The following is a 576716-nucleotide window of genomic DNA, read 5'->3' as shown; positions in this document are numbered from 1 at the left end:
TTACTTCTGTAGTGGTACAGTGCTTAGGGTGACGTGCCCACCACACAGTGAGATCTGGGTTCAATTCCCAGCTATGGTATGATCTGGTGTTTGACAATTTTGTAAGATCTGACAAGATTAGCTGCATGCTTGTTTCTGGTGTGATTCACACTACTGCAGCCAAATAGATCAGCAGGGCTGCCAGGCAACTGGTATAGCTTAAAAGGAAATCAATATGGCAGCCTCCATATACCTCTCACTACAGTTCTCCTTTAAGCAACCTAATGGTTCTATTGCGTTGAGCATAAATGTTAAATTTTAGGCAAGCTTCACTTACTACTGTAGTGGTACAGTGCTTAGGGTGATGTGCCCACCACACAGTGAGATCTGGGTTCGATTCCCGGCTATGGTATGATGTATACTGGTTTTTAAAATAGTATAATTCCCTGGCAGAAGAGACCCTCCTCCCTCCGGCAGGAGGGAGGAGGGAATAGGTAGAAGGGTAGAAGGGAGGTGGGAGGCCAATTAAAATCTCCCTAGCATAGTGTGTAGCAGCTGTCCCATAACTAATTAGTGTAGGCAGACAACTGAGTCAAATGGTATAAAAGGACCTAGCTTGAAGGGAGGGTGGGTGGGGTCTTAAGCAGTGTGTTTCACAATAACATGTCTGCTGACAGTAAAATGGAGGCGAAAATTTTTGCTTTATGGGGCGAATCGAACTTCCGCAAAAGTTCGCCTGATGCAGGCGAACGCGAACCCCCAAAGTTCGCCTGGAACCGTTCGCCGGCGAACCGTTCGGCCCAACTCTAGCTGCCAGTGGTGGCAGCTGCAATTGAGTTGGTAAGCACAGGATTTTTGCCAAAAGGTAAAGTAAATAAATAAACAATTTCTGGTAAAAATTAAACATATTTTTAATAAAGAAAAAAAAACTTTTTTTTTAATATGTATGTCATAGGGGATGGAATTGGAAAAAAGTGTATTTTTTTTTTTGCCTATAAAATGCATGGAAAAAAGCCTAATTTGTGTAAAAAAACCCCAAAAAAACAAGATAGATTATTCACGTGTGAGAAGCAGTGATAAAGTTATGGCCAAATGAATGGAAAGAGTGCTGACAAGTAAAAATGGCTTTTGGCGTTAAAGCGGTATTGTCACCATAAAAATCAAATTTCAACAGCAACGGGTCTAAGTGTATTAAGTGATAAAAATGCTAATCCTGCATTCAAAACTTGCAAAACTTTTTCTGCTGTTATGGTTTGTAGTTATCACATACTTTAGGAGCACTGGCCCTAGTGCCAAACAGTTGAATGCTGGGAATTCTTTTTATCTATAATATATTCCTCCTCTTCCATTTATTTCCCTGCCTAGTTGCTTATGAGGAACACCCTCTGATCATTTGTGTTTACAAGCAAGGCTGAGGTGACTCAGCGAATGGATGTGTAAAAAAAAAAAAAAAGAAGTGCAGTTCCTAGTATACACCTCAGTGGGAGTGTCTGAAGACTCTGGGAGGAGGGCAGCTAATGAATACATAATGAGCAAGAGAAGGGAGGGGGGGAAACAAGAGTCAGGGAGGATATGATGTCAACATTCGCTTGGCAAGATAGCCACCGCCTAGAATAGGATTTTCTGCTTTTCTTTTATAAAATTCACAGGAATCATTACGTGGCTAGCACAAAACATCTGTTATGTAAGAAGTAGTATTTATCTACATACATATGTGTTTTTATTTCTAGGTTAGCATGGGTGTCGCTTGTTCTTTAAGGTAAAATGGGCTGTAGGCTGAAGTGGTTAAAGCTCAATATAATCATTGAGTTTGCTATACAGTAATGATCATGTAATTGAGATAATTATAAAATCATAGTGTTGATTTATTATCATCAGCCTTTTTATGTTAATTGTTCGGTGTTATGCAATAAACTAGGCAATTTTTTTATATACACCACGTTCCAAATTATTATGCAAATGATATTTCCCTCTGATTTTCCTGAATAGTGCATGCAAATGGCAGTCAGCATCATCTTTTAGTCATCAACCATTAGAGCATTATTCAAATGTTACTGAACAAACCTCCTCATGATAACTGTATTTTTTCAAAAATAAAAAAAACGAAATTCCAAATTATTACGCACAACAGAGTTTTAAGACATGTTATAGGCTGTAAAGTTCTGAAAATGGTGATTTGTTGAATTAGCAACATTAGGAGGTCATATTTACTATACTTAAAAGCTTCAGCCAAAAAACATCTTAACAGGTCAAGTTATTTATTAACATAGGGACCCCTTATTTGATATCAGCATCAGAATTATTGCATTCATGGTATTTGTGAGTTTTTTGAGAGTTTCTACTTGAATTTCTTTGCCGGATATGGAAACAGCCTCTCAGGGCTGCTGTGTGGATGTAAACTGCCACAAACCCTCATATATCTTTTGCTTGAGGATGCTCCAAAGGCTCTCACTATAATAGAGATCAGGGGAGGATGAGGGCCACACTATGAGTTTCTTTCCTGTTGTGCTGATAGCAGACTATGGTACAGAGGCATTCCTTGCAGCACGAGCTGGTGTATTGTCATGCATGAAGATGATTTTGTCATGGAAAGCATGGATCTTCTTTAAGTACCATGGATGATCATGCGTAAAGTGAACCTGAGACGATAGAAAGCAAAAGTTTTATCCATACCTGGGGCTTCCTGCAGAACCCTTCACCCTGATCCGTCCCTTGCCACTGTCCTCCCCCTTCATCTTTCGTTATAGCTCCCAGAATCTTCGGGAGTCGGGGCTTACTGTGCATGCCCCACCCCCATTGCTGGGAGCTTTCTACACTTGCGCAGTACATCCGCTCAGGCGCAGAAAGCTCCTGGCCATGGTAGTGCGACAGGGGAGCGAGCAGGGCCACACTGTGCCTGCGCAGATTGGTCAAAGTTACCGAGACCGTAGTGGAGAATCCAGGAGGCGGAGGAGGATGGCGTGGGAGCGAATAGCCCGAAAGGGAATGGAGGAAGCCCCAAGTATGTATAAAACTTTTGCTTTCTATCATCCCAGGTACACGCTACGTTTTCATGATATATAAAGGTTTTCATACCTTGTCCAAGACATTCAACTATTTCACACTTCTCGGTAGCACAAATATCATTTTTCTTTCTCATACTGCTTGAAAATGGTGGTCTGCTTAATAATGTGGCACACCCTTTTTTAGTAGTTTTTCTTTAATTGGGCTCGCCTGGTAAACTGCAGTAGGTATCAGAGGTATCTGAGACTGATTTCAGTGATCAAAAGAGCCCTGAAACACAATACCGTTCATGAGTTTAATTGAAAAACAAAATATTTAATCTTTATGACACTTCAATACCATTTGCATAATAATTTGGAACGTGGTGTAAACGTGCATGTTGTGCGGAGTATTTTAGAACAAATAGCAAAATATAAATATAGCAAATTGAGCAGGGAGGAACTGCATTGGTAGGAGATAGCAGGTGAGTCAGATGATCTGCTTTTGTGGTTAACCACTTGAGGACCACAGTGTTAACCCCCCCCACACACACACACGCACGCACACACACACACACACACACACACACACACACACACCCAAAGACCAAGCCATTTTTCTCTTAATAGGCCACTGCAGCTTTAAGGCCAAGCTGCAGGGCCGCACAACACAGCACACAAGTGGTTCCCCCCCTTTTCTCCCCACCAACTGAACTCTCTGTTGGTGGGATCTGATCAGTCCCCGTGTGTTTATTTTTTTGTAAATATTTGTGTCCTTTGTTTTTTTAATAAATAGGGATTGGCTGGCGGAGGGAGGGAGGGCGGGGATTAAAAAAAAAGTTATATATAAATATGCAATTTTATTATAAAAAAAATAACAAAAATATTTGTAAACAAATAACAAACACCTGGTGTGCGATCAGACCCCACCAACAGAAAGCTCTGTTGGTGGAAAGAAAATGAAGGGGGGGAGGGGGGGAAGATCACTTGTGTGCTTAGTTGTACGGCCCTGCAGCGAGGCCTTAAAGCTGCAGTGAAATACAACAAAAAAGAGCACTCTGAGAGACTAGACAGTGTAGAGAAGTCACTGTCCTCTCCAGGACAGGTCTCGCCTGGATAATATTGGCTGTCAGCAATGTCCAGCCAATATAAGCGTGGAGGAACCAAGTGTCTAAACATTCTCATAGCCTCGTGCAAGTTTCTCCATTGAAAGCCATTGCGCTGCCCAGCAACGGTTAGACACTTGGTTCCTCCCGGCCAGAGCGAGCGGCAGTCCTGTGTATGCCCAGGAGCAGCTCTCTCGCTGTCTCACCACACGGGGGAGAGCTGGCGTTCTGTAATATACACCTGCCTGCAGCTGACCATACCACCGGCTGGGACCTTCACCAATCACCTACTGCGGACCCTCTACCTTGGAAGTCCACCCGGAAAGCCTGGTTCCCAGCTGCCTTAAAGGGGACACACGCTTATATTGGCTGGACATCGCTGACAGCTAATATTATCCAGGTGAGACCTGTCCTGGAGAGGACAGTGACTTTTCTACACTGTCTAGTCTCTCAGAGCGCTCCTTTTTGTTGTTTTTCAGTCCTTTCTTGTGGATCCTAGAGCTGCCTGGTACCTATAGGAATTGCCTGCTAGCACCTCAGGGAAGCATCCCTATTCCCACACTGCTGTTAAAGCTGCAGTGACCCATTTAGAGAAAAATGGCCTGGTCTTTAGGGGGAGTTTAACATTGCGGTCCTCAAGTGGTGAATAAGTCTCTAAAGGTCGCCATACATCAGGCGACCTGGCGGCCGATCGAACATTCGATTCCGATTATTATAATCAGATGAAAATCGATGCTAAGTGCGTGCCCAATCGGCAATGCAATCAATTTTGGGCCAAAATTGGTTGCATTATTTGATCAAACATGCTGCAACATATTGGGCCATTGTGGTCGTGTGGGTGCGCAACGGTAATGGCGAGCAATATTGGGACGAGCAACTGAACTCCCAGCTCTGTTTATGTATGTATAATTGTGTATGTACACGTATATGTATGTGCATTTATACATTACCTGTCCGGTGTCGCGATGCCTTTTTTCCGAATCCGCCACTGTCTATACATGCTGCCAGCGCATCGCACACTGGCGCGTGTTATTTCACATGCGCCATGCCGGCCAGCGTGTATAGGGAAGAGCGGTGGATTTGAAGATAGACAGGCATTGAAGACGGATACAGGACAGGTAATGCATAAAAGCACATACATATATACAGTACATGCACACTAATACATAGGGGAACAGTGGTGAGGTGGCGAATGTGCAGATGTGGCGGGCTCGGCAAATTCCCAAGACATTTCATGCTAAAATTGATCGGGAATCAGCCTGCAGTGTATGGGCAGCCAACAAAACTCTCTTTACGGAGCTCTATGGCCTAGAAACTACCCTGCAAAGAACGATGCAAACTCCAAAGGATAGGCACTGCACTCCAATGTATTTCAAGCTCTTATACTTTTATTGCATAAGTAAGGTGACAAGGCAGCGACAGCCCGCTGTTTCGGCCGTTAAAGAGACACTGAAGCGAAAAAAAAATTATGATATTATGATTTGTATGTGTAGTACAGCTAAGAAATAAAACATTAAGATCAGATACATCAGTCTAATTGTTTCCAGTACAGGAAGAGTTAAGAAACTCTAGTTGTTATCTCTATGCAAAAAAGCAATTAAGCTCTGCGACTTTCAAAGAGAGGGCTGTTATCTGACTTTTATTATCTCAAGTGTTATTGGACTATTTACTTTTTCTCTGCCAGAGGAGAGGTCATGAGTTCACAGACTGCTCTGAAATAATCATTTTGAATGCTGAGTGTTGTGTAATCTGCACATATTATAGAATGATGCAATGTTAGAAAAAAACACTATATACCTGAAAATAAAAATATGAGAATATTTTCTTTGCTGCTAAACTTCTAGTAATTATTCATAGTACACAACCAATTCATTATATCATATTTTTCTTCCGCTTCAGTGTCTCTTTAAGGCCTTTATCAAGATGCCAAAAAGTGTCACTTTCCTTTGGAGTTTGCAGTTTGTGGACCCTCGGGTACAAGGGTGAGGATTTGGGGACGCCTCATTGAAACTTTCATGCCAGGTGTGTGTACTCCTGGATACATGTTTGGATGACTGCAAAGAACGATATAAGCAATCCAGCAGCCCCGGACTGAATCTTGTGTCTGATGTTACGTGGCAATAATGTGGGGCTGGAGGCAAGTTAGGGTCTGTGTGATATTCTGGTAGTATGTTCGCACTCATTGTAAGAACATATTAATAGAGGCAGTTTATTTTTAAACCAGACTTGCATAAAGGCAAGGCTGATGTTACAGCAACGAAGCTCACCCTGTTTCTCCAGATCTGTTTATGGTTTGTGGGTGCTCCTTAGTAAACAGCTTACATTGTTGTCCCATAACTTCAATCTAATTAAGTGTCATACAAATTATTTAGATGTGAAACGTGTGCTCACATTACCAGTGTTGTGTCACTATAAATAATACTGAGCTTTCATAATGTTGTGCACACTCATGCTTTCATAACAGCCAGTTGCAGCAATCTGACCTTGGTTTATCAATAGCTCCAGATGTTATCAATGGATGGCATACTGTATCTGTGTCACAAAGCACTGATACCTCTGCTTATGTCACACTGTGTGGTTTACCTATTATATGGATGTTCTGTAAGTTCAGAGAACACAGATCACTGTACAGTCAATAGTGCCTTTTGTACATTTATTTCTTCAGTTATACAAGCCTGAAATTTCTTCTGCAGTAAAGTAAACCTGAGGATAGCAGAAAATGATATAGATGAAATGGGGCCCTAAGCAAGATAGTTGTTTTTACCAACCTGATCAATAGTTTTTTTTAATACGATTTGATGGTGGCTAGCGTCCAACAGGTCCCTAGACTATCTCCAGGCCCTAGTCAACTGCCTAGGTGTGCCTTATGGATGATCCTGCTCTGGGGGACAGCACAGCGACGTATATGAAAAAAAAGGCATCTGGAATAAAAGGTGCTGGGTTTGCCGGTAATAGAATGTCGCTAAAATTAGCGGTATTCTACTACTAAATTTCCATAGTAGAATATCGGTAGTATGTACCGATATTTTACTATTGCTAAACCTAACCCTACTCTCATACAGAACCCTTCCCTAACCCCTGCCTGGTGGTGCCTAACCTTAACCTCCCCAGGTGTTGCCTAACCCTAACCCCCCGGGTGGTGCCTAACCCTCCCAGGTAGTACCTAACCCTAACCCCCCAGGTGGTGCTTAATCCTAACCTTCCCTTCTCCCGTGGTGACAAACCCTAACCCGAATTCCTAAGCCTCCCCCTCTTCTACCGATACTGGCCGCAGCCATGCGCTCAAATTTCCCTTTTCTGCCACTAATTGTAGCTTTTAACATTGGTGCCTATGGGGTGCCCTTTCTTTTGTAAGGACTCCTGCGCCCTTTTTTCCTATTTCGAGAACAGTGGGACAGTTTTATGCAGGTTCTCCAAATCCAGACACCCACATGATTTTCTTTCTACTCTTTTAGTGCCCGTTTCCACTTCAGCTGGCATGCGTCTCCGAGTTTGTATCCTAATTCCTCTAGCCTTGTCATTCACGGATATCAGGGTTAGCTTGCGTGGCCCGATTTTTGCTGCATTCTACTCGATCAGACAATGATTTCAATAGGCTACTTTTCCCTGTCCACATTTGAATACAGGGGAATGCAGCACATCATCCATAGTGGAAATGAGCCTTACAGCTCTGAGAGCTTGGCCTTATCTCTTCTTTGATGTCATCAATGTAACAAACATAGGTGTGGACACAATTATTTAATTGATATGTTCTAAACTTTGGAGTTCTCTGAGAAACAGTGGAGTATAATCTTTGAGCAAGCTAGGCGTTCTTCCCTCTCCCCTGGTTTAAGAGAAGCGGCCATTAACCTCCTTGGCGGTAACCCCGAACGTAGTTCGGGGTAAGCTGCGCAGGAGGTTTTCTCCGGCCCTACTGGGCCGATTTGTTTAATTTTTTAACTGAGTCAGCACACCGATCGCCGCCGGCCCGCGCTCGATCGCCGCGCGCCCCCCCCCCAGACCCCGTGCGCTGCCTGGCCAATCAGTGCCAGGCAGCGCTGAGGGGTGGTTCGGGACTCCCAATGACGTCCCGACGACGTCATCCCGCCCCGTCGCCATGGCGACGGGGGAAGTCCTCCAGGAAATCCTGTTCTTTGAACGGGATTTCCTGATCGAAGCGGGCGGGGGGATGCCGCTGAGCAGCGGCTATCATGTAGCGAGCCCTGGGCTCGCTACATGATATAAGAAAAAAAAAAACAAAAAAAACTGCTGCACTGCCTCCTGGTGGAATTTTTTATACCTCCAGGGGGGTTAAAGAGAAACTCAGACCAAGAATTTAACTTTATCCCAATCAGTAACTGATACCCCCTTTTACGTGAGAAATCTTTTCCTTTTCACAAACAGACCATCAGGGGGCCCTGTATGACTGATATTATGGTGAAACCCCTCCCACAAGAAACTCTGAGTACGTACTTCTGGCAGTTTCCTGTCTGTGAACCTTGCTGCATTGTGGGAAATAGCTGTTTACAGCTGTTTCCAACTGCCAAAAAACATGCAGCAGCTACATCACCTGCCAACAGTAAAAATGTCCCCATGTAATAAATGTCAAAATGTAAATCAGGGATTTAAAAGAATTTACAATGGGCAAACACTGACTAAATCATTTATACATAATTATTGTAAAAATGAAGCACTTTTTTTATTACATTATTTTCACTGGAGTTCCTCTTTAAAGAGACAAAAATGTCATCCTTCTTTCTACTATTCTACAAGTTCCTAAACCTATTCTAATGTGCTCTGGCTTACTGCAGCACTTTCTACTATCAATCACCGTCTCTGTAATAAATCAACTTATCTTTCCCCTGTCGGATTTGTCGCCCTGTGTCTGGAAGGCTGCCAACTCTTCAGTGTTGTTGATCTGTTATGCACGCCCCTCCTCCACGCCCCTCTATGCACACTCCCGTGTGTGTTATTTAGATTAGTCAGCCTCTCTGCTCCCTTGTCAGTGAGAGAAGAGAGCTGCTTGGATAAATCGTCCTCTGTTAGGCTGTGAAAGGAGCTGGGCTGTCACATACTGAGGAATTACAGACAGAGAGACACAGGAAGAAACAATCAGCATGTCACTCTTCAGTGGATGATAGCTGCAGGGAGAAGAAGGTAAACACACAAATGATCTCTTGAGATTCAAAAGGAAGGCTGTATACAGCCTGCTTGTGTATGGATGCATTTTCTGTGTGTGGACATACTGTACATCAACCTACTTCCTGTTTTGGTGGCCATTTTGTTTGTTTATAAACAAACTTTTAAAAACTGTTTTTGACTACTTTTAATGCGGCGGGGAGCGGCGAAATTGTGACGGAGGGGAATAGGAGAAGTCCCCTAACGCACTGGTATGTTTACTTTTGTGCGATTTTAACATTACAGATTCTCTTTATACTTTTGCTTAGCTGGTACAATACCCCTTCTAAACTACATAAGTTTGTTTAAGGGCCTATTTCCACTACACGCAGATTGGATGCAGAATGGATGCAGAAAAACTGATTCCAATGAATGCCTATGGGAAAATCTGCATCAGAACAATCGCGTTTAGTGGAAATAGGCCCATAGGCTTTAATTGGAGTCAGTTTTTCTGCATCCAATCTGCGTGTAGTGGAAACAGGCCCTTAGGGGATGTGGGGCTGATGGTACTTTCTGACACATTTTTGGGGGATGCTCTTACGTTCATACTTTATGGTCCTCAGTCTTGGGACAAATTTAAGTCCATCTCTTCCATTTTGGTTTCTAGTATAATAAGTTCAGGCCTTCTAATATAATAAGCTCGGGCCTTATTATATGCAGCTGCCCCTGAAGTTCCTAGAGTGTTTAAGAGGTTATACTTCGCCTTTAGCTTGGCTGCTCATTAGTTGTTAGCTGTCAATTGGAAGACTCCGGTTTTACTGTTAGACCAATTTAGACCTAATCTGAGACATGGGTAATCTCACATTATTTCTTCATCGCCTAAAAATATCAGTTCGACTGGGAAAAGGGGAATAATGATAGATTTCAGGGTTAGGATAATAGGCCCTGATAGCCCATGCCCCCTTTATCCTAGTTTGGGTGATACTCTTGTGGTCCTTTGTATGTCATTGTCATCTTATTCTAACAAGCTATTGGAGTGTTTTAAAGAGAACCTGTACTGAGAAAAACGGCCCCTGGGGGGTACTCACCTCGGGAGGGGGAAGCCTCTGGATCCTATCGAGGCTTCCCCTGTCCTCCTGCGTCCCACGGGGGTTACGCTGTGCCCCTCCGAACGTCGGCAATGTAAATATTTACCTTCCCGGCTCCAGCGCAGGCGCAGTAGCGGCGCTGCGCTCCAAAGTAGGCGGAAATATCCGATCTCAGTCGGGTCCGTTCTACTGCACAGGCGCAAGACTCCGGCGCCTGCGCAGTAGAAGGACCTGACTGAGATCGGGTATTTCCGTCTACTTCGGAGCCGAAAGCCGAAACAGCGCCCCCACTGGAGCCTGGAAAGGTAAATATTGAACAGGCTGACGGATTTGTCGGGCTGGCTTTGAAGGGCTGCAGCGAGACCCCTGTGGGACAGAGGAGGACGGGGGAAGCCTCATTAGGATCCAGAGGCTTCCCCCTCCCGAGGTGAGTACCCCCCAGGGGAAGTTTTCCTAGTTACAGTGTCTCTTTAAACCTGGAATTTTATGTTTTATTTTATATAAATAGCTTGGTTGGGAATTATATTGAACCTGTAACAGGGATTATAGTGTAATATTTCATCGTCCCATCGAGTTTTTAATTATAAACAATGGATATGATTTTCACCTGTTTACCTCTGTTTTCACCTTATCTATGCTACATTTTTAAGCTACCAAAGGGCAAAAAACCAATGTAATTAAGGTAAAAAAAAAAAGTAATATTGAAATGAAGTTAATCTGGAACAACTTACTTTGAGTGATTATTTTGCTTGCAAATGTGCTGAAGGGTTATTTTTATTAATCAGGAGAAAAATAAGCCATTTGTGAGAGGTTTTGTGAATTGACTCCAATTTCTGTATACTTAAAGAGAAACCATGATCAAGAACTGAACTTCATCCCAATCAGTAGCTGATACCCCCTTTTACGTGAGAAATCTATTCCTTTTCACATATGGATCATCAGGGGGTTCTGTGTGGCTGATGTTGTGGTGAAACCACGCTCACAGGAAACTGTGGGTGGGGTTTCACCACAATATCAGCCATACAGGTCCTGGCAGTTTCCTGTCTGTGAACTTCATTGCATTGTGGGAAATAACTGTTTACAGCTGTTTCTAACTGCCAAAAAAGCAAGCAGCAGCTACTTCCAGTGACATCACCTGCCAACAGTAAAAATGTCACCATGTGATAAATGTCAGAATGTATATCAGGGAGAGGAAAGATTTTACAATGGGCAAACACTTACTAAATCATTTATACATAATTATTGTAAAAATGAAGCACTTTTTTATTACATTATTTTCACTGGAGTGCCTCTTTAAGTGAAAGTTTAAATTCCAGATTGCTCTTTATCTTCTCCTTTTTTTGGCTCTTGAACATGGTTGTACTTTTTGCTTACTTGTTAGAGCCAGTCCACACTAGGTCCGGAAACGTATCCGTGGCTGCGTTTTATAAACCTGATGAAAAACGGAGTCCCGGATACTAATGTTGAAAATAGCAGCCAGCCTCACCCAAGTAAAAAACGGATCCGTCTGCGTTTGCGGGGATCCGTTTTCAAAACCTGAACGGAAGGTCCGGATCTGCTGCATTTTCACGCAACGGATCAGGACCACGGATACACGCAGGGGTAGTGAAAGTAATGAGAAAACGCATCTCCAGCTCCACAGGCAAAAAACGGATGTTAAAACGGATATCCTGAGCTTTATGATTGGCCCAAAAAAACCCTCCCACTCCTTCCTAATGATGGAGACGTTTTCTGTCAGGGAAAAACCTGAAAGGAAACTGATGCAAAACTGATGCACTTTCATCAGTTTGCAGTACGGTGGGTACTTCCCCTGATCCGGACTGCAGTGTCCGTCCTGCAACCGGGTCTAGTGTGGACCTAGCCTAACTGGGTCTTTAAGGACTGGTTTTCTATACACTGTCTTCTATTTATACTATCTTGTTAATGTATTTGTACTTTTCAATATAGCCCTTTTGTACACTGAAGTTTGGATTTCCTACTAGAATCCATCATGGTGTGAGGGGAAAGCACAAGATCAGTTCTTTTTGAAGCCCTAGCTCAGGCTCAGATTTATGTAACGCATATTAGGCCTGTATCACACAGAACACTGGCATTTATGCAAGCAATATAATAGGTGTTATGCAAATAGCACAACTCGCTAATATTATCAACACTATTTGGGCGTTGCTAGTGTAATGCACGTTACATTAATAGAATTGCTGTGTGCACGTCAATTATATCCGCAGTTTGTGAATCACGGATAAGGTCAACTGGGTGCTGCAGAATAATTAACTAAAAAAAGCCTAGAGCTCTTATGTCAATGAGAATTACACATCTTTATTGTTACAAAATAACAGATTGAAATCTCATAGTGAATATACATTCATCATAATCATTGCAATTGAACACATACAAATATTAAAAACCACTAAAATAGTAGATTGCTTCATAGATCCGGACAGATTATTATTATTTTTGTTGATTTATAAAGTGCCAACACATTGCGTGGCGCTGTACAAAGTAAGAAACGAACACGTGGTACATAATAATACAGACAATGGTGTACACCAATATACAAGATACATAATTAGTAACAAAATACAAAAATGATACAGAGTACAGAATACAAAATACAGAATTGGCAATGACAGTGATAAAAGTAACATGATAAATAAAATGTATAATAATTATCATGACACAAAAGGGGGAGAGAGCCCTGCCCTTGTGAGCTTACAATCTAAAGGGAATGGGAGGTAAACAAGAGGAGGGGTTGTATACAACAAATATATAGAGGCAGTGTATTTTAGGATATCTAGTAGCAGTGCAATTTGGTCTTAGGACAAAGGGAAGTGGCCTAAGGTAGCGCATATGCATGTCGGAACAAATTAGTTTTTAGAGAACGTTTAAAGGTAACAAAGGTTGGCGAGTGCCGGATGTGTTGGGGGAGGGCATCCCAGAGGAGGGGTGAAGTGCGTGCACAATCTTGTAAACGTGAATGTGAGGAGGTAATTCTAGAGGAGGACAACAGACGATCGTGTGCAGATCTGAGATTGCGATTGGGTTTGTATCTGGAAATTAATGAGGATATGTACCAGGGAGAGAGATTGTGGAGAGCTTTGTAGGTTAGGTTTAAGAGTTTGAACTGGATCCTCTGGTTAATTGGTAGCAGGTGAAGAGCTTGACAGTGAGGGGCAGCAGAGGAAGATCGAGCAGAAAGATGAATGAGACAAGCAGCTGAGTTCAGTACCGACTGGAGCGGGGCCAGCCTGTTAGAAGGTAGTCCACCCAGGACATAGATGGATAGATACATATAATAAGCATGTACTTTTAAGATGAAGAGGCAATTTGCAAAGCCAAAGAGAGAACTTGAACTATTCTTGGTTATAATGTGACTGTTTTGATGGTTTATTTTTTGTTTATGTGTTTTTGTGTTTACATTTGATCTTTCCACTATTTATACTCTGGCTAAGTAGGATGTAATTGGTTGTTTGATCACCAGAGTATAAGTGATACTGCTTATGTCCATATTTTGGCCTATTATGGTTTGCTTGTAATTTTTCCTTAATTGGACTAGTGAACTTGGAGTGTACTTGTTACTTTGTGTTTAAAATCAATAAAACTTCTCAGTGAAAAAAAAGAAGGTAGTCCACAAAGTAGTAAGTTACAGTAGTCCAGATGAGATATTATAAGAGCATGTATTAACATTTTAGTTGTGTCTTGAGTGAGAAAAGGTCGGATGCGAGATATGTTTTTGAGTTGGAGATGGCAGGAGCTGGTTAGGGAGTGAACATGAGGAATTAAAGAGAGAGATGAATCGAATATTACCCCCAAGCACCGTGCTTTGGGACAGGGGCGCCTTAACCGACAGGCGGTACAGGCAGCGGCTTGGAGCGGCATCAAAGGGGGTAGGCGCTGCCGTGATGGGAGACTGCGGCTAACCACCGCTACTACTATCAGCTGCGCTGCCTTCTCCTGTCCTGTCTTATCCAGGATCGTGGTTTGTTTACACCACGTGCTGCCGCCTCTATGCCCGCCCCCCTTGCCCAGCCAATAGACATGGAAAGCAGTTTGCTTCACTGCATTTCCTGTCACTAGCTCCCACCCACTCCACCTCCACCTCGTTGACCTCATCGCCTGGCCCGCCCCTCTCCACGGTTTGTTTTCTGCCTGACTGTCTCACACCCGCTGTGTAAACCTTGCACTGCAAGCCATGCACAACTCTGCTAGAAATAAATGGGCACACAATATGTCTGTAGCCGGACAGGGAATATTCGAGCGTGGAATCAGGAAGTGCTGTGCAGGGTTTATATGGGCAGCATTACCGGCGCCGCCTCTAACTCCGCCCCCCCCCGCCTGAAGGCAGCGTGACTAGCCGGCGCCAGATGCCTTTAGAGGAGACGATCGACCGAGGCACTGACTGTGCCCCCTCTTGGCCCTGCGGGTGTGTGCGTGCATTCCCCCCTCTCCCCCGGCCCCCCAAACAAGTGGCTGCAACTTGAGTGCAGGCAGACTAAGGTAAGCCCGCCGGCCTCTGCATCCTAGGCAAAAAATAAATGTATTCAAAAAAGTGGACCTGAACTCTTGTACAGGTCAGAAGGAAAAAACTGAGAAATGCATCCTGTATTATATATATATATATATATCTCCAGTTTAATTCCCCCTCATTTGTTTCTAATTGCACCTGACTGCCATGGCGGTCGCAGATAAGCTCTTTTGAAAGCACAGGATGTCAACAATTTGTTTCTGCTTCCATGACTCAGGAAGTAGAAACTGTGCAGATTAATTTTTAGATTTGTATCACCTGTAATTTTTGTGTAAAGTGTACGAGAGACGAGAAGCATTTTTGGTACAATACTTACCTGAGGCTTCCTTAAGTAGCATTAGGGCTGCTCATCCCTTGCCATCTCCCTGGGTGATTCCTGCCACCCACAATTTTCTGGCCGAGTCGTACTCCGTTAGGCGAGCTATCTGCGTTTGCGCAGTACAAGTACAGGAGCACGCCTGGTGGGGCTGCACATGTGCGATTGAGCGTGACTCGACCATGTTTTTTGGGACAACTGCAGGCGACAGGAGTCACCCAGGGAGACTGAGGGACGAGCAGCCCTAACGGGGCTTAAGAAAGCCCCAGGTAAGTATAGAACCCGAGACTCTTCTCATCTCAGGTTCAATATAAAGGTTCTTATGCTGTTGCTTGTCTTTCAGAGAGGACGTTCTGAGTTGAGGTCCGCTTTAAAATGACCCAGAGATCACAAATTACAACTTTTTTTTACTTACCCGGGGCTTCCTCCAGCCCCATAAGCATGGATGTGTCCCTCGCTGTCCTCCATTTAGCGGTAATCAGCTCCGGTATTCGGCTCAGTGACGTCAGATGGGGTCTTCTGCGCAGACGCAGAAGGTCCGTGCATTTGCAGAAGACCCCGGCTGACTCAGACTGGAGCCGACTGAGCCAGTTACCGGGGCTGATTACTGCTGAACGGAGGGCAACGGGAGGACGGCGAGGGACGCATCCATTCTTAAGAGGCTGGGGGAATCCCCGGGTAAGTAAAAAAAAAGAAATTTGTGATCTCTGGGTCATTTTAACGCTGTTGTAAACAAACAGCCCCACAATGTCTTATGGTTAGCCTTCATAGTGCAGGGGTCAGTAAACTGTGGGTAGGGGTAAGCTGTGTCTGGGGGCTATGAACTGTCACTGGGGGTGTAATGAGCTGTCACTAGAGGTGGTCTAATGTCCCCCGTCGCTGAGCGGGGCCCCCTGCAGATCAGTGTCGCACTCGTCCTCTGTTATGAGCGTGGCCATGCAGTAGCCAAGCAAGCACGGCCACAATGTCTTGTCAGGGGACATCAGGCTACAAGGGGATCCTAAGGCTTACCTTCACTCTATGTATTTATTTACGGGGCAGCGCAGGGGTGTAGTGGTTAGCGCTCTCGCCATGCAGCACTAGGTTCCTGGTTCGATCCTAGCAAGGGCACTATCTACGCAGAGTTTGTACGTTCTTCCTTTGTCTGCGTGGCTTTCCTCCGGGCAGTCTGGTTTTCTCCCACATCCCAAAAACATACAGATAAGTTAATTGACTTTCCCCTAAATTGGCCATAGGCTATGATACATACGCTATACTATACATAGACATATGACTATAGTAGGGATTAGATTGTGTGTCCCTCTAAGGGACAGTTAAGTGACAAGACAATATACTCAGTACAGCAGTGCAGAAGATGTCTGCACTATGTAAATACTAAGTTATAATAATAATAATAATATATAGCAGTGACATCGACTGTAGCACTTTACAGAGTACATGGTCACATAACTGACTGTCCTCAGAGGAGCTCACTATCTAATTTTACCATAATCCTAGTCCATTGTCTTACCATATTACTATTATTATTATTATATAGCACTGACATCTTCTGCAGCACTTTACAGAGTACATGGGCACATCAATGAGTGTTCTCATAGGAGCTCACAATCTAACCCTACCATAGTCATAGTCTAATGTCCTACCATATTATTATTAGTTATTTTTATAGCACTGACATCTTCTGCAGCACTTTACAGAGTACATAGTCATGTCACTGACTGTCCTCAGAGAAGCTGAGCCCACCGTATTATTATTATGCACTTATATAGCACCGATATGGTAGGATCATAGTGGAATGTCCTACCATATCCTACCAAATTATTTTAGCTGCACTGTACAGTGTGAATAGAGATGTCATTGACTGTCCTTCCTCAGAGAAGCTTAGAGTCCAATGACGATCATCGTGACAGTGTGATGTTTTCACTCTAGGCTTGTTATGCGAAAAAGCATACATGTGTCATCTGCATTTGATCTTTGGTGGACATGAAATAGTTTTATGTGGGAAATTATGTCTTGTCTTGTTCTGTGGGGGATGTGTTATGTGCATTTGATGTACGGGGACATATCTGCATTTGATCTAGGGGAACATGTTATATGCATTTGATCTTTGCGGACATATCTGCATTTGATCTATGGGGACATATCTGCATTTGATCTATGGGGACATGTTATATGCATTTGATCTTTGCGGACATATCTGCATTTGATCTATGGGGACATATCTGCATTTGATCTATGGGGACATGTTATGTGCATTTGATTTGTGGGGCATGTGTTATGTGCATTTGATCTGTTGGGGATGTGTTATGTGCATTTGATCTGTGGGGGATGTGTTATGTGCATTTGATCTGTTGGGGATGTGTTATGTGCATTTGATCTGTGGGGGATGTGTTATGTGCATTTGATCTATGCTGACATATCTGCATTTGATCCGTGGGGAACATGTTATCTGCATTTAATTTGTAGGGGACATATGCTATTATTATATATCTGAACATGTTCAGAATTGCCCATGTTATCTGCTGTTGTGTGACGTTAGTGCTGCACCATGGGGGGGTTGCCACGACGGTGGGGGGGCGCCACAGGTTTTCTCGCCTGGAGTGACAAAATGGCTAGAGGCACCCCTGCTTTGGGAACTGAAGTTATGGGAGTGTTATTAACATTTATTGTTAATTCAGGCAGAGAAGTAGACAGTGACGGTAAAAAAATGATTAGTTCTGTTTTACTCATATTAAGTTTTAAAGGGAAGATCCGCGCTGAAAAAAAAACAAACTCCACTTACCTGGGGCTTCTTCCAGCCCCTGCCAGTCGATCTGTGCCCTCGCCGCAGCTCCTCTCACTCCCGGTGACCTTAGTTGAAGATGTTGACCTCACCAGGTCGGCTTCCGGGTTGGCTTTATGTGCGCTCCACGGCGCGGGTCACGCAGTGTACGTAACATCTGCGGGTCTCTACTGTGCAGGCGCAGTAGAGACCTGATGATGTCGCATACACCACGTGACCCACGCCGTGGAGCGCACATAAAGCCAACCCGGAAGCCGACCTGGTGAGGTCGGCTTCTTCAGCGCAGGACACTGGGAGTGAGAGGAACATTTTTAAAAGCGCTCAGAAGTGCTCTAGGAGAGAGGTGAGCCCTACGTAAGCTTGGTTAGTAGGGATGGCAATGCTTAGGAGAACTCATGGAAAAGCGTGTGATCACTTTGTTCAGATGATAGATTTGTAATGCTCTGATTTGCTGGTCATGCTCATGCGTTAAAGGAAACCTGAAACCAAAGAGATCTCAGGTTTTATACTTACCTGGGGTTTTCTCCAGCCCCCATGAGGCCAACCGGTCCCTCACTGTCTCCCAGGGCCGCTCCTGTCTCCCGCTGGATGGCCCGGTACTGTGGCCAAGTTGTGCTTCGTCGCCCATTCCCAGCCACACGCACGCCACTGTTGCTCTCCTTTGGCTAGGAGCGTTCTACGCCTCTGCATTCTTCAGTCGCACCACAATGTTCCCGAAAGGTCTCACCGCACTATAATGGTGCAGTGCGACCATACAGTGAGCCAAACGATACAATGAAAGTATGAGGTAAATGCACACGTCGTACTGTTAACGCACTGCATGGAGCGCATTACTGCGTCTGTGCGGACTGCATGGAGCGCATTACTGTGTCTGTGCGCACTGCATGGCACTGTGAGCAATGTGATAGCCCCATAGTGCTATCATTTCTCCAGAGTCAGTATGCTCTGATTTTATGGGACACAATGGCACAATTGTGAAAGGAGCCTAATTGGTTCCTTTTATCAATTTTCCCTAAACTGTCAAAGGGCTATTAGCTTGTAAGCCCCACTGAAGAACATATGTAAAATGGTTGCATGTAAATGGTTCAAAATATTCTGTAAAGTACTAAGGTGCTGTGGAAAACAAGTCATATCTGCACCATGAATTATAACAATAATTATTTTGAATGTTATCCTATTTGCTCATAGTGCTACATTTCATCCAGCAGAGGGAGACAGAAGACTGTCTATAGAAATAGGAACGCCACAGACACTGCGAAGTGTGCATAGAAAATGATCACCTCTGCTGATTGTATAAGACATTAGTAATTACACAAACATAACACTAATCTCTTTACCTCACTCAATTATTGTGTATATTTGTCTAAAGTGGTTTAATTAAGATGAATTTAAACAGTATTCATAAAACTCCATGCATGCACTACATGATGCATACATAGACATATGACTGTGGTAGGGACTAGATTGTGAGCCACTCTGAGGGACAGTAAGTGACAAGTGACAATATATTATGTACAGCGCTGCGTAATATGTCGGCGCAGTAGAAATAAATAAATAAAATACATTAATTTTGTCCAAGGCAGTGTTGGCAATACAAATAGTTAAGGTTTGTTTTGTTTTGTTTTGTTTTTCAAAACAGGAACAAAAAGCAGATGAAAAAACACCTATGAATGCATAAAAAAAAACTGAAAAAAAACAATAAAACAGTCTACCCATGTCAACAACACTGAATTTCTACTTTAAAGGTCAACTGTACCAAGAGTGATATGGAGGCTTCCATGTTTATTTCCTTATAAGCAATACCAGTTGCCTGGCTGTCCAACTGATCCCCTGCCTGTAATACTTTTAGCTATAGACCCTGAACAAGCATGCAACAGATCAGGTGTTTCTGATATTATTGACAGATCTGACAAGATTAGCTGCATGCTTGTTTCTGGTGTTAGTCAGACAGTACTGCAGCCAAATAGACCAGCAGAGCTGCCAGGCAAATGGTATTGTTTAAGAGGAAATAAACATGACAGCCTCCATATTCTTCTCACTACAGTTGTCCTTTAAATAGGATACCCTAGCCCACCCCAACCACCCTCCCTTATATGCCCCCCCCCATCCCCCCACCTTCCAGACTCCTCTTGGCAGCAACATGGTAAGGTAACTCATATTTAGACATTATCCAGGGTGTTCTAAACCAAGAGGAAAGGGAGTGTCTCAGATCCCAGAAACTGTACCAGGTTGTGGCCCATTAAACTGAAGTACTTGAGGAAACAAGAAGTTTGTACTCATCCGAACTTTGGAAGTCAGTCCAAATTGTCCAGATACTATAACAATTCTCAAATTGTTCTGTAAAGAGTAAGACTAAGATCGTTTTTTTGCCTCCAGTATTTTTTCCACTCTCATAAACCACTCCCTAAGCGAAGGAGGTTCTGTCTCCATTTGGCCAGGATGGTTCCTTTGGCTGCATTAAACAAGTATGACATAATAGACTTTTTGTATTTACCTAATGAAAGAGGGGTTTCATGGAATAGAATTGACCACGGGTTAACGGCAAGCTTGGTTAGAGTATGTTTTTAAATGTACTGCAACCTTGAATGTCACCTAGGCTTTAAAGTCCAGATTTTATTGAGTTATTGTCTTCTTTTACAATAAAGTGGTTCAGACCAGGTATGCTCAGTCTTATTAAAGAGGAACTTCAGCCTAAACAAACATACTGTCATTAAGTTACATTAGTTATGTTAATTAAATTAGATAGGTAATATAATCTCTTACCCACCCTGTTTTAAAAGAACAGGCAAATGTTTGAATTCATGAGGGCAGCCATCTTTTTGGTTGAAAGGAGGTGAAAGGGAGCATGAGACACAGTTCCAACTGTCCTGTGTGCTGATCACCCCTCCCAGTTGCTAGGCAACGTGAATAACAACATAGGAAATCCCATCATGCTTTGCACAGCATCAGGGGAAAAAAAGCAGTTTTCTTTGATGGGTGGAGCTTAGCTAAAAATGCACCTAAAAATTATGCTTTGGTAAGAAAAACAAAGTTCTGATGCTGTGAAACTGTTAAAGAAACACCAAGCCTTTTCAGTTCTGCTGAGTAGATTTTTAGTCCGGAGGTTCACTTTAAAGTGACTAGACTAGGCAAGAGTAAAAAGGATTGTACACACATTAGATAAAAGTCAGGTCAAACTGGCTTTAACCGCTTGCCGACCTTGTCACACCGATGTGCGTGGCCGCGGCGGCAGCCCAAGGGACCAGCTAACGCCGATTGGCGTAAAGTCCTGGGGCAGCAGTTTGCAGGAGATCACGCGCAGGGTGCACGCGCATCTCCCACTTGGTGGGCGGAGCTCCGCCTTCAGTCTCCGAGCGGCGAACGCCGCTTTGAAGACTGTTACACAGCGAAACTGCCGTGTACTTACATGTACAGCGCTGCGATCAGCAGCAGCGCTGTACTGGGGACAAGAGAGCGATCGGCTCTCATAGGCAGAAGCCTATGACAGCCGATCGCCGTGGTTGGTCGGCTGGGAGGAGGGAGGGGATTTTGAAGAAAAATAGTAATAAATATTTTAAAAAACCCAAATAAATATTTATTTAAAAAAAAAATAAACACAGGGGGGGGGGGGGAGGGCAATAACACCCCACCAACAGAGAGCTCTGTTGGTGGGGAGAAAAGGGGGGGGGGGAATCACTTGTGTGCAGAGTTGTACGGCCCTGCAGCTTGGCCTTAAAGCTGCAGTGGCCAATTAAGCATAAATTAGCCTGGTCACTAGGGGGGTTTAACACCATGGTCCTCAAGAGGTTAACTAGAGATTCTAGTGTGTATATAATATGCGCCTGACGTTGCTGTACACATGTTGGATCCTTAACGATGCCCAAGCATACCCGATTGCAATGTTATTTTCACTCCCCCACCCACGGAAAGCTATGTTGTGTGCCAATTGCTGCCTCCTCTGTAACAATTAAATGCATCACTAGCCTGAAGGCTAGCTATGTCTCCGTACAGCATCGGTCCCTGATTTGTCACCCAAGGCATCAGTTCCCAATCCCTGATGGGCACCAGTAATCGCATGTATGTACTTAATGTAGCTTTAGAGCACAACGTTTCTACAAGCTATAGATTATGCCTAATTGGCCTGAATTCAAGAAACGCTTCTCACGAGTTTTGGTTTTGATGCAGTATCTTTTATGACTTTTAAGTCAAGTTTGGTTTTTGCATTATCTGCTATATGCTGCATAGGTATACAGATAAGGGCCCATAGGCATTTAACTTTTTCTCCTGAGTTTTCTCCTAGGTGATATTTCACAGATTGTCTATAAAATACCTTTTAAACCACCAACAAGAAAGAAAATACTCAATATAGCTTTGCTAGTACTTTTTCTCATACCTTTTTCTACTTTTTTAATTGTAAAGTGCTGAAAATGTATTTTAAAGAGAAGATAAAAATGTATCTCTGTGGAGAAAACTCAGGAAAAAAAAGTTAATTGTATATTTATTTATTGTATTTATGAAGCGCCAACATATGACGCAGCACTGATATATATGGGCCTTAAAGTGAGAAAAAGTAAGACGCTAAGGCTACTTTCTAACTTGACTTGGTGCAATCGGCGGGAGAGCCTGGGGCAGGACAATCCCACCGCACCATGTCGCCTATCACATGACCCTGTGGCAGAGTGCACCAAAAGGGTAGTGTGCGTAGCTCCGCCCACACCTCCAGTGACGTACTCCCTGCTGGACAGTAAGTATGTCCCTGGTTTACTGTCACTCTACGCATGCGCGCCGCGAATGCGTAGAGTGTGTACTTACCGTGTCACCATGTGTCACCATAGACTTGCATTGCTACATAACCCTTGTGGTAGGCACGAATTAGTCCACATCGCGTCACAACGCAGTAGTGGGAATAGTCTCACTGAGACTAATGGCCAATGTGACGGGTGAGCGGCGGGTAAGCAAACCACAAGGCAGAGCGATAATTGTGAAAGGGGCCCAAAAGTCATGAGAAAAGTTACATGCATCAGAGTCGGCAGTTGCATAAAGTAATTACTGACAGAGAGCAAAACTTCAACTCCAGCCAAAGTCAGCTCAATAACCGGAACCACAACAGAAGATGGAAAATGTCTTCAGCAGGACAAAGGCAGCACTAAAAATATGACCAAGACTGCACAATCTGGATCACACCAGTAACTTTACATACCTCCCAACATTCTCAGGCTCTCAGCTGAAAAGATAGACATATGTTAGTGCAAAATAGATGGCCCGCCACATTTCCTTATTATTGCAAAAATATTTTGGCTAAATAGACAGCTTCCAGACACGTTCCACCACACCCCCAGTCACAAAGTGGACCGGAACTCTTGCATAGGACAGAAGGAAAACATAGGGAAATGCACCCTGTATGTATTTAGAGAGTTTAGCCTGTTTAAAGTGGATTTGAACTATTGATGCTCGGATGCACCCCGATCACGGATTCGATCTAATGCGGCCACGGTGGGAATCCAAATCCGGTTATGCCGTGATCGTGGCCAGATTTGACTTTAACGTTACTAGCAAGACTGCTTTATCTTTATATTAGCATTTGGAAATATGTATTACTATAGTGTTGAGGTTGGGAATTCCATTTAGCATACATTGAAATACTTTTTTGTAGATAAATATATTTATATTGATATACATCTTTAAAGTATAGGTGACTAGGCTTATGGTGGCTGGTGAGTGATGCAATGTGCAGTGTTTCATTGAAATGTGTGAGACTGTGTATATGTATGTTAATGTGTGTTGTGTATGCAGATCAGACTGCATGTACTCTGTGTCTGCATGCATGTATGTATGTGTGTGCATGTGCAGTGGCGTAACTACAAACTAATCTGAAGTATAGTCCCCTGCATGGGAAGGTTAGCAGTTGCCCCCACCCAGGGCAGTTGCTAGGCTAAATTGCATCCAGGGCAAGGATGTAAAAAAATGCACCCCTTCCCAGTGTCGTAGCTAAGGAGCTGTGGGCCCCGATGCAAGTTTTACAATGGGGCCCCCCAAACACTCTAAACATAACAACGCACCAAAACCTGCCAATGGCAACTACAGTGTCAGAGGTACAAGAGGCGGATGGGGAACCGTTTGTTTATGATTACGTTTTGCTATGCATGATCTCTATCTACGCCACTGGATGGACTGCCAAATTGTTGCTCCTCCCAATGCCAATGCCGATCAATATCTTCCTTCTGGAGTAATCAATTTGTAACAAGTTCAATCAGAGTGATCAAATCTAGTGGATATCAAGGAGAAAATTCAATAAGTGTATGGGCACCTTGAATGGCTGTCTTTGCTCAGGAAGATTAGCAGATTACGGAAAATTGTATACTTACCTGCCGGTAATTTTCCTTTCCTGGTGTTTCTCCATGTCAGCACACTTTTGGGCAAACCCCACCCCTTTTGCCCTGACAGGACGTCCCAATGTTTTAAGAGAGCTAGCCCTACCCCATACTGTCATTCTTAGTAACACATCCGAGCCGACAGCATAGGGTGGGCCCGTATGCTGACATGGAGAAACACCAGGAAAGGAAAATTACCGGCAGGTAAGTATACAATTTTCCGTATTCCCTGGAGTTTCCCATGTCAGCACACTTTTGGGCAATAACTAGACACATATTCAGGGAGGGATATGCTGCATAAATGATTTTACTTAATGCAAAAAGAACAGAAGGCACATGAACAAAAAATAAGATATACAATCACTCTTTACACTGCAGAGTTAATTGCAGAAGATATTATCTTTTTCCCAAACTCTATGGAAGACAAGATTGCCGGGTCAACACTATAATGCTTGAGAAATGTGTGACCCGACGACCAGTTAGCCGCTTTACAAACGGTTGTTAATGAAACTTTTCCTAAAGTAGCCCACGAGGAAGCCATACTTCTCGTCGAATGGGCGATAATGTCCTGCGGAGGCTCCAAGCCATTGGCTTGATACGCCTGCTGAATAAGGGATACGATCCACTTTGAAATCGTCCTTGTAGAGGCCATATATCCCTTTCTATAGCCTGCACAAATGACGAATAATCTGTCAGTTTGTCTTATATCCTGCGTAAGCCGTAAGTATGCTTTTATTGTTGAAGGAACATCTAGTGGATGAAGTTGCAATTGGTTTCCCTCCAAGTGGAAACTTGGCAAAGTCCATTCCTGATTCAGATGGTATTCAGATGTCACTTTTGGTAAAAAAGATTGCACTGGGTGAAGAACCACTCTGTTTTCAAAGAAAGATAAGTTAGGTTCTCTACAGCTCAGAGCCTGCAATTCCGAAACTCGCCTCCCTGATGTGATTGCCAGCAGGAAAACAGTTTTTAAGGAAATATCAACTAAATTCGCTTTAGCATTATCAAATTTTTCAGAAGTCGATAGATAATTGAGAACTAGGGGAAGATCCCACTTCGGGAACCTGGGCTTGAATGGAGGCTTAATTCTTATTACTGCTCTAAAGAACTGTTTTATTAGGGGGTCCGTGGCCCAGGCTGAGCCGGAAATGGAAGATATTGCAGACACGTGCCTTTTTAGAGAAGAATATGCCAATCCTTTTTCCAGACCACTTTGTAGGAAAGACAACAGGTGACTCACAGCAAACTTTTTAACAGAAAAGCTATGATGAGCAGCAAAGTTCGTAAAAGCTCTCCAAACTCTATTATATGAATCTACTGTTGTAGATTTTTTTGCTTTTAGAAGTGTATTGGTAACCTCCAATGAGCAACCTAAGGCTTCTAGTCTAGACCTTTCAAATTCCAACCCATCAGCTTCAGTGTCTGAGGGCTCTGATGTACAAAAGATCCTTGGGCAAGCAGATCTACAATTTCCGGAAGAGGTAGTGGGTCCTGTGTGTTCAGCTGTAGCAGGAGCGGAAACCACGGCCTCGCAGGCCAAAACGGAATTACTGCTAATACTCGTAACTTGGAGTGACTTAACTTCCGCAGGAACCTGAAGATTAGAGGAATTGGCGGAAAGGCGTATGCCAGGTTGAAAGTCCAGTGCTGTGTCAGTGCATCCGTTGCCACTGCTTTGTGGTCCAGAAATCTGGAAAAATACTTCGGAACTTTGTGGTTGAGTGTTGATGCAAAGAGGTCTATGTCTGGGTATCCCCACTTCCTCACCAGCCTTTGGAACGCTGAGTTGTGAAGGGACCACTCGTTGTTGTCGAGTCTGTGTCTCGATAGAAAATCCGCCTGGACATTCTGGGAGCCAGGTAAAAACATTGCTGACAGATTCTGGAGATTCTTCTCCGCTAAAGCCATTATTGGTGACATCTCCTCCAGCAAGGAAACACTTCGCGTCCCCCCTTGCCTCTTGACATAGGCCACTGCTGATGTATTGTCCATCCTTAAAAGGACTGCTTTTCCCCTCAGCAGGGGAAGAAAGAACAACAGCGCCTGGTATGCTGCTCTGAGCTCCAGAATATTGGACACAGTGCCCTCCATTGGACATACCCACTGTCCCTGCGCTGAACGATTCTTGAGTGTTGCACCCCAACCGCTCGCACTGGCGTCTGTTGTAACAACCTCCCACTCCGGTTGCCGAATCAGACAGGGCTTTCTGAGGTTCTTCTCCATCAACCACCAATCTAGCGAATGTGTCACTTCGTGTGTCAGGAAGATTCTCTGGGTTAGATTCTCCGAGTTCCATTGATGAAGAAAGTTCAACTGAAAGGGGCGAAGATGCCAGTGAGCCCACATTACCATCGGTATCATAGACGTCATCCAACCTATGACTCTCATACACTCCCTGGCTGTCAGAAAAGATCTTCTCCTGACATTCCACATTCTTCTCTGGAAATCCTGCAGTTTCTCCTCTGGAAGGGACACTGTATTGTTCACTGTGTTCAACAATGCCCCCAAAAAAACGATTAGCCTCGTCGGGGATAAGACACTTTTCTGAAGATTGGTTAGCCACCCAAACTCTTTCAATGTTACTAGAAGTATTTGTTGATGGGCCATCAACTCTTCTTTTGATGAGGCCAGGAGAAGGATGTCGTCGAGGTAGTGAAGGACACGCACTCCCCGAAGACGCACTAACACAATCACCGATAAAAGAACCTTCGAAAAAGTTCTGGGCGAAGTTGCTAGCCCAAAGGGTAGGCAAGTGAACTGGAGATGCAACTTGCCCACAGCAAAACACAGAAAAATCTGAAAATCGTCGTGAACCGGAACATGAAAATATGCGTCTTTCAAGTCTATCGAGGACATCCAATCCCCTGGCCTTATTGACATAACAATGGTCTGCAGACTCTCCATTTTGAATCTTGGTATAACTACGAACCTGTTCAGCTTTTTCAAGTCGAGGACTGGTCTCAGCTCTAAAGATTTTTTCTTGACTAAGAAGATTGGGGAATAAAAGCCCTGTCCTCTCTGACTTTGAGGCACTACCGACACTGCCTCCTGTTTTATTAGTTTTGAAACATAATCTACTAAGATCAATACTTTCTCCTTTGATTTTGGGATTCTTGTGTAAACAAAATTCTTGTAAGGAGGAGGCCTTTTGAAGGACCATTTGTGACCGTGTGATACCGTGTTCACCACCCATTTGTTCTGAATGTTTCCCGCCCAGATTTCCCTGAAACTTTTTAGTCTTGCCCCCACAGAGAAGTTCTGGACGGGCAGAGTTTCAAAAGGACTTAGCGTTATCAGAAGGAGCAGAAGAAGACCTAGACTTCCCCGCCTTTTGAAAGGGTTGCGTATTCTTCCAACCTCTCCTATATTCTCTTCCAGGCCTATAACTCTTAGACTCACTAAATCTTGAAAAAGGTTGTCTTTTGGATTGATTAGAAGGAAATCTTTGTCTTCTGAACTTCCTATCCTGGGGAAGCAGCCCTGACTTACCTCCCGTAACTCGGGAGATAGCGGCATCCATTTTTGGCCCGAATAGGTTTTTTCCGTCAAACGGGATTTTTGTCCAGGTCTGTTTAGACGATGGATCCGCAGCCCAGGGTTTGAGCCAAAGAGCCCGCTTAGACATTACAGAATAAAGCATTGATCTTGAAGAGGATCTAATTATATCCACACTAGCTGTTCCCACAAAGTCTGATGTCAATTTTAAATCGTCAAGTTGGGATAGAATCTCCTCCAAATCTAACCCCCTTCTTAGTCTACTTTGAATGTCCTCCACCCAGAGTCTTGATGCTTTGGCCACAGAGGTAAGGGTAATCGCTATCTTTGCTGATTCCCCCGCTGATAAGTACGACCTTTTGAGATCCTGATCTAGCTGCCTATCCATAACATCTCGGAAAGAAACCGAATCCTCCAAAGGAAGGGTCACGTTTCTTACAATTTTCATGAGAGATGCATCAACTATAGGGGATGTTTGAAAGATATTCTCATCTTCCGACATGAGTGGATACAATTTTTGAAAACGATTTTTTAAAGAGGGTTTTTTAACTGTCTTCTCCCATTCCTCAAACACCATCTCTCTAACCTCTTCCATAAGCGGGAACGCTAGCTTAGTTTTAGATAAATGCTTAAAGAATCTTCTCCTTTTCTGCTCAGGGGCCTCCGACTCCTCCTGCCAAGATAGAGTCTCCTTAATCTTAGTAACAAAAGCTGGAATTAACGAGAAATCAAAGTCTATTTCGCCTTCTTCAGAGGTATCAGAGCTATCCCCTGAGTTTTGCGATGAAGCATAAGAGTCACAGGGAATGGGGGACCTTCTTTTTGTAGACAATTCTGAAACAGTATCTTTCACTACTTGTTTGATAAGGGAAGACACTTCCCTATCTTCTCTGGCTATATCAAAGTGGCAAGCCTCACAGACTTTTTTATTCGGTAAAGATGACCTTCCGCAAATCCAACACTGATTTGACAGAAATCCACTCCCAACTTTTTGATTGTCTGGTCTATTTGGTTCGATCCTATCTGAGTCTTCACTGGATGATTTTCTTACTGTCTCCTGCACAGTAACTGCTGAACTTGCTTCATACTGAGGACCTTTAGAATGAGATGACGTATAAACATGAGGGGACTTTGAATTTTCTCCTTGTTTATCTATAGAAGGTCCTGCAGACGAATATGACTTTGTCTGTCGATCACTTCTAGAATGTGCTTTTTCTTCATCACTCCTACGCCTAAGGAGATGATAAAAGAAAAAATACTTCATGAGTATTAACACCTATTTTGTGCTCTTTTTTAGCTCTCATTTTAAATAGTCTTACCTATTTGAATCTTTTGATGAAGACTCTCCTTTATGTTTCCCCATAATGCAGCTAAATAGAGAAGAAACAAAAGGAACTATGAATGGACTTTCCAACTAACCATACACCTACCAGAAAACAACCAGGAACTAATTACACATGCACGAAAATACAAAAGATACACCCAGCAAGCGCCAATGCCTACTGACAGCAAAGCCACCTGCTGCACATCACCGGGCAACAGCAAACACAAAGTAAACACAAATGAAGCAATAATCACCAGTATAGCTACCAGTCCTGATGCGCCTGAGGGGTCCACGAATGCTGCCCAAGCTGTACTGTCCAGCCGTAGACTGACTCCATGCTGAGGAGACGCCGTTAAATAGGCAGAGGAGCCGCCCAGTATCCGGCGAAAATCTGCCCACAAGAAAAATGGCCGCCACAGACTTCCGCCCAGCTGGCCATATAGAGCAGGGAGAGACGCGCGCGCGCCCCTAATACATCACTTCCGGGGAAGACAGGCCAGGAATACTAGAGGAGACGCCGGGTGAAAGACGCAGAGTAAGAATACAGCTGCGGGGAATCCGCCATGCCTGTTGGCATGCAATGCGGACGCAGGAGCTTTCCTTGTAGGCCCCGGAGAGTAAACGAGAGGGGGCTCTGTGACTTGTCGGAGCATTTAGCTACCAAAGACACAGACTTCAGCAAGAGAGCACCAACTTGCCGGTCACCGCATAGCGGAGGTAAGACATCTTTTAACACGGGACATCCTGCTAGAGGCGAGGAGTAGAAAAAAGAATGACAGTATGGGGTAGGGCTAGCTCTCTTAAAACATTGGGACGTCCTGTCAGGGCAAAAGGGGTGGGGTTTGCCCAAAAGTGTGCTGACATGGGAAACTCCAGGGAAAAGTGTATGAACTCTGCCTGAATTCCTATTGTTAAGCCCGATACACACGCTCAACAGCAGTCTTTTATGCAGCACAATTGGCAACCAGCTTTTCTTGTGAAGCAAGTTGAAACAACTAAAAAAAAGTATTTTGCTATTGTTTAAACAGCTGATAAGACTGATAAGAAGTCAATGCAACTGTTGGACTGGCTTCTTATCAGCTTTTTGAACAATGGCAAAATACTTTTTTTAGGTGTTTCAACTTGTTTCACAACAAAAGTTGTTTGACAGTTGTGCTGCATACAAGACTGCTGTTGAGCTTATGTATGGGGCTTTAGAGGAGCTTACAGAGTTTACCAAAGCAGGATCACTCTGTTTTGGAATTTCATCAAGTTACTGTGAAAGCATAGAATCTGCAGATGTGGGGGTAGAAGAATAAAGGATAGCTGGAAAACCTGCTTGTATAACAGCCCTATGAGCAGGTGTGTGCAGTGTAACTGTACAGCTTTTATTTCCTGGTTAGAGTTCAAATGCATGCAGCCAGTGGCGTAGAATGGAATGCAGATGAGCAATAAAGATTACACTTGCTACTCTGTGCTTACACAAAGCAGCATATTATACAACCAGGGGATATTATTGCATGACCTACAGTCCACAGTGTGATTGGAAAACAACACAGAAGTACTGTACAGCAGACAAAAGCCTCCATAGATGATGTAACTAAATATCAAAATCCATTTCCAATATTTCTTTGGTGTCTCTTCATCAGTCTTTCAGAAAAGAATCAAAAGTTGTGAGGCACCATTATAAGGCAAAATATATTAAAATATAATTTTATTATAAATGATGAAACTCAGACATACAGAAGACCAAGTAGGCTCATCAAAAGCTCAAGTATAGCCTCAAATCCCAAATAAACTGGACATCTCTACAGTATAGAATGATGTATGATAATGGTACTCCTATAGGAAGAAGGAAACTTGGGCACCTGCAGTAAATAGAGTAAATAGACAATTTGGGCATCGCTATTTACTGTAATGTTAAATATCAGCTAATCAGCTGATATCGGTTTTTATCACATATATTTATCCCTCACTATTCGCTACAATGTTAAATATTGTCTACTTTGCACCAAAGCAGATATTTGGGTGCCCCATTACCAAATATCGTTTTTTCTCATATGTGCCTACATTTACAGTTCTTCCTCCGCTATTCACCACAATATTGAATATCGGTTACTGTGCTCCAAAGCAGAAATTTGGGCACCAGGTCCAAAATTATTAGGGATACCATCATCATATTTTAACATACTTAACATTAAATGACTGTTGTTTCAACTTTCTTTAATTGTAAGCATGGCTATCATTCAGGCATAATGGTTCGTTCTGAAAATATCTGGAATATTAACTTTTATAATGTTTTTTCATCATCGGGGTTATAATCTTGTACAATAACGTAATATTGTAAAATATCGGAAATACCAATCATTACCAGGAATCTGACAAACACTGAAAAACACAGCTTATATACACTGAAATACAGAGGAGAAACATTCTTAAAGAGAACCTGTACTGAGTAAAATTATTTAAAATAAACACATGAGGTAACTTCAAATGAACATTACATAGTTACCTTGCCATCAGTTCCTCTCAGAAGCTCTCCATTTTCTTCTTACAGTGATCCCTTCCAGTTCTGACAACATTTTGTCAGGACTGAAATATATCAGTTGCTGTCAGTTATATATCAGTTGCTGTCAGTTACAGCTGAGAGGAGAACTGATGTGTCCATGTTTCCCTATGGCTCAAGTGGGCGATGTTACAGTTTAACAGTGTGCTGACCAGGAAGGTATTACGGGGTAATAGCCATTTTCAAAATGGAGGACAGAGAATTCCATTGATCACAGTGGACAAACAGGACGCAGGAGAGGAAAAATAGATCGAGGAGTAGACTACACAGGAGGTAAGTATGACTTGTATATGTTTATTTTGACTTTTAAAGTTCAGTACAGGTTTTCTTTAGGGCTCTTTCACATCAGAGCTTGCGTTGAAGAACGCTCAAAGCATACGTTTTGTTGTATGCGGTTTAATGCGTTTTGATATGCGTTGCACTGCAGTGAGTGTGCGTTTTTAATACGTTTTCAATGCGTTACAGCACATAGGAAAACGCAGGTAATTTTTTTTTCTTTTAGTTTTCAACTTTCTACATTGTTACTCTGTTGCATTCTGGGACTGATTGCCTGCGTTAACGGATTAAAAACGCGCATAGTGTGCGTTTTACATTGACTAACATTGTAACGCATAAAGCTAGCGTTGGCCGAAAAACTGCGCCTGGGTGCAGTGTAACGCAACGCACAAAAAGGCTGCATTATATGTGAAAGCTAAAATGAAAGTCTATGGACTTTCATTTTACCTTGGGTAACGCAAACTTTACCCGTTGCGTTGAAACGCAGAAAATCTGCCCTAATGTGAAAGAGCCCTTAGCAAACATAAATGTAATTAGATGCCTTAACTGTTACTCGAGACTTTCCCAGGCATCCTGGCTAAATTGATAACATCAATAGTTCCCTCAACATGACATGAAGCAGACTCTGGTGATGGGGAGACATCGTAAATTCAAATTGTAACTGGGCTGGTTACATGCACCATTAATTCTAAGCTTAAAGAGAACCAGAGATGAAGCACCCTCTTGTATTTTACCTTATAAATCAGTGGGAACATGACAGTAAACACCTAATCTGCCCTTTGTTTCATTGTTCTCTGTGTAATCTGACTGTTATCACCTCTGATAAGAATCCCCGACTGAGAAGTCAGGCTGCTCCGTCTAGCTTTGCTACAGAAAGATTATAGCTAAGTCTGTCTTCTGTGGTGTTATTTCAAGCCCAAGCCTGCCCCCTTGTGGCTTTGCTATAATGACTCAGCAATAATCATTCCCAGCAAAGCCAGATTTAATTGCTCAGTCTGGGATTCTTGTGACTGCTGATAACAGACACTTTTAGCAGTGAGGGTGAAACAGAGAGCATGGTAAGTGTTTTCTCTAATGTTCTTACTGATATACATGGTAAAATACACAAGGGTGCTTCGTCTCTGGTTCCCTTTAAGAGAATTGTGGCATTTAAAGCCAGCACATGAAAGCAAATAAAATGAATAGTGACAGTGAACACCATCTTACACAGCATATGGCACAAAAAATGAATGAAAAGATAGAAAAATTAAAAAAATTGTGGCATTTAAAACCCATCGTACCAGCACAAGAAGTTAGAGTCCTTGTTTAACCACCCTGGCGTTCTATTGAGATCGCCAGGGCGGCTGCGGGAGGGTTTTTTTTTAATTAAAAAAAAACTATTTCATGCAGCCAACTGAAAGTTGGCTGCATGAAAGCCCACTAGAGGGCGCTCCTGGAGCATAATTCCGATCGCCTCCGGCGATCAGAATTAACAAGGAAGGCTGCAACGAGCAGCCTTCCTTGTTTGGCTTTCCTCGTCGAGTGACGTCATGGACGTCAGCCGACGTCCTGACATCAGCCGCCTCCGATCCAGCCCTTAGCGCTGGCCGGAACTATTTGTTCCGGCTGCGCAGGGCTTGGGCGGCTGGGGATCGGGCAGCACACGCGGCTGGCAAAGTGCCGGCTGCGTGTGCTGCTTTTTATTTGATTCAAATCGGCCCAGCAGGGCCTGAGCGGCACCCTCTGGCGGTAATGGACGAGCTGAGCTCGTCCATACCGCTAAGGTGGTTAATCCATCTTGTACAGTTTTGAAACAATGTATAAACTTTGTTTCTTGTGTTAGTCTCATGTTTCCCGATTTGAAGCCACCCATTAATACAGTGACGCGAAAATCGCTTAAACTGTGTCCAGGTAAACAAAAGTGTGTTGGTATCGGGAGATCAATAGATTTTGTAATATTGTAATGATCTGCTCTGCTGTCTGCACAGGCAGGCAGCTTTTTGACCATTTTGCAGGTCTGCATGCTGCAGGTCCCTGGAAAGGAGACCTGTTTTCACTCTGCAAGTTTCAAACTTGCTGTTCTGGTGAGGGATTTGCATTCACACATCTGGTTATTGATAGCTCTGCCTCTTTTGAAGGCTTGCAGTATAAATGCCATTTCCTCCCAGAATTCCCTGCTGGTCATAAAGGTTTGGTTCTGCTGGACTTACCTTGAGTTTCAGCCCCTTTGCTAATTGTTTGCTAATATTGTTTAGAGTAGTTATCCTTGGGAGTGCACTAGCATTCCTTCTAGTGCAGTCAGGTTGTTTATTATCTGTATTGCCTAGTTCTGTCTTGTCTTATCTGTTGCGATTGCACTTTCTCCAACGGCGGCTGATAGTGAATCGCTCTGTCTGTTTGGATCGCATTCGCCCTAGCGGTAGAGGCGGTGAATCTTTCTGTACTCTGTCTTAGAGTGTAGGCCAGAGCAGCGGTTGCTACTGGTTGCTCCATCTGTCTGTCTGTTTGGATTGCATTCGCCCTAGCGGTAGAGGCGGTGGATCCTTCTGTACTTTTATCGGGCAGTACGGTGGCGTAGTGGTTAGCTCTCTCGCCTTGCAGCGCTGGGTCCCTGGTTCGAATCCCAGCCAGGGCACTATCTGCAAAGAGTTTGTATGTTCTCTCCGTGTCTGCGTGGGTTTCCTCCGGGCACTTCGGTTTCCTCCCACATTCCAAAAACATACGGATACGTTAATTGGCTCCCCCTGTACTTACACTACATAATATAGACATATGGCAATGGTAGGGATTAGATTGTGAGCTCCTTTGAGGGACAGTTAGTGATAATATATATATATATTTATATATATATATATATATATATATATATATATATATATATATATATATACACTGTACAGCACTGCATAATATGTCAGCGCTATATAAATACTAAATAATAATAATAAAAATAATACTCTGTCTTGGAGTGTAAGCCAGAGCAGCGGTTGCTACTGGTTGCTCCATCTGTCTGTCTTTTTGTTCTGTGTTCAATAGTTAGTTAGGGTTGGTACGCTTTGTCGCTGTTGCGCTTAACGTGCGGTGACCGTGCCTTGAACGCGCTTTCTCGCTATTGCGCTTAACGTGTGGTGACCGCGTTTAGCTAGTCCTGTCAGTTCCTTCGTGTTGGATTGCAGTTTGCTAATTGGTTCTGTCTTTATTCATTCTATATTCTGTCTTTACTCCGTCTTGTGTCTCTGCTAGCAATCTCCATTCTTGCGATTGTTTTCTCTCCTTGGTCTTCGCTGTTGTATGTCAACCGTCGCTAGGTGGCGACTAGATTGGTGGACATATGTACATTCTGTCTCTGTGCTCACTCTCTCTCGAGAGGCTATCTTGTCCTGTATCGCTTCACTTCGTACAGTCTCCATCTGGCATCTGTGGTTGTACAGAGACCGAGTTCCTCTGTACTCCACAGCTCCACCTGCCGGTTGGAATTCCTCTCTACAGGTGCATTTGCACCAAAGCTGGGTTCCCTTATCCAAACGCTTGTGGAGGGTTTCTGCAGTGTCGGCGCACTTTTTGTGCGCTGACCACGGAGATAATTCCACATTCGTTACAAATATCCTTTTTTCTGCTGTTAATAGTGGATATGTGGTGTGTCATGCGATCACGCAGTGGTTGACTTGTTTCTCCCACATAAATTCCTTTCAGGCATTTTACACACATGATCAGGTATACCACATTAGATGAGTCGCAGGAAAAGGTGCCTTGTACTTTGTATTACTGTTGTGTACCTGGTATTAGTATCCTGTCAGTGTAATGGATGTGTTTACAGGTCCCACACCTTTTCCCTCAGCAGGGTAATGTTCCATTCTGTTCTGGCCTATTTAAGGCAATCCTCACTATCATCTGCTTAAGATTGGGTGACTGTCGGAACGCTAGGAGGGGAGGTTTAGGGAATATCTTTTTCAGTTTCTGATCCATGTGTAGAACAGAATGAAGTTCTTTTGCAATCTTTCCTAAGATTTCCAGGCGTGGGTTGTAGGTGACTACCAGTGGGACACGGCTCTCTTCCTGGCTCTGCTTGTACTCCAGGAGCTGAGTCCTAGGGATTTTGTTAGCTTTCTTGATTTGGGTCTCCGCCATAAGAGGATTGTATCCCTGTTTAATGAAATTCTTCTTCAGGTAACCCAGGTGTTTGTCTTTGTCATCCCTGTCAGAACAGAGCTGATTGCATCTTATTGCCTGGCTGTAAATTATGGAATTCTTTATATGTTTGGGGTGGAAACTGTCATACCTGAGGTATGTGGGACGATCCGTTGGTTTGCGGTACATGGACATTTGTAAGCTGTTCTCTCTGATGTATATGGTGGTGTCAAGAAAGTTAATCTCCCTGTGAGAGTAGCTCAGTTTCAGTTTGATTGTGGGATGGAAGGCATTGAAGTTCCTGTGTAATTGGATAAGATCCTCCTTGCTTGCAGACCAGATGATCAAGATAAGGATCACTCCCAGGAGAGGGGAAAAAGGACAGCGCTCCACAGCAATATAATTATCAATAAAAAAATTTTTTTTAGCACCAATGTCACCAGTTATATATTGGGGATCCGCAGACTTCAACCGAGCACACACACTCTTCAACAGATTCAGTCCACCAAACGAAGTTGCGATCACAATCCTGCCCTCCCAATAGGAGCCTAGGATTTCCCTGTAATAGAAGCAGGAATAGTGCAATATTGCCTTTTGAAAAGCACCACGTGAGTCACTGCAATGATCTGTGCAAATAAGCACCTCCACCAGAGGTATAGGGAAACAAGGGGGGTCTGAATACCCCCTCTGTGAGTCTCACTCACCAGATTCCTTCTTGGGTTTTATGCAAACAAGCCCTCCTTCCTGGGCACCAACAACAGCAATAACCACCTTCACACACCTTCAAACACAGAGCGGAACTTGCATAGTGTAAAAAAGCTTTTAAAATTTATTAGTAAAACACATAAAAGATCTGCGTACCAGATAGAAGATCATACAAGCGCTTTCTATGTGTGCCAGCACCGCCGCGGTCGGATCTCTGCTGCACGCCACAGTCCCCGCTCTGATTACTTCCCCCTTCCGTCCTGCGTGACTCCTAGCTCCGCCCTACGCGTTTCGTCATTCGACTCATCAGATGCCCCTGATGAGTCGAATGACGAAACGCGTAGGGCGGAGCTAGGAGTCACGCAGGACGGAAGGGGGAAGTAATCAGAGCGGGGACTGTGGCGTGCAGCAGAGATCCGACCGCGGCGGTGCTGGCACACATAGAAAGCGCTTGTATGATCTTCTATCTGGTACACAGATCTTTTATGTGTTTTACTAATAAATTTTAAAAGCTTTTTTACACTATGCAAGTTCCGCTCTGTGTTTGAAGGTGTGTGAAGGTGGTTATTGCTGTTGTTGGTGCCCAGGAAGGAGGGCTTGTTTGCATAAAACCCAAGAAGGAATCTGGTGAGTGAGACTCACAGAGGGGGTATTCAGACCCCCCTTGTTTCCCTATACCTCTGGTGGAGGTGCTTATTTGCACAGATCATTGCAGTGACTCACGTGGTGCTTTTCAAAAGGCAATATTGCACTATTCCTGCTTCTATTACAGGGAAATCCTAGGCTCCTATTGGGAGGGCAGGATTGTGATCGCAACTTCGTTTGGTGGACTGAGATGATCAAGATGTCGTCTATAAAACGGAAGTAGGCCATGGGTTTTATATGAAAAGTATCCAGGTACTCTTCTTCAATCTTTGCCATGAAGAGATTTGCGTACTGCGGTGCAAACCGTGAGCCCATTGCCACTCCCATTTATGTTTACTAAAGAATGTTTCTCCTCTGTATGTCAGTGTATATAAGCTGTGTTTTTCAGTGTTTGTCAGGAACCAGTGCGACGAAGTCTTTTTATAAGCTGAAAGCTCACTGTTTATCCATCTCTAAGTTAGCCAATAAATGGTATCATCCTGATTCAAAACTCCTTTCTTTTACTCATGGCTAACACAGTACAACACTCTACTGCTATTACCAGGAATAACGGCCATATCTCTAAATATTGGTAACATTACCTTTTGTGGCAGTTTGCATCTTGAGGGCTACTATCTTGTAGAATAACGAGTAATAGTATACAATATCAGTAATAGAAATAATTACAAATATTTACAGATACATCTCAGGCCTCATTCACCATTGGACGTTGCATTGTAATGCAGCGTTAAAGTCACAACTCAGAATTACAACGCAATGCAAAACAAAGGTGGTAGTGCACATCAACACTGCATTACCGTCCCATACAGTAGTTACAATAAAGCATACAGGCAATGAAAAGTATGCTTTCCTGTACCTGGTAACGTGTGCGTTTAGAGGTAACGCACTGCAGCGGTGCGTGACCATAACACTACACGTTTCAATGCGATGCTAACGTCGCACTGCAAATGTCCCATAGGATTAGCATTGCAGTGTGGTAAGCTACGTTATATGAGTGTATAACGCAGCTCCGCAACGTCCCACTGTGAATGAGGCCTGAAAAATATTGGTGCCATTAAGTTATGTGGCGGTTTTCACCTTGGGGGTTAGAATAGCGGTTTCAGAATTTATATTTAGAATGAGCAAACATTGGGTTCAGTGTTTTACCCATATTAAGCCCCTAAGCCTTGCTAAGGCAGAACAATTTAAAACATATGGGTGCCCATTTTTCTAACTTTTCACATCTCTTAACCATTTAAGGTTAGTAATTAGAACAATTGAAAACATACGGGCACCCATTTCTCTGTTAATACCGTAACATTTCATATCTATCATTGCAGGGCCTTTGCGCCCATTTTTCCCTTTTGGTACAGGCGGTTATCTTAAGTTCAATTTCCTTGACACCCCCCTCCCCCCCAAAAAAGAAAGAAAATCAGGAGAAATAAAAGATTAAAATGCCATACACATAACTATGTTTTATTGAAATGTAAATATTTACATAGTTACATAGTTATTTTGGTTGAAAAAAGACATACGTCCATCGAGTTCAACCAGTACAAAGTACAACTCCAGCCTGCTCCCTCACATATCCCTGTTGATCCAGAGGAAGGCGAAAAAACCCTTACAAATGTAATACGTTTGGTTAGAGGATACAACATTAAATTAATAAACTTAAAAAAAAAATGGGACGACAAAATGTATTGCACAAAGACAAAACTATATCATAAAAAAAGTCAGTAGTTTACTAAAAACAATATTTTTACGCCTGTAACATTTATTACACAAACACAAAACTATATTTTAGGAAAACCAATATTTTAAAAACCAAACAAAGAGGCCTTTGCTTAACCTCTTTCAGGTCACCCAGCTCCTATTGTAATTGAGAAACTAGTCTGAACTGCAGGTATGATGTGCCTGAAGCTGGATACAAGGAATGCATAATTCACAAGTGCTTTCATGGATACTACACTGGGTGGATTGTCTTCATTATGCAGTACTGAGGCAATACACTGATGCTAACACTTATGTAATGTTATCAGCTATGTGTACTGGAAAATATTCCACACTGTCACAAAGTACAATCTCTCATCAGGATTCTGTATGCTGTATATGTTACCATAAAGCCTTCTCCTAATTCTGTAGTCCTCTTCACTGTATAAAAAAAATCAGTTCAGTATAGCTGTGAATTTTAGATGGCCATATATTCTGGTGTGGTCAGCATCCACACCACCTGTGGGGCTGTCCAGCCTGAAGAAAGAGGCCTGAAACAGTCATCGTCTGTGAGCAGCCCCACACAACTTGGAAACTAAATAAAGAGCTATGTTTTACTGTACTTTTAAGAGCTATAATTCTAACTGGAGGTGCTGACCAGAGCTGGGACAAGGTCCTCCAGCACCCAAGGCTGAGACACCAAAGTGCGCCCCTCCATCCCTCCACCCCAGCCGTCACACACTGATTGCTATTAGACTAAGAGGGCCACAGGGCCCACAACCTCCCCCAACACCTTAATATCTCATTATCTGGCTTGCAGTCACTGCCATGTATCCCCATTTCTTATTTCTTTCTGCTTCAAACACATTAGGAATGACAGCTGAATGAATTGTGCGCCCCCTCCTACACTGCGCCCTGAGGCTGGAGCCTCTACAGCCTATGCCTCGGCCCGGCCCTGGTGCTGACCCATTTTGAAGTCTTTAGATGGCCATACATTGGTCGAAGTGGCCCCCCACCCGGCCATGCAGAGTGTGGTCGGAGCTTACACTCACCCATGCTGTTCCCGAGTCTTCTCTCCTTGCTGGGTGCGCCTTCCCGTATTTTCACTCCTAAATGGGCAACACTACCTTACATGACCACTAGAGGCCTCTAGTATTTGGCCTCCAGCATTTGTCACGTCAGACAGGTGCCCTAAGACTCGGGAGTGAAGAGTCAGGAAGGAGCACCCAGTGGGGAAAGAAGACATGGAAACCCGCAGTGGACGGGTGAGTGTAAGCTTCGCTGCCTACGACGTTTGTCGAATACCACTAGCAACGTGCTCCCAACCAGCGGCCGATCAACATTTTCCATCTAGCAGTCGAATTAATCAACTGATTTTGGGCAAAAATCTGTAGAACGGGAACCATTTGCTGCATCGATTTCTAGCAGATTGGATCAAGTTATTGAATCAGAAGGCTAACGATGCAAAAAAATTGGCAAGTGTATGGCCACCTTTTCCCTGCTTTTCCAAGGACAGTCTAGCCATGTACATATGTTCCTGGAGATTTTCATATCTGGTTTCATACACTGTCTATTCATATACTAAGGAAATCAAATGATAAAAAGAGTGGCACTCACTCAAAAAAGGGGAAAACGGGTGCCCAAGCCTCAAAGGATCCTCACACCTCCGGGTCCCAGTAGCAGTAAACACGATGGAGGCTGGCTCTTCCAAAAATATAAAGCTCTTTTATTGAAACATCAATAAAAATGGCTAAGCGGCGACAGCCCGCTGTTTCAGGTGTTACGGTTGTAACGGCTTGAGAAAGGGCTAACACCTGAAACAGCGGGCTGTCGCCGCTTAGCCATTTTTATTGATGTTTCAATAAAAGAGCTTTATATTTTTGGAAGAGCCAGCCTCCATCGTGTTTACTATTCATATACTAAGAACCTTTCTTTTGATATCATATTTTAAAGGAGGAGACTGAAGTGAGAGGAATATGTAGACTACCTCTTTTTATATCCTTACATGGAATAATCACAGTTTCCTGGCTGCCCTGCTGATCTTTTATCTTCAGTAGTGAATAGACCTCAGTCAGACCTGGAACAAGTATACAGGCAAAGTCAATAAGAAGTTTTTTTATATGATATCCTTGTTCTGGTATACATGTGACAAAAGTGGTGTGGCACACCTCTAAAGGTGGCCACTAAAGATTCAACTTCTAGCGAAAAAACGTTCAAGTGATCAGAAATTCTGAACAGAAGTGAAATCGTTCACTACACCATCAACGAACCAATCTTTGTTTTTATCTATCACAACCAACAAGAAAATCCAAATTTTGGTTCGACGAAAATCCAATCAGACGACTTTTTCTATAATCGTTCATAATCGATTGTGCTTATCAACTGAGATTATTTACAACCAACCAATTTCTACAGAAAAATTGTTCGAGCGATCAGAAATTCTAATCGCTCTAAAGGTGGCCACTAATGATCCAATCTGTTTCATCCAATCTTACCATTTCTATGTAATATAAGTTAAAGCCTATAGTATTCATTCAATATATTCACTCAGTTTACTCTTCTACTACATAGTTTTGGTAAGATTGGATGAAAAAGATTGGATCATTAGTGGCCGCCCTAACAATTTTTCACTAGAAATTGGACCGTTAGTGGCCACCTTAAAGATATTTTTTTTTTGCATTTGTTTTCTCCTTGTAAGCAAATTACAGTCCCCTCCATAGCACCCAGGACCAGCTCTACAATACAGGCAAAGGCCCCCCTTCCCCAAGTGTCCCTCATTCACCCCTCAAGTCGTGACAACGACATGACCCAGACGTTGCAATGGTTCACTTTCTACCCTGTACTGTTGCGGCCGGCTGCGGCGGCGCTCTCCCCCGATGTGATGCAGGCATGCAACGTCACATCAATACTTACATGCCTGGAAGGAGGCAAGAGGTGCCCTGCTGTCACCGGGGGTGGACGCTGGACAGCATCTTTTGGTGAGTGAAGCCAGATGCTGGAGGGGGCAGCAGCCGGCTTGAGGGCCCCGGAGGCTGACTATTCTGGGGGGGTTAAGAGGCCTCCAGGTTTATTTTGCCCCAGGGCAACCGTGCCGCTTAAACTGGCCCTAGAAGAGCCTGCCCATCCGGTCAGGTTAGCGGCTTCTGCGCACACACACCGATTTGGGGCCGCACTGGGCTGGGAGGTGAGCGCTCTGCACAGGTGCAGTAGTACTGCTACGGGGGGGGGGGGGGGGGGGGGGGGTTGCGCAGAAGAGTGTCTGTCAGCGAAGCTGCAACAAGGGACAGAGCCTTCAAAAGGCTGGAGCAAGCCCCAGGTAAGTAGTTCAGCATTTATTTTTTTTCTCTCAGGTATCCTTTAAAGTGAATCTGAGATGGTTCACACAGCATTTTTTATCCTTACTTGGGGCTTCCTTGAGCTCCATGAGGTGTGTGGGCTCCCTCACCATACTCGCCGGCGGAGTACAGTGAGGCTCCCTAATGTATCCTTTAAAGTAACTTTTGTGTCCTGACGCTTAAACAAAAATAAGTTAGTCACACTACTATAATGTATAACAAAACAAACAGCATATCTGTCAACACTACCTGCTGTCACCTTATCTATGCAATGCACCTGACTACTGCAATCTAAGTGCACCTGTCAGTTTGGTGATACAACAATATCATATTTGTCTTTGGCATAATAGATATTTACTAGGGATGGTCCCTTAAAAATGTTTAAAGTAGAACTAACATTTCTAGAGTGCTGCTTATGCCTGCTACTCACAAATACAATTTCCATCAGATAAAGGTGTCGGATTGCTAACTTCAGAAAGGTCTGATCAGGTTTTGAATTGTTATTCCAACAAATTTTGTACCAAAGTGATCGGAAAATCGATTGCAAACCTGATTAGACCTGTCACAAATTATCATTTCAGCACGACAATCTGAGGGGAAATTGCATGGTGTGTACACCCCTGTTTCATGCCTGAAACTTTGTGTTCCTTACCACAGTGATTAGGCTCTGCCCATTGTCCTTGATCAGTCATACATACCGACAATGTTTGGCTTTATTATATGCAAATTAGGCAGATGAACATGGGGAGATACAAGATCAACATCTGTTAAGAGTGTACAAAATATTCACGTCACCTGTTGACTGAGCTCAATCCTGCAGGTAGCACTGCGAAAATTGAGCACTGTACAGACTCGTTGTACTGGTATAACAAAGCGGCATGTACTATTGCTATGGGGGGGGGGGGGGGGATGATGTTGCCCTGCACCATGGAGGGGAACAATGTACTTGGGAGTCATTGTCATTTAAAGATTGGGTATGCTGGATCTTTAGACAAGCTTGTTTACACACACTGAATATTCGCCCAAGATGGCCACAACTGCTCACCTTAAGTTCCATCTAAAGTGTTAAGTCACACTTACTTTCCATACATATCTTGGCTCTTGTTTTATATCATGACTTTAATTTACCTGTAAATTGAATTTTGCTTTAAAATATGCCCTTTTTTCTGCTTAGAAACATACATTAATATAGAGATTGTGATGAATATCTCCCTCATGCGAAGGCAGTGCTCGCTTATCTTGAAATAATCACAGTAAGTGGCGATCGTTCATATTTACTGTGGCGCCCATTGACTTCCATTGCCCCAAGCACTATGTGTTAAGTGCGGTGCTTGCAGTAACGGGCTGCTGCAGACTGTGCGTCGGGATTGCGGCAGGATAAACACTTTCGGTGCATTGCGGTGTGGTAAGTATAAAAGGCCCCACTGACTTGCATTGTTATTGTGTTGGGTGAGTTTTATACTCTAAAGCAGGGGTCCCCAAACGTTTTGGGTCGAGGGCTGGGTCAACATACTTCAGACTGCTGGGGGGCCGGAGTATACATAAAATGATGTAGAAGTCTTTGTGGGCCAGACAGTAAAGCATACCCAGGTGACAACCTGCAGTCCAATTGGACAGCAGTGTCACCTGATGTGGAATTTGATTGGAAACCAGTGAATTACTGCTTTCTGGCTTCCCTGTGGATGGGTGGTGCCACTGTGCCAGCACTTCTATTCTGTATGCGGATAGGGTGGCCATCCGTCCGGATTTAGGCCGGACAGTCCGGTTTTTGGACTGCTTGTCCTCCGTCCGGCGCAAGGCAAGGAAGGACGGCCAGATGTCCTCCTTTTTGGGCTGTGTGGAGGGAAAGAGCGCAGAGAAGAGGGATCGGTGGGCACAGTGGGAAAGGGGGGACAACTCCCCCCCCCCCTTTCCTCACCTTTGGGCTCCCCCTTCCTCGCTCTCCCCTCTAGAACTAAAGTTTTGGGGTGACTGGCAGCGGGCGGGACTTACCTCTGCCTCGCTCCAAGCGCTGCGTAGTGACGTTCGGTTCATGAGTTATTTGAGCCTGTTCTTTCCTATGAGTTTAATGATTCGACTCATCCACTGAACCGAATCAGTTCAGTGGATGAGAGAGGAACTGCAGCTGCAGTTCCTGTCTCATCCACTGAACTGATTCGGTTCAGTGGATGAGTCAGATCACAGGAAAGAACAGGCTCAAATGACTCATGAACCGGACATCACTACTGCTTCGCAGTGGAAGGAGGCAGGTAAGTCCCACCCGCTGCCAGCCACCCCAAAACTTTAGTTTTAGAGGGGGAGAGCGAGGAAGGGGAAGCCCAAAGGTGAGGAAAGGGGGGGGGGAGATGTCCTCCCTTTCGCACTGCTGTACCTACCGCTCTCCCTTCACTGAGCTCGCCCCTTCTGCCGGGGGACACCTGGCTAACTATTCTGGGGACACCTATAGACCTGGCTACATATACTTGGCACACCCATAGACCTGGCTAAATATACTGGGGACACCTATAGACCTAGCTATATATACTGGAGACACTATACACCTGGCTATCTGTACTGGAGACACCTATACACTTGGCTAACTATTCTGGGGGAACCTAAAGACCTGGCTACATATACTGGGGACACCTATAGACCTGCCTAACTATTCTGGGGACACCTAAAAACCTGGCCATCTGTACCGGAGACATCTATAGACCTGGCTAACTACTCTGGGGACACCCAAAGACCTGGCTACCTATTCTGGGGACATTATACACCTGGCTACCTATTCTGGGGACAACTATACTCATGGCTACTTATACTGGGGACACCTATAGACCTGGCTACCTATGCTGGGGGTACCTATTTTGGGGTAACTGCTGTCACATTGTCTATTTTGGGGGAACCACTGCCATATTATTTGTATTTTGGAGGAACTTCTACCAGATTACGCGTACTTTTGGTGAAATGCTGTCAGATTACATCTATTTTTGGGGGCTACACTATGGCAGAGCTCAAACTTCCTCGGCAGACAATTTACACCACTGCTAAGGTCATGTATATTTGGCCCCACCCATGACCACGCCCGCTTTATGCTTGACCACACCCACTTTTGGCACGCTCAGTACGATGTCCTTCTTTTCAGGGTGTGATGTCCTCCTTTTTGGGGTTTAGGGGGGGAGGGTTTAGGCGGTAAAAAAGCCTCAGGGGGCCACATTCAGCCCGCGGGCCTTAGTTTGAGGACCACTGCTCTAAAGGCTCATTCACTTTTCCAACCAGCTATCGTCCAAACTTGGTCTCCTGGATGATAGTTGGGCGTGTGAATGTATAACAGACGACTAGACTAGCAACTGATAACAGAGTTTGCCCGATCCAACAGGGGTTCGACTACTCGACTGTTGGTCTGCATATCGTTCAGTTGGCCGAGGGTGTACGAGTCGTTTGAATGCCTTGTACTTATTTTGAATGAGGCCTTTTTGTGCAGTCTATCGTTCACTTGCGTGCACATTATGCAAATGAGTTGGTCACTCAGTCGGTTGGTGCGCAGAAAATACAAGTCGTGCAATTGCATGTTTGAGCGGTTGGTCATGTTGTCGGGTTATCTTGCAGAAAAGTTGCACGTGTGTACAAGCCATAAAAGGCAATACAGTGGTGGCAGTGCTGGCATTGTCCAATTGTGAGGACACCTAGACTGAGAGAGACTGTATATGGAGGCTGCCATACTTATTTCCTGTTAAACGATACCAGTTTCCTGGCAGCCCTGATGGTCTATTTGGTTGCAGTAGTGTTTGAATCACAATCACACCAGAAACAAGCATGCAGCTAATCTCAGTTTTGACAACAATGTCAGAAACACCTGATCTGCTGCATGCCTGTTTAGGGTCTACAGCTAAATGTATTGGAGGCAAATGATCAGTAGGAAAGCCAGGCAACTAGTATAATTTAGGAGGAAAATGATATGGCAGCCTCCATATCCCGCTCAGCTCAGGTATCCTTTAAGTGTTGGGTGGCTTCGGCTCAGATATTGGGTGATATTGTCACCAGGGGATTGGGCCTGGACTTCTTCATTAGGTGAATATTTTGGGGCTTTTTTTTCGTTATTTGGTGGGCTTTAAGGGGGGTTGGGGTTAGGTGCTGCTGGGGTGGGCATTGCAAAATATAAAAGGGCAATCGTTTTTTTATGCTGAATTAAGATATGTTTGGGGGATTGAAAGGACATTATGTTGGGGGGGGGGGGGGAGGAGGTGTTGCTATGATATGAACAGGGGAATATTATTTAGTTTTAGGTAGGATTATGGCTGCGGTGAGAGCAAGGGAGATCAGGTGTTTGCTTTGCCAGTAATACATTGTACAGTACTGTGCTCCAGTGACATTAGTGAGCAGTAATAACACTGTGCTCGTGTTTTAAGTTTAAGTATGGAGAAAATTAGGAACACAGCCTGCAGTTCTAGGCAGACCAGGAACAGAGCAGAATGGCCAGAATCATAGTAAACACACACAGGTGAGCACACTGAGCAGGTATCATTCCAGGAACAATGGCTGGTGTAATGGCATTGTTCTTCTGAGAGCTGCATCTATGAGACCTGCAATGAAAGCTGCTGGCCCTTGTGATGCATGAGTTAGCTTGAGGCCCCTTTCACACATGCAGGTTAAACCTACGTTGCGCTGCCCTATTTTGCCGTAAGGGGCCATAAAAGCAATGAAAGTCTATAGAGACTTGCACACTTATTGCGGTGCGCTGGATGTATCCGATTTGATGCAAGGGCAACATCGCTTTACAGCAAGCATCACAAATAACGCAAGGTGCTTGGGGTAATGTAAGTCTATGGATGATGCCCGTAGTGTAACCACTGGAGCGTGGTGTATCACGGCACGCATGTGTGGACCGGCGGGAATCCCAGTGATGTACTTCCTGTCCTGCAGGGAGTACATCACTGAGAGGCGGGCGGCGCTATGCATACAACCCTGTCAGCACACTATGCCGCAGGGTCATATGTTTGTCATTTTTTGCATTGCGGTGGGATGCGACAGAAGCATCACATCCCCCACCGCAAGGCAAAAAATAAGTGTAAACCCAACCTTGAAGAACAAGACATGACATTAATCATTTCAGAGATTTGTGCTCTGACATACTTTCCAAATGCTCATATCAATCAGTAGTTAATGGCCCAGTTCAGACGCAGTTTATAGAAAATACAAGGTAGCACACCCCTTGTCAGAAACAATGATTGTTACCATTGTTTCTATCTCTGCCAATGGCAGCATCTCCTCCAGAGGTATTGATCAGAATGTTGGTTAGAGGAAGACAGAAGAACACAGCAATGTAATGGGACAGCCCAGTGTATTTTGGTGGCTTTATGTACTGTCGGATTTGAATAATTGAATAGATATTAAGCCAGGCCTTGTTTAGTGGAATTAATGGTGGATTACTTTTAAATACAAAGATTCAGTCAAGGACCACACATGTCAGTGCGGAAAGAGGAACACGTTTTTCCGTGTGCAATTTTTTTGGACACCATGCATTTTTGTTTGCCTTTAAATGTGGGCATTTTGCCCCAGTCGCTGTCAGGCTGGTTTCACACTACAAATTGGCGTTAGCATTGTGGTGAGGTGCGCCTGCTGCACTGCATCACACAGCCAAAAACAGGCCTTCAGGGAACACTGCGTTAATACACAGTGTTCCCTGTTTGGCATCCATCCAAACATGAAGTGACGCGCGCTTGAAGTCACTTCCTGTTTCGGGTATATGGAAGTGTATTGTAAAAGAAAGAGTGGCACGTGCATGATGTCAGTGTGCTAAAGGAATCAGCTGTTGCTGGGTAGTGAGTTTATCTGTCGGGCGGATTGCTTGTGCGTCGCAGGTTGGGGATCAAGTGCCTCTGTATATACGCCTTATTAACGGGTGAGGCAGTCGTTATCGGTTCCCTCAGCCACCTTTAGTCAAGTGTGTGTGTGAGGCTTTACGCACAGTGCCGTCTCTCCATCTTTCTCCTTTCTCTGTATTTTACTGCTGTGGAGACCAGGGCAGGTTCCAACTTTCTGAAGCTGGCGAATACTGTTATTGGCCAGATGCTTGTTCACCAGGAACTGCCTGTCACTTTCCTAGAGTTAAAGATAAACTGTGACCAAGAATTGAACTACATCCCAATCAGTAGCTGATATCCCCTTACCATGGCTGATATTGTGGTGAAACCCCTCCCACAGTGTGATGTCAGGACCATGGTCCTGACAGTTTCCTGTCTGTGAACCTCATTGCATGGTGGGAAATAACAGCTGTTTACAGCTGGTCCAACTGCCAAACAAGCAAGCAGCATCTCCTTCCACTGACATCACCTACCAGCAGTAAAAATGTCACCATGTGATAAATGTCAGAATATAAATCAGGGAGAGGAAATCATACATAATTATTATATTATTATTGTAAAAATGAATCACCTTTTTTTTATTACATTATTTTCACTAGTTCCTCTTTAAGCCTCATACACACATACAAGGGCTGTTACCAGGCAGGGTTCAGGACTCGAACCCTTGGGTGATAGTTTGTGGCTGACCCTGTACAGACACATCGACAGCCTACAGGCTAGCAACATGTCTATTGCTATGGGGAGGGGGCAGGATGGACAACATGTAGTGCATATCAGAATAGCTTCTGCTGTTCGCAGTGAGTGGAAAGAACAATGCACTCAATAGTCGTTGAGCCTCAAACATTGCTAAAAACCAGCATGGCGGATCTTAAATTGACATGTCCATACACTAGATTTTCGTCCAAAGAGGTCTTTATCAGCCGGCTTGGCCGAGTTCAAACTAGCGTGTGTATGTAGCTTATCCGGGCGGATTGCTCAAAATCAGTCTTATCACCCGAACGACAGTCTGTACACACGCCCGATTTGGCGTGCGGACAACTGAACGACGGGAAGTTCAAACGACCCGTCGTTCGCAAAAGTCCGACGTGTGTATGGGCCTTAATGTCCTTTTTTTGCACTGATAGTCAACAAGAAGTTGTTTTGCATCTAATTGGAGCAGGATTTACCTGAATGGCTTTTTTAAGTTGGCAAACTCAGATATGCACAGTGGATGGAGGACAGCACCTTTGGTATGTGAAAGGAAGCCAGTGGCAAAATTCACATGTATTGTCTCACAGCAGACAAACACAGCCTTTAAGGACAGTGTTATGGACAGAACATTGTGCTGTTTGTCCTCTCCAGCTGAGCGGGCCTAACAGAAACTCCCTGTGTAGAATGGAGCACATTGTACTTAGGTAACATCTACGCGATGACTGCCAAATGAAATTGGCAAAAAATGTCAGCCTGTCTATTTTTGGCACCATGATGCAAAAGTACACAGATAATAGATCGTAATGTCTTATGAGGATGTTGTACAAAATTAATTTATTATGATAAATGTTTCAAAGCAGAAATACTAGTAGTGACTACCCTTAAGAGCCTATTAGGGCAAGAAACTTACTACAATATGAATTTGCAAAGAGAAAATTCACCTTTTATTATTATTTTTTTTTACATAACATGCACGAGAGTTGCCGCGTCGCATCCCCTGCTCTCTGCACTGTGTCCTTGTTGCCCTAGCAACCACAGAAGCCCCCGATCTGGCCAAACTGCGCAAGCTCTCAGAGCCGGTTGAACTGTGCCTGCTCACAGCATGGACACAGGGACAGGAGACGCAGGGACACAGCGGTTTTATTATAGAGGATTAATTACTTTATCTAGTTACAGCATTGAACTATAGTAACCTCACATTTTCTTGTAGTGAATAGCACTTTACCGCTGGGTTCCTGGTTCGAAATCCAAGCCACTTCCTGTGTGACTGGGGGTTTCCTCAAGTTTCGTACACACGCCTGACTAAGGTGGCTGATAACGACCATCTAAGGCGATAGTCAGGCATGTACAGTGACCCCAAATCTGCGAGTGCACCCCCACAAAGGCAGATTGCATTGTCTGCGCCACTCCCCCGCCTGCTGCGCATACTCCATCATACCTCTGCCCCCCTGCATTGCTACACAATGCATGGGCGCATGTGTCCTGTGTGCATGTGCCCACATATACGGTGGCAACCACATGAGATGCCTGTATACGGGCGGAACACGGTGTGGGGAGGCGGGGGGCTGGCAAGGTGGAGGATGCGGTGTCATAAGGCTAATTCCTGAAAAATGTCATGGTGAAATCAATCAGGAATCAGCCTGCGGTGTATGGGCAGCCAACAGATTTCTTACAGATTCGATCAGAGAGAGATCCATCTCTTGGTAAATCTGCCCATACATCGTCTAATGTATGGGCACCATTAGAGGCACAGGATCAGCAGGAGAGCCAGGCAACTAGTATTACGGAAATCCATATTTTTTCATTCTTTTTGATGAGATAATTTTGTTCGATTATTGCGTTAGATCGAATATAAAAGGGATAATCGTTTGTTTTTCTTGATAAAAAAAAAAAAAAAGATTCTTTTTAATTTGATTGTTTTGGTAAAAAAAAAAGAAGGGAAAATTGTAAATTTTTACTGTACAGTGTATGGGCACCTTAACGCTAACTAATCTTTGAACTGTATCAAGAACCAGGATAGGCTCCTGGAAAGATGATCAAACCAACAATGGTAGACATCGTTTTTCATGTACCTGCCAGTGTAAATTGATTGAACAGACATTTTTTTTTCTTCAAGCAAAGCTTTATTGAGAAAAAGACAAGATAGATTCAGTTGCAAATAGGTATAACATTATGGTGTACATAAGACATGGCAGCATTCAAAAATACTCGCATACAGTCAACAGTATAAAAATATAATTGCGTCCAAGAGAATAAAGCATATATATATACCACTATGAGATGGACAAAAAGGAATAAATGAGAGCTTAGAATTTGGATAGCCAATGTTCCCATCCAGGTCAACATCTGCAAGAAGTTTGTATGTTCTCCCCGTCTCTGCGTGGGTTTCCTCCGTGTACTCCGGTTTCCTCCCACATCCACATCCCAAAAACATACAGATAAGTTAATTGGCTTCCCCCTAAATTGGCCCTAGACTACGATGCATACACTACACGATACATACATAGATATAAGACTATAGTATGGATTAGATTGTGAGCCCCTCTGAAGGACAGTTAAGTGACAAGACAATATATATATATATATATACGCTGTACAGCGATGCGTAAGATGTCGGCGCTATATAAATACTAAATAATAATAATAATTTGGATTGAACAGACATTAGAATGGGACCTCTCAGCAGCAACCATTTAGCCAGTGCAGACCAATTATGCAGAACAGGAGCATACAGTATGTAGAAGTGACCAGGCAGGGAGAGTCTGGTGGGCAGGCATCTGGTAGGTGATGTGTAAAGGGTGGCAAACTCATTCAAGGCGACAGCATGCCTAGTGTGAGGAACACTGTAGTTGTGGCTGCTGATTAGTTAGGGCTAGTTCACACTCGGCGCTCCAGCACCGCTAGCCCACGATTGCGTTCGGCTCGTGATCGCGATTTTAACGAAAAGTCTCGCCAATCAGACTGGAAGTTGCATCGAGGGTCCCCAGCATTATTTTTATGTATAATCAGGAAATAGAAGATGGCTTCTACCATATTCCTAGTAGGGATGTTAGATTGTGAGCTATTTTGTACAGAACCATTTGCACCCATCACATTTTGTAACTCACTGTAAAATGCAGCATGTTGGCACTATGGGACTACCACAAATTATCCCATGAGAATGGCAGTATCAAAAGGTAGAATGAAGATGAAAGTTTGTTTTGTTTTTAATAAAAAGTTGTGTCATTACCCTTTATAGGCAAACAATAACATACCAAACATTCCAGATATGACACATACCAAAATATTTGAATGCCAGTGACTGAACTGACTTAAATGAAACATCCAAGGAAAAAATAAAATCCACTTACCTGGGGCTTCCTTCAGCCCCTGGCAGCCGTCCTGTGCCCTCGCCGAAGCTCCGGTGGCTCCCGGTGTCCTTCGCTGCAGAAGCTGACCTCGCCAGGGTCCCCGCCGACGTCATCAGGTCTGTACTGCGCAGGCGCAATAGTTGGCGCAGGACAGCTGACAGGGGCTGGAGGAAGACTCAGGTAAGTGGATTTTGATTTTATTTTTTGCATGGACCATTGATTTAAGGCACGTACACACGCCGTATTTTTTACAAACGACGGGTCTGTCAGACCCTCCCATAGGGCTGTCGGTCTGCCGACAGTAGCACGTGTGTACAAGCTGTCGGCCATTAGGATCAGTCAAAAACAGTCTTATCAGTCTGCCAACAGCTTGTACACACGTGCTACTGGCGGCAGAACGACCGCCCTGCCGGAGGGTCTGACGGACCCGTCGTTTGTAAAAATACGGCGTGTGTACGCGCTTTTAAGCTTCGTACACACGTCGGACTGTAACAAGCTACCAGTCCTCAGACCCGCCTGTGGAGCGGTCGTTCTGACGACAGTTTGCCGGTGTGCACAGTCTGTCGTCAGGCTGATAAGGCTGGTTTTGACCGATCGATCAGTCAAAACCAGCCTTATCAGCCTGACGACAGACTGTACACACCGGCAAACTGTAGTCAGAACGACCGCTTCATGGGTAGGTGTGACAACTGGTACCTTATTACAGTCCGACGCGTGTACGAACCTTTATGCCTAATACACATGGTAAGATTTTCCGTGCGATAGATGGATCCGATAGATAAAATCCGTCACGTCCGATATTGCTCCCGATCGTTTCCGCGCTCGATTTCTCATAGCGGTGAATGGAAACAGATAAGAAAAACGAATGAAGATAAGAGAATCGAGCACAGAATCGAGTGCGGAATCGTGCAGGAAAAACGATCGGGTCGCAAAATCACATGGAAAATCTTACCGTGTGTACCCAGCATTACACTATTCAGTCCTTGACATGTGATTACTGGGCTGATTACATTCACACTACTGCATCAGATTTGGATAAGAAACCATCCAGCTCTGTTTGACATACCTACCCTCACTAGTAGTGAATTGGGTGTCAATATTGGAGTGATACTAGTGTTCCTTGATTCCATCCTTTTAAATGTTAATGAGCCAAGTCTATTGTCTTTTTCATTAATGCCCCCTGTTCAATAATGAATGTATTTACTCAGCTTATTTTAAAGAAGAGCTCAAGCCATTGTAGATAGTACTTTCATTGTGTTATAATAAAGTTTGTAATTATACCTTATCGGGGTTAGGCAGTCATCTGAATGTATTGGCTTCTAAAAATCCCTATTGAGTTAAGTACAGCTTTCAACAGATAAAGTATAAATAAAAATTAGTCATGAATACCAGCCAAGGGTGCAAGGTCATGTTTGGTTACGTTATATTAAAGTGTAGCTCAAGGCAAAACATGATAATAAAAAGTAATCGTAGGAACACTTGTTCTTTACTCTAAGGCTGGTTTCACACCAGGACGTTGCGTTAGAGGGGGCGTTAAGATCGCATAACGTCCCCTAACGCAACGCCTGGTGGTGTTGGAGCAGGACGCTACCAAGAGCCACGTTACAAGCAGCTCTTGGTGCGCCTGCTCTTGCGGAGTCACTGCGGAGACCACGTGAGCGGAGCTCTCCGCATCACGTGGTCCCGCCGGCCAATCGCCGCACAGAGCGGCCGCTCCAGGAAGTAAACACTGCACGTCACAACGTGCAGTGAATATTAATTAGCCATGTGCCTGGCCGCTCTCTGCTCCTCCCCAACATTACTGAGCATGTGCAAGCAGTCTAACGCGGCTCAGCCGCGTATAAAGTACTGCATGCAGTACGTTGTCTTGTGACGCAGCGTTACAATGTAAAGCAACGTGGGCACTGTGAACAGCCCATTGATTTTTCATTACTGTGAGTTGGGCTGCGTTACAGGCTGCTCTAACGTGCGCCTGTAACGTCCCACTGTGAAACCAGCATAAAAGTGTGTACACCTGAATGTTGCCCTCATGGTCTTTAAAGCGGACCTGAACTCAGAGCTTCTCTGCTCTAAAAAGATAAGCAACAGCATAATAACCTTTAAAGAAAAATATGTCTTTGTTACAGCTGATACAAATCCTGCTATAAATATGCAGGGTGTCTACTTCCTGCTTTTATGGAAGCAGGCATCGGGTTAACATTCTGGTTTTACAAATGAGCTGCACTGCAGAGGCAGCCAGCTGACATAGCTGAGAGATCAAAGTACAACTTGTGATCAGCCACAGATGAGGGGTAATAAGACAGGCTAAATGCTCTAAATACATACAGGGTGCATTACTCCATGTTTTCCTTCTGTCCTGTGAAAGAGTTCAGGTCCACTGTAAGGCAACATTTTTGTGACTTGGGCTCTGTGGAATGGGGGGGGGGGGGGGGGGGGTGTATGGGTGGCTAACAAATGAGCAGCATCCACTGGGGCAGGGTACATAGAAAAATAATGTGTTAGTTCATTCTCCTTTGTTGTTTGTTGATTACCGATCTGGCATGCCAGATCACTAAATGGCCAGAGGGTCCTTTCAGGGCTGGAACCCACAAGTGCGCTTTACAGAGCATTTAGGCTGCTTTCCCAGTGCAAGATTACAGCCGCACAGTGCAAGATTACAGCAGCCTGTAACGCAGCCCAACTCACAGTGATGTAAAATCAATGGGCTGTTCACAGTGCCCACGTTGCGTTGGAGTATAACGCTGCACGTTAAATGAAAGTGCAGCGTGCTGTGCGTTATACTCATATTTGGCTGCGTTAGACCGTTTGCACATGCTCAGTAATGTTTGTTTGGGTTTTTTTAAATGTGCCGCATGCGCCGTTTTCGTTCGATCCGTATGCGTCAAAAAGTAAGCATCACGTACGTATCAAGAGATGCATAATGCAGTGCAATGTAACGTCCAACTTCAAAGCTAACATGCGTTGCGTTAGGGGCAGGTTATGCGACCTTAACGTTTTATCAAACGCAACGTCTTAGTGTGAAAGAGCCCTTAGGGAGCGCTTGAAAACGCTAGCGATTTCCAAAAACGTTCAGCTAATGTTAACGGATGTGCCAACTTCCACTGGAGCGTTTGTGATTCCTAAGATCGCAAGCGCAGGACATTCAGCCTTTTGTTAGCGTTGGCGCTTCAATGTAAAGTATATAATCACTGGCGTAATCGCTCATCAAAACTTGCACGGAGCGATTTTGCTAGCGTTTTAAAGTTAATGTACACTGTAACAAAATAAAAAATAAATGGAATGACCAATCAGACATTAAAACGCTAATCGCTACACAACCGCTGGCAAATTGTTTACACTTTCTAAAATCGCTCCCTAAAACACTCATGAAATCGCTTACAAACTGCTCATACAAAACGCTTGCGATTGCGATTAGCGGTAGCATTTTGTAGTGGGTTCCAGGCCTCACACTGCATCAGTTGTGTTGCAGAATAGTTCTGCATGTTAGCTCACTGCCCATACATCTCTATGGGCCGGTTCACAGTGCAGAATTGTAACAGATCCCGTTATTCTATCTCATTGCATGCAGACTTTGAATTGGGGTCTATGCCCAGTCTCCATTGCAATCCGCACACATTACAAAGGTGCCCATTAATGGTCCAATTTTCAGAAACGATCGACTTTACCATTCCATAATAGCAATTGGATTGGTCATACCTCCCAACTGTTTGAGATAAAAAAGTGGGATACTTAAGCCACGCCTCTGCCATACCCCTCATCACACTCCCGACACACTACTAGTCCTGCATACCATAAAGATTGTTCATTTAAACCACACTGGTCCTTTCTATCCTGGTCCATTTTCCTTCATATTTGAAAATAAGAAATATATCAATTTAAAGGATGGGAATAAAGTTTAGAGTCAATTAACCTCCTTAGCGGTAACCCCGTGTGTGACACGGGGTAAGCCGCCGGAGGGTGCCGCTCAGGCCCTGCTGGGCCGATTTACTTAATTTTTTTTTTGCTGGACGCAGCTAGCACTTTGCTAGCTGCGCCAGCACCCCGATCGCCGCCGCCGCGCGCCCGATCGCCGCTATCCGGTGCGGCGCGCGCCCCCCCCCCCAGACCCCGAGCGCTGCCTGGCCAATCAGTGCCAGGCAGCGCCGAGGGGTGGATCGGGTCTCCCAATGACGTCCCAACGTCGCTGACGTCGGTGACGTCATTCCGCCATGGCGACGGGGGAAGCCCTCCAGGAAATCCCGTTCTTTGAGCCCCTCGGCTCGCTACATGATTTAAAAAAATAATAATTTAAAAAAAACTGCTGCGCTGCCCCCTGGCGGTATTTTTCATACCGCCAAGGGGGTTAAACACGTTTTTTTTCAGTAGAAAAATACACAGTATATTTACATAGATCTGTACATGAGTCTTGAAAGAGGGACAAATGAGGGAGCAAGAGGGACAGAGGGACAAGGTTCTGATCACCTCATGCGCAGTCCCATGCCACGCCCCCTCCTCGCCTCTGATCTCCTCCAGCTAGGGAGCGCTCTGCGCTTGTGCAGTAAGCAAACATTGCTACCAACCATGCACAGAACACACCCGGCCAGGAGCGTGATAGAGAAGGCATGCCACCACTGCTGAGGGGGGCAGCATGGAATCACAGCAAGTGATCAGGAGGACTTTAGGGGGCTGAAAGAAGCCCCAGAAAAGTAACCAGGCATTTTCTTTTTCACTTAAGTGTCCCTTTAAGAATGCTCTGCTTCTGGTTGTGGGAATCGCAAGTGGGTACTGGGCCTGTCAATTAAATCTTCTTCTCTTAAGGCGCATACACACGCCTGATTCATTCAAACAACGGGTCGTCAGACCCGCCCGCGGGGCGGCCGTTCTGCCGACAGTTTCCTCGTGTGTACAGTCTGTCGGCAGGCTGATAAGGCTGACTTTGACCGATCCGCCGAGCAACCCGTCGTTTCAATGAATCAGGTGTGTGTACGTGCCTCTAGCTATGTGAGATGTGGCAGTCATCTCGGAAGATACGTCTTCACTAGAGATAGGTGATGAAATGCTAATACGGTAATTACATTAAAGTTGATGCATACATACAAAAATATGCACCTTGGAATTGGACAAGTTACAATTATCAGCTTCCGCACTTGATTGGTCCAATTCCAAACTAAATAAATTTACATAAACTTTGCATTTACTAAGGGCTGGCTCACAGTGGAGTGATTTTCAGCTTGCAGCATTTTGGGAGTGATCGCAATGGGCTCTATTCATAAAACCTTACCGCAAGTTTTCCGCTCAAAACAGCGGATTTTCCCGTCCATTTAGCAAACTGGGCATTCATAAAAGCTGTTCCCGCATGAAAATCTACGATCCCCCAGCAGAGCGAGAAATTTCCGCCCTCTCCAGTGTTTTTCTAGATTTATCTAGAAAAAAGTAACAAAATGGCCATTCATGAAGTTTAGAGGAAGCGGTATGTGGACGGGAAATACCGCTTCCTCTGATTTTGCGGATTACATACAAGTAAATGGGACAGACCTCCCAGAGAGAGCAGTGCACGGAGGGACTCTGCCGGCTGAAGTGTTTCCGCATGCCTTCCGACAGCTTACCGCCAGCTTTCAGCGGGAGATCTCCGCTCTTGGATCGCAGCTGGCAAGATTTTTATGAATTACCACCCAGAAGTCTAAAATACCGCTGCGGTATTTTCCCTCCAGGAGTTTTTTCGCCAAACATTTTTTATGAATAGAGCCCAATGTGATTCTTGTTCCCCCCTCCGCCCATCACTAGACAATTGAGATTGCTTTTTTCAATCCGGGTGTGAATCTACAACTTGTTGGCATACCTCCCAACTTTTTTAGATAAGAAAGAGGGACACTTTAGCCACACCCTACCACACTCTTAATCACGCCCCCACCATACCTCTAATAATGTCCCCAGCACACCCCTAGTCACACATACCATAAAAAGTTCATAAGAAAAATATGTTATTTTATAATTCAAACTGGTAATCAGCAAAGCACTGCTGCACAAGTAATCCTATGGCATAACTCATACTGCGGTGACTGCAGCGCGTTTGCCGCGTTTGCAATATCCTAAGATTGCAAATGTGCAGCATATACTATTTGCCCTGTGATTGCGTCGCAATTCTCATTCATTGGAATGAGAATTGCAAACCGCAAACACCAAAAAATTGCGGAACACAGCAATGCAATCTCTATTTGCGGTTCCGAGTGTGAACAGGGCCTTAAGGGGGCCACACACTGGTCGATTTTAGCCATCGATCGATTGATCGATTCTATAGAATCGATCGATTCTATCAAATTCCCCAATCGATCGATTTGTGGCCGTTTTGGATTGATTTCGATCGATTTGATCTATCTGACAGGATGGAAGATCTAGGTTGATGGCCCATAGAGTTGCATTGGATCTAATGGTCCCATAATGCATTTAGATCAATTTTCAATAGATTTCCAATAGATTTCTTTCCGAAATCTATTGGAAATCTGTTCCTAGAGTGTGGCACACATCAGGTAGATTTCTGTGAGATTCTAGTTGACAGGCATCTGACAGAAATCTATCTAATGGTCGAATCGGCTGTAAAGGCAGCCATACACTGGTCGATGTGCCATCAGATCGACCAGCTGACAGATCCCTATCTGATCGAATCTGATCAGAGAGGGATCGTATGGCTGCCTTTCCTGCAAACAGATTGTGAATCGATTTCAGCCTGAAACCGATCACAATCTGTTGTGGTGGTGCTGCCGCCGCTCCCCCCGCCGGTATACATTACCTGAGGCTGGCTCCCGGGCGTGATGTCCCCGTCATGTGGCACCTCCGGCATCCGCATAGAACTTAAGCTATCACACCAGTGACAGCGGAAGTTCAAATAGAGCGCCCTCTAGTTGTACTTCCGCTGTCACTGGCATGACAGCGGAAGTTATACGAGGATGCCGGAGGTGCCATGACGGGAGCAGTGACGGACGGGATGCCCGGGAGCCAGCCTCAGGTAATGTATACCTGATCGGATCGGCCGCCGCTAGCGACGCGCTCCCTACCCGCGGGCGATCGAGGGTAATTTCCCGAACGGCGCGATCGACGGACCGATCCGATTTCGGGAGGAAATCGGATCGGCGGGTGCGTGTTGCGCGAACGATTGGCAGCAGATTCGATCCCAGTGATCGAATCTGCTGTCGAAACTGCCGCAAATCGGGCCAGTGTATGGCCACCTTAAATCTATAAGTGTGTGGCCACCTTGAGCTGCTAGTTATCTTACTCCATGCATATTGTAAACAGCATTTTACACTCATGTGTTGCACACGCATGCTGTGGCCATCTGTGCATCCCTTTACATGGAGGTCACTTGGGTGTAAAGTAGGGCAGGGACTTTCCAATGTTACAGTCATTGACACATACTATAATAGTGTAATTGTGTGAAAAAGTTTTAAAACGTAAAAAACCCCAAAACAACAAAAAAACAAAACAAGCGCAAGTCTACTTTAGGCAACCCAGCAGCAGGACCGGAGCTACCATAGGAAAAAATGGGCAATTTCCCCAGGGCCCCAGAGCCTGTAGGGGCCCCCAATGTGTCCCTCCTCCATCTTAATTGTTGCTCCCCAGGGACTCTGCAGAGCCAAAGGCAGAGTAGCGTGTCATCTGTGCTGGCGGGCAGGTGAGACACTATACTGACATAGACACTGCAGAGGTCCTAGGGAGCACAGTTAAGTTGGGAGGTGATTGGGGGAGGGTCAGCAGCCAGCTCAGGGGCCCAGGAGGGAAATAGGGAAATTTGGCTGCAACAAAGGGCCCCTAATGATGCTTTTTGGTTGGGGGGGTGTCTGTTGGGGGGGGGCCCAGGCTAATTTTGCCCTAGGGCCCAATTTTTACTTGAACCGGCCCTTGAACCTCATAGGGGGAATTCAGCTAATATGATTGGGTGGACAACTTCCTCATAAACTGCTAAGCCAATCACAGGGCTTCATGCTTTAGAGCAGCGTTTTTCAACCGCTGTGCCGCGGCACACTAGTGTGCCGCGGGATGTTTCCTAGTGTGCCGTACAGGTCTGGCCTCTCGCCAGACCGGTTCCTACTGTAGGGCGCAGGAGGGGGGAAGCAGCGCTAGAAGGAGGGGCAGTGGAGGCAGAGGTGGGGAGGGGGGAAATATCCCCCCCCACCCTCACCTGGGACCCCTCCTTCTGCCTCTCTCCCCCTCCATTTAGCGGTGGCAAGTGCGGGCTCGGCGGCGGGGAGGCATGCGGAGAATTACTCACCACTTCCGCGTTCCAAGCGCCGGCAGCATCATGTCGTCAGACCTCCGCCTTCAATGCCGCCCACTGTGCTTCCTGATTAGCGGAAGCACAGTGTGCGGCATTGAAGGCGGAGATCTGTGACGACATGACGCTGCCGGCGCTTGGAACGTGGCATGGTGAGTAATTCTGCACATGTCTCCTCGCCGCCGAGCCCGCACTTGCCACCGCTAAATGGAGGGGGAGAGAGGCAGAAGGAGGGGTCCCAGGTTAGGGAGGGGGGGATACTTCCCCCCTTCCCACCGCTGCCTCCACTGCTCCTCCTTCTAGCGCTGCTTCCCCCCTCCTGGGCATCTATACTGGGGGGAACTGTACTAGCTATACTGGGGGCAATTAAACTAGCTATACTGGGGGCAACTAAACTAGCTATACTGGGGCCAACTAAACTACCTGCACTGGGGGCAACTAAACTAGCTATACTGGGGGCAACTAAACTAGCTATACTGGGGGCAACTAAACTAACTATACTGGGGGCAACTAAACTACCTACACTGGGGGCAACTAAACTAGCTATACTGGGGGCAACTTAACTAGCTATACTGGGGGCAACTATACTAGCTATACTGGGCACTATACTAGCTATACTGGGCACTTTACTGGCTATACTGGGGCACTACCTACCCATACTGGGCACTATACAGGGGCACTACCTATCCATACTGGGACTATACTAGCTATACTGGGGCACTATACTAGCTATACTGGGGCACTATACTGGGGTAACTATACTAACCATACTGGGGCAACTAAACTCCCTATACTGGGGCAACTATGCTAGCTTTCCATCGCACCCCAGCCCCCCTCCCCCCCATAGCCTGCTGCGCACGGCACTGTCCACTAGGTCGCGCAAACCCCCCCCCCCCCCCCCCGCCGTTCCCTGGAGAAAAATATGCTCAGAAAGTGTTCCCCGGGCCGGAAAAGGTTGGGAACCACTGCTGTAGAGTGTGCTGTGATTGGAGAACTGTTTACTAAAAGGTTTCCTGCTGGATCCCCTAAACTAGACTAGCATAAAAAACATACAGTTTGTTGCTTTAGCATAAATATGTTACATTATAATTATGGTTAGACTAAATAGTTCCATTTATATTTTTAAAAAAAATCGGTACTTTTCCGTTAGCTGGGCGCATCCTCTAGGTGGCGACAAAACTCCACCAGAGTTACATCTTTCCCTACTATCCATGGTGGCCTGGAGGGGGAATAGTAATTAGCGTCACCTGCCAGATGCAGTACCAAAAAAATCACTGAATTTAGGAAAAGTGCAAACAACTGAAAGCTGATAGTGAAGTGCATAGCGATATTGTTTATACCAGCCTATCTATCTAAGGGTCCTTTTCCACTGCAAAACGCATGCATTTGCGTTTTTGACCAATTTTGATGTGCGTTTTTTTGCGTTTTTCTGAGTGGCAAGTGTTGTCATGATTTTTGAAAATGGATACTAGTGGTTAAAGTGCACCTAAACTGAGAGGGATACGGATGTTTCCTTTTAGGCTACTTGCACACCAAGACGTTGCGTTAGGTGCTACGTTAAGGTCGCATAACGTGCACCTAAAGCAAGGCCTGGTGCTCTTCGACGTGGACGTCAGAGTGAGCCGCGTTGGGCAGCTCACTCTGGCGTCCATGATGCCGTGATGCTTACTCTTGGACGCATGCGTCCCGCCGGACAATCACCGCACAGAGCGGCCGCACCAGGAAGTAAACACTGCACGTCACAACGTGCAGTGAATATTAATTAGCCATGTGCCTGGCCGCTCTCCGCTCCTCCCCAACCTGACTGAGCATGTGCAAGCAGTCTAACGCGGCTTAGCCGCTGTAACGCCGTAGCATGCTGCACTTTCGGAAGAACGTGCAGCGTTACATGTAACGCAACGTGGGCAGTGTGAACAGCCCACTTGTGTTACATTGCTGTATGTTGGGGGAGCGTTACAGGCTGCACTAACGTGCGCCTGTAACGTCTTAGTGTGTAAGCAGCCTTAAACAATACCAGTTGCCTGGCTGTCCTGCTGATCTCTTTGGATGCATCTCTTAGTGGCTGAATCACACACCTGAAACAAGCATGCAGCTAATCCAGTCTGACTTCAGTCAGAGCACCTGATCTGAATGCTTGTTGAGGGGCTGTGGCTGAAAGTAATAGGCCACATACACACATCAGACTATAGTCTTTGGAAAATGAAAGATCACAGACCAATCTTACCCCACTTCATGTAGTATGAGAGCCATACTCTACACAGTCTTTTCTATGGAGCTGAACTCCCCATCAGATAGAAATCTTTGCAAGATGCTGCACACAAACATGCTGTACAGACACAAAAGATCAGTATCTGCAAAAGATCTGTTCCTGCCAAAGATTCGTTCCTGCAAATTGCATTCATAGTCTATGATATCTGCAGATCCTCATACACACCTTGTTTAACAGACATTCATCTGCAGATCAGACAATCATCTGCAGATCTGAAAATCCATCCTGGTGGATCTGATCTGCAGATGAATGTCTGTTAAACAAGGTGTGTATGATCTGCAGATCCCATAGACTATGAATGCATTTTCCAGGAACGGATCTTTTGCAGGAACAGATCTTTTGCAGATACTGATCTGTTGCATGTGTACAGCATCTGTGTGTGCAGCATCTAGCAAAGATTTCTGTCTGATGTGGAGTTCAGCTTCATAGAATAGACTGTGGGCTCTATTCATAAAACCTTCCCGCAAGTTTTCCGCTCAAAACAGCGGATTTTCCCGTCCATTTAGCAAAGTGGGCATTCAAAAAAGCTGTTCCCGCATGAAAATCTACAATCCCCCAGCAGAGCGAGAAATTTCCGCCTTCTCCAGTGTTTTTCTAGATTAATCTAGAAAAAAGTAACAAAATGGCCATTCATAAAGATTAGAGGAAGCGGTATGTGGACGGGAAATACCGCTTCCTCTGATTTTGCGGATTACATACAAGTGAATGGGACAGACCTCCCAGAGAGAGCAGTGCACGGAGGGACTCTGCCGGCTGAAGTGTTTCCGCATGCCTTCCGACAGCTTACCGCCAGCCTTCAGCGGGAGATCTCCGCACTTGCATCGCAGCTTTCAAGATTTCTTTGAATGACCACCCAAAAGTGTGAAATACCGCTGCGGTATTTTCCCTCCAGGAGTTTTCTCGCAACAACTTTTTTATGAATAGAGCCCTGTGTAGGTATGGCTCTCATACTATATGGAAGGGGGTAAAATTGGTCTGTGATCTTTCATTTTCCAAAGACTATGGTCTGATGTGTGTATGAGCCTTTAGAGACACAGGATCAGCAGGAGAGTCAGGCAACTGGTATTATTTTAAAAGGAAAAATCCATATCCTTCTCAGTTCAGGTTCCCTTTAAATCAATATAAAACGCAAATGCATTTCTATGCGTTTTTCATGCATTCCTATACTTTACATTGAACCGCAAAATGCATCAGAGAGAGCAGCGCACGGAGGGACTCTGCCGACTTAAGTGTTTCCGCATGCCTTCCGACAGTTTACCGCCAGCCTTCAGCGGGAGATCTCCGCACTTGCATCGCAGCTGGCAAGATTTTTATGAATGACCACCCAGAAGTCTAAAATACCGCTGCAGTATTTTACCTCCACGATTTTTTCCGACTCAAATGTTTCATGAATAGAGCCCAATGAGTTTTTTCAGCAGATTTACTGTCCGATCGATTATCCAATCGTTTTTCCAATAAATTTTCTCATCGTTTTTCTGTTGATTTCCATTCACTTCTATTAGAAAATCAATCAGAAAAATGATCAAAATCAGATCGGACCTTTTGGAAATTATCTATCGAGCCATCTATCTGCCAAAAAAACCTCATGGGGCTCTATTCATAAAAGGTTACCGCAAGTTTTCCGCTCAAAACAGCGGATTTTCCCGTCCATTTAGCAAAGTGGGCATTCATAAAAGCTGTTCCCGCATGAAAATCTACAATCCCCCAGCAGAGTGAGAAATTTCCGCCTTCTCCAGTGCTTTTCTAGATTTATCTAGAAAAAAGTAACAAAATGGCCATTCATAAAGTTTAGAGGAAGCAGTATGTGGACGGGAAATACCGCTTCCTCTGATTTTGCGGATTACATACAAGTGAATGGGACAGACCTCCCAGAGAGAGCAGCGCACGGAGGGACTCTGCCGGCTTCAGTGTTTCCGCATGCCTTCCGACAGCTTACCGCCAGCCTTCAGCGGGAGATCTCCTCACTTGCATCGCAGCTGGCAACATTTTTTTGAATGACCACCCAGAAGTCTAAAATACCGCTGTGGTATTTTCCCTCCAGGAGTTTTTTCGCCACGACTTTTTTATGCATAGAGCCCATGGTGTATTCCCATCATAACCAGCTGAGTGACACCTGCTGAGCTGACTTATGATAGCAAGCTGCAATGAGAGAGCAGAGAAGGGTTAATGAAATCCCCGCCCCTCCCCTCTGCTAAGTACCTGAAGTGCAGGTAATGCTGGGAGGGGTTTTAGAATCACTGAACAAGAGCAAAGAAAGCAGCTCAGTTTCATATGTCCTGGACATACTTTCAGGTTTAGATTCAGCAGTTGTGTTAGGCCTATTTGTTAAGGACAAAATGAGACCTGGGTCAGGGCAAGCTATATTTTCCTGGCTTTATACTGTGTTTTTGCTGTGTTTCCTGGGAGTGCAAAGCTCCAGGGCTGAAATCCTGTGGACTGCCAATGTGAACTACTCTTTTGTGCTGGACAATAAGACCTATTGGGAAGAGGGAGAAATCGGGGTCTATGGCCATGACTCTCCTGTGGAGGCAGCGTCTGGTCTGGTGCTAATGCCAAGGAGCCATAAGAATGATTATGCCTGTCCACCTAAATCGAACTTCACTGTGCCAAGTGGCTGGAGTGGACCTTGGATTGCCTTAATCCAGCGAGGTGGAGGCTGTACTTTCAGCGACAAAATCAGTGCTGCTGCAGAGGTGGGGGCCTCAGCGGTGGTCATATACAACAATAAAGGAGAAGACAATGAGGTCATAGAAATGTCTCATCCTGGTGAGTTTCAATAATTTCTCACGTTCAAAATGTATACTTGGATTTGTCAGGAAAGACTTTTTTATTTTTTTTTATTTTTTTTATATATCTTTTTTTAACTAAAGTTTTCTAACATGCTATTTATTTTGTGTTGATCTCTGAAGATTAGTTGTGATTTTTTTTCAGAGCAACTTTTAAATGTGCGTCTTTGCACATTCATTCAAGCTGAATCGCTCTGAGGCCTGGAACCCATGAGAAAGCACCTAAGGGCTCTTTTCCACTATGAAATGCGTTCGCGATTGTGAATTTTCAATTTCCACATTGCGATTGAGCTACTATACTCATTATAGTACAGCTCAATCGCATACAAAATGCGGCAGGACGACGATTGCGCTTTGACCAAAATCGCATCGCAATCGGATCGCACTAATGGAAATTGCTGCTGCAGTTTCCATTAGTTTAATGTACTTTGCGATCAGAATAAATTCAAAGCGATTGCGATTTTTCATTTATTCTGTTATGCGATTGTGATTTGCGAGTTTCATTTGCATTGCATTATCGTAAAAATCGCTCCAGAAAGTGATTGCGATTTCCAAATCGAATCACTGTAGTGGAAAATACTTCTCGAGATTTCTATGATAAAGTAACAACCCTAGCGATTTTTAAAATTACTAGCGATTTGCGATTCAGCAATCGCTGTAGTGGAAAAGGGCCCAAAGCGCTATAGCAATTGCTAGCGATTTGTGATAGCGTTTTGTAATCAATTTTTGGAGTGATTTCCCTGCTCCTATGCAATTCATTAGAATGAAAACCACCCCAAAATGTTGCATGTCTTGCGATTTCCTTAATCGCAATCCCTTTAGTGGAATCTGTCCCATCCATTTACATTGGCAAAGCGTTATGCTCAAAGCGCTCTAGTGGGTTCCAGCACTAAAAAATTCATTATGCAGCACATTTGCGATTTTTAACAAAATAGCAATGCTGCTGTGGGACCACCGTAGTGGCTGGATGGTGTAATGGTTAAGGGCTCTGCCTCTGACACAGGAGACCTGGGTTCGAATCTTGGCTCTGCCTGTTCAGTAAGCCAGCACCTATTCAGTAGGCAATTCTCCCTGCTACTGCCTATAGAGCTACTGCTTCTGCCTATAGAGCGCGTCCTAGTGGCTGCAGCTCTGGCGCTTTGAGTCCCCCAGGAGAAAAGCGCGATATTTTTGTCTTGTCTTGTCTTAAGGCCCATTCACAATGATGGAGATTTTTTTTGTGGGTTTATTTGCATATTTTTACTCGTCATTTTCGTTATAGTTGAGCGATTGCGATCTGCTTTTCATAACATTTCAATCGTGAAACTCTGCATGCACTGCATTTTTTTTTACCACAAATCACCAGCGATCACTGCCATATACTTTTAATCACACTAGCGCTTCTCAAAGCATTGGAAATCGGCAGATAATGCCCGCAAATCGCCCCAGTGTGAATAGGCCCTTATAGGTTTACTTTAGCCAAGTACATTTTGAAAAGCGCTCTTAGTGTGAACCAGGCCTGCTTGACACTTAAAATCGCAATTGCTTATAGACTGTGATTTTGTAAAAAAAAATTCCAGGAATATGTGATTTTTTTTTTTTTTTTTTTTTTTTTTTTTTTTTTTTCAGCATTCCTTCAAGTGCAATTGCTTAAAAAGTACTGCATACCGCACGATTTTCATACAAAACGCCACGCTGCAGTGCGATCACCCTCGCCGGCGATCAGCAAGCGTGCCCTGAAAGTACCACTAGTGTGAACGAGCCCTTACTGTTATTTACTGAGCAGCAGTTGCATAAATCAGTTTTGAGCCTCATTTAACCTAATATTGTACAAAAACTGCATGGTGTATACAGGCAACAGCTTAAGAAAAGTGTGTGTAAACTGTAATTATATAAGACTTCATGGCTATCATAATATTTATAATTGACACTAAACAGGTGAATAAACAATAAAAATGTTAATTTGGACATGCATCTTTATGCCTTTTAATCACTGCACACTGCACACTGTTTTGTGTGACCTTTTACCTGTATGAAGGATGAATGCAGATACAGAAGGTTATACACTGTTAGGGGTTGGTACAATCAAGCAGTTATGAAATCGTGACATGCAATACTCAGTTGGCTATACATAAGGTAATCTGTGTGCGGCAAAGTATTTATTTATTTATAGGCAGGGATGGATTGCTGGATAGGTCACAAAGGGGTAGGCCTTGGGCGGCTGCTTATTCAAGGGGGGGCTGGACATGGACTGCGAATGAGGAGCAACACAGGAGGGGCTGCTGTACATGGATATTATACATGGAAGGGGGGTCTGCACATGGAATTGAAGGCAGTTGTGAGTGACACATTAAATACCCCACAAAAAAACTAGGCATGGGGTGAAAAATGTATAAATTTGGCCTTGTTTATGGGACACTTTGCACTATAAATACAGACGCCATATACATGCAGAATTAAGCCATTTTTTTTATCTGCTAACTCCCTACTTGATTAGTTCCGGTCTGGCTTTCGCTCTAACCACTCCACGGAAACAGCCCTTACCAAAGTGGCCAATGACCTTCTTACAGCCAAATCCAAAGGTCAATTTTCCATACTCATCCTTCTTGACCTGTCATCAGCATTTGATACTGTCGACCACACCTTACTCCTACAAATACTTTCAAATGTAGGAATAAAGGGCCTTGCTCTCACATGGTTATCTTCCTACCTCTCTGGAAGGTCCTTCACAGTCTCCTACTCAGATCAAATCTCTTCTCCTCATGCTTTGTCTGTCGGGGTTCCCCAAGGCTCTGTCCTTGGTCTTCTCCACTTTTCCATCTACATGCACGGTCTTGGTGATTTTAATCAACTCATTCGGGTTTCAATACCATCTATGCAGACGATACACAACTGTACCTCTCTGCCTCAGACCTTAACTCCCTCCTTAAATGTGTTCCTGACTGCTTGTCTGCTATATCCTCCTTCATGTCCTCTCGCTTCCTAAAACTTATTATGAGTAAAACTGAACTAATAATTTTTCCACAGTCTCTGTCCACCTCCCTGCCTGAAGTAACAATAAATGTTAATAACACTCCCATAACTTCAGTTCCAAAAGCTCGGTGCTTGGGGGTGATATTCCACTCATCTCTCTTTTATTCCTCATGTTCACTCCATAACCAGCTCCTGCCATCTCCAACTCAAAAACCTATCTCGCATCCGTCCTTTTCTCACTCAAGACGCAACTAAAATGTTAATACATGCTCTTATAATTTCTCGTCTGGACTACTGCAACATACTACTCTGTGGACTACCTTCTAACAGACTGGCCCCGCTCCAGTCGGTACTGAACTCAGCTGCTCGTCTTCATCTTTCTTCTCGATCTTCCTCTGCTGACCCTCTTTGTCAAGCTCTTCACTGGCTGCAAATTAACCAGAGGATTCAGTTCAAACTCCTAACCCTAACCTACAAAGCTCTCCACAATCTCTCTCCCCGGTACATATCCTCACTAATTTCCAGATACAAACCCAATCGCAATCTCAGATCAGCACATGTTCTGTTGTCCTCCTCTGGAATTAAATCCTCACATTCACGTTTACAAGACTGCGCACGCGCTTCACCCCTCCTCTGGAATGCCCTCCCACAACACATCCGTCACTCGCCAACCTTTGTTGCCTTTAACCACTTGAGGACCCACCCTTTACCCCCCCTTAAGGACCAGCGCTGTTATTTGTGATCTGTGCTGGGTGGGCTCTACAGCCCCCAGCACAGATCAGGGTGCATCTAGAGCGATCAGATCGCCCCCCTTTTTCCCCCACTATGGGGATGATGTGCTGGGGGGGTCTGATCGCTCCTGCCTGCCGGTGTTGCAGGGGGGGGGCACCTCAAAGCCCCCCTCCGCGGCGAAATCCCCCCCCCCCTCTCCTACCTGGCCCCCCTGGTGTTCCGGGCTGCACAGGACGCTATCCGTCCTGTGCAGCCAGTGACAGGACGTCCCCTGTCACATGGCGGCGATCCCCGGCCGCTGATTGGCCGGGGATCGCCGATCTGCCTTACGGCGCTGCTGCGCAGCAGCGCCGTACAATGTAAACAAAGCGGATTATTTCCGCTTGTGTTTACATTTAGCCTGCGAGCCGCCATCGGCGGCCCGCAGGCTATTTACGGAGCCCCCCGCCGTGATTTGACAGGAAGCAGCCGCTCGCGCGAGCTTCCTGATTAATCAGCCTGCAGCTGGCAACGCAATACTGCGTCGCTGGTCCTGCAGCTGCCACTTTGCCGACGCGCGGTATGAGTGCGCGGTCGGCAAGTGGTTAAACGCTCTCTAAAAACACACTTGTTCCGACAAGCATATGTGCTACCTTAGGCCACTTCCCCTTGTCCTAAGACCAAATTGCACCCCTACTAGGTATCCTAAACACGCAGCCTCTATATATTTGCTGCATACTACCCCTCCTCCTGCCCCCCCCCCCCCCCCCCCCAATTCCCTTTAGATTGTAAGCTCGCAAGGGCAGGGTTATCTCCCCTTTTGTCTTGGTAACCATTATACATTTTATTAATCATGTTAATTTTATCACTGTCATTACCAATTCTATAATTTTTGTATCATTCTTTGTATTTTGTCACTAATTATGTATCTTGTATTTTGGTGTACACCGTTGTCTGTATTATGTACCCCATGTTTGTTTCTTACTTGGTACAGCGCCACAGAATATGTTGGCGCTTTATAAATTAATAATAATAATGCGATAAATTAATAATAATAATGCGCTGTTTGTGGGTTTTTGTTTCTTTCAGGCTAAAGGCTCATACACACATCAGACCATAGTCTTTGGAAAAGGCAAGATCACAGACGAATGTTACCCCCTTCCATGTAGTATGAGAGCCATACCTACAGTCTATCCTATGGAGCTGAACTCCCCATCAGACAGAAATCTTTGCAAGATGCTGCACACACAGATGCTGTAGACATTCAAAAGATCAGTATCTGCAAAAGATCCGTTCCTGCTAAATGCATTCATAGTCTGAGATCTGCAGATCATCATACACACCTTGTTAAACAGACATTCATCTGCAGATCAGATCCACCAGGATGGATTTTCAAATCTGCAGATCTCATAGATTATGAAAATTTGCAGGAACGGATCTTTGGCAGGAACAGATCTTTTGCAGATACTTTATCTTTTGTGTCTGTGCAAAGATTTCTGTCTGATGGGGAGTTCAGCTCCATAGAAAAGACTGTGAAGGTATGGCTCTCATACTACATGGAAGGGGGTAAAATTGGTCTGTGATCTTTCATTTTCAAAAGACTATGGTCTGTGTGTATGTGGCCTAAAGTTTGCACTATGTACATTAGGTAATTTTTTATTTTTTTTTCCCCTTTTCCTTCCATGATCTGTTACAAGACAGAATTGTGACTGTGCCTATGGGTTTAAACAGGCAGGGAGTTCATGTGAGGTAATGCATTATAATGCAATGTGCATAGTGTGAACACACCCTTTTAAAGTGCAATATGCATTGTGCAAACTCACTCTTAGGCTACTTGCACACCAAGACGTTGCGTTAGGTGCTATGTTAACCACCTGAGCGGTCTGGACGAGCTCAGCTCGTCCAACACCGCCGGAGGTCGCCGCTCAGGCCCTGCTGGGCCGATTTTCATCAAATAAAAAGCAGCACACGCAGCCGGCACTTTGCCAGCCGCGTGTGCTGCCTGATCGCCGCCGCTCTGCGGCGATCCGCCGCGAGCAGCGGCGAAAGAGGGTCCCCCCAGCCGCCTGAGCCCAGCGTAGCCGGAACAAAAAGTTCCGGCCAGCGCTAAGGGCTGGATCGGAGGCGGCTGACGTCAGGACGTCGGCTGACGTCGATGACGTCACTCCGCTCGTCGCTATGGCGACGATATAAGCAAAACAAGGAAGGCCGCTCATTGCAGCCTTCCTTATTTATTCTGGGCGCCGGAGGCGATCGGAAGATCGCCTCCGGAGCGCCCTCTAGTGGGCTTTCATGCAGCCAACTTTCAGTTGGCTGCATGAAATAGTTTTTTTTTTTATTTAAAAAAAACCCTCCCGCAGCCACCCTGGCGATTTAATCAGAACGCCAGGGTGGTTAAGGTCGCATAACGTGCACCTAACGTAAGGCCTGGTGCTCTTCGATGTGGACGTCAGAGTGAGCCACGTTGTGCAGCTCACTCTGGCGTCCGTGATGCGCACTCTTGGACGCATGCGGCATCACGTGGTCCCGCCGGCCAATCGCTGCACAGAGCGGCTGCACCAGGAAGTAAACACTGCACGTCACAATGTGCAGTGAATATTAATTAGCCATGTGCCTGGCCGCTCTCCGCTCCTCCCCAACATGACTGCGCATGTGCAAAGTCTAACGCGGCTTAAGCCGCTGTAACGCCGTAGCATGTTGTACTTTTGGCAGAACGTGCAGCGTTGCATGTAACGCAACGTGGGTTGTGTGAACAGCCCACTTGTGTTACATTGCTGTGCGTTGGGGGAGCGTTACAGGCTGCACTAACGTGCGCCTGTAACGTCTTAGTGTGTGAGCAGCCTCAAGGCTGGAACCCACTAGAGCGTTGGTTGTTTGTGGTTTGTGAGCATTTAGGGAGCGATTCAAACCGCTAGCGATTTTCCCTGAACGCTCAGCTAGTGTAAATGGATGGTCTAAATTCAACTGGAGTGGTTGCAATGACCAAAATCGCAAACGCAGGACATTTTTGAGCGTTATCGATTAGTGTTAGTGTTTCTGCAATGTAAAGTATATAAATGCTGGCATAATCGCTTGTCAAAACCTACACAGAGCGATTTTGCTAGCATTTTTACATTACTGCACACTGTAAGAAAATTAAAATTGAAAGGACCAATCCGAAGTAAAACCACTAATCACTACACAACCGCTGGCAAATTGATTACACTTTTTAAAATCGCTACTGAAAGCGCTCATGAAATCGCTTAAAAACTGCTCAGACAAATCGCTAGCGATTGCGATTAGCGTTTTATAGTGGAATCCAGGCCTTAGCGGTTAAAGGCCTTGTTTACCTACCTATTCAAGTGGAAGAGTATTAAATTTTGGTTCTCCAGCCATCTGCAGGCCCACCTAATTAATGTGAGTATGAACAGAAAGTATACACAAACCTTAATTGGATGGGTCAGCCAATCAGACCATTGTTCCTAAGTACTGGTGTGATGTCTATGATTTTAATTGCAGAAAGCAACTAGCAGACAGAGAATGTCAGGCTGAATAATCAGCTGGGAATGTTGAGAACCATGTAGCTGCCTGCTCAATTTTTTTTTTTTTTTTTTTTTTTTCCTTTTTCCATACACGTTAATATGGTTTTTCAGTCAACCTGTTCTTTCACACCAATAAGGTCAGGCAACCCAGCAATATACAAATATTTCCCTGTGTGTATTTGAGGGTTTTTTTAGGATTAAGTGGGTTTAATTCTAAAAACTGTCCTGGTTTAGATGTTTTAAAGCTAAACTTTGAAAGACAGTGTCCACAGTAGAAAAAATTCTCAGAGCAACTCGCTATAACATTAAAATTTCAAACGCTTAATTCGATTCCTCATCAAAATTGGCAGGTAGTAAAAGACAGGTAATGCTTATCAAATTCCACTGGCGACAAAGCAGCAATAAAGTGCAGAGTTGCACAAGAGGTGCGGAGGATAGATTGGTCGACAATCATTTCACCCTTTGATTAGGGCTTTCTCAAGACCAAGTATGAGATATCTATATCTTGCCTAGGACCCCATTTAATTGTAATCCATTTTCTGTGCCCAGAAAAATATTTATTTTGATCTTTCTATTGATTGCTACCTTAAAGGAAACACAAGGTGAAAATAAACTGATAAGATAAACCATTGTATCTTGTCAAATTTAAATTCTCAATTCTAGTCACAAGTAAACACAACCTAACTACCGGTAGCCATAACCTATATCTGATGAGGTTTGCAAATGCCAAAATGTAGCATCACCCAGATCAACGCTGCCATACTGGGTTATGTGTCATTCACATGCGTATGCTCTTTCCCTCAGCCTGCATTGTTTACATATTATGACCTCATTATTCCACAAAGCTTCTGTGAGAAGACCTTGAGAAACAATATCCAGGCACAGCTGCCTGACGATAGCTAGGGGTTGGTTTTTACTTCAAGGGGCACTACAGCAAAGAACTGTAAAATTTAAAATAAGTGCAAACATCTACAAATAAGTACACTTTTTTTTTTTTTTTTTTTTTTTTTTTTTTCCAGAGTAAAATGAGCGATAAATTACTTCTCTCCTATGTTGCTGTCACTTACAGTAGGTAGTAGAAATCTGACAGGTTTTGGACTAGGCCATCTCTTTATAGTGGATTCTCAGGGATATATTTTCAAAAGCACTTAGTGAATGGCTGTTATGCTACGTACACACATGCGACAACGATCGTTCGTTGAGAACGACGAACGAACTTTTAATTGATGAAAGAACGACCTAAGTAAAGAGAGTTTTAAAAGGTGTGTAACGATCTGATCGTTAGAACGAACGTTACATCACGTAAAGCAACTATTGCGCCTGCGCATAAAAATGAAAAGTTTCACAGAGAAATAGTAAAATGCGCATGTCAAGCCTAGTACGAACGATCGTTTCCAACGATGTACTACTTTTGCAACTGATCGTCGTTGGTTAAAATCCGCCGAGACAGAACTTTCTTTTGTAGCGATTTGGCTCGTTCGTCGTTTGCCTTAATAGTCGGTGGTTCGTTTTTTGTAACTATCGGGGAACGATCGTTACAAACGACTATAGTCGCATGTGTGTACGCACCTTTACTCTGTCCAACTGCCAAAAAACTGTGTAGCGAGCAGGGAAGCTGGCCAGCATCATTGTTTTAATCCTTTTTAGGGAATATCTTTAGAAAGAATAAAAGCCTTGCTGAGCATCCCCTATGAAGAGATGGACTAGTCCAAAACCTGTCACTTCTGTCAGATTTCTACTACCTACTGTAAGTGACAGCAACATAGGAGAAAAGTAATTTATGGCTCATTTTATTCTGGAAAAAAAAGTACTAATTTGTATATGTTTGCAAATGTTTGAAATTTTTACAGTTTTTCACTGTAGTGCCCCTTAAACCATTTGTGCCGTCCGGGCGGCTGCTCTGATGCGCTCCCGCACTTAGGCACGCTCACGCCCCGTGGTGTCCTCCCCCGTCCCCCCTGTAGCCCTGGGATCAGTGAACGGGAAGATGGTTACCGATCCCTGTCCCCCGCAGAAAAACCAAAGCGCTCACACATAAAGCTTCAGTTCTTCTGCCCAGAAAAAATGTTGCATCCACCTTGTACTTCCGCTTAGCGAGAAGTACAAGGAGGGAAAACAAAAATGAAGTTGGCCAAATAGTAAAACTACATCTACACATTTTTCACATTGTAATTTACACATATAACATTAAAAATTAACTGTTTGTCCCACACCAAAATATTACCCAAATAAAACTTTTAATGGAAAAAAATAATAAATACAATAAAAAGACATAAATAGTTACCTAAGGGTCTGAACTTTTAAAATATGTATTTGAAAGGGGTATACTAACATTTTTTTTAAATTATAAGCTTGTAAATTGTGATGGACACAACGGAAACACTGCACCTTTATTTCCAAATAAAATATTGGCGCCATACATTGTGATAGGGACAAAATTTAAATGGTGTCATAACCGAGACAAAGGGGCAAATAAAATACATAGGTTTTAATTATGGTATCGTTGATTATTTTAAAGCTATAATGGCTGAAAACTGAGAATGTTTTTTTCCATTTTATTTATTTATTTTTTTCTTTCTCATTAATCCTGTTAACCACTTTACCCCGCACGTACAAATTTTTCCGTCCCCTTTTTTTTTTTTTTTTTTTTTTTCTTCCTCCCCCCTAAAAAAACCCAAGGGATGGAGAAATCCGTACCTCCCGCGCTACCACCGCTCGTGCACACTGCCGCCCGCTCGCCCGGAGATCAATGAACGGGAAAATCCATTCCCGTTCGTTGATCTAAGCCCCCGCAATGATCTGCTGCTTCTAGAAACAGCGCGATCATTGTGATCTTCCCAGCCTCGTACTGCTTCCTGTAAGCGTCCTTCCAGACGCTTACAGGTTGCATAACAAACTCACTGTGGCCAAATAGTAAAGCTACACCCTAAAGCATTTTACATATACAAATACATTAGTTTTACACAATAAATTAACTCACTACCTTCCACACTCCCCAATTTTTTTTTTTTTTTATTTTATTTTTTTTTATTTTTTTTTTTTTTGTAATACCTTAGGGACTGAACTTTTTTTTTTTTTAAATATTTGTCAAGAGGGTATAACACTGTTACTTTATAAACTACGGGCTTGTAATTAGGGATGGATGCAAAACTAAAAAAATGCACCTTTTTTTATTTCCAAATAAAATATTGGCGCCAAACATTGTGATAGGGACATAATTTAAACGGTTTTATAACCGGGACAAATGGGCAAATTTCATGGGTTTTAATTACAGTAGCATGCATTATTTAAAAACTATAATGGCCAAAAACTGAAAAAAAAAAATTTCCCACTTTTTTTTCCCTCCTATTTTCCCATTAAAACACACTTAGAATAAAATAATTCTTGGCAGAATGTCCCACCTAAAAAAAAAAGCCTAATTGGTGGCGAAAAACACAAGATATAGTTCATTTCATTGCGATAAGTAGTAATAAAGTTTATAGACTAATGAATGGAAGGAGCGCTGAATGGTGAAAATTGCTCTGGTGTTCAAGGGGTAAAACCCCTCAGTGGTGAAGTGGACAAAATGCATTTATAAATAATTCTTAGCAAAATGTGCCACCCAAAAAAAAACAAAGACAAATTTTAACCAGCACTGTGGCATTAGTGGTTAGCTCTCGCCTTGCAGCACTGGGTCCCCAGTTCAAATCCCAGCCAGGACCCTAACTGCATGGAGTTTGTATGTTCTTCCCATGGAGGCGTGGGTTTCCTCCAGGCACTCATATTTCCTCCCACATTCCAAAAGCACACATAAGTTTAATTGGCTTCCCCCTACATTGGCCCAAGACTACAATACATACACTACACGATACATACATAGACATCATGACTATGGTAGGAATTAGATTGTAAGCCCATTGTGAGGGACAGTTAAGTGACAACCCAATATACTCTGTGCTGTGGAAAATTTGGGCGCTATATAAATACTAGATCCTACTAACCATATATTTGTATACACTTTGGCAAAGCTGTACTCTTTACCGGAAGAGTTGGAATTTTGCAATGAATCATAAGGTAATTGTGTACCTAGCTGTCAGTTCACTCACTGGCATCCAAATATTTTGGTATGTGTCATATCTGGAATGTTTGGTATGTTATTGTTTGCCTATAAAGGGTAATGACGCACCTTTTTATTAAAAACAAAACAAACTCCTCTTCATTCTACCTTTTGATACTGCCATTCTCATGAGTCCTATAGTGCCAACATACTGCATTTTACAGTGATTTTACAAAATGTGATGGGTGCAAATGGTTCTGTACAAAATGGCTCACAATCGAATATCGCTACTAGGAATATGGGAGAAGCCATCTTGTATTTCCTGATTACACATACCGTGTTTCCCCTAAAGTAAGACATCCCCTGAGAATAAGCCCTAGCAGGAATTCCTAGCACGCTTGAAATAGAAGCCCTCCCCCGAATGTAAGCCTTAGCAGCAGTCCACATAACAAAAGCAAGTCACGCTCAATACAAAGCCTGGATACAGGAGAGCAGCAGTATGTGAGTTCTACAGTCCTGTATATGTGTCAGGCAATTTGTGTTTTTGTTGGAGCCAGCCCTCCTGATTTGTCGTGATAAGTATCAGCAGCACGTCACCTCTTCACCTTTTTCCAGGACACACCGCTTATCCTATCATAGCTCTGGGGAGCATGACAGAGTTCTCTGTCTGCAAGAAATAGACTCTTACCCACATGATCAGCAGAATCCATTTCTTGTGAGAGCCCATATCTGCAAACCACAAGCTCTATGTATGCTGCTTGTTTCAGCATGGCGTGTGTGTGTGTGTGTGTGTGTGTGTGTGTGTGTGTATAGGAAAACTACCAGTGATTTCCCAAAAATAAGACATTCCATGAAAATAAGCCCTAGGACAACTTTTGGAGCAAAAATGCATGACCGTGTCTTATTTTCAGGGAAACACGGTACAAATAATGCTGGGAACCCACGATGCAACTTCCAGTCTAGTTAGCGAGATTTGAATGAGTATTTCTGACCTGTCGGATCTGTTTCTGATAAAGGATTTGATTTTGCAAAGTTTATAATTGGAAAATCAATCCCTTTATCGACTGGGAGCAGCTAGGACATGTATACACGATACAACCGTCAGATTACCCGATTTAGCGGATGGGAAATTGCATTGCGTGTTCCCAGCATGACATGCTGTCATGTTGATCAGTTGTATTCAGCAGTAGAACCCTAGGAGCAAGCGTGTAACCAGTACAGTCAGAACCCCTAATCTACATGCTAGCGTTGGACCTGTAAATCCAGGCTGATAGAACAGTCATGCAACTTGTTAAAGTGGACCTTAACTCTTGAATAGGACAGAAGGAAAACCTAGAGAAATTCACCCTGTATGTATTTAGAGTTTCGCCTGTCTAATTTCCCCACCCATTTGTGTCTAATCACAAATTGTAATTTGATCTCTCCCCTTTGTCACCTGACTGACACAGCAGATAAGCTAATTTGAAAGCACAGGATGTTAACAATATGTCTGCTTCCATGAAATCAAGAAGTAGAAACACTGCATATTTATTGCAGGATTTGTATCGGCTGTAACAAAGAATTGTTTTTCTTTAAGGCTGCTTACACACCAAGACGTTACAGGCGCACGTTAGTGCAGCCTGTAACGCTCCCCCAACGCACAGCAATGTAACACAAGTGGGCTGTTCACACAGCCCACGTTGCGTTACATGTAACGCTGCACGTTCTCCGCAAAGTGCAGCATGCTACGGTGTTGGAGCGGCTATAGCCACGTTAGACTGTTTGCACATGCGCAGTGGGGGGGCGGAGAGGAGGCGGGGAGAGCCAGCTACAGTAGCCACGCACATGGCTACTTAATATTCACTGCACTGGCGGGCGCTGATTGGCCGGCGGGACCACGTGATGCGGAGTGTCTCGCTCCGCATCACGTGGTCCCGCTGGCCAATCAGCGCCACTCTGGGAGACATTATAGGAATCGAGCCGCCTAACGCGGCTCACTCTACCGTCGGCTCTTGCAGCACCATACGTTGTTAGGTGCACGTTATGCGACCTTAACGTGGCACCTAACGCAACGTCTTGGTGTGCAAGAAGCCTTAAGGTTATTTGCTAGTGCGGATCTTTTAGAGCAGTAAGGCAGTTCTGAATTCAGGTCCGCTTTAAATGTAATAAAGGTGTCAGCCTCTTCATCCCTCTTCCTGTATACTTCTAAAATATGTAAATTAACCTAATTGTCTGTCTACAAAAAACAATAGCTGTAGAAAAACCTTTGTTCCCTCTTCCCATACTGCTAATGGGCATCACTACCTGCGGGGATTTGAATACTTGGCTCTGTGTGTTTATAGTATTATGATGCCACAGCTGGATAAACCTGAATAACAAGAAATACTCAGGTCACATAATGTATTCAGAGCTTTACAATCTGTAGAAATAAAATATTGGTGTGCTTTTCCCATGATGATGGCTGTAGGGATATGCACCCTTTGCTTCTGTGTGGCCTAATCATAGGCATGCTATAGCAGGATGAACCTGATTCACAAGAAGCGCTTGGCCAATGCACTGTTTTTGTACCAGGTCACATGCTGCTGAAGAGTGTGTTCTTGGTGCATCTGTGGAACAAAATCACTCTTGAGTTGTTCTCTTTTTAAACCATTCCCTCTGGAGTACAGGTGAAGACTAATGACATGTTACTGAGCCCTGCAGCAAAACTGCAAACCTTCATCACAATAGCATGCCAATTGGATTCAGTTATCATGAGATGGCACCATTTGGTGTTCCATATATGTATGTTTTTAAGGGTACTTACGCATGCCTAACTGATGTCGCTGAGCTGATCCTTTTGGGTGGTATCGCTGGGCCGGGCTGCACAGATGCGTGCCAGCTGTGTAGCTCATGACATGCTATGTGGGGGGGATGATGAGTAGTGCATGCGTGACAGCACACGGATCAGTGTCTCTGGGGTTTAGGAGATTCGTCCGGCGGATCGCTTGTGGTTTGGGCATCGGTGCCATACACACACCGATAACGACTGCCTCAGCCAACTTAAATAAGGCCTGTGTATGAGAGGCTTAAAGTGAACCTCCAGACTAAAAATCGACTCAGCAGCACTGAAAAGGCTTGGTGTTTAACCGTTTTCACAGCATCAGAACTTTGTTTCTCTTATACAAGCCTCATTTTTAGCTGCACAGAAGAAAACTGCCCAGGCTTTTTTCCCTTGGTGCTGTGCAAAGCATGATGGGATTTCTGATGTTCTACTGTTTTGGTGCACATTTTTTTTTTTTTTTTTTTTTTTTTTTTTTTTTTACCATTTTGAATTTGACATTTGAAGCCTAGCGTGTGCAGCTGGGAGGGGTAATCGGGACACAGGACAGTTGGAACTGTCTCCTGCTCCTTGTCACCTCCTTTCAACCAAAAAGATGGCTGCCCCCATGACAAAGATGGCAGCCCCCATGAATCACAAACATTTGCCTGTTCTTTTAAAACCGGGTGGGTAAGAGATTATATTACCTATCTATACTAATTAACATAACTAATGTAACTTGATGACAGTATGTTTGTTTAGGCTGAAGATCCCCTTTAAAGGTAAACTGTAAGGGCCCATTCACACTACAGTGATTAGTGGGCGATTCCCACTAGTCGTTGAAGCGATAGCACTAGCACTTTAAAAAGCGCTATTTTAACCTATGGCAGTGTTCTCATTGCTGCGATTTGGCGGTGAACGCGGGCATTTTTGCCGCAATTCTGAGGCGATCGCGGTACAGTGATTAGTAAAGCGCTGATCGCGATCGCTCAGAATCATGGAAGTGTCCAGTGGGTCCCCCCCCCCCCCCCCCACGCTAATTGTGGTAAAATCACTCATGGTTTACGATTGCAGATGTGAACGGGGTCTTAGGAAGAAAATAAAACCCTCTGGGAGATGCTTCAGGAGGGGAAGCCTCTGATTGCTAATGAGGCTTCCCCTGTCTCCCTCCATCCTGGTGATCCAGCGCTGGAACCCCGAAACCACAGCCTACCAGGGTGTCCGCCGGCTCCAGTGCAGGCGCAGTAGTGGCTCTCTAATGCTGGGAATGCACAGCTCGATTTCTGAGCCATTTTAGATGGCCCGATAATTTCCGACACGCGTTTTTTTTTGTTTTGTTTTTTTTGTTTTGGCGCTCGATTCTGCATTGAGCACAATGCAAAAAGATAAGAAACGGACGGAAGATAATACAATTGCCTGCAGAATCAAGCGGGGAATCTATCAAGCGATCTAATCGAACCACAAAAATTGAGCCGTGTATGCCTAGCTTGACACCCCTGGTCTAGACACGTGCCTTTTCCCAACAGATACAATCTGATTTTCAATTGTTTTTCTGATCACTTCTATACACACTTGTTTTGGAAATCCCTATCGGACCTGTCAACAACATATGACTGGAAATTGCATGGTGTGTACCAAGCATAAGTCTCTGATTTGCTGGTCATGATCATGTGTTAACGCAGGATATGTTAACAGCAAATCAGAGCTTTGCACATCTAGCAGCTGATCAAACTAATCACATGCTTCTCCATGAGGTCTCCTAGACATGACCATCGCTAGCAGTGTCCTGGGGGAGATATCTGAGACCTAAGACCATTCTATAGCTTGTATGTACTGTAGATCCACATTCTCTATCACAGTCAAGGGCGTAGCAATAGCGATAGCAGCTGCTATGGGGCCCAGTGGGTACTTAATGTATTCACCATTAACTTCCTTGTTTTTCTCCACCCGCTGGCGTTGTCTCTCCACCCACTGACGTTGTCTCAGTGCCCATGAACTACGTGCAGCGTTAATTGCATGAGAATGTAAATTGCCCAATCAACTCATATCCATAGGGTAGTGACAGGTAGCATTGAGTGCCTACATCTGAGGGCCCCATGAAAGTTTTTCTATGGGGCCCCATGATCTCTAGCTACACCACTGATCACAGCATATATTTCTGTGTTCACTGAGTTGTCAGCAATGCTTATTGGCAAGAGGCGAGTCCAACCCCCCCCCCCCCCCCTTTTTATGAAAAACATTCCTTAGGCCTCTTGCACACTGCAAGCTATTCAGATTCCACTTTTTAATCAGTTTTTACATCCGATTCAGATTCAGATTTGCAGTTTGCTCCCTGCACACTGCAAATCTGAATCTGAATTGGATGTAAAAACTGATTAAAAAGCGGAATCTGAATCGGAATCGCTTGCAGTGTGCAAGAGGCCTAACATTGTAACGGTTTGAGAAACACTGCTCCAAGTCTAATATTTTGCATTTACTTTGCCAAGATCTTAGCAAACTTCAGAGAATCCTATTCCTTGCATGTTTAGGTTATGGGGAAATGCACAAGCCGAAGCCATTGCAAAAAGAAATGCCAGGTTAGGAGGGACTAGTCCTAGGATTGTGGAAACCCTAAAGAGTTTCTTCCCTCCAGGGCCGGCCTTTGCTATGAGCGACCTGTGCTCAGGGCGCCATGCTCTCAAGGGCGCATGCGTCCTGCCGCCTCCCTGTGTCCTCTCCGTCTATATTTAGAGCAGGACTACAAGAAAATGGCTGCCGATGTCCACAAATGCAGACAAACGGCGGCCATTTTCTTGTAGCCGGCTCTTAACTACAGATGGAACTGAGGCAGGGAGAGAAGAGTGACGTCGGCACTGGATGTTAGGTGAGTCAGTCCCTGCCCAGCCCACTGCCACATAAAGGGGGGGGGGGGGGTTGCCTGGGGCAAACTACCTACACGGGTGGCATACTGGGGGCATGCTACCTACACTGGGGGCAACCATGCTACTACACTGGGGGAAACTGTACTAGCTACACTGGGGGCAGCTATGCTACTTATGGGGGGGGGGGGGGCAACAAAATCCGGTTTCGCTCAGGGCGCTGTGAAACCTAAGGCCGGCCCTGCTTCCTTCAGTCCTTACTAGCCACAGTTATTTCTGTATTGCTTCACGACGACTGCTTCAATTATAGCAGAGCTTGGCACTGAGTCTAGGAGGACATATAAAAGCTCTATTATGACTGTATGTAATTTTAAAAACATGATCCACAAATATGAGAACAATTTACTACTGTTTCCTTTTTGTTCTTTACTTTGCTGCTAAGTCAATAAGCTAACATATATATTTAGAAAATAATGTAGTACAGTGTTTGGCCTCAGGTAATATTTTACATAAAGCTGACTACAGACATCCGTGTGGTTAGATATGCAGTCGCAATTTGAATGTTGGGAGGTCATATTTTTACATAACAAGTTTTATATTTGCAGAAAACAGTGTGGCCAGAAAACTCGCACACGACAGAAGGAGAACTTTGTGTCTAATCACAAGTTGAAATCTGATCTCTCCCCTGTGTCACATGACTGCCACAGCAGAGATGGCAGATGAGCTCATTTGAATGTACAGGCTGTTAACAATATGTCTGCTTCCATGAATCAGGAAGTTGAAACAGTGCAGATTTAGGTTAGGATTTGGATCAGCTGTAACACAATTTTTGTTAAAAGGACATTGGGCTGTTGTGTATCTTTTAGAGCAGAGAGAACGTTCCGAGTTCAGGTTCTTTTACGGTGCCCATACATTTTAGTGATAGGTATGTATGTATGTATGTATGTATGTATGTATGTCTACCTAGAGACGGCTCTCGAATTGATCTGTTGGCTGTCCATACACCACAGGCCAATTCTCGATTGATTTCAACACAAAATCTCTTGGGTATCCGCCACCTGCACCGATGTCCCTCAAGTGAGGTTGTAATGCAAGGGCACATTAATATTTGGGGGGACAGCGGCCACGAGTTTTTATAGAAATAACCCTCTCATTTCACAGCAAGGAGGGTTCCTTCACACACACAGTTGTTAAGTGATTTGCAACAGACAAAATTTCCATTTTTTTTTTTTTTTTTTTTTTTTTTTTTTTTTTTTTTTTTTGGTGCACATCAACTGACTGATAAGCCCAATCTACACGATACGATTCTTTGTGTGATTCAATTACGATTCTATTTACGATCCGATTAAATCCGACATGTCCAATCGTGATTCGATTTTCCATTGCAAAACAATGGTAAATCAAATTTGAATTGAATCCCGATTGGACATGTCGGATTTAATTGGATTGTAAATAGAATCGTAATCGAATCGAATAAAGAATCAAATCATGTTGATGAGTCTATAGGCATTGCACACTGAGTGCAGTAAAGTAGCGCAAGCAGGAAGTTTTTCTTTCCTCATGCGCTAACTGCACTAAATGCAACCCATCCCAATAATAAACATTGGCTATCACATACGGAGCAATTGATTCTGCATGCAGGAAAACCATTTGCAGTGGCATAAATTGACTATATTTGGACTAATCACTCCCATCTCATTAGCAGTTATAAGCCATGCTAACCAGCAGTCACAGTGATGGCTAGAGATGGCCCAAACTGTTCGCCTGGCAAATAGTTCATGGCAAAGAACGCGCATTCGCGTCGGCAGGCGAACACATGGCGTGTTCGACCCGCCCTTTATACATCATTCATCATCATGGAGCCAAACTTTGACCCCCTCACTCCAGAGTCAGCAGGCATATGGCTGCCAATCGGCTAGCGCTCCCTCCTGGACCACACCCTCTATAAAACCACCAGGATGGCAGCCATTTTGCACTCAGAGTAGTGAGAGAGCTATCTACAGATAGGGAAAGCGTTAGTTAGGCCTCTGTTCTGCGCAACACAGGTGTTCACACTGCTAATGCTGCTGGTACAGTAGCTTGCACAATACACCCATCATCCTCCATCAACACTATTTTTTTATTCCTTTGATCTTGTTCTATCGCAGACCTGTGTAAAGTGAACCGGTTTCTCCTCACTGGCAGGTTTTTTTTTTTTGGGGGGGGGGGGAAGGCCGCGGCAAGTCACACTGCAGGGGTCTTAGGGGTTGTGCTGCTGTGATTTTACTGTGGCCCTAGAATAATGCCCCATTGTTCAGGGACCACGTACCCTGAACTCCCAAAATACTGAGGAAGTAGTTGACTGGCTTACACAACAGCACACCCCATCTTCTACTGCTTCCTCTCGGAACCTTGCCGCACCATCCTCCTCCAGCTCTGATTCGGGCACCCCACGACTTCCGACTTGCCCCACTACCACCACCACTAGCACCACAGTGACAGCCACTTCTTGATGAGTCAAAGGCGTTATTTACACATCAGTTTGAGGAAATAAATGATGGGCAAGCAGCATTGCCAGAGGATGGAGATAAGGATGTAACACCTGATATCTCCGTCAGGCAACATTACACACATGGACCTAAGGTGTCGTCATGATGATGTACCTGCTGCTGCTTCCTTTTGTGAGTTGTCAGATACAAGTGAAGCAGTTGATGATGTGACGTGGGTGCCCGCAAGAAGAGATGAAGAGGGGGGCAGTTCAGATGGGGAAGACAGAGGAGGAGCTCATCACAAGGAGCTAGTGGCACTGGCAAACTGCATGTATCAGCACCTGGGGTCAGCCAGCCAACATTTCCGCCAACTTCTGCTGCTACCACCATGAGAATGCCGTCATCCCAAAGCTCACCAGTGTGGCAATTTTTGTGTGTGCCTCTGACAACAGCAATGCTATTTGCAACCTGTGCCACAAGATTGAGTTGTGGGAAGGCCACTTCCCTCCTACATACAACTCTTTTGCGAAGGCACCTGATCTCTAAACACAAACGACAATTGGAGCAACACATGAGTATAAGCAGCACACAAGTCAAAGCCATCCTCCTCCTGATCCACCTCTCACCTTGAGCAGTTCCTGCTCATCTGCCCATAGTCAGGTTTCTGTGAAGGAAATTTTGGAGCGTAAGAAGCTGATGTCTCGGAGTCCCCCACATTACCCGGCATCTGACAGCTGGCTTGTCGAAACTCTTAGCCGGCCAGCTGTTACCATTCCAGCTGGTGGACTCTGAGGCCTTTAAAAAATTGTTGCAATTGGGATACCGCAGTGGAAGGTACATGGCAGACAAGTACACATGCCGGACGTTTTTAAGCACTTTATTCCATAAATTTAGGAATGCAATGTGATTTCTGACATTTAGAGATTAAAACACAACTCTGCATCAACTATGTAATTTTTGGTGGGACTTTTGCCATGGATCCTCCTCCGGCATGCCCCTGTCCAGGTGTTAGGCCCCTTGAAACAACTTTTCCATCACTTGTGTGGCCAGAAACAGTCCCTGTAGGTTTTAGAATTCGTCTGCCCATAGAAGTCTACGGTGGTTCGCCGGTTCGTGAACGGTTGCGGAATGTTCGAGTTTGCGAACCCGAAAATTTCATGTTCAGGCCATTGCTAGTGATCGCATGCAGAGCTCCAGAGCACTCACTAGGAAAACATGGGTATATTTTTAAATTTTCAGGCTAGATTCACAGTGGTACATTGTATAGCGCACACGTTGTGTGTGTGAACTGCAATGGAGACTGTATATAGATGTTAGTTCAAAGCCTGCATGCAGCAAGATAGAAAGTGATCAGTTACAATACAGAGATGTGAACAGGCCCATAGAATTGTATAGGTGGCAGGTGCCTGGGGCCTGGTGGGTGTCCAGGGGCCTGGCCGGCATCTTTTATGATACCCATTTATTATCTTATCAAAGAAGCCATGGAGAGCAATATCTGGGATCTTGCCTAGAGCCCATTTTACATTAATCTTTCAGTGGCCAGGTCTATAAACTCAGATGTTTATGGTTAAATATTGACTTCTGACGCCTGCGTTGTGTGGATTTATGGTATATGATCAGCTGTAATCTTTGACTAGATGCTGTAAAATAGCTGCAATTATCAGGGTAATGAGCAGAACACGCCAGTGGCGCCTGTAGTTTGTCTAATGCAAAGTAGTTCTACGAGTTGTAATGTCACTGATGCAAACTCAAAGAGCAGTACAGGAATCGGGATGCGCACATTCATGAGATAAAACTGGCCAATATTACCTACATGAAGGGCCATGAAAGGATAATCCAGCAGCATGGGTGCCAGGCCGCTGGGTAGGCTGCATACTAAAACACTTTTACCGCTTTTCAAGGTAAGTATACTAAAAATAAGGAAACTTAAAGTGAGATGTATATGAAGACAGTACCATTTGCCCTTTTCCACCAGCAGTTGTTGATGGGCAGTGAAAAGTCTGTCAAACTCTCACATCTGCTTGCTGCTGCCTGGTAACTGCTCCACTGAGCATGCAGTTCATCCTCCGGTGGAAAAGGGCCCCGACAGTCCTGCTGATCACTCGGGCATCGGTAGTGTCTGAATCGCACACCTGAAACAAGCATGCAGCTAATCTTGTCAGATGTTCGCCCTGAAACCTGAGCCTCTGATCTGCATGCTTGTTCAGGGTCTAGTATTGGAGGCAGAGGATCAACAATATAACCAGGCAACTGGTATTGTTTAAAAGGAAAGAAATGTGGCAGTGCATTTAAATGGCTCACACCAGAGTGATATTCTCCCCCTCCCCCCCCAACGCAGTGTTTCTGTTGATTTCTGAGGTGATTCAGCCTCAAGTGAAAATTTGTTCTGAAAGGCACTAGAACAGAGCGTTTATTTTTTTTTTCCCTCCAAGCATTTTTGTTACAAAACAAGTACACTAGCACTCTTACTGTATTTAAGAGAAGGGAAATAAAAAGCTACACAAAAAATGCTACAAAAATCGCTAGGCACATGTCTAGAATCTCCTTGAAAAATCATTTTCAAAAGGCGCTGAGCATTTGCGATTATGCTAGCGCTTTTTGGTGTGCACTGGCCCATAGTGAACATACCAACCTTCAAGGAATGATTTTCCTCTAGGGATGACCCAGCCATTGTGAATTTTCCCTATTTGCCCATAGATCTTTAGCCATGCCACTGAACTGAGGGGCGTGTCGCTCGCTGGATGGGTGGGCGCACGGCACATTAGGGACAGACCTAGCCCGTGTTTTTATTTATTTTATTTTTTTTAAACGGGCTAAGTCACTGGTGAAAACATAATGTCTACATTTTCAACAGTTGTAGAGGTTGGAGCAGGCGTACGTTAAAAAGGGCGCAGGGTTTTAAACGATAAGCATGGATAACGTTTAAAAATGTATTGTACTGTATTTCGTTTAAAATGTTTTATAAAGTTATAAATCATTAAATAATGTGCATTAAATCGGCAATTGTAAAAACGTTAATCTTTTGTTTAAATAGTGAAACGTATAATAACGTTTAAAAAAAAATTACTAAGTAACCCTCCCTGTACCTACCCCTAACCCCTAGACCCCCCTGTTAGTGCCTAAACCTAAGACCCCCCTGTTGGTGCCTAAACCTAAGACCCCCCCCCCTGTTGGTGCCTAAACCTAAGACCCCCCCCCCCTGTTGGTGCCTAAACCTAAGACCCCCCCCCCTGTTGGTGCCTAAACCTAAGACCCCCCCCCCCTGTTGGTGCCTAAACCTAAGACCCCCCCCCCCTGTTGGTGCCTAAACCTAAGACCCCCCCCTGTTGGTGCCTAAACCTAAGACCCCCCCCTGTTGGTGCCTAAACCTAAGACCCCCCCCCTGTTGGTGCCTAAACCTAAGACCCCCCCCTGTTGGTGCCTAAACCTAAGACCCCCCCCCTGTTGGTGCCTAAACCTAAGACCCCCCCCTGTTGGTGCCTAAACCTAAGACCCCCCCCTGTTGGTGCCTAAACCTAAGACCCCCCCCTGTTGGTGCCTAAACCTAAGACCCCCCCCTGTTGGTGCCTAAACCTAAGACCCCCCCTGTTGGTGCCTAAACCTAAGACCCCCCCTGTTGGTGCCTAAACCTAAGACCCCCCCTGTTGGTGCCTAAACCTAAGACCCCCCCTGTTGGTGCCTAAACCTAAGACCCCCCCTGTTGGTGCCTAAACCTAAGACCCCCCCTGTTGGTGCCTAAACCTAAGACCACCAATTGGTGGTGCCTAAACCTAAGACCCCCCCCTGGTGGTGCCTAAACCTAAGACCCCCCCCTGGTGGTGCCTAAACCTAAGACCCCCCCCCCTGGTGGTGCCTAAACCTAAGACCCCCCCCTGTTGGTGCCTAAACCTAAGACCCCCCCCTGTTGGTGCCTAAACCTAAGACCCCCCCCTGTTGGTGCCTAAACCTAAGACCCCCCCCTGTTGGTGCCTAAACCTAAGACCCCCCCCTGTTGGTGCCTAAACCTAAGACCCCCCCTGTTGGTGCCTAAACCTAAGACCCCCCCTGTTGGTGCCTAAACCTAAGACCCCCCCCTGTTGGTGCCTAAACCTAAGACCCCCCCCTGTTGGTGCCTAAACCTAAGACCCCCCCCTGTTGGTGCCTAAACCTAAGACCACCAATTGGTGGTGCCTAAACCTAAGACCCCCCCCTGGTGGTGCCTAAACCTAAGACCCCCCCCTGGTGGTGCCTAAACCTAAGACCCCCCCCCCTGGTGGTGCCTAAACCTAAGACCCCCCCCCCCCTGGTGGTGCCTAAACCTAAGACCCCCCCTGGTGGTGCCTAAACCTAAGACCCCCCCCCCCCCCCTGTGATAAGCATTAATAACGTTTCAAAAACATATTGTGCGTTTTTTTTTCGTTTAAAAATAATGTAAAAAAAAAAAAAAAAAAAATTGTACTGTTTTTCGTTTAAAAATGTTTGAAAAATGTATAAATCATTAAATAATGTGTAATCATGAGAAGCAGTAATAAAATATTAAGTCTCCGGGCGCCGCTTTTAAAACGTTATTTTTCTCCGGCGCCCTTTTTTCCTATCGGGCGCCCATTAAACGATATTTATTATGGGAGTGAATGGCGGCGCCCGATTTGTCCACTAGCCTCCTGCGCCCTTTTTTACTGTTACCGTTGGAGCAGATGTAGTGGGAAGGGCCTAAATTGAGGGAAGGAGGCTGAAAGGTCAAAGGGGAGGGGCTTTTTCCTGGCCCTGATATTCAACAGAAGAACATCTCGGGTATGATGCAGGAATAATGTAAAAAAAAAAAACTCACAAAAAAAACCACCTTTTGCCATGTAACTCACACTATAGATATAACTGATCCTATACTGGTACCTGAAACCAAAGTTTACTTCAATGTCACTTTAAAAAAAAAGTGTTTTCATCCCCGTATAAATGTTGGGCGTTTTTTTTTTTTTCCCTTTATTTTTACAGGTTATTTTATAGCTACAGCAATGGTTTTGCATTGACCTGTTTAGTCCTGTCACAGAGAGGAGAGACTAGAGCGGTTTGGAATCACATTGCACAGCATTCCACCAATGGTTTGCTGTGTCACATTCTTTCCTTTCATCACCTGATCTGTTAGTCAGCTGCAGGTATACACATATAACATAATGCAGGTGACACAAGTTGAACCTACTAAAATGCATGAAACACTGACACACTCTTGGAAGAACCCTTTTAGCAGGTAGGTGGAGAGCCTGTGTAAGATACTTAATACTCCTTTCTCTAGAAGAAATGTACAGAAATCGTATGCTAGACAGTCCTCAGCCAAGACCATCATTTTGAGCTTTCTCAACCCAGCATACAGAGTGTACAGCTAACTGTTGATATTGTAGCGATCTGCTGTGGCGGATTGCTAAATTCTAAATTGCAAACAAGCGCATTGGGTAATTTCTCCCCCACTTGCTCACTGTCCCCACCCCTTTAGGTTGATTCATTAACCAATATTGTGCTGTGCATCGCGATGTAAATGCTACATGCGCTACCGGCAGTGCATCTTGCATTCTTAAGGTGCGCACGCTCTTTGATAATTATGCACGCTAGTGCAGCACCGCAACACTTGACTAACATGGCCCGCTACTACATCACTTAACATAGTAGATTGTAAGCTTGCAAGGGCAGGGACCTCCTCCTCGTGTTTCTCATACTGCTGTAATTTGAACATATGCACATGTACCAACTACACACCAGCTATGTATGTATTTGTATTTATTCTATTCAATGTCATGACTGTAGAGGGTCTTGTATTTCTTATGTATATTTGTTCCGCACTGTTTGTACAATGTACAGCGCTACGGAAGATGTTGGTGCTATATAAATAAAAATAAAAAAATAGTGAGTCCAAACCTGCCGCATTTTTACGTAATGCAAAACGCTGGGTGCAGGGAACAGTTAAAGCAGAACTGAATTCAGAACTTCCTCTCTGCTCTAAAAGATAAGCAACAACATTACCTTTTACAGAAAAACATCTTTGTTGCAATTGATACAAATCCTGCAATAAATCTACAGTGTCTACTTCCTGCTGTCATGGAAGCAGACATATTGTAACATCCTGTGCTTTCAAATGAGCCTAGCTGCCGTGGCAGTCAGCTGACACAGGAGATATCAAATTACAACTTGCATACCTCCCAACTTTTTGAGGTGAGAATGAGGGACACTTAAACCACACCCCTGCTACACCCCTAATCACACCCCCGACACGCCCCTAGTCACGCATACGATAAAGATTTAATAAGAAAAATGTTTTCTAATTCAAACCACACCGGTTCTTTCTATCCTGGTTAAATTCTATTCATTTTAACATTTCAAAATTAGTAATCAATTTAAAAGATGGGAATAAAGTTTAGAGTCAAACATATTTTTTTTTAGTACAGAGATATAAATATATATGCAGAGACGGAGATCAGCGGCGATTGGAACGCAGGGAGGTGAGTTGTGTCTCTTTCTCTATTTCCAGCGCTTCACTGCTGCGCACTCACGCTTCATCTGAGGGGGGAGCATGGAGGGCGGCCCGTGGAGAGGAAGGGAGGGAGAGGTCGGGCTGCCCTCCCCGCGGCTGCAGATCCCCCCTTCGTTATGGGGTGGCACCTACCTAACCTATACTTGGGGGGGGCACCTACCTAATCTAACCAATACTGGGGGGGCACCTACCTAATCTAACCAATACTGGGGGGGCACCTACCTAATCTAAACTATACCTGGGAGAACCTACCTAATCTAACCTATACTGGGCGGCAGCTACCTATCTAACCTGTATTGGGGGCACCTACCTACCTAGCTAGCCTATACCGTTGGCTACTATTCTGGCTACCTATATTAGAGGCACCCACCTAACTAACCTGTACTGGGGGCGCCTGCCTATCTAACCTATACTGGGGGCAACTATTCTGGCTTCCTATACTGGAGGCACCTACCTGGCTAACCTACACCGGGGGCAACTATACTGGCTCACTTATGCCTGGCTACCTATTGTACTGGGGGGACCTATAGCTGGCTACCTATACTGGGGTACCTATTCTTGGCTACCTATACTGGGGGGACCTATACTGAGTGCAACTAAACCTGGCTAACCTATACTGTGGGCACCCATACCTTGCCCTAGCCCACTGCCTATCTCCCACTTGAGTGAACAGTAATGTACCTTTAGGTCTCTCCTAAGAATCTCTCTAGACAACTGATAATGTACATTACTGAAAGGCTGAGATTACAAGTGCGATGAGAAACATTCGGGTGTATATTTTTGAAGTCCTATATCGCATCATATCACTAGATCTCAATACAAGTAAGGAACACCACTTCCATCCCAAGCCATTAAATCCATCTTTTCTGCATGCCAAAATCCTGACCACACTTCCAATCACCCACACATCTGTGCTGTGCAATACAAATGGAAGCTTACAAAACTAAATGAGATCTATATCTTCAATGAGATGCTAATCCTTTTTTGTTAATGCAAATGTTCTGTTAATTAATGTAAATATATGTAGCTTCGAAATCAAAATCGGCTACTTCATTTGAGTGTCCCAACTTCTAGCTTGCATATATTTTCATAAGATTAAAATATTAAACAGAACACGTCTGTTTATGAACTTATGTTTAGGATGTCTTGTAAGCTAATAACCATGATGTTTACGAGCCCATAGTCCTGGTCAGAGGTCATATATGACAAGCATTCACCTGCTCCTTCCTTCCACTCAAGCACTTGAAACTGGCACTGTATCTGGTCCACTGGCAACAGACAAGTGTGATGGGTTTATGCTTTCTGTGGTTTGGATCAGTGCTGTCCAACTTCATGGACGGAGGGGTGGCTATCACCAGATTTGATTTTTTTTTTTTTTTTTTTTTTTTTTTTTTTTTTTTTCCCCTGGCTGGAGGGGGCAGAGCATCAATGTCTCAGCTTTGGGGGTGGAGCCAAATGTGAACAAGAGGTGGGTCTGCCAGAGGAGGGGCACTGATTAAAGTCTTGGTTTAGAGCACCTGTTTCATCACAAATCTACTCTGGTTACTCTGTGCAAGGCATAGGGAGTAGAGGTAGGAAAGCCTTTGCGATCTGTGGGGAGAAAAAAAAAATCCATGCACATTTAAAGAGAAACCGGGTCACTAGCAGATTTTGAAACACTTTTTTTTTTTTTTTTCTGTTCAGCTAGCATTTTGCGGTTTTGTGAAGCGTTTTTGGTGTAGTAGATTTCGTGTATTGTTACAGTAAAGCTGTTACTGAACAGCTACTGTAACAAAAAACGCCTGGCAAACCGCTCTGAAGTGCCGTTTTTCAGAGCGGTTTGCGTTTTTCCTATACTTAACATTGAGGCAGAAACGCATCCGCAATCCAAAATCTGCAGCAGCCCGGGAGTATGCGTTTCTGCAAAACTCCTCCCACTCTGGTGTGCACCAGCCCATTGAAATACATTACCCTAGCGGATCCGCACCCGCAAGCGGATCGCAAACCGCAGCCGAACCGCTCTGGTATGCACTAGGCCCAAGAGTTGAACTTCATCCCAATCAGTAGCTGATACCTCCTTTCCCATGAGAAATCTTTCTTTTCACAAACGGATCATCAGGGGGTAGAGATGGCCTGAACGGTTCGCCCGCGAACTTATTGGTGCAAACTTCTGTGTTTTGCGGTGAACCGCGAACTGAGTTTGACCCACACCCTATACTACATCATTAGCGTCAACTTTGACCCTCTACATCAGTCAGCAGGCACATTGTAGCCAATCAGGCTACACTCCCTCCTGGAGCCCCCCCCCCCCCTTATAAAAGGCAGGCAGCGTCAGCCATTTCACTCACTCGTGTGCGGAGCAGTGCTTTTCAGCGCTGCTGGATTTGGGCGCAGCCGGCGCCTCCATAGATTATAATGGGAATCACTCCTATTGCAGCGCTCAGTGAGTAACGTCGGCACCATCAGAAGACGGAGCCGAAGTTGCTTAAAAACACAATAATTCAGCCTCCAGCAATCGCTGGAAACCTTATTTTATTCCCCCACTATACATGGCGGCCTGGAGGGGGAATGGTAATTAAAATGGCCCGGACTTGAGCAGAAGCAGGATCAGCCATATACCGCTGTATCCTGCGCCTAAGTCTACCGGCGCCGATTTCAAATGTACTCCTCGTGTGGCTGCAGTAATTAGAGAAAGGAGAGAACCTGGCTGCTGACATAGGGAAAGCTTAGTTAGGCTCTTTTGTTAGGCTTGTTAGGTTGCTCCTTCTTGCTGATTGTATTGCTAAAAAGCACTCCTCATCCTCAACAGCTCTTTTGAGAGCTAATGTTCTTGTGATTTTTTTTTTTTTTGTGTATATAATTTTTTTTTTCTGTGTCCCACAGACACTTATAAAGCCCTGTCAGTCAGTCACAGCTGCTGGTGGGACCTGGGCCCCTTGGTAATTCCTACTGTGCCACTGCCAGGCCCAGCACATCCAGTGACTACCTGTGTGTGTCTATCTCTATCAGGGGGCTCTGTATGGCTGATATTGTGGGGAAACTCCTCCCACAGTGTGATGTCAGGACCATGGTCCTAACCGTTTCCTGTTTGTGAACCTCATTGCATTGTGGGAAATAACAGCTGAATGTAAATCGGGGAGAGAGAAGATTTTTACAATGGGAAAACCACTGACTAAATCATTTATACATAATTGTAAAAATGAAGCACTTTTTTTTTTTTTTTTTTATTACACTATTTTCACTGGCGTTCCTCTTTAAATCCTAACCAGTTTTCCTGGTCTACACTCCGATCAAATGTTGCTCTTAGCTTTCCTGAACTGGGCAGGCATTGGCAAAGAAATGTGTTAATTAGCATAATGTCGGTACATCATGTAGCTGTCGATCTATGGGTCAGTTAAACTGCCTATAGTTTTGCCCATGTGTGATCTAGTAGATTGCATGATGGAGGATGATCTGGGTAATAAAGGTGTTTTCTGAGTAATAAGACAAAGATAATGTGTTATATGACTAAAGTGCATCTACCCGGTCATAAACAGCGTTCAGTTTAAAGTTCTGTCATTTTAGATCAGGAGACTTTGTTGCTAAGGCGGAGGTTACACAATAAATGTTGTGATGTTTGTTTTGCAGGAGAGCTATTACCTAGAATTTTCTTGACATGGACTACTGAGACCATATTTTAACCACAGATTTCCCTTTTTTTTTTTTTTTTTTTTTGTTCCTTCCCCTGAGGCTGAGCAATTTTAAACACCTGAAATCAAGAGATTTAATGTTATTGGTAACTATTGTACATTATTTAAAGTTGCACATAAAGCAACGGTCTCCATGGAGTTAAATTCTCCAATCTCAATCCATTAATCTCACATGTATAGCTCAGGCCTAATGACCTTCAATCTAACAGAAGCCGAGTACAAAAAAAGAGCCAATATCTTCTCATTTGCAAATGACCAGAGATCATGGGGGAACAACTGTAGACCAAGGAAAAGGTACAACCTGATTCACTTCTAGATTGACTAAGGTGCCCCATACAACAAGAATGGAAAAAGCAGTAAACCCTTTAGCTTTTATTAATGCTGTAGTATCAGCCAGGGGCAATAAGCAAATTTATTTTATGAAGTGGAAGATAACTGCTCTTCATTAACCACTTTTTCCACTGCTACAGTATATCTACGTCATATGTGGCACCCACTGTAGCAAACAGTGGTGATCCTTCATCTCTCCCCTCGGTGACCAGATCGGCTAAAAAAGGTGATCAGCAAGCAGCCTTTCACCTTACCTTATTCCAGCGATCAGCCTGAGCCTCCGATCCCCGCTCTGTACCCGGGTCCTGGCTTGATGACGACCCAGCTATTCAGCATCACAGGGCTGTGTGCAGAGCGGAGATTGGAGGCTTGGGCTGCAGGCTGATCGCTGGAACGAGATAAGGTGAGTCAGGCTGCTTGCTGATTTTTTTTTTTTTTATAGCGATCTGGCCACCGAGGGGGCTGCCTGGGTGGGGGGGGGGCATCTGGCTATCCATTATGGGGTGCATGGACCCCTGGTGGGGGGGTGAAATGTGCAGCTGGGGGTGCATAAAATAAGAGGGGCCACATATACCAGTTTTGAGTGTAGAATTTTATACTTGGGGCAGATCTGGCTATAATGGGGGACCACTATCCCTGGGGACACATTTGGTTATGAGGGGCAGCAATCCTGGAGACCTGTCTGTCTGTCTATACTGGGAGGTGCCAAACACAGGACACATCGGGCTATACTGGGGGTGACTGATATTGGGGACGCATCTGGCTATACGAGGGGGGCTGATGCTCGGGACACATTTTGCTATCTACAGTATACTGGGGGACATAATACTGGTGACATGTTTTTATCTCATGTGGCACTTTTTATTTCTAAACTGGAATTGATAAAAACTGAGAATTTTTTTTTTTTCTTTTCCCCCTCTTTCCCATTAAAATGCATAGACAACTTTTTTTGGTCTAGGGACAAAATACCCACCAAGTCCAATTTGTCCTGAAAAAAAGATACATAGATCATTTAAAGTGGTCTAACACCCAGCATTTCAACTTTGCTTTAAAAGATTGCTTACAGCTTATAAACTATTATGCCAGATTTTTTTTTTTTTTTTAGCAGAAATTCACTGAATGGATTAAACATGACATTTTAGTGCTGCATTTAGCTAGAAATGCTCCTCGTGCTTGCTTGTTTAGTTACAAATGTATCTATCTACAATGTAACAAACAAACATTGCTCTGAGAGAACAAAGAGGGCTTCCCCGGCAGGCTTTTCAAAGGTCTATTTGTATTCCAAATAAAGATACATTTGTAACTACAGATAAGAACTGATGCGGATTCCTAGTTAAATCCAACACTAAAATGTCATGTTTAACCCATTCAGTGAATTTCTGCTTAAAAAAAAAAATCTGGCATAATAGTTTGTAAGCTGTAAGCAATCTTTTAAAGCAAAGTTGTAATGCTGGGTGTTAAACCGCTTTAAGTGTAGTGAGTAGGGAAAAAATTATGGCTGATTAAAAAGGGACATGGCTAAAACGTCAAAATTGCTCTGGTCCATAAGGGGAAAACAAGGTCTGGATGTGAAGTGGTTAAAACCAGGGCCGGATTACCGACCAGGCAACAAGAGCAGTCGCTTGGGGCCCCCATTCAGAGTCAAAGGGGCCCCATCAGCACATAAACCAGCCCTCGCCATCCTGTCAGCGGTGGCTGGATGGTATAATGGTTAAAGGGACTCTGAGCAGTGCAGTAACTATGGAAAGATGCATATCATTTTAAAGCTCTCTTTCTCCTCTTTCCAATGAAATATAAACGGCCTTTTAGTTTTCGCTATTTTCGAGATTGAAATCACAACCACAGGATGACTTTTTTTTCTCCAAAGTCGGCAGCTCGATTCCGCACAATGCAATGAAATATAAGAAACCCAGGGGGATATAGTTACAAACATCATGCTGGCAGGTGTGAGGATGTAATTAATTAGTTGTGGGTATGCTTAAAGGCATACCCACAGGCACTGCTCGGAGTCCCTTTAAGGGCTCTGCCTCTGACACAGGAGACCAGGGTTCGAATCTCGGATCTGCCTGTTCAGTAAGCCAGCACCTATTCAGTAGGAGACCTTAGGCAAGTCTCTCTAACACTGCTACTGCCTATAGGGTGCGTCCTAGTGGCTGCAGGTCTGGCGCTTTGAGTCCACCAGGAGAAAAGCGCGATATAAATGTTATTTGTCTTATCAAATGATGCCGTGCACTGCTGATTGTCTTCAGAGCCAGGCTCTCCTCCTTGGTCCAGCTCCTGCTACTGTGTGCTCTGCGGCTGCCCACTCCGCTCTCCCTTCCCACAGAGAACCACAGCTGCAGCAAGAATGATAGCAGCAGATGGCAAACGCTCACTCACCTATCCGTGATCCAAGCGATAGAGATCCCGTCATCTGAAACTCATCTGTCTCTTCTACAGTGCAGCCGCTCGCTCTGAACTTCCTGATTCTCAGATCGGACAGGAAGTAGGAAGTAGTAATAGTAGTAGTAACAGAGCGGCAGCGCTCTAGAGGAGACAGATGGGCTCCGGATGACGGGACCTCTATTGCTTGCATCGCAATAGGTGAATGTGAGTCATCTGGTGCTGTCATTCTTCCCCACTGAGGCTGCCTTCTCTGCTGGACTATCGTATTCACTGGGATGGAGGCTGCATGGTGGCTGTCTAGTTTGGGAGGAAATTGGTTGTTCGGTGGTGGGGGTGGTTATGTAATATTGTCTGGGGAACGGCTTCCGGTTTGGCGGTGTCCAGAGCTTTATGCTATTGCCAGGCTGGAGATGGGGAAAGTGCTGGGAAAGTGCTGCTGCTGTGATATCTGGCACCCTCTTCACAGGGGTGCCCCAGCCCCTGGGTGCAAATGTCCCAGCCATTCATCTCTCACTCTGCATTTTGCCGCTGCTATTCCCTGCATTGTGCACCCACAGAGGAAAGCGGGCTGTTGCCCATAGCAACCAGTAGCTCGGCTGCCCCGGTGTGTGCGGCATGTTGCTGTGCAGCTGCATCTTCTGATTCTATTACGACATGATGGGGGGCCCAAATCAGTTATTTTGCTTAGGGCCCCATTTAGCCTTAATCCGGCTCTGGTTAAAACTAACATGACTATGCCTCCATATTAGAGTCCAGAAGGTATTTAAAAATAACATTCTATGGTACTTGTGTATTATCCTGTCTGGAAAGTTTTTTGCAGCTTTTTGTTGAAGTTCTGTTTGATCCCCTAGCCAGATCTATTTTTGGACAGCTGAAAGTCCCGGCTTTCCTTTGCACTGGGTCCCGAGTCAATGTGATGCCCCATCCCCAGGTTAGGGGTTGTTTGGGGGACAGTTGTCCCTTACGCTTTGCTGCAGAAAGCACAGTGGAATGGAGTCTCCTGCCCATACCAATAAGACAGAGAAGAGACGAGGGTGCATAGCTGCTCTGCTCCTCAATCTGTAATGAGACCCAGGGCACTTAAGTTTTGAAGACACAGATTTATGCTGCGAAGGAAGACCTACCGGGTGTGCTGCTTATCATGTCGTGTTCGTCCCGTTCTTCTGTAATTGCACTTTCTGCAGCCAAGTTCAGGGGACACCCCTCCTTCAAAACCCCCATAACTTGGGAAATGAGCATCATACCAACTAGGATCCGGTGCAACAGAAAGCCGTGGCTTTCAGCTTTCCAAAAATGGTCAGATCTTCTTGGGGGAGCAAACAGAACTTCAACAAAAAGCTGCCAAACTTTCCAGACGGGATAATACGCAAGTACCCATTCTATTAAGGCTTTTAAAATAGCCTGTCTCATTTCTCCTAACAGAGTCCAGAAATCATGGAGAGTATAAGCATTCTTCAAAGGCTATAAAACCACTGTGAGGCCCCATTCACACTAGAGCGTTTTGCCGCGATTTCGGCAAAACGCTCAAATGCTAGCGCTTTTTAAAAGCGCCAGCGTAATGAAATCCTATGGGCCCGTTCTTGGGCGATTTGCGCTAATCGCCGCAGATCGCCCAAAGATGGGCAAAAAACGTGAAACGCAAATGCGTCGCCTCTACCATTTTCAGGCGATTTCCCGGCGATCGCGTTTCAGTGCTATCGAAGTTATAAACGCGATCGTGGCAAAACGCCAGCAAAAATGGCTGGCGTTTTGTAAGTGTGAATGGGGTCTTAACATCTTTGAATAGCAAGAGCAGATTGTGTAAGTACAGTAAGCGATCAGTGGGGAATTCTTCATGTTTGCAGAACACAATGTTTTCAGTTTATTACTTCCAACACCATTTTTGTCAGATTATACTTTTATACAGTATCTTCTCTACATTTTGACAGTTCAGGCACAGGCAGTTCAGGCACAACATCTGTTCACTTAGGTGGGGTTGGCACAACCAACTTGGAGGTAAGCAAGGAGTGACTTGGGTATCTGTTTCTCACTTTTTGGTGTTTTTTTTATAATCTGTGATTACTGGTTAATTGTAGATAATCCTGATGTAATTTGTATGCAATGAGAATGGCACAGTGGGAGAAGGAAGAGCCTTATTAAGCTATACAATTACTTATGTTCAAGACTTGGTGTCATTAGAAAGTATTTCAGATTACATTTTTCTGTTTTTCTGTATGTTTCTGTGTAGAGGCCTACATGACCTTGCACACTGAGCTTGGTGCTGAACCCTTATGCCTCTTTATGAGCATAATATAGAAATTAACCTCTCAAACTTTTTATTTTTTATTTTTTTTGTACTGTGAGACAGCTACATTTTCTTCAAAGTGCAGTGGTCATGCCCACCCAATGTTGCGATGCTCTTATGAATTTTTTTTTTTTTTATTCTGCCAATGGGTAGTGACTAATGTAGGTAGATCTGTGAGTGGTAGGCTGTATTTGTATGTTTTCCTTCACTGCTTTTTCAGGCCTTTTCAGAATTACATTGGCACTGGTGATAAGCAGATTGTAGGAGGTGCCAAAATGTATTTAAAAAAAATTGTTTAAAAGGAGGGCGTGCATCACAGAAACCAAATCAAATTGCATTTTTTTTTTTTTTTTTAATAAACCTAAAAAAGCATCTAGTGCTCGCTTCATAAGGTTAATCAGAGCTGGAAAATATGCTACATAGACCAGATGCTTCTATGGAGAAAAAAACCACACAGGGGCATCTGGCCATTTGCAGCAGATTTTTTTGGGGGTTCTGATTAACCTGATGTAGCACTGACATCCATGAAAATTAATTCCCCCCCCCCCCCCCCCCAAATGATTTGTAGAGCATTTGGTAGTGTAAGCTGCTGGATTATGGCCCTCTATTGTTTCCCATCTGCTAGAGTACACTGGGTCCTATCAGTTTCCCAATTTGTAACGGCACCAGGCAGCAGTGTCCGCTCCCACCACTACTGTTGGTACTCTCTCTAGAGCCTCTATTGAGAAGCATTAGGTTAAAAGACGATGTTAATGGAGTGGAGATAAGAGTCAGGTTCTACAAGCTTTCTGCTTACACCGATAACATAGTTTTATCTGATGGATCCTCATGCTGCTCATCAGGGACGGATCAAGACCAAGTTGCGCCTGGGGCAAGGTCAGGTTTTGGCGCCTAAACTGCCATTCATTTTGTCGCCTTTTTAAGAATTCAACAAACTGCGCCTGGGGCAAGATACCCGCCTGCCCCGCAGTCCACCCCCCCCCCCCTAGATCCGTCCCTGCTGCTCATATTACTCTGCCATGCCTATTGAGAGAATTGCATGTCTATATTCTAGTGACTAACCCAGGGCCAGATTTATCATAAGGCACTGTAGGCACGTGCCTACAAGCGCCTCATAGTGGAAAGGCGGCTCACTCCCCTCCCCGAGCGCCTGTCTTCCTCCTTCCCATTGCAGAGTCCTGATGAGCGTGTAAATGAGGATACTCACCCTGCTCTTGGCATTCAACTGACCTGACATTCCTCTACCTTCAGTCAGGGGCACCTCTAGCTACTTAATACTGAGGTTCTTATAGCTACCTAATACTTGGGGGCACCTCTAGCTACTTAATACTGAGGGTACTCTTGGCTACCTAATAGTAGGGGGCACCTGTACTGTAGCTACCTATGGCGGGCAAGGGAAGTCAGGGACAGCTGGGACAGCCAGCACACTTGCGGTGTAGTTTTGAGAGTTTGTAGGTTAATGGAGGGTGACATCTGTGCCTATAGGCTCCTGTGCGGTAAATCCGGGCCTGGACTAACCTTAACATCAACCAATCAAAATCGGTGTTCATCGCTATTAATATGCCCCCTGAAAAAATAGCCAAAATCACACAGAACTATCAATTCCCATATAGAGCAACAGCTCTAAAAATGTGGGGTTCAGCTTACCCTCTGATTTAGCAAATCTGTACAACTTAAGTTTTACAGCCTCTTCTGGCAGCCTTGGGTTCAGATCTTAAGAGCTGGGATAGGGACTGATTTATTGTATTTTTAAATCGCCAACATATTACACAGCGATGTACATTAGTTAAGGTTACAGACAATATTTAGGGGTGACATACAGCAATAAGACAATGCATGAATACATGCAAACCAGATCACACTGCACAGTATGTCCTAGTGCACACCAAAAACCGCTAGCAGATCCGCAAAATGCTAGCAGATTCTGAAACGCTTTTTCTTTTTCTGCGGCGTTTCAGCTAGCGTTTTTGTGTAGTGGTTTTGGTATAGTAGATTTCATGTATTGTTACAGTAAAGCTGTTACTGAACAGCTACTGTAACAAAAAACGCCTGGCAAACAGCTCTGAAGTGCCGTTTTTCAGAGCGGTTTGCGGTTTTCCTATACTTAACATTGAGGCAGAAACGCATCCGCAATCCAAAATCTGCAGCAGCCCGGGAGTATGCGTTTCTGCAAAACGCCTCCCGCTCTGGTGTGCACCAGCCCATTGAAATACATTACCCTAGCGGATCCGCACCCGCAAGCAGATCGCAAACCGCAGCGGAAACGCTCCGGTGTGCACTAGGCCTATGAGTATAAGGTAATGCTTAATCAGTCACTGGATGGGAGCATGGAGATTAGGCAAGTTGTTTAATCAGATCCATAGGATGGGTGTAAGGAAATTGAGGTGCGTGCTCATGTAGGAGACATGAGGAGGACCCTGCCTGAAGGCCTACAATTAAGAGGGAGAGGTGTGGACACGAAAGGTAGGAGACCAGAGTTCAGCTGCGGGTATAGAGCACTAGTGGGGGGGTAGGCCGAAGTAAAAGGTGAGGTGTTTTTTTTTGTTTTTTTTTTGAGGGCCTTCTTGAAGATGTTGGAGGGGGAAACCCTAATGGGAGAGGTAGGGAGTTTCATAGTGTTGAAGCAGCTCTTGAGAAGTCCTGGTGGCGTGCATGGGATTGGGTGATGCGCGGGGCAGTCAGGCGACGTGAGCGGCTAGGAGGAGCGGAGTGAGCAGCTAGGTGTGTACCTCTGGGCAAGTTTGGACAGGTTTTGAGGCCATATTTGTAGGCCAGACACAGTATCTATTTCACCTGGTTCGGGCACATATGTATCTTGAAGATGATGTCGCTACCCAGAATCTTGTTCTTGCTCCAAATGATTCCGATACCTAAAGTCCCCCCCCCCCCCCCCCAAAGGTAAGAGCGCTGTTTATAAAATTTGTAGGGTAAGGCACATCCCCTAGGCTAGCTTATTCAATAATGAGGAGACAGACAGTGGAGGACTGGTCTTCCCCCATGTTAAACTGTATTACAGGGCAACGGCTATGAGCAGATTTCTGGGCAGTCCTTGAGATACTGGTGGGTAGGGAACTTGCTAAGGCACAATGCGTCCCTCCTAACTATAGTGGACTTTCAGATAATTGCCTACTATGGGTCACAAAAGCTGTATGGGTAGGAGATATGGTACATTTAAAAAAAAAATGTGGTTTCTGGGAATTTCTGTAAATTCCCCTCTGGAGCGTTTCCCATTATTCTCACCCGGCCTAGAATGGGGGTTCTTTGGCACATGGAAAGGGGAGAAAGACGTGTCTGGGACACGTATGGAATGGGGAGAGCCTTTAAGATGCTAGAAGAATTAAGGGAAGACTATACTTCATTTCCATTTGCTTTTTGGAGATTAAGACGTACAACTGGGGTTAGATCCTAGAAGCTACAATTAAATGATAGGGCAGAAGTATTAGACTGCCTAGCCTTGTTCCTCAAGAAAAACGAGGAGGAACACTTGATCTCTTACCTATACAAATTATTGTTGGCTAAAGACCACAGAGGCCACCTTCACAAAGAGGGAAATGGGGATAACATTGGAATCAGACCAGAGAGATTCAATTATCAGACATAGTCATGCCTCCTTCATAAATACGAGGATGTAAGAAATTTTAAGATTTTTAAGATGGTACAGAACCCCAGCTAAGCTGGCAGCAATACAGTGGTTTGCAAAAGTACTTGCACCTTTTGAAGTTTTCCACATTTTGTCACATTACTGCCACAAACATGAATGTTATTGGAATTTCACGTGAAAGACCAATACAAAGTGATGTACACGTGAGAAGTGGAATAAAAAAACATACATGATTCCAAACATAATTTTTTTTTTTTTTTTTTTTTTTTTTACAAATAACTGCAAAGTGGGGTGTGCGTAATTATTCGGCCCCCTGAGTCAATACTTTGTAGAACCACCTTTTGCTGCAATTACAGCTGCCAGTCTTTTAGGGTATGTCTCTACCAGCTTTGCACATCTAGAGACTGAAATCCTTGCCCATTCTTCTTTGCAAAACAGCTCCAGCTCAGTCAGATTAGATGGACAGCGTTTGTGAACAGCAGTTTTCAGATCTTGCCACAGATTCTCGATTGGATTTATATCTGGACTTTGACTGGGCCATTCTAACACATGGATATGTTTTTTCAGTGGCGGACACTGTGGCCATAACCTGCGAGGCGTGGCAAAAATTGGATGTGGACAGAACCTAAGCGCCGTAGCAAAAAATAGGTGTGTCAATGACCGGATGAGGGCGGAGCGAACTGTAATTTAAAGTGAACCTGGGGTGAGAGTGATATGGAGGCTGCCATATTTATTTCCTTTTAAACAATACTAGTTGCCTGGCGGCCCTGCTGATCTATTTGGCTGCAGTAATAAACTGAATTACACCAGCATTACACCAGCATCAAGCATGCAGCTAATCTTCTCAGTTCTGACAATATTGTCAGAAACCCCTGACCTGCTGGATGCTTGTTCAGGGTCTATGGTTGAAAGAATAAGAGGCAGAGGACCAGCACGGCAGCCTCAATATTATTCTCACCTCAGGTTCCCTTGAAAAGTGCAATGCAAAGCCCCAAGTTTTGGTGACCCTTTCCCCAGAAAATTCATTGTGCAGGTTTTCTCAAGAAAATACACATAATGTGAGCAGATTTTCCCAGAAAATACGTGCAATCATGTCGGCAGATATGCCCAGAAAATACGTGCAATCATGTCGGCAGATATGCCCAGAAAATACGTGCAATCATGTCGGCAGATATGCCCAGAAAATACGTGCAATCATGTCGGAAGATTTGCCCAGAAAATACGTGCAATCATGTCGGCAGATATGCCCAGAAAATACGTGCAATCATGTCGGCAGATATGCCCAGAAAATACATGCAATCATGTCGGCAGATATGCCCAGAAAATACGTGCAATCATGTCGGCAGATTTGCCCAGAACGTACACCTGCTAATATAAATTAAAAAAAAAAGTTTACTCACCTGCAGCAGCAGACCTCCTGTCCCAGCCTCCATCCGGCGTGCAGCTCCCATGGGTGGGTGGGTAGGTAGGTAGCCGGGTGGGTGGGTAGGTAGGTAGCCGGGTGGGTGGGTAGGTAGGTAGCCGGGTGGGTGGGTAGGGTAGCCTGGTGGGTGGGTAGGTAGGGTAGCCTGGTGGGTGGGTAGGTAGCCTGGTGGGTGGGTAGGTAGCCTGGTGGGTGGGTAGGTAGCCAGGTGGGTGGTTAGGTAGCCTGGTGGGCGGGTGGTTAGGTAGCCTGGTGGGCGGGTGGTTAGGTAGGTAGTGGGTGGTTAGGTAGCAAGGTGGGTGGGTTGGTAACTAGCCCGGTAGGTAGGTAGCCTGGTGGGTGGGTATGTAGCCGGGTAGGTAGGTAGCCAGGCGGATGGGTGGGTAGGCAGCCGTGTGGGTGGGTAGGTAGGTAGCCGGGTGGGTGGTTAGGTAGCCTGGTGGGTTGGTAACTAGGTAGGTAGGTAGCCAGGTGTGTGACGTATGCGCAGTCACATACCAATTCCTGTTCCCTTTGCTGCAGTGTACCATAAAGCCTCAGACCCTGAGGGAATCCTGAAGACAGTCAGAACTGCAGGCAAAGTAACCTTTTGGATTGGTTGGTGAGTCCACACACAGTCCAATTTTGATTGTATATACAATCGATACAATCTGTGCTCTCATATAGAGGCCAGGTTGCTGCCACCAATCCGCAAAAAAAGCGTGCAAATGCGCTAATTCTAACTCTAGCTAAATCCTGTAGGGAAAAGGGTTAATTTGACAACCTTTCTAGAGATAGCAAAACTAACAATATTTAATATCAAAACAGTTATGGTAACATGTCTCTCTGAAGATGTGAATTCTTTTGGCGGGGATTTGTTTCAGAACAGCACTTAGACGAACGATTTTTAAATCGTTTATTTAAAGAAATAATGCAGAACAAAATATAGCAATAGAAACAAATTGATACAGGAATAATAAGGGTTCAATATGAAAATAATAGCTGATTACAGTCTGAGTCGTTTGTCAAGTTACGGTGTCCTTTGCAATATTACGTCCCACAGAAGATATGAAGATATGTAGTCCAATTCTGGAAAGTTCTGTGGAATGGGTATTAATCCTTTTATCATCCAGCCCAAATCCGTGATGGTACAGGATGGCTGGGGTCTCTCTCTCCAGGCTGAGTGTCAGTCGGTTTTAACCCTTTCTCTGCCAGAGGGTGTGGATGGTAACGAGAGGTTGCTCCACCCTTAACAATCTGACCTCAGGCTGCTGAAGTCCGCCCCTATTGTCTGAGGGACATAATTGGCAGTTTTTCCAAGTATGCCATAACTCAGCGGATATCTGACATATCATATAAAACCTAACATTTTACATTCCCTCATCATGCGCTGAACCAATCAATATCAAACTCGCTTGGAGTGCCACCTTCCCTGCCTATGTAATCTATATCTCAGGCTGGGAGATGACTAGGTGATCGATTAACGTCTCAGGTGTGTTGCGCTGGTCGCATGACGCACTGTGAGTTGTGGACCGCTGGACCCAAACGGTTCCGCAATATCCATCGAATTATGGACTACTATGAAATGAGATATTAAAAGCTCATTAAGCCAGGGACATGTCTCTGGGTATTCTCAGGACAGGCAGGAATGTGAATGTAACTGAGTTTGAGGGGATCTGTTCCTCTCCTTATCTTTAAAACTAGGATGGGAAAACTTCCTGGAGAATCTTTATTGCCCCCCTTTATAGATGACCTTTTTCCTGTGTGGATGGTCTGTTTTTTAAGGTGAATGGCTTCTCGCAGTAAGTACAACAGAAACAAACAAACACTCCCTCACATCCCCCAGGGCAGGGGTGGTGAGATGGAAGAGCACTGTTTCTAAAAGCCAGGCTAATGAATTAAAGGGGCTCTCCAGATCATAGTTTTGGCGTATTTACATGCGCTTGCCGCAATGGCGTTCGCGAAATCGTTACATTAGGTAGCCTGGTGGGTAGGTAGGTAGCTTGGTGGGTGGTTAGGTAGCCGGGTGGGTGCGTAGGTAGGTGGGTGGGTAGCTATCCGGGTGGGGAGCCCGACTCCTATCCTCCCTCACCTCGGGGTCCCCCTCCCGGTATGCGCGGCGGGAGAGCGGCAAATAGAGGAAGTCTCCGGGGCTCCAGCAGGCGCTATAGGCTCAGCCGCTTGGTCTCCGATGTCTCTCTCCTCTGTATACTGCTCGCTACTTCCTGGTTTAGTAGCGAGCAGTATACAGAGGAGAGAGACATTGGAGACCAAGCGGCTGAGCCTATAGCGCCTGCTGGAACCCCGGAGACTTCCTGTATTTGCTGCTCTCCCGCCGCATGAGGGGGGCCCCCCCGAGGTGAGGGGGGGGGGAGGATAGGAGTCGGGGGGGCCCCCCAGGAAAAAAAATAAAAAAAATAAAACTCCAGCAATACTTAATGGGCCCCTGAAGCAACGGAACTTCAGGGGCCCTCGTGCGGCGGCACGGCCGTATGTCTGCCCCTGTGTTTTGTTTTTAAACCATTCCATTGTTGCCCTGACATTATGTTTAGGGTCGTTGTCCTGCTGGAAGGTGAACCTCCGCTCCAGTCTCAAGTCTTTTTGCAGACTCCAAGAGGTTTTGTTCCAAGTTTGCCCTGTATTTGGCTCCATCCATCTTCCCATCAACTCTGACTAGCTTCCCTGTCCCTAAAGAGAAGCATCCCCAGAGCATGATGCTGCCACCACCATATTTAACAGTGGGGATGGTGTGTTCAGCGTGATGTGCAGTGTTGGTTTTCCGCCACACATAGCGTTTTGCATTTTGGCCAAAAAGTTCAATTTTGGTCTCATTTGACCAGAGCACCTTTTTCCACATGTTTGCTGTGTCCCCCACATGTAGAGTTGAGCTGAAATTTTCGTAATTTCGCATTACTATAATTACGCATGCGAAATTTGCGATTACGATGCAAAATTAGCGTAGCGAAATTGCCATTAAAATCGTAATTGAAAATACCGTAAGCGTAATTTTCAACGCGAAATTTCGCGTTTCGTTCATGCCGTAATTTCGCATTAAACGCTACCGTAATTTCGCGTTAAACCGTAACGCTCCGTATAATATAAAAAAGCCGCCGACTTTAAGGGTTAATAGCAAAGCCCCCTTAAATGCTAAGAGCCTCAAATTTGGAGAATATATTAAGGAGATCAGGAGGAATAAGAGGAAAAATTTTTTTTTTCAAAAAGACCTTATAGTTTTTGAGAAAATCGATAAAGTTTCAAAGTAAAAATGTATACATTTAAAAACCCACCGACTTTAACGGTTAATAGCAAAGCCTGCTTAAAGTTTAGGAACACCAAATTCCTAGGTTATATTAAGGGGATCAGTGGGAATAAGAGGAACAAAATTTTTTTCAAAAAGACCTTATAGTTTTTGAGAAAATCGATTTTTTTAAGTTTCAAGGGCAAAAATGTCTTTTAAATGCGGAAAATGTCAGTTTTGTTTGCACAGGTAACAATAGTGTATTATTTTCATAGATTCCCCAAAGTGGGAAGAGTTTTACTTACTTCGTTCTGAGTGTGGGAAATATAAAAAAAAGACGTGGGGTCCCCCCTCCCAGACCTCTTTAACCCCTTGTCCCCCATGCAGGCTGGGATAGCCAGAATGCGGAGCACCGGCCGCGTGGGGCTCCGCACCCTGACTATACCAGCCCGCATGGTCCATGGATTGGGGGGTCTCGGAAGGGGAGGGGCAGCCAAGCTTTCCCCTCCCCCTCCGAGCCCTTGTCCAATCCAAGGACAAGGGGCTCTTCTCCACCTCCGATGGGCGGTGGAGGTGGAGGCCGCGATTTCCTGGGTGGGGGGTTCATGGTGGAATCTGGGAGTCCCCTTTAAAAAGGGGTCCCCCAGATGCCCACCCCCCCTCCCAGGAGAAATGAGTATAGAGGTACTTGTACCCCTTACCCATTTCCTTTAAGAGTTAAAAGTAAATAAACACACAAACACATAGAAAAAGTATTTTAATTGAACAAAAAACATAACCACGAAAAAAGTCCTTTAATATTCTTAATTAACCATTAATACTTACCTGTCCCTTTAAATAAATGATCCCACGCAATATCCTCGGAAATGTTCTATCAGTTACAATGTAACAAAGTTATTACAATGTAACAACTTTGTTACATTGTAACTACGCCGCACCCGACGTCACTCACCGCCGCCGCCGCCTCCGCGTCTGTGCTGCAGGACCCGACAGAGCTCTGAGCTATAGTTCAGAGCTCTCGAAAGCATCTTTGTATTTGGGCTCCAAGGAGCCCCATTGGTCCTTAGCAGACCAATGGGGTTCCTTCTGATTTGAAGGAACCCCATTGGTCTGCTAAGGACCAATGGGGCTCCTTGGAGCCCAAATACAAAGATGCTTTAGAGAGCTCTGAGCTATATAGCTCAGAGCTCTGTCGGGTCCGTGCAGGACGCTAAGTCCCCGCCGGCTCCGCTGCTCTCCCACATGTCACCCACATGTGGGTGACATGTGGGTGACAGATGTGGGCGGGGTGGACAGCGGGAGCTGCGGGGACTTAGCGTCCTGCACGGACGCGTATGTGGCGGCTGAGCGGCGAGTGGCGTCGGGTGCGGCGTAGTTACAATGTAACAAAGTTGTCACATTGTAATAACTTTGTTACATTGTAACTGATAGAACATTTCCGAGGCTATTTCGAGGGATCATTTATTTAAAGGGACAGGTAAGTATTAATGGTTAATTAAGAATATTAAAGGACTTTTTTCGTGGTTATGTTTTTTATTCAATTAAAATACTTTTTCTAAGTGTTTGTGTGTTTATTTACTTTTAACTCTTAAAGGAAATGGGTAAGGGGTACAAGTACCTCTATACTCATTTCTCCTGGGAGGGGGGGCGGGCATCTGGGGGACCCCTTTTTAAAGGGGACTCCTAGATTCCACCATGAACAGCCCCCCCCCCCCAGGAAATCGCGGCCTCCACCTCCACCGCCCATCGGAGGTGGAGAAGAGCCCCTTGTCCTTGGATTGGACAAGGGCTCGGAGGGGGAGGGGAAAGCTTGGCTGCCCCTCCCCTTCCGAGACCCCCCAATCCATGGACCATGCGGGCTGGTATAGTCAGGGTGCGGAGCCCCACGCGGCCGGTGCTCCGCATTCTGGCTATCCCAGCCTGCATGGGGGACAAGGGGTTAAAGAGGTCTGGGAGGGGGGACCCCACGTCGTTTTTTTATATTTCCCACACTCAGAACGAAGTAAGTAAAACTCTTCCCACTTGGGGGAATCTATGAAAATAATACACTATTGTTACCTGTGCAAAAAAAACTGACATTTTCCGCATTTAAAAGACATTTTTGCCCTTGAAACTTAAAAATCGATTTTCTCAAAAACTATAAGGTCTTTTTGAATTATTTTTTTTCCTCTTATTCCCACTGATCCCCTTAATATACCCTAGGAATTTGGTGTTCCTAAACTTTAAGCAGGCTTTGCTATTAACCGTTAAAGTCGGTGGGTTTTTAAATGTATACATTTTTACTTTGAAACTTTAACATCGATTTTCTCAAAAACTATAAGGTCTTTTTGAAAAAAATTTTTTTCCTCTTATTCCTCCTGATCTCCTTAATATATTCTCCAAATTTGAGGCTCTTAGCATTTAAGGGGGCTTTGCTATTAACCCTTAAAGTCGACGGCTACCTAACATTGATACATGCGTCAACTTTTCCGCTTCGGGAGCATGACCATACGCATTAATTTCGTAATAACCGGTGCAATGCGAAAATTACGCGAAAAATTACGCTTACGCGAAATTTCGCGAAATCCTTCTTCATTACGATTATGTACTTACGGCCATAAACGTGATTACACTAATTACGCGAAAGTTCGCGAAATCGTAATTACTCCATTACGCTCATCTCTACCCACATGGCTTGCGGCAAACTGCAAACGGGGCTTCTTATGCTTTTCTGTTAACAATGGCTTTGTTCTTGCTACTCTTCCATAAAGGCCAACTTTGTGCAGTGCATGACTAATAGTTGTCCTACGGACAGATTCCCCCACCTGAGCTGTAGATCTCTGCAGCTCGTACCAAGTCACCATGGCCCTCTTGACTGCATTTCTGATCAGCGCTCTCCTTGTTCGGCCTGTGAGTTTAGGTGGATGGTCTTGTCTTGGTAGGTTTACAGTATTGCCATACGCCTTCCATTTCTGAATGATCGCTTGAACAGTGCTCCGTGGGATGTTCAGGCTTTGGAAATCTTTTTGTAGCCTAAGCCTGCTTTAAATTTCTCAATAACTTTATCCCTGACCTGTCTGGTGTGTTCTTTGGACTTGATGGTGTTGTTGCTCCCAGTATTCTTTTAGACAAACTCTGAGGCTGTCACAGAGCCGCTGTATTTGTACTGACATTAGAATACACGCAGGTGCACTCTATTTAGTCGTTAGCACTCACCAGGCAATGTCTATGGGCAACTGACTGCACACAGATCAAAGGGGGACGAATAATTATGCACACCCCACTTTGCAGTTATTTATTTTAAAAAAATGTTTGGAATGATGTGTGATTTTCGTTCCACTTCTCACATGTACACCACTTTGTGTTGGTCTTTCATGTGGAATTCCAATAAAATTGATGCATGTTTGTGGCAGTAATGTGACAAAATGTGGAAAACTTCAAGGGGGCCGAATACTTTTGCAAACCACCGTATATTGCAGTTTTAGAGCAGGTGCAGACACGAGCAACAAAATTGATACGTGGGATGGAAGGTCTCACTTATCAAGAAAGGTTAGATAAACTGGGTTTATTTAGTCTAGAGAAAAGACGCCTTAGAGGGGATCTAATTAACATGTATAAATACATCAGAGGGCAATATAATAGCTTGGCGGATGAGCTTTTTGTCCCTAGGCCTTCTCAAAGGACGAGAGGACATGATCTGCGCATGGAGGAAAAACGTTTTAGCCATTTATTTAGGAAAGGGTTCTTTACAGTTAGAGTGATTAAGATGTGGAATGCATTGCCACAGGAAGTCGTTATGGCAAACTCTATATCTGCATTTAAAGGGGGCTTAGATGCTTTCCTTGAAAGACATCCATGGCTACAATTACTAGGTAATGCCTAATGATGTTGATCCAGGGATTTTATCTGATTGCCATCTGGAGTCGGGAAGGAATTTTTCCCTTTAGGGGCTAATTGGACCATGCCTTGTAAGGGTTTTTTCGCCTTCCTCTGGATCAACAGGGATATGTGAGGGAGCAGGCTGGTGTTGTACTTTATACTGGTTGAACTCGATGGACGTATGTCTTTTTTCAACCAAAATAACGATGTAACTATGCATACAGTTCAAGGGATGATAAATGTTGGTGTGACTGTGGAGAGAAAAATTCCCGCCTCCACCTGCTGTGGTCTTTGTGCCCTAAACTGAGTGGTTTTGGTCTGAAGTCATAAGAATTTTTAGAGAGGTAACCGCACGAAGAATAGAAGATTTGCATGGCAGTATGTTACTACATATGACTAATTCAAAGGGGTATAAGAAACCTACCTTGGTTTGCCATATGCTGAATGCAGCTAAAAAAAAAAAACCCTAATTCCTTTACATTGGAGATCTTGTGCTGTACCTACCGTAATACCATGAGACAATGGTTCCATAAGCTCAATGAGATGAGGCATGTGGAGGAAACTATTCTGAAAAGCGAGGATACATTTGACAAATTCTATACTATATGGGCTGTGTGGATTGACTACCAAACCAGTTCAGAATGCCAGGGATTCTTGGGCTAAGCACCGTAAGATTAGATTATAATGCGTCACGTGTATCAGTAAATGCTAGACTGACTTATGTTAGTTTTGTGTTTAAATGTATGGTTTACAGATGGAGATGTATGCTAAATTAGTCACACACCCAAATGACAAGTCGCACCTTCAGTGCTGTATCAATATTCTGTATTCAGTGTTCTCCCCAGGCTCTTTTAGCCGGGTGCTCCACCCGGCTGGATTTGGTGACCACCCGGCTGTCATCGGCTCACCTCCTATGCTGTAAGCAGAGTTGCCCTGCATTTTCATCTCAACCCACCCGGCTACTATTTCATGCCACCCGGCTACTATTTCATGCCACCCGGTTGGAAACATTTTCTGGGGAGAACGCTGGTATTGTTTATATGACACCATTTGGCTCATGTGATTGTAATCTTTCTAAAGGCTCGTATACACGTTGGATTTTTCCAAACGACCGGTTGTTTGGATGTTTGAACGTCCGGTCGTTTCGACATCGAATCGGGCATGTGTATGGTCGGCCATTAAGCTGATTAGACTGGTTTTGGCGGATAGTTCATCAGCTGAACGACCGACCGTACACACGCCCGATTTGATGGCCAAACGACCAGTCGTTTGAAAAAATCCGCCGTGTATGCCCCTTAAGGCATGTGATCCACTTTTTGTACGCCTGGAAGTCTGTGATTTATCTGTCTGACCTATGCATTAAATTATGTTAAAGCGGACCTGAACTCAGAACGTCCTCTCTGCTTTAAAAGATAAGCAACAGCATAATAACCTTTAAGGCTGCTTTCACACAGGGACGTTACAGGCGCACGTTAGTACAGCAATGTAACACAAGTGGGCTGTTCACACAGCCCACGTTGCGTTACATGTAACGCTGCACGTTCTTCTACAAGTGCAGCATACCATAGCGTTACAGCGGCTTAAGCCGCGTTAGACTGTCTGCACATGCGCAGTCATGTTGGGGAGGAGCGGAGAGCGGCCAGGCACATGGCTAATATTCACTGCACATTGTGACGTGCAGTGTTTACTTCCTGGTGCCTCTGCTCTGTGTGGCGATTGGCCGGCGGGACCACGTAATGCCGCATGCGTCCAAGAGTACACATCACGGACGCCAGAGTGAGCTGCACAACGCGGCTCACTCTGACATCCACATTAGAGAGCACCAGGCGTTGCGTTAGGGGCACGTTATGTGCCCTATAACGTCCCCTAAACACAACGTCCTGGTGTGTCACTAGCCTTAAGCAACACATTTCTTTGATAAAAATCCTGCAATAAATCTACAGTAAAAACTACTTCCTGCTTTCATGGAAGCAGATCATTTGTCATCCTGTGCTTTTTAAATTGGCCTCTCTGCCATGGCAGTCAGCTGACGCAACCAAGGGATCAAATTACAACTTGTGATTAGAAACAGATGTAGGAGGATTAGACAGGTTAAACTCTTTAAATACATACAGGCAGGATTTCTTGATTGATTTATTTTGGTTTTTTTTCCTTCGGTCTTGTGCAAGAGTTAAGGTCTACTTGTTTAAAAATAAAAAAAAAATAAAAATCGATTTGGTTCGATAGTGATGTGAAAAACAAAATGTATATACAGTAAAGGTGTGAAACTAGATGACTTAAATGGTTACCTGCTGACACTATTTTTCCCTTTGTGGCGGAATAAAGGCATCTATTTAGATATGCTGCTGTAAACTAATATTTCGTTCATTATGAGCCAGGGGATTGCTACGAGGAACTCAGTTCAGTGCATACTGGTGACAGACACAGACATACTTAAATCACTCCATTTTATTATCGTGGAACAGCAATTTATTAATCATCAGCAGTTATTGGGAAACTGGTTGAGTTGACTCTATAAATGTTTCATACCCAGACGTTAGTTTATTGCAATCATTGAGGAGTTATTTTGATGGGCTGTTTTTTTCCCCAGTGTTACATCCATGACTCTTGGTTTGAAGTAGGATATTGTACTGTTAGCCATCAGTAAAAGAAAGATGTTTTGAATCAGGATGATGCCATCATAAATTTATTTTTTATAAGGAATGCCTATAAAAATCACAATACACCCCCCAATCTTCCAAAGACTATCCTAACTTATGGAAGACATTTTAAAGACTACTATTTATTTTACTCGTGCTTACCGCTGAAAGACCACACTTTTTTTACCACAATTAATGCACTTACCACACGTTTTACCGCATTTTGTTTTTAAATCACTTAAGCCTGGTTCACACATAAATCTGCACATTTTTGGTCCAGTACTGTCCTCTGTTTTGTATCCATTTTTCTAGGTTTATGCAACTGGACTGGAAATGCACACATTTTATGTGTGAACTCAGCCATAGGTTTGCTGCATCAGTTTTGTATGTACAGTATTTCTAACAAGTCAATAGTCTGACAACTTGATCTGTTGACTTGTTGGAAGCGAGTTATTCGAAAAGTTTTAGAGCAGGAGGTCAATACTAACATTGTGACAATTTTTAGAATGTCAGGCCTGCTGTTTCTCCCTCTGAATATGTACCATAAAATGAGTAAGACGCTCTATGCATGTAGGTTTTCCACTAAAGCATTCAAGGGCGTAACTAGAGGGGAGCAGCACCTGTGATGGCATGGGAGCCTCGCGAGTGAGCAAGCGATGCAGAGAAAATGTGTGCTCAATTTTTTCTAAAGAAAGCATGTGGGAAAAAAAATATATTATAATATACCCGGGCGACCAGCGATAGATAGATAGATAGATAGATAGATAGATATCACTAGCTGGTCGCCCGGGTATGTATTTGGCTAGTGTTAGCTCTTTCCACTTTTTCTAATCCTAACACAAAAGTTTGCTTTCTTAAAACAGAAAGAATTTGCGATAATTCAGGTTGGAGTGAGCTTGAGATGTCTCCCAGTGCATCACTGCTGAATATATGTAAATTAACGATTGTACCCTTAGAAGTTAAACACACCTCCAGAACCACTGGAATGCAATGATGTGTCAGCTTGTTAGTTTGTACAGAGCCATAATAATCCGACATGCATACAGACTGTTTTGGATTGTTTGATCCTCATCAGTGCATGGCATGGATTAATTTGGCTCTATGCAGTAGGGCTTGTAACACCGAGAGGTACAGACTAACTAGCAAGCTCATGGTGACCCAGAACTCATTGGAGTGTAAGGGATTACAATGGTCCTAAAAGCTCCCTTACTAAGATGTTAAGAAAAACAAAAGTTTGCTTTCTTAAAACAGAGAGAATTTGCGATAATTCAGGTTGGAGTGAGCTTGAGATGTCTCCCAGGGCATCACTGCTGAATATATGCAAATTAACCATTGTACCCTTAGAAGCTAAACACACCTCCAGAACCGCTGGAACCATTGTAGTCCCTTACACACTACAATGAGTTCTGGGTCACTATGAGCTTGCTGGTTAGTCTAATCCTAACACCCAATTACTCAATGATGACCTAGTTTGTGAGCTTTGCGGTCTTTGGCATCAATTATTGGTATTGAAATGAAATAAATCTAATTGGCTGTTGCTCCACTCCTTTGAAAATCAATAGGTGACTTTTGATTAGCTTTTGTAGGCTCCACCCACTTTTCTGAATATTAATCTGTCACCCAGTGACCAACTGTGCAAAGTTTGAGAACCCTACCATTAATAGTGTAAGAATTGCTGCAGTTTACATTTTCTCAGTGACATTTGTATTTGTCTCCGCCCACTGATGACCCAGCATTGCCCGATTATGTATTTGGCTGGTGTTGGCTGCGCCCACTTTTCCTAACCCTAACACACAATTACTCAATGACCAAGTTTGTGAGTTTTGCGGTCTTTGGCATCAATAACCTGCATTAAAATGAAATCAGATTTGCTGTTTGGGGCTCCACCCCCTTATATAAATTTAAACCCCAGTCACGCAATGATCAACTGTACCAGGTTTGAGGCGTGTGCCATTAACAGTGCAAGAATGACAACAATGAAATATTCCCCTGAAAAATCAATAGGTAATTTTTTATTTTTGTAGGCTCCACCCACTTTTCTGAATATTAACCCCAGTCACCCAGTAACCAACTGTGCAAAGTTTGAAAACCCTACCATTAACAGTATAAGAATGGCTGCTGTTTACATTTTCCCAGTAAAATTTGTATTTGTCTTCGCCCACTTATGACCCTGCGCTGCCCGCTTATGTATTTGGCTGGTGTTGGCTGTGCCCACTTTCCTAACACACAATTAATCAATTACTCAATTACCAAGTTTGTGAGCTTTGCGGTGTTTGGCAACAATAATTTGCATTGGAATGAAACAAATCTGATTGGCTATTTGTGGCTCCACCCCCTTTCTGAAATTGAACCCCAGTCACCCAATGATCAACTATACCAGGTTTGAGGCTCGTGCCATTAACAGTGCAAGAATGGCAGAAATGTAAATATTCCCCTTGAAAATCAATAGGTGAATTTTGATTGGCTTTTATAGGCTCCAAACACTTTTCTGAATAATAATCCTAGTCTCCCAACGACCAACTGTGCAAAGTTTGAGAGCCCTACCATTAACAGTGTAAGAAAAACAAAAGTTTGCTTTCTTAAAACAGAATTTGCAGTGCATCACTGCTGAATATATGCAAATTAACCATTGTTACCCTTAGAAGCTAAACACACCTCCAGAACCCCTGGCATGCAATGATGTGTCATCTTGTTAATTTGTACAGAGCCATAATAATCCAACATGCATACAGACTGTTTTGGATTGTTTGATCCTCATCAGTGCATGGCATAGATTAATTTTGACTCTCTGCAGTAGGGCTTGTAACACCGAGAGGTACAGACTAACCAACAAGGTCATCTCCCAGGGCATCACTGCTGAATATATGCAACTTAACCATTCTACCCTTAGAAGCTAAACACACCTCCAGTGTAAGAATGGCTGCAGTTTACATTTTCCAGTGAAATTTGTATGTGTCTCTTTGGTTATGGGAATAGAAAGTATCCTATACTTTTATTCCAGGTAGTGTACTATGTGTGCCAAATTTCATTCAAATCCGTTCAGCCGTTTTAGCGTGATCGAGTAACAAACATCCGAACTTTCCCATTTATTATATTAGTAGGATATATATTTATTTATATATTATATATTTTATATTCTATATTTTTTTTGGTTACCGTAATTTTATCTGTAAGATGTTCCTAATGGGGGTGATAAAAAGCATTTCATTTTAGTACCAAAAGTAATACATGAAACTAATATTGTACCTGTACTGTTTTTTTGAGCTAATATGAATGCCGTAGAAAGTCTCTGGGCTGGAGATATTTACTCTGCAGAAAGATGGCACTTTTTATGCACTTCAGTATGAGCTAAGGCCGCTCTGATTTTTACATGGCCCACCACTTTATGGTTCAGTTGCTGTTCCCAATTGCTGCCGCTTTGTTATAATACCAATAAGAGTTGGTAGCAAGGAAATATCTTGAATAGACTTCAAGAGAATCTGTATTGTTAAAATCGCTCAAAAGTAAACATACCAGTGCGTTAGGGGACATCTCCTATTACCCTCTGTCACAATTTCGCCGCTCCTCGCCGCATTAAGTGGTTAAAAACAGTTTTAAAAAGTTTTGTTTGTAAACAAATAAAATGGCCACCAAAACAGGAAGTAGGTTGATGTACAGTATGTCCACACATAGAAAAATACATACATACACAAGCAGGCTGTATACAGCATTCCTTTTGAATCTCAAGAGCTCATTTGTGTGTTTTTCCCCCATGCACTGAAGTTTCAGGCTGCTCTTTTCTTCCTGCAAACAGCTTTGCCCTTGTTTGTAATTCCTCAGTATGTGAAAGCCCAGCCAGCTCAGAGGACGATTTATCCAGCTTGTAAAAGATAAGAGAGAAAAGTGAAGCTGCTCTAATCTAAATAACACACAGGCAGTGTGCAGAGAGGGGCCTGGAAGGGTGAGTTCATAGCAGAACCACAACACTGAAGAACTTTGCAGCCTTCCAGACACAGGCCGACAAGTCTGACAGGGGAAAGATACATTGATTTATTACAGAGACAGTGATAGTATAAATTGCTGCAGTTAGCCAGAACACATTAGAATAGCTTTTGGAACTTGTAGGATGATAAAAAACAGGATGCAATTTTTGTTACGAAGTCTCTTTAATGCACACGTGGCATCTCACCATAGTACTACACTGGAATTGATACTTCCTGAGAGTGACCCATTATTTCAAGTGTTTGTGGAAGTATCCTGCATGTCAAGGCACTTGAGTTGTTGTTTGTGGTTTTGGGGGGGGGGGGGGGGGGTTGTTTGTTTGTTTGTTTTTTTTACACCTGTGGCCATGGTTGCAATTGTAACAACTGTCTATTGATTTGCAGGCTCATTCCAATCATTCGTCATTGCTGTATAGAGTATGTTGACCACATCCAGGGAAAGGTGAAAAGGGAGATGAAGGAAAGTTTAATAAGAAATAAAAAAAAAAAAACACACAAAGCCATGTTTACAGTGGTGCGTTGCAGTGTGGCGTTTCAGCTGCTTTGTAACACAGCTTTAAGCACTACAGTGCACCACCTATGTGACATTTAAAGTGCAACTGGTGCATACATAACCAACCGGTGCATTGCAGTATAAAGGAATGCGGCTTGATTAAAATTAAGGGTTTTTTCTCCCCTTGCCTGTAAATAACATATGTTATAACTTGTTCAGGAAGAGCATTCACAGAAACGGAACATATCCACATATTTTCGCATTGAAGTGTTGTTTTTTTTTGTTTTTTTTGTGGCAAAATTATAGAAGAATAAAAGATATTTAACATACTGTAAAAAGTCCAGTTGTACATGAACTTGATTCCACATGGTGCAATAGGATGATGCTTCCATTGCTTTATAAAGGTGATCTATTTAAAGTTCATACTTGATCAGAATAACAATAGTTAGTTTATGTAGTCCTACCTGCCCTGTTGACTGAATAAACTTTAGCTATTGCTTTGTTCTAAAGTGCTGCTGACCTTAAATGGAACGCCTCACAACCTGTTGGAAAATACAATCTCTGTGACTCATCTCTGACTTCTACTTTATGTAATATGAGGCAACATCTGTGCATCAAAATCTAAACTTCAGTGTTAAATGTCTATATGCAGTGTGGGCTCAAGTTAGGGGTTTGTGAGACCTACTTTGTTTGACTTTTGGTTATCCTGGCTTAAAGTACTTCCATAAGGGGAAAGAGATGAACTTACCTGGGGCTTCTAATGGTCCCCCACAGACGTCCTGTGCCCGGACAGCCACTCACCGATGCTCCAGTCCCTGCCTCCGGTCCCCTTCCAGAATTTCCGACTGTAAAATCGGAAAACCACTGTGCCTGCGCAGCCGTGTCCTTGCTCCTATTGACGTCTCCAGGAGTGTACTGCGCAGGCCCAGTATGGTCTGCGCCTGCGCAGTTTGCTCCAGCTGTCAGTGGGAGCGAGAACACGACCGTGCAGGCGCAGTGGGTTTCTGACTTTACAGTCAAATTCTGGAAGGGGACCGGAGCATCAGTGTGTGGGCACAGGACGTCTGCAAGGGACCATTAGAAGCCCCAGGTAAGTTCAACTCTTTCTCCCTACCCCCTACAGTAGTCCTTTTAATGAATCTTCCTGTAAAGTAACTGCAGCTATGAGTGCTTGCTAGTTTATCTGCCATATGAACAAGGAGCTGTTAAGTGTAAGACGGTAACTTGGCTACTGCGCTGACATCCATAAAGCTTGACGGTGGCAAGTTCTACCTTAGATGTTGCTCACCCCAGATGAACATTGGCCATGGTACCTACTGAAGCAACTTCCCATGAACCAAGCATGTCAGCCCAATTTGTACAAAACTATAGCTTTCTTTAATTAGTAAAACCAATGTAGATTTTTTTTTTTTGCGGCGCTGTCATTTGGGCACTGGTGCCAGGGGGGGGGGGGGGGGGGGTGTGTCTATGCTTCAGCAGTGTTATGTTGTTAGGGAAGTATAAAACTTTTTTTTTTTTTTTTGGGAAGGACTTTTGTTGAGCCTGACTAAATCATTTGGTTAGAGACCATATTGCGTGAGTAAATGGTTAACAATAAATTGGATTGGATTAGAGCATTAGTAGCAAATTTTCCTTTGCTACTAATGCTCCATTATTGGTTATCTATTATTGTATCAAACAATAATTTTTTTTCCCTTTCATGTTTGTGATCTATCATATTTTCTTTAAACTCCGTGTGTCAGGTGTCACTATACCTGAACTGAAGTACAGTGTATTCTGGCTTATAAGACGGTTTTTTAACCCTTGAAAATATTCTGAAATGTCAGGGGTCATCTTATACGCCAGGTGTCATTGATGCCGGGTAATACGCCCTATCCTGTTACCGTCTCTCAGATCTCGCTGCTGAGGACTGTAGTGAAGCGGCGCAGGCGCACGTGTAAGATCTGAGAGGCAGAGAAGGAGGTAAATAGGATACAAGGGCGGGCCAGAAGGGTGAAAGGCGTGTTTTATGGGCACAGCGCAATCTATTCTTCCATACCGCTCTGATAAAGACAAGGAGAGCTGACCAATCCAACCAGTCAATCGCCTATATACTGGGTACCACATACAGTACAGCACCAGTATCTGTTCATACATAGCACCAGTATATGATGGTTTTTATGAGTGTTTTTTTTTTTTTTGGTGTGCATTGGAAGAGGGGGGTAGTCTCATACAGCGAGTATATCCCAAACTCTTTATTTTAACTAACATTTCATGTTTGCTGCTTTGAAAACTAGATTCTATGCCATTGCCTTGAGCCATCTGGAGGAAGTAAATGTGGGTTGATAGAAGCAATCTTATCTCAGACATCCCTATACTGTAGTTGGCCCTCTAATTGTTTTTGTGGAATTCTTTACTGATAAGGCACTGTTTTATGCCTTGTATGTTGTGTAATAGAGAATTTCTCAATGCAATGCAATGATAGACCTGTGTGATTCTGAAGCATCTTCCATTTAACTTCCATTTAATGAAAAGGCCAGACAGCTCCTTTTTGGTATATTCTTGCGTTAACACTACACAGAGAGCTAAAGCGGTGGGAAATGAAGTCGCTTCTTCAAAAAACCCTAAAAGGGCTTACATGCAAAAACCGCACACTAAATAGCCACTAGTAGAATATCTGTAAATTAACCAATATTCCATTTTACAATGCAAATTCTTATAGCAGAGTATCAGTAAATTATACTGATATTTTACTAAAGCTAAACCTAACTCTATTCTCACACAGAACCCTAACAAAGAAAAAAGAATAGAAATATTGGGCGCCACCCTAGCCGCTCATATTGGCTAATGTGGGGTAAAATAGCAGGCCTGCTATGAAAGCTACGGCTACAAATTGCGGGCGCAGTTTACATAGCAGGCACCCAAACTTCAGGAGAATTTCCAGAGCCCAAATTTCCTGCCTCCCTGGAAGCTCTGCAGCCAATGTAACCACTATGTTTATTGACCAGTAAAACAACAAAGTTCTCACATTATGAACAAAAGACCCATTACAAAATATTTTTGAATAGAGAAGCAGGGTTGCTCAGCAGGACCCCGAATGCGAAGTTCTCCCGAAAAATTCGGGTGGTTTTTGGGTTTGCTGCATCCGAACCCGAATGCTGCCGAACCCGAATACGAAGCCTGCCGAATGTGCGCACTCGAATTCGGCCGGATGGAGCTGTGGGTTCGGTTTCGGGATTCGGGGATGACTTAATCAGACGTCCTCCTGCCGAGGACCTAGCAACCAATCAGAGGAGGGGAGCCTGGCCCTCCCCTCTATATAAGGCGGCGGCCATGTTGCGGGGCCACGCACGTGTGACTGCTGCTGGTACTGAGAGATTCTCCAGTGCTGTGCTGTGTCTGAGCAAGTGCTTTTCACTGCTAAACCTAGCGTTTTGCTTCCTAAACACCACCTAAACACATTTATTGTTGTCTTATATAGTTAGCTAGTATTTTGATTGTTTTTAGTCAGCTAGTGTATAGTGTATACTGTGCTAGGCTAGTGTTAGTCTGTGAGCAGGCTAGGCCTGCTAGCCTAGGTAGCCTTAGCCTGCTGCATTGATTTACCTATGAATTTATTTATGTATTTATTGCATTTATAAAGCGGCAACCTATTACACCGCGCTCATTTTCATCCTGCTGCTGTCAGTGGTCCCACCGCCAGGGTCCACACTATGCATTGCCTGCTGCCAGTGCCACACGTCACTCCTCCTCCTACTGCTGCTGTTGTATTTATCCTGCTGCTGTCAGTGGTCCCACTGCCAGGGTCCACACTATGCATTGCCTGCTGCCAGTGCCACACGTCACTCCTCCTCCTGCTGCTGTTGTATTTATCCTGCTGCTGTCAGTGGTCCCACCGCCAGGGTCCACACTATGCATTGCCTGCTGCCAGTGCCACACGTCACGTTTTTAGTTTTGTTTTTTTAAGTACACCTATTTCAATGTGAATTCCCTTTAAAAAAAACACACAAAAAAACCCTGAATTCATGAATACGAATTTTTACCAAATTTTGAGGCGTAACCTCGAACCGAATATGAAGTCGAACCGAATTTCGTGGCCGAAGGCGAATTCGAATGTCATGCGGACCCGAATTCGAATGTACCCGAACCGAATTTTGGTTCATCTGAGCATGCCTGTAGAGAAGTACATTCACCTTACAGTAAAATAATTCTAAGCAGGCCCGGATTTACATCACAGGAGCCTATAGGCACAGATGTCCTGGCCCCCCTCGACTTCACCCTCCATGAACCTGCAAACCCCCTCCGAACTGCACCGCAAATGTGCTGGCTGGACCAGTTGTAACTTCTACAGTCTCTTACCTGTCATAGGTAGCTACAGGTGCCCTTTTGTATTAGCTAACCAGAAGTACCCTTAATATTAAGTAGCTAGAGATGCCCCCCAAGTATTAGGCAGCTAGAAGTGCCCCTGACTGAAGGGAGATCTCGTCAGTGGAATGCAGAGAGCAGGGTGAGTAAGCTCTCGTTTAGACTTCCATCAGGACTCTGCATAAGGAAGAAAAGAAACACTCGAGGAGGAGAGTGAGCAGCCTTTCCATCAGGTGCCTGTAGGCACGTGCCTTATGGTAAATCCGGCCCTGATTCTAGGTTTGAAGCTTAGCCTATACACTATTCACCAGAAGTTTGTATATCTTCCTGTTGGCATGAGTTTCTTCCAGGCATTCTAGCTTCTATTAACATCCAAAGACATACAAATTATTTGTTTCCCTCAAAAACTGGCTATAGACTATGGTAGAGACCTTGGACTACAGCAGGGGCTAGTGATTACATTGTGAATTGGTCTGAGGGACCGTTGGTGACATCGCTGTGTGCCATCTAAGGCCTTTTGGAGGATGTATCCATGTTGAAAATGCATAGAAATGAATAATCCATAGCTACACACAATACTGATAAATCATACGCTGCTACACAAAACCGTGGTCTGCTTTGCTAAGAGACTGTTTTCTGCCATTGTTTCACAGGTACAAAGAACACAATTGCCATCATGATTGGGTATTTGAAAGGAAGTGAAATTGCTGAACTTATTCGCAGTCAAGTTCAAGTCACCATGGTGATTGAAGTGGGCAAGAAGCATGGTTCCTGGGTAAACCACTATTCCATCTTCTTTGTCTCCATATCTTTCTTCGTTGTCACAGCAGCCACAGTGGGATACTTCATCTTTTACTCAGCTCGCCGTTGGAGGCACACACGGGCGCAGAACCAGAAGATGGTAAGTGAGCTTATTTGTGTATTTGCGGTGCTTAAAAGGTTAAAGGACAACTGAAGTGAGAAGAAAATGGAAACTGCCATAGTTAACAGTGTTGTCCATGAACCAATATCACATATACATGCACTCCAAATGACTGACCATTCATTACACTGTTTCTTTAGCTTTTCCTGTCCATTTATAGTTTCCTTTTTGCTTTCCTGGTAATATCCTGTTATCCAGCTTGCTCACAGAAATGCACATGCTCATATGTGCTCATTACATACAGTATCACACACTGATACACCTTGCTGAGATCGGCACTGCAACAAAACAATGTGCTTGAGCCATTACCAGGGGCGGACTGACCATTTGGGCATGGACCGAGGGCCCATAGTCGGGGGGGCGCCAGAGCACCCTGAGCAGGAAGGGAGGCAGCCAGTGAAAGGGAACGATGGGCACAGCAGCAGGGAAGGGGGGATGTCTTTCCTCACCTTGGGGTGGGCCCCCTTCCTGGCTCTTCCCTCCGTAATGTTTAAGTGTCGGCGCAGCGGCTGACAGTGGGCGGGGAGGACTTACCGCTGTTACAGCCGTCGGAGGGAGCTTTGATCTGTGTGCCGCTTCGATCTGTGTGCTGTCTACTCAAGACCAGACTAGCGGCGCACAGATCAAAGCTCCCTCCGGCGGCTGGAAGAACAGCCTATATACCTGGCTGCATAATATACTGGGAACACCTGTACACCTGGCTGCATTTACTGGGGACACCTGTACACCTGGCTGCATATACTAGGGACACCTAACCCTTACATCTATACACCCTAAACTTACAACTATGCACACGTATATTATATATTTAAGCTGGCCACTAACGGTCCAATTTCTAGCGAAAAATCGTTCGAGCGATCAGAAATTCTGATCGGATTGGTTGTAAATAATCTCCATTGGTGGACACAATCTATTATGAACGAGTGAAAAAAATGTCGCCCGAATGAATTTTCGTCGAATGAAAATTTGGATTTTCTTGGTGGTCGTGATAGATAGGAAGCAAAGATTGGTAAGTTGATGGTGTAGTGAATGATTTTTCGTCCGATCAGAATTTCTGATCGCTCGAACGATTTTTCGCTAGAAATTGGACAGTTAGTGGCCACCTTCACCCTCATTCTATACACCAATCTTCCCTACATTACACGCACACGCACTGCACTGCACACACACACACACACACACACACACGCACTGCACACCCCTGCACTGTACACTTCACTACACCCTGTAGGAACTTCTGACTTTCACTGTCCTTAACATACACTAATCTGCAAGTAGAGTTTTGCAATGTTCTGTTGTCTTCCAACTTTCACCATGCCCAATGGGCACAAATCTGCCAGTTCTTTATAAAAGGATGAACTGGAACCTGTAATGTTGTGGCTGGACAGTGTAATGGTTAAGGGCTCTGCCTCTGACACAGGAGACCAGGGTTCGAATCTCGGCTCTGCCTGTTCAGTAAGCCAACACCTATTCAGTAGGAGACCTTAGACAAGTCTCCCTAACACTGCTACTGCCTATAGAGAGCGCCCTAGTGGCTGCTGCTCTGGCGCTTTGAGTCCACCAGGAGAAAAGCGCAATATTAATGTTATTTGTCTTGTCTGTTACTTAAAATATTCTACATTTTATAAATTGGAACATCTGGCTCAGGCATGAGGGAACAGTCAGTTCCGACACAGATTACAGCTGCCCCACCCATTTAATTGATTAATAATAGCTTCTAGCACAGAGCATAGAATGATATAGGGTGTTTAGGAACACCTGAGATTGGACAGCAATGTGAATGAGCTTTCTGTGTTCAGTTTAACTGAACATTTGGTGTTTCATTATGCAATTCCAGCGGAATGTGCTCATAAAATTGCATAATCTTTTAAAAAGAATCAAATTACAATCTGTTTATAATCTTGCGTACATTTTTATAGAATTATTTTATTTTTTTTTGTCCTTTTCAGCATTAAATTCTAAGTGGATTTGCCGCATTCCCACGTCACGAGTGTTTTTTTACCAAAGACATAGCCCAGCAAAGTTCCTGGGCTCTTCAGTTCCTGGCAGAGCTGTACGCAGTACAATCTCCACCTCTTCCCACCCTTCTGTCTTTTACTGAGAGGGGCAGAGATTGACTGGATAGGAGGCAGAGCTACAGTGCAAAGCTCTGCCTCCCCAGGGCAGCAGATTCTGCGACCTGCAAAGTCGTCTAACTTTTCAGGTCTATTTCTCTGGCATAGAACACTCATTCTGCCGCGAGAATGCGGGGAATCCACTTAGAATTTAATGCTGAAAAAGACTAAATACTTTTAAATTAAAAAAAAAAAAAAAAAGACTTCAGAGTCTCTCTCTTTAAGCCATGTTGTCAAGTTTGCAAAACCTCCACGGTTCTGCGACGACATGACAAGCACTCCTACCAGAAGATCAACGCTGTAGGTCTTCTCTTAAAGGAAACCTAAAGTTAGAGGAATATGGAGGCTGTCATATTCATCCTCTAATAAACCATGCCAGTTGCCTGACTTCTGTGTTGCTCTGCCCTCCAAGTCACTGGCCCAGAATACTGGGGTGCTGCTAAAGTTTTTGTGGCCCCTCCTGAGTGTGTGGGTAAATGAGCATGGCCATGACAGGATTTGGACAGAGCCAACAGTTATGTAACAGTATAACTCAAAGGCAGAGGGCCAGAGCTTCCTCCCAAAACACAGTTGGGCAAAGTGATCCTACATAAAACAAATAATAAAGCAGCACTTTATTATTTTCATCCCATGATGTGGTGGAATGGAAGAATTGCATAATGGGTATGCAGACGATAGATTTTGCAGAAACCGCATGACCAAAAATCGGATTGTCGTGAAGGATTAAGTTCTGATGACCGTTAAAATTCCGTACTAGCAAAATATACCTAATAAAGTGGCTACCTAAATATTGAATTGTTTCTGTCATTGGGTTCCTTTTTATTTTCTATATTAACATATCACTTTGTAATTAGGAGCCCTCAAAATGGCATACTGCAAAAATAACCCAGAAGTATGAAAATCAGCTATTACCATCAAATAATAAATGCAGTAGCCATTACCTCACATAATAAATGCAGAAAACATTGCCCCCACATGGGAAATGCAGCAAACGTTACCCCACATGTGAAATGCAGAAAACATTTATAAAATGCAGAAAACATTTGGACCTATATGAAATTCAGAAAACATTACACCCCTCCCCCATATGAAAGGCAGCAAACATTACCCCATATAAAAAATGCAACAAGCAAGGGTAAAGGTAAAATGAACACCTTCTATATAAGTGCTTGGCTTGAGGACCTGCATTGACCTTCTGTTTCAAGAAGGCAATTTGGTATATAGCAAATGTGTTTTTATCTAATTAGCCATACAGGCTTGATGTCTCAGGACTTGTTAACACTGTGGCTGGATATCCTGCCATGCATTGACATAATTTGTTAGTTGGTGGTACAGTGCACATAAATTCACAAAACAGTTCAATATTATAATGCATTCAAGTAGTAAGAACATTGGATGTTACTTTCTCTGTAACCTATAATGATCCTTTTTTGTGGGAAGACAGTGTGATGTACTGCCCTGCATCATAAATTGTGTAGGAACCATTAATAAGGAGCATTGAAAAAAAAACAAACTTGATCCGTGCTTTCATCACCTGATGTAATTTGCTTACAGCAATGACCCACAGCTCTATTCACTTGAATGAACTGCAGATTACATGTGATTAGACAGACTACTAGCAAAACAAAAACACTGATTTACTTTTATTGTGGCTGCTGATTGTCAGTTTTCAACACTGTTCTCCGTGGAAGTGAATGGCAGTTTAGTGGTATTTATCTATGTGACCCATAATTAACAGCAATACTGGTATTAATGGAAATTGTTGATTCTTCATAAACGCTGTAATCCTTTAAAGAGAACCCGAGGTGGGTTTGAAGAATATTATCTGCATACAGAGGCTGGATCTGCCTATACAGCCCAGCCTCTGTTGCTATCCCAAATCCCCCTAAGGTCCCCCTGCACTCTGCAATCCCTCATAAATCACAGCCACAGCTGCTGACAAACAGCTTGTCAGAGCTGGCTGTGTTTATCTCTATAGTGTCAGTCTGCTGCTCTCCCCGCCTCCTGCAGAACTCCAGTCCCCGCCTGCATCCCTTCCCTCCCTGCTGATTGGAGGGAAGGGACGGGGGCAGGGATCTGAGCTATGCAGGAGGCGGGGGAGCAGCTGAGACTGACACTACAGATGTAAACACAGCCTCACAGCACGGCTGTGATTTATGAGGGATTGCAGAGTGCAGGGGGACCTTAGTGGGGTTTGGGATAGCAACAGAGGCTGGGCTGTATAGGCAGATCCAGCCTTTGTATGCAGATAACATTCTTTAAACACACCTCGGGTTCTCTTTAAAGGGAACCAGAGAGGAACTGTGATAAATAGAATAAGCTTTCATACATACCTGGGGCTTCCTCCAGCCCCATAAGCCCGGATCGCTTCCACGCCGCCATCCTCCACTTCCTGTATCGGCGGTACCGGGTCCTGTCACTTCCGGCGGACGCGGCCAATTGTCCGCATCACAGGGGCTCCCTCCATACCCGTGCGCACAAGGCAGCCTCATGCGTTTGTATATGGAGGGAGCCCCGTGTGATGCGGACAATTGGCCGCGTCTGCCGGCCGACTCGCGGCAATGACGGGTGCCGGTACCTGTGCATCCAAGCAGCAGAGGACGGCGGCGTGGGAGCGATCCGTGCGTATGGGGCTGGAGGAAGCCCCAGGTATGTATGTAAAAGCTCAACCCCAACGTCTCCGGTTCCCTTTAAGCTGACCAGAAAGTCTTTTATTTCTGGAGTCATGGCAATTTTCTATCAATCTGCAGTTCTCTATCATTATAAATTCTTTTAATTGGGTCCACATTGTTTTCTGCATCGGTGACATAGGGATCACATTAGTATTAAAGGGAACCAGATGTGAGAGGGTTATGAATGCTGCCATATTCATTTCCTTTTAAACCAATCCACCATTGTCTGGCTGTCCTACTGATGCTGTGTCTCAGATTACGTTCACGGTGGGGTGTTGTAGTGCAACTTAATGGACGTGTTATGTAAAATATAAAGTTACACTGCAATGATAGCCCTATACAGTGTTCACAATGCATGGCTGGTGCAATTCGCTCTAATAGCGTACGACATTCCAATGCATTGCATGCATGATTTTAGTCTTAGACTCTGGACACGCATGCTGATGAGGTGTTTCTGACAAAAATCTGACAAGATTAGCTGCATGCTTTTTTAGGTGAGATTCAGACACCACTGATGCCAGAATTATCAGCAGGACTGCCAGGCGATTTGTGTTTAAGGCGATATGGCAGCCTCCATATCCCTCTTGCTTCAGGTTCCCTTTAAGGCTGGTTCCTACTGCAAACCTACAGGTATGTCTTCAATGGGATCAGATTGAATCTTTTAGGCCCAGTTCACACTCAGCAGATCAAAAATTGATCTGTGAATCCGTTTTTGATCCCTGACCTTCCACTCTATTAGTGCGCTGTCAATGCGACAGATTTGTTGATCCCTCCCCAAACTTGTGGCCCATTCGGCAGAATGTACCAAACCAAACAAATCTATTTGAATGGAGCAATGTGAAGAGATTCATTGGTTAACATTGGATCCATTCATATCTGTTAAGGTGGCCACTAACTGTCCAATTTCTAGTGAAAAATCATTTGCGCGATCAAATTCTGATCGTATTGGTTGTATATAATCTGTGTTGATGGGCACAATAGGTTACGAACGATTATAAAAATAGTCGTCTAATAGGCTTTTTGTCATACCAAAATTTGGATTTTCTTGTTGGTTGTGATAGAAAGCAAAGATTGGTTCGTTGATGGTGTAGTGAACGATTTTTCTTCTGATCAGAATTATCTGATCGCTTGAACAATTTTTCCCTAGAAATTGGATTGTTAGTGGTCACCTTTAGGATACGTTCTGGTACGGTCTGCTATATGGACAATTTTAACTGCTAATGTGAACAGGGCCTAAAAGTGAACCCAAGGTGAAAATTGAAACTTTTGTATTTATCATCCTCCTCAACATTTTTTTTTTTTTTTTTTTTTTGTATCTCCGGGGTTTTATATTTAAACATTTACAAAGTATGTTGAATGTTTTATTGTCTCTGCTCAATAGCAGTCTATTAAGTGTCCCATAGTTAAAATACATGAACTATTGACCTTATTCTATCTCTCCCCTGCACTCATAAGTTGTATTCTGCCAGTAATACTTCTATGGCTGTGATTTGCTTATCAGTGAGGTTTACTATATTCCCAACAAGGTACAGACTAGAAACAAATGCATATTGGGGAAGCAGGAAAAAAGGGCACCGGAAGCTAGTGGACAAAAAGGGAGCCGCCATTCACTCCCATAATAAATATCGTTTGATGGGCGCCGAACAGGAAAAAAGGGCGCTGTCGATTAACGTTTTAGAACTGCGTTATTTAAAATTTTATCACTTACTGTTTGCAAAATATTATCCACACAATAAAGTGATCACTAAGGAGGGTCTTGGTTAGCACCACCAGGGGGGATTTGGGGTTAGGCACCACCAGGGGGGATTTGGGGTTAGGCACCACCAGGGGAGATTTAGGGTTAGGTACCACCAGAGGAAATTTAGGGTTAGGCACCACCAGGGGGATCTTAGGGTTAGGGATAGATAGAGGGAGGGTTCTGTATGAGAGGGTTAGGTTTAGTTGTAGTAACATTTTAGTAATATTTACTAATGTATGAGGATTTTCATTGTTACAAACCATCTTTACAGATTGTATTACATGAAGAAACTATAAATGAATGTTCTACACAATATTATAATTGCGTTTGTTAAAAACTATAATATATGTATAATCATAATTGTATAAGTTTCACTTTCAAAACAGGGAAGATTATAGTTTTCACAATTTATGATCTCCTACACATTATTTAATGTTTTTTAATTTGTAAAACATTGTAAACGAAATACAACACTATTTTTTTTATAAAATGTTATTGCCACTTATCGTTTACACCCCGTGCCCTTTTTTCCCGACGCCCTTTTTGCATGTACGCGTATATTGGTGCGCTTTCCAATCCTATGCTCCTTTGATGTAAAACAATGGGCCTGCTGCACTTTTTTTGGGTCTTCTACAAAACCTCATACATAAATATAAAACAAGCTATAAAAGTGTGCTTCCTCATAAAGACAGTCCAATGCTATTGTACTGTCTGTAAATTGGGAAAAAAAAAAAAAAAAAAAAAAAAAAAAAAGCTCTGTTGGTTTTGTCAGGCGTTCCTGTCTGCAAATCCTTCAACAAAATGGCTCGAGCAGCCCAGCTTGTCCTCAGAGAAAAAAAAAATATAAACAAAAACTGCTGATCCCAATCATTGCAGTGATTGGGATCAGCGATGTCCTTTGCCAAAAATGTGTGCAGCAGTGCGATAGTGCATCGCACCCGCTGCACAGCACGTATAGTCTGAACGTCAGGAGTGTTGTCTATGCACTTCTGATGTTCTTGCTGATCGCATACCATACGCGCTGCTGAAATGTGCACGGCAGTACGTATAGGGTGAGTCAGGCCTTATGCTGTGATAAAAATCGCCACCACCGTGGCCAGATGAACACACAGGCCCATATGCAATTCACTTTTTCATCTGCGTTTTCTCAATAAAATGCATTTTAACTCACCAGCAAGCATAAAAATACTTACAATAGTTTTGATAGAACTTTTCCACTTAGTTATTGGTGCATTTTCAATTGCAAAGTGCTGAAAAATTAAAAAACTAATTAATTCAAACTAAACAGAACATGAAATATTATCTCCAAGGAGAAAAAGTTAATTGCATATGGGCCACGGTGTCAGTCAAAAGTTTATCACCTAGCATTTGCTTTTAACCCATAGTATATGGTTCACTCACCAAACTCCACTGTAATTAACTCTCCTCCATAACACACTAAGGCCTTGTTCACATTTTAAATCACCAGCGCTATTGCAAGTGCTGAGCGATTTAGTGAGCGATTTTCAAAGCGCTTTTCTAAACCCTTTCGGAGCGCTTTTTCTCGTGTTTTTTTTTTTTTTTTTTGACTGACCTCAGGAAGTGAACTCTTTGACCTGGAAATAATACAATGCATTCATTAAAAGCGATCAGGAAATCGCTTTTTCAAGCGCTTAGTGATTTCTCTCTTTTCTATTGAATTGCAAACGCTCTGAAAATGATGCAGGAGTCGCATTTACGATTAGATAGAAAGCTCATCGCTTATGTGAGAACACTCACATAAGCAAACATTACACAAGCACTTTTAACCACTTGCCGACCAGGGGTGATTTGCCTGATCTGTGCTGCGTGGGCTCTCCAGCCCGCAGCACAGATCAGTATTATGCCAGGGCGATCAGACTTCCCCACCCCCCCCCTTTTTCCCCACTAGGGGGATGTCCTGCCGGGGGGGTCTGATCGCCGCCGGCCATCTGCGTTTTGCGGGGGGGGGAGCTCCTCAAAGCCCCCCTCCGCAGCCATTTCTGCCCTCTGCCTCCTTACCTCCTTCCCTCCCTCTCTCCGTATTGCGCAGGACGGAGTTCCGTCCTGCGCATTGAAGGATAGGCTTCCGCCTATCAGATGCCGGCGATCCCCCGGCCAATCAGAGGCCGGGGATCGCCGATCTGCCCTACGGCGCTGCTGCGCAGCAGCGTCGTATGATGTAAACAGCGGGGATTTCTTCCCCGTGTGTTTACATTTTGCCGGCGAGCCGCGATCGGCGGCTCTCCGGCTGTTCACGGAGACACCCTCCGTGAGCTGACATGGAAATGGTAACCTGCAGATGATCAGTTTACGCCAATCGGCGTTAGCTGGTCGTCAAGAGGTTAAGGCGATTTTTTTTTTTTATTTTTTTTTTCCCCATAGTGTAAAACCATCGATATTTTAAAAAGTAGTACTACTTACAAACAAGTGTGCATATCAAAGGGAGGACGTCTCCATCGTAGTGTACTGCTGATCACTTCCTGCTCATGAGCCAGGCATACATACACCACCTTTACCTCATTATGTCGCTTCATCTTGGGTACACTTTAAAGAAAAGTTGGCTATGAAGTTCCAATCCCTCCTATATAATTTTTACACTTTTCAGCGTTTCGTAAAGGAAACTTTGATCCAGTCTAGATGCATGAATACATCTGACACTCATGGTAGTTCATCAGTGCTCACAGTGCTGTCAGCAGGCAGGTCTATAAGGGAAACCAATCCCGACCCAAACATCGGATGCTGTTTATTAATCACCAGCTTCTGATTTACATAAATGCTTTACAGTATTACTGTGCCTCTCCGTAAATGTCAGACCTCTGCAGTTTCCTGGATAAAAGGCACAGAAACTTTGCATTCCTAGATAATGCGTTTATTCACCGGGCGTGCCCCAGTTTCTGTTTACTTTCTCTTAGAGATACGAGGTAGTTTTGCTCAGCAAATGACATCTCTCAGCTTTATTCTTTGCACCCATCCGTAAGATATGAAAGCTGTATGTTTCTTCATTTCCTTCAGCTGCGCAACATTTATTATCCTGAGGGCCTTTGGCACAGGGATATGATCTGAATTTGACATGTTCACAAGATGATAAACTAATATCTGCTTGTTGTTTTTGGCACAGGTTATAGCCAAAGCGTTATCAACTTCTTTTCCCCCATTGCTACATAATATTGCCCTGTCCAGTCATAACAGGGGTGTTTATGTATTGAGCTGAGTGATTGTGTCACATGTTTGCATGCGTGTGTTCCGAATGGTTATCCTGCCTCTTTTTCTCACTATTTTAATTTTTTTTTACTTCACCTACAGATATAGGGTATTATACAAAATAATCCTCTGTATCATGCATTATAATGTAGCCTAGGGGCTTAGTAGATGCTTTAACCCACCAAATCTTTCAAAAAAAAAAAAAAACAGATTACCATCAACAATGTGCAAAAACTGCTATCTTGCCTAGGGCCCAATTCCATCTGAATACTTTTCTGGCTGTGGTACCTCTCTCTCTCCTATCCTCACTCAACACACCCTAACCTACTAATGCAAGCCTAGGCCCTCCCCTCCTCCGTCACCAAAATACTGAATAAATCACTAGAAAGAAGACCATTGGTGGCCACCTTTAGTTTAGCCTGCTATAGTAACTTTATGTATGTCTCCCCCCCCCCCCCCCCCCTTCGCAGGCCACACATAATTTGACTTGCTGTTAGGCCCGGTTCACATTAGTGTTTTTACCGGTGCGTAACCGGAACGTATACTGTACAAACGGAACGGATGTAAATGGATCCAATGTTAACCTATGGATCCATTCACATGCGTCGGTTGGTACGGATACGTTCCGGTCGCCGGACCGAAAAATTGCTGCAGGCCCTAACAAATCCGGACAAAAATGCAGTAGCATTGGGGGCAATGGAAAACTGAATTTTTCTTCACCCTAGTGAAGAAACGGACCGTTCCACTGGGGATGGGGGCATGGGCCGACGCGAATCTAGCGACAGGAGGGTGAGGGGAGGGTGCAGCAGCCGGGCAGGTGGTTGAGGGAGGGTTTATCTTATCCTTACCTTATCTTCTGCAGCAGCCAGCGGTAGAGGCTTCCGTCGTCTTCCGCGTAAGACTAGTCACATGACACGCTGTGTAATCACACAAGATGAGGGAGCGGTAGAGGAAGCCTCTGCTGCACAAGATAGGTATGTATTTGCTGAATGAAAGGATCCGATCAATCATTGATCAGATCAGTTTTCATATGTGAACCGAGCCACGGACTGAGCCATCCGGATCCAGTGAAGCGTAGACCGGATCCACTCACAATGATCCTTTTAGCTCTTTTTGCAGATGTGAATCGGGCCTTAAACATCTCATTACCTTCCAGCAGTAGAAAAGTGATAGTTACAGAATTATTGGTTTTATTTAATACAATCAATTTTTTTTTTTTTTTTTTTTTTTTTTTTACATGCATGAGGATAGAGGTCCATTTAAAAAAAAAAAGTATGCTACGCTCAGTGTTCCATATAACAGCAGCAACGCAATGGGAAAACTGTGCTGCACATTATCCCGCGCGTTGTTGCATACAGTGAAGCATACAGGCAATGAAAATATGCTTCATTGCCACTAACATGCATTTTGTGGTATTGTTTGGCATGCAGTTTGTTACCATGCCACACAGCGTTAAACCGTAATGCATCCGCTACACTGTGAACATCGTGCGGCAAGCCGAATTACAAATCGCCCATTGTGCCGCAACGCACCAGTAGAATTAAGGACAATGAGATGCAAATAATTCTGAGTTGATGCAGCATTATGCATATTTTGTATTTAAATGTATGCATCTTGAAAATGAACCAATCAAGTCCTGCTGAGGTAGAATTTGATTGGTCCATTTTCAAGCAGCAAACAAATTTGCTTACAAAATTTGCATAACTCTGCATCAATTCGAAATAATTTGCATGACACTGACCATCCCTACGTATGGTGCTCATACATGGTACAATTTTTTTTTTTTCATCCAATCTTGCCTACCATTTCCATGTAATATAAGGGAACTGTCTAAATTATCCTTTCAGTATATTCACTTAATTTACCCTTCTACTACATAGAAATGGTTAGATTGGATGACATTTTTTTGACCCATGTATGGGCACCTTTAGAATATCTGTAGTGCCTAGTGTTTTGGAGCAAATTGTGCTTCCGAATATTATTCCTAGCAAGTGGCTGAATATTCTCTGCTCAGCAGAGTGTAGATATTGAACTGAACACCCTAATGCATTAATTCAGTTTGCATTCATTCACAACTGTTAACCATGCATTGCACGTCTGTTTTTGCAAACACACATTTCCGATGCATGCTACATGCATCTGTATGTATTAAAATGTGTATGTTCTCTGTGGTGACATAAGTTGCATGGTACATTGAAAATACCAATAATTTTTGTTTAGTCCACATGTACCACTGCATTAGATGTGAACCAGCCGCTGATGAGAAATTGCAGATACTCACACAGTGAGTGAATGGAGCCTCAGGGTTGGCTCAAGCATTATGCATTTCTCTACATTCCAGAGATGTACATATCACTCACAGTGCTAATTTAATTTATATATAGCTGAACTTGCTCTTCTTCTACATACTAGCTGTGCTATTAATAGAATAGGAAATCAAACGTGCAGTTTATCTAATGTCTGCTAATGTCCAGCGCTGCGTAATATGTTGGCGCTTTATAAATACAATAAATCTACACAGCTGAAAAATGATCATGGAACAAAGGGGTGGTGTGTGTGGTTTGTGTTTTTTTTTTTTTTTTTTTTTTTCTCTCTCCACATTTGCGGGGAGGGGGGGAAGTCATTGCATCTTCCTTTGACTTGTGATCGCCCGCCGATGGGAATCGCTTTCCCGCCGCGATATAGCGGACTCTGTGTCCTCCTTCGACCCCAGTGTCCTCCTTTGCTCTGTCCAGAGTACCGTAAGCAGCAGCGTGTCTTTTACCTATTCTGGGCAATCAGCAGCAGGTGAAAGATGCGATCGGCTTCCGATTAACTCTGTATGGGGGAGCAGAGGACACGTGGATGCAGAGGAACAAAAATGTGCACACGAACAAAAACGATGACATGGGGACAAACGAGGACAACAGAGAACATGACTGTGACAATAGAGGACACTGAAGGACACAAAGTAGCATTGAGGTGGACATGAGGGACAGAGGGGAACACAGGAAGTAAAAGGGGTACAAGGGGGGCACAATTGGGGGGAGAACATCCACAAAGCGCCCCTGCTGTAGGTGCACCAGATTAAGTGTATTTTTTATTTATTTATTTTTTTCTCCCTGGTTTGTCCTCTAAACCTAGGTATGTTTTAAGGTGGCCACACTTGATAAAATTAAAATTATTTGATTTTACAACAATGCAATAAACTATCGGACTTCCTGAAAAATAGTTTTTTTTTTGGTTTTTTGGTTCTGATCGCATTTCTTATTTTTATTTGATACGTTAATCGGGAGTGGTAGATTTTTCTGTAAGTTACAAAGATTTCGTCATTGAGGTAAGCTACCTCATTTCCCTTCCCCCTTATTGTGCATAGTACACCCCCGTATATATCCTGTCTGAGGGGTGGTGAAAGAACACACATGGTTCCCACCACGATGGACACCTGTCCCCTTTTTCTTGGAGAGGGACCACCAGGGCCGGCGCTACCATAGAGGCAAAGAGGGCCCCAGAGCCTGCAAGGGCCCCAAAGGTTACCCCATCTTAACTGTTGCTGCCGGGAGCCTCTGTAGAATCTGTGGCAGAGTAGGGGCCTCTGTACTGGTGGGCAGGTGAAACGATAGACTACCAAAGACTCTGTAGGGAGCACAGTGATGTTGGGAGGTGGCTGGGAGGGAGGGTCAGCAGCTGGCTCAGGGGCCCAGGAGTGAAATTTGGTTGCAACAAAGGGCCACTAATGCTGCTTTTTGGTCAAGGTGCCTGTTGGGGGGGGGGGGGGGGGGGGGGGGGGTTAATTTTGCTCTGGGGCTCCATTGTTACTAGAACCGGCCCTGGGGGACCACATCCCGGTCCATTCACAACCACCCCGAGTGGAGTCGGGTTTATGGTCTCCACCTGCTTCCTGTGGGCGGTTGCCCCTGCAACCCTTTGTGAGTAGCACTTCTCTTATTACTTCAGTAACTGACATATTGCACTACTGGGCTCCCGTCTTTTGTCTCCTGTACCTTTTTTTTTTTTTTTTTTTTTTTTTTTTTTTTTTTATACAGGGTGTCAAGAAACCCCCACTACATTACACTTCCTGGTTAGTTTGCAATCGTCCTGCAGTGTGCACCCTCCCTCTACCAAGGCCTAACCCTAAGACCCCCACCTGGTGCTTACCCTTAAACACTTCCCCACCCACCTTAATACTCCCATGCCTAACCTTAACCCCCCGCCTAACCTAAGCCCCCTAAACTACTTTGCTGACGCAATAGGTGATGGCCACCCACTATTTATCAGACAGCAAAATTGATGTTTATTGCCGCTAATCAAGGTTTTAGTATTGCGCATACGGCTGTGCCATTTTTAGCAGCACTCATCCTGCGCCATTTTTACCTGATTTACCCAAACTCGTTTCATACATATGGCCTGATGGGGATCAGGATTCGATCCCTTGGGCAACATCCGTGGGCCATGACTGTCCAATGGCGAAGTTGGCCTGTAGGCCAATGACTAGTTCTGTTGCAATGCTGGGGAGGGTAAATGGAGTTGCGCAGATGTGGTGGCGGGATGAGCAGCAAGAGCAAAGCTATTGGCTGCCGCTCAGCCAAGTTGATTCACCAGGCAGCGGTTGGGGTCTGCTGTTAGTTTTTCTGCCGCCTTAGCTGACTTCAATGTAGTGTGTGTACAGGCCTTTAGTATCCATGTGCCTAAATATACAAGAATTATATAGTCCAGAGCCTCCAGGTAAAAGAGTTAAGTAGCAAAGTGCCTACATTTACAGCAGTATTTGGTAGCCCTGTGAATCTTTTACACCTTTTACAAACTTCTTTGAATTCTAAATCAAAAGGTCCATAGAAGGTCTGCACACTGCAGGTTGGGAACCGTGTTTTTATTATTTCATCACAGATAAAGCCACCATCTGACCGTTCTTGCCAATGATCGTTTTAGGGCCACACAGAGTCCCTTTTGTCAAGGCACAGGACAGATCATACTATGCCTTACAAAAGAGACCCTGTTTGGCTCTGAATCGAACTTTGGGGATAACTGAACAGATGGGCCCATATGCAATTCACTTTTTCACCCAAGTTTTATCCTTGGTGATAATTTTTTAACTTCTCTTTAAAATAACTTTTCAGCATTTCACAGTTGAAAAAGTACTAGAAGTAATAAAAGTTAAAAGTACAGCACTATCAAAATTATTTTGTGCATTTTCTTGCTTGCTGGGGGTTTAAAAGACATTTTATTGACAAGGTATGAAAATATCAAGTTGGAGAAATCTCGGGAGAAAAATTTAATTGCATATGGCCCCTGGTGTCTGTGATGGAACAATGAAAGCACGGTTTCTAACCTCCAGTGTGCGGAGTATTGCTACTCCTCGTCCAGCACCTGTATGCATACTGCTTTAAGGTGTGTGCGATCCTTGGATTTGTCTCTATTCTAAATAGCTTTCATGTGGTCATTGAAATGGATGCCGGAGCTAAATTTAGTTACAGTAGCAGAGATGTAGTGCATGTGTTTTCTTTCTACCTGAACTACGAGTTAGGAGACGGTATGTCTGATGTTAGAAGCCAGAGTGAAATGTGAGCATGGTGTCCACCCAGGAACATATACGGGTGAGAAACCGCTCTGTCCTGAAGGCTCCAGCTATTCTTAGCTACAACTGTAATGTAATGAGAAATAAAGGGGCGATATACGCGAGTCAGATAAAAAAAAATGCTGGAAATCTGAGCGCCGTCATAGGCCTTAATGTGAATCGCAGCTATAGCTGCCGTCAGTACTTTGGGGGCTGTCAAAAGATGGACCCCCAAATTACAAAAAAGAGTATTTCAGCTTACCCCTGGCTCAATAGTGGCCTGGAGGGGGAATGGTAATTAAAGCCGCCAAGACTTTTGCAGTAGCAGGGTGAGCAGTTTTCCGGCTTTACCCTGCACCTAATTTCCTGGTGCCTTAATTACATATTTACATGCTTCCACTTTGGCTACAACTTTCTCCAGAGACATGAAGGAGAATCTTGCTGTCCTCATCAGAATGGATAGCTAATAAGCCTTGTGCTATGTGGCTACTTGACACATCTACCGTATATGGGGACACTAATGAAAAGAGCTCACAGCCTCATATCCTGCTGCCTATCACTGTGTACTTTTCATTGTAAATCCCTGTACTTTCACCTTTGCACGGTACTGTAGAATGTGCTAGCGCTTTAGATAAGATAACCCTATCTCTCGCTATATAATCTATTATGAAAGGAAAAACCAATAATTTCTATCACTTGTCAGCTTTGAAAACCAAAAGCATCTTGGACCAGTTCTTATGAAAGAAATTCTTTCCAGGTCTGTAAATAGGTTTTAGATTTATTAGCTTTATGGGGGGTCGTATTGTACAAGGCTGTAAAAGGATGGCCAATACACTTAAACCCTATCTAAACTCTACCAATAATGTTCCTTCACAATCTGCTGATCTGCTAGTAATTGCTGCTATAGAGCAAATGAAGGGCCTTTTCAGCATGTTTTAGTTATCTGCCACTCCAGCCAGTGCACTTCCCCCTAGTCTGTTGATATGCTCTACAAAAGCTTCATGCTTTCTGGGAGGCAAGGGCGTTGCTAGACTCCTAAGAGATCAGGGGCACTTTTGGGCACTCCAGCTGAAAAATGGGTGTAGCCACACTCCATAATGTGGGTGTGTTCATTGGTGGAGCCAAATTTACATGCAATTAACAGTGGTCTAAGTATGCTTGCCCAGCAAAGTGCTGGGTGAAACCCCCTCTATGAATGCCTAGGCAGAGTTGCCTGGCTCCTGTGCTGGCTAGTCTGGCTTTCTTCTGGGCGGGCTGACAATCCCCCATATCATTCCCTGACCTTCTAGTGGACCCCTCCCATGCTCCCACGGGCCTCTCATTGAGGCACCACAGCTCCCAGCATTCCTCCAAAGAACCACGTTTCTTTGCAAGCCCCCCATAAAAGCATCACAGCGCCTAACATGCCCACATTGAAGCACCAACATACCCCTGTTTGATGCTCCACAGCTCCCAGTATGCCCACATAGAGCCACTTCAGCACCCAGCATACCCTCGACTGGTGCACCACAGCTCCCAGTATGCCCACCATTGAGGCACCACAGCTGACTCTGCCTGGGGGACATCCATGGCACCCCAGAATAGATCTGGGGCATGGGCCCCTGATCTTTGGGGCTAGCAATGCCCCTGCTGGGAGGGTCTTGGAGATAATGGGAATGCCATGAGGTGGCGGAACAGACAGGCTGTATATATAAGTAGCAGTCCCCACTTTGTGGCATTCAGGACATAGAATGCTCTACCAAGGCTCATCGGCAGGCTGGCTGTCAGTCAGCTAGGCAGAAGGTGTTGCTGAAGTCAGAACTGCTCAGTTAAGCCAATAATTCCGCATAGAAGTGTGTTGAGCTACCCATGACTCCTTCCTAATAACGCCTATTAGGCCCATGCAACCTCTTTCACACTCTCACATTGGCACAGTGGATAGGGCAAGCCAACATTGGCAGGTGAGGAGTGATCTAGTCAGGAAGGAAGATGGGGGTAAGAGAAGAGGGTGCAAGGCACATAAGTTGAGGCTAACACAGTCCTGAATTGCTGAAAAAAAGTTTTGCTGACCAGTTTAGCACTGCCAAGAAAATGGAGCTGAACATGGGTTGGTTACAGTCCACAAACGTAAGGTCATCTGTTCGGTGGACCAATAGTTGTCAGATCTGGGGACCTCTTCCTAGGCATGTTCCACCCCAGGCATATGCAAAAAAAACCCTGCTCTAATTGTGCTGTAGCCATTTAATCCTACCATACCCATAAATGGAGAATTACTACAGGCCGATGCCAAATCTGACAAACCTCCATCCCTATGCTCAGTCATAGGGGTTTTTTTCCACTTACCAAAAGCCTCAAATGCTTCTCCACACTGTAGTAAATCACACAGGAAATGGTCGCCCTATGGCAGCCCTGAGCTAATCGTGCTGCTCAACTCTATTAACCTAAGTCGGTGCTGGTCTAGCTTTTCTTTGTAATATTTTTTAAAAGGAGACAATACGCATTTCCAAATCTTAGAGGCGGTTTGAATTGCACTTCTTTGCAACCATGGCAACCCGACTCTGGCCAGATTAATCCGAAATGGCCTTTTTTCTTCAGTGTAGCCGTTTTCTTGATGTACCTTCAGTGTGCTGTATATTTCATGGTTTTAAATAGCATAACTTGTTGAATAATTTTGAATAAATATTTATCAGTCCCATGAAAGATAATGACACTATATAAATCAATATTAAAAATATAATCCTTTTGAATACATTATTAACTTGGGAAAATTTTTGTTTGTTCTTTTTGTTTTGGTTTTTTTTTTTTTTTGTGTTGCTCTTTCTAAAGGTGGCCACTAATGGCCCAATTTCTAGCAAAAAATCATTTGAGCGATCAGAAATTCTGATCGGAAGAAAAATTGTTCACTACACCATCAACGAACCAATCTTTGCTTCCTATCTATCACAACCAATCAAGAAAATCCAAATTTTGGTTTGACAAAAAATTCAATCGGACAACTATCTTTATAATCGTTCATAATTGATTGTGCCCATCAAAATCAAATGATATTTTCAACCAATCCAATCAGATTTTCTAATCGCTCGAACGACTTTTCACTAGAAATTGGACCATTAGTGGCCACCTTAAGAATGCTTAAGGGCATATTCACAGTGCGACATTGCGTTTTAATGCGACGTTAACGCTGCAACGTGTCTGCGTTTAGAGGTAAAGCATTGTAAGCAGTGTTACCACAACGCAACATTTTTCAACGCGACGATAACGTCGCACTGTGAACGGGCCATAGGATTAGCATTGCAGTGCGGTAAGCTGCGTTATAAGACTTTATAACGCAGCTCCGCAACGTGGCACTGTGAATGCGACCTAAAGCAAACTGTTCAAATATTACTATGAACAGATAGAATGGTTTGATTTGGGGGAGGGAGTTTTCAGGGAATGATCTAATGATGAAGTAAAAATTTTTTGGGTTAAACGTACTCACTCACTCACGGATAAGCTAAACTTTCCCCGGAGCTGAGTGGTTTAATCGCTGATGAATACAGCTGCACTATCAGCATTGGCTTTGCTTGCATGACTGGATGGCGTCTGTTAGGCTAATACACAAGCACCTGCAATTGATTTTGTGATATGAGTGACTGGCACAGACTGTCTCTGATGGGATGCCTTGTGTAATCCAATTATTTGCTTACTACTAAGACTATCAGATGTCATGGGTTAATTTATAAATATCCGGATCTCTAGTTAACAACAATTTTTTTTTTTTTTTTTTTTTTTTTTTTATATGGGATCAGCTTCAAGTATTTGACAGCATAAAAGATTTTTATAAGACTTATTTTTTTAATTGATTTTTTTTTTTCCCAGTGTACATAGTGCTTTCTAGTCGCTGTACAGCACTAGGGCCAAGGCAATAGCCATAGCATTTGCTGTGGGACCCAGGAAAAGTCATTAGCCCAGTTTGTTCCCAATGATCCCCCCCACTCGTACATACATGAAGCAGTGTCGGATACAAAGTCTGCATGGAAGCTGTGCTAATACTTCTGTTTGTTTGGGTTTTGTTTTTTTTTCCAGCAGGAAGTGACCTCACTGGTCACAAGATCTTGCAGGAGTGGATTTGGGAGACTCACTGACCAGCACAGGCTCTGTCTGGGAGGGACAATTTGTCATATCTGCCTTCATACACATCAGAGAATACTATTAGTCAAATATGCCTATGGTTGGAGGCCCTGTCAAATGTTATGGGTGACATAACTAGTAGTTTTGCCTATATACTGTACGGTTTTTCAACAAAAGATATATGCATGATTTAACTGAATCATAATGGTGTGATGTAACATTAAGTCAGGGACTCGAGGTTCACACTTCTGTTTTTGTGTGCATGTTCTGCACAGAAAACTTTTTAAACTGAGAACCCATGTTAATCAATGGGCTAGTTCACACTAGGGTTTGGAACCCACTAGAGTTTTTTTTTAGCATCTAGGGAGCGCTTTCAATCTCTAGCGATTTCCCTAAACGCTCTGCCAATGTAAATGGATGGGACAGATTCCACTACAGCAATTGATTAAGCAAATCGCAATCGCAGGACATGAAGCATATTGGGAGCGTTTCCATTCTAATACATTTTATAGGAGCAGGGAAATCGCTCCCAAAATCGCTAGCAAAACGCTATCACAAATCACTAGCAATTGCGATAGCGTTTTGCGCTTTCTAGTGTGTTCCAGGCCTTGAATGCATTTGTCTGCAGACACATACTTTCTGCAGCATAATTGTGTAAACTGTGCATTTTCTCTATCATTTTCCATTAGTTGATGTGAAAAACGTACATGTTTTCTGCATTCAAACGCACGTGATGTGCAGTAAAACACACCCAGAAAACTGACAGACAAGTGTCACCCCTGCCTGAATGTTTTTACCTCAGAAATTAAGGATGCTAAATTGTTATGTTTAATGATAAGAGTAACAGACAACTACCATACAAATTTGAATGATATAAAAAACCTTTAAACATATAAGACGGACATTATGCCAAGAGTGTAACGCACTGTAAATTACTTACTTTTTTTCCAGGCTTTGGACTAGGCCATCTCCTCATGGGAGATTCTTATTTAATTTATTCTTTACAAAAGAACTCGCTGGCATGCATATATACAAAGACGAGGGGCAGTACAGTGGCATAGTGAATAGCACTGGACAGGACTGGACTGGAAATGTACAGATTTATGTGTGAACACATGCATAGAAATCCATACAAAACAGATTCAAACTGACAGGACTGGACACCTTTTTTATGTTGAACCAAGCCTCAAGTTCGTTATTCTTGCAATGCTGTACAGTTTTCTTTTGTTCAGTTTCATAATAGAATGCTTGACTTCTCTGTTGCAGAAACAGCTAAAAGATGAAGCAAAGAAGGCCATCAACCAGCTCCAGCTTCGTACCATCAAGCAAGGAGACAAGGTAATACTACTTAGCATGCATGTTGACTATTGTCACTAAGTAATGTCTCTCGGGTATCCGCTGGGTTTGGGTGGATGTTACAGGGAAAATGCGTAAAGTACTCCCAACTGTCTATTTTGAAAAGACAGCCTTTTTAGAATCCAATGCCTCACTCCTTTGGCTACATTTACAGTGGTGCATTGCCGTGCAGCGCAACATCCTCTTTGTAACATGGCGCTCCGCACTGTAATGCACCACCTATGTGACGTTCACAGTGCGGCAGGTGTGGTGTAACTGCATGCAGCATCCTAACATGTAGTTAGTTACAGCAAAAAGCAAGCGTCAACAGTAAGGCTACTTAACTACATGTTGCATTTTCCGCTTTGCCTAGCGAATTGCAATCCCATTTGATCTTGTGTCCCCTTCCATGCTTTGCAATTCGCCTCGGAAAATGCAACGCAAAGTTGCAGGTGACAATATATTAACACATTTCGATTTCCGTTCATTGTAGTGAATGGAATCGCAAGCGCAGTGCTAAAAATTGCATTGGAACGGAAGTGTCATGCCTTTGTTTTCAGATACGATATTTATGGGGAAGCCAATTAACTTATCTGTATGTTTTTGGGATGTGGGAGGAAACTGGAGTGCCCGGAGGAAACCCACATAGTCACGGGAAGAATATACAAACTCCTTGCAGATGTTGACCTGGGTGGGATTTGTACTGGGGACCCAGCTCTGCAGGGCGAGAGCGCTAACCACTACACCACTGTGCTGCCCAAATTCAAAAGGACCATTGCTAGTTATCTTCCAGAAATCCTTTGGGACAAGTTCACAATGGCTGAGCTCCCTGTGACAGGAGTAATGGAATAGATTGGGACAGCAGCATCACACATTATGCTCATGTTGTGTCACATACAATGAGGCCTACAGTCATTGAAAAGTATGCTTCACTTTTACTGTTAATGTGCGTGTTTAACCCTCCTGGCGGTTTGCAAAAAAATCGCCAGGGGGCAGCAAATCTTTTTTTTTTTTTTAAATTTTTTTTTTTTTTTTTCATGTAGCGAGACAAAGTCTCGCTACATGATAGCCGCTGCTCAGCGGCATCCCCCCAGCCCCTCCGATCGCCGCCGGCGATCGGAGATCCGGAGATCCCGTTCAAAGAACGGGATCTCCTGGAGGGCTTCCCCCGTCGCCATGGCGACGGGCGGGATGACGTCACCGACGTCATCGACGTCGTGACGTCAGAGGGGACTCCGATCTGCCCCATAGCGCTGCCTGGCACTGATTGGCCAGGCAGCGCACGGGGTCTGGGGGGGGGGGGGGGCGGCCGCGGCGAGAGGAATTGCGGCGGATCGGCGGGTAGCGGCGGCGATCGGGCACTGCACGCAGCTAGCAAAGTGCTAGCTGCGTGCAGCAAAAAAAAAATTATGCAAATCGGCCCAGCGGGGCCTGAGCGGTGCCTTCCGGCGGCATAGCCCGAACTCAGTTCGGGCTTACCGCCAGGAAGGTTAATGGTGATGACCGGTTATACCGCAACGTATCCGCCACACTGTGAATGTCATATGGGTTCTGCTTTGCAGTTCGTTAGGCCGTGCTACAAAGTGGCCGTTACACCTCGCCGCAACGCACTACTGTGAACTTGGCCTTAGTCAAATTCCACTGTGGTGACAACAGATCAACACGCTTATGCGTCTTTCCAAATCACAATATGGAAGGCTTTCCAGGTAAAGCACAATAAAATGTCCTGGAAATGCAGATATGCTATTCAAATACAAACCTTTGTAATCCTGCAAATTGGACCTCCAGTTGGGGACTTGGTCAGATGTGGCGAGTATCTGATGCAGCTAAATGTAGCTTACTCGGGGTGTATTACCTCCCAATCTGTCATGCATGCACACTTTGTGCAGCATGGAACTCTGCTAGTCAAATGCACTTCCTGCAAACTTTTATTGGAGCAATTTCAAACTACATACAACTTGCACAAAATTTGCATGAAAGGTGAAACTGTTTGAATCTCATTGACCATTTCTAATCGGTAAGGCATTCAAGCAGTGAGCTTTTTAACAGGTTTTCAGACTTCATATTATTCCCAGTTCACGTCTCTTCTAAACACCTGTTCTATATAAAGGAACAAGCTAAAGAAATACCCTCTGACGCTCAATGACACAATGAAAAAGCCGGAGTGTCTAATGACACTAATTGGAGACAGTTTACTGGATTATCGTGATTTAGCTGCTACTTTGCAGTGAATTTTCACACAGGCTGAAAGACTTGCATTTTCCTAGACAAGGCTTGCCCTCACTAGAACCATAGATCTATACGCAGACATTAAAGAGGAACTTTTGTATTCAAATAATTTTTATTGGGTTTTTACAATAAAGAAAATGAACAATGGTCGTTTTATGCATGAAATGATCATATACATTTAGATTATGGTTTCCAAAATATTGAACAAAGAGTGCATATACATATGTTTGACAGACTTTTATAAGAACTTGAACTTTCACATGTATACATTAATCATGGTAGCATATTGAATGAAAGATGCATATAGTTTGATGTTAACTAGGAGCAGGTCCTCTGGAGTCTGCGCCTAGGAGACACCCTACCAAGGCTCCAAAGTCGCATCCTATATAGAAAAACGATTTGATATTTTTTTTTTATATTTAGATATAGTAGTAATACCATAGTAGTAATACCATTTTTCACTTCTATAAAATAGTTTAAGTATTGCCCAATTTTAACGAAATTAGTAAAAACAAACAAAAATAACGAGCAGAAACTTTATTCCCTGGATTATTGGGTTTGAAGTATTTGAGACGGAGTGACTTAATTTGTTTCTTTTGAGCTTATGTATGAATAGTTAATGGAGCAAACATATTGTTTTTATCATTATAAATGCGAGAGATTATTTTATAAAGAGTTTAGTACTTGGGTATATGGAGATCCACTGCTTAGATTTGTTCAGGAAAGGTAGTATATTGTCAGAACACCTTGACCATGATTTTTCTGCATGCAGTTGGAAATCTGTTCTATGTAGAATTTCTTGTTCAGTAGGGATATATGTAGTTTTTCCAATTTTCTGTTAAATTTTTGGTTGCTATTAGTTGTTTTATTATGAATCTTTCTTGTGCAAAGAGGAACTTTTAATGGCTTGTTCACATTAGGGGCAATTTCACTTTTTTTTTTTTTTAAATCGCTTTCAAAGCGCTTGTGCAATGTACGCTTATGTGAGTATTCTCACATAAGCGATACGTTTTCTATCCAATTGAAATCTCTTTTCAAAGTGCTTAGCAATTTCCCTATCCTTTCTATTGAATTGCAAACGCTCTGAAAATGGTGCAGGAGCCGTGTTTGCGATTCAATAGAGACTGAGCACCGGCAAAGTGTACAGATCATACCTACCTGGTATATAGTGGATCTCCATGTGACTTTCTCCATCTGCACACGATTCTCGAATTGCATCTGCCTGTGTATGTGAATTATTTTTTTCTGATCTGCCCTTACTATAATATCTAAATTGCATGCCTTTACCTGTACTCCCCTCCCCCTCCCAGCTATTGTTATCCTACTGTCTGCTTGATTCACACCTCTTCATCCACCCAGATCTAAAGGTAGCCATACACTGGTCGATTTGCCATTAGATCGACCAGCTGACAGATCCCTATCTGATCGAATCTGATCAGAGAGGGATCGTATGGCTGCCTTTACTGCAAACAGATTGTGAATCTGTTTCAGCCCGATCACAATCTGTTGAGCTGCTCCTGCCCTCTATTTGAACTTCCTGGTCACTGCAGTGACACAGGAAGTTAGGGCTGGTGCACACCGAGCGGATTTTTCAGCGTTTCTGCAGCCGCTTGCGGCTGCGGATCCGCTTGGTCAATGTATCTCAATGGGGTGGTGCACACCAGAGCGGGAGGCGTTTTGCAGAAACGAAAAATGCTGAGGTGAGGCATTTTTTGGATTTCGGATGCGTTTCTGCCTCAATGTTAAGTATAGGAAAAAGGTAAACCGCTCTGAAAAACGCTTGTTCAGAGCGGTTTTGCCAGCGTTTTTGTTACAGAAGCTGTTCAGTAACCGCTTTACTGCAACAATATATGAAATGTACTATACTGAAATCCACTGCAGCAATCCGCAAAACGCTAGCAAAACGCCATAGAAAAATAAGAAAAAGCGTTTCAAAATCTGCTAGCATTTTGCGGATCTGCTAGCGGGTTTTGGTGTGCACCGGCCCTGAATGTACGCCGGGATGGAAGCAGGAACAGAGCGGTGCGGTGCAGCGCGGAGAGGATGACCGGGAGCCAATGTCAGGTAATGTATACCTGATCGGATCGGCAACCGTTAGCGACGCGCTCCCTACCCGCGGGCGATCGACGGTATTTTTCCGCACGGCTCGATCGACGGACCGTTCCGATTTCGGGAGGAAATCGGATCGGCGGGTGCGTTTAGCGCGTTTGATTGGCAGCAGATTCGATCCCAGTGATCAAATCTGCTGTCGAAATGGCCGCAAATTGGGCCAGTGTATGGCCAGCTTAAGTATTTGCATAGTCCACCCCCATGCTGGTCAACTTCCTGTCCAGTTCACAGCTGATTGTAGTGGAGGCTTATGCTATCTAGATCAATCTTTTTCAAACACTAGGGCTGTGTGGATGTTCATAAGGATGCTGTGTAATCGGCTTTGACGATTGTCTGCTCGCATTTTAAGGATCGCTTTAAGGATCTTGCTAATTGAATTTACCAGAATTCACCAGCAATACAGCAGCATTAAGCAGTCACTGAGGTATTTGCATTATTTACAACTTTAAACACTGCCAAACATCTCGGCCTACACAAACCATCTCTCCCTACTCTCAAACTCCATGACTCCTCCACCTTTCTGCACACCTCTTCCTCCCCTTCCTCCACTATCTACATCTCACAATATGCTCTTCCTCCACCTGCTCCTTCACCACCTAGTCCTCACTAAGGTCACCTTATCTAACTCTAGCCTCCCATCTTGCCCTCCATCCCCACGCAACTCCCATACCACTCCATCACTGACTCCCACACCTCATTCTAAACATGTCTCCACCCCCCTCACAGTTCCTTCCCACCCCCACACTCCCTCCCGCTCCTCCCTCATTCCCATCCTGGCCTCTCACAAGCACACCACCCCTCTCTCCTGCGCCCTCTGGAATGCTAGATAAGTCCGTAATAAACTCAGTGAAATCCATGACCTTTTCCTCACAAACTCCCTCACCCTCCTTGCCCTCACAGAGACCTGGCTCACCCCCTCTGACTCTGCTGCAGCAGCGGCCCTCTCCTATGAGGGGCTTCACCTGAGTCACACCCCCAGACCAGAAAACAGGTCTGGGGGAGGGGTGGGTCTGCTCCTCCCCCCCGTCCTGCACCTTCCGTGTCCTCATGCCACCCCTTTCCTTAAACTTTACCACCTTTGAGACACATGTTACATGTTATCCGCCTCTACCATCCCCTTCCACCATCCCCTTCCAGCAGTCATCGCAGTCCTTTACCGCCCCCCAGCCACCTCCACTAAACAATTCCTGGACAACCTGTCCTCTTGGCTCCCACACATCCTCTCCTCTGACCTCCCCACCATCATACTTGGGGACTTCAACATCCCCATGGACAGTCCCTACTCTCCTGAAGCCTCTCAACTGCTCTCCCTCACTACTTGGCCTCTCCCAACACACCAATTCCCCCACCCACCGCGCTGGCCACACTCTTGACCTGATTCTCTCAAAATCTGCCACCCTCCCTAACTTGGACATCACACCCTTCCCCCTCGCTGACCATCACCTTCTCACTTTCTCCATCCCCTATCATGCTCCACCCACCCTCCACCACCCTCAGGTCGTTGGCAGAGAGATTTGCATAACCTAGACCCAACTGCACTAGCCAACTCCCTCCACTCCCTCACATTCACCCTCCCAAACGTTACCTGCCCAAACCAAGCCGTGGCCAAATACAACCAGGCCCTTTCAGCAGCCCTAGACATTGCTGCACCCCCCACATTCCGCCCCAGCGTCCCATCAACCCCCAGCCCTGGCACAATGCACACACTCGCAACCTCCAAAAACCAGACACGCACCTATGAACGGAAATGGAGGAAATCCCGCCTCAACTCCGACTTCTTGGCGTACAAGGCCAACCTGCAGCTGTTCTATTCCGCATTAACTGATGCTAAACAAAAATACTTTGCTGCCTTGATTGGATCCCAAGCCTTCAACCCTCGGCACCTCTTCGCCACCTTCAACTGACTCCTTAACCCCACCACTCCTCCCCCCACCTCTGCCCTCTCAGCCACTGATCTGTCCACCCACTTTACTGACAAAATAGCCAGCATCCGACGGGAAATCTCATGCCTCCACTCCACCACTTCTTCTTCTCCCACCAATACCTATTCCCCACCCCACCCACCACTCACTACCTTTTACTCCTATCACAGAGGACGAAGTCAGCCGTCTCCTAGCCCACTTCTCCTGCTACCTCCAGCCCCCTAGACCCTGTGCCATCCAAACGCCTCCATCCTCACTTCCCTGTTCTGGCTCCTGTCCTCACCTCTGTTTAACCTCTCCCTCTCCACGGGTACCTTCCCCTCTGACTTCAAACAGGCCACTGTACTTCCCCTACTTAAAAAACCCTCACTAGACCCCTCACTTCCATCCAGCTACCGCCCCATCTCCTTACTCCCTTTTGCATCTAAACTCCTGGAGCGCCTAGTCCACTAACGCATGACCCATTACCTTGACTTCAATTCCCTGTTTGACCCCCTACAATCAGGATTTCGGCCAGGCCACTCCACCGAGACTGCCCTCACCAAGGTAGTCAATGACCTCACGCTTGCCAAGGCCGAAGGAAAATACACAATCCTTCTCCTCCTAGACCTCTCATCAGCATTCGACACTGTTGATCACTCCCTGCTTCTCCAGTCCCTGCAATCTGTGGGTATCCAAGACCTTGCCCTAGCATGGTTTTCCTCCTACCTCTCAAATCGCTCCTTCAAGACCTCCTTCTCACTTTCAGTTGGGGTCCCCCAAGGCTCTGTTCTTGGTCCCCTGCTGTTCTCCATTTACACCGCCTCCATCGGAAAACTTCTTTCCTCTCTGGGTTTCAACTATCACCTATATGCAGATGACACCCAGATTTATCTCCATACCACTGACCTCTCCACCACCACCATGGAGAAGGTATCCTCTGGTCTCTCAGCTATTTCATCCTGGATGTCTGCCAGGTTCCTAAAACTAAACCTGGATAAGACTGAACTCCTAATCTTCCCGCCACGTGCTGCTTCACCCCCCACTGACCTCTGTCACTGTCAATGGCACGATCATTCATCCAACCACACAAGCCCGCTGCCGGGTGTCACCCTGGACTCGGCCCTCTCCTTCACCTTCCACATCCAAACCGTAGCTAGAGCCTGCTATTTCCACTTGCGCAACATCTCCAAGATCCGGCCTTTCCTGACCCCAGACACTGCCAAACTCCTTGTCCATGCCCTCATCATCTCCCGCCTGGACTACTGCAACTCCCTCTTGTCAGGCCTTCCTCAAAACCGCATCGCCCCCCCTAAAATCCATCATGAACGCAGCAGCCAGACTCATCTACTCCTCCCACCGCTCTGTCTCCACGACTCCCTTACGCAAAACCCTTCATTGGCTTCCAATTCACTTTAGAATCAGCTTCAAGATCCTATGTTTGGCATACAAATCCATACACCAGTCCTGCCCAACCTACATCTCTGACCTGGTCAGCAGATCTACACCTGGCCGTCCACTTTGCTCCTCCGACCTCCTCTTAACCACCCCACGCATCTCGCACTCCCATGCCAGACTGCAGGACTTCACTAGAGCTGCCCCCATCCTATGGAACTCTCTCCCACTGCCCATCAGGCTCGCTCCTACCTTCAACACCTTCAAAAAAGCACTCGAAACTCACTTCTTCAAGGAGGCCTACATCAACTCAACACTACCCTAATCCTTTCTGCCAATAACTTCTTGATGCACCCCCTCCTTCCGTGTCACCAACCCCTCCCTCTAGATTGTAAGCCTTTGGCAGGGCCCTCTCCCCTTGTGTATCATACTTGACTGTGTGCACTTTACCCAGAATTTGGAACCGGTAATTTTTACCACTACCACTCCAGTTTATGATCTGGCATTGTACTACTATCTGCATTGTGTTATGTATCTTATTGCTATTACCTGTATTGTTGTATCTATGGTCTGTTACCTGTATTGTCCCCCTTGTTATCATTGTCTGTGATCCTATTTATTGTACAGTGCTGCATAATATGTTGGCGCTATATAAATCTAATAATAATACTTCCAAGGCATCCCTTCTACTGAACTAGGCCTAACCCTGGATTGCAAAACAGAAATGTGCCTTCTTAAAACAGAAGTAATTTCCAATTCAGATTGCAGTGTGCTCCTGAGGTGATCCTATTAAGCCCCTTACACACTCCTAGAAGTTCTGGTTCACCATGAGTTTGCTGGGCAATCTATTAACCCAGGAATGAACTTCTTCCTAATCAATAGCAGATATCCCCTTTCCCACAAGAAATCTTTCCCTTTCTTCAAAGAGATCATTGGCGTAGGTTTGTGTGGCTGATATTGAGGTGAAACCCCTCCAACAGTGTGATGTCATGACCATAGTCCAGACAGTTTGCCGTCTGTGTTTGAACCTCATCCATTGTGGGAAATAATGGATTTCAATCTACCAAGCTAGCAGTAACTCCTTTCGCAGACATCACCTGGCAGGCTAAAGATGTTGCCAACTTGCAACCTGTGATATATTTCAGAATAGTCAGTGTTAGACTATTGTAAAATATTTCCTCACCCTGATTTACAAATATATAAATTAATATTGAAACAAAACGAGCATTTTTATTTTCACTGCAGTTCCTCTTTAAAGAGAACCTGTACTGAGTAAAAATATTTAAAATAAACACGAGGTAACTTCAAATGAACATTGCATAGTTAACTTGCCATCAGTTCCTCTCAGAAGCTCACCATTTTCTTCTGACAATAGTCCCTTCCAGTTCTGACAATATTTTGTCAGATCTGAAATATATCAGTTGTTGTCAGTAAAATATCAGTTGCTGTCAGTTATAGCTGAGAAGAAAACTGATGTACCAGGTAATGTCCATGTTTCCCTATGGCTCAAGTGGGCGATGTTACAGTTGAACTGTGTGCTGACCAGAAAGCGGTTATGGGTAATGGCCATTTTCAAAATGGAGGACGGAAAATTCCCTTGATAACAGTGAACAAATAGGACGCGGGACAGGAGAAAGACACTGAGGAGTAGACTACATGGAAGGTAAGTATGACTTGTGTATGGTTATTTTGACTTTTAATTTTCAGTTCAGATTTTCTTTAAGGGCTGGTTCCCAGCGTCTCGTTTAACCAATGCTAAATGCTTTTCTGCAATGGAGGTAGAGGTAACCCCAGTATGGATAGCCAGGGGGGCCCCCAGTATAGGTAGCTGGATTAGGCCCTCCCTCAATATGCAGCATAAGCAATGGGAGCGCTGGAGGGAAGTGACATATGGTACCTCTCTGTGGCTCCACCAAAGATCTTCTTTTCTCTTAGTGTCTGAGTCTCTATGATTACAGTAACTCACATGCTGCAGTCATGGATGGCTTTGAAAGCTCCAGGTAGGGAGGTGGAGCACAATACTACAGCAGCCAAAAGTAAAGAGGGCAACGTCACTAGCACCTGACATAAGGCTATAGAGAATGTCTATATGCGTAGCGGATGGTGCAGAGCTACGTACAGTGCAATGCGAGGTGGGGGGCGGCACTACAAAGTGCACCATGTGTGAAGGGGTGGAGCCATGAAATACACACTGGGGAGGGGCCTGGCCAGAGTGTAAGGTGGAGCTGTTGTAATGCTGGGGGGTCCTACTTTCTGACCACCCAGCACAACAAGGCTAAGAACTGGATAATGGAAGAGGTTACCCAGGCTGCCCAGAGCAAACTGCAGCTTTGGGCTTCCAATATCGCTACAAATAAAACACAATGGCAGCGCAGTGCTATGTTGCTGCCTTAGTTCACACTGTGCTGCCCTAGCGATAGCAAGTATTCAGACAGGTACAAGACAGGACTAAAGATTGGAGCGTAACTAGTAGCAACCACAGCTCAGTCACATCCACAGAAGCAGAGCAAGCAGGCTAACAGTCACCAGCAAGCATCCACCCAGGCAAGACTACAGGATGGAACGTAACCAATAGCAACTGCAGGCTATAGTTCCCAGAAACTAGAGTAGCAGGAATACTACCAGTCACCAACGTGGTGATGGCAGAATCCAAGCTATCAGGATAATGGACTTCACTGATCCACCGCGGATGCAGCAAATGCCCATCAAGCATGGAACTAGGCAATACACTTTACACAATAAGAAAAATAACAAACAGCTCAACTAACGGATAAATATATGTTAGCAAGTATGCATATATATTTATCAAGAACTAGCTAAAGCACAAATGTCGCATAGAACTACAGTAACAACTATACAGAGTAACAAGGTGCCCAGTAGATCAGCGTACTGACCACTATGATAGGCGGGGTACGAGATGGGAGGCAGAATTTTATGCTGGCATCAGCCAATGGATGTAGGTATGCAAATCTCCACACAGCTGAATGGTAATCACTCAATCCTGAGCTGGCTTGATTATAATTTGCTAGCTGGCTGTGAATGCAAAGGACCCCCATAAGAAATACATGCAGAATTATGTAACAACATGCATGAAGGAAATCCAGGGCTATCTGGCTGCAGCTCAGCTGCAACAAGCAATTGGTGGAATGACCGCATCCTGAGCTGCTCAGAACTACAGAGCGATTGCAAATGACAGAGACCCATTGCAAATGCACAACCAAATGCAAGCAGATGAGCCAGAACTGTCCGTTTGCAGCTCCACTGCAATGGACAGAATACGCTACAAGGAGGGATCCTTGCAGCTGTGAAGTATAATCTGAGTAGCAAAGCCATGGATGATAAATTGAATGGTGTTCTTTTGTTGTCTTTTCCTCCTCCCTGCTGGCCCTTCTTTCCCCCCTCTTTCCTTCTTGTTCCCTTTGGTCTTTTTCTCTAGGATAGGTATTTAAAATTAAGATTAAGCTATCATAAATGTAAAATTTTGTAACAAATGAGTAGCGACAATGTGATGCGGTTTTTGCATATGTTTTTATATGTTGTTTTGTGCCTTGTACTGGTTCACACCATTTTAGATTTTGGATGTATGTAACTTAAAGGCCAAGATGGACACCCTTATGGGTGTGGCCTTATATGCTATATAACCTCTGCATTATATGTATTTGCAAGCTATGATTAAGGAGCCATTCCTGGCTTCGATACGCGTGAGCTTTTATCTGTAACACATATGGATTAAAAAATGAAGATTTTTCTACTTCACCCTACCATCTGGTGCAGCGGGATTTTTACCATTACTTTTGGAATGTGTTAGTACCTTGAAGTGAATATAGCAGGCAATTGACAAAAGGTTAATTAGGATACAAGAGTCCATCTGACAGGCAATTTACAAATATTTGGTTATAAAATTGATCATCGGCTGTTAAAAGTTGGAACCAATAAAGCCCCCTCCGCATCTCTTTATAATTAGGCCCCTGTGTGTGCAAGTTTTTAATACACGCGGTCCTTGTACACAACTGATCTCCTCAGTCACTTTTCAAGAGTTTGACTACTTGATGACATAGATAAGTCTGTAATTTGCAAGGCTCAACACCTTCACATTTACAGCCCATGTGTCACTCACTGCTTGATATTTAGAGATGGTTTTAATGGCAGCATTCTCTTTAGTGTTTACAGGGACTGACTTTATAAATCAGTAATAAAATGCAATGATGGTATATTACCCAGACCTGTCCATAAGTCCCATCTACAGTTCATGTTAGCAGGGAACCTCGCATACTATATATGTACTAGTAGAGCAAATCCTATCTCCGTTATGAGGGTTAATGGTCTGTGTGGATTTCCAGAGAACATGCAGTGTTGGTGGGCCTTGTTTTGGAAACACTGGCATGATTATAAAGGTCAACAGTAGTGTCTCTTGTGGTGCCTGGTGCTGCTCTTCAACACTTCAACTTCAAAGTGGCTGGGAGATCAGAAAAGACAAAAAAAGAGAGAACACACTCAGGACTCAAATAAAGAAATGGGGCCAGCCGGATGCAGAAAGATCTCGCCTTTAGTGGTTGCTGGGAGCCCAGTGTGGGTGTTCCAGCAGTTAAGTTTTTGAGTCTGACTAGCTGGGGACAGGGCATGCAGGAACTCGCTCCCCTCCTCCTTTAGGTATTTATTTACTGAACTGAGTCTTTTGTCTTTTCTGATTCTGTTTATGGTTTCCCAGCACTGAAATGCCATGTTTTCACACCTCTCAACCACTCATGTAAAATCTCCATTCCTGCCAATATGCCAGTATACATGAGCAGGTCTAGGGTGTTACTATTGACAGCAGCCAAGAAAACCTTGCATGCAACCTCTACTTAGTATTAAATGACGAAAGTGTGTGGTTAATCATCTCCAATGAATATAATGGAAGCAGGTGTGAGCCGTTATCAGGTGTTTTTGGGTGTGTCTTTTCCATGTTTTGCACAATAGAGGGGACGAGAGCATGAGCTAAAAAGTTCCATGAAAATTCATCCTGACGCTGCATGTTTACCAGACCTCTTCATGTCTGGCTGCAAACCAACAAGATGTGAATATTTATACCCCTTGTACACAATCCAGGCTTATCCTACAGGTGGAAGCATTAAATAAGATGCAAAAAAGATGGAAGGTGCTGGATGGACCACATAAAATTGTTAAATTTTAAAGTACATGAAATACATACTGTACTTATAAGTACATTTCTCCTATAGTAAAATGCTCTTTAAAATATTTGGGTACTTATCCGTTAGCCGGGCGCATCTGGCAGGTGGCGCTAATTACTATTCCCCCTCCAGGCCGACATGGATAGTAGGGAAAGATGTAACTCTGGTGAAGTTTTGTCGCCACCTGCCGGATGTGCCCGGCTAACGGATAAGTACCAATATTTGTTTTCATATGTTGCTGTCACTTACAGTAGTTTGGACTAGTTCTTCTTCCTAATGGGATTCTCTTTCCTTTATTTTTTACAAAAGCTCTCCCAAAAAGGAAACCATTTTAAAAAATCAGATCTACCCACCTGGGGCTTCCTCCAGCCCCTGGAAGTCTATGCATCCCTCACTGCAGCTCCACTTCAAGCTGGTCTCACGGAGTCCCCTCCATAGCAGTCAGGTCAGCGGCCACTGCATATGCGCAAGCCCGCCGCTCATGGTTGCATTCCCATAGCCAGAAGTGTTATGCGCAGGTGCAGAATGCTTGCAGTTGCACGCGTGCGCAGTGTCGGCGGCGCCTATGGAGGGGACCCCGGGAGACCGGCTTAAAGAGGAGCTGCGGCGAGGGATGCATAGGCTTCCAGGGGCTAGAGGAAGCCCCAGGTAAGTAAATCTGATTTATTTATTTTAATTTCCCTAATGTTTCCTTTACAAGATCTATGCAAATATACTGGCTAGCCTCCCTATTCACTTGCAGTTGGACTGAGCGTCTGCCATTTAGGAAGTGCTTTTGAAAATTAAAGAGAATCCCTAAAAAAGATGGGCTAGTCCAAAACCTGTCGGATCTTTAAGATTTGTACAGCCTATTGTAAGGCCTCGTTCACATCTGCTGCGCTGAGAAACGTGTGAAAGCGCATGGTAAAAAATGCATGCGCTTGTGCACTCTTTACTGCACATTTCTGTGCGTTGCGCTTCTTTCATATCTATCTTTATTTTTTTTTCCTATTAGGGGTAAAAACCGCATGTGCTTCTACGCTCGTCTATGCGCTAAAAAGCACACCCATTCACTTGCATTGATGTGCGCTTTATAGCTCAATGCACAGAAATACATGCAACCCTACGTTTCTGTAAGGCTGCTCAGCGCAGCGCATAGATGTAAACCAGCTACATTTAATTACATGGGAAAATCAATACCTTGCTGAACGCACAGGGCAGTGCGCTGTAAAAAGCGCACAGACGTTCCTGATGTGAATGAGGCCTAAGTCATGAGGGCAAGGGGAAAAAATAATTTATAGTGTATTTTATTGTAGGATAAAATGCACATGCATTGTACATTTAACAATATTTCACGATGGTGGTCCTTTTTAAAGCTCCTTTCAAACTGTGGGCCCGATCCAATTTACTTTTTCTCCTAAGTTTTATCCCAGGAGATAATTTTTCATCTTCTGTTAAACAAAAGTACCAAAAAGTACCATGAAACTCATTCCTAGTATTATCTTGTTTGTTGGTGGCTTAAATTTGGCATTTTATTGATAAGATGTGAAAATTCACCTGGGGAAAACTTAGGAAAAAAAGTGGATTGGATTGGGCCCTGTGTCCATTGACACGTATAATATAATTACATTGCATTAGTAGGCGCACACCAGCAGTGCGACAGGTTCTGTCAGAATACACAGCATGCTGTGCGGTTTCCAGACAATGTACATGTTTACATTGGCATTGAAGCATATTTTCAATGTACTGTATGCTTCACTGTATGCATCTGATTGCAGTTCTAATGTGTGCTGTGACTTTTTTTTTTTTCCCAGCATTGTATTGCTATCTAATGTAACATGTACAGTGTGAAAGTCAGGTCAGGTCAGGTCAAACAGGTGTTGAAGTTTTTGTAAGTCCATTCAAGTTTTTGTAAACCAATACCTCTGACTTTTAATAAGATGTTGGGGAAGAAGCTGTATTCTGAATTGACTGCATTTGTGCGGCTGCTTTGAAGAGATTCTGAGCGAGTGTGCACGCTGTTACTACGGTATACATAACGAACAAGCTGAATTAACAGTATTGATGTGGTCCACTAAATCATGTGATATGGGCACTTTATTGAAGTTTTATTATTTATGTTTTTAAATCTTTTTATTGTGGCAAGATAGAAAAACAACCTGTTACAAGGTCACATCTTTACAAATACGGCCACTTTTTATAAAAATAACATAGCGCTCAATCAGTCTATACATCAGTCCTTTGCAACAAATCATAGCATAGCTGACGCGAACAATGAAACAACGATCATGGTCGTGAAACTTGCTGTGCTACGAGAGTAATGAAAAAAAGGAAGTAGAATAGTATAAAAACCAAACCAAAATCAAACATTTATATAGCGACATCTTCTGCAGCGCTATACATTGTATATATTGTCTTATACTGAACTGTCCCTCAGAGGGGCTCACAATCTAATCCCTACCATAGCCATATATCTCTGTATGTATCATGCGGTGCATGGATCATGGTCTAAGGACCAGGGCCGGATTTGTACTTTACCGTGCCCTAGGCCTGCTGTCTCCAAGCGATTTCAGTTGTGCTGCTCTGCCCCCCATTCAGCAAATAATTCCTGTAATTTGCGCTCCTGCCCGAATGTGCACATCGGCCGATAGTGTTCTGGGCATGCATACTTGAGAAATTATGCTGATGTATGACCGGTACTTGTCAAGAATGCGTAACACTGTACCGGCCATGGGCAGGAGCGCGAAATTACAGGGAGCGCGAGTGGCCAGAGCATGCGCTGCTTCTTTGTCCTCTGTGCGACTGGCTGCAGTCGGAGCCACAAACAGGTGGCAGGGCAGTGCAATGGAGAGAAGCCCATCCAAAACAAAGAACAGTTAAGTAGCAAACATCCTGTCAAGACCCACTTTGGATGTTCTGTTGTAATTATAATGGACCTGAACTCAGAACTTCCTCTCTGCTCTAAAAGATACGCAACAACATAACCTTTAGGCTGCTTGCACACCAAGACGTTACAGGCGCTCCGCATCACGTGGTCCCGCTGGCCAATCAGCGCCACTCTGGGAGACATTATAGGAATCGAGCCGCCTAACGCGGCTCACTCTACCGTCGGCTCTTGCAGCACCATACGTTGTGTTAGGTGCACGTTATGCGACCTTAACGTGCCACCTAATGCAACGTCTTGGTGTGCAAGTAGCCTCAAATAAAAACATTTCTTTGTTACAGCTGATACAAATCCTGCAATAAATCTGCAGTGTCTACTTCCTGCTTTTATGGAAGCAGACATATATTTTTAACATCCTGTGCTTTCAAATGAGCTTAGATGTTGTGGCAGTCAGGTGACACAGGGTACAGATCAAATTACAACTTGTGATTAGACAAAGAGGAGGGGGAATTAGACAGGCTCTCGACATACATACATGGTACAGTTCTCTGTTTTCCTTCTGTCCTGTGCAAGAATTCAGCTCCACTTTAAAGCATCTGAATGACCTTTATTTATATTTGCTGAAAAATCTATGCATCTTTTGAATGCTGAATGTACATATGGCGGTATGCTCTAACATATTGACAGTATACGGGAACAAAGTCTGAAGAATGCTTATTAGCAGAAAGCTTACTCTTTATTTTTCTTTTAAGCCAATTAAATGGTATCACCCTGATTCAAAACTCTCTGCTTTCGCTGATGGCTAAGAGGGTACAATGCTCTACTGCTACAGGAAAGTAGAAGAATACCAAACCATACACACTAGCATAGAGGTAGTAACAGCTCAGGTGCAGTGCTGCTCGGATACCCCTTTTCAAAATTCGGATTGAATTCGGATCCGGATACCTAGATATCCGATCCGAATCGGATATCCGAGTTTGAAATTTTGGAACCCGAATCGGATATCCGAACCCAGTATCCCAGATATCCGCCCAGATTCGGATATCCGGGTAGAAAACCGGAAGTGGGTTTTAAATTCTTTAAAACGTTTTTTTAGGGTAAATGAGGCATGTAGCATCGTTTCACACTCACTCACTCACTCACTCACTCACTCACTCACTCACTCACTCACTGGAAATCAGTTTGCTCGGATAGTGCTATTCGGATTTTAAAAAATATCCGAATTGTTATTCAAAGTTCGGATAGTGGAAAAAGTTCGGATTATCTGGGTAGTTCGGATACCCGAATATTGGATGAGCACCACTGCTCAGGTGTCCTTTAAAATGACAGGGAAGCAATGAAAGGGAAGAAAACAGCATTTTTATTCTTGCAGGTCTCATGGATGGTAGGAGCTGGAGGACAGAAAATGAGTCAGGAAAGAGTTAAAGGGAACCTTAACTGAACGAGGGGTAAAGAGTTTCACTTACCTGGGGCTATTACCAGCCCCCTGCAGCAGTCCTGTGCCCTCGGAGCCGCTCTGGAATCCTCCGGACCCCCGCTGTCACTTAGTTTTGTTTTTGACGACTTGCCAATCGGCCGGCCGCCATGCGTATTATTGGACGCATTACCTACTGCAATTGGCGCTGTTGCGGACCAACGCATACAAAAATACGCGTTGCCACATTCCGCACGCGTAGATATGCGGCAACGCATATTTTTGTACGCGTTGTGGTCTGCAACAGCGCTAATTGCAGTAGGGAATGCGTCCAATAATATGCACACCGGCTGACTGGTGAGTCGTCAAAAACGAAACTAAGTGACAGCGGGGGTCCGGAGGATTCCAGAGCGGCTCTGAGGGCACAGGACTGCTGCAGGGGGCTGGTAATAGCCCCAGGTAAGTGAAACTCTTCACCCCCCCCACCCCCGTTCAGTTAAGGTTCCCTTTAACTAAGGAAGAAGAGACCACTGTTAGCTATTAAAAACAGTCATAAATTAGGATTAGATACATTAACAAACAACTGCTGGGGTCAGTGTCAAAGCTGTAAAAGAAACTAGCAGAGCTCAGTGATGTTTGTGAATGCCTGCATTAAAACTCAGCGAACTTAGTTCTATCTGCTTTGTAATGTAAATCCCTTTTTATTGCTCACATCCACTTGTATGTCCATCATACAGAAGAATGATTGTTATAACACATCAAGAAGAGAGAGAGAGAGAGAGAGAGAGAGAGAGAAGCAGGGTTTGGGGAACTCTGGAATTCAGCTATTAGTGCAGAGCAGGGCGCTGGCTGGCTGCGCTGTGGGACCAGAAGAGATGATTTACTTTGACATATGACCTCTTCTCTCTACAAGTCATGCCGCCCTTCTTATCTTATCTAATTTTATCGCCCAAGGCAGTGGCCTTCCGGCCTTTCCAGAAATCCGGCCCTGCTAAGGACAATTTTTAGGGGAAGCCAATTAATGTATCAGTATGTTTTCGTGATGTGGAAGGAAACCGGAGTGCTTGGAGGAAACCCACATAGACATGGGAAGAACATACAAACTGTGCAGATAGTGCCCTGGCTGGGATTTGAGCAGAGGACCCAGTGCTGCAAGGCGAGAGAGCTAAGCATTATGCCATTACTTTAAGGCAGGGGTCACCATTGCCAAACATCGTATGCATTTTTTTGCGATGCTAAAATGCACCTAAAACACACGCAATGCAATCACGTGCATACAATGTGCGTTTTCTGACCGTTAATTGTGCTTCACGTTTCCAATTTAGACTGCATGTCTAGGGACTGCACAGAGCAAAAGAGAGAATCTGTTTTATTCCTGTGACTTAAGCTGTTACCCTTTTTATTTTACCTGGGTTACTTTCTCTATAATTGTTACTTTTTAATAACTTTCTGTATATATTATTGATATTGCATGTTTGATAAAATACTTTGAAGTCATTTTCTCAGCTGCAAACCTGCTTTAAGCTATGCAGAAAGAATCCTAGAGTTTCTGAAGAGTTGCTACCCTGAAGTATTGTATTGTTTTAGCCAGAGCAGCATGTTTAACAATGTTCATTCACAGGTTTAGAATAGTCAGAAAGTTTCTCTGAAATGAGTGGTGGCAGCCCTATACCTGAAAAATTGTGTAGTAAAGTGTTTGTGTCACTCGGACGCTCCCTCCTAGCCTCTGTGCTGCCCAATTCAGCGTGTCCGCACATTGATTGCATTCACGAGGCCTCGGACAGTCGTCTGTGGATTGAAATAGATTGGAACGCATTGAGCGGCCTCTTCAGCTTCGGGGATCCAGTGCTTACAGCCCCAGAACACCGCGCTGCAATATTTACCTATTTGCACTCCTAAACAGTCTTAGTACAAGGTTCCCTCGGCTGAAGCTGGATTCTCAAGGCTTAAGAGGACTTGGGATGCCTCTTTAGGATCCAGAGTCTTCCCCTCCTGAGGTAAGTATCCCCCAGGGACATTTTTTCCTTATGGTTTCTCTTTAATGCACATTTGAAAGAAATATTAGAACCACAAATACGTACTTCTTCAAAATATCCATTTTTTTTAGAGATCCATTCATATTATGTAGGTTTACATAACCTGGACAGATTGTGTGAAATTCTCATAAGGTCAATTCATCCCTTTTGTGAGTGAAATGGGACTTCCTAAATCTCCACAGTAAACAAGGCAGCTTCTCTAGAGGGAGCAGAGCTGAGTCACTGCAGGAAAGGCTCTCTGCTCGTTGCTAGCCTTACTGCTGTATGACCTCAGCAAATGATCCCAGGGGCGAATTACGTCTCCTCTATTCACATAGGGGCCAGTTGTTGTTGTTCAATAGTTGGTAGACTTGTTCTGCTTCTACCTACTAAACTCTTCCCATAGAGATCAGGCTGTTTCAGCAGATTATTGATAAAACCACTATTATCTTTACTTGGTTATTGATACCTTGCTGGCATTCGCTGGACATTACATCACAAGTCCATAAATTGGTCCTTTTCTTGTAAAAGGAACGTGAAGGTCACAGTTCAGTGTTGCTCCTGATGACAATTGGTATGACTCATGTAAAAGAGGCTCGTAAATTATAGGATGCTGAAAACTGCTGTGAGCACATTGTATATCCGAGAGAGACGTCCCTACCTTCTTGGGTAAACCTTTCCTATAGAATGTGTGTAATCTGAGTTGTAATAGAATTATTGCAGTGAGGAAGAAGTAATAGGAGGAGGTGAATAGTCTCTCTCTCTCTCTCTCTCTCTCTCTCTCTCTCTCTCTCTCTCTCTCTCTCTCTCTCTCTCTCTCTCTCTCTCTCTCTCTCTCTCTCTCTCTCTCTCTCTCTCTCTCTCTCTCTCTCTCTCTCTCAGATTGCTGCTCTTTACATAAATGCCCCATAATGATACAGATTAAACTACAAACACATTTTCTTCAGTTGAATCGATTCATTCCTGTTTTTTTTTTCGGAAGAAATCTGAACTGTATACAAGTGCAGAGGCATAGGGATCACTATAGCAGCCATAGCGACTGCTATGGGGCACTTAGCCAAGGGAGGCCCAGTGGCAATGGCCTGGAACGATAATGGGGTCCGCAAAGAGCCCCCTGAGGTGCAGGATAATGTGAGCGGAGCAAAGAGAAGTTATCTATAATGGGGGCTATCTAATACTTGGTGATCCCTCTGACTACCTATAATGGGGGGGGGCTATTACTGGAGGTCCTGCTGACTACGCTGAAACCAGCGCAGGGGATTTGGGCGCAGCCGACGCAACCATAGGCCGTAATAGAAATTACGGCTGTAGCAGGCAAAGGGAGGAACTTCAGCGCTGTCAGAAGACTGAGCTGAAGTTACTTCTAATACATAATTTTTTGGGAGTGGGGACCATACAAAATTTTGCAATGGGGCTCCATGGTTTGTAGCTATGCCCCTGTACCAGTGTACCCCTATATAGCTGGCCTCTTCATATTATGAATTATTAAAACAAATTTGGTACAACATACACTGTAAATTACTTAATAGTGTTATGTATTGTAAAATACTTTAATGATCATAGTTTTTAATGGACTTCATTTTCAAATGTTTGTTTCCTGTTCCCCCAGGTGCTTGGGCCAGATGGTGATAGCTGCGCTGTGTGTATTGAATCGTACAAAGCAAACGATGTTGTGCGCATTTTAACATGCAAGTAAGTATTCCTGCAGTCACTAGGCTTAGGCCATATGTTTTATGTAGGTTACCAGTTGGTTAGTTAAGACTAGTCAGTATTGACAATACTTTTAGACCTCATTGATCTTAAGTCAGGTCCTGCTGTCAGAAGTCTGTATATAATCACCAGATAAGTCACAGTGCTTGTATTCAACAATGCTCCTTTCTGTCACCTGAACTGAGCGCTCTCTGAATGGTTAGACAGCTAAATGAAGTGACAAAATGAGTGGATTTGATTATGGCCACTGCTTCCAGCTCTACCATTACCCCGCTAGAGCTGCTGTGGGCGTTGCTAGGGGGTTAGATCCTGGGCACCGCCCCGAACGGCAGGCATGGCTAATCCACGAATCCACTGGGCACTACCTCATTCCCTCCTTCCCTCCTCACAATCCGCTCTCTCCTGCTTATGCCCAATTCCCTCTCCCCAGCCCTCTCTCTCCTGCTTATCCCTCCCCACAGTCTCTCCTGCTTATACTTTATTGCCTCCCTAGCCCTCTCTCTCCTCTTTTTCACTCATTCCCTCCCCTCTGCTAGGTTCATGTAAAGTTAGCTCCACACATGACCACACCCACTTTCCTGCAGCTAGGCCACGCCCACTTTTTGCTGACGCGCGCGTCGCACATTTACTCTCACTAAGTGCCCAGGGGTGCCCCGGATCTCTCACAATCCTAGCAACGCCCCTGGATGTGGGAACCACTTCCTCAGACATGATATCCAACTGTTTAGAGGCGCAGTAAGTTCAGGTGACTGAAATGAAACAGCACTTAAGGTAGCCGCACAAGATGCAATAAAAATATTCTGTAATTGCAAAATAGGCACCATTAAGATTGACATACAATAAATTTGTGGAGGGAGGCTGTTGGTGGACTGAATTCCAAGTAGGAATGCACAATTGGTCTATTTCGAAAACATTTTTTTTTTTTTTTTTTTTTTTTGAAAGCAGACCTGAAGATGCCTTAAAAAAAAAATCACTTACCTGCGGCTTCTGCCAGCCCCCTGCAGCCATCCTGTGCCCGTGCATACCTGGAACGATCCTCCAGTCCCCTGCCGCAGCTAATTTTCTCTTTCACTGTTCCCACTTTTTCTCTTTCACTGTTTCACTGTTGGCACTTTTAGGCCTTTTTCACATTGTGTTCCATCCGCGTTAGCGTTGAGCATTTGTTATGCTTTAACGATTCCCAGCGATTTCTGTGCATTGGGCATTTTTGGTGTTTTTGTAAGTGCTTTTTGGGGCGTTTTGCAATTTTTAAGTCTCCCAGGCCTTATTTTTACAGGGAAAAGGACCTAAAAATTACCCAGAAACACTTCACATTTAAATTGACAGGGAAAAAATGTCCACGGAATGGCTGGCAAAATCGCTTATTTCCAGTGCTTTTCCTATACCTCCCATTGTTGCAAAATCGCCCCCGAAAATGGTCCATGTAGCGCTATTCAGATCGGAAAGCGAATGGAACGCCCAAATCTGAACTAGCGCATAGGAAAGCATAGTGGAAGTGCTTTCAGGGCGATTTTGAAATATCTCCAGCGTTTAAAAAAATGAAAAGGCACCTCTAGTGTGAAGCGCCTCTAGTGTGAACAAGCCCTTAGGCCTGGTGCACACCAAAAACCGCTAGCAGATCCACAAAATGCTAGCAGATTTTGAAACTTTTTCTTCTTTTTCTGTAGCGTTTCAGCTAGCATTTTGCGGTTTTGTGAAGCATTTTTGGTGTAGTAGATTTCATGTATTGTTACAGTAAAGCTGTTACTGAACAGCTACTGTAACAAAACGCCTGGCAAACCACTCTGAAGTGCTGTTTTTCAGAGCGGTTTGCGTTTTTCCTACACTTAACATTGAGGCAGAAACGCATCCGCAATCCAAAATCTGCAGCAGCCCGGGAGTATGCGTTTCTGCAAAACGCCTCCCGCTCTGGTGTGCACCAGCCCATTGAAATACATTAACAAGGCGTATCCGCAGCCGCAAGCGGATCGCAAACAGCAGCCGAACCGCTCTGGTGTGCACTAGGCCTTAGTGCTGTATGAACTAGAGACCTCTGAACGAAAAACCATGTCCACTGTGAATTTTGTGTAACACTGTAATATATAGACACTGGAGGAAACTAGGGTTGAGTTTCCGAACTCCCCGCAATTGAAGATCAGTGTGCAGAAATCGTAATTCCGCAGAAATACGGCATTACTGAGACTCGGAAATTTTAGGCCAATCACAAGACTTGGAAGCATTGGACCAATCGGAGAATCATTATTGTACCGTCGCAGAAATCAGGTTACCACTGGATTTTTAGGTCAATCAAAGACCCTGAAGTATTAAGCTGTTCAGAGAATACAGAACTTTACTGCAGTTGCCAATTGGAATTGTGGATTCCACATAATTTTTTTTAAACAATTGACTAACTTTACTGACAAAAATCATCATAAAAAAAACCCAAAACATTCTGTGAAAGTAAGAAAATATTTGCGTGGAAATCGGAGCACACTTCTCAGAAGATGGAAATCTGTCTGAATCATAAATCTGCATTTCCGACATCTACTGTATAATAGTAACCATAAAAATGTTTGCCTATATGGTAATGGTTGTGTAGAACCCCCTCTTGACAGCATCATATCAGGCCATGTGCAACCAAACAAGTGACACACAAGATCGGTCAATAAGATACTACTTATATCTATTGCATCATGCGTTCAACTTTTATCATGCAGCTTTGTGATTTTGTAACGTTAATGAAGTAAAAAAAAAAAGAGACAGATGAGTGAGCAGCGCATAGGCAAGAACAAAAGATTGCTTAGAGCGTAGCATTAAGACACCATGGTATTAATGCAGATTAAGTATCATTTTCGTCTGTCACCACTAAGTAACTGGTTTGCCTGGGTCACACGTAGATTCGTGTAATACAGTATTGCACATTAAATAAGCACCGGGAACTCTTCAAAACGGGAATTATGCAATTGCTACATCTCTTATCCCTCCCTGTACTGGTAACCACACTCCTATACTCTATCAATGGTAGACACTTTAATTTTCCATGACACAGCTGCTTCATTAAGCATTCTTCTCTAGACAACATAAAATGCAAATATAACTACCTGGCTGACTAGATTACCGGTAGTTTTAACACTAATGCTCCCTGCACAAAAAAACCACCTGTAGTGAGAGGACACTCATTTAGTATGTAATAGAATGCTGGTTACTGAATATGGCTTCAGAGGTGCCAATCAGCCATACATGGGGGAAAAAAAGGCATCTGGAAAAAGGGGCAGCGCCAGTGGTGTAGCTATATGGCCCTGATGAGAGTTTTTCATTGGGCCCCCCCCCCCCCCCCCCCCCAGCACTCTATATGTAACACTTGATACGGTGCAACAAAACCTGCCAGTATTAGAGGCGCAAGAAGGGGATGGGGGGGGGGGACAGTTTAATGGTTACTACTATTTAAAGTCTCTATAGAAGTGATTTACCACCACAGGACCAATAAACAGCTAATACTTTGGTTGAGGAAGGGCCCCTTTGGCCCAAGGGCCCCGATACGGCCGCTACCTCTGCAACCGCTATTACTACGCCACTGAGAAAAGCAGATTGCTAACAGTAGAATATCACTAAAATTAACTGCTGGATTACGACTGTAACATACTATCCCTTTGCACAGAATTCTAAGAACCCCCACCCCACCCCTGGTGGTGCCTAACCTTGCCCCCTCTCTGCCGCAAAGCCACAATAAGCAGTGAAGGTAGTGTGCTATGCAATGTCACAATTTGAAATTCCGCATGCCCCCAGCGTGCCGTAATTTCGATTGCTTGCCATTAATCGGGCCCTGAAACTTACCTTTGCAATGCATAGTGGCCATATAAGGGGCAATTAATGACGAAGGTAAATTTTGCGGGTGCAACCGTGCACCCAAACTTCGGTTCTTTGCGGCTAATCATGGGTTTTATAAAAGGTGCCTATGGATGTGCTGTTTTTTTCCATAGGCCTCCTGCTCCCTTTTTTTTCCTGATTCAGCCAGGCACACATCTGGTACAAGCAAGCAGGTCCTGAATTTGGGTGGAGTCTATAGCCACTGATCTGCATACTTCTTCTGGGCCACACTCTGAATACTTGCAGTAGAGGATCAACACAACACTGAGGCAAATGTTGCTGTGTTTTGTTCAGGGAATAAATCTGGCGGACTCCATGTTTCTTTCACTGTAGGCTTCCATTAAGACTATGCAAACACTGCTTGGTGATACGTACTCTGCACATATGGCTCAAAGTGGACCTGAACTCAGAACATTCTGTCTGCTCTTAAAGATACACAACAGCATAATAACCTTTAAACAAAAAACATTTCTTTGTTACAGCTGATACTAATCCTAAAATAAATCTGCTTTGTTTCTTCTTCCTGATTCATGGAAGCAGACATATTATTGCCCTTTCAAATGAGCTTATCTGCCATTGGCAGTCATGTACCACAGGGGAGAAATCAGATTACAACTTGTGATTAGACACACATGAGGAGGAATTGAACAGGATGAACTCTCTAAATACATACAGGGCGCATTTCTCTGTTTTCCTTCTGTCCTGTGCAAGCAAGAGCTCAGGTCCATTTTAAACTACACGCATTTGGTGATCATTTCAGGTGACAGTCTGTGTGTTCCAATGTCGTGTGATGTCTGCCGAGTTTGAAAATCCTTGGTGGACCACAACTGCCTTTAGAGCTGCTCACGTGTAATGATCACAAACTATTGTTATGGAAGGTGACTATGCACCTGTGTATGAAGCTTTGAGCCAGCACACAGGAAGTCAAATGGCATTGACCCATCAGCGTAAATTAGTATGCCAGACTACACTTTGCTGAGACCAAACCAGCATTTAGTGAAGCCAGCTATTTCTGAGCTCTCTAGGCCACTTGCACAGTGACTGCTGCGTTGCTTTCTCTGTCACAGCAGAAACACAACAGATCGAGAAGCGGCACTACACGTTATCCGTGAGTTGCGTTGGGAACTGTAAATGTAGCCTAGGTGGTACGCTGCAGTAAGCGGCCGTTACACCGCAACGCACCACTGTGAATGTGACCTTAGTGTATTAAAATAAATATGGTCTGAAATAGATAAAAAAGTAACTGAACTGCATAAGCCTTTCCTGAATGACTGTTAGGGCATGGAGCAAATCAAATAATGCATGTGTAGGTCACCAGTAAAAGAAATTGTATATTTACTTTCTTTTGTCTTTAAATTCACAGCCACTTCTTCCACAAGAACTGCATTGATCCCTGGCTGCTTGAGCATAGGACATGTCCAATGTGCAAGTGCGATATTCTGAAGTCCTTAGGAATTGCGGTAAGTCTCATTGATCATATCTGATGTATGAAAAACAATGCATTGGAATATATACTCTGCAGCACAACCATAAGTCTGTAACCATAGCACACAGTGTAATTCCTGTAGGTCTCTGTAGTACAGGCTGTCTAACTATATGGGAACTTTATTATTTGTGATCGCTTTTGAATTGTCAGAATTTTTGCTTAAATGTTGTAGAAAGTGATTTCTTTTTCACTCAAATATAAGCCATGCCCCCACGTGTGTTTGTACTTCCTTCTGTCCACTTGTGCCTCCTTCTGTCTCCTTGTGCCTCCTTTGCCCCCTGTGCATCCAGAGATGGATTAAATTAAAATGGTGCCCTAAGCAATCAACAACTTTGGGCCCACACTTGATGGCCACCTAGCTTTTTTTTGGAAAGATTTGTTGGAGGTTAGCTTAAACCGGGCCCATAGATTCTCTAGGCGCCTGCCTTAGTTGCCTTATGGATGATCTGGCTCTGTGTGGGTCCCTCCTTCTGTCCCCCTTTGTGCCTGCCTCTGTCCCCCTTTGTGCCTGCCTCTGTCCCCTTGTCCCATTATCTGTTCTCTTCTCATCCCCCTCCTGCGCTCCCTCAATCCAGTGTGTAAAGGCAGAGTATAGCACAGCAGAAGCTGCGTTCTAACCTCCCATTTGGCGTCCAGTGCTGTACCTGTGCGTTCATCCTGTCTGTTTTCTGCTACCCCTAGCAGGGGTAGAGGTGAGCGCACAGCTGCTGCTGCACCATACTCTGCATTTACACACTAAACTGGGGGAGAGCAGGGGATGTGCAACAAAATGCATCAAGATTGGCAGGTTGTTTGTATCTCAGGGACTCCCTGTATTATCCATCCACCCTCTATTGCACATGCTTTATATTCTCTAGTGTATGGTGTTTTTTTGTTTTGTTTTTTAGGGTGGGGGGTGACAAAGGGCTTATTGCCTGGAGTGACAAAAAGGCTAGAAACGCCCCTACTTTTTGGTTATTGGCTCAGTAACAAATTATGCATGATTGAGGCAATACCATGCCTTCCCACTATAGCACACTGTTGCCTCTGCCATTTTTTTCTAGTATTCCATCAACCATTTTTAAAAGAATTAATGAAGCCCAAACTTTTCATAAATAGTATTGTAACCTTTCCCATATATATATGTTACGGCCAGAACCTGAAGTGTGGCCACTTCGCGTTTTGGCCAGCCACTTCGGGTTCTGTCCGGCCAATGTGCGAAGTGGCCGCAGCGCAGCGGCCAATGTTAGAAATGGAATGATTACACTAAGTTGCAATGTATTTTACGGCCGTCTCGCTGCGGCCAAATGTTAGAAGTTGGTTAATTTAATGAAATATAGCCGGCGGCAATGTAATAGATGAAGGTGCCGGCTTTCGCACTGCTTCCTCTCCTCCTCCCCCGCCTCCTATACAATACGGAGCAGCTGGGGACATGCGTGTCCCGGAGAGTAGTTCGTCGCGGCAGGGGAAGCAGAGCGGCGAGGCTGCAGACATTGCTTCTGCCAGCACCCGCTCTGCAGGAACGGCAGGATTCCCCTGCCGCACCGAACAACTCTCCGGGACACGCGTGTCCCCGCCGGCTGCTCCGTATTGTATAGGAGGCGGGGGGAGGAAGAGAGGAGGCAGTGTGAAAGCCGGTAGCTTCATCTATTATATTGCCGCCGGCTATATTTCATTAAATTAACCAACTTCTAACATTTGGCCGCAGCGAGACGGCCGTAAAATACATTGTAACTTAGTGTAATCATTCCATTTCTAACATTGGCCGCTGCGCTGCGGCCACTTCGCACATTGGCCGGCCAGAACGCGAAGTGGCCACACTTCGGGTTCTGGCCGTAACCTATACAAACAGCAATAACATCATGGTGGCTTAGAGGATTGCATTTTCAACTTGCAGAGCTAGAGTTCAAAGATTCTGTTTTGTCCAAGGAACTATCAGCATACAGACTCCACCCATTGACAAATTACAGTTCAGAAACTTGGGAAACCAGTATGTTGGGTGAGCGGTCAAAAAAGTTTCACTTCTCGTGGTTTGAACACCGTTTCAATTCACAATGTAAACCAATGTTGTGGTTTCAGTCCACATCATTCAAAACTGGGAAAGCGATACTGGGATGTTTGTAATAGATGTTATCTTGAGGTGCCGATACATTATTTGACTTGGCAGCCGATTGGCCATCCGATGTGATAATTATAATTGAATGAAAATCGGTGCTGTCAAGAGCATGTCCTATCGAGGATGCGATCAATTGTGGGCAGAAATTAGTCGCATGTATCGATTGGACATGCTGCAAAATCTTGGGCCAACATACTTGATTGGGGTGGTAACAGCGTGCAATATTGGGGTGAGCAGATGTGACTCCTGGCGCTGTCCCACCAGTGTAAAATATAATCCCCGGTTGCCCAAGCATGGATAAGCCTGCAAACACATGGGGGCGCGTGTGTCTGAGGAAGAGAGCAGAGACAGCAGTGAACACGATAAAGTATTCATGTATGGTGGGTGGGGGATTATTAGATCTTCATTTGGGGTTATGCAGCTGGGGGCAGCGAGGTGGCGTCACTAGGCTGATTTCCAAAAGATTTCATGCTGAAATTGATCCGGATTTGATCAGAGAGAGATCTCTCTTGGTCGATCGGCTACCAAAATCGCTAGATGTATGGCCACCTTCAAAGTTCTAAAATAGCTGTCCTCCTACATTCCAATGTGTATTCACAGGTTTACAGAAAATGAGGCCTTAGTCATATTTTTATATAATTTGGGTATGTCAAGACACAATGCCATTCTATGCTGGCAACATTGGCCAATAGCCGTATAATAGCCGGCCAATAGCCGTATAATTTTTCCACTGATTATAGTGTGCTAAGCTTTGCCCAGCCACTAACTTATTGCTTGCTTATTTTCAGATACTTATGTAAAAGGTAATTTGTGATAGAGCAAATGTATAATTAATACAAATGTTAAGCAGTTGCCTAGAGCTGTCAACTTGTAGTCTGCTGACAAATAAAGGGTACACTGATTCCAATATCCTTGGAATATTTTCCAGTGTTGCTCCAGTTTTCTTTTCACCCTTTTTTTTTATTTTTTTAATATAATCTGCATCAGTGTGTTTTGAAAAATGGTAAATATTTTCTTATGAAACACTCCTAATGTGATAGTAGGTGTGCTAGCGGGTGTCTTTTGTCAAATATTTTCACACCAAATGATTCCCTCTTGTTTTGCTTCAAAAGTTGGAATGTATGGAATGCATAAAGCATGATACTGTAAGTATCATGTACCATACATTGAATACAAGAAATTTGTTTAGTTAGCACTCCTATAGCTAGTGACCCAGGGGGTTATGAATCTGAGGTGTGACATATATGGAGGCTGCCATATTTATTTCCCTTTAAACAATACCAGTCATATTGTTCTTTCTGGTCAGCAAGGTCTAAATCGCACACCTGAAACAAGTACAGTATGTAGCTAATCTCGTCAGATTTGCTATAGTCATATGATCTGCATGCATTATTTAAGATGAAATAAAAGGTCAGCCTCCATATCCCTCTCCCCTCAGGGTCCCTTTTTAGGAGGTTTGTAATGGCAGCAGGAGCATCTTCCACTGCTGGGCAGCTGTGCTGCTCGGTTGGGTGGGACCACAGGAGATTCTACTTAGACAATTACTGGCAAGAAAATGTTTACCACAAATCACTATCTGCCAATAGCACGGTCCTACTAATCTGAGGAGCTATTAAAGGGGTAACCTGTATACTGAACGTCTTCCATCATCTTCATCCCAGGTTACTGACAGTCTTCCATAATCTTCACCCCCTTGGTGAACACATGAGGACTAAACACTTAGTGCACATTTTTATTTGCAGATGTATGATTGCACGTGGCAAGAGCATATGTACAGTAGAGTCTGTTATCCGGCACCAACTCAATGTTTAAAATAGGCCTAGCTAATACAGTACCATACCCCACTCTATATACGTGGCAAAAACGCTGTATTAAATGTTAAAGTACAGTAATTGAAAGTACCGGTATATTAACTTTGGGGGAGTCGTGGAACCCAGTCTTTCATTTTTTATTTTTTTTTACTCTAGGACAGATCAATAATCCCTTTTTTTTAACCCAAGTGCTTAGCGTAATACTTCTATATTTTGAAGTAATGCTTGCTAAAATTCTTGCCGCTTATATATTTCTAAATAAAAACAGTGTAGTCTCATTTGAAATATGAATTAAATCAATGACTAAGAACCTTTTTGTTGTATCTAGTAAAATTCAGGAAAGTGGACAGCCCTCTTGCCTTGCAGCGCTAGGCCCGCGGATTGAATGTAGGCCAGGACACTATCTGCACAGAGTCTGTATGTTCTTCCCATGTCTGTGGGTTTCCTTCATGCATTCCACTTTCCTCTTGCGTACCAAAAAATAAATAAAAACAGAAGTTTTAGGCTTTCCCCAATATTGGGCTAGGATTATGGTGGGGATTAGATTGTGATCCAATTAAAGATGACAATATGCTGTGTAAAGCACCGCTGAAGCAGTGGGTGCAATAATAATAATAATAATAATAATAATAATAATAATAATAATAATAATAATAATAATAATAATAATAATAATAATAATAATAATAATAATAATAATAATAATAATAATAATAATAATAATAATAATAATAATAATAATAATAATAATATGTTGATATAACCTTTGTGCTATCAGAATATCAGCCTTTAGTATATCTGCAGAATGTATCCATAGAATTCTAATGTTCTCTCCCTTTGTGAATGTTTTTTTTAGGCCGATGAAGAGGAGCCAGAAAACACAATAGTGATTTCCTCGGTGTCCAATGAGTTGCAGAGGAGCAGCGCACAGGTGGAGGATGAGACCCACAGTGACAATGCATCGTCTGGATATGCTTCTGTTCGAGGTGCTGATGAAGTAGTGGAAGAACCAGAACATACATGTGAGTCTATAGAACACACACGACACAATCCTTGAAAGCCAAATATCCTGGAAACCTGATAACTACTTATTTTAATCTTGTCTTACCTGCTGCACATCCAATCTTCCACTCTGCGTCCATTTACCCCCCTGCAAGTCTCCCAAACTGGGTCTGATTAAAAACAACTGACTAGCTGAGCTTGACATTGCTAATTATGTGAAATGCAAGAATTGTAGACTTTGCTGTAAAGTTTTGTGGATAAGCATCGAAGTCACATGAGGATAAATTATTCTTATTTATTGTAAGGCAAATGCATTTTTCGTTTTTTTTAACAAAAATTTGATTTCATACAACAGACATCTTCCCTATTGAATCCATAGATAAGAAAAAAAAAACTGGTGGGCTTCTTTTTAGCAATCCACCATGACACACAGTAAGGGCCAGGTTACATGTGTGCATTGCACTCAACACAACCCATACATATGTCAATTGCTGGCCATCTTGTTGCTATAAATCACTGGAATGCAAGGGGCCAGTAGAGACACACTGCCAAACAAGTGTCAGGCATACATTCTCATTGCTTGCCATTATTCACCACATCTTAATATATTTGTGTTATTTTTTTCTTATTAGAATATATTAAAAGCTATGTTTTATGAATGATACAACTCTGTTGAAACCCCCGGCAGTCCTGTTGATCATCTGTCCGTAATACTTTTAGCCATAGTCCTCGAACAAGCCTATGAATCAGGTGGTCTGACCAGACAACTGGAATTCTGTAAAAGGCAATGCATATGGCAGTCACCATATGTCTCAGGCAACTTCAGGCATCCTTTAGAGCAGGGGTCTCAAACTCGCGGGCCATTTGCGGCCATCGATACAATATTTTGTGGCCCGCGCCGGAAAAAGCTTCCTTATAGTTCGCTTCAGTGCTCCCAAGTAATCCGCCGCATCCCCGCCGCTAAACGAGGACTGCAGAGTCCCCAAATCGCCCAGGGGGGCAATCCGCCGGCATTTCCTGGAAGGGGCAGAGCTTTCAGCTTCAGCTCTGCCCCTCCTGACATCAATCGCCGCACAGATCGCCGCCTCTCCCCGCCCCTGAGATGGGCGGGCAGAGGCGGCGATGCACCGCAATTGACGTCAGGAGGGGCAAGGCTGAAGCTGAAAGCTCTGCCCCTTCCAGGAAATGCCGGCGGATTGCCCCTTGGGTGATTTGGGGGCTCTGCAGCCCTCGTTTTGCAGTGGGGACACGGCGGATTACTTGTAATGGGAGCACTGAAGCGAACTATAAGGTAAATTAGGTAAAATAGTTCGCTTCAGTGTGACTTTGATTTTGAAATAAAAATCAATGCAAGGGGGGGGGGGGGGGGGGGGGCTGCTGATTGTGAAATCCCTTATGCGGCCCAGCCTCATGCTGACTTTGCCTCCTGCGGCCCCCAGGTAAATTAAGTTTGAGACCCATGCTTTACAGCCATTGTTAAGAAAAAACATTTTTCCTGGGCTCCCACCCAACCCCTACATAAAACTAGGAAGGCCTCCTGTCCCTGCTCAGAACAAACATCTCTGTGGCTTTCTTAAATAGAGGACCTTGCCAGTCCTCATGCACCAGAGCTGGCATCTGTGTGGAAACTGTCCTCTTTCCCATTTTCCCTTCCACAGAGAACATTGGAAAAGGGATTAGATGGCCGAGTTGGCCCAGCGTCTCCCACTACCACCCACTCCACATCTCGCTAACTCCTGCATCCAGAGGTCCCAGTATGATGTCACTGCTGAGCTCACGATGTCTGGAGCATCCTGTGCAGGTGAAGTAGTTCTGTGCCTGTGCAGAACGCTCCAGACCATGTGAGCGTGATTGCGCCCAAGGAATAGGTCTACAAATGTCCCGTGGCGACTGCAGTTCTGAAAGCAACAATGAATCAGTTTAATGACCTATTCACTTAATTAAAAATAAAAGGACGATAATGTGGGATTATATGCAGCCTTGCAAGTCCGGGTACAGGCCTGGATTTGAAAAGCTACATCTCTGTATTCCCCAGCAGGTCCAAAAAGACTACAGAATCCCACTATCTGCCTGCTGGCCTTGCACACCTAATCATGCTCTACCCTAGATTCCAAATGGGCTGTACGATGTGAACAGGGAAGGAAGGTTTAAAGTGAATCCGAGATAAACTTTTACTCATTGCATAATTGTGTTCCTTTCATATAGTTTATAGGGCATTCCTCAAGCCAAATACTTTTTTTGTTTTAATACTCGAATTCCCTATAAACTAAACAAGCCTCATCCATAGCTCTTTTTGTGCCTTGGCACTGTAGCAAGGGCTTATGAGAGTTCAGTCTGGGCAGGAGGAGGTTACTAGCCATTGATTTCAGATGCAGAGGGGAGGAGGGAGAAGGAGAGGGGACTGAATTTACACACAGGCAAGCTGATAGCATCTCCAGCCCTCAGCCTGTGACAATGTGACAAACAGAACATGGCTGCCCTCATTGTATCACAAGAATAAATAATCATAAACTTTTGAAGCGGTTTGCAGCTAGATATGAAGTGTAAACTATCTAAACTTTAGATAAGATATATAGACAAGTTACTTGTTATAGTTAGTTTTTCATCTCTGATCCGCTTTAACCTTCCTGGCGGATATACATTTAAGCCGGGCAGGAGGATTTCTCAGGCCCTGCTGGGCCGCTTTGCTCAAATTTTTTTTTTTTTTTTTTTTTTTTGCAACACGCAGCTAGCACTTTGCTAGCTGCGTGTGCACTCCGATCGCCGATGCTCCGCACCGATTAGCCGCCGCTCGCTGCGCCCCCCCCCCCCCCCAGACCCCGTGCGCTGCCTGGCCAATCGGTGCCAGGCAACGCTGAGGGGTGGATCGGGACTCCCAATGTCGTCACGATGTCTATGACCTCATCCCGCCCGCCACGGGGGAAGCCCTCCAGGAAATCCCGTTCTTTGAAGTTTTTTAAAACTTTAAAAAAAAACTGCTGCGCTGCCCCCTGGCGGTTTTTAATAGACCGCCAGGAGGGTTAAGTTGTGCTGAGACTTTCATACTTGTTCCAATAGTCTGCTTTTTCCTCTTAAATTCATAAGGAAACAGGCAGGTGTGCAGATTAGAACACAAGCGCAAACATAACTACTGAAGTGCAATAATACAACCTTTATTTCACAGGGACAGTCCCTCATTTGAGACTAAATCCAACTGTCCCTTATTCCTCTTTAGCTGTCCCTCCTTTTTAGATGTGATATACAAACTTGTGTAAATGTATTTTCTTGCTAAAATAGGTTTGTGATTTTATCCTCTAAATCAGTGTTTCCCAACCTTTTCCGGCCCGGGGAACACTGTCTGACCAAATTTTTCCCCGGGGAACGGCGCACGCGCGCGGTGGGGGCGATGCGGCCCCCGGTTGTTTGCGCGACCTAGTGGACAGTGCCGCTATGGGGGGGGGGGGGGGGGCTGGGGTGCGGCTGCATAGCTGGCATAGTTGCCCCAGTGTAGGGAGTTTAGTTGCCTCAGTATAGTGCCCCAGTATAGCCAGTATAGTGCCCCAGTATAGCCAGTATAGTACCCCAGTATAGCCCCCCAGTATAGCCAGTATTGTGCCCCAGTATAGCTAGTATAGTGCCCCAGAATAGTGCCCCAGTATAGCCAGTTTAGTGCCCCAGTATAGTGCCCCAGTATAGCCAGTATAGTGCCCCAGTATAGCCCCCCAGTATAGCTAGTATAGTGCCCCAGTATAGCCAGTATAGTGCCCCAGTATAGCCAGTATAGTACCCCAGTATAGCCCCCCAGTATAGCCAGTATTGTGCCCCAGTATAGCTAGTATAGTGCCCCAGTATAGCTAGTATAGTGCCCCAGAATAGTGCCCCAGTATAGCCAGTTTAGTGCCCCAGTATAGTGCCCAAGTATAGCCAGTATAGTGCCCCAGTATAGCCAGTATAGTACCCCAGTATAGCCCCCCCAGTATAGCCAGTATTGTGCCCCAGTATAGCTAGTATAGTGCCCCAGAATAGTGCCCCAGTATAGCCAGTTTAGTGCCCCAGTATAGTGCCCCAGTATAGCCAGAATAGTGCCCCAGTATAGCTAGAATAGTGCCCCAGTATAGCCAGTTTAGTGCCCCAGGATAGCCAGTATAGTACCCCAGAATAGTGCCCCAGTATAGCCAGTTGAGTGCCCTCCCGCCCGTCCCCGCGGCCGCCGCTGTTATTACCTTGTTAACAGCGGCCGCTCTCCCCTCTCCGGCGCGTGTATATTCAAGCAGCGTATCTCCGGCTGCTCTGTGTGATGCACTGATGCGGAAGAAAGGAGGGCAGCGGCTTCCTGTAACGGCGATATGTATCGCCGTTACTATGGTAACCGAGCCCTGCCTCCTTCCACATCAGTGCATCACACAGAGCAGCCGGAGATACGCTGCTAGCATATACATGGTCTGGAGAGGGGAGAGCGGCCGCTGCTAAGGTAATAACAGCGGCGGCCGCAGGGACGGGCGGGAGGGGGGATAAGACCACGGCACACCAGGCAACGTTCCGCGGCACACTAGTGTGCCGCGGAACAGCGGTTGGGAAACACTGCTCTAAATTACTTTGACTGTAGGAGTCTTGGGGTTTGTACACACGTGCAATCATTCCGTCCAACTATCAACTTAACTTGGTCTTTTGGATGATAGTCCAACTATCATGCAGGTTGACCACGTGTGTACAAGTAGTTTGAACAACTTGTTGTTTTTGAATGCAGACTTGTTGGTGCGCATGCAGTGTATATATATTTAAATGAGTTGGTTGTTTAGTTGATCAGCGTGTGTGTATATGTACTTGCCGTGTAAACAAGTCATGCGGCTGAAAATCTTGTGCGGTTGGTTGTGCATTAAGTTGCACATGTGTATGAGCCTTTAAATGCGTCTCTGCTTCTAATCTCAAATAGTAGGGAGGTATGTTCAATCAGATGTTAAATGTCTATCATTTGCTAACCACTGAATATCTCCTTTGGAACAGACTCTAGCAACCGGTTCGCTTCTAATAATTTTGTCCCCTTGTATCTTCCACAGATGAGAATGAGGAGCTGGTAAACCACGACTCTTCAACAATGGCAACGGATGTTCTTCCTCATCTAGACAACCCAGCGTTTGAAAATGAATACTCCACCCATGTGCACAATGTGAAATCATAACTTCGCCTCTAAAGGACATGCAGAGCCAGACACTCGTGGCCTGATTACCTGCATAGTTTTAGTCCCATGATGATTTTTTTTCTTTTAACAGAAAAGCAAAATTTATTGAAAACCATATTTTTTATTTTCCTTATTAAATACCATAATGAACTTGATGGGTACACAAAGCTAGAAACGGTGAAATATTTTAAAACTTACAAAAGCATATGTTTGATTTTTGTTTTGTTTTTTCATATTCTGTGTTGATACATATTTTAAGTCTAGCTTTGTATTCACGATTTCAGACCTAGCAAAAATCTTATCAAAATATATATTTTATTATATTCACATGAAGTATAGATATTTTTTAATAAAAAATAAAAACTAGTTTCTTATAATTCCAATTTTTGATGCAGTAAATACCTCACTGAGGCCTGTTGAAGAAGGCAAAGGGCAAAGTACAGTAACCCAGAGCAGCCAATCGGAAATCCTCCGTTTCCCTGGCTACACTAAGTTGATTACTCACTGCTGGTGATTGCACATTATTGCTGGCAATATAAAGGCTTAAGCTTAATTGCAATATACATTTCCTATATTATTACAGGACTCTTCATAGAAAGATAGGCTTTACCCTGGCGAGGTGGAGGGTTGCTGGTTAAAGGTCAGCCAAGATGAGAACTAATAAGTGTGCTTTATCTAGGTAATTGAAAGCTGTGCAAGGAGACTGTATCAGTATCAGGAATTATTCTAATAAGGAAGTGATAAAATCCTTTACTAGGAAAAGACTTGGTGATGGCGTGGTGGAGGGAACTTACTCTGTAATTCAGTGTCATCATTGCTTAGGTAAACGAAACATCCACAATGGTTCCTCCAATAAAAGAATTATGGAGTAGTACCACATGCAAGAAATAAACTAACAAGTGGGAAAAAAAACTTTGATTCCTATACTAGTAAACTGCATACATCTAATTAACCCATTAACAGCTTCAATAGCGTTACCTCGTTTGCTTTTGACCTCAGTCGGCAGAACTCATTGAGCTGTAAATTCTTGGAATGCTTTGATGTCTCTCTGCTAGCAGAAAATATAGAAACTGAAAGCAGAAGTCCTCGGTTATAGTCTCACATCGTGTCCCCCTAGTGACAAGTGGCCATAAATACACATTACAGCAGGACTAATTAGAAACAAGGACATTTAACAAGAAATAAAAAATATGCTAAAATTGGCCTGGAACACTTGCAAGCCTCTAAATAAATTGGCTGCTAAAGGGTTAAGAGGGTCTAGTATGAGCTTCTAGTATGTTGGCCTACTTGTAGTGCAAGTGTCAGTCATATTTTCTTTATAACCCACTTGTACCTGCACAGTGTGGGATGGGAGAAAACGACTGGTTTCTAACCCTATTAAAACGCTGCTGAAAGCTAAATTCTATTTATCCAACCATAATGGAAGGTGTTGAGCATTTTCTTGTTCTTCATCCACTGCTGGCATGAAATACTGCAAGCAACATTTCACCTACCTCAAGCCATTCTGCCTTTCCACAGTTTTTAAAGCAGCATCAGCATTTAGTTCTTCAATACATGGCTGTTTTTGATATGGAGAAGGAGGGAGCAGTTGTGCACTGATGTGGCAGCTTATCTAATAGCAGCTAAAGATATCCAGCCTGCCTAATAGCCTTTTCTCAACCGTACACTGCCAACAGTGTCTTCTGGAGCAGGGTTTCTCAACTCGGTCCTCAAGTACCCCCAACAATACATGTGTAGGAAACCACACACATTCACAAGTGGAGTAATTACTAGCTCAGCAGAGCTGATTAACTACCTCTGTGGATTTCCACAAAACATGCACTGTTGGGGGTATTTGAGGACTGAGTTGAGAAACCACAGACCTGAAGTCGCTAGACATTATGGCCCATGACCTTTCAGGCCTGATTTAGGGCTGGTGCACACCAAAAGGCCTTTTTAAAATGCTAGCTCTTCAAAAAGTGCTTGGCTAATGTACAGTATTTGTATGGAGGATGGATCACACAAGAGCGATGAGATTAAACCCTGACCCCCAATGCAAATGCAGGTCCTGCAGCATTTTAAGGGCCCTTTTCCACCAGCGCTGAATCGCAAAAACGCAAACCGCTAGCGATTTTACAATCGCTACGGTTTGCTTTTTAACATAGGAATCGCGGTAGGTAATTTCCACTACCGCGATTCGTTTTTTACTTGATCGCGATCGCGCCGCGGAGCGACTTTTGCCGCGATTTTGCTATGCAGTGCATAGCATAGCAAAATCGCGGCTGCGAACGTCGGGGAATCGCCGCTAATTGCGATTCAGCAATCGCTAGCGTTCAGCGTGAACGCTAGCGATTGCTAGTGGAAAAGGGCCCTAAAGGCGATTCAGCCTCAATGTTAAGTACAGGAAAAGTGGAAAATCGCTCTAAAAAAGCTATAACTGCCATTTTCCAGGGGTGTTTTTGTTTTTTTTTGCAAAAGCTGTTCACTAACAGCTCAAACTGTACAAAAAATAAAAAATGTCTACACCCAAACGCTCAAAAAATCGATAGGCATAACTAGAAAGTCTGCCTGGAATAGTTTAAAAAAATTGCTTCTAAAAACACTGAGCATTTGCGACTATGCTAGCGATTTTTGGTGTGCACTGGCCCTTACTAAGGCACCTCCCAGAGATCTCCAAGAATTCCCCTTGGGGATCTCAGCAAACACACAGCTGCTAGTCTAGTAAGCTTTTCAGTAACTTCAATGTATGACCCATATGAGGGCTACAATCCCTAAGACAAAGAACAAACAAAAGTACTCCAGTGCTGACTCAATGGATCACTTTGCATCTTGAGTGAGAATCTCATAAGTGGTCTGTGGAAATTCCTTAGCTAAATAGAGCCTCTTGTGTTTGGCTACCTCTAAAGCCCCGTCTACACGCAGCGATGTTACTTATTAATAATCTGCGGCTCGATTGATAAGATCCGACAGGTCGGATCTTGCCATCACCGATTCCCTGCTCGTTCCCCACGAGTGGACAATGACAGGGAAACGAGCGGAATATAAGCGGCGCCGGGCGGGGATGAGGGCGGATCGAATCCGGCGAGCGGGGACGCGGCGGGTATGCGAGGGGATGTGGAAGAGGTGATCCAGCGGCTAATCGAGCCGCCGGATCGCCTCGTGTACCGGGGCTTAAGACTATACAAATTTGACACGTTCAGTGCAGATATTCTATCAACAAACGCTAATAGGTGGCCCAATGATAGTTTGAAATTACTATACCAAAAAGTCCAAGTGACCACCAGAAAGTACAGAAATTTGGAATGTAAATGCTAAATAATCATTACCCACTTGCTACTTCCACGTCCTGTTTGTCTGCCCTAATCATTCACTGTATAAAACCTCACAATTCATAGGAAACACTTGCAGAAAAACTGGTAACCCAAAGCGACTAGTTTTCTCTGTAGAACAGCAACAGAAAATGATAGTTTCTCTGGGCTGCTGCACTTTAATTACTTTTTGCCTTAAGCACTGAACTCAGCATTAGATTTTCTTAGAAAAAGTCTAAGTACACACATGAGACAAAAGTCTTTGGAAAATGAAATACCTAAGGCCAATTTTACTACCTCCATGTAGTATGAGGGTCAACAAATATTGAATACTAGAAGCAGATTGTGTAGGGAACCTCATACTACATGGAAGTGGTAATATTGGTCAGTGATCGGCCAATTATAGTTGAAAGTGTGTACTTGGCTCAGGTTTGTTGTTGACATAGCCCAGACGTGCTCAGTTAAGTGTGTTATTTACATGTTTATGCACCTTAAAATACACTCTAATTGTTACTGTGATTTTAGTAACCTACAAAGATTATGGGTTCCTCTAATCAGCAGCCAGCTTTTCTGATGTATGATTGTGGGGTCCCCACACCATCATAACTGATATTTATGTATTATGTGAGTCATGTTAACATTAGTCATGAATCAGAATCGCACAGACTGTGTAGTTTTTTTAAAAGTAATGTTTACATCATAGATGCTGAATATGGCTGCTTATTGCTTGAATAACACTTGGTGACTGCAGATTAAGCTTTAGAATGGAGCATATTTATAAACTACCAGTCTATAAAATGAATGTGATGTGAGTGTTCACTCCGTGTATTGGCCCAGCCCTCTGCAGAGCCTAATTCAGCACATCCAATTCATTTAGTACTAATGAAAATTGACTGTTTATGTATGTTCAGTTAACTCTTTTGTGGGACTTATAAATAACTTGATATAGGCTAGGTGCACACATAGCAAAAATGCTAGCGTTGCGTAAAATGCTGCGTTTTGCTGCTAATGGAAGTCTATGGGCCACTGGAAAAAAGCATATAAAGTGTATGTGTGCGTTTTTGAAACCGCTGGTTTTGTTGCATAATATTCAAAAACGCACATGATGAAAGTCAATGGGAACATAATGGTATGCAATTTCATGCATTTTTATATGCGTTTTTTTTCCCCCCAAAAAAATTGTTTTGTGATATATTTCCACTTCCTGTTGTCTTCCTAGTGATTTGCAAAAATGGAAATATAAAAATGCTTACAAAACTTATATGCGTTCTGTATATGCGAACCGCAAATGCATGAAAAAGCACACAAAATGCTTAAACGCATCTGCGGTAAAAAGCGCAAACGCAGCAAAACGCACACAACATAAAATGAAAATATGACCTAAAACGCAGCCTTTTGTGTTGTGTACACCCATCCAAAATATTCTGATCTCCTGGCCAATAAAAGTGCATATGTCTTTGCTCTATTACTTCTAGCATGAAAAAGAAAATGCTAAAACCAGTCTCACAAATGACTATTTGATAGAGCTTGAAGCATCTTATTACAGTCTGTGTTCTGAACCACCATTCCCAGATAACAGTATGATTTTGGCATCTAGAATAATTGGGACTTTTATACGGTCTTTTCGAAATCGGAAGATCAGTCTAAACCATGTGTCTGATCATACTACTCTCCATGGCATTGTACTAGCAATATTTCTGAGCGAGGCTTTAAAAAAAAAAAAAAGTTTGCCTGGTTATGTATATTATGTGTCAACAGTAGTGTTTTTGTTTACTTTTATTCTTGGCTATCTTTTGTATGGTGAATCAGTATTTTCACCATACCTAAAGAGAACCCGAGGTGGTTTTTTTGGCGGGCAAATGGGACATTCCTCTGTGTCCCTAAACAGCCATTCCCTGTCCCCCCACCGCCACGCTAAAGCCCCCTGAGATTAGCGACAATATTTGTTGCTGTCTCGGAGGTAAACGTAGAGGAGAGGGATTCCCTGTTCAAAACGCCCACTAGGGGCATTCCTACAGGCTTTCCAGAGCTGCCATTGGGCAGCTCTCCCTGGCCACGCCCCCTGACGCTTCCCCCGACTCCCTGCACGTTGTGAATAAGGGAATTCATCTCATTCCAGCGTCATGACCCAGAGGTCATGAAAGTGAAAGTGGGCCACTGCAGTCCACAGGAGCAGTGGTTTTGGAGGCTACCTGATCCGCTCAGCCCACCAGATCAGGTAGCCTACTTTTTTTTTTTTCTTTCTTTCTTTTTTTTTTTTTTTCATGAGCCCACCTCTGGCTCTCTTTAAAACAGAGGTGCTTGGCCCGTTTCATTTTGGATATTCAAATGTTAGTTTTGTTTTTGTACTAAACTCCAAAATATGTAAGAAGTAAGTTGAGCACACTTGAAGAACGGAAGTGAGAGGAATATGGAGGCTGCCATATGCATTTCCTAATAAACAATGCACATTGCCTGGCTGTCCTGAGAATCCTCTGCCTCAAATAGTTTTAGCCATAGACCCTGAACAGGCATGCATATCAGAGGTTTCTGTCACACTAGATTAGCCGCATGCTTGTTTCAGTGTGTGATTCAGATACTACTGAAGCCAGAAAGATCATCAGGACAGCTGGACAATCTGCATAGTTTAAAGGACAGAAATGTGGCAATGTCCCTGTCCTTCACTTCAGGTGTACTTTAAAGTTGCGTGCTGTCCCTCAGTATATGGCTGCTTAACCTCTCTGAGGTCTGCTCTACAAATGACCTCTCGAGAGTGGGTTGGTCTTTTTAAGGTTAATCACTTGGTTATTAATAGATTTGTACCCATTTTCTATCGTCCTATGAGAAGCATATAACTGAAATATATCTATATCCTCTCTCATCTATGTTTTTAGCTACAGCCTGCATGCATGGAGTTTGGAATTAGGCGAATCAAACACATTTGTTGTCAATTTGGATTGGCTCAGTTTGCAGCTGTGTACGAATTGTTATAAAATTTGCATCTCCTTGATTCCATTCTATTCCATTTCTCATTCCATTTTATTTTCTCATTCCACTTCTAATCTGTACATGCTAGATTTCCGTTAACCTTTTTTGATAAAATGCTAGCTTGAATACATGGCTGGTGATCACCTTGATCACTCTCACCCACTGCTATTGTATTTGTGTTATATACCTGCTTGTCCTTCCCCTTATCCTCTCAGCCTGGAGCTAAAAAAGCATGTCTGTACAATAGTTTCTAAATGGTTATCCCGAATGATCACTAAGTTTGTTTCAGGCAATGGTAGTTGGCTCAGCTGGCATTTCTGCATCTTGGCAAGGTCTTAAAGAAAACCGCATGCCACCATTCTTGGGCACCTAAAAGTTAAATAATCAATAGATGATAAATTGAATGCAAATATTTCTGACTTTATACAGGATTATGCAAATTATGTATGCAGCTTGAAAATAAACCAATCAAGTCACACCAGGGTTTACATTGTTTAGTAAATTTTCAAACTGCATACAGAATTTGCATAATCCTGTATTAAGACAAATATTTGCATCTCATTGATCATCACTAATATTCAGGGCAGCTTTACAAGGGTCAAAGAAAACTAGAAGAGCTACCAGGAGAATCAAATTTGATCTTTTTAAAGGGCGATTGTTTTTCACTTTTAAACTCACTTAAGATACTCTCCTAAGGAGAGGGAAGGCTCTGGGTCTTATAGAGCAGGGGTCCCCAACCTATTTCAGCCTGTGGACCGCTAACCAGACCAAACTTTCCTCTGGGGCCTGGGGGGGGGGGGGGGGGTCGGGGGATTGCGAGCTGGAGTCGGGGTTAGTAGCGGGAGTCGTCCCCCCTCCCCCCATACCCAGGTAGGTAGCCAGGTATAAGTGCCCTCTGTACAGGGTATCTAGGTATAGTTTCCCCCAGTATCCTAGTATAGTTGCCCCTGTATAGCTAGTTGCCCCTGTATAGCTAGTATAGTTGCCGCCGGGTAGCCCACTCCCCGCCACTCCTGTTACCTTATGAGCTGGCGGCCGCTTCCTCTCTGATTCCCCCAGCGGCTCTCCTCTTTGCAGCATCTTCTATTTACAGCAGCGCGTCCCACAGCTGCTGTAAGAGGGAAGGAAGCAGGACAGCGGCTTCCTGTAGCGGCGATCGCTGTTACCATGGGAACCGCTGTCTCTCTTCCTTCCCTCCTTACAGCAGCCGTGGGACGTGCTGCTGTAAATAGAAGATGCTGCAAAGAGGAGAGTGGCTGGTGGAATTTGAGAGGAAGCGGCCGCCAGCTCATAAGGTAACAAGAGTGGGGGGGAGTGGGCGGCCCAGCTGGAAACAGCCCGGTGGTTGGGGAACCCTGTGGGGAACGCGGAAACCAGGAGGAGAATGGGAAGCCTCTATAGTATAGAGGCTTACCATTCTCCTCCTAGTTTCCACGTTCCCGACAGGCTCTCCCGTTAGCAGTCCGTGGCCAATTGGTCATGGACTGCTCTCTTCTTGGTTGGGGAGACTTTGTCAGTCTTCTGAAGCACTCAGGCTTCTGAAGAGTGGCTGCTCTGTACTGCGCATGCACGAGCACCCTCTCTCGCACGTGCACAGTACAGAGCCACCGGTCTTCAGAAGACTGAGTGCTTCCGAAGACTGACGAAGTCTCCTGAGGAGGGAGATTCAAAGGGAGGAGCCTGTGGGGGAACGAGGAGACTGGCAGGCTCTCTAGGACTCAGAGCCTTTCCTCTCCTTAGGCGAGTATCTGTTTTTTTATTTTTAAACTCTTCAGATCCACTTTAACAAAGAATTCTAAGTGGGTTAGTTTGGGCAGCGGCTACACTTCTGCTTCACTTGAATTTGCTATATTTATAAATCGGCACCTGTGTTGTAGGTGAAAAGGGTTACTGTAACACGTCTGAAATGTTTGCTCAAATATCTATGCATGTAGAAACTGAGGAAAGACAAGTCACAACTCAATATTGTTTGTTTGAGAACTCCATGCCTAAACTTTCCCCCTCACCTATTCTAGCCACACAAACATTCCTTTTTTTTTTTTTACATTAATTTTTGATATAACAAAATGTTTTATTAAGTTCGATCACTGATCTCTGTGAGCACGGTGCTTCATTTAGGCACAGTGGTGTAGTGGATAACATTCGCCTTCTGGGTAGTAGGGTCCATGATACAAATCTGGGCCAGAACATTATCTGCATGAGTTTTCATGTTCTCCCCATTGCATGGGGTTCCTACCGTTGCATTCCAAAAATATACAGATAAGATAAATTGACTCTCCACAAAATTGGCCTACTGTGACGGGGACATTTGACTATGGTAAGGATTAGATTGTGAGCCCTTCTGAGGGCCAGCTAGTTACAAGACTATATATGGTGTAAAGAGCTGTGGAAGATATCGGTGCTATAGAAATACTAAATGAAAACAATATAAGGTGAGGAAAAACCGTGAAAATGGTTAGTGTTGTCAATAGCAGAAAGACGATATAGTTTACTTAACACATTAAAAAAATACAGAACAATTGACCATTGTCCTAAAAACTTTAGGAAAGGGTTGCAAACCACGAAAACTGCAAAAACCCATCAAAGCCAATAAATGAGAAATTCCCCCTCTGATTATTGTAAGCCGATGTTTTATTTCAGCCCAAACGTTGCACCTTATCTGTGACAATAGTAACGGTTTTGGACTTATTGCTATTGGTTACTTTTCACTGATTTATTTCTTGTTGTGAAGGCCAATAGCTGTTGCTTATTTCGATTTTAAAATGGTTTATACTGTACTTTCTAATGCCCCTTCCCTTTACACAATAAGTAAAAAAGCACTTTATGTCCTTTAAAAAGCAGTAACCTCATATTTAAATGTGAATAAAAATATGTATGAATAAAATGAGTATAAGCACACTAGTGGCTTACCTGTCAATTTGCCTTAATATTGTTTTACTTAAAACAAACAAAACAGGCAAAGCCACACATTCAAAAAATCCCCTTCTCAGTTACCCTTGTTTTCTTCTGTGTCCATTGAGGTGTGATGTGACCATTTGGACTACTGTCCTGTATGGAAATAAAGAAAACTATGGTTGTGACTCTGCAGCTTTGACCTGTTTGTTGGTTTTATAAGATGTTTGAGCAACTTTGTGAGTGCAAAGTGGCAAGTATCAAGCTAGTGTGCACATACTTCACTATTTTTATGGCGTGATCCAAAACAATTTTCTTTTGAAAAATATGTTCAAATACTGTAAATAAATCTGATTATTTGTATTAATAATAAACCATGTATATAAATGTATTAAACTAGTCTTGGTGTATTTTTTGGGTGATTACACAAACTGAATTCTGTCATTTTATGCACATTTTCTATTTTGTATTTAGAGGTTACCTTTTGTACATTGTACCTGCAAAAAAGGGCCCCCAGAAATAGCCGATATTCTACTTTTTCCAGTGCTAAATATTTAAGTAAATACAGTAAAATATTGGTAAATGATGGCAGCCATGTGTTATGGGTGGAATGGGAGCTGGATCTACCGTTTGATTGCAGTGTTTTATAACGTTTTTCAACACTTGTTGGGGATAATTCTTAGTGCACAGGTTTGCAATTGCTTCTGCTGATATATATTAGTGTGTGTGTAAATGATGCCAATATCTTACTAACCTAACCCTATTCTCACAAAGAACCCTCCCTCTACGGATCCCTAACCCCCCCCCCCCCCCCCCCCCCCCCCTTCCCGACATGCCTATCCTTAAGTGGACCCAAATTAAAAATACAAGATTTCAGAAATAAAATCCATTTTCTAAATTATAATAAATAGCAGTCTTTTTTCAGCTGCATGATGACAAATATAAAATATTTTACATTTATTGGAGGAACCCCTCCCCTTCCTTTCATATTGCCGAGACAGAATCCGGCAAACTGCTGGAGTAGGTGGTGTTCGGCAAAGGAGGAATTGCTAATGGCTGCCACCTGTATAACCCTAGTTATGAAAAGAGAAGGGTGAAAAGCATGCACTGAAATGCTCATAGGCTTGAAGGAGTGTATTTATCTTTGTATGTGTCAGAGTGGTGCAACTAAATATTTTGAATTAAAAAAAAAATTTGGTTTGGGTCCGCTTTAACTGGAGGTATAGGTTTATACCAGGGTGGTGGTGGACAGTACTGGCAATGATGTCAGTGAGGGACCCAGAGCAGGGACAAGGTCCTCCAGCACCCAAGGCTGAGACACCAAAGTGCGCCCCTCCATCCCTCCCACCCCGGCCCTCACACAATGATTGCTATTAGACTAATAGGTGCCACAGGGCCCACAACCTCCCCAACACCTTAATATCTAGTTATCTGGCTTGGCTTGCAGTCACTGCTATGTATCCCCTTTTCTTATTTCTTTTTGCTTCATACACAATTAGGAATGATAGCTGGGTGAGTTGTGCGCCCCCTCCTACACTGCGCCCTGAGGCTGGAGCCTCTCCAGCTTATGCCTCGGCCCGGCCCTGGAGGGACCACATGGACAATGGCGAGTGTGAATATCTCACTGGACACTGTGTGACGGGGCACAGCTTATCTGCTCAGGATATGCTTTAAATGCACCATAGTGTAGACCTAGCCTATTGGACTGAGCCAGCCAGTTACTTCCAGGATATTTATTGCTAGAAGTATGGATGTGCAGTTCAGTCATTGCTATTTCGTGCAAGTTTACTATTATGTACTTCAAAAAAAACAAAACTGTTGTTTTTTTTTTTAACACTGTAAAGTGTTCACCTAGAGGTGAAGCTGGGGTACAAAATTAGATATTTACCTAAGCCTCAGGATCCTGCTCTGATACCCCCCTCGCTCAATACGCCCCCCCAAAGATTGCCGACAAGGCATTGTCGCCAATCGTATCACGGCCGCGCATCAGCGTGGCATGTACAGTAAGCCGGAGATGCTCATTTGAGGTTCCTGCACGGCCACACTCATAGCAGTGGAGGAATGCAGCCCCGATGTGGAGGGGAAGGGGGGGCGCACTTGAGTAACGGGACATTGGAGCATGGAGAGGAGCCCCAATAGAATCCTGAGGCTTGCCTCTCTTTAGGTAAATAACTTTTTGAACTAAAACTTTGGCTCAGGTTCCTTAAACAAAAAAATAAAAAAAAATGCCTTTTTGCTGTGTTCCCGGTATTACAATGCTTTTCCTTCTATAAATTAAATAGAAATCTGATTTTTTTTTTTTTTTCTCTATAGGAAAAAAAATCAATCAAGATTAATCTATTAACTTACAAATATTCATTAAAAACTGCATGGAATAATAAAATAAACCTTTGTAATAGAATATATATACTTTTTTTTTTAAATTACGACCTGTATAGGCACCTTTACAGATGGTAAAACTGAGGTCTGTCTTTTACTTTGTTGGGATGCAATTACACAGAGAGAGCATTTACACAAAAAAGCATTTACACACGAAACCATATTGTTTTCCAACTCTCTGCTTGTTCTCTGTCACACTACAGTCTTACATTTTTTTTTTTCACAAGTTTTAGTCGCGAGGTGTAGTAAAGTGCTGTTCAATTTCTGAAGTAGGTTTTGCGGCATTTATCAGCTATGTTGCTGAGTGCCTGTACATCCCCATTGGTGAGCCTCTCCTCTTAGCCAGTATAAATCAAAAAGGGCTCGAGATACATACTGTTGAAAAGGGTGCCTGCTACAATAGTGGGTGCAGGGCCTGTCTGCTATTGTAGCCACAGTTTAAATAGCTATTTTAGCAGGTGGCCTTTTCAACAGGATATCAGCGGATGTGATGAGGCATATGGAGGGGGGTTAAGTTTAGGCATCCACCAGGAGGAGCTAAGGTTGGGTACCATTGGGGGAGGGGTTATGGTTAGGCACTATGGTGGGGGGGGGGGGGGGGGTCTGTGTGAATGCAGTGAGAGGGTTAGGTCATAGTAAAATGTCAAATATCAGTTAATATTACTGTACTATATGAATTAAGTAGTAGAATATCTATACATTTGGCTATTTCTTGCGCTCTTCTCAATGAGTACCTTTATCAAATGTACAGTGCTGCCCATTATTATTCATACCCCTGGCAAATTTTGACTTAGTTACTTTTATTCAACCATCAATTTTTTCACAGGGAATTACATGGGTGTCTCCCAAAAGATAAGACTATTTACAATTTGAGACATTATTGTGGAAAAAAAATTCTTCAGCTTTTATTTACATTTGAGCAAGAAGTGTCAAGTCCAAAATTAATACCCTTCACAAACGGTCAGTCTTTGGGAAAAGCCAAGGTTCTATACCATTCCAAATAGTTCAAGCTGTTCTAAAGCATCATAATTACCCTGATTAATTGTTTTAATCAACTCAACAGGTGAAAATCAGCAGCTCTCTGCAGTTGCCTCATGGACAGTCATGGCTAAGATAAAGGAGCTCAGTGAGGACCAGCGGCTGCGCATTGTGGCTGCTCACAAGTCAGGATAGGGCTACAAGGCCATTTATAAATGTTTTCAAGTTCCAGTGGCTACAGTGCAAAGTATTAAAAAATACAAGATGTTCCGCACTGTGGAAAATCTGAGGATGTGGTCGGAAGCCAAAAGTGACACATGTGCTGGCCAAGAGGATAGTGAGAGGTGAAAAAGAATTCAAGGATCGCAACCAAAGCCATCCTGGTGAATCTGGGCTCTGTTGGTGGCAATGTCTCAAGGCAGACAATCCAACGGACACTGCACACTGCTGGATTCCACGGATGCACACCAAGGAGGACGCCACTTCTCCAGATAAGGCATACAAAAGCTCGCTTGGCCTTTGCAAATGCTCATCTGGACAAAGAAGACTTCTGGTCTTTTGTGTTATGGTCAGATGAAACAAATTGAATTGTTTGGCCACAATGATGCTTCCTTCATTTGGCATAAAAAAAAATAATAATCCTTCAACCCAAAGTACACCATTCCCACTGTTAAACATGGTGGTGGGAACCTAATACTTTGGGGGGTGTCTTTCAGCAAGTGGACCAGGGAACCTAATCACCGTAAACGACACCATGAAAAAATAGCAAGACATGAGGATTCACAACAATATGAGGCAGTCTGCAGAAAAACTTGGCCTTGGGCACAAGTGGACCATTTAAGCATGACAATGACCCAAAACACACAGCAAAAGTGAAGAAATGGTTAGCAGACGGCGACATTAACATTTTGGAGTGGCCCAGCCAGAGTCCTTGATTTGACTCCAATTAAGAATCTGTGGAGGGAGCTAAAGATCAGGGTGATGGCAAGAAGACCCTCCAACCTGAAAGATTTGGAGCTCATTGCTAGCCCCGATGCGGTGGCTACCTCTGCAACCCCTATTGCTACGCCCCTGGTGTCACAGGACCCCTCGTGGCCGGAACGCAAATTGCCTTCCAATCGGTTTCAGCACACAGACCATGCAAGCTGTGGTCGTGATTGGTGCGCAGAAACCGCTGGACAGCAGACCGACTAGAAGGGAGCCTGTGAGTTACGGTAATTACAAATTACACACTATTTCAGGATATAACTGCCACCACCTCTGTTTCCACCTCTGTTTCCTGAGACAGAGGAACTCACTGACTGTCTGAGCCTAGATCTACAAATAAAAACTGTTAAACACACTCTATTCTGTCTAGCTAGCAACAATACAATAGTAGCATCTCTTCAGAGACTCTGGTTCAGTTTCTGTGTATGGCTGAAAAATAGGGTAGCGGAATAAACAAACTGACGTTAGCGGCGGTTTATTGAAAAGCAATATAAATAATATATACAGAAAATCATTAAAATCAACAATTAAGGAAACATTAATAGCCAGTATGAAAATAAAAAGGGAGAAAATACTTCGTGGAAAGATGTCCGTTCTGGGAAAACTTGTGAAGTTCCTTGTTTCAGTTCAGTTCAAAGTCCAAACAAACCAGGTGCCAGCATGTCCTCAAGCTGGCAAGGATATAATCAGGATGATGTTCAAAGTGGAGGACACTGAGTTTGGCTCCTCTGCCATTCTTATGCCCCTGATCCAGTAGGAGGGAGTGAGGGCAGGAGCCACACACCCCCTTAGAATATGAGAGGAGTCCTCCCCTTGTCCGGGAGACCAGAAATCATATCTAACCATATATGGGCTCTATCTCACAGAACCGTACAGGTCAGGGCAGATTTACTAACATTTTCAGATTTGTCCCGATTTACCCAGCGCCACGATACCAGACATGAGGGGTAGGACCCCTGTGGTATCGCCAGGGTACTTCCGAACTGCATGACAGTCTTTACCTCAGAATGTTCTGAAACTTTTCCAGTACCAGCACCAGACCAGGCCCAGCATGCTCTGTTAGTTTGGAGGGTCTGCCAGCCTGGTAATACAGAAAATATGACACATAGCAGTTTATGGAATATTATATACATCTGGGATTTACAGCAGGTCATTCCCAGGCGAAGGCTCTTTTGAAGCTTGGGGGCAGCAAGCTACGTGTCCGCTCCCCTGCTGGGATTGTAGCCGGAGAGTCTGACTTTTTCCCAAATACATTTTTTCTGCCATGCTGCTTATCAACTTCATCTGATGGATGGGCCATTAGCACAGATGGGAGCCGGGGACACTCTGCAGCAGGCTCCTGCCTTCTGGTGGAAGGAAGGAGAAAAAAAAACAGTCTTTTAAACTAAGAAATGTCAGTCTCTGATCGCTGCAATGACTGGCAAATCTAACCACGAAATGATCAGGGAATCAATTTTGCGGATCCTTCCGATTCGCCTGCGTTTCTCACGGCTGTTCCGTGACACCTGGGTGTAGCCTTCAGTTGAGTATGCACTATATCAGAAGGTGCAATAATTAGCCCAAGGAATGCTGAATTCCAGACTTACAGCAGATTGTATCTCTTGGCCAGGGTTGAAATTACATGGTTCCCCTGCGAGTTGCTCCTAGTCCTTAGAGATCACACGTTCTAGTCAGTGAAACAAAACCAGTATTCATACTACTTTTGATGAATGGGCAAATTACCTGTGGAGACAAGCAAAAATCTGGTCTGCAATTATAGGAAGCGTTTGATTGCTGTAATATTTTTATTTATTTACTGTACTTATAAAGCGTCAACATATTATGCAGCGCTGGACATTAGTTTAGGTTACAGACAATATTTAGGGGTGACATACAGCAAAATGACAATACATGAATACAAGAAAGACCAGATCATGCAGCACAGTATGAATACAAGGTAGTCAGTCACTGGATGGGAGCATGGAGATTAGGCAAGTTAGGTTCACTCAGATGCATAGCATGGGTTCACAGTAATGGAGGTGCATGATCAGGTAGGACACAAAAGGAGGAGGACCCTGCCCAAAGGCTTACAATCTAGAGGGAGAGGTAAGGACACGAAAGGTAGGGGACCAGAGTTCAGCTGTGGGTTTAGAGCACTTGTGAGGGGTGGTAGGCCAGAGTGAAAAGGTGAGTTTTGAGGGCCTTCTTGAAGATGTTGAAGGAGGGGGCTGCCCTAATGGGTGGAGGTAGGAAGTTCCCATAGTATTAGCCAATAAAGGATTTTCTCTTGATTATTGAAAAGGGTATGAATAATGTTGGACTGGACACTTTTTGCACAAATGTAAATAAAAGCCGAGAAATGTTTTGTTTCCTCAATAATACCTCTTGTACATAGTTATTATTATTTTGGGAGACACCTATGTCATTTCCTGACAAAAAATGACTTGCTGGTTGAATAAAAGTAACTTTGTCAAAATTTGCCAGGGGTATGAATAATTATGAGCAGTACTCCATTTACAAGTATACCTCTGTGCCAATGGATTTAGCACTTGCTGCTACTATTTAATTTTCTTTTATTGCAGTCTTTTTACCCTATGCTTCTACATTTTAGGCCCTATTGACAATGTTGGTTGTCTCACAATAATCTTAAAACTTGAATGTCAGCAGTGCTACATGACACACATAATTTAACCGGTTCAGCCCCACAGTGTCGAAAACCTCATGCATCCGAGCAACGTTCACCTCCCATTCATTCACCAATAACTTTATCACTACTTATCACAATCAATTGATCTATATCTCGTTTTTTCCTCCACTAATTAGGCTTTCTTTGGGTGGTACATTTTGCTAAGAATTATTTTTTTCTAAATCCATTTTAACAGGAAGATTAAGAAAGAATCGAAAAAAAAAAATCATAATTTCTCAGTTTTTGGCCATTAGAGTTTGAAATTAATATACACTGCCGTAATTAAAACTCATGTATTTTATTTGCCCATTTGTCCCGGTTATTACACCGTTTAAATGATGTCCCTATCACAATTTATGGCGCCGATCTTTTATTTAGAAATAAAGGTGCATTTTTTCAATTTGCGTCCATCACTATTTACAAGCTTATAATTTAAAATATAATAATATACTCTTGACATGCATATTTTTAAAAAGTTCAGACCCTTAGGTAACTATTTATGTAATTTTTGTTTAATTTTTTTTTTTTTAATTAAAACATGTATTTGGGTAATTTTTGGTGTGGGAGGGAAACAGCTAATTTTAAATGTAAAATGTAATTGTTTAATAAAAAAAAATGTATGTGGGTGTAGTTTACTATTTGGCCACAAGATGGCCACAGTCAAAGTCCTGGATGCGAACGATCTCGCATCCAGGAACTAGAAAGAGGACGGGAAAATGTTTTTTTTGGACAGGAAGACGGCGGTCTCTGATGAGAGATCGTCTGTTTTTCTGCGGGGGACATAGATCGGTGAATGGGAACTATATTCCCATTGACTGATCAGGGGGCTAGCGGCGGGAGCGCTCACTGCGCAGCCGCAGCATCAGAGCCTATCTGGACAAACTTGCTTGTCCAGATAGGCTGAACTGGTTTAAATTGATAAATGCTAAATTTCACAATGCATCATCCGTGCAGCTGTTAGTAAATTTGATATAGAAACTTTAAAGTTAAGCTAATTTTTCATGGCCTGGTTCTATTATTTTATCCCGTCTCAATATATATATTCTCAAGTATTTTGGTAAAGTGAGCTGCATTGATATATTCCTTAGGACATGTGGAACCTGCTATGGCTAAAGAAGTGAACAAGAAAACCAACCATGAATAACCGGATTAATATTAGCAAAGAATAATCAGAGCTCACCTAGCATGAAGTAAATTCTTCTTCTACATGAGGGCTTCATTTTTATCTAATAGAAGCTTGCTGTACTGTCAGGGAGTTTGAAACAGTACATTATAAGAGTGTGGGCACCACCTGGTGGAAAAAGTGTTGTATTGTGTGTTGTCTCCAAAATGGTGAATATACAGTACAGTACATGAGTCGATAGAATAGAATGAAAGAGAGGAGGAGTTAAAAATACATCTATGTATGTGGGCAGCATGGTGGCGTAGTGGTTAGCGCTCTCACCTTGCAGCGCTGGGTCCCTGGTTCGAATCACAGCCAGGTCAACATCTGCAAGGAGATTGTATGTTCTCCCCATGTCTGTGTGGGTTTCCTCCGGGCACTCCAGTTTCCTCCCACATCCCAAAAACATACAGGTAGGTTAATTGGCTCCCCCCTAAAATAAAAATTGGCCCTAGACTGCAACACAGATACTACACAATACATATATAGACATTAGACTATGGTAGAGAATTAGATTGTGAGCTCCTCTGAGGGATAGTTAGTGACAAGACAATATACTCTGTACAGCGCTGCGGAAGATGTTGGCGCTATATAAATACTAAATAATAATAACATCTATCATGACAACAGGAGTGTGATATAGTCAGCCAACCAGCCGTTGAGGCTCAGTCCCCTGATGAGTCACAAGTCCAATGACAAAACGAATGGGGTGGAGCCTCTGGCGGCAACACACAATCCATGAGTGAGGGAGGCTGAGAGAGAGATGGGGGGACCTCAGCCCAACTGGTCAGAACTGGAGACCGTGTGGGAGAGCCCACCGGCACAATCACTCGAACCTAAACCTATCCTGAAGTGTGCGAGTGCATTTTATGAATAAAATCCTTGTTTTTAAAGGATACCAGATGCAAAAAATATAGAAAAAAAAGGGGGAGCCGGCGTGTATGGTGAGCCATCCTGAGGCCCACTAATCCCCCTGTTCTCCTTTTTGCCCCTCCAATGTGGCTAATTGCCCCCCGGCACCCTCTTCTGGGTTGCCGAAGTCAGGCATCACTGCGGTTACGTCACAGCCCGACCGGGAGAATTCTGCATGTGACGTCACTCACCATTACGTCACACTCATGCACATAGCGCTCCCGGCCATGGTTGCATCCTGTGTGATGCGCGCAGCCGGGCCAGTGCAGCTGCAGTGATGCCTGACTTCGGCGACCCAGAAGAGGGTGCCGGAGGGCAATTAGCCACATCGGAGAAGCAGAAAGAACGGGGGGAGTGGTGGGCCTCAGGACGGCTCACCATACATGCCAGCTTCCCTGTTTCTCCTATATTTTTTGCATCTGGTATCCTTAAAACATATTGTGCTATGAACCCCTTTGTTCTACTGTGTTATCCTGAGGTAAACTGTCATTAGCATTAACTAAAGATTGACACGACCAGAAGTTGAGTGGGGCATATGTAATGTCCTATATGCACACCTGACCATTGTTACAGTGGTATATGGTGCGATTAACACTACAGGGTGTTGGTGGTGGGTGAATGATGCTATCTTTCTAAATAATGCGATGGTTTATTGAATAGAAAACTTTTTTTAAGCGGAGAACACATCCATTTTGACCAGAGCGCACCTGGAGTTTATATATGAACTGTCATGTTATTTAGACATGTATATGGACTCGTATGAGCAAAACCTCAGTGAACTTAACTACGCTGCTGTCGAAGAAGACATTATATTTTATTGGATGGCATGGTCTTAGTGGTGACTCACTGGGAGGCAGAATATAGGAGTAACCTGTTACATTCTTGTGACTTACTTGAATGCAGGGGCATAACAATCGACCCTGTAAGGGATGCGGGGGGGGGGCATGGAGGGAGAAGCCTGAAGGGGGCGCTCCCAGGACCATTTTTAGGGGCAGGAGGGGGTGCAGCACAGGAAGGGGAGCAGCGGCACACAGGGGCGGGGAGGGGGGGGGCCTGACTCCCCCCCTCCTTCCCCACACTCTTGGCCTCCCCCTCCGCACTCCACCCTCCAGAAATTAGTATAATGGCATCGGGTGGGGAACAACTCACCTCTTCCTGGTTCCAGGTGATGGAGCTTTGCGCGCTGCTGGTCTCCTACGTCTCCAACACTGCTCACTGTAATTCCTGATTAGCGAAAGTACAGTGAGTGGCATTGGAGACTGTGAAGTCCAGCAGCACACAGAGCTGCGTCGCCTGGAACCAGACTGGGGGAACCTATAGCTGGCTATCTAGACTGGGGGCAACTATACCTGGCTATCAAAACTGGGGGGAACTGTACCAGGCTAAGTATACGGGTAGTATGTTTTTTTTTTTTTTTTCCTGCCAGGCCTGCCTTTCAAATTCTTGTTTTGAGGGGTAAGGAGAGGAAAGTATCCAAAGTTTTGCTGAGGGGCCCAGTGGTTTATAGTTACACCCCTGCTTGAATAGTGATAGTTTTGTATTGATGCATTGTTTCGATGTTGTGCGCTGTGGAAGGTAAACATTTTGGCTTTAGTTTTAAATTACATGTTTTATGGCACACAAAGAATTACTGAATGCGTGTTCATTACAAAGATGTATCTAAAATTACTAAGTTTCTAAATATTTACAAATTCCACAACCCAATAAAAATGTGTACTGTATAATCATCACCAGATACATACACAAACACTCTTAAGCCTCATCTACACGGGTAGATTAGGCTGCGATCCGGCGTCTCCATTAGCCGCCGGGTCGCCTCTTCCGCGCCCCCGCTCGCCGCCGGATTCGATTCCTCGCTCATCCCCACCGGCGCCGCTTATCTTCTGCTCGATTCCCTGCCATTGTCCCCTCGCGGGGAACGAGCAGGGAATCGGCGGTGGGGAGATCCGTCCTGTCGGATCTTATCAATCGAGCCGCATCAGCGGCTCGATTGATAAGCCACATCGCCGCCGCATCTACGTGTGTAGATGCGGCTTTAGACACACAGCTGATTAAGGAGCAGGTTAAAACCTCTTTAAAATGTAACCACTTCTTCTTAAAGAGAACCCGAGGTGGGGTTCTAAGAATGATATCCGCACACAGTAGTGTCCCCCCAGGCCCCCCCTGCGCTCTGCTATGCCCCCATAATTCAGAGCCGCGCTGTCGACACGCAGCATGTCACAGCGGGCTGTGTTTACCTATGTAGTGTCACTCTCACCGCTCCCCCCACCTCCTGTATAGCTCCGGTCCCCGCCCGTGTCCCTTCCCTCCCCGCTGATTGGAGGGAAGGGATGCGGGAGGGGACCGGAGCTATGCAGGAGGAGGGGGGAGTGGCGAGAGTGACACTACATAGGTAAACACAGCCCGCTGCGTGTCGCCAGCGCGGCTGTGATTTATGGGGGCATAGCAGAGCGCAGGAGGGGCCTGGGGGGACACTACATAGCAACAGAGGCTGGGCTGTATAGGCAGACCCAGCCTATGTGTGCGGATATCATTTTTAGAAACCACCTCGGGTTCTCTTTAATGCCACATGGCTATTACACACAATCCCTGGTTTAAGAGTCTATTGGCAAACGAAGCAGCTAAAGTTAACTAGAGACAAAGCACCCTCATGTATTTCACCATATATATCAGTGGGAACACTGATATATATCAGTGGAAAACACCTACCCTGCTCTCTTTCATCCTTTACAGCTCAGCCACCTTATTAGCAGCCCTGATAAAAACCCCGACTGAGCAATCAGTCTGGCTTTGCTCAGGAATCATTATAGCTGAGTCTGTCTTCTCTGATGTGTTTTCAAGCCCAAGCCTGCCCCCTTCTGGCTCTGCTTTCCTGTTCTGTGTCACAAATTAATAGCATCACAAACAGCAGTGATGAGATGGGAGGAGCTGCTAATGTAAGGGTATATTGAAAAACTTTTTTTTTATCTATATTTTTTAGAAATGGTGATTTCATTTTGCACAAAGCCCACTAAATAATATGCTTTTCTGATGAACTGTGTTTTGCATGGAGTTATAGTAAAAAACAAAAACACAAAAAATGGCACACCAGAGCGGCAAAAATACCATGTATTTATTAAGTAAAATCTATCGGGGGATATGTTTATTTTGTGCCAAAGCGTTCATCTCTGGTTTCCTTTAACCACTTCACCACTGAGGGGTTTTACCCCTTGAACACCAGAGCAATTTTCACCTTTCAGCGCTCCTTCCATTTATTCGTCTATAACTTTATTATTACTTATCGCAACGAAATGAACTATATCTTGTTTTTTTTCACCACCAATTAGGCTTTCTTTAGGTGGGACATTATGCCAAGAATTATTTTATTCTAAATGTGTTTTAGTGGGAAAATAGGAAAAAATGTGGGAAAAAATTATTATTTTTCAGTTTTCGGCCATTATAGTTTTTAAATAATGCATGCTACTGTAATTAAAACCCATGAAATGTATTTGCCCATTTGTCCCGGTTATAAAACCATTTAAATTATGTCCCTATCACAATGTTTGGCGCCAATATTTTATTTGGAAATAAAGGTGCATTTTTTTCAGTTTTGCATCCATCCCTAATTACAAGCCCGTAGTTTATAAAGTAACAGTGTTATACCCTCTTGACATAAATATTTAAAAAGTTCAGTCCCTAAGGTAACTATTTATGTTTTTTTTTATTGTTTTTTTTTTTTTTTTAATTACAAAAAAAAATAAAAATTGGGGAATGTGGGAGGTAATGAGTTAATTTATTGTGTAAAACTAATGTATTTGTACATGTAAAATTCCTTAGGGTGTAGTTTTACTATTTGGCCACAAGATGGCCACAGTGAGTTGGTATTCATGCGACCTGTAAGCGTCCGGAAGGACGCTTACAGGAAGCAGTATGAGGCTGGGAAAATCACAATGATCGCCCTGTTTCTCATAGAAGCAGCAGATCATTGCGGGGCTTAGACCAACGAACGGGAATGGATTTTCCCGTTCATTAATCTCCGGGCGAGCGGGCGTCGGCGTGCACGAGCGGCGGGAGCGCGCGCACGAGCGGCGGGAGCGCGGGAGGTACGGATTTCTCCGTCCCTTGGTTTTTTAAGGGTGGAAAAAGGGACAGAGAAATCTGTACCGCGGGGGGTAAAGTGGTTAAACAAGACAAGACACAACATTTAGATCATGCTTTTCCTCTGGCGGACTCAGGGCCACTTAGGGCACGCTCCACAGGCGACCAGGATAATTAGGGAGCTATGCCCAGAGACTCCTCACTGCTTTACGTACTGGCTTCAGCCGGGATTCGAAAGATATACATACAGAAACAGATATCCCATAGAAGTATTTATACTATGTTGTGCATTCCCTCAAACGTCTACACCCAGAAAGAGAAATAAAAAGATACATTTTTATGTGTTCATTGATAATATACTCGTATACATTACTGAAGAAAATAAATAATGATGCACAAACTATACAGAAAATTGTCAAAAACCTTATCTAGATATTTACAAAATAAAAATAGGAACTCTCCCTCACATTAACCAACGCATGTACATATCCAGATATTCCCACTTATTTTCCAACATGTCTATGTATTTGTTTATATAAAAATTGCCTGCAGAATGTAGCACCAGTAACCAACATGTGTACCAGTTGCTAAATACTAGGCCTTAAAGCGGATCAGAGATGAAAAACTAACTATAACAAGTAATTTATATTTCTTATCTAAAGTTTACATAGATTACACAGCAAATCTAGCTGCAAACAGCTTCAACAGTTTGATTATTTAGTCCTGTGATACAATGAGAGCGGCCATGTTCTGTCTGTCACATTACACACAGGCAAGCTGCTCTGCTTCTCCAGCCCCCAGCCTGTGAAAACATCACTCCGCTCTCCTTCTGCTTCCTACCCTCTGCCTCTGAAATCTCTGGCTAGTAACCTACTCCTCCTGCCCAGACTGAGCTCCCATAAGCCCTTGCCACTAAGGCTCCGAGTGCCAAGGCACTCTTGAGAAGCTGTGGGCGAGGCTTGTTTAGTTTATAGGGAATTCGAGTATTAAAACAAGAAAAAAAAAAAGTATTTGGCTTGAGGAATGCCCTATAAACTATATGAAAGTAACACGATTATGCAATGAGTAAAAGTATCTCGGATCCACTTTAACCTCCCTGGCGGTGCATTTCTGTCTGGAATTATGAGTCAAACGCGGTACATTTTTTAAAAGAATTTTAGGCCTCCAATTCTTAAGTCATAACTCACCAAAATATATCAGAATAAAAGCCTGAAAGACATCCTGCATATAAATAAAAGACCGTAACACAAATTTGTTGAAAAAAATAAATGTATCAATAAACTGAAATAGCAAAACTGTACAAATAAGCAGCAGATTATATATACAGTATGTACATTCAGTACAGTATATAACTAATACACCTCCCGTGTGTGGTAGATTTTAAAACAAGGAACGGCACACAGGGCGACATTACAGTCTGGGCAGTAGAAACGGGTTTCTTTGCGGACTTTCTTACCCTTGCTATCCATCTTGCTGCAGCAAACAATGCACCACCTAGTTGGTGTAGCTTTTTTTTGGAGTGGGTGGAATATAGTCTAAAAAGTGGCGGCCAGTGAGACGCTCAGGATTGACAACATATGATGCACGGCGCCCAACTCGCACATCTGCTGATGAAGTCTGGTACTTCAGACATATGCTTTTGCACATTTTCCATATAAAGTCAGAATGTGTTCCTGGCCGGTCACTGCGTTGCTTATACGATGATTAAGATGAACGCATTTCACAGAGACTGTTCCAGCAGATGACGAAAACATTATTTATACTATTTTTTTTTTGCTGTTTGCGGACTGTTGGGTAGTACGTCATCGCCTGGTCAGCTCTGTCCACCCCACCCATTGTATTGTTGTAGTCCAGGATGACTTGCGGCTTGTCCAGGACTTTACCTCCTCGTGTTGTTGTGGTGGCAGATGATGCATCATGGACAGTGCTGAGCACACACACGTCCTTCTTGTCACGCCAGCTGAGTGCCATCATTTTTCACTTCTGGCAAGCCACAATGTCCCCAGATTTTAGCTTTTGCTTGGCGAAGGCAGTTGGCATTTCTTGCCGGTTAGGACGAACGGTGCCCTAGGCGTCAGTTTTGTTCCTGATCAGCATCTCAAAAAGTTCAGGTGAACTGTAAAAATTGTCTGTGATCACACAGTACCCCTTATTCAACAAAGGCTCCACCAAAAACAGCACGAATGAAGTCACCAGCCCGTAGCTGTTGAGACCAGGGTTAAATTGTGTCCCTTTCCCGGTGTACAGTATGTGCAGAAACTTCATGATGAGTACAAAACGGTGCTCCGACATTACCATGCCAAAGAAGGGGGTAGCGATTATTTTGTTCGTTGACCAGTACCATTTCTGCAGGGGCTTCCCCACCACCCCCTGCAGAATAATTAGTCCAAGGAACAGCCACAAGTCCTCCTTGGTGATAGGCTCCCACATCCTGCTCCTGGAAAAGGGCCCTCGTGGAACAGCCATTTCTTGTGCGGCGTAGCGGTTCGTCTCCACCACGATTTTTTCAATAACAGCGTCACTGAAGAACAGCTGCAGGTAGGCCAGGGGGCAGTGATCACATTCAACCTTCAGGCCGGGCTCCCCAGTAAAAGGGAAACGGGGGGCGGTGGTGGGGCCTGAGTGGTGTTGATTGGGCACCAAACACACATGTCACTAACCTCCGTGCCGCTGGTGATGGAGTCGCTGTCGCTCTCAGAATCAGACGACAGGTTGCCAGGTGCATCACTGTCACTGGAGTCCTCCAGCAACTGCAAATACGGATCGCTGTCCTCAAACTGCATCAGCGCTTCCGCTGTGAGACGCTTCAAGGATGACGCCATAGCAGGTGAAGGCAGGTGGCAGGAGAACAGCGTAATTAAAATCCAGGCAGAGGTCGGTACACAGAAATCCAATATCAGGCAGAATCAGCAGGCAAAAAGCGTAGGTCAAAATCCAGGCAGAGGTTGGTACACAGAAATCCAATATCAGGCAGAATCAAGAGGACAAAGAGGGTAGTCAAAAATCAAGGCAGAGGTCGGTACACAAATCCAAAAATCAGTAGGCAGATCAGAGATCACAGCACAGCTCACTTGCTCAGCTCACAGCAGGGAACCAAATAGCAACAGTGTATTGGATACACATGTATTTGATTCATGTGTATCCAATACAATGCACTTTAGAGCCAATGACATTTATAAATTTCCTGCCCCACCCCCATGACATCACGCCGCCCTACGTCACCCCGCACCGCCACTCCGCTCTTCTGATTAGAGAATAGCGGGGATATGGGGGTCCCGGCAGCCGGACAAACGCTGCTGCTGGGGGGAGAGAGGCATGAGTCCCTGGAGAGCGCCGATCGCACGAGGGACTCCTGCAAAGAAGGTAAATTTGCCGCCGCCGCCGCTGCTCCGATCACATGGGCCGCCGGGTCCCCACAATATTACCGGGGATATGGGGATCCTGGCGGCCGTGCAATAGTGCCACACTTTGGGGGACAGATGCAGGAGTCCTGCTGAGCAGCGCTGATCGAGCGTGGGACTCCTGCATGCAGCCGCAGCATTTTTTTCACTGCCCCAACCTGAGCTCGGGCTTACCTGTAGCAGCTGCTTTTTCCTACCCCAAGCTCAGGTCGGGGTTACCGCCAGGAAGGTTAAAGAGACACTGAAGCGAAAAAAAGATGATATAATGAATTGGTTGTGTAGTACGGATAATTACTACAACATTCGTAGCAAAGAAAATATTCTCATATTTTTATTTTCAGTTACATAGGTTTTTTTTTTTTTTATAACATTGTATCATTCTCTAATATGTGCAGTTTACTCACTACTCTGCAATCTAAATGATTTTACAGAGCAGGCTAGTGAACTTTTGAACTGTCCTCTGAAAAAAAAAACAATACAGTTAGATTCACTTGAGGTAATAGGCTTCAGAAGACAGAGCTCTCTGCGACTTTGAAAGTTGTGGAGCTCAGTGGCTCTTTTGCATAGATAACAACTGGAGTTTCTTAACTCTTCCCATACTGGAAACAATATTAGACTTATGTCTCTGCTCCTAATGTTTTATTTCTTAGCTGTACTACACAACAAATTCATTATATCATAATTTTTTCTGCTTCAGTGTCTCTTTAAGCAACTTAGCTTTTGCTTACCAAGGAGAGCGGACATATTTGATTTAATTTGTCCGCAGGCGAAAGATTAAGATAAGAAGGCAACTGCATGAATTTTATTATGCTGCAAGCCTCAGTCTTTTTCATCTCACACTTTTGTCACTTTTGGCACAAGCTGTAAAAGAAGCATACAATGATATGCTTTTATCAACATCATGCACTTAGGGACCAATGATGATGCTGACAAAATTTCATCAATATACCATAATAATTTCTGGGTGATAATTAAGTTTACTATAACTATCCAGGTGATAATTTATTACAATTATCCAGGTGATAAACTTTACTATATCTCTTTGTATATAAATACCAGCAAATCTTGTTCCAAGAGGATACACTTTCCACTCTCTTCCCCATAACACATATACTGAATGAACGCAATATTGGCTAATGTTACTACACTTCTTATTTTGGCTTACTCTCGCCATGTTCTCTGGTCTGATCACAACATGGTTCTTTTACTGCCATCAAGCCTACTATTACTAGGTCACCATGGAGGTTACATTAATCTATGTAACTAAATGACACCAACTCCATGCAACTTATAAAGAGTCTATTGCATACAGCACACTATGGCCAGCTTATAAGGTGGTTATCTGGGGCAATATAATTAATCTGTATAATCTAACAGTGTCCAACTCCCACTCCCCATTCCTCTTCCTAAAGAAGCAAATCTCTGATGTTAAACAACAACTTAAAGTGGACTCGAGGTGAAAATAAACTGATGAGTTACAATGCTGCACATAGCGAATTTTGACTCAACGTTACTTTTATTCAGCAAACAAGTAATTTTTTGATGGGAAATAACATGGGTGTCTCTCAAAAGATAATAATAAGATGTGCAAGAGGCATTATTGTGAGAAAAAACACATTTCTCCGCTTTTATTTACATTTGAGCAAAAATTGTCCAGTCCAAAATTATTCATACCCTTCACAAACTGTCACAGTCTGTGGGAAAATCCAAAGTTCTATACCATTCCAAATAGTCCAAGCTGTTCTAAAGCATCCTAATTACCCTGATTGATTGGGAACAGCTGTTTTAATCAAATCAACAGGTGAAAAACAGCTGCTCTCTACAGTTGGTTTGTGGACAGTCATGGCTAAGACAAAGGAGTGCAGTGAGGACCTGTGGCTGCACATTGTGGATGCTCACAAGTCAGGAAAGGGCTACAAGGCCATTTCTAAGTGTTTTCAAGTTCCAGTGGCTACAGTGCAAAGTATTATTAAAAAATACAAGAAGTTCCTCACTGTGGAAAATCTCAGAGGTGGTGGTCAGGAGCCAAAAGTGACACTTGTGCTGGCCAGGAGGATAGTGAGAGAGGTGAAAAAGATCACCACCAAGGCCATCCTGGTTAATCTGGGCTCTGCTGGTGGCAATGTCTCAAGGCAGGCAATCCAACGGACAATGCAAACTGCTGGGTTCCACGGATGCAGACCAAGGAGGATGCCTCTTCTCCAGATAAAGCACACAAAAGCTCGCTTGGCCTTTGCAAATGATCATCTGGACAAAGAAGAAGACTTCTGGTCTTCTGTGTTATGGTCAGATGAAACAAAAATTGAATTGTTTTGTCACAATGATGTTTCCTTCATTTGGCGTAAAAAAGGAGAAGCCGTAAACCCAAAAAACACCATCCCCACTGTCAAACATGGTGGTAGGAACCTAATGCTTCAGGGGTGTTTTTCAGCCAAAGGACCAGGGAACCTAATCACAGTAAACAACACCATGAAAAAAGAGCAATACATGAGGATTCTCAACGACAACATTAGTTAGTCTGCAGAGAAACTTGGCCTTGGGCAACAGTAGACATTTAAGCATGACAATGACCCAAAACACACAGCAAAAGTGGTGAAGAAATGGTTACAACAACATTAACATTTTGGAGAGGCCCAGCCAGAATCCTGACTTGAATCCAATTGAGAATCTGTGGAGGGAGCTAAAGATCAGGGTGATGGCAAGAAGACTCTCCAACATGAAAGTTTTGGAGCTCATTGCTAAAGATGAATGGGCAAAAGTACCTGTGGAGACATGCGTTTGATTGCTGTAATAGCCAATAAAGGCTTTTCCATTGATTATTGAGAAGGGTATGAATAATTTTAGAATGGACACTTTGTGCTCAAATGTAAATAAAATCTGAGAAATTTATTTTTTCCACAATAATGTCTCTTGTACATCGTCTTATTATCTTTTGGGAGATACCTATGTCATTTCTCGTCAAAAAATTACTTGCTGGTTGAATAAAAGTAACTTTAAGTCAAAATTTGTCAGGGGAATAGGCAGCACTGTAAACAACTGCATTTATGCTCCTACTCGTAAAAATGATTTTTTAGATATCCCATTGTTTTATTTTATATTTACACATTTACAAACTACCGTAGATTGAATGTTTTGTTGCCTCTGCTCAGTGCCAGCCTAATAAGTCACCCAGAGTTAGAAAAAAAGGTCAATAGTTCATGTAATTTATCTCCCTCTACTCTCAGAAGTTGTATTCTGCCAGGAAAACTTTATGGCTGTAATTTGCTTATCAGTGATGTTTGCTATATTCCTGACAAAGGTACCGACAAGACAGAAGCCGTCACTTTCATGCCTAAAACTTAACTCTTTCGGGCAGCAAAATAAAGCAAGTAAAACAGCCTGGTTATTAATATGTTTTGCACTGTACATACACATGTATATCATCATGTCACATGTCGCCTCGGGTACCACCAATTAGTTCCCATCCTTAGGAAATTTTACAACACAATCATGGAAGGACGTAGCAACCCCCCCGCCTCGCAGGAATTACTTGAGTCTGTCATTGCAGTCATTACCAAACAAACCCCAAAAGGATCTTCTCTCCCCTAGAAAATTTTAGACCATTATCTCTCCTTAATGCAGACTACAAAATCATTACTTCTATCCTCGCCAGGAGGATGAATCGATTGTTGCTCTCCCTTGTACATATCATATAGACCAAGTGGGATTTATCCCCTTTACTCAAGCTGCAGACAATATTAGAATGATTGTCAAGGTTAAACACTATGCTAAAAAGCACAATATTTCACTAGCTGTCCTTTCCCTAGAAACAGAGAAGGCTTTTGACTTTATCAAATGGCCATATCTAAATGCCCCATTGGCTAAATTTGGCTTCATTGGCAGATTCCTTGGAGTTTTTAGGGCCTAATATTGGTCACATCGTTGATTGGGCATGCTCTTGGCAGCACCAATTTTCATCCGATTCAATTGTAATGATCAAATTGGGTGGTTGATCCGCCTCCAAGTCCCCTGATGTATGGCCACCTGAAGAGTTTAGGTCCTCTTTAAGCTCTCATCAACCACCAAGACGTCCTTTCCCATACAAAGAAATTCTCAATAGGGCTGCCCTCTTTCCCCTGCTATCTTTGTTATAATTATTGAGCCCTGGGCAAATACAATCAGAGCGTATTAGGAGTCACTATAGGTCAAACGATCTATAAAACGAGTCTGTTTGCAGATGACATTATGCTCACCCTTACCACCCCCATACCTGCATCCCCGATCTGTTGAGGGCACTTTCTGACTTCTTTGCCTTCTCTGAGTTTCATCTAAACCTTGATAAATGTCCCTTTATGAGTCAATCTTGAATCGAATCTCCTGTTTACATTCTCCCTTAAAGGGTTGATGTTGGCTAAACAGCTGAATCCTCCACACATCAGATTAGTGTCTCTGACATTAGCTCCATCCTAAGCCATTTGGAAAGCTAGTCGCTATAAATACCCTCTTCTGTCTTCCACCTCCTTAATGATGGAGATCCTCTGAAACCCGGACTTTAAACCTGGGCACACCCCCAATATCTTCAAATGGTGGTCGCTCCATAATCTCAAAACTGTAGAAAAATTTGTAAGAGCAAACCAACACCCGTGAGGCCTTTCGATTCCACCACATCATATTTCCATACTTTTTCAGTGTCCTCGGTACACCTCTTTTGAGGTGTTATGCAAGGATGACCCATAAGATAAAGGCCTAATATCCTATCTACAGTATACTCGATAAATGACTCTGACCCCTCTTTATCCTTACATGGGAGGCTGATATTGGGAGGTCACTGTCAGTGGAGTGGAGGTAGGCACACTGCTGCCAGACCATCGCTAAAAAAAAGCATGTATTTTTCCACTTTGGAGTGCTCCCTTAAACTCTTAGGGCTCATTGCCATCGCACAGTCATCGCATGGAATGCACGTTGTGGTATGCTAAAGTGCAGACGTCAGCAGCCATGCCCACCGGGAAACGTGTGCGTTGTGTAAAATAAATTGTTCCCAAATGCGCTACACCGTAACACATGGGAGGAACGCACACCTGTAATGTGAATGGTAACATGAAAGTCTATGGACTTTCATGTTGCCATATGGATCATACGTAATGGGCTTGATTCACAAAAGAGTGCTAACTGATCGCACAGCCGTTTTCGTGCGAATTTTTGGGCTACGCGCGATCGGGAATTTTTGCACAAAATGATAACGTATTTGCGCGCAAACGTGATTTTCTGTGCGAAACCGATATCGTTTGCGGGCGAAAATTCACATTTGCGCGCGAAAATTCACATTTGCGCGCAAAAACGTTATCGTTTTGTGCAAAAATTCGTGACCGCGCGCAATGCAAATAAATTCGCACGAAAACGGCCGTGCTATCAGTTAGCACTCTTTTGTGAATCAAGCCCTATGTGTGTTACGTCGAAACTGACAGCGCAGCACATAGTGTGAATGAGCCCTTACAGCAAGCATACTACACTCCTTAAAGGCTGCAAAGATTAGATCCCTCTACATCTCCTGTATGTTTCAGAGGATGAGGAGCTGTCGGCATGCTTTGGCACATTTGCTGGACGTGCCACAGAGCAGTCTTATTGGCATGCTGTCTGGAGGAAAGCCACTGATTTTCTCTCCTACCAGACCCCCTTTAGGCCAGGTACACACTATAAGCGCTTTTGTAAGCGCTTGCGTTTAGTTAGTGCTTGCTGAGCACTTGTTGAAAAAATCGCTCCCATTCACTTTCATGAAAATCGCAGTAAAAATCGCCACAATTGCGTATGTGAAAAACGTACGGAAGTGCGTAAATTTTTACCACGATTTTCATGAAAGTGAATGGGAACGATTTTTTAACAAGCACTCAGCAAGCGCTAATTAAACGTAAACACTTACAAAAGTGCTCATAGTGTGGACCCGGCCTTAATCTGAGGAAGGCAGTGCACATAGAAAAATATTTCCAATGGAAGAGGGGCGCAGTGGCTCAGTCAGGATGACAATAACCCTCTGTGGACACAGCAGGAGAGGCAGGCAGTGTGCATTTCAAAATATTTGTAATAGAAGAAGGTAGTAGGGGCTCAGTCAGAGTGACCATAACACTCTGGAGATTTGGCACAAGTGGCCAGCAGTGCACATATAAAACTATTTGCAATGGGAGATGGAAGCAGTGGTTCAGTCAGGATGACCACAACCCTCTGGGGATGTGGCAGGAGACACACATAAGAATAACTTTACGGAAGTAAATTACTGTTTATCAGCCGATTGGCGCAAGCGCACAGCACTGCAATAATTTCAATAGATTATTGGGGTGCCATTCATTCCAATGCAAATGCCTGCCATGCGGTACTGTTCAGCAATGCACTGCAGAGTTTTCACTGCCTGAGTCATAGGAGGCACCACGGGTAGTGTGGTCAGTCTCATAGAGACCAATGGCCACTGTGACGGTGGAACAGCGAGGGAATGGAGATGGCTCGAACCTCCGATTTTAGGTTCACGAACCTCGAACGCGTACTTCTGCAAAAGTTTTGCGTGAACTTCAATAGACTTCAATGGGGAGGCGAACTTTGAAAACTAGAAACATTTATGCCGGCCACAAAAGTGATGGAAAAGATGTTTCAAGGGGTCTAACACCTAGAGGGAGGCATGGCGGAGTGGGATACACCCCAAAATTCCCGGTGAAAAATCAGGATTTGACGCACAGCAGCGTTTTAAGGGCAGAAATCACATTGCATGCTAAATTGGAGGCCTAAAGTGCTTTAAAACATCTTGCATGGGTATACATCAATCAGGTAGTGTAATTAGTGTACTGCTTCACACTGACAGACCAAACTCACTGTGTAACGCACCGCAAACAGCTTTTTGTGTAGTGACGGCCGTGCTGAACTGGTGCGCACCATGGCCAGAGTGCAGGCGATAGCGGTTTTCAAGCCCATATGGTCGTCGGGCTGAGGTAGCTCAATGACAGAACAACAGTGACTGTCCAGCTGATCGAATTTGGTCTGTCCACAATGAAGCAACAACCTTATTATGTTGGGTGTGCCTCCCCTGACACACTCATATAGCCGGCGGTCATTGCTTCATTGTGATACGCAAGATGCTCGGATGTGCCTCATCCACGAATTCGGAAATCCGCGTGGTTGCAAAAAAAATCCGCATTCGGCCCCGCCGCATGCGGATTTTCGTCCGCGTCCACGCAACCACGCAGATTTTTTCCCGTGAATGGCGTAATCACGCGTGGATTCACGCCCGGAGGCGGATTTTCTTTTAACGTTAATAACAAAGCCCCCATACATGCTACAGTCCCCCAAATAGCATGGATTATCGAGGTGATAAGGGGCAACATAACTTCAACATAAAAAATTCCCCCCAAAATTTTTTTTCTAGAGAAAATGGATTTTAAAGTGAAATCAACACTTTAAATGGGGCTATTAATTGGTAATAAGTGGTTTTAAAAAGGGATATACGCGTTAAGCAGTCAAAGAGGTGAAGGCGAGTTCCAATGGCACTTGGCGGCGAAGGTACCGCTGGAGGAGGATGAGTGGCTGACGGCAAAAAGGCTCCAGAGAGGTTTTTGTAAAAAATTTTTTGTTTTTTTTGCAGCAATTAGCAATGACATCGCAGCAGAGTTGTCAGTGGACACGGGCAGTGTGAACGCAGAGTGCAGTGGTGGTAGCGACTGAGTCAGGAGAAGGACTATGCGGGCGGTCAGTTCAGCAGCACAGAAGGACCACGGCAACATACTGGTGGTAGTAGTAGCAGCACAGCGTCATAGTGCTGGCCAAAAAATTAAATGCGCCCGGTGACCCGGGCAGTGTGAACGCAGAGTGTAGTAGCGACTGAGTCAGGAGGACAAAGCGGGCGGTCAGTTCAGCAGCAGCAGCACAGTAGTAGTAGCACAGCGTCATAGTGCTGGCCAAAAAAATTAAATGCACCCGGTGACCCGGGCAGTGTGAACGCAGAGTGTAGTAGCGACTGAGTCAGGAGGACAAAGCGGGCGATCAGTTCAGCAGCAGCAGCACAGTAGTAGTAGCACAGCGTCATAGTGCTGGCCAAAAAATTAAATGCACCCGGCGACCCGGGCAGTGTGAACGCAGAGTGTAGTAGCGACTGAGTCAGGAGGACAAAGCGTGCGGTCAGTTCAGCAGCAGCAGCACAGTAGTAGTAGCACAGCGTCATAGTGCTGGCCAAAAAATTAAATGCACCCGGTGACCCGGGCAGTGTGAACGCAGAGTGTAGTAGCGACTGAGTCAGGAGGACAAAGCGGGCGGTCAGTTCAGCAGCAGCAGCACAGTAGTAGTAGCACAGCGTCATAGTGCTGGCCAAAAAATTAAATGCACCCGGCGACCCGGGCAGTGTGAACGCAGAGTGTAGTAGCGACTGAGTCAGGAGGACAAAGCGGGCGGTCAGTTCAGCAGCAGCAGCACAGTAGTAGTAGCACAGCGTCATAGTGCTGGCCAAAAAATTAAATGCACCCGGCGACCCGGGCAGTGTGAACGCAGAGTGTAGTAGCGACTGAGTCAGGAGGACAAAGCGGGCGGTCAGTTCAGCAGCAGCAGCACAGTAGTAGTAGCACAGCGTCATAGTGCTGGCCAAAAAATTAAATGCACCCGGCGACCCGGGCAGTGTGAACGCAGAGTGTAGTAGCGACTGAGTCAGGAGGACAAAGCTGGCGGTCAGTTCAGCAGCAGCAGCACAGTAGTAGTAGCACAGCGTCATAGTGCTGGCCAAAAAATTAAATGCACCCGGCGACCCGGGCAGTGTGAACGCAGAGTGTAGTAGCGACTGAGTCAGGAGGACAAAGCGGGCGGTCAGTTCAGCAGCTCAGAAGGAGGACCATAGCAACTTACTGGTAGTAGTACCATAACACCAAAAAATTAACCACGGTAGGCACTAGGCAGGTAGTAAATGTCTTTATAAAGGCAGGCATAGTTAACAACAGCACATGCAGCAGCCACTTCATGTCCCCCTGTGTCCGACAATAGGGGCCAGGAACTCACCTTCCACCCAAGCCTGGTTGATTTTCAGGAAGGTGAGTTTGTCCACAGAGGCGTGGGAGAGCCGAGAGCGCTTCTCTGTGACCACGCCACCGGCCGCACTAAAGCATCTCTCTGAGAGGACACTGGAAGGAGGGCAGGATAGGAGTTCCAGGGCGTACTGGGAAAGCTCGCTCCAGATGTCCAGTCTCTTGACCCAGTACTCCAAGGGGTCCACGGGGCTGTCGGTGTCATTGAGCCCGCTGGATGACCCCATATAGTCAGACACCATGGTGGTCAGTCGTCACTGAAGGATGCAGTGGGCACAGTACAAGGTCACTGAAGGATGCAGTGGGCACAGTACAAGGTCACTGAAGGATGCAGTGGGCACAGCAGTGGGCACTGGATATACAACTAGGTCACTGAAGGATGCAGTGGCCACAGTACAAGGTCACTGAAGGAAGCAGTGGGCACAGCAGTGGGCACTGGATATACAACTAGGTCACTGAAGGATGCAGTGGGCACAGTACAAGGTCACTGAAGGATGCAGTGGGCACAGTACAAGGTCACTGAAGGATGCAGTGGGCACAGTACAAGGTCACTGAAGGATGCAGTGGGCACAGCAGTGGGCACTGGATATACAACTAGGTCACTGAAGGATGCAGTGGGCACAGTACAAGGTCACTGAAGGATGCAGTGGCCACAGTACAAGGTCACTGAAGGATGCAGTGGGCACAGCAGTGGGCACTGGATATACTACTAGGTAACTGAAGGATGCAGTGGCCACAGTACAAGGTCACTGAAGGATGCAGTGGGCACAGCAGTGGGCACTGGATATACAACTAGGTCACTGAAGGATGCAGTGGGCACAGTACAAGGTCACTGAAGGATGCAGTGGGCACAGTACAAGGTCACTGAAGGATGCAGTGGGCACAGTACAAGGTCACTGAAGGATGCAGTGGGCACAGCAGTGGGCACTGGATATACAACTAGGTCACTGAAGGATGCAGTGGCCACAGTACAAGGTCACTGAAGGATGCAGTGGGCACAGCAGTGGGCACTGGATATACAACTAGGTCACTGAAGGATGCAGTGGGCACAGTACAAGGTCACTGAAGGATGCAGTGGGCACAGTACAAGGTCACTGAAGGATGCAGTGGGCACAGCAGTGGCCACTGGATATACAACTAGGTCACTGAAGGATGCAGTGGCCACAGTACAAGGTCACTGAAGGATGCAGTGGGCACAGCAGTGGGCACTGGATATACAACTAGGTCACTGAAGGATGCAGTGGGCACAGTACAAGGTCACTGAAGGATACAGTGGGCACAGTACAAGGTCACTGAAGGATGCAGTGGGCACAGTACAAGGTCACTGAAGGATGCAGTGGGCACAGCAGTGGGCACTGGATATACAACTAGGTCACTGAAGGATGCAGTGGCCACAGTACAAGGTCACTGAAGGATGCAGTGGGCACAGCAGTGGCCACTGGATATACAACTAGGTCACTGAAGGATGCAGTGGCCACAGTACAAGGTCACTGAAGGATGCAGTGGGCACAGCAGTGGGCACTGGATATACAACTAGGTCACTGAAGGATGCAGTGGGCACACAAGGATGTCACACTGTGTAATGAGATGCTCATATGCCAGCGAGCGAGCGAGCAGTGGGCACTGGGCACGGCACAAGGTCACTGACAGAATGAATGAACAGCACTGGCAGAGAGTGGCGGCGCCGGCGGTGTGACTGGCTGCCTGCAAATAGTACAAGTGTATAACTGTCACTGGAATATACAAGTGAACACTGCAGCTGCACTAACCTGCCTGCCTGCACTCTACACACAGATAATCCCCACTCCCACTACACTGCAGCACTGAACCTGCCTGCACAGCACTACACACAGTTAAATAATCACTAGACTCCCACACTCCCACTACACTACACTGACTACAACTAACTACAGCAATCACTCACTGACTAGCTAACTGTGTACAGTATAAGAGCAGTGTTAGCAAAAAATACGCTTTGTTTTTAACACAATAAATGCACTTGCTCAAACAACAATGGCCTGGAGATAATCCTCTCAGCACCACAGTCTAGCAAGGACAGAGCTTTTCCATCATGGCCGCCGCTTTATATTCAGGAGGGGAGGGCATAGCTCCCCTCCTGTGATTGGTTGCTAGGGCCTGGCTGGGGCACTCTGATTGGCCTGCAATGTGTCACTTCCGCATAGTTTGACGCATTTCCGCAAACCACAACTTCAGCACCGGGTTTCACGAGCGTGAATGCGGATTTCTGTCCGCATTCACGCGAAGCCGAAGTAGATTTTCGTGGTTGAAAATCTATTCACGGATTTTCGTGTCCGAGGCGGAATGCGTCAAAATGGTCGTGAATCCACGCGTAAGCGTGATCACGACCTCGCGGTGAGCACCACTGCCCTTCACCGCGGCAAGGTAACGATCACGAAGAGGAATTTACAAATGTACATGCCTTTTGTTTTGTTGTTGCAGCTGCAGTGCAGCCAGCAAAATTAGGCAGGCATGTACACACACCAGAAAAAAATTGTTATCGGTTTTGTTAAAAATTCAGGAATCCGCCTGGGGTCCTGGACCCTGTTGGTGGTGGTGAGAAGGCAGTCAAGTGGCCTGCAGGCAGAGATGCTGTGTGGGGACCGACTTAGTCTTGGGGCAGGCAGTCACACGGCATGCAGGCAGAGATGCTGTGTGCGGGGACACACTGCTCCGTTGTTCTTCCGCCTCCTCCTCCACAAAAAAACACCTTTCTCATCTGACTCTTCTTCCCCACATGACTCTTCCTCCTCCTCCTCCTCCCCCCTCCTCTGTGCTGCCGCAGGTGTTGAGGAAACATCTGGTTCTGCTGGTAATTGATCCCACAACTCTTCCTTCTGTTCCTCCACAGCTTGATCCACCACTCTACGCACGGCACGCTCCAGGAAGAAAGAATATGGGATCAAGTCGCTGATGGCACCTTCACTGCGACTCACCATGTTTGTCACCTCCTCAAACGGCCGCATGAGCCTGCAGGCATTTTGCATGAGTATCCAGTACTTCCCCTAGAGCATGCCCTTTTACTGTAGTTGTAGAGATACTGGCGGACGGCTATCTCCTGTTGTAGCAGGCGGTTAAACATCAGGAGCGTTGAATTCCAGTGAGTCGGGCTATCGCAAATCAAGCGCCTCACCGGCAAGAAGTTTCTCTGCTGAATATCGGCCAAGCGCCGTGTAAGACTGCCTGAAATGCCCACACACCTTCCTGGACTGCTTCAGGACGTCCTGTAAGCCTGGGTACTTACACACAAATCTCTGAATTATTAGATTCAGCACATGTGCCATGCAGGGTACATGTGTCAACTTTCCCAAATTCAAAGCCAAAATGAGATTGCTGCCGTTGTCACACACCATGTTATCGACCTCCAGTTGGTGCAGGTTCAGCCACTGGTCCACCTGTTTGTTAAGAGCTGCCAGGAGAGCTGCTCCAGTGTGACTCTCCGCTTTGAGGCAAGACATGTCTAAGATGGCGTGAAACCATCGTACCTGGCATGCAGCATAGGCCCTGGGGAGCTGGGGCTCTGTAGCTGGAGAGGAGATTGCAGCACCAGTAGAGTAGCCCTGCCACCCAGCCGAGGAGGACGACAGCAAAGAGGATGTAGCAGGAGGAGTAGGAGAGGAGGTGGCAGCGGGCCTGCCTGCAAGCCGTGGAGGTGTCACAACTAGGTCCGCTGCACAGCCACGTACTCCCTGCTTGCCACCGGTCACCAGGTTGACCCAATGGGCTGTGTAAGTAATGTACCTGCCCTGACCGTGCTTTGCAGACCAGGCATCCATGGTCAGATGGACTTTTGACCCAACGCTGTGTGCCAGAGATGACACCACTTGCCTTTTCAACTTCATGGTACAGTTTGGGTATCGCCTTTTTTGAGAAATAATTGCGGCCTGGTATCTTCCACTGTGGTGTCCCAATGGCCACAAATTTTCGGAAGGCCTCAGAGTCCGCCAGCTGGTATGGTAGCGGCTGGTGAGCTAACAGTTCCGCCAAGCCAGCTGTCAGACGCCGGGCAAGGGGGTGAATGGCAGACATTGGCTTTTTCCGCTCAAAGATATCCCTCACGGACACCTGGCTGCTGCTGTGGGCAGAAGAGCAGGAACCACTCAAGGTGAGAGGCAGAGTGGAGAAGGGTGGCTGTGAAGGTGCAAGGGAGTAAGCGGCTGAAGATAATGCACCTGAAGGAGGAAGAGGAGAAGGAGGGTGGCTTTGCTTTTGTGTGCTGCTTTTCCTCAGGTGCTCTTCTCATTGCAGTTTGTGCTTTTTCTCCATGTGTCTTTGTAAGGCAGTTGTCCCTATGTGGGTGTTGGTCTTTCCACGGCTCAATTTTTGGTGGCAGAGAGTACAGATGGCATTGCTCTGATCTGAGGCAGACACACAAAAAAATGTCCACACCGCTGAGCCCTGGGGTGATGGCACTATGGTGGCGTCAGCAGCTGACGTTGAAGGGCATGTTGGCTGGCTGTCCACAGGTGGCGATACATGGTGCCAGACACTGCCACCAGCTGTTTCTGATGACAAGCTCCCCCTGGTTCTTTCAGTAACTCGTCTCCTCCTACTCCTCTCTGACTCCCCCTCTGAACTGTCTCCCTGTTCATCTCCTCTATTGGGAACCCACGTGACATCCATATCATCATAATCATCATCATCATAATCATCCTCCCCAGCTTCGCTTGTATCAGACACCTCCAAAACTGCACCTCCTCACACCTTACATCCATAGTGCCACCTAACTCAGACATATAAGGTGGTGTAACTTGCTTGGCGCGTTCATCTTGTTGTAACAATAATGGCTGTGGATCAGTTAATTCCCCACCAAATAACTCCTGCGAAGTGTCAAATGTAGCGGATGTGGTGCTTGTGGTAGCGCTGGTGGCTGCGGAAGATGAGGTGTTCTGTGTTAAATAGTCAACTACGTCCTGACAATCTTGGGAGTTGATGGCACGTGACTTCTTCTGAGCACTGTACTTTGGTCTAGGTCCACACAAAATCACATGAGCACGACCTCGAACAGACCTGTCGGGTGGCCTGCCTCTGCCTGTTTTGGGGAGGATGAAGTGAAAGGTATGCACTGACTTGACTAATACAATGTGCAGTCACACAGGTGCAGTGAAAGGTATGCAGTGACTGGTATTACAATACAATGTGCAGCTGTCACACAGGTGCAGTGAACAGGTATGCATTGACTGGTATCAATACAATGTGCAGCTGTCACACACACAGGTGCAGTGAACAGTTATGCAGTGATTGGTATATAACACTGAGTGCGGTCACACAGTTGCAGTGAACAGGTATGCAGTGACTGGTATTACAAATGTGCAGGTGTCACACACACAGGTACCGTGAACAGGTATGCAGTGACTGGTATATAATATAACACTGCGTGCTGTCATGCAGGTGCACAGAACAGGTATGCAGTGACTGGTATCAATACATTGTGCAGCTTTCACACACACAGGTACCGTGAACAGGTATGCAATGACTGGTATTACAAATGTGCAGCTGTCACATACACACAGGTACCATGAACAGGTATGCAGTGACTGGTATAAAATATAACACTGCATGCTGTTACGCAGGTACTGTGAACAAGTATGCAGTGACTGGTATTACAAATGTGCAGCTGCCACACACACAGGTACCATGAACAGGTATGCAGTGACTGGTATTACAAATGTGCAGCTGTCACACACACAGGTACCGTGAACAGGTATGTAGTGACTGGTATTACAAATGGTCCAGTAATCCAAAGAGGGATCCGCACACAGACTTCAGGAACAAATTGTGTTTATTGTTCCATATGCACACATGAAAGGCATCAACAGTCGTCTACACCAACGATCGTTTCGGGGCCAATGCGGTCCCCTTTGTCAAGGCATTAGCTAACTGCTAATGTCTCACGAATGGGTGTGCGGTACTTTTGATTCTATGGTATTGGTATTATAAATGTGCAGCTGTCACGCAGGTGCAGTGAACAAGAACAGGTATGCATTGACTAGTATTACAAATGAGCAGCTGTCACACACACAGGTACCATGAACAGGTATGCAGTGACTGGTATTACAAATGTGAAGCTGTCACGCAGGTGCAGTGAACATGAACAGGTATGCAGTGACTCTTATTACAAATGTTCAGCTGTCACACACACAGGTACCATGAACAGGTATGCAGTGACTGGTATATAATATAACACTGCGTGCTGTCATGTAGGTGCACTGAACAGGTATGCAGTGACTAGGATTACAAATGTGCAGCTGTCACACACACAGGTACCGTGAACAGGTATGCAGTGACTGGTATATAATATAACACTGTGTGATGTCACGCAGGTGCACTGAACAGTTATGCAGTGACTGGTATCAATACAATGTGCAGCTGCCTGTCACACACACAGGTACCGTGAACAGGTACGCAGTGACTGGTATAACAAATGTGCAGCTGGCAATGGCCAGCTGTGATTGACTGACAGGGCTGTATAAGCAAGTGTCAGTGGGACACACCAAAAAAAAAAACAGATCACAAGAACAACATTAGCTCTCAAAAGAGCTGTTGTGGGGTTCTTTTGAGCAATAAGTATCAGCAAGGGGCAAGCTAACAAGCCTAACAATAGCCTAACTAAGCTTTCCCTAATCTGTGCAGCAACCTCTCTCCCTTCTCTAATTACTGCAGCCACACCGAGTGAGATAATGGCCGACGCAGCTGCCTTATAGAAGGGGGGGGGGAAGAGGGGGCTCTAGGATGGAGTGTAGCCTGATTGGCTGCCCTGTGTCTGCTGACTGTGAAGTAGAGGTACGCTTTCCTTGCCTGTGATGTACAAAAAAAAAAAAGCTGCTAATTGCTGTAGTGGGATGTGGGTGTCAAAACACCCTCTAGTGAAAAGATACAGGAGACAAAAGTGGGAGCCCAATAGTGTAGTATGTCAAAAACAATTGAACGTAATAAAAGTAAGACACTACTCACAAAGGTGGGTTGCAGAGGGGCAACCGACCACAGGAAGCAGGTGGAGACAACAAACCCGACTCCACTCGGGGTGGTCCCTAGGGACCTGGATGCGGTCGCTCTCCTTGGTAAAAGAAAGGGGACAGATATCCGTCGTGGTCGAAGCCACGTGTGGTCTGTACCCACCCCTCAGACGGGTGAGGTAAGGGGGTATGATTGCACAATAAGGGTATAAGAGGCGCCCTGGTGTAATAAAAGCATCTAAAAACAGTTTAAAAACGGGAAATAAATTTGAGGTGGCTTACCTCAGTGACGAAAAAATCTTTGTATTTTACAAAGGTTTTTATTAGTAGCACAGGCAACGCGTTTCGCGGGTCAGAACCCGCTTCCTCAGGCCAATAACAGTGCCAAACTAAATGACAGATTCAGCAAAGGGAGCCTCTCAAAAGAAAGCTCCCTTTGCTGAATCTGTCACTTAGTTTGGCACTGTTATTGGCCTGAGGAAGCGGGCTCTGACCCACGAAACGCGTTGCCTGTGCTACTAATAAAAACCTTTGTAAAATACAAAGATTTTTTCGTCACTGAGGTAAGCCACCTCAAATTTATTTCCCGTTTTTAAACTGTTTTTAGATGCTTTTATTACTTCAGGGCGCCTCTTATACCCTTATTGTGCTAATTGCTGTGATCTAAAAGGAAAAAAAAGAAGGTGGGGGATTACTCTGTGATATTAAAAAATAAATAAATAAATAAATAAATAAATGGAAATTGGGGAAAACAATAGGAAATGGGAACAGAAAGATAAAGGACAAACAAATTTGAATTTGGTTGTTGAAGTGGATGGCACTCTTTTCTTGCAGTGATTGGTCTCCAGTTCAAATCTGGGCAACGAGTGACACTATCTGCATGGAGTTTGTATGATTTACTCATGTTTGCATGTGTTTTCCCTTGGCAGATCCTGTAACTGTGTACATGAAAATGGCCACCAAGAAATGTTGGTGCCAAGGAACCCCGATAGCAGAATATCAGTAAATTTACCTGCAGTAAATAGCTTGACATATTTTCTGAGGAGAGAGGGGAGGCGGGCCAGGCACCGGAAGTGGAGTGATGCGGGGTCTTCGGAAGGATTCATGGGACGCAGGTAAATATAACTTTTCTTTACAGCAGCGCTGTAAGGTTTTTAATTTTTGGATGGAGATCCACTTTAATCACTCACTCTACGGCTAATCTTAACCACTCACTCCCCACAGGTAACCTTAACACCCCTCCCCCCCTTGGCTAACCTTCAAGCCCCTTTCACACTGGTGTGTTGCATTACAGTTTTGCTGCAGGGCAGCGCTACGCCAATTAAAGTCTATGTGGCATTTCATATCGTGCATGGTGCAACGCCCAATTTTCTGCGAAAGCAACAGCGCATTGTTGGGCAACATGCGCTGTGTTGTGCGGTGAACCAAAAGTCATGTAAGTCTATTGTGATGCAGATCTTTTAATGCTTTTTGGCATTCGCGTTGTGGCACTTATATGCCGAAGTGTATTTTTTTTTTAATACTCTTCTGTGCATTTTGAATTTCGGCCACAGGAAGTGAGCGCTAGAGAGCCTCACTTCCTGCTTGGCCTGCAGCCAGAAGGGGGTAATCCCCAAAAGCTATTTTTAGCACTGTGGTGTGATCATCGGGCCTGCGCTTGAGGTAAATATTGCTGCGTCTGCGCAGTGCTTGTCGGGGGAATTTTCAGGGAAGCCAGCGCTGTATAACCGAGACTACAGAGGATGGGCGAAGCCTCAATAGGATCCGGAGGCTTCACCCTGCTGAGGTAAGTACCCCCATAGTGGCTGTTTTTATTGTTACTGGAGTACTTTAACCACTTCAGGATGAGAGCAATTTTCACATATCAGCGCTGATCCCATTTATTCACCAATAACTTTATTACTACTTATCACACCTAAATGATCTATATATTGTTTTTCCAGGACAAATTAGGCTTTTAGCGGTTAATAATTTTGTTTAGTGATTACCTTATTTTCTATGCATTTTAAAGGGAAAATAAGGGTAAAAATAGAAAAAACACACTATTTCTCCATTTACATCCAGAATAGCTTTACAATAAACAGTGCTAACTATAAGTTATACCCACAAATTTTATTTGCTTATCCATCCTGGTTATAACAACATTTAGATTATGTTCATAGTACAATGTATAGTGACAATATTGTATTTGTAAATAAAGGTGTCTATTTTCTGGTTTTTGTTTTCTCATTGTACACTATCAATTACAAGACATTATTTGCAAAAATAATAGTAATATACACTCATGTCATACATATTTTAAAAGCCACGTTCCTAAGGTAAAAATATATGTTTTTTCTTTTATATTCTGTAACTTTGTTTTAATTTTTCATTTTCGTACAAAATATGCAAACATTGTATTGCTTTTGATTCAGTTTGTGACTAAAAAGAATACACAAAACATGGGCCTCTACTACCTTTCACTTTTAAAATGTTACCACATATGTCTATTGTAGTTTTCCTACAACTTTCCCAAGTGTGTTTAAAATTTTGAAATTGACTTTTTCTGTTTTGATTGCGTTTGTCCCTACCTATGTTTTATGTGAAGTGGATCCATGCTTTAAGAAGCTCCAAAATGTATTCTACAACTTGTCACGGTGATACCACATGTGCCACATTTATTAACAAACCGGTAGAGCACTCTCCACAAATACAGTGTACGTATATATACGTCATGTTGTCTTGTCATGTCAAGGGGTTAATCACCCACCCTCCACTGCTAATTGTATCCACCCCCCAACTGCCAAAAATATTTCAGGTGCCACTATTGGGTGCCCAACAAATATGGGACGTTGGGGCTGCTCAATTCTTTTTCAGGCGCCAGACACCCAAATTTCCCCCGATGCCGATATTTTAATGGATGCCTATGGCCGCACAGAAACTTCCGCTGCTAACAGGTGTCCAAATTCCCCCTCACCCTGTAACTTCCCTCTGGGGTACATAGAGCATACCTCCCAACTTTTTGAGATAAGAAAGAGGGTCACTTTAAGACACACCACAAATCCTGCCCCCACTACGCCCCTAGTTACTGACACCAGGAAGAATTCAGAAGCAAAAGATGCAGTTTTATAATTCGGACCACACTGTTCCTACTATCGTTGGTTCTGCATTTTAACATTTGAAAATAATAAATATACCAATTTAAATGATCAAAATAATGTTTAGAGTCTACTAAATACATTTTTTTTGTGAAAAAGAAATACATTTACATAGATCTATAAGTGAGTCCTGAAAGAGGGACAAATGAGGAAGAAAGTGGGAAGGGGTGTTTCTGTTCCCAAAGGGCTTTCTGCCACTGCTGCTTGTGCTTCCGCCTGTAATCCCGATGCAATCACGCAAGCAGCAATTTCCACTAGCCACGATTGTGCCGTATAGCCATTGAGAATGGAGCATGATTGCTGTGAGAATCACACAAGCTGGCGGTTGCGTTCACGGAAAAAGCAGTACGCACTAGTGGGAAATGAGCACCGCAATTTACATGTATATTGCAATGCTGTAGCATTATGCAAAATGGCTGCGATCCGCTTTTCGAAGTGGATCACAGCCAGTGGAAAAGGGCTTCAAGAAGGACTTTCCCTCTGAAAAAAGGACAGTTGAGAGCTATGATAGAGGAATACACTGCTATTCAGGATACCTCCAACTTTTTGAGATAAGAAAGAGGGGCACTTAAGCCATGTCCCTGCCACACCCCTAATTACAGATACCATAAAGTTTTAAATATAAAAAAAATACTGTATGTTGTATAATTCAATCCACATTGGTCCTTTCTATTCTGGTTCATTTTTCGTTATATTAACATTTGAATATAAGAAATATATCAATTTGAAGGAAACCTGAGACGGCTGAGGGGGAAAAATTCATACATACCTCCAGCCCTGTTAAGACCTTTGGCTCTCTCACTGTCCTCCCGGGATGTCTTGTTCCACTGCTAGGGTCCTCTGAAGTGTTTCTGGTCCGGGCGTACTGTGCATGCGTAGCTTGGCCACACTGCGCGCTCCTGGCTATGGCAGCAAACGCGTAGCCAAACCGCGAATGCGCCGATTGGAGAAGCTTCAGAGGACCCTACCAGCAGATCGCGGTGGTCCGGGAGGATGGCATGGGAGCCAAAGGTCTCAACAGGGGCTGGAGGAAACCCCATGTATGTATGAATTCTTTCAGCATCCCGTCTCAGGTGAACTTTGAAGGAAGAGAATACAGTTTAGAGTCAATTAAAGCGGACCTGAAGATCCCTAAAAAAAAGTTTCACTTCCCTGGAGATTCTGCCAGCAGTCCTGTGGCCGCACATTCCTGGAACGTTCCTCCAGTCCCCCGCCGAGGCTCACTTTCTCTGTCGCCAGTCATCGTCCACTGCGCCTGCATGTCCTTGTTCGCGCTCCCGTCGCCAGGAGTGTCCCGCACAGATGCAGTAGAGATTTTCTCTTACTGCGCCTGTGCAGGATGCTCCTGACTACGGGAGCGAGAGCGACGATGCTCACGGCCAGGACCCCACTGTGGACGTTGGCGGTGAAGAAACAGAGCCCCGACGGGACTGAAGGACCTTTGAGTACCAGCGTGGGACAGGGGGGCTGCAGGGGGCTTGGAGAAGCCCCAGGTAAGTGACATTTTTTTTTTTTTTGGAGGGGATCTTCAGCTCCGTTTTAAGCCTATTTTACAGTAGAAAAATACATATATTTTCACAGATCAGTACATCAGTCCTGAAAGAGGGACAAATGAGAGAGAAAGAGGGACAAAGGGGCTGGCTTCCCAAAGAGGGACTGTCCCTCCAAAAGAGGGGCAGTTGGGAGCTAGGATCAGGTAGTGTAACTTAACTACTTCGGCCTCCTGGACTTATTAGCTACGCACAGGAGGCCATGTGCGCGTCCGCGCGCTCCCGAGGCCGATCGCGCACATGCACGCACGTTCCCGGCCCGCGGTTCGTTAGCCAGGCAATCAGTGAATCGGGCTATGGTGCCCGATCACTGATTCCTCTCCCCCGCAGAAAAAGCGACAGCTTCTCTCGGAAGCTTCACTTTTTCTGGCTGTTGCATGGGGGATGCGTCTCTCTAAGCGTACGTTACGCTTAGAGTGACGTCATGTAAACAAACTCATGGCCAAAAAGTAAAACTACAACTAAAAGTGAAAAAATTAAAACTCAACACACATTTATATTATAAAAATACTGTTTACATCCCACCCTCCCTAAAGTACCCACATAAAATGTTTAATATATAAAAAAAACCCAAAAACATTACAATAATTAAAAAAAAAACCATGTAAATATTTACCTAAGGGTCTAAACTTTTTAAATATCAATGTAAAGATAAAATATTTCTATATTTTTTTTATTTTAAACTTGTAAATAGCGATAGATGCAAAACGGAAAAAATGCACCTTTATTTCCAAATAAAATATTGTCGCCATACATTGTGATAGGGACATCATTTTAACGGTGTAATACCCGGGACATATGGGCAAATACAATACGTGAGTTTTAATTATGGAGGCATGTATTATTTTAAAACTATAATGGCTAAAAACTGAGAAATAATGAATTTTTCCCGTTTTTTTCTTATTCTTCCTGTTAAAATGCATTTACAGTAAAGTGGCTCTTAGCAAAATGTACCACCCAAAGAAAGCCTAATTGGTGGCGGAAAAACAAGATATAGATCAGTTCATTGCGATAAGTAGTGATAAAGTTATAGGCTAGTGAATGGGAGGTGAACATTGCTCGGATGCATAAAGTGAAAACGACTGAAGGCTGAAGTGGTTAAAGTAAATGATGCCGCTTCCTGCAGTGGTCCTAAAGGTGGCCACACACCATACAATTTTTTCAATTCAAGAATTGCAATAAATTTTTCTGGCTAGGAACACACTTAGCAGAAACGCTAGCGTTGCAGAAAACGCAGCATTTTTGCCGCTAATGGAAGTCAATGGGCCGCATAAAAAAACAATATAACGAACGCATATGCGTTTTTATGAGTTTTAAAAGATGCGTTTTTAAAATCGCTGGTTTTGTTGCATAGGTTTCAAAAACGTATCAAAAACTGACATAATGAAAGTCAGTGGTAACGCAATGTAATGCGTTTTGTATGCATTTTTCAATGCATTTATTTTTCATTATTTTCTGGTAAAACGCAATTGAAAAACGCGTGGAAAACGCTTATACGTTACGTACAAAAACGCACATGCGGAAAAAATCGCGAACACACTAAAACGCACACAAGAAAACATACACGACCTTTCACACACAGCCATGTGTGTACCCAGCCTAAATGTAACCAGGGCTGTGGAGTCGGAGTTGGAGTTGAGGAGTCGGGGCAATTTTGGGCACCCAGAGTCGGATGATTTTTGTACAAAATCCACAGCCATGTTAAAGAGAGTCTGAAGCGAGAATAGATCTCGCTTCAGACCTCATATATAGCAGGGGCACGTGTGCCCCTGCTAAAACGCCGCTATCCCGCGGCTTAACGGGGGTCCCTGTCCCCCCAAACCCCCTCCGTAATGCGGGGGAGCGCTTCCTGGTTGGGGCAGGGCTAACAGCCGCAGCCCTGCCCCACGCGCGTCTGTCAGCGCGTATCTCCGCCTCTCCCCCGCCCCTCTCAGTCTTCCTTCACTGAGAGGGGCGGGGGAGAGGCGGCGATGCGCGTCTGATAGACGCGACTGGAGGCAGGGCTGCAGCCGTTAGCCCTGCCTCCAGGAAGAATATTTCTACGACCAACTTGCCGACCATCTTTTGCGGGGGGTGGGTTGGGGGTGAAGGGACCCCCGTTTAGCCGCGGGATAGCGGCGTTTTAGCAGGGGCACACGTGCCCCTGCTATATATGAGAGCTGAAGCGAGATTTAGTCTCGCTTCAGTGTCTCTTTAAGTATTAGACTAAGGAGTCGGAGTCAAGGAGTCTGAGCCATTTTGGGTACCCGGAGTCAGAGTTGGAGTCGGAATCGTGGTTTCAGAAACTTAGGAGTCGGAGTTAGAAGATTTTTGTACCGACTCCACAGCCCTGAATGTAACATTTCAAAATCTGACCAATGTACCACACACGTGGCCAATTTTTACCCAATTATGAAAAAAATTATTGAAAACTCTGAGAAAATTGCTTGGAAGTAAAAGGAAATTGATAATCTACCACACACCTTTCAATTTTCATAAAAATTGATCAGAAAAATCCAGTACTCCTGATAGACTCTTATGGTGCCTATACATAGTACAATTTTTTTCATCCAATCTTACCATTTCTATGTAATATAAGGAAACTGCTTAAAGGAAACCTTGAGTCTACAAAAAAAAAGACTTTTACTCACCTCGGGCTCCCCTCAGCCCCCTGCAGCTGAACGGTGCCCTCGCCGTGTCCCTCCGATGCGCCTGGTGTCGCCGGCGGCCACTTCCGGTTTGGCCGTCACCGGCCGACAGGCTGGGAACGCGGCTGTTTATCCGCGTCCCTGGTCGCAATAGCATTATAGAGGGCGCTATTGCGGCCGGGGACGCGGATAATCAGCCGCGTTCCCAGCCTGTCGGCCAGTGACGGCCAAACCGGAAGTGGCCGCTGGCGACACCAGGCGCATCGGAGGGACACGGCGAGGGCACCGTTCAGCTGCAGGGGGCTGAGGGGAGCCCCAGGTGAGTAAAAGTCATTTTTTTTTAGTATCCCTTTAAATTATCCTTTCAGTATATTCACTTAATTTACCCTTATACTATATAAAAATGGTAAGATTGGATGAAAAAAATTGTACCATGTATGGGCCCCATTAGGGCTTGTTCACACCTAGGGCGTTTTCGCCTTTTTTAAACGCTAGCGATTTTCAAAAACGCCCTAAAAGCACTTCTGCAATGATTCCCTATGAGAGTGTTCACATCTGAGCGGTTCGATTTTGATCCGCTCACCAAAGCGATGCCTGTAACATTTTTGGGGCGATTTGCCTCAATTGAAGGTATAGGGAAATCGCAAAGCGCTTGAAAAAGCGATTTGTGTAGCGATTTCATGAATAAATACTTTGTATTTATTTATTTCCAGGTGAAAGAGTTCACTTCCTGACTGACGTCCGGAAGTAAATAAACAGAACTGCTCTGCAAAAGCGCATAGAAAAACGCTTTATACAAAATCTAAGCCCCCCGGTAAGCGCCGGGAGGGTAAAAAAAAAATCGCACAAAACATTGAAAACCTCTGCTGTAAGCGATTTCGATTTTAGAGGTGAACAAAGCCTTAAGGTGGCTACACACAAAACAATAAAATGATCTGATTTTATGGCAATTAGATAAACATGATCGGATCTCCTGAAAAAAATGTAAAGCTTTTTTTACATTTGACTGAAATATCTGATCGGATTTCCTGTTTTTTCGATTTTTATCGATCCGGAATGCTGGAATTTTTTTTTTCAATTTTTCTTGATTGAAAAAAAAGTATTTTTGAATTTCATTCAATTTGATTGTTTTAATCGAATAAGTGGGAGAATCGAACATTTTAATTGTACCGTGTATGGGCACACTTATCGAATAAAATCGGGAAATACGATTGATTTCTAGCTCAAATAAAAAAAAAAAAGTTTCGATTTTAGGCAAGTGTGGAAGTCGATGTAATCATCCAATGTTACTTCCTCAGCCTGGCTGCTGGGGATGTCCTCAGTTGGTGGCCGGTTGGTGACAGCGGGTGGTGAACCCTCTGCTCCCTGTGCGTTCTCTGAGCAGCTATCCCTATCCCCTATCCATCAACATGTGAACGCTGCACACAATGCTCAGCACGCACTGGATGCACTGTGTGTACAAATGTCCTGTTCTCTTCCTCTCTAGATTCTGGAATGAAGAGGACGGTCTGCAGTCACGTCACGCCTGGTCACATGGGCTTGACGTCACCGGGCTGCGTGCTGGCTAGGAACTAGTTGCTGCTGCTACGTATAGACAAGATGTGGCTGAGGCCAGAGGAGGTGCTGCTGAAGAATGCCCTGAAGCTGTGGGTGACCGAGATCTCTAACCCTTACTTCGTGCTGCAGAGGAGAAGGGGCTATGGAGAGGAAGGAGGGGGGCTGACAGGTACATATGATGAGTTCCATCCATGTGTCCTTTGCATGCACGCCTGGCATCCCAGCAGCTGGCATCCCCACACTGCACAGCTCTGCCTGCTGCTGCTGACGTGGTTCATGGACAGTGCAGATCATGGATCAGATCCCCAGCTGCAGATCACCTGAATGATCTTTAGAAAGAAATGCCCTCTTGTTCTATTTGTCTTGATGTCCCTCATTTATTCACATCTGTGCATACGTCCCAACTGTCCCTATGCTCTCTGCTCCTCAGATGTCCTTTTAGGTATTAATTATAAATTTGTATTATTAATTATTATTATTATTTAGTATTTATATAGCACTAACATCTTCTGCAGCACTTTACACAGTAATATTCTTGTCATTAACTGTCTCTCGGAGGGGCTCACAATCTAATTCCGACCGTGGTTCAATGCCCATCGTAGTCTAGTGCCAATTGTTTTTAGGGGGATAGCTAATTAACTTATCTTTATGTTTTTTAAATGTATTATTTAAAGGGAAATTCCATCTTTGCCATAAATATAATTGCCATAAATATAGAAGGACGCTTCCCTAGGCGTTTTCTAACTTGATGTTATTAAAAATGATTTCTCAATTTGCAGCCAGCTAAAAAAATATATAACTAACATGAAGCTCAGATTGCACTTCTTTGTAGCCTTGACAACAGTACTCTCTGTATTGTTGCCTTTGATGTGGGATTTGAGCCTTGACCGGGGTTTGAATCCCGGCTCAAGCCAATACGTAAAACAGTTAAAGAGACACTGTAGGGGGGTCAGGGGAAAATGAGTTCAAGTTACCCAGGGCTTCTAATGGTCCCCCACAGATATCCTGTGCCCGCGCAGCCACTCACTGATGCTCTGGCCCCGCCTCTGGTTCACTTCTGGAATTTCAGACTTTATAGTCTGAAAACCACTGCGCCTGCGTTGCCGTGTCCTCACTCCCACTGATGGCACCAGGAGCATACTGTGCAGGCCCAGTATGGTCTGTGCTTGTGCAGTACGCTTCTGGTTACATCAGTGGGAGCGAGGACATGGCAATACAGGCGCAGAAGCCCTGGGTAACTTCAACTCATTTTCCCCTGACCCCCCTACAGTGTCCCTTTAAGGCAAGGCTCTCTAATGATCATGTCGCCCTGTGGAGAGCTCCTTAAAGTAAACCTTAAAGTGGATCCGAGATGAACTTTTACACATTGCATAATTGTGTTCCTTTCCTATTGTTTATAGGGCATTCCTCAAGCCAAATACTTTTTTGTTTTAATACTCTAATTCCCTATAAACTAAACAAGCCACGCCCACAGGTTTTCAGGGAGCCAAGGCACTTTCAGACAGTAGCAAGGGCTCATGGGAGCTCAGTCTGGGCAGGAGGAGGGGGAGGTATTACTAACCATTGATTTCAGAGGCAGAGGGGAGGAGGAGGGGGGATTAGGTTTTTTTGCTCAAGATGCAGATAAGCCTACCTCGGTGTAATGTTTACAAACAACATGGCTGCTGTCATTGTATCACAGGATTAAATAATCATATTCTATTAAAGCTGTTTGCAGCTAGATTTTCTGTGTAAACTATCTAAACTTTAGATAAGATATATAGACAAGTTACTTGTTCTAGTTACTTTTTCATCTCTGATCCGCTTTAACCTTGTAAAATAAACAAAGTTTCACTTACCTGGGGCTTCCCGAAGCCCCCTGCAGCAGTCCTGTGCCGTCGCTGGTTCACGAGTGTCCTCCAGTCCCTGCCGAGGGTAAGGCCCCGTTCACACTTGCGGTTTAGTAAAAACCGCACCGGATGTCCGGACCGCACTGTATCCGGACCGGACCTGATCCGTACGGTTCCTATCCGGATCCGGTCCGGATCCGGTCCGTTTGCATCCGGTTTCCGTGCGGTGTGAACACGGTTGCGGTCCGGATCCAGTTTCTTAAGGAGATACACATCCTGTAAATACCTGGGGTCTGGGAGGTCAGCAGAAGGGTCTGGGGTCATTGTTGGAGACAAGTGGACGTGTGGAGACCATCCGTGGATACAGAGACTGCAGTTGGGACCATGGATCCAGGCATTTTTTACTCGTAAACCTGGGAATTCTCTCCTTCCTGTTGTTCGCCTCCTTGTCAGACATATCAGACATGTTGCTGCCAAAAAGAGCTCCAGCATGAAATCGCTGCTGCCCCACTCTTTGAACGCTGGGCCCATGTGGTCCCCATCCAAAATGCATAGGAAGTGGGGTAGAACGTCCGGTTTTTGTAGCCAATGTGTTGTGCGCTCTCCGGCTCTCATTGCTTTGTATGTGCCGGATGGTGCAGTCCGGCTCCGCCCCGGATACGGCTGCCGGAGGAGCCGGACCAAAAAATAGCGCATGTTGGAACGGACGCCGGAGTCCGGATCCGGCCCGGATCCGGTCCGGCTCCGGTCCGGCAGAATGGACGCATGTGAACGGACGCATAGGCTTTCATTGCTATGCCGTGCGTCCGTTCCGTCCGTTCTGTAAGCGGTCCGGCTCCGGCACGGCGATTCCGGATGGCCACCGCTAATGTGAACCGGGCCTTAGTTTCGTTTTTGTCCGACTGAAAGTCTGCCCCCGGCAATGCGAATTGATCTTCGCCTTCCAGCCGTCAAACACGTCCTGCGTCAATATATAAATGCTCTGCGTCTTGTCTACTGATGCCAAAAGATTGGAAGTTTCAACTTGCTGGCTAGAGTAATTAGTTGCACAAAGCAGAAGGCTTTATTTTCAACACTAGTCCAATGACTTGCAGTAAACTTTGAGGCTAGGAGAACACTTGTCCATGCGGAAAGCCATGTGGGAAAACGTGCATTTTCTGGCATGTGTGTTTCTGTGGTTTTTCTCTGTGTTTACATTTTTGAATTTGTGTTTTCTCATGCGTTTTTTTTTATTAATATGCCTTTTCAAAAAGAGAGAAAAAATCTATTAGATCTATTATACTAGATCTAGTTTTACAAAAATGCATACCTTTGCGACTCCACATGAAAGCATTGTATGCAAGTCGCATGCAATTTACACACAGTAAGCGGGGATCAATAGGAAATTGCTGTGTGTTTTGTTTTTAAAACGCACAGAAAATTGCATTGTGACGCATACCCCAATGCAATTTTTTGCAGTCCATACACTTACAACAAATGCATTTTCTGGCTTTCTGCTGTCCGTCAAAATGCATGTGATTCTAATAAGTGTGTTCCCTGTCTGACGCTCTTGGTTGCCAGTTTATAAACACTGTATAGTGTGTGTGTGTGTGTGTGTGTGTGTGTGTGTGTGTGTTTCATTTTTTTCAACAAAACTGGAATTTCCCTTTAACTATTACAAATATTTATAGTATATATGCCATCTCTGAATTATTGCATTTCTAATTTTGATCTTTGATTCTAATTTTTCTAAGTGTTAAATATTGTTCTAGTGTTGTTTTGTGGTCTTTGCATGTATGTCTGGAGATGTGGATAGTTGACTTGTGCTTAAAGTGTAACTGTCGAGCATAAAATCAAAAATCAATTCTTTATTTTTATCTGGTAAACAAGTAATAAGGATGCTAACCAGGCAATCCAAAAGTTAAAATCTCTATTACTTTTCTTGTTTATAAATGATTATTCCCCAGTTTACCTGACTCTTATTTTGTACGTTGCCGCACAAAGGAAGTTGCAGGGCATGCTGGGTTGTCTTTTTTTTTTGCTTCTTTATTTCCCCTCAGATTTAACTATTGCACAATAGCATAAAAGGACAACCCAGCATGCCCTGCAACTTCCTTTTTGCGGCAACGTACCAAATAAGAGTCAGGTAAACTGGGGAATGATCATTTATAAACAAGAAAAGTAATAGAGATTTTAAGTTTTGGATTGCCTGGTTAGCATCCTTATTACTTGTTTACCAGATAAAAATAAAGAACTGATTTTTGATTTTATGCCCGACAGTTACACTTTAATAATTATTAATGGTCCTCAGAATTAAAAGTAAAGCTGGGGCAAACACTAGACTGTAAGTTGGTGTTGTTTGAAAGGTTTACAGTTTGCTGCAGCGCCATCCATGGCTCAGTACTATAGAAAGTACAGCAAGACTACCATTCTTCTATACAATTGTATCTCTATACCATTTTATCATGTATATTATTGTTATTTTTATTTTATGTATTGTTTATTTCGTTGTAAAAGAAAACCCATGTAGAAATTACATCACTGTATTAATCTTGCCACCACCACCTTTGCTTTATTTTGTTGCTAGCACACCATGTAATATAAAATATCCTAAAATGTGCTAAGATGTACTTTGCTGCCGGGAGGGCTTGTAAATTGTTTATAGACTGCAGTCCTTGTCACTAAACCTGTCATTTCAAAACATTTGCTTTCATTTCTGTAAAGACATTAATCCCACCCTCATTCTTTGGAAGAAAAATATGTTCAGTTAAAAAATGAATACACTGTGCCTTAGGACTGGGACACAGTAGAGCGTTTTTAGAGCATTTAGGGATCGCTATCAATCACTAGCGATTTCCCTAAATGCTCTGCTAATGTAAATGGATGGGACAGATTTCACTAGAGCGATTGTAATTAGGCAATCGCAGTACAGAATTTTGGGAGCCTTTCCATTCAAATGTATTGTATAGTAGCAGGGGAATCGCTCCCAAAATCACTTGCAAAGCGTTACCACAAATTGCTAGCGATTGCGATAGCGCTTTGCACTTTGTAGTGGATCCCAGACCTCATAGTGATTACTGGTTTTGTACAAATATTTAAAGGGGGATTTAATTAATTGCCACAAACATAGACTGATGCTGCCTGTCTGATCATTGCTCATCACATCTGTACTCACTGTTCCCTTACTAGGCATATTTTTTTGAATCACTTTGTCTATAAAATGATCTTTACTTTTAAGTTTGGAACTATAAGGCTGGTTTCACAGTGGGACGTTAAAGTCCCACGTTACAGCAGCCAGTAACGCAGCCTAACTCACAGCACTGTAAAATCAATTGTGCTGTTCACAGTGCACATGTTGCGTTATATAGTAACGCAGCACGTTTAAACAAAGTGCTGCATGCTGTACGTTGTACTGGGCTAAGCCACGTTAGACTGTTTGCACATGCTCAGTAATGCTGGAGGAGGAGGTCTCCCCTCCTCATCTGTGGCCAGCCACATGGCTAATTGATATTCACTGCACTGCAGAGACTGTGGTAGGACTGTAGTGTTGTCCGGATTATGAACGAATTGTTCATTTGATCCGGATCTTTTTTGTGAGTCGAATCATCCGGATCATCGCAATGAAAGATTCGGTTCACAGTGGATGTCTGTCTGGAAGAAACAGGAACATACAGAATGTACAGTGCAGGGAAAGTCCTGTCCTGCTAGTCACTTCACCCAGTCTGCTTCCCTAGTAAAATTATTCAAATGATTCGGTTCAAAGATCCGGATCTTTTCAATGATCCGATTCAAATGATCCGAATCCTTAAAAAGATCCGGACTTCCTATCACTAACCTGGAGCGGCTGCTTTGAGAGCCGCATAACGCAGCTCAATCTGACGTCCAACTTCAACACCAGCATGCGTTGCGTTAGGGGCACGTTATGCGACCATAATGTCCCCTAAAACGCAACGTCTTGGTGTGTAAGTAGCCTAAACGTCCACAGCTGAAAGTTAGTAAGCTCAAATTCTACTTGTTTGTAACCAGGGGAGTTGCTGTTTGGAGTATGAACTGCCCAGACAGTCATGTGTTGCTGCATGAAATGTTGCACAAAGCAGGAAAACATTATTGCTCTTTCTGCACACCTATGTAACCTGACACACTCATCTGACCCATTTGTAATGGCTTGGCATACAGGTGAAACTTGAAAAATAAGAATATCGTACAAAAGTCCATTTATTTCACTAATACATGAAATAGGAACCGTTTGCATGTGTTTCGGATTAATTAGCTGTTTAGAATCGGACACTTTGGGCCTAGAATTGCCCTGCCACCACTAGACCTCCTCCACACTGCCAGAATGAGGACGAGTGCCACCAAGATCTCGTAAGACCCCCTCCCACCCAGGCAATCACTTATTCAAGCTCCTCCCATTGGGGAGCCGTTTCAGAGCCATCCCCTCCAGAACCACCAGTCACAGGAGTACATTCTTTGAGTCATATGGGAGAAAAGCGCTTTACAAATGTTATTGTATTATTGTATTGTATTCTTGCCTTATGCTGTACTACAACTGAACTCGAGCCCCACATGGCAGGTCATGCTAGTCCCTGGACTGTATTATCCTTCTCAGGTCACCCACCCCAAACCTCCACACAGTGCAGCACTGGCCCCATACCCTAGCTATTGTAGTCTATTTCTGAACCCCTTGTTCTGAATGTAGGCTTCTTATGCTTGTTTCATCATTGCTCATGCTGTCTACTCTGTGGGCTCTATTCACAAAGGGCAGTTCAGTAAAATAATTTTGGTCGGTAAAATACCTCATTCGATATTTTACACTTTTTTTTTCCAAATTCACTAGTTTTTCCGCATGAGGCAGTAGTAGTAATTTACCAAACAAACATGCCTCAATTCTCTAAGCCCTGCTTGGTGAGTGTCACTTACCAGCCATGTGGCAGAGCAGCTGGCAGGCGGGGAGCTGTGCGTGGGACGCGGAGGTCCCTTTAGATGTTCTGCAGCCACCAGGGGGAGCTCTTCTATATGAGTTAGTGACAAGACAATATATACAGAGGCGGCCTTAGAGTATGCGGGGCCTGGGGCGAGTGTCACATGCGGGGCCTAGAGCCATAAGTGTAGGCCATATACCGTATCGCCACGTTCATGGGCTTGTCCGCCTTTAATGCAGTACGCCTTACTATTATTGTTTGAAAACAATTACGTTTGGTAAAGGCCACTAAGCCAACCAATATAAAAAACAATGGTACTACCATTCGCTATTTGATTACATTACATATTTTAATTATTCTATATAGCTAGTACAGCGCCCAGTATATAGCTAGTATAGCGCCCAGTATATAGCTAGTATAGCGCCCAGTATATAGCTAGTATAGCGCCCAGTATATAGCTAGTATAGCGCCCAGTATATAGCTAGTATAGCGCCCAGTATATAGCTAGTATAGCGCCCAATATATAGCTAGTATAGCGCCCAGTATATAGCTAGTATAGTGCCTAGTATATAGCTAGTATAGCGCCCAGTATATAGCTAGTACAGTGCCTAGTATATAGCTAGTATAGCGCCCAGTATATAGCTAGTATAGCGCCCAGTATATAGCTAGTATAGTGCCTAGTATATAGCTAGTATAGTGCCTAGTATATAGCTAGTATAGCGCCCAGTATATAGCTAGTATAGCGCCCAGTATATAGCTAGTATAGCGCCCAGTATATAGCTAGTATAGCGCCCAGTATATAGCTAGTATAGCGCCCAATATATAGCTAGTATAGCGCCCAGTATATAGCTAGTATAGTGCCTAGTATATAGCTAGTATAGCGCCCAGTATATAGCTAGTACAGTGCCTAGTATATAGCTAGTATAGTGCCCAGTATATAGCTAGTATAGTGCCTAGTATATAGCTAGTATAGTGCCCAGTATATAGCTAGTACAGCGCCCAGTATATAGCTAGTATAGCGCCCAGTATATAGCTAGTATAGCGCCCAGTATATAGCTAGTATAGCGTGCCCAGTACATAGCTAGTACAGCGCCCAGTAAATAGCTAGTACAGTGCCTAGTATATAGCTAATATAGTGCCCAGTATATAGCTAGTACAGCGCCCAGTATATAGCTAGTACAGCACCCAGTATATAGCTAGTACAGCGCCCAGTATATAGCTAGTACAGCGCCCAGTATATAGCTAGTACAGCGCCCAGTATATAGCTAGTACAGCGCCCAGTATATAGCTAGTACAGCGCCCAGTATATAGCTAGTATAGTGCCCGGTATATAGCTAGTATAGCGCCCAATATATAGCTAGTACAGCGCCCAGTATATAGCTAGTATAGCGCCCAGTATATAGCTAGTATAGCGCCCAGTATATAGCTAGTATAGCGCCCAGTATATAGCTAGTACAGCGCCTAGTATATAGCTAGTACAGCGCCTAGTATATAGCTAGTACAGCGCCCAGTATATAGCTAGTACAGCGCCCAGTATATAGCTAGTACAGCGCCTAGTATATAGCTAGTATAGTGCCCAGTATATAGCTAGTATAGTGCCCAGTATATAGCTAGTATAGTGCCCAGTATATAGCTAGTATAGACAGTGCCCAGTATATAGCTAGTATAGACAGTGCCCAGTATATAGCTAGTATAGACAGTGCCCAGTATATAGCTAGTATAGACAGTGCCCAGTATATAGCTAGTATAGACAGTGCCCAGTATATAGCTAGTATAGACAGTGCCCAGTATATAGCTAGTATAGACAGTGCCCAGTATATAGCTAGTATAGACAGTGCCCAGTATATAGCTAGTATAGACAGTGCCCAGTATATAGCTAGTAGAGTGCCCGGTATATAGCTAGTACAGTGCCTAGTATATAGCTAGTAGAGTGCCCGGTATATAGCTAGTAGAGTGTCCGGTATATAGCTAGTATAGTGCCCGGTATATAGCTAGTATAGTGCCCGGTATATAGCTAGTATAGCGCCCAGTATATGGCTAGTATAGCGCCCAGTATATGGCTAGTATAGCGCCCAGTATATGGCTAGTATAGCGCCCAGTATATAGCTAGTATAGCGCCCAGTATATAGCTAGTATAGCGCCCAGTATATAGCTAGTATAGCGCCCAGTATATAGCTAGTACAGCGCCTAGTATATAGCTAGTACAGCGCCCAGTATATAGCTAGTACAGCGCCTAGTATATAGCTAGTATAGTGCCCAGTATATAGCTAGTATAGACAGTGCCCAGTATATAGCTAGTATAGACAGTGCCCAGTATATAGCTAGTATAGACAGTGCCCAGTATATAGCTAGTATAGACAGTGCCCAGTATATAGCTAGTATAGACAGTGCCCAGTATATAGCTAGTATAGACAGTGCCCAGTATATAGCTAGTACAGTGCCTAGTATATAGCTAGTAGAGTGCCCGGTATATAGCTAGTAGAGTGCCCGGTATATAGCTAGTATAGTGCCCGGTATATAGCTAGTATAGTGCCCGGTATATAGCTAGTACAGTGCCCGGTATATAGCTAGTACAGCGCCCAGTATATAGCTAGTATAGCGCCCAGTATATAGCTAGTATAGCGCCCAGTATATAGCTAGTATAGCGTGCCCAGTACATAGCTAGTACAGTGCCTAGTATATAGCTAGTATAGCGCCCAGTATATAGCTAGTATAGCGCCCAGTATATAGCTAGTATAGCGCCTAGTATATAGCTAGTATAGCGCCCAGTATATAGCTAGTACAGCGCCCAGTATATAGCTAGTACAGTGCCCGGTATATAACTAGTACAGTGCCCGGTATATAGCTAGTACAGTGCTCGGTATATAGCTAGTACAGTGCCCGGTATATAGCTAGTATAGTGCCAGGTATATAGCTAGTATAGTGCCCGGTATATAGCTAGTATAGTGCCCAGTATATAGCTAGCTAGTATAAATAGTGCCCAGTGCATAGCTAATAACAATAATGCTCCCCCAGCCAGCCCCAGTGCCCCGCCCAAATCATGTACCCCTCAAATAATCCTACCTAGTACCGGACAGTATCTGCTGTGCCTCAGCTGAGTCCCCTGGCCTCTGCTCTGCAATACGTCCGGCGGCTGCTGCAGACAGTGGCTCGCTCAGTGAGTCTTAGACTCTCAGTCCTGGTCGGCTCTAGGTCGGGCTGCGGCTTCCACGGGGAGCGCTCTCTCTCTGCGCATGCATATGACGTCATTCGTGACGTCACTCGCAGAGCGGAGCGCACCCAGCAGCCGGGCAGAGGAGGAAATGCCGATGCGCTCCAGCCTATACAGGAAGGAAGCGCATCAGGTCAGTGCGATAGGCGGCTGCTGCCGCCGCAGCCCGCAATAAATATTAAATTAGGCCGGCTCTGAATGGCGGTGCGCGGGGCCTCCTCAAGCGCGGGGCCTGGGGCGGCCGCCCCACTTGCCCCCCCCCCCCCCCAAAGGCCGGCTCTGAATATATATACTGTACAGCGCTGCATAAGATGTCGGCGCTATATAAATACTAAATAATAATAATAATATGCCAGAATACATATTTACACATCTAAAGGGATGCAGAAAAGCCCTTAAAATATCACCTTCCTCTTCTCTGATACAGTGAAAGACCCACCGGATAGCGCATCGCATCAAATCAGAGTGAGAAGCAGGCTCTGTGGCTCTCTCTATTGGCTTCCTGGCTCTCCCTATTGGCTGTCTGTCAAGTAAAGGTGGCCACTAACGGTCAAATTTCTAGCGTAAACTCGTTTGATCGATCAGAAATTCTGATCGGATTGGTTAGAAATAATCTCCGTTGATGGGCACAATCGATTACAAACGATTATAAAAATAGTCGTTCGATTGGATTTTTATCAAACCAAAATTTGGATTTTCTTGTTGGTTGTGATAGATAGGAACCAAAGATTGGTTTGTTAATGGTGTAGTGAACGATTTTTCTTCAGATCAGAATTTCTGATTGCTCGAATGATTTTTTGCTAGAAATTGGATCATTACTGGCCACCTTAAGTTAGTCAGAGACAGCATGGAGAGAGCGAGTTATCGGCTGCTGTGAGCTGGAGAAAAATACTGAACACTTTTGCCCAGTAAACCAAATGTGGAAATTTTTGTGAATTGCAATTTCTTGACATTTCTTGAGGCAGTTACCGTAGAAGTCAGTAATTTACCACACTAGTCAGTGATATTAATTTTCTGTGCAGTAATCAGTTTAGTGAATTGTAATTTGGGAGGTAATCTGTAAAATCAGTGGTTTTCAGCATTACCGAATGCTGTAATGCTTTGTGCATAGAGCCCTATGTGTGTCTGTGTGAAACTGCCATTGCCATAAGTGTTCTCCAGAGAATTTTTTTCCAGCCGGGTGGCATGAAAAAGTAGCCGGGTGGCATGAAAAAGTAGCCGGGTGGGGCAATATGAGAGAATGCAGGACCAGTGCTTCTGTGCGTAACTCTGCTTACAGCATAGGAGGAGGTGAGCCGGTGACAGCTGGGTGCTCACCAAAACTAGCTGGGTGGAGCACCCGGCTAAAAGAGCCTGGGGAGAACACTGTTACCAAAAACAATTCCAGGTATGTCATTTGGCGTACTTGGCGAATAAATGTTTCTGATTCTGAGATAATTGAACATTTTCACAATATTCTAATGGACTGAGATTTTATAATAAATAAAGGCTTAACTATCTTGCTTTGCATGTAATGAGTCTATTTCACATATTAGCTTCACCTTTTAAGTTGAATTACTGAAATAAATGGACTTTAGATTGATGTTCTAATCTGACACATTTGTAATGGCTTGGCAGATGTTACTGCCTGGTGTTGTTTATATAATCACAATTTAGATAATTGAATTTCATTGTATGTTATGCTGGATTATTTGTGTACCAGCTACAATTGAATAAAAGATATCCTGTACAGGCTGTTCTTGGGACACTCAGTATAGTAGTCCGTGTTCTTTGTTACTGTGACACTGAATATGCCCAAGTCATGTGTGTGACATGTGGGACTGTGGCATTTGATCTTCCCATTTGGCAAGTAGTGTGTTTTTGTTTTAGCTGTTCGTTTGGGTGATTGGTACTTAGTTGAGATACACACCGGCATGTGTTGTGTCTACTGAGCTGCAGAAACAGTAGGCTGTAGAGATAGTTGGCAGGCATAGATGGATGGCAAGCCAGCTTCCCAGCAGCACATCTTTTGTACTGCGGGCTTGTGGGATATTTGTGGGAGAGCACACATTTCATTACTGTATGAAAAATCTGGTTGCAGAATGTTTGGAAAACAATGTGTTGCTTATTAACAGTCTGCATTTGACTCCTCTACATAGGTCTTCTGGTGGGAACACTTGATGCCGTCTTAGATTCCACTGCTAAAGTAGCTCCATTTAGGATTCTGCACCAAACGCCGGACTCTCAGGTGTACTGGTCTGTCGCATGTGGTGAGTACAGGACCACCTACAGCAGACACATGGCTTTTTAAAATATACGTGTGAAAGTGATCATAGCAGTTAGACGGAGCAGTTAGACAGTTAGCGGAGCTCCGTCACTCAAACGGGGATGTGCGCGCTTCAGCGCACGCGATCCCCTGCAAACCACTCCCCCAGGGCTTAACGCCAGTTGGTGATACCCGGTCCTGTGGGAGCCATCTTGCAACCGCCAATTGGCGTTAGGCGGTCGTAAGGTGGTTAAAGCGTTCCAGTGTGTTGTAACAGCTCCTGGAACAATTAGTCACACGATGCAAGCAATTTCCCATTGGGTGAATTAGAATTAGCGCCGCTGATGCATGTGCAACTTCCCGTCATCTTTCCATGCGTCGTAGCGCGCGCACAAAACAGCACGCGTTAGCTAGTGGGAAAGGGCCTACAGTAGGGTCTAAATCACACACCTGAAACAAGCATGCAGCTAATCTTGTCAGATTTGTCATAGACGTCTGTTCTACTTACTTGTTCAGGGTCTATGGCTTAAAGTATAAAGCCCCATCTACACCATGGGACATTGCAGCGATCCGACGGCTCGATTAGCCGCTGGATCGCCTCTTCCGCGTGCCTGCCGCGTCCCCGCTCGCCGCGCCGCATTTGATTCCACGCTCGTCCCCGCCGGCGCCGCTTATCTCCCGCACGATTCCCTGCCATTGTCCCCTCGCGGGGATAAAGCAGGGAATCGGCGGTGCGGAGATCCGTCCTGTCGGATCTTATCAATCGAGCCGCATCAGCGGCTCGATTGATAAGGAGCATCGCGGCCGCATCTACTCGTGTAGATGCGGCTTTAGAGGCAGAAGATCAGCAGGACAGCCAGGCAATGTGCAGAATTTAAAATGAAATAAACATGTCAGTCTCCATATCCCTCTCACCTTGAGTTCCCTTTCAATTGGTCTATGCAGTTAAACTTGATCCAAATTTTCTAGTTTTCCTATTCAATAAACTTGTAACATTTAAACAAAATATAACTACAATGACTTGAGGTTTTGTAACATGTGTGATTTTACATAAATGCAGTATTTTTATGAAATCAAAAGTGCCATTGAACCATCAAAAGTAAAATATGTGTGGGCAACATGACACTGTACAGTACTGCTTCTTTTTGTTCATTGGAAGAACATTGTGACCTCCATAACAGTGTGTGTATGGCAGCGTAACAGTGTGTGTATGGCAGCGTAACAGTGTGTGTATGGCAGCGTAACAGTGTGTGTATGGCAGCGTAACAGTGTGTGTATGGCAGCGTAACAGTGGGCTTGATTCACAAAAGAGTGCTAACTGTTAGCACGGCCGTTTTCACGTGAATTTTTGCGCGAAACGATAACGTTTTAACGCGCAAACGCATTTTTTTGCGCGAAAACAATATCGGTTTCGCTGCACGCGGAAACGTTATCGTTTAGCGTGGAAATTCGCGATCGCGTGCAATGCAAAAATTTGCAGGAAAACGCCCGTGCTAAGAGTTAGCACTCTTTTGTGAATCAAGCCCAGTGTGTGTATGGCAGCGTAACAGTGTGTGTATGGCAGCGTAACAGTGTGTGTATGGCAGCGTAACAGTGTGTGTATGGCAGCGTAACAGTGTGTGTATGGCAGCGTAACAGTGTGTGTATGGCAGCATAACAGTGTGTGTATGGCAGCGTACAGCGTAACAGTGTGTGTATGGCAGCGTAACAGTGTGTGTATGGCAGCGTAACAGTGTGTGTATGGCAGCGTAACAGTGTGTGTATGTCAGCATAGCAGTGTGTGTATGGCAGCGTAACAGTGTGTGTATGGCAGCGTAACAGTGTGTGTATGGCAGCGTAACAGTGTGTGTATGGCAGCGTAACAGTGTGTGTATGGCAGCGTAACAGTGTGTGTATGGCAGCGTAACAGTGTGTGTATGGCAGCCTAACAGTGTGTGTATGGCAGCGTAACAGTGTGTGTATGGCAGCGTAACAGTGTGTGTATGGCAGCATAGCAGTGTGTGTATGGCAGCGTAACAGTGTGTGTATGGCAGCGTAACAGTGTGTGTATGGCAGCATAGCAGTGTGTGTATGGCAGCGTAACAGTGTGTGTATGGCTGCGTAACAGTGTGTGTATGGCAGCGTAACAGTGTGTGTATGGCAGCATAGCAGTGTGTGTATGGCAGCGTAACAGTGTGTGTATGGCAGCGTAACAGTGTGTGTATGGCAGCGTAACAGTGTGTGTATGGCAGCGTAACAGTGTGTGTATGGCAGCGTAACAGTGTGTGTATGGCAGCGTAACAGTGTGTGTATGGCAGCGTAACAGTGTGTGTATGGCAGCGTAACAGTGTGTGCATGGCAGCCTAACAGTGTGTGTATGTCAGCGTAACAGTGTGTGTATGGCAGCATAGCAGTGTGTATGTCAGCGTAACAGTGTGTGTATGTCAGCGTAACAGTGTGTGTATGTCAGCGTAACAGTGTGTGTATGTCAGCGTAACAGTGTGTGTATGGCAGCGTAGCAGTGTGTGTATGGCAGCGTAACAGTGTGTGTATGGCAGCGTAACAGTGTGTGTATGGCAGCGTAACAGTGTGTGTATGGCAGCGTAACAGTGTGTGTATGGCAGCGTAACAGTGTGTGTATGGCAGCATAACAGTGTGTGTATGGCAGCATAACAGTGTGTGTATGGCAGCGTACAGCGTAACAGTGTGTGTATGGCAGCCTAACAGTGTGTGTATGGCAGCCTAACAGTGTGTGTATGGCAGCCTAACAGTGTGTGTATGGCAGCCTAACAGTGTGTGTATGGCAGCGTAGCAGTGTGTGTATGGCAGCGTAACAGTGTGTGTATGGCAGCGTAACAGTGTGTGTATGGCAGCGTAACAGTGTGTGTATGGCAGCCTAACAGTGTGTGTATGGCAGCGTACAGCGTAACAGTGTGTGTATGGCAGCATAACAGTAACAGTGTGTGTATGGCAGCCTAACAGTGTGTGTATGTCAGCGTAACAGTGTGTGTATGTCAGCGTAACAGTGTGTGTATGTCAGCGTAACAGTGTGTGTATGTCAGCGTAACAGTGTGTGTATGTCAGCGTAATAGTGTGTGTATGGCAGCGTAACAGTGTGTGTATGGCAGCCTAACAGTGTGTGTATGGCAGCGTACAGCGTAACAGTGTGTGTATGGCAGCATAACAGTAACAGTGTGTGTATGGCAGCCTAACAGTGTGTGTATGTCAGCGTAACAGTGTGTGTATGTCAGCGTAACAGTGTGTGTATGGCAGCGTAACAGTGTGTGTATGTCAGCGTAACAGTGTGTGTATGTCAGCGTAACAGTGTGTGTATGTCAGCCTAACAGTGTGTGTATGTCAGCGTAACAGTGTGTGTATGTCAGCGTAACAGTGTGTGTATGGCAGCGTAACAGTGTGTGTATGGCAGCGTAACAGTGTGTGTATGTCTGCGTAACAGTGTGTGTATGTCTGCGTAACAGTGTGTGTATGGCAGCGTAACAGTGTGTGTATGGCAGCGTAACAGTGTGTGTATGGCAGCGTAACAGTGTGTGTATGGCAGCGTAGCAGTGTGTATGGCAGTACAGGGAAAGAGGCTTCTCTTATTGCAAAGGTTCCACACTATGCATTAACCCCAATCATGTTTTTTTGACTTGCCAAGTTTGAGGGAGAACACTGTAATGAGCATTGTGTGACAGGTCTTTCCAGTACAGAGCATGGAGGAGCGGCTTAATATTCTGTACACTCCCCTGTTGTGAATGCAGCTGCTGATACCTTAATGTGTGCTCTTGGCATGACCTTTCTGAAAGAAGGAAGCAAAAGGAGAATATACTGAATCATTTATTGCATGTAGAGTGTGTCATGCCAGCCACTCACATCTTTCTTTCAGGGGAATTGATTACAGCTGCAGGACTTGTGCTGGGATGCTTTCATGGAAGAAATAGTTAATTCCTAGCTCTTGTGCAGGCCATTTCCCTGCTGAACTCTCCCACACAATACAGCCTCCAGTCCTGCTGGCTGTGGAAACCTTCTCTCTAGGAGTGTGTGGGAGGATACTGCTGCTGTCGCATTTCTTGTGTCCGTAGGGGGGTGTTACTCATATTCTACCATATTGTTTAGTTTACTTTCAGCTACTGCTTGTCTCAGCATGGTTTAAGATGTATATTACCATAAGTACAATTTAAATTTACCTTATCAAAACAGTAGGTGTTTGCAATTGTTCAGCTTTGTGTGAGCAAGAATGTGAGCAGCTTATGGTACCACATTATGGTTGTAGTTCCACATTCAGAACCACAAGGTTTTTGTAAGGGACTTACCGTATCTTCCACCATATAAGACGCTCTGGAATATAAGACGCACCTAAGTTTATAGAACCAAAACAAAGGGGAAAAAGTATTTACTAAACCTCGTGCATCCATGTTCATGTACATGTTCTCCCCCGATTGACGTCCTTCTGTGTCCATGTGTCCTCCTGTGTCCCCAGTTTGTCCCCTTCTGTCCTCCTCATGTGTGTCCCCTTCTGTTTGATTTTACCACAATTTGATGAAAAGGATCGGTTGTACAGTAAAATTGAACTTTTTTTTTATTCAACTGAGAAATCTGATCAAATTTTCAGCGTTTCTCGATTTTTTTTTTTTTGAGATTGGACGTGTTGGTAAATTCAGACCAACTTTACCTAGAATCGTATGGTGTGTGTGATGGATTATCAACCTGAATAAATTGTATGTATAATAATAATAATTATATGTTAAGGTACCCATACACTAGTACAACTTCCTGTCAATATACAGCAGATTCATTCACTGTAATCGTTAACGCAAACCTTGACCAATGACATTGATTCAGTCGATCGGTCCAGGTGGAAATTTAATTGTCAGCGGGTCGGGTGTGTGTCGGTATCAGTGTTCAATTTGGCAAAGACCGACTCGGCATAGCTGGCCTTCTTCATGTCCTCTTCACTTCCTGTCCCATCCTGTGACAAGCTGAACTGTACAGCGCCCTCTACTCTTTGAACTTCAGCTTGCCACAGGACGGGACATGAAGTTAAGAGGACACGGAGGAATACGCTAGAATAAGTGACAGCACAGACCTCGGGGACTTGCGCCAGCAGACAGTTGGCATTCTTGCTGCTTGCCGGGGGAGCCCAAAAGGGGGGGCAAGGCAGGTGGCTGCAGCAGCGCCTCCACAGGTTTTGAATCGATTTCATGCTTTGGTATGTAATCTGACAACAATATAGAGGGAAAAGTGATTGCTAGGTAGAATAAAAATAAAATGTCACAGTATTGTACTTGGCTGATTTATTTATTTTTAATTGATAAACAGAAATCATTGAGTGGTTGCAGGAAGTATAACCACAAGTTCTCAATGGGATTAAGATCTGGGGAGTTTCCAGGCCATGGACCCAAAATTTCAACATTTTGGTCCCCCGGGCCACTTAGTTATCACTTTTGCCTTATGACACGGTGCTTTATCATGCTGGAAAATGCATTGTTCTTTACCAAACTGTTGTTGGATTGTTGGAAGAAGTTGCTGTTGGAGGGTGTTTTGGTACCATTCTTTATTCATGGTTGTGTTTTTTGGCAAAATTGTGAGTGAGCACACTCCCTTTGATAATAAGCAACCCCACACATGAATGGTCTCAGGATGCTTTACTGTTGGCATGACACAGGACTGATGGTAGCGCTCACCTTTTCTTCTCCTGACAAGCCTTTTTCCAGATGCCCCAAACAATCGGAAAGGGGCTTCATCGGAGAATATGACTTTGCCCCAGTCCTCAGCAGTCCATTCACCATACTTTCTGCAGAAGATTAATCTGTCCCTGATGTTTTTTTGGGAGAGAAGTGGCTTCTGTGCTGCCCTTCTTGACACCAGGCCATCTTCCAAAAGTCTTCGCCTCACTGTGCATGCAGATTTGCTCACACCTGCCTGCTGCCATTCCTGAGCAACCTCTGCACTGGTTGCACTCCGATCCCGCAGCTGAATCCTCTTTAGGAGACGATTCTGGCGCTTGCTGGACTTTCTTGGACACCCTGAAGCCTTATGAACAAGAATTGAACCTCTTTCCTTGGAAGTTCTTGATGATCCTATAAATTGTTGATTTAGACGCAATCTTAGTAGCCACAATATCCTTGCCTGTGAAGCCATTTTTATGCAACGCAATGATGGCTGCATGCGTTTCTTTGCTGGTCACTGTGGTTAACAGTGGAAGCTCAATGATTTCAAGCATCACTCTCCTTTTAACATGTCAAGTCTGCCACTCTAACCCAATCAGCCTGACATAATGATGTCCAGCCTTGTGCTCGTCAACATTCTCACCTGAGTTAAGACGATTACTGAAATGAGCTCAGCAGGTCCTTTCATGACAGCAATGAAATGCAATGGAAAGGTTTTTTTTGGGGGATTCAGTTAATTTTCACGGCAAATAAGGACTATGCCATTCATCTGAACACTCTTCATAAGATTCTGCAGTATATGCAAATTGCTATTACAAAAACTTAAGCACCAACTTTTCTAATTTCAAATATTTTTGACAGTCTCAAAAGTTTTGGCTAGGACTGTACAGTACTGATATTTTAACTATCAGGGTTACCCAGGGCACACAATTCAACATGTTATACGTACTCCTAGAAGCCCCATTACTACGAAAGCTATTGTAGGCTATTCATTCTACAGAGCTGCATGCATAATAAGTGTTACATAAATGGCCTAACACATGTTATTCCTGTAATGTGCATGTTGTGTACATGATTTGCGATATTTTTGTAATGCCCTATACCTACCTAGTCTGTGTAAACACTGGTAAACTGGTAAACTTTATATGCACTGTGTGCTCCTGTAAATGTTACTGTTTAGTGAATTTGCCCCATAGCAGTTTGCTCTCTGAAATGGATTCAGGGAGATTTGATACTAAACAGGCTGAAATTTTGTACTGCTACAAGGATTCCCTGAGATATGTTACTTCATCAAGATTTAAAATGCAGGTTTCACTTAAAGGGGTCTGAGCACCTATGTAAAAAAAATGCTGTATATAAAACAAACTTTCCCAACCCCACCCCCCTTCCACAATACGACAAGGGATGGTTCTTTGCAACTGGTTAATGCTGTCACGTTTCAAATGTAAAATCTACTGCTAAAAAACGCTTAAAGAGACTCCGTAACAAAAATTGCATCCTGTTTTTTATCATCCTACAAGTTTCAAAAGCTATTCTAATGTGTTCTGGCTTACTGCAGCACTTTCTACTATCACAGTCTCTGTAATAAATCAATGTATCTTTCCCCTGTCAGACTTGTCGGCCTGTGTCTGGAAGGCTGCCAAGTTCTTCAGTGTTGTGGTTCTGCTATGAACTCCCCCTTCCAGGCCCCTCTATGCACACTGCCTGTGTGTTATTTAGATTAGGGCAGCTTCTCTCTTCTCTGTTATCTTTTACAAGCTGGATAAATCGTCCTCTGAGCTGGCTGGGCTTTCACATACTGAGGAATTACAGACAAGGGCAAAGCTGTTTGCAGGAAGAAACGAGCAGCCTGAAACTTCAGTGCATGAGAGATGCAGGGGACAAGAAACACACAAATGATCTCTTGAGATTCAAAAGGAATGCTGTATACAGCCTGCTTGTGTATGGATGTATTTTCTATGTGTGGACATACTGTACATCAACCTACTTCCTGTTTTGGTGGCCATTTTGTTTGTTTATAAACAAACTTTTTAAAACTGTTTTCAACCACTTTTAATGCGGCGAGGAGCGGCGAAATTGTGACAGAGGGTAATAGGAGATGTCTCCTAACACACTGGTATGTTTACTTTTGTGCGATTTTAACAATACAGATTCTCTTTAAGGTGCCCATGCATCTATGGACTTGGCGGCCGATTGACCATCCAATTTGATAATTATTATCGAAGCGGATGAAAATTGGTGCTGCCAAGTGCATGCCTGATTGACGATGCAACCAATTTTGGTCTGAGCAAGTCAATCAGACATGCTGAAAGATGTCAGGCCATCGTGGTCGATCGGGGAGCGGCGGTAACGGCAAGCAATATCGGCACTAGTGACGAAACCCCCAGCACTGTCCCCCTCTAATGCCCAATGTGCCTCCCCCGTTGACCAGTGCACTATACAATACTTGTCCGTGGTCGCTGCTGGCGTCCTCTGTCCGTACAAGCACCCAACATGATTGCCGAGTAATGTGGGACGTCACACGCGTCCACGGGAAGGCCGGCAAACACGTGGGTTACATGTATGAATGGAGGAGGGAGCCTGATGAAGCGGCGGATGCAGTGTCACAAGGCCGATTCTGGATAGACTGCAGCATGAAATTGACTGGGACTGAGTCTGTTGTATATGGGCAACCGACAGATCTCTCTCTATTCAGATTAGATTAGAGAGAGATTTGTCTCTTGGTCTAATATGCCCATTATCTCTAGATGTATGGCTAGCTTTAACCAGATAAACAATATCTGAAAGGCATTGATAGTTTACCTGATCTACCACAAGCTGTGTTTTATCTATTATTACTGACTCTTTGCGACTTTCCTGTGCAATTTCAGCTGTGCTTGCAAGCATGGCTTTATTAGTAAAAGCAGGTCCAAACTTTCACTTCTTCAAAGTCAAAAGAGGGGTCAAAATGATGTACATGAAGGCTAATTATATCAGCTTTCATTGTTTAAAATAGAATTGCATTGTTTACATTTATACAAAATTTTACCTGCACTTGTTTCAAGAAAGCAATCCTTGTGTAAATGGAGAGGGTATATATAATTCATAAGCAGAAATAAACCCTAGAGAGCTGCTACTTATATTCTCCAGTCAGCACCGGTCACAACAATAGTAAAGGCGGATGGAACTGGTGGAGATGGCAATGCATCACTGCATAGCTATTGTATCTCTCTGCCCTGGGAATCCACTATACATGATCATTCCAAGGATGTTACCTTTAAAAATTGAGCATTAGCACATCCCTGAGGTCACTGCATATTGGAGATGGGTTTGGTTTGTTCAGTTTAGCTATAACCTCTTTTATTGGTGCATTTGTAGCACATTAGTGCTAACCTAAGTGCTTTATGTTCTGTTATTCAAGTGGGATAATACTCCATATTAACTGAAACAATAAATCATCCAATAAGAACTCCTTTATTTAGCTTACCTCTCCTGTTGTTTTTAGTGGTCACTGTCAGATTTACGAGACGTGATAAGAACAAAAAATAATATGTTGGTTTCCATCTTTACTGTTTTCGTGCGATGCCAAAAGTGACTTCACTTCTGCCCTTTTTTTTACCAAGTGTTAATGTAATGTTTATTTTACTGATAACTGCCCCTGATTTCAGATTGTTTTCCTGATTGATTTTATACAGATGTGATCGGAAAAATGATTGGAAATCGGATCAGACCTGTCTAAAATTATCGATTCAACCCGAAATCTGAAGGGAAATTGCATAACGATGTGATTGCTGTGAAATGTTCCGGCACTCCTACACGAAGTATAGGAACGCAAATGCACCTGCATTAGCCTGCTGGCAATTTAGAAAAAATCAAATCGCACTGGTGGAAAAACAGCCACGTGATTTGCATGTAAATCTCAGGGCTGAGATTAGGGAAAGGGAACCTCACTGTTCCTCACATTCAGACCTTGTACATTCAGAATAAATGTCTTCTGAAAACAGAAGGTATTTGCAATAATCCAGCTTGAAAGATCTCCCATGATTTACATATTCAACAGTGATGCATCATGGGAGATGTTTCTTTCTCACTTTAGGGCCACTTCACATGTGCGTCACGCGGTGTTTCGCTGAAATGCTTTTCTGCTAGCGGGCCGGAAAGCATTTGACAACCTTTGCCAGCACTTCCTGTCATCTTGCAAATGTGTCAATTTTTAACCCCAACAGGGGGACATGGAAGCAGCGTGCTAAAGCGGTGATAAACAAGGAGATGGGAAACTATGGGATTGAGCACATCATTTGTGAGAACATGATGATAAACAATGGCACTGAACGCTGTCCATTTATGTGAATGGATAGAACTTGAGCAACGAGCGCCGTGGCCGTTATTTAACGCGTGAAAAGGCCCTAAAGCTGAATTATTGCACATACCTTCTGTTTTAACAAAATTTATACTGTATTAAGCATGGTATTTTTAGTGTAATTCTAGTGGCAGTTCAAGCAACCGGCAAGCATATGTATCTGACATCGAGCATTCCCCGCCTGTAACGGATACCGGGGGGGGGGGGGGGGGGGTGTTTACTGTACAGGTGTACATAACCTGTAAGAAGTACATTTCTTCCAGATTATAAACTGCTTTTCTCCTGTGTTCCTGTCGCTTAAAGTAGGCAGTAAAAATCTGACAGGTTATGGACTAGTCCATCTCATCGTGGGGGATTCGCGGCATCTCCTCTATTCTGCACATAAGCAATTCTTGGAAAAGATCAGTACAAGGATGTTGGTTAGCTTGTCTACTCTTTTTTACAGTATTTTGGCACTTGGACATTGGAACATGGGAGAAAAGTAGATCAGCAAAAACTCGGTACACAGAGGCGCCAGAGTAGAGTAAAACATTTTAAAAACCGCTTAAAAGGAGAGGGGGATGTTAATGCGACGCGTTTCGCTTCCTCAGGCAAAAATGGGAGCACAACTCAGTGGGTCAAGCAATAGGTTTGAGCGCCTCACCTATTGCTTGACCCACTGAGTTGTGCTCCTATTTTTGCCTGAGGAAGCGGGGTCACGCCCGCGAAACGCGTCGCATTTGTGGAGTTGAATAAATTATTTGACAATTCTGTTTTATTGAGACTCAAGTGAGTTTTCTTTTTTTGTAAGAGGGAGGTAAGTCCACCTTTACATCCCCCTCTCCTTTTAAGCGGTTTTTAAAAAGTTTTACTCTACTCTGGCGCCTCTGTATACAGAGTTTTTGCGGATCTTCTAGTCCACCCTGGGTGGAGGGGTGCATCCCCATCTACTATCTACAGAGAGCGACTTCTTAACCTGAGTGGGGTCAGGTCCTAATGCTCCCCATCCCCACCTGCATTTAAAGTGGTTGCCTATGGGTAACCCGTGTTTGTGAGTATATATATATATATATATATATATATATATATATATATATATATATATATATATATATATATATATATATATATACATAAAATTGTATTGAACTCTTCATTTTACCTGACAATACTGCACCATATTGGGCTCTCGATTCTCTTCTTCTTTTTAAGCACATGGGAGAAAAGTAATTCATAGTGCATCTGTGAGAAATGTACTTGTTATAAGTACTATGTGTACACAGTCATTTTAAATTGGAACATTTTTCACGATCGTGGTCCTTTAAGTACTTTTTTTTACATCTATTCAAATTGAGAGAGAAAGTGATACCCCATGTATAATGCTTGTATTTCTCCAGCTACACCTCTTTGTAATTACAGCTTGCCAAAACATGCCGCTTTACTTGTCCTTATTTTTCTCCGCAGCAGACAGATATCCCCCTCATTTTTTGTGATTTCTGACAGCCATGTCTTTTCCTTGTAGGAGCAAGCCGTGATGAGATTTTAAAGCATTGGCAGTGGCTGGAGCAGAATGTTATGAAGACTTTGTCAGTATTTGACTCCAGTGACGATATCACCAGTTTTGTTCAGGGCAAGATCAGAGTAAGTATTAGAAAACCTTTTTAACTTGTGCCAGTGTGCAGCAATTCAGGGATATCGGGACCAAGGGAGAGAGCACACAGCAGCAGATGTAGCTGAACCTGACAGGGCGACTATTGGGCACATAATAAAGACAAATTGGCCAGAAAATGGTATCTGGGTGGATTTTGAAATCAGTTAGGCAGGTAACACACTTGTCTTTCAGTTTTCTGCACGCATTTTTCTGTGAACGTTTTCTACACACCAAGGGCTTGATTTACAAAGCCGTGATAACTGTTATCACGGTCGCTGTAGCGTGTTGAGTGCGCTATAATGCGCATAATGGTTTTTGCACCCAATCTTGAATTTTTGCTCGCAAACTTGACCATTTTTGCACGAAAATTCATGTTTGTGCGTGAAAACCTTTATGCACGTTATATTGCGCACAAAATACTAGCGCAACCATGATAACAGTTTTTACAGCTTTGTGAATCAAGCCCTAAGTGTGTTTCTATGCAGAAAAATGCGCATATTTTAAATATCAACTATTTACAGTATTCAAAACATGATAGCGTTTGACGCACAGAAGTTTCAGCCAATCAGAACCAGAGATTTAGGGGAAATTCCAAATTAGGCAGCCATATTGCATCCAATCACTATAAAAGTAGGAGCTGAAAGCTCATAGTTTGCACTCGCCTTCCAATCTCCTAAGAAGACACACGAGGCAGAAGCTACCTTCCCACAAGTGGTTCTAGATGCTGAAGAGATGACAGAGAATGGGTTATATGCTTAATATTCTGGTGATTTACTTTATTAATTTTTCAGCATTAAGTTCTGTTAAGATGTTAGCAAGAAGTTGTTTTTTTTAGAAGCTATTTTTATGCTTTTTCTTTAAGAAGATTAGTACAAGTTTTACACAGCTACTAGATACACAGCTACTGATACAGATGAGACTACTTTTGATCTTGTTTTACATAACGCAACTGTTAGATTCTTTTTTGAATGTACTTATAAGATTGATCGCTTGGCTATAAAGGCTATGTTAAGATGGAATACTGTAAGGAAACGCTACATGGAACTGTTCATATTTTGTATATATGCTGTATGATAAGCAAATACAATTTTTTATATAAAATCATATACTGAGTGCTCTGATTCATTTCAAGGTATACCATCAATCTATAAATACTGTTATAGAGGGTTCAAACCCCGCACAGGTTTTTTACAGTGCAGAATCATGTGCAGAATCATGATACAGAATGTCAGGTTTTTTTCTGCGCACGAAAAACACATTGAGTGTGAACTGGACCATTGATTAACATGAGTTCTCAGATTTTCTGTGCATAAAACGCACACGAAAACAGTCAAGTGTGTTCCCTGCCTTAGTCCATACAAATATTTCAACAAAACAACTTTGTTCTTAGCAGCAGCAGCAGCAGCCATGCCGCCTTTTCACTCTCTTGCAAGCCTGTGTCTGATTTCTTTGGGCAAGAAAACCTAAACATATTTTATAGTAAAATTAGAGAAGATAATAATGGACATTAGAATACAGTAACTATTCAGGTATTTTTTTGCTTTTTGTTTTAAGGGACTCATAGCTGAAGAAGGAAAAGGCTCCTTTGTAAAAGAGGAGGATCCTGAAAAGTTTAGAGAAGCCTTACTGAAGTTTGAGAAATGTTTTGGCCTGCCAGACCAGGAGAAGCTGGTGACCTATTACTCCTGCAGTTACTGGAGGGGAAGAGTGCCTTGCCAGGGATGGCTCTACCTCAGCACCAACTTCTTAAGTTTCTACTCCTTCCTCCTGGGAGCTGAGGGTGAGTACTCAAAATTGATGTACAGTATACACACAGTGCATGTCAATTTTACTGACCTTTATGCAAGCAATGTAACATGCATAGTGCAACACACGTTATGCATACAATGCACACATTGACAGCATAATGAGGTTTTGTGCAATGCATGGTACGTTGCTTCTGTAAACACCGGTAAAGGTAAAATCTTCAGTGTACAGGTAGTCCTCGGGTTACTTACGCCCGCTTTACGAACGGCCCGACGATTGCTCCGCCCCGTCGATGACGTCACCGCGACTGCTGGATTGCGCCGATTTAAATGTTTTTAAGTACATATACATTGCTCTAAAGATGCCATGTGTGTGTGGGGAAGTGAGCAGATACATACCGCACACCTCCCGTGCCCTGGCGTCACCCTCTGCCATTGCAAAACACCTCCTTATCATTACACAGATCCACATCCTCTGACACAGGCCAGGAGGCGACCCGGCATACTGCACATGCGCATCGCAGTATAGTATCCGGGTCAGAGGGCGCGGATCTGTGTAATGATACAAAGGTGTTTTGCAGAGGCAGAGGGTGACGCCAGGGCACGGGAGGTGTGCGGTATGTGTCTGCTCACCTCCTCACACACACATGGCGTCTTTAGAGCAATGTAAATATACTTAAAAACATTTAAATCGGCGCTGGCTCGACTTAAGGACGGATTCAGGTTAAGAACAAGCCTACAGTCCCTATCTCGTTCGTTAACCGAGGACTACCTGTATAGCAAGCACCCAAGGGGGGGATTGTGTGATGTGCTATGACTCCCAGTGTCTCTGCACACTCAGACACTGCAGAACATCTTCCACAGTTGAGTCAGCACCATCAGAAGTGTATATAACGCTCATTTATTGATTTAAAAGCAGCATGAGCATCATCTATCCAGCAGCGATAGCTCCGATGTTTCAGTCACCAGACCTTTTTCAAGCTGTGTAAGTTGATATCAATATGTGGTACTTTTTGAAATGAAAAGTGTGACAAAGGAGACCCTGATATGTTAAGCAGCTGAATTTGACAGATGTCAGATTGTGAAGACTAGATAGCAGGGTCACAGCAACTTCCAAATGGCAGGTCTTGTGAGGTCTTCTAGTTTTACCTCTCTTAAGTGGGCCAAAGAAGGAAAAAGTGTAAACGAGGGACATGGCTTGCTGAAACATATCAAGAGTGAAGGCTAGGCTAGCCTGTCTGGTCTATTCCCACAGAACTTGCAGGCATCACTTGTGAGGAGAAGCCTACAGTTTAAGAATGACACATCTGCACCTTGTTCTATGGCTGGTGTGGGGAGCAGAAAACATGGCTGCTATCATTGTATTTTTATTTTTTGTTATCTGTTCAAATATGTGCATGTATTTACATTTGGACGTGGCTTATCTCATAGAAAATGATACATATGTGGCCATGTAGCCTGATATTTGTATTTTGCCTCTGCCAGTTCAGCAATATGTGAAGTTTAATATCTTGTCTGATGAGCAAATAACTCATATTTTTCTAAAACAAATCATGTTAACAGCATTTAGTTATGTAATACAAAAAAAGTAAGTTGTGAAAGTATGTTTCTGGTATTACTTCAGTTAAGCTGATCATCGCATGGGATGAGATCTCCAGGCTGGAGAAGACCTCCAACGTTCTGCTCACAGAGAGTATCCATGTCTGCTCTCAGGGAGAGGACTATTATTTCTCAATGTTCTTACACATCAATGAGACATTCCTTCTTATGGAACAGCTGGCCAGCTATGCTATTAGAAGGCTTTTCGATAAGGAAACCTTTGAAAATGATCCCATATTGAACGACCCTCAACAGATTACCAAAAGGTAAATATTAATGACAAGTATATTATCCTGGGTCTTTTAATTTTTAAGCTAGATACTCTTTGAGCAATTTATTTAATATTATACATTTCTGCATTTAGAAAGGAACAATTGTGACTCCCATTCTTGTAACAGATCGATGTAAAGTTCATTATTCACATTCTGATAACATTATTAACCACTTTAACCACCACTACAGTATATCTGCATCCTCTGTGACTTCATGTAAGACACGAGGACGTAGATATACGTCTTGAAGCTAAAGCATTACTGTGCAGGATTGGGATTGTTTCTGTCTACACTTCCAGCACTATCTGATGCAGCACTAATTGGCGAAAGGGAATATATGTTCCCTGAACCAATAAGTTTGATTTTTACCATTAAAAATACTTTTATTTTCTCAGTTCATAGTGAAAAATGCAGACTGTACCATTATTTCAGAATCAAATATCTTCACCGTAAACTGTACTGGAACATAATCTAAGTTTTGTGATAAGCGGTAGAAATAGCCGAACAAAATTTTTGTTTTTTATCTACAGTAAAGAAATGTGGGTTTTTTCTATTTTTTCCTCTTTTTCACATTAAAATGCATAAAAAACAGAATTGTTTGAGGGCAAAAATGCCATTTTTCATGAAAAAAAAAATATTTTATTTAGGTGTCATAAATAGGAATAAAGTTATTGCTGATTAAATAGGGACATAGCTTAAATGTAAAAACTGCTCTGTTCCATAAGGGGGGAACAAGGTCTGGATGCGAAGTGGTTAACCACCCTGGCGTTCTGATTAAATCGCCAGGGTGGCTGCGGGAGGGTTTTTTTTAAATAAAAAAAAAACTATTTCATGCAGCCAACTGAAAGTTGGCTGCATGAAAGCCCACTAGAGGGCGCTCCGGAGGCGTTCTTCCGATCGCCTCCGGCGCCCAGAATAAACAAGGAAGGCCGCAATGAGCGGCCTTCCTTGTTTTGCTTACATCGTCGCCATAGCGACGAGCGGAGTGACGTCATGGACGTCAGCCGACGTCCTGACGTCTGCCGCCTCCGATCCAGCCCTTAGCGCTGGCCGGAACTGTTTGTTCCGGCTACGCTGGGCTCGGGCGGCTGGGGGGACCCTCTTTCGCCGCTGCACGCGGCGGATCGCCGCGCTGCAGCGGCGATCAGGCAGCACACGCGGCTGGCAAAGTGCCGGCTGCGTGTGCTGCTTTTTATTTCATTGAAATCGGCCCAGCAGGGCCTGAGCGGCAGCCTCTGGCGGTGTTGGACGAGCTGAGCTCGTCCAGACCGCTCAGCAGGTTAATGTTTATTCCACTTTTATTCGGACATTGTATAAACCATTACCAATATTCAAAATACTCAGTTTTTACATACTACCAACTATTCCAGATGTACAATGAGAAGCAAATGCAAAGGTGCATGCACATTTAATAGAAATTGTATGTAGTCTGGAATTTGGCAAATTAAAATAGACAGGAAGTGCATTTGATTGTCCAATACCATAATGCATTCGAGTAGGAATTATTTGCAGTCTCACTGACCATTCCTACTTACTGTAAATACACCCTTTGCTGTATGGCTCACCCCAGATTTTTATTCCAGTACTTACGTAGGAATAAACAGCTGGTAATAGACTTCTCTGGCTGATGTTTTTGCACCTCAGTCTTATTGCTTTATCTCTGTATTGCAGGAGCTGGGCTCGGGGTGTGTAGGTGGCTACTGATTTCCCATGAAGCAACTTTTATTGTTTTGACTAATCGTGTATTGCTAAATTTTCTCCACAAAAACTGACTACCCCTCAGTTCTTTCTCTTTTAATCCTTTAAATTCCTGTGCCAGTAGTATGATTCTGGCCCAGGTTAGGGAGTAGAAAGTAAACAAATATGGTATATTAACAAAACTACTAGGTACAATTTTAGCTCATATGTGAGCATCTCACTCTTGTGAAATGTGGAATGCTACTGGGGGCCAGCCTGTCCTCACTGAAATAAAAGCCTTTGGTGTTTATGATTAGACAAGTTTGGAAATGAACATGCTGGTTTGTTCTCCCCACTAGAGGTCTGGAAAGCCGTGCACACAGTGAACGTTTCACTACCTACTTCAGACTCCCGAAGCAAGAGACATTGAAGGAGGTACATGAATGTTACCTGTGGATCCCCTTTAGCCATATGAATACAGTGGGGAAGATGTGCGTTTCAGAGAACTATATCTGCTTTGCTAGCCATGATGGGAGTCTCTATAGCACCGTCATTCCATTACGAGAGGTAATGTACACTTACCGGTATATTCTGTACTAGAATCTTGATAGGGTGCTGGAAGCATGGTTCCTGTTTATTGCCATTGGGGAGCTCATACATGTCTGTTTCATTGTTTGTTTTCCACCTGTGAAAGCTTTGAAAGTTAGCGTGTGATCACTGTTAATATTTTAGTAATAACTCACAATAAATCGCTTTTATATAATCGCTAGTATAGAGAAAAACCCTGCTCCTGCAGTCACAGATACTAGAAAACACTCAAACATAAGGGTGCGTACTCATGCACAACAGCTGTTGCGCAAAGGTATCATAACTCAATCTCTCACTGGACAGTTCGGGGGCCAAGAGCTGGAGAGTAAGGAAGAGAATGAGCTCAGGACCGCTGTGATCTCGTGTTCTGGATTTTTAAACGATCTCGGGAGACACCAATTCTTGTGTTGGGTAGACTGTGCATATGCACCTTAAAGCGAACCTGAATGCAGAACTTCCTCTCTGCTCTAAAATATAAGCAACAGCATAATCACCCTTAAAGAAAAAACATTTGTGATTTGTCACAGATGAGGGGTAATTAAACAGGCATTTTTCTATGTTTCCCTTCTGTCCGGCTCAAGCGTTCGGGTCCACTTTAAGGCAACTATATACTTTCTTGGGTCTCGGAAAAGAACCCCCCTCTGGTATACAAGCTATCCATGCATACATTAATTCAAGTGTGTGCCTCTTCTGTACTCTGCTAGAGTGCCTTGTGTTTACTTACGTTACTTTTTATTCCTTTTTAGATTATTGGTATAGAAAAGTCAGATGCATTATCAAGGGCTGTCACTATTAGCACCAAAGGAAAGAATATATTCCGCTTCACAGATGTTCGAGACTTTGATTCCCTGGTGGCAAGACTGAGGTCCAAATGTGCAGTAACAAGCCCTCAGCATGCAGCTTATGCAGAGGTAACCTATTTATGGATGTGTGCATTTATAACACAAGATAAGCAAAGCAGTAGTTTTTACTTTTTTTCCTGGCCTCCTAGGGACCTGTGTCAGCCGCCAGTCTGCTGTCAGAGCACCTACAAGCTGTCATTATGTCATGTTCACTACAGTTCCTCTTTAAGTGATTTCAATTGTGGTTCATGATTTTTAGTGGACCCCAGCCCTTATAATAGCACTTCTTGTATATGTGCTTTATTATTTCCCATATCAGTCAAGTAAACTCACTACAATCCTTGCTCTAACAAAGCTTTCTGTAATGTAATTTCCTGTAGTGATATTCAGCTTCATTTCAAGCATGTCTTGAGCCTTTCATCTCAGACTGCCAATGCATAGACATGTGAGTGTGATATACGCACTTCAAGCATACCAAAGTGCTTCACACCTCCCAAACAGCAGCTTCTGACAGATTCATGAGTACAAGTGGAATATAGAGTGATGTTTCATGACTAAGACAAATTCTGTTCCTCTCAACCCAAAAATAATTAAAGTTGCTGGGAGTTATAACATGCAATGACTAACTGAAGATTGAAATGTATTGTAAGCTTTTGTGTGATTATACCATGCTACCAGAGCTGTCTCGAAATACGTGAAATAAACTTTTGTCTTCAGCTGGTCATTAAAGGGAACCAGAGAGGAATGGCCAGCCAAAATAGAAAATGATTTTATACATACCTGTGGCTTCTTCCAGCCACATAAGCCTGGATCGCTTCCACGCCGCCATCCTCCACTTCCTGGATCCGCCTGTACCGGGCCCGTCATTTCCGGCGGACGCGGCCAATTGTCCGCATCACTGGGGCTCCCTCCATACCCGTACGCATGCGGCTGCGCAGTAGGCAGCCACATGCGTAACTGTATGGAGAGAGCCCCTGTGATGCGGAGAATTGGCCGCGTCCGCCGGCCGACTGGCCGACTCGCGGCAATGACGGGACCCGGTACCGGTGGATCCAAGCAGCATAGGACGGCGGCGTGGGAGCGATCCGTGCGTATGGGGCTGGAGGAAGCCCCAGGTATGTATACTTCATCCTCTCTGGTTCCCTTTAAGAGGTTAAAGGGACTCCGAGCAGTGCAGAAACTATGGAAAGATGCATATAATTTTAAAGCTCTCTTTCCAATGATATATAAACCGCCGCCCTACGCCTTTTAGTTTTCGCTATTTTCACGATTGAAATTGCCACGACCGCAATTTCAATCGTGAAAATAGAGAAAACTAAAAGGTGTAGGGCGACGATTTAGGTGTAGCCAGAAAGAGGAGAAAGAGATCTTTAAAACGATATGCATCTTTCCATAGTTTCTGCACTGCTCGGAGTCCATTTAAAAGTAGAGGAACTTTTATTTTGCTTTGTTTTTATTATTATCAATAATGTAAAATATTTTTGTGGCGCAATGGATAGCACACTTGCAGTGCTGGGTCCCCAGTTTGAATCTGGGTAAGGACACAATCAGAGTGGAGTTGGTATGTTCTACCTTCAGTTCTGAGCGTTCAGCTATGTACACACCATTTTAATACATGTCATCTATAAGGATCAGGCCCATATTGCTAGGGCAACGTTTCCGAACTTGTGCTTATACAGACTCGTCCTTCGGCTATAGCCAAGCAAAGAATTCTTATGCTATTGAGGGCGGAGGAAGGATATCGGCGCAATGCACAATGAAATGGCTTTCAACAGGAGAAATGAGATGGGGAACAGTGTGCTTGGTCATTGTTGCCGCTTACAGATCTAACTTGCCATATCTTGAAGAGTACTTTTTTTAATCCTTTAACGTAAAGGTCTATCTCAGAGCTGCAGGATTGGCAGGTGTCAGCGGCAGTAACTCACCCACCGCCCATAGATCATTAGAGCTATGAAACTCGGCCACCACCATCCTGTTTTGGCAAAGCCCCAGTGGCCTATTTTCTTCGAAACTGCCGCTATCACCTCCTGATCCTTCCAGCTCTGAGATATTAAAAATGTTATAAAAATACTCTTAGTAAGCAACCTATTTGGATTCCCGTACACAAGTTTGATTCTAGGTTAAGATGGCTTCCTCAGCCAAGCTCACTCTAGCATGTGTTCAAAGCCTTACAACAGGCACAGAAGAGACAGAGAAATTGTTTAGATAAAGGTAAAGTCCCTTGAGTAGAAAGCAGATGGGGTGGCACAGGAGAGAAGAAATTGCACATGCCCAAAATTGGGGAAGTTCAAAATCTCATTTTCCTTCACTGTAATGCCTTGATTTTGCAATTGATTGCAAGATCAATATAAGGGAAAGTTGTACTTTATTTTTTTAACAGAGCTCCCAACATTTTACAGCTAGTAGACCAGCATAAGCTGTCATGTATTTATTTATTTTCTTCACACTTTGTGATTTTTTTTTTTCAGGCGTACAGTGAGTATGCCAATGCAGCAGTATTTCTAGAAGAACATCCTATGGTTGGTCCAAAAGGCACCAGTAAAACTGTGAGCACAGAAGCGCTGATGACGGTTTTTCATCCTCAGGATGCAGAGAATCTTGATCCAGTAATGGTATGGAAGACTAGCAACTTATTCATTGCATTACTACCGTGAGTGTCGTATATACTAGAGTATAAGCCAATTCCACTACAAACCAAGAAACCTAGTTCTACATAAGAAACCAGAAAAACGTGATTGGCTTGAGTATAATCTGAGGCGGGGGTGGTGGAATGCAGCAGGTAGCCCTCCTCCCCAGTATAAATAACCAGATGTTCTCCCAGTATAGATAGCCAGTTAGCCCCATCCCCAGTATGTGAGCCGAGTATTAGGTAGCCCACTCAAACCCAGTATAGATAGCCAGATATGCCATCAGTATTATGTAGCCACCTCCCCAGTCTAGACAGATGTGCCCCCAGTATTTAGTAGCCCCCTGACCCAGCATAGCTAGCCAGATGTGCCACAGTATTAGGTATTCACAATGGATCCATTTGACCGATTTTAGAGGGAAGTCAATCAAAAGATTGGGTGGCCATGTAGCGGTATTGATTCTCCTCCGATTCACTAAAATTATTGGATCTAAAGGTCAATCAGCCTGCAAAATGGAGTAATGTATGGGCACTTACATCACTAACAAGAATTAAAGTAGATCATATTTCTGCAGCTGAAAGAGAAGATGAAAGAGCAGTCTTGGAATATCCTGTTTGCAGAGTGTGGCCGTGGTATTAGCATGTTTCGCACCAGAAGGACTCGGAATTTAGTAGTCAAGGGCATCCCAGAGACTTTGAGAGGGGAGCTTTGGCTACTTTTCTCAGGTAAATGTTCAAATTCTTTCAAAGCCCAACTGAATTAATCAAAATGTATATTGCAGTTTTGCATTGCATCTGTAATTGTATAGAGAATTTCCTTCACTTCATACCCTGGACAGAGAAAGTAAATACACATTGTTTTTTTTTGGTAGACTGGAGAAGAATTACATTTTATTCATGTCCTTCAATTCTAGCTCGTGACACGTGTGCATGAAAAAAGGGCATGAGGAAATGTGGGTGCCCAATTTCAGCTAGTAGAATCTCGGTAAACTTTACCGATATTCTACATTTTAAAAGTGTAAACTACTGTAGGAAATTATCAGTAAATAATACAGATATTTTAATGACAACTTAACCGAACAATATTCTCACACAGAACCCTCCCCGCTGATCTGTATGCTCATTCTGTGCCTGTGATTTACTGTAAGTATTAGCGGCAGAGCAGCAGCATTGGGCAGCTACATTGTTTGTTAGACAATGAAGATGCTCCTTAATATTAAAGCCATGGATGCCCATATAGGGTTTAGTATCTGGAACTATAATCCCACTGACAGCAGTAAAAACTTAAGGACATTCTAACTTGGATCTACCGTGTCCAGAACTTAAAGTGAACCTTCAGACTAAAAATCGACTCAGCAGCACTGAAAAGGCTTGGTGTTTCTTTAACAGTTTCACAGCATCAGAACTTTGTTTCTCTTATACAAGCCTCATTTTTAGCTGCACAGAAGAAAACTGCCCTGGCAGTTCTCATGTTGTTCTCATTCAGCTGTTTTGGTGCAATTTTTTTTTTTTTTTTACATTTTGAATTTGACATTTGAAGCCTAGTGCGTGCAGCTGGGAGGGGTTATCAGGACACAGGACAGTTGGAACTGTGTCTCATGCTCCCTGTCACCTCCTTTCAACCAAAAAGATGGCTGCCCTCATGACAAAGATGGCAGCCCCCATGAATCACAAACATTTGCCTGTTCTTTTAAAACAGGGTGGGTAAAAGATGATATTACCTATCTATTCTAATTAACATAACTAATGTAACTTAATAACAGTATGTTTGTTTAGGCTGAAGTTCCCCTTTAATTATTGTATCTGAATTTTGACTTTAATTTAAATGTGTATAGTAGGAATAAACACTTTTGTATCTAAGGATGCATACTGTCCTATAAGCAAAGTAAATGAGAGGGACTGTTTATTTCAGCCTTTGAAAATATGGCTCTCGGTTAGCAGAAAATACCAGGCTTTCTTCTTAAGAAACCCAGCAGTCTTTGCAAATAAACATCTAGTCTTTACCCAGCGTTAAGTATTTTTAATGTTTTAGCTTGTGTTGGTGTTTGAATTTAGGATCCTGATTTGTAACCCTGAATTAAGCTGATCACCGCACTTTAGCACACAGGCTAGTGGACAGTGTCACAGGATTGTGGTCCATGTCATGCATCTCGCAACTCCAATGCTTCCTCCTTCCAAAAAGCATCAGAGTAACATAAAACGCAGGGTGAGTGACCTCCCCATGTCCCTGTCCACTAGCCTGGGAGCTGAAGTGCGGTGTTTGACATAAATCGGGTTTCTGAATTCAGGATCCCACATTCGAATACCAACTCTAGTTTAACACAGAAAAACTGTGAAGGGGCCCTGAAGTGGCAGATAACAGGCTGGAATAAACATGTATGTAAAGTTCCAATTCTACTTGCCTGTGATCTTTTTTACTTACTGCAAGGTAAATATTCATAGGCTCTGTATGCCATTTTTCTGAAGTGGGACTGCAGTCTGACTGTAGTATGACTCTAAGGGCCCTTTTCCACTAGCGGCATTTGCGATGCTGAATCGCAAAATCGCAAACCGCTAGTGATTTTGAAATCGCTACGGTTTGCTTTTTAACATAGGAATCGCGGTAGGTAATTTACACTACCGCGATTAGTTTTAGACTCAAACGCGTTCGCACCACGGAGCGATCTTTGCCGCTATTTTGCTATGCAGTGCATTGCATAGCAAAATCGTGAACGCAATCGCCGGGAAGTTTCCTGCACTTGCGATTCAGCAATCGCTAGCGTTTAGCGCGAACGCTAGCGATTGCTAGGGGAAAAGGGCCCTAAGGGCTCATTTTAATTGTGATTGCGCAAGCATCAATTTCCACTGGCTGCCGTTTGTGCCGTAGCTGTTGGGAACAGAGCGTGATCGCAACGAGAATCACGCAAACTGGTGATTGAAAATCGATGTTCACTAGTGAGAAATGAGCACCGCAATTTACATGTAAGGGCCTGTTTCCACTCCACGCGGATTCTGGATGCAGAAAAACTGACTCCAATGAATGCCCCTGTGCCTGTTTCCACTAAATACAATTTTTCTGATGCGGATTTCCCATAGGCTTTCATTGGAGTCAGTTTTCTGCATCCAAAATCCGCGTGTAGTGGAAACAGGCCCTAAATCTCAGTGCTCTAGCAATCGACAAAACGGCTGCGATCCACTCTTTGAAACCGATCACAGCTTGTGGAAAACGGCTTTTACTGATTAGAGGTCATCAAACATTTGTGTGGCTGAGAAACATTACTGAATGCAGCCAACAAATACCCATTTATAAATTAGCTTTTTGGCTCATTCAGTAATCCATGCATGGGCCAGCCCATTCACTGCAATGTGTAATGGCTTACAGTAATCAGAAATACGTTCTCATCAATACATTATAATAATTAGTTATGCTATTACTAATTGGCAGGTGCTGTAAATGACATGGCAGCTAACCCAGGCTACTACACAGAAATTGTGGAAAAGTCTCTGGGTACATGCACATTGGCTACTGATGAAATTGAGCGAGATTTGCGCAGATCACTTCCGGAACATCCAGCATTCCAGAGTGATACCGGGATATCTGCACTAAGGAGAGTGTTGACTGCATATGCCTACAGGAACCCCAAAATCGGATACTGTCAGGTGAGCTCTTTTTTATATACAAACTCTGTTTCATGATGATGTGCTATGCAGGGAATTAGCTTGTGTTCTGTTTGCTTAAAGGGAACCTGAGGTGAGTGGGACATGGAGGCTGCCATAATTTTTTTTAAATAATAGCAGTTCCCTGGCAGTCCTCCTGATCCTGTGTCTCTAATACTTTAAGCCTAGACCCTGAACAAGCACGATTAGGTACTCTGACTCAGGTTTTACTGGGCTAGCCATATGCTTGTTTCAGGGTTTTGACTCAGATACTACTTATGCCAGAAGTTCAAGAGGGCTACCTGGCATTATTTGCAAGGAAATAAATATGACAGCCTCCATATCCCTCTCACCTCGGGTTTTCTTTAAACAGGATGTGCAGTGCTTTAATTGCAGCAAGTATTGGTGTCTGCAGTCAGTGCTTTTGTAGCGATTTTTGCAGTGTTTTTTTCCGGAGTGATTTCTGGTGACTTTCAAGTGATTTTTAATGCTAATTTAGTAATTAGTACAGTGATTAGGAAGTGTTTATGGGTAGAGTAAGTGGTTTTGGAATAGTAAAAGCGCTGCAAAATCGCTTTGTATAGCATTTGAAAAGTGATTTTGCAGTGATCCCATACTTTGTATTGGAATTGAAACATAATTGCTCCAAAAATGCTGCAGGCTCAGCAATGGCTATTTCAGGAAAACGAGGTTGCTCTTGTGGAATCACTTGCGATCATATCTCCAACAGGTATGATCATATCAATGAGAAAATGTATTGGGCACAACAATCATTTCTTTCAAGTGTACCTGAAATGGTACATTGTGGCTAATTTATACTTACCTGGGGCTTTCCTCAGCCCCATGAGGACCGTGGCGTCCCTCCCCGGCCGCTCTGTTGTCTCAGGATTGCCTCCAATATCTTCTAAAGTCTGGACCAGTCGTGTTGTTCTGCACCTGCGTGACCCAGCCTTGCGTGCGCCCCCATTGCCCTCTGGTGGCTGGGAGCGTTCTGCTATTGTACCACCACTGCAGTAGATACCAGGGTGGATAGCGAGGGAGCTCACGATCTTCATAGGGCTGGAGGAAGTCCCAGGTGAGTATAAATAGCCCCATAGCAGTCATCTCAAGTTTCCTTTAAAGTGGACCTGAACTGTGCACAGGACAGAAGGAAAACAGAGAGAATGAACCTTGTATGTATTTAGAGTTTAGACAGTCTAATTCCCCCTAATTTGTGTCTAATCACAAGATGTAATTTATCTCTACCCTGTGTCACATGACTGCCATAGGCAGATAAGCCCATTTGAAAGCACTGGATGATAACAATATGACTGCTTCCATGAATCAGTAGAAATAGAAACCGTGCAGATTTATTTTAGGATTTGTATCAGCTGTCAAAAAGAAATGTTTTTTCGTTTAAAGCTCTGTTCACACTAGCTTTTGGCAACGCAACCGGCCGTATGGTTCCATTGTTCGTTCTGCTGAACGGACAAAAAAAAAAATGCAGAAGGACCCAATTTTCCGGACCATTTCGCTCAATGGAACGGAAACAGAATGTTTTGCAGTCACAGAAACAAATAGCACACTGACTGTAAAAACTGACAGTTTTTACCTGATCCTGATGGCTGGATCCGTACAGCCGGCTTCACAAAAAAACGCAGATGTGAACCGGGCCTGAAGGTTATTATGCTGTTGTGTATCTTTTAGAGCAAAGAAGACTTCTGAGTTCAGGTCCGTTTTAAGGAAACGATTGATAATGTGATTGTTCAACATTAATTAAGCCCATCAGCTGCTTGGTCTTCCTGCAATACGATCTGATTAGTCTGATGGAAAATACTATCATTGACTCAAAATGTTACAGCTAATGGGCATTTTCACACTCCAGGTGGGCAAAGAGGAGCAGTTTGTTTTTCAAGCAGCCTCTGCAAGTCGAGTATAACGCTCTTCTCTTGTGAATTGGCATCTTACCTCATAGAGGTAATAGCCGTATATAGAGAAAGATGCTTCACTTGCCTTTTTGACATGTATAACTCTGCATTTATGTTACACCACAGTCGATAGGCACCCTAGTGAGGGTATCCGTGTGCTAAGCTGATATGGCGCTGTAGTCCAGCAGCTCCCAAAGCATAAGTAGAAGAGATCAGCAGCACCACGTAGATGTATTTAAGCTCTTTATTGCATAAAGATAAAGCCCAGGGACAGCGACAGACGCTGTTTCGGAGGCAAACTCCTTCCTCAAGCTGTATAGGCTCACTCCAGTGAATGAGCCTATACAGCTTGAGGACGGAGTTTGCCTCCGAAACAGCGTCTGTCGCTGTCCCTGGGCTTTATCTTTATGCAATAAAGAGCTTAAATACATCTACGTGGTGCTGCTGATCTCTTCTATTTAACTCTGCATTTAGGCAGGGATATCTCTGAAAGAGAGCAAATACACTTTAGTACTTTTTCAAATAAATGCTTTGATTGTACAGTTCTTTAAGATGTATTACAGGTGAAGCTGTCATGAAATGCACAATCCATGTATGTTAGCGTTTTCTGCTTGGACATACAGTATTTGGTGCTTTAATGCAACAGCTTTACTGATCAGAGACGTAGATCGAGCTGTCATTCTCCTCCAGCAGTGTTGGATGATAAGCAGTCTTTATTGCTGATACTTTAAATAAGGTTACTTCCCCAGTAGATTGGATTATGTTTCCCTCCAGCTGATGCTTGTCACCTGAATAACAGGATAATTGACTGCTGAAATAAAGCAGGACTCTCTTGTCCTCACTTGTGTTTTCCCAGGCAATGAACATCCTTACTTCTGTTCTACTTCTGTATGCCAAAGAAGAGGAGGCGTTTTGGCTGCTGGTTGCTGTGTGTGAAAGAATGCTGCCAGATTACTTCAACAGGAGAATAATAGGTAAGCTTTGCTTGTTAACTCTTTGTGGGCTTGATTCACTAAACCATGATAACTTGTATCACAGCCGCGCTAGCTGTTTCGTGCGCATTTTCGCAGTTTGCGTGCGTTTTTGTGCACAATTGTGAATTTTCGTGTGCAATCGCACAATGCAGTGCGCTGAAATTCGCAGTTGCGCACGGAAATTTGCGATTGTGTGTGAATACACTAGCACGGCCGTGATATGAGTTATGACGGTTTGGTGAATCTAGCCCAGTGTGTGTGTGTTGCATATGTGTGCGTGTTTAGATATTTAGTCATGTGTGTAGCTCTCTTTTTGCTGTGAGAATGTGTTCAATACCAGGTCAGGGATTTAGGCAAGCTTTATTGGAGTGTTACTTGCTTCTGCCATGGAGAAATTGCTAAATACCTACTAAAATTGACCTAATTGACTAAGACCTCTCCAATGGGAATTTCATAAATGATGCAGTAAATCTGTACTTCATAAAAACTGGCTGTTATTTAAGATTAAGATTTTAGTGTAACAGCAAATAAGTGTAAAAACACCTCATTGTTTGAGAAAGCCTGAGTTTAATTGGGGGAAACATGTCATCTGACACGGCCAGTCACGCCGGCTGATGGAGGATGCATAGGAAGATAACGTGGAGGCCTCCCGCTGCCAGCAGTCGGCGGAATCTGTGTGCAGGACGATTTGTTGGTGATGGTGAAAGCCCACACGGGTGGATCGGATCCCTAGAACCATGTTTGACTGAACTTTCCCTGTGCGTTAATAAGTGAACTGTTGTGCGTTACGCAGATGCTTCTAACGTACACATTATTGAGCATTACTGCAACAGTGGTGCTGTTTGTGGTGGACTCTCAAAGCAAATCGGGTCCTTCCTGTGCAGTGATTCATCCTCTGTTTTTAAAGGGATACTGTAGGGGGGTCGGGGGAAAATGAGCTGAACTTACCCGGGGCTTCTAATGGTCCCCCGCAGACATCCTGTGTTGGCGCAGCCACTCCCCAATGCTCCGGCCCCGCCTCCGGTTCACTTCTGGAATTTCTGACTTTAAAATCAGAAAACCACTGCGCCTGCGTTACCGTGTCCTCGCTCCCGCTGATGTCACCAGGAGTGTACTGCGCAGATACAGACTATACTGGGCCTGCGCTGTGCGCTCTTGATGACATCGCGGGATCGAGGACACGGCAACGCAGGCGCAGTGGTTTTCTGACTTTAAAGTCAGAAATTCCAGAAGTGAACCGGAGGCGGGGCCGGAGCATCGGTGAGCGGCTGCGCAGGCACAGGATGTCTGCGGGGGACCGTTAGAAGCCCCGGGTAAGTTCAGCTCATTTTCCCCCGACCCCCTTACAGTATCCCTTTAAGTGCACTACAATAGCATGCTGAACTGGACTTTTCTTATGGCCATGGTGACCAAGTATCTGAGCTTACTAGCTAGTATTGTGTGTGCATGAAGTAGGGAGATTGCTTGCTGTGAAATGGCTATCTGATTGTTTGTCAGAGTATCCATAACATCCTTAGCTGAGGGCGACAGGGCCATGCTTCATTTTTTAAGGGGGTGACGAGGTGTTTTTAGCTTATTTGCTGTTACAATAAAGTCTTCATACTGTTTAAGAAGACATTCGTGATACTTTCTTGGATTATGTATAATCACTGGGTGGCTCCCCTCTATTTATAAGGGGTGACAGTAAGCGATATGTAGGTCATGCACTCCTCATTTTCCCCCCCAAATTTGCTGTTATTTAAGGACCACTGTCACAAATTTTAAATGACCAGTGTAGCGAAAAAAGTAAGCATTTAAAAAAACCTGACAGAACCAGCAGGTTTTGGACCATCTTCTTATAGGGGATTCTCAGGGTTTTCTTTGTTTTCAAAAACATTTTCTGAACAGTGTGGTGAATTTTTTTGCAACTTTATAAGATTTTGCAGCCGGTTGCACTTATTTATTGGTATAGCTATCAGAAAGTGCAACCTACCCATTGACTTCAACCTATCTGTATAAGAAAATGCAGCCCAACCTAACCATGTTCTCACACGGAACCCTCCCCTCTTGCTCAACTAATAACCCCCCCCCCCCCAAGGGAAGAATCCTCTACTTCTTGCTCAACTACTAAAGCTAAGTACACATGAGCTACACGGGAGCGTGTGCGCGACAGTCGTCACCAAGTCCCTCTACATCCACACGGCAGCAGAGGGATTAGCGATGCGGCGGAAGCTGTCGCCGAGGTCCCACACGCGCGTGCCACGTGGTTGCGCCGACAGCCGTACCCCGTGTGTATGAGCCATAACCCTCCTGGAGGGAACAATCCCCGTCGTTGCTCTGGAGGGAACAATCCCCCTTCTTGCTCAATGGTAACCTGCTTGCAAAAAATTACAGTCATGATAACAGAAAGAAGCCGCATCTGTGCAGTTATACTCTGTCTGTACAGCGCACATGTGCTGTACAGCAAGTTGCAAAATATAATGAGCTGCAAAATATTTCATTACAACTGCAGTTGCCAAGTCTTAATGGCCAAAATAATAATATACCAGCAAGCCAAAATTTGACTTAGCAACTGTCATTCAGGAAATTCTTTGGAATACAAAACAAAAACAAAAAACCCTGAGAATCTCCCATAAGGAGATGGACTAGTCCAAAACCTCTCAGTCCTGTCAGATTTTAAGTGCTTACTTTTTCCCCTTTAGTGGTCCTTTAAGGTTCATTTTAAAATGGGGTTATAAAAAAAGCAGCGTTGCAATACTTTAGTTAGACTGCAACCTTTCAATCACAGAGTTGAATTTTCTTTTATCGGCTCATTAATTCACTGCTTGTTGGATGGTGACAGACCTGGACAGACCATGTTTAGCATAGGCAAACAAAAGACAGATTAACGCCTTTATGTTCAGAACAGAAAAGAAGTGGCCATGGACCATATAGTAAGAATGTGTTTCACACTGGCTTTGTTTCTTTTATCAACTTATTTGTTTTACTGCCTTCTGATAGCTGAGCAACAAGTTCAGCTATGATTCATATATGCTATAGTGATGCATCTACATCAGAAGTTGTGGAATATTAAATAAATCAGTTTAGTTACACTACAGTTAAAATACACTGAAATGCATCTGATTTTGATTAGAACTTCATTAAAATGCCAGTAGATTCACAATAGTGGCCCTTTAAGTGGCTAAGAGTCACCCAGGGGCGTACCTAGAGGGGAGCATCCCACAGCTGTTTTGGGGCCCCAACTACTAACCTTCCCTTCCTTCGATACATGGAACTACAGTATACTTCAGATCAGGTGTTTATGTGGCTACACTTGTTATGGGTGTGAAGATCATGATGGCCACACTTGTTTTATGACCCTTGTGAGATAGGCCCCAAGGCTGTGGAGGGCACCAAGGGCAGGCAAGGGGAGGGGTGCGAACATTGGGGGGACCCCATCAATTTTGCTGGGGGGCCCGATGAATTGTAGTTATGCCACTAGATTCACCACCTTGATATCAGATCATAAAGAGGGCTGTAGACAAAATAAATTAGTTATGGCAGCATTCAAGGCAACTGTGTAACGTTTGCGGGTTTCTATCTCTGTGGTCAGCGCACAAGATGCGCGCTGACACAGAGGAAATCCTCCACAACCGTGTAATTTGGAGAACCCAGGTTAGGTGTAATGCACCGGTAGAGGGCAATTCCCATTAGCAGATGGAGCTGTGGAGTGCAGACGAGCACAGCCTCTGCACGGCCACAGATGACAGATGGGAATTGTATGAGCAGGAGCAAGCAGGGCAGAAAAGCCCTCAGAGAGAGAGCACAGAGACAGGATTAATGTGTGTCCCCCAATCTAGTCGCCACCCAGCGACGGTGAACACACATCCGCAGAAACAAAAGTGGGAACGCAATCGCAAGGGATGCGATTGCCAGAAGTGACAGAAGGCTGAACAGAACAGAGCACGAGAGTAGCAAAGGCACAGCAAACAACAATCAGAAGGTAAAGAAAATAACAAACGCTAGCTAAACGCGAACACCGCACTCATTCGCAACAGCGAACGTGTTTCTTCACGATCACCGCGCGTTAGGCGCCCAGTGATAAGCGTGCCACCCTAACTAACCAATGACAGACAAACACGAAATAGAGAACGCGAACGCTTGCTAAACGGTTACCTCACCGAGCCTACAGCAAGTGTTCGTGACAGACAGACAGACAGGTGGGGCTGCCAGTAGCAACCGCTGCTCTGGCTAGCACCCCTAAGGCAGAGATACAGAAGGAGGCACTGCCACTACCACTAGGGCAAGTGCGATCCAGACAGATAAACAGAAGGGGCTACCAGTAGCAACCGCTGCTCTGGTTAACACCCCAAAGGCAGAGATACAGAAGGAGGCACTGCCACTACCACTAGGGCGAATGCGATCCAGACAGATGAACAGAAGGGGCTACCAGTAGCAACCGCTGCTCTGGCTAGCACCCCCAGACAGAATACAGAAGGAGGCACTGCCACTACCACTAGGGCGAGTGCGATCCAGACAGATGAACAGAAGGGGCCACCAGTAGCAACCGCTGCTCTGGTTAGCACCCCCAGACAAACAGAACGATTCCCTGTCGACCGCCGCTGGCGACAAGGCGATCGAGACAGAAAGACTGTACAGGCAAAACAGATAATACAATCCGACTGCACTAGAGGGAATGCCTAGTACAGTCCCAAGAATTACTCTAAGATAAACTTTAGCAAACAAACAGGGCTGATACTCTAGGAGAGTTCATCAGTAACAAACCATGAAAGATGACGAGCAAAGGATTCTGGGAGAACATGGTATTTATACTGCCAGCCTTCAAAGGAGGCAGGTAGGCAATCTGCATAACAAATATATGCAAATTCCTCAGCAGCAGAGCAGGTCTGAAACTTGCAAAGACAGGTCTCTTTTTCCAGAGACCTGCAGCCCTCAGACTTAAGGAATGGTCAAACAGCTGTCTGTCTGTGCAGACAGCTGAGCGGATCATTACAAAGTGTTTTAAGTAGCTCTAAGACAGTCTGGGAGTATTGAAAGAAATACAGTTCTCAGTAGGTATCATGTATGGTTCCTTATGAATCGCTAGAGATGCCTTATTAAGTCAGACCTGAATAGTCTACCGCCTACAACCTTACGTGAAAAGTCCTCAGGTTGTAAAAAGAGAGCTGTGAGATCCCAGACATGCTTTAGCTGTGCAGTATCATTGTCCTTATACAATTACCGATCACTGCAGTAAATGTAAATGCTGTGATTGTAAAATGTGCACAGCCCCACCACCCCACTCCTCCTCATCTCTCCCTTTCCTCTACTTGCACATCAGCAGAGAGTCAATTTATATGAGCTGAAGAGGGTGAATTATAAAACATCTCAGCTAGGCAACACAATTTGAAATGTGTGGTGATTTTTGTAAAGTCATAGCTGGCAGCAGGCTGAAATAAGTAGATTTTTTTTAAATAAGGGAGTACAAAATAGTGAGTGCAGCAACAATAAAGTGGAAGCAGAGCTTTCCTTTAAAGAGAATCTGTACTCTAAAATTCTTACAATAAAAAGCATACCATTATATTCATTATGTTCTCCTGGGCCCCTCTGTGCTGTTTCTGCCACTCCCTGCTGCAATCCTGGCTTGTAATTGCCAGTTTTAGGCAGTGTTTACAAACAAAAATATGGCTGCTAACCAGCATGTGATAGGCTGAGAGGAGCTCAGTCTGTGACTCATACAGAGCCTGCAGGGGGCGTGGAGAGGGTGTGTATAGCTTCTACCTATCACAAGCAGAGCAGCACATTCCTGCCTGAGTGCCTGAGCCCGACAAAGCCGTCAAAGGAAAGAAGATTACAGTGGTGTGAAAAACTATTTGCCCCCTTCCTGATTTCTTATTCTTTTGCATGTTTGTCACACTTAAATGTTTCTGCTCATCAAAAACCGTTAACTATTAGTCAAAGATCACATAATTGAACACAAAATGCTGTTTTGAATGATGGTTTTTATTATTTAGTGAGAAAAAAAAATCCAAATCTACATGGCCTTGTGTGAAAAAGTGATTGCCCCCCTTGTTAAAAAATAACTTAACTGTGGTTTATCACACCTGAGTTCAATTTCTGTAGTCACCCCCAGGCCTGATTACTGCCACACCTGTTTCAATCAAGAAATCACTTAAATAGGAGCTATCTGACACAGAGAAGTAGACCAAAAGCACCTCAAAAGCTAGACATCACGCCAAGATCCAAAGAAATTCAGGAACAAATGAGAACAAAAGTACTGTAATTGAGATCTATCAGTCTGGTAAAGGATGTAAAGCCATTTCTAAAGCTTTGGGACTCCAGCGAACCACAGTGAGAGCCATTATCCACAAATGGCAAAAACATGGAACAGTGATGAACCTTCCCAGGAGTGGCCGGCCGACCAAAATTACCCCAAGAGCGCAGAGAAAACTCATCCGAGAGGCCACAAAAGACCCCAGGACAACATCTAAAGAACTACAGGCCTCACTTGCCTCAATTAAGGTCAGTGTTCACGACTCCACCATAAGAAAGAGACTGGGCAAAAACGAGCTGCATGGCAGATATCCAAGGTGCAAACCACTTTTAAGCAAAAAGAACATTAAGACTCGTCTCAATTTTGCTAAAAAAACATCTCAATGATTGCCAGGACTTTTGGGAAAATACCTTGTGGACCGACGAGACAAAAGTTGAACTTTTTGGAAGGTGCGTGTCCCGTTACATCTGGCGTAGAAGTAACACAGCATTTCAGCAAAAGAACATCATACCAACAGTAAAATATGGTGGTGGTAGTGTGATGGTCTGGGGTTGTTTTGCTGCTTCAGGACCTGGAAGGCTTGCTGTGATAGATGGAACCATGAATTCTACTGTCTGCCAAAAAAATCCTGAAGGAGAATGTCCGGCCATCTGTTCGTCAACTCTAGCTGAAGCGATCTTGGGTGCTGCAGCAGGACAATGACCCAAAACACACCAGCAAATCCACCTCTGAATGGCTGAAGAAAAACAAAATGAAGACTTTGGAGTGGTCTAGTCAAAGTCCTGACCTGAATCCTATTGAGATGTTGTGGCATGACCTTAAAAAGGCAGTTCATGCTAGAAAACCCTCAAATAAAGCTGAATTACAACAATTCTGCAAAGATGAGTGGGACACAATTCCTCCAGAGCGCTGTAAAAGACTTGTTGCAAGTTATCGCAAACGCTTGATTGCAGTTATTGCTGCTAAGGGTGGCCCAACCAGTTATTAGGTTCAGGGGGCAATTTCTTTTTCACACAGGGCCATGTAGTTTTTGAGTTTTTTTTCTCACTAAATAATAAAAACCATCATTTAAAACTGCATTTTGTGTTCAATTATGTTATCTTTGACTAATAGTCAATGGTTTTTGATGAGCAGAAACATTTAAGTGTGACAAACATGCAAAACAATAAGAAATCAGTAAGGGGGCAAATAGTTTTTCACACCACTGTAGATTATATAACAGATAATACAGCCACTGTGCAACTAGGAAAGGCTGCAGTAAGACAGACCACATTAGAACAGGTATAGGAACCTATAGGATAGAAGATATAAGGCTGAAAATTTTGTTACAGAGTCTCTTTAAGTTGCCCAGACACATGGCAACACAATGGTTGTTTTCTAAATGATTCCAGCATTTTGCGGAATAAACTGAAAATCAGATTATTTGTTTGATTTAACTACTTTGGCTTCCTGGACTTACTAGCTACGCCCAGGAGGCCATGTGCGCGTCCGCACGCTCATCGTTAGCCCACGAATCAGTGAATCGGGCTATGGTGCCTGATCACTGATTCCTCTCCCCCGCAGAAAAAGCGACAGCTTCTCTCAGAAGCTCCGCTTTTTCTGGTTGTTGCGTCCCCATGCGTCCCTCTAAGCGTATGTTATGCTTAGAGTGACGTCATGTAAAACTCATGGCCGCCATCTTGTGGCCAAAAAGTAAAACTACAACTAAAAGTAAAAAAAATAAAACTCAACACACATTTACATTATAAAAGTACTGTTTACATCCCACCCTCCCAAAAAATAATCAAATAAAATGTTTAATATAAAAAAAATAAAAAAAATTACAATAATAAAAAAAAAAATGTAAATATTTACCTAAGCGTCTAAACTTTTTAAACATCAATGTAAAGATGAAATATTTCTATATTTTTTTATTTTAAACTTGTAAATAGTGATAGATGCAAAACGGAAAAAATGCACCTTTATTTCCAAATAAAATATTGTCGCCATACATTGTTATAGGGACATAATTTTAACGGTGTAATAACCGGGACATATGGGCAAATACAATACGTGAGTTTTAATTATGGAGGCATGTATTATTTTAAAACTATAATGGCTGAAAACTGATAAATAATGAATTTTTTCAGTTTTTTTTCTTATTTTTCCTGTTAAAATGCATTTACGGTAAAGTGGCTCTTAGCAAAATGTACCACCCAAAGAAAGCCTAATTGATGGTGGAAGAAACAAGATATAGATCAGTTCATTGTGATAAGTAGTGATAAAGTTATAGAATGGGAGGTGAACATTGCTCGGATGCATAAAGTGAAAACGACTCTAGGCTGAAGTGGTTAAACAGCACAAGAAGTGTGTTCAACCATAAACTCTTAAGTCCCTAATGTTTTATATTATTAATAATTTACAAGCCAAAAATGTTATTTAGCCACCCACTTGCCTGAAAACCCCATATGTAATTGAAATGTGCCCCATCAGCAAAAATGCCGTGGCAGTTTTTCTGAAAGGCTTGACAGACCAGCCCCCAGTTCTTTGGTCAGCCCTTAGCTCTGTTGCCACTGGTGCCCCCAGATCTGCACCCTAATTACACAAGATTACTTGAGGAGAGGAGGAATCTTGCACGATTAGCCCGTGGTGGCGGGGTTTTTTACATATGGGGTTTTCGGGTTAGTGAGTGAGGAAAAGTTTTGGCTTGTGAATTATTAATGTGTTAATTACTATTAATTATTCATAGTTAATGTGTTAAATGTGGGACTTAAGATTTATGGCTTCATATGTTGTTGTTTTTTTTTTACCTCTAACTGAAAGAGAAATGAAACACATTTTGACTGAATTGACAGGTTTGTGTGCAGTATGATGACAATACAATAGTTTTCAATGGGCATAACTGAAAATTACTAACATTTCCTGAAAATTTTGATAAAATAATTTGCATTGGCCTGATCTGTTTCACATGTATGCTCCTAACTGTTACATTATTATAGTTGCATTTATTGAATGCAGGTGCCTTGGTGGATCAAGCAGTATTTGAAGAGCTCATCAGGGACTATTTGCCCCAGCTGACTGATCACATGATGGACATGACTTTTTTCTCCTCTGTGTCCCTCTCATGGTTTCTTACCCTGTTTATCAGTGTTCTGCCCATTGAGAGCGCTGTGAATGTGGTGGACTGCTTCTTCTATGATGGGATTAAAGCCATTCTTCAGCTGGGACTGAGTGTTCTACAATGTAACATTGAGAAGCTACTTGTCTGCAAAGATGATGCTGAGGCCGTCACTGTTCTGAATCGGTATGTACATTATAGTTATTTAATCACTATGAATGTTATATACGGTAGTAATGTTCTTCTATAGGTGACTGATGAAGTCCATTTCAACTAGATGTATTTTTCTGGTACTTTTTAACGCATGCAAATGTTGTTAGATCTGTCATCCCATGTTGCTTTGAGAAAAAAAAAACTTGACAACCTCTTAAGCACTGTTCTAGTTGAGCGAAAACCTCATAGACTAAAGACTGCTCCTAGCATGCGACCATTTAATCGCACTCACTAATTTGTAAGAAATGGGGGACCCAGCAGGAAACAATATTCACGACACCAACCGAATAGGTTTAGTAAAGCTGCGCGAGCGGAGGCGAAGCAAGCACTGTGTCCACAGCTCAGAGTCTGGTAGGCTGTGTTGAGGGTCCTTGTGTGCAATTTTAGATTTTATTTAATGGAAAGTGTTTCCTGCTGGGTCTACGTTTGCTTACAAATTAGTGGTCGCAACCAAATTGCCGTGAGCTGGGAGTGGCCGTTAGTCTATGAGGTTTCCTGCGCGGTCCTCTCAACCAGACTAGTTCCACCTATTACATTTTTTTGGACACCATGCATGCTTTCTCTATTAACGTTATTACAATGTACTTTTTTTGTGGAAAGGAGCACATTTTTCCACATTCCATCTCCATGGACAGTGGGACATAGCGTACGTATTTATGTGCAAGTAATTCTTTGCCTTGTGCACATGTGCTCGTGCACCTATCCCATGTACCATTCTGATTGGTCTTAGATGGATAGAGTACAGGTCTACATTTGTCACACTTGGGCAGCAAAGCACACCATTTTTGCATCCAAAGCTCTGAAAGCTGCAAGCAAGCTTTCTTTTTATGCAAAACAGCTGTTAGCTGTTTGGTGCTGCCAACCCTATCACCTACCTGCCGGGGCATCCTTAAATATAAATGTAACTTCCCGTTTGCTGGAGCACTATCATGCTATAAAGTATACAGAACAGACTGCAGACTGTATGCTGACCTCCCATTCAGAGGACCACACCAGTAACAGCGGCCACTTTCAGGTCTTCTACCTGATGTTTAAAGATGCCCACTGGAGACTTCCTCTTGTTAAATCTTTATAAACAATTTGGCCTGCTATAAATCTATTATATTTTTGCCCCTTATGGGATTGAGTTTGAAGCCTCTGTGCTAGTGTTCTTGGAGGAGGTGAGTGTTCACTGTAACAGCCCGCTGCGCCAAAGCTCTGCAATGGGGGGACCACAAAAGGGGGGGCATGAGGAGGGGGTGGGAGGAGTCTGCCTCCCCTTCCCGCACACCTCTACACTTTCTTCTCATGACTGTGTATGCCCACTGCTTCCCAGGCAGACACCCGCCTTACCCGCCCCTAGAAACAGGGCTACTGGAATATGCCAGAGCTAAATGAGGCAGGTGGGGTAAGAAGGGGAACAATGTACTCAGCTGAGATAATCTGGCACTCGGGGTTGGGGTAGCTCTACACTTGGTAGATTCTCAGCAGATTCAAACGCCAGGGCCGTCCCTGCCCAGTTCAAACTAGCATGTGTACGATCTTTATTTTGTATCAAAATTGAGACCTGGAAAATAAAGATACAGTCCCTGACTAGCACACAAAATGTAAATATGAGCATGTACTTATTTACATAACCCTTTACATTTACATACAGTATAAGCCCATACTGATAGTAAACAAGCAGCACTCTGTGCTTATCCCTATTCAAAACTTGTTCTTTGAATCATCCCCAGCAGCACAGCTGATTGACAAATGAAGTAACTGTGGGAACAGTTAATTTCTGTTGTTATATAAATTATTTTCTTAATTATTTTAAATTGTGCTATGGCAATCTTTCTAATTGCTCTAAAGAAACTGAATGTAGTATGATTTAAAAAAAAAAAAAACAAGGCGTGAGAAAACCACCGACTCCAACTCCAGGTACTCACAATGGCTCAGACTCATCAACTCCGACTCCTTAGAATAATACTTACTAGGGCTGTGGATTTTGTACAAAAATCATCTAATGCTGGGAATACACGGTTCGTTTTTGCCTTCGTTTAAACCTTCGTTTCGATTGTGCCTTTTGTCCTTTTCGATCCCGCAATAATCGATCATACGGTTAATATCACCACCCACGGTTTCGTTTTTTTTTTCGATTCTGATGGTTTCGTTTTTCCAATGATCGAAGGCTGCAAAGAAACGAAACGAAAATCCCTTTTTACAGGGACGGACTAGCATAAACGAATATATAATCGATCTGAACAGCCATCAAGCCTACCAATGGCTCGATTAGATGGATAAAGAGAGATAATATCAAACATGTTCGATCACTAGTCGTTCGTTTTTGGGGTCTATTAATCGAAACTATAATGAGATTATGACTATTTTCACATACGTTTTCAACACTCGATTCGTTTACCGAACGAATCGAAGGTTTAAACGAAGGCAAAAACGAACCGTGTATTCCCAGCATAACTCCAACTCCCGACTCCTCAGTTTATGAAATCTCTGACTCCAGGTACCCAAAATTGCTCCAACTCTGACTCCACAGCCCTGATTTTATTTCCAATTGCATTTATCTGATCATTTGGGCGATTCTTTGCTGAAAATTGTACTGTTAGTGGGCCCCTTAAGGCCCCTTTGACACATGTAGCATCGTTTTAAGGTACTCTCCCCTGTTGCGGCCTGTCGTAGTGGACATTAGTCTCTATGAGACAGGCCACTGTACCTGGGATGGGATGGAAGTGCTCTGGACGCTGCAGGGTAATGCAGAGGCTGCTGTGTGTTACCCTGCAATTCCCGGAAGAGAACTGGAAGTCCCATGTTTATAAACTGATCATCAGGTGCGATCATCAGGTATGCAACCAGCCTAATGCTGGGTACACACTATGAGATTTTATGGTCGATTTACTGTCAGATCGATTATTTCCAACATGTCCGATTTTGCTTTCCGATCGATTTCCTATCAATTTCCTATTAAAGGTAACGGAAATAGATCGGAAAATGCTTGGAAATCGATCAGAAAGCAAATCAGACATGTTGGAAATAATCGACCTGACAGTAAATCGACCATAAAACCTCATAGTGTGTACCCAGCATAAAAGATACCCAAGGTGAGGTTGAGATTTACGTGCCTGGGCTTCTTCCAGACCCCCACCATTTATCAGTTTATCACATTCATTGCTGTGCTTTCAATCCCATCCAGTGTCCCGCTATCCCCTTTTGAAAAATTGGCGACTGCACATGCATGACCCTGGCTGCGCGCCTTCTAGAGTGTTCCCTAGTAGCTGAGAGCATTATGTGCATGCGCAGTTAAAGTCTTTACAATCAAGGAGGTGTGCGGCTGGGTTTGTACATGAGCAGTAGGTGCGACTAGTGGATTTTTGATAGGGGGCAGCGGCACACTGGAGGGGATCAGAAGCACAGCGAGGGACCTGATAGACTGCAGGAAGCTGGAAGAAGCCCCAGGTAAGTCAATCTTAACTTTCTCCTCCCCTCAGGTATGCTTTAAGGTGGCCACTAACGGAATCATTTTCAGCAAAGAATTGCCCAAGTGATTAGATAAATGCAATCGGAAATGAAATGTCGTAATACATCTATTATTTCACCATCAATGAAATGATCTGTACTTCTTACCTATCACAACCTTTTTCCAATCCACTAAATTGTCATTGAACAATCACCTTTAGAATCATTCAGTGTCAATTTGGAACATTGCGGTTTTATTTTCTGATCACTTGGACAGTTCTGCACTGAAAGTTGTACCGCTAGTGGCCACCTTAACCACTTAAGGACTGCAGTCATAAAACCCCTTAAAGTGAACCTAAAGCCAGTTAAAAAAAATGAGATGAACTCACCTGGGGCTTCCCTCAGCCCCCTGCAGCCGATCGGTGCCCTCGCAGCTCCGCTCCGATGCCTCTGGACCTGCCGGCGACGACTTCCGGTTTCGCCGTCACCGGCCGACAGGCATGGGAACGCGAGTGATTGTTCGCGTTCCCAGCCTGTATATCGCCCCCTATGCTGCTATTGCGACCTCCTGGCCGCAATAGCAGCATTCCCTGCCTGTCGGCCGGTGACGGCGAAACCGGAAGTCGGCGCCGGCGGGTCCAGAGGCATCGGAGCGGAGCTGCGAGGGCACCGATTGGCTGCAGGGGGCTGAGGGAAGCCCCAGGTGAGTTCATCTCATTTTTTTTAACTGGCTTTAGGTTCACTTTAAGGACCAGAGCCTTTTTTTCCATTCAGACCACTGCAGCTTTAACGGTTTATTGCTCGGGTCATACAACCTACCACCTAAATGAATTTTACCTCCTTTTCTTGTCACTAATACAGCTTTCTTTTGGTGCTATTTGATTGCTGCTGCGATTTTTACTTTTTATTATATTCATCAAAAAAGACATGAAATTTGTCAAAAAAAATGATTTTTTTTTACTTTCTGTGCTGACATTTTTCAAATAAAGTAAAATTTCTGTATACATGCAGCACGAAAAATGTGGACAAACATGTTTTTGATTAAAAAAAACCCCATTCAGCCTATATTTATTGGTTTGGGTAAAAGTTATAGCGTTTACAAACTATGGTGCCAAAAGAGAATTTTCCCATTTTGAAGCATCTCTGACTTTTCTGACCCCCTGTCATGTTTCATGAGGTGCTAAAATTCCAGGATGTTATAAATACCCCCCAAATGACCCCATTTTGGAAAGAAGACATCCCAAAGTATTCACTGAGAGGCATGGTGAGTTCATAGAAGATTTTATTTTTTGTCACAAGTTAGCGGAAAATGACACTTTGTGACAAAAAAAAGAAAAAAAAAGTTTCCATTTCTTCTAACTTGCGTAAAAAAAAAATGAAATCTGCCACGGACTCACTATGCTCCTCTCTGAATACCTTGAAGTGTCTACTTTCCAAAATGGGGTCATTTGTGGGGTGTGTTTACTGTCCTGGCATTTTGGGGAGTGCTAAATTGTAAGCACCCCTGTAAAGCCTAAAGGTGCTCATTGAACTTAGGGCCCTTTAGCGCAGTTAGGCTGCAAAAAAGTGCCACACATGTGGTATTGCCGTACTCAGGAGAAGTTGTATAATGTGTTTTGGGGTGTATTTTTACATATACCCATGCTGGGTGGGAGAAATATCTCTGTAAATGACAATTGTTTGATTTTTTTTTACACACAATTGTCCATTTACAGAGATATTTCTCCCACTCAGCATGGGTATGTGTAAAAATACACCCCAAAACACATTATACTACTTCTCCTGAGTACGGCGATACCACATGTGTGGCACTTTTTTGCACCCTAACTGCGCTAAGGGGCCCAAAGTCCAATGAGTACCTTTAGGATTTCACAGGTCATTTTGTGACATTTGGTTTCAAGACTACTCCTCACAGTTTAGGGCCCCTAAAATGCCAGGGCAGTATAGGAACCCCACAAATGACCCCATTTTAGAAAGAAGACACCCCAAGGTATTCCGTTAGGAGTATGGTGAGTTCATAGAAGATTTTATTCTTTTGTCACAAGTAAGCGGAAATTGAATTTAATTGTTTTTTTTTTCTTCACAAAGTGTCATTTTCCGCTAACTTGTGACAAAAAATAAAATCTTCTATGAACTCACCATACTCCTAACGGAATACCTTTTGGTGTCTTCTTTCTAAAATGGGGTCATTTGTGGGTTTCCTATACTGCCCTGGCTTTTTAGGGGCCCTAAACCGTGAGGAGTAGTCTTGAAACCAAATGTCGCAAAATGACCTGTGAAATCCTAAAGGTACTCATTGGACTTTGGGCCCCTTAGCGCAGTTAGGGTGCAAAAAAGTGCCACACATGTGGTACCGCTGTACTCAGGAGAAGTAGTATAATGTATTTTGGGGTGTATTTGTACACATACCCATGCTGGGTGGGAGAAATATCTCTGTAAATGACAATTTTTTTTATTTATTTTTTTACACACAATTGTCCATTTACAGAGAGATTTCTCCCACCAAGCATGGGTATGTGTAAAAATACATCCCAAAACACATTATACTACTTCTTCTGAGTACGGCGATACCACATGTGTGACACTTTTTTGCAGCCTAGGTACGCTAAGGGGCCCAACGTCCTATTCACAGGTCATTTTGAGGCATTTGTTTTCTAGACTACTCCTCACGGTTTAGGGCCCCTAAAATGCCAGGGCAGTATAGGAACGCCACAAGTGACCCCATTTTAGAAAGAATACACCCCAAGGTATTCCGTTAGGGGTATGGTGAGTTCATAGAAGATCTTATTTTTTGTCACAAGTTAGTGAAAAATGAAACTTTGTGAAAAAACAATAAAAATCAATTTCCGCTAACTTTTGACAAAAAAATAAAATATTCTATGAACGCTTCATACACCTAACAGAATACCTTGGGGTGTCTTTTTTCTAAAAAGGGGTCACTTGTGGAGTTCCTATACTGCCCTGGCATTTTACGGGCCCAAAACCGTGAGTAGTCTGGAAACTAAATGTCTCAAAAAGACTGTTCAGGGGTATAAGCATCAGCAAATTTTGATGGCAGGTGGTCTATGAGGGGGCGAATTTTGTGGAACCGGTCATAAGCAGGGTGGCCTCTTACATGACAGGTTGTATTGGGCCTGATCTGATGGATAGGAGTGCTAGGGGGGTGACAGGAGGTGATTGATGGGTGTCTCAGGGGGTTGTTAGAGGGGAAAATAGATGCAATCAATGCACTGGGGAGGTGATCGGAAGGGGGTCTGAGAGGAATCTGAGGGTTTGGCCGAGTGATCAAGAGCCCACACGGGGCAAATTAGGGCCTGATTTGATGGGTAGGTGTGCTAGGGGGTGACAGGTGGTGACAGGAGGTGATTGATGGGTGTCTCAAGGTGTGATTAGTAGGGGAAATAGATGCAAGCAATGCACTGGCGAGGTGATCAGGGCTGGGGTCTGAGGGCGTTCTGAGGGTGTGGGGGCGGGTGATTGGGTGCCCTAGGGGCAGATAGGGGTCTAATCTGATGGGTAGCAGTGACAGGTGATGACATGGGGTGATTGATGGGTAATTAGTGGGTGTTTAGAGGAGAGAACAGATGTAAACAGTGCACTTGGGAGGTGATCTGACGTCGGGTCTGCAGACGATCTAATGGTGTTGGTGGGTGATCAGATTGCCCGCAAGGGGCAGGTTAGAGGCTGATTGATGGGTGGCAGTGACAGGGGGTGATTGATGGGTGGCAGTGACAGGGGGTGATTGATAGGTGATTGACAGGTGATCAGTGGGTTATTACAGGGAAGAACAGATGTAAATAATGCACTGGCGAATTGATAAGGGGGGTCTGAGGGCAATCTGAGCATGTGGGCGGGTGATTGGGTGCCCGCAAGGGGCAGATTAGGGTCTAATCTGATGGGTAACAGTGACAGGTGGTGATAGGGGGTGATTGATGGGTAGTTAGTGGGTGTTTAGAGGAGAGAACACATGTAAACAGTGCACTTGGGAGGTGATCTGACGTCGGATCTGCGGGCGATCTTATGGTGTGGGTGGGTGATCAGATTGCCCGCAAGGGGCAGGTTAGGGGCTGATTGATGGGTGGCAGTGACAGGGGGTGATTGACATGTGATTGACAGGTGATCAGGGGGGATAGATGCATACAGTACACGTGGGGGGGGGGAGTTCGGGGAGAATCTGAGGGGTGGGGGGTGATCAGGAGTCCCCAGGGGGAAGTTTAGGGACTAAAAAAAATAGCGTTGACAGATAGTGAAAGGGAGTGATTGATGGGTGATTAGGGGGGTGATTGGGTGCAAACAGTGGTCTGGGGGGTGGGCAGGGGGGGGTCTGAGGGGTGCTGTGGGCGATCAGGGGGAAGGGGGGGCAGATCAGTGTGTTTGGGTGCAGACTAGGGTGGCTGCAGCCTGCCCTGGTGGTCCCTCGGACACTGGGACCACCAGGGCAGGAGGCAGCCTGTATAATACGCTTTGTATACAATACAAAGCGTATTATACGCTTTGTATGCGGCAGATCGGGGGTTAACATCCCGCCGGCGCTTCCGTATGGCCGGCGGGATGTCGTCGCGGGTGGACGGAGCCTAATGCCGGCTAATGCGCGCGATCCCTGGCCCGGAAGAGTCCCAGGACCCAATGCCAATTTGCGTTAGCTGGTCCTGGGGCTGCCACTTTGCCGCCGCCAATGTACAGTGGGCGGTCGGCAAGTGGTTAAGAAAAAGATTCATGAATGTTGGTCTTAAGCCAATAAGTACTTTAAAGGACAACTGTAGCAAGAGGGATATGGAGGCTGACATATTTATTTCCTAGTTGCCTGGCATAGCTAGAAATGACTGGACCCCATAGCAAAAACATTTTATGCCCCCCCCCCCCCCCCCCCCTACGACCTTCCAACCCCACGGACCTCGGACCTCCCACCCAAACATTCCTCCAGGACCCTCCACCCCAACATTCCCACACCCCTCTAAGTACAGTATAAGTAGCCAGGACTATAGGTGTCCCCAGAATAGGTGGCCAGGGGTATAGATGTCCCCAGCACAGGTAGCCAGGGGGAGAAATGTCCCCAGAACAGATAGCCATGGGTAAAGATGTCCCCAGCACAGGTATCCAGGGGTAGAGATGTCTCCAGAACAGGTAGCCAGGGGTATATGTGCCCAGTATATGTCGGCAGGGGTACAGGGCCGGTTCTAGACTGGCACATATGAGGGGGCAGTCAAAAATGGGTAGGGGGCAACATGTTCGAGGAAATTTAAAAAAATGGGCTTGGCATTGATGTCATGTGGGTGGGGCTAACCGTTATGTAGTTATGCTAGCTAATGTAGTTACATAAAAAAAAATGAAGTAAATGCACATAATGACAGACAGTGTTTCCCCAGTAAATGCATGTAATAAGAGACAGCTTTTCACCAGTAAATGCACATAAGAGACAGCTTTTCACCAGTAAATGCACATAATTAGAGACAGCTTTTCACCAGTAAATGCACATAAGAGACATCTTTTCACCAGTAAATGCACATAATGACAAACAGCCAGTGTCCCCAGTATATGTAGCCAGGGATATATGTGCCCAGTATATGTAGCCAGAGGTATATGCCCCCAGTATATGTAGGCAGGGGTATATGTCCCCAGTATATGTAGTCAGGGGTATATGTGCCCAGTATATGTAGTCAGGGGTATATGTGCCCAGTATATGTAGTCAGGGGTATATGCGCCCAGTATATGTAGCCAGAGGTATATGTGTCCAGTATATGTAGTCAGGGGTATATGTGCCCAGTATATGTAGTCAGGGGTATATGTGCCCAGTATATGTAGTCAGGGGTATATGTGCCCAGTATATGTAGTCAGGGGTATATGTGCCCAGTATATGTAGTCAGGGGTATATGTGCCCAGTATATGTAGTCAGGGGTATATGTGCCCAGTATATGTAGTCAGGGGTATATGTGCCCAGTATATGCAGTCAGGGGTATATGCGCCCAGTATATGTAGCCAGAGGTATATGTGTCCAGTATATGTAGTCAGGGGTATATGTGCCCAGTATATGTAGTCAGGGGTATATGTGCCCAGTATATGTAGTCGGGGGTATATGTCCCCAGTATATGTAGTCAGAGGTATATGTCCCCAGAATAGGTAACCAGGTGTGCCCCCAGCAGGAGGGGAGCAGCGCAGGGAAGAGGGAGAGCTATGGGGACAGTGGGGAAGGGGGGCCAGCTCCCCCCTCCTTCCCTCACCTTAGGGCTCTCCCTCCCTCGCTCTCCCCTCCAGAACGAAGTGTTGTGCAGTGGCTGGCAGCGGGTGGAACTTACCTGTGTCTCGTTGCAGGCGTGGGATGATTTGCCGCGAGTCTGGTCTGATCCAGACCAGAGCAGCGGCACCAGATCAGAACTTACGGCGCTGGAGCGAGACGGAGGTAAGTTCCGCCCCTCTGCCAAACGCCGCACAGCACTTAGCTCCGGAGGAGAGAGCGAGGGAGGGAGAGCCCTAAGGTGAGGGAAGGGGGGGTGAGATGGCCCCCTTCCCTGCTGTGCCCACCGCTCTCCCTCCACTGCGCTGCTCTCCTCCTGCTCACAGGGCGGACGCCCGTTGGCAACACTGCTGCGGGCCCCCTGTGACGTAGGGCTCGGGCGGGCCCCATAGCGACGGCTATGGTTGCTATGGCGATTGCTACGCCCCTGTGCCTGGCTATCCTGCTGATCCTCTGCCTCTAATACTTTTAGCCATAGACCCTGAACCAGCATGCAGCAGATCAGGTGTTTATGACATTATTGTCAGATCTGACAAGATTAGCTGCATGCTTGTCTCTGGTATGATTCATAGACTACTGCAGCCAAGGAGAGCTGCAGGGCTGCCAGTCAAATTGTATTGTTTAAAATGAAACAAATATGGCAGCCTCCATATCCCTCTCATTTCAGTTGTACTTTAAAGAGAACCCGTGGTGGGTTTGAAGAATATTATCTGCATACAGAGGCTGGATCTGCCTATACAGCCCAGCCTCTGTTGCTATCCCAAACCCCCCTAAGGTCCCCCTGCACTCTGCAATCCCTCATAAATCACAGCCACGATGCTGACAAACAGCTTGTCAGAGCTGGCTGTGTTTATCTTAATAGTGTCAGTCTGCTGCTCTCCCCGCCTCCTGCAGAACTCCAGTCCCCGCCTGCATCCCTTCCCTCCCTGCTGATTGGAGGGAAGGGACAGCGGCAGGGACCGGAGCTATGCAGGAGGTGGGGGAGCAGCTGAGACTGACACTACAGATGTAAACACAGCCTCACAGCACGGCTGCGATGTATGTGGAGATGAAGATTTCATTTTCCAGCATGACCTGGCACCTGCTCACAGTGCCAAAACCACTGGTAAATGGTTTACTGACCATGGTATTACTGTGCTCAATTGGCCTGCCAACTCTCCTGACCTGAACCCCATAGAGAATCTGTGGGATATTGTGAAGAGAAAGTTGAGAGACGCAAGACCCAACACTCTGGATGAGCTTAAAGAGAACCTGTACTGAGTAAAAATATTTAAAATAAACACATGAGGTAACTTCAAATGAAAATTACAGAGTTACCTTGGCATCAGTTCCTCTCAGAAGCTCACCATTTTCTTCTGACAATAATCCCTTCCAGTTCTGACAATATTTTGTCAGATCTGAAATATATCAGTTGCTGTCAGTAAAATATCAGTTGCTGTCAGTTATAGCTGAGAGGAAAACGGATGTACCAGGCAATGTCCATGTTTCCCTATGGCTCAAGTGGGCGATGTTACAGTTTAACTGTGTGCTGACCAGAAAGCTGTTATGGGTAATGGCTATTTTCAAAATGGAGGACGGAAAATTCCCTTGATCATAGTGAACAAATAGGACGCAGGACAGGAGAAAGACACTGAGGAGTAGACTACATGGAAGGTAAGTATGACTTGTGTATGCCTATTTTGACTTTTATTTTCAGTACAGGTTTTCTTTAAGGCCACTATCGAAGCATCCTAGGCCTCCATAACACCTGAGCAGTGCCAGAGGCTGATTGCCTCCATGCCACGCCGCATTGAAGCAGTCATTTCTGCAAAAGGATTCCCGACCAAGTATTGAGTGCATAACTGAACATAATTATTTGAAGGTTGACTTTTTTTGTTTTAAAAACACTTTTCTTTTATTGGTTGGATGAAATATGCAAATTTTTTGAGAAAATTTGGGTTTTCATGAGCTGTATGCCAAAATCATCAATATTAAAACAATAAAAGGCTTGAACTACTTTAGTTGTGTGTAATGAATTTAAAATATATGAAAGTCTAATGTTTACCAGTACATTACAGAAAATAATGAACTTTATCACAATATGCAAATTTTTTGAGAAGATCCTGTAAAAGCTTTGCATGTGCATACTAGGGTGCTAAGTAGTTAGCACGTGCAAACTACTTAGCACCCTAGTTTGCATGTGCAAAGCTTTGCAATCAATGGAGCTTCGCCCGCACATTAACCACTTGCCGACCGCACGCTTATACCGTGCGTCGGCAAAGTGGCAGCTGCAGGACCAGCGACGCAGTACTGCGTCGCCAGCTGCAGGCTAATTAATCAGGAAGCGCGGCTGCTTCCTGTCAATTCACGGCGGGGGGCTCCGTGAATAGCCTGCGGGCCGCCGATGGCGGCTCGCAGGCTAAATGTAAACACAAGCGGAAATAATCCGCTTTGTTTACATTTGTACGCCGCTGCTGCGCAGCAGCGCCGTAAGGCAGATCGGCGATCCCCGGCCAATCAGCGGCCGGGGATCGCCTCCATGTGACAGGGGACGTCCTGTCACTGGCTGCACAGGACGGATAGCGTCCTGTGCAGCCTCGATCGCCGGGGGGGCAGCAGGTAGGAGAGGGAGGGGGGAATTTCGCCGCGGAGGGGGGCTTTGAGGTGCCCCCCCCCCGCATCACCCAGCAGGCAGAAGAGATCAGACCCCCCCAGCACATCATCCCCATAGGGGGGAAAAAAGGGGGGCAATCTGATCTCTCTGCCTGCTACCTGATCTGTGCTGGGGGTTGCAGAGCCCACCCAGCACAGATCAGTAAAAACAGCGCTGGTCCTTAAGGGGGGGTAAAGGGTGGGTCATCAAGTGGTTAAAATAGAGTATGTTAATGTAATTATGAATGGTGGTTACATTAACGTGTGGTACTGTAAAGTGGCGTGCGCAAAGTCTTACGAGCGCCGCATAATGAAGTATATAAAGTAATTATCAATGTTTTACATTGCGCTCGCGTGATCTGCACTGACTTTGTGTGCTAACTATCATTATCACGTGAAGTCAGTGCAGTTCACGGTACTTTGCATTTGCGCACAGAACTTTACGCGCGCAAACTCTTACGCGCATGTTAACACGTGCAAAGCATGTTAGCACGTGCAAAGTGGCTTTTCACTGGCGTGCTACCACTTTGCATGCTTTAGTGAATCAAGCACCTTGACTATATGATACTACTAATACTAATTACATAATGCAGATTTAGTTTACATAACCCCCACTAAACTATATGCAGCTATGGGCACATGTAAAGTTTTACATGTGCTTGTGAATACACCCCAATATGTGCAGTCTACCCTTTCATTGGCTGGAGGTTTCCCATGTCTCAAAGTGTAAGCAAATGATCAGCAAAATATTTTGGGTTTATAAACAATATCTCCATTTATAACTATTCATTTTTATTTTGGTGAATCTTTGTTAGTTTAGGACTCAATCTTATAGTAGATTTGTTCTTTAAAAAGCACACCTCTAGGCATTATGTGATAAAACCTAAAAACAGTAAAAAGAAAACCTTGCACAACTTGCGTCTTGGTCTCCCAATGGTCCATGGTTATTAAAGCCAGGTACACACAAGACTGTTTGCAAATCTAGTGTAATAACAATAATTCAGATATGTGCAGAATAGCAAACAAATATACAATACTATACACAAAAGCAGAGCCTCTATACCCTGCACCAGACCGGATTAATAGCAAAGTATAAATCACTTTATTGAACCGCACAACATTCAAAACATCTACAAAACACTGGAATCAACATGGCGGGGCATAAAAAAAAAAAAAAGTGTATATATATACGCATATACAAATAGTATTATATATAAATTTCCTAGAGAACAAATAAAGTGCTAGCCCTTTTTATTACATTAATTTAGTATTACACATTTTATATTTTTGATGCCCCGCCATGTTGATTCAGGTAATTTTAGATGTTTTTAATGTTGTGCAGTTTAATAAAATGATTTATGCTTTGCTATTAATCTGGTCTCGTGCAGTTTATTGAGGCTGTGCTTTGGTGTATAGTATAGTCTAGTATCCTCAACCCCACTGAAGATTCTGTTAATGATCCACCATGTCACCAGTGACTGACCTCTGTTGTAGTTGAAGCATGGGGGACCACTTAAGGGGGCCATACACTAGGCGACCAATCAACCATTCGACCATACAATTTGATTATTATAATAGAATTGGATGAAAATGGGTGCTGCCAAGTGCATGCCCGACCAACAAAGCAACCAATTTTGGGACAGAAATTGGCCGCACGGTCGATCGCGCATGTTGGAAAATCTCGGACCGAGGTTGGTTGGTCGGGTGCGCGGCGGTACGGCGGCTGATTTGCGAACGAGACGACGAAACCCCCGCCGCTGCCGCCAGAATGTATAAATGTATGCAGTGTGTAGTGCATTTATACATTACCTGTCCGGTGTCAGCCTCCACGCGGTTTCCGACTGTCTCCGGGTTCCGCATACGCGCCGGCGGCGCTCTGACGTCACGAAGGCGCACAGCGGCAGACGCTATGTGCCACTAGCGTGTATGCGACTGTTACCCGGCGAGATGGACGGACACCGTGCGGAAGCTGCTACAGGACAGGTATAAATGCACTACATTACATACATTTTTACTTTTTGGGGGCAGTGGCGTCTCAGCCGATTCCCTGATGATTTCATGCTGAAACCGAAATGAACAAGAAACAGAAGTTCCCTGAAAAACCGCACCACTCAGACAATATATATCAGTATAATCACATCTTTATTCAAAAATATAGATAAAAACACTTAAAAACAATGACGGGTAGCCATGCTGAATATAAAGCCAATCAACAATGATACATACAGGAGTGTAAAAAACACATATATAAATCCTTGGCTGATTAATCCATACAAATTACTGACCACTAAAATAAACACAGTAGAACAGATGGCATCATTTAAGTGTTTTTATCTATGTTTTTGAATAAAGATGTGATTATACTGATATATATTGTCTGAGTGGTGCGGTTTTTCAGGGAACTTCTGTTTCTTGTTCATTTCTGTTTGCTAACAGTTCCTTTCAAATATTATTATACTTGATAATTGATTTTGTGAGTGATGGTGCTTGCCCGATTGTGTGTGTTGATCATGGTTCATGCTGAAACCGGACGGGAATCGGCCTGTAATGTATGGGCAGATTCGATTAGAGAGAAATTTCTCTTTGTCGAATCTGCCCATACTCGTTCTAATGTATGGGCACCTTTACTCAGCAACCCTCTCTTTCCTTCTATAGAATAGAACAGGCTGCTGAGTCTGCAGGAGTGTTCCCAGAATGAACAGTCTAGGCTACAAATATTATACGTGTGTATGTAGCCGTACTCCACAGGCCTCTGCTCTCTGGCTTCACTTTGACATTAGTGTGTAGCTTAGGACATGTCATGATACTCACCAGGGCAAACTCCTAGTAGCATGAGATATGAGATAGCCAGATGTTCAGTTTTTACTGCCGCACTCTTACCTTTCCTAAGTAAAGGAGGAGAGGGGACCAAAGGAAACATAACTGCAAGTGTAAAGCAACATGGGAAGGTTTTTTTTGTGGAGTTGTCTTCTTTTCATAAATCAACATAGCCCTGCAACTTAGGATAACTCAGTCTATGTCCCAGTAATTCTTAAATTACTACTTTCTGCAGGTTTTTTGATAACATTATTAACAAGGACAGCCCTCTTCCTTCATCTGTCCAGCAAGCATCCTCTGGTGCTGACAGGAAAGGGAACAGCATGAAAGTGGATATCACAGACCTCATCAAGGACTCAAATGAGGTAAGTTTTCTGTAAGTCTTTTATTGCTGAAGAAAATAAACAGGGTTGAGCACGGTTAGAATTATACATTTGTACTATTATTAGGGTAAATCTGAGCTTTAATGGACATGTGTTCCTGTAAAACTAATGTAAACCCGTGTTGGTGTGGGTTTTCTCTGGGCACTCCGGTTTCAGCCCACATCCCAAAAGCATTCGGATAAGGTAATTGGCTTCCCCCTAAAATTGGCCCTAGACTACGATGGACGTATAACAAAGGAAGGGATTGGATTGTAAGCCCCTCCGAGGGACAGTTAAGTGACAAGACAATATACTCTACAGCACTGTGGAAGATGTCAGCGCTAAATAAGTACTAAATAATAATACACAATGAAAAATGTTTAATTTTCCTTTTTGCTTTTTTATAACAAAGGATGTATTGTGTAGAAAAATCTAATGTAATGTGTTCCGATCCCAAAAATAGATTGAAATTCCTGAACTTTTTGGTGGAAAATAATGACCTTACTGTTTTTGGCTGCACTGACCCACCATGGAGGAACCCTGGGCTCTAGCCCCACTCAGATCACAAAGCTGCTATATATAGCAGTTTCAAAAAAGGCTATGGTTGAATGACTGTAAGGGCCGGTTCACACTTGCTTAAAGAACGTACTCATCTGGGACATTTTTAAACTCCCTTTATTGCAGAAAGGGGATCCTAATGTTAATGTCTGCCTCCACTTGTTAAAAAAATGGTGCCGTTGTTGTGTCTGATTACGCTGCCTGTGAATTTGCGCTGCCCCGCATGCACAGTAAGAGACTGTGCGGACACATTTCCTATAGAATGATGCTGCTGGAGATAAAATACGAAATATCTCCGCTCCCACACCTCTTACACTCCCCTATCTCCTGAACCAGCGGGTCTCGGGGCTGCAATTTGGCATAGAGGTCGTTCGGGAGGTCCCCTCCCTACCCTGAAAATTTGGGGAGTGTAAGAGGTTTGGGAGCGGAGATATTTTGTATTTTATCTCCAGCAGCATCATTAACTTCATATTGAGCATGCGTGCTACTCAGTGTGGAAGGGAGCTTCCGGGCAGCGCAATCAGACATTACACCGTAAAACTTACCCGACGCCAGTCACCACTGATTACCAACGCTCGGTACCTCCTACACAGCCCGATAGCCAGCAGAAGCATTGGGATCTCCATTAGGCTGCTAAAGACCAAAGGGAATTCTCAGCAACAGGGAGAATTCTCATTGGTTAATGGTGAACCAATGAAAATTCTCCCTGTTGCTAGGGAGAATTGGCCTAATGCAGCCTATGCTCCTGCTCCATGCTCCTGCTGGCCTCTGGGCTAAATATGGACAGACCGAGCAAGCGGGCGGGAAAGGTTTGCGTCAATGCGTATCGGCGGACGTGATCGACGCAAGAATGAACAAGTAGAGCGGACGGGGAATTTGTTGCAAGCGGATGCAAAACTGACGGAATGGAACAAAATCCTGGGTATTTTCCTGCACCACAACACATGGGAAAATGCACATAATGCTTCCCAATGCAGAATCTCAGTACAGGAAAAAGAAATACCAGCATTGTTGCTTTTTCTCGCACAACGTGTGCGATTCCCTATTGCCAGCGGTCAGTTGCTGTTCGCTGACTGTAGGCCAAAACTGAACAGAAACTGCAGATTAATCTGCAGAAAACCGCTGCCATTTTCCGTGGACTCTCAAGCGTGATTCCTGCTTAAAGGACAACTGAAGTGAGAAGAATATGGAGGCTGCCATCTTTATTTCCTATTAAACAATACCAGTTGCCTGGCAGCCCTGCTGGCCTATTTGGCTGCAGTAGTGTTTGAATAACGCCAGAAACAAGCATGCAGCTAATCTTGTCAGATCTGACAATAATGTCAGAAACACCTGATCTTCTGCATGCTTGTTCAGGGGCTATGGCTAAAAGTATTAGAGGCAGAGTATCCACAGGATAGCCAGGCAACTGGTATTGTTTAAAAGGAAATAAATATGACAGCCACGTATAACTTTCATTACAGTTGTCCTTTAAAAGCTGTAACTGAAATTCATTGGAAATCATCCTAGCGCAGCTGCCTCCACCCATCACACCAACCAACTCCTGTGTAATGTGTCTGTAACTTACCGTATATTAGTCCTGACTAGATTGGCTTTTGAATAATTGTCTTCATTTTGTAGAGATTTGGAGCCATTCGCTATGAAGACGTGGAAAGCATGCGCACCAGAAACCGCCTGTATGTTATTCAGACTTTAGAACTGACAACAAAACAGAATGTGGTAAGTATAAATATAATGTGTCATGTGACTTAACCACTTGAGGACCGCAGTGTTAAACCCCCCCTAGTGACCAGGCCTGTTTTAGTAAAATAGGCCACTGCAGCTGTAAGGCAAAGCTGCAGAACTGTACAACACAGCACACAAGTGATTTCTCCCCACCAACAGAGCTCTCTGTTGGTGGGGTCTGATCGCCCCCCCCCAGATGTTTTTTTTTTTTCATAAATATTGCTTTATTTTTTATTATAAATATTGTTTTTTTTATCTTATTTTCTCCCCTCCCTCTCTCCCTGTAGCCGGCCAATCATGGCGATCGGCTGTCATAGGCTTCTGCCTATGAGAGCCGATCGCACTCTAATGTCCCGGGGGGACAGCCGTCCCCAGTACAGCACTGCTGCTGATCGCATGGCTGTACTACCCTATTAGACGACAATCGGAGAGTGTAGGCGGGGCGGAGCGAGCCCCCCCCCCCCCCGAGCAGGAGATGCGCGTGCAGCGTGTGCGAGAACTCCTGCCAGCCCCATAGACCGCTCCAATCGGCGTGGAGCGGTCCTGGGGCTGCCGCACTGCTCAAGCCAATTGGCAAGAGGTTAAATTTCTTCTTTCATATATTTTTTTGTCTCCAGTTTAAATGACCACTATATTTGTAGTATACAGTGCATCTGTCCTAGAGTGAAATGTACTATAAATTACTTTTTCCTATGTAGCAGTCACATAAGTAAGACGTAAAAAGCTGTCAGTTTTGGGCTAGTCCTGATAGTTTGGACAAAATGACAATCAACCTGACATGTTGGGGCTTAGATTTCTGGCAGATGGGGTCAGAGTGATCGAATCTTCCAGAAATTGAATAGGAAACCTGATAAGTCTGTGACTACCTTCATTCTACCCATGCCTTTGTTTTCAAATAAAGTTCAGCTTAAAGGATACCCGAGGTGACTTACTTTGTACAGAGTTTCATTAGCCTAGCGCTTTTGAAATCGCCAGCGATTGCAAAACGAGGCTAAAAGCGCTCTAGTAGGCCATAGACCTTAAAGGGAACCTTAACTGAGAGGGATATGGATGTTTCCTTTGAATAAATATCAGTTGCTTTGCAGTCCTGCTAATCTCTTTGGCTGCAGTAGTGGCTGCATCACACACCTGAAACAAGCATGCAGCTAATCCAGTCTGACTTCAGTCAGAGCACCTGATCTGCATGCTTGTTGAGGGGATGTGGCTAAAAGTATTAGAGACACAGGATCAGCAGGAGAATCAGGCAGATTTTAAAAGGAAAAAATCCATATCCTCCTCAGTTTAGGTTCCTTTTAAAGGGGTTTATTTTTTCTGTGTAAAGCAGAACAAAACATTTACTAGAAGAGTATTGTACTTTCAACCAAGTAACATGTTTTTGAAAAACTATACCATTTTTAAAATTTAGGTTAGCACAAGAACAGCCCATTTGTGCCATCTATCTGTACTTCTTTTTACAGATTTTGAGAAAAAACATTTCACTGATTTATGGTGTAGTATGGCAATTATTGCATTAAAGCGTTTTTCCTTTCTTTTGTTGTTTTTCCAGGTTCGAGTGGTTTTACAGGATGTCAAATTTAGTGCTGTTGACCTAGAGGAACTCTATCATTTATTTAAGGTACCATATTATCTTGTCATTACTGTTATCTTTCTTCACGATCATTATTTCATAGAAAAAGAACATTTTATAAGGTAAAGAGCAGGTGGTGACAACAAATGGAGAGAAAGTTAACTTACATTTGGATGTGGTTGTGTTCTTACAATATCCTTTGTAACTACACAACCACATCCAAATGTAAGATTTTTTTTAAAAAAGTCTAGTCCTCAATAGAGAAGAATCATTAATCTATTTTACCGTACCTTTGCTCTGCTGTAGAGATTTGCTGACACGTTCTCACCAGGTCATTGACAGGAAGTAAGAGAAGAAAGTTTAGAACTGCTATCAGGTTTTTATTTCTTTCCATGCTTTCCTGGGGACCACTGAGGTACAAATGAAAAATAGTTTACCAGTTGATAACTTATGTTTGTAGGGTCATATGGGTGGGGTAATCACAGAACAAGGGAAAAAAAACAAGATCAGATACACAATTAAGTCTGGAAAAAAATAATTTCCAAAATGAATTAAAAACATTGGCATTGGTTGCAATTACTGTACCTGGGAAACAATAGTGCCATTTCTTGGCCAGCTCTTAAAGGGAACCTTAACTGAATGGGGGGGAAAGAGTTTTACTTACCTGAGGCTATTACCAGCCCCCTGCAGCAGTCCTGTGCCCTCGGCACCACTCTGGAATCCTCTGGTCCCCCGCTGTCACTTAGTTTCGTTTTTGACGACTCACCAGTCGCCGGCCGCCATGCGTATTATTGGACGCATTCACCAATGCAATTAGCGCTATTGCGGACCGCAACGCGTACAAAAATACGCGTGCGGAATGCGGCAACGCGTATTTTGGTACACGTTGCGGTCCGCAATAGCGCTAATTGCATTGGTGAATGCGTCCAATAATACGCATGGCGGCCGGCGACTGGTGAGTCGTCAAAAACGAAACTAAGTGACAGCGGGGGACCAGAGGATTCCAGAGTGGTGCCGAGGGCACAGGACTTTAACTGCAGTTCTATTCTACAATGAAATTATCCAAAGCGATTTATATACCGTAATCAAGTGACAATGGATATGGTGGAGTCTGCCCTTCACTTTCCAATTGATGCAATGTTTAGCCTTTGCCTATTGGCTACCATTGATTCCTGGTATCACTCTGTATTAAAACTTAGAAAGACATATGAACCTGCTGAGAATACATCCAAAGACGGTGCACAATTTTTGTTTACATTTGTTCTTGCCATTTCTGGTGGACATTTTCCTAGTCCAAATATGGTTTTAAAAGATAGGTGTATTTTTAAAATACTTTTAACATTATTGATTTTGCCTCTGTAAGTCAATATGAAGAATTATAAGAGCACCATTTTTTGCACACCGTTGTAGCACAAAGTGCAACAGTACACTCAGGGCCTTTCTGCATGAGGGAGCTACAGTGCCTCATGAAATTAATTCATCCCCCTCATTGTTTGTTCTGTTTTTTTTTTAATTACACGTACATCCCAGATTTAAAATGTATTTTCATTTGAATTTTATATTATGGCCATAACAGTATAGTCTGTATCTATTTCCAACGCTCTAAAACTCTTAAAAGATACCAGAGCTGAACTAATTTGGAAAAAGGGGTGGAGCAGGCATATATGGGAAGCTGTCCTCATGCCCATTGCTCCCCATTCTCCTCCGTCCCCCTCTTTTGCTACCTAAATGCGCCTGGCAGCCTCTTCCGGGTCCGGCATTAGTGGGCAGGTGTTTGCCTGTCTGCGTAAGTCCTACATTACATGCCCGCTGCTGAGAGCACTCAGTGCATGCGCACAATGTAGTGGTGATGTCATGTCTGCTTCCTCATTTCTTCCAACTGAGTTCAGCTTTGGTGTCCTTCAAATAAGATCTGGTCCAACCAACTAACTTCAGAAATCTCCTAATTAATTGATTTGGGTCAGGTTGTGGACAAAGTATCACATGATCTATCAAGTGATGGCTGTATAAATAGACCTGTTCTGAAAGGCCTCTGACTCTGGAACACCAAGTAATCAACATTAAGACCATGGAGCACTCAGAGCTGCGTCAGACAAAAAGTTGTGGAGAAGCAGAAAGGTGCCCACCAAAACTTTTAACTGTGTAAGAGCCTTCATCAGAGATGCATTTAAAAGATGTGCAGGGGTTTGTTCAACAGCGTGTGGTGGCCTTCCAAAACACCAGGAAGAAGGCTGTGATGAGACCTATATTAAACTTTCTGACCATCATAGAAAACCCCACCACTTTTCATCACCCTGACAACACTATTCCCACCGTGAAGGATGGTTGTGGCAGCATTATACTGTGGGGATATTTTAATCGGTAGGGATAGAAAAATTGTTCAAGATTGTAGCAAAAATGAATAGATTTAAACACAGGTCAATTCTCGATGAAAAACTGTTTAAGTGTACCTGAGATGGTACATATTGCTGTTTTTAATTATCTGGGGCTTCCTTCTGCCCCTATTGAATAGCAGACTTCGAATACATTGAATCAAAAGTTTTATGGCACCTTCAAACAATCACTTTACATTCATTTGGAACAATTTTAAAATTGATAGTATATGAAGATTGCATTAAAGTGAACCTGAACTGGATTTAGAAATTAAAACACTTTTTATTATTTTTATTTTTGTATATATATCACTGATGGTATGGTAGTGTAGGTATTGATTCACGCATATGTGTGTATACACACGCCCGCATGGTTTTGTGGGGGCGTGGGCATGCACACAAGATTGCTGCACCTCCTGTATTAATTTATTTGAAGCACTGGCACTTTTGTCATTAGCACTATGAGCACTTTTAGGGGTCTTTATTGGTCACGTTGAGCGCCTGTAGTGACCAGGAAGATATAGATTCATTCTGTATTGTAATTTCTATTTATTAATTATTCATAGTGTAGGGTTTCAACAACCATTATAAATGGCAGCCTCTGGGGTTTTTTTTTTAACTTTTTAAACTGTTTTTAATTTACCTAGCTTGTTGTAATAAAGATTTGGATTATTTCATTGGAGATCCGATTCAGTGGTTTTTTCTTATTTTTGATTATTTATACTTTGCCCTGGATGGCTTTTTCTTTTTCTTGGAAGGTGTTAGTGGTGGGAAGCCTCTGGATAATCCAGAGATTCCACGGATCACCCTCAACACCACCATTCCCAGGCAGAGTCCTTCTGAACATATCCATCAAGTGCTTGTCAGAAATGTTGTCCTAGCCATGCTTCTGTCCGTGTATGAGCGTGACTGTACTGCACATGTGCAAGTTTGGTCCTTGCTTGTGCTGTAGAAGGAAGCAGCTTGTGTACAGCTTTTCTCCATGCATGCGCAGTTTCATGCTACTGTGCAGGGACGGGCCATATTCATGCATGTGCAGTACAGTCCCGATCATTCACAGATAGGAGCGTTGCCACGAACAAAAAGAGGGTCGATCTAGGAAGTATTTGGAGCATCCAGTGGCTTCTTACTACTTGGGTAAGTATCTGTTTTGTTATGTTTGTTTCCTGACAGGTTTGCTTTAAAATCTATAGGTTTGTGGCTGGCCTTACTACAGTAATGTTAGGTTGAAGATGTTATCCCTAAACATGATAGGAGACTACATATGGGACTAGTCCAATGCAGATTTTATTTTGATCCTTCTGTATATTTTTTCTCATCAGAGGGAACACTTTTTGTCTTGTTACTGGAGTCTGAACAACAGCAGCATCCTCAGTCATCATGATCCAAGCCTGCCATATCTGGAACAGTATCACGTAGACTGCCAACAGTTCCGGACCCTGTACCATCTCCTCAGTCCCTGGGCTTACTCTCCTAGTGTAGACTCTCTTGCCTTGTGGACTTTCCGTCTGCTGGATGAAAATTCTGATGGTCTTATCAACTTTAAGGAATTTGCCTTTGCCTTTGGTGAGTAGTAATAACATAGTACTGCATGTGTTGATTACATGCTGTACAAAAGAGTAATTATTTTGCATTTCTCATTTGATTACTTTAGATATCATGTTCAATGGCAGCTTTACTGACAGACTCAAGCTGCTGTTCAAAATGCATATACCTCCGGGTAAGTGTAGTGTAATAGATACTAATGAATATCCTAATGATATAGTCTGCTTGCTTTGACTGAGCAAAATGGGTAATGTGCATACAAAAAGCTTACAGGTATTAACTCTTTAGCTCGGGAAGTGTGGCTTCCCCAGTCCGGCAGTCTCGGCAGGGTATGCAGAGCGGTGGCAGGGAGCTTTCAGCTTTCATACATATCTGTCTGGGCGGCTGGATCGGCTTCTTCTTCTTCCACTGCGGTGGTGATGTAATCCCGATATGTCTTCTTGGTTCCCGATATGACAAGGGGTTAGGATCCAGGAGACCATGTCTGTGTTACAGCGCCACCCGGTGATGGAAGATTCTCTTCCATCACCCCTCTTTCAAAACCACAGGGTGACGCTATAACACTGACACAGTCTCCTGGATCCTGATCACTTGTCATATCATGTGATTGGGACCCAGAAGACCTGCCGGAAGTTCAGAACCACCAGTGGAGGAAGAGAAGAAGCCGAACGGAACAGTAAATATAACTCCTTCCTGCCGCCTGCTCATTTGGCTGCACTAGGCAACCCTTTGACTGACAGTTATTTTTTTTTTCTTTACAAAAGCTACACGCTAGTGCCAGCTATGTTTGTTTAATTGGTTTATTAAATGTCTTGCCCAAATCTGCATGCACCAAAGTCCATATTAGTCAGTAGGGATGTCATTAAATTTGAGATGTTTGATAATTATGCTAATTACTATGATACAGAATTATACTAATTATTATGAAAAACTGTTGTAAAATGGACTAATGAAATATTTCAGTGAAAGCATTTGGTCCATTTTCAAGTTGCATAGATTTGCAGTAACGTTTGCACACAGTGCGCAGCTTGAAGCACATTCATGTCGCAGCTCTGGTGTGCAGTGTGCAGAGACACAGTATATCGGAATGGGAATGAGGATGGGAACTGCCACTTCCTCCCCACCCAGAATCAGCTTCCTGCTCTGTCGAACTTTCTAAAACCAAGAGGAAGTAAAATCCAATTCAAACAAGAAGGTGGTAGTCATGGGATCCACAGTCTCTATCTGATGTACAACATATGAGTGTATGGTTGTGATAATACTGCAGGTTTAATGTAAAATAGATGTGTGTACAGCCAGACTGCTTCCCTGTACAATACTGGTTTATTGTTTGTGCTTTGTGTGACAGCCTTTACTGAAGTGGGTACTGTAAGCCCTTCAGAGGAAGCCAAGCTTTCCAAAGAAGACCTCATGCATTTCAGCCAACTTAATGGTAAATGTAATAGTCCTTTTACTGCACTACAGCTTTATGGTGCACATTTTCAGCTATGAATAAAATAAAACCTTGTTGGATGCTTAAAGTCCTAGTTCACCCTCCCAGATTTCCCATGGTTACTAAAGGCAATCAAGGTACTGTGCAATGCAGCCATTCCAGATAAATTCTCTTTAGAAAAACTATCATCTCACTCACAATCCATTCACAAAAACTTGTAGCTACCAGGAGAGTGAGGTGCCCAATGCTAGGCTATTTTGGCCCTTAGCTCTGATATTTAGCCTAATGGAGTTAGTGGTGTATGCTCACAAAACGTGTTGCCCTAATGCAAATAAATTTCAGTTTATATTATATCTGTGTCATCTTAGACATAAGCCACTTCCAAATCTTGATTTTAGGATTTTAATGTATTTTATTCTTCCTGAGTGACTCTTCCTCCTCCTGTGTCTATTACCCTCCTGCAGAGGGCATCCTCCTGCCAGCTGTTCCATTTGGCAGGTACCAGCTTATTTTTTACTTAGAGAGCGACCAAAGTACAGTGGTGGACCCTGTACCCGAGGAGAGATGGTTATTCTCCCACAAGCTATTTTGGTTGGTTGCCCATCATAGCAACCTTTTGTGAGTATCCACTATTATTCTCAGTCTCCAATTGACAGAAAATACTACACCATTTTGGCTCCTGTTGCCTCTGTTTCATTTTTTGTAAGGTATACCTACATCTCTCAAACCAGGAGAGTGGGCATTTCCTAACTAGATGGCAGCTTTTAATTCTCAAAACAGAAAAGATAATCTGACTTCACTTCCTCCCTCTACAGTCGAAACACATACTCTTTGCGGCCAGCATTGCAGCAACAGTTCTACAGGTTTGTTGTATTCATACCTTGTTTCTATACATACAGAGACAGGTTCCACAGAAAACAGCTCCCATATAGTGTGCTTCTGGGTGCCAAGCCTCGACCGGATTGCTCTAACGGTCCAGGTACAACCAAAGTAAGAGAGGAGGCAACACACCACTGGTTGCAAAAAGTTGCTTGTATTGTGGAACAGGCACTACATGTTACAAACATGCAGGTCCTTCTTCAGGTGTATAATATTATTGTATTCCTACTACAATGTCCACAGCGCTATAAAAGTTGAGATACTTTTATTTGATTCACAATAGATGAACAGTTACAACCATTGATCCTAGGCTAAAAGTAGCAGCTTCCCCTTTAAATCACATCCGTCCACAGACACACAACCCTCACTCAGACTCACTGCAGTGAGCTTGTCCGCACAAAATAATGCTTAAAAAAGGGATCCCAGTAAAAGATCAAAAATGGTCCACTGTAGTTAGAAGTAGTCCGACTAAATGTCCAATAAAATGCACAGCTATTAAATTTGGCCAAACAGTGTTGCCCTCCGTTGATATCTTCCATATTTGCAGTACTAAAAAAAAGAAGGTATTATATTCCACATCCCCTTTTTCTCACAGCATCCCTGTTCTGTGCTTAGGAATCAGCTGGCATCAGTGCAGGCACACAGGTGGGCTGGTAGTGGGCGTTACCACAGGTCACATTGCCGATTATTGTATTCCTACCTAGTTCCTCTGCTTGTAACCCAGCATGTATCCCTTCCCATACCCTCCCTAGTGTGTTGATAATAGTCATGTATATCTCTCTTCCCATTGCCATGCCTGCAGTATCAAACCAATTCTCATTGCTCTTTATTAAATCTTTTCATAAAGTTGAGGATGTTGTCAGAAAGGTTTTATTTTTTCACACATTGAGCAGGAAAGGGCAATTTATGTGCTACAACTGCATGCTGGCCACAAAGGTTCAATATCTGCTGCAACTGCATGCTGGCCACAAAGGTTCAATATCTGCTGCAACTGCATGCTGGCCACAAAGGTTCAATATCTGCTGCAACTGCATGCTGGCCACAAAGGTTCAATATCTGCTGCAACTGCGTGCTGGCCACAAAGGTTCGATATCTGCTGCAACTGCATGCTGGCCACAAAGGTTCAATATCTGCTGCAACTGCGTGCTGGCCACAAAGGTTCGATATCTGCTGCAACTGCATGCTGGCCACAGAGGTTCAATATCTGTTGCAACTGCATGCTGGCCACAGAGGTTCAATACCTGCTGCAACTGCATGCTGGCCACAAAGGTTCAATATCTGCTGCAACTGCGTGCTGGCCACAAAGGTTCAATATCTGCTGCAACTGCGTGCTGGCCACAAAGGTTCAATATCTTCTGCAACTGCATGCTGGCCACAGAGGTTCAATATCTGCTGCAACTGCATGCTGGCCACAAAGGTTCAATATCTGCTGCAACTGCGTGCTGGCCACAAAGGTTCAATATCTGCTGCAACTGCATGCTGGCCACAAAGGTTCAATATCTGCTGCAACTGCATGGTGGCCACAAAGGTTCAATATCTGCTGCAACTGCATGCTGGCCACAAAGGTTCAATATCTGCTGCAACTGCATGCTGGCCACAAAGGTTCAATATCTGCTGCAACTGCTTGCTGGCCACAAAGATTCAATTTCTGCTGCAACTGCATGCTGGCCACACAGGTTCAATATCTGCTGCAACTGCATGCTGGCCACACAGGTTCAATATCTGCTGCAACTGCATGCTGGCCACAAAGATTCAATTTCTGCTGCAACTGCATGCTGGCCACAAAGGTTCAATATCTGCTGCAACTGCATGCTGGCCACAAAGGTTCAATATCTGCTGCAACTGCATGCTGGCCATAAAGGTTCAGTTGCCAATTAACGGTAGAGTTTTTAGTAAATGATTGTATTTTCAATCAGATTATTCAGATCATATTGTATGAAAACAAAGAGGCTGGTAGACCCAAACTATCCTGAACGATCATATAATCTTTAAAGAAACAATTGATTGGTGTGGCAGATTCATTGATGCTGCGGTTTGATTAAATACAATTTTTTTTCAATCAGTCTGAATGATCTTATCAAAAAATATGTTCATTCACTAAAAATCACACCGTGGATGGGCACCATTATTCTTTTCAGGAAGGGGAAGATGTGGGAGAGCTCTGGTGCTCAAGAAGACGAAAACTAGTACACCCTTTGGTGTGGAGGAAAAATTGCAATTTTAATCAATGGTAATAGTATATACCTGTAAACAACACCATTCCATAGTCTTCAAGCCAGAATTGAATACAATAATGATAATGCCAGCACTGAAGAGGTCTCAAAACATACTCTTGCATCAGGACACCTCCATTTTGGATTGCCAAGATCCTTTATCAACCCAATCCAAAATTGTTAAGAGTGATTGAGTGGCACCATTAGAAGATACACTGGCAAAGGCTGAAAAGGAGGCATACTCGCTAGCCTTTGCCGGTGCCACTCAGTCACTCCTAATAAATCACAACAACTCCCTTCTAGTTTTTGGACTATCTCAGGTCTTATACTGCTCTGCCCATGCCACATGTTACTTTGAAAACTCCCACTTAACGTTTACTATGAATAACCTTCTCATGCTATGTATGCTGATGTATTTTTCAGGAACATTTGCAGCATGGTGGCCAGAGTCATAGGTTCAATTCTCACTTTAAATACTATTCAAGTGGAGTTTGTATGTTCTTCCCATGCTTCTGTGGGTTTCCACTGCATACTCTGGTTTCCTCCCATATCTCAAGAACATTCTGGCAGTTTAATTTAAGAGTTTTATAATTATTTATTTTGGCTTAGCTTATGAACATTATCGGGAAATATACAGTAAAGTTCCCTGGTATTCAACATAGGTGGGTATTTCCTGATGGAGGATACATGTGCTTGCGGGTTACTTGAACCAGCGCAAAAATAACACTAACCTCCTTCCCCCCCCCCCCCGGAGCAGCAGAATTTACCAATCCCCTGGGCATTGCCTACTACGCATCCTGCAGCTCCTAACAGATTTCCTGGCGTGTCACATGACATATCAGGAGCTGTAAATGGATGGCGGAAAGCCACTGGGAGCTGCAGGATGTGTAGCACATGGCGCCCAGAAAGTTCTGCCCTTGTTATCCTCCTCAGGCATGTCAGTTAGTTGAGACTTCCGGATGCCTGAGTTCCTGATAACGGGAACTTTGCTGTGGCATCTTTACACATATGCCTAGAAAGTATGAGGGTTCATATTAGAAATGATGCCAAGTGATGCACACCATTCAGCACTTCTGCACCACCGCTGTGGCATGGACACTGCTGAGTGGTGTGTATTGCGGAGCACTGCTTCTGGGGTAAGTAGGTCCTTCAAGCACAGCACCTACTTAAACTGTAAAACTGCATCTGCATGTAAATAGAATACAAAAGACTTGTTTTTATTTTCAACAGTTACGTCTCCAACTGAAAATCACAGTCCTGATGACAAAACAAAGAGCCCCGAAAAAGGTACTTTTGTGAATTAATTCCCTTAGTTACCTGAAATATGTGAAGACTACAGGTCTACATTTCTGTTCTACTGATGTTCTCTAGTTAAGATATACAAGGCATTTATATTTATCTCTTAGACCTACATTACACAGGCAGTTCCCACACTAGTGACACAATCGCCAGCAGGGACTTTTCTGATCAAATTTCCACTGGCAATGTTGGTGTCACTGGAGTGGGAATCTTCTATCGTATTACATGAATCCTAGTTTGTTGGTTTGATGTCGGCATATCCATGGTAGAAAATCTGATTGCCCATTTATAAACTTAGCACTATGAAAATCGTGGCCATGCTATTTTGGTATTTATTTTGTTCTCTCTTTTTATTTGAAGGCAAAGTAAAAATTGATATTCAGGCTTATCTGAAACAGTGGCAGGATGAACTGGTGCGCAAAGAGGAAAGCATCAAAGACTTACCCAGAATGAGCCAGGTAAAACATATAGGTTAATTTCCCTAAAAGGAAAAGAACTCCAGTGTAATTGGTCAAAATTGCCATTGGCTTGGGGGACTGTATGCACAGAAATAAACGATTTGCCCAATCGCTCAGACCACAACTCTTTTCACAGCCAGGGAGTCAACCAGCCAACACCCGATTCCCAGCAACAGGTGTCAAAATCCAATGTGAACATTTGTCATTTGTTCTGTTCACATTGGGGGACTGTACGACCATTTGTAGAAAAAAAACAAAAAACAAAGAACAACAAAACGCTACATACAGTGTATTTCATGTGATACAGCTGCTGAATTGCTGTAGCACACTTGCATTGGCATGCTGACTAAATGCCTATAAATGCAGTGGCACATGGGTGGGATTTGCATCTTTTTAAAGTAACATTTTTTGTGTTAAAGCTGTGACCTGACAGTTCACAGCGTTTTTTTGATTTATAAGTTCGGTAGGTACTTCAGTCTCAGATCAATGCCAAAAAGTGGTGCAGGCAACATGTCCACCCACACATACACAAGTACATATGCATCATGATATTATCAAGGGTACATTCTGATATGCTAACAAAAGAAGTCCTTCAGTTTGAACCAGTTGAACAAAATAAAGGATAGAGAGACAGAAACAGTATTAAATCACATTTGAGAAATCTAATGGTTAAAGAATTGGATTTCAGTTTCTCCTGCAAAATTATAATAACATCTTAATGAGGGAAACAAAGATACCTTCTCATGGCAAGTAATGTCTAAAATAATTTTTTTAGAAGGAAATAAAAGACTTACATTTCTGGACCTTCGGACCATCTACATGGGTCCATCTCCAGCAGTACATCTCCCAAATCAGCAGTACAACAGCAGACTTGTCCATGGGTGCCTCTTCTCTCAACTTCCTCAATTGTTTTTATGATTAATTATTACATGAGGAAGCCATATTTGCTCATTATACATGCAGGCTTTCTGTTTATTTCGCTGCAAACCCTCTAGACAGGGTCTGCATGAAGTCTGTAAAGATGTGAGGCACACACAGTACTCCTGTATATTGCTTCTAAGCTTTCCATATTGCTTCCAAGCTTTCTTGTGAAACATTTTATTTTACTAGGCACAAGCAGATTTTAAAGCTTATGGCAAGAAATCAGTACTTTTTTTTATCATTGGTAATGTTATTTGCGTGTTTGGTTTATGTGGCTGAGTTGCTGGTTCCTGTGAAGAATGGTTTAGTAGTAGGTCTAATTCAAGTGGACCTTTGTTAAATGTTACATAATGTCCAGTTGGGTTAAGGCTAATCAGTCTTACCACACAAACAGTTCAGCTGCACATAGTTGGTGATGGGTATACTGATGGGACTCCTGGTTGATCACTGTCTTCCTCCTTATTAACCAGTATGTGAAGGTATCCTAGCGTGTCCCTCTGGCCCTTTCTACAGTCAGATGTCACAAGTTTCGCTGATTATTGTTTATCTTGTAAATGTGGAAAAATATACTCCAACCTTTAACTGCTATATCTTCAACAAGAAGTATTGACATTTGCCCACACCAGTATTGCCATGTCCCCACATATTGCCCCTACAAATCCCCAAAGTATTTCTACTTCCCCGCCCTTCCCCCTGAAGCATTGTGCTCATTATGGTCATGTCCTTCTGCTAGCATTTTTACTAGCATGACCCTGTTTCCCCACAGGTATTGTCCCCAGCCAATTGTGGTCTCCCACAAACATTGTCTCCAGCCTGTCCATGTCCCCCTGCAAGTATTGTCCAGCCTGTCTCTTTATCCCCAAAAGCAGTGTCTAGCTATGTCCTCCAAACAAGTATTACTCTAGACTGGTCATGTCTATGTTCCTCCACTCACAGTCACACAAGTATGGTTCCTAGCCTAGTCATATTCCCACCCCTACAAGTACTGCTCCTTCTTTTTCCCCATGCAGAGTGACACAGAGAAGTGATAATACATATTATATCTATGAGTGGAGCAGGCTGCCCTCCTATCATGTCTTGCTAACCAGCTGGTCCTGCTCACTTTCACATATCTTTCCTGTCAGTGCTTTAATGTCACACTAGCACCAGCAGAGGGTATCATGGATGTGAGAGTAGCCAGAAAGCAAGACTGATGGAAGGTGAGGGAGGAGGACATATATTATATCATGGATGTGAGAATATCCAGAAAGCAAAACTGATTGGTGGCGAGGGAGGAGGACATAAATGATACTATGGATGTGAGCGTAGCCAGAAAACAAGACTGATGGGATGGTGTGTGTGTGTGTGTGTGTGTGTGTGTGTGTGTGTGTGTGTGTGTGTGTGTGTGTGTGTGTGTGTGTGTGTGTGTGTGTGTGTGTGTGTGTGTGTGTGTGTGTGTGTGTGTTACAATGAATAAGACTGATGAGAGGTGTGTGTTGGGGGGCATACATGATACAATAAATGTGAGAGTAGCCAGAAAGCAAGACTGATGAGAGGCGAGGGAGGAGGTCATACATGATACCATGGATGTGACCTTAGCCAGAAAATAAGACTGGTGACTCCAGCCTTCCCTCATTATCTTAATTGGAGATAGGTAAAGATTACGTAACTAATAATTATTGTATTACTTTTCTATTCCTCTAGTCTCAGTTTATCCAGTTTTCGAAGACCTTATACAACTTATTTCATGGGGATCCTGAAGAAGAACTGCTGTACCGTGCCATTGCAGCTGTGACCAGCCTCCTCTTGAGAATGGAGGAAGTGGGGCGGAGACTACAGAACACTTCTCCTGTCAAGGCTCCCTCATTAGAGGCAAGTACCACTGCTGAAGACAGCTCTCAGGGAAATGGATCGGTACAGCAGGTGGACAGCACAGTGTCTCAGCCTCCCAAAGAAAACACAGAGTGGTCTTTTGCATTTGAACAGATCCTCGCCTCACTTCTGAACGAACCTTCCCTTGTCCGATTCTTTGAAAAACCTACAGATCTAAAATCTAAGTTAGAAGCCGCGAGGAGCTCACAGGTGCGAGTGAGCCAACGAGTGTGAGAACGTTTCCTGTAAGTGTGCGACACAACGTCTACAGCAAGGCTACATTTCCTGCTCCATTTTCTTCTAGATTGTGCTGCTCTAGCTCACTTCTCAATGCCTTTTATACATTTTCCAGGGCTACAATGCAGTTTTTATGACAAGGGTGGACCCTGCCCTTCCAGCGCACTACGTCTTTGCATTCCACGAGAGAACTATTGGTGTTACAGCGTGTATAAAATCAGTATGCCATTACTGTCAAATGTTTCCTTTAAAACAAAGGCAAACTTTTAGAAGGGAATATACTGTGTTTTTGCACATTTGCTTAATTTATTTATTGTGTGTTTAGACTAAAAAAAAAGTTTTCATTTAGTTAGAAGCATAAGTAAATGCTTCATTTTGGGGCCCAGTTACACCTCTCCCTGGTATTGTGGTCAGCGGAAGAGAATGTGGCTTTATTATTGCAGTAAATCATTTTCCAAATGCCCATATATTACTGGCCAAAACATCATTAATGATTATTTTGGCTGATAATTTGCTGGCAGCCAGTGAAAATGCATACTTGTGAATTTTCACATAGTTTACTATGGAGAGAGGCAGGAGGCACCTCACAGAGCGTTGTCCCAAAAATATCACTGCAGCCAGTTGTGTGCTCCCAATGCTGAAACGGGCTGAAGCAGAAGATCATTTTGTTGGCTGTCTGATGTCTGCTCATTCTATTCCTGCAGAGCACGTTTTTCACTCTTGGTGACTGACAACCAGGCTTTATTGTGCCCTGTGGAGTTATCTTATCTACCGTTTCCTTGTGCTTATAAAGTTTGCCAATTAAGCTGCATACAAGTGCTATATTATGGTATTGTAATAGTTTCAGGTGACTGTTTAGGAGCGATCACAGTACAGTCGAGCAGCCTGTTCTGTTCTATGTAAAGAGAGGGTGTAAATGGATGGGAGTCATCCTGCCACAAAAACTACAGTAAAACAGTATCAATCAAATGTGAACAGGATCTATTGGCTTCAATTCACAAAGCCTTACTGCATATAGTAAAGCAGAAAATGGTAAAGCAGTTTTTGTAATGTATTCACTAAGGCAGTTAGCGCATTGAAAACTAAAATTATCGACTAGTTAGGTAAATTACCGTCTGTAACTAAAAAACGGCTATTCGGTAAGGTTATAGAAGGGTGACAAATGAGCAGAAAAAAAAGGTGAACTCATTAAACTTTACAGTAAAATAAGAAAGTTAATAATAAAAATATATTTCTCTAAGTTCACAATATTATATAGTAATTAAAAATGGTTAATAAGATACTAATTGTTTTGAGCTGATCCACAATTTACACTAATTTTATACACCATGTTCTGGATATAGTGTTCTTCCCAGAAATTTTTTCCAGCCGGGTGGTATGATAAAGTAGCCAGGTGGGGCGAGATGAGAGAATGCAGGACCAGTGCTTCTGTGCGCAACTCTACTTACAGCATAGGAGGAGGTGAGCCAATGACAGCCGGGTGCTCACCAAAACTAGCCGGTGGAGCACCTGGCTAAAAGAGCCTGGGAAGAACACTGGCATTTCTATGGCTATGCCACCAGTTGGGTGCCAGGTGAACCGAATGATGACTCACCCTGCTGCCACTGAAATTCCCAGTGCCGTAAAAACCCGGTTCTCTCTCTGAGTCATAGCCACTCGGAGGAAGAAGTAATTTGGGGTCCGGAGATTTCTAAAAACCTGAATTACCTTTGCGTGGAGTGCGCACAATAGCATTACTGCTATAGTAGTGTGGCCGTGCCGAGTGACAAAATTACCATTTTCGCCATGGCCTTGCAATGTACAATAAAAAAGAGATGCTATCTGTTTCACATCTTTCATCCATTAGGTAAAAATCTTACTGAATTGTCATGCAGGTTTTTGGTATATATTTGGCATGTATGAAATTCTTAGAGAATTTGGGGGAAAAAATCTAAAATGTTGCATGAGGTACCGAATCAATTTTAACCAAACGTGTCTTAGTGAATTGTAGCCAGTGCGGGGGCACTTGTACTAACTCTCGATTTACAACCAACAGTATCACAAATGATCACCCGAAACAATGGAATTCCAGCTTGTATATGTAGCTTTAGACCAATAGGTTGGTCTCGAAATGAATGCCACATTTTCATTAGTTATGTTAAATATTTTCCCTTTTAGTATTAAAAGTAAAACTCTCTTGAATGTCCTAGCACAGTGTTTCTCAACATTTTATTGGTGTGTACCCCTTTTAAAGCCTTGTACTCACCAATTACCCCCAGCATAGTAAACATTATCACAAGTACCCCTTGACAAATATATATTTAATCGTAGTACATTATAATTGGTTCTAAACTATTTCCAAGCCTTTACTATTGCTTTTATTTAGCTAAAATACTAATTTGGGGTTGGGGTTAAATACGATTTATCATTTTCTAAAACTCTAAATTTGTTATTCTTGGCTAAGTATATCAAGCCTGAGTACCCCCTGGAACCATTAGAAGTACCCCCTGGGGTACGCGTACCACACGTTGAGAACCTAGGTCCTAGCAGATCAAAACAAGGAATATTAATTAGCTTATAGAAATACTAAGGCGCCTTTCACACTATAAAGTGTGTGTTGCGTTTACATTGTAGTCTCTACTAGCCTTCCCAGTACCAAATTTATACAAACATTTGGGTTATGCTTCACAACAGAATTCCTGTCTAATTGATCAACTAAACAAGGCAGCTATATGCATTGCAAGACTTTATTGCAGAATCTTACCTGCCGATGGGAGAATGCAGGGGAGGTGCTTCTCCGTGCAACTCTGTTTACAGCATAGGATGAGGAGGGGAGCTAGTGACAGCCAGGTGCTCACCAAAATTAGCCTGGGGAGTACACTGCACTGGTATTGCTACCTAGACGAGTTTGCCTATTCACATATTCAGTCTTGGTGATAAAAAGAGAAATGTGATATTTTTGGCCAGTAAATTGTCAAAGAAGAAAGCTTTAGCCCAGTGAAACGAAGGGACTTGCTGGGATGCCTGGGAAAGTGCATGTTTGTGCAGGCCATTGGCACATACAGTGAGCTGACTGCACAAGAAAGAGATGTGAGATGTTCCATTTGCAGCGTAATGTTGCCTTGCTTGAAAAGCTATGAGATTTTGAATACTGTAGCAGTGGTTAGAACTAGTGAATGGCTGAAGACTGTATTTACTCATAACATTGTTTAACTATTATATGGATTTTTTTTATTATTATTTTTAATGTAAGCCTTATTTAAAACTATGTCTAACCAGCCCTTGGTACATCAGCTGCTTGGACGATGCAGACACCTGAATTGCCTGTAGAAAACTGATAAGTCGTGTTGCTACTAGTGGAAGGGTATTTAGGTCTACATAGGCAGGTTTACAGTGTGACTTTACTCTCTGTAAAGCGTTTTTTTTTTTGCTAATGAAATTTTCATTGTAATGTGGTTTTCACTTGTTTTTTTCGCATGCTAATATGTTGGTGCAGATATCGTCCTATATGGACACTGAGCAATGAATGTGTTGTTGTTTCATCAACTAATTTAAAGATGCACTAGTGTATACACATTAATGCTTATTTTTGCACCATTTGTCTAACATGCTTTTCAGCTGTTTAAGCATTTTAGCCACATGGATGAACTGGGTATAATGCCTGTATTTGCTATTAATGTTTTCTCCCCCTCTTTCCCCACCTACTAACTTGGTTACCTTCTCTCCCTCCCCATCACCATTCTGTAAACCTCCTTGTCACACCCCTGAGTTTCACCAAGACATCCAAAAGTTCCAGTGATTGCCTTATGTTGAGGATCCTACCCCGCTTTCACTGGCTTCTGGTAGTGGGTCATCATGGCTATAATTCGCCATCCAGATGGTGGGATCGTGTGACCCCAAAGTAAAAGACCCACAGAGGTGGATAAGGGGAGGTTTGTAGGGTGGGGAGTTTATCATAATACACGGAGGATGAAGTCATTTTAGTCAATAGTGCAGTAACTTATTTCAAAAGTATGAAGTAAACAAAACGATTCTACCTTTGAAAATACCAAGCAGCTAAGAGGTGTAAGCTTCAGTGTGGCTTGGCCATGGAATGCTCAGAGGACATATCTGAGCATTGTTCCAAAGCTTTCTAGTGACTAGTGAGTCCAGAAACCCCAATATACCCTTTCTACAAACTCCTTACACCTTTTTCTCAGGAACTCCATTGCAAACAGAATCTGTCTCCAAGTTCCCCTAGAAATGTGGTTATACGTGCAACTTTTGTTTGCAAACCTGAAGGCCCCTTTTCAGAAGAAAAACCTCTTTTACTGTTGAGTCTCTTTGTGACTCTTTATAGAGCTGGCACTCACTGCCTGAGTGTTTGATGCTAGGGTGCCCCTCTCTTGTAAATATTTTCTGGCAGAGGATGAGCCAACCCTTTAGTCTTCAAAATACCTCCCTCAGGAACCTCAGTTCTTCAGGTAATGTAATTTCCAAAAAGCAAGATGGCAGGCCCCGTGTTATATATCCATTGGTAGAACCTTTACAATTTATACAAGTGCAATATGGTGAGATGTATCTTAGCTTTTTTGTAAGATAAAAGATAAACTCCTTGACTTGGGATTTTCCAATGATGTTTAAGATTATAAAATAATATATAAAAGCCACATTGTTGTTTCATGTATAGTAAAAAAACAAAACAAAACACATCAATGGTGGGAGAGTTGGTTTTCCCTCTCTTCACAATTTCCTTTTTTTTAATTATTATTGCACATTTCTGGGTTCGGAGACACAATATAAGCCATTGAGGGGACTAGTGGTTTTGCACGGACATATATTATGGCAATTTTCTAATAGAAGAGGAATTTCCCTTTAAGAATTGTAAGCAACTATAGTTGGCGCTTGTATGGTTGAGATGACCCATCGGGAAACCTCATAGGGAAGTTTGGATAACATGATTGGTTACTGTTTTAACTGTTCTCCAAAGACATCATCCTCTAGAAGTTTTAGGTTTCAGATAGGTCGAAGTAATAATTACTCCCATGCTATTCGGCCAATTACAACACTTCAAGTTGTAGAGGATGATTGGAGAACTGTTCCCGGTGAGGTTTCCTGGTGGGTCACCTCAACCATACTATCTTCCTGAAGTTTTTTCCGTAGAGGTTATACTTTATCTATGCATTGGCATGATCTGGTCCACCTTAAGGTAGACAGCCATTAATTGATATTTTGTTGATATTCACTAATTGATATCCTGTACATATTTACTGCAGAATCAAGCACTTTGAATCTGCTGGTGGTCTATTGAACCCCACAAACTGATGGATACAATTCCAATTTACTTCATTTTATGTAATGAAGCTGTGATTGGGCATTGCAGTACATTTAGATGATCAGATGGGAGAGGAGCAGCAGGAAATTCATGGCCACATTGTTTTGTATAGCAACATTTTACATAAAGCTATCGAGTGCAGTAGTTTGAGGCTTGATCAGATGTCTGCTGGCATCTTATAAAGAATGAGTGGAAGGTGGTAAAATGCTACCACCCAATCGATTTCCAGTTGGGGAATAACACATTTGTGCCGATTGGGCTGCTGTCATCTGGTTGATGAGCACCTTTAGTGGAAACTAGACTTATATGGAAGCCAATGGTGCTGCCCTCAGTGCTAGCTTCTTGTGTATTTAAAGGTAACCTGAAGTGAAAGATATTTGGAGGCTGATAATTAGTGTAATTTTAAACAGCGCCAGTTGCCTGGCAGTCCTCTGCTCCTAATGCTAGGTACACACGATGCAATTTTCTGACAGAGTTCCTATCAGATCGATTATTTCCAACATGTCCGATCTGATTTCCGATCGATTTTCCATAGACGTTAGCGGTAAATCAATCGTTAATCAGATTGAACATGTTAGAAATAATTGGTCTGACAGTAAATCTGTCAGAAAATTGCATTGTATGTAGCTAGCATAATACTTTTAGCCATAGACCCTGAACAAGCATACGGATTGGATGTTTCTGACAAAAATCTGACAAGATTAGCTGCATGCTTGTTTCAGGTGTGTGATCCAGACCCTACTGATGCCAGAATGATCAACAGGACTGCCAGGTAACTGGTACTGTTTAAAAGGAATTAAGGCAGCCTCCATATACCTTTCACTTCCGGGTCCCTTCAAGATGAATGCAGGGTAGGGAAGTTGAAATGCACACCTAATCTGTATGCTTTGTCTTGGTCTGTGTCTCACGATATACTATATGTAATGGACAGGGAAGATGTGATACAGCCAGGCAAGTATTGTTTTTCTCAAGAATGTCCAGCAATGACCTTTTAAATATTTAATAACATTTCAGGACTGGTTCCCTTTTGTACTATAGATTGCTAAAATAGGACAAGGGCATTATTCAGTTTGCTATAAAAATAAAAAGATATATCAGCCATGTTACCCTCAGCTGAGGTGAGGTTACGAAGGCAAAATTACACCAGAGAATTTCTGACATTTCTTTAGAAATGTATTCGCCACACCTCCATGGCTGTTGTCAAATTTACTGAACCGTCTATACATAAGAGCCTGCATCAGAATTGCTAATAGCCTAAAGTCTGTCCACTTGGGATGTTCTTTTACCTCACATTTCTTAAACGCTGTTTTTTCATTCAGAAATGATGGTTAGTGCATCAAACTTATTTCCAAAACTTCAGAGCCAAACTCTAAAAAATGAAGCTATTAATGAAATCCACACTGGAACAAAGCAGTAATGTGACCATTGTGGAATTATTTGTTATTTGGAGAGGGATGCTGGCGTTATCATATGGCACTTCCTTTTTCTGGGTTTTTCGAGAGATTGGTTTCATTAGTCATGTGACTGACTGCCACTTTCCAGTTTTGAAGTTTACTTATCATTTCTTCCAGATGAATGCCTCAGAGCAGCAAGGTGGCACAGATGGGAGTGGCTGAAACTATAATGACGTTGCATTTAACCACTGACCAATAACTGTGTAAATGTCCTGTGTTGTTAGGCTGTTTACACTCCTTATGTTTGTTCTGCATTGCCTTTGCAACCTGTCCCGATAACTGATCGATGTCTGCCATGTAACAGTGATCACTGTTAAGATTTAATGATAGTATTTTTAAATGCAGAAAGAAGACTGTCACTACGATACAATGCCTTATAAATGTTATTTAAGGTGATTTTGAGTCAAAAAAAATATTTTTGTCTTTTCGATAAATTGTAGAAGTGTTAAACCTGTTAGCGGTTTATTACTGTGTCTTCAGCAAGGAATTCTTCCTCACTCGCTGTCCTTGAAAACCCCAGGGCCATGCTAGGAACTTAACTACCTGTACCTCTCTTTGGAGTGACCCAGTCTTAACCATCTGTACCTCTCTTTGGAGAGCGCTGTATAGAGTAAGAAATAGACAGGCATACATAAAAATACAGACACCGGTGCATAATACAGAAATGGTAATAAGTAAGATAGTAATAATGACCAATTAGTAATTAACCAAACATACAGCATTTTACAAGTCCAAAAAGTTAGAGAGCCCTGCCCTTGAGAGATTACAATATAAGAGAAAGGGTTGGAAACAAGAGGTTGGAAAATACGTAAAGTTCATTCAGGGTTGTTGTGGTTGTGGACTATATCCAGAAAACAGCACTGCTTGTCTGAAGGCTGAAAGTGGATTGTCCTTGGTTAGATTATAAGGGTCTGTACGTGTAAGTGACTTTGTGAGTGTCTTGCGTTTCTCCTATACTTTCCATTGAGGTGAAATCGCCTCAAAAATGGGCCACGCACTGCTTAACAGAAACGGACAGTGCATGACCCACGCTGATATGAACCTTCTCATAGACATTCATTGCACAAGCATTTGGTGAGCGATTTTAAAAATCGCCCGCGTGTAAAAAAAACAAAACGAAAATGCCTACAGTGTGAACGAGCCCTAAGAGAGCACTTGAAAGATTAGGAGAGAGATGGGTTTTGGAAGGGTGTTAGCAGGGGAGAGCATCATGAGAAGTCCTGTTTACATTAGTGGGAGGAAGTGATTTTAGAGGAAAGCAAACTGAGATTGCTGTTGGGATGGTATTTGCAGACTAGTGAAGAGATGTACAGGGGATGACGATTGTGGATAGCTTTGTAGATTAGAGTTTAAAACTTTGATGTAAATCATCTGGTTAATTGGCAGCCAGAAAAGATTGTAAGGATGCGATGAAAATATACTCCAGGGAGCTGGAACCAGGACTTTCCCCTGTGGGTTTTTGGGACAGGAAGGATGGAGGAAGCTGCTTCATTGGCACACAGGAAGTTATAAAACATGGCTTTCCCACTCTAAGTGAGAGGAAAGCATTTACTGGAGTGCTGCTTATAAGTGGTATATTGTGTTTGTGTATATTTTGCATATCCATGATTGTAACTTTATATGTGTCCATTGCGGCAAAAAAATGTCTGCTGCCCCTTATCAGCCACATGTAAAACTTACCAAGAGATTAGTTGTTTTATCATCTGTCATACTGCATGTTCTATTTAAAGGAAATATTTAAGAAATTCTACACTTTGCTTGAAACATTGTACTTCATAATGTATGGAAAATAGGTGTCCGTTCAGGTGTCTTCAACCACTGTGCAGATGACTAAGCCACATTACCAAAAGGGCTCATTTACAGCATAAGCAACATTCCGTTTATCGTGTTGCTTACACAGCAACCAATGCAACTCTTGTCATACAGCTAAATAGGTCTGTTGAAGTTGCTTTTATGTTTGCTATCTTTGGCTTCTGTGTTTGAAAATAATAAAATGACCAACACTGATGAAGGTGAGTCAAAGAGGTTTAGATTTAAACAAAGGTGCTCTAACTTTCTCTTTGCTTTACTGCCTCAAGGCAACTTGTCATACAGAAATGTTTGAAATGAATACAGGCATAAACAGATTACTACAAAGGTTAAAATCCATTTTATGTACCAACTGGCCTCAGTGCCAGCAATCCAAAAGGAGCTTATGAACTCAGGCAATAGACAAGACAGTCCCTGTGGGGGCTTGCAATGACAGCTGTACGTTAGACTTCATACACCAATTAGATGTTTTTTGGTCGGGGCGGCCGCCTCTGCTGAGAACATAGTAAACAGCAGCCCAAAAGCATCTGTAAGACATCCGGCCTGCTGGATCATTTTGCCCATGCACAGGCCAAGGCTATTGTTCCCCTTCTTACCCTTCTCATACAGTCGTGCACCGTACTGTCATCCCTCTACCAGTCTCCATGGCTACAGAATGCATCGCTAGCCTATAAGCAAGCAATGTGCCTGTTTCACTGTAGCTCTGCTACATGTGTACGGGATTTACCCATTCAGCGCTGTGACTGCAAAATAGAATAAAGTGGGAGAGGTGCACTTGTAGGGAGAGATGATACAATTTTCAGGCAGCTAAAAGTAAAGGCATTCATTAGAAACTGTGAAGGGGGACTATTGTAAGCCAGACCCCTCTTAGTCATAAAATGATCACACTGTATTCTAAAACTGGGGGTTTCAGGGGAAACTTTGAGTACAACAGCAATTACAATGATATTGAGTCCTCATTCCCATCCTAGAAGGTCAGTTATCAGAATGACCAAGTAAAGGGAGCTTTAAGAGGCTTTATTTGAATATGTGGCACATTTTACTAAACCCCCACCCCACCATAGAAGGTCAGGTAAATTGGTCAGAAATTAATCCATGCCGACATTAGGAATTGTGTTTTCCCACACAGGAACACATTAAATATGGCCTAAAAACTCTATGAACAGTAACACGACACAAGAGGGATAGCAAACCAGGATATGTTGGCGTGCTGAGCAGAATAGCAGCTGAAAAGCACATTTCTGTTAAACAGGAACCAGAAATGACTACAGGCAAATCAAAGCTGCAAACTGCCTCTCAGTGAGCTGGTAGCTGTGTAGATTTGACTGCTCAGAAAGTAGTCATCACTGAAGGACTAAGCTGCTGTATAATTGGTGCTCTGAACCTTGATCACCGGCCAGGATACTTCCATCACCACCATAGGTGATCAGTGAGATGCTAATAATTCTGAACTGGTGCAGATTTTATGCAAATGTATGCAGCTCCTTGCTGCCTAAATTTGCATCACCTCAGATTTATTAGCTTCTCAATGACCATCTTACATTCTGTCTCTTATGTTGAGATTGACAAAAAGTCTTCTGGGAATTGCTTTCTAATTTTTGGTTTTTCACACGTAGATTTTTGAGACGTTTCATTTCTTATAAAAATAAGGACATAATATGCAGTTAAAGTCAATGGGAATGGATAAAAAAAAATCAGCCAGATACTTACCTAAGGAGAGGGAAGTCTCTGGGTCCTATAGAGCCTTCCCGCTCCTCTCTCGGTCCCAGTTCCAGCGCTGGCTCCCCCGTAGCAGTAATCGACCAGTTTGGTCAAATACTGCTCTCTCTCTGCCGCCAAGGGAGGCTTTGGAAGTTTTCAGGAGCCGAGTCACCCAGAAGACAAACCACTGCATACTGCGTAGACGTGAGCGTCCTCTTTTGCACACTCGCTTGTGTGCAATACGGAGCCACCTGCATTCGGGAGGACTCGGCTCCCAAAGACTTCCAAAGTCCCCCATGGCGACGTATTTCAATGGGGGAGCTACCGCTGCAACGAGGGGACCGGGAGATGAGTGGGAAGGCTCTATTGGACCCACAACCTTCCCTCTCCTTAAGTAAGTATCTGCCTGCCTTTGGATTTTTTTTTTATCGATTCCCATTGACTTTAATTGAAAATGGAAACAGAGAAAATGTTGTTAGAGTGCCTTTGAGTTAAATCATTGTGCATTATGAGAATGTTTTGCTGTACAAAATGTTGTGCAGGCATCGCAAGATGCGATAATAAATTTGGTACCTTGACGTGTGTTTGTACTCGCATAGCTCTTAATTCAGAGGTTTTGTATATCAGACTGCACAATCTTGTGGCTGCTTATTTTCACTTGGCAATCCTGGGGTCACTGTTGTTTCCTGGTTTATGTTTATAACTCTGTATAGTTTCATTGATGCATTTGCACTTTTTATACAATGTATTCATTACAAGACTGGTATAAATGGTACGCTTAATAAACACAGTCTTTCAAAACCTTTTATTTTACTGTTTCTGTCGTTATTCTTGCATGTTACATACTACCATATTCATCCACTATGCAGTCTTTGACCGGCAATAATGCCTATTACCTCAGATTTTCATGATTGTTTTGTGTGAAAATCTTCTAGATCGTCTACGGGTGTCTCTTGACATCGGTGCCCTGAGAACTATTAAAGTGGTATTATACTAAAATTTCATCTATGATCTAAAGCACAGGTGTCAAACCCCAGGCCTGGAGGGCCAGATCCATGCCGGACTGAAAAAGGGAGGAATGTGTTCTACCTGATGGACCACACCTTTCCTGATTCAGACCCATCAATTAATTTGAGCTGTGTCAAAAATGTGTCGGACTTCGGCCCCCGAAGGACCGGTTTGACATCCCTGGTCTAAAGCATTAAACATCATAAAATGAACAGCTAAAACCAACTGACTGATTATGGAAAGCTGGCCCTCGATCCATGGTTGTAGTGCAGACTGGTGCATGTGCTGACTGACCTGGAGTGGCAGGGCTGTGCTGAGTAACCGTGGGTTTGGGCAGTAGTGTAAGCTTGTAGTGACGGCAGCAGGATCAACTGGCAGTTGTGGCCAGATCAGCTGGCAGTCGAGAGCTTGCAATGATGGTCAGATCAGCTGGCAGTCGGGAGCTGGGTGGCAGTGGTGGCTAGAGAGGTTCCATCTGGCAATGGAGAGCAGTGCCTCCAGGAGTCCTGCACTGACTGATAGCAGGTCATTTTACATTCATGCTATAACTCATAGATGTAAACTGACCCGTAGGGAAGCATGAAAAATGCTTACTTATCAGTTGTCCATTGCTTTATACCTGAAAGCATCTGATTCAGCATTAACGCAGCTTAAAGTACCCTTGAACTGAGAGGGGGTGTGCATGCTATTAGTAACGGCTTGTGTGTGGTACTGTGGCATATGTCACAGCACCATCCTTACAGTCCAGTGCCCCCTGTGATCCCCGCATTACTCAGCCAAAATCTTTGACTGTCTAGGACTTCAAATATGGTCGGGGAGAAAATGGCAGTTATCCTCCTCCTGTCCCCAGGAACACCCCTTTCTCCACACCTTTCTCACTGATCACTCCTACTTGTACAGCTGCTTCATGCCGTAAATGATAACCTGTTAAGAAAAAAAGCCTCAGCATAACTCACATACTTCCGGTTCAGCGCTATTGCTGTGAAAATGCCAGCATTTACAAGACGATACTGTGGGGGAAGGGAAGAGCTGACAGGATGGAAAAGACAGCGAGGGGAACTCGAAGTAGATGAGTCATGCTGTAGGGTGTTATTTTTTTAATACAGGTTATTAACAATTCAAGAGTACTTTAACTGTACCAGTATTCACTTTGCACCCAACTGTTGACACCTATAGTGAAGTTGGCCATTGTTAAAGAAACCAGTGCTTGTTAAAGAAACCAGGTTAGAAATCACTTTGGAGCCATTTGGCATTTTTTTTTCAACAAAAAAGTGACAAAGTTCCAGCAGGTTTTAAAATAATCTTTTATTCTTTTGCAAAATATTATATGCACTCTGTTAAAGCTTTTTCACATCGCAACAGGCTCAACAAGAAAGCTTGTCCAAGACCGGAAAATAAAATCTACCCGCCTGTCTTTATAAGACACTTTTCTTTACAAAATTATATCAATAGGAACATTTATAAACGCATCTCTATTTGACATCATATAAAATAAACTAAATTTCAATATTTGACTCAAGATTTGTACATGAAACATTTACAATATGTACATCGCAATAATACAGCAAAAAAAAAAAATCTTATTTACAAAAAGTCAAAAAGTGCAAGGCTGTGTTAAACCCTTTAAGTGCCAGTCTGAAGGATACATTTTAATGAAAGGAAGTGATCGTAGTTTAAAGTGAAGCCACCCAGACTTACTTTTCATTTTGGATAGAGTGGGGAGAAGTCTGTTTAGCTGGCAAGTCTTCTCACAATTTTTGAACCCCAACAGGATGATCTTGTCTAATAGTCAGTCTCTGCTGTGAAGTACTCCCTCTAGTGGAGTCTCCATAGGAATTTATGGAAAATGTGACTGAGGGCTAACAGCAAATAGCAAGTAATACTATAAAACTGATGCTAGAAAAAAAAAGTCAGGTACTTTCCTATAAAGAGGGAAGGCTCTCGATCTTACAGAGCCTTCCCTGTCCCCCCTTTGTGCACTCATTTCAGCGCTTGCACCCCCACTGCATATATTTGACCAACTGGTCAAATCTGCCTTTGGGGACCCTTGGAAGGCCCAATACTGCACATGTGCAGTGCAGAGCCACTAGTCTTTGGGAGCATTCGAGGACAAGAGGGATCCCAGAGGCAGTAAATTTGAACGGGGAACAGCGCTGGAATCAGGACACCGAGATAGGACAGTGAAGGGCTCTATAGGATCCAGTGCCTTCCCTCTCCAGACATGTATCTGAATTTTTTTTCTTAGCTTTAGTCTTTCTTGAAGTTTCCTTCTGGAGCCATACAGACAGAAATAAAAACCAAGCATGGAAAACTCTCACCCTTTTCCCCTGAAAGTATGAACAAAACATCTGTGAGCGCTTCACTTTTAGCCTTACAAATCTGTAAACACAACTTTGTTAAACGTGGAAGATGGGAAACTTACAGTTTTGTTGTACTTGTTTCACACCAAAGGATCTTAGTTTGGACATCTACATTTACAACCCATCAATAGACCATAATGAGGTGTCCTCTATTGTAGAAATCTGTATTTAACAGCATAACCATCTAACAATAGTTCATGTCATTTTTGTTTTTCATTTTAAATTCTCAGCACTGGTAAAAGTATTAAAAAAATGCATCAACCCCTTAAGGATTACTCTCTATACAGCTGCACCCAATGGGCTGAAACCCCCTATCTCATAGTTTGTGTTCTGCCCGGGTGTGTATGGGTTTCCTCTAGGAATTCAGGTTTCTGAGAAACATAGAGGTCGGCTAACTGGCTTCCCCTCCAGACTGGCCTTAGACTATAAAAGGGACATTAGACTATTACTGTGATTGGGAGATTGGGAGCCCTTTTGAGAGACATTTAGTGACAGGAATTGTTCAGTGCACTCTGCTAAGCACTGCAGAAAATATCAGTGCTCTATAGAAGCGTAATAATAATAATAGCAGCAGTACACGTGGAAGAGCCCACCCTTTTATTATAAAAGAAAATGAAACGTGACCTGTATTTGCGAAGCATAACAGAAACAAATAACTTTGTCTTCATGATTACCAGTGCTGAAAAATGTAGTTGCTCCATAGCTATGCCATGAAATCACAGTTTACTAAAAAAGGAATAACTATTTCACCAATCTTCAGGTGCAATTATGAACGCAAACAAAAAATTCACTCTAAAAAATGCATCATAGAGCTCATAACACCTAAACTAACATGATGTTAAATACAAAACCTACTTTCACTTCCAACTTTCCAAAATACGATTTAAGAAGCAATTAACTTAGTTTTTAACATGTATTACATTAAATAACACATTACGACGACATTCAAATGGATCTGTTCCACTGTACAAAATATAAGCAAAATATTTTGTCTCTTAAAGTGTATTCATCATCTGTGAAGGAAGCCATTTTGTCACAAGTTCCGATTTAGCCTTTGGAACTAGTGAATTGGCACTCGGTGCCTCCAAGGTGGCTTCATCCACTGTGTATATTCATCATATACACTCTAAATACTGAGGGTCCAACAACAATTTGGTCATCAGCTTTCCAGCTTTTAAATTCATATAACTGGACCATTCTATGCGGCTGTGCAAAACATTTTACCGTTATTATATTATTCAAGGCTTTTCTTAAAGTACCTGAAACAAAATCAGGTTTAATCATGACATATAAACCATAACACCAGCTTTGGACTGGCCATTCTTAAAGACACTCAACAAGCTCTGAAGTTCAGCTTGACACAATACAAATGGCAAATGCAATTTTTATCCTGATATCTCAAAACCACTATGAAAATATTTTTTTATAATAGATATTTACAATTTAAATTACCTGAATGCTAAAATAAATATATTATCTTTGTCTCTGGCTAGTACTTTATAAAGGATCAGAGTTGTACAAACCGGTCTATCCCTCATAATACAAATACGGGGGCAACCATTGCCAACTTTGTTGTTTTTTTCCATGGTTATTTGAGCCTTCCCAAGGCATTTACATTTCCACTTCAAATATCCAATCATGCAGATGATTAATAAAAGTACTTTTCTGCTTGTGACTGGATGTTTGAAATGAACAGATTCACTTTGTTGCCCTTCATTGCACATCTTCTTTACGAAATCCTGAGGGTATGTTATAAACCCATAGCATACACAGATAGCCGGGTATCTCAGGACTTATATGTACCTATCATACAAGTTTACTTTTACCAAATGCTTAAAGGCCAACATCACAACCATAACCAATATTCCAGTTTTAAGGAGTCACCATTCGTTCAGCTGGTTATATTTCTTGAAAATGTCAGCGGTAAGAACACCTCACAGTGGTTTGGGCCTCCATGATATAGCTGCCTTAGCCCTTTACAACCTGACAAAAACAAACATCTCAGTTTCTAGACTGAGTCTAATTTATCTCAGAAGGCAGGCTATATCAAATGTCTTGTAATGAGATGGCAACACTGCAACATAGAAGCAGGTTGACTCTGGGTTTGGGCACCCGATACCTAAGGTATCGGCACACTCTTTTGTTAGTGAAAACTGTTTTCTAAGGCACAATGACAATCGGACTCTGATTCCAAAGTGGATGGTGGAAAGTAAGCAGCAGTGAAGGTTGGGTGCTGAGATCCAGGAGGGTTAGTGTTGGAGAACAGAGCTGGTATGGGAAAAGTTAGAATTTGCTGTTAGGGTTAAAAGGTTGTGGTAGATGTCAGGAAGGGGCCAACATTTTGGGGTGGATGGGACTGGGAGGGGAAACTCGGGGTCAGGTGTCAGAAGGATGAATTCACATTCAGGAAGGGGGGATTTAGTGTTGGCGTATGGATCTTAGGAGTCAAGATAGGGAGAGGATTTAGTTTTTTGGGGGAGGGGAGGGGGAATGGTGTCAGGAAGGGGAATACATTTAGATGGATTAGTTAATAGACCTGTAAAACCACCGTTGCAGAAAAAATGTCAGTGATTGCATTGCTAATAGTCTGCTTATAACTGGTGTCCAAACTCTGTACGTGGTATCCATATGTACCTTAACTCCAACCTCTTTGTAAAACTTTTGAACTTTTTGCAGTCTTTATGTAAGAAAGCAGCAGACTTTTCAGAATGTATATTTCACAGAGGTGGGAATGCCCTTTGGTTTAGTTATGTATGCGAAAAGGAGTGTAACCTATAATGTTGGAGGTGATAGCAGAGAGAGATCAAGATCACAAATAAAGCTGGAATACAATTCATATTCCCTATCATTGTTTACTAATTGCCCTAAAAAAGTTTTGGGTAGATTTGCCTCTGAAGTACACTTGTTGTTTCAGAACTATCAGTATCTATCTCCTGAAAATGTGAAATGGCAGTGCAAACTAGCCTTCAGTATAGCAACAAGAAAAATAGAATTCATTAGGAGGTCAGCAATGGCTGCTTTAATATATCACACATCTAATTTAAATCCTGTCTTAAATGTTCCTTAGCGCAGCTAACTTGGTAAAGCTTGACATTTAGTGTAAAGTAATCATTTAATATAAAACACACTGACATGAAAGCAATGGTATGTGGACTATAGTTACCCAACCAGTCCTACAGCTGCTGCTCACGCTAAACAATACAAAGTAGCAATTTACAGAAAGGGTAGATGTCTTATAAATAACACTTGGTACATAAATAATAAGATAATAGGTAAAAGTGACACATAAATTGCACATTGCTAGCATCTGATGTGCAGTCATCCACAATGCAGTGATTGTATGAGACATGGATGTGGGTCTCTCCATGCAGCTGGAAATACAGCCCAACAGTACAAAGTAATGCAATCCAAGATGCTTTCTCTATCTTTGGCATAGTTTCTATTCGCCTGTAGGAACTCGATTAAGACAAATTGTAATGACTTGTAACCCTGATATCTCAAGTAAAAACACCTAAAGGTGCCCATTAATGATACAATCTTGATTGTACAATCTTACCACTTCTCTGTAATATGAGGGAATACCTAATGAAAAATACATTCTCAGTTTACCCTTCAACTTAGAACTGGGACAATCAAATACTCTTTATGACTAGTTTAATTCTAAGCTGAACACAAGTGCAGTACATGTACATGTTAGCTAAAAGTATTCGTATTTCATTGACCATCTCTTTTACTGTTCAGTAGTATGGAGGGTATTGCGGTTTTTTTCTCTCTGGAGTGCATTATGTACATATTCCATTGTAGTCCCTACAGAAGCTAATGCCAGGAATCAGAGGCGTAGCTAGGGTTCTCGGCGCCTGGGGACAAAGCCAATTTTTGCACCCCCCCTTTGGACAAAATGGGCATGGGCATGCATCAGAATGCGGTGGTGGCCATGGGTGGAGTCAAATGTAAAAATGTTGTTTAGAAAGCCAGATGTGCACCCTTCCCCCCTATAGTAAGCAAGAGGTGGACCCTTCCCACTTCAGATAGATAGATGTGCCATACTTTAGATAGTGAGATGTCCCCCCCCCCCTATAGATAGACAGATGTGCCCCCTTTATATAGCCAGATGTGCCCTGCTTTTCTGCTGCTGTTTTGCCTCTGAAACTCCTCTGCAGAGGAAGGGAGAGAAGCAGGGGCACTCGGGCAGCCAGCAAGCCACCTGTCGCGCATGTGGGGGTGCAGCGGTTGTGCTGAGCGCCCTACGGTGCTGTGCCTATGGATATATGTACCCCCTTGCCCCCCCATTGCTACGCCTCTGACAGGAATATAGGAATATGTATACCACAGGGTGATGTAACAGGATTGCCAGGTCCCAGAAGAGCCTCTGATGTTATCAAGACAGGAAATGAGGAGAAACTCTGTCAGGGACACAGACAGCAATAAAAACCTGGAAGAGGTTCTATCTAAAAAGCCTGTGGTCTGCCTGTTTTTAGGTGAAAAGAGAGGAATCCTATTCTAACCCTTCCCAGTCTGTTGAGAAAAAAAATCTGTGCTTTCGGTTTGACTTTGCATATTGATAGGTTTAATGGCAATCAACATTTAAAGAGGAACTCCAGTGAAAATAATGTAGTAAAAAAAGTTCTTCATTTTTTACCATAATTATGTATAAATGATTTAGTCATCGCGGATCGCTCAGAAACCGCCTTATCAGTCCGCCGACAGACTGTACACACGCCGGACTGTCTGCTGAAAACCCGCCCAGCGGGAGTTGACGACAGACCCGTCGTTGCCTGCAGTCGTGTGTACGGACCTTTATGCAAAGCCTAAACTACAGGCAAGATAATTTGTCCATTTTGGTAAGATCATGTTTACTTACTCTGTTGTGGTAACAATGGACCTGGCTACATGGTTGTAGAATACCAACAACTACAGTGGGCAGGATTAATACCTTGTCTCATACAGGTATACTAAGTACACATATATCGTATTTGTTTGCCTTTGGGCTACTCTGACCACTTCACCAACTTTTTACTCTACTAAAATACTATATAGGCCTTCACTGGAAAACCCACACTGAATATACTTTGGTATTAAACTCCTAACAGATTTAGGACAATTTAAACACCACGTCGGCAGCGCATATATCTGTAACTATGAAACAATAAGTTAAAACTTAGGGTCTACAGTAAACAGAACAATAGTGCCTGAGATTATTTTAGACAAAGATAAATGACTATCCTACAGCGTTAACCCATCACGCACTGTTCTAGGCATCAATGACTCAACCAGATTATCAAACCAGATATCCTTTGGTGTTTTGTACCAAGAAGGATTTGTCTTAAAACAGGAAAACAAGCTTTTGCAGACTGATAATTCGCTCCTGACAAACACTTTGGTGTACTTCTTTATAATGTCTGGACACAGAGTTAATCTTGGTTCTACTAAAAGGCAGCAGCTATTCTTCTGTTTTGGCCGTCCTCCCTCAATCTTCACCTTTCTTGGGCACTTCCACATTTCAGCCCTTCTTTAGTGAACAGGGAGTGCTACAGACACTGGGCCTAGCAAAGCCCTACAGTGTGTGGTGCTGTTACTCAGCTACGATGCCTGAGGTATTCTCTTCCTCCTCCATCCAGCTACGCTATGGGAGCTGCATCTCTGGTAGATCAGATAGATTTCCAGACTGGCTCTGCTGCTGGGGATGTAGAAAATATCCCATGGCGTTCTGCTGAGGAATATGAGGCTGCTGGTAAATCCGTTGAGACTGGCCTGTTTGCATCGAATCCTGCGTCTGCATCTAAGACAAAAAGAGGAGCATTTATAACATCAGCTCAAACTATAACTTGTTTTACTTAGCAATGCAATGCAATATGTAAACTGAGCAATGCAATGGCTTTTGTAGAATAATTTATACTCCAAGGCTAGTTTCACAGTGGTCAATGTGTTCCCTGTAAAAGCAGGAACACAACGGAACAATCTCGTCACACATTATCTGCGCGTTGTGTCACATCACATGTAGTCAATGAGAAGTATTATTCACCCTTAACCTGCACTGCATGCAGTGCGTTAGGATGCCACATGCTGCTATACCGCTCCGGCTGCACTGTGAACAGGTGGTGAATTGCACTGCAGAAAGCCGCATTAGAACACAGTCATTATAATGCGCACCGCAGTACCCCACTGTGAACGTAGCCGTATAGTGAGTTTTGTTCATTTTTTCCTCAATATTAAACACATATCCTAAAAACTCAGCGCAAGCAGGGTAGCAGACAAACTTCACCGTGGGATGTACAACCAGCTTTAGCAGGCAGACTCATTCAGCCCCCAGTGCTCACAAAGACAAGGTGACCATCACCAGGGATAAAAGCACTGATGAGTAAGCAGGCAAGTACTCCACAAACCTTTATTGTAACAACACAAAATAAAATGAGAAAAAAAATCACTCACATCATGGGTCCTAGACAACAGGGACCCATTCAATTAATAAAAGCCTTGAAGCTCTAAAAGTGCTAAGCATACAAATGGTAAAATCTTGAGATGCCCACTTTCCAGTCAGTGACCCATGAGGACTGCAAAAGCCGAAACCGGTCGGAACTGACTAGAGAGTGGGCATCTCAAGGTTTTTACCATTTGTATGAGTAGCACTTCTGATTAGCAATCAGCCATTGTTGCTAATTATTCTATAAAATTCTTATGTCTTATTAGGCCTGATTTACGTAACTATCTCCAGAGATCTCCATGTATCTCCAGTGGGGATATCATGACTGATCCAGCAAATTTGGACTTGATTTAAAAGAAAACCAAAAAAACACCTGTCTGCTACTAAGTGATGAAAGGTTGCAGCCCTTGTCTGTATGATACGGGAACATAGTTGGGGTTAATGGATGAATGGATTAGCAGTTGTGTGATTGCAGTCTCATGCAGATGCCTGCAGTGAAACCTTTTCCCTTTTTTAATAAAGCAATGCTATCCCAGGTTTTTTTGTTGTTTTTTTTTTTTTAAATCCTCCATGTAGTAGATGCTGCACATGTAACTACAATGACACAGCTGCTAGTTCACAAACCACTCAGCAACACTCCTAACCACATTTTCCATTTTTTTAATCGTCATTTTTTTCTATTTATGCAAAATAGTTTGACCTGGATTTCACATAACTTTTGGAATTCCGTGGTTTCCATAACACAATTTTCAACTTGAAATTGTGAAATTCTAATGCCATACACAACATTTGTGCACTCATCCCTGGTTTCAGCCACTGATTTTTCATTTTTGACTTTAGATGGGTACGTAAAAAGGTGATTTTTTTTTAATGTATTGTCTAAGTGCCTAAATATTTTCTGTTTCAGGTTTATAAAGTAAAGGAAGAAATCAATTTCTATTTGTTTCCCTTATTAACCATTTCAGCCCACAGGGATTTTTCACCTTATGGACGAGAGGAATTTTTACCTGTCAGCGCTTCTCCCTTTTATTCCCCAATGACTTTATCACTACTTATCGCAGCGAAATGATCTATACCTTGTTTATTCTGCCACCAATTAGGCTTTCTTTGGGTGGTAAATGATGCTAAGAATTATTTTATTCTAAATGCATTATAATGGGAATAATAAGAAAAAAATGGAAAAAATTCATTATTTTTCAGTTTTCAGCCCTTACAGTTTTAAAATAATTAATGCTACCATAATTAAAATCCACACATTTTATTTGGCCATTTGTCCCGGTTATTTCAACGTTAAAATTATACCCCTAGTGTAATGTATGGTGACAATATTATATTTGGAAATAAAGGTGCATTTTTTCAGTTTTACATCCATCACTCATTTTTAGCCCATTATTGTCCTCTTGACATAAATAATCATTTATTTGTATTCACCAAAGTCAGTAGGTGTGTTTTACTATTTGGCCACAAGATGTCCCTACTGAGCAAAAATCCCATTAGGGTACAATGTACGCTAATTGGGATACAATGTATCACTACATTGTAACCAGGGAAGTGACGTAGGCTTCCATCGGAAGCCTCCAATCCCAGTGGCGGCGAGGAGGTTATGAATGGAAACACTGTTTCCATCCATAAATGTAACAAACGGGTGGTGGAAACCGGCGGAAATCGCGGCGGTAGATTTACAGAATAAACACTGTTTTTGAACACAGGATCGCCTGCAGACCCCCCCCCCCGACTGCAGGAAAGTGACTAGCGTGTCCCTGCGGCTCTAGCACCTGCCTCTGCGGACGTGAAGCTCACATCCGCGTGGCTAAAATGGTTAAAGTGAACCTAAAGTTGGCATTAAAAAAGTTAGTACGTACAGTGGGTTGCAAAGGTATTCGGCCCCCTTGAAGTTTTCCACATTTTGTCATATTACTGCCATAAACATGAATCAATGTTATTGAAATTCCACATGAAAGACCAACACAAAGTGGTGTACACATGAGAAGTGGAACGAAAATCATACATGATTCCAAACATTTTTTTACAAATAAAGAACTGCAAAGTAGTGTGTGCATAATTATTCGGCCCCCTTTGATCTGAGTGCAGTCAGTTGCCTATAGACATTGCCTGATGAGTGCTAATGACTAAATAGAGTGCACCTGTATGTAATCTAATGTCAGTACAAATACAGCTGCTCTGTGAGGGCCTCAGAGGTTGTCTAAGAGAATATTGGGAGCAATAACACCGTGAAGTCCAAAGAACACACAAGACAGGTCCAAGACAGGTCAGGGATCAAGTTATTGAGAAATTTAAAGCAGGCTTAGGCTACAAAAAAGATTTCCAAAGCCTTGAACATCCCAAGGAGCACTGTTCAAGTGATCATTCAGAAATAGGAGTATGGCACAACTGTAAACCATTCAAGACAAGGCCATCCACCTAAACTCACAGGCCGAACAAGGAGAGCGCTGATCAGAAATGCAGTCAAGTGGCCCATGGTGACTTTGGATGAGCTGCAGAGATCTACAGCTCAGGTGGGAGACTGTCCATAGGACAACTATTAGTCATGCACTGTACAAAGTTGGCAAGAAGAAAGGCATTGTTAACAGAAAGCATAAGAAGTCCCGTTTGCAGTTTGCCACAAGCCATGTGGGGGACACAGCAACCATGTGGAAAAAGGTGCTCTGGTCAGATGAGACCAAAATGGAACTTTTTGGCCAAAATGCAAAACGCTATGTGTGGCAGAAAATTAACACTGCACATCACTCTGAACACACCATGCCAACTGTCAAATATGGTGGTGGCAGCATCATGCTTGGGGGGTGCATCTCTTCAGCAGGGACAGGGAAGCTGGTCAGAGTTGATGGAAAGATGGATGGAGCCAAATACAGGGCAAACTTGGAAGAAAACCTCTTGGAGACTGCAAAAGACTTGAGACTGGGGCAGAGGTTCACCTTCCAGCAGGACAACGACCCTAAGCATAAAGCCAGGGCAACAATGGAATGGTTTAAAACAAAACATATCTATGTGTTAGAATGGCCCAGTCAAAGTCCAGATCTAAATCCAATTGAGAATCTGTGGCAAGATCTGAAAACTGCTGTTCACAAACGCTGTCCATCTAATCTAACTGAGCTGGAGCTGTTTTGCAAAGAAGAATGGGCAAGGATTTCAGTCTCTAGATGTGCAAAGCTGGTAGAGACATACCTTAAAAGACTGGCAGCTGTAATTGCAGCAAAAGGTGGTTCTACAAAGTATTGACTCAGGGGGCCGAATAATTATGCACACCCCACTTTGCAGTTATTTATTTGTAAAAAATGTTTGCAATGTTGTATGATTCTCGATCCACTTCTCACATGTACACCACTTTGTATTGGTCTTTCATGTGGAATTCCAATAAAATTGATGCATGTTTGTGGCAGTAATGTGACAAAACGTGGAAAACTTCAAGGGGGCCGAATACTTTTGCAACCCACTGTATGTAGAGAGCAGGCTTTGGGTCCCATTGAGCCTTCCCGGTCCTGACTCCTTGCCCTCATTCTATTAATATTCTCCCATTGAAGTTACTCTACCAGCAGATTGAATACCTCTTTGGGACTCTTCATGTAGGCTTCGGAATGACTTGTGTCCCTGAGTACTTTCAAAGCGAAGCGGATCCGTACTACGCAAGCGCATCTGCAGTATGGATACACCCATCCTCAGAAGCACTTGGGAACATAAGTGATATCCAAGCCTTTCTCTAATGCATATCATTTGAATGGGGGACTGTGACTGAATGAGAGAACATAGAGGGGAACGGGAAGGCTGTATGGGATTTAAGAGCCTTCCCTCTTCATATGTGACACAACAAGGGTTAAGAGGCACCTAGAAAGGATACAATTCTGTTAAAAAACAATACAATTAAAACAAAGCAGAGGTGGCTTACCCCTCAAATAACACTATAAGGTATTGCAACAAAGGTTTATTTTGCATAGGCCACTCGTTTTGTGGGTCTAAGCCCACTTTCTCAGGCCAAATATAGTGCCAACAACTGTAAGAGCCAAAAGCACAGAGCGTTTGGGAGGGTTATTGGTCTATAGTGGTTTGACCACGATCAGTACCAGTACTTTTTTCAATAGAGCAACCAACACGCCACGTTTGGGACACCCGACTGGAGACGGGTTACAACTCTTCGCATGCCTGATGTGGTTGGTTGCCCCTTCAACTTTTTACACTTTAACTTTAGTGACATATTGCGCAATTGGGCTCCTGTTGTCTCTGTGTTTTTTTCTCAAGGTGTTAAGTCACCTCATCCACTCTTCATATGTGCGTAATTTTTTATTGACTGCTTCAGGCTCACTTAAAGAGAACCTGAACTGAAAATAAAAAGTCAAAATAACCATACATAGGTCATACTTACCTCCCGTGTAGTCTACTCCTCAATCGCTTTCTCCTCTCCTACATCCCATTTGTCCACTGTGATCAGTGGAATTCTCTGTCCTCCATTTTAAAAATGGCCATTACCCCATAACAGCTTCCTGGTCAGCACACTGTTAAACTGTAATATCGTCCACTTGAGCCATAGGGAAACATGGACATTACCTTGCACATTCAGTTGTAACTGACAGCTGCTGCTATAAAACTGACAGCAACTGGTATATTTCAATTCTGACAAAATATTGTCAGAACTGGAAGGGATCACTGTAAGAAGAAAATGGTGAGCTTCTGAGAGGAACTAACGGTGAGGTTAGTATGTAATATTCATTTGCAACTACATCATGTGTTTATTTTAAATATTTGCACTCGCTTCAGGTTCCCTTTAAATCATGAATTGCCTCGTGTCACTTACCTGAAGATATACATGCTGTGGCTGGACTTGTTGCTGCTGGCAGTGGTGTAGATGAACAGCTTGGTGGGTCTGTTGTGGGTTGAATCTAGACTGAGGGATCATGGGAATGGAAGAGGTATAGACAGGGGCTGGAGGAGTTGCAATCACTGTGCTGCACGTGATTGGCTGCATTTGTATTGAGTGAGCCCTCATTTGTGGATCCTGGACAAACCTGTGAGAAAATTAAAGAGCAAAGCATATGAGATTAAAATAACTGATGATAAAGCATACAGTAGGGATCTACCTAAACCATATTATACAGATCACAAATGGAATAGATCATAAGGACCTAAGTCCACTCAATACCAATATTGCTGTTTTAAAGGTGAGTGTTGGTAGGGGACAATTAGCTGTAAAAAGCTATTCCAGTAATTTCTCAGTGTTAAATAATCTGGAATATGTTATAAGTACATAAATATTTGTACCAGTTATACCTCAGATGCCTGTCCTGGTTGTAGTCTGGCGGCGGCTGTGCTCTTTCCCCACTTTCTGTTGAAATTTGTGAGGAAGCAGGAGCAGGGTGTGTTTGGGTGAACATCATGGTGTTGTTGTACAGAGGCATCACAATGTTACCATGAGTCTGTATAGACATAGCTGACATAGCTGTCTGCTGTGTCTGATTTCCTCTCATTAACCGCTGTTGCTGCAACTGTTGCTGCTGCTGCTGTTTTTGCAGCTGATGCTGTTGTTTCTGTAACTGCTGCTGTTGTTGTTGCTGCTTCTGTAGCTGATGCTGTTTGTGAAGCTGTTGCTGCTTCTGTAGCTGCTGTTGGTGGTTATGCTGCTGCTGCTGCTGCAGCTGATGCAGTTGCTGCTGGTGTTGAAGCTGTTGCTGAGCTTGTTGTACCTGTTGATGCTGGTGTTGTTGTGCTTGCTGTACTTGTTGCTGTACCTGCTGATGCTGGTGCTGTTGTGCTTGCTGTACTTGTTGCTGTATTTGCTGGTGCTGTTGGTGTGTTGTATTCTTTTTGTAGCATGCAAAAAAAGAGAAATAATTGTCAAGTCACCAGTCAGTTTGTGGTACTCAGTAACCAGTCACAAATATGTTATAGCACTCTAAAAGGAACACTCCATAATGCATTAAAAAATGTTGTTTAAGTTACCACAATTTTTTTAAAATGCTGTTCTTCCCTTTTTATGTAAACTGCTGTAAAGGTTGCCAAAATTGCACTTTACGTCCCCTTACAGTGAACCTTACGTGAAAATAAGCTGATGAGATAAACACATGTATCTATCCTTCTTCTCCAAAAAATTACCCTTTTTTAGATATCCCAGTTTTATATTATGTTTAAAAACTTAAAAACGTAGATTGTTTTATCTCCGCTCAATGACACAGTCTTTCTGTGCCTGAGAGCGTTTAAATATATGAACTATTGACCTTTTTTTATCTATCCCCTGCACTCAGAAGCTGTCCTCTGCCAGGCAAGAGTTTTTTGGCTGTAAATCCTTATCCTTGATGGTTACACTTTAGTCTGATTCTGACTAGGTCCCGACTGGAGAGAAACTTGCATACCAAAATAGTTACGGTAACTCATGCAAAAAAAAATAAAAATGGGAACACAGCATATGCTATGTATATTAGGCACTGTACATACACATATCTATCGCATCATGTCACATGCCACTTAAGGCACACTTTAAAGTGAACCTAAAGCCTGGAAAAAAAAGAGATTAACTCACCTGGGGCTTCCCTCAGCCCCCTGCAGCCGATCGGTGCCCTCGCAGCCCCGTTTTGACGCTCCAGGACCCGCCGGCGAACACTTCCGGTTTGGCCGTCACCGGCCGACAGGCATGGGAACGAGAGTGATTCTTCCCAGCCTGTATATCGCCCCCTATGCTGCTATTGCGGCCTGGAACGCGAACAATCACTCGCGTTCCCATGCCTGTCGGCCGGTGATGGCCAAGCCGGAAGTGTTCGCCGGCGGGTCCTGGAGCGTCAGAGCGGGGCTGCGAGTGCACCGATCGGCTGCAGGGGGCTGAGGAAAGCCCCAGGTGAGTTAATCTCATTTTTTTTCCAGTCTTTAGGTTCACTTTAAGGTTATCATGCCACAAGTTTAAATGAGATTGCCTTTATTTCTAGCCAACTTGTTTCGAGGGGTAGTGGTTAGATCACCTTGACGTGGTCAGTTTAGTGGCAGTTAATTTTTGTTTAAAGAAATAATAATAATTATACATGTGTAGCAGCGTGCAAAGAGTTAACTTAAAATGTGCTGGTCTGGGTCTTGATCAACAAGGCAGACAATATCACACTAGGAAAGCTGGTCAGCACATGGCTGGGATGTGCCCTGGCTGGATGGGAGGACCAGGAAGGGTTAGTATGTGTCACAGACAGCACATTTTTTTGCCAGTTGTAAAAAATAAACATGTTTTGGTCAGAGATCCGCTTTAAAAGCAACACAACTGTGAAATTAGCAAAGCTTCAATGATCTGCTCCACTGGACTGTAAATTGCTTTAAAATTCAATTTTACGTAGCCGAAATGTGTTTTCATTCTCTCCGGGTAATGAGAATATTTATTTAAATTAAATATTTTACCGTCAGCAATTAAAGATTACTGACAAATTTCTAATTTACAAATGACAGCAAAAATCATTATATTTTATACATGACTTATTTCGGAGAAGCAGTTGCTTTGTGTTGGTGATTTATACAAACTTTTTACTACATTATAAAGTATCTAACGAAATGAAATGCAAGACGTCCGATTTTAGCCTCTCGGCATTTAATTTCCCTGCAAAGTGGAACAATTTTTTTTTTTTTTACAGAGATTTACTGATATGTGATTCTCTATAGATATTCACTGAACTTCGATTCTTTACAGAGATTTGCTGAAATTTGATAAGTAATGCAATTTATAGGCTATTAAAAAGCTCTTCAGGAACAACAAAATATCCAGATTCTGCGTGGTAGACCCTTATCAAGAGGATCATACTGTTGCTCTTCCAGGGCTGTGGTTGTTATCATACAATGAAACACGTGTGGCAACAGAAATTACACTGGAGAAACATCCACTGAAATTACAAAAAGGAATGCACCCACATAGACACAGGACACGGAAGAAAACTACCGTAGTCCTGTAGGAGGGCACGGTGCTGAAAATGTGAATGCTGTGGTTCTGGGAAGGGGGATTTCAGAACCATTCAATGCCACAAATCCTTTCAACTCGTGGTGATAATTTTCTTTGATACAAGACAACTGGAATGAATAATGGCCTCAGTTTTCACCAACAGCCAACATTGCCATGACTACTTTCACTTATGTCTGCATCTTTTCTTATTCCTCACCTTCCTTTCAAAATACCTTTAAGTGGAATAAAACCCAGCATTTCTTCTTTGCTCTTAAAGATTATTTACAGCACATAATACAATAACACAATTTTTTTAAGTAAAACAGCATTCAAAGGGTTAAATCACAGGACTGACCTTTTCTCCTTCAGGGAGATCCCGCATCAGAATTGGTGATAACCTTATCTTGTGTTTACATTCTTCACTTGATACAATTGATTAAACATTATCTGACTGTGCAGACACTTCTGCTAATGAGTCCTGAACTGAAACACTGCTCAGAAATCATTACTGGGTGCATTTCAATAGAAATACAACCGTTATGAATAAAATCCACTGGCAGCTTTTAAAGTAAATAAACTGAACTTTCGGAACTTATAATGTCTAAATGAATTATAATACTTGTGCACAAAAGCAAATATGATAACTGTATGGGTTATAAAAAGTAGGAAAACACATTTTTATTGAATATTATGTCAGAGTTTAAAAACGCTTTAAGTAGCAAACTCTATTCTTTGACTTTCTAAAAATTACATTCTTGTGTTAGGAATCACACTTCTTATAACGTAAATGTTTGCAAGGTAAGTCGGTATGGGCATGGAACTTACAGATACAGTGGGTTGCAAAAGTATTCGGCCCCCTTGAAGTTTTCCACATTTTGTCACATTACTGCCACAAACATGCATAAATTTTATTAGAATTCCACGTGAAAGACCAATACAAAGTGGTGTACATGTGAGAAGTGGATCGAAAATCATACATCATTCCAAACATTTTTTACAAATAAATAACTGCAAAGTGGGGTGTGCGTAATTATTCGGCCCTCTGAGTCAATACTTTGTAGAACCACCTTTTGCTGCAATTACAGCTGCCAGTCTTTTAGGGTATGTCTCTACCAGCTTTGCACATCTAGAGACTGAAATCCTTGCCCATTCTTCTTTGCAAAACAGCTCCAGCTCAGTCAGATTAGATGGACAGTGTTTGTGAACAGCAGTTTTCAGATCTTGCCACAGATTCTCGATTGGATTTAGATCTGGACTTTGACTGGGCCATTCTAACACATAGATTGTAACGATTGTGGAACTTTCTCCGTGATCAGCGCACAACGCGTGCGCTGACACGGCGGAAATCCTCCACAAGCGTGTAATTGCAGGCACCCAGCAAAAGGTGCTACGCACCTGTAGAGGGAAATTCCTGTCGGCAGATGGCGCTGGGGAGTGCAGAGGAACCAATCCTCTGTACCTCCACAAATGCCAGACAGGAATTGTACGAAGCGCAGAACGCAATCGCAAGAGAGGCGATTGCGAATGAGAACGAGCAAAGGGACAGGTTGTATGTGTGTGCGCCAATCCAGTCGCCACCCCGCGACCGCGCACACACAACAGCAGATATGAAATAGGAACGCGATCGCGAGAGGTGCGATCGCCAGACGTGACACAAGGCAGATCAGGACAGAATACGAGGGTAGCAAAGGCACAGTAAATAATACAATGAGAAGATGCGGAAAACAACAAACGCTAGCTAACCGCGAACACCGCACTCATTCGCAACAGTGCACGCGGTTATGCGCGGTCTCCACGTGATAAGCACAATAGAGACAAGCACGCCTAACTAACCATCGACAGACAAACATGAAACAGAGGACGCGAACGCTTGCTTAACGGTTACCTCACCGAGCCTCCAGCAAGCGGTCGTAGCAGATAAGACAGACACACGAAAACAGGGACAAACGAGAGATAGGATCCACAGCACTAACGAAAAGTGGCTAGCGCGATCCAGGTACAGAGTAGCAGAACAGTAGAATCCCCAGCGCTAGCGAAAAGTAGCTAGCGCGATCCCAGGAGACAGAACAGAAGGATCCCCAGCGCTAGTGAAAAGTAGCTAGCGCGATCCCAGGAGACAGAACAGAAGGATCCCCAGCGCTAGCAAAAAGTAGCTAGTGCGATCCCAGGAGACAGAACAGAAGAGATAGCTGGTGGCAACCGCTGCACCAGCTATACTCCAAGAACAGAGATCAGAACCATTTCCTGTCAACACCATAGGGACAGGACAATGGCAACAGGCAAGACAAGACAGAACAGGCAATACAGATAATACAATCCTAACTGCACTAGGGAAATCTGCCTAGCGCAGATTCAGGAATTACTCTAAGCTGATGTTCAAACAGAGAGCAAGGCTGACACCCCACCTGGAGTGTTACATAGGACGAAATCCTTATGAACAGCGAAGCATTGTGGGAAAGACATAGTACTTATAGTACACGCCTCCAATGAATGTGGCCAGGCAATTTGCATGACAACGTATGCAAATTCCTCTGCAAGCACAAGCTGCAAAACTGACAGAAGCTCTTCTTTCCAGAGTCCTGCAGCATGCAAATCAAAAGAATGGTCAAAAAGCTGCCTGCCTGCACAGGCAGCTGAGCAAATCATCACATAGATATGTTTTGTTTTAAACCATTCCATTGTTGCCCTGGCTTTATGTTTAGGGTCATTGTCCTGCTGGAAGGTGAACCTCCACCCCAGTCTCAAGTCTTTTGCAGTCTCCAAGAGGTTTTCTTCCAAGTTTGCCCTGTATTTGGCTCCATCCATCTTCCCATCAACTCTGACCAGCTTCCCTGTCCCTGCTGAAGAGATGCACCCCCGAGCATGATGCTGCCACCACCATATTTGACAGTTGGCATGGTGTGTTCAGAGTGATGTGCAGTGTTAATTTTCTGCCACACATAGCGTTTTGCATTTTGGCCAAAAAGTTCCATTTTGGTCTCATCTGACCAGAGCACCTTTTTCCACATGGGTGCTGTGTCCCCTACATGGCTTGTGGCAAACTGCAAACGGGACTTCTTATGCTTTCTGTTAACAATGCCTTTCTTCTTGCCACTCTTACATAAAGGCCAACTTTGTACAGTGTATGACTAATAGTTGTCCTATGGACAGAGTCTCCCACCTGAGCTGTAGATCTCTGCAGCTCGTCCAGAGTCACCATGGGCCTCTTGACTGCATTTCTGATCAGCGCTCTCCTTGTTCGGCCTGTGAGTTTAGGTGGATGGCCTAGTCTTGGTAGGTTTACAGTTGTGCCATACTCCTTCCATTTCTGAATGATCGTTTGAACAGTGCTCCGTGGGATGTTCAAGGCTTTGGTAATCTTTCTGTAGCCTAAGCCTGCTTTAAATTTCTCAATAACTTGATCACTGACCTGTCTTGTGTGCTCTTTGGACTTCACGGTGTTGTTGCTCCCAATATTCTCTTAGACAACCCCTGAGGCCCTCACAGAGCAGCTGTATTTGTACTGACATTAGATTACACACAGGTGCACTCTATTTAGTAATTAGCACTCATCAGGCAACTGACTGCACTCAGATCAAAGGGGGCCGAATAATTATGCACACACCACTTTGCAGTTATTTATTTGTAAAAAATGTTAGGAATCATGTATGATTTTCATTCCACTTTGTGTTGGTCTTTCATGTGGAATTCCAATAAAATTGATTCATGTTTGTGGCAGTAATATGGCAAAATGTGGAAAACTTCAAGGGGGCCGAATACTTTTGCAACCCACTGTATAAGTTGTACTATCCCAAAACTTTTTTTTACCCTTTCCTATACATGAAATATTCCAAATGCTTGAATAATAAATATAATTGACAATTTTCTAATGTCTGCTGTCGGGACACTTGGTATAGCACAAAATTATGGAATGTACTTTGATTGAATAGTTACCTGAGTGGTTGACACAAACTGGCGACTTGCTGGCATCTGAGATGCACAAAAACGTTTTGAGCTCTTTCCCATTTCCAGGCCTTGCATGCTGACCACGTTCTGTTGCCGTGACACCTGCCTTGGGTCCGGCTGCTGCTGCTGCACATTAGTAAACCCCAGCGTGATTGGCGGCTGCATCAGCATCTTCAAAGGAGACACAATAAAGAACAAAATTAAGTCTTCAAATAGATCATACTATAGAAGTCTTCATAAGTTTACACTATAGACACCAAATATGCTAAAGATAGACATAAATTATGCAATATTTTAACCACTTAAGTCTATCTGGACGAATATATCCGTCCAGATAGACTGTGCAGCTCCTGCTGCCTGAGGCGCACGATCGCGCTCCCACCGCCTGCCGTTAGCCCCCTGATCACTCAATGAGAATATAGTTCCCATTCACCGATCTAAGTCCCCCGCAGAAAAAAACAACGGTCTCTTATCAGAGACCGCGATCTTTCTGCCCAAAAAAGTTTCCCATCTTCTTTCTAGTTCCTAGAAGCGTGATCGTACGCTTCCAGGATGTTGACTGTGGCCATCTTGTGGCCAAATAGTAAACTACACCCACATACATTTTTTATTAAATAAATACATTATATTACATTTAAAATTAGCTGTTTACCTCCCACACTAAAAATTACCCAAATATATTTTTTAATTAAAAAAAAATTACAATAAAAACAAACAAACAAACAAACAAACAACATAAAGTTACCTAAGGGTCTGAACTTTTTAAATATGCTTGTCAAGAGAGTATAGTAATATCTTTTTTTAAATTATAAGCTTGTAAATAGTGATGGACGCAAATTGAAAAAATGCAACCTTATTTCTAAATAAAATATCGGCGCCATAAATTGTGATAGGGACATCGTTTAACCACTTGAGGACCCACCCTTTACCCCCCCTTAAGGACCAGCGCTGTTTGTTTGGATCTGTGCTGGGTGGGCTCTGCAGCCCCCAGCACAGATCCGCGGCCACACAGAGCGATCAGATCGCCCCCCTTTTTTTCCCCCTATGGGGATGATGTGCAGGGGGGGTCTGCTCGCTCCTACCTGCAGGCATGTTGCGGGGGGGGGCACCTCAAAGTCCCCCTCCGCGGCGACATTCTCCCCCCTCCCTCTCCTACCTGCTCCCCCGGGAGATCTGGGCTGCACAGGACGCTATCCGTCCTGTGCAGCCAGTGACAGGACGTCCCCTGTCACATGGCGGCGATCCCCGGCCGCTGATTGGCCGGGGATCGCCGATCTGCCTTACGGCGCTGCTGCGCAGCAGCGCCGTACAAATGTAAACAAAGCGGATTATTTCCGCTTGTGTTTACATTTAGCCTGCGAGCCGCCATCGGCGGCCCGCAGGCTATTCACGGAGCCCCCCGCCGTGAATTGACAGGAAGCAGCCGCTCGCACGAGCGGCTGCTTCCTGATTAATCAGCCTGCAGCTGGCGACGCAGTACTGCGTCGCTGGTCCTGCAGCTGCCACTTTGCCGACGCACGGTATAAGCGTGCGGTCGGCAAGTGGTTAAATAGTGAAATAACCGGGACAAATGGGCAAATAAAATACATGAGTTTTAATTACGGTAGCATGTATTAATTTCAAACTATAATGGCCAAAATCTGAGAAATAATGAGTTTTTTTTTCCATTTCTGTACTTTCTTAATCTTCCTGTTGAAATGGATTTAGAAAAAAATAATTCTTAGCAAAATGTACCACCCAAAGAAAGCCTGATAAGTGGTGGAAAAAAGATATAGATCAATTAATTGTGATAAGTAGTGATAAAGTTATTGGCAAATGAATGGGAGGTAAAAGTTGCTCGGATGCATAAGGTGAACAACACTGTAGGCTGAAGTGGTTAATTGACTAAAGATTACTATAGGTTCAAAACAGACATTGGTTCTAATGAACTTTTATAAGCAAAAACAAAGCTGATTGATGTTTGATTGTTTTATTGATTGAGCAATGATCAAACAAGTCCATTCTTTATTGGACAGAGTGGCCAGGGGAGCACAGGGGGGGGGGGGGGGGGGGGGCGCAGGAAGTAGCAGTAAATTTCTGGCATTCCTATAGCTTTATACTGCATTGAGCAGTACAAAGCGAATGACAGACATGTGTTTGATATTTTATCAGATGCTGAGACCTGATCAATATTAAGTATCCATTATTTACTAGCTTGTACAACTTAAAGGGGCACTATGGTTAAAAATTTTAAAATTTAAAATATGTGCAAACATAGACAAATAAGAAGTATGTTTTTTCCCCAGAGTAAAATGAGCCATAAATTACTTACCGTATCTCCTATGTTGTTGTCACTTACAGTAGGTAGTAGAAATCTGACAGTAGCGTAGGTTTTGGACTAGTCCATCTCTTCATGGGGGGATTCTCAGCAAGGCTTTTATTCTTTATAAAGATATTCCCTAAAAAGGATTTAAACAATGATGCTGGCCAGCTTCCCTGCTCGCTACACAGTTTTTTTGGCAGCTGGACAGAGCAATTGCCATTCACTAAGTGCTTTTGAAAATAAATATATCCCTGAGAATCCCCCATGAAGAGATGGACTAGTCCAAAACCTGTCGCTTATGTCAGATTTCTACTACCTACTGTAAGTGACAGCAACATAAAAGTAAAGTAATTTATGGCTCATTTTACTCTGGAAAAAATGTACTACTTATTTGTATATGTTTGCACAAATTTGAAATTTTAAAATTTTTCGTCATAGTGACCCCTTAATTATTGATCAGGGTAATATTGATTGTACCTTATGTCAGGCATGCATTGTGGACTCTATACCCCTTGTTTTAGGGTTTATTGACCCGAGAGAGGGTAGTTTCCAGTGTAATGATCACCAAACCAGAAGAGAACCCAGCCTCATGTTTACTGTACATAGCTGTAAAGAATGGTGGCACAGATACTGCTTTCAAAAGCCTAGTGATGGTTCTAAACAATGCAGTTAGGCTCTTGTAAGGAAACCGGTCCATGGAAATGTGTAAAGTTATGTTGAACGTGTTGCTGAGAAGTTGTAATGGTTTGTATATGTATCATTGAAATGCTCCTTCAGAACAATTGTTTTTAAATGCTCCTTTGGGATGTCTCCTTGAGGAGACCTGAGGTACCTGGAGATTGGGATCTTGTACTAGCTGCAGCTGCTCCTTGATAACATGCAGCTCCTGCTGCTGAGTTTTGATGTCTGCCTGTAATATCCTCGTCCTCTCTTCCAACTGCTCCTTCAGCTGGGTCACCATTCCCATCTGGGCTGGATAGTGATACACTGGCTGTAAAGCAAGCACACAAACATTGAGTTATGGTGCTAGATAAGCAGCATCTTTAAATATAGTATACAGAAGGGGAGGGGCCAATTCAGCTCATCTGCCATCTAATTTCTTTAGGTCCAAAGTGTTTTGACCAATTTATGGTACAATGTATGAAGGTAGAGTTACTGGCTAATCTGTTCTTTTCTATGAAACGAGTAATAAGAATAATTCTGCATGTCAACTGCCCATACAGTTCTATGGGCCTGTTCACAGTATCCAGGTAACTGATCATGTTATTCTAACTCCCTGCATGCAGGATTTGTATTCTAGTCTCTGTCCAGTCTCAGTTGCAGTTTACACTCATAATGCACGTGATATGCAACGCACCACTCTGAACCTATTCTTATTTTTATCTCTAGGATAATTAAGATTTTCAAGAGATTTCCTTTTCTGACCTCAATTTCACTGAAATGTAATGAGTTGTTAGTGGTAAGGCCTGGTTTCTGTCATGATGTTAGCATATTTCTGTTAGTATGATTAACCTCTTTCCACCCGCGTCACACCGATGGGCGTGGCCGTGGCGGCAGCCCCAGGACCGCCTAACGCCGATTCGCGTAAAGTCCTGGGGCCAGCTAATGCAGGAGATCGCGCGCACGCTGCACGCGCATCTCCAGCTTGGGGGGCGGAGCTCCGCCCTGCCCCGCCTTCAGTCTCCAAGCGGCTATTGCCGCTCGGGAGACTGTTAGACGGCGTGATCGACGTCTATTTACACTGTGCAGCGTTGCAATCAGCAGCAGCGCTGCACTGGGGACAGCCGTGTGACACGGGTGTCCCCCTGGGGGACAAGAGAGTGATCGGCTCTCAAAGGCAGAAGCCTATGACAGCCGATCGCCGTAATTGGCTGGCTGTGGGGAGGGAGGGAGGGAACAGGCTTAAAGAAACAGTTGTTTTAAAAAAAAAAAAAAAACAGGAACAATAATATTTATTATAAAAAAAATAAACATGTGGGGAACGATCAGACACTACCAACAGAGAGCGCTGTTGGTGGGGAGAAAAGGGGGGGCAATCACTCGTGTGCTGTGTTGTGCGGCCCTGCAGCTTGGCCTTAAAGCTGTAGTGGCCAATTTTACTAAAAATGGCCTGGTCACTAGGGGGGTTTAGCCCTGCAGTCCTCAAGAGGTTAATAACATATTATATTTTTAGACATCAGGAATGTTGTTGGGGGGGGGGGGGTCATTATTAAGGAATTAACTTAAGGGGTATGTAAGGATTAGGCTTTTGTAATAAATTAATTAAATTAATCGTAGGTGACGGGTTTTACATAGGGAAGAGGTGAAAGTTAGGTGCGAGGAAGGTCAAAAGTAATGTACAGGATAGAAGATTGACAGAGAAGAGCACTGACAACACAACTTTAAATACCTACTTTCCTAGTAGTTTTGGGTCACCCAGAACTGCTTGGTTATTCTGTTGTTCTGGCCCAAGCCCTATCCCATAGAGCCATATCAATCCCTGCTATGCACTGAGATGCTTGCTATACACCAGTAATTCTGGTTTCAGGGGCATAAAGAGATAATGTGCATATTTAGCAGTGGTGCATTATGGGTAACCACAGTTAAACACTTAAATCTGAATGATTGCAAATACCTTCTGTTTTAATAAGGCAAACCACACTAAGCATTGTTTTTTTCGTAGGCCATTTTGATCTCTTTTAGTCCCCTATACTTTCTCAGTAGTTATGGGTCACTCCGAGCTGCTTGGGTATTCTGTCAAAGCCAATGGTAGAATATTGGTAACTATATTGGTAACTGCACTTAACTGATATTCTTTTGTCCTCACCTGCCCATTCATACCCATATTAAAAAAATGTATGAGTAAAATGAACCCCTTTCCAGAACATGCCAATGTAATTGCCTAATAGGATTTATGGAAATGTTTTGCCAGCAAGGCCTCTTAAGCCTATGTCATTCTGCCCTGTATACTGATCAGACCTGCTCATGACTCATTCACAGCTTTCATCTTCAGTAATCTTAGTACAGACGCTGTGGAGCATTTGATTAACCTCCCTGGCGGTAAGCCCGACACAGTGTCGGGCTAGCCACCGCAGGGGAACGCATCGCCCCGGGAGGATTTTTTTAAAATAAAATGTGTTACCTTTTGTTAAGCTAGCACTTCGCTAGCTATCTATGCCCCCAAATCTCTCCGGTATACGTACCCCCCCAGGGATCCCGCGATGGCACAGCCTCCCAATCAGCACCCGGCTTCGCTATGGGGAGGATCGGTACTGCACATGACGTCCATGATGTGATGTCCGATCGTCGCCATAGCGACGAGGGATGCTAATTGGGAAGCTGTGGCTCTCATGGGATCGCGGACAGGTGAGTGTTGCCGGCGGTGATTGGGTGGGGGGGGGGGCGTAGAGGTGCCGGGGGACTTAAGCAGTATAGTTAGCTAGCCTAGTGCTAGCTAACATTAAAAAAACAAAAACATTTCATTAAAAAAAATCCCTCCCTCGGACGCAGCCACTTAAACTGCGTACCGCCAGGGAGGTTAATAGACAGCCAGGGTGTCATAAGCGTTAGAGGGCAAGGGGCTTTATAGCCCTGGTAAGTGAGTGGTGTAGAAATTCCCAAACAGAGATAGGAAGAAAAGCCTGCCAGTGGTGTGGCGAGGAATGGTCAATGGGATGCTAATAACTCTAGCCTGCATGCACATTTATTGCAAATTCTATGCAATAAAGTATGTAAAGTAATTACAAGTAGGTAGAGGAGGGAGGGGTTACTATGAGAGATAGGGTAGGCAAAGCGATAGTAGAATATTGGAGGAGGTGGCATGTGAAGGAGGAGGGGGTGCCTTCCACTGCCACCTCCTCCTGCTTTATAGAAATGTAAGTTTACATATGGCTAGCATCGATGTGCTATTTCAGTTGCATTCTGTTTTAATCTGAGTTTATCATTTTAGCATTTAGTGTATAGTTTGCATCTGTTTTGAATTCAAGGTGTGTATTTAGCCGCTAGGGGGCTCTGCACACCTCTGTTGGTAGTCATTTTAGATGCAGTCTGATTAGGAGCGCTGCCGATTTCTACCTGTTCCAAGAAAGATAGTAGAATATTGTTTTAATTAACGATATTCTACTATCGGTATTGCCCAATAGTGGGTTATCAGTAATTTTACCAAGATTCTACTCTCATCTTCGCCTGGTGCCCTTATTGCATGTACACAAGTTTGCAAACATCTGCCGTTTAATAACAGAAAACCCAGCCTAGATTTGCTGGTTAGGTAATGTTACCCAACCTTAATACATGACCCCCAGTATGTCTTATATGAAATAACTCACTTTCACTAACTGGATATTCATACTAGTGTTTTCCACTCCAGTCTTACCAGGATAGCCTGCTGGGGGGACACAGTCGGCTGAACAACATGGTGCTGTGCTAGATGCTCAGGCTGGGCTTGAGAAGGTACCACAGTCTGCTAGGAAAACAAATAGTTTTATTAGTTTGACATCTTGCTGAAGTACCATCTGAAAACATAAATTACGCAATCTTTTTATATAGAAAGGTATTTCAGATCATCAGCTCATGTTCAAAATGCAAGACCGCATTGGCTGAATTCAGGACAGTGGGTGGAGCTATGCAAATAATTTATAAATGACAGTTCAACACACTGATGCATAACAGTTCAACATGTCAGTTAAAGAGACTCTGTAACAAAATTGTCATCCTTATTTCTTCTATCCTATAAGTTCCTATACCTGTTCTAATGTGCTCTGTCTAACTGCAGCCTTTCCTACTTGCACAGTGGCTGTATTATCTCTGTTATATGATCTAATCTTCTCCCCTCTGTCGGCTCTGTCGGGCTGAGGCAGTCAAGCTGGAATGTGCTGTGCTGCTTGTGATTGGATAGAAGCTATACACACCCTCTCCAGGCCCCCTGCACACTCTGTTTGACTCACACACTGAGCTCCTCTCAGCATATCACTTGCTCCTACGCCTCAAAATAACTTTTTAAGTATCCTATGGTATTCTATTATATTTAAGCATTTACAAAGTAGGTTGAATGATTTACTGTCTCTAATCAGTGGCAGCCTATTAAGTGTCCCAGAGTTAGAAAAAGATCAATAGTTCATGTATTTTATCTCTCCCTGCCCTCAGAAGTTGTATTCTGGCAGGAACACTTTTATGGCTGCAATTTGCTTATCAGTGACCGAAAAGACAGACGCTTTCATGCCTAGAAATTAACCCTTTCGGGCAGCAAAATAAAACAGCCTGGTAATGTTTTGTACTGTATGTACACATGTTTATCTCATCATGTCACATAATGCCTTGGGTACACTTTAAGGGCAAACTAGTGACATAACAGGCCACATGGGCATACAAAGAGCGATAAAAACCAAAAAGAATTTTCAACCCCTTATTAGACCATCCAAAACTAAAATGTAATTTTTTCCCTCAAGTTAGGCTTTACTCAAAGTACCGGTAGTAGTAGCAACCTTGTTGTAAATTACTGTTACTCAAGCAATGCGAAAAGAAGTTGATTTGTATGTGAAATACTTATTCTCCTATGCATTGGTGAATCAACTCTGGTAGACTTTCTGCAAGCACTTGTGTCACCTACCTAAACAATGGACAGTGAAGGAAAGCCCTCACTCTGTTGGGTCCCTTGTCACGTGTGACAGTGGGTGACACAGGAAGCTGCAAAGCTTGATACAGCGGCATACCTTCCCTGGCTATGCAGTGTGATGGGAGGAGAGGTGAATTATGTCTGCTTGGCTGGGAATGCAAATCTTTTGGCAGGAGGTTACCTCAGTTTCCATTGCAAAACAAACAATATGCCAGCAGGAAAAAGCATAGATTCTGCTGTCATGTACGTATATCTGTACAGACACCAGGATATATTTCTGTCAAAAATATCTGCAATAAAGAAACTGTTTCTATGCAAATCTCAGGTCTTCTTACACTAAATCAAGATTAAATATATGTTTTTTTTTCAAACATTGTCAAAGCACAATGAAATAAACATGCATTTAACAGATTTATGCGCTTGGCTGGAGACAACACTGATAGCTGAATGATAGTCCAGCAACAGACCTGGATGCCTCAGTGGATTTTATATTCCATGAGATGATAATGAAGTAGTACACTTACTGGCTGGCTGAATTAGCTAATCCTTAAAGTGTACCTGAGATGGGCTCACTAAAAGAATTGATACTCACCCGGGGTTTCCCCCAGCCCCGTCAGCACCAATGCGTCCCTCACCATCCTCCGGAGTGGCTCTGTTCGGCTGCAATTAGCCCCAGTAACTGGCTCAGCCGCACCAGTCATTCTCTTTTGCACAGAAGAGCCAACTGGTGCGACTGAGACAGAATACCGGGGATGATTGCGGCTGAACGGAGGAACTCTGGAGGACAGCGAGGGACACATCTTTGCTCATGGGGCTGGAGGAAGCCCTGCATAAGTATCACATCTTTTAGTGAGCCCATCTCAGGTACACTTTAAAGGACACCTGAGCTGAGAGGGATATGGATGCTGCCATATTTATTTCCTGTTGATCTCTTTGGTTGCAGTAGAGTCTGATATTCTGATATTCATAAGTGGTGAAACAGAAAACAATAAAATGAGACCGCCTTACACCTTTAGCAATTTAACTGGAGCTTACACAATAAACTGCCAAGAGAGATCACTTAAAGGGAACCTGAAGAAAGTAGAATTATTCAAAATAATCACATGACGTAGCTGCAAATGAATATTACATACTAACCTCACCGTCAGTTCCTCTCAGAAGCTCACCATTTTCTTTTTACAGTGATCGCTTCCAGTTCTGACAATATATTGTCAGAACTGAAATATACCAGTTGCTGTCAGTTATATATCAGCAGCTGTCAGTTACAACTGAATGCGCAAGAAAATGTCCAAGTTCCCCTATGGCTCAAGTGGGCGATATTACAGTTTAACAGTATGCTGACCAAGAATCTGTTATAGGGTAATGGCCATTTTTAAAATGGAGGACGGAGAATTCCATTGATCACAGTGGACAAATGGGACGCAGGAGTGGAGAAAGAGATTGAGTAGTAGACTACACAGGAGGTAAGTATTACCTGTGTATGGTTATTTTGACTTTTTATTTTCAGTTCAGGTTCTCTTTAAGGCATATATAAATGCTAAATAATTGTCGCTAGACATAATCGTTGGTAATTGTTTCTGGTGAGAGATTCCAGTCAGACTTCTGGCTAATCCAGTCAGACTTGAGTCAATGCACCTGATCTGCAGGCTTGTTAAGGGTCTATGGCTATAAGTATTAGAGGCAGAGGATCAGAGGAACAACCAGGCAACCTGCATTGTTTAAAAGGAAATAAATATGACAGCATTTATATCAATCTCACCTCAACTTCCCTTTAAAGATGTACCTTCCAGCTTTTATCAAATTATCTAGTGGAAATCCAATATGGCCACATCAGCCCTAGAGTCGAGGCTGACCAGAATCTTCATCTGCTTCTAATCAGGCTGCATTTCCACTTGTACGGTGCAAATCGCCGCGGTAAAAGACGATGTATGCGAATTTAACCATGGCAGTGCTGGTGTGCTTTTCCATTGTTTCTGTGCGAATTTGCATGAAAATTCGCATACCCAAACCTCATACGAATTTCCTATTAAATACATTGTATGCGATTCGCATATCGGTATGCGGTATGCGAATTCTGATGGCTCTGCCATGCGAATTCTTTCTGCACAGAAAAACGCAAAGGAATCCTGACAAGTGGTAACAGTCCCATTCACTTGTATTGCTATGCGAATTTGCATGCGAAAAATGCATGCGAATTCGCGATAGTGGAAATGAGCCCTCAAGGAAGCCAGCTATAAACCCAGAGCTTCCACTGGACAAAGAAGCACTGTACCATCGTTTGATAGTTCAAAAAGGTATACCAGAGCTCTTACTAATTTAATGCTTCAGCAGCATTTCAGCTGCTTACATTGCATAAAATTTGCACATAATTAGCATGAATACAGAATTGTTAGCATCTCTCATCATCCCTTAATAATAGATCTGCTGTGTACTAAAAAAAATAAAAAGACCCCAGCAGATGGTCTTGCGACAGTGCTTGCTTCAAATGCAGCCCTCACACTGCAGAAGAGGGTTGTGAAGAAGAAGAAGGGGGTGAAGTTTTGGGCTGGTGTCTGTTAACACTCCACAAGCAGCTCATCGTTAGTTTCCTGGCCTTGCTTTCTTACTGCATCTAACCACCCTAACCTGTACACACTCTTCCAGGCACCTGTGGGCACTAGGCACTACAGAAGCAGGACACTGGAAGCACTTTATAATCCCATGACCCCCACTGGACGTATGCTATGTATTTAGCAATTGATATCAACCACTAGGAATCCAGCGCAGGAGATTTGGGCGCAGCCGGCGCCACCATACACCGTAATAGGAATTACGTCTGTAGCGGCGTACAGGGAGTAACTTCGGCGCTGTCAGAAGATGGAGCTGAAGTTATTTTAAAACACTGTAATTCAGCCGCCAGCAATAGCTGGAAACCGAATTACATCATTCCCCACCATCCACGTGGACCTGGAGGGGGAATAGTAATTAACACCGCCGGGACTTGTGCAGCAGCAGGATAAGCCATATATCGGCTGTATCCTACGCCCAAGTCTACTGGCGGCAATTTCTCTCTTACGCATTGATATCACTACTAAGATTTTTGTTTTATAGAGGTGGCATTCCTACTGTCATTTGTACTCAGCAGATATAAATTTACAGAATATTTTACATACATTCATTGCTGCTTTGGAATTCTACAAACTATGTAAAGGGTGCATGCTTGTTGAGTGACAGGAAGTGGGTGGAGACAGTGAATAAATAGATAATGTGTGTAATTACCTGGTCATTTAGTCTATACCTTCCAGTTACACTGGTTTTACAACTCACTACCACTGCAGTAAATAAGGATGGCTGTTTGTGAAAGGACACTTGAGGTTAGAGGGATAGGAAAGCTGCCATACTTTTATGCTTTTACACAATTGCCTGGCATCCTGCTGATGTTTAATGCATCAATAGTGTCTGAAGCACACACCTGAAGCAAGCATGTGGCAAATCCAGTCAAACTTCAGTCAGAAACACCTTATCTGCGTGTTCAGGGTCTCCAGCTAGATGTATTAGAGACAGAGGATCAGCAGGACAGCCAGGCAGTTTTTATTAAGGAAATAAATATGGCAGCCTCCATATCCTTCTCACATCAGGTGTCCTTTAAGACTCCTTGTCTATATCATTTAGTGGTCTAGGTAAGTGTCTTAAAGAGAAACCGTACCCAAGAATTGAACTTCATCCCAATCAGTAGCTGATACCCCCTCTTACATGAGAAATCTATTCCTTTTCACAAATGGATCATCAGGGAGCGCTGTATGGCTGATATTGTGGTGAAACCCCTCCCACAGGAAACTATGAGGACCATGGTCCTGGCAGTTTCCTGTCTGTTAACCTCGTTGCATTGTGGGAAGTAACTGTATACCGCTGTTTCCAACTGCCAAAAAAGCAAGCAGCAGCTACTTCCAGTGACATCACCTGCCAGCAGTAAAAATGCCACCATGTGATAAATGTCAGAATGTAAATCAGGGAGAGGAAAGATTTTACAATGGGCAATCACTGACTAAATCATTTATACATAATTATTGTAAAAATGAAGCACTTTTTTATTACATTATTTTCACTGGAGTTCCTCTTTAACTGTTGTTCCAGTTTGGATTAATTCACATTTCAGAAAGTCTTACCTAAACCAAGCTTCTTTTTTTTTAATAACTTTTCAACCCTTACCACTCTCTCTGCAAGCATTACCACTTGTCTTCCTCCAAACCAAACTAACTAAACTAATTGTATGTATAGTAGTATATAGAACCCCCTTGAAGTTTCATATTCCTATTTGTACTTTACTTCTTATGTTTTGGATTACCCTCTTGCCTCCCAACAAGGTGCCTCACTGCTTGATATACAGAACAGTGGAAACAAACTACTGAACAGAAACACAGTGAGAAGGATAGTATACTGAAACTGTAGGAAGAGAATAATGGTGGGAAAGTTGGGATCTGAGACAATGGAGCCTGGCCCACTTCAGGGGATTCAGGACTGTAAAGATGTCAGTTTTGGAGGTGGTGATGCCTTCACAGTAGACATTGTTTTTGCATTAACTGTAATTCAGAGTTAGAGATATATATTGCTTATAGATCTGAGCCAGTCGGTTCTCTTTGTATATAGATCCAGACCAGAGTAGGGAAAGTAGTGAATGAGGGTCAACAGAAGCTTTAAACAGAACCCGAGGTGTGTTTAAAGAATGTTATCTGCATACAGAGGCTGGATCTGCCTATACAGCCCAGCCTCTGTTGCTATCCCAAAACCCACTAAGGTCCCCCTGCACTCTGCAATCCCTCATAAATCACAGCCGTGCTGTGAGGCTGTGTTTACATCTGTAGTGTCAGTCTCAGCTGCTCCCCCGCCTCTTGCATAGCTCCGGTCCCTGCCCCTGTCCCTTCCCTCCAATCAGCAGGGAGGGAAGGGATGCAGGCGGGGACTGGAGTTCTGCAGGAGGCGGGGAGAGCAGCAGACTGACACTATAGAGATAAACACAGCCAGCTCTGACAAGCTGTTTGTCAGCAGTGTGGCTGTGATTTATGAGGGATTGCAGAGTGCAGGGGGACCTTAGGGGGGTTTGGGATAGCAACAGAGGCTGGGCTGTATAGGCAGATCCAGCCTCTATATGCAGATAATATTCTTCAAACCCACCTCGGGTTCTCTTTAAGCTGGGGAAAAGCAGAAGAGGACTTTTAGGAGGCCAGGATGGATCAGAGAGTGCCCTCCACAGGAGCAGAAGTATTAGGGCTGGATAGCAATGTAAGAGCTTTGTAAGCACTAGTGATTTGACAATCTCTTGCTACTGCAATGTATGGTTTTTTTTTTTACAAAATCACATCACTCAAGTAAGCACACACACATAGCATTACAACAGCAAGAGCTTTTAAAATCACACATGCTTAGAAAAAGCTCTTGTAGTATGCACCAACCCTTATGCAGCTTTATTACATAAGAGTCCTATGGCAGAAAATCATAGCCTCTATCATAATAACAGTATAGGGTACATACCTGGTTTGTGCTAGCTGGCATTCTCATCTGTGGTTTATCCTGTTGGCTTAAGGAGTGTCTGGAGGGTGTGCTGGCCTCTGTATGCCTCATGGATGAGGTGGCTAGAGTACAGAAACATTGTCATTTAATTATGGTTTAAAGCATAAACATACAATCTTCCGTATAGGTCTTTCATTAACATGGCACAATGTAAGTATTTCAGCCTGTCAAAGGTTGTTCTACAATTTACAACTACATTGTTAGTTATTATTATTATAGTGGCAGTATTTTATATAAAATAAAATGAGAACGATGTTTAGAGTTGAACTCTACCAGATGTAAATGGCATCAGCAAAATATAATATGCATCTTGTAGCTTATTGCTGAAAAGCCAAATGCTCTGACATAGTAACTCCTCATCTAGATATGCTCATTCTTAGCTAAACACTGCTCATTACATGTGCATACAAGATAATTTGCAACAGAAGATTAGAGGTAGGGCTGGCACTCAACCACAACTGGAATACAGCAGTTGGATCCTGGTTCGAGACGTTACGTGCTCTAGGTCCCATACACATCAGTATTTTCCATAGACCAAACAGCAGACCTGGCACCGATTGCAATAAACCAAGTTTTCTTTAATCCAACAGGTACATGCAAGACATAGGAAACAAGTGGATAGTCGGCCTAACAGCCGTTTCACAGGTTACCCTGCTTCTTCAGAGGCACTCTGAAGAAGCAGGGTAACCTGTGAAACGGCTGTTAGGCCGACTATCCACTTGTTTCCTATGTCTTGCATGTACCTGTTGGATTAAAGAAAACTTGGTTTATTGCAATCGGTGCCAGGTCTGCTGTTTGGTCTATGGAAAATGCATACAAGATAATCAGTAACAATCATACACTAGTTTCTACCAAGCCTTAAAGTAGCACCCCGTGGGATCATGATGCCCCCTTCTCCCAATGATACCCCCTGCTTAGAGTGTGTCTCCCCAGGTTGGTAGATTGTGGATGTTCAGTTTTCTTGTGAATCAAGTGGTCTGCTGTTAGGAGGAATCATTCTGTCACATGGAGCTGTGTGCATTGCTGGTTATCATGCTAGTGTTGCTGGCGACACCAGCAAGGATGACACAGAAGAAAAGTAGATAGTGGATGCAGAGTGGTAAGCAGACATGATCAACAAGCTGCTTATTTTTTTGTAATGCAGACTGAATCTGGACCAGATGCAGTCATTGGTGATTTGCATTGGTCCAGTTTTAGTCTATATGCAAATTGCAGTTAAATTTGGATCATGGTAAAAACTGCAATCTCTCTAAAAAGGCCACCAAAGCCCGGGCCTTGGGTGGCAGCTGGCCAAGGGACGGCTGGACATGGAAGAATGATTGCTGCATATGGAAAAAGAGGCTGCAAATGGAATACAAAAGTTGCAAATAAGGAGCGACTCATGTAAATAGGGGGCTGCTGTCCAAGGGACCTGTATAGAACTGAAGGAGACTACTGTACATGAATGTTAGACATGGAAAAGTGACCAGCACAAGTGATCAGAAGGGGGTGCTGCACATGGAAGGGAAGCTGCAATAAAGTTGGCCTTGCTATGAGGTAGCTCTGCTTGCTGGGCTGGCACAACATTCTGTTGAGTCCCACAAGCTGTGTTGAGTCCTACAAGCTGTGTTGAGTCCTACGAGCTGTTGTTCAAGACAGACTCTGGGCACTTGGCACCATAGTAAAAAGGGAATATTCAATAGTTAAAAATATAGTGGCAAGGGTTAAAATGTTCAATCACATAACAGATTTAATCAGGTCCAGGTTTGTTGGATTCCTTATGAAATCCTCACTGGAGACTCTTGAAGATGCCTTTAGTATATCAAGTCCTATACGGTGTGAAGTCATTTTCATGTCTGAGGGTTCATAACTAGGTTTACTGAAAGTGACAGCTATACTTACATGCAGAGTCTGAGAGGGCAGTGTGAGACGATCTTCGGGAGCTGTGTGATGACACCGACATTGCATCTCTGCTTGGCTCCTGGTTATTTGTGCACTGCCTAATGTCTAAATAGGTGTTCTGCTCCTGGGATAAGAAGACATGAAACCATCAGAAAGATCACAAATGAATACTGGAAACAGCTTATCTCCGAAGATATGTACATATGGGCTGCCACTGGACCTTCATGTATAGTATAGTCCCCGTGTCTAGTTCTTGTATCAGGGACAGGACTGAGCTTTGTATAGTCCCTATATGTCTGATGCTTGAATAAGGGACAGGACTGGGGTTTGTATAGTCCCATTGTCTGATACTTAAAACAGGGACAGGACTGGGGTTTGTATTATCCATATGTCTGATAACAGGGACAGGACTGGAGTTTGTATAGTCCCTCTGTCTGATAGTTGGATCAGGGACAGGCCTGGGGTTTGTATGGTCCCTATGTCTGATTCTTGAATCAGGGACAGGACTTTGCTTTGTATAGTCCCTATGTCTGATACTTTAACTAGGGACAGGACTGGGCTTTGTGTAGTCCCTATGGTTGTTACTTGAATCGGGGACAGCCCTGGGGTTTATATAGTCCCTATGTTTTATAGTTAAATCAGGGACAGGACTGGGGTTTGTATAGTCCCTATGTCTGATAGTTGAATCAGGGACAAGGCTGGGCTTTGTATAGTCCCTATGTCTGATAGTTGAATCAGGGACAGGACGGGGCTTTGTATAGTCCCTATGTCTGGTACTTGAATCAGGGACAGGACGGGGCTTTGTATAGTCCCTATGTCTGATACTTGAACTGGGACAGGCCTGGCCTTTGTATAGCTTCTATGTCTAATACTTGAATCAGGGACAGGACTAGACTAGACTCCAGAATGCTGGAGCAAATCAGTAACCGTCAGGAAGGCCAATAATACTGTTCTAGTTGATTACCATCTATAGACTTCTACCTGAAAGGTTGGCAAATTAATATTGCTGAAGCTTACATAATGAAAGCAAATAAAAGCCAGGCTACTGTTAATGTGCATGTCACATAGTATACCTTTATTGTTGGTTCTGCCAGTTCCAGAGCTGACTCCTCCAGTCCAAGGTCTCTCCTCCTTTCTGCTCGAACTTCAGCATAACTGTAAAGCAATGTAAAATGAAGAAGCCTTTCCATATATACAAGAACACCAGAATAATAACAGTATCCAAGAATCGCCACATATAAAAAATAGTTTCCACTGTTCAGTTCAAGGGTGCAAATTATTCACCCAACATTCAAAAGTAACTTACTGCACTTTTCCCTATGGAAGATTATCCCTCTTTATTAAGCCCTGTATTGATAAATAAACGTTATGATTTTAAGACGTCATTACTGCAGCCAAAGAGATTAGCAGGACTGCCAGGCAACTGGTATTGTTTAAAAGAAAACATCCATATCCCTCTCAGTTTAGGTTATTACTTCCAACTGGGAGAATTTGTGTTTGTTTGTGCAGTGAAGAAGAGTTAGCACTCCAGCAAGGAGGATGACCCCCCCCCCACCCCCCCCCCCCCCCCCACCCCCCTACACACACACACACACAAATTGCCCTTCAGGTCCCCCATATCTACATTTACTAGAGAGACTTATACTCCGTGGTGTAACTAAAGATTATGCCTCCCCCAGCAAAACATTGATGAGGCCCCCCAATGTCCACACCCCTTCCCTTGCCTCCCCTTGGTGCCCTTCACGGTCTTGGGTCCCCATCCCACAAAGGTCAAGTGTGGCCATCGTGATCTTCACACCCGTAACAAGTGTAGCCACAAAACCACTGATCTGTAGTGTAGTCCCCTTTATTGTAGGAAGGGAAGGTTAGTAGTTAGGCGTCCCCACAGCTCTTCCCCCCCCCCCCCCCCTGCGATCCCCTCTAGTTACGCCCCTGCTTATTCCTACCTCTGTAGGACATAACACACTGCTAAATATTCCATACATGCGCTTACAGTAGTTACAGGAATATACTAGCAGGTGGCAGAGCTTGCAATACCCACTTGTTACTATACATATTGTACTTCTCAGCCACGGCTATGTGACGGCTGTTTCATTTCTTGTGAAAACTTTCTGTTCGTAACACTCACAGCTGCTTCTAGTGCGGCTTATCATAATTACAGGCTAAAAACTCCATGATTTGCTGTGTTTTGACCTATTTAAGAGAATGGTAATGTCATTTGGTTTATTTCGCCCATGATTCTGGGTCATCATGCACAGCTTGGAAATGGGCTGGCCATTGTTAGCTTAATATGATTATGTATTTGTTTCTTTCTGTTTCAAGGCTTATCTCACTCAGGTATAATGCTTATAACTCAACTTACACCACTACTTTACAGCTTTATTTCATCTGGAAAGGAACCACGCAGACATGCTGAAATCACTTAAATATCTTTTTAAAGCATTAATAATATATTAGCTTTGTCGCAGACTTATAGGAGAAAATAGAAGAACAGCGGCCTGGGATGCACTGAAAGGAGAAAATTTAATAGGAAGCCACAAGGGGGCACTGTTTACTGCATTTAAAGCTAATAGCACCTTAGATCTTTATATGCATAACGCAGCTTAGCAGTTACCAGTAATACTACAGATCAGTATTGGTTGGTAGGAGGATATTATAACAAATGTTCCCAAACTTAATTGAAGCTGAGATGTTTCCTGCAGTTACACTAATACAGGATACCAAATTATGTTATAGAGATCCAGAGTCATCAATCATTTTGCTATCGGCCTAATCAGTAGTGTAACTAGAGCTCACTGGGCCCCCCTGCCAAACTTTGGGTGGGGCCCCCCTTTGACCCTGCTGAACACTGAATAGGGACTGTCTACAAATCTTTGTCTGCCAAACTTTGTATAATTCCTTATCAGTGGCTGAGCCGATGCAGTCAGTAGAACAATGGTGCAGAGAGCAGAAAGTTTTTTCTCTCCATGCCCTTAGTTGTCAGTTGTCTCTAAGGACAGGGGAAAGAAACTTCTCCTCTCACGGGGCCCCCTACTGCTTCTGGGGCCCCCTGCAGCTGCATCCCTTACAGGGTCTATTGTTACGCCCCTGGGCCTAATAAAACTCAAAATCCCTCTTCTGAAAAAAAAAAAAAAAGGTAGAAGGTATTTCTACATTTTAAATTCCTCCTGAGAAAGAAGCAATACGCATAATGCATCAAGACATTGGGTGGAACTTGCAAATCCCATTTAAAGTGGACCTTAACTCAGAACCTTCTCTCTGCTCTAAAAGATACGCAACAGCATAATAATCTTTACAGAAAAACATTTATTTGTTACAGCTGATACAAATCCTGAAATAAACCTGCAGTGTCTACTTCCTGCTTTAATGGAAGCAGACATAGGGTTAATGACACATGATCATACAAGACTGGCCTACCCACCAGCTGAATCCAGTGAAGACAGGAAATAAACTAGTGAACAGTTTGCAAACATGTTTGTATTTTGTCTATCTCTTTTCTTCTATACATTGTATTCACTTATAATAATAATCTTCACATTTGTATAGCGCTTTTCTCCTGTTGGACTCAAAGCGCTCAAGAGCTGCAGACACTAAGGGTACGCTCAACGGACCACCCTGCAGTGTTAGGGAGTCTTGCCCAAGAACTTATTACTGAATAGGTACTGACCCTAGCCAGGATTCAAACCTTGGTCTCCCATGTCAAAGGCAGAGCCCTTAACCAGTAACCTATCCAGCCACTACATCAACTTGGGTGCTGTTAAAATGTGCTATTGTTTATTTCTGGGTTCAGCTGGGCTGGGTCCAACACTGTGTGGCGTCTCATTAGCACCGTAATAATAAAAATAGAAAAAAGTTGAAATAAGTTGAGTCTTTGCTTTTTATCACATGCCTCCAAGAATCATATTAAACCTGAAGTCAGTAATGAGCGCAGCGGCAGCAGCACAGTGCCAAACAGCTGCAGGATTTTGGCATTTCGCTGTAGTTTGCACTGGCGGACAGATGAATTGCTAAATCAATGTCTAAAAACCCAGCAAAACACATCCTTCACATAGAACATAACAAATCATGACTTACCTAACAACAGTGTGTGTACAAACAATGAACTCTGGCTTGGAATTCCACTGGTGGTAAGTGATGTAGTAGTGCGTCTGCAGCCAGATCCACTGCTGGCCTTTGGTTAGGAACCTGTAGTAGCAGGATTTTCCTTTCCCATATTGCATCACTGCATTTCAACATAAGAAAACAAGATGATCAGTCAGACATTTTCAGCGTGTGGACAGTGTCACAGTTTACTACCTCTGATTCCCTATTACTGTCCCCCTGCAAGAGTGTGTCAGTGATTAAAAGAAAATCAGATCTAATTACTGTTTTCTGTTATTCAAAATCAGCTTTTATTCATTTTACCAGTTCTCAGCACACCTCAGCTAAATTGAACTCGGGTGTGTCCCGAGCTGCTTCCAATTCTCTATAATTACCTCCTCACTCTCTCCAGTCATTATCTGCCCTCTTAAAAAGCCCCACAATCTCCAACACTTTGGCCTAGTGCACACCAGAGCGGTTCGGCAGCGGTTTCAGATCCGATTGCGGATGTGGAAATGCTAGGGTAATGTATTTCAATGGGGTGGTGCACACCAGAGCGGGAGGCGTTTTGCAGAAACGCATACTCCCGGTCTGCTGCAGATTTTGTATTGCGGAGGCGTTTCTGCCTCATTGTAAAGTATAGGAAAAATGCAAACCGCTCTGAAAAATGCTACATCAGAGCGGTTTGACAGGCGTTTTTGTTACAGAAGCTGTTCAGTAACAGCTTTACTGTAACAACACTTCAAAATAAGAAGAAAAACGCAGCTAAAAACGCTAGCGTTTTGCGGATCTGCTTGTGGTTTTTGGTGTGCACTGGGCCATAATCAGACTTTGATGATATGCAGTGATGATCAACAAATGTAATTAATATGCTCAAAGGTGCGCACACAGCTTTGACTGATGATGACCGTCGAGGATCGGGACCCCATTTCTCTGGGCTGTGTTGTATAGCTGACGACGCACTCTGTTGCTAAGCGGGAGGCAGAGGATTGATAGAGTGATGTGTGTGTGACATCACCAGGCGGGCGTTCAAAAAGGAGTTGGCTGTCGCTCGGCCAAGTTGATCGGGGATCTGGGACCACTGTACACATGCATGTTTATCGGTTGAGGCGGTCATTATCGCTGCCTCAGACAACTTTGATCATGCGTGTGTATGGGCCTTAAGATGGGATGTAGAAGTTGGGATTTAAACACAAACCGAATGAAAATTGTACCAGGGAAAAAATTACAAACACAGATGTCAATATGACAAGCCCTATTGGTACCGAGTCAGGTTGTATATACCTTCTAATATCTTAATTAATCAATCTAAAAAAATGGCAGCACGCTATAAGTGTTACTCATGCAGTAAAGACCATAAATATGTACAAACAGTTGTATACTGCAGGGGTCCTTGCTGATCCCCCTCCACTCTCCCACAATATATATGAGTGGGGTGTAGCTATCCCACAGGTCGACTGAAATGATCACTGCTCAGGGTGGTAAAGACCGGAGCGTGGTCGCATGCTGTGATACTGTAAATCACCCCAGCTAACCCCTCAATGGTACTGGTCCTGTATACCACCCTTATGGGGAGGCTATTTACAAAGTGCTAGAAAATGTGCATCGTGCTGTACATAAAGACCCTAATGAGATCACATTTCACCACAAAGGCTTCTTCAGAAGGTGCTATACATATGTTACATAGTGCTTTACATCATACACATCACCACAGAGTTAAAATCAAAATATGCCCCCATATGTCAAAAGCCCAAGTCAGAGCTATCTGCGTCGTGTTCAGCGACTATATTTATACTAAGGAGGCAGGAAGAGGAGGGGTTAATCCCCATTGGCCACGCCCATTGTCCTCGGAAAAGTTACGATCCAATATATATCACAGTAAACATGTTGTAGGTAGGGGACCGTCGTCCCTAGTCTCGCTCACCTCATCCCACATCGTATCCTAGTGGGGAACTCGCATAAGGCCCCTAAACCATCCAGTCTGCGTGGTGGACGCGGCAATGCGTTCCACCCGTGGTAAAAGGGGTGGAGTTTGCGTGTCAAATGGCCGTACGCGTCACTTCCGCGGCCAAAGATCCGCATGTCATGTGAGCGGGTACGTCATAGACGGTGCCGCCCATCCAGTCTCCGCATGGCATCCCTCTGACGGGGAAGGGGGGGAGGCGGCCAGGCGCATCCCCTCCTGGAGGTATCCGCCCCCGTTGCCATAGCAATGCATGCATGTAAACATCTCATATTAGAGATGCAACTGTTGGAGCCTATTTCAAGGACGTCTCGGAGATTCGAGGGAGGGAGGAAAAGGGGGGGGGGGGGGGTGGGGGCACGAGGCATATAACCCCCTACGGAATGGATATGATAAATTACATGTGAGCGCAGCAATAAAAAAGTGCATACAAATGTATGGTATATAGATAAATATAAGGAGACAGAATTGTCCCCTCTATACCATACAGAGCGCTATGAGTCGGGGAAGAAAGAGGAAAAGAATTTCCCTATTCCAAAACATAATGTACATGTATGTAGGAGACCACTCAAGGTAGGATAATAACATGGATAAAATCAATCTATTTGGGGAGGGGTGCCATATAGATACCAACTTGTATCATGTACATATGGTCCTACAGAAAACACGCAAGGGTAAAATCTTCATTCAATCCTTTCGGTGAAATCGTGTCTAGACGAAAAATCCACTGGGATTCTATCTGCATTAGTTTCTGGTCGAAATTGCCCCCTCTAAAGTCCCTTTTCCATGTCTGTATCCCCCAAAACTGTATATCAAAACGTCTGGGGGCATGGAACTCATTCATATGTCTTGCGATGGATGTATCTCTCCTGTGTTTGATATCCCCCACATGTTCCAGAACACAGTCTTTAAGTTGTCTGGTAGTCTTGCCCACATACCACAGATTACAGGGGCACTTAGCCCCGTATATTACTCCCCTACTTTCACAGTTGATAAATGATAGTATACTGAAAGTTCTGCCATTGGTGGGTACTGTAAATTGTTTCAGGGTAGGCATATATTTGCAAGCCTTACAGTGGCCACACCTAAAGGACCCCAAAGGTTTTGGTGGAAGCCAAGTTTCTCTTGGGGTAGAACGTGGGGTGCGGGTGCTGTGGACTAGTATGTCTCGTAAATTAGATGACCGTCTATAAGTTATGGCTGGAGTGTCGGGGAGATGTCTCGATAGGTCCTTATCCTTCTGCAGGATAGGCCAATAATGTCGTATTATCTCAAAAACCTTGTGTGAGTCATCTGTGAAGGTCCCAATGAGACGGGGGACTCTCAGTGTCTTCTTGGGGGTCGTTCTGTACCTACAGTCAGCTCTCTCATTAGAGTTTCTCAGAGTTGCTTCACGGGGGGTCTCATATGCTCGTTTATATGCGTGTTCAATTACATGATCCGGGAAACCTCTTTGTCTGAAGCGTTGTTTAAGAAATGTGCACTCTCTGTCAAATGATTCAGATGTTGAACAGTTCCTCCTAGCTCTGAGAAACTGTCCAATTGGAATGCTCTTACGCAATGAGCTGGGGTGGGAGCTTTCCCACCTCAACAAGGAGTTAGTAGATGTGGGTTTCCGAAATATCTCAGTCTGTATTTTGCACTTATCGACCGTAATTTTAAGATCTAAAAAATTGATCGTGCTGCTGTCGATCTCATATGTGAAGTGCATACCGATCTGATTGGAATTCAAGATTTCCACAAAGTCAATGAACACATCTTTTTGACCATCCCATAGTATGATGATATCGTCTATAAATCTCCCCCAGTATAGAATATGGGATGTAAAAAAGGTGAGATCCTCAGAGAACACATGAACATCCTCCCACCAGCCCAGGAACAGATTTGCATATGAGGGGGCACAAGCCGTCCCCATAGCACTGCCCCTGAGCTGGTGGTAGAAATGCCCCCCAAACAGAAACACATTATGTGTTAAGATGAAATTTTGAAGGTTGATAAGCAATCGATTATGTGACTCGAGGTGCTGTCCTCTTGTTCTCAGAAAGTACTGGACTGCTGCTAGTCCTAGTCGGTGGTCAATATTACTGTATAAGGACTCGACGTCGAGACTTGCCAGCAGTGTAGTGGGTGGTACCTCAATATCCTGTATTTTAATCAGCAGGTCCTTAGTATCTCTTAGGTAAGAGGGTAAGGCCTCAAACAAAGGGTCTCAAAAACCTATCCACATATTTGCTCGTTTCATCTGTCAGATTACCACAGCCTGATACTATTGGCCTCCCAGGCGGAGGCAATTTTTCTTTGTGTATCTTCGGTAGTGCATAGAACACAGCTAGTCATGGGAATTTAGTGGAGGTTTCCAACTGAGTATAGTCTATTGGATCCAAGCAACCCTCAGTCACAGCATTTTTCAATATTTTACAAAGACTCTCTGCATGTTGTTTGATGGGATTGTCCCGAATAACAGCATATTGGGTCTCATTTCTCAGAATCGTCAGACACATTTGTTCATACATATCTTTATTCATGATGACTATATTCCCCCCCTTATCTGCTGGTTTTATAACGAGATTATCATTTTTTCTCAGTGTATTCAGGGCTGCTCTCTCGTTTACAGTAAGATTATCATGTAGGGGGGTACGGACGGTGTCACTCTCTAGTCTCTTAAGTGCCCTAGTCACCATATCGACAAAAGTGTAGATTTGTGGGTACTGCGATAACGAGGGACAGTATTTACTTTTAGATTTAATTCCACTAGGTGGAGCCAAAGATGGAATGCCAGTATCATTTTCCATTAATAATTCTTGTAATGCTTCAAATGCTTCCTTCTCATGTTTGTCTGTGGTCTTTTGCTTAGCCTCTTTCGTTTCATACATCTTAACGAGTGCCAATTTCCGGGCGAAAAGGTTAACGTCCTTAACCCAAAAGGACATGTGACATATGGGAGGCATATTTTGATTTTAACTCTGTGGTGATGTGTATGATGTATAGCACTATGTAACATATGAATAGCACCTTCTGAAGAAGCCTTTGTGGTGAAATGTGATCTCATTAGGGTCTTTATGTACAGCACGATGCACATTTTCTAGCACTTTGTAAATAACCTCCCCATAAGGGTGGTGTACAGGACCAGTACCATTGAGGGGTTAGCTGGGGTGATTTACATTATCACAGCATGCGACCACGCTCTGGTCTTTACCACCCTGAGCAGTGATCATTTCAGTCGACCTGTGGGATAGCTACACCCCACTCATATATATTGTGGGAGAGTGGAGGGGGATCAGCAAGGACCCCTGCAGTATACGACTGTTTGTACATATTTATGGTCTTCACTGCATGAGTAACACTTATAGCGTGCTGCCATTTTCTTAGATTGATTAATTAAGATATTAGAAGGTATATACAACCTGACTCGGTACCAATAGGGCTTGTCATATTGACATCTGTGTTTGTTAGAAGTTGGGATTTGCAAACTTCAGCTTTTAGCAGCTGATCTGGTAGTTCTGTGATTTTCCAGCTCAGCCCCCCCCCCCCCCCCCCCCCCGGCTAATTAGCGCAAATAGTTCAAGCTAATTAGCATGAATGATACATTTTTTTGCTCATTAATACAAAATAAGGAGTAATATTAATTGTGTAGACATTCAGATTTGAGTTTAGAAATGCATTGTTTTGACTGCTCCAAAAAGAGGCTAGAGAAACAAGAATCAGGGGTCAGGCAGGAGGTGAGAGGACGCTCATACAACAATTTGTTCAGCAACACTTCATAGTAAAATGAAAAGACCCTTTAATAACAAGCAATCAGATTTTAGCCCCACCACATAGGAAGAAACACTGTCTATTTCTTTGAATTCAACATACACTTTAATGGATAACTTAATTTTGCTTAAAAAAAAAAAAAAACTATATCCATATAATTGCTAGACAAAACATTTCTTCATTTAATGACCACTCTATTCCAGTTTGCTGCCAAGCATAATTTTCTAAACATCCCCCCCCCCCCCCCCCAAAAAAAAAAAAATCTAATTAAAGACTTTTAAACAAATCGTGGACATTCTCAGCATGTACTCCTACAGTAAACATCTTGCAATGGAAGTATAGGGGTCACTGTGAATGGTATGTGCCGATGAGGCTTACATCAGTTACACCACAAAAGCAAATAATGATCTGAAGTCAAGTTTGCTAAAATATCTGCAGAATATAGTAACTAAGAAATTATATTTGCCTTCAGCACAACTAGATTTTTAAACCTGAATTAAAAGGTGTATACAGTGTTGTGAAAAACTATTTGCCCCCTTCCTGATTTCTTATTCTTTTGCATGTTTGTCACACTTAAATGTTTCTGCTCATCAAAAACCGTTAACTATTAGTCAAAGATAACATAATTGAACACAAAATGCAGTTTTAAATGATGGTTTTTATTATTTAGTGAGAGAAAAAAAAAACTCCAAATCTACATGGTCCTGTGTGAAAAATTGATTGCCCCCCTTGTTAAAAAATAACTTAACTGTGGTTTATCACACCTGAGTTCAATTTCTGTAGTCACCCCCAGGCCTGATTACTGCCACACCTGTTTCAATCAAGAAATCACTTAAATAGGAGCTAATTGACACAGAGAAGTAGACCAAAAGCACCTCAAAAGCTAGACATCATGCCAAGATCCAAAGAAATTCAGGAACAAATGAGAACAAAGTACTGTAATTGAGATCTATCAGTCTGGTAAAGGTTATAAAGCCATTTCTAAAGCTTTGGGACTCCAGCGAACCACAGTGAGAGCCATTATCCACAAATGGCAAAAACATGGAACAGTGATGAACCTTCCCAGGAGTGGCTGGCCGACCAAAATAACCCCAAGAGCGCAGAGAAAACTCATCCGAGAGGTCACAAAAGACCCCAGGACAACATCTAAAGAACTGCAGGCCTCACTTGCCTCAATTAAGGTCATTGTTCATGACTCCACAATAAGAAAGAGACTGGGCAAAAACGGTCTGCATGGCAGATATCTAAGGCGCAAACCACTTTTAAGCAAAAAGGCTCGTCTTAATTTTGCTAAAAAACATCTCAATGATTGGCAAGACTTTTGGGAAAATACCTTGTGGACCGACGAGACAAAAGTTGAACTTTTTGGAAGGTGCGTGTCCCGTTCCATCTGGTGTAGAAGTAACACAGCATTTCAGCAAAAGAACATCATACCAACAGTAAAATATGGTGGTGGTAGTGTGATGGTCTGGGGTTGTTTTGCTGCTTCAGGACCTGGAAGGCTTGCTGTGATAGATGGAACCATGAATTCTACTGTCTACCAAAACTTCCTGAAGGAGAATGTCCGGCCATCTGTTCGTCAACTCAAGAAGAAGCGATCTTGGGTGCTGCAGCAGGACAGTGACCCAAAACACACCAGCAAATCCACCTCTGAATGGCTGAAGAAAAACAAAATGAGGACTTTGGAGTGGCCTAGTCAAAGTCCTGACCTGAATCCTATTGAGATGTTGTGGCATGACCTTAAAAAGGCGGTTAATGCTAGAAAACCCTCAAATAAAGCTGAATTACAACAATTCTGCAAAGATGAGTGGGCCAAAAATTCCTCCAGAGCGCTGTAAAAGACTCGTTGCAAGTTATCGCAAACGCTTGATTGCAGTTATTGCTGCTAAGGGTGGCCCAACCAGTTATTAGGTTCAGGGGGCAATTTCTTTTTCACACAGGGCCATGTAGGTTTTGAGTTATTTTTCTCACTAAATAATAAAAACCATCATTTAAAACGGCATTTTGTGTTCAATTATGTTATCTTTGACTAATAGTTAACGGTTTTTGATGAGCAGAAACATTTAAGTGTGACAAACATGCAAAAGAATAAGAAATCAGGAAGGGGGCAAATAGTTTTTCACACCACTGTATGTATATATATATATATATATGGGAGAGTTTACCAGAAAGTAACAGCCCTTTACTTTTATCTGCAATGCAAGGTATTCTTTCTGTGTAGTTGAATTTGCATCTGGGAGGTTAATCTCTTCTCTCCCTGCACTGCTTGTCACATGACTGCAGAATGCTGGTAACTGTTTGTTTAGCAGCATTAACATAAAGTGCCCCCATCCCTTCATCTCATAGATGAGGAGTGTGATGCTACTTCAATAAAGATTTTAACCTCTTGCAGCCCGCGTCACACCGAAACAGTGTTTTTTATTAAAAAAAAACACTGACAAAAATATTTATAAAAAAAAAAATAAACAGGGAGGGAGCGATCAGACCCCACCAACAGAGAACTCTGTTGGTGGGGAGAAAAGGGGGGGGGGGGGGGGAGAATCACTTCTGTGCTGTGTTGTGTGGCCCTGCAGCTTGGCCTTAAAGCTGCAGTGGCCAATTTTACCAAAAATGCCCTGGTCACTAGGGGGGTTTAGCCCTTGAGTCCTCAAGAGGTTAAGAACCTTGTAAAATAATAATACATGCTTAAAGGACTTACGAGGCCAAATTAGTCAAAAAAGTTAATTACCTGTATAATCTTTTACGGCACGGAGGACCCCGTCCGCGCCCTCCGTGCCGATCCGCCGGGTCCCCCCGCTCATTAGCCCTCCTGGCCGGCTCCCGACCCCGAGTCGGGCTCCCCTGCCTCTCCCAAAATGGCCGCTTCCTCTGGCCGCAGCTGCGCAGTCCGCATAGCCGCGAGTGCGGCTGCACAGCTCTAGGGCCAACCCCCCCGATCCACGCTACGTAGCATCTCTTCAATCAACATAGAAGACTACAACCAAGATGACAAGAAGAAGATTTCTAACAACCAATGGGAGCTGCAGATCAAGATTTGAGACCCAGAGCAGACTCGTTAAGACTTCCATCAGCATTAAAGAGTAACTGTCAGGCTGCAGAAGCTAATTTAAACCTCTATTCTCCTGTGTTAAACAGTTTAGAAGGAAGCCATAAAGGCATTATTGAAGATAAAAATCTCTTTTACCTTTGATGTGTTCTTATCAGAAAAGCTGTTAGACCTAAGAGGACGCAAGCCGCATATGCTGCAAAGCATTCTGGGGCCCTCCCCTCGGCTGCTAATGAGACGTTTCAGCAGCTTGTAACTCAGTCCAGCCCGTAGCACTGATAAATCTCCGGGCAGAGTACACTGCAGGAGTCAGCTATTGTTCCTAGCCACATGGCTCATTAATATTCACTGCACACTGTGTTGTTCAAGTAGGAGCTTATCTGTGATCAGGAAGCAGGCAGGACATGACGACACATTTGACAGAAAAACATGGAGCCTGCCATGAGCTGTCAGGAGCATCTATCTCTGCATATACTATATACAAATTCTGTGAAATCCAAACGTGGACAGTGAAATGCATATGTAATGTAAGTACAGCCAATCTTTAGCTACTGATATATGTGTTTATTTTCTCTGAGACCTTATACCTAACAGCTCCTCTTTAAGAAGAAAACAATGTATTAACCCCGTGTTGCTTTCAGTTGATCGCTTTACGGTAAATATGCTGAAAAACACTCTTCATCTATTTACCTCAGCAGAGTTGATTACTTAGTCACCCCATTATGAACGGGATGTCAAGACAGCTTCATTAGTCCCCTTACCGTATTACATCTACCTCCTTTTGGGGTAGTATTTGTTGCCCCTCTTGCATGGTATCCTTTAACAATAAAAACCATATTGATTGGTATTAGCCAGAAGGTGGAGCCCCACTACATCCAAATTAAGGTACAAGCTGTGCATACCTTAATATGTATGTGTAAACAATGCTTTAAAAAGGGATGGTTGCTTTGCATCACACTGCATTGATATACAATTTTCTAGCCTGCCCACCTAGCAATGCTATGTCTGGTGAGAATTAGGGGAAATTGTGAACACATGCACCTTCTCTTGCATGCCAGGTGGAATTCATGCGGGCATGCAGAAAGCTGTAGAGGTGTTTCTGTACCTTGCAGCTTTTCGCTGGTGAGGAGGAGGCATCCAATCCAGCAAGGCTATCACAGCTACACTAAGTTGATTGTTGGCAAACTCCAATCCATCAGCCTAATAAATCCAACACCAGATGTGTTGAGTTGTCTGAACATGAAGCAGCCTACTGCTTCAACATACAGCTACCTCTAGGCTACGTTCACAGTGGGAGTTGCATTACATTCCTTGTAAAAATAGGAATGCAACGGAGCGGAAAAGCCGCTTGGATCATAATGCTTAGACCAGAGCTTCCCAATCCTGTCCTCAAGGCCCACCAACAGTGCATGTTTTGTGGAAACCCAGAGAGGTAGTTAATCAGCTCTGCTGAGGTGCTAATTAACTCACCTGTAAATATTTGAAGTTTTCTGCAAAACATGCACTGTTGGAGGTACTTCAGGACAGGGTTAGGAAGCCCTGTGTTAGATCATACCTCAACGTTCGTACTGTAAACATTGCATAGGTTCTACATTGCAGTGCGACTTTCCACGTGACTATGCATCTGTTATGTTGTACTGCAAAACCCTACTGTGACAGTAGCCAAAGAAAAGTTTTATTTGCATATAAAAAAGAAAAATACGTTTTTAACATGCGAGGAAAGCACAATTCGGAAATTAGAGAAAAAACAACAGCGGTGAAATGTGTGAGAAGAATACGTCTAGAAAATACCCAGTAGGATATTTTGTAATTTGCAATGGTGATAATCTTTTCCACACATTAAAAATAATGCCTGGGTGGTATTAATCCTTTTCAGGTGATGTGAAATGAGATGGATGAAATTGGATGTGTTATGTGTGAAAGGAGGCTTGGAAAGCATCTCACTATCCTAATTTCTTGGACGGAGTTCTGGTATCTAGATCAGGCTCATTGTCAACAGAACAGGATGTTTCAGAAACTGAAATAGAACTCCCTTTACATGTAAACATGCCAAGCTTTTACCAAGCTCTGCTTCCCATCTCCTTTATTTTAGATTGTTAGCTCTATGGGAAACAGTTATATGAAAGATACTAATAGATCAGCCACTGAAATATATGAGACACTGTAAATCACAATATTGTAGACTTGGGCCCCTTATTCATTCACTTTCAAGTCACACTTTTTCAATAAAATGCTTTTTAAAGCAGCAGGGACAGCCATACTCTCCCAGGGAAAAAACACATATATAAGTACAGTAGATAAATACTTGTTTTACTTACATAACATATGTATTGTACTGTCCACATGTGCGTTCAGTGAATTTTATATAGTAAATAAAGAGAAAACGGTTCCAAGCATTTTCCATCTTTACTGCGTCTGACTAAACTCATTCCTGATGTCATTTCCTCCCTTACTCTTTTTGTCTCCTAGAAATATCTAGCTTACTTTGTAAACACATGTCAAAACAGCAGAGATTGTATTTCAGCAGCTTCAGCAGAGGGGTGAGGTGTATTTCCCTTCTCAGCTTTCTGTCACACTGAACTGCCCTCAGCTAATCAGTGAAGAGCAGAAATGTGGGAGGGGAGATAACAAGGTTCCCTCCCCCCGGCAATGTGCCAGAATGGAGACAGGCTTACTGAGATAAGATTCATTACAGCAGACACGTTTATTATATTGGAATGCTTGCCATGCAGACTGCATGTAGACTACGTAATAAACACAGAGCAGTGGGTGAATGGAGTTTGATTTTGTGGCCGACGATCCCGCTTTAAAGGACCACTGAAGTGAGAGTTATACCAGGTACCTGGCTATCCCTTTGATCCCCTGCCTCCAATACTTTTAGCCATAAACCCCGAACAAGCATGCAGCAGATGAGGTGTTACTGACATTATTGTCAGATCCAACAAGATTAGCTGCATGCTTGTTTCTGGTATTACTCAGACACTACTACAGCCAAATAGACCAGCAGGGCTGCAAGGCAACTGGTATTGCTTAAAAGGAAATAAATATGGCAGCCTCCATATCCCTCTCACTTCAGTTGTCCTTTGAAACACCAGCAAGCAAGAAAATACTCTGAATAATTTTCACGGTACTTTTTCACCAGCTTTTTGGTACCTTTTCAACTGCAGAGTGCTGAAGAGGTATTTTAAACAGTAGATGAAAACAATCTTTTAGGAGAAAACTTACGAGGTGAATTGAATAAGGGCCATTGTCTATCTGACTGATATGACTATAGTAGAATACATTTTTACCTGAAAACTGAGTTTATTTAAAATACTGTATTTAATTATTATTGTATATTTATATAGGGCCGAGTCATTCTTTCACAATCTGACATTTCTCTGCTTACAGAAAAAAGGAAGCCTGCATTGTTTGCATGTTCTAGTAGCCATGTGTAACAGGAATGGCAAGTACTATGTTTCTATTTATGTTTAGCAGAAATATTCTTTTACCTTTCCCCTCAGGCCATCTACAAAGAGTTAGATGGATTCCTGCTTTCACTTTTTGTATGGTTTCTACAGTAGGTGGTCATATAGTATTACTATGATTACTTGCATGTTTAGTGTGATGCAATTTCTGCAGAGCTACAACTCACTTCCAAAAACAGCACACACCTTTCGTTCATTTATTGTGACTAGTGAAAAATTCTCCTAAAGAACAAGATAGCTTTACCAGGTAAAGGGCATTGGATTATTCAACAATTAACACAGATGCTGGTGAACTGGATCTGCTGTGACTGTGACTGCGGTTTGCTAAACCCAACTTCTGGCTCCTGAGAGTTCTCATTAACATATTATCAAACCATTGTTCAGTTAAAAGACTGTAGCAACTAATCCACAGATCATTTGCTCTGTGCTTAATGTCACATTAACCCTCTAGGCCAGCTCTTCTGTATGCATGATATGACTGACAATAACAGCGTGAAGACATCGCTAACAGAGCTAACGATCCCTGCATCCCATCGTCTTAATCATAAGTAAAATATTCCCGGATCCCCTCTAATAGGACTGAATTACAGGCACACAATCGCAGGCCCTCCCACCCCTCCTGTGATCCCAGACTTCTCTTTGTGTGCTTCAATAATACTTATTTGATTTAAAGTCACAATAAATGCTGAGATGAACAGAGCACAGCTGAAGGCAGTTCTAATGCTCGTAGCTCACTGTCCGTAAATTGTAAAGCCTGATATGAAATCACACCTCTGTAGAGACCTGGTATAAGAGAGAAACATTATCAAAGAAGAATAAAAAGAGCCTTCATCTTCATGTTTGTTCTCGGTCGGTTGTGAAAGGAGCCGAGGCCTTCAAGTGGACACACATTAACAGCAAATCAATGTTATTACCATGAGTCATGGGAAGTGTACTCACAGTGAACATGGCACCTTGCTAGGAGCTCCAGGTCATCTGCATGATAGTAATCATAGCCCGATGTCCCCAGCACTTCGAAGGGTAAGTACCCAATTATAGGAGGGGCCCTGGAAGGATAAAAGATGGTTGTTATTGCAGGCAGCAGATGACACTTGTAGACTATAGAAGGTAGTGTTCAAACTACTATAAAAGCTGCCACTTCTATAGCACAACATAAAACAAGCCCGTATTACTAGGAACCATTGACCTGTTTCTGGAGAAGAGAACAATAGAGCGCAGCGCTCCACAATGCGCCCTATTCTTATACAAGCCGTATGATGTCCCCTCACCCTGGAAAGCCACATTTCTCTAATCATCAAGGAACCGCTCCACGCAGAATTAAAGAAACAGCAAATTATCTGCTAAATTGATTTTTCTGGAATATTTTCACCTTTGTTGAAATATGACAAACAAAAGTGGGAAAAGTACTTGAAATCAATGTCAGCCTTTTATAAGTAGCATCCTAGGCTTTTCATAGAAAAGATGTAGGGCACTGTAACCTATTTTGGGCGACATGATAATGACCTTCATAACATCTGTCACATTTATAAACCTGTGTGATGTCTGGCTGAAAAGCCCTAACTGCAGAATAAGAAGTTTAAGGATTATTGATTTGTTGCTCTTTAAAGAACTCTACGAAGGCTTTGTACTGCAGTGCTGGATTGTGTGCAAAACTATAGCAGATGGAATCACCACACTGTGCCTATGTGTGCTGAAACACAAACCTTGCAACCATGAACACAAGCTCTTCCTATCGTTAATGGCAGCCTGAAGTCAATGGAATATCGGGGTGGTCATACTGTATTGGTATCAGACTTAAAAAGAACCAGAGACAAAGCACCCTCATGTATTTTATTACATTTATCAGTGGGAACATGACAGTAAGCACCTACCCTGCTTTTAGTTTCATTCTTATCTGCTTAATTATTTTATTATCAGCTGTGATAAGAATCCCCGACTGGCTCAGTCTAGGTTTGACCTGGAATCATTATAGCTGAGTCACTCTTCTGTGGAGTCTTTTCAAGCCCAAGGCTGCCACCTCCTGGCTCAGATTTCCTGCTTTGCATACTGAGAGCTGTGATGACATGGGAGGGGCTGCTCCTGCTGAGAGAGAAGCTCTGAACAGACAAGTGTGGCTGCAATATGATCCCTGTGTGCTCGGTGTGCACTAGATAATGAGGATGACTGCAGTTTCATTCCTATGAGAGACACTTCCTACAGGCAGCTGCACATCATACCAAAATGAAAGCACACAGATGAAAGGCTGCAGCAGCCTTTCTCATATAGCCTAGATAGCAGCCTAGTCTCATATAGCCTAGACAGCACATCCAGAACCACTCATAACCCGGAAGCAGAAGGGATATGAGCCGGCGGCCATATTTGATTTTTCCTGGCGCAATATTGGATAAAAAACACTAAAAAAGGCACACCAGAGCGGCGAAATTATCAGGTAGAGCATTTATTCTTTACAAGCTATCGACTGATATGTTTATTTTGTGTGAAACGTTTATCTCTGGTTCCCTTTAAGGTGGCCACACACAACACAAAAAAAATCAATTTTTACGACAATTTGATAAAAACGATCAGTTGTCCTCAAACCATAAAAGATATTTTTCATTCTAGAGAGAAATCGAATCGGCTTTCTACTTTTTCGATATGAAGGTGGCAACAAACCATACAATTTTTTACAATTCTTTTAATTTCAAGATTTACAATCAATTTTTCTGATTGGTTGTAACATTTGAAAAACCTGACCAACGTACTACGCGTGTTTAATTTGTTCCCCAATTATAAAAAAAAGGTTGAAAACTCTGAAAAAATTGCTTGTGTTTCTACATTACGAAATTGACAATCTACCACACAATCTTGCAAAAAATTGATCTAAAATTTCCACCACTTGGAGCACAAAAATTTGCAAAAAAAAAAAATGTGAAGTGCGATCGCAATTTCAACTCACATAAATTAAAAGCTTTTGATTTTTTTTCTGTAGAAACAATAATTCTTAATCGAATTGCTGTAAAATGTGATCATTTTATTGTATCATGTGTGGCCGGCTTTAGTCGATGAGGAGTGGTGGATTTTTCTGATCAATTTTTATCCAATGGTGAAGGGTAGATTGTCAATTTATTAATGAATAGACCAAAGCAATGTTTTTTTTTTCCTGAGTTTTCATTTTTTTTTTCATAATTGGGGAATAATTGAACATGTGTAATTTTTTCAATGTTAAAATCATTCAGAAAAATTGAATGTAATTGAATTTAAAAAATTGTATGGTGTGTGTCCACCTTAATATAGACAAACACACAGATCATAGGGTTAGTGACCTGCTTTGAAATTATTATAAGTTATAAACTACACAAAACAAATGACCAAGTTAGGAAGCATGTGCCTGATATGTCAACATTAACACTACATACTAAAACACTCTCAGAGCGCTCTGAACAACTATAAATTATAATGCGTTTTATTGTTCCAAAATTGTAGTGTTGATACACCAAGGGAGGTGGCGAGTTCTGCGTAGCAGCAGTGGAATCAGCCTTTTGTGCGTTAGGGTGTGTTTGGTTGTGTGAGGTGGAGCGTTCCATCTTAGAGGTGGTGTTATTTTTAAGGGGGTGCCAGGGTTAGGAATGTTTTTGTACAATTTTGGCACAAAAAAAAAGACATAATTTTAAAGTTATGCAGAGCGGTCTGTTATATAGCAATTACTTTAAGTTTATAAATGTTTACACCACAACTGTTAGCGTGTCAGCAGGAAAATGCAAAGCAGGCTGTGCATCATTTCAGTGGAATCTACCACACCATAACACTAATGTGCAGATGTGAACGTTTCATTACAATATTGTCTGTTGCAATGCAACCCTAACTGTTGTGCTAATCTTTTGGCTTTAGCCACACATCTGAAAGTATGCTATTCAAGTAAGAAGGTGTCACAGCACCTGATCCGTAATCCTGTCCTGGATTGCTGATTTTCAATGGATTAGAGGCACTGGGTCGGCACAACAGTCAGGGAAATAACATTACTTAAGGGGATGTCATCAATAACGTGTCATCCTCTTCTCACTTCAGTTTTTCGAAATAAGCAGAATGCAGTGGAGTTTTTGGTGGTGTTTAATGCATCTCCACTCCTGATAGTCTACTAACCACTCCCAATGCCTATTCCTAACCTTCCTCCAACATTAAACTCTTCCTGAAAACTTATCGTAACTCGCTAATCCTAAAATCTAAAAGAAAACTTCCCCTTTCCAATGCACATACACAAAACCTTCCTAATGGCACCTAACACCAACCCTTAAGACTATCCAATACTCACCTTCCATTGTCTGCTTCAGCCTCTACACCCAAACCAACCCCATATCGGGTGTCCAAACATAGCAGTAGTGTGCACCAGATCTCCCTGCTTCTTTTCTGAAACATTCTATATATAATAATATAACACGCTATATATAATAATATATAATGGGGATTTATAAAAGACATTGCAATGAGAACTGAAGTAAAAAGTGCTGCAGCTGAGCAGAACAACCAATGAGAATACTTGGCATAATTAACAGCAAATCTGATTGGTTGCACTCAGCAAGCAACTCCTCTACTTTTGCTTTCATTTTTTCTAGCAGTGATATATTTACCTGGAAGGGTGCTATTATATCACTATTTTAATGGTCAGTGGGAGGCAAACAGTCCCGGCTTACATGCTTCTTGTATGTAGCTAGGCCTTGGGCCAATCAAAAATTAATAGAAAATAAATTTGATTGGACAAATTCCAAGCTGCATACTATGTGAACCTCCATTATGCAAGCTGGAATCTCTAAGGGCTGGTTTACACTGCAAAAGCAGTTTAAGTGCTAATGATTTGAAAAGCTCTTGCTAATGTAACGCTTTGGGTGCTTTTTATCACATTGCTCAAGTGTGAACACACACATAGCACTAATATAAGCAAGAGCTTTTAAAATCACAAGCACTTAGAAATGGCTCTTGCAGTGTGAACCAGCCCTCAATCACAATAAAGGGATGGAATACTCTGCTTACAGGTCTAGAGGGAGGACACCATGCAGTTATGTTGGCACTATATAAATACTAAATAATAATAATATGTGTTGTGTGGCTACTGCTTCAGCAGGTAATGGAGGGAAATAGATTTGTCTTTTAAAGTTGCAGTATTGCTTTAAAATATGCAGATTGATTTAGGAGTGTTGCTTATGATACCCTGCATAAAACTAAGACTTAAAGGGAACCTGCAAATTCCCACAAAAGGATTTACGCTTACCTGGGGGTTCCTCCAGCTCCCTGTAGTTTGTGGGCTCCCTCTGTATCTGTGTGATCCCCTCTGTTTTCCTGCTGTCAGTCCCTGCAGTTGCTGACTACTGTGCATGCGCAGCCGTGGTTATGCCCCTCCTTGGTCGAGCTCCCGGATCGTTCTGCGTCTGCACAGTTGGTTAAGGCTTGTAACAGTGCAGAACGCCTCCAGCCGCAGGAGCATGATCGAGGTGGCACGGAACAGACAGGACATCCAGGGAGCCAACAGACTGCAGGGGGCTGGAAGAAGCCCCAGGTAAGTATACATTCTTGTTTTTTTTCTGGTTGGACTTGATGGATGGATGTCTTTTTTCAACCAAACTAACTGTGCAACTATGTAACTATGTAATTATGATTGTCTCTTTAAAGGACCACTATCACAAAAAAATTTTTAAATGTAATATCCATGTAAACACATACAAAGAAGTGCATTTCTTCCAGTATAAAATGAGCCATAAATTACTCTTCTCCTATGCTGCTGTCACTTACAGTAGGTGTAACGGTCGGTGTCAGCACACAGAGAGAATCTGATTGTTGATGATCTGCAGAATCATCAACAATACAGATGTATACTCGATTATGGATGATCTGCAGAATCACCAATAATACAAGTATGACTAACCTCTGGACACCTAATGAGTTAAATGTATTGGATGAACTGGAGGCTATCTCCCAAGGAGCGGGAGATATAAGAGACTCGGCCAAGAGCCACCTGAGGGGCAGGTGACCCTGGGCAGTGCAGAAACTATCTCTTCATAGTGAGGACCTGGTAACCAGGGATAACAATATTAGATTGTGAACTGTACTGCAGCCAGAGGGAGGGACCACTGGCTGCTAACAGGCTGGACTCTCTGAGGAGCGGGAGTCCTGGTTGCAGCTGACACCTGATGGAATGGTGTCACTGCTAATACTGATAGACTGAGCACTCAGGAAGAGTGACAGCTAGGATAGTCGGGCAGGCCAGGTCGGCAACACATGAGCAGATGAGGTACAGAGACAGAAGACTGATTCGGTAACCGGTACAGGTAGGGTCTGGCAACAGGTAGACAGATATGCAGAGGTACAGAATCAGAAAGCAAGAGAAAGGTCGACAGAACAAATAGTCATAACATATAAATATAACAGAGTCCTAGACTGGGGTGTGAGCTCCTTGATCTCGACACCCGGGAACTAGTCTAGAGTAACACAGTAATGACACAGAGTCCCTCAGCTTGGGTGTGAGGTCCTTGGTCACAACACCCTGGAATTGGTCTAAAGTATAACACAGCAATGACACAGTATCCCTAAGCTTGGGTGTGAGGTCCAAGGTCTCAACACCCTGGAACTGGTCTAAGGTATAACACAGCAATGACACAGTATCCCTAAGCTTGGGTGTGAGGTCCGTGGTCTCAACACCCTGGAACTGGTCTAACATATAACACAAACGTATTCTGGCTAAGTGTAAATTCCCAGGTCCTCCTGGTTCTAACACACTGTGGGATCTGACTGGTTTGAGTGCTCACACGTAAGTATTCGCGACGGCAGACAACCAGCAACTGACAGGCAAGAAGTATATAAAGAGCAGCGCTCCTCAGCGCCGCCCAGCCCCACTTAGCCAATCACCTACTACGCTGGGATCAGCTGATCGTCGTGATCAGCTGATCCCTCTCCTATTGGCATAAAGGTCCTGCCTCCTAGCGCGCGCACGCGTAGCTCTCCATCTGTGTGCACTACTAGGCTCAGACACACCAGACGCACGCTGCTGTGCGGAAACCGCCGGCCTGAACGCGGAGACAGCCGCCCCGCTGCCAGACCGCGCGGTGGTGTCTCCACAATCCATTACAGTAGGTAGTAGAAATATGACAAAACCAACAGGTTTTGGGCTAGTCCATCTCTCCATGGGGGATTCTCAGCATGGCCTTCATGCTTTACTGTAAGTGCCAGCAACATAGGAGAGAAGTAATTTATGGCTCATTTTACTCTGGAAGAAACTAACTTCTTATTTGTATGTGTTTAAAATGTTAAGATTTTCGCAACCATTCCTCTTTAACTTACCCAGAAGTTCGAGGGGTCCTTTGTGTCCGATTCGACCCATACACCATCAGTTCCTCTCAGAAGCTCACCATTTTCTTCTTACAACGATTCCTTCCAGTTCTGACAAGATTGCGTCAGAACTGAAATATATCAGTTGCTGTCAGTTATATATCAGTTGCTGTCAGTTATAACTGTTATAAATGACTGATGAGCAAGGCAATGTCCATGTTTCCCTATGGCTCAAGTGGGTGATATTACAGTTTAACAGTGTGCTGACCAAGAAGCTGTTATGGGGTAAAGGCTATTTTTAAAATGGAGGACGGAAAATTCCATTGATCACAGTGGAGAAACAGAACGCAGGAGAGGAGAAAGAGATTGAGGAATAGACTACACGGGAGGTAAGTATGACATGTGTATCTTTATTTTGCCTTTTAATTTTCAGTTCAGGTTTGCTTTAAAGCCTTAAGCCTTGATCCACTTTACAGTGCTTTAATGCAGAAGCAATGATGGAATCTTTTCTTCATTTATTCCTCAGTATCTAAACCTCGCCAAGTATTACAATAACAGCTTACAAGTCACCAGTACTGGAGTTCTTCCAAAGCATGATGTTAGGACCAGATATCCCCTTATGCAGCTGGGAAATATCACCAGAGACAGGTGTCTTTGAGCATAAAGTTCAGGGCAATGTTACTAGTTTCTTGCAGTGGCCATTGAAGGGACAGCTGAATAAGACACTCTCTGTAGGAATGGGGACAGCAATACATCCTGGGCAATGCTAATGACACCTGTGTCAGCTTAAACTGAATCAGTAAATGTAAACAAAGGACCTAAAGTGATAACAATCTGACAGGATGCAACAACATTGTTGCCTTGGTTGTCACGATTTATGACTCATGTATTTGTTTTTCTCACACGTGAATGGATATGAGAAAGAAACCCAACATCAAAGATAATGTAGATTCTGGGTGTAAAAGTACAGCCACTTACTGTATATAACTTTCAAAGTGGGTATTTGATGTGCTCACCGAATCAGCACAAGGGGCCCTATACAATTCACTTTTTCACCTGAGTTTTCTCCTAGGTGATATTTTTAAATTTGTCAATAAAACACATTTTAAGCCACCAGCACCAGCAAGAAAATACTCAAAATAATTTTGATAGTACTTTTGCACCTACTTCTCAGTCCGTTTTCAGTTGAAAAGTGCTGGAAAATTATTTTAAATAGAAGATGAAAAATTATCTCCTAGGAGAAAAGTGGAATTGCATATGGGCCAAGGAGAGCATTTTTTCATTACAATACATATAAAAGCAGAGTAAAGTTACATCCAAGTGGGGCAGCAGTATGGGATGCAGAGGTTATAAGTCCATCAGAGTCCCTGGGCCCCCTGCCATTCACTGCATTAGCTGTTTATTGATGCTGTAGTGGTAGTAATAACAACTGGATTTGCTTTGAAAAGTGGTAATCATGAATAGTGATGGTCATGACTAGGAGAACTCATGGAAAAGCATTTGATCAGGTCAGGTGATAGATATGTAAGGCTCTGATTTGCTATTCATGATCATGTGCTGAAGCAGGATGTGATGACAGCAAATCAGAGCTTTGCAAACCTATCAGCTGATCAAACAAATCACATGCTTCTCCATAAGTTCTCCTAGACATGACTATCCCTAAATTTATGAACAAACCATTGCTTTGACTCTGCTTACATCTCTCTCACACAATTGCATCCCCTTCCATTTCCTTCCAATCACCAGCCCAACACACAAAGTACTCAGGTTGGTATCCTAAGGGCAAGGAGAGCACCAATTGTGAGACCCCCTGACCTATTGTACTTGGACCATGTACTCTCCACAACTTACAAAGTCCCTGGTGGCTGAAGACAAAGCATTAGTGTGGATGGGCATCAAGCTTTTATGCATTCCCGATGTCAAGTAAAGGGACACTGGCATTGGGGAGATGACAGGCATTTATATGCTCCATACCAGTGGGGAAAGCAGGTGGCATTTTTACCCCTTTTTTCATTTGCTGGTATGCAAACAGTTAAAACATCCAGTCTTATGCATGAACAATAAACACTTAAAAGTTTTATATGTTTTTAAAAGTTATTGATCGAGTAAAAAAGAGTGGAAAATATACTGCAGTGGCTCAGCTCATTTTTCACCTTTTATTTGTCATGGCCAAATACACAGCATAGCTATGCATACAGGTAAATCGCAAAAGATTTAATCCCTCTGTTAATCCTATACCAAGACTAAACCCCTTGGCTAGCCGGTAATTTACTCTACTGCAGGATTACATCTTTCACACACTTCCATTATATAGGCACATTGGAAATGCAGAGTACTCTGACTGAAGGCATGTTTTAGAAAATGTATCTTTATTTCTGGTTTGCTGTAAATGGAAGTTGTCCACACCATAGACTCATACATTTATAAAGAAATGTAAAGGACAAAAAGGACATACAAAAGATAGAAATATGGTACATAAAAAGTTTATGGCAATTAGATAATTGAAAGAGGAATTCTATTTGGTTGCTATACATTAGTGCAGGGGTGCATTTTGAGGAAGACTACTGGTGGTAGATCATAGACTGACTTCCACACTCCAGAAGTGGGCAGATTTCCTATGGCTCATTTAGGTCAAATATTTTTTGTTGTATTAGTGGTGGATTGGGCTCTCGTGCTTATGTTAATAAGATGATAAAATTATGTATCGGTAGGTTAGGGTTAGGCATCAGTAAGGAGGGTTAAGGTTAAATGGCCAGGTAGAAGAAGATAACATTTATCAGCCAGTGTTAGATGAGATTAGTCAGATTAGTTAGGAATTAGAATTAGTTAGGAAAAATCGAAGGGGATCGATTAGGGTTAGGTATCACTTTCGGGAGGAAAGTTAAAGTTAGGCACACAGAAAGGTATTGTTTTATATGGAAAGGTTAGGATAGAGGGTGAACTGTTTAGAGTTAGGCAAAGGACAAGGTGACAAATGCCATAACCACCATCAAAATCCACATTGAACTTAATTGAAATTGAATTGAATTCAAACATTAGGCTCTGCGAATTTCTGTTGGTCATGTAGCCTGGTCCAAATTTGCTGGTTTTGAGGGTCCTGGTTAGGTGCAGAGAGCAATGCAGTGAAAGCGGCTGCTGGCATTTCTCTCTCTGACCCACAGGGGCTGTCAGGTTCGGTTCCACTTGCTTAAAAATGCAATGGAGAACAGTACATTAACACAGAGTTCCCCAAACCTGTCCTCAAGGCCCACCAACACTGCATGTTTTGTAGAAATCCACGCAGGTGGTTTATCAGCTTTTCTGAGACACTAATTACCTCACCTGTGTATGTTTGTGGTTTCCTGCAAAACATGTACTGTTGGTGGGCCTTGAGGACTGGGTTGGGGAACGGACATGTTGATGGATCATATGTTAAGTATTGGATCTGTTCATACATGTCTGTTGTCAACAGACCCTCCTTCTCTATTGTGGCAAGCCAAGTGCTCGTTTGTGCGGAGCACAATAACACCATCATGTCATACATAGTAATGCCATGTAGGAAATGTCCGATGCAAAGGACAAAATGGAGACGCTCAGAACAGTAATAGCCCATCCACTGTCACCGTGCATGGCAGGAATCCAATGAAGTGTGAACTGAGCCTTAACCTAATGTCTCTACTACATTCCAGGGCAATTCTGAGGGGGAAAGGGCAGTTACCCTATCAGTATACTTTCAGAATGTGGGAGGAAGAAAGAATGCTTTGAATGATACAAGCAGAGGAAGAACTCCAAGCTGATTGTTTCCTGTGGGGCCTCACATGCTACAAATTGCTGAGCATTAGGCTTTCATAATAAAACTACAAGCAAATGTAATTTATAGACATGGCCAAAGTCACCAAAAGCAATACTTTTCTCAAACATAAAGTAACATTACCTGTGGTCTAAGAAGAGGAATTTCCACTCTAAACTGTGTCTTGAGGTGAATTCTTCACAAGGCTCTTCAATGTTGCACAGCTCCTGTGGAGACAGAGTAAGGTGAAATCAGGGCTAAGTTGGTTTCTGATGTAGAGCCCATTTCCACTTGGTGGGATTTGATGTGATCATCGCACTGCTCCGCATCCCGCCACGGGTACTTCCGGTCGTGGTCTGGACTTCCAGATGCGGCCAATGATCAGAGCTAATGGGATCCGGATGCATGCTGCAAGAATCTGCGAGCTGCTGCAGATTCTCTGATCGCACCACACCCGACTGCACAAACAGCTTGCAATGGAAACTGTTCCACTGCTGTGCATTCGTTTTAATTCGGGTGCGGCGCGGTGTGGTAATCGCGCCGCACCACACCAATGGACACCTCCTTACCTGACAAGAGCTGAAGACAGTTTTTGAACCTTTAACAGTTTCACTAGTCACCATATTTATAAACGACAGAACATATATTTTTCATCAGTGACCTAGGCTGGCAAGTGAACATAATGGGCTTGATTTAAGAAAGTCATCTAAAGGTGGCCACTAATAATACAATTTTACGATTGATTGTTTACAAACGATTCTTTGTATGAACGGAAATGATCGTTTTGGACCACCAATAGACAAAAATCTCCTGACCAATGCAGTCAGATTAACGGGATTGATACAAAAATCAGATCGATGTCATTAATCTGATAGGAGATTTATTTTTTCATTAGTGGTCAAAATCGATCATTTCCGATTGTTCATACGTTCATACACAAATTGTAATGTTAGCGGCCACCACCTTAAAGGGGACCTAAACTGAGAGGGATATGGATGTTTCCTTTTAAACCATACTAGTTGCCTGGCGGTCCTGCTGATCTCTTTCACTGCAGTAGTGGTTGAATCACAGACCTGAAACAAGCATGCAGCTAATCCAGTCTGACTTCAGTCAGAGCACCTGATCTGCATGCTTGTTCAGGGGCTGTGGCTAAAAATATTACAGACACAGGATCAGCAGGAGAGTCAGGCAACTGGTATTATTTTAAAAGCAAAAATCCATATCCTTCTCAGTTTAGGTTCCCTTTAAGGACTAGGTTCTCAACACTTTGCATGTGTACCCCAGAGGGTACTTTAGTTGGGCTCAGGGAGTACTTCAGCATGTCAATCTGTTATAGCAAGTTGTGAAATAAGAAAAATATAAATCATAGATAAACATATATATATTTATAATTAGTTAAAAGCATCAACTAGTGACTAAGATGGTACAATACTCTATTGCTATTATGGATTGACTAAGATAAGTTGAAATACCACTGATCCCAGCAACTACAGTATTACCGATCACTGGAGAACATGAAATCCTGCAAACCTGCCTTCAACTACAACCCTCCTTTGGATCAAATCAGCCCAATGCACTGGTTGCTGAAAGGTTAGTAAAGGAGCATCAGCAGAACCAGAGGCGTCACTAGAGGGGAGCATCGCCTCACAGGGGGGCCCAGAGCTGTGGGTGGCCCAACCGCTAACCTTCCCTTCCTCCAGTACGAAGACTATACTTCAGATAAGGTGTTTTTGTGGCTACATGTAATATCTGCAACTATGGCGGCTGTGGACATGCAGGGGATACCCGCAGCCGCCTTTGTTCCCTGTTCACAGGCCTCATCCGTTCCATCGGCGTCTAGCACGCCGGGAACGGTACTGTCTTGTGCTCATAGGGTCGCTGTATCGCGCGAGGACAGGACCTTTATGCTGGAAGAAGGCGCGTCAGCTGACCTGCCGGTCGGCTGACGTCAGAGGTGACTCACGCCGCTCGGATTGGCTGATTGGTAAGGGGCGCGGCTGTGAGCTCTCCTCGGCTTCTTAAGCCTTCACTGGTCATTGGCAACTTGTCTGCTGTTGCGAATACACTCGTGTTAGCGCTCAGACCTTAGACTAGTATCCGGTGTGCTTTGATCTGGGAGGAAACCAGGGATTTCACAAAAGACTAGGACTATTGTTATATTGTATTACTGATTACCTGTGTATGATTCTGGCTATACTCTGACCTTGCTATTGCTTATCGATTCTGTACTTCTGCCTATCTGACCTTAGTTGCTGAACCTCTGCCTGATAACTCTCTATTCTTCTGCCTCACGTTTCTGTACTGTTATTGCTTCTCAGTTGCCAAACCTTGCCTATCTGACCTCTCTACTCACCAGTGGGCCCTTGCCACTGTGAGGTGCTCTTTTGACTAAATACCCACCAGCTCCTCTGGTGAGGTTAGTTTAAGTTATATAGCTCCTGTGACTGATAGTACCTTACCAGCTCCTCTGGTAAGGTCTAGTTAAACTATTCAGTCGCTTGTGCTGTTAGTACCTTACCAGCTCCTCTGGTAAGGTTTAGCCAAACTTTGTTGTTACTCTTGCTGTTAGTACTTTACCAGCTCCTCTGGTAAAGACCTATTATTTATTCTACTGTTGTTGCAGCTAGTACCCACCAGCTCCCCTGGTGAGGGCTAGCACTATTGTTGCAGCTAGTACCCACCAGCTCCCCTGGTGAGGTCTAGCACTGTTGTTTCAGATTGTACCAGCTTCTCTGGTGAGATCTATTCATTTAATCTACTGTTGCACTAAACACTTTACACCTCTATTCTCAGCCTTCTATACTTGCATTATTGGTGATACTGCAGATCACCACATAATCAGGTATAGAGTCTGTATTATTGGTGATTCTGCAGATCACCCAATAATCAGACGTCTGTGTGCTACACCAATCGTTACACTACACTTGTTATGGGTGTGTAGATCATGATGGCCAGACTTGTTTTATGACCTTTGTAAGATGGGCCCCAAGGCCGTGAAGAGCACCAAGGGCAGCCAAGGGAAGGGGTCTGAACACCGGAAAGAGTAGGGGAGGGGGGAACAATGTATTTTATTTTTATTTTTTTATGAAATAAAAAAATACATTAGTAATGCTATCAAGTCACCTACCTGATTGATGCGTAACATGAATTTTGTGAATAGTCTACACTAAGCTTGCAAGTGACACTCCGAGTAACGCATAGTGTTAAAAATACACTCACCTTGAGAAATTGTGGTGTGACAAGCCGAACTGTGGCCACAAGACATATCTGCTCTTCATTGGCTGACCGGAATGCCCTTGCAACAGCCGACTCAAAACCATTATATGAAGATGTAGGCACTGTAATAAAATTGGACAGGTGCGAGCATCAGCAAATGTTCAGATTAGATCTTTCATACTGATCAGAATGCAGAGGTCCTGCTGTCAGCAGTTCAGGGGCACATCGTATATGACATGATCTTATCACAGCTTCACCTACAGAACATTGTGCCTACACACAGTACATAAAACAGCTATTTTCTTTCAGTTTTGTGGCACATCATAATTCCAGACTTAAAGATAGGAATATAAATGAGGTGCAGGTCAGAAGATACTGTCCAGGAGAATGTATATGGGATAATCAAGTTTTTCAACCATAATATAGGGCATGTCTACTGAGAGTGATAGTGCCTGGAGAGATATGACTACGGTACCTCCCAAGCAGACTGTATTACACCACATCAACCAAAGATAATTGCATGTCTATGGAAAGCTTTGTATATAAAAAGGTAATACTGGAAAGATGTAAAAGTTAGTATTGATCAATAAAATGTAGCTCAGTAAGTTATACTATATGGTGCTATATTAAATGTACAGTAACTGGTGCTATATTAAATGTACAGTAACTAGAATTATCAGTATAAAGCTCGGTTCACATTAGACTTAAAAAACGTTCCGGTTCCAGATAGGAAGGGAACGGATCCAATGATAGCTTATGGATCCGTTCACATCTGTTCAATCAAGCATATCCGTTCCGCACGATCCACTGAAAGGACCGCAAGTTTCCTTCAGCACCAATTTTTTCGGACCGCTGAGCCCAGCGGAACGGAAATGGAAGCTGAAGCACTGCATTGGGGGCAGTGAGAAAACAGAACATTTCTTCACACTAGTGAAGAAACAGACCATTCTAAATAGAAAAATACAGTTTGGGGGCGGAGGTTTGGGGAGATGTGGGGAAACGGAACAGAAACAGAATGGCAACAGAGTGAAATCGGGTCCGATCGACCGGTGATCAGATCCATTTTCACGGATCCGTTTGCCACTTCAATGCAAGTGTGAACCGGGCCTAACCTGTTTGTAGTTCCTACTGCTGTTTGCACTATTGCATCTACTGCTGTTTGCACTATTGCATTTTGCTGCTGCTTAAAGGGTTACTCAAGGCAAAATTAAAAATGAGTTTAACTTACCTGGGGCTTCTTGCAGCCCCTGTGCTCACAATGTCCATCCGAGTCCCTCTGGCCAGCGGCGGCAACGCCCACAAATGCCAGATGGTGGCTAATGCACAGACACAGCCCCAAGCCGCACATACCCTGATGCGCTAACAGGCACAGGAGCGCGGAGAAGAGGCACATGGCCATCAGCTTTGCAGGGGTCACTGCTGACTGTCGGAGGGACACAGATGTACACCGTGGGCACAGGATGACTCCGGAGGGCTTCAAGAAGTCTCAGGTAAGTTAAACTTATTTTTAATTTGGCATTAAGATTTCCTTGCACACTTGCACACTGTGTTGCACCGCAGTACACTTTCCTGCCGCTTCTCCACTGCAAGGGCCATGCAAGTCTATGGAGACTTGCAGACTTTACACAATGCTACAAGGTGCACTGGAGATATCCAAATTACCACAATACCAGTGCAAAGGCTGCAGAACGTTACCGTGTGATCCGTGACTACCGCATGGATTATGCAGCAATGCAAGTCAATGGGTAACACAGGCGCGCGATCTGACAGGAAACCCAGAAATGACCTTCTTGCCCAGCAGGGAGTGTGTCAGTACCTGGGGGCGGGCCTATCCATATGACCCTGTTGCCGCACCATGGCGCAGGGTCATATGAAACCTCATATCTGCAGTGCCATGCAGTACTCACACCGCATCGCATCTTATAGCTCAAGTGTAAAACCAGCCTTAAAATAAAACTGTCTTTTGTTCCCAAAAGTTTTAGAAAACAATATTTTCATTTTCTGCAGATAACAGTGTATACAAGTTACATTGTTTTTATTGGTGACATTAGCAATGGATAGAGCAGGGGTCCAACCCCTATCTACTGGCAAACTTTAATTGCCAAGGTGACCTAATGAACCTGAGAGGGTTAAGGTTCCAAAAAGAAACAGAAAAGCAAACACAGTCATGTTTTTATAATGAGATGTTTTCCACTCTTGTCAAAGTGGCACAATGGCAGAATTAGTCACAATGACATTAGGAATAGTGACATTAGTCACGGCTACAACGCTCAGCATCTAATTAACACATTTAACACATATAGATATTAGAAGAGCTTGTTATCGGTCCGACACAAACTCGATTGCGAGAATACAAATCCATAAAGTTTTGCGAAAGGTTACAAAGCTGCTGTCACATATTTTGTTTACAGCAATTATGTTCATACGTAGGTGGAGTTAAACGGCTTTATAATGATGTCAGACAGTATTCCGACTCTAGAGGAGGTTTTCCATCTGTATAGCTGCATATAAGACTGTGCTGGGGACAGACTATAGTATAATAATCTATAGCTGGCTATTGTTATTGTGGTAGGATGGCCCATTGACAGGCTCAGTAGAAGAAAAGGTTACATGCTAGTTGTCCATGCAGACAGATAAGAGCTTAAAGAGACTCCGTAACAAAAATTGCATCCTGTTTTTTATCATCCTACAAGTTCCAAAAGCTATTCTAATGTGTTCTGGCTAACTGCAGCATTTTCTGCTATCTCAGTCTCTGTAATAAATCAATGTATCTTTCCCTTGTCAGACTTGTCAGCCTGTGTCTGGAAGGCTGCCAAGTTCTTCAGTGTTGTGGTTCTGCTATGAATTCCCCCTTCCAGGCCCCTCTATGCACACTGCCTGTGTATTATTTAGATTAGAGCAGCTTCTCTCTTCTCTCTTATCTTTTACAAGCTGGATAAATCGTCCTCTGAGCTGGCTGGGCTTTCACATACTGAAGAATTACAGACAAGGGCAAAGCTGTTTGCAGGAGAAAAAAGAGCAGCCTGAAACTTCAGTGCATGAGATTCTGCAGGGGGAAAGAAACACACAAATGATCTCTTGATATTCAAAAGGAAGGCTGTATACAGCCTGCTTGTGTATGGATATATTTTCTATGTGTGGACATACAGTACATCAACCTACTTCCTGTTTTGGTGGCCATTTTGTTTGTTTATAAACAAACTTTTTAAAACTGTTTTTAACCACTTTTAATGCGGCGGGGAGCAGCGAAATTGTGACAGAGGGTAATAGGAGATGTCCCCTAACGCACTGGTATGTTTACTTTTGTGCGATTTTAACAATACAGATTCTCTTTAAGAGAAGAAATAAAGTTTACCAAGAAACTAGCACAGCAGATAGACAACTCTCAATGCCATGTGAAAATATCAAAATACTTTTTTTTACTTGTAGTATATGATTTTTTGCTGTGCATTCTTTACGTTTAAAGGATACCCAAAGTGACATGTGTCATGATGAGATAGCCATGTGTATGTACAGTGCCTAGCACACAAATAACTATGCTGTGTTCCTTTTTTTCTTTCTCGGTCTGAAAGAGTATCAGCTATGTAAGTGGCTGACTCAATCCTGACTCAGACAGGAAGTGATTACAGTGTGACCCTCACTGATGGCAAAATGCTCTTTGATTTGTGGAAGATCTGAACACTGACAGCTGGCTAATCTGCCTGTGCAGTTATTGGCTTGCTATTCACCAGCCTTGCCCGCGTACGTTAAAAAGGGGTGCTGGGAAAAAAGGGCGCGGGGTTTTAAACGATAAGCATAGATAACGTTTAAAAATATATTGTACTGTATTTCGTTTAAAATGAATGTTTTATAAAGTTATAAATCATTAAATAATGTGCATGAAATCGGTAATTGTAAAAACGTTAATCTTCCGTTTAAAAAGTGAAACGTATAATAACGTTTAAAAAAAAAATTACTAAGTAACCCTCCCTGTACCTACCCCTAACCCCTAGACCCCCCTGTTGGTGCCTAAACCTAAGACCCCCCTGTTGGTGCCTAAACCTAAGACCCCCCTGTTGGTGCCTAAACCTAAGACCCCCCTGTTGGTGCCTAAACCTAAGACCCCCCTGTTGGTGCCTAAACCTAAGACCCCCCTGTTGGTGCCTAAACCTAAGACCCCCCTGGTGGTGCCTAAACCTAAGACCCCCCTGGTGGTGCCTAAACCTAAGACCCCCCTGTTGGTGCCTAAACCTAAGACCCCCCTGGTGGTGCCTAAACCTAAGACCCCCCTGTTGGTGCCTAAACCTAAGACCCCCCTGGTGGTGCCTAAACCTAAGACCCCCCTGTTGGTGCCTAAACCTAAGACCCCCCTGGTGGTGCTTAAACCTAAGACCCCCCTGTTGGTGCCTAAACCTAAGACCCCCCTGGTGGTGCCTAAACCTAAGACCCCCCTGTTGGTGCCTAAACCTAAGACCCCCCTGGTGGTGCTTAAACCTAAGACCCTCCTTAGTAATCACATAAAATATATTACAATTTACGTTACGTACTGATCGCTTCGTTTCGTGAATAATAATGTTTTACAAACACTAAGGGATAACATTTAAAATAATGTTTTATTGAAATAGAAAACGTAAATCATCACAAGCAGTTATAAAACATGAAAAATCTTCGGGCGCCGTTGGAAAACGTTATTATTCTCGGGCGCCCTTTTTTCCTGTTCGGCGCCCAGTAAACGATAATTAATATGGGAGTGAATGGCGGCGCCCGATTTGTCCACTAGCCACCTGCGCCCTTTTTTACTGTTTCCGCCTTGCCCTCCCTATTGTTGCAGTCTTTGAAGATGTATGGGTGTCTCCCCGGGTACTGATTGTGAGTGTTGACTTTTTCATTGTCTTTTGATTCATCATAACCATCAGATAAGCATGACCTTTTGTTAAAGAATTCTCTATTCTAGGCACTCCTGAGGAAGACAGAAATGTAGCAAGGCTACAGAAAGATTTCTAGGGGCTGGAAGAAGCCCTGGGTAAGTAAAGCTTTATACCCTTGTCACCAGGGGTGAGCCTGGGGTGCCTGGCACCTGGGTGCAAGAGTTTCTCTGGCGCCTATGGGAGTGGTTAAATTAACCACGCCCAACCACATAACCACACCCATGTCCTGCCTAATCACACCCACACCTTCCACCTCTTTACGCATGCACGTAATACCCCATTCCTACCCCTCTTCCATGGGCTTGCTCCTGGCTGGCTTTGGCTGCCTGTGAGTCTGCTAGTCTCTGGACTGACTCAGGCTGAGAGGCTCTGCGAGTGCGACGCAGTCACACACTGCGTATTTATGGCTGCCTGCGGCCACCCTACTCTCGCTCGCTGACGTCGGCTCCTCCCCCTTGCCAAGCCTAAGCGTGAGGTGGGCTGCCTGTATCTTTCCCGTTGTGCCGCGCAGCCTGCCAGTGTTGCCAACCTTTGAAGATTTTTAGATGACAAAATTTCCCCACTAAATGCACATAAGAGACAGCTTTTCCCCATGTAAATGCACATAAGAGACCGCTTTTCACCAGTAAATGCACATAACAAGGGACTGCTTTTCACCAGTAAATGCACGTAACAAGAGACTGCTTTTTACCAATAAATGCACGTAACAAGAGACTGCTTTTTACCAATAAATGCACGTAACAAGAGACCCCTTTTCACCAGCAAATGCACATAATAAGAGACAGCTTTTCACCAGCAAATGCACATAATAAGAGACAGCTTTTCACCAACAAATGCACATAATAAGAGACAGATTTTCACCAGTAAATGCACATAATGACAAACAGCCAGTGTCCCCAGAATATATAGCCAGGGATATATGTGCCCAGTATATGTAGACAGGGGTATATGTCCCAGTATATGTAGGCAGGTGTATATGTCCCAGTATATGTATGCAGCAGCAGGGGTATATGTCCCAGTATATGTAGGCAGGGGTATATGTCCCCAGTATATTTAGTCAGGGGTATATGTCCCCAGTATATGTAGTCAGGGGTATATGTCCCCAGTATATGTAGACAGGGGTATATGTCCCCAGTATATGTAGACGGGGGTATATGTCCCCAGTATATGTAGCCAGGGGGTATATGTGCCCAGTATATGTAGCCAGGGGTATATGTGCCCAGTATATGTAGCCAGGGGTATATGTGCCCAGTATATGTAGCCAGGGGTATATGTGCCCAGTATATGTAGCCAGGGGTATATGTGCCCAGTATATGTAGCCAGGGGGTATATGTGCCCAGTATACGTAGCCAGGGGGTATATGTGCCCAGTATATGTAGCCAGGGGGTATATGTGCCCAGTATATGTAGCCAGGGGGTATATGTGCCCAGTATATGTAGCCAGGGGGTATATGTGGCCAGTATATGTAGCCAGGGGGTATATGTGCCCAGTATATGTAGCCAGGGGGTATATGTGCCCAGTATATGCAGCCAGGGGGTATATGTGCCCAGTATATGTAGCCAGGGGGTTTATGTGCCCAGTATATGTAGCCAGGGGGTATATGTGCCCAGTATATGTAGTCAGCGGGTACATGTGCCCAGTATATGTAGCCAGGGGGTATATGTGCCCAGTATATGTAGCCAGGGGTATATGTGCCCAGTATATGTAGTCAGAGGTATATGTCCCCAGTATATGTAGCCAGGGGGTATATGTCCCAGTATATGTAGCCAGGGGTATATGTCCCCAGTATATGTAGCCAGGGGTATATGTCCCCAGTATATGTAGGCAGGGGGTATATGTCCCAGTATATGTAGCCGGGGTTATATGTCCCCAGTATATGTAGCCAGGGGTATATGTCCCCAGTATATGTAGGCAGAGGTATAGGGTCCCCGTTTAGGTAGTGAGTGACAGGAGCGCGCTGCCTCGCTGCCTCCCTCCCTCCAGCCGCTGCCGCTCCCCCCTCACCTTGCAGCAGCTTCAGACCTCAATCAGCAGGCGACCCGACCAGAAAGAGGGCGCCGGACGCACCCGCTCTATATGCGGAAGTGATGTCACTTCCGCATATCAGTGCGGCGTGCTAGGTCCTAGCGCCCGCCCGCCCAATCGAGGTCTGATGCGGCGCCGGCGGCTAGAGGGAGGGAGGGAGCTTCGGCCACAGGGGGAGAGCGGCGGCCGGGCGGCGCCTCTCAGAGGCAGGCGCCTGGGTGCCTTGCACCCGCAGCACCAGCCCAGGCTCGACCCTGCTTGTCACCTCACATATCCTTTCAGGACCAGAGCTGTCCTTTCCCTTTTGTAAACAGTGATTACTGTGATTGGCTTAAGGTGGCCATAAACTGGTAGATTTGCCATCAGATTCGACCAACAGATAGATCCCTCTCTGATCGAATCTGATCAGAGAGGGATCGTATGGCTACCTTTACTGCAAACAGATTGTGAACCGATTTCAGCCTGAAACCGTTCACAATCTGTGGTGGTGGTGCTGCCCCCGCTCCCCGCCCCGCATACATTACCTGCTCCGCTGGCGCGAGTCCCCTGGACACCGCTGCTCCGTCTCTGCGCTGGTCTCCAGCATGCTTCACTTCTTCCTGCCCGGCAGGAAGTTTAAACAGTAGAGGGCGCTCTACTATTTAAACTTCCTGCTGGGCAGGAAGAAGTGAAGCATGCCGAAGACTAGACCAGACCAGCGCGGAGACGGAGCAGCGGTGACAGCGGTACTCGCGCCGGCGGAACAGGTAATGTATTGCCGCTGTATTGCGTCGGTCGTCGGGCATTCGAACGCCGCTATCGTCGCACTCCCAACCCGCCGGCACTCAAAAAAAATTCTTCCGCACGGATAGATCGACGGGAGTCGACGGGAACGATGGATTTCCACGGACGGAAATCCATCGTTCTGTCAGCGGTGTGCGCGGCGATTTCACAGCCGTTTCGATCACTGTGATCAAAACGGCTGTATATCGGCGGGAAAATCGTTAGGTGTATGGGCCCCTTAACAGTAACCACGAGACCAGGATACGGAGATTTGCTGTCAATGTGACAGCAGAGCAAACAGGCTGCAGTGTCGCTGGATCAGCGAGAGCATTGGGAACAGCGTGACCACGTGGCAGGGAAGTTGAAATCTACGCCCTTGCGGGGATAAGTGGACACAAGCATGGCACAGATTTCAACCAGTGGAAATGGTTAAACAGGCACTGTAGTGACATATACAGTCATAGAATGTTATACATTATTCAGGATACCCCCTTTTACAGAATGTTTCTGGACTGGTTCTAGCATCAGAAACACTTCCTATATCTATATATTGCTGTACATTGAATGTAACCCTACCCTTGCAGTGATGTTTAGCCAAGGCGGTTTGGTTATGTGGAAGTGGGAGGCCAGATATATTTTCTATTGGCTTTAGAATTTTAGTAAACAAACATTCTACAGAGATCACCTGACAGGACATACAATGTTGTGTTCCATGCTGAAATCTATTGAATGTCTGTGTCCTTTGGAAGGATTGGATCACATAGATCCCTCTAGGATCAGATTATGATGTTAGATGGATCTATGTTTTGGTCGTTGTGACCAGTGTATGTCCAGCTTAAAGTTGTACTTGTGCACATAAGCTCTTCAGTGTAAATCATGATTATGCTTCACAAATCTTACATCATCTATTTAAAATAAATGTAAAATACTAACCGTGTGTAAAAAACTTAAAATCTACGACAAATTTTACATATTCATAAGTAGGAGGTTCATTTGGATCCAGATTTCCTCTTGCTAAATGACAGCAAAACTCTACTTGTTTTTCATCTGAAAAAGAGAAACAGAAAAATAGTTTGCACAGATTTTGCTGTACAGATAACAACAGGGACACCATGTCTCCAGTGGCATAGCTAAGAAGTTATGGGCCCTGGTGCAAGTTTAGCATGGGGGCGCCCCAAGCACTCTATAAATAACAGTTGATACGGTGCACCAAAACCTGCCAAGGACAACCACAGTGTCAGAGGTGCAAGAGGGGTGGGGAACTGTAATGATCACCACTATTCAAATCAACTATGGAAGTGAGTATTATCAGCACAGGACCAATAAAGAGCTAATACTGTGTTTGATCCCAAAGGCCCCGATGCAGTGGCTACCTCTGCACCCCCTATTGCTACACCACTGTATGTCTCTCTGTATCTCATTAGTATGGTCAGTGTCTCTCTGTATCACAGTGGTATGGTCAGTGTTTCTGTATCTCAGTCGTATGGGCAGTGTCTCTGTATCTCAGTGGTTTGGTCAGTGTCTCTCTGTATCTCAGTGGTATGGTCAGTGTCTCTGTATCTCAGTAGTATGGTCAGTGTCTGTCTGTATGTCAGTGGTATGGTCAGTGTCTCTCTGTATCTCAGTGGTATGGCCAGTGTCTCTGTATCTCAGTTGCATGGTCAGTGTCTGTCTGTATGTCAGTCGTATGGTCAGTGTCTCTCTGTATCTCAGTGGTATGGCCAGTGTCTCTGTATCTCAGTAGTATGGTCAGTGTCTGTCTGTATGTCAGTGGTATGGTCAATGTCTCTCTGTATCTCAGTGGTATGGTCAGTGTCTCTGTATCTCAGTAGTATGGTCAGTGTCTCTGTATCTCAGTACTATGGTCAGTGTCTCTCTGTATCACAGTGGTATGGTCAGTGTTTCTGTATCTCAGTCGTATGGGCAGTGTCTCTGTATCTCAGTAGTATAGTCACTGTCTCTGTATCTCAGTGGTTTGGTCAGTGTCTCTCTGTATCTCAGTGGTACGCTCATTGTCTCTCTGTATCTCAGTTGTATGGTCAGTGTCTCTCTGTATCTCAGTGGTATGGTCAGTGTCTCTGTATCTCAGTAGTATGGTCAGTGTCTGTCTGTATGTCAGTGGTATGGTCAGTGTCTCTCTGTATCTCAGTGGTATGGCCAGTGTCTCTGTATCTCAGTAGTATGGTCAGTGTCTCTGTATCTCAGTACTATGGTCAGTGTCTCTCTGTATCACAGTGGTATGGTCAGTGCTTCTGTATCTCAGTCGTATGGGCAGTGTCTCTGTATCTCAGTAGTATAGTTACTGTCTCTGTATATCAGTGGTTTGGTCAGTGTCTCTCTGTATATCAGTGGTAAGGTCAGCGTCTCTGTATCTCAGTAGTATGGTCAGTGTCTTTGATCTCAGTGGTATGGTCAGTGTATCTTAGTGGTATGGTCAATGTCTCTGTATCTCAGTGGCATGGTCAGTGTCTCTCTGTAGTATGGTCAATGTCTCTTTGTATCTCAGTGGTATGGTCAGTGTCTCTCTGTATCTTAGTGGTTTGGTCAGTGTTTCTCTGTGTCTCAGGGGTATGGTCAGTGTCTCTGTATCTCAGTAGTATGGTCAATGTCTCTCTGTTTCTCAGTAGTATGGTCAGTGTATCTGTTTCTCAGTAGTATGGTCAGTGTTTCTCTGTATCTTAGTGGTATGGTTAGTGTCTCTCTATCTCAGTAGTATGGTCAGTGTCTCTCTGTATCTCAGTAGTATGGTCGGTGTCTCTCTGTATCTTAGTGGTATGGTCAGTGTCTCTCTGTATCTCAGTAGTACGGTCAGTGTCTCACTGTAGTACGGTCAATGCCTCTTTGTATCTCATTAGCATGGTCAGTGTCTCTCTCTAGTATGGTCAATGTCTCTTTGTATATCAGTGGTATGGTCAGTGTCTCTCTGAATCTCAGTGGTATGGTCAGTGTCTCTGTATCTCAGTGGTATGGTCGGTGTCTCTCTGTATCTTAGTGGTATGGTAAGTGCCTCTCTGTATCTCAGTAGTATGGTCAGTGTCTCACTGTAGTACGGTCAATGCCTTTTTGTATCTCATTAGTATGGTCAGTGTCTTTCTCTAGTATGGTCAATGTCTCTTTGTATATCAGTGGTATGGTCAGTGTCTCTCTGAATCTCAGTGGTATGGTCAGTGTCTCTGTATCTCAGTGGTACGGTCATTGTCTCTCTGTATCTCAGTTGTATGGTCAGTGTCTCTCTGTATCTCAGTAGTTTGGTCAGTGTCTCTGTATCTCAGTGGTATGGTCAGTGTCTTTCTGTATCTTAGTGGTATGGTCAGTGTCTCTCTGTATCTCAGTAGTATGGTCAGTGTCTCTCTATATCTCAGTAGTATGGTGTCTCTGTATCTCATTAGTATGGTTAGTGTCTCTCTGTATGCTGGAAGACTCAGCTGTGTCACTTTGTCTCAGCAGACAATATCTATCAGTATGTTGGCAGCTGGACAGTTACCAGTAAGGTTGGACAGTTACCCCTGATAACAGGAAAAGTGTGTGTTCAGGTCTGGTGGTGGGTAAATCCCCTATGGGCAGGATGATAGCTGCAGCCCTCCTCTTTAATATGGTAGCAGCAAGTGTAGGGTTCAGGTCTGGTGGTGGGTAAATCCCCTATGGGCAGGATGATAGCTGCAGCCCTCCTCTGTAATATGGTAGCAGCAAGTGTAGGGTTCAGGTCTGGTGATAGGTACATCCCTTATGGGCAGGGTGATAGCTGCAGCCTCATCTGTAATATGGTAGCAGCAAATGTAGGGTTCAGTCTGGTGATGGGTACATCCCTTATGGGCAGGGTGATAGCTGCAGCCTCTTCTGTAATATGGTAGCAGTAAATGTGGGTTCAGGTCTGGTGGTGGGTAATTGCTTACAGGCAGGGTTAAGCCGTAGGTAGAAATGCATTTAGAAAGGGAACTATGGGTTTGATTGTGGAGATAATCATATGCAGATATCAGACATCACACCAGATACAATAGGTATACCAGAACTGTAATAAACCAAGCACACCTTCATTATAAATACAATAAATAAATAAATTATAAATATTTTGATTAATCCCTAAGCCCCTACTATTTGTCATAAGAAAATAAACATTCAATAAAAAATAAATCATGTAAATAACTTTGTATTCTAGCAGGAACCAGGCTGTGGAGTCCGCCATCTATAAAACATGACATAAATGCACAAACACACTGACAACATAGCCTCTAGCTGTACCTCTTGGCAGAAGCAGGCGTCCCTCTCAGAGCAGTTGTATCTAGTTAAATGGCAGTGAATAACTACAGTCTTTGTTTTTTAAAAGCTGGCAAGTAAACTGTCAAGTGTCCTTTGTAATTTCCTGGAGCATTTTGTGTTACAGTGACATACAATCATACATACTGATCTCCATACTGAATTGGTATGGATCAGGCTGAACTAGTTATAGGCATTCCAATAGATGGCATACATTCTTCTCAAAGAGAACCAGTCACCAATAGGCATTTGGTCAATAGAATTTCAACTTTTTCGGACAAGCATATCATCCAACCTAGGTCCACTTTCAGCCTCTGACCATTCTCTGTTTCCAAGCCTTGTACACTCCATGAGATTTTCACTTCAGAAGCTATTCTAGCGAGGGATCAGACTGATATTCATATCTGACCTCAATCGGAATTAAAGCCTCGGAAAAACGGCCATTAGGCTGCCGGTTTTTGCCCTGCACCCATTGCCATCTACCTCACCTACGGTAGGACTCTTTCTGCTATATGCAGCCACGTTGCTTTAAAGAGAACCAGAGATGAAGCACCCTCATGTATTTTATCTTATAAATCAGTGGGAACATGACAGTAAACACCTAATCTGCTCTTTGTTTCATTGTTTAATCTGACTGTTATCACCTCTGATAAGAATCCCTGACTAAGCATTCAGTCTAGCTTTGCTACAGAATGATTATAGCTGAGTCTGTCTTCTCTGGTGTTTTTTCAAGCCCAAGCCTGCCCCCTTGTGGCTCTGCTATAATGACTCAGCTATAATCATTCCCAGCAAAGCCAGACTGAATGCTCAGTCCGGGATTCTTATCACAGCCAAAAACAGACACTTTTAGCAGTGAGGATCAAACGGAGAGCAGGGTAGGTGTTTTCTCTAATGTTCCCACTGATATATATGGTAAAATACATGAGAGTGCTTTGTCTCTGGTTCACTTTAAGGTTAATAGGTAGTTACAAATCCCCATATCTCCAACCCCTCCATGTGCATATAAGACTTGTAGAGTAGTGTATGTAGTGCCGGCTTTCATATATTCTCTCTGACTATATGCAACAAATCTTTCTGAGCATTTCCCTGCAGTATGAGGGCAAATATATTTTGAATACTATAAATACATTGTGTAAGTAAACTCTCATACTGCATGGAAAGTATGGTACACATATCCACTTTTGATTGGCCAATGACTGGTCAATTTCACCAGCTCCATGTAGTATGAGAGTTTATCCACACAATCTGCTCATAGTATTCAATATCTGTGGACCCTCATACTACATGGAAGTGATTAAATTGGTCAGTGATTGGCCAATCATGATTGAAAATGTGTACCAGGCTTAAACGTTATTATCTCTGCAGTGTATAAAAAAATAGCACTGCCCCACAAACCACATCCATAGTATTGATAATAGAAATAGCTACTTACTGTTGAAGAATTCTTGCGTGAGAGGTTCTGACATGAGGATGTGCGGGGCCAGCAGCTTGTACACCTCGCCATGTTCCCGTTCCGGAAGGAAATTCAGTATATTTTGGTCCACCAAATCTGACTGGTACAAAAGTATGTTTTGTCATGTTCAGTAAAATAAAAGCCTAATTGAGCACTCTGTTGTTTTCATGTAATGAAAAGCAACCAAAAAAGTCAATTTCAAACAGACATTTCTTTCGGATATTCCTATATGACTAATGATTACTTGAAATCCAGACTAATCCCGGTCCAACAGCAGCAAGGGTTTAAAGTGAACCCAACATGAGAGGGATATGGAGGCTGACATATTTATTGGTGTTTAAAGAGTAACTGTCAGGCTGCAAAAATAAACCTCTATTCTCTTGTGTTAAACAGTTTAGAAGAAAGCCAAAAAGGCAATACTGAAGTTAAAAATCTCTCTTACTTTGATGTTTGCTGAACAGCAAGCCTCTATATTCCCAAGCTCCTAGGGAGGCCGGCAGGCCACATAACAGATACTGCAAAGCATGCTGGGGCTGCTTCTTCTCCCCACTGCACTACCTTGGATCCTCCCCTTCATTTCCGTATCCCACCCTAAGGCTGCTTTCACAGTGAGAAGTTACAGGCTCATGTTACAGCAGCTTGTATCTTGCAGTCCAGCTCACAACACTGAAAAATCAATGTGCTGTTCACAGGGCACATGTTCCATTAGAGTATACTGCATGAGTCTGCTATTGTTCCTAGCCACATGGCTAATTAATATTCACTGCAAAGTAGTGTTGTCTGGATCATGAACCATTAGTATCTTTGATCCTGATCTTTTTTGTGAGTCGAATCATCAGGAAGCAGGGTAAGGGAGGATATTACATCACAATTGGCTTCATACAAGACAGACAAACATGGAACCTGCCATGAGCTGTCAGGGGCATCAATCTCTGCAAATACTATATAAAAATTCTGTGAAATCCAAAAGTGGACAGTGAAATGCATATGTAATGTAAGTACAGCCAATATTTAGCTACTGAAATATGTGTTTTTTTTTCTCTCAGACCATATACCTAACAGCTCCTCTTTAAGCAATACCAGTTTCCTGGCTGGTAAATTGGGCAAATACCTGGTAATTTTTTTTTCATATTTAAAAAAAAAAGTATTTATTGCTGTCTCAACCCCTGCTGGAAAGGTGTAAAGTAAAAGTAAAGTAGAATCTGCTGGGCAAAAAAAACTCCTAAAAGATTTCGATAACCCATACACACTAGTGCTATTATATAATTATCTTAGAGTTGGGTTTTAAGCTTATGCTACATATTAGGCATGTTGGTTACAGTGAACCTGAGGTAAAAATAAGCAGATGAGATAAACAATTGTATTAATCCTCCTACTCCTAAAAATGATTTTTTTTTTCTTAGATATCCCATGGTTTTATTTTATATTTAAACATTTACAAAGTAGATTGAATATTTTGTTGTCTCTGCTCAGTGGAAGCCTGTTAAGTGTCCCTAAATGAAAAAAAAATGAACAACTGACCTTTTTCTATCTCCCTCTGCCAGGAAAAACTTTATGGCTGTATTTTGCTTATCAATGATGTTTACTATATTCCGGCAAGGTACTGACAGAACTGAAGCTGTCACTTCCATGCCTTAAAAATTAACTCTTTCAGGCAGAAAAATAAAACAGGTAAAACAGCCGGGTTATTAATGTTTTGCCTTGTACATACACATGTTTATTTCATCATGTCACATGTCACCTCGGGTACACTTTAAGTATCTAAACATATTATACATGCATAGTGAGATCTGAAGTGAGCTAGAAGCAATCCCCTGCTGTTGTGTAGATTATGTTAGTAAGCCACACAACAGAGCTCAGTGATAAATGGCCAGTATATTTTATGATCAGTAAGCAAGATAAACTGTAGGAGGACATAACTTACCGGTAAATGGCCAAGGAGAGATGAAACACTATCGGAAACATAAATTATCATCCCATCCGTGGTAAGAGCAATGAGGAACCCATCTAGAGCCTAATGAAGAGAAACGGAAACTCAATCTTCTTTTAATGTGTTAAACCAAACAGTACATTGATTTGGAGGATGGCGCCAAGAGTGGCTATGTATAGCACATACAGATGGCAGTTCCATTTATTGTTATCAGAGTTTATTTATAGAGCTGGCTAAATCAGCCTGAAACAGTACATAAAAATACAGCGGATCAGTCAATGTCACATATAGATAGCTGTTAGAATGGAGAGGTGAAATTGGCGTGAGCTGTGTGTCACTGCACGGTTCTGTGTAATTTCTTAAATCATTACTGTCATACCCACAAAGTTTCAGTTGTCACTTATGTATTGTTTTATGTATCTCCAAGACACCAGTGCTGAAACCACCTCATTGTACTAATTGGCATTTCTATATCACTACACATAACTCTATATTATAAATGTCACTTCCATGTCATTAGATTTATTAGGTCTTGTCACTTTTGCAGCGATACTGTCAGCAGGCCTAAACGTTAATCCAACCATCTAAAATTATCACTGGTGTAACTGGTGAAATATTGTGATGGAACGTAAAATACTTCATGTAATCCCTGTACGCCTTTCCTACCTTATACATGATCGCCATTATTTTATGCTTTGCAATTTTTCAACACTGTTTAACTCTTTAACACCTATAAATTGTCTTTATTTATACAAAACTTGATTGAGTAAGGCTGGGAGCACACTTTTCTGTCCAGAAAACCATGAGTTTTCTGCCATTTATGTTCTGCTTTTTGTGTTTTTTGAATGGTCTTTATGTATGCGTTTGCATTTTGCATACGTCTTGCATGCATTTTTTCATGCATTTGTGTTTTTTACATAATTTGCCCTTTTTAACGAGAAAAGTACAGTATAATTTTTCCCCATAGGATAGCATGGTAGAAAGCAGCCAGGTTTTGTATGATTTTAAAATGTTACATTGCAAATTGTAAAGAGCTTAGATTTGCATCTAATAGACTTCCATGACATGTGAATTCGCAAGCGTTTCCAGCTTCGCAGGAAAACACATGTGATTCAAACAAGTGTGCCCCCAGTCCCAGCCTAAAGGTTTCCTGTCTGCAGAACTCTGGCAAATAGACATAATCAATGACATGGTACTTTTTCAACTTTTGTTGCCGTATTTTGCAAATTTCATGCAGCTTGAAATATGGTCAATCAAAGACTGCATGAAATTGGCAACAAAGTCAGAACAACTGACTGGCAACTCATTGATTATCTTTGCTGGAGAACAGCAAATAGTGCTGGATATCCTTTTCAGAAAATCTTAACCACAATCATCACCCCCACTCTTCACTTCTGCCAGACTGAAATATATACACCGAGAACAATGGCCAGAACTTTTTTACATTGGAAATACTGTAAGTGGTGGTGGGATCCCTTTTTCCACTCTGGCAATGTGAGCTGGCAGCATGGGTCACTTGCTTCAGACTTTCAGATAAGACAGGCAGGAAAAACAGCTGCCTGTATCAATTGTGCTGTAATATATATACAGGATCTTCTCAAAAAATTAGCATATTGTGATAAAGTTCATTATTTTCTGTAATGTACTGATAAACATTAGACTTTCATATATTTTAGATTCATTACACACAACTGAAGTAGTTCCAAGCCTTTTATTGTTTTAATATTGATGATTTTGGCATACAGCTCATGAAAACCCACAATTCCTATCTCAAAAAATTAGCATATTTCATCCGACCAATAAAATAAAAGTGTTTTTAAAACAAAAAAAGTCAACCTTCAAATAATTATGTTCAGTTATGCGCTCAATACTTGGTCGGGAATCCTTTTGCAGAAATGACTGCTTCAATGCGGCGTGGCATGGAGCAATCAGCCTGTGGCACTGCTCAGGTGTTATGGAGGCCCAGGATGCTTCGATAGCGGCCTTAAGCTCATCCAGAGTGTTGGGTCTTGCATCTCTCAACTTCCTCTTCACAATATCCCACAGATTCTCTATGGGGTTCAGGTCAGGAGAGTTGGCAGGCCAATTGAGCACAGTAATACCATGGTCAGTAAACCATTTACCAGTGGTTTTGGCACTGTGAGCAGGTGCCAGGTCATGCTGAAAAAGGAAATCTTCACCTCCATAAAGCTTTTCAGCAAATGGAAGCATGAACCCACTTTTGAACCAGAAACAGTGGCACAGGCGCCTGACCTGGGCTACAGAGAAGCAGCACTGGACTGTTGCTCAGTGGTCCAAAGTACTTTTTTTTTGGATGAAATCAACTTTTACATGTCATTCAGAAATCAAGGTGCCAGAGTCTGGAGGAAGGCTGGGGAGAGGGAAATGCCAAAATACCTGAAGTCCAGTGTCAAGTACCCACAGTCAGTGATGGTCTGGGATGCCATGTCAGCTGCTGGTGTTGGTCCACTGTGTTTTATCAAGGGCAGGGTCAATGCAGCTAGCCATCAGGAGATTTTGGAGCACTTCATGCTTCCATCTGCTGAAAAGCTTTATGGAGATGAAGATTTCATTTTTCAGCACGACCTGGCACCTGCTCACAGTGCCAAAACCACTAGTAAATGGTTTACTGACCATGGTATTACTGTGCTCATTTGGCCTGCCAACTCTTCTGACCTGAACCCCATAGAGAATCTGTGGGATATTGTGAAGAGAAAGTTGAGAGACGCAAGACCCAACACTCTGGATAAGTTTAAGGACGCTATCGAAGCATCCTGGGCCTCCATAACACATGAGCAGTGCCACAGGCTGATTGCCTCCATGCCACGCCGCATTGAAGCAGTCATTTCTGCAAAAGGATTCCCGACCAAGTATTGAGTGCATACCTGAACATAATTATTTGAAGCTTGACTTTTTTTGTTTTAAAAACACTTTTCTTTTATTGGTCAGATGAAATATGCTAATTTTTTGAGATAGGAATTTTGGGTTTTCATGAGCTGTATGCCAAAATCATCAATATTAAAACAATAAAAGGCTTGGAACTACTTCAGTTGTGTGTAATGAATCTAAAATATATGAAAGTCTAATGTTTATCAGTACATTACAGAAAATAATGAACTTTATCACAATATGCTAATTTTTTGAGAAGATCCTGTAGTTGGGAGAGGGCTTTTTTTATACAAGGAAAAATGCACAAAACCTTGAAGTCCTTTTGGATGTGATCCACCTAACTTTAACAGACTTTTATATAGGTAAAAAGGACCAGTGTATGGAAAGTTCAGAATTATAGAATCTTACGAGGTCTTTTTGGTACAAAAATATCAACAACTTTATTGGCACAGATACAAAAATCGTTAAAAACTCTCTCTGTAAGGCCTTGTTCAGACTATACGCGCTGCCGTCCGCATTTTGGCAGCGCGTATAGTGTGCGACACGCAAGAACAGTAGAAGGGCATAGACAGCCCTTCTACCGTTCCCATCATATACGCTGCGTGGCAGCGCGATTGCGCTATCGCGTGCTGCACGCATTTTTGGGAATCGCAGCGCAGATCCCATTCATTGTAATGAATGGGATCTGCAGCGCAGCGCATAGGAGCGCAGATGGCGTGCGATCGGACGCGTTGCGTTCCAATCGCACAGCCATCTGCGCTAAATGATGTGAACGAGGCCTAAGAAGCTCCTTGTTCATTTGAATAATCATCCAATACAGGAATATCAGGATTGGTAGTGGAGTAAGCTTAATATATTGACAAACTTTGTCAATATATTAAGCTTACTTCAAGAAAACCTGAGGTGGGATTTAAAGAGACACTGAAACGAAAAAAAAAATATGATATAGTGAATCGGTTGTGTACTATGAATAATTACTAGAAGATTAGCAGCAAAGAAAATATTCTCATACTTTTATTTTCAGGTATATAGTGTTTTTTCTAACATTGCATCATTCTATATTATGTGCAGATTACACAACACTCAGCATTCAAAATGAGTCTTTCAGAGCAGTCTGTGAAGTAATGACCTCTCTTAGGGCTGGTTCAGACGGACGTTTGGAGGCGTTGCGTTTGCTGGCGTCGCGTTCAGCAGCGTTCGTGTGCGTTTGGATGCGGTCGCGTTTTTTCTTCCCCTAGGGGGACATTAGCCGTCGCGGTTAACCTCCCCTGGAAGCTACATGTAGCTTCCAGGGGCTCCTTGAACGCCAGGGAAAATCGGGACCCAAACGCCGCGTTTGTGTAAACGCGCTTGAAAGCTTGGTACAAACGCTCCCATTCACTTGAATGGGAGCGTTTAACACCAAGCCCTGAACGCTGGCTGTAAACGCTCTGCAAACGTCCGTCTGAACCAGCCCTTAAAGTAAACAGTTCACTTACAGTTGAGATAATAAAAGTCAGATAACAGCCCTCTCCATGACTAAAGGTGGTCATACACTGGTCGATGTGCCATTAGATCGACCATCTGACAGATCCCTATCTGATCGAATCTGATCAGAGAGGGATCGTATGGCTGCCTTTACTGCAAACAGATTGTGAATCGATTTCAGCCTGCCCCCCCCGTATACATTACCTGAGGCTGGCTCCCGGGCGTCTTCTCCGCATTGCACGGCTCTGTTCAGGCTCCATCCCGGCGCTTCCTGTGTTACTCCGTGACCAGGAAGTTCAAACAGAGCGCCCTCTATTTGAACTTCCTGGTCACTGCAGTGACACAGGAAGCGCCGGGATGGATGGAGCCGGAACAGAGCCGTGCAATGCGGAGAAGACGCCCGGGAGCCAGCTTCAGGTAATGTATACTTGATCGGATCGGCCGCCGCTAGCGACGCGCACTTTACCCGCGGGCGATCGAGGGTAATTTCCCGCACTGCGCGATCGACGGACCGATCCGATTTCGGGAGGAAATCGGATCGGCGGCTGCGTTTACCGCGAACGATTGGCAGCAGATTCGATCCCAGGGTCGAATCTGCTGTCGAAACGGCCGCGAATCGAGCCAGTGTATGGCCACCTTAAGACTTAGTCGGAGAGTTAATGACTTGTTTGCATAGAGATAACAACTGGAGTTTCTTAACTCTTCCTGTACTGGAAACAATTAGACTGATGTATCTGATCTTAATGTTTTATTTCTTAGCTGTACTACACATACAATTCATAATATCATAATTTTTTTTTCGCTTCAGTGTCTCTTTAATGATGTGAGTGGGGCACAGAGGCTGGTTGTGCACACTAACAGCAGCCTCTGTTGCCCCATGGTGTGCCTCCAGGACCCCCCTGCGCGCCGCTATACCCCCCCCCCCCCCCAGTGCTAGCGAGGCTGTTTACATGAGACTGTCTGTCAGCGCCGCTCCCCCGCCTCCTCTGTATCGGCGCTACCCGCCCGTGTCCCTTTCCTCCAATCAGCGGGAGGAAAGGGACGCGGGCGGGTAGCGCCGATACAGAAGAGGCGGGGGAGCGGCGCTGACAGACAGTCACATGTAAACAGCCTGCTGGCGACACGCTGTTTGTCGCTAGCACAGCGCTGGGGATAGCAGAGTGCAGGGGGGTCCTGTGGGCACACCATAGGGCAACAGAGGCTGGTGATAGTGTGCACAACCAGCCTCTGTGCCCCACTAACATCATTAAATCCCACCTTGGGTTCTCTTTCACTACCAATCGTAAGATTCTATAACTCTGAACTTTCCATACACTGGTCCTTTTTACTTATATAAAAGTCTGTATCAATTTTGCTGCCAAATTTTTATAAAACATGCATTCTTAACTCTGGACTATTCAAAGGCTGCCCCAATGAGATATCAGTCTTTTTTTTCTCTTTTCTGGCTTCAGGGTTACTTTGGGAACACTTCTGTCGGTGCCTGTTAGGGCTGATCGGAGCAGCTGAATTCCGATTTCGTCGAAATTTCGTGTACCGCATGCGAAAACCGAGTTTCGTGTTCCGAATTTTCGTGTTCCGAGTGCATTTCTATTGAATTAAATAGTGTTAACTTCTGCGGTTAATTGTAAAGCCCCCGTACATGCTATCATCACCAAATTTGGCATGTATGTTAAGCAGATGAGTAGGAACATGGTAAAAAAAAATTGTGAAAAGAGCTTATAGTTTTTGAGCAAATCGATTTCAAAGTTTCATAAGAAAAATGTTTTTTAAACTGTGTAAAATGACACTGCTGCAGAGCAGGTTACTGCATTCCGAGTTCTGTATACATATTGTATACATTTCATGAAAACAGACAGCGTGGGGTCCCCCCTCCCAAGCCTCCTTAACCCCTTGTCCCCCATGCAGGCTGGGATAGCCAGAATGCGGAGTCCCGGCCACGTGGGGCTTCGCACCCTGAGCTATACCAGCCCGCATGGTCCATGGTATGGGGGGGCTCTGGAGGAGAGGGGCGGCCAACCTCCCCCTCTCCCCCAGAGCCCTTGTCCAATCCATGGACAAGGGGCTCTTCCCCACCTCCGGTGCCCCAGGAGGAGGTGGGGGCCGCCGACTTCCTGGGGGGTTCATGGTGCCATCCGGGGTTCCCCTTTAACAAGCGGACCCCGGAAGCGGACCCCTACCCAGGAGAAATGAGTATAGGGGTACACGGTACCCCTTACCCATTTCAGCAGAGTTAAAAAAAAGAAATAAAAACACGACAACGAAAAAAGTCCTTTATTGTTCTAAATTAACCAGGGATACTTACCTTGCAATAATCTCACGCCAGTAACCTCAGGAGTGGTCCCACGCCAGTATCCTCTTATGACATCCCACCTCCCTCCCACACTGACGAACTCCCACCACTGAATGGTCACAGTCAGCCTCTGCATCTGTATAGCAGAGGCTGAAAACACGAAAATTTTGCCTTTAAAACAAGAAATTTCGGCAAACAGTGATGCAATCAAAATGGCCACTGGGAAATCCCCGATCGCTGGAGGCCACACTAGAGTGGCAAAAGCAGTGATTTTTCACATAGATGGTGGGTCCAGGTGACCAGTACAGGAGGTGCCCTAATCCCCTGGACCCACCCATTCATGTGAAATAACGCGTATTCTGACACTCTGAGGTGGCCTCCGGGGAACGGGGATTCCCCAGCAGCCATTTTGTTTATGACACTGTTTGCCGAAAATTCTTGTTTTAGCAAACAATTTTCGTGTGTCTAGCTTATGCAATACAGATTGCAGAGGCTGTCTATAGCCATTCATCCCCAGGGGAATTCTGCAGGATCGGCAGGTGCGCGGGATCTCCTAAGAGGATAGAGGAGGGCACAGCGCAGGAAGGTGGGAAAGTGGGCACAGAGCGGCGGGGAGGGGGGGAAGCCTCCCCTCCCTCACCTAGGGCCCCCCCTTGCGCATCCCCCCCCCCCCCACCTCCAGAATTCCAGCCACCCAGCGAAATGGCTTACCGAGAGCGATAGCTCTGTGTGCCGCTGGTCTGGTATTCTGCACTGACACTGTCCAATCACGCTCTCGCAGTACTTCCTGTGAGAACATAATTGGACAATGCAATGCAGGAGACCAGACCAGCAGCGGCACACAGAGCTCTTCTCTCGGTAAGTGATTCCCGCTCGCTGCCAAGTTTCCAAGTTTAGGTAGGCAGGTATATAGGTGTCCCCAGTATAGATATACCCAGGTCTATAGGTGTCCCCAGTTTAGGTAGGCAGGTCACCAGTTAGTGGAGGCCCCCATGCTGGAAGGGGGGGCAGTGGGCACAGAGTGGCGGGGAGGAGTGGAAGCCTTCCCCCCCTCCCTCACCTAGGGTCCCCCTTCCGTACTCCCCCTCCAAAATTGCAGCCAGCAGCGGCAGCGAGCGGGAATCACTTACCGAGAGAAGAGCTCTGTGTGCCGCTGCTGGTCTGGTCTCCTGCATTGCATTGTCCAATTACGCTCTCACAGGAAGTACTGCGAGAGCGTGATTGGACAGTGTCAGTGCAGAATACCAGACCAGCGGCACACAGAGCTATCGCTCTCGGTAAGCCGTTCCGCTGGGTTGCTGGAATTCTGGAGGTGGGGGGGGGAGTGCGCAAGGGGGGGCCCTAGGTGAGGGAGAGGAGGCTTCCCCCCTCCCCGCCGCTCTGTGCCCACTTTCCCACCTTCCTGCGCTGTGCCCCCCTCTATCCTCTTAGGAGATCCCGCGCACCTGCCGATCCTGCAGAATTCCCCTGGGGATGAATGGCTGTAGACAGCCTCTGCAATCTGTATTGCATAAACTAGAAACACGAAAATTGTTTGCTAAAACAAGAATTTTCGGCAAACAGTGTCATAAACAAAATGGCTGCTGGGGAATCCCCGTTCCCCGGAGGCCACCTCAGAGTGTCAGAATACGCGTTATTTCACATGAATGGGTGGGTCCAGGGGATTAGGGCACCTCCTGCTCTGGTCACCTGGACCCACCATCTATGTGAAAAATCACTGGTTTCGCCACCCTAGTGTGGCCTCCAGCGATCGGGGATTTCCGAGTGGCCATTTTGATTGCATCACTGTTTGCCGAAATTTCTTGTTTTAAAGGCAAAATTTTCATGTTCTCAGCCTCTGCTATACAGATGCAGAGGCTGACTGTGACCATTCAGTGGTGGGAGTTCGCCAGTGTGGGAGGGAGGTGGGATGTCATAAGAGGATACTGGCGTGGGACCACTCCTGAGGTTACTGGCGTGAGATTATTGCAAGGTAAGTATCCCTGGTTAATTTAGAACAATAAAGGACTTTTTTCGTTGTCGTGTTTTTATTTCTTTTTTTAACTCTGCTGATATGGGTAAGGGGTACCGTGTACCCCTATACTCATTTCTCCTGGGGAGGGGGCGGCTTCCGGGGTCCGCTTGTTAAAGGGGAACCCCGGATGGCACCATGAACCCCCCAGGAAGTCGGCGGCCCCCACCTCCTCCTGGGGCACCGGAGGTGGGGAAGAGCCCCTTGTCCATGGATTGGACAAGGGCTCTGGGGGAGAGGGGGAGGTTGGCCGCCCCTCTCCTCCAGAGCCCCCCCATACCATGGACCATGCGGGCTGGTATAGCTCAGGGTGCGAAGCCCCACGTGGCCGGGGCTCCGCATTCTGGCTATCCCAGCCTGCATGGGGGACAAGGGGTTAAGGAGGCTTGGGAGGGACCCCACGCTGTCTGTTTTCATGAAATGTATACAATATGTATACAGAACTCGGAATGCAGTAACCTGCTCTGCAGCAGTGTCATTTTACACAGTTTAAAAATCATTTTTCCTATGAAACTTTAAAATCGTTTATTTCAAAAACTATAAGCTCTTTTCACAAAATTTTTTTTACCATGTTCCTACTCATCTGCTTAATATACATGCCAAATTTGGTGATGATAGCATGTAAGGGGGCTTCACAATTCACCACGGAATTTAGCACAATTGACTTCAATGTAAACACGAATTCGGTACTCGGAATTGCAGAATTTTCGAGTTTCGAGTGCTTACTCGGAACTGCCAAATTCCGATGGCAAACTCGAAATTCGGAATCCGAGAGCTCAGCCCTAGTGCCTGTGCATTTTTCAGCAACACATATTAGTCTGTAACATTGGTGTGTTGCTGAGAAGCGGACTAGTGTGTTCAGGCCTTTACACAGTGCTTTCTAATCATTTAAGTAATTAAGCATGACGTTTTTTGTTTAAAAGCCCCCAAGCAAAGTGCCAGACTATGGTAATGACAGACAGACAGACAGTTGGCTCAGTAAGGCCATGTACAGAAATCTCAAATCTCCATGAGACCGAAGGTGATCAGAGCAGTAATAAAACTGCTACAACTACATTATCAGACTATAAAATATGTAAATATCACAGGGTAGCACAGCAGTGATTATATGTGATCATCACCATTTCGTCAGATAAAGCATGAAACATATTCAGCATGGTTCAGTGGTTGCGTAAAAATTACACTTTTTTCCCTCTTTAAAGAATTCCAAATAAAGCCATTACTCAAACAATGTGTAGCAAGTTACAAACTCCCTTGCCTCAGGGCTGTGACTGAAAATAACCAGATTCCGAAAGCACATTTCTGTACAACAGTCAGAACCATGTCTACAGTGAGTAGCAGAATCCTTACTGCAAGCAAACTAACAGGATGTGGTTGTACCAGAAGTTCAATCTTCCTATCAAGTCCATTTCTCCCACCCCCTCACCTGTAAACTGCTGGGCTGACATTTGCCTTTCCAAATTCTTCTGAGTTATGCTTTTTGACACAGAAACAGGACAGAACAGAAGAAAAGGAACGTAGCACAGTCAGATTTCCAATCAAAATGACAGTGCTATTAACCCTTTAGCAGCCAATTTAGTATTTTTTTTCCTCATTGACTTGATAATAATTAGTACTGCTGTAATGTGTATGTACGGCCACTTGTCACTAGGGGGCAGTGTGAAACAATAACAGAGGACTTCTGCTTTCAGTTTCTATATTTTCAGCTAGCAGAGGGACATCAAAGCATTCCAAGAATTTACATCATATTGAGTTCTGATGACTGAGGTCAAAAGCACTGCGCTCAGATGAGATCATTCCTTTGGAGTTGCCAATGGGTTAAAATAAATAAGTAGCACAAATTATCCAATGCAGAAAAAAAAATTACTTTTTTTTTAAAGTTTTTTATTTTATTGCTGCCTATTTCCAGACAGGCACTGGTGAAATCTCCCCAACAGTGTCAGCAATAGCAGCAAATAAACTTTTTTATACAGTAAAAAAGTGTTAAAATCCCTGATTTTTATTTATTTATTTTTGCTGCCCCTTATTTCATCTCCCCGCAAACTGACAGCTTTTATAGTAAAGCTACAAAACTTCATGGCGACCCGGAGACAAATTTTCATATATATAATGTAAAGTTTACATATGTTAGAGTTTGTACTGAAACAGCAAAGGAATTACAGACGGCTTTCCCTTGTGTTTCCTGTCTATCTTATCTGAAACTCTTAAAGCGGTCCAGACTCTTGCCCAGCACACAATGAAAAGTATTTATTCCACATTTATTTGCTGGAGAAATTCACTTCTCTATGTTCTGTGTTTGTTTAGGCAGATAAACATGTCTAATTAGCAGATTTTTTTAGACTACAGGAGCAGTCGTCATATAGTAAACACTAGCAGTCGTCACATAGTAAACACTGAGGCTTAACCCTTTCAGTGCCTTTTGCAAAAGTAAAACCTAGTTAAAAAATGTGTATTTTTTATAAGATTTCCATAAAACGAAATGAAGATTTTGTGTAGAGATGGTTACACAAACTACATCAATCAGAACTGGAATCTAGAAGCCCTTTGCTTTTTACAACTGATTTTCTTCTAAAGAAGAGAAGATATCTGTGAGGTCAGTCATGAGGAGAATCAGCATTCATTGCAATCTAAGGATCCAAATTTCAAGATGGAATATGATAATGAAAATCGTTTCCAATAATAATATCAGGCTATTGGTTTCCAACCTGGCCTCAGGGAAAGCAGCTGTCTTATTTACTTAAAAAGTCACATATTGTTATATTACTTTAAAATATAACAAGCAGAGGATTATAAGCTGTATTTTGAGCCAGTCACAGATTATACAAGTTTAGGCTTCTATGTCTGACCTGCTGGCATTTGCCAAGTACAATCCAGGTCATAGTGAATTGTCATCCTCAGCTGCAGTTCTATCCATTCCTTCTCTTCATTTCCTTCCTCCTTCCCAGAGAGATGCCAAGCCCAGCATTACCCTGCAGGCAAGCAGCGCCTGTGGAACAGCTTCTTCAAATGCTTACGCTATTACCATTATAATTGCAGCATTACTGATGCCAGCTTTACCCACTCCCTTCTCCACAGAGAAAACATGCGCTTCACTCTTGACATATTTTGCCTCCACTTGCCCAGGTGGAAAAACAGACAAAATAATAGATTCTACGCAGCGCTGCCTTAATTGTTTCTGCGCATAAATTAACCTGATGACTAAGAAAGTGCTGGCGATGCTTTACAATGCATGCAAATTGGCAGTGCAGGGAGAGGAGCCAGCCTGATAATGTAGACAGGACGCTATGAGGAGGAAGCTGTGGACTTTTCTGTCTCACATTCATGCATTTATTATGCTGGTTTTGTTTTTAACCTAAAAGAGATGGCTTTTTCACAACACAAACTAAATGGTGTTTGTGAAGAGAAGTTTTTGTGCATGGGTAGAAAACGTAATTCAGAGGAAAATTACATTTACAAAAATACATTAAAGGGAACCTGAACTGAGAGGCATAAGGAGGCTGCAAGATGGATATAAAGGCTGCCATATTTATTTTCTGTTAAACAATACTAGTTGCCTGTAGCAAGGTTCGAACAGAGGCGCCAAAAACAGGGTTAATAAATTAAAAATAGTTAAAATCAGTTAAAAAAGGAGGTAGAGGTGGACTTAACTCCCCAGTAAGTGAACACAAAATCGATTGATGCAATAGTCAACAAAGTAATTTATTTAAACACTGCATAATGCAATGGGTTTTGCAGGATCAAACCCGCTTCATCAGGCAATAACAGTAGCAATAACTTTTTCTGATCAGTGTAGCAGCCAAGCACCTCTGTCAATACCAGTTGCCTGGCATTCTGCTGATCTCTTTGCCTGCAGTTGTGTCTGAATCACACACCTAAAACAAGCATGCAGCTAATCCAGTCAGACTTCAGTCACCTGATCTGCATGCCTGTTCAAGGCCTATGGCTAAAAGTATTCGAAGAAGATGATTGGAAGGTTAGCCAGGCAACTGGTATTGTTTAAAAGAAAATACATATGGCATCCTGCATATACCTCTCACTTCAGGTTCCCTTTATAATTATTAGACAGTTTTGCACATTTTTTGCTGATTATTATGGGTTTTGTGACTCATACCAATGCAGACTGACAGTTTCAGCAAGTAGCTGGAAGATTACCTTAAACCTGTGAGTCTGTATACAGAATGATGACGAGTCCGACAAGTTGGGAGCCCTTTGCTTATTAATAGGTTCCAAATATGGACTGTAAGTATCCAGAAAAAGATGAGCAACTCCAAGCTTCCTAGTCATGGAACTGACACTTCTCACACTGCCTGTCAGCAAGGGGATGATCTGTCGTACATGCACAAATCTGACCTATATTTCATGCACTATGAATACCTTCAGGTGCTAATTAGCACACCATCTAAATCAGTGATCTGCAAACTCGGCTCTCCAGCTGTTAAAGGGGTTCTGTGGGGTGTTACAAAAAGCAAAAAGCGTTACCTACCTGGGGCTTCTACCACCCCCTGCAGCTATTAAGTCCCACAACGTCACTGAAGCCTCCGTCACCGGTGACCTGCTAATTATTCCTGATGCCTAACCCTAAAACCCTCCTTCCTGATGCCCAACCTTAAAACCCTCCTGACGCCTAACCCTAAAACCCTCCTGATGCCTAACCTTAAAACCCTCCTGACGCCTAACCCTAAAACCCTCCTTCCTGACGCCCAACCTTAAAACCCTCCTGAGCCTAACCCTAAAACCCACCTGATGCCTAACCTTAAAACCCTCCTGATGCCTAACCCTTAAACCCACCTTCCTGACGCCCAACCTTAAAACCCTCCTGACGCCTAACCCTAAAACCCTCCTTCCTGATGCCCAACCTTAAAACCCTCCTGACGCCTAACCCTAAAACCCTCCTGATGCCTAACCTTAAAACCCTCCTGACGCCTAACCCTAAAACCCTCCTGACGCCTAACCCTAAAACCCACCTGATGCCTAACCTTAAAACCCTCCTGACGCCTAACCCTAAAACCCACCATCCTGACGCCCAACCTTAAAACCCTCCTGACACCTAACCCTAAAACCCTCCTTCCTGATGCCCAACCTTAAAACCCTCCTGACGCCTAACCCTAAAACCCACCTGATGCCTAACCTTAAAACCCTCCTGACGCCTAACCCTTAAACCCTCCTTCCTGATGCCCAACCTTAAAACCCTCCTGAGCCTAACCCTAAAACCCACCTGATGCCTAACCTTAAAACCCTCCTGACGCCTAACCCTAAAACCCACCTTCCTGACGCCCAACCTTAAAACCCTCCTGACGCCTAACCCTAAAACCCTCCTGATGCTTACCTTAAAACTCCCCTTTCTGATGCCTAACCTTAGAACCCCCCTTCCTAACCTTATAATTTTGAAAACTATACATTTCAAAACGATAATTGTCAAAAACTAAAAAATATGTAAATGCAAACCATAAAATATTTAAAAAACTACAATGTGCTAAGTTTAAAATCATAAAATATTTCAAAAACTATTACGTTCTAATTTTCAAAACAATATTTATCAGGCACCCAAATTTCTGCTTTTGGTGCCCAATAGCCAATATCTGCATTGGCATTATCGAAATGCCCAAATCGCCCATTAGCCGCTGAGTGCCCAAATTCCCTGCTTGCCACAGTATGTACTTTTATGATGCATGTATTGAAGTCAATGAGAATATGGTGCAATTGCATGGCAAAAACAATTCAAATGTGCTGTTTCCAGAATGCATGCAGGAAGCTGCATTTTCATCTGCTTCTGCTGCCTATTTACATGTAGTCTTACGATGAAATAAGACATAACTATGAAGGTCTAGATGTCCATGATGATCAAATCCTTCACTATGTAACACTTCTTCTGACTTGATTATATTCTTACCTCTAACATCAGCTGGGTAAACTCTTCATTGCTAAGGAAAGATGGCTTCCAGTCTTGTCTGATTTCACAAGCTTCCGTCTGTGCTGAGATTTCTGCAACAAAGTGAAATAATACTTTTGATCTGTATATTCCATTATGAAACAAATTGCCAATGTTCTTCCTAAAATTGCCCTAAGTTACCTTTTTGTTTCTGCAGAAAGTCAATGGTCCTTTGCAGTATGGTGGACTTGTCCATCTTGAGTGGGTGGCCATGTCCTTGCAGCATTGTGCACAGCTCCTTAATGAGGAGATTAAACTGGTCTCTTCTTTTCTTCTCAGATTTATTCCGTGATGCCCTAAAAGTAAGAAGAGCAGTAAAGACCAGTGAGTGGTTTTTACGTCTGCAAGATTCATTTGTTTATGCACAGGGTTGTATTTGTAAGGTCACCTAGATTCAGGGACATTCCTTTTCCTACCAATGACAGCAAGTATTAAGCAAATTACAGGAAATACTTAACACAACAATGCATGGTCATTCTACAGTCAGCTGTATATATGTGCTAGTATAATTTACATTCCTATATAAATACTTCACCAATTTCACAAGTTTTTCAGTAAAGTGTGTAGCTGCAGTCAAGACAATTCTGCAGCTGAAAAGATCGCCTAAACCAACATACCATGCTGTCTTGCTATTCTCTCTCATTATTAGCAAGTACAGCTAACTATCTAATATAGAAAACACATTTAAATGATTCTCAGGTATATAAAAAAAAAATCTCTCTACTCTTGATCACTACATGCGCAGATGCAGAGCTCCCGGCCTGATTATAAAAGGATGTTTTCTTGATGAAAACACATGGCTGCTCAGTAAAGTGGGGATTTTCTTCATAGCCACTGTCTGAGTTATGAAGACGGTTGAAGAGTTTTCCGTTCTCACATTGGCCATCTGGGCATCATGTGATCTTTGAACAAATCACATGATTCTGACTGACCAATAAGAGGAGAAGTGTACAATCTAAATAGTTATTAAAATGTAGCTACAGTTGGTGGCAACAGGACTCCAGTCTTCTTGGTCAGAGTGCTCAGGTCTCCATTGTTAGTGGGAACTCCTCTGATAAAGTGAAGGCATTCTAGCAAAAAGTGACACAAACGATTTGTCACAGTGCAAAACATTTAATAACTTTTTATAATGTTTTAGGCTACCTGCAACACTGATCCACATTCCTATGCTGGACTAGCATGCTGGACTAGATCCGGTAACGGCACCCCCAGTGGCAAGACCAAATGCTCTTATGTAATAGGTGAATTACATGACGAAGCGTGTGGGGGGCATGACTAATGCAATCAAAGTGTCTGGTCAGTGTCTGGACTCCCGACCAGGTACTTTAAAAGTGATTTGAAATCAACTGATTGGGAAGCTTAACCGATTCAGGAGGACCTGCCATAGTTAAAACTATTTCGCACTTGTGGCTGCCTGAGTCTGATGCGGCATAGTTTTAACACTGCTCGATCCTGCAATATTGTGTAACATTGTTTAACGAAAATTTATTAAATGATGTTTAAAAACACGTGCCAATTGCAACTGTTACGTAGGATCACTGAATAACCGATCATTCAAAACCCCAAAGACTACGCGATTGTTCCTTTTTTTGCTCACAAATTGCCCAGATGCTTGAAGATTAGTCCAAATAGATCAGGAAACTCTTGTTTGTCAGTGGAGATCCCCTGATCCACTTGCTGTGGGTACTTTGTTCTATACACAAAGACAAGTTCTGCCCCTGAGTGCCTATGCATATCTAGGAAAATATCTGAGCACGGAGTGGGGCTTTAAATTACAGCGCCGTTATTATATGCTCAGGTTGCTGCTCTTTACTCCTAGTGCTCACACTGACCTGTGCAGCACAAGATAATCACTAGATTACCACTGAACAAAGCTAGCCAGAGTCATCCAAGGGTCATAGTTGGCCTTATTCAATGTAACAGAAGCAAAGGAGCAGAAGCATATTATGTCCCGATTTAGCAGTGACCTCAGTAAATATAATAAAACCTCATACTGCAGAATAACGCGTACACTTTAGAAGCATGTGGATGTCCTGTCATGTGGATTCTTTAAAAAGTGTCTGTGATTGCAACCAGCAGGCATGCTTTGTGGGAAATGCATAAAAGGGCTTTTTGGTGCCCACTGCTCGTTCCTTTAGTCATTCATCTTCTGCTATGGCCATCTCTCCTTCCACTTAATCAACAACAAAACAACCCCGTAAAGCACTGACCAGCCTTGACATGTAATTACTGGTCAATTATATGATCCTATGACATTCTGAAAGCAAAGGTTACAGAACCAACAAATGCTGTGACAGGTTGTTGAAAAAATATCTCCTAATAAAAGTTATGCCTACCCTTACATTGCTCACTATGTGACTGTGCCTATAAAATGACTATCTTGGTATCTGGTGAATCTTCTCAGCCATTCTGCCTTCCTGTTATGAGTTTTTTTTTTTCGTATTTTTGAAAAAAATTTGCAGATATTGCAGAATATAAGAAAATATTAGAAATAACTTGCAGTAATAATAATAATAAAAAAAGTAATATATGCACATAGAAATAAGTCCTATAAGTCTCACAAAGTCTGGTAGAAATGGGGGAGCAGTAATAATATTGGTCTGTATGGGGTGCACCTAGATGCCATGAGTTTGCATATTGGGGGTGATGAAGTGTAGCTGTCAATGTGCTGCTGGATAGTGATGTATTTATCTGTGATACAACTGAGAATCTGCATTCACCATCCATGTGATGTTAGTGTAATAACTCCTAGTTGCACCTTTGAAAGTATTAGACATGATGCTGCCCCTAATAACTGTATCCGACTCCCATTATTTGCCTGTAATACCGCTATTAAGATAGTTCATATGTACTGAATGAAACTGATTTGGAAATGTGTATGGAGGTGTTTATTATGTCTTTGTTGTACTTCAATAAACTCTTTTTTTGTTAGAAATAGAAAAGCTTATGTCTGGTCAAAGGCAGGCACTGTTCGTGATCTGTGCAATACCATTACTCTGCTAAAGCACGGTGGGGATACCAACATGCTGGGTTGTATTTTGTTTAGTGGCAGGACTTTGGAAACTAGTCATGAGCATTGGAAAGCCTAATAGTGCAAAGAAAAGAGTTATTATTAATGATGACCTGTTCCAGAATGTGCTAGACCTCAGACTGAGCCAAACATCACCCTTCAACAGTAACATTTATTCGTATATTAATTTGTTTTTCTCAAATGAAAAAAGAAAAACATTCCACAATAGGAAAATCTCTTAATTTGGTTCTATCATCTATGGCCACCTTTAGGAAAGCATGGAATATAAATATAGATGACACATTCTTACAGTCCATAGCAGCCAATTAGATCCTCCAATTCATTCTGCTCAGCTCCACCAGAAACATTAGGGAAGCCAACTTTTTGCTTTGGGCGGTAAGACCAAATATACCCCAAGACCTTTTTATGGATGAGTTTAAATACAATTATTTCCTATCTGCTAATGATCTTCTCAGCTTCACATATTCTACTGGAGAAGGAACAACTAGACTGCAGTCCAATGAATCTCACACCATATATTCAATATGCAATGAAACTGACATCACGCTAACAGCACAACACAGCTGATTGTGTCATTCTATTAAAAGAAAATGTAGCGTAATTAAAAATGATATCATTGCTAATTATGCCAGGCTTAAGTGAGAGATAACGCTTAATGTCTGTGAATAATCAGCTATGTTTATGTGATCGTCATTCCAGAATGGCAAGTGTTATAAAAACATTTAATCATTTTTTTTAACATCTGTTATATATATTTATATATATATTTATGGTCACCAGATAGTGTTTTACACTTTCTGGTGACCATAGCTCCCGACTGTCCCTCTTTTGGAGGGATGGTCCCACTTTGGGAACCCAATCCCTCGGTCCCTTTTACTTCCTCATTTTTCCCTCTTTCAGAACTGATGTTCAGATCTATGTAAATATGTATTTTTCTACTGCAAAAATGTGTCTATCAACTCTAACTTTACTCTGTCTAACTTTATCCTCATCCCTCAAATTGATATATTTATTATTTGCAAATGTTAATATGAAGGAAATGTAACCAGGCTCGAAAGGACCAGTGTCATTTGAATTGTATAAAAAATATTTTTCTTATGAAATCTTTATGGTATGCATAACTAGGGGTGTGTTAGGGACATGATTAGGGGTGTGGCAAGGGCATGGCTTAAATGTCCCTCTTTCTTATCTTACAAAGTTGGGAGGTATGAGTACCAATGGCTACAATGAAGTGATATTTTTTTTTTTTTTTTACAGTAAACAATTTTATTAGAATAAAGTAGACAAAAGTTACAGCATGGGATCCTCACAGAGATATTTAAATGCCCTGTTCACCAGTCTGCCACACATTCCTACTTATTCACCAGGCAGTGTTTGCCACTATTGTAGTGGTACATACAGTAGAATACACCAGGGAACCGTATTGCTTGATTTAAACACCTCATTCACCAGTTTGTCACAAGTTGCCACTACTTTTTTTTTAAGAAGATACAATAGTCATATCTGGTGAGTCATTACTCCATTCTAATGCATGGAACTGCATACCACCATGTTTGGGTAGATACAGTTTGAGATTGTTTGGAGTTCAAGGGATCAGATAATGGCTTAAAGTGAACCAGAGACGAAGCACCCTCATGTATTTTACCTTATATATCAGTGGGAACATTAGAGAAAACCCCAGTGATAAATATTCCGCAGAGCTGCACTACCACCTGTGATCAATTTTATAATGTAAATTAGAGTGAGGGAAGACTTTAAAAAGGACAAACATTGACTAAATAATTAATAAAGTAATACTGCAAAAAAATAAGCAATTTTATTAATTATGTTATATTCCTCCTTACAGTAACAATGTAATTATAATATCTCCCGGCCAGGAGGAACAGTTGCAAATAAGATAATCATTTTCTTTAAACGTATCTATTTTTTTTAACATGTAACAAAGTTGATGCTGGCGATACCTTTAAACTTTTCATTTACATACATTAAAATAAAAAACACAATCACCCAAATCCTCTAAAGCATCCAATATTTTTTAATCTAGAAAGGTATTACAGACCTGTCTAGCCTATGAAGTACCCCGCTGTGTTTGCATCAGTGGCTGGTGGTCAGCAGATGAGCAATGGGTTTAATCTCAGAACCTAACTAATGTCACCTCTATAGGAAACTACTATTATCTTGCTACATGAGTAGTAGCAGTAGGGTATTGTACCGTGTTAGCCATCAGTAAAAGCAAGAAGTTTTAAATCAGGATGATACCATTTATTGGCTAACTACAAATGAATAAGAATAAACAAGCTTTCGGCCTTGCAGCCTTCGTCAGGTTTACATCCTGTTAGTTCTAACTAACAGGATGTAAACCTGACGAAGGCTGCAAGGCCGAAAGCTTGTTTATTCTTATTCATTTGTAGTTAGCCAATAAATGGTATCATCCTGATTTAAAACTTCTTGCTACATGAGAACATGATTGCCAAAAAGAAACAGATCACAGAGAATGGGCAGCAACATATGATAAACTCTTCTAGAGTAGGTTCTGCAGGAGAAGTGGCTTTTAAGCTGCTAATAAGATAGTTTAGGGCCCCCACAAAATATACCTCTCCTCTGTGGTTTTGTGGCTGCCATGAATTAGCAATACTCTTTTGTGATCACGTCAAAAAGATGAGAGATATGTTCCTTAAACTCTTGAGGACCAGAGTGTTAAACCCCCCTGAAGACCAGGCCATTTTTCACTAAATTGGCCACTGCAGCTTTAAGGGCTTGCTGCAGGGCCGTACAACTCAGCACACAAGTGATTCCCCCTCCACCACTTTTCTCCCCACCAACAGAGCTTTCTGTTGGTGGGGGCTGATCGCTCCCACAATGTTTATTTATTTATTTTACAAACATTTGTATTATTTATTTTTAAATAAATGTACTTTTTGTCCCTAGGCCTTCTCAAAGGACTAGAGGACATGCTCTACGCATGGAGGAAAACCGTTTTAGCCATTTATTTAGGAAAGGGTTCTTTACAGTAAGAGTGATTAAGATGTGGAATGCATTGCCACAGGAAGTTGTTATGGCAAACTCTATACCTGCATTTAAAGGGGGCTTAGATGCTTTCCTTGCGTTGAAAGACATCCATGGCTACAATTACTAGGTAATGCCTAATGAAGTTGATCCAGGGATTTTATCTGATTGTCATCTGGAGTCGGGAAGGAATTTTTTTCCCTTTTGGGGCTAATTGGACCATGCCTTGTAAGGGTTTTTTCGCCTTCTGGATCAGCAGGGATATGTGAGGGAGCAGGCTGGTGTTGTACTTTGTTCTCTGGTTGAACTCGATGGACGTATGTCTTTTTTCAACCAAAATAACTATGTAACTTACTTTTTTTTTTTTAAAAAATGTATCCCTCTCCCTCCCTCCCCCCGCCAACCTATCAGCGCGATCAACTGTGATAGGCTTTAGCCTTTCACAGCGGATCGCTTTCCTGTCTCTGGTGGGGACAGCCGAGTGACACGGCTGTCCCCTGTATCGCGCTGCCTTAGATTGCAGCATTGTACCGAGTAAATAAATGGTGGTTTTGCCGTCTAACAGTCTCCTAGCGCCGATCGCTGCTGGGAGACTGATGGCGGAGCTGAGCTCCGTCATTCATGTGGAGATGCGAGCGCTGCGTGCGCAATCTCCTGCAAATCCCCACCCAAGGACTTGACGCCTTGTATTTAAGTCTATGACCAGTCTCCATTGCAGTTCACACTCATTATAATGTGTGTGTTATGTAACTGACCGCTGTGCATTCCACTTGGCAGGGGAGGCTGGTGTTGGTATAATCATGCAGTGCTGGATGCATCTGCATATCTACATTATACTTGTATTTGTACAACTGGAGCAAACTAAGATATATTAATATTTTCAATTATTATACCATTTTTTTTTAAAACATGTAAAATGCCAACTTACCTCTTTGCCCTATCTTTCTCATCTTCATCCATCAGCTCGTTTAGGCAACACAGGATTCTACAATGAAAATAAGACATTGGTAAATTAAATTAATGGAAATTGAGTTTAGGACCTGAAAACAAAAAATCCATATAAACGTCCAGCAAAAGTCTATACAAACATTGACGTTATTGTCACAGCTGCAATTTCTCCCCACAGACAATTTCTGAGTAATCACTGCTGAGTAATGAGGTATCACCACAACATCTGTCTCGGCAGCACAACTGCTGCCATTTACTGTCTATGATCTCTACTACACTAGCTGAGGCTCAACAAAAACAGCTATCTCACCACATTCTGACAGCTACTGATAGGTAGAACATGGAAATATGCGAGGGATATGTAGAGTAAGTGCCGTTTTAAACTGTCTTGTTTCATTTAAACTTTGACAGCCCTATCTGGCCATTTCTGTCCCTATGGTTCTTGCTTACAATAGATTAGAAGGTTATAGGGTGGCAAACTATCTAAGTGGTTAGTGCTCTTGCCTTGCAGTGGTACGTACAATCCCACTTACGAAGCCTGACCAAGACACAAAGCCTGACCAAGACACAAAGCCTGACACTATCTGCAAGGAATATGTATGATCTCAACACATTTTGATGTATTTCCTAAAAAGGTACTTTTGTACACTCTGGCCCATATCCAATTAACTTTTTCTCCTGAGTTTTCTCCTAGGAGATAATTGTCATCTTCTACTTAAACATTTTTTTCCAGCATTTTACAATTGAAAAGTACCCAAAAGTTGGTGAAAAAGTACTATTAAAATTATTTTGTGTATTTTCTTACTTGCTGGTGGTTTAAAAAGCATTTTATGACACGGTGTAAAAATATATAATACGGTAGGAGAAAACTCGGGAAAAAAAGTGAATTGCATATGGGTGTATGTCATTGCAGTGGCCCACCTAGAAAGTGACACAACATGCATGTCAATCACCCTCTCCCCTTTCTATATATTGGAGGAGGGTGTCGCTCTTAGTGCCACTAATTTCCCCCTGTGGAGTGGCAGAGAGGTGTAGTTATGACAAGCTATCAAGGTGAAGAGGGCAAAGCATTGTGGGATTGGAACACTGGTTTATGCATAGTGGGGCTATGGGTGTGAGCACAACTAGCTGATAAAGTAATATAACCTCTGACATTTAAACATTGTTGGTAAGTATGGAGACAATACTAGGTGATAAGGAGGTACAATGGTAGGTAAGGTGGTGGTGGTGTTGGCGGGGTTGGGGAGGGGTTAGTGGCAGGAGGGATAATTAAAAAAAAACAAAAAAAAAACATCCCTGGACCTGGACTTTGAATTTACAAATAACACAGCTAAACAGGGAGTTACTTGTATGTCAACAAAAATTGTTTGTTAAAAAAAATCCTTGACGTTGAAGGACATTACTACTAAATTACTTACACATCAGGGTTCTTTATGAGACCGGGCACAGTATATTTGTTTTCTTCTTCTTGAATGCTATAAAATGTAAAAACAATTTAATTAAATGATGTTTTATTTTCACCATATAACATATCTAAAATCATAACAGCTAACAATTTAGACTATTATGTCTTGGAGAAATCTGATTCACTTTTCTGAATATGACATCAGCTTTGTCCCTACGGACAGTTAAATGTTTCACAAGCACTGCCAATAGTTTTAGGTAAAATCAAAACAGCAACAATAAATAAACATAAAAACAAGTGTGCTGGAAATCAGAAGGAAAAACGTTTTGCATACAAGACCAATTAGTCTACTTCATGGCTATTGATTGTGAGTGATGGGCCAAATATCAAATTTTGGGTTTGCAAATTTAGAAGGTGAATCTCCACAAAAATTAGTGAATCTGACAAATCTGCGCATCTCCATAGACTTCAATGGGCAGGAGAATTTTAAAACCTACAAAGACTGTTTGTGGCTACAAAAGTAATAGAAAAGTTGTTTCAAGCGGCCTAACACCTTGATAGGGGCATGCCGGAGGGGGATCCATGGCAAAAGTCCCACCAAAAATGACGTACTTGACGCAGAGTCATGTTTTAAGTGCTAAAGGGCAGGAATCACATTACATTCCTAAATTGGTGGAATAAAGTGCTTTAAACATCCGGCATGTGTATATGTCGATCAGTTAGTGTAAGGGCTACATCCACTTCACACTGACAGACGAAACGCAGAGTTTAACGCACCTCAGTCCGCAAACAACTGCAAAGACCTTTAGTGATTACATTAGGTGAGCATATCTTTGTTTTTACTAGTTGACACCTCCAGGACATTAAGTCCTCTCGACGGCAGTCTTTGTGTAGTGGTGTGTAGTGGCCGCTGTGCTTGTGCGCACAATCATAGGAGTGCAGGCGATTGTGATTTTCCAGTCCCTATGGTCAGGCTGAGGTAGTTCAATGACAGTTAGGTGACCAAAAAAACACTGATTCTGCACTGAGGCATTATACAGGGTGCAGTAGTGGATACTAGATGCCAGTAGTGGTGTGAAGGTGGGTTATGGTCGGTGCTCTACTAGGACCAGCAGACCTGTCTCCTACAGCACTGACGTTTTAAACAGGGGCCAGTGGATACTAGATGCCAGTAGTGGTGTGAAGGTGGGTTATGGTCGGTGCACCACTAGGATCAGCAGACCTGTCTTCAACAGCTAACTTGTGCACTGGTCCCAGAAGAACAATACAATAGCAAGGAAAACAATGTATTAGCCCTAAGAAGGGCTTAGCTGTTCAGGACAATGTGGTAGCAGCAAGAATCTGCACTGAGAGGAACACAGGCCTACCTAACTCTCTCCCTGTCAGCAACACACTGTACCTGCTCTCACTTAAACAGCAGCCACAGAATGAGTCTAAGATGGATGCCTTCCTGGCTTTTTATAGGGAGTGGGGGGTCAAGGAGGGGGTGCTAGCTGATTGGCTGCCATGCGTCTGCTCACTGTGAGGTAAGGGGGCAAAGTTTAGCTCAATGATTATGTATAGGAGGCAAATCAAATCCACAAAGTATTCGCCTGAGGAGGCAAATACGCGATCTTCGTGGCCAATTTTTCACCTGGCGAATACTATGGTTCTTCTCTATTGATCATATCACCCAAAGTCTTCTTACATGCCAGATCATATAACCAACTGAAGGTTGTATTCTATTTGGAAATCATATTTTTTTAATTATAAAGAACACCAAAAATATTCAAATCAATGAATATTATAATAAATAACTTAAAACGTCCAGGCACAGATTTTAATAAACATTTATACAGCTTGGTAAACATTAAGCTCCAGTATTAACATTTTTGTGTGTGGGGATACTATGCCTCTAAAGGTAAAAACCTGTTTTAAAAATTTGACCGTAAAGGGGCCCATACTCTGGTCGATTTCAGCCATCAATTCTATCAAATCTATTGATCGATTTGCGACCAATTTCGATTAATTTTATCTGTCTGACAGGATGGAAAATCTGGGTCGATCTGCAGCTGGCAGCAGATTGATGGCCCATAGAGTTGCATTGGATCTAATGGTTCAATAATGCATTTAGGTAGATTTCCAATAGATTTCAGCAATCTGTTCCTAGTGTGTGGGACACATCAGATAGATTCCTGTCAGATAAAACTTGACAGGCATCTGACAGAAATCTATCTGATGGTTGAATCTGCTGCAAATCTATAAGTGTATGGTCACCTTAAGACTTGAAGCAACCAATCTGAAAAGGAAACAGCAAACTCATTGAATGAGGCTGGTACAGACTGCCCAGCACCCACAGTCCCGCTAGCTACGCAAAATGTGAAATCCTATGAGGAAGGGAGATAACTGGCTAAACAGGGTTGTCAATTTCCCCTGAATGCACACTGGAAACAACAACAAAAAATTCTCTACCAATTGTGAGAATATTCTCTGTATCGTATAGGAAAGGCTGGCACAAAGTTTTATTTGCACTTTCCTATTAACGCTGCACTTGCTGACACTAAATAATAGAATTTCTCATAGATCGGTGCACAAGGCTGCAATAAAGAGACTACATTCCCCTTTTGCATCATCCAAGACAAAATAATAATAATAATAATACATTTTATTCCTGGAACTTTGTTTTAATGTTAAAAAAAGAGTTGCCCATACAATAGGAGGACCCTGGGTAGTTTAAGCGGGGACAGAATAGGTGTATACTACATACTGTATATACACACATTCTGTACATACTGTATATTTACATCATTATTAGATAATAGGTTATGTGAACCAAAGGATGAACATATTCACAGATTAAAAACATAAATATTTACATCCTTTGTAAAATAAATAGCACTTGAGTAGTTGTTTGGCCTCTAAGAGGGCTATAAATTGAAATTGCATTATTTGCATATTGTCATAATAGAACTCTATATATAGCTATATATATAAATAGCTATCAAATGTGGTTTCACAGTAAAGATTTATCTAAAATATTTAGTATATTCATATCATATATGAATATATTTTGCCAGCACATTCCATGCATTATGCCCACTTCATGAGCACATCGTAACACAGAGTTGAAATGCAGGTAATGTGAATAAACCTCCCCCTTTAAATAGGCCACAGGTGTTATATAATATGAGCATAGAGGGTTATCAAAAGGAAGTCTCATTTTAAATTGGACAAGTAAGATGTTCCCATATGATAGTACAAGTATCCCAGCTAACCACACTATAGTAACATGACTAACTGATGGTACAAGAGAAACCAGATAGTCATTAGAAAGGTTGCCAAATTCCTAGCATTTTCTGATGTATCGAGACAAGTTTCACTTTAAAATCTTGATAATAAATAGAAAAATACCTGATGGACTAAAAATAACCCCGTTTTCTGCATCGAAACAAAAAGGGGGTGGAGCAAATTTACCTGGACTGAACCCAAACTACTAATCATTTTAAATTACAGATTGCAGGTAGTTTCCTAGAGCTTACTCATACTGAAACTGCAAATATAATCCTAAAAATACTTCTTGCTAGTAAACACCTTAATGTAACTGTGGACAACACCCTTAAAGGAAACCAAAAAAAGGAAACACTGTCAAAATTAATTCAGTACTACTTAATTTATTTACATGTACACTGACCTGATATACATAAGAGTACTTTATAATGATTTTTGCCTCACCAATATCACAGTCCAATGAAAGGAACAATAAATAGCGTATTTTTTTTTTATCGAACATGAAAGGTGAACTCATAATGTGAAAAAGGTCTGAAAATCTGACCTAAAGTACAAATTCAGACATTTTTAAGTACATAAGATAATACATTTGTATTGATTAGTAATTAAAAAAATGTTACATGTCAGACTCTTAGGGCCTGTTTCCACTAGACGCAGATTGGATGCAGAAAAGCTGACTCCAATGAATGCCTATGGGAAAATCTGCATCAGAAAAATCATGGTTAGTGGAAACAGGCCCATAGGCATTCATTGGAGTCAGTTTTTCTGCATCCATTCTGCATCCACTTACTTAGTATTTTTGCCATATTATTGATATTATGGGAATTACTCTTAGTGTGTTACCTGGAATCTTTTGTTTTTAATGTTTTTTATTCATTTTGTGCAATCATGTATATAATAATAAAGCTCCTTTTTCATTATTGATATATTGGTTTGCGGTGCAGTCCTTTGGGGAAATATGCTGTGTTTTGGAGTCTACTGTTATTGGTATCCCTTTTTCTGCACACAATTTTCATTTATCATTATTTAAGTACTTTAAGTGAGCTTGTATTATCTTTGTACTGGTGCTGCCCTTTTCTTTTCTGAGTTACACAAAAAAGATCCGGATCAAAGATCCGAATCTTTCATGATCTGGACAACACTACAGTGCAGTGAATATTAATTAGCCATGTGGCTAGAAACAATAGCGGACTCTCCCCTTACTGAGCATGTGCAAACAGTCTAACGCAGCTAAAGCCACATATAACGCACAGCATGCTGCACTCTCTTTGAACGTCCAGCGTTACAATGTAACGCAACGTGGGCACTGTGAACAGCCCATTGATTTTTCATTACTGTGAGTTGGGCTGCGTTACAGGCTGCTCTAACGTGCGCCTGTAACGTCCCACTGTGAAAACAGCCTTAGAATACTGCCACTTTATGTTTTAAAAGTTTGTCCAATTGATTCAGGAAAAACATATTTTATACATTTAGAGGATGGGAAAGCTAATGAGCCCAAGATGCAAACTGATGCTGCAAGTATAAAAAGCCATTTCTCCTGCCAAAATTTTAAAAATAGATTTTCTTAAAAACGGAAAAAAAAAAATGTACAAGTATAGTTGTCATGGTTCTGTCAAAAACTTTGCAAATCTGATTTGGACAAATTCTCTTATCCAAAAATCAGAGACTAATTATTCAACTTCCAGAAAAGAAAAAAATGGAAAGTATAGTAATCCTAAAGGTAAAGTCTGAATATTGTCATGAAAGCAGATAACTATTATGTGATCAGTTAGGTCAACATGTACTTTGTAGTAGCCAAAAATAAAGTGACAAAATTTCAATGAGATGTATCAGTGATCATTAAAGGGGCACTCTGGCGAAAAATTGTAAAATTTAAAATATGTGCAAACATAGAGAAATAAGAAGTACCGTATATACTCGCAAGCAAGCCAAATTTTTCACCCCCCCAAAAGTGGCCCAAAAGTTGGGGGGTCGGCTTGCTTGCGAGTCATGTGCCACAGTGCCAGTATGGGTAGGTGGGTGGGTAGGTGGTGCCCCTCTCCGCTCCCCCCGCGGCCGCCGCTGCTATTACCTTAGGCGGCGGCGCTTCCTCTATCCCCGTCCTGCTCCGATAACTAACGAATTCACAGCAGCGCGCCCCCGCTGCTGTGATGACGGAGGAAACCATAGAGAGCGGTTCCCATAGTAACGGCATCGCCGCTACAGGAAGCCGCTCTCTATGGTTTCCTCCATCATCACAGCAGCGAGGGGCGCGCTGCTGTGAATTAGTTACCGGAGCAGGACGGGGATAGAGGAAGCGGCACCGCCTAAGGTAATAGCAGCGGCGGCCGCGGGAGGAGCGGGGAGGGGCACTAACTACCTACCCACCCACCTACCCATACTGGCACTATGCTAGCTATACTGGGGCACTATACTAGCTATACTGGGCACTATGCTAGCTATACTGGGGCACTATACTAGTTATACTGGGCACTATGCTAGCTATACTGGGGCACTATACTAGCTATACTGAGCACTATACTAGCTATACTGAGCACTATACTAGCTAAACTGGGGCACTTTACTGCTATACTGAGCACTATACTAGCTATACTGAGCACTATACTAGCTATACTGAGCACTTTACTAGCTAAACTGGGGCACTATACTAGCTATACTGAGCACTAACTAGCTATACTGAGCACTATACTAGCTAAACTGGGGCACTTTACTAGCTATACTGAGCACTATACTAGCTATACTGGGGCACTACCTACCCATACTGGGCACTTTACTAGCTATACTGGGAAACACTAGGGGAATAAGGCAGCCAGCATTTCCTAACCCCGGCTTATATGGGGGTCAATCATTTTTCCCTGTTTTTTCAGGTGAAAGTTGGGGGGTCGGCTTACATGCGGGTCGGCTTGCTTGCGAGTATATACGGTATGTTTTTTCGAGAGTAAAATGAGCCATACATTACTTTTCTCCTATGTTGCTGCTATTTACAGTAGGTAGTAGAAATCTGACAGAAGCGACGGGTTTTGGACTAGTCCATCTCTTCATAGGGGATTCTCAGCAAGGCTTTTATTCCTAGATATTTAGATATTCCCTAAAAAGGATTAAGGGCCTGTTTCCACTACACGCAGATTGGATGCAGAATGGATGCAGAAAAACTGACTCCAATGACTGCCTATGGGAAAATCTGCATCAGAATAATCACGTTTAGTGGAAACATGCCCATAGAAATTCATTGGAGTCAGTTTTTCTACATCTATTCTGCCTCCAATCTGCATCAAATCTGCGTGTAGTGGAAACAGGCCCTTAAACAATGATGCTGGCCAGCCTCCATGCTCGCTACACAGTTTTTTGGCAGTTGGACAGAGCAACTGCCATTCAGTAAGTGCTTTTGAAAATAAATATATCCCTGATAAGAGATGGACTAGTCCAAAACCTTTTGAAAATAAATAAATCCCTGAGAAGAGATGGACTAGTCCAAAACCATCAGATTTCTACTACCTTCTCTAAAGGGCCCATACACCTAGCGATTTTCTCGCCGATATAAAGCAGATTCGATCACTGTGATCGAATCTGCTGTGAAATTGTTGTGCAAACGCTGACAGAACGATCGCTTTCCGTCCAAAATCAATCGTTCCCATCGATTCCCGTCGATCCGTTCGTGCGGAAGATTTCGCTCGATCGCCGGCGGGTCGGGAGTGCGTCAATAGTGGCGTTCGAATGCCTGACGACTTACGCTAGTGGCAATTCAATACCTGCTCCGGCCGGCGTGTATCCCCGGTCTCCGCTGTCCCTTCTCCATGCTCGGCTCCTCCAGCTTCACTGAACTTCCTGTCCCGGCAGGAAGTTTAAACAGTAGAGCACCCTCTACTGTTTAAACTTCCCCGGCAGGAAGTTCAGGGAAGCTGGAGGAGCCGAGCACGGAGAAGGGACAGCGGAGACCAGGGAATACGTGCCGGCCGGAGCAGGTAATGTATGCGGGGGCCCGGGGGGCGGCGGCAGCAGCGGCAGATTTACAGATTGTGATCGGTTTCATGCTGAAATCAACTCACAATCTGTTTGCAGTAAAGGCAGTCATACGATCCCTCTCTGATCAGATTCGATCAGAGGGGGTTCTATCTGTTGGTCGGATCTGATGGCAAATCGACCAGTGTATGGCTACCTCAAGTGACAGCAACATAGGAGAAAAGTAATCTATGGCTTATTTTACTCAGGAAAAAACGTACTTCTTATTTGTATATGTTTGAACATATTTTAAATTTTACAATTTTTCGCCATAGTGTCCCTTTAATGTTATTAAAAAATATAGTTCCACCTCAGTTTGGCGCCTGTTGTGCATGTCTTAAATGAGCTTGTGAGCTCAAATAAAAGTATTCAGTAAACACCACTCTTCTAATTGCAGCATCAGAGAAGTACACCCGCACTAATCAGAAAACAACCATTTTCCATACTAATTATGCTGACAGGAAGGCTGAGCTATGCATGTGTCTCCATAGATAAAACCAAGGTAACACTTTTGAAATGCATTTATAATAATACTTTGTAATGAATAGATCTGAACAGAGGGGATTACCTTAATGCATTTGTTGAAATAAAGTCAGTGCTTTCACTTCAGCTCTATAAATTTCAAGGGTTAATGACAATCAATTTCGGATTGCTTAATTTATTTCTATGTGAATATAAATGACGGCCATTCCACTTTGCTCTGAGTAGAAAATGACAGTCAATGGACTAGTGCATGTTTTAAAAATTAGTAACAATGGTTCATACTCTGTGACTCTAATTACTCCTGCAGCAAAGAGAGAGTCTCTTGACGAGCTTGTGGCAACAGTTCTCCAAACAGAGTACACAGGGGCACTGTTGCCACAGTTACACAGAAGAGTGATTTGAGCTTGCTGTCAGATTTGTAAATGATAAGCTGGCTGCATACTGAAATGAAAAGAATATTTAATAGCACTGAATTACAAATGTACTCGAGTACCCACTCTATATTTATGGCAATTTTATACAGAACATGGAATTTCCCTTTAACTCCAGCTTTTACATCACAAATAGAGGCAAACTAGAAAATTGCAGGAGGCTTTTGTCCCGTTCCCTTTCACGGGAAGAAGTGAAAAGAATACAGCTATTAAAAAAAAAGACTACCATGGCGACAGTTTTCTGGGTCTGAAATCAGCTTTGAGTGTATTACATACACAAACACTCTCTCATAGCAGAGACAGTTCTAAAGCGAAGTCTGGGGGAAGGGGTGACAGTGTTACACTGAATAGTTCAAAATAATGACTGGACCTCTGCAAATGTCATCATGACTTGTGTTTGTTGAAAATGACAATATTCTTACGTCAGCCGCAACAGTAATGACAATTTGTAGATGGAATGTGCAATGTTTTCTTCTTGTTAGTTCTTTTATGTTCAATAATAAAACCATTTTTTAAAGGCATCCTGAAACAACAGCAACAATCTTTTCTCTCTTTTAACAATGCCAGCTGTATGATTATCATGCTGATATTTGGGCTTTGGTAGTCACATTGGGAACGAGTGAGTAGAGTCAGAATGCTGATCTGCATACTCGGTTACTTAGCAATAGAAGCAGAGGAGCAGTACAACAGCCATCTTCCTATGTACAACATACAGCTAAATAATATATCCAGTCAGATGTTAGTTATAGCCCAAATGCAGGAACATACTTTTCTTATATGCACTGAACAGAACATTATTTTACCCATTTCAAGACTAGTTGCTTTTTTTGTTTTGGATCCTTGATTGTTTAACTGAAAACATAAATACAGTCTAATATAACACACATAAAAATGTGTCTCTCAAATCCTTATTGACTGCATTTTTATACCTGCCCTTGATCCAAAGTAATGCCATCTGGGTAAGATCTCCACTCCCCAAAGCTACAGTCAGTGCACTGGCGAAGGCATCTTATTATAATGCACTATCCAGTATAGTCTTTTATCAATTTAACCCGCACAAAGAAGCCTTCTGCTATGAATTATACAAATTAAATTATAGTCTTTTTGCAGACAGGAGCACTATTTGGCTCAGTGTCACACATGAATACGGCCCCTAGGAGAAAATGAAAGTAAACACATTAAACCCGTCACATGACCTGTTGGAGCGGAGGGAAAACAACTGTAGTTTCACTTTAAAAGTGTTTACAGGATTCAAAAAAATGTGGCATTTTAATATAGAGTTTCTTCTTTTGTTAGCATTGAGAGAAAAATGAAAAACACTGTTTATTCTTACAAAATAAAATGCATAATTTTAAGCAAAAATGTATGGCGTGCCTAATCATGAAGACGCCAATTTTATTCACTTTTTCTCCTATGTTTTCTCCTAGAGGATAATCTTTCAGCTTCTGTTTAAAATAACTTCTCAACACTTTCAAAATTATAACGAGGATTTTCTTGCTTGCTGGTGGCTTAAAAGACATGTTATTGAATAAGATGAGAAAATATAGCCTAGGAGAAAACGTATGAGAAAAATGGAACAGAATAAGGGCCTGAAAAGGGAGAAACCTAGATTCTGTCTGGAATATGACGCTCCTAAAAAAGGACATGAAACCAGTAGTGAAAGGGTTAAGTGAGACATGCTGTGAAAATAGTTAAATACTCAATTAAAATAGGAAAATACATACAGTGTAGCTCTTGAACTAAACTACTACCCATTTAGACACATGGGCGTGCAGAGGGGAAAGAGATTGAGCTGTCAGCTGAAGTCCCGCCTCTGTACCGATTGACAGCCTATCATAGCTGTCAGTCTCTGGTGAGAAGGTGTGGATTCAAACTGATTTGGTTGGAAGAAGGGAGTAGTCAGCTGGCAGCTACTGTGCACGAAGTAAGGCTCTATAAATCACTTTCAGAAAGCATGTTTTTTAATTCTTATAATTTATAAGTTTAAAACAATTTGTGATCTACGGCTATAGGTTTGGGATCAGATTTGCTCAGACTGTGTGCAAGTCACACAAGAATGAATCTTCCTCCCTAGGGTAGGAGAAGTTAGATTTGATAGTGTTATCAGGTTAGCGTTATGGTGGCCATACATGGTACAATAAAAACGTTCGATTATCCCGTTTTTTCGATCTAAATGATTGAATCGAATGAAAGTTGAAAATATTTTTTTTTCGATCAAGAAATTCGAACGATTATCCAGTTTTTTCAAGAAAAATCAGATCGGACATGCTGGAAAAATCTTTATATTCGATCTAATGGAATTATCGAACTAAATTATCTAATCGAAAAAAATTAAAAATTGTACCATGTATGGCCACCTTTAGAAAGCCACGGCAAAAGCGGGATACTAATTCCTGACACTAAGACGTTATTTGAATACCTTTAAAGATATTCAAATAATGGTAATATCCAGTGTCTGAATTAACACATGCCTCTTTTGAATGTACACCTCCAATTCCTACTGAACACTGATTTGTCAATTCTATGAGTGTTAAGGCTAGGTATGCAATGAAACAATAGTGTATGCAGGTACAATAGTGTGAAAAAGCCAAAGGGCGATTAGTTCATGATCAAAGCCAAAAGATCTTGAGTGATTTGATGTGAATGACAGCAGAAGACTACAACTCAAATGCCAAATGAACATTAACCAATAGGATTGTTAAACAATGCAGGATGTAGGCAAAGTGCAATAGACTTTACGGACAAATCATTAAAAAATAATTTATAGCACGAACGATTATTTGCTGAAGTGATCCAACGCATTGATCGTTGAAAATGCCTGAGCACCATCGTGGGTCGTTTGTTTGTCGCTTGCTTAGGAAGTCCTTTGATTTTTACATATTTGAACAAGATCTGAGCAATGAGTTGTTCACTGTTCATTTCTAGAATTTTTTTCTCCCTGTGTTTGAATGGATCAGAACGCAGGAAATTCCAGGAGTGCAAGACATAGTTTGTTGGATGGCGTTTAGGAAATTGTAAAAATATTCACCAAATATTTACACTCCTAACCAGTGCTGAGTAAATGAACTAGACATCTAAATGACATTAGTTTTCCTTTCCTCCACGATGCCTTCTGACATCTTAAAAGCCGAACTAAAAGCATACTGAAAAAAAAATCAACATAGAATACAGCAAAGTCAGAATCACAATCAAAAGATGATTTCATTTAATTAACCCAAGAAAACAAATACACACTATGGTGCTAGAAACAGAAACACATTTTAATTTGGAATAGAAACAGATTTGGCAGTGCAAACTGTTCCCAAAATAGTCAATATTTTATTAGAACACATGGTAAAAAATTCTTATTGTAGTGGCAGAAAATCAGAAAATAAATGGATGTTATTGTATCCCTAGCAGATGAAAATGGAGCATGTACCAGAAGGGATTAGTTCTTTTTATTTAACACAACATATTTAAAAGTTTTGTAAAACAACAAAAAGTTGCAACTTTTCCAATATGCAAAAGGAAAATTCCTGCTGTACCAATTCATAGAACTCACATCCTCCTCAGTAACCTTTGCCTGCTTGTTCATTACTCCCACCAAGTCAATCTGAAGCCATGCCTCCATGGTAGACAATAAAGTCTCATACACACTATACAGGACCATCACCTACAGGTATCGGGGCGCGATCTGTACAGACACGCCGCTAATAACAGCTTCACATTTGCTCCAGTTGTGTTTTGTTTATTTGGACCTCTCTATAAAATCTGGCCTAGCGACTGCAATAGGTATACTCACCAAAACTTTTCTCTGGAAAAGCTTTATGATGGTGTCCTTTTAAACCTAGAAATCTAGACATGCAATGCGTGCTGCACATCTGCCAACTCACATTACAGACTGGAGCTGGAACAACTGCTTGTACTGTAAGCAATCTGCAGTGCGCTTTATCATTGCCAAAAGTCAATGCAACTGCACACGAATAAACTTAATTCAACTGAACAAAATCTCTTCTGAAATCATGATTAGTTTATTTTAGTTGCTAGTTGTGCTAAGTTCAGCTCACAGCAGTGTGAGACATGAATGCTGGGCTCTCTGCAGACTTGTATATAAAGTGATAGTATGTTTATGCTTAAATGTGTTTAAAGAGGAACTCCAGTGAAAATAATGCAATAAAAAAGTGCTTAATTTTTACAATAATTATGTATAAATGATTTAGTCAGTGTTTGCCCATTGTAAACTCTTTTCAATTCCTGATTTACATTCTGACATTTATCACATGGTGACATTTTTACTGCTGGCATGTGCCGTTGCTGCTGCTTGCTGTTTTGGCAGTTGGAAACAGCTGTAAACAGCTATTTCCCACAATGCAACAAGGTTCACAGACAGGAAACTTCCAGGAGTACCATGGTCCTCAGAGTTTCTTGTGGGAGGGGTTTCACCACGATAGCAGCCATATAGAGCCCCCGATGATCCATTTGTGAAAAGGAAAAGATTTCTCATGTAAAAGGGGGTATCAGCTACTGATTGGGATGAAGTTCAATTCTTGGTCACAGTTTCTCTTTAAATGTTTTAAAAAGAGGCTTTGGCTTGTTTCCAATAGGCTATACACGGCTGTGAGAATTGCATGCGGGATGCAAACTTATGCTGCATGCTGTCTCTTTCCCCACACACACACAAATTCCAAAGCAGCTTATTGATTTCAATAGACTGCCATTCCCCATCTGAATTTGCGTACAGGGAATCACAGAATATTTGCACAAACGGCCCTAGTGAATTATGTGACTTACTTCCAGTATAGGAAAAATAGAAGGGATTGTCAGGAGACTGCATATAGATAATTATTACCATGTCACAAAGCATGGACTTCTGAAAGGCAGATAATGTCCAGAAAATATCAGTAGTCTTAGCACTGCATTTTTTTTAAATGTAAATATCTTTTTTAGTGTAAATTGTTTCAATTTCAATTTTTAGTGTAAATTATTTCAATGTCTCTGTCACCGGCCTTGGCCAATGCTTGAAGTCACAAGATTTCTAAAGTAATGCTGGGAAATATAGATCTGCCTCTGTTCTTCCTACTTTGGGAATAACAACTGCTTGACCCACCCACCAGTTGCACTTTCAGAGGGCTGCAAGCAAGTTGTAGAGCAGCTTATCAAGTACATTTGACTCACAAATAAAGGTATTTTGTCCATCACTTTGCCTCTATACATGCTTTATTTTCATTGATCAACCTGATTGCTGTTAGATTTAACCTTGCTCAATTATGAATTTTGTTGGGCTTTACGTATACCCCTAATAGACTAATGTTTAGTCCAGCACACATAGCTTGGTATGAAAGGCACAAAGTCAGAAGATTGCAGAATAATAAAATCCCTAAAGAAGTGTATAGGTCATGAGGCCTCTAAGCAAATCCTTGATCGGGTCCCCAATGTACGTACCCCTTTCCCCATCTTTCTTTGGTAACCCCAACAGCCAGGGTGGGCCAAGGGTCTTAATATAACAAGTGTGACTTCAACAACACCCGATCAGGAGGTGGGTAAGAAGATGGAGCCCCTAGGTCCCCCTGTGGTTTCAGTGGCCTCTCCCTTATTGATAAGCCCTATAAAGTATTCAAGCGTATATTTAAAAAAATTTTTATGTAAGTACATGATTTCACATTAGGGCCATGCACACACTTATTCCACATTGCGGCATGTAATTAACTTTGTGAACAGACACGTTACCTCTTAAATATTATGCACATGCTGGGCCTGATTTACTAAGGTTCCTCCAAGCTAGAGATCAGTGTGAGTCTGAAGATCTGGGCTGGACTTACTAAACATTGTCTATTTACTTTTTTACAATCCTTTTTTAACCACTTCCATACCAGCAGTCTCTGCCCCTTAAGGACCAGAGACTGCTGGTACGGTAAAACGACACCTCCCAACGAATCGCCGCACATACCCGCCGCTCTCGGCGCTGCCCCATCCCCGCAGGCTCCTCTCTCTGCCGTCTCTATGACGACAGAGTGCTGACAGCCGGTCAAGAGCCGCTTTCATTGGCTCCTGACGCTGTCCATCAATGGGAGCCAATGTGATTGGCTCTCTGTGATCACGCGGTCAGGAGCCAATGAAAGCGGCTCCTGACCTGCTTACAGAGCTCTGCCGTCTTATAGATGGCAGAGTGAGCGAATTAAGGCGGGTACAGTGAGGCGAGATCGGCGGTAATGGTGGGGACTCGCCATTCACTGCGACGTTGAATCTAGGTCCAGTCAGAGCTGCAGCACCACCTGCTTGTCATAGATACGTACTGCTTCGGTCTGAAGCCAGTTAAAGCCCTAGTTCAGACAATGTTTTCATATGCAATTTATAGAACAAATTGGCCTCATGCACAAACCGCACGTAATATTGCAGTGCACATGCAGAGGTACTAATGCCAGCAGAGTACTGTGTGCTGCACAATTAGTGCGACCCATCTTACATGGGTTGAGCATTGCTATGGTAATGCGAGTTACCACTGCAATGCTCACACTTTCCATGCTAAATGCACAAAGCGCGGTACTCTGCTGCCATTAGTATTGGTAATATCCCCGTACACTGACTGGCTGGATGTGTACAGGCTTTGCAGTCTTCAGATTAACAAACTCAATGCAGATAGAAGTGATATAAAGTTTAGTAACAAAAAGTGAAAAATAAGCACAGTAGTAACAGTGAAATAGCATCGAGCATCACAAATAATATAAACCATATGCATTAATCCACAGTGAAGTCTGCATATGGAGTAAGCAGAGGCAGAATGCCACAAGGAAGGGCTTCAAGAGTATAGACAACAGGTATACTGGCACAACGACAGACAGATGTTGCTACCAACAGGTAAAACTGGGAACTGACATTTTTATAACACCAGGCCAGGACTGCCAGTTTTATAGCTAATTAGTATTAGAAAAAATTCAGGGTACACATTTGACTTCTGGGATGTGTTCCATAAACACACATATAGGCAGCGCAGTGGTGTAGTGGATAGCATACTAGCCTTAGAGCATTTGATCCCTGGTCTCAGCCAGGGCTCTGTCTCCGCAGAGTTTGTATGTTCTCCTCCTGTCTGTATGGGTTTACTTCAGGCACTCTAGTTTCCTCCCACATTCCAAAAACATACAGATAACTTAATTGGTGTCCCCCCCCCCCCCCCCCCCCTTAATTGGCCTAGATGACAGTGGATTTATGATTATGGTAGGGATTAGACTGTGTGCTCTTTTTGATGTGATGTCAGCACCATATAAATACTAATTAATAATAATAACAGAAGCGTGCGGGCAGTTACAATCAATGTAGTAATGAATCACGTCAACCTGCATGGCAACCATCCTGCAAGTGATAAACAGTGATTTCAGCCCCTCCCCCAAAACAGGACCAACAGGTCCACTGTAATTATGTTTTTATGCCATCTATACAAATGTTTTTTTCTGTTGTAACCCCCTAATCTTGGATGTACTGTCATCTGCCTGTGCCCGGTCATGTGCTTTGCTCGTCTTCAAAGAGAATAAAATGTTTTTATAAATTGATTTCACAGAATAAATGAATCAGAGCATCTGCAAATGTCATTATTTCTGTAAATATTTAGGTTACTGAACATGTGATTTAGCTAACAGAGATGTGCTTGTTCCGCATCACACAGATCTGCTTATAAGTGGATAAGTAGTTGGCTTCTACTTGGTCAATGAAACTGGAGCTGTATAGTGAACTGTGAACTTGGTGGGCTCAGAGCTGTGCAGGGATGCAAACTATCTCCCTCCTCCCTCTAATACAGGGGCCCATTCTCATGTGTTGTTGTGGCCACACTTATTGTGGATAGGGGGATCAAGATGGCCTCACTCGTTACATGACCCCTTCTAGGCTGCACAGGTCATCAGAAAGGAGATGGGGAAAAAGGGTGTGAACGTTGGATGGGCTTCATAAACTTTTACTGGGACGAGGGGGCAAGGCATTTGTAGTTACACCCTTGCCAAATTTGTATCAAGTCTTGCCTTTAAACAAGTTAAAGGGATCCTGTAGTGCATTTAAATATATGAATTCACTCAGAGACGGGACAAGGTTCTCCAGCACCCAAGGCTGAGACACCAAAGTGCGCCCCTCCATCCCTCCCACCCCAGCCGTCACACACTGATTGCTATTATACTAAGAGGGCCACAGGGCCCACAACCTCCCCAACACCTTAATATCTAGTTATCTGGCTTGCAGTCACTGCCATGTATCCCCTTTTCTTATTTTTTTCTGCTTCATACACAATTAGGAATGACAGCTGAATGAATTGTGCGCCCCCTCCTACACTGCGCCCTGAGGCTGGAGCCTCTCCAGCCTATGCCTCGGCCCGGCCCTGAATCCACTACTATATTATGAAAGGGAAATGGTTGCCTAAAATACCATTACTGTTTCTTACCCTATGAAACCTAATCCAGCCGGATAAAAATAGTGTAGAAACAGTATGAAGTGAAGATGATAGTGAAATGAGAGGAATACGGAGGCTGACATCTTCATTACCTTAGGCCCGGTTCACACTGGCAATTAGTGGCAAACGGATCCTGTTCGGTCTCGAGAAAGCCCTGATTTTGGGGCGAAACGGCCGTCGACTACACCTCTACACCTCTATACCACTGCAATGGCTCGATAAGTATCATTGTTTTCACATGTAACATTTTATGCCGTTTTCATGAAATTCTTTTTAAATGAAGATGATTAAAAGTTGAGTTTTATACTGGAGGAGCTGCTCCTGGAATCGCGTTTTCTCTTTTTGCATTACTGAATGAATCTCTACATTGATTCCGGATGTTGCACCATTAAATGTATGTTGTTCATGGCGCATATATGCAGTGCACTCACCACAGCCAATCACTCTAGATTTACTAAAGTGGATTTTGCTGGCTAGAATGGTCCATTCCTTCACTAGTGTGAGGAAACGTTCCGTTTTCTCATTGTCCCCAATGCAGTGCTTCAGCTTCCGTTTCCGTTCCACTGGGCTCAGCGGTCCGGGAAAAATTGCTGCAGAACCAAATTTGCGGTGCGTTCATTGGATCGTGCAGATTCTATCATAAGTTACCATTAGGACCTATCCCCACATGCAAGGGGCAATTGCCCCATCTTTTTCCAATCAGCTGAAGTAAGGATGAGCTACTTGTCCTTGCCATGGACAAGAGGGGACACATTTCCATCCTTTCTCTAGATGGCATAATATGGGATGGTATGGTTCAGGCAGTGAAGCCCCACACTGACCTGAGTAGGGACCAATGGTTTAAAGAAGGACACAGGGGTACAAATGTTGTTGTTTTTTTACTTTTAATAAAGCATATAAAATAAATAGATACATTAATTAAAAAAAAGAGTTTGTGAAGCATTAGGCAAGAGTTGCCACATAGCACTGAAGAAATGACCCACTGATACACCTGAAAGCAGCACCCTAACACTGAACCCCATATGTTTAATGCACTAGGTGCCTTAGGATTCAAAAAAGCAATGTACATGTTTAATCAATAATTTGATCTGCTAGCAAAATGTGGGTGATGCAGGCCAACAGTGTACTCGCATTAGGCAAGTTTTTTCACTTGGCGTCACATTAGGCCCCTGATCTTTTTGATGCCTCTCTAGATTTATTGGCTGCATGTTTGCTGAAAGCATGTGACTGCAGCCAAACATTATGAGAATGGCGTGACTGGCGTAAAGGAATAAAGATGGCCGATTCAATTTTCCTCTTCAGATTTTCCTAAGAATGAAAGGTTTCACACAAACAACAAATCAAAGTTTTTTTGTTTTTTTTTGAAAAAGCACATTTTCCATTCCGTGCAAGAGCTGTGCTATGAGGGGTGTTCAATAATTTATATACCTGGTTATAAAGTAAGTAACAAGCATGTTAAAACAAGTCTCTTGGCATGTCAGGTTACTCATGCACAGTTGTGTCTCAGTGCGAATCTGACATTCCAAGAGACAGAATGTCAGGAGAGTCCGTGTGCAAATTTAGAAGATAATGCTAGACAACATGTTGGTTCACATGCCACTTCTATCACAGTCTGCCATCTGAGAATGTGGGTTCCAGCAGCAGAACTATCCACCCCACAGTCCTTACTTGGCTCCCTCAGATTATTTCCTGTTCTGAGTCTTGAAGAAATCTTTCCATGGACAGCAGTTTTCAAGTGATGGAGACCTCAGGGCACCTGTGCCTTCCTGCTTTGACGGTCAAACACAAGATTTTTTTCAAAGGGGTTAAATGGCATGACAGGAAAAGTGGACAACGTGTATGGAGCTATTAAAGGACACCTGAACTGAGAGGGATATGGATGCTGTCATATTTTTTTCCTTTTAAACAATACCAATTGCCTGGCAGTGCTGCTGATATTTCATGCATCAGTAGTAGAAACACCTGATGTGCAGGCTTATTCAGGGTCTATGGCTAACGGTATTGGAGGAAGAGGATCAGCAGGACAGCCAGGCAGCGTGCATTGTTTACAAAGAAATAAATATGTCAGCCTTCATATCCCTGTCACTTCAGGTGTGCTTTGAGATACTATATTCCAACATAAAACAACATTTTTTGAAAACTCTGTTCTTCACTACTGGCATAGATAAATTATTGAACACCTCTCATGTGCTATGACATTAATAAAAACAATGTGACGATGTTCTGTTAAAACATAATTATAGAAAAATAAAGAGAAATAGAGCTATGCTTATTATCTAATATGTCCCTTTATCATATGGCCTGCCATATAGGATGAGGAGAAATGGAGTGAAGTGTTACTGTTATTATCGCCTCAAGCTTTTCACCGAGTGCAAAGATTCAAATTCAATGCCTTTGACTGGTTGTTCACAAATGAACTTCACTGCTTTTTACTCTACTTAATCACTTCCAAACTGTCTAATGAATATTTCTTCAAAACGTAAAGAAACATAAATACATTCTAAAATGTGCCAGTTTATTAAAAAAAAGTAAATAAAAATATATTTTACTACCTTTCCCAGCTTTTAAACGTCATTCTCTGCATACAGTCCTGAAAGCTTATTTTGTGAATCTTGCTGGCTTCTCTGTACGGATGTCTGGAAAGCTTGTGTATTCCAAATTCAGATGTATCCAGTCCAGTGTACTGAGAGTGTACTGCTAGTGTGCTCAGTCACCTTTCTGAAATAGTCAGGTTTGCCTTGCCACATTCTCCCTACTGGCCCGGAATGAGTTTATTGGACAAGCCTTATTCTGGGAGGAGAAAAAGAAGACTAATAATGATATGAGTCACTTGATTAAAGCTTAGAAAAGGAAATCCTAGTCATCATGACAAAGTAATTGGTTGGAGGAAAGCTACAGAAAATTCTAGCAATGATGATGTCTACCAGAGGGGGAGCCAAAGAGCAGCAAGCGTCCTGCAATGCCTCCATGCTCGTTTCCATCAAATGTATGCCAATGTGTCATTATTTATTGAACATACGCCACAGCGCAAAATGAAAGCACCACACCCAAACCTGAGCTGTGAAAACAATATGATACTATCGCACAAATAATACTTATAGCTATTAACAAAACATATCAAGGTAAAGACTTCCGCTGAAGCCGATCTGAATGAAGTCAAAACACAATGCAATTAAAGGGAGATAATACAACTATTTGGTCACCTTTATTTTAATTTTTTTTTTTACAAATGTACATAGTGAAGGCTTAATAATGTGAATTAAAGACAATGGGCTTGATTCACTAAAGCTGGGAATACACGGCTCGATTCTGGGCTGATAAGATGGCTTGACTCGACATGTCTGATCACCGTTCCATCAATTTGCCGCTCGATTTGTCATTGAAATGAATTGGAAAGAAAGTTAGGAAAAACAAGCGGAAGAAAAGAAAACCGACCGGGCGCAGAATCGAGCGCCAAGATAGACCCGTGTATTCCCAGCATAAGACAAATAGCACGCCTTTTTAAAGTTAACACGCCTTATCAGAGTAGCATAGCAAGCGCTACGAGCCCGCAGGGGCTCAGGGCAAGACGAGTGGAGCTCTCGTCATTGCCAATTAGCAGGCATAAGTTTGTAGCGCTCGCTATGCTACTCTGATAAGGCGTGTTAACTTTGATAAGGCGTGCTATTTGTCTTAGTGAATCAAGCCCTGTGTGTGGTGTGGTGTTTTTCTTTTTACTACAGTATTGGTAAGATTTATTGCTGATATTATGTTTATTAAAATATTGTTCTATTTGTTAAATTAGGAAAATGCTAATTATTACAAGATGAATGCTTCCTTTTTTGTATCTCCACCCACTGGTGTGGAGTGCACATTTTCTAACTGGAACACATTTGTATACTATAAATATGTTGAAAAAAATAAGTGAAGTGAAAATATACGGTAGTTTAAATATAAATAAGTTTAAATATAATTTATTAGTATACTAATATGGGCCCTACGGGAAAAAAGCGCTTTACAAAAGTTTTGTTTTTGTTGTTACAACTGTAAAATACACTATTAATAGGCAATAGTATAAAGGCAATTAGTCACCAAGTCACGAGACTGAGCTGCTGTAATGTCAGAAACTTGCTAATGAAATCAGCTCAAGGATCTCTGGAGAGAAAAAAAATGCACACACACACACACGCACGCACGCATGCACGCACGCACGCATGCACACGCACACACACACTATACATATATATACTATACCATACATTCTCTTCCAAACAGATGCAGATTTACATCAAACCTAAAGTGAAAATAAACTAATGAGATATAGTCCTAACCCTAAACAGGTGTTTCCCTAAGGGCCCATTCACACTAGAGCGTTTTGCCATAAATTTTTAAAGCACTAGTGCAATAATACCCTATGAACCTGTTCTCACTTGGGCGATTTGCGTTAATTGTTGATGATTAACGCAAATCGTCAAACGCAAATGTGTCACCTGCACCATTTTCAGGTGATTTCCTATAGAAGCGCTAAACGTCGTGAAAAAAACGGCAAGTGTGAATGGCAATTTTTCGCATTCAACGCAAAAAAATCGCCATAGCAAAAGTGCTAGCGTTTTGCGTTTAGCAAGTGTGAATGGGGCCTAAATCCCATAGTCTAATTTTGTGGTAAGGGTTTAAAAATCTAACTTATAGATTTGACTGACTCAAGTGAGTTATACAGATTATTCATCTGGTTCCTGCTCCCACAAGTGTTTTTCTTCAGCTATATAGGGATTTATGAGCTCTGATTAATTATCTGTAATGACTGCAGCCTGATTGTGCAGAAACACTCATTTACAGAAACCTGGATTCTAAACCCTTACATTGAGGAAAAAGAAAAAAGCAACAAATGCTAGTTCTATGCATGTTCACATGCATAACCCTGTGGAATAGTGTGCCGACAGGGTCATATGCATAGCGCCACCCCCCACCCCCACCTGTACACCTCTCTTCCAGTGACGTACTCCCTACTCAGGGCTGTGAAATCGGAGTCGAGGAGTCTGGGTCGGAGCAATTTTGGGTACCTGGAGTCAGTGGTTTAAATAAACTGTGGAGTCAGACAATTTTTGAATCAAATCCATAGCCTTTGTAAAAATTAGACTAAGGAGTCGGAGTCGAGGAGTCGAAACAATTTTGGGTACCTGGAGTCGGAGTCGTGGTTTCATAAACCGAGGTGTCGGAATCGGATGATTTTTGCACCGACTCCACAGCCCTGTCCCTACTGGACAGGAAGTACGTCCCCGGGATTCCTGGGTTTCTCCATCATATTCCCATTGTTGCATGCTGCACCGTCAACATATTTAAAATTTCTATGTCGCCCATTGACTTACATTACTTCCGTCGCCACTTAATAGCTGCGGAAATCCAGCGGTAACACACTACTGACTTTGCAGGGCCACAACGTGACGTGACGCCGTAAGTGTGCTAGGCTCCATTGCCTTGCATTGTCATTATGTTACCCTGCCTTAAAACAGGGTAACGCAACACACTATTGCAAGGCAAGTGTAAAAGGGGACTCAAGTGTGCTTTAGTTAAGTTAATACATGTTTTAAACATGTTAATTAAAACCAATTATTTGCAAGCTGAGTGTAGCATTGTAACACTGAAGTAACTGGCATGGGAATCTCATGAACCTGCCCGAAAGTATTTCCATCCTGTAGGACTCACATTTCAGTATCTGGCATCAGGGCCGGATTTAGGGGCAGGCACCCAAGGCATGGGACTAGGGCGCCAGAATTAACCTTACTCCATGGGGCGGATGACAGGTTAACTGTACCTGTCCCCCGCCATAACTAAAAGCCGCTCCGCTAGTCCACAGCTAGCCGCCTCGCTTTGCTGCGTATGCCTGCATTGTCTGTGTTGCAGGCAGATCAGCTGGTGGGAGTCAGCCGCCCGGATAGGAGCGGTGTCGGAACAAGCAGTGGAAGCTGCGAGGGGGCTGGAGAGAGCCTGCAGCTGCAGCAGACTCTCCCTTTCATTCCGGCTGAGTCCCCGACTCCACTGTGTGACTGTGACCTGGCTGACTGCAAACCCCGGCGGTAGCTCAGCGGCTGAACACAACATAAGCAGCTGTCAATCAAGGCACGAGATGATGTCAGCCGCTGAGCCCAGTGCTCAGCATGTCCACCGCGGGACTTTGTCAGCTACAGGGACTACTGTTTATAAGGCGCTCTATCCCGCCCCAATCAACTAGCCTCTTCCCCCTTCCCTTATGCACTTCCCCTTCTGCTGACTTCAAATTTGGGCGCCAGGGCCCGATTCACAGCCTGCAATAGCTGCAGCTGCTCTAACGTTAAGTAGGTAGGACTGAGGCTTCACTTGGTGAGTCCCACATTGCAGTCCCTTCAGGCTCCTCTCGGTAACTTTCCCTCCTTCAGCTCACTGTTGCTTTGCTCTCTCTCCTTTCTACACTTTCCTGCCTGAGTCTGTGTTTTGTCATGTGACGCTGGCCAGTGTACTGATGATTGTACACCAGCTGGGGTTCTGCACAGCTCGATGTTCCCCGCTGATCCTTATCCTCTCACAGGTAATTATATGGCTTGCTCGCTGCTCTTATCAGCAGTCTGCATCTTACTTTTGTGTTGTCCTGGGGTCCTGCATAGCTTTGTTCAGTCTTCTTATCTAATTTTCACTTAGCACCTTATTGGTATTTTCATTGCCCCGTCTTTTCAAAGCACAGGCACTTTTTTTCTCCCTTCCCTGGAACAGTTCCTCCCCATCCAGTGTCATTCTCCTCCCATCCAGTGTCACCCTCTTCCCCACCTAGTGTCCTTCCCAGCAGCACCCAGCCTCACCCTCCCCATTTAGCAGCTTCATCCCACCAGCACCCAGTGGGGAAATATTTGCTGCATTTCATATATTAGGGTAATGTATGTGCACTTAACATGCGTGCTGCATTTCATGTGTAACGGTTAATGCATTTTAACATGCGTGGGAGGTAATGTTTGTCTCATACATGAAATGGACCATTTGCTGCATTTCATGTATCGGAAGTAACGTTTGCCTCATTGCATGTGTCGAGGGAATCATTTGATGCAATTTGCGTGTCAGCATTAACCGTTGTTGCATTTCATGTGTCGGAGCTAATGGTTGTCGCATTTTATGTGTCGGAGCTAATGGTTGTTGCATTTCATGTGTTGGAGCTAATGGTTGTTGCATTTCATGTGTCGGAGCTAATGGTTGTTGCATTTCATGTGTCGGCGCTAATGGTTGTTGCATTTCATGTGTTGGCGCTAATGGTTGTTGCATTTCATGTGTCGGCGCTAATGGTTGTTGCATTTCATGTGTTGGCAGCAACGGTGGTTGTGATGTGATATAAACCTACCATATTATTGTGCATTTATACAGCTCTGGCATCTCCTGAAGCACATTACAGTGTACATAGTCATGTCACTGACTGTCCGCAGAGGAGCTCACAATCTAATCCCTACCATAGTCATAGTCTAATGTCCTACCATATTATTATTATTATGTATTTATATAGCACTGACATCTTCTGCAGCACATTACAGAGTACATAGTCATGTCACTGACTGTCCTCGGAGGAGCTCACAATCTAATACTACCATAGTCATAGTCTAATGTCCTACCATATTATTATTATTATTATGTATGTATGTATATAGCACTGACATCTTCTGCAGCACTTTGCTGAGTACATCCTCATGTCACTGACTGTCCTCAGGAGCTCACAATCTAATCCTACTATAGTCATGACCATGGCACAGGACTAGCCAGAGGGGGCGCAAAAACTCTTTGTCCCCGGGCACTGAAAACCATAGCTAAGTCTCCAGGAGTGTGAAGGGGATGGCGAGGTGTCATGGTGCCGCTGGGGCTGAGGAATAGACCAGAACCCCTTCCGCAGGTACAACACAGATTGTCCCCTTTCCCCCTGAAAAAAGTTTTCTGCTAGACACAACCTCCAGGGTGTCTTGACCTGGTGTGCATGTGGTGTATGGACTATTTGTTTAACTGGCACTCTGATGGGAGAAAAAGGCCGTAATGCTAGGTACACACAATGCAATTTTCTTGCAAATGTACTGTCAAATCGATTATTTCCAACATGTCCGATCGATTTTCCATAGAAGTGGACGGAAAATTGATCGGACATGTTGGAAATAATCAATCAATCTGACAGTAAATCACATTGTGTGTACCTAGCATTAGTGAACTTACTAGTCAGTACTTTTTGATGTGTATTTTAAAGTTAAGTATTGGTAGGCAGCATTGGAAAAAATACTCTCGCTGAGGAGGGGGGTCGTTGGGAGGGGTGGGGTGTTTGTTGACAGTGGGCCTTGAGTGAAGAAAAGTATAAATCCGGCCCTGTCTGGCATCTGATCTCACAGCAGCAATTTGTAACAAACTGGCTGTTTTCTAGCTAAACAAGAATACGTGGAATGTCACTTGCTGACCTTAAGTGGTAAATATGAAATATTCAACTATAATCAATAATGAAACCATACTGGATGAAAAAGGGAGAGTTCACACTTATCATTGTTAAAAACAGGCCATTTTTCCATGTGCGTTTTATCACTTTTGCATCTTGCATGCGTTTTTTCACGCACGATAATGAAAGGCAATGAGAAATTTCATACGATATGCAAAACTTATTTCGCAAAAAGTATGTTTACATTTTATGCATGCAAAACCTCAAACGCAAAAACACCATTTTAGCATATGTGTGGCTTTCCATTGACTTTATATGTTTTGCAAAGGCGTTTTTGCACATTTGGAAAACACACAAATGTGTGAACCCAGCCTTATTCTGCTCTTAGAATAGAGATATGAAAAGGCACCCTAGCTCCTATTGAACCTTGAAATTGCCAACTACCAATATAGTAAGGTCAGATTACTTATTGATCACATAGACAGCGCTAAAGTACTTTGTCAATAAAGTCACATACCGTCAAAATATCAGGAATCTAGAAAGACACACAATCTGGACAATTACCTTATAGACTCGCGTATAAGCCTAATTTTTCAGCATAAAAAAAGTGTGCTGAAAAGTTACCCCCTTGGCTTATATGCGAGTCAGTGGAGCAGAACGGATGGTGGAGCAAGTTTTGTTACTGGCAGAGGAGCGTAAGGTTCTTGCACTAGTGATCCTGCTGTGTCCGTGCCCCTCATCCCCTGCAACATGGTGTGCAGAGTGTGGTGCTTAAACTACCTGTGTCCCCTGGCTGTGTCAGCGGTGCAATGATCAGGGATTCTTCCTGTGTGGCAGTCGCTGTGTCTCATATCTATGACACCATCTAAAGGCGTCTTGAGACACAGCTGTATCATCCTTGGAGCACATCTGGCTATTTGGGAGAAGGGATGACTTGTACTGGGGGCACATCTGGCTACTGTGGAGGGGATTTACTGGGGAGAGGGCCTTTATGCAAGTCAATCACTTTTTCCTGGTTTTTGAGGGAAAAGTGCTTACCTTGGCTTATACACGGGTCGGCTTATATGTGAGTATATACGGTACAAAGTATAAAGAATATTTAATTATAAAAATGTAAAAAAGACAGCTCATGCAGCTAAACTGGCTACAAAAACTTGTAAGGCCTATATGCAATCTGTGCCTGAACTGCAAAGCTGTGTAGACACATCTGATTACTGTCGCCCGGTGGGGTTCGGTAAGCAATACTTCAGGCGACAGTTTTTGTGCCCGGTGCTGTACAGACGCATTGCTAGTTTTTTGGCTGGGGGGGGGGGAGACAAATGGCACATGACTGAGAGGCTTCCAGGGGGCAGGGGAGCCGTTAAAACGTTGCAATTGGGGCTGCTTGGGGCATCATTAATGATCCGTAATGCTGAATCCTTGAGCGACATAGGGTGGCCACTGTACAGACACTAAGGGCTTGATTCACAAAGCGGTGCTAACCTAGTCAGCACGCCTAAAGACTTTTCGCGTGTTAAGCACCGTTTTGAAAATCAACTTGCGCGCAAACTCCCATGCGCAAAATTGTGTGTGTACACAGCGCGGTGCACGCGAAACGTCTCACCGCGGTGTGATGAAAACAGCGCACCCAATGCGCCTATAAGGTCGCATGGGGTGCGACCTTAACGTCGTATAGTGCGATGTTAAGGTCGCACCCCATGCGACCTTATAGGCGCATCAGGGGTGCCATTTTTGTCGCACCGAGGTGCAACGTTTCACGCGCACCGCGCTGTGTGCAAGCAGTGTGTGACAGCTGGGGTGGGACAGATGGAGGGGTGCATTTTGGTGTCTCAGCCTTGGGTGCTGGAAGACCTTGCCCCAGCTCTGCTGTTTGGTATCCTAAAATCTCAACATGACCTCACCACAGTCCATACTGAGGCATTGTGAGAGTGTGCAATTTCTTACAGGTAACTTGCATCATACTACCAAGCAATCCACAGGCGGTTCCGTCCTCACTTATCCTGAGTGCGCCGTTCACATCGAGACTTCTTTACAGTTTGTTATAGAAAGGTCTAGAAAAGCTTTAGATATCATGCCCATCAAAATAGCATCGTGCCAATCTGTCTACTCACACTAAGAAAGAATTTTGTATTCTGTCATTAGCATTGCATCATATGTTTATCTAATGGCAAAATTATGCAGACATTATATGTTATTGTGTCCTACTTGTGACACACAGATGGCTTCTGCAGAGCACAACAGCCTAAACTAGTTTTACAGCACAGTGTCCAGGTTTCAGGATGGCTGCCACATTATGGGCCCGTTTCCACTGTATCTGAATCACCGCGTGTTCCCACACATGTACTTGGATGCGGAATTGCAGCCTATTGAGATCAATATCGCACGGGATATTGAAATCAATTGGGAGTCAGCTTGCGGGCAGCCAACAGATCTTTCACTGATCAGATTTGATCAAAGAAAGATCTGTTCCTTGGCTGCAGGGGCGTAACTAGACTTAATAGGGCCCCCCTGCAAAAATGATAGCATGGGGCCCCCTTGGTCCCCGAACCCCATGAGGGTCATGTGATCGGGAGTCAGCAATGGCAGCAGGGAGTGTTCTGCTGTGATTCAGTGTCTGGAAGCAGCAAAAAAGTACAGCTACTCGCTACTCTGCATGGCAGGAGGAGGTGGCAGGGACTTTTTTTGAGTGAATGGGGAGGTTTTTTTAATTGGCTGTACTTGCGGTTGGGGAGAGGGAGAAGGAGGGGCCTCTGGGCCCCCCTGTGATGGCAGGGGTTGCAGGGGTGATTGCTACGCCCATGCTTGGCTGATCTACCCATACATTGCTAGATGTATGGGAACCTTTAGTGCATGTTTATCAAGGAGAGATCAAGACACTGCAGCCAGCCATCTGATCAAACTGATCACATGCTTCTCCATGACTTCTCCTACATGCAAGCATATTTACACACACACTCCTTTTCATTACTCACATTCCTGTATGCAGAGTGCTTGCAAGCTTGCTACTTATGTTGCTAAAGGAATATTGGCAATAAATATCAACTGATTGCAGGTGGCAGGCAGTTGATTGTAGGTGGCAGATCTGATATGACCCTATCTTGGGTCATATCAGACCTTAGCAAATGTTATGGAAAAGATAGTAAGCTACCAGTTGTGCATGCATGTGTGCCAACTAGGGCTTTGTTTACCAAATCAAGACAGCCCAAAATTAATTTTAAGATCAATGTACGGTAAATAAAATCACACAATAATCTTTTAAATATTCATTGAAGTTCAGTATTCTTTGATATGAACCAAGTGAGGTAACATATCATAGGAACAAAATAATGAAGTGTTGCAAAGAAGTATTTAAAGGAGGTTGCCATATTTCTTTCCTTATAAGCAATACCAGATGCCTGGCAATTCTGTTGATCCTCTGCCTCCAATACCTTTAGCCATAGCCCCTGAACAAGCATGCAGCAAATCAGGTTTCTGTCATTATTGTCAGATCTGACTTGATTAGCTGCATGCTTGTTTCTGGAGCTATTTAGACACTACTGCAGTCAAATAGATTAGCAGAGCTGCCAGGCAACTGGTATTATTTAAGAGGAAATAAATATGGCAACCTTCATATTCTTCTCACTACAGTTGTCCTCTAAAGTGTAACTGCACCATACCTCCCAACTTTTTGAGATGAGAAAGAGTGACACTTAAGCCACACCCCTGCCACACCCCTGATCACACCCCTAGTCAAGCATACCATAAAGATTTCTTAAGAAAAATATGTTGTTTTATAATTCAAACCACACTGGTCATTTCTATCCTGCTTCATTTTCCTTCATATTAACATCTTAAAATGAGTAATAGATCAATTTAAAGGATGGGAATAAAGTTTAGAGTCAAACACATTTTTTATTAGTAAAATATATATTTGTATAGAAAGAGGGACAAAGTCCTGAAAGAGGGACAAATGAGGGGGAAAGAGGGACAGAGGGACAGGGCTCTCAAAGAGGGGCTATCTCTCCGAAAGAGGGACAGTTAGGAGCTATGCTACACTGTTTGTACTTGATTAAATATACAGCGACAATGCCACTGATCAGACAGGGGGCACCAGGATCATTGTGCTGTGCACCACAGGTATTTCTTAGAATGTAAGTTGGATTGGGCTATGTCCTATCCTCCTGTGTGTTCGTTTGCAGTTGTTAGCTATGTAAGTCTGGAATGCCACCCTCTGCTTGGCCATACTTACTGTACAAGTTTTCATAACATGTTGATTCTTTATAAATAAATAATAATAACTTTGGAAATTGATATTTATTACAGCACAAACTTTAAGCACATGGCAAATTATAATGCATGTAGAACAGATACTCCTTTATGCATATATTTGCTTTGATAGATAGTATGTACACGGTTGCTGTTGAAATGTTCCCTGTATTGCTCACTGACCTCTGCAGCAGCAGCACAGTGATGATGTCATGGCTTCCTTTTAGCTCTAGGCAGGATTTTTAGAATGGTAAGCAGCTGGTACCAGAGAAAAGTTTACCAGTTCAGGCGGCAAAGAACTGTTGCATTTGTTGTTTGCAGACACAAAGGGGATCTTTCTACTACCAAATCATGCAAAGGAGATGACAATCATGATTTGTTTTTTTTTTTTGTAGGACGTAATTCTGTTTTGTGGGACTAGCAGGGGATATTTGCAGACCAGCACTGTACAGCAAAAACACTGGACTACAGGACGCATGATTATAATGGTGCAAGATGACAGAAGACTTCTGCCAACACAGATGTAATGGAAGAATCTTGAGGACTTTTAGTATTGTTAAAAATACAATATTACAAGACACATTTGGTTTACTAACTCTATTTTAACCCTTTCAAGTAAATAAGTAAGGGGTCTGCTGAGTAGGGCGGCTATTTGGTTACCACCTCAATAAGGGGAGACCCAGCAGAATTGTAAATCACGGCCATAGTGTACTGGTTTAGGGCTCTGCCTATGATGCAGGAGACCAGGGTTTGAATCTTGGCTCTTCCTGTTCAGTAAGTCAGCACCTATTCAGTAGGAGACCTCGGGCAAGACTCGATAACACTGCTACTGCCTACTGAGCGTACCCTAGTGGCTGCAGCTCTGGAGCTTTGAGTGCACCAGGAGAACAGTGAATTATACTGTAAATGTTATTTGTCTTGTCATTATATCTGGCCCACCTCCTTGCTGGGCATGGAGGGGGAGGGTATGCTGCTTTTTTATTTAAATAATGAATACCGTATATACTCGCATATACGCTGACCCACATATAAGCCGACACCCAAACTTTTACCTAAAAAAAAAATATAGGGAAAAAATGATTGACTCGCATATAAGCCGGGGGTAGGAAATGCAGCGGCTACTGGATAGTTTCCATTGTCAGAATATATGACAGAGGGATTACCAACTTGTGCCAGCCAGCTGCAGTAACTGCTGTGGTGAAGTTGTGCATGCAGATGAGGGGGCTGTGTGTCACTGTCCTACCGCCAGAGCAGAGTGGCATGTATGGCTGACTTGTAATGTGCTACTGATGTGCAGATAATAGCATGTACTGAGTGAGGTGAGGCCTAGCCACATTGCTCTCACCTGTTAACTGCTTCTGCCTTGGCCTCCTCCTTTATGTGGCTTTTCCCTTGGCATCTCTCTTCCTCCTCTGCCCATTCTCTCGGCTCTCTTGTCTGCCACAGGACACTGCCGGGCATCGTGCTGCCAGTTGTTAAATGCTGCGTCTTCCAGTGTATTCTTCTGTTGTTTTCTCCTCTGACTCCCTCACGCTGTTGGCTGCCCAGAACACAGGACACTGGCATCCCCTCGCACCGCTCTCCCGAGTCTTCCCCTGTATTCTTCTGTTGTGACCCCCTCGCACTGTTGGCTGTCCAGAACACACGACATTGGCATCCCTTCGCGCCGCTCTCCCACGCTCTGTCACTTTGTCAGTTGCCTGGATGTTGGAGGGATTGGTCTGGCAGGGCGGATGTGCATGCAAGCGCTGGAATTACCCGCGTGTCCCGAGCGGTGGAGGGGATGCGTCGCCACGGCAACTAGGAGATCCAGGCCGTTGAGAGGAAGTTTAGCGCTGACAGCCAATTACAGGGAGAAGAGGATGCCTGGCAGTGTCCAGGCAGCTGATGGAGCAGAGGAGAGCAACGCGAGGGGGGCAGAGGAGAAAAACCACCATAGGAGAATGCAGGGGAAGACCCAGGCAGCAGCATTTAATAGGTGAGAGAGAAGCGGGAAGGTCTCACTGCCACTCTGCTCCTGGTGGTTGCGGGGGTGCTCGGAAGGTTGGCGGCCCACAGCCCGCTCATCTGCATGCACCTCTCAGTAGTGGTGGCTCGCATACAAGCCAAGACCCCCACTTTTGGGCCACTTTTTTGGGGTCAAAAATTTGGCTTGTATGCGAGTATATACGGTATTCTTCTTCAGGCTTGCAAGGATGTTTTATAAACACCATTGTCCATAATAAGGAAGATCTGCACCAGCCAGGAGCTCATAGTGAAGCATGTGCACAGTGTCTTTTGCTAGGTAAATTTGCCTAAAGTTTTAGTAGCAGCTGTTTGTGGTCGCCAAGTCTCTAATCTAATTGTTTCTAAACACCTTTATCTGTTTAACCCAAACAGACTTGATGAAGGAAAGCAGAAGAAAAAATATTGTTGGATAATAATAAGCCTGATAAGGTTAGTTCAGGACAAAGTTAAAATCTGGGAAAGAGCAGATTTATTTTGAAAAGAGCTGTAAATCAAAAGAAAGATGTGTTATCTCAATAATTTGCATTTAACAATTGGTCTTATGCTAGGTACACACGATGCAATTTCCCATAAGATCGATGGGTCACCTGACAGGTAGTTGCAACTCGTGTACATGTCCAAACGTCTCCCAATTGATAGCGGGATCGATTTTCCAATGATATCTTCCCAAAATCGAGCCTGTTATCAATCGGGACCCAATCAGACATGTTGGAAATAATCTGTTTGATCTCTTTGATCGGATGGGAAGTTGTACCGTGTGTACCCAGCGTTACACCTGAACTCTGCCTAAGAGCTATGTAAGATAGCTGCATTTGTGAATTATCTAAGCTGCTAAAAACAATGTACCCAGCCAGTCTGTTCAGTCACATGGCTCTGGACGGCCCAGCCGGAAAGCAACACACTCAGCAAACTAGCATCACCTTTTCCATAACATTCTAGCAAATACAGACAGGTCGGAATATAAAGACTGACGTGAACTGCAGCAATGATTAACAGTGTAGTATGTGCCCCTGAGAGCAAATGCATATTGTAAAGCCTTCTACACATGCTGGATGAAACTTGGCCAATAACGACCGCCTCTGCTGAGAAACTAGTGTGAGAACAGTGGTGCCCCATCCAATGGTCCAGCGGCAAAGGATCGGGATGCCGGGATCCACAGGCTCTGTGCTCAGCATCAGTGGTGGGGGGGCTACATCAGTGTGGGGTTCAGCACCAGCTCGCGTGCTGTAGCTCCGTCCATTTCAGCCAGTGTAATTTCATTATTACGCGGTACCCAGTGCTGCTACAGAGGATTCAAGTATCAAACTTTGTCCAACACCTTGATCCACATAGGGGGCTCTGTGCCAGCACTGAACCGCCAGCGTCACCCCCACGATTGTCGGTAATGCGGCAGAGCAGCAGGGGAGATGGTTGGTGCAGCTGCAGTGGATGGGACCGGTGGTGACCAGAGTGTCAGATGCGGTCCTACACTTTGATTAAAAGTAGATGACGCTGTGCCAGATTTTATTGGCACCATTGCCATCTAGCTGCAGCAAGTTTTTCCTGTGTCAGACATTGATGGGGTTAAAGTGTACCCGAGACAATGAACAAAAGGATTTTTAAATACCTGAAGCTTCTTTCAGTCCCCTGTAGTCCTTCAGCTCTCTTGATGTTCTTCTGGTCCCCAAACGTTGTGCAGCTGTCAGACCTGTAAACTTTGTGACTTGGCTTAGGCATGGACCACTGAACATGCGCACTCCTGGCTGTACGCACCACCCAATCGTCCTTCCTTAGCCAGAGTGTTAAGACTGTACTGCGCTTGCATAGAATGCTTCCAGTCACTATAGTGCGATGGAGGAGGCAAACGGCCCAGAACAGCACATGCACAGTGGCCCACAACCTAGCCGGATCGCAAACTTCACAATGGATCAGACCGGAAAGACATTGAGGGAGCAGACAGACTACAGGGGGCTGAAGGATGCCACAGCTAAGTAACAATCCTTTTCTCCCATTCATCTCAGGTTTACTTTAAAGAGAGTCTGAAGCGAGAATAGATCTCGCTTTAGACCTCATATATAGCAGGGGCACGTGTGCCCCTGCTAAAACGCCGCTATCCCGTGGCTTAACGGGGGTCCCTGTCCCCCCAAACCCCCTCCGTAATGCGGGGGAGCGCTTCCTGGTTGGGGCAGGGCTAACCGCCGCAGCCCTGCCCCACGCGCGTCTGTCAGCGCGTATCTCCGCCTCTCCCCCGCCCCTCTCAGTCTTCCTTCACTGAGAGGGGCGGGGGAGAGGCGGCGATGCGCGTCTGATAGACGCGACGGGAGGCAGGGCTGCAGCCGTTAGCCCTGCCTCCAGGAAGAAGATTTCTACGACCAACTTGCCGACCATCTTTTGCGGGGGGTGGGTTGGGGGGGGTCAGGGACCCCCGTTTAGCTGCGGGATAGCGGCGTTTTAGCAGGGGCTCTTGTGCCCCTGCTATATATGAGAGCTGAAGCGAGATTTAGTCTCGCTTCAGTGTCTCTTTAAGGCTGGCATCACCTAACTGCCCCTCCTCTCTCAGTCTCAGAGATGCTGTGCAGGGGATTATACCACACAGACTTGGGTGCTTAAACTCGTTCTAGCTCCAATAAAAATATTCTAGGAATTTTTAATGAGTACATCACTTAAGAGTCTTTTTTCATTTTTGTGTATATTTGAGCTTTAATAGCTTACTGCTCCCCCCCCACCAAGCATTTTTATAAGAACATTTCTCATATAAAACAAAATTTGAATCATTGGATAGCTTGTACTTTATTCTAGGTGATTTGGTCAGTTTTGTTGGCATCCTCTTTGTTTGTGTTCCCAACCACCATCTGTTCTTCATGAATGTAGCATCCAGCTATAATTTCCGGCATACAATCCATGAACAGGATATTCCAAAATACTGGTATCATAGGAACCATGTGTTTGATTTCTTGTATTTATTCAAGTTACGGTCCTATAAACGGGCAACACAATCACAGAGAGAAGTATTTAAAATGACCCATCTTGTTTGATATTAAGCTCTCATGCCAACAAAGCTTCAGCATGGTTCAGTCTAATCAATTGAGATATGCAGCCCCATGGAAACCCTCCACAGCTTTACTAAACTGTCCAAACTATTTAGGATTTGGGGCAGAAGAAAATCTCCACAACATCTATGTACTATTCTGAGAGTTAGGCCTGGTTCACATTAGCGTTCGCTATCCGGATTTTCCGGATCTGATCCGGACCGCATACTGTACAAACGGAACGTACGTTCCGCATAGCAATGTAAAGTCTATGCGGACGTTCACATGCGTACGTTCCGTACAGAACGGAGCCGGATCAGATCCGGACTCCAGACTCTTTTCCAACATGCGCTATTTTTTGGCTCCGGATCTCCGGCCAACGCACCCGGACCGGAGCCGGACTGGAGCCTGACTGCAGCATCCGGAACACAGAAACCAATGGGGAACGGAAGGCACAGAACACGCTGCCTACAAAAACCTGACATTCTACCCCACTTCCTATGCGTATCCAAGCGGCCATTTCGGATGGGGACACATGGGCCAAGCATGTCTGGAGTGGAGCAGCAGTGACACACGTGCTGGAGCTGTTTGGCAGAATGTCGGAGGTGGAGGTGAGGCCTACAGCGGAGGAACCTGATTCTACAGGTGCACCAGTTGCACCTTGTGCTGACCCCAACATTTTTTTATTTTAATTTCACTATTTTTTGCTCACGGATCCGGATGGCAGCCTGATGCATGCCTGATACAAACGGACCGGATCCGGATCGGAACCGTACGGTTCTGATCAGGATCAGGTCAGGATCCGATCAGGATCCGATCAGGATCCGGTCCGTTTACTTGCCAAAACGCAAGTGTGAACGGGGCCTAAAGTGCACCTGAACTCTTGCACATGACAGCAGGAAAACATAGACACATGCACTCTGTATGTATTTAGAGGGTTTAGCCTGTCTAGTTCCCACTCATCTGTGACTAAGCACAAGCTGTAATTTGATCCCACAGCTGTATCAGCTGACTCCCACGGCACAGAGCTAATTTGTAAACAGAGGATGATAACAATAGGTCTGCTTCCATGAAAGCAGGAAGTAGACAAACTGCAGATTTATTGGAGGATGTGTATCAGCTGTAACAAAGAAATATTTTTCATTGAAAGTTATTATGCTGTTGCGTAACTTATAGAGCAGAGAGGACGTTTTGAGTTCAGGTCCGCTTTAAAACTGACCCTGTGTTACAATGCCTGATGTTCAGCTCACTGTACGGTAAGGTAACAATACTCAAGCCAGATCACATAGAGCACGTTCAGAGGGGACAGTGCAGTGTCTGCTCTGATGGGGTGTTGTGTCCGGCTGGAGTCCGGAGTACATGCATTGCCACCACAGGCTTCTGTGGGAAACGCATCCGCTGTCCAAAAAAGCTGTGCAGGGACACAGCAAGAGAACGTGGCAAACTGGATGGATATCATATACCAGGAATCCGGGGAAGCAGGAAATCTGGGCACCTGAAGAGCTACAGAAAATTGGGAGCTGCCATAGACGCCCATACAATTACCGTTTACGGTATTTGCTATAAAAATATTTAGCATTTCTGCTACAAATGATATTTAGCTGGGGGAGGGGGTGTGGCAGGGAGGCGGCAGTTAAGGTTCGGCATTCATGACAGGGGTTTAAGGTTGGTGTGTGTGTGTGTGTGTGTGTGTGTGTGTGTGTGTGTAGGGGGGGTTAAGGTTAGGAATCAGCAAGGGGGATGGTTACGGTTATGCATCGGAAGGGGGGGAGGGGTTGGTGTTAGAGTTAGGCATCGGATGAAGGGTGTTAGGGTTAGGAATCTGGGGGGGGGGGTGGAGTTAGGCATGGGTAGAGGGAGGGTTCAGTGTGAGAATAGGGTTAGGTTTAGCGGTTGTAAAACATTGGTATCATTTAGGCTTTGTTCACATCTAAAATCACAATTGCTGAGATTTTGTGAGTGACTTTTTCTTTTCCCGCCTTTACCTTTGCTTTCCGATTTTTTGTAAAACGCTTTTCAAAATGCTTTTGCAGAGCAATTTGTTATTTCACTTCCTGACGCAAGTCAGGAAGTGAACTCTTTGACCCGGAAAATAATAAATACAATGTATTTATTCTTAAAAGTGTGAACTCAATTGCCGCATAAAGCGATTTTGTGAGCTTTTGTGTTTTTCCCAAACTTTCTATTGTAGCAAAATCAACCTAAAAATGGTACAGGCAGCACTTTGCTGAGCGGAAACCGATGAAACACGCTGATATGAACTATCCCATAAGGATTCATTGTACAATCAATTTTAGGGCGTTTTTTAAAAATCGCCAGCGCTCCAAAAAAAAAAAGCGCAAAAACCCCTAGGTGTGAACAAGCCCTTACTCATATTTTCCTACAGAAATGTGCACTTAATAGTAGTAGAATATCTGTAAATGTACTGATATTTTAAGAGCCTATGATTTGGGCGCCTACTTTTTTTGCGCGTTCTTTATGTATGTATGTGGAATTGCCACTCTAATTGGAGAGCACCACTGTTTTATGAGTCCGAATTGTTACACATATGCTTTAGTGAGAGGAATACAGACACAGCAGTAGCAGCACTTATACCACTGAGCAGGAACAGTGGGGGGCATTTATCAGGAGTGTCTGGGACAAAATATTGGTAGGTTTTTAGAAATCCTTGCAGAACTGTCTCAGGCATTTAAGAACTCACTAAATAGTGCAGTTTCCTTCATAAACTATTAGGAATAGGAGGAGTAAGGAAGGTTTCTCAGACAGTGCAGGGTGTGAGGGAAATTGCTGTCGCTGAGGTAACCAATATATCTGCTGTATTACATCAAGGCCCAGCACTGGAAGGGTTAACGGACATCCGAGGTGAAAATAAAGTGATGAGATAAACAATTGGGTCTATTCTCCTTCTCCTAAAAATGACTTTTTTTTTTAGATATCTCACAGTTTTATTTTATATTTAAAACTAGTTTTTATGTTTTTACGGTGTCTTCGTCTCTGCTCAATGACACCTTCATTGCAGTATGCCAGAGCTTAAATCTATGAACTATTAACCTTTTTATCTCTTTCCTGCTCTCAGAAGCAATTTACTGAAAGGAAAGTGTTTTATGGCTGTAATTACTTATCAGTGAGGGTTATGCTATAGTCCGACCCAGACCCGACTGGGACAGAAACTGTCACTCGCATACTTGATGATTAACTCTTTCAGGCAGAGAAAGAAAAAATGGAACACATCATAGCAGAGCAGGGACAAGGTCCTCCAGCACCCAAGGCTGAGACACCAAAGTGCGCTCCTCCATCCCTCCCACCCCAGTGTCACACACTGATTGCTATTAGACAAAGAGGGCCACAGGGCCCACAACCTCTCCAACACCTTAATATCTAGTTATCTGGCTTGCAGTCACTGCCATGCATACCCTTTTCTTATTTTTTTCTGCTTCATACACAATTAGGAATGACAAATGAATGAATTGTGCGCCCCCTCCTACACTGCGCCCTGAGGCTATGCCTCGGCCCGGCCCTGCATCATAGTCATTTGTGTGCTTGGCACTATCCATACACATGTCTCTCTTATCATGTCACATGTCACCTCCGTTGTCCTTTAAAGAGAGTCTGAAGCAGAATTTTTTTTACCTCTTTTTAATGTGCAGCCATCTTCAGCATTGAAATCCAAGTTGTTTCGCTGCATCCCTCGCAGCAGAGCGAGTATTATTATTATTTCCCCAGTAATGCCCTTAATACAGTCTAGGATCGCAGCATTTTGCTTCCTAGAAGAGGCAGAGCTGTTCACAATAGCTCTGCCTCTTCTCCAGTCAATCTCCGCCGATCTCCACCTTTCCCCACCCCTCTTAGTCTTCTTTCAGGCCCCGTTCAGACTGCAGAATGCAGACCGCAACGCATGCGGACCGCAACGCGTACGAACGCACGCCATCCGCGTTCGTATGCGTTGCGTGGCTGATCCCATCACTGAAAAGTGAATGGGACAGCCATGCGTTTTTACAAAAAATGCGTGCAGCATGCGTTCCCGGACCGCACAGGTCCGGAACGCATGCAGTGTGAACATCAGACATTGCACTCTATGCAATGTCTGATGTCGTGCGTGTCGGCCACCTGCACGCGTTTCCAAAACGCGGCTGGAAACGCGTGCAGTGTGAACGGGGCCTCACTGAGAGGGGCGGCGAGAGGCGGAGATCGGGGGGATTGACTGAAGAAGAGGCAGAGCTACTGTGCACAGCTCTGCCTCTTCATGGCAGCAAAAACTACTTGCCTCAGATATATTGGTAGGTGAACAGAGGCGCCAGAAGGATAAAAGTACATAACATTTTTAAAAAATTGCTGGGAGGAAGTGGTGGACTCACCTCCGTTAAAGCAGCCACCAAGGACTGTAAATATATAGATATACACATTTATTGAAAATATCCCAAAGATGCAACGCGTTTCGCGGGCACAGCCCACTTCTTCAGGCAATAAGCAGGGGATAAACAACAGCAATTCAGTTATAGCAAGCAGAGCACCTCTGTGACGTGTGTCACAGAGGTGCTCTGCTTGCTATAACTGAATTGCTGTTGTTTATCCCCTGCTTATTGCCTGAAGAAGTGGGCTGTGCCCGCGAAACGCGTTGCATCTTTGGAGTATTTTCAATAAATGTGTATATCTATATATTTACAGTCCTTGGTGTCTGCTTTAATGGAGGCGAGTCCACCACTTCCTCCCAGCAATTTTTTAAAAATTTTATGTACTTTTATTCTTCTGGCGCCTCTGTTCACCTACCAATATATTTGAGTCCACCCCAGGTGGAGGGGTGATCTACCCCCTTTCTTCCTATCTACAGAGAGCGACTTCTTAATCCTGAGTGAGGACAGGTCTAATCCCCTCACCTGCCTAATGAGTGGTTACCTAGGTGGTAACCCGTGTTTGTGAGTATTACCATCTCACTGTTTCATTTATCCAATCAATTTTGACATACTACACCATATTGGGCTCTCGATTTCTCTTCAACTTTACTTGCCTCAGATTTGTTTGAAGAGATAACTTGAGAGTCATGGAACTATGCTAGGCTATTTCAGAGACATAAATAACTCATTCTGCCACAGGAACGTGGCAAATCAGCTTGGAATTTAAGGCTGAAGATGGCTACAATAAAAAGAGGAAAAATATTCAACTTCAGACTTTCTTTAAGCTCAGAACAACTTCACAGGATTCAGCAGGGGGAAGGAGCACTTCACAAATCATGTCTAGCCTGCACTGCGCAAGATGTGTAGAACTGCTATCAAGCACTTCTTAATCTGCTGCAGTTTAGGAATGGATTTGCACATTTAACTAGTGCAGTTCTAGAATTTCACACTGAACTGTCGCTATTAAGTAGGATTTAGGAATTTTCTTATTATCATGCAGAACTGTTCCCTCTGCTGGTTAGAACTGTTTAAAGCAGGATTGTCACCATAAAAATCAAATTTCAAAGGCAACTGGTCTGAGTGTATTAAGTGATAAAGATGCTAATCCTGCATTCAAAAATTTCAAAACTTTTTCTACTGTTATAATTTGGAGTTATCACATACTTAAGGAGCACTGGTCCTTTAGTAGTCAGTGCCAAACAGTTGCATGCTGGGGGTTCTTTTTATCTATAATATATTCCTCCCCTTCCATTTATTTCCCTGTCTAGCTGCTTATCTGAGACATGATCCCCTGCTCACTTGTGTTTACAAGCAAGGCTGAGATGACTCAGCGATTGGAGGAGAAAAGAAAAAAAGTAAAGGGCAGAAATGACATCAGGATTTAGCCTCAACTGAGGGCAAACAACATGGTTCCCACCAGGAACAGAATTCTCTTCATTTACTATATAAAATTCACTAAAATCAAAACATGGACAGTACAATATATGTGTTATGTAAGTAGATCAAATATGTATCTACTTATATATGTGTGTTTTTTCCCTGGTATAGTATGGCTAATCCTAGTGCTTTAATGCTAGGGATACATGGTGCGTTTATGTGCCGGAATCCTCCTTCTCCAGATATCGGCATGTCCCCGCTCGTCCCCGCGGGCGCTTCTAATCTTCCGCTCGTTTTCTCCCATTGTCCATATATATACTCTATCACAGATTTCCCCAGATTCATACATCTATACTCTCTCATGCCTACAACCATCATCTTTTGTCTCTTCCTTCTTGAAAGCGAGAAAAAGACAAGTTGAATAACTTGAAGAAAAATAAAATGGCCACCAAAGGTTTTAGATTTCATGATGACCACCAACATTTTATATGCCCTAACGGCCACTAACAGTTAAGTATTTTTTGTGTTTTTTTCTGATTCTTCCCTGCTTATATTGTATCAGTAAAGGATTAGAGGAACTTGCAATACAGTCATATGTCCTTCTGTTGCAGAGAGTTCACTTTTCAGAAATGTGTCCCCACCAGAGCAGGAATTAAGTTATATGAGGAAAACTGACTCAGCAGAATGGCATTCCTTCTAGTTGACTGAAGCTGACAATCATGTCCCTGGTTGAAAGGTTGGCTCATAGATATTTAACCACAGTGAAGAGATTATGTGATTGCCCAACTAGCCTCCAACTTGACATTTAAGGAATATGGTAGGCGGGATGTTCCGCACCACCTCCCCGTCTCCACAGAGTTTGGAGTTTCTTAGGCCTCACTATAATCACCTGTGTGTCAGTCTATCATCATGCATTAAAACTACATTGAGTGCACAACAACAATTAACAAGAATGCACATACCTTATTTTGGCAGCATCTAAAAGAGCTTAAAGGGAACCCAAGGTGAGAGGGATATGGAGGCTGTCGACGGTTACACATTAAGTAATTCAATTAAAAAAGATGAAAAAGCCCTAAGAAACTACTTGCCTCAGAGTTGTTTGAAGTGATAACTGGATAAAAATAAAGCTAACTTAGAGCAATACTTTTATTGATCCCAAGTAGACTAAGTAGTAGATTTCTAATAAAGGTAGCCCCTTCAAAATAATAAGCAAGTCCTTAAAAATGTGTCCTAGTAGTGAGCATGATGGCGCAGATGGCCCAACCCATGTAGACATACACTATTTAAAATGTTAAGACTGTCTTACCACTACTGCACAGTATAGTGCGACTTATTGCTTAAAATGCTTGCTTGTTTTTAAATTACTTTTAGTTATTTTTTTTGCAGTTTGGACAAGTGAAAAATGTAGCAGGCGTTCCACTTTAGGTCTGTTATACTGATATTCTGCTGCTATGAATGCTCCCTGAAATCACTGAAAAAAAAATTACTTTTGGAGAACACAGTGCTGTTATAGGAACACAGAGGTATGGCCACGCATCCCATTTGTTTCTATGTTATGTCAGTTTGAATGAAAAATCTGAACATATGCAAATCAATACATCATGTTTGTTGAATTTTGTGACTAAGGGTGGCCACTAATGATCCAATCTTTTTCATCCAATCTTACCATTTCTATGTAATATAAGGTAACTGCCTGAAGTATCCATTCAGTATATTCACTCAATTTACCCTTATACTACATAGATTTGGTAAGATTGGATGAAAAAGATTGGATCATTAGTGGCTACCATTAGACTGTTCAGCAAACATCCTTTGAAGACATCTGGTTAGAAATCACAAAATATCTTCCATCATTATCAGCAGAGTATGGTTCATGCTGTGTCAGTCAGCAGAAATGTATTAGGCTCTGTTCCTACTTGAGCTGAGGACGGACATTTTATGTCCATTCTCAACTCATTACAAAACTGAAAGTGAACGGCTCCTGTTTTATCCATCAGATCTGTTGCAGTAAGGGACATTTTTCACTATATCAGTTGCTGTCAGTTGTAACTGAAAGGACAACTGATGTGCAGTCCAGTGTCCATGTTTCCCTATGGCCTCTTTCACACTATACGCTGAAAAACGGAAACTTTTTTACAATGCACTGCTATGGGAAAAATACTATTAAACTATTAAAAAACTATTAAAACACATTAAGTGTAAAAGGGTCCTTAGCGGACAGCACTTCTGTGCAGTCTGCGATAATCCCGGAAGAGCAGATGTGTCCCCCATATTGGCTATGTGAGGTAATGCATTTGCCCCAGGCTGCAGCCAGACCACAGCGGACTATCATTGCAGACACTACACTGTCCTGCTGGCCGCACGTGATCCAGCGCAACTGGGAACCGAGCCTTACTTTCTACTTATAGGAATGTGGTGTGAAATGTGAGTGCAGGCCCTCCATGTACAAGTTCGTACTGCTCTGCTAATTGGCAAATGTTACCATTGCTGGCCAGGGTAAGTTCTCTTCACTCTGCTCTCCCTCCCTCTGCTGCTGAATAGACACATCACCATGGCAATGGCTGAGTCACTTCAGCAGAGCAGGGAGGGGGACCAGAGTGAAGAGACCAGGTAGAGAAATTCTAGCTGGCAATGATTATATTTGCAGATTAGCAGAGATTGGCAAACCCTCTGTATTAAAAGTAACCAATTTTAATTTTTGTGATCCAATTTTGCTGATACTTACACTAGTTACATAGCACAGGTTGAATAAATAGCATTAACTAGGTAATGTGTGCTACGCAAGTTTCATAAAGGGCATTACCCTAGCAACACACATGTTTCCTAAGTAACGCATCCTACATAACTGACATAACTACCAGTAAAACTGTCGTGTGCTGCCTGCTCACAGCAATTTTACTGCAATTTAGTGAATATGTTGTTAATGGAGATAAAGTCCTGTCGTTCACTCTGTTATATTTGCTAAACAACCGTAAAACAGTTCTAATTACAAAAGTTTCCAAATAAATAGGTAGTATAAGGTCCAATAGATACTTATTGATATTTCATATATTTCATATGTTGAAAAACAAAGAAGAGGGAGCGCTCCGTAGTGCATTAACAGTATTTTATTCCTCAGACACGCAATGTGTTAAAAACACTTACTAAAAAACAATGAAGCATAAGCATATCATGGGCTGCAAGCCCTAAAAGACAACCATGGGTGGTAACCTGCACCTCCTCTGTGGCCTGCAGTGGATGGATGTCCCAGCTGGAGATGGACAATAGGTGCCTTCCCTATGGTGCCCGTGTGCAGTACCTCACGACGTGTTTCAGCGCATCCACGCCTTTATCACTTGACTTGATAAAGGCGTGGATGCGCCGAAACGCGTCGTGAGGTACTGCACATCCACTGCAGGCCACAGAGGAGGAGCAGGTTACCACCCAGGGTTGTCTTTTAGGCGTACGTACAAAAAGGGCGCCTGGACAAAAAGGGCGCGGGGTGTAAACTCTAAATAATAATTAATCATTAATAGGGTTTATAAATATAGTGTGCTATATTTCGTTTACAAATAATGTTTAACAAAATTATAAATCATTAAATAATGTTTATGAAATCGGAAATTGTGAAAACGTTAATCTTCCCTGTTTCAAAAGTTAAACTTATAATTACGTTTATAAAAAAACCAATAATATATGTTTAATTGTTATAATTGTATATTATTGTGAATAACAGTCATTTATGGTTTGTTCTTATAATAAAATCTGAAAATATTGTTTATAAAGATGATATAAATATAACTACGTTCGTAATAAGTGTTGTAATACATTAGTAATTATTACTAAAATTTTACTAAAACTATACCTAAGCCTACTCTTACACAGAACCCTACCTGTACCTATCCCTAACCCCTAGACTCCCCTGTTGGTGCCTAAACCTAAGACCCCCCTGTTGGTGCCTAAACCTAAGACCCCCCCTGTTGGTGCCTAAGTAACCCTCCCTGTACCTACCCCTAACCCCTAGACCCCCCTGTTGGTGCCTAAACCTAAGACCCCCCTGTTGGTGCCTAAACCTAAGACCCCCCTGTTGGTGCCTAAACCTAAGACCCCCCTGTTGGTGCCTAAACCTAAGACCCCCCTGTTGGTGCCTAAACCTAAGACCCCCCTGTTGGTGCCTAAACCTAAGACCCCCCTGTTGGTGCCTAAACCTAAGACCCCCCTGTTGGTGCCTAAGTAACCCTCCCTGTACCTACCCCTAACCCCTAGACCCCCCTCTTGGTGCCTAAACCTAAGACCCCCCTGTTAATGCCTAAACCTAAGACCCCCCTGTTAATGCCTAAACCTAAGACCCCCCTGTTGGTGCCTAAACCTAAGACCCCCCTGTTAATGCCTAAACCTAAGACCCCCCTGTTGGTGCCTAAACCTAAGACCCCCCTGTTGGTGCCTAAACCTAAGACCCCCCTTTATTATGTGGATAATTATGTTTTACTAATTGTGGATTAAAAAAATATTTTGCAATTTACGTTACGTACTGATCGCTTTATTTTGTGAATAATAATGTTTTACAAACAGTAAGGGATAAAACTTTAAATAATGTTTTAATTATTTAAATAAGATAAATATGTTTATTATTTTCATAAACGTTATTCGGCACGGGTGCATTTTATAAACGTAAATCACCACAAGTTCAGTTATAAATCATTAAACAGCTCCGGGCGCCGTTTGTAAACTTTATTTAGCTCCTGGCGCCGTTTATAAACTTTATTTAGCTCCGGCGCCCTTTTTTCCTACCCGGCGCCCATTAAACGCTATTTATTATGGGAGTGAATGGCGGCGCCCTTTTTGTCCACTAGCGGCATGCGCCCTTTTTTCCCAGCTCCGTCTTTTAGGGCTTGCAGCCCATGATATGCTTATGCTTCATTGTTTTTTAGTAAGTGTTTTTAACACATTGCGTGTCTGAGGAATAAAATAACGTTAATGCACTATGGAGCGCTCCCTCTTCTTTGTTTTTCTACTACTACAGTTATTCCTTCAGCCGGGATCCAGGAGCTGCTAGTAGCTGCATTATTTACCCTTCAGGCTTCGTGTGATTAGCGCAAGATTGCACATCATTGTTTTTTGTTATTTCATGTTACTGGTTAAAAAAAATAAAATAAAAATCTAAATACACTGTATATTTCCATACCAATACAACTAATACATAACTAAAAATAAAATTCACTATATATTATATTTAAGTTATCTGAAAGCAATCTTTTTTTTACATTTTAACATGAACTTTGTTAAAAGCAGGAGTCTGAGTTAGGATGATTTATCCCTATGCCGGGAACAGGGCTTTCATTTCATGTGATTATTTGATTTGACATCATGGGTCAAGTCTCTCTCAAGCACCTTTATCTCATTTCTTTTTACTGGGAACATTTTATATTTTTATAGTTGCTGACAAAGCAAGCTGTGTAACACATTAGCCAGATTATACTGCTTTTTTATTCCATATATTGTATATATATTGATAAATGCTGACTGTAGCCTTATCTTACTGCTATCCAGCATGAATAAAAGAATATTTTTTTTAATGAATGCTATTCTATCCACAATGCATTCATTCAACTATGTTCTTCATCTGAGAAATGTACATTTTGCTTCTCAGTGTTGAAAACGTGCAAACCTTTTGCTGCAAAGAAACTCCAGATATTGGCTGCTACCGGTAGCATGGGAATGAATAAGTAAAATAGATGTAACTGATATCACACCACAGCATTACAGCTTCTTATCTGCGGGGTTGTGAAGTCGGAGTCAAAGAGTCGGTGGTTTCATAAACTGAGGAGTCGGAAGACTTTTGAACCAAATCCATAGCCTTTGTAAAAATTAGACTGAGGAGTCGTAGTTGTGGAATCGGAGCAATTTTGGGTACATGGAGTCGGGGGCTTCATAAACTGAGGAGTCGGATGCTTTTTGTACCAACTCCACAGCCCTGCTTATCTGCACCTGGGTTACTGATAGTGATTAGTTAAATTAATACATTCCTTCTGCATCTTATCCAGAGAAACAACATTATATGAAAGTAAAAGGTAAATAATAATTTGGCAAGAGAGGGAAATAGAGGATATGTAAAGCATTGAAGCAGACTATTGTAAAAAGCTAAATAAAGAACAAATTACCTCATGAAAAGTGTCAAAATACCCCCTTCTTCAAAAATGTAAAATCAGACGAGCATAAATAAAAGCATGAGGTCGAGGCTCTAAAAAGAAATTGAGATTACCGTATTCTTTTTGTTCAGATCTAAATAACCTAAGTCTACATTTTTAACCCACTTGTTTTAGTTTCCTTGGTGCCGTTTGTGCCTGATGCACGAACCACTGGGAAACTTGCTGACCTCAGATGCTTCATGATGCACAGTCTCAACAACCTGAGGGTCTTTCAAATGTATTAATGACTACACGGACAAGGAAAAGCTTATACCACAAAGGTTAACCTGAATCTAGACTCATACACAGTGCTAGATAGGAAGGGCCCCACAAAATAAAATATAGTTCAGTATAAAATGGAGTGTAAGATCCAGCAGTTACCTTCTAAAATGACTCAACAAATTTAATGGCAATAAATGATTAATGAAGCACCTGTTTAGCAGGACAAACCAAGATAATAGTGCCACAAAGCTTTCATAGAACTGAGACATCCAATCATCCCTCAAATAGGAAGAATCCTGACTGAGAAGAGATCTGAGGACATGGGCATTGGTCATTCGGCCTATTCCTGAAAGGATCAGCTAAACTAGTTTGTCTTTCAGGGAACTGTGCACTTCAGGAAATAATTATAGCAAATGTTGGCAAGGAAACTGGAGGATCATCCCTACTCTGGAAGTTAAAAAAAATGAAACTATCATATGGAACTGTTCAAGGTATTTGTAATCAATTTAAAAGGTAATAATTTCAAAAGTCAAATAGTTAATTTATTTTTCCAACATTAACATCATAAGTCTCAAGGAGAAATAGTTCACTAGTGGGACTTTTTAGGGCAGTACACATATAACACATCCACAAGGAAGAAACTGATAACCCCTACGACCCCTACAGGCTTGTTTCCACAAGGGTAGATTTGTACTGCACGCGTATGTGGAAATGAAGGGAAATGAAATCAAATGCCATTGCATCCGAATTTCCATAGGCCCACATTGGCACAGCTGGGGGATTAGAATGTGAACCTGCATCAGCACAAGTGCTGGCGTCCATCTCAAAAACAAATGCCAACACAAGTGGGGATATAGCCTAAGATTTTTACTAAATGGTTAAAACCAATAAAATAACTTTCAACTGCAGGGGTGCAAATACAACATAATTTGACTGATGTTTTGCAGGCATATTCACCCATGCACAGGTGGGGTAATTAGTGTCTCAGCTACATGGAATCCATGTAGCTACATGGAATCCACCTAGCTGAGACACTAATTACCCCACCTGTGCATAGGTGAGGTTGCCTGCAAAACATGCAACTCTGGGGGTCACAAGGACAGGTTTGAGAAACACTCCCATATAGTATCATCAATATCCATTACAATAAATATACAGGGTTATCAGAAGTAAACCCACACGTTTTGATGTTAGTACCATGCCACCCAGAGGGTGTGGTCTACAATGCACAAAAAATGTATGCATACGATGATTACTAGCTATTGCTTCAGACAACCATCCTATACATGCTTTTTCAGGCAAAGAAAATATAGTGTGTGTACATAACTTTTGTGCTCCACACGGAACCTACTGGGATCCTTGAGCTTGGCATATCACATTTTATGGATAAAAACATATTTTGAAAGACTTTTCACTTTCCGCTGTTTCAGGCCCTGTTCACATTGCATTTTGTTCTCGTGTCCGTCCACGTTAGGCTGTTTTTGAGGCATCTTTTTTTTACCGATTCCTGCCGCTTAGGTGGGTGATTCGTTTTTGTGCTTAGGGGTTTTCTAAACGTTTTTTTCCGAGCAGTTTTGTAATTACCTCCTCTGTAGTTAAGTTACCTCCTTACCTTATTTTCACACGCAGCTAATTAACAGCCTGTCTTTAACTTTAGAATTCTGGAGTTATTTTAAGGATTGAAGAGTTAACTTAAAGACAGAAGAGTTAACTTTAGGTTTGCCTGAGGTAAAATGTTTCCTGAATACTACATGCCTCATCACCATGGTGATAACTCTAGAAACGTTATTAAAGACAAGAGATCAGCTTAGTGAATTGAGGCCAATGTATTTATTCTTAAAAATACAAACGCATTTGCTACACAAAGCGATTTTGTGAGTGTTTTCGCTTCTCCTAAACTTTCCATTGAGGCAGAATCGCCTCAAAAATGGTCCATGCACCGCTTTACTGAACGGACAGCGCAAAACTCGCGCTGATATGAACCTTCTCATAGCCATTCATTGCACAAGTGTTTGGTGGGTGATTTTAAAAATCGCTCGCGTGTAAAAAAAATGAGAAATGTCTACAGTGTGAACGAGCCCTTAACTACTTGCCGACTGCTCCACGTTAATTGGCGTGAGCAGTGCGGCAGCCCCAGGACTGCTCCACGCCGATTGGCGTGAACGGCTGTGTTATGATCGCTTCTGCAGCGTTTTCTGCTGACTGCAGTGGTATTGCAAACCAAGCAGTTCTAATGTCATTACATGCATTTGCTTGCATAGTTTGGTTTGCACTTAAACTAGTTGCTGATTCCATCTGCAGTCGCTCTGAAGTTAATGACAGTTTAATATGCTTTTGTGTAAACAAACATTGTCTGCTGCAGTGGAGGGGCGGTCCCTTTCCTGCAGGCTGCATATCATTGTCTGCCTTTTCCTGCTGTCAGCCTGTGATTAATTACCATTCACTTGTGTGGGAATCTGCAGGTCTGCTCCCATTGGATGACCTCAGTATAAAGAACTGCTTCCTGCAATGCCTCATGGGCTATCATAGTTTCAGACTCTATCTGTTACTCTGCTCGTGCCCCACCTCGTTCCTGGTCCGTGTGGACTGCGCTGACTCCTGCGAAGGGGTCAGCGAGTCCTCCTAGTTCTGCTCTTGTTCTAGAAGTTGCTACTTGCTTGTCTTGTGTCATATATTGGTTCATCGCCAATATATACGCATACTTGCGCATTTTGTTATTTTCCTTGTATTCGTGTTACGTTAATATATCAGTGTCACTGATATATACGTACACGAACTGTTTATTTCCTGTGTTCAGCTAGTCAGTTTTCCAGCACGTTTTGGTAGTTTGCGCGTATCGTGAACACCCGTGCTGAGCTAGTTATCCTGTTCCTGGTCCTGTTTGTGGATTGCGTTCATCTCTGCGAAGAGATAGCGAATCCTTCTGAGTCCTGTTCCCTGTATTACTTCAGTCTTAGTCAGAGTTCCTGCTTATGTCATATATCGGTTCATTGCCAATATATACATATGTTAGTCAGACGTTACGAATAGTTTCATTGATAGCTGTAATTGTAATACGCTAGGAAAACATACTTATTGTATATTTATCTGTGTTACGTTCATCTATCTCGATCCTGCTATTTCCTGTCTCTCCTGTCCTGTCTTTGTGAGGCACGCCATCGCCGCAACGCATTGGCTGCCTCATTCCAGTCTGTCTGGTTTTGGACGCTTGCTGTCGCTAAGTAATCGCTAGCTAGCAAGCGTTCATTCTGTCTACCTGTCCTGATCTCCTCAGTCCTGGTTTATGCGCTCAGCGCTACCTTGCGCTGAGACGTTATTACGAAAGTGTTTGTGGCTGTTCAGATCTGCACCGGCTCTGTGCGCCACAATCTCCTATTGGAGTCGGTCCTCTCCTCCACTAAACTGGGGATATCCTGATCCCTTGTGCTGGTGTGTGTACCTCCTTCACGTCAGTTTATGTGTTGTATGCTGACTGTGGAGATTACACCCCCAAGCTTAACATTATGATAGCCCCATTACCAATCCCCATTGTGGGGGGGGTTCCCAGCAAAAATGACACTGTTTGTTATGGTTCCTGTTCCTTTAAGAAATTTGAGAAGCTCAATTCTGAAACAGAAAATGAGTTTTTTTCTGAATGTACCAGGTTCCTGGCTAATCCCGAGCTCCAGGCTACTCCTGTTTCAACGTGGGCCTCCCAGCTAGTTTATGTTTTATTTAAGGGAAGATTGTTTCAGTGGGCCTACGATGTCTTAGATCATACCAATTTAAAAGAAAGACCACTGGAATTTCTAGCGTTTGTGATCCATAACTGGCTGCGCAAAACCGATTTGCCTAGCCCTTTTGATAAGCTCCTGGCAGCTTGTCAATCAGCTGCTCCTTCTACTGCCTACAAAAATAATCAGCAAGCAGATAATTGTTCTGATAACTTTTCTTCTGCTAAGGCAGCAGGGTCTAAAGCCAAACGTAAACGCTCCAAAAGAAAGGCGTTACAATCAGCGGAGTCGTTGCCCTTAGCGACTGCGCATCAGATCTGTAATGAGACTCCGCCAGTAGCAGATAATGAAATTCAGTCACCATTCAGGGGAGTCAAATGGACCTATGAAACTACTAATGAACTTTCATTGCTAGCCAGGGAAAATAAAAGTTCTTGTTTAAATGAATTATCTGAATATGATTATGAAGATATATTACAGAGTATTGAACAGATCAATTTATTCGTGCAGCAAGGGAAATTTGCATACACTACAGTTCAACGCTTGCTACAGGTATTGGAGATCCTTAGGAATAAGAAATCGGCCAATCACCTGCTAAATAACCCAATGTATGTTTCTGCCACTAACACATTTGCAAACTATGATCAGCCGGAATGCTCAGCTGTTAAATATGCATGGGATCCTCCATTTGAGAAAGGAGAGATGGAAGCCCTGGTCTATGAATGGAAGAAAGATGCAAGTTCATTTTGTCAGTTTTACAGTGCAAAGAGTGAATTAGTATTGAATGCATGCATTAAGTCTGCCTATAACCTAATAAAAACCGGTGTGTGTGGGTATGACTTTGTGGCTCCATTGATCGATGTGTGGAGAATGATTCTGGACGATTTTTATGCGATTCAATCAGTTGATACCAGGGAAGACACACTGTCTAGTGGAGATTGTTCCACTTCCTCAGTTCCTGAGGACTCGCCTGCTTCAGCACCTTTGGCTGATTCAGCGAGTGATTCAGAGCTCCTTTTGTGTGAAATTGAAGTTCCTGTAATTCCACCCTGTACCATGGATAACTCAGTGTTACTTCCCAGTAAGACAGAAATTACTAATACTTCCTTAATCTTGCCATGCACAAATTTCTCAGCAGAGGACCCAGAGGTCCTGCTGACTTCTGAGTCCAGCTTAGCCAGTACTCATGAGTCTTTGTTCAGTGAAACAGACACCAGAAAAATCTTGCCTGTCTCTGCAAATACTTCTGCAGAAATTACCTGTGTTAATAAAGTTCAACTCCTGTCTGATCCAGCAGATGCCAATAGATGCACTACATCAGTTTCTGAGTCCCAGCAATCCTGTCCAGAAATCTCAGAACCCCAACATCTGAATTTTCCAATTTCACAATTGAATGGTGATTTAGATGCGCAAACATTGTGTTTTGATCTTCCTGTTTCTACACCTCACTCTAGTCTCATGAATAACTCACAGCGTCTGCTATGTGAGTCCGAAATCGCAGAATTATTACCGTGTTCAGAAAATGTTCCAGTGAACTTGCCCTGTACCATGAATTGTGCAGTAGATCTCTCCAATGAAACTCAGGTCACAGAATCATTATGCTGTCCAGCAGGTGCTTCCATGGTTTTGCCCTGCAGTGTGGACTGTTCGGTGATCCTGTCCAGTGAAGCTGTGGTCACAGAGTCTTATGCTTCACCCAGTACTTGGGATACTTCAAACCCTCTAGCAGAACAGTCTGAGGCACTGCTTACCTCAGTTGGTGTTACAGTAATATTCACTTGTCTAGCAGCTGTTTTGGAATTACAGTCTGCTCTAATAAAACTTGATGAATTTCTGCCCAGCGAAGCAGAAGCCATTGAAATATTGTCCTCGTCAGCAAGTGTGTCAGATACCTTGCCCTGTACACAGTCTGATTTAACCAATGTTGTTGAGTCCCTCTCCAGTGTTGTAACAGCCGTGGAACTCCAGCCCTGTCCTCTGAATGTTTCAAAAGTCTTGCCCTGTAACATGGATAATTCTGACTCGCTGGAAAAAATAATAGAAATCTCAGAATTTCAGTCCGGGTTAATGAGTGTTTCTGAAACCCAGCCCTGTATCCTGGAAAATTCTGGTTCTCTGGCCGGTGTGGCAGAAGTTCCTGAGTCCCCTTCCTGTCCAGTGAGTTACTCAGTTTTGCCTAGTTCAGTGGGGATTGCTGCACTACTGACTTGTTTTGCAGCCCTTCATGAGCTCCAATCCAGTGTATTTGATGAGTCTCTGTCTAGTCCAGAAGAAGTTATGGGAACCCTGTCTAGTTCGGTGCATACATCAGAAGATTTGTCCTGTCTTGTAAATGCCCCTGAACATGATTTGTTAATAACTTTGCTGGAATCAGAGACATCTAAGTCTAATCCTGCATTTTTTAGTGACAATCCAGTAACTGTGAAGTCTAGTCATGATGATTTTTTTTTGCCCAGTCCTGGTTTCGGTCCTACCTTGACTGACTTTGAGGTTTGCAGTTCCTTGACATGCCCAGAAGTCTCTCTTGTGCCAGTGTGCCCAGATGTGCTTCGTATGCCAGAATGCCCAAGTGTGTCTGTGTTGGCGTGCTCACACGCTTCCCTAGTGGAGACATGTTCTGATGTTGCCGGTTGGCCTGCATGCCCGGAGATGGTTCTGGTCCCTAAAAACCCTGATCTTGATGTTTGTCCTTGTGACCCTGACTCTAGAGTTGCCCTGGGTTCCATAGGGGTTCTTGATGGTTCTCCATGTGAACCTAAGGGGCGTTCTGACCTGTGGGGATCTCTTTGGAGCTTCCAAGTGTTCTGGGAGATCTCTGAGGAAACTTGTCCTGGTACCTTGGACTGGTTCAACGGTGGGTTTTGTGTTGGTGGGGACAGTTCCGGTGGGCATTGTAAAGGCTTTGGCGTTTTTGGACAGTCCCGAGAAGGCGGTGGGTATCGCTCAGAGAGTTTCTGGGGGCTTTTCTCTGGAAGTCGTGGTTCTGATGGGTATCACACTGAGGCTTGTAGTGCTGACGGGCATGGTTCGGTAGGTTCTGGTTCCAATTGGTCTAGTTTTGGTGAGACTGATTCGGGAATTTGGTTTTGTCGGACGGATCCGACCTTCATGAATTTTCAGTCAGATCAGTTTGCTGGATTTCCCACTTCTGATTTTTTGGTTTGGGTGGTTCAGGAGAAATATGTCAGTTTTCATAGGCGTCCAGAGGCCGCGTTTAAGGGAGGGGGTACTGTTATGATCGCTTCTGCAGCGTTTTCTGCTGACTGCAGTGGTATTGCAAACCAAGCAGTTCTAATGTCATTACATGCATTTGCTTGCATAGTTTGGTTTGCACTTAAACTAGTTGCTGATTCCATCTGCAGTCGCTCTGAAGTTAATGACAGTTTAATATGCTTTTGTGTAAACAAACATTGTCTGCTGCAGTGGAGGGGCGGTCCCTTTCCTGCAGGCTGCATATCATTGTCTGCCTTTTCCTGCTGTCAGCCTGTGATTAATTACCATTCACTTGTGTGGGAATCTGCAGGTCTGCTCCCATTGGATGACCTCAGTATAAAGAACTGCTTCCTGCAATGCCTCATGGGCTATCATAGTTTCAGACTCTATCTGTTACTCTGCTCGTGCCCCACCTCGTTCCTGGTCCGTGTGGACTGCGCTGACTCCTGCGAAGGGGTCAGCGAGTCCTCCTAGTTCTGCTCTTGTTCTAGAAGTTGCTACTTGCTTGTCTTGTGTCATATATTGGTTCATCGCCAATATATACGCATACTTGCGCATTTTGTTATTTTCCTTGTATTCGTGTTACGTTAATATATCAGTGTCACTGATATATACGTACACGAACTGTTTATTTCCTGTGTTCAGCTAGTCAGTTTTCCAGCACGTTTTGGTAGTTTGCGCGTATCGTGAACACCCGTGCTGAGCTAGTTATCCTGTTCCTGGTCCTGTTTGTGGATTGCGTTCATCTCTGCGAAGAGATAGCGAATCCTTCTGAGTCCTGTTCCCTGTATTACTTCAGTCTTAGTCAGAGTTCCTGCTTATGTCATATATCGGTTCATTGCCAATATATACATATGTTAGTCAGACGTTACGAATAGTTTCATTGATAGCTGTAATTGTAATACGCTAGGAAAACATACTTATTGTATATTTATCTGTGTTACGTTCATCTATCTCGATCCTGCTATTTCCTGTCTCTCCTGTCCTGTCTTTGTGAGGCACGCCATCGCCGCAACGCATTGGCTGCCTCATTCCAGTCTGTCTGGTTTTGGACGCTTGCTGTCGCTAAGTAATCGCTAGCTAGCAAGCGTTCATTCTGTCTACCTGTCCTGATCTCCTCAGTCCTGGTTTATGCGCTCAGCGCTACCTTGCGCTGAGACGTTATTACGAAAGTGTTTGTGGCTGTTCAGATCTGCACCGGCTCTGTGCGCCACAATCTCCTATTGGAGTCGGTCCTCTCCTCCACTAAACTGGGGATATCCTGATCCCTTGTGCTGGTGTGTGTACCTCCTTCACGTCAGTTTATGTGTTGTATGCTGACTGTGGAGATTACACCCCCAAGCTTAACAGGCTGTCTATGGGGCTAGCAGGAGGTTGCGTGCACGCTGTGCGAGCATCTCCTTCTTAGAAGGCTCCGCTCCGCCTTCAGTCTCCGAGCGGCAATCGCTGTATAATTACCCCCTACAGCGCTGCGATCAGCAGCAGCGCTGTACAGGGTACAGCCGTGTGACACGGCTGTCCCCTCCATAAGCCGGGGAGTGATCGGCTCGCGGGGGGAGGGAGGGGGTAATAATAAAATAAAAAATGCTAATTTTAATAAAAAAATAATAAAATAAATATTTATGTAAAAAAAACAACAATCGGGGGGCAATCAGACCCAACCAACAGAGAGCTCTGTTGGTGGGGGAAAAAGGGGGGTGGAATCACATGTATGCTGAGTTGTCCGGCCCTGCAGCTAGGCCTTAAAGCTGCAGTGGCCATATTAATAAAACATGTCCTGGTCACTAGGGGAGTTTAACACTATGGTCCTCAAGTGGTTAAAGTGAAAAAACTGATGAGAAAAGTACACAAATGAGTGCAATAATTTCCTACATAGAATTTCTATTTGCAGCTGCAAAACTTTGTTAATGCTTGAACCGGGTTGAACCTCTTGCTGATATGACTGCTGTCTTAGTTTATAACAGCCTTTCACATGCTTTCAGTGTACCAGAGCTAAAATATAAGAACTACTGAACTTTCTTTCCCTGAACGCAGAAGCTGTTCTTTTCCAAGAAAGAAATTTATAGCTGTAATGTCTTATCAATGAAGGTTACACTTTAGGTCGTGTACGTGATAAACTGGCGCCAGGGAAAATCGGGCGCAGGGAAATGGCCGCTAGACGAATATTGGTACATTTACCGATATTTTACTATTTATAATGTTAATTTTCTATAGTAAAATATCTGTAAATGTTACCCAAATTTACTACAGCTAAACCTAATCCTACTCTCACATAGAGCCCTCCCTCCTGACGCCTAACCCTTAATTCCCCATTGCACCAAACCCCCTTCCTGACGCCTAACCATTAACCTCCCGGGTGTTAGTATTGTTTCCAGATTCAGGGTCTAAAAGCCGTGCAATTTTTTCACAAGCTTTTAGACCCTAAAAACAAGAAGGAAAAAAAAACATACCACAGAGAGATCTGCAGCAGCTCCAGTATATAACTCAGGCACAGAATTACCACACTGAGCTGCAGATTTCCGCCCCAAGCCTGACTTGGGATTACCGCTAAGGAGGTTAACCCCTCTCCCCCACCTGCACAAACCCCTTTCCTGGTGCCCAACCCTTAAACTGCCTTCTCCCCCCACACTTACCCCCTTCCTGACCCCTAAACCCCCTTCCTGACCCCTAATCCCTAATCACCATCCTCTGTCCCAGCGAGAATGGATAAAAAACCCCGCAAACAATGATAGCTAAATATCGGGTGCTGCTGGGCACCAGAACCCCACTGCAAAAAAACGGTATAGTGGCATCTGGTATTCAGTGGCTGTTAGGCCTTGTTCACATCATAAATTGCAAGCACTTTTTTGTGTGCAATTTTTTCAGGGATTTTTTGTAAAGCGCTTTACTAAGCGCGTTTGCAGAGCAATTTGTTTTTTCACCTCCTGACGGTAGTCAGGAAGTTAATACTTTTACCCAGAGATGAATAAACACAATGTATTTATTCAAGCGCCTTGCGATTTCACTATACCTTCCATTGAGGCAAATCGGCCCAAAAATTGGTATAGGCAGCACTTTGGTGAGCGGATCTGAATCGAACCGCTCAGATGTGAACACTCTCACAGGGAATCATTGCTCACGCACTTTCAGGGCGATTTTAAAAATCGCTGGCGCTTAAAAAAAACCCGAAAACACTCTAGGTGTGAACAAGCCCTTACTGCTACAGTGGGTGGCTGATACCCTACAGGCGAGCAAAGAGGGGGGCAGATTGGCAACACAAAGGTAACCCCTGCATATGAGGCATCACAGCTACGGTCTGTGAGCTGCATGGAATTCACAGTTTTGGGGCCACCTGAAAAGGCTTGGCTGCCGCATTTGGCCCCCGGGCCAGACTTTGGACATGCCTGGCTTAAAAGAAAGAAAATATTATTTAATCCATGGAATAGTACTCTGATCCTACTTATACATTTTCATACATTTCAATACATTATACATTTCAATACATTATGACCCCACACCATCCAAATCCAATATCTTTTCTATATCATAAATCCTGGTGATTTGTTCATGTTTCTCTTTTTTCAGCTTTCTGATGACATTTTCCCATGCCACTCTGATTTCCTTATTGCTAAATAGCACAATCCTGTTTCCCCAGTATTGGTGCCAAGCCACTGTTCCTTAATTAGCAAGCTGTAGGATGATGCCTACATACGTGGAAAGATGACGAAATTCAAAGTGAAGAATTCATTCCAGAAATAAATTTGGGGTCGATAAGACACAAGTGTGGCTTTCCTAAGACTGCATGACTCACAAGAGTATTGCAGGCCCAATAGGGGGCCATTTATAAAATCAGCAATCAGACAAATTTCTTATTTTTTGTTACTTAACGTCATTTTACCGAATTATGAAACAGCATGTTAGTAAAGCTCTCACTGCTGCAGGTTCACATGGCATTGTTTATCCCGCAATTCCTCATAAAGAATGGATTGACCTATTTATAAAAATCTAGTATTATGGTATTTTTTTGCCCGCAAAATCACCTTTCTGATTTCACCACTTTGAATTTTATTAGTGCTCATAACTACGAGGAAGAGAATAACCTCTAGGGGGCGTGTGCAGCAACGAGAGGTGTGCTCTCTTTTTCCAACAAAAGATAAAGTAGCTTTTTATTTGTAAAAAGTTTTCAAACTTAGAAAAACATGCATTGCTATAGGGCTCTGCACAACACCTTTGACGTGCATGACAACTGCCCTCCAACCTTAGAAGCTTTGCAGCAAGCCAGGATTGAAGCTAGGTACAAGAACATGATTAAAGTTGCCTGTGGTGGCTGATAGAGATTGCCTCAGGCAATAATCCTGCCTGCATATAGCAGCCCCTGCCGAGCGACCGCCGACTGCTTTGTGCATGTTGCTTGCTGCGACCAACATGTGACATCGTGTCTACGCATCTCTGGTGTTCCTCCGTTTCTCTGCATAGCAAAAGAACGCATCATCAGCTGTGCAGGTGACTGTATAGCGCAGCCCAGGGATGCCATCTGAGGGATTGGGGCCCAATGCCTGACCGGCGGCATTAGCAAAAATGCAATGCCAAATTCTGACTTCAAACCTCGATATTTAACAGGACAGCCAATACAACAGAGCTACTGTGCATCTATGATGGTAATTTGAGTATAAATGTTACTACATGGACATATGTGATTTCTAATCTGTACAGCAAACACTCACAATGCCAGCTAGAACAGGGAAAACATATTTTATTGGCTTACATAATTGGAATACAGATTTTACAATCACAAGGTCAGAGCGCTGTAAAAAAATGAAAATCTTTGCCCCTTAGTAAAGATTCTGTTACCACTATGTATATAAATTGCCATGTTTTAAGCTCAGAGAGCATTCAAGTATGTACAGAGCAGCAGAATATTTGCCCACTGCACGCTATGTCATTCCTAGTAGTGTTGTATAGAGGCTGTGCTTTACCGTTTCACTGTCACTCTTCTCTGCATATTTTTTGCATTGCAAGCTAGTCTAATTGAGCCTTTTTATAAACTTTAGAAATAATGACTGTAATGACTATTAGATGTCCTCTCTGGCAGTTACTTGCATAGCGGGCAGCACAGAGGTGTAGCGGTTAGGGCTCTCGCCTTGCAGCACTAGATTCCCGGTTTGAATCCCAGACAGGTCAACATCTGAAAAGAGTTTGTATGTTCTCCCCGTGTCTGCGTGGGCTTCCTCTAGGCACTCTGGTTTCCTTTCACGTCCCAAAAACATACAGATAAGTTAATTGGCTTCCCCCTAAATTGGCCCAGGACTACCATACATACACTACATGGTATAGACATATGACATATGACTATGGTAGGGATTAGATTGTGAGGCCGCGCCCCCACTCGTCCGCGCATGCGTCGGATTCGATCCGCCCTCGTCCCCGCGCCGCACCGCTTATCTTCCGCTCAATTCCCTGCCATTGTCTGCTCGTGGGGAAGGAGCAGGGAATCGGCGGCAAAATCAGACCTGACGGATCGCCTCCACATCTCCTCGTGTAGACGAGGCTTAAGAGATACAACTTACAATCTCTTTTAATATGTCCCTACGCCGCTTGTACCTTTTTATATCACCAATGATCCTCCATACCAAAAACACCCTTTCCCATAAGATTCCACAATCTAAAATGGACCAAGCTTATACTTAAATTGTACCAGAGATGGGGGTGAAGGGAAAATTCATACATACATTGGCTTCCTTCAACCCCCCCCTCAGACCTATGGTTCCCTCGCCTTCTTCCTGGGCCGCCTCGATCCTCCACTAGGGTCCTTTGAAATCTCTCCAATCAGGACCAAGCAATCGCAGTTCGGCTGTGCATTCGCCATCGTGCTCCTTTTGCCGGGTACGTTCTGCGCCTCCGGAGTATCACTGGAGCAAGTTGGGAGCATGCACATATATACAATCCATGCATGTACACCCTGACTGGATAGCGGAGGATTTAGGTGGCCCAGGAAGACAGTGAGGGAGCCAAAGGTCTGAAGGAGGCTGGAGGAACCCCCAGGTATGTAAGAATTTTACCCCGCTCCCGTCGTAGGTTTTCTTTAAAGAAGGGAACAACTTCCACTTAATCATTTTAAGATATTTAACGTCTGTAGCTACTACACATGGCCCTTATTCAATTCACTTTCTCTCCTAAGCTTTCTCCTAGGAGAAAATCTTCTGTTTAAAATAACTTTTCAGCACTTTGCAACTGAAAAACTACAGAAAATGTAGGAGAAAAGTGAAATTAATGAGGGAGAGCGTGAATTGTGAATGGCTGTAGAAGTTTTCTGGGCATAAGTACTTTAAAACAGCCTCATAGAAGGAGTCGGGCTGCCTGTTAGACTGAAAATATTACGGTATTTCTTTATACTTATGAATTGATCTCTAAGGAAAAGTATGTTTCCTGGCTTTTTAGGGTCTGTTCAAATCACATGTGTTGTCAAGTAATGTTGTACCACTCAGCAATGGAGACAAATTCAGGTACATAAAAAATCTAATTCCTTGCATTAGTGGCCGGTTACACCATTGTTATGCACCATAGCAGAGATGAAAAAAGTCCTACTTTTTGCATTTTACGCATAAGGGTTTCCACTGTCAGAAGCTGGCAATGCTTGGCATAACTAGATAACATGCGTTACTAATCAATATGCCATAGTGTGACTGATCCCTAAGTTTGCCTATTTACATAACACACAAGTCACTCAAAGGTGAAAGTATTCTGCAGCCATCTCAGGAGGAGCCAAGTAAATCTTTCTTACATCTCATTTACACGAATAACTTTAACCAGTTCACCACTAAGGTTTTTTTTGCCCTTACGGACCAGAGCAATTTTCACATTTCAGCGCTCCTCCCTTTCATTTGCCAGTAACTTTATCATAACAAAGTGATCTATATCTTGTTTTTTTTCACCATTAATTCCCGGTTATTACAACTTTTACAACATGTCCCTAGTACAATGTATGGCAAATATGGAAATAAAGGTGTATTTTTCAGTTTTGCGTCCATCACTAATTACAAGCCTTTATTTCCAAAAATAGCAGAAATCGATTAACCCTTCGCACTCTCGCATGCAAATGTTCAAACAATTGCATTCACAGATTCACTCATCCCGGCACCACTGTTATCCCTACAGCTAAGTTAAAAGCCGGGGTCTTAGTTCACAGAAGAATGCATTCTTATGCTTAGTCACCTATACTGCGTAGAAGTACCCAGGTATACATAGGTGTCCTAACTCCTACCCTGTAACATGCATAGTGCAGACATCCAAACATTCATTGCATTTGCATCAAACCTATCTAGGGATTAGGAGCACACATCCTGACGTCCTCTCCTGGGACAGATAGCGCATCTTACCAATCGCACAAGGGAGCTAACGTAATGTATCCATGTGCACCATGTACATACACCAGCATAAGCTGTGTGCATGATGACAAACACATACAGGGGAAGGAGGGAGTGCACTGAATTAAAACCCTAGCCACAGGGGTCACATTAGAGAGATTGGGGGACAACGCACATAACATAACATCACATAACATCACATAACATCACATAACAAGGAGACTAGAAACTCAGGAATGTCTTAAGAGATCTGCTAAGGGATTAGCAATGTCATTACCAGGTGAATTAAGACAGCAGCCTTTACAGTTCAGAAAATAACACAAGTAATCTTTTTACTCATTACGCTGAAGGACCAATGTACAATGGGAACATATAAGACTTCTGGCTTCTATACTGGATTGTCTACTAAACTCTTCCTTAGCAGGCAGCAATAAAAAGTCAGTGTTCACTGTTTCTGTAGCATTCGGAGCTTACTCCTTGAGTTACACACACTGGCTTCATCCTTCATGTAAATCTTCTCCTAACCTATTGACTTCCTGAGGTCATGCTTCAGAAGATGGATAGGCTGTCCCTTCTTTACTGAACAGAGGGACAGTCTGGTCACCAGAGAGTGGACTCAGCAATGTGGACAGTCTGCTCCTCAAACCTCCATCCACCCTCTGGTGACTACCATATAAGCAGAGAAACCTAATTAGCAGCAGAAAACCCAAAGTGACAGGAGTCAGTCTTTCCACTATCCAAACTTTCCCCAGTGGTGGAGAAGATCAGGAGGCTTAAAGGGAACTTTAGCAAAATGGGGAAAAAATAAATCAATACATTGCAAAGTGATAAGTTAAAAAATAGAAGCGAGATCAAGAAAAGATTGATCTTTGCCATGTCATTTGTTTATGTTGTTTGATCCACATGTCATCATCTTTACTGCTGGCAGACAAGAAAACAACTAGACACCACCAACTGCCATTATTTATACCACATCCACTAACATTGCGATAGGCTAAAAGTTTTTTTTTTTTTTTTTATAGATATACATATGTGCAGCGGGAGATACTGGTTGCTTGGCAGTTGGAAATGGCTGTTATTTTATCACAACGCAACAAGGTTCACAGACAGAAAACTGTCAGGACCATGGTCCTGACATCATGCAGTGGGAGGGGTTTCACCACAATATCAGCCATATAGACCCCCCTGATGATCTATTAGAGAAAAGGTAAAGATTTCTCATTCTAAAGGGGGTATGAGATACTGATTGGGATAAAGTTAAATCCTTGGTTACAGTTCCTCTTTAATAAGCAATGCTTAGCTCAGACTCACAGAAGTTCTGGTTTTCACCAGAAATTATGAGTTTCTCTATGTATTTGAGTTGCAAGATAGAAACTATAAAACCTGTTTGATGTAGATGAAAAAATTAACTAAACCCTACAAATAAAAGCAAAGATGATGTTTTTATGATAGATCCTTTTATTCGCAGCACAAGATGTAAAAGAGTTTATACAAAGAATATGAGATACTTAGATTGTCAGAAACATCGACCATAGAATATTAAAACACTGAATGGAAGCATCAAAACAAACTTGACCCAGTAATTACAGAACAACTAGTCCCCGCCTCCTCCAGACTGAAGCTACTTTGTCTCTGGGCAGCTATATTTGAAGTGTGACGGAGATCTCTGAGTTCAGTAATATCCAAGGCACTAAGGATATTAGCCCAATGCTATTTCAGTACTCAGGTTTAATTGTGCAGAGTGTTTAGAGCTTATCCAAGTCACATACAATGAAAATACACAAGGATATTAATTAACATATGTGAGCTGATTTTCAAAAAGGTGGTTAGTGCAGACCTGCTGCTTTTGAAACTTTTTAAAGGCCTATTAAACATAAATTACAGATGTTGTGCATAAGCAAGGCTAAAATATAATTCAAGAAGGAATATTTAAAATCGTAAGATATTATCGGAAAGGGAAGCAAGGGAAGCAATACATTTAAGTTCGTAAAATAGAGTACCAGGTTAGATAATGCATTCATAGTTTGCAGGCAACTCTAATTTTCTGAATTAATCAGAAAGCTCAAATTTAACTGCTAGGCAACAGTTTTCTAGATTGCATATCTACTGCTTTGGTGTACATAACAGCTCCAAATTCACATCAGTTGGCATAAGTAATTTACTGAAAACAAAAAAGATAATTTTTAGCATCTTGTTGTGATCACTGTAATTGTATTTATGAACTTTCTGGAAAATCAAAATTTGAAAAAAAGCCATATGTATGGCCATCATAACCCTGTGATTTGAGCTCCATTCTCAGGGTTATATGGAAATATTTATGGTCACATATATGGCAATAGTTAAGATTTTTTTCTAATTTTGATTTTCAAAAAAGTTCATAAATACAATCACAGTGTTCACAAAAGGATTGTTTGATGGCCCATAATTGGAAGCAATCATGTTGCAATTTTGATGTAGATTTTTAAACCTATATAATTTCTGATTTGATCTTTTCCAAGGTCTCATTTTACAACCAATATAAGATAGTGTGCATAAAGGAGATTTAAAGCTAACTTGAATTGGCAAAATATGTATGATATAATAATTTGTATGTGTAGTACAGATAATGAACAGAACATTAGTAGCAAAGAAAAAGTGCATTTTCAGTTATATAGTTGTTGTTTTTTTTGTATAACATTGCATCACAGTTGTCGTTTTAAAACCACACTCTGCCTTTTAAGCTTTTAAGCTATAAAACAAGGGAGAAACAATGACCACTTGAATCTCCCTCCAGTAAAACCTTATCTCAAGGTGTCTTTCACTGTTTCTTTGCTGTTTAAGAGCTTCAGAAAACAGGACTGTATTCCACCAGTTGGGTCGAATAGCTCAGAGAAGCTTTTTTTGCATAGATAACAATGGAAGTTTTTTCATAGTTAACAACAGACCTTTTTTTAACACTTTCTGTACTGGAAAACAATATGAGACTCTTTTCTTTGCTAATGTTCTATTTCTTAGCTGTGCTACACATACAATTCATTATCTCATAAGTTTATTTTCGCTTGAGGTTTGCTTTAAATAACATTCAAGGCTGAATATTTAAAATGTCAGCAGCATATTACAGGAAAAGAAAGGGATATAAGCTGTAAAAGTAGGGAGTCAGGAGAGGTGAATACATTCATAGTTTGCAGGCAGCTAGAATTGTTTTATATTTGCCAGAAAACTCAAAGGTAAAGGTGGCCTCACACGAAATATTTTTTTATATTTCCTTTCAATTCAAGAATTAGAATCAATGTTCTGATTAATTGTAGCATTTGAAAATTCTGGCCAATGTATCACTTGCTTGTTCAATTTTGCCCCTATTATATAACAAAAAATAGTAGTATCAGTAGGGTATTGTACTGTGTTAGCCATGAGTAAAAGCAAGAAGTTTAGAACCAGGATGATACCATGTATTGGCTACCTTAATAGAATAAGAGTAAGCAAGCTTTCGGCTGCATAGCCTTTGTCAGGGATTGAAGCCCGATGAAGGCTATACAGCCGAAAGCTTGCTTATTTTTATTCTTTTAAGGTAGCCAATAAATGGTATCATCCTTCTAAACTTCTTGTTATGACGAAAAGAGTGATTGAAAACTCTGTTTGGGTCAATAAATTAAAAAACTGAAAAGCTATCCCACACCATGAAATTTTCATAAAAATTGATCAGAAAAATCAGCCGTCCCCAAGCAACTTATTGATTAAAATATGAAATTTAATAGGATTTACTTCTCAAATAATAAACCTTTAATTTTTATCGAATTGTCATAAAATTGAATCTTTTTATTGTATTTTGTGTGGTCACCTTATCTGTTTGGCAACCATGGCTTCAGAGGCAACAGATTGAATATCATCTACTTTGGTATACAGAATATTCCCATGTTCCCACAATTCAACATGAGTAATTTGCTGCAAAGTAAAAAAACAAACTGAAAATTCTTCATCACTTGCTACAAAATAAAGCTGATGATGGACCACACATACAGCAATTGTAAAACTTTTTTTTTCCTGATTTTTGATTAAAAAAAAAAATCACATCATGTTTGATGGACCACAGCCAGAAGCAACCAAGCAATTTTGATCTAAGTTTCTGATTAGGTTATTTCTGATCAGAATCCAAGGCAACCATTATTCATAGATTACATGTTTTTTCAATGACATATTTTTCCAATATGTGGTTATTTTAAAAAATGCAAATAAATGAAACCTGAAATGAGAGGAATACCGAAATGTGTTTTCCCATGTTGGAAAAAAAAACGTACGGCCTGCAGCATAATAGAGGGGTTTTTAAAACAAAAGAGGAATATAAAAAAGTGGAATATAAAACTTAAAGGACAACCGAGGTGACATGTGACATGATGAGATAGACATGTGTATGTATAGTGCCAAGCACACAAATAATTAAACTGTGTTCCTTTTTTTTTCTTTCTCTGCCTGAAAGAGTTAAAAATCAGGTATACAGTTTCTGTCTGGGTCAGGATGGGGTCGGACTATAGCATAACCCTCACTGCATAGTCATTACAGCCACAAAATACTTTCTATCACGCTGGTGTGTGACGAGGTAACATACAGATAAATACACAACCAAAGTACAAGGTGTAGTCTAACGTTAAGCTAAATCGTAGTCAAATTCGAGCAGGGTCATACACGTGAACGACTGACTAACTGGAGTATATATATATTGTGCGTCTACACAATATATTAATGTAGCTCAAAGTAACTAGCTACACCTAGAACCAGCGAACTGATTAGTATCAAGGTCAGCGAGCACTGAATGCCTCTGGCCTTAAATACAAAATACTCAACCAGTTGCCACGCCCATTTGGTGATGTCACCTAGTGACATCACCTGCAGTCATCCTTAACCCTCCTCCTGAGCCTATAGGGCTCACTCGAACTCGCGCGTGCGCGATGCGACCTTTGGGTCACGCGCGAGCCAAAAGACACCGCCGGAGGGAAGCCGGGGATGCAGCCAGAGGAATCCAGCGCAGCAGTCCCACCGCTCGCACGGACCACGACGGAGACGTGCGGGACCTGCCACTGGAAGGTAAGCTCATCACACTTTCCTGTCAGTAAATGGCTTCTGAGAACAGGAAAGAGATATATTTGAGCTCTAGCATACTTCAATGAAGGTATCATTGAGCAGAGACAATGAAACAGTAAAAACTAGATTTAAATATAAAATAAAACTGTGGGATATCTAAAAAAAATCATTTTTTGGAGAAGGAGGATGGATGCAATTGCTTTTTCTCATCAGTTAATTTTCACCTCGGCTGCCCTTTAACCACTTTGTCCTCCTTGACGTATAAAAACGTCAAGGAGGACAGGCGCGCTCCCGCGCGCTCCCGCGGCCGATCGCGCGCGTGCACGCTCACTCCCGGCCGTGGAGTCGGTAGCCATGGAATCAAAGTATCGGGCTGGGGAGCCCGATCATTGATTCCTCTCCCCCGCTAAAAAAGCGACAGCTTCTCTCGGAAGCTTCGCTCTTTCTGAAGCTGTGTCACTCTAAGCGTACATTGAACGCTTAGAGTGACGTCATGTAAAAAAAAATCGAGATTGCCATCTTGTGGCCAAAAAGTAAAACTACATATAAATGCCCAAAAACATTACAATACACCAATATTTCCCCAAATAAAACACTTTTAAAACCCACCCTCCCAAAAATGCCCACATAAAATGTTTAATAAAAAAAAACAAAAAAAACATTACTATAAAAAAAACAAAAACACATAAATATTTACCTAAGGGTCTAAACTTTTTAAATATCTATGTAAAGATGAAATATTTCTCTCTATTTTTTTTTTATAAGCTTGTAAATAGTGATGTATGCAAAACGGAAAAAATGCTCTTTTATTTCCAAATAAAATATTGTCGCGATACATTGTGATAGGGACATAATTTAAATGGTGAAATAACCGTGACAAATGGGCAATAACAATACGTGGGTTTTAATTATGGAGGCATGTATTATTTTAAAACGATAATGGCCGAAAACTGACAAATAATGAATTTTTTCATTTCATTTTTCATGTTAAGTGGTTAAAGGGAACCTAAAGCGAGGAATTCATATTTATTTCCTTTTAAAGAGACACTGAAGCGAGACTAAATCTCGCTTCAGCTCTCATATATAGCAGGGGCACGTGTGCCCCTGCTAAAACGCCGCTATCCCGCGGCTAAACGGGGGTCCCTTCACCCCCAACCCACCCCCCGCAAAAGTTGGTCGCTAGGTTGGTCGTAGAATTTCCCTTCCTGGAGGCAGGGCTAACGGCTGCAGCCCTGCCTCCAGTCGCGTCTATCAGACGAGCATCGCCGCCTCTCCTCCGCCCCTCTCAGTGAAGGAAGACTGAGAGGGGCGGGGGAGAGGCGAGATACGCGTCTGACAGACGCGCGTGGGGCAGGGCTGAGGGGGCTAGCCCTGCCCCAATGCGGACGCGCTCCCTGGCATTTACGGAGGGGATTTGGGGGGACAGGGACCCCCGTTAAGCCGCTGGATAGCGGCGGTTTAGCAGGGGCACAAGTGCCCCTGCTATATATGAGGTCTGAAGCGAGATCTATTCTCGCTTCAGACTCTCTTTAAGCAATACCAGTTGCCTGGCTATCCTGTTGATCTCTTTGGCTACAGTAGTGTCTGAATCACACACGTGAAACAAGCATGCAGCTAATCCAGTCAGACTTTAGTCAGAGCACCTGATCCGCATGCTTGCTCAGGGTCTATGGCTAAAAAGTATTAAAAGCAGAGGGTCAGCAGGACAGCCAGGAAATATGCAATGTTTAAAAATATATAAATAGGGCAGCCTCTTTATTCCTCTCGCTTTAGGTTCCTTTTAAGCTTCAGCAGACAAAATGTAAACTATAAGGATCAGGTGTGTCCATTTGTGTGTATGTGTGGTAGCAGTAGGGGAAAATTAGGGAGTGAGGTGAGGAACATTATTAAGTTTGAGGCTAGATGCACAGTGGGATGTTGCGGTTTGATGCGATGTTAAAGGCGCAACGCAAACATACAACGCAACGCGCCAAAAAAGTCGTAATGCAGCATTACCGTGCATACACTAGATACAGTAGAGCATACAGGCAATGAAAAGTATGTATCCAAGTAATTACTGAGCATGTGCAAACAGTCTAATGCAGCTAATAACGTGTATAACACACTGCATGCAGTACTTTCACTTAACGTGCAGCGTTAGTCACCAACGCAACGTGTGCACTGTGAACGGCGCATTGATTTTTCATTGCAGTGCGTTATTCTGCGTTAAATTTTGTTTTAACGTGCGACTTTAACATCCCACTGTGAACTTAGCCTCATGGGATGGAGTCGTTTTCATATTAGGGTAGGGGTTTCCTGGCAGCTTTTGTCATCATTCACTGCACTGTTCAGAGCTGAAAGCCCCTGCACTGAATTCAGCAGGAGCAAGCTGTCACTGCAGTGCAAGGTTACACATTGATAGGAGCAGATCATCATCTGAGAGAACTATTTGGAGTATAAAATCCGGCAAGGCCATTGCATTCACGATGTCTAATTCTGGAAGGGGCGTCACACATGAATAAGACTGACATGTCTTTGTAAAAAAAACATACCAGGGAGCAGTGCTGTTGAAGGCAAGCCAACTATGCCAGAATAGTGACATATTCACAGGCACTGGGTCATTTCTTAGAACAGTTATCGTATATTATTATGTTATAAATTCACCTCACGGTATTTGCAAACAAAACACACAAAGGTCAAATTAAATTTGACTTAACACTTCCTTGTAATATAAAAATAAATTCAGAGGAAAAGTATACCGCAACTGTACCTTCTGGCCAAGTACAGAATCCTGTTTGGCACATCAAACACACCTTAGCACTGCACTGAAGGCAGAACTCTTCTGCCTCCCTTGTGTCTCAGTGGGTACCTATTCTGTTTCCACCAGAGATGGGTGGATATCAATGATGAGAGATCTGCATTGACTTCACCCTCGCCCTCATTCTGACCCATCTAAACATTCCATCATATACTATAGATGATAAATGCCTCCTGCACTCTCCTGAAGAAGACATTGCATACAACTGTGTGGTCTGGTTCATCTTGTCTCTCTGACTGGTTGGGCACAATCATGTGATTATGTCACTTTAGCTTCCTGGTTAAAGGTGCCCATACACTCGTCAGATTAGCAGCAGATAGATCATCAGATGGATTTCTTATCTATTTGATGTGTTTTTAGAACATTTTTTACTAGGATAGAATTCCAATAGATTTCAGTTTGAAATCTATTGAAATTCGATCTGATGGCATTTTTCGCCATCAGATTTCCATTAGGGCCAATGCAAAATGATAAGCCATCTCAACATATCGACCTGGATTTTCCACCCTGCCAGTTCGATGGAAATCGGCCATCGATCGGTCGATTGGCCAACCAATTTGCAATCGATCGATCGATTTTGATCGATCGGTCGGCCAGAAAATCGGCTGAGTGTATGGGCCCCTTTAGTATTTAAATATGCTAACATAAAGGTATGCAGAGATGCCATATTTTTCTTCATTTAGCTATCACTGACACATGCCACTTCCTACCAGGAAGTTATTCCAGTTCATTGCATGGTCCGGTCTGGAGAATAAACAGGTACATCTGTATAATATAGCCACTGAAAATATTTTTAAAGCATACATCTGACCTGATGAAGAATTGTGTGGAAGGGTGAACAACGCACTCTAAGAAGAAAACACAGAGACAACGGGAACCTAAATGGTGCAGTACTTCACAAAGTATCTAAAAATGAAAATTAGGTGAAATGAACACTCACAAAGGCAGGTTGCAAAGAGAGAAACCAACTACTGGAGGCAGGTGGAGATGTACAAACCCACTCCACCCGGGTACCCAAAGAGGGTGGTGATGGCCAAAAGCAGTAAGGTCCTAAAATGTGGCATTAGCCACATGGTGACCAGACTTGGCCCTCACAAGGAGGGAAACAAGCACAGAGGGTGTAAGAGGTGCCCAGAAGTGTATAAAACTGAGTTAAAAACAAATAAAAGAGAAAAAGAGGGAGGTGGCTTACCTCAATAACAACAAATTAATATATACATAGAATCAATTTTTAATAAGCGCAGGCAATGTTTTTTGTGGGTCTCTGCCCACTTCCTTAGGCCAAATAAAGTGCTGAAGGGTTTCAGAAGCCAGGTACAAAGCGCCTCAATGAGAGGCCTGTGCAAAGAGGACCTACAGGGGAAGATGTGTTTATGCTGCACATGCAACTCTCTCACAGCATGCCTACCAGGTCACCACCTGCTGGGCAGATAGACAGACAAAGGAACATCACTAGCTTTGGAAGCAACACCACCTCTCCTGACAACTGCCTCAATTCTGAAGGGATCACTGTGTCACATGACTGCATTACATATAACATTGTGTGAGCAGTGAGCAAGTCTCTTATTCCCCTGTGCTAACAATGAAAAATCCCCTGAACAAGGGCTTTAACTTGCACAGATTGTAGTAGTTTATTGGGCTCTGCACCCAGAGTGTTATCAGTTATCAACTTCTCCCGCACCATTCTACCCCCTCCTTCTATGATTTCCAGAGCGAGAGAGAGAGATAAGATCATTGGTTAGCTGTGTGTACAATCCATAATTGGAGGAAGTTTATTGGAGTGATTTGCATTTCATTTGCCATCTTCGTGGACACAGAATTAAAAAAAGTGTTTTGCCTGATGAAAATGCCTTCTTTCCTATCATTTAGGTAAAGTTTAGACTTAGCAGCCATCCTCAGTCATCTAGTTAACATGGCATGTAACTCTGGTAATGCTTAACCACTTTGTCCTCCTTGACGTATAAAAACGTCAAGGAGGACAGGCGCGCTCCCGCGCGCTCCCGCGGCCGATCGCGCGCGTGCACGCGCACTCCCGGCCGCGGAGTCGGTAGCCACGGAATCAATGTATCGGGCTGGGGAGCCCGATCATTGATTCCTCTCCCCCGCTGAAAAAGCGACAGCTTCTCTCGGAAGCTTCGCTCTTTCTGAAGCTGTGTCCCTCTAAGCGTACATTGTACGCTTAGAGTGACGTCATGTAAAAAAAATCGAGATTGCCATCTTGTGGCCAAAATGTAAAACTACATGTAAATGCCCAAAAACATTACAATACACCAATATTTCCCCAAATAAAACACTTTTAAAACCCACCCTCCCAAAAATGCCCACATAAAATGTTTAATAAAAAAAAACAAAAAAAACATTACTATAAAAAAAAAAAACACACATAAATATTTACCTAAGGGTCTAAACTTTTTAAATATCTATGTAAAGATGAAATATTTCTCTCTATTTTTTTTTTATAAGCTTGTAAATAGTGATGTATGCAAAACGGAAAAAATGCTCTTTTATTTCCAAATAAAATATTGTCGCGATACATTGTGATAGGGACATAATTTAAATGGTGAAATAACCGTGACAAATGGGCAATAACAATACGTGGGTTTTAATTATGGAGGCATGTATTATTTTAAAACTATAATGGCCGAAAACTGACAAATAATGATTTTTTTCATTTTTTTTCTTATTCTTCCTGTTAAAATGCATTTACAGTAAAGTGGCTCTTAGCAAAATGTACCCCCCAAAGAAAGCCTAATTGGTGGCGGAAAAAACAAGATATAGATCAGTTCATTGTGATAAGTAGTGATAAAGTTATAGGCTAATGAATGGGAGGTGAACATTGCTCGGATGCATAAGCTGAAAACGACTGAGATGTTAAGTGGTTAAAGAGACACTGAAGCGAAAAAAAAATATGATATAGTGAATTGGTGGTGTACTATGAATAATTACTAGAAGATTAGCAGCAAAGAAAATATTCTCATATTTTTATTTTCAGGTATATAGTGTTTTTTCTAACATTGCATCATTCTATAATATGTGCAGATTACACAACACTCAGCATTCAAAATGATTCTTTCAGAGCAGTCTGTGAACTAATGACCTCTCCTCTGGCAGAGAAAAAGTAAATAGTTCAGGAACAGCTGAGATAATAAAAGTCAGAAAACAGCTCTCTCCACGACTTTGAAAGTCGTAGAGCTTAATAACTTTTTTGCATAGAGATAACAGCTGGAGTTTCTTAATTCTTCCCGTACTGGACACAATAAGACTGATGTATCTGATCTTAATGTTTTATTTCTTAGCTGTACTACACATACAAATCATAATATCATCATTTTTTTTCCGCTTCAGTGTCTCTTTAAGCAGTTCTCATTATGAACCAGCTAAGAACTGATGGAGCCACATGGCTAGTGGTGGAATATCTTCAAGAAATGTCCAATGAGAATTGCTTTTTCTTTTGCACATATATTAAAAAGAAAAGCATATTCTCCAGAAGCCACAATATTTGACCTTGCAATCTTTGTTGAAAGCCCTGATCCTTGTAAAAATGTTCTGCTTGATCTGAATAACAGCTAAGAGTTTCTGTGCCTACTGAAAGCTGGGTGTACACAATGCAATCCCACATTTTATATTGCTGAAAGCACTTAGTCATAGCTGATCCATAGTAACAAGTTGCACAGAAGTTTCCGAACCACGCCTTGTAGATACCGTAATTAACAATTACAAATCAAATGTATTATGCAAGCAACGTACTGTATATCAAAGCTTCTATTACGTGAATGAAGTCATAGTTGTAAAATGTGTACTTATTTTGGAAAGAAAAATACATACCCAATAAAAGGCAAACAATATGCTCTTATACAATCATACATTTTATAAGAATGCACGCCTTAAACTGCATACCTTAAACCTTCCACAGAGCTGCACCTGACAGCGCTAAAGATGTCACCACCACCCCTGATCAATTTCAGAATATAAATCAAGGCGATGAAAGAGTTTACAATAGGCAAACACTGACTGCATCATTTATAAATTGATATTGTAAAATTAAGTAATTTTGTTCACATTTTATAGCATCAACATCTCCTGCAGCGCTATACAGAGTATACTGTCTTGTCACTTAACTGTCCCTCAGAGGGGCTCACAATCTAATCCCTCTCATAGTCATATGTCTATGTATGTATCGTGTAGTGAATGTATCGTAGTCTAGGGCCAATTTTTAAAAAATCTTATTTGTATGTTACAGTGGGAGGAAACCCAAACAGACAGGGAGAGAACATACAAACTCTATGCAGATAGCGCCCTGGCTGGGATTCAAACCGAGAACCCAGCGAAGCAAAATGAGAGTGCTAACCACTATGCCGCCGTGCTGCCCAGTGTTTAGAGCAGGGGTCAGGAACCTTTTTGGCTGAGAGAGCCAAAATGTAATTCTATGAGAGCCATACATACCATAGGTTTCAAACTAAGTACAAGTATATGCATGCATTTTATGAAAGACCAACACTTTTAAAGTACAATAAGTCTCTGAATTTGTTTTAATTACCTTGCTATGCTGTTGCTAACCAATGATGAATAAAATACTTCTTACCATTAATGCGAATTCTGGTGCTGCGTGGTTTTGCTGACGTCAAGTGACAGGCATCCTATTGGGCCATTCAAAGTACAATGATCTCGTCCTACAAAGTCAATGGACCTGACAGGAGCGTTGTTTTTTTTTTTCGTTTTGGGGGGAGCGCGCATAAGCTAGTAGTCCATGCTACAGCAGTAGCGTGCCTACTTTGAAAATTTTACTTGAGCTGCCACACTAAGCTGCGCTGCTTGAGCAACTTAGTGAATCAACCCCTACTGATTTGTCTGTGAGCCAGATGCAGCCATCAAAAGAGCCACAGCTGGCTCCCAAGCCATATGTTCTCTACCCCTGGTTTAGAGAATACAAACATTTCTATTATAATATTCACTAAAATCATTGCAATAGCGTACACTGGGCTCAATTCTCTAAAGCGTGATAATTGCTATCACAGCAGTTATCATGCGAACTGCCATGCGCAAAGGTTTTTACGCAAACAGCATTACTTCGCGTGATAAGTGAAGGTTTGCGCGCGATCACGTGCGCGTTTCATGTGAAACGCGCACGTGATCGCATGCAAACCTTCCCTTATCACGCGAAGTAACGCTGTTAGCGTGAAAACCTTTGCGCATGGCAGATCGCGTGATAACTGCTGTTATAGCAGTTATCCCAGTTTAGAGAATCGAGCCCATAGTGTTGTTAACCCCCCCCCCCCCCATACTTCCTTCTTGCAAAATGGCATCATCACATCACAGTTTGTACTAAAGGTGTATCCTGTAAGAAAAAAGGAGTCTACTTTCCTACGCTATGCCTTTAACATCTATACATACATTAGCAGCTGCTCCCACAGTGTTCAGTGAGGCACAAGACTGCTATACTAAGAGAAATGTGACAGCAGAAAGCTGTCCAGTCAGTAATGGCTTTTCTGCACTCTGCATTACAGCCAGGTAAACACTGTAATGTCGTGTATCTGTAAGGCAGAGGACATTATAGGTTAGTCTACAATGACATTTCAGAGCTTAGTCACACATGTCTTGGAGCATGTTTTCCCAGTGGTTTTCACTTCAACAAATACAGTAAGTGCTGTGCTGTAATATTGCTTGCAGTGTTTGGCTAATAGGGATGGTCAATGAGATGCAAATAGTTCCTGGTTGATGCAAGATTATACAAATGTTAAAGTCAGTGATAACCGTGCAGTAAAAAAAAGCCAGATACTTACCTAAGGAGAGGGAAGGCTCTGGTTCCTATAAACTCTATAGGAACCAGAGCCTTCCCTCTCCTCTGACAGTGCCCTTGGTGCTGCGCTGTCCTCGGGAGCAGTATTCGGCCAATTCAGTCAAATACTGCTTACTCCGCTGCTGAAGGAGGCTTCGGAAAGTCTTCAGGAGCCCGAGTGCTCCCGTAGATGGGCAGCTCCATACTGGGCAGGCGTGAGCGCCCTCTCTCGCACACTCGTGCGTGCGCAGTATGGAGTCACCTGTCTTCAGGAAGACTCGGCTCCCGAAGACTTCAGAAGTTCCCCACGTCGCGGGATTCAAACACAGGAGCCAGCGCTGCACCGAGGGCACCGGGAGAGGAGAGGGAAGGCTCTATAGGACCCAGAGCCTTCCCTCTCTTTGGTAAGTATTTGGCTTTTTATTTTGTTACCACACGGTTCCCATTGAAATGCAAATGTATGCAGCTTAAAAATAGCCCAATCGAATCCCATTAAAGGAAACCAAAAGTAAGAGGGTTATGGAGGCTACAATATTTATTACCTTTTAAAACAATACCAGTTGTCTGGCAATCCTGCTGTTGCTATGCCTGTTTCAACCCCTCCCCATCCATCCCAAAGCCCCCCCCCCCCCCCCCCCCAGGGAGTGGTGTGCTGGCTTTGGCAGTGTGTGTGGGAAGTCCATTATCACTTACGTGTATTGTTTTTAAGTATGCAGAGCCATCTTTCCCCAGCCAGTTTGACAGAGCTCCCATTCTACCCCCTGGCTTATTTAGTTGGACATTAAGTCGCTGGTGTAAGTGGACAAGTTTGGGTATGTTCAATTTGTGGGTGGGTATTGTGAGCTGTTAACTATGGCTTGGGTTCTCTAAACTAGTAATTTATGTTGGTTGCACATTAATCATTTTATAAAATTGGTTTATTACTGTTTAATAATGTATTAATTACATTTTGAAACCTCAATAGGGGTCTGCCTTCTTAATATTTAATATTTGAACCCTGGTGCTGACATCACACTGTGGGAGTGGTTTCACCACAATATCAGCCATATAGGACCCCCGACCCCACCGATGATCCGTTTGAGAAACGGTAAAGTTTTCTCATGGGAAGGGGGTATCAGCTACTGATTAAGATGAAGTTTAATCCTGGGTTACAGTTCCTCTTTAAGTTGAAGGAGTCAGTTTCAAGATCTGTGGGCGGGGCTGCAGCTTACTGTCCAGACTGCAAGGGGGCAGGCACAGCCTGAGTGCCACTGAGAAGACTGAATCCTATGGCAGTTAGGCTTTGTTCACATCTAAAATCGCAGCCAGCATTTTGCAATTTTGTGAGTGTTTTTTAGCGCCTCCCGGTGCTTACCTGCATGCTATGATTTTTTGTAAAACGCCTTTCTAAGTGCTTTTGCAAAGTAATTTGTTTGTTGAACTCTTTGACCCTGAAAAGAATAAATACAATGTATTTATTCTTAAAAGCGCTGGGGAAATTACTACACAAAGTGCTTTTTCAAGCATTTTGACATTTCCCTCTACCTTCTATTGAGGCAAATCGCCCCGAAAATGGTACAGGCAGTGCTTTGGTGAGCCGGGCGGAATCGAACTGCTCAGATGTGAACATCTCATAGAGAATCATTGCAAAATCGCTTCTAGGGCAATTTTGAACAGTCAAGTCAAAATGCAGCGACCGATTCACATGAAAATTCGGGGTTGAGCGCGAAAACCGTTATGCGCGTTATGGCAAGCACAAAACGTTAGCGCGACCGTTATAAGGGTTATCACGGTTTTGTGAATCAAGCCCTAGGTGTGAACAAGCCCTTACAGTTCATGGTGCAGAAAGTGACCAGCCACTGGCCAGGTACTTTGAAATACATTTATTTGACATCAGCTATTCATGGAAATTATATACAGGTAAACACAAGCTCTGCAATTGAGTGCCTACTCAGATCTAACAAAACAAAGCAGGTTGTTTCGGCACCAGGTGACGAGCAACAAAACAGTGTGCCGCTATAGCACTAGTGCTATACTACGGTCACCGGACTCCAATTACTTCTCCCTTCGAGTTGCTGCGACTCAGAGGGGGAATGGTATTCAACACATCAGCTCACCCTGCGCCCAGCTAACCGGTGGCGTATTTATACGTACGCCTAACAAAACTGAGCTTGGACACTGGAGTAGGTCTTTAAAAACATGATTAATAACAGTAACTCTCACATTGTCTTAGCAGTCAACAAGCTCTGAAAATCTAAACGAACTGCTAGAAAAGAGCCCTTATTAGAGTCTCTTAAATCTGAGAGTTTTTCATTAGTGCGCTCAGCTCTGCCAGAGCCAGGGAATCAAAAAGAAATTATACACAATTATATGCAGAGATTTGCTCAGCTTTTCCATGCAGACTATATACAAATTACCTTGACTTCTTTCCCAGTTATACAATTACTGTAGTTGGCTAAACACCCTGTACAAATTACAAGTAAGGAAAACTATTTATTTAAGAGTAAAATGTGATCAAAGTAAAGACAATTGCTTGAAGTAACTGAATAACCTATGCTAAATAATATGACATCATAAATCTGATTGGTTCTGTTTGCAGGATTTAAACTTATTATTTTTGTGCATTTATATACAGTAGAGCCTACATCTCCTGGAGCACTTAAAGCGAAGTACACACATGAGATAAAACTCGTTGGAAAATTAATGATCAAAGACCAATTTTACCCGCTCCATGTAGTACGAGGGCCAACAGATTTTGAATACTAAAGCTGGGTACACACAAGGTAAATCTTTGAAAAGTGAAAGATCACAGATAAATCCACAGATAATCTTTGTAAAAAAGTGCACAAAAGACCTCAAAAGATCCACACCAAAGATATTTATCTTCCAGATCCACCCTCGTGGATCTGATCTGCAGATGACTGTCCATTATGCTAGGTACACACGATATAAATTTCTGGTAGATTTGCCTGAAAGATCAATCTTTTTCCAACATGTCCGATCTGAATTTCAATCGATTTTCCAATAAATTTTCTGATCGATTTCTGTTCACTTTTATGAAAAATTTAGATCGGACATTTTGGGAAAAAACGATCTGGCAGGTAAACATGCCAGAAAATTGTATTGTGTGTACCTAGCAATAAACAAGGTGTGTATGAGATCTCCAGATATCATAGACTATTAAAGCATTTTGCAGGAACTGATCTTTTTGCAGGACCTGATCTTCTGCATGTGCACAGCATCTTTAGAAAGAGTAGTCTTTTAAACCTCCCTGACAAACCAGTGCGACCGATAAATTCCTCAGTTTGCAAAGATTTTTATCTTATGCACTCAACTTAAAGGGAACCTAAACTGAAGGGGGAAAAGAGTTTCACTTACGTGTGGCTTCTATCAGCCCCCTGCAACCGCCCTTTGCCTGCAAATTCAATCAACGATCCTCTGGTCCCCCACTGCGGCTAAGTTTAGTTTTGCCCCAACTGGCCACCGCACCTGCACCTGTGCACATCCTCGATCACATGCCCAGTCCTGCGCAGTAAGAGATTTTCTCATAGTGCACCTGCCCAGGATGCTCTGGGCGACAGGAGCGTGAACCAGGAAGGGTGCAGCCACTTACCATTACAGTAATGGTAAGTTTACAGCTACAAAAACTCCACTATAGTAAAAAATATCCGCTACTGCAGCTCCAAATATCTGCTACTGGAGTTCAAAATATCCACTACAGCAGTTAACTTTTTAATGGTTAGGAAAGAAGGTTAGGTGCCCACCTACAGTTAAGAGTGTGTGTGTGTGTGTGTGTGTGTGTGTGTGTGTGTGTGTGTGTGTGTGTGTAGGGAGGGGGGCTGATTAAGGTTGGGAGGTGTTTTAGTATTAGGCACCACCTGGGGGGTCCTAGTGTTAGGCACCACCTGGGGGTCTTTAGTATTAAGCACCACCTGGGGGGGGGGGAAGAGTTCTTAGTGTTAGACACCATCTGGGGTGGCCATTAGTGTTAGGCACCACCTTGAGGTTTATTACTGTTAGGCACCACCTGGAGGGGGGGCCTCATTAGTGTTAGGCACCACCTTGGGGTTCACTAGTGCTAGGCACCACTTTGGGGCTCATTACTGTTAGGTACTACCTGGGGGGTAATTAGTGTAAGGCACCACCTGGGGGGGGGGGGTCATTAGTGTTGGGCACCACCTGGGGGGAAGTCATTAATGTTAGACACCACCTGGAGGGGCATTAGTGTTGGCACTACCTGCCTGGAGGGGTCATTAGTGTTGGCACTACCTGGAGGGGTCATTAGTGTTAGGCATGAAGAGAGAGGGTTCTGTGTGGGAATAGGGTAAGGTTAGGGCATAGAAAAATATTGGTAAAGATTACCAATATTTTATTATTGGAATTAAGTAGTCGAATCGTGGTAAAATTACCAATATTCTACTATAGTGAATAGAATATCTGTAAAATTAAAATAGGATTTTTCACTATATTTTCACCCACAATTTAATTTAAATGCGCGCTGTTTTAAATGTATGCCCGGGACCCCCTTGAACCCTGATTTTGCACTTGGGTATGCAAGGCTTTATGCTATACAATGCTGCTACACATTCCACAGACTGAAATGCTGAGCTCTCTTGACAAAATGTACTTGGTTGTAGTGGTTGAAAAGCTTTTCTTCTGCTTCTTCTGACAAGTGCTTCTGACTTGTTTTGATTGTAGAGCTATCCATCAATACAACCCGCCCAAGTGATTTAGCACAGAGTTACATGGAAGTTATGAAATTTCCTATTAACACATTCTATTCTGTATAACCAAGCCACTCAAGGTCACCATTTCATGTTTAAGCTGTTGTGTAACCTGAAGGAATGCAGGTCAGGATGTCCTTTATAATGTTATATAATGCATTCAATTCATTGCTTTAAAAAAAGCTGGAATTTATATAGCATTAGTCAGTTATAATTTAAGTTTCATTTCAGTAAATACACTACAGGTTGTTGTAGCAGCAATTTGGAGAGATGAGATGCCATTCTTCCAGCTAGTAGCCTTACATGACCCCTAGCATCTTCTGTTTTCATTTATCAGCAAGTAAGCAGCTGCTTCTACCTCCTGCCACTAGATGGTACACTAGATGGCACTGATTAGGTATGAGGGCAGCATTATGCTGCTCACATCTTCACATCTGTCTAGTTCCCTCCGAGCTAACAACACTTTATCTTGGTATTCTTGGAAACCTATTATTCTTTTCCATCAACTTTGGAACTGCTGATAATTTGTGTATCAGACATCCAAATGATTGCCATATTTCTCTGTTTCAAGAGATGGAAGCCACATAGGTTTGGCATCTCACAGGCCCCTGATGAGTCACGAGAAAGTGACGAAACATGTTGGAAGAAGACTAGGTGTAGCAGGAAGTCAGCAACAGCATGTGGAGAGAAGCGATCCGAGTGGCGTGTGCACACGTTAAGAGAGCCATGGCGCAGCCTAACTGGAGGCATAGAGGAAGAGCCCGTATCAAAACTCTAGGCGATTTTACCTCTATGAGCATGTTAAAAATAAACGTTTTAATTGTTTTTGCTGAATCACACTATGGGACCTCTCATTATATTTTGAGGTCATATGCTGAATCATAATGGAGAAAAAAGGCACTGGGATTCCTGGGATGTACTAAAGCATCCAGAAATAAGGCGCTTTATTACCAGTCTGATAGTGGTCACTGTGATTGAGTGGGTCTGTTCCCTGACGGGTGTCCACAGTTCTAAACATACGCTTGGACTGTATTGCCCATATATTAGGACTGAAAACATAGGCAGCAAGTTCAGGGGGGGATTACAGCTGCCCAGAATCTCCCATCAGACCAGGTACAGTGCAGTGTCAGGGGACAGGCACAAGTTGAGACTCCTGTGTCTGAAGGCATCCTGCAGCTCACAGCCCCACCTCTTTCCTTTCCCAACTACAGTTGACTTTGGATGTAGCAGCGGTGTGTGTACAAAACATGGAGCAGCTCTGGGGAATGTGACAGAGCACAGAGCTAGTTATGAGCATAGCCCTGTACCCTTGCTGGGTGAATGTTTCACTTTCCCCTTCATTATCAGTGTTGGCTGTCCTCATTATTATCTGTATCCAAACTGCTTCTGATCGAACCAGTTGTCGATCAGGAGCCGATTGGACATGTCGCAAATAATCTGTCAGTCAGGAAATTGCATTGTGTGTTGCCAGCATGATGGCCTACTATATTATTAAACTGCATTGTGTGTGGCTGAGGGAGAACTTTCAGGAATCCCCCCTTTGAAAGTCCTGGGTTTGCCCCTGGAAATGTATATAAGATCAGTTTTTATTACATGGATGTGCACATAAAATGACTGTATAAGAAGCAGCTGCTTCTACCTCCTGCCACTAGATGGTACACTAGATGGTACTGATTAGGTACGAGGCAAGCTTTATGTTGCTCACAGGCACATCTTCACCGTCTAGTACCCTCCACGCTAGCCACTCTTCACCTTGGGAACCATGAAAAGCTTTCATACGTATCCATCAACTTTGGGACTGCTGATAATTTGCATACCAGACAGCCAAATGATTGCCATTATATTTCTCTGTTTCAAGAGATGGAAGCCGCATGGGATTGGCATCCCACAGGCTTTCCTTCAAATGAACGTTGCTGTTGACATCTGTAATGTGTTTGAAATTAAAATTACATGAAGGAATAATCTGAGTTGCAAATACAGTGCAGGTACTCTAAATACTTCAACATTCTTGTCATTAGTGCACGACAGATTGCTTCTATGAACTATTACATGACGACATGGTGTGAATATAAACATGTGATAACACTTCATACAAATAAACAAACAAAAATGAGCACCCCTAACACATTCCTGTTACATGGACACAGGGCCGGTTCTAGACTTTTTGCTGCCTGAGGCAAACTTGTGAGGATGCGCCCCCCCTCACCCCCTGCTTTGTATTGATTGCACAGCACCTGACAATTTACTCTGCTTCATTTAATGTTCTCACATGACATGCTGCAGCTCAACACAATAGCACACTGGCTGGCTGTGAGACTGTGACAAACAAACTGCTCACCCTTAGCCACTCCATTCCTCCTCAGGAAGGAACACACAATACAAAAATGCTGCTGCTGAAATCTCTGCGCCTGATGCAAATGTTTCACCTTGCTTCATGAGAGAACCGGCCCTGCATTGAGAACCAAACAATACAGGTGGGCACTGGGTAATTAATTTCTTTTATACTGCGTAACTATGTGATTTATTATTGTTATTAAAGAGATACCGTAACCGAGAATTGAACTTCATCCCAAATCAGTAGCTGATACTCCCTTTCCCATGAGGAATCTTTTCCTTTTCACAAACGGATCATCAGGGCACTCTGTATAGCTGATATTGTGGTGAAACCCCTCCCACAGTATGATGTAAGGACCATGGTTCTGACATCACACTGTGGGAGCCTTGTTGCATTGTGGGAAATAACAGCTGTTTCCAACTGCCAAAAAAGCAAACAGCATCTCCTATTGACATCACCTGCCAGCAGTAAAAATGTCACCATGTGATAAATGTCAGAATGTAAATCAGGGAGAGGAAAGATTTTACAGTGGGCAAACACTGACTAAATCATTTATACATAATTATTGTCAAAATGTAGCACTTTTTTATTATATTATTTTCACTTGAGTTCCGCTTTAAGTTGGTATGTTCCACTGTACCCTCTTGATGTTATTCCGTAGTTTGTCCTGAGCCCATGCAGTTTTCACAGTACTATACATACATAGGCGCTTGTTGCTTGGGAGGGAAGCTATGGCGGATTTTGGACAAGATAATACGGGAAGGAGATGTCACCTTACCAATAAAGATTAGGATATTTAAAGCTACTGTTTTCCCATTAGTAACCTATGACCATTAATGTTGAACTATAAATAAGGACATGCGTAGAAAAATTGATGCTTTTGAACTGTGGCTGTGGAGAAAGCTTTTAATAATTCAATTGGCTACCAGGAGATCAAACCAATCAATTCTTAAAGGGAACCCGAGGTGAGAAGGATATGTAGTCTGACATGTTTATTTCCTTTTAAATAATGCAGATAACGTGGCTGTCCTGCTGATCCCCTGCCTCTAATACGTTAAGCCATAGACCCTGAACAAGCATGCAGATCAATGACAAATCTGACAAGATTAGCTACATGCTTGTTTTAGGTGTGGGATATAGACCCTACTGACCAGAAGGATCAGCAGGGCTGGCAGGCAACTGGTATTGTTTAAAAGGAAATAAATATGGCAGCTTCCATAGGTCTCACACCTCGGGATCCTTTTAAAGACATAAGGCCAAAATGTTCACTAGAAGGCTTGATACCACTATTAAAACTCAGAAACTCTGGTCTCAAAATGAGAAGACTGGATTCTTTGGAGAAATCAAGGGCAGAAGAAAAGGATGGCAGAGACTAAGATGGATAGACAGCATATGTGAAGCTTTGAACATGCCAGTGAAACAGCTAAAAAGAAGCAGCAATTGGCAACACATCTGGCATGTAAAGTTCATATAGTCACGAAGAGTTGGAATTGACTAAACAAATGAGGAGAGAGAGAAATAAACCTGAATGAACAATGCACCACATATTCCAGTATATTTTCTAGTCTAGATACTACTAAATGCATATGCATATAAATGTTTCACTCAAAGATCAAGGGCACCACCAAAAGGGTACCCAAACCAGATGCTCTCACAAGTAGAAGTTGGCTACAATTGTAAATTGTCACTTTGTGCAAATGGGGTTTATGGTTCCCCCCTTGCCCTTTAAAGCAAACCTGAACTGAAATAAACTTATAAGATACTTAATCGTGTGTAGTACTAAAGGTCAATAGAGAATTAGTATCTCTCACTCACTGTGTAGGGACCTTTTCCTCCGGGTACTCCAGTTCCCCCATCCCAAAAATATACTTGTAGGTTAAATGTCATTTTTTCAAAAAACTGACTTGTCGATTGGATATTAGATTAGCTCTGCCGAGGCAAAGTGATTGATATGAATTTCTCTGTAAAGTCTCCCAGTTTTATTTTTTCAATTCTATCAGCAGCCATGTCTGATGAAAAAATCTGCTTCATTCAGCAGCAAAATAAACATAAGTAATGACACATTTATCTTTTCAGCACTAAAACCTTATCAGAATTGTTTCCTTAGCCAGATAAAAGTGTTTTGCATTCTATTTACTTTCGGGACATCAGACTAAATTTGACTTTGTGTTTGACTATCTTATTTACATAGACAACAGAACTCGTTTTTTTTCAACACTTGCTATACAGGAAAGCAGAAAGGGACTTCAGACATCATGTCACATGTTAGTTTGGGTACCTCTTAAGCGCTGGATTTATACCTCTGTTTATGTAATAATGTCACATATAAGTTCAGGTACTCTTTGAGACTTGGGTTTATACCTATTCTCCCTGGAACCACCTTTCTAGCATGTTAACAAGAGCCTGAGTTCCCCGACAGACTCTCCCCCATTTTGGTATTCTGGGATGACTGTGGATAAATCGCTCTGTCTCACTCTCGGCTATTGTACCTTCCACCTCATGCACACGCATGCATATCATCTTGCACTTCCTTCCACGGCACTGGACTCCACTCCATACTTTACACATTAAAACATTGTGACCATAATACAGAATAAATGTTATGATGTAATATGTATACTGTATGCATGTGACTTAGCAACCAGTGTAGTTATGCATATAAGAACTGTAGCCACTGGATGCTGTCAGCCATGTAGACTACCTTCTCTTTCAATCACCTGATGGATCTCCCACGGTTACGTTTCACACACATGTACTATGCTTTATTGGGTTTTTGATCTGTCTAGTGCAGGGGTCAGGAACCTTTTTGGCTGAGAGAGCCATACATACCACATATTTTAAAATGTTATTCCATGAGATCCATACAATATGTTTCAAACTGGGATAGTGTGCATGTGAAGCAGAGGGCTCACGTCCCTATTAGCATTGTAATGTGTCCACAGTTGATCCTCCAGGCAGCGGAAGTGTCAGACACGTCTACAGACAGTGTCTACAGCTTCTCTTGGGTTTCAGCAACATCAGCAATTTCCCTGAGAGCCAGACAGGAGAAATACTGACTAACAGCTTGTACAATTAGCTAGCTGACTTGGGGGTTGATTCACTTTGTAGGACGAGATCCCCGCTCTTTGGCCCAATAGGCTGCTTGTCAAGTGACAGACAACCTATTGAGCCAATCAAAGTATGGGGATTTCGTCCTACAAAGTCACTGGACCTGACAGGGTCCAGGGTGGGACAATTGGAGTGGCCCTTAGTTTGGGGGGGAGGACGAGTAAGTAGTCCATGCTACAGCAGTAGTGTGCATACTTTGAAAATTTTACTTGCGCTGACACACTAAGCCGTGCTGCTTGAGCAGTGTAACTTAGTGAATTAACCCCTAACTGTGAGCCAGATGTAGACATCAAAAGAGCCACATCTGGCTCTAGAGCCATAGGTTCCCTACCCCTGGTCTAGTGTGTTGACATGTCTGTTTTTTATATTAAGGTATGTGCCTATAATTGTGTCTGGATTTATTTGTTTATGATTGAATACTGTACCTTCATTTTGCCTCTGCAGAAGTGGGGTTTGTCCATAAAGGGCCTTACTTGCATGGCTGTGGAGTCAGTACAAAAATCATAATACTCCGATGCCTCAGTTTAAGAAACCACTGACTCCAACTCGAGGTCCCCAAAATTGCTCCAACTCTGACTTCTCAACTCCAACTTCTTAGTCTAATACTTACCAGGGCTGTGGAGTTGGTACGAAAATCATCTGACTTTGACTTCTCAGTTTATGAAACCACTGACTCCGACTCAAGGTACCCAAAATTGCTCTGACTCCACAGCTCTGCTTCATTGTGAAGGTTTGTTTTATACTTTAAAGATCATTTCTGTAAGTACATTGGTTATTATGGTGGTGAGACAATAATATATATATGAGGGATTTTTATCACGCTTTAATGTGTACAAGACCAACCATATTTCTGTTATATTGAACTAACTATACGTTATAACCTTGTCCCTATAAAAATCCCCTAATACTTTCTTTTTTCTGAGAAGAGAGGAGAAGAAATTGCATTTTCTTAAAATTGGGACACTAGGAGAGTTGATTGCTCTACCTATTAAGGGTTAGCATGCTGAGGTTTAATAAAAATGCATTTTACATAGAGTACACCTGGGCCTACAAGGCATAGGCATACTATAATTGTCACAATTGTATGTCTGTATTGATATTCCTGGAGCCAGTTCTGTTTCGGAGAATAGTGATTTTATTTTGCTGTTGTATTCGATGGTAAGCCCAGTTGGGTAGGGCCCTCCTATCTGTCATAGCCAGTAACTGTTACACAAGTATGTCATTTTTACACCCTGTTATTTTCTGCTCTGTATTGAATCATATGCCAGTAATTTATAAATAAAACATAATAGTAAAAGTGTATGCATTGAACGGTGTATTACAGAATCCAGTACAATAAAATCCCTTTATAGTAAACTTCAAGGTACAAGGCCAAGTACTTTACTATATCAGACGTCTACTATATCAGAAATGGTCTTACACTGTTTTCAATATCAGACATTTACTATATTAGAATTGGTCATTCATGGTTTATCCACTCAGGTGCATGATAAGGACCTGGGAACTGGGTTTCCTATATCCAGAGGTTTAATATATCAGTTTACTATAAAGAGATTCTATTGTATAATAAAAAAGAGTTTGGGAAATGCACAGCTAACATTCCTAATTCCCCATTTTATGCAGTAGTTCTAGCCAGTTCCCCCATGAGCTGCTTGTAACTCCACCCTCCCCTTATCTCCAATCCATGTTTCTGTTACCCCATTTTGCATGCAGGTGGGGGAGGAGCAGAAGGTGCCTATAGTCAGGGCCCAATTTGTACTTTTTACAGCCCAAGGCCCACTATCATCAGCTGCCCCCGACCGACAGCATCCTAAACTTCCCCCTTACATGGCAGGGATTAGATTGTAGGCTCCTCTGAGGACAGTTAGTGAAGTGATGGCAGGGATTTGATTGTAAGTTCCTTGGCGAGCAGCACATTCAGTGAATGATAGGCAGCTCAGAGATCACTGTAAGGCTCAACACACACCATACAATCACGGTTGTTCAATCTTACCACTTTCATGTAGTATAAGAGCTTTTACAATCAATCATCCAAGGTATTTTCAATCTGTTGGCCCTTATACTACATAGATTTGGTAAATCTGTACAACCAAGATTGTATGGTGTGTGTTGAGCTTAAGTGCCTATTTGCTGCCCCTTCATTCCCTGAGTGCCAGATCTGGCTGTTGGTAGGCCACCCAACGCTATGTGCAAACTCTTGATCAGGACGAATGGTTGGCAGGCTAACTGCTACTGCCACCCTGCTGCCCATAGCCCACCCCTTGCTTTCCTGATGCCCTAGGCCATGGCCTTTGTGGCCTTGCCTGAAATCCGGCCATGCCTATAGCCTACAGTTACTACTTTAAAATAATATATGTTCTTTCCTCTTTGGCTGCAGCTCACTGCAGTGAAATTTATTCTGCTGAAGTAAGATAGTGAAAAGAAAAGGTGGGGGGAGTGCAAGTGACTACTGAAAGTATCCATGAGATCATAGAGAAAATGCTACTGCAGAGCACTGGACATGTATGAGACTAATGCATTGCAACGAAAAAGAAGTATCCTTCTCAGGCAAGGCTTTTTTTTTTCAAATTACAAAAGCAGCCATGGAGACCTATGTTGTGGGACTGCAGGGTGGAAATCTGAGCAGTTATAATCTAGACTGAACCCTCTAATTTTGCATACTGATTTTAAGAAGAACTCCGTCTAATGCTGATTATGTAATCACTCTTACATGTTTTTGTGTGCTCTATAGCCACTGTGAATCCATGTGATACAACCATAGTATTATTATTATTATTGATTATAAAGCGCCAACATATTCCATATTCAGGATTCATGAGTGTCAATGGCTGCTGTGCCACTATCATAAGACACATTTTCCCTAGGTGCTTTTAGTGTGCAGATGAATAGCCAGTCAACTTAATGTGGAACTACAGTAAAAGTTTCTCCTCTGTTCCAATACATTAATAACACTATTACAAGTTCTTAGAACTCATTTTGAAATGCCTTAAAGGATTAATAGTTTAAAATTAATTTTCCCATGGGAGTTTTCTCACTTATCTTTTTGCCACTTAGCGAAGCAAGACTAAGCCATAGTAATGAGTTCTTCAAGCTGCTGATTGTTCTTTCATCTCTGATTGCAGGAGATAAGACTAAGCTTCTGTTCATCCAGGCAGCCTGAAAATAGCAGTGTAGTGCTTACAGACTGCAGTAAAGTGTAGTGCTCACATTATAATGCAAGATGGCTGCTTCCTCACTAGAGTAATGTGATTGAGCAAACTGTGATTTTTTATACAAATTATATGTCTTTTGGGTCAAAGGCAGATAAGATTAATCATATACTAATTAAGAAGTTGAGATACAGTTTTTTAATCATATTTTTTTGCCATACTGTACAGTACTTCTGCTTTAACCAAAAGGACTTCTTTTCTGAAGGAGATATACATACTGCAGCTAAAGTGGTACTCTGGTGAGTGGTACACCTATGCTAGAATTTGACAGTTATCTCCTCTCACACAACTAAGCATAAATAACTTGACCTGTGATGTTATCAGCACATACAGACACAGAAACTCAGTAGACATTCTAAGCCCTCTTCTACTTTAATATGTGATGAGTTTCTTTCAGTTTAAAATCACAGCAATGCTTCCATAGTCTATCAGCATAAAGACCAGTTGACATTTTAATACAGTGGGCTTGATTCACAAAGCCGTGACAACCTCTATCATGGTCGCGCTAGCGTTTTGCGTGCGCTATAATGCACATAACCTTTTTCAAACACAAATTTCCGCTTGAAAACGGTCCCGATTTTGCACGCAAATTTGCATTTGCGCACGAAAAAAATTTGCCTTTGCGCATTATAGTGTGCGCAAAACGCTAGCGCAACCGTGATAAGAGTTATCACGGCTTTGAGAATCAAGCCCTGTATGTTCGCTGGGAACCATCTCCATACTGACCGCATGCCATGATATCCATTCTTCTTCCTTCAAAAATGTCAAAGTAACACTTTTGCATCGTTACACCGGGCTCAATGGTACAAAGTTAAGACCAATGACAATTTTTAGCTTGGTAAGAACATTTTTACAGCATGGCGGAAGATTTCTGCCTATAAACTTTTTACTTGAATACCACTTCGAAGGGCTAAAACCATTGCATTATTCGTGAAAAATGGCATAGCTGGTAGTATCTCATGACTCTCTCTTTGAGTATAATTATCCTTTAAAGTAAAGAGATGGTGTTAGTCACAAGTTACGGTACAAACTTTGCAAATACTAGATATACATTGCTTAAAAAAACAGAGGAAATGAGCCAAAATGAAATCTACGTCAATAACACTAATGTTGTGTCACAGCTCTTAGACACTAATCCAGGCTGACAGGGTTGAGTTAAAAAAATGGGAAGAAACAGGTCTTGGAATGCTCCTCCTCCATGGTACATTAGACTAGTCTGACTGCCTCCAAAAATCCAACATCTATCAATAACATGGTGGACTTGATTAAACAACGTATTCCATAGCTGAAGACCACTGGGAAACAATATTGATCCTGCAGACATAACCTGGATTTATTAAAAATGATCTGTAAGTTGGACATAATGGACATTGCTGGAAGACTGCTGAATTGGCTGTTCTCCGTTTGCACAAAAGGATTTATTTATAAAAAAATAAATCTAGGGCACATTGAATTTAATTAAAAACAATCCATGCACTTGACTGTAATTACCCAACGGATACCCTACTTCAATAACCTAATATGATCCAGGCAAGAATACCAAATTTATGGTGCAATATTATGTCTTTATTTCTGTTTTTGTAAAATGTAATAAAATATTTGAACCTCTGTAGGGTTTCTATTACAGATGCAGTCTTCGCTGGATTATTTCCCACTACCCATAATCCCTGTGACATTGGACTTCAGGACAGGAAGTGGTTAGAATGCCAATATTTTAACTAAAACAGGAGAGAAGGATAAATCCCAGTGTAGAAAGTTGTTCTGATAACTGGATTATCCGTTAGGAAAATTTCTCTAGCTTCCTGCTTTCATTTTATGTCATGAAAAGAGCGAAGAAGACCTGTTCCCACTGATCTGCCCTGGTCCCACTCTAAAAAATATTCATGGGTGAAGATTTAAATTAAAGGGAACCTGAGATGAAAGGGATATGGAGGCTGCCATATTTACTTACTTTAAAACAATATCAGTTGTCTGGCTGTCCTGCTGATTCTGTGTCTCTAATATTTAAAGCCATAGACCCTGAACAAGCATGTAGCAGATCAGGTACTCTGACTCAGACACTACTTATGCCAGAAGATTATCAGGGCTGCCAGGCAATTGGCAATGTTTACAAGTAAATAAATATGGTAGTCTCCATATCCCTCTCAACTCGGGTTACCTTTAAGGTTGGCGAAAAATTTAAAAAACTAAGCCCAGAACAGATCTATCCTACATCTTGTTTATCAATAGTTTCAAGCAGGTATTTCATACATTTTACAAAAAACTCGAAAAATTTGAATATCATGCAAAAGTCCATTTATTTCAGTAAATCAACTTAAAAGGTAACAGTACCCGAAAGCAAGACATTTAAAGCCTTAGAATATCGTGAAAATGTTCAATATTCTAGACTCAAAGTGACAGACTCTAATCAGCTAATTAATCCAAAACACCTGCAAAGGGTTCCTATTTCATATGTTAGTTTCAATGTTTAAGTTGAATTACTGAAATGAATGTACTTTTGCAAGATATTCACATTTTTTTAGTATTTCACCTATAATCATAGATGATTTTTTTTATTTGTTAGGATTAGTAATAACAAAGATTCTAACAAAATAGTATTTAAAGGGACTCCGAGCTCTACTTAAAAAGTAAAATAGTACTCACTGGGGGCTTTCTTTAGTCCAGCGCTGGTCGGGAGGTCCCACGATGGCGTCCTGGCTCCTCTCCTAGGCCCCGCTCCGGAACGGCTGACCGGCCGCAGCCCGGGCGACACTCTGCCGAGTGTCGGGCTGTTCCTTCCGCGTATGACGCGGCTGACGTCACACGCCGGCCGCCTCGCTTCATCACGGCGGCCGGCGTGGCAGTACGGCGCATGCGCGATTAAAGCGCGCATGCGCCGTACTGCCACGCCGGACGCCGTGATGACGCGAGGCAGCCGGCGTGTGACGTCAGCCGCGTCATACGCGGAAGAAGGAGCCCGACACTCAGCAGAGTGTCGCCCGGGTTGCCGCCGTCCAGCCATTCCGGAGCGGGGCCTAGGAGAGGAGCCAGGACGCCGTCGTGGGACCTCCCGACCAGCGCTGGACTAAAGAAAGCCCCGGTGAGTACTATTTTACTTTTTAAGTAGAGCTCGGAGTCCCTTTAAAAAACAAAATAGAAAAAAATGAAATATTAAAACTGAATAGTTCACATTTATTTTCAAATTCTGTCTACTGCAACTAGAAACAAGTTAACTCTACAGCATACTATATAATGGGACATAATCACAATCACTAGAAATGGTCAATCAGATGCAATCAGATTCTGATAATTTTTCTAGGCCAATCAAATTGAGCAGGGAGTGAGTCTGTCTACCCAATTCCACGATGTATACAATTTGAGTGACATTTGGAGGCAAGCTGTAATTATTTACAGCTATTTGACCACTTCTGATCATCACTCCTCCTTTCTATCATCTAAGTTAATCAGTCCAGGGATTTCACTAGCCTAATGTTACAATATTTCCTGCAGTAGGAAAGTAAGAACCTTTCAAAATTGGCTAATCTTGCCAGCAGCTGGAGAGCCAAACGGATACAACATATCAATAGTATACTAAATATTTTCTTTATAGTACATTAAATAAAATATCTCCAATACTAAACCTTAAATAAATTAAAGAAATATTATGACATATCCTCTTAAAGTTTTTATTACATGCATACAGTAGTATACATTTCCTAAATTTACATTTAAAGGACCACTGTCACAAAAATCTTAAAATTTAAAGTACATGTAAACAGTCACATACAAATAAGAAGTAGGTTTCTTCCAGAGTAAAATGAGCCATACATTACTTTTCTCCTATGTTGCTGTCACTTCCAATAAGTGGTAGAAATCTGACATTACCGACAGGTTCTGGGCTAGTCCATCTCTTCATAGGAGATTCCCAGCATGGCCTTTATTGTTTATAAAGACACTCCTTGAAAAAGATTTATACAATGATGCTGGCCAGCCTCCCTGCTCACCGTACACTTTTTTTTAGCAGTTGGACAGAGCAACTGCCATTCACTAAGTGCTTTTGAAAATTAAGAAAACCCTGAGAACCCCCCATGAGTAGATGGGCTAGTCCAACACCCATGGATAATGTCAGATTTCTACTACTTACTGTAAGTGACAACAACTTAGGATAAAAGTAATTTATGGCTTATTTTACTCTGAAAGAAACATATTTCTTACAGTATCTGCATATGTTTATATATGTTTTACTTTTTAAGATTTTTGCAACAGTGGTTCTTTAATACTAAACATAATAGCATGCATTAAAAAAACATGATATATTCTCCTTACTGCAGTCACTGCTATGATTTTCAGATGCATGAAGGACCAGATGCATGATATTATAATATGTAAACTTTAAATGACCTAAAAGTTGACAGCACAATATTTATGAGCACAGCACAAGACACACAATAACAGCAATACACAATCCATGCATTGACACAGAAAAACATCAAGGGTTATCATTAGAAATGGTATTCAATTCCATTTGGGTGACACGCAGAACATTAAGTGACTTGCCCAAAGCAGTTCTTTTCCACTCCCCCAGCAGTGCAGCCCACATGACTGTAACATGATTTACATTAAAAGGATAACTAGCAAGTGATCAGAGAGCAGAACCCATATCCAAGAGTATGCAAATGTATGTGATACAGGCCTGTACTGGAAAGGTCACAGAAAAAGCTGTGCAGTTACTGCTTTCACTAAGAATAGAAATGAACGCACCATATATCAAATGTATGAAATAAATACATTTTCCTATCATTTGTCATGTTTTTTGTTTTGTTTCCTGAAATCCTATATGTACAGGCCATGATTTACCAAGGTTGGAGAGTTGTGGAGAGCCTGTGTGGTCCACCAAACCTGGAGTGGACACTTTAGTAATAATAATCCGAACATTTGTATAGCAATTTTCTCCTGTTGGGCTCAAAGTGCTCAAGAGCTGCAGCCACTGGGACACGCTCAAGAGGCCACCCTGCTATGTTGCCCAAGGACTTCTTACTGAATAGGTACTGACCCTAGCCAGGGTTCCAACCCTGGTCTCCCGTGTCAAAGGCAGAGCACTTAACCAGTACACTATCCAGCTACTACTTTTCATAATGATCTGCTATTAGGTCATAAAGGTGTGCGACATCATATCAGCGATCAGAGGCGCCCTTTAATTTTGCACAACTATGATCTATAATGGCGCCCAGGAATCTCCGCTCTAAACTATAGCACGATTATTTAACCTGAGGAGGCGACTGTGCGGTCACGAAACGCGTTGTCCAAGTGCTAAATAAATTGTTTACCTATATACATGTTTGAGAGTCTTCATCACAGGTAGGACTGCATACTCTTACCTCTGTGAACTCGTATTATAGATCATAGTTGTGCAAAATTAAAGGGCACCTCCGATCGTTGTATTGTTAATATCCTTACCCTACGTGCTAGGGGGGTGCTCCTGTCTTTGTATAGGGCACCCATTTTTCTTAGGAGCAGTGACCTAAAAGGCTGAGTGGAGACGGTACTTCTCCACATGCGCTGACAGTGGTTGCCGTCACAAGCAACCCACCCTTGTGAGTATAATCTTCACTACATTAGTCCCAATACTGTTCCGTTATTACGCGATATTGGGCTCCCGGTGTCCCTGTGTTTTTTGTTTTTACTAGTCCGAACATCATATCAGATCATGGTGATGATTGCAAAAATGTTAGTAAAATATCAGCTGTGTATTTGTAGTCATAGGCAGCACCTGAAGAAGTCATAGGCAGCACCTGTTTATTGCAAAAACTCCTGACTACAGCTGATGAATGGGTCTAACATTGTAATTTCACTGGTCTTTTAGGATTCCTCACTATGGCCTTGACTCAATTCAGTGTTCTCCTACAAGATATTTTCACACCTTGTCAATAAATGCCTTTTAAGCCACCAGCAACCAAGAAAATACTCAGAAAATACTCAGAACGGCAGTACTTTTTCTCCTACTTTTGGAACTTTTTCAATTGTAGAGTGATGAAAAGTTATTTTAAACAGAAAATGAAAAATTATCTCCTAGGAGAAAACTTTGGAGAACAAGTGAATTGAATAAGGGTCTAGGGGCCATATGCAATTCCCTTTTTCTCCTGAGTTTTCTCCTAGGAGATAATTTTTCATCTTCTTTTTAAAATACCTTTTCAGCACTTTACAATTAAAAAAATTCCAAAAAGTTGGTGAAAAAGTATTATCAAAATTATTTAGATTTTTTTTTTCATTTGCTGATGGCTTAAAAGACCAAAAAAAGAATTTTTTTTTTGGCAAGTTGTGAAAATGTTAGCTAAGGAGAAAAGTGAATTGCATATGGGGCTATGGCCCATTTATCAGCTAATAGTTGATACTTAAAATAAACAAAAAACAGTCCAACATCGCGAGTCAGGGCCACTCTGAGAGTTTTACAAACATTAGAGAAAAACTGGAAACAAAAAGAGTACATTGTTTTGGGAAAAATGTATTTTATTGCAGTTTGCAAGGAGTTTGTATGTTCTCTGTATCTGCGTGTTGTTTTCTCCAGGCACTCCAGTTTTCTCCCACATCCCAACAATATACAGATCAGTTATTGTCTTCCCCCTAAATTAACCCCTAAATATTTAATCCAAACTACAAGTATTATAGTAGTTTTGTCCTATAATCCATCTCATCGTAATTTCTTGTTGTGTAGGATAACTGCAATGTTTCACCATCTCCACCGATTTTCATCATTGGCTGACTCCTCAGATAATCTGGTGTGCATACGCACACACATCCACGCCACATGTACAGCATAAATATATAGAGTTAATGGTATAGTTGATTAGTTTATTGCGTGCTACTATTTGCACTTCCTATCAAGAGACTGTGATCTATTATTTTGCAATTCCTATCAAAGGAATGTGATCTATTATAAGGATATAGACCTATGTAATCCTTCTTCTATATGTGCCAGCAGTTCCAATCTTATAGCATAGTAATAATCTTTGTGGCATTACACAGAGCTAAAAGTCCAACCATTTTGGAAAATGGCTGCATAAAGCTTTGCTGAGTGTAGAAGAATGCAGGGGCGGGGCCACTTTCTCCACTCTGGATAAGAAGAAAGAGGTCTGATTTGGACATAATTTACTTAGGAGCAGGAGGTAATATAAATGAAATTATAGATTATTTTTGTGAGACCTGCTTTGTAGAAAATGAACTTGTACAGAATGTACAAATACAAATCTGTATCTGAAATGCAATCATTAAAATGGCACAGCAATTCTGTCAGCTGTGAAAAACACATACAAACTATGTTTAATGAAATGGTAAAATAACATCTTGAAAATGAGTAATTGTGAAAAATACAGGACAATTTCCGGTAAGGCAAACGCCAATCAGGCAGCTCATAGGATGATCCTTACTGGAGATTTTATAAAGTCTGGTAGCAGAGACATTATGCCTGCATATACAGTAAGTCATATAAGATCATGCAGTGGAGCTGACAGTCATGTACAACATAAAATCCAAATCCATTCAAAGATGGTTGACCCAGATTTGGGTATGTGTTTTGGGGGGTTTATATAACCTATTGGCTTTTTACACAGAAGGAACTCCAGTGACATGCCGAAACTGGAAAAGATTTCTCATTAGGGGCACTAAAATTTAAAATACTAAAAATACTGATAAGCAAAATAGGATCCCGACAAGCAGATTTCCATTGGGCAGCACAGCAGTGCAGTGGGTAGCACTCTTGCCTTGCAGCACTGGATTAACGGTTTGAATCCCAGTCAGGTCAACATCTGCAAGGTGTTTGTATGCTCTCCCCGTGTCTATGTGGGTTTCCCCCAGGCACTCTCGCTGCCTCCCACATCCCCAAAAAACACACAGATGGGTGAACTTAATTGGCTTCCCCACAAAAATTGGCCCAAGACTACAATGGACATATGACTGTGGTAGGGATTAGATTTTGAGCTCCTCTGAGGAACAGTTAGTGACATGACTATATACTCTGTACAGTGCTGCGGAAGATGTCAGCGCTATATAAGGCCTAAATAATAATAAAAATTGACCCAGAGCATTGATGGGCCGAAATTTTGCATCGAAATTCACATTTTCGCGTAATGCGAAATTAAAGGGAAAATCGTAATTGATTTCGTATGTACGGTAATAGTAGTATTTCATAATTTCGCATAATTTTTGCACAATTTCGTGAAATCTTGTGCCAACTTTGGCAGTTAATAGCATAGCCCCCATACAGGCTATTGCTACCAAAATTGGTACATATGTTAAGGAGAATAGTGGAAATAAGTTAAAAAAAAAAAGAATTTTTCAAAAAGACCTTGTCTTTTTTGAGAAAATCGATTTAAAAAATACAAAGAAAGATGGTTTTTAAACTGTCATTTTTCCAAGTTTAAAAATCATTTTTTATTTGCATTTTTAAAATCAATTTTCTCAAAAACTATATGATCTATTTGGGAAAAAAAATTTTTTACCTACAAAGTCGGCACAAAATTACGCAAAATTTTGTGAAAATTACGCTGATTTTTATGCGAAATTACGAATGACTACGAAATCAATTTAGTTTGCAAATCGTAATTACGTACAGACGTAATTGCGAAAATCTACCCAAAATTTGCGAAATCATAAATTTGCTGATGACGATCATCACTAACCCAGAGAGGAAAGTACTTGAAATTCCCTTTCTGTAGGGGTTTGCAAGTTAGGACAACTTTTGGATCTTCACTAATTACCTTTTTTGGTAATTACCGGTATAATAATTACGACCTGGAAAAAAATAAAGAGAACTTGTTTCATCAACAGAGAGTGGAAATCCTGGATCTCTTTGTCTCTGGATGGCAATACCGCAGAGAGTGGCCGAGCTGCAGTGCTGTGCTGGCCCCACCCTCTCTCCGCTACATAACACTGCTTCCACCCTTTCCATTTATGAACCGGATGTGGGTTTCATGAGGGCAGTCTTCAAATATAGTGTACAGCAGTAACGTATTACTGACCTTCCTTCCAACTGCATATTTCCAAGAACAGGACTCCAGCAAGGTCCTCAAGGACCTCCCCAGACCTGTCAGATCTGACCAGAATCTAAGTGCTAATGTGCTACAGAATATCTAAAATATCTGTTTAGCAGCCCAAGCATTACTTTTTATTATTATTATTATTATTTAGTATTTATATAGCGCCGACATATTACGCAGCGCTGTACAATGTATATATATATCTTGTCACTAACTGTCCCTCAAAGGAGCTCACAATCTAATCCCTACCATTGCCATATGCCTATATTATGTAGTGTAAGTATTGTAGTCTAGGGCCAATTTTTTTTTTTTTTTTTTTTTTTTAGGGGGAGCCAATTAACTTATCTGTATGTTTTTGGAATGTGGGAGGAAACCAGAGTGCCCGGAGGAAACCCACGCAGACACAGAGAGAACATACAAACTCTTTGCAGATAGTGCCCTGGCTGGGATTCGAACCAGGGACCCAGCGCTGCAAGGCGAGAGAGCTAACCACTACGCCACCGTGCTGCTGAATGTTACACACTCTCTGGCTGTCCTCCAGCTCCTGCACAGTCAGAGAGTGTGTGTCACATTCCTCACTTGTTACATTGTGTTTACTTAAATGTATCTATCTAAACTTCGGATGTGTCTGCATTTCTCTCCATGGAACTTTAAAGCTCTGTGTGTAACCCTTCCAATGCTGGTCTAGTAAAAAAAAAATGCTGGTTGCATATAATATGCTGTAAATAATGTTTTAGAGCAAAGTTGAAATGCAGGGTTATATTCAGCTTTAAAGCAGACCTGAACTCTTGCACAGGACAGAAGGAAAACATAGAGAAATGCACCCTGTATGTATTTCGAGAGTTAGCCTAATTCCCCCTCATTTGTGACTAATCACAAGTGTAATAAGTGTAATTTGATCTTTCAGCCATGTCAGTTGGTTGCCTCGGCAGAGCAGCTAATTTGTAAACACAGGATGTTAACCCTATGTCTGATTCCATGAAAGCAGGAAGTAGACACACTTCAGATTTTTTTCCAGGATTTGTATCAGCTGTAACAAAGAAAAGTTATTATGCTATTGCTTATATTTTAGAGCAGAGCAGAAGTTCTGAGTTCAGGTCTGCTGTAAAGTCATGACTGGGTGATATTTGTATGTACAACAGTTATGCAGGTATAAGGATGCTCAGTTATGTTACCTATCAGCGACTGTGAGGACGTTTTTCATTATAGATTTTAGATACAGATCTACACTTGGGACACTTGTATAAGTGTCATTATTACCAGACTTGTCACCTTGCTTAATGACATACTCTAGTGTAAGGGGTTTGGCCTAAACTCTATATGGTAGGCGTAAGAATTTGAAAGCGTTACGCTTAAGGCACATCCCAGTCATCTGATGTAAACCTGTAAACAACTAATTATTGGCTTGAGGCACAACTAAAATAGCACCTTATGTAGGGAAACAGAGCAAGTCCTGCGCCAACAAGAGAACCTGCACAGATTTATCATTCACAACAACAGGACTAAGGCTCCCTGCACACCGCATGTGATTCCGATTTTTAATTGGTTTTTACAACCGATTCTGATTTTTAATCATTACTGCATGCTGCATTTTTTCCTCCGTTTTTCTATTGATTGTATTCAGGGAAAATCGGAACTGCAAATCGGAATCGGAAAACGGATTTGCAGTGTGCAGGGAGCCTCATGGTGTCCAGTTTGGATCTTCCTCTTAGAGTAGGACACTTTTCTAAAAGAACCATATTGGAATGGGAGACTAAGTTTATGCAGAATTTCAGAACTCTAGACTGTGTGGCCTATGGCTACATTCGTGCAGCAGGAAAGCAACCCAGTGGATCTGAAAAGTGTCGCCGCACATTACCTTTGTGTTGCATTGGATACAGCGAAGCACACAGTCAAAAGTATGTTTCACTTTTACAGTTAACTCTGGCACTTTGCGGTAATGAACTGACAGCAGTGCCTTACGATGTCGCAACCCATTATACAGCAATGCAGCAGCCACATTGTTGACGTCAGTATAGGTGGTGCTTTGCAATGCGGCAAGGCTGATTACAAAAAGGCTGTTATGCCGCACCAATATGCACCACTGTGAAATTAGCCTTAATGGGGGGGGGGGCAAACATGTATATTCCACTATAATTGGGCAGCACGGTGGCGTAGTGGTTAGCTCTCTCGCCTTGCAGCGCTGGGTCCCTGGTTTGAATCCCAGCCAGGGCACTATCTGCAAAGACGTACAAATTTTGTTTTTGCAGCATACAGTGTGGAGGTGTGAATGTTGCTGTGATCACATGCAAGTGCTGCTTATGCTCTGTCTATCAGTAACTATTGGCAGTAATACTGTTTTAATGTTCTGGATTTATTATTAAACGCTTCAGCATTTTACTGTAGTGTGGCGCAGGTATTAATTTTGTTGACTATCTGCAAAGAGTTTGTATGTTCTCTCCGTGTCTGTGTGGGTTTCCTCCGGGCACTCCGGTTTCCTCCCACATTCCAAAAACATACAGATAAGTTAATTGGCTCCCTCTAAAAAAAATTGGCCCTAGAGTAGACTACAGTACTTACACTACATAATATAGACATATGGCAATGGTAGGGATTAGATTGTGAGCTCCTTTGAGGGACCGTTAGTGACAAAATATATATATATATACACACTGTACAGCGCTGCGTAATATGTCGGCGCTATATAAATACTAAATAATAATAATAATTGCAATTAAATTAACATTTTTCTGCCCAAAAGTTAATCTTATCAACTCAATCTAAGGTGTTTCTCCCTTTACATTGCTTATTTAAAACTGGATAGAAGTTACAGCACAGTCCCTTAGCAACAATGTGCATTTAGTTGTAAAGTGTGGTAGGTCATGTGATCTCCAAACCCTGCATTATTTCCACAGTGGACCCCAGATCAAGGGAACCGCGATCCTAAAGCTAAAAGGAGAGCTCCATGAAAAGTCATTATGCTGGTACTTGAATAGGAATAATTTGTATTCATTTGAAAAGTAACCAGGTGGACAAGTTTAAAACCTCTCTAGCAAGTTGGACTCACCAGTCTGAGGGAGTCAGTAGAAATGGAATATTTACAATTATTTTGGACAATGGTGTATCCGTAAACACAATACAATGCCTGTCAAAAGTTGTATATAATTGTCAACATAACAAGGGATGTGGGAAAGCAGACATGCTAAAGGGGTGCGCAGAAATTTGAGTGGGGGGTAACACTGATAGTAGACTATCGGTAACTCTACTGACATTCTACTATTGCACATTTTGGGTAGTAAAATATCTGTGAATTTCCCAATATTCTACTATCACAGCTTGCACTCGCACTAATCCTCTACTATACGCCTAACACTCACCCCCCCTATCTACTGCTAATACTAACCTCCCCCTACCTAACACTAACCTCTCCTACCTAAACTTAACACTGAGCCCCCAAGTAGACAAATACTTACCCCTGTGCTGCCTACGCCGCCCCTAGCTCCCCTCCGACAACAGCCTGTCTATATTATAGCTGGACTCTGGCCCCCACATTGTCCACTCTGCACTACCATAGCTGCAATTTACATTACAGGCTATGGCAATCAGGGATGTGGAGTCGGTACAAAAATCATCCAACTCCAATTCCTCAGGTTATGAAACCACTGACTCTAACTCCAGGTACCCAAAATTGCTCCGACTCTGACTCCTTAGTCTAATACTTACCAGGGCTGTGGAGTTACAAAAATCATCCGACTCCTACTCCTGAGTTTATTGAAACCACTGACTCCAAGTACCCAAAATTGCTCTGACTCCTCAACTCAAACTCTACAGCCCTAATGGCAATGCCCAAGTTTCCAGGCAGGCTATGCACCCAAAATGTCTGCTTTGGGGGGGAAAGCTGCTAAATTGGCCCTGGTAGTGGCTGGATAGTGTAATGGTTAAGGGCTCTGCCTCTGACACAGGCGACCTGGGTTTGAATCTTGGCTTTGCCTGTTCAGTAAGCCAGGACTTATTCAGTAGGGGACCTTGGGCAAGTCTTCTTAACACTGCTACTGCCTATAGAGCGCGTCCTAGTGGCTGCAGCTCTGGCGCTTTGAGTCCCCCAGGAGAAAAGCACGATATAAATGTTCTGTGTTTGTTTGTTTGTTCAAATGACCCTACTGAGATATTTTCTGATTGGAGGATTCCCACACATTGACCTGCGGTTTAGGGAGAGATTCACATAAAATAAGGATTCATCCTCAAAAAATGTGCATATTACAAGCATATATTCTCTCTCTTGATGTGAGAGTGTGTGTCTGTAGATGTGAAAGTGGTCAAAAAAGTATTGGATGGTGACACAGAAAGTTCAGGTATAAGGCTGAGTTAGTGTGAGTTGGTTTAAAGTTGAGTGAAGGTGAAAGCTAAACAGGCAATCGCCGACTTATAAAAACGTTACCTCATCTCATCCTTCTGATATTTTTCTATAAATTCTCCTCAAGGGATAAACTGATCACCAATAGTGGTGAGTGTGGACTGTGTGCTTCAGAATGGTAACATCAGTGACCTCTGACAAAAGTCAACTAAGATCTCAAAGAGAACACTGATTTAGAGCAAAGTTTGACAACTTCATGGGACTTGCCTTCATAGACTCTAATAAGAATGGGTAGTTCTTGCTTGCTGATGCAGGTGCTTTGTGCCATACTGAATGCTCTGCGGTCTTTGTTTCAGAGGGCACCAGAATTTACAGACAATATAGAAACCTCATCACAAGAGTTTCCAGTTATTATTAGCATTACAATAGGAATAGGTTGGTATTTATTTTATTTGAGGTAAGGTGAGCACACCTTAGGAATGGCCTGTTACGCCCTGCTGTGTCATAGCAAGCTATGGGCAGAGCGTCTGCATACCTAAGAGGCATGCCCATTGCTTTCACACTCTTATTAATGCCAACTAACTCAGCAATGAGAATGGAGCCTCTCAACAATCATCTACTGCCTGCCAAAAAGACACATCTAGCGTATGACGAAACCAGACAAACCCAACTCTCATAATGCGCTCATAGTTCAGTACTTAGCACAAGCCTTTGCTGCAAAGCAATTTAGAGTTTTGCAGAAGACGCATCAATTTAAAGGGAAATTTCACTTTAGTTGAGAAAAACTCAGCACTTTCAATTTGGTTCAGTATACTGTAAAGGCGGCCACTAATAATACAATTTGCGACCACTAATGGAAAAAAAAATCTCCTAACCAATCCAATCAGATTAATTAAATCGATCTGAGTTTCAGAGCAGTCATGTCAATTTGATCGGATTGGTTAGGAGATTTTTGTCCATTAATGGTCCCAAACAATCATAAATGTATGATTGTTTATACTAAGAATGGTTCATAAACAATTGTTGGCAATTTGTATTGTTAAGTCCACCTTTAAAAAAACAGGAAGCACAGATCAGCAATGAGAAAGAAGTACTAGTGGAAATATAATGCCATAAACATGCCTGCTCCTTCAGGATGCACATAGTGTCCCATTTATTCGAGGTATACATTATTGTGATGTAATTAGCTGTACAAGGTTTGGTGCTCTTCTCTGACTTCAAGGTAGAAATCTGTCAGTGCTACAGAATATTTGAAAATTAAAATCAACAGGCTGCCCCCGAATGTGGTGAATGTGGTGAAAAAATAGACGGTCGGCAGCAAAATATCATATCATGCATGCAAATCCCCAAAGTATTCATGTAATACTTGCACTGCTGTACACAGAAGCTAGAAGGGAGAGGGCTACATAGAAAGCCAACCAGGCCCTTCAGGATTGCACAGTACCAAAAGTCTTGCAGTGGGAACTTGGTTACAGGAAGGGAGAACAGAATGATGATATCATAAATTAGCTGCTGACTTACGCTGGCCAATAAGCAGATGGAGGGAAAGATTTGTCCAGGCGGAGTTCCTCAAGTGCAGAGGGAGGAATGATAAATCAGAAAGTTGCAAAAATAGCTGCAGAGAAGTGTAAATCTCTTCATAGACCTAATATTTAAAACCAGCTGTTTAAGGGTACATCCACAGTGGTGCACTGGGGTGCGGCATACTGGCCACTTTGTATTGTGGCTTGGAACACTGCAATGCACTACCTATGCAACGTTCAAAGTGTGGCAGGAATATTGTGGTTTAACTGAGTGTGGCATCTGTAACACACTGCATGCCGTGTGTTACCGCATACGTTAACAGTAGCAGTGAAGCATACTTTTCATCGACTGTATGCTTCACTGTATCTGAAACAATGCGCAGATAACATGCGGCGCCACTTTCCTGCTGTTACAGTGAAACTAGCCAAACTCTGAAAAGCGAGGAAATATTAAACTGGAAAACTACATGAAAACTGAGATCCTCTGTTCATTTAAATCATTCTTTTTAAAAATGTAGCAGCTACTTCCACTTACCCTCGCATACAGACAAATAAAATGCGGTACTTTTGATTCTCCACCTTGCCAGACCACTAACTTCTGCGTCCCTTTAAGTTGCTACATGAATATGCTCCATGCATGTTTTTGTTAGTTTTTGTAAGTTGATGTAAAAATAAATAATAAAAAAGCACAAACAAAATGTAACAGCTTTCCAAGCACAGATGAGATTGCCACATACCTCATCTACCCTCACAGCACACAAATAGCAACTGTGATTTCAGAAGTGAGAAAACAAAGAAATACAAGTTACAGTGCTAACATTTTGCTGTTGTTGTTGTCATTGTTACTATTATTATTACTATTGACACTTTCATCATCATTCTTTATAAAGCATTAACCTATTAGCAGCAGTGCCAATTAAATAAGGGATGGTAGGTTGCAAACCTGATATTATCATTTAGGAGGAAATGCTGAAGTCCAACGCCAGGTGAAAAAAGAAAAATATTTCTAGTTTTGGCTAGTATGGAAACAATGTGGACCTCTTTTGGGTTTTTACTGCTCTCTGTGTAAAATTCCCTCGGGAGGTACACGCATTCGCAGGAGACCCAGACTGGATGCGACTGAGCCTGTTAGTGGGGCTGATTGCGGCTGAACAGCAGACCACGGGAGGATGGTGAGGGACTCAGAGCTTACGGGGCTGGAGAAAGCCCCAGGTAAGTATCAAATCTTGTCTTTGGTTCACTTTAACCAGTGCACTATAGCCTCAGGGCCATTTAGCTGTGTTTGTAGCCAAGACCCTGTACAGGTGTGAGAAAACGCGGAAAAGCCGCCGCGTGTGCTCAGAACAAGGCGGCTGATTCCGCATCCAATGCGGCGGTTTGCACGCGTAAGCCTACATCTGTCAGTATGGCTCAACGTGGAGAAACCGCCGCATGCGGTGCGGCTGGTTCTGCGTCCAGCGTGGCGGGTGGTACGCAAGACATGTCTGGTGTGGCTGGGACTGATAGTCCACACAGGTTCAGAAGGACGAGAGGCAAAACTTTTATGACAGCCAGAAGGGAGTCAGCTGACCAAGCCGGTCAGCTGACGATTCAACCAGTTCCCATTGGTCCAGCACTTAGGGGAGGCGCTGGAGAGCGCTGGGCTATATATACTGGGTGCTGGTCATTTGCTGGTTGTCTGCCGTTGCGATCACTACGTGGAAGCACTCAGACCTTATTGTCAGAATCTGTGCTATCATTCTGTTATACTTCAGACTAGTTCCAGGGTGTTGATGAGCAAGGACCTCACACCCAAGATTAGGGACTTGTGTTATCATTCTGTTATACTTCAGACTAGTTCCAGGGTGTTGATGATCAAGGACCTAACACCCAGATTAGGGACTTGTGTTATCATTCTGTTATACTTCAGACTAGTTCCAGGGTGTTGATGATCAAGGACCTCACACCCAAGATTAGGGACTTGTGTTAACATTCTGTTATACCTCAGACTAGTTCCAGGGTGTTGATGATCACGGAGCTCACACCCAAGTCTAGGCATTGTTTATTATCTGTTATGACTTTCTGCTTTCCTGACCACTCTTCTGTTCACTGATTCGGTACTTCGCTATATCTGATACTCTGTTGCCAAACCCTGCTTGCCTTGGATTACCGAATCAGCCTCCTGTCTCTTTACTTTCTATGTCCGTGTGTTGCCGACCTGGCTTGTCCGACCTTGAGAGCTATCTCCTCAGTTAAGAGATAGTTCACAGATCAGTCAGTGACATCCTCCTATTGGTGTCATTCACGCTCTGGTCCTTTCCTCTCCCAGTCTGACTCCTCCCTGCGGGAGATTCTCAGGCTGCTGAAAGGTACTCATACTCTAGCAGTATTCCTTACTGCCTTTGTACCTGTCCTCCTGATATTGTTCTCAAAGTATTACTGTTGCACCAAACACTCATATATCTCAGGTGTCCAGAGGTTAGTAATATATCTGATTATCGGTGATACTGCAGATCATCAATAATCAGGTATATAATCTGCATTTTTGGTGATACTGCAGATCACCAATGATCAGATCCTCTCTGTGTTACACCGATCGTTACAACAGGTAGCATAAACACTAATGAAAACGTGTGTAGCAAGCTATAAGAACCTAAACTTAGGAAAAGCATGAGAAACAATTTAGCTAATGTAGTCTGTTGTGGAAATTAGAGATGTTATGAAACTCAAAGTAACCCAATCTGGAGGCTATTTCAAGTTTTCGGCTAAAAATTTTATGCACACAAAAATATTTGATCACGGTGTTAGAAGGTAAAGACGGTAACAGTAGTTCTGTAGATTGTTCACATTCAAAGGAAATAGGGACGATCAGACCTCAGGCAGACAAATGTGGCCTATCAGGAAAGTTGCCAGACTTTGCAAAAATGATCAAAAATGTCATTTTATTAGACTGCATGAATACCAGAAGACATGTACCTAAAAAGCTGTGGTAGAAGTAAAGAACTCTGGATTTATTAGAAGAATATGCCCTCTTGCCTTAAAAGGAATGTGAGGTGAGAGAAATATTGGTGGCTGCCATATTTATTTCCTTTAAAACAGTACCAGTTGCCTGGCAGTTCTGCTGATCCTTCTGGTCAGTAGTGTCTGAATCACACACTTGAAATGAGATTGCTGCTAATTTTGTCAGATTTTTTGTCAGATACATCTTCTCTGCATACCTGTTCAGGGTCTATGGCAAAAGTATTAGAGGCAAATAATTATTATTATTTAAATAGCACCACCATCTTCGCCAGCGCTGTACAGATAATCTCGTCACATAACACTTTACCTCAGAGGGGCTCACAATCTAATCCCTACCATAGTTATATGTCTATATATGTATAGTGTAGTGAATGAATCAAAATTAAGGCCAATTTTAGGGGGAAGCCAATTAACTTATCTGTATGTTTTTAAGATGTGGGTGGAAACTGAAATGCCCAAAGGACACCCACGCAGACACAGGGAGAACATACAAACTCCTTGCAGATACTGCCCTGGCTGGAATTTGAACCAGGGACCCAGCGCTGCAAGGCGTAGTAAATCAGCAGGACATCCAGGCAATGTGCATTGGAAAAAAAAGTATGCCAGCTTCCATATTGGGTTCTCTTTAAGGGCTCTTTCACATCAGACAACGCGAACAGGAGCCGTTCTCCTGCACGCGTTGTCTGCCTGCGGCGTGTCGTCGGGTATCTGCGGTGCGACGCACTCAGCGGCGGTAGCTGGTAATTAAACCCGACAGAAAAACGCCGGCTCGCGGGTGCGTTGGAGCAAAAACTGCGCCCGGGTGCGTCGGAACCGCAACGCATCGAAACGCAGCGTCAAGTGTGAAAGGTAAAATGAAAGTCTATGGACTTTCATCTTACCTTGGTTAACACAAACGGCTTCCGTTTGCGTTAACGCAGAAAGTCTGCCCTAATGTGAAAGAGCCCTAAGCAAAATTTTAAGTGAGAGAAATGTGGAGGCTGCCACTGCTGTCTGTTCAAACAAGCCAAACAAGAGTGAAGTCAAAACAACAGGTATAAATGCTCATTTGGGGTCAGTGGAGAAAATCCATCAAAAGCCATTGCAAGGAAAACTGGAGCAGAACTGGTGCAAAAATGGAGCGGGTGCAAAAATGGAGCGGGTGCCCCAGTAAAATGGATTCTGATTGGTTGCTTTGAACAATTGCACTTGTTTTGCACCCAATTGCTCCAATTCTGCTTGCATCGGTATTAACAAAACTGCCCCAGTGATTCAGAGGACATAAAAAAGGTAGAGAGGATCAGTCCAATAGTCAGGTAAGTAGCCATCAATACTAACCTCCAACAAATTATTCACTTCAGTTTATTGTAAATGTGCCTAGAATACATTTGCTTATATATACCTCTAACTAAAATCGAATAAGTAACCATAAACAGGAGAGCCAGGTTAATGGGAAACCCAAATTTACACACCAGGACAGACAGACATGCAAATAATAGATAGATCATTTCGATTTACTCTGCTGTAACTCAAAGTGAGCGACGCACCCTGTAACACCATAAAAGAAATATTTGCAGTGTACAATCTGTTTTCAGGTTATGTGATTTGACTTGTTGGCTCTGCAATTAAACTCGGGTATAAAGCCAAGTGGAACAAACGTTGTTTCACAACATCAATCGTAGCTATCTAACCACCATCTACTTTTTACTTAGATATGTTTTGGAATAAACTCTAACCAGCTCTACTAATTAAAGCAATATTGATATCAATGCCAGGATGCAGGAATAAAGTCCACAAGGAGGTGTGTTCTCCCTGGAGAGAGAGAGTAAAAGATAAAATACATGAAATGAAGGAAGGCAAGTGCTTGTGTACTGTCCTATGGAAAATTCCCAAACACGCATGGAATCAGTGATCACAGGGACATTTCCAGGCAGTATAATACAGAGGTGTCACTATGGTTGGTGTCACCCAGTGCGATAACTAATGGCCTGTCACCTCCCTTCCTTCCCCTATGGACCTCCACCCGCACCAGACTAAACAAATCAATAATTGTAGTAACATTAAGGCCCCATTGACACTTAATCAGTTGGTATGCATTTTTTCTCTTCTCCATAATAGTGCATTATGAAAAATCTTTCAGTTAAAACGCATATAGTGTGAACTGAGGCATTGGATAACATGGGCAATACTTTGAAAACCAGTTGTCCTTTCCGTTATAACTGAGAGCAACTGATTAAGTGTAAATGGGGCCTAAGGGCCACTCCAGTTAAAATCTGACAGAACCAACAGGATTTGGACTAGTCCATCTCCTCAAGGGGGATTTCTCTTTTTTTTTGCTTTCAAAATAATTTCCTAAATGGCAGTTTAACTGCCAAAACAGTAAGATACCAGCCAACCTCACTACTCACTTGCGCACTCTTTTGGCAGTTAGACTTAGCATTCAGGAAATGCTTTTGAAATCAAAGAAAACCCAGAGAATTCCCCATGAGGAGATGGACTAATCCAAAACTTGCCGGTTCTGTCAGATTGTAACTGCTTTCTTTTTTCACTGGAGTGGTCCTTTAATAAATGAACATATTTAATGGCAATAGTAGTAGACAAAAAGACCTAGCAACGCTAAAATTACACCAACCAGAATATAATACACAGCACCCGCATAACAAATAACATAGACTGAGTGCCCCCACATAACATAATTAAACAGAATACACATAAGGCAATCTGCCGTTACGGCAATCAGCTGTTTCTTGATTGTAATCAGGAAGGCAAATCAATGTCTAATTGTATTTCTGACCAATTTCCCTGTTCCAAACAACTTCCTAGGTTTTGACTCTTGATACAGGGCACAACATATGTACTAGCGATCAATAATTATCAGCATGTCCAATCAGTCAATGACCAATAAAACAACTGCTTATCAGTTCTTTTAAATCGCTTTATAGATGAATAAAGCTAAAGGTGCCAATTTTAGTGGTAGTAAATATTTGTTCCACTAGTTTTAGGTCTTTGCTAGCATGTCAGATAACATTAGTAAGCAGCATGACCTCAAGTAACATAATTAGGCTGCATGATCCCCATCACATATTTAGGCACCATGCCCCTTACATAACATTAAGGAATGTGACACGCCCCTCTCCCTCCAAATAACATAATTAGGCAACATTACAATCATCCATGCATCTTGGCCCAGGTATGATTTCATTCAAATGAAGGGACCCTGTGGCCACCACACTGAAGATAAAAAGGTGCTGAGATCAGAGTAGCTCAGCTGCACACCTCAAGTACTTATGGAAAATTAAATGGTGGTGAAAGGACCGCAACATCGAAAAAAGTAAGCCGTTAAAATCAGCCAGAACCAACAACGTTTGGGCTATCCATCTCCTCATGGGGGATTCTCAGGTTTTTCTTTGTATTCAAAAGTATTGCCTGATAGTCAGTTGCTAAGTCTAACTTCCAAAATAGTGTGCAAGTAAGGGAGGCTGTCTGGTATCTTACTATTTTGGCAGTTAATATGCCGTCCAGGAACTATTTTTGAAAACAAAGAAAACCCTGAGAATCTCCCATGAGGAAATGGACTAGTCCAAAACCTATCGGTTCTGTCAAATTTTAACGGCTTTCTTTTTTTGCTACAGTGGTCCTTTAAGGAGTATTGCACATTTCAATGAAGGTCAATGGAGTTTCATATTTCCATAGTCCATATTTCCATGAGGGTCGCACACCATGTGTAGTGCATCAATGCTGACAACACCACACAGGGCCCTGCTCAGCAGCACTGTATATAGTGCCCAGCACCGGGCACTCTCATCTGCTCTCCTCTTCTGTATAGGCGCTTACTATGCTGCATTCCTAGGTAAGGCTCTGCATGTTCATATAGTGGAAGTTTGGTGGTGGTGAACTGCGATACTCTGCATGTTCGTGTAGTGTGTGGTGGTGAGGTGTGTGTGTGTGGGGGGGGGAGGGGGGGGGGGTAAGGGAACACATTTGCTATGAAAGGGTAGAGTTGGGATAGTTATACTGGAAACCCACTGTTATTGGGAAAGAGGTGGTTTACTAGCCATGCTTGTCGGAGGCGGGGGATGGATGCTACACTGGACTCAGTATTGGGGGTGGAGAGTTGGATTGGGCGCCCCTTGCTAGTAAATGGTAATTGGGTGGTTGAGGTAGTCAACATGGGGGGGGGCAGACATGCAGAGTGTGGCCCAATGGAATTTTCAGTGGTTGGCCCCATGGTTTGTGGTTATGCGCCTGCACACACACTCCACAAACACACAAATACCACACAACATACTCCATGCACACTTCACACTCATACTCCATTCTTACACATACACCATTACGTACACACAGACACTTCAGAAACTTACATAAACACATACCATATAACACACAAACACACACAGTCCATACATATACCCACATTGCACACACACACATACTCCATGCACACTACACACACACATACAGTACATACATATACTCCATGCACACTACACTCACATACTCCATACATACACATACACCATTACATACACACACTGACACTCCAGAAACTTGCATGAACACACACCATATAAAAAACACAAACACACAGTCCATACATATACCCACATTGCACACACACACACATACTCCATGCACACCACACACACACAGTATATACACATCAGATTGATACATGTAGACCATACATGCACAGGCACGCACACACACGGTATATACACATTAGATCCACAAGCATAGACCAAACATACACATAGTCCATACATATACATGTACACACACACACGCTCCATACATATACACACAGCACACGCATGCTCCATACATATACACACATCACACACATGCTCCATACATATACACACATCATATGCATGCTCTCCATACATATACACACATCACATGCATGCTCCATACATATACACACATCACACGCATGCTCATACATATACACACAGCACACGCATGCTCCATACATATACACACATCACACACTGCATGCATACAAGCAGTGTCTCCAACTTGCAGCATAGTGCTCACTGTCATCTCCCCTGTGGTTTATGCAGCCCCATGTGTGTCTCTCCTTCTGTCCTCCTGACTTTCCTGGGGGAGATTGCTGCAAGTTCCCTATCCTCCTTTATCAGCTGGTCATGGAGCTGTCAGCAGGAAGGATAGCAGGAGAGTGAAGCAGATCAGGTACTAGCCTGGTCTAAGTATAATGAATGACTTAGCCTTCCTGGGCTGGGACAAGGTGGGGAGTCTCAGCACCCCCTTAGTGTCTCAACTGCTAATATACAGTAGAGCAGTCACTGGTATGGACACTTCCAATGAACTTTACATGCCCCTATTTACAAGAACTTTTCTAGCACAACTTCATCACTTGCAATGACAACTCTTGCACTGTTCAGCTGAGGAAATAGTATTCACTGTAGCAGTTGTGAAGTAAATAGAGTTACTAAGCACTGCACACATCATCCTGGAAAATATTCAGCATTTTGGACATTGTTGTGGGATATCTCCACAGCTTGTTTTGTCATGACACGACCAATTCTCCAGCAATTAAGACTGCACATATGTGTTCAATCATATGTATATATACACTCATCATTTCTACTACTGCTCCCAACTTTCAGCATTAAATTATGGGTACACATAATTGCTGCCAGCCCATGCCAGCAGCCTCTGCAGCACCAGTCCTTGCTTGCCTACCTTGGTTTAGCAGAAGTATTCAGTTTCTGCCAGTTCCATGCCAGGACCCCGGGACACCGCTGATCCTGACTCCTTTTCTCGGAACTGATGATTAAATCCAACAGCCAGGAAGCCAGAAAGCCAAATCTCTACATGTCATCATGATTCAGTATCCCAAAAAGTATCCAGCGAAGAAGAAGAAGAAGCCACAGAGATCAGCCAGAGATCGGAGTAATTCCAGAGCACTGGAGGGGGTGGCACCCAGAGATGTGCTCCGCAGCAAGTCAGTGTAGGGGGAAGCCCTGATCACCTGTGCCAAGTGCAGGACAGGGCAGGGGCAGCAGCAGGAGAGCACGGCAGACTTGGATAGGACACTGCTGCCGGGTGCTTGTGTAACTGTGATGAGCCTGCCCTGCTCCTCCTCCTCTCTATGTGGAGTGGGAAAGGGAGAGAAGTGAGTGTGCTGCTGCTGCTGCTGCTGGAGAGACAGGCAGGCAGTACAGAGAGCAACAACTTCTGCAGAAACTAGGTCACCCAGTAGCAGCGCCTAACAACATCATTAGCAACCGGCTCCATAGCTGAGAGAGCTGGCTAATGCTGAGCGTTCATTCCCTGCTACTCCCCGCCGTCCACCCCGGCCAGCATCCGCACAGCTCTCTGGATCTATCAGTGCTGCTGACCTACATACTGCCCTGTGCCCTCCACTACTGCCCCCTACCTAGTCCTACTCTGCTTACTTAAAGGACCACTATCAGGAAAAATGTAAAATACATGTGCACACATACATAAAGGAAGTACGTTACTCCAAGATTCAAATGTACTATATATTACTTTTCCAAACCTCACAGCGCTCCCCTTTTAAAGGGGCAGTCCACTTTTGGTAACCCAATCCATCTGTCCCTCTTTCTTCCTCGTTTCTCCCTCTTTCAGGACTCAGCTACAGATCTGTGTAAATATATCTATTTTTTCTACTTAAATGTGTTTAATTGACTTTAAAACTATATCTTTGGCTTCTAAATTATTTGTGGTATGCATGGTGAGGAGTGTAGGGGCGTGGTTAGAGGCGTGACAGGGTTGTGTCTTAAAGTGTCCCTCAAAGTTGGGATGTATGTTGCTGTCAGTTATAGCAGGCGGTAAACATCTGACAGGTCTGACAGCTTTTGGACAAGTCCATCTCCTCATGGGAGATTCTCAGTACCTCCTTTATTCTACAAAAGCACTCCCAGCAAAGGCCTCTTTACTCGTTTGCACGCTGTATTTGCAGTTGGACTGAGCCACTACCGTATATTAAAGGACAAATGAAGTGAGAGGGATATGGGCGCTGCCCTATTTATTTCCTTTTAAGCTATACCAGTTGCCTGGCTGTCCTGCTGATCCTCTGCCTCTAATACTTTTAGCCATAGACACTGAAAAAGCATATTCAGATTAGGTGTTTCTGACATTATTGTCAGATCTCACAAGATTAGCTGCATGCTTGTTTCTGGTGTTATTCAGACTCTACTGCGCCCAAGTAGACCAGCAGGGCTGCCAGGTAAGTGGAATTGTTTAAAAAGAAATGCATATATATGGCAGCCTCTATCTTCTTCTCACTTCAGTTGTCCTTTAAGTGCATTCAGAGTCCACCATAAAGAGATGGACCAAAACCTTTTATACCAGTCAGATTTGTATTGCCTACTGTAAGTGACAGGAACATAGGAGAAAATTGATTTAGAGTGCATTTAAATCTGGGAACATGTGCTTCTTATAAGGATGTGTACACAAGTATTTTAAGGAGTACCTGAAGGTAAAAAAAGTGCCCCTAGGGGGTACTTACCTCGGGAAGGGGAAGCCTCTGTATCTGAAAAGAGGCTTCCCCTGACCTCCTCACCAGAGGGGATGCAGCGCTGGGATCCTCGAACACCCACTTGTTGCCCCTTGTTGCGAGCCTCATGCATTTCTTTCTAGCCTGGTCATTTTTCTCCTTGTCTCAACCTTGGATTAGTGTTCAGCAGATATGAGCTTCATAACTGTCTACACAATTCCCAACTATCCTTTTGGAACCATTCCCCTTGCCCCTCTTTCTTTCTTATTTGCCGGTATCTTAAAGTGAAAAGAATATGGAGGCTGCCATAGTCATTTCCTTTTAAACAATACCAGTTGCCTCACAGCCTTACTGATCTATTTGGCTGCAGTAGTGTTTGAATGACACCAGAAACAAGCATGTGGCTAATCTTGTCAGATTTGACAATAAAGTCAGAAACACCTGATCTGCATACAGAATGCTTGTTCATGGTCTAGAGCTAAAAGTATTAGAGCTAGTGTAGAGGATCAGTAGGATAGCCAGGTAACTGGTATTGTTTAAAAGTAAATAAATATGGCAGCCTCCATTTCTCTCTTGTTACAGTTGTCCTGTAAGTTTTATGTACAAATCTTAGCAATGGAATGTGCTATTTGGTAACTAAATTGACTGCAAGTACTACTCTCATTTTGTAGCATAACTATCACAGTTTTTTATTAATTGTATGTGTAAAAGTATTGAAAAGGTATAAAGATGATTTCTTTCCTGTGCTCTTCACTTTTTATTTTTCAGAAATTGTCCACAAATATTGAGATTATGGAATATTTTTATTACAGCGGTGTCACTAGGAGGCAGGACAGAGGCAGAGGCGAGAGAGGCTCCAGCCTCAAGGCGCAGTGTAGGAGGGGGCGCATAACTCACTCAGCTATCATTCCCCTACTGTGTTTGAAGCAGAGAGAAATAAGGAAAGGGGATACATGGCAGTGACTGCAAGCCAGATAACTAGAGATTGAAGTGTTGGGGGTCCTGGGGTGCCTCTTAGTCTAATAGCAATCAGTGTGTGACAGCTGGGGTGGGAGGGATGCAGGGGTGCACTTTGGTGTATCACCCTTGGGTGCTGGAGGACCTTGTCTCGGCTCTGCTAGGAAGGTGCAGAGAGTAGAAAGGGGTAACACGTTGCGAAGCAGGTAGTTTGGGCTTCGGCGAGGCTTTGTTAAAATCCTCGCCTTATATTCCGTAATATTAATAGTGACTATAGTGGTGCCCAGTGGGTAATTGGGTGTCAGTGGTGGCTAGCCAAATATTGGAATTAAGTGATGCAGATTTCAGCAGAGGGCGAGTTTAGCAGCAAAAGGATGGTAACGGCCATACTGTGCATGTGCAAGTACAGTCAGCACCTGCACTCTGCCATAGACTCATGTACAGTTTTGTTCTCCTTGCATGAGTTGCATTATGCTACTGAGTATGCATGGATAGATCCTCTGTCCAATGTTTGCAATCTCATATCTTGAATTTGCTTTCTGCTCCCACCTCTATGTCCCTACTAACCTCTCATTTGCCAGCAGTTATCTGACACTTAAAGGGAACCTAAACTGAGAAGAATATGGATTTTTCCTTTTAAAATAATACCAGTTGCCTGACTCTCCTGCTGATCCTGTGTCTCTAATACTTTTAGCCACAGCCCCTCAACAAGCATGCAGATCAGGTGCTCTGACTGAAGTCAGACTGGATCAGCTGCATGCTTGTTTCAGGTGTGTGATTCACTCTTTACTGCAGCCAAAGAGATCAGCAGGACTGACCAGCAACTGGTATTGTTTAAAAGGAAACATCCATATCCCTCTCAGTTAAGGTTCCCTTTAAGAGTATTTATCAGTAGCACTATCAAAGTATTTTTTTTTTGTCATATTAGAGACCCCTACAATGTATACATAGATGCCATTTGATGTCATTATCCCCACGCTGCACAATCAATATTTAAAAAAATGATTAACCTTGAGCAAGCTTTTCAAAAATATAATGAAAAAAAATATGTACCAATTATAGCTAGAATCTCTTAATAGCAAAATCTTCTAAAAGACACAATGTATTGTGTAATAGAAGTAACAGATGTAGTTGAACAAGAGACAGATGTTTCAGGTTTCACCCTTGCTCAACCTGTACTAGCATACTATTATTCCTATTGAGTACCCAATCCATCAACCTGTGTTGGAGAACTCCCTTAACCTCCCTGGCATTATGATTATTTCCAGATTTAGGGTCTAAAAGCTGTACAATTTTTTTCACAAGCTTTAATTAGACACTAAAAAGAACAACAACAAAAAAAAACATACCACAGAGGGCTCTGCCTCTGACATAGGCAACCTGGGCTCAGTAAAGAGTCCTTGGGCTAGACTCCCTAACACTGGCTACTGCCTACTGAGCGTGTCCTAGTGGCTGCATCTTGAGTGCATTGAGTCTGCCAGGAAAAAAACACAATATAAATGTTATTTGTCTTGTAACTTAAACGGAAAAAACAAACAAACAAACATTCAAAGCATTAGAAATAAAACTCTACTGCTAAAGGATGTAGGTTTTCTTGTTCTTTAAAGCAGTTTTAAAAATTACCATGTTTGTACTGAATAACCAAGACAACTAAGCAATCAGAGTGTGTTGTGTGGAAGAATTCTACATCTTATTCCATATAGTAGTGACAATGACGCCAACAATTGTGTAACAGAATTTCCCATGATGCACACCTTTCTGCTACCAAATGCTATCAGACATTTCTCTAAAGTGAGTGCATCCACTGCCAGTGACCTTGAAATTATTCAATTATATGCTTTCATACGGCCCTCAGATTTTCTCTTGACAACCTTGCCAATGAATTTTCAAATAGGGTTTTTTTGTTTTATTTATTTATTTATTTATTTATTTATTTGTCTTACTTGCCTCTTATGTTAAAAGGAACCTTTACTGAGAGGTATATGGAAGCTGCCATTTTATTTCCTTTTAAACAATACCAGTTGCTTGGCTGTCCTGATGATCTCTTTGGCTGCAGTAGTGTCTGAATTACACACCAGCAAGAAGCAGGCGACTAATCGGGTCAGACTCGGGTCAGAAAATCTCATCTGAATACTTGTTCACAGTCTATGGCTATAGAGGCAGAGTATTAGCAGAACAGCCAGGCAATTTGCAATGTTTAAAAGGAAATAAATAAGTCAGCCTCCATATCCTTCTCACATCAGATTCCCTGTAAGTACTACAAATACAATTTCCCCAATTATTTTCAACTTCCACTTATTGGGAAAATATTTGTTTCAAGTTCCATCTGTTGGTTTGACTGGCAGCTTCTCATGTACTACGTTATTAGAATAGAATGAATAAGTCCTGCTGTACACTATAAACTTATTATGACCTTAAAGTGGTATGAAACTCAGAATTTCCTCTTTTGCTCTAAAAGACTATTAACAGCATTCTACTACAAAAAAATTGTAACAGAACAATACTGTAACAGTTAAACACTGCACTTTGTTCTTCAGTGGTAAGATCCTTGCTTCAGTGGACAGGTTCTGGCCGCATCCAAAGAGGTGATAACATAATCTTTTGTTTACATTCCTTTGTCAGATACATTTAGTAAAGAATAGCAAACTGCAGAAACTGAGCTGTACTGAGCTGACAAGCAGAAAGAGCTGAGAAGTGATCACTAGCTACATTTTAATATATAAATACAGCAGCTATGCAATAAAATGCACAGTACAGAACCACCCGTCTTCGAGAGCACTAAGGTTCCCGTAGACTTCAGAAGCCTCCTCCGGTGGGGGATTCAAACGGGGAGCCAGAGCTGCAACGAGGAGACCGTGAGAGGTGCGGGAAGGCTCTATAGGACCCAGAGCCTTCCGTTTATTTAGGTAAGTATGTGTTTTTGTTTTTTTCAGGTTCCCATTTGCTTTAAGCATTCAGCACAAGCTTAAAGATGCAGATACAATTAAAAAGGTTGCTGGTTTTATTGTAGGGCGTTATCCTGTTGAGTTACATATAGCCTTGGATGTCAGTCACTGCTGTTGCCACTACAAACTATTGAGGCCGGTTTTACATCTGAGGCAAGCGTTGTGGTGCCTTGCGCCACCCCTCCATCGTATTGCACCGCAGCGCCACTATCTAAATTCATATGACCTTGAGGCAAATGTGCCGACAGGGTCATATGCATATCCCTGCACACCCATCACAACCCGTCGCCATCCCTCTCTCAGTGACATACTCCCTGATAGACAGGATGTGGGTCACTGGGATTCCCTGCATTCCCTGTTGTATTTGCGTCGTTCTGCGCATGTTTGTCGCACCACCGCCGCCAACAAATTTAATTTTTTGGAGTCGCCCATTGACTTTCATTCTGTCGTTGCTGCGTCGCCACAGAAATCTCATGGTAACATGCTGTTGACTTTGCGGTGGGACGGGATCTTCTGGCGCGACGCGAGGGGGTAAGTGCACTGGGCCCCATAGACTTTCTGTGCTATTCCCTTACTTTGTATGCAGAAAGGATAACACAACACAAATAAAGAGGCCTAGTGTAAAATGGGCCTCAATGTCCACATTCAGCTTCCAACGTTTTTGGAATAATACAAATATTTTTATATTTCATCAAGCAACAGTTTTCCCGTATCTGGTGTAGGTAGAAAAAAAACAAAGTCTTGTAAAAGTAATACCTTTTAATGGCTAACTGTTAAAAGTTAAATGATGCAAGCTTTCTGGGATCTAGTCTCCTTCTTCAGGCATATTTCCAGATGTAAGCTGAAGTAAAACACTGATGCAGGTAAATGGTAAACACAAAGATGGCAGTTGTGCTGGTTACTGTTTATCCGTTAGGTGTAAGGTGATCAGCAGGCTGGAGCCAGTGAGTTAGTGCAAGCAAACATGAAATCCAGCAGGTTTCTGAAGATCATGAAGCCAAATCAATCATGTTGCATAAGGAGTCATTTATCCCATTCCACAATTTAAACCCTCTGTTAATGTGTTAAACATCTCTGGTCTACCCTTCAATAATCTTGGTGCTGTACCTATACTGGAGTCCACGTGGACACCATAGCAAATACACAACATCTGTATGCTCACACATTGCAAATTTATTCTGAACTATGTTCCAGTTTCTTTATTTAGTAACTACTTATTGCAAGCTATTCATCCTCTGCAAGGGTTGAAACAGAAATTCCCCAGCATATCCTTATTGTGTCCTACTGGCAGAGAAGAATTAAAGAGGCACTGTAGTGACATATAGTAGAAAGTAGTAAAATATTAAGGATACCCGCTTTTACACTTCCTATATCTATATACTGCTGTATATTGGTATGTTTCCCTTCCCTCCCAGTAATGTCACATCCTAGGTTGTTAAGCTATGCAGAATTCTCCTCCCAGAGAATTCTGGGAGACCAGGTAATTTTTCTTCTGGTTTCGGGAACACTGAGTATACCCCCCGGGGTTTAATTGCAGGATGTAAATCAGGGTGACAACAGATTTTACAATGGGCCAACACTGACTAAATAATTTATAAAGTGATATTGTAAAAATTAAGCACTTTTATTCAATACGTTATTTTCAGTATAGTTGATTTTACATTGAACTGGGTCCTTAGGCATTGTACCATCATAGGCTTCTTCTGCTTGCCATCTGACCTTTCTAGTGAGGGCAGAAAAGGGAAGGCGCATCAGAGGAGGTGGCAGCCAGGCCCCCGGGTATCCAACAAGCCCTAAGCATCTGACTCAGTGCCTTGTGTTTTATCTGGGTGTACTGCTTATGCAATATAACCTGAAACAATTTTAATGTATTTATTTAAAGTTTATTGCTTTCCTATAAATAATCAAGAGTTTTTCAAGAACAACCTCCATCCGGTTTTGGCTTTCAATTCAGTAGTTCTTTTCTCTGCCACACCTCTGAACTCTCACATCATGTACTGCCCTCTTACCATTGCTCAGTTGGTTACAATAGGAATTTCCCACACTCTGTTTCTCTAGCACTGCTCTATTGTAACTTTTTTTTAGGAAGTGAATTGTAATTCCTTCACTTTGTGCTCTGTTCTTTTTCAGTGAGCCGCAGCTCCTTCTCAGTTCTCAGCACCTGTGTATAAGGGCTGAGAATTGCATCAGCTTAGTCTGTGCATTTGCAGGATGTGGGAGGACAGTCGCTGCTTGGTCCAGAGCACTTGCTCTTTCTCTACCTATGTAAGTATCCAATTGTCTTTTTTCCTGCAGGTCGTTCCCAAGTCACATAGCATACTTGTTCTCCTAAGCAAATGGGTTAACGCTCAAGGGTGGGCATGATGAGAGAAACCTGCACGAGGCTAATCTGCTAAAACATATTGCTTTTATATGGAACTGATATCTCTATTGCATGCAGTTCTCGGCACCTGTGTATGTGGACTGAGAAGTGCATAAGCTTAGTCTGTGCATTTGCAGGAGGCAGGAGTATTTGTTCACCCCTATACAGGACAGGAACTGCTTGGTTCAGACCACTTGCTCTTTCTCTACCTATGTGAGTATATTAGTGTTAGGTGTAGTGGCAGTGAGTTAGTGTTACGTGTAGTGGCAGTGAGGTTAGTGTTAGGTGTAGCGGCAGTGAGGCTAGTGTTAGGTGTATCGGCAGTGAGGCTAGTGTTACGTGTATCGGCAGTGAGGCTTGTGTTAAGTGTAGCGGCAGTAAGGCTAATGTTAGGTGTAGCAGCAGTGAGGCTAGTGTTACGTGTATCGGCAGTGAGGCTAGTGTTAAGTGTAGCGGCAGTAAGGCTAATGTTAGGTGTAGCGGCAGTGAGGCTAGTGTTACGTGTATCGGCAGTGAGGCTAGTGTTACGTGTATCGGCAGTGAGGCTTGTGTTAAGTGTAGCGGCAGTAAGGCTAATGTTAGGTGTAGCAGCAGTGAGGCTAGTGTTACGTGTATCGGCAGTGAGGCTAGTGTTAAGTGTAGCGGCAGTAAGGCTAATGTTAGGTGTAGCGGCAGTGAGGCTAGTGTTACGTGTAGCGGCAGTGAGGCTAGTGTTACGTGTAGTGGCAGTGAGTTAGTGTTACGTGTAGTGGCAGTGAGGTTAGTGTTAGGTGTAGTGGCAGTAAGGCTAGTGTTAGGTGTAGTGGCAGTGAGGCTAGTGTTAGGTCTAGCAGCAGTGAGGCTAGTGTTACGTGTATCGGCAGTGAGGCTAGAGTTGGGTGTAGTGGCAGTGAGATTAGTGTTACGTGTAATGGCAGTGAGGTTAGTGTTAGGTGTAGTGGCAGTGAGGCTAGTGTTAGGTGTAGGGGCAGTGAGGCTAGTGTTAGGTGTAGCGGCAGTGAGGCTAGTGTTACGGGTATCATCAGTGAGGCTATTTTTGGTGTAGTGGCAGTGAGGCTAGTGTTAGGTGTAGCGGCAGTGAGGCTAGTGTTACGTTAATCGGCAGTGAGGCTAGTGTTAGGTGTAGCGGCAGTGAGGCTAGTGTTAGGTGTACCGGCAGTGAGATTAGTGTTAGATGTAATGGTGGTGAGGTTAGTGTATGGTGTAGTGGCACAGAGGTTAGTGTTAGGTGTAGTAGCAGTAAGGTTAGTGTAAGGTGTAGTGGCACAGAGGTTAGTGTTAGGTGTAGTAGCAGTAAGGTTAGTGTTAGGTGTAGCGGCAGTGAGATGAGTGTTAGATGTAATGGTGGTAACGTGTAGTGGCACAGAGATTAGTGTTAGGTGTAGTAGCAGTAAGGTTAGTGTAAGGTGTAGTGGCACAGAGGTTAGTGTAAGGTTTAGTAGCAGTAAGGTTAGTGTAAGGTGTAGTGGCACAGAGGTTAGTGTTAGGTATAACAACAGAAAGGTTAGTGTTAGGTGAAGTGCCAGTGAGGTTAGTTTGAGGTGTAGTGGCGGTGAAATTAATGTTAGGTGTAGTAGCAGTAAGGTTAGTGTTAGGTGTAGCGGCAGTGAGATGAGTGTTAGATGTAATGGTGGTAACGTGTAGTGGCACAGAGGTTAGTGTTAGGTGTAGTAGCAGTAAGGTTAGTGTAAGGTGTAGTGGCACAGAGGTTAGTGTTAGGTGTAGTAGCAGTAAGGTTAGTGTAAGGTGTAGTGGCACAGAGGTTAGTGTTAGGTGTAGTAGCAGTAAGGTTAGTGTAAGGTGTAGTGGGACAGAGGTTAGTGTTAGGTCAAGTAGCAGTAAGGTTAGTGTATGGTGTAGTGGTACAGAGGTTAATGTTAGGTGTAGTAGCAGTAAGGTTAGTGTATGGTGTAGTGCCAGTGAGGTTAGTGTTAGGTGTAGTGGCACAGAGGTTAGTGTTAGGTGTAGTAGCAGTAAGGTTAGTGTATGGTGTAGTGGCACAGAGGTTAGTGTTAGGTGTAGTAGCAGTAAGGTTAGTGTAAGGTGTAGTGGCACAGAGGTTAGTGTTAGGTGTAGTAGCAGTAAGGTTAGTGTAAGGTGTAGTGGCACAGAGGTTAGTGTTAGGTATAGTAGCAGTAAGGTTAGTGTAAGGTGTAGTAGCAGTGAGATGAGTGTTAGATGTAATGGTGGTAACGTGTAGTGGCACAGAGTTTAGTGTTAGGTGTAGTAGCAGTAAGGTTAGTGTAAGGTGTAGTGGCACAGAGGTTAGTGTTAGGTGTAGTAGCAGTAAGGTTAGTGTAAGGTGTAGTGGCACAGAGGTTAGTGTTAGGTGTAGTAGCAGTAAGGTTAGTGTAAGGTGTAGTGGCACAGAGGTTAGTGATAGGTGTAGTAGCAGTAAGGTTAGTATATGGTGTAGTGGCACAGAGGTTAATGTTAGGTGTAGTAGCAATAAGGTTAGTGTATGGTGTAGTGCCAGTGAGGTTAGTGTTAGGTGTAGTGGCACAGAGGTTAGTGTTAGGTGTAGTAGCAGTAAGGTTAGTGTATGGTGTAGTGGCACAGAGGTTAGTGTTAGGTGTAGTAGCAGTAAGGTTAGTGTATGGTGTAGTGGCACAGAGGTTAGTGTTAGGTGTAGTAGCAGTAAAGTTAGTGTAAGGTGTAGTGGCACAGAGGTTAGTGTTAGGTATAGCAGCAGTAATGTTAGTGTTAGGTGTAGTGGCACAGAGGTTAGTGTTAGGTGTAGTAGCAGTAAGGTTAGTGTATGGTGTAGTGGCACAGAGGTTAGTGTTAGGTGTAGTAGCAGTAAGGTTAGTGTATGGTGTAGTGGCACAGCGGTTAGTGTTAGGTGTAGTAGCAGTAAGATTAGTGTAAGGTGTAGTGGCACAGAGGTTAGTGTTAGGTATAGCAGCAGTAAGGTTAGTGTTAGGTGTAGTGGCGGTGAAATTAATGTTAGGTGTAGTTGCAGAAAGGTTAGTGTGAGAGGTTAAGAATAGAAGGGCTAGCATAAGAGGTAAAGAATAGGAGAGTGTAGGACAATAGGTTAGGTTTTTAGGTCAGGTCTATCCCTTCTACATTTTCGTTCAGTCTTTGTAATGGTTAAGAGCTCTGTCTCTGACACAGGTAGACCGGGGTTCAAATCTTGCCTCTTCCTGTTCAGCAAGCTAGCACCTATTCAGTAAGGAGTCCTTCGGCTAAATTCCAGTGGTGTAACTAGAAGGGATCAGCCCCTGTGATCCTAGAGGGGCCCCAGAGCTGTGGGGGACCCCATTACTAACCCTTCCTTCCTCTGATACAGGGAGCTATACTTCAGATCAGATGTTTTTGTGGCTATACTTGTTATGGGTGTGAAGATCATGATGGCCACACTTGTTTAATGACCCTTGTGGGATGGGCCCCAAGGCAGTGAAAGACATCAAGGAAAGGCATGTGAACATTCAGGGAAGGGCATCAAAGATTCCCTGGGGACCCCATGGATTGTAGTTATGCCACTGCTGGACTCCCTAAAACTGCTACTGCCTACTGAGTGGCTACAGCTCAGGCACTTTGAGTCTGCCAGGAAAAAAGTGCAATATTAATGTTTTTTGTCTTGTCCTTCATATATAATAAGGTGATCTGAAGCCTCCACATGCTCAATTCACAACTAAGATGATTACTTAAAGAGACACTGAAGCCCCCCCAAAAATTATGATATATTGAAATGGTTGTGTAGTAAGGATAATTACTAGAACATTAGTAGCAAAGAAAATATTCTTACATTTTTATTTTCAGTTATATAGTGTTTTTTTATAACATTGCATCATTCTCTAATATTTGCAGTTTACACACTACTCAGCATTCTAAATGTTTTTACAGAGCAGGTCAGTGAACTATTGACCTGTCCTCTGCAGAAGAAAAAACAATACAGTGACTGACAGTTGAAATAACAAGCTTCAGAAGACAGAGCTATCTGCGACTTTGAAAGTCGTGGAGCTCAATGGCTCTTTTGCATAACTCTTCCTGTACTGGAAACAATATTAGACTTATGTCCCTGCTCCTAATGTTTTATTTCTTAGCTATACTACACATACAAATCATTATATCATCATTTTTTTTTCACTTCAGTGTCTCTTTAAAACTTTCTCTTACCAGCTTGTCATAGCTTTCCGCAATACTGGGGACAAAATGTGCTCTCTTTGTAAGGGACTATGTTATGTAGATAAAAGTCATCAGCACACCATAAATAATAATATCTAAGTTTTAAGTCCCAGAAGATTATCCAAATTATGATTTGATGTATGTTTCAGGACCCCAGATTTAGGTCAAACCATTCTACAGTATAACTGGACTGGTGTGCCTGTTTTGTGTGACTGTTCTTTTTTTCCATAGACAAAGGAAGTACTTTTTATTTATTTTGTGTGTGTGTATTTCTAAATGTCTGTGAATGCATTGGATTATTTTAAGTTCCTATTTTAACTTCTTGCATAAAATAATTAAAGGGGCACTATGGCCAAAATATTCTAAAATGTAAAATATTTGCAAACATAGACAAATAAGAAGTATGTTTTTTCCAGAGTAAAATAAGCCATAAATTACTTTTCTCCTATGTTGCTGTCACTTACAGTAGGTAGTAGAAATCTGACAGAAGCGACAGGTTTTGTACTAGTCCATCTCTTCATAGGGGATTCTCAGCAAGGCTTTTATTCTTTATAAAGATATTCCCTAAAAGGATTTAAACAATGATGCTGGGCAGCTTTCCTGCTCGCTACACAGTTTTTTGGCAGTTGGACAGAGCAACTGCCATTCACTAAGTGCTTTTGAAAATAAATAAATCCCTGAGAATCCCCCCATGAAGAGATGAACTAGTCCAAAACCTGTCGCTTCTGTCAGATTTCTACTACCTACTGTAAGTGACAGCAACATAGGAGAAAAGTAATTTATGGCTCTTTTTACTCTGGAAAAAACGTACTTCACATTTATTTATGTTTGTTCATATTTTAAATTTTAAAATTTTTCGCCATAGTGCCCCTTTAACTATGATTCCTATTTGGCGCTCTGAAACAAAGATACATAGCTTAGACACTGTCTCGTATTGACCTTAGGAAGTGGGCAAGTCCAGTGACAAGCATTGGCCTCAATTCTGGTAGCTATGTGAGGTAAATATTTTTTTGAAGGTAAAATACCTCATGAGGTATTTACCTCTTTATATAGCAATTCTGAAAGATTTTCCTCCATTTCCGAACATGAGGTAAAACATGTGGTAAAACCAGGGACGGATCTAGACCAAGTTGCCCCAAGTTGCGCCTGGGGCAAGGCCAGGTTTTGGCGCCTAAACTGCCATTCCCCATCCAAATTTTGCCGCCTTTTTAAGAATTCAAAAAACTGCGCTTGGGGCAAGAGACCCGCTCGCCCCCCCCTAGATCCGTCCCTGGGTAAAACATGAGGTAAATGCATAAAGTGAGGTAAAACATGAGGTATTTCAGTGGTAAGCATGCATTAAATAAATAATAGTAGTCTTTTATTGTCTTCCATAAGATAGGATTTGGATTTGTCTGCCATAAGTTTGGAAGATTTTTTTTTTTTTTTTTGAGGGAGGAAGGTGTATTTGATTATGTAGCAACCTATGAAAAGTATAATTATAGACGTCCCTTATTTAAAAAAAAAAAAAAAAAAAACAGTAAATATTTGGAGTTTTATTTCCACAATTCTTTTCTATTACACAACCTGAATAGGAACGACACTAAAACAGCAATAGGAACTCCACTAAAAATTGCAAAATGCATGCAAATTGACTTTACCTCCAGGTACAGGCAGGTCTTAAACTGATCGGTAAATTATGTGCTAACATGCCCCCTAATTTCCATGAGAATAGCTATTTTTGGTAAATTACCTCATGGATTACCTCATAATTTACCTCATGAGGTAAAACATGACTAAAACCTACCAGAATTGGTAAATGAGGTAAATCACCTCACATGAGGTAATTTGTTTGATAACCCTACCAGAATTGAGGCCATTGTCTTTTTATTGGTGTTGTAACCTCTTATCACGAAGTAAGACTGTTCATATCACTTACTTTCACTCATCACATACTGTATTGTATCACTATTGGGATGCCTCCTCCCATCTTGCATTACTGCTGGATGTTATAGATATTTTTGTCTCCTGTACAGAGGAAAGCAGTAAGTAGGATGTGTTCCTTTCTAGCTGCTTTCTCCTGCACTGCTAAAAAGTGTCTTATGTCAGTCTATAAAGGGAGTGTATAGGGTTAAATGTACTGTAACAATATCATGTGGGCTCAGGCTGTCCACCTTAGAGAAGCTTAGAGGCAACTGACCACTAGGAACATATGGAGGCTGACATATTTATTTCCTTTAAAACAAAGCACATTGCTTGGATGTCCTGCTTATCCTCTGCCTTTAATACTTGTAGCCATAGACCCTGAACAAGCATGCAGATCAGTTTCTGACAAAAAATCTGAGGAGATTAGTTGCATGCTTGTTTCGGGTGTGTAAATTCAAATACTACTGACCTAAAGATCAGCAGGATTGCCAGGCAACTGGTATTGCTTAAAGGGAACCTGAAGCGAGTAAAAATATTTAAAATAAACAAATGACGTAGCTGCAAATGAATATTACATACTAACCTCACCGTCAGTTCCTCTCAGAGGCTCACCGTTTTCTTCTTACAGTGATCCCTTCCAGTTCTGACAATATTTTGTCAGAACTGAAATATACCATTTGCTTTCAGTTATATCAGCAGCTGTCAACAACTGAATGTGCAAGGTAATGTCCATGTTTCCCTATGGCTCAAATGGGTGATATTACAGTTTAACAGTGTGCTGACCAGGAAGCGGTTATGGGGTAAAGGCTATTTTTAAAATGGAGGACGGAGAAATCCATTGATCACAGTGGACAAATGGGACGCAGAAGAGGAGAAAGGGATTGAGGAATAGACTACACGGGAGGTAAGTATGACCTGTGTATAGTTATTTTGACTTTTTATTTTCAGTTCAGGCTCTCTTTAAGGGACCACTATTGCGAAAAATCGTAAAATATAACATACATGTAAACATTTCTTTCAAAGTAAAATGAACCATAAATTCCTTTTCTCCTATGTTGCTGTCACTAGCAGAAGGTAGAAGAAATCAGACAGAACCAACAGGTTTTGGACCAGCCCATCTCATCATGGGGGATTCTCATGGTTTTGTTTATTTTCAAAAGCACTAATAGCAGTTGCTCTGTGCAACTGTCAAAAAGTAAGCAGCGACCAGGGTAGCTGTGTAGCATCTTTGTATAAATATTTTTCAGGGAGTGTCTTTATAAAGAATAAAACCCTTGCTGAAATTCCCCTATGAAGAGATAGACTAGTCCAAAACCTGTCGGTTCTGTCAGATTTTTACTACCTACTGTAAGTGACAGCAACATAGAAGAAAAGTAATGTATGGCTCATTTTACTCTGGAAGAAACCTACTTCTAATTTGTACATGTTTAAATGTTACAATTTTTCACGAAAGTGGTCCTTTAAAAAAATAAAATAAACATGGCTTCCCCACAGTGGCATAGCAATAGGGGTTGCAGAGGTTGCGACCGCATCGGGGCCCTTGGGCCCTGGGGCGTAGGGCCCTCCCCCAACCGCAGTATTAGCTCTTTATTGGTCCTGTGCTGGTAATAATCACCTCTATAGATGCTTTGAATAGTAGTAATAATTAACAAACTATTCCCCATCCCCTTCTTCTACCTCTGACACAGTGGTTGTCCTTGGCAGGTTTTGGTTTACTGCATCAATTGTTATGTATGGAGTGGTTGGGGAGCCCTATATAAAACTCGCACTGGGGCCCATAGCGCTTTAGCTACACCACTGCATCCCCATATCCCTCTTACCTCAGGTACTTGGGGGCTGTGCTAGTGCCATTGTACCTGCATCCTTAGAAATCACATACTGTTCCTAAACCACTTGTTGAGAATCACTGTTCTGCTTGCTTTAGTGTCCTCTGTGTCTGCTGCTCACCCTGGAATCTTCCTGCCTCTGTACTTGGAATTCTAGGAAATGAATGTCCTACAAAACATCTCTCAATGCATAATAGTGTTTGAGGTAAAAGGCGGATGGGGACAGGCAGCACTGTGACTCACCTCACTTTGTGACAGACTTATGTGCATCTTCTATTTATTTTATGACAGAATACCAGCAAATGACCTTCCATGCTAAGCAATCCAGACATGAGCAAATTGGAGCCAGGTTTACAGAACGTCAGCAATGCTCATCGTCTGGACGAGCACACTTATGAAACTACTAAGCTCTTCTGCCTGCATGGAAAGACTTGTATGCCACCCGCCGATAATAATACATGAGGAATTATTATGTGCCCAACAACCAGCAACAAGACACAACAGCCAGACCAGAAACTATGAAGCGTATGTCTGCCTGAACTGATGATTCCTGCAGCCAGCGGTCTGTGGTGTTTTTGCAAGTTCTCTAACATAATACTGTACACTGTGAACTACCTTACAAACCTCTTGTGCAAACTAGGTCAGTGCTCTCCGGCTAAGTAGTTTATGACCTTATTAGGGACAGGGCGGACTGGATCAGACTGAAATGCATGACAGATGAATGATTCATCTGTTTCTTGCTCTCCCAATTCTTCACAGCCAGTGCAAGAATTCTTATGGGTTTCCACCGTACTGAAATGTTACTGGGAAAAAAATGTGATATTCTGAAGTAAAACTCCAGCCAAACAGCTAAACACACATCTGAAATACAGTCAAAGTAAACTGTGTTCACCTGCCAAAGCATTAGTCATTGTATCCAGCCAGTCGTTGGCTTCATGTAGAATGTCCAGGCAGACTGCAGCCAGACTCAATTTCCCTTGAAAGCACAGACAGAAGAGCAGCAGCACACTAATGAGGTGTCCAGACAGCAGTCAGACTCAATTTCACTTGAAAGGGAAGACTGCTCAGAGACAGAAGAGTAGCAGCACACTAATGAGATGTCAATCGCAAAACAATTCAAAATGAATATTTGCTTGTTTTAAAAACAATGGATTGATTCAAAGTGGCACTGTAGTGACATGCAGTAGAATGCAGCAAATCATTCAGGATAGCCACTAATTTTCCTAATTTCAGCATCAGAAAACCAAAGCAGGAGTGGACTCCCGCGATACTTATGGGGCAATCCTCAGGATTTTTCCCGGACCTCCTCCTGGCTGCTAACTATAAACCTGGCATTCATTTTACTACGGACCTGTTGTAGTATCGCTGTATTCCGCACTCCATTGCACTATTGCACTACTGTCTAGTACATTTGAATGCTGCTCCATTCAGATATGCACTTTAGTAGGTTTAAGTTGTATATTTAAGGATTACATGTATTTGGTGATTTCCCTTTTGCACAAAATGTTTTTTTATTGTTTGCACTAAGCACTTTTGGGCTCTAAAGGTTTCTTTACCTCGTAATTTATGCACTTTGAACCTGGGTTCTATAATTAAAGCGATTCACATTGAACCGTGGATATGATATATATTCATACTTTGATAAGGATTGCCAAAGAGTAGGTTTATTATTCCTGTTTTTAAATGGTTTTATGTGGTTGATGGTGCTGTGATGGTGCTGTGATTTGATCATTCTTTCCTCAGGTTCTATAAAGTAATATTAAAGGTGGAATGCTTGAACTGCCACTATGGTGAAGATGTAATGCTTACATTTGCAGTAGTGCAGTCTTAACAGACTAGGACCTTATTCAATTCACTTTTTCTCCTGAGTTTTCTCCTAGGAGATAATTTTTCATCTTCTCTTTAAAATAACTTTTCAGCACTTTGCAATTGAAAAAAGTACCAAAAAGTAGATGGAAAAGTACCATCAAAATTGTTTTGAATATGCCTTTGGTTGCTGGTAGTTGAAAGTCATTTTATTGACAAGGGCCCATATGCAATTCACTTTTTCTCCCTAGTTTTCTCTTAAGTGATAATTTCAAACTTGTCAATAAAATGCATTTTTAACCACTTCAAGATCACAGGTTTTTCCCCTTAAAAACCAAAACAACTTTTACATTTCAGCGCTCCTCCCATTCATTCAGCGATAACTTTATTGTTACTTATCACACTGAAATGATCTATATATTGGTTTTTTTTGCCACAAATTATGCTTTCTTTGGGTGGTAGTTTTTGCTCTAAAATTATTTTATTTTATATGCATTGTAAAGGGAATAATAAGGAAAAAAACAAAAAAAAAAGATTATTTCTCAGTTTTCAGCCATTATAGTTTTAAAATAAAATGTGCTTTAGTACATAAAACCCACACATCTCATTTGCCCATTTGTCCGGTTTATTACAACGTTTAAATTGTGTCCCTAGTACAATGTATGGTGATAATATTTTAACTGGAAATGAAGGAGCATTTTTCCATTTAGGGATTATTAATACTTTTCACTTATTACAAGAACTTTTTTTGAAAAAATATACTCTCATGACATCCGTATTACAAAAGTCCCTAAGGTAACTATTTATGTAAAAAAAAATAACTGTAATTTTTTTTTTAACAAGTGTTTTATTTCTGTAACTGTGGGGCAGGGATGGAAGGGGTGAAAAGTAATTAAAAAAAATAAATAATAATGAACTTTCTATGAAAAACAGTATAGTGGCATAAATAGGTGTATTTTACTTTTTGGCCACAAGATGGTGCTATTGAGACCGTGTTTCTATTAATAGAACACAGCCGAACACGGAAGTGTCGGGTCTCAGAGCTTATGCGACATTAACAAGCTCTCCGAAGACATGGGAACGGTGATCGGGATTGAGAATCAAAAGATTCTCACATCCTGATCACAGATGGAGGGGGCTGCGACGGTGGATCATCGGAAAACAGCGCGGGGATCAAGAACGCGACGGTAAGGCAGCAGTACGCATATCTACGCCCCTGATCCGCACATGAAGTTTAAAGGGGCGTGGATATGCGTATCAAGGATCCTAAAGTGGTTAAATACCATAACCAGCAAGCAAGAAAATACTTAAAATAGTTTTGATAGTACTTTCCCACCTACTTTTAGATACTTCTACAATTGCAAATTACTGAAAAGAGGATGAAAAATTATATCTTAGGAGAAAACTCAGGAGAAAAAGTGAATTGCTTATGGGCCAAGATCTGCTATTCTTCGAGTGCAACCTCTTGTCTTCTTTTTTCAGTAGTCAAGTCAATGACCAGAAAAAATATATTTGACTGCTGCAAGTTGAATAGGTATAGCGTTAGACATTAGGGAACTGTAGAGAGGAGGGAGGGGAGCTATTAGACACCAGGGAACTGTTTAGAGGTAGGAGGTGAACCACTAGACACCAAGGAACTGTATAGGGGAAGGGGGAGGGTCACTAGAGATTAATAGGGAACTGTATAGGGTAGGGAGGGGTCAGTAGACGCCAGGAAAATGTATAGGAGATGAAAGGGGGAACTAGACACCATGGAACTGTACAGTGTTTGTAGATTGACCTTCTCTCCACCACTCACCAGGTCAGTAGTCTTGACCTGTAGGCCGGTGCAGGTCCCCAGCAGGTACACCACGCCTGCTAAACCAAATTTTAGATCATAGAAATCAGAGACCGCACGCAGAAGGCTTTTTCAACCACTGTGGACCGCTTTGACCATAAACAGAAAAGGTCATTACATCATAATCTAACTGTGTTAGAACATGAAGCATTGAGAAGCTTTCAGCAGAGTGAGGATGTCATGATCATTAAAGCAGACAAGGGGGGTGCCATGGTAGTGATGGATAGGTCACAGTATATCCAGGAGGCTAGACAACAACTTAATCATCCAGGTCACTATGATTAATGTGATAAAGCTCCTACTGTTAAGATAAAACGCAAAGTTGATTTGTTGGTTCGGCAGGGGATAGAGGACGAGATCCTTGACAGCCAGACCGCATCTTTTCTTACTACAGAAAATTCACAGATACCAATTTTGTATCTGTTATCTGTATCTAAAATTCACAAAAATCTGGATAACCCTCCCGGGCGTCCGATTGTGTCTGGTATAGGGTCCGTCCTCTATCCTCTGGCGAAATATGTGGACCATAACTTACAAAGTTTGGTGACAAAAATTGAGACGTGTCTGATCGACACAAATGATTTGTTGAGCAGATTGGAGAAGCTGGGGCCGCTCCCGAAAAACTTTTGCTATGCTCGTTAGATGTACAAAGCCTGTTCACGTCTATCCCGCATGATGAGGAGGAGTTGTTGGAAACGACACTTCCTAATAGGCTAGTATTTTTTCTCCTGGACGCACTAGATTTGGTGTTGCATTCCAATTATTTTTGTTTTTTGGATGAATTTTTTATCCAACGACAGGGCACAAGCATGGGTTCGCCGGTAGCCCCCTCTTTTGCTAATCTTTTCCTCACTGATCTGGAGAGCACAATGTTCATCAATCACCCAAAGTATAAAAACCACATTAAATCTTTTTTTCGTTTTGTGGACGACATCCTGATACTTTGGGATGGTCCCCAGGCTCTGTTTGAACTGATAGTGGAGGAAGCCAATCAGGCCCACCCTACCATAAAGTTCACAGACGAGTGTTCGAAAGAAAGAATTAATTATCTAGACGTGACGATTTTTGTCGAGAACGGGGAATTGCGGACAAGATTGTTTCAGAAACCTACAGAGCGGAATAATTTACTCCGCACTGACAGTTTCCATCCGGCTTCAGTGAAAAGGGGTATTCCCAAAGGACAATTTTTGCGGGCGCGTCACATTTCGTTGCGGGTCGAGGATTATGATGCCACTTCGGAACAAGTGATTTATAAAATGGTGGAAAAAGGTTTTGATGAGCAAGTGCTAAGAAAGATCAGTGGGGAAGTAAGAGCCATGGATAGGCAATCATTGATGAAAACGAAGGTCAAGCGCACTTCGTCTAGAGTGCCCTTTGTCTGCGACTTCTGTCCTTTGTCTGAGCGAATCCGGTCTGTGGTACGCAAATTCTGGCCGATACTGGGCCAAGACAAAGAATATGGCAAATTGTTCATGGATCCGCCAGTCTTTGCGTATCGCAGGGGCAGGACGATAAAGAATTGGGTAACCAAACCCGATATCAAGAAGAGGCAAGTTGATCAGGTGCCAGCCTCCAGGACAGGCACGACACCATGCTTGAGCTGCAATTGCTGTAGTGCTATCATCAGGGGCAATTCTGTGTCGCATCTGTTGACTGGTGTGCAGGTGCCCATCAGGGGCAGGTATTCCTGCTTGAGCTCATATGTTGTATATGGGCTTAAGTGTCCCTGTGGGTACGTGTACATTGGGAAAACTGAGCGACCAGTTAAGCAACGGATACAGAGGCACAAGAGAGATATTACGAATTTTGCGCAAGGCAAGAAGGAGTCGGAAACTTTGGTTTCACGACATTTTCTAAGTAAGCATTATACCTCTGCACAGTTAAGATGGTTTGTCCTTAATGATGTGATGGCACCCCCCAGGGGAGGTGACAGAAAAAAATTACTCTTGCAGCGCGAGTCTTAAATGCTTTCTGTAATGTGTTTTCTCCCCTAGGCTCTGCTTGGCTGCCATGAAAATTCTACATGGGACTCATAATATAACGATTGGTATTGTTGACAAATCAATATTGGATTGGTTATATATGGTGCAAATACAAAAAGGAAAAATGTTAATGTGTTATACATGTTCCGTGGTGGACTGACCTCAGTGATTTGTGCTGGGTTAGACACTCATGTGTAGTTCCCTGGAAGTATTTTTAAGAAAATGTTTTTTTTTTAAGAAAATGTTTTTGTTTTTTTTTAAATGTTGGTTTGTAGATTTTGTGATTATCTTCCTGTGGGTGGGGTATATAGGTGTCAATGGCAATGGGTGTGGTACACTTGAGGAAGGGCGACGCCCGAAACATGTCGTGTATTTTGTCATGCTTGGTTTCCTGTGAATACAGTGGTTGAAAAAGCCTTCTGAGTGCGGTCTCTGATTTCTATGATCTACAGTATGGAACTGTACAGGGGAGATTTTTTTTTCCTAGGTTACTCTCACTTAGACAAGACGCAGAACATATATATCTCGCTTTTCTCCTGGCAGACTCAAAGCAGCAGAGATGTAGCCGCAAGGTCGCGCTTTATAGGCAGCAACAGTGTTAGGGAGTCTTGCCCAAGGTCTCCTCACTGAATAGGTGCTGGCATACTAAACAGGAAGAGCTGGGATTTGCTTACACATTACTTAATACAATTCTGACAGATCTGACAGGTTTTGGAGCAGTCTATCTCCCTATGGGGGATTCTCAATGTTTCCTTTATTCTTTACAAAAACAGTCCCTGGAAAGTATTTATATAGATACCCAGCTGGCCTTTCTACTGCTTTTGAGAATAAAGAAAACCTTGATAACCTTCCTGAGAAGATAAACTAGTCAAAACCCATCAGATTTGTCAAATTCTTACTACATAGCGTTTTTATGCAAATTGCATAGCAATATATGCTGCTTGCAAGTGAACCTGTCAAATGCTGAAGCAGCAGTTGATTTGCTAACTGCATGCATTTCCATTTGCATCATTTAGTAATTTTGTGCATCTGATTGACCTTTTCTAGTACGGATATGAAATGTGGAATTTTGTGATAATGAGTCCTGACATAACCAAGTCAGAATCCTTTTTTTAAGCACTCACTCATGGGAGATGGTTCCTCTATAATCCACTGAGTTACAGTAGAGCTTTTGGCAGAAGAAAGTAATCAGATCCTCTTAAAGCAATCCCTTAGAAACAGACCGAGCTAGAGATGCAAGCATCATAAAACAGTAGTCATCTTTTTTTTTTTTTTTTTTAACAATTTTTATTTAGTTTGCTCAAATGATGGAACAATAACAAAATTCTGTAATAACAGCAAGATACAAAGAGACAAACTATGGGATTTCTCATAAAAAACTCCCCCCACCCATACTCTCCCAAATCCCCCCCCCCCCCCCACGAGTCACTTCTGTGCAAGCTAACTGGTAATGTTTAACATAAGTTCGAGACCGACCTATCTTCTAGGCGGTACTTTTATTGCTCCCAGAGTTTCCCCTAAATCTTCCAGACAATACGTGAAGTGTACATGAAATCTCTCATGAGGGCCTCAATCTGCTGTGTAGTATAGTGGTGGAGAATAAACTTCCTCCAAACTTTTAAAAAGGTCTTAGTCCGTTGTTCTTTTGCTTTAAGCATTCCATTAGGAAAACATAAGAGAGTTCCTTAGTAAGCAAGTTCACATCTGGAGGAGTTGAATCCAACCATTTACTTAGTATCACTCGACGTGCTGCAATCAAAATTATATGATACAAAGCTGAGGGAACATTTGAAGGGTCAGCAGAGGTAAGGTCTGAATAATTGAACAAGAGCAACATATTAGTCTTGACAATCTTTTTTTTACACATCCTATACCTTGGGGTGTCTTCTTTCTAAAATGGAGTCATTTGTGGGGTTCCTATACTGTCCTGGCATTTTAGGGGCCCTAAACCGTAAGGAGTAGTCTTGAAACAAAATTTCTCAAAATGACCTGTGAAATCCTAAAGGTACTCATTGGACTTCTGGCCCCTTAGCGCAGTTAGGGTGCAAAAAAGTGCCACACATGTGGTATCGCCGTACTCGGGAGAAGTAGTACAATGTGTTTTGGGGTGTATTTTTACACATACCCATGCTGGGTGGGAGAAATAACTCTGTAAATGGACAATTGTGTGTAAAAAAAATCAAAAGATTGTCATTTACAGAGGTATTTCTCCCACCCAGCATGGGTATGTGTAAAAATACACCTCAAAACACATTGTACTACTTCTCCCGAGTACGGCGATACCACATGTGTGGCACTTTTTTGCACCCTAACTGCACTAAGGGGCCCAAAGTCCAATGAGTACCTTTAGGATTTCACAGGTCATTTTTGTTTCAAGACTACTCCTCACGGTTTAGGGCCCCTAAAATGCCAGGGCAGTATAGGAACCCCACTAATGACCCCATTTTAGAAAGAAGACACCCCAAGGTATTCCGTTAGGAGTATGGTGAGTTCATAGAAGTTTTTATTTTTTTGTCACAAGTTAGCGGAAATTGATTTTAATTGTTTTTTTTCCACAAAGTGTCATTTTCCGCTAACTTGTGACAAAAAGTAAAATCTTCTATGAACTCACCATACTCCTTACGGAATACCTTTGGGTGTCTTCTTTCTAGAATGGGGTCATTTGTGGGGTTCCTATACTGCCCTGGCATTTTAGGGGCCCTAAACCGTGAGGAGTAGTCTTGAAACAAAATGTCGCAAAATGACCTGTGAAATCCTAAAGGTACTCATTGGACTTTGGGCCCCTTAGCGTACTTAGGGTGTAAAAAAGTGCCACACATGTGGTACCGCCGTACTTTTCCTGAGTACGGCGGTACCACATGTGTGACACTTTTTTGCAGCCTAGGTGCGCTAAGGGGCCCAACGTCCTATTCACAGGTCATTTTGAGGCATTTGTTTTCTAGACTACTCCTCGCGGTTTTAGGGCCCCTAAAATGCCAGGGCAGTATAGGAACCCCACAAGTGACCCCATTTTAGAAAGAAGACACCCCAAGGTATTCCGTTAGGGGTTCCTATACCGCCCTGGCATTTTACGGGCCCAAAACCGTGAGTAGTATGGAAACCAAATGTCTCAAAATGACTGTTCAGGGGTATAAGCATCTGCAAATTTTGATGACAGGTGGTCTATGAGGGGGCGAATTTTGTGGAACCGGTCATAAGCAGGGTGGCCTTTTAGATGACAGGTTGTATTGGGCCTGATCTGATGGATAGGAGTGCTAGGGGGGTGACAGGAGGTGATTGATGGGTGTCTCAGGGGGTGGTTAGAGGGGAAAATAGATGCAATCAATGCACTGGGGAGGTGATCGGAAGGGGGTCTGAGGGGGATCTGAGGGTTTGGCCGAGTGATCAGGAGCCCACAGGGGGCAAATTAGGGCCTGATCTGATGGGTAGGTGTGCTAGGGGGTGACAGGAGGTGATTGATGGGTGTCTCAAGGTGTGATTAGAGGGGGGAATAGATGCAAGCAATGCACTGGTGAGGTGATCAGGGCTGGGGTCTGAGGGCATTCTGAGGGTGTGGGCGGGTGATTGAGTGCCCTAGGGGCAGATAGGGGTCTAATCTGATAGGTAGCAGTGACAGCGGGTGATTGATGGGAAATTAGTGGGTGTTTAGGGTAGAGAACAGATGTAAACACTGCACTTGGGAGGTGATCGGACGTCGGATCTGCGGGCGATCTATTGGTGTGGGTGGGTGATCAGATTGCCCGCAAGGGGCAGGTTAGGGGCTGATTGATGGGTGGCAGTGACAGCGGGTGATTGATGGGTGGCAGTGACAGGGGGTGATTGATGGGTGGCAGTGACAGGGGGTGATTGATGGGTGATTGATAGGTGATTGACAGGTGATTGACAGGTAATCAGTGGGTTATTACAGGGGAGAACAGATGTAAATATTGCACTGGCGAATTGATAAGGGGGGGGTCTGAGGGCAATCTGAGCGTGTAGGCGGGTGATTGGGTGCCCGCAAGGGGCAGATTAGGATCTGATCTGATGGGTAACAGTGACAGGTGGTGATAGGGGGTGATTGATGGGTAATTAGTGGGTGTTTAGGGTAGAGAATAGATGTAAACACTGCGCTTGGGAGGTGATCTGATGTCGGATCTGCGGGCGATCTATTGGTGTGGGTGGGTGATCAGTTTGCCTGCAAGGGGCAGGTTAGGGGCTGATTGATGGGTGGCAGTGACAGGGGGTGATTGATGGGTGGCAGTGACAGGGGGTGATTGATGGGTGATTGACAGGTGATTGACAGGTGATCAGTGGGTTATTACAGGGAAGGACAGATGTAAATAATGCCCTGGCGAATTGATAAGGGGGGGGGGGGTCTGAGGGCAATCTGAGCGTGTAGGCGGGTGATTGGGTGCCCGCAAGGGGCAGATTAGGGTCTGATCTGATGGGTAACAGTGACAGGTGGTGATAGGGGGTGATTGATGGGTGATTGATGGGTAATTAGTGGGTGTTTAGAGGAGAGAATAGATGTAAACACTGCGCTTGGGTGGTGATCTGATGTCGGATCTGCGGGCGATCTATTGGTGTGGGTGGGTGATCAGATTGCCCGCAAGGGGCAGGTTAGGGGCTGATTGATGGGTGGCAGTGACAGGGGGTGATTGATGGGTGATTGATGGGTGATTGACAGGTGATTGACAGGTGATTGACAGGTGATCAGGGGGGATAGATGCATACAGTACATGGGGGGGGGGGGTCTGGGGAGAATCTGAGGGGTGGGGGGGTGATCAGGAAGGAGCAGGGGGCAGGGGGGGGATAAAAAAAAATAGTGTTGACAGATAGTGACAGGGAGTGATTGATGGGTGATTAGGGGGTGATTGGGTGCAAACAGGGGTCTGGGGGGTGGGCAGGGGGGGGGGGGGTCTGACGGGTGCTGTGGGCGATCTGGGGCAGGGGGGGGGGAAATCAGTGTGCTTGGTGCAGACTAGGGTGGCTGCAGCCTGCCCTGGTGGTCCCTCGGACACTGGGACCACCAGGGCAGGAGGCAGCTTGTATAATACACTTTGTAAACATTACAAAGTGTATTATACACTTTGTATGCGGCGATCGTCGGGTTAACATCCCGCCGGCGCTTCCGTATGGCCGGCGGGATGTTGCAACGGGTGAGCGGCGCCAGGCGGAGGCGGAGGATCGCGTCACTGATGACGCGATCGCTCCGCCCATGCCCCTACAAGGATCGCCGCCATTTGTCTATACGGCGGTCCTTGCGGGGTGCACTTCCCGGCCGCCATTTGTCAATACGGCGGTCGGGGAGTGGTTAAGAGCCTGGTATAATTCTGCCAGTGACTGAGTTACACATCCTGGTTTCAAGATCGTGTCAAATTTTGTAGGAAGCATAATGATTTTTGCTGAGCATAAATTGTGAGACACCATAGATCGCACCTGAGCATAAGACACCTTGAGGCAAACCAAATTTCTCTCTCAGTTCCCTAAGGCTCAACACACACCATACAATCTTGGTTGTACAGATTTACCAAATCTCTGTAGTATAAGGGCCAACAGATTGAAAACACCTTGAATGACTGATTGGATAAGCTCTTATACTACATAGATTTGGTAAATCTGTACAACCAAGATTGTATGGTGTGTGTTGAGCTTAAAAGTTAACCATTTGCTATTATGTATATCAAAGATATTGCCTAGGCTCTTTAAGCCCCTTTCATTCCACCTTGCAAATTCCTTTTGCTGAATACTAACAGGAAAATTAGGATTACCCCAAATTGGGAGAAATTTGGATATTTTAAATGGAAGAGAGCATTTTTTCCGTACCGCCTTCCAGGTTGCAATCGTGTCCCTGAAGACTGCATTTTGCTTTAAGCGCAGTGGCAAGTTTTTGTACTGGGCATGTAGTAGGCCTGTAAGTGACCATGGGAGAGCCTGTTCGCCTTCCAGTTTTGTATTAGAATAGCATTGGTTCCCTGTAATCCAATCGTGGACATGTCGCAAAAGAGAGGCCAAATTATATTCTCTTATTGAAGGGAGATTGAGGCGACCTAGTATTTTTGGAAGTGACAGCTTGGCGCTTGACATTCTAGCTTTTCCTGCGCGCCAAATGAATTTGGACCATAAGGAGTTGATTAATTGTACATCTTGAAGCTTCAGAAGGAGTGGGACTGTCTGTAGTGGGTAAAGAAGTCTCCCCACAGAGACCATCTTTATCAACGCTACCCTGCCCGCAAAGCCAAGGGGTAAATTATGGCATTTCTCTACTTGAGATTTTATACTTCGGATCAAAGGCGTAAAATTTAAATTGTACAATTGAGTGGGGTCTCTATACAAAGTAATTCCCAGATATTTTAACATAGTGGTGGTCAATTTGACACCCAGAGAGGCCATAGAGGTACTATCAGCTTTAGAAGATAGGGGCAAAAGTTTGCTTTTTGAACGATTGAATGTGAAGCCTGAAAATTTGCCAACCTCTTCTATAGTTTGCAATGCTATAAGCATCTGAGTAACTGGATCAGACAAGAATAACAAGATGTCGTCCACAAATAAAGCCTTCTGGCCTTTAATCCCCCCAATCTCTATGCCCCCAAGTTGTTTTCTGAGTAGTATTGCTAAAGGTTCTAGAGCCAAATTGAACAATAAGGGGGACAAGGGACATCCCTGTCTCATCCCACGCTTTAAATCTATTGGTCTAGAGAGAAATCCTGGTAAAGATATTTGAGCCCTTCGCCTTGCGTACATAGCCCTAATTGCATTAATAAAAGGTCCATGAAAACCTTGACGCGTAAGTACCCCAAAAAGCCAGTCCCACTCTACTTGATCAAATGCCTTTTCGGCATCAATACTCAACAAGGCCGCTGATTTGTATGTTATGGGATAGGCCCTGATCTGTTCTTGTACTGTAAGCAATTTCCGAATATTGGTCACTGCCGCCCTACATCGCGTGAACCCAACCTGGTTAGGGTGTATCAGAAGTGGCATGATATTTGCTAATCTATTTGCTAATATTTTGGATAATAATTTAACATCTAGGTCTATTAACGATATAGGGCAGAAAGAACCAAGCTGATGAGGGTCTCTGCCTCCTTTGGGAATAATTTTGATATGCGTTAGCCGTCCTGTGGAGGGATAGTTTCCTGTCTGTAGAATGTTATTATATACCAGGGTGGGAGCTATATCTGATTTTAATATTTTAAAATATGCAGCTGAAAGGCCGTCAGGACCCGGTGCTTTGCCTAGAGCTAGTGAGGTTAAGGCAGTTTTAACTTCTGTCAGGGTAACATTTTCATTTAGGGATTCACGCTCATCTTGTGTTAGGACTTTGAATTTAAGTCGATCTAGGAAGGCGTTTAAGTCTGCTTGAGAGTTGGTTTTAGAGAAGTATAGGTCCTGATAGTATTCAGCAAAAATTTCACACACTCTGGCAGGATGATGTAACAAGATCCCTGTCTTATCCTTTACCACCATGGGTTTTCTGACAGATAAGCTACTTTTTGCCAGGGAAGACAAGAGTCTACCTATTTTCTCTCCATGTTTGTAAAAATAAAGACTATCATAGGGCCTGTACAGTTCTTCTCTCACCCTGAACCATGTGTCCCCGTTTAATTCGTTTTTTACCCACTCCCTACGGTTATTGTCCATCGGATTGGCTCTATAAATTTTATAGGCTTCTCTTATCATTTTCACTGCATTTTCGTATTGCTTATTTGTCTCAGATCTTTTTGCTTTCAAGTAAGCAATAATTTTGCCTCTAATCACAGCCTTAGAGGTCTCCCATAACAAAAGAGGGTCAGTAGTATGCTGAGCGTCACCTATAAATTCAAGCCACCAGCTCTTCATCATACTACAGAAGTTTCCATCATGATATAATTTAGCTGGAAATCTCCAAATTATATCATTACCTCTTGGGATGATATCAATCAAATCCAAAGTGATAGGTGCGTGATCAGAAATTACCATGTCTTTAATGGTTGCAGTTTGTAATCTTGTTAAGACTGTCACTGATTAATAAAAGATCTATGCGAGAATGAGTCTTATGTCTATGTGAATAAAAGGTGTACTCTTTTAGTGACGGATTTAGAAATCTCCAGGGATCTATGAGGCTGGTGGCTTCCATCAGGGGGACAATTCTCGTATCCTGCGCTTTAATTTGCCCTCTCCTGCTTAACCTGTCTTCGTTGACATTTACAACTGAATTCATATCTCCTCCAAGTATAAGATTATTGGAAGTGACTTTAGAGATTTTTGAGAGCAAGCTATCATAGAAACTCTGGTTTTGCTCATTGGGAGCATAGACATTCCAGAGGACAAAATAATCATCTGCCAAATTTACTGTAATTGTAACCCATCTGCCATGTTGGTCAAGCTCGGATGCTGTTACTTCTAGTTGCAGTAGGAATAAAAATCAGAAAACCGAGAGCCCAATATAGTGTAGTATGTATTGGAAGATGGGGGAGAAAGTATGAAACGTAAGTATTATACTTACAAACCTGGGTTACCTCCAAGGTGACCACTGTAGAGGCAGGTGGGGAGAACAAACCTGTCCCCACTCAGGACTAAGACGTCGCTCTCTGTGGATAGAGGAAAAGGAGGGTGTAGCACCCTTCCACCAAGGGTGGATATCTTGATATGTAGAGAAGTACAGAGGCGCCAGAAGGATATTTGCTTCTTACAAGAGACCCACCTAGAACAAAGTCAGTGTGGGAGAAGTATACGGAGCCCCGGCTCATCATAAAAAAGCGGGTGTCTTAATTCTGATCCATAAACGCCTGCAACTAGAAATGTAGAGAAGTACAGAAGGGTGCCAGAAGGGTAAAAATCACTAAAAACGTTTAAAATGTTGGGGTGGCGGTGGTGTTTTAGGAGTATGCAAATAAATTGTGTATTACTTCAATCGACAGCATCCGTGTCTGTTTTGTGGCTGGCTGGTCCACCACCGCCACCCAAACATTTTATCCTGCTGATACAAAGAACGCCCACTGTGAACCTGGCCTAAGGGACCCACCATATAGTAGCCCATTTTTTAAAGAACACAACCGACTCTCTGTTGTTTTTTTCAGAAGAGTAGGAGGGCATATAACAGGAAATGCCCTTTTCATAAATTGTTAAGCCCTTATAGAAGCAGAATTATACCATATGTCCTTATCCCTTTTCATAAGATAGATGTATGCTACCAAAGCACAGAAATAAAACTAGGCCAGCATAGCCATCTTTTGATGTAAAACACTGAGGTGTAGAGAAGCCGTCTGGAGCTGCTTTGTCTCCAGCCCCGCTATGGGCTCCGCTCTTCATTACCAAGTAATGTATAACCTTGATCTGGGTACTTATCAAATGAAGTGGATTAGTTCTAGGACACAGAAGGACAATGTTTGATCTGCAAACTGTGTACAGAGCATAGAAATATACTGTATTCACTGAGGTGTTACACATAAGGATGTGTGGAAGTCCACTGCTATATAAAGCCTAAGTGAATTTGTTAGTTAAAGATACATTCACCATAAAAACTATTTCACAGGGCATAGTTTAAAGGACAACTATCAAAGCTTGTGTGTTGCTATAACACCTGTCATATAGTGCAGCAGTATAGGGATGAAAAATAGTTGTACAGTATATTCTGGCGTATAAGACTACTTTTTAACCCTTGATAATCTTCTGAAAAGTCAGGGGTCGTCTTATATGGCGGATGTCATTGATGTAGGGTAATACGCCTTATCCTGTTACCAACTCTCAGATCTCGCTGCTGAGGACTGTAGTGAAGAGGCGCAGATGTGAGAGATCTGAGAGGCAGAGAAGGAGATAAATAGGATACTAGGGTGGGCCAGAAGGGTGAAAGAGGCGTGTATTATGGGCACAGTGCGATCTATTCTTCCATAACACTCTCATAAACAGGTAGACAAGGAGAGCTGACCAATCCACTTAGTCAACCAGTCAATCACCTATATACTGTTGTACTGTATACTGGGTACCACATACAGTACAGCACAAGTATCTGTTCATATACATTTACTGTAGCAGCAGTATATGACGTTTTTTTAATTTTTATTTGGAGTGCGTTGGAGGGGGGGGGGGGGGGTAGTCTTATACGGCAAATATATCCTAATCTCTATATTTTAACTGGAAAAGTTGAGGGGTCATCTTATACGCCCAGTCGTCTTATACGCCAGTAGTTTTTTTTTTTATTTTGCTTCTATTTCCTTTTTTTCCATTTAAACAAAGTTCCATAGAACGGGAGTCGGCATCAAGGAGTAGAAGATGCCATCTGTGGCAGGGGTTTTAGCACAGCAGTGAGGGGGAGCACAAATTTCAAAATGACAATGCTGGAAATGTTACAAATACTGGCGACTATTGCCACAGATGGCATCCTCTACTCCTGGACGCTGAAGTTCTATGGGACTCGGTGTAAATGGAAAAAAGGGTATTAAAAGCATGATAAAAAAAATGACTACAACTATTTTTCATCTCTATACTGCTCCACCATATAACAGTTGTGGGAAAACACAAGCTTTGATAATTGTCCTTTAATCTCCATTATCTATCTAACCGTGAAGTGCTGTGTACAGAGAGTGTCCTGAACTATGATGGACTCACTAAAGAGGAACAATGGGCACTTTAAAATAATGCCGTAATATTAATAATAACAGTTTAGTAGTTGTTGTTTTTTTTACTATTTACATTTTTACAAATCTTGTTTTTAGAACATGTTGCTGCATGAGGAGCATTGATAGTTGCTTGTGGCTCAGTCACGTAGGAGACATAAAGAATACGTTCAAAATATGAGCTACATTAATGCACAATACATCGCTGCATAATATGTTGGCGCTTTATAAATACAATCAAAAATAAATAAAAATAAAAATAAATAAATGCAGTGCCTAAAGAATACAACCTTGGTTCACATAAGTCTATGCTATTGACAGTTTTTGGATCCACCCATGATCTGTTATGATCACACCACTCACATGGGGCTCCAAGCAATAGCCCCCACCACAGACAAAACATGTGTTTATACGCTTTTCTAGTGCACACACATAAAAAGAAGCACATGAGAACAACACTGGCATTCAGACAGTGCAACAGTATAGTGGGGAGGACCACACAACAATCTTATTGCTGCTGGCTGGTTACTGGTACTGCAGAGTTTGCTCCCATATAAGAAGGCAAACAGAAGCACTTTATCAATCCACGAGAAAGATCACTGGGGCACAGCTCCAAGGCAGAGCGTACCTTTATTGTGTACAAAGTCCATAAAACAACATTTCAGCAAGGTGTTCTCAGGCTGGTTGGTGCCAGGACAGAGAGGCCTCAGTGATCTTTCTCATGGATCTATTAAATTAATGTTGTGTAATCCTACATAGGCGGGGGAAAGGGTCACCACGGACAAGAGCATGCATACAGTTGACTCACTATTATTCTCAAGATATATAAAACATACTATATACATAGTGTTCCAAATGCATAATTTGAATGTTTCTGAACAAATCTCCTAATGATAACGGTATGTTTTTAAAAATTAAAAACATAGAATGCACTTTTCTAAATTATTATGCACAAAAGCACTTCAAAACATATTTTATAGGCTGTAAATAACTGAAAATGGTAATTTGTTGAATTTACAGCATTAGAAAATCATATTGACTGAAATCAAAAGCTATTTCAATGAAAAACATCTTAACAGGTCAAGTTACACATTAATATAGGGCCCCTTACTTGATAGCTTCACAATTCTTACATCAATTGAACTTGTGAGTTTTTGCATACTTCCTGCTTGAATTTATTTGCAGCATGTCAGAATAGCCTCCTGAAGCTGCTGTTTGGATGTAAACTGCCTCCCACCCTCATAGATCATTTGCCTGAGGATGATCCAAAGGTTCTCAATATGATTGAGGTCAGAGGAGGGTGGGGCCACACCATGAGCTTCTCTCCTTTTATATCGATAGCAGTCAATGATGTAGAGGTATGCCTCGCAACATTAGATGGTGCGTTGTCATGCATGAAGATGTTTTGTCATGGAAAGCATGGTTTCATCTTTTTTGTACCATGGAAAAAAGTGGTCAATCAGAAATGCCACAGACTTTTCAGAGGTCATTTTCACATCTTCAGGGACCATAAGGGCTCGTTCACACTAGAGGCGAGTTTGGAATTTTTTAAGAGCTGACGATTTTTCAAAAGCACCCTAAAAGTGGCTACACCATGCTTCCCTATGGTGTAGTTCAGATTGGGGCGTTCCGTGCGCTGTCAGTTGACATAAGCACTGCATGGACCATTTTCAGGGCAATTTGCCCTGAATGGAATGTATAGGAAAAATGCAAAACGCTCACAAATTCGCTTTGTGCGGCAATTGCGTTTGCGCTTTTAAGAATAAATACATTGTATTTACTGGTATTCTTTTCTGGATCAAAGAGTTAACTTTCTTACTTGCTTTAGGGAGTGAATTAAATACAAAGTCCATAAAACAACATTTCAGCAAGGTGTTCTCAGGCTGGTTGGTGCCAGGACAGAGAGGCCTCAGTGATCTTTCTCATGGATCTATTAAATTAATGTTGTGTAATCCTACATAGGCTGGGGAAAGGGTCACCACGGACGAGAGCATGCATACATTTGACTCACTATTATTCTCAAGATATTTTAAAACATATTATATACATAGGCCTCGATTCATCAACACTTAGCAAATTTGCTAACAACAGTTTGGTAAAATACCGAATTTGTTAACTTCATTTCAGGATTCATCAAAGTTATCTACAGCTGTTAGCGAACATTCGGTAACGATTCGGTAACGATTCGCTAAAACGGAATAAAGTGCAATTCATGAAAAAGAAAGTGGGCGTGGTTTAGCGTTACATTTAGGATTAGTTATCTCCTTCACTGCTCTGTCGTTATTCCTGTCAGATCATTGCTGACAGAGAAGATGGAGCCATTTGAAGTGGTTATGTATCAGCTAATAGTGATTCAAAGGCGCAGAAGGGCAAGAATAAGGTCTGCAACCATATAAATTTGTAAGAGAATAGATTTATTTGCTATAACATGACATCTGCATTTCTCTTGAATCATCTTGTAAGAGAACACAGGCAGTGTCAGGGTTAACTAATTTGCTAGCTGCACTATAATTTTTTAGAAAAGGCTCCTATCAAATTGTGGGATTGTCCCAACCACTTTCAGAATCCTGGTCCAGGTGTAAAGCCCTATTCAGAATGTTGCTACGTAGTGCTCAAAGGACTGCCTTTTACCCACAATTCCATGGGAATCTTATGGCCTTGTGTTAAAGTACCACTGTAAAATGGAAATATCGACACGTTACCGAATGGTTACCGAATTGTTATCGAATTCACACCGAATGAGGAAAAACCTTGATGAATACAACTAGAAATCGCTAAACTTCGAATTCGGTAATTTAACAAACTGGAAAAAGTTATCTCAAAGAGAATGATGAATCGAGGCCATAGTGTTCCAAATGTACAATTTGAATGTTTCTGAACAAATCTCCTATTGATAACGGTATGTTTTTAAAAATTAAAAACATAAAATGCACTTTTCTAAATTATTACGCACAAAAGCACTTCAAAACATATTTTATAGGCTGTAAATAACTAAAAATGGTAATTTGCTGAATTTACAGCATTAGGAGATCATACTGACTGAAATCAAAAGCTATTTCAATGAAAAAAAGCTATTTCAATGAAAAAAAAGCTATTTTAACAAAAACATATCACCCACCCAAGTGCCGGGACAGGAAAAAAATGCCTCAATATACTGCCAATGCGAACGGACACGCTATCAGAACGCAATGGGAATGAGGCCTAAAGGGGCTGACCAGCTCTCTCCCCATGATTCTGGCCCAACTTCACCTCCTTGCAAACACTCCCCAGCATTATTGGGACAAATTTCTTAACAGTACAATGATAACGCTTACATTTTCATGAAATATGTAAGGTTTTCACACCTTGTCCAAGGCACTGAACCATTTCACACTTTTCGGAAGCAGAGAGATCCTTTTCCTTTCCTAGTATACTTGAAAATAGTGGCCTGCATAATAATGTGGAACATCCTTCTTTAGTATATTTTCCTTTAATTAGGCTCACCTGGAAAAAGTAGTTATCACAGGTGTCCGAGATTGATTTCAGTGTTCAAAGGAGCCGTGAGACACACTGCCATCCATGATTTTCATTAAAAATCAACATATTTTT

General features: G+C 43.1%; 3 protein-coding genes and 2 long non-coding RNA genes across 16 annotated transcripts in view; 3 read left to right on the top strand and 2 right to left on the bottom strand.

Moving 5' to 3' along the window:
• The window catches only part of RNF128 (ring finger protein 128), a 275011-nt gene extending 86577 nt beyond the window's left edge, over positions 1 to 188434 (top strand). The window contains exons 1-7 of one of the 2 annotated variants that reach the window (XM_068251049.1): positions 64987 to 65505; positions 124219 to 124466; positions 145101 to 145172; positions 165876 to 165958; positions 171186 to 171282; positions 176071 to 176236; positions 181253 to 188434. In XM_068251049.1, coding sequence (XP_068107150.1) covers positions 65076 to 65505; positions 124219 to 124466; positions 145101 to 145172; positions 165876 to 165958; positions 171186 to 171282; positions 176071 to 176236; positions 181253 to 181374 — 1218 coding nt within the window. In that variant the 5' untranslated portion in view covers positions 64987 to 65075 and the 3' untranslated portion in view covers positions 181375 to 188434. Of the gene's footprint in view, positions 1 to 64986; positions 65506 to 124218; positions 124467 to 145100; positions 145173 to 165875; positions 165959 to 171185; positions 171283 to 176070; positions 176237 to 181252 lie in introns of those variants that run through there. The other variant, XM_068251050.1, reaches the window with a different exon arrangement.
• A 43302-nt stretch (positions 188435 to 231736) lies between these two features.
• TBC1D8B (TBC1 domain family member 8B) lies at positions 231737 to 324754 on the top strand. 3 transcript variants are annotated; one of them, XR_011023580.1, is made up of 22 exons: positions 231737 to 232118; positions 244029 to 244139; positions 255624 to 255742; positions 257307 to 257532; positions 259122 to 259362; positions 261405 to 261612; positions 262380 to 262544; positions 264944 to 265087; positions 265677 to 265827; positions 268526 to 268740; positions 271501 to 271618; positions 280848 to 281133; positions 296508 to 296637; positions 298813 to 298911; positions 300464 to 300532; positions 304179 to 304422; positions 304511 to 304576; positions 305750 to 305833; positions 310156 to 310212; positions 310585 to 310682; positions 313287 to 315873; positions 316211 to 319479. XR_011023580.1 is itself a non-coding variant. In XM_068251046.1 (22 exons), exons 1-21 carry the CDS (start codon positions 231992 to 231994, stop codon positions 313686 to 313688), a joined length of 3360 nt encoding a protein of 1119 aa, XP_068107147.1. In that variant the 5' UTR covers positions 231737 to 231991; the 3' UTR covers positions 313689 to 313699; positions 320556 to 324754. The 3 variants fall into 3 exon arrangements, 2 of the variants coding, with proteins under 2 accessions (XP_068107147.1, XP_068107148.1); XM_068251046.1 differs by lacking the exon at positions 316211 to 319479 and adding an exon at positions 320556 to 324754 and having other exon boundaries at positions 313287 to 313699; XM_068251047.1 differs by lacking the exon at positions 305750 to 305833 and having other exon boundaries at positions 313287 to 319479.
• Positions 324755 to 326242: 1488 nt separating this feature from the next.
• On the bottom strand, positions 326243 to 541129 carry PASD1 (PAS domain containing repressor 1). Of its 8 annotated transcripts, none has more exons than XM_068251045.1 (21): positions 541021 to 541129; positions 429822 to 429878; positions 428384 to 428440; positions 421560 to 421714; positions 421380 to 421471; positions 406827 to 406916; positions 404882 to 405002; positions 400129 to 400242; positions 391505 to 391623; positions 388430 to 388512; positions 378163 to 378269; positions 364989 to 365136; positions 361988 to 362069; positions 360915 to 361038; positions 358995 to 359095; positions 352248 to 352337; positions 348729 to 348887; positions 345583 to 345765; positions 339018 to 339547; positions 338545 to 338755; positions 326243 to 333095 (listed from the first exon to the last, which is right to left on the bottom strand). In XM_068251045.1, exons 3-21 carry the CDS (start codon positions 428413 to 428415, stop codon positions 332940 to 332942), a joined length of 2697 nt encoding a protein of 898 aa, XP_068107146.1. In that variant the 5' UTR covers positions 428416 to 428440; positions 429822 to 429878; positions 541021 to 541129; the 3' UTR covers positions 326243 to 332939. The 8 variants fall into 8 exon arrangements, with proteins under 8 accessions (XP_068107146.1, XP_068107140.1, XP_068107145.1 ...); XM_068251039.1 differs by lacking the exon at positions 541021 to 541129 and adding an exon at positions 448948 to 449153; XM_068251044.1 differs by lacking the exon at positions 541021 to 541129 and adding an exon at positions 444695 to 444741.
• On the top strand, positions 437478 to 459577 carry LOC137529093 (uncharacterized). Of its 2 annotated transcripts, none has more exons than XR_011023578.1 (3): positions 437478 to 437576; positions 444714 to 444822; positions 459437 to 459577. It is a non-coding gene; the product is annotated as an uncharacterized lncRNA (long non-coding RNA). The 2 variants fall into 2 exon arrangements; XR_011023579.1 differs by lacking the exon at positions 459437 to 459577 and adding an exon at positions 448708 to 448847.
• On the bottom strand, positions 463793 to 472633 carry LOC137528312 (uncharacterized). Its single transcript, XR_011023361.1, has 2 exons — positions 472550 to 472633; positions 463793 to 464004 (listed from the first exon to the last, which is right to left on the bottom strand). It is a non-coding gene; the product is annotated as an uncharacterized lncRNA (long non-coding RNA).
• Positions 541130 to 576716: the final 35587 nt, after the last annotated feature.

The sequence above is a fragment of the Hyperolius riggenbachi genome, chromosome 8 (assembly GCF_040937935.1).
Source record: "Hyperolius riggenbachi isolate aHypRig1 chromosome 8, aHypRig1.pri, whole genome shotgun sequence".
Taxonomy (NCBI): domain Eukaryota; kingdom Metazoa; phylum Chordata; class Amphibia; order Anura; family Hyperoliidae; genus Hyperolius; species Hyperolius riggenbachi.
The sequence above is the reverse complement of the archived record's forward strand: the minus strand, read 5'-3'. Positions and strand labels throughout refer to the sequence as shown.

Bases quoted from the DNA above. Each gene is read 5' to 3' on its own strand.
- TBC1D8B (XM_068251046.1), top strand. From the start codon at position 231,992: ATGTGGCTGAGGCCAGAGGAGGTGCTGCTGAAGAATGCCCTGAAGCTG. The intron at 244,140-255,623 runs GTGAGTACAGGA...TTTTCCTTGTAG, and splicing joins GTACTGGTCTGTCGCATGTG to GAGCAAGCCGTGATGAGATT. The intron at 304,577-305,749 runs GTAAGTGTAGTG...TTTGTGTGACAG, and splicing joins CAAAATGCATATACCTCCGG to CCTTTACTGAAGTGGGTACT.
- PASD1 (XM_068251037.1), bottom strand. From the start codon at position 436,117: ATGAAGAGATGGACTAGTCCAAAACCCGTCGCTTCTGTCAGATTTCTA. The intron at 345,766-348,728 runs GTACCTCAGGTC...TCTCCTTTGAAG, and splicing joins TACAAGATCCCAATCTCCAG to ATGCTGATGCAGCCGCCAAT. The intron at 333,096-338,544 runs GTAAGTGACACG...TTTTTGTCTTAG, and splicing joins CACAGCATGTATATCTTCAG to ATGCAGACGCAGGATTCGAT.